Source organism: Micromys minutus (genome assembly GCF_963924665.1).
Source record: "Micromys minutus genome assembly, chromosome: 28".
Lineage (NCBI taxonomy): Eukaryota > Metazoa > Chordata > Mammalia > Rodentia > Muridae > Micromys > Micromys minutus.
The window spans coordinates 5570411-6147126 of record NC_137963.1 but is presented as its reverse complement, the minus strand read 5'-3'; the positions used below and the strand labels follow the sequence as shown (position 1 = coordinate 6147126).

General features: G+C 38.7%; 2 protein-coding genes across 2 annotated transcripts; both read right to left on the bottom strand.

Annotated features, from left to right (window-relative positions):
- Window positions 1-119229: 119229 nt before the first annotated feature.
- Window positions 119230-119694, bottom strand: LOC308438582 (large ribosomal subunit protein uL22-like; the record flags this gene model as incomplete). Its single annotated transcript, XM_080940045.1, has 1 exon — window positions 119230-119694. One exon carries the CDS (start codon window positions 119692-119694, stop codon window positions 119230-119232), a length of 465 nt encoding a protein of 154 aa, XP_080796171.1.
- Window positions 119695-279240: 159546 nt separating this feature from the next.
- On the bottom strand, window positions 279241-568908 carry PTPRD (protein tyrosine phosphatase receptor type D; the record flags this gene model as incomplete). The annotated part of the gene is made up of 33 exons (XM_080940162.1): window positions 279241-282838; window positions 285595-285730; window positions 288375-288529; window positions 291726-291851; window positions 292865-292991; window positions 294153-294331; window positions 295205-295490; window positions 320116-320270; window positions 320700-320819; window positions 330664-330839; window positions 344812-344935; window positions 372866-372963; window positions 373467-373508; window positions 385095-385207; window positions 393449-393609; window positions 398736-398945; window positions 404305-404395; window positions 416462-416721; window positions 417617-417717; window positions 418150-418737; window positions 425553-425670; window positions 429378-429404; window positions 432989-433182; window positions 434098-434403; window positions 436295-436439; window positions 438443-438576; window positions 450811-451392; window positions 454911-455180; window positions 458498-458608; window positions 462272-462460; window positions 563676-563817; window positions 567225-567370; window positions 568902-568908. 33 exons carry the CDS (start codon window positions 568906-568908, stop codon window positions 282770-282772), a joined length of 5688 nt encoding a protein of 1895 aa, XP_080796288.1. The 3' UTR covers window positions 279241-282769.
- Between the last annotated feature and the right edge of the window lie 7808 nt (window positions 568909-576716).

The following is a 576716-nucleotide window of genomic DNA, read 5'->3' as shown; positions in this document are numbered from 1 at the left end:
GAAAACTACAAAATATATGCTTCAAAGAATGAACAAATACCAGGAAATAAAAGGAAGCTAAATTCTATATTCAAGAAAATTAAACAGAATAAAGTGAGTTAAGAGCTAGTGGCAAGATTCCATCCAGCTATGTTTATGAACAAAGGTTAGTTATATCATTTTAGGTGTTCTTATGGCTTTCATTTGTACATAAGGAGATATGATTGTGTATCAAATTAGCAAGGGGATGTATTGTGATGGATATTCTGGATTACCAACTTGACTATATCTGGAACGAACTTATAAAGATCATGTCAAAAGGTAAAGAAAGATTTAAGTACAGTTTTGGTGGTACACGATTTTATTCTCAGCACTCAAAAGACAGAGGAATTCAGATCTCTGCGATGAAGGTCAGTTTAAAGAGAAAGTCCCAGGACAGCCAAGTTTACATGGTAAAGAATATAACAGAACAAGGGGCCATGTTTTAGCCCCAGCAAGCAGCAGAAATTCAGCAGATTCGGTAATGTGGCTGTGGCTTTAGAATGAAGAATGAAAAAGATTCCTGGAACAATTAATGCTGAATAGCTGATATTAATTTGTGTTGATTAAAAGGAGAACAGCATTACTGACTTGAAATATTCTGGTATTTTATGAGAGCAAAAAGAAGATTTATACCAAAGATAGCCAAGGTTGTACCATGAGCTGCTACTCAACTTGATAATATTTAAGAATCTCCCAAGTGGCACTAGTTTTGAAGGAATAAAGGGGTTGTATTAATTAGCGTTCTCTAGAATCACAGTGCATATGGACTGGATTTTTATATTGAGGAAATTTATAACTCAGTCTATAATCCAACCCCCACAATGGTCAACTTTGAACTTGAAGTCCAAGAATGTAGTAGTTGCTCAGTCCCACAAGGCTCATTGTTTCATCTGGTCTTCTGTAGAGGTAGATGCCAACAGATGTGCTGGCCAGTAAATGCAAACGCTGAAGAAGAGCAATCTTCCTTCTTCCAATGTCCTTATATAGGTCTCTAGGAGAAGTTGTGGCCCAGATTAAAGGTGTGTACCACCTCACCTAGATCTGGGACTTGTTTTGTCCAAGCCTGACCTTTACCTCAGAGATCTCCTTGCCTTAGTTTCCTGGGATGAAAGGTGTGTAGTACCTTGCCTAGGTCTAAGCTCTTCACTAAGCCTCAGGATCTCCAATCCAAGATCGAGATCAGAAATGTGTATCATCCAGCATCAAGATCTAGATCACAGCTGAGCCCTCTGATTCTGGATTGTAACTCAATCCAGATATAGTCAAATTGACAACCAGGATTAGCCATTGCATGAGTCATGGAGAGCAGGTGAAGCTTGGGACTATGGGAAGCCAGGAACTTCAAGAAACTGAAAAGCTTCTGTAAGGCAAAGAATACTGTCAATAGAAGAAAACAGTAAGCTACAAATTAAAAACAGATCTTCATTAACCCTACATCCAAGAGAAGGCTATTATACAAAATAAACAAACAAACAAACATAAAAACTTATGAAGTTAAACCCTAGAAAACCAAATAAAACAATTAAAAACGGAGAACAGAGCTAAAGAGTATTCACAACAGAAAAGTCTTGAATGGCTGAAAGACACCTTAAGAAATATTCAAAATAGTTAGTCACCGGGGAAATGCAAATCAAAATGATGCTGAGATTGTCCCTTACATGAATCAGAATGGCTAGGATCAAAAATTAGCGTGACAGCACATGCTGGCAAGAATGTGGACAAAGAACACTCCTCCATTGCTTATAGGGTTGCAAAATGGTACAATTGCGCTGAAGACCAAGCTACATCATCCCTGGGCATATACCCAAAAGATGCTCTGCCATACCACAAGGACACATGCTTCACGATGTTCCTAGCATTTGTGGTAGCCAGAAGCTGGATACAACCCAGATGTCCCTCAAACGAAAAACGGATACAGAAAAATGTGTTCATTTAGACAATGAAGTACTATTTAGCTATTAAAAATGAGGACATCACAAATTTTGCAGTCAAATGACTAGAACTGGAAAATATCCTCCTGACCAAGGTAACCCAGACCCAAAAGGACATGCATGGTATGTACTCGCTAGTAAGTGGATATTACCAAAAATGTACAAAATAGACATGATACAACTCACAGACCTTAAGAAGCTTAACAAGAAGGAAGGCCAAAGTGTGGATACTTCGGTCTACCTGAGAAGAGGGAAAAATGATCATGGGTGGCTGTGGGAGAGAGGGAGAAGCGAAAGGGGGACAGAATCAGGTATGGGCAGCAGGAGCCAGGAAAGAAACCCAGAAATCCAGGAGAATGAATGGAAATACATACCAGCTGGGGGTGGGTGGCAGGATAAACTTTTAGAAATTCCCAGAGCCCTGGGAAGTGAGAGGCTCCCAGGACTCAATGGAGGTGACCTTATCCAAAATCCCCAACAGTGGGGACATGCAATCTGAAGACACCACCTTCAATAGATAGACATTGCCTCCAGTTGAGACATGGGGCCTCTGACCCATCTTCAAACATTTTGAGCCAGAATCTGGCCCCTCCTTTTTAATGAAAAAGAAAGAGAAAATAAAATTGACAATAGTAGGTTTAATTCCTACTTCCCAAGATCCAGGAGTCCTGTTACCAGCAGGGGTCAAAGACACTTTTGAAATTTTTTTTCCATATTGTTAGGAAAACAATTTGTTCTTTATGGCACTGGGTTCCCAGTGTGTATAAAGACCCTCACCTGTCCTGTGAATGCAAAAGAAGCAATCTAGAAAGCTAAGGTTGCAGTGTGTACTTCTGTGAGTACTTGGCTCCTGACAACACCGTGGTTTCAGCAGTGTAGCCTTTACTTTTTCTGAAGAGCAATTTATGGAGTTGGGAGATGGCATTTGAAAGGAGTTAAAAGAAAAAGAAAATTGTTGCCCTGCTGTGAATTTGTTCATGTGCCTGTTTTATGTTTCTAAATAACAGCCTGTGACTTTATTCAATGTAATTGTGAACTATGTTTATAAGTGGCTGAGAGAAAGAAGTTTCTTAATTTAAAATGTGTGTGAGGACCCGGGACATAGGGAGCAAGTCTTGATGCACAGTATGCACTCAATCCCTGCAGCCATTATGTATCAACTGTTTACCAGCACATAGTATACATATTGTGTGAATGTTAGCGACAATTAAGATGAGACAGCAGCAGTCTGTCTGCTCAAGTTTTCCCTTTGCAGGAGAACTCCAAGAGTACTAATTTTATGGGTTGCTATTTGCTCGAGAATGACTGGAGTCTGTGTTTTCACCAGAAATAACTGATGGTTCATCTTTCAGTAAACAGAATGCACAGAACCAGTACCAGACAAATGTTACTCTAGGATCAAAGTGAATTGTGCAAACCTGGTGCAACTGCAGTGTTTGTCACCTTCATGGGTCACCTTCAAGGTCGTCTTTTAAGCAATGTTTGTCTGATGTTTCCAAATGTACGTTTTTCTCCGTTTCCTTTCTGTTCTTGTAAACAAATGTTGGACAGAAGCAATGAATGGGAATTGGGGGTTTCTTTTTCCTCACAGTCATCTCATTCTAGTGTGGCCAAGAACTGAAGGTGGCAGGTGCTTGAGGTAGCTGGTTGCATTGTATCTTCAGTCAGTAAGCAGAGAGAGAGAGAGAGAGAGAGAGAGAGAGAGAGAGAGAGAGAGAGAGAGAGAGAGAGAGAGACAGACAGACAGACAGACAGACAGACAGACAGACAGGGACACACAGAGAGATAAACAGAGATAGAGAGACAGAGAGACAGAGACAGAGACAGAGACAAAGAGACAGACAGAGGCAGTGACAGGGAGACAGACGAATGCAGTGACAGAGAGACAGAGACAGAGTGGCACAGAGACAAAAAGACAGAGAAAACAAGAAGTGGAGCTGGGCTATAAGCCCTGAGACCCACTTCTAGTGACCCTGTTATTGTATGTAGACTCCACCTCAAAGGCTCCAATTTTTTTCTCAACAGCACTATGAGTGGAAGATCATGTGTTTAAACAGGTAAGCCTATGCAGCGACATTTCACATCCAAGCTCATAGTGGAGAACAAGCATCGTCCTGTTTCAAGCTCATGTTCTGCCAGCATGAACTCAGTCAAGTGGATATATGCCCAGTGAGTATAGGATGAATATCTGCAAAATTCTTAGATGGAAGCTGAGCCAATTACACATTTTAATGCCAATGAATATAAGCATGCATACATCTCCTTTTACTATGCATGTTTGTTGAGATCTATGAAGGGGCACGCATGGTTTCATTCACAACAGACAGACTGCTAACCAAATAAGACAAGCCATTAATAGTCTATTCCCAGAGGCAAATAGAATGACTGACTGAAACTGAGTTTTTGTTTGTAGGCTTGTAAGAGCACTTAGAACCTTCTTTTGATAACATCTGAGTGGATACATGGGGAGGCCTCTGGGTCGCACGCAAGTAAGGAGCCTTTCCTAGACAATGAAGAACAAATTAAAAGGCATTGGATATAGTAGTCCTGGGGTCCATAACCTGCGTGTCCCTCAAATTCAGCTTGCATAACTGTTTCTTCAATGTTGTAAGGAGGCTTCTGTTGCACTGTTCCTTAGCAGCTCAACCTGCACACCAAGCACCAGTCACATCTCTCTATGACTTGTGAAAACCAAGCTTGTCTCCAGATGAAGCCTGAAGTCCACTGTGCAGCAAAATTGCCTACAACACTTCTCATAGCAAAGTACAGAACTAATGGATGAAAAGGAGTAATTTATATGAATAAAACATGTGATAGGCATCTTAGTAGTTCTGTTAGATAGAAACTCCTATGGCTTTATTGGGTAGACAAATGACCACATCATCCAACTGCATTCAGTGCCTCCTCCATCTGTCAAACAGAGAAAAACAGTCTTCTACCTTCTAATCTTACAAGTTTATAGTCTATACCCGGGATCTTTATTTCTCCCCTCCTATTATGAATCAATATTTTATAGTTTTTATTTAACTAGGTAAAATATTTAACAAGACACTTTAATGGTAACAGGATAGCGAGTATTTGGAAAGAGTATGAGGCAATATTTCATTAAAATCAGACATTCTTGATGTTGTTAATTAAGTAAATATTGGATTGAATGAGTTGAAGGTTTTTTCATATAGATTTCAGAAAGCTAGTGGAAATGTTTTACTATAGTGAAATGGATGTTTGAAGAGTTGTATGTAAGTATTATAAAATGCACTTATGAATTGCATTATACATGTCATGTTATGACTTTAGAGTTTTATATATATATATATATGTATATATATATTCATTTAAAAGTTTAATATAAAATATATGAGAGCATACCTCCTTTTCCTATCATGAAAGGTGAAAATCATCTGCTTAGCCAAGTTTTGAATAGAAGATAAAATAAACAGGCTGAAGTAACAGGGAAGGAATGGAGAAGTAATGATGTATGTCTACAGCATTTCCTCCAAGATTGTTTCCAATTTTGAGAGAAGTCCAGCAAATGGTGTCTCCTTTATGATGATGCTGCCGACTAGCTGTGGAGACACTTCATTTGGAAATATTTTTATTAAAATGTAAGAGTTCAGCACAAATGTCTGGGGCTGACATTTTAATGAGAATAATCACTAGTGAGACTTGAATGTGAATGAGAGTAAGACTGCGTAAGGTCAGCTCTAATGTGACCTCAGTGACTTGGGACTTCCTTTCATCCAGCTTAGTGTTTCATTAGATGTGGCAATACATTGATGAAAACTTTGATTTCTTCAAATTCGTTTATTTCCTGAGCACAAAATGACACAAGATGGTTTCTGGATGTACAAAAGGCTCCAGACAGTAGCCTATTAGAATACATTTAAGGAATCTGATGTGTTTTCTGGTTTATTTTATAAATTGTAGGGCTCTGGCATGTCTTTACTTATATATAAATATTGTTTTGCTCAGAATTAGTGTTTACCTGATCGGTGGCTAGTATAATCCATAGGAATCCATAGTATATCAGAGCAGTCAGATTCTAAAAGCCTCTGTGCTTGCTATTGGGAACCTTTACCATTTTTTCAGATGCTTGGCTATTTGGAAATCCTTCAAGAGAAATATTCTGTTTGGCACACATATCGTGTATTTGAATTTCTTTTTACCCTTCATCATTCAAACCATATGCCGGATAATAATGACTAAAAATGATCTTTTACTAACAATGTCTTTTAGCTTAGGGAATTGATTTCTTCAGAGGAGGAAATTTCAAGAGAGGAAAGATAATTGAACCCAAGAATAGACTGCCATGGGACTCTTTCTATTGCTGGAGAACATAAAGAAAGGAAGATGCAAGCATCTGCTGCATGAACGAGATGTAGCCCTGTCTGCTCTGGTGGTCTCCTGGGCATCTTTATGCTTTCAGTGTTTATAAATTTTATATAAGAAAAAGAAATGACAGAAGTTTGTTTTTAGTACAGTGAATAAATGTCTTTTATAAGAATGCATATTTTTATTAAATTACAAAGTTGAAACATGTCTGTTAAAAAAATACAAACTAAAATGCAGGAAAAAGGTGCACCCAATTCTATTTCACAATATAAAGAGTTGGAAGATATGAAGATAAATAGATAGATGATTAACAGGTTGATAAATAGATAGATAGAAGATAATAGAAAGATAGATAGATAGATAGATAGATAGATAGATAGATAGGATAGATAGATAGATAGATAATAGATGATAAATAAGAGGGTGACAGGTAAAATATATTTTTAAAAAGATATTTCTTTGAATCTATTTGAGTACTTTCAGGCTTTTCTTTTGCAATGAAGAAAAGACTTCCTCTTTGGTTGATGGCTTAGTTTCTATGAAGTCCAAGGGTCCAGGCTAGTTGATCTTATTGGTCTTCCCTTGGGCTTGCCATCCCATTTAGTTCCTTTAATCCTTACTTCAAATCTTTCATAGGGACACACAACCTTAGCCCAATGTTTGGCTATATCTGAATTTGTCTCAGTCCACTGCTTGTAAGACAGCCATGTTAGGCTTCTGTCTGCAGGCACAACATAGCATCAGTAATAGGATCATGTACCTTCATGAGATGGATCAAAAGTTGGGCTACTTTAGTTGTTGTCCATTCTTTCAGGTTCTGCTCCATATTTATCTCTACATTTCTTTTAGATAACTTCTTTTGATTAAAAATTTTGAAGGCGGGAGCTGTGTCAAACTAATCAGGTTTCATATCCCTACCATTGGGCATCATTCCAGCTAAGGTCACACACAGTGTGTCATGGAGCCTCCCTATCCCAGTCTCTGGGACTTTGTAGAGGTTGTCCCCACTCCCTATCCCTGCATCTGCATATTTCCATTCATTCTCCTGACCCTTTGCACTTCTCTCCTCCCATACCTGGTCCTGCCACAATTTTATGCCTTCCTCCCCCCCCCCAGCCACTCAGATCCCTCTCTTCCTCTGCCTTAATTATTTTGTGCCCCTTTCACACCAATCAACGAGCATAGACAGACTGATCTGAGTCCCCACACTCTACCCAGCCTCTGCTTTGTCTGGTGTCAGTGGGAGAGAATATGTCTACTCCTGTGGTGGCTTGATACCGCAGGAAGGGGGGAAACGAGGGAAGGCACTCAAAGGTGAAGGAGAAATGCACAAGGATATAACTTTGTGAGGGGAAACTCTGAAGAGAGGCAACATTTGGGATGTAAATAAATGAAATATTAATTATAAGTAATAATAAAAAGAAAAGACTTCCTAAATACTACAGTATCAAGCACTTCCTCTTATCTAACTTGTCTTTCTAGCATTTATTTATTTATTTATTTATTTATTTATTTATTTATTTATTCATTTATTTATTATTCATTTATTTTCTTAAACTTCATTCAACACCAAAGGAGCAAACTGAAAGACGATGGATCCTAATGGAGGGAAGAAGTAAGAGAAGATGAAGAAATTTCAGAAAAGGTATTTATTGTAGGTATTATATGCTGTAGGTTTGTAAAATGTGTGAATTTATCTAAGTAGTTGTACTCATTGAGGTTTTTGTCAACCTGACACAAGCTTAGATCATCTGGAATGTGAATAGCAGTTGAGAAAATGTTTCCATTGCCTAAGGGACTTTTGGGCAAATTTTATTAGTGATTGACATGGGAGAGCCTAGCCCATTGTAGGTGATACCATAACCTAAAGGAAAGCCTGAGAGTAACCCAATAAATATCACTCCTTTATATTTCTGTATCAGTTCCTGAGTCCAGGACTCTTTTGGAGCTCTTGATCTGACTTCCCTCAGTGATAAGTAGTGGTGTGGAAAGCATAAGGCAAATAAACCCTGCCTGCCAAATTGCTTTGATTGTGGTGTTCATTCTAGCAACAGAAATCAAAGTAGGGTAGCCGGATATATTAGAATACCTATCTATAAATACCAATTAATCTTCCCACAGTAGATCTTAAGATACTTAGATAAATGGTTTATTGTGAAGTATACCTTCAACTGTGACATAATGTCTTGCCAGACTCCACTGTGATACCCTTCATTGAACTTAAAATACATGCTTCCATTCAGGGAAGGCAGGATATGATCCAAACCAGTTCTAATCAAGCTCAGAACCAAGAAACCAGACAGTGCTAGATCAAGAATGACTCTGTGTTATCATTTCCTCCTTATTTCATTCTTCTCCATCTCTCATTTATTGCCTTTTGGTTCAAATACCTTTGTTACCTCCCAGAAAAGACATACTTAAATTCTCTTTCTTCAGCCATATGCCCAGTCTCCAGCTCATCCAACTCACTGGTTTTCATTACATCATATTGTTGTTTGATTTTGACTTTGAGAAATCTTTCACCAAGCTAAATTTCTTCTAATTTTTTTTTATTTCTGCATAATCAGTATGAAATTCACTGTGACACATAGCAGTTACTCAATATATGCATAAAAACATGAATGAAGTTTGATGATCCCTAATGGTAACAATATCAAACATTGTGTTTTTACCTAACAGTCTAAAATCTTAAGGCACTTGGGTGCTTTTCTGGGTTCTGTACTCTCTGGTGTCATAAACACTCTCAAATAATCTCCTAGATTTTTGGCCACAATGAGTCTAAATAGAAGAAAATAGAGATTAGCATTTGAAAAAAATGTAGATATTCTTAATCAAAATATTTATTATTATGTGCAGTTATAACTCTTTCTGTTGCAGAAAATCTTACTTTCTGCTCCATGAAGCATCAGAGTGGATGGATAATTTTCCTGTCCAGTAAGTCACTATTTTGTAACACAACTGAGTTTGCAAGACAATGAAATTAAATCATCATATTTGACAAATGTCAGAATGTAGAGACCAAATCACAGTGTAAACCACAACATTGTTAGTGTAGCTAACAATTTTTAACACACACACATATTTGTATATTATGTATGTATACACACACACATATATATATATATATATATATATATATATATATATATATATATATATACACACACGCGCGCGCACACACACATATAAATACAAGTACACACATAAAAGTTTCAATTTGAATTGTGTACTTCTCCATGTTAACTATCATAATATTCCCAGATATGCCACTAATTATATTGTAGTTATAATGTAAGTATTATTTTACCTTTATCTCTGTGGTATTGCCTATTGCCTAAAATTTGAAGCATTCTATAGCTAATACTAGCTCAATACCTCGGAATTTTCAATAATCCCAAAACACATCCTTCTTATATCTTCAGATAAGAGCACAGTTCTGTCTCTGTTTAAAGCCCAGTGGAGTCACATCCACTTGATTTTGAGGAAGAGTCATTATTCATTCCTAATGTTCTGTGTCTTAACCAAAAAGCTCATGCTAAAACTGGTGCAGAGGAAGAGGCTGCATGGGCTTAATCTTCTTTGTTAGCAAATCTCTACAGGTACACTGAAAATAATGGAGTATCTCCTACTTTACAGTAGTTGGAATATGAGAGCAGCTGTTCTGAAGAAAAGCAAAAAAAAAAAAAAAAAAAAATTGTATGCATCCTCCCCACCACCACCCTGGTTTCAACCTTTGGTCTTGTCTTCTGGTTGTCTTATTAAAGAATTAAATAAACTCAAGTTTCTTCTTGCTATTAACAATGAGGATGAGTCTAATATATACAAACAACTCAAGAAGTTAGACAACAGTAAATCAAAAAATTCTATTAAAAATGAGGTACAGGGCTAAACAAAGAATTTTCAACTGAGGAATACCAAATAGCCAACAAGCACCTAAGAATATGCACTCACTGATAGGCTGATATTAGCCTAAGCTCAGGATACCCAAGATACAATTCACAGAACATATGAAGCTCAAGAAGAAGGAAGACCAAAATGTGAATACATCAGTTCTTCCTAGAAGAGGGAACAAAATACTCACAGGAGGAAATACAGGGACAAAGAGTGGAGCAGAAAATGAAGGAAAGGCCATCCAGAGACTCTCCCACTTAGGGATCCATCCCATGTGCCCCCACGAAATACAGTCACTATATGCCAAGAAGTACTTGCTGACAGTAGCCTAATATGGATGCCTCCTGAGAGGCTCTTCCAGATCCTTACTGATACAGATGAGGATACTTGCAACTAAACATCAGAATTATCATGGAGACTCCACTGGAGGAGTTAGAGAAAGGACTGAAGGAGCTGAAGAGGTTTGCAACCCCATAGGAAGAACAACATTATCAACTAACCAGATACCCCAAAGCTCCCAGACACTTAACTACTAACCAAAGAGTATACCTGTGGGGACCCATGGCTCCACTTGAGTTTGTAACAGAGGATGGCATTGTCTAGAATCAATAGGAGGAGAAGCCCTTGGTCCTGTAAAAGCTAGATGCCACAGTATAGGGGAATGCCAGGGTGCTGAGGTGAGAGTGTGTGGATGGGACAGGGAGCATCCTCAGAGTAGCAGCAGGAAAAAGGATGGGAGATGGGGGAACAAGGAAAGGGGATAACATTTGAAATGTAAATACATAAAATTTCCAATAAAAGAAAAAAAATCTACTTTCTTGAATGTACTTATTATTTAATAGAGGGCCTTTCAGAGGATTAAATCTATATTACTGTGGATATGTGAAAAATCTTGATTGATGGGTCTTGCATGTGTTTTCATGCTATAAATAACATTGCCTTAGTGAAGTAAACAAGTATCTCTGACACCTGGCCTTTCTAGTGAAGCAGAGATTCAGCAGTAAAAAATAAAGTATCTGTAGGTGAGAATGGGAAGTGTTCATCTGTGATGAATAGAAAACACTTCAAGGACTACCTCACCTTTGCTCCTCTCTGTTTCTGCTGATCAGTCTCTTGCTGTACTTTGTAGGTAGTGAACCCTTTTCAGTAATTGGAGACTTTCATATAAATAACACATAATAGGAACAAGTCTCCTCAAGACACATGCAACTTCTATTTCTTTGAGGTGTGTCAGAGACAATAATGAATGTCTATGATACTCATGGATTCCTCAAGTACCATTCGTCTTTCCCTTTCCACTAGGAAACTTCATCACAGGTACAATGGATTGTTTCCTAGAGACTGCATATAATGATTACATCATGTAAGGAATCACAGAAGGCCAACTGGTATAGATGGTTCCTATGAGATTTATTTATACTACACTCGTAAGGACCACTGGTTATATAGAATCTTTGAAAGAATCTCCTTGGAGTCCCTCCACACTGTGCAGGCCAATTTCATGTTAATTGGATACAACTTAGAAACATTCTGGAAGAGAAACACTTAATTGAGAAAGTTTCTTCACTAGATTTGCCTGTAGAGAAACTTGTGATGCATTTTCGGATTGCTGATTGATGTGGGAGTGCCCATTCGACTGGGCCTGGTGTTCAGCTGCTTAAGAAAGCAGGTTGATGCCTTGATGCCCCAGCATAGGGAAATGCTAGCGTGATGAGGTGGAATTGGGTGGGTGAGCACCCTCCTAGAAGCACTGAGCAGAGGGGATGGGAAAGAATGTGCTCACAGGGAAAATGAGGCAGGGGAATAACATAAGTGGGTATTAGCCCAAAAGCTCAGAACACCCGTGACACAATCCAAGGCCACATGACTCTCAAAAAGTTGAAAGACTAAAGAGTGCATTGCTCAGTCTTTCTTTACAAGGGGGAGAAAAATATTTACAGGAGGAAATGCAGAGACAAAGTGTGGAGCCAAGACTAAAGGAAAGGTCATCCAGAGATGGCTCCACCCAGAAATCCATCCCTTATACAATCACCAAACCCAGACGATATTGTGGATGCCAAGAAGTGCTTGATGACAGGAGTCTGATATATCTATCTCCTGGGAGGCTCTGCCAGAGTCTGAGAAATCCAGAGTCAAATGCTCTCAACCAACCATTGGACTGAAAATGGGGTCCCCAATAGAGTAGTTACAAAAAGGACTGAAGGAGCTGAGAACGTTTTCAACCCCATAGGAAGAACAACAATATCAACCAACCAGACCCCCTAGAGCTCCCAGAGACTAAACCACCAACCAAACAGTACACATGGAAGGACCCATGACTCCAGTCACATATGTAGCAGAGGATGACGCTTGGCCCTGTGAATGCTCAATGCCCCAGTCTGGGGAAATGCTATTGTGGAGAGATTGGAAGGAATGTATGGGTAGATGGGGAAATACTCTCATTGAAGCAGGGGGAGGGGGAGGGGGTAGGGGCATTTGAGAGTGGAAACCGGGAAAGGGGATAACATTTGACATGTATGTAAAGAAAATATCCAGTAAGAAAAAAACAGTAGAAAGAGAGCAGGCTGAGCAAACTCCGAAGGAGTACCCCACCAGGCAGCAGCACTGCTCCATGGATTCCACATCATTTCTTCCCTCCAGGTTTCTGCCTGGAACTGCTGACCTAACCTGTCTGGACGATAGACTACGAGCTGTAAGAATCACTGGTACCTAGAGTTCACGTCTGAATCAATGTAAATAGGGGTGGAACAGATCATTCCAAACCCTTGATGTTACTAGGATTTGAACAATTTGCCATCTTCCTCCTGGGAGGCACCGTAAGCCATACGTATGCTTAGTGGTGACATTGTGTCAATGTCACTGTTCAGATACCTCTTGAATTATGCGGTTCCTCACATCTCTCCTCATACTGATGGGCAAAGCCTCGTTCCCTGCTTGGAGACCATGTTCCCAGCTGTCTCTTTCAGAGATTCACTCTCTCAAGCTCATTCTCTAGGGGACCAGCAGATTTGTGTCAGCGACATAAAAATGGTTAACATAGCTGTCAGACAGGGTACTTACCACACACCCAGATTTTTCTTTAGAACCCGTGGAAGGAAACTCACCACTAATGGCTTCAAGTGTCTTGATGACTCAATTGGCCCAATAAAAAAGGGGGCTTTAAATCCAGACAACTTGGACTTGGAGGTTCTGGGTTTGTTTGTTTGTTTGTCTGTCTGTCTGTCTGTTTGTTTTGTTTTTCAGTTTTCCATTGCCATGGAAAATCTAGGATACATATTAATATTCTTCTCTTAAATCTCTTGACCCAGCATGCCTCCCTATATGTCCCCAGTTCAAATCACCCTCAGCACCACTGTTTTCCATGCTCCTACTAATATGGCACATTAAACCCCACTTAAATCATCCAACTGATTTTTTTTTTATCCAAAGTTTCAAGTCCCACATTCCTCCAAAGAAAATCTTGCTCATGCCTATCACAGCACTACCCCAGTTCCTGGTAAAATCATGGCAGGAATCACAGCAGTATGAAGTCAGAAATGGAACTGGAGAAGTCGCTGAGATTTCTACATCTGGATAAGCAGGCAACGGAAAAAGGTTGCTACACTGGGTGTGGCTTGAGCATCTGAGATATGAAATCACACCAACAGTGACACAATTCCCTCAACAGTGGCAAACCTACTCCAACAAGGGCACATTTCATAAAAGTGTTATTCTATATGGGCCCATGAGGTCATGTTTGTTCAAAATACCACAATATTATATAAAAGTCTCAAAGAAATAATAGTGCTAATATGTATGAGAAACTCAGGAGACTGCATGCGTAGGCAAAGAACTACAGACAATTAATGAGTCCTGAGATATAGTCATTTCAGGGAAAAACACACCAGCTGGTTAACCAATACTAAATGGTCAGCTCTGGAAACATGTATACAAGTGAATTAAACAGACCAAGATTTTTGTACTTTTGTGTTTAAGAATATGATTATATATATATATATATATATATATATATATATATATATATATATATATATATACATACATATATATGTTACAACAATTAATAAAATTGAAAAGAACTAAGGAGGGGCATATGTCAAGATTTGGAGAAATGGAGAGAGAAAATTAAGTTCTTATATTCTAATCCCCAAAATAATTTTAAAGATATAAGAAATCAAAATAAGGTATATCTCTCACATCTGGGAAGTTGCTATAATACCAAACATCTGCACAGGAACATGACCTTGTTTTGTCATACCTTTCTATTTTTATGTAAGTGCAACCTAACGGCTAACACACTGAAAAATTTTAGGTAGCACAGTTCTCAGTTTCTCTAATGAAGTACAAAGGTGAGTTATTAGTAGTTAGCGATAGAGGAGCTCACATTTCTGAGGTTTTATTCAGACTGTATCTCATTGTACCACGGGGGGTGGGGAGGGAAAGAATCACATCTACAGCTAAATGAGACATCAAAATTTAACCAGACCAAAAATCCAGTGTTTCAGACCTTCCTTTAATGAGATGTATTACTTTTTGACTGCTATTTTAAAATATCATCAGCAAATAATTTATATAAAGAGGGTGTATTTGACGTTATAGTATCAGAGGGATAAGAGTGAGTCATAGTGGGGATGCATGTAGCAGCAGACACAGGGTTGGAGTAGGAGGCTGGCGGTTCAAATCTTGAACTAAAAGGAGAAAGCAAAGATAGCATCTGGAAATGGTTGAGGACTCAGAGCCCACAGTCACTCCCTCTAAGCTCCCCTCAACCCCCAAACAGCATGACCAGTATTGGAAACTAAATATTTAATAGGCTCTGACCATCATTCAAACAACCACATTTTGTGTTAGAACAGAAATATATGAATTTTACTCAAACCTCACATGGCCAGAATTAGGCAATTAATGTAGGTAATGAGCTCAATGTGGAAGGGTTTTTGTTTGTTTTTTTTTGTTTGTTTGTTTTGTTTTGTTTTTTAACCTTAGAATGTCCTAATCTCATTTTGAAATTTTATGTAGAATGTCTCATTCTTGATCTTTCTACTATTTCTGTATTACACTAAAACATTAATTAAATGATTGCAGCTATGAATCCTGACATGTTTTTCCTCTTGGAATAAAGTACTACGTTATTTATTTATGCTGAATTACCACACTCAGATTTATTGTATTTATTAATAATGAATATTCGTTCTTTTTAAATGGCATTGATCACCAAGTTCTGCTGCTGAGGGAGTTTGACATGACAAATGTCTATCACTGTAAGTTCAGTGCTATTGTTCGCCTTCATGTACTTACAGGATAATCAATATTTTATTCAATCTGCTGTGTGTATAGATCAAACAAATTGATGATATTGCAAGACTATTTTCCAGGATGTTTTATTGCACAACCTTTGATTTAGCTTTCATAAACATAAAAAATAACCTAATAATACTTCATAGAAGAGGAAGGACAGAGGGAATATGGGAGAGAGGGGAAAGGGGACAACATTTGAAATGTAAATACACAAACTATCCAATAGAAAAACCTAATAGTAATCACATTTGTTATATGACATTCCCACCCTTCTTTCCTCCAGAGGTCTTACTGTCTAATGTCATCAAAAACAATACTCTAATTTCAATTTAAGGGACATCACCCAGACCTCTATTTCTAGTCACCTTTTTAACAGTGTTAAATGTTTGGAAACAGGTGAAGTGAGCCAAGTTTTCTACTTGCTGTGAGAGAGTGATGTCAATGGTATTGATCTACTACAAAAGGCTCCTGATAGGAAATATTCAGTAAATTACTTCAAGCATACGTGTACATTTTATTTATTTTCTTGGTTTACAAGAAAAAAAATCTAGCATAAATATTACTCTCATTTGGTATTTGGTTCTTCCCATATATTGCAACAATTAAAGGAGATAGAGATCATGAAATCATTAGGATTTTATTTTCCAAGTCCTAAAAGAAGAAAGACAAAATGTAAAATACAGAAAAAATATTAATAGATACATCCTTTAATTTAAATCTAAGTCATATAAAATGAGGAAGCCTTAGCTCTTCAAAGATGAGTTCAAGGAACAAGACTAATGCAGCCTTTTCAGAGGGCAAACATATCCATCCTAAGAGAAAAGTCAGCAACTGATCACTGGTATGGAATTTCTGGAGAAACAACACATGAATCACATGGAGGAAAAAGTAAATCCTGTTCCACCTGGTGTCCAATAAGAGCGAGGGAGGAATAATGCAGGATGTGAGTGGGAATTATGCCTAGGAAAATGAAAAGGACAATCAGGTAGAAGAACCTGGGCAGTTGAATTTAGAGGAGAAGTACATTCACACTGTGAACAGATTTCACACTATGAGTTAGGTAAAAAGAAACTGTGTGCATTAGCATTTTGAAAAGAAAATCCACATAACAGATTCTTGTGAATTTAAGAAATGAAGACATTGTAATTACCTAAAGCCTGCGAAGACTAATTTCCAATTGACACAACACAAAAAGAATACAAAGTGATTACATTTTTATAGTTTATCTTATTAAAGAATAACTTTTGTTTACATAAAACATTTTACTTAAAGTTAACATAAATCACACAATCTTGTTTCTTTGTAATTTCTTTTATAGAGAATCCAGATGTCTCGGAGATTTTTCTATGAGAATGTGTGCATCATTCTTATAAATGATTGATATGTATAAAAATTAAATCATTTCTTTTTATTAGCATTCATGGTATATAACATTTTTTTCAGCAAATGTCCACTTACCATTTTAGAACATAATTTCTATGTGATAATACTTTCTCATAAAAGTCCTTAAAACATTTAAGCAATTGTTTCCCATATATTTCTTTTCATTCATATAATAATTTTTGTGAAAGGAGACTTATTTATCACACCAAAATCACCAAAGTTTTTTTTCAACTCTCTCTGTTTTTTATTGGATGTTCTCTGTATACACATTTCAAATGTTATCCATTTTCCTCCTACTACCATCTCCCCCCTCCATTTGTTTCCATGAAGGTGCTCCCTCTCTCAACAACCCTCTCTACCTCAGCACCTTCACATGCCCCTACACTAAGGAAAATGAGCCTTTGGAGGACCAAAAGCTCTTCTCCCATTGATGCCTGACAATGGTATCCTTGATACATATGGAACTGGAGACATGGGTCACTGAATGTGTGCTCATTGGTTGGTGTTTTAGCCCCTGTGCACTCTGGAGGGTTTGGTTCTTCCCACAGGGTTGCAGACCCTTTCTGTTCCTTCGGACGTTTAGTAGCTCCTTCATAGTGGTCCCTGTGTTCCATCTAATGGTTAGCTCCAAGCACCCTCAACTGTATCTGTATGATTCTGACAGCACCTCCAAGGAGGTATCCATATCTGACCCCTGCCAGTAAGCACTTTCTAGCATCAGCAATAGTGTTTGGGTTTGGTGGCTGCATATGGGATGGATTCCCAAGTAAGGCAGTCTCTGAGTGTTCTTTTCTTCAGTCTCTGTTCCTCCATTTGTCCCTGTATTTCTCACATTGGGTGTTTTGTTCTCCCTTCTAAGAAGTACTGAGGAATCCACATTCTGGCCTTCCTTGTTTTTGAGCTTCATAAGGTCTGTGAATTGTTTCTCGGTTATTCAGAGACTTTTGGGCTACTCTCTGTTTCTCAGTGAGTGCATACCATGTGTGTTCTTTTGTGCCTGGGTTACATCACTCAGGATGATTGCTTCTAATTCCATCCATTTGCCTAGGAATTTCATAAACTCATTCTTTCTAATAGCTGAGTAGTACTTCATTGTGTAAATGTACCACAGTTTTTGTATCCAATTCTCTATTGAAGGACATTTGGGTTCTTTCCAGATTCTGGTTATTATAAATAAGGCTGCTATGAATGCTCCACATGGTAGAGCATGTGTCTTTGCTATATGTTGGAGCATCCTATGGGTATATGGCCTGGAGTGGTATAGCTGGGTATTCAGGTAGTAGTACTATGTCCAATTTTCTGAGGAACCACCAGCCTGCTTTCTAGATTGGTTGTACCACCTTACAATCCCACCAACATTGGAAGAATATTCCCCTTTCTTTACATCCTTTCCAGCATCTTCTGTCACATGGGTTTTGATCTTAACCATTCTGATTGGTGTGAGATGGAATCACAGGGTTATTTTCATTTGCATTTCCCTGATGACAAGAGATGTTGAATATTTCTTTTTTTTTTTTCTTACAACTTTATTTTTTTTTAAGAGAGATACATGTACAGATTTTTAAAAGCATTTTGGCATGAAATAGTATAAATATATTTTGATGGTATGCATTGACATCTTACTAGATACCATAAGCATAAAGTACATGTAAAACAAAATGTAACATGGAAATAGTCAAAGTTTTCTTCGTGTGTGTATAAATTTCTTTAGGTACGTCCTAGCCATTCAGAATTCCTCAGTTGAAAATTCTTTGATTATATCTATCCCCCATTTTATAATAGGATTATTTGATTCTCTGGAGTCTAACTTTTGAGTTCCTTGTATATATTGAATATTTGCCCTCTATCAGATGTAGGATTGGTAAAGATCTTTTCCCACTCTGTCTGTTTTGTCCTTTTAACAGTGTCCTTTGCCTTACAGAAGGTTTACAGTTTCATGAGATTCCATTTATTGATTCTTGACCGGAGAGCATAAGACATTGCTGTTCTGTTCAGGAAAATGTTCTCTGTGTCTATGTGTTCTGAGCTCTTTCTCACTTTCTCTTCTATTAGTTTCCCCGTACCTGGTTTTATATGGAGGTCTTTGATCCATTTACACTTGAATTTTATACAAAAAAATAAGAATGGATCAATTTGCCTTCTTCTACATGCTGACTGCCAGTTGAAACATTTGTTAAAGAGACAGTCCATTTTCCATTAAATGTTTTTAGCTCCTTTGTCAAAGATCAAGTGACCATAGGAGTGTGGATTCATTTCTGGGTCTACAGTTCTGTTCGATTGATCTACCTGCCTGTCTCTGTACCAGTAACAGGCATTTTTTTATCACCACTAATCTGTAGCACAGCTTGAGGTCAGGGATGGTGATTCCCACCCCCCCCCCCCCGAAGTACTTTTATTGTTGCGAATAGATTTTGCTATGCTGAGTTTTTTTGTTTTTTTTGTTTTTTTTGTTTTTTTTTTTTTTTTTTTTTTTGGTTATTCCAATTGAATTTGCATATTGCTTTTTATAGCTCTACAAAGAATTAAGTTGAAATTTTGATGGGGATTGCATTGAATCTGTAGATTGCTTTTGGCAGGATAGCCATTTTTACTAAGTTGATCCTTCCAATCCATAAGCATGGAAGATCTTTCCATGTTCCAAAATCTTCAGAGACTTGAAGTTTTTGTCATACAGATCTTTTACTTGATTTGTTAAAGTCACACCAAGGTATTTTTATATTGTTGGCAACTATTGTGAAGGGCATCATTTCCCTAACTTGTTTCTCAGTGTGTTTATCCTTTGAATAGAAGAAGGCTACTGATTTGTTTATGTTAATTTTATGTTCAGCCACTTTGCTGAAGTTGTTTGTCAGCTGTAGGAGGTCCTGGTGGAATTTTTAAGGTCATTTAAGTATACTATTATATCATCTGCAAATAGTGATATTTTGACTTCATCCTTTCCATTTTGTATCCCTTAGACTCCCCTTTGCTGTCTAATTACTCTAGCTAGGACTACCAGTACTATATTGAATAGGTTGGGGGAGAGTTGGCAGCCTTGTTTAGTCCCTGAATTTAGTGGAATTGCTTCGAGTTTCTCACCATTTAGTTTGATGTTGGCTACTAGTTTAATAGCAAAAGTATATTGCTTTTACTATTTTTAGACATGGGCCTTGATTTCCTAATCTTTCCAAGACATTTAACATGAAGGGATATTGAATTTTGTCAAATCCTTTTTCAGCATCTAATGAGATGATTATGTTGTTTTTTTCTTGAGTTTGTTTATACAATAGATTACATTAATATATTTCCAAATATTGAACCATCCCTGCACTCCAGGGATGAAGCCTACTTGATCATGATAAAAGATCATTTTGATGTGTTCTAGGATTTTGTTTGAAATAATTTTATTGCTTACTTTTGCATTGATTTTCATGAGGAATATTGGTCTGAAGTTCTCTTTGTGGGGTCCTTGTGTCATTCAGGTGTAAGCACCATTTTGGCTTCTAGAACCAGTTGGGTAGTGTTCCTTCTGTTTCTATTTATGGAATATTTTGGAGAGTATTGGTATTAGGTCTTCTACAAATTTCTGATAGAATTAGCACTGAATCCATCTGGTCCTGGGTTTTTCTGTGGTTGGGAAGATTTTAATAATTGCTTCTATATCTATAGGAATTATGGGATTGTTTAGATGGTTTATCTGGTCCTGATTTAACTTTGGTACCTTTTATCTGTCTAGAAATCTGTACATTTCCAGTTTTGTTGTGTAAAGGCTTTTGTCATAGGATCTAAAGATTTCTTGAATTTACTTGGTTCCTGTTGTTATATCTCTCCTTTCATTTCTGATTTTGTTAATTTGGATACTCTGGGCCCTCTAGTTAGTGTGGCTAAGAATTTATAAATATATTTGATTTTCTCAGGAAAACAGATCATGGTTTTGTTGATTTTTTTGTATAGTTCATTTTGTTTCTACTTGGTTGATTTCAGCTATGAGTTTGATTATTTTCTACCATCTACTCCTCTTGGGTGTATCTGCTTCTATTTCTTCTAGAGCTTTCAGGTTTGCTATTAAGCTACTAATATATGCTTTCTCTGGTTTCTTTTTGGAGGCACTCTGAGCTTTTTTTTTTTTGTTTTTTTTTTTTTGTTTTGTTTTGTTTTTTGTTTTTTTAAGTACTGCTTTCTTTGTATCCTATAAGTTTCTGTATGTTGTGTTTTCATTTTCATTAAAATCCAAAAATTCTTAATTTCTTTCTTTAGTTCTTTCTTGACCAAGTTATCATTGAACGGAGCATTGTTCAGCTTCCATGTATATGGACATTTTGTTGTTTTTGTTGTTATTGAAGACCAGCCTTAGTCCATGGTGATCTGATAGGATGCATGGGAGTATTTTGATCTTCTTGTATCAGTTGAGGCCTCTTTTGTGATGGACTATATGGTCAATATTGGAGAAGGTACCATGAGGTGCCAAGAAGAAGGTGTATTCTTTTGATTTAGGATGATATGTTCTATAGATAATAGGTTAAATCCATTTGGTTCATAACTTTTACTAGTTTCACTGTGTCTCTGTTTAGTTTTGCTTCCATGATTTGTCTATTGATAAGAATGGAGTATTGATAAGAATGCACCTCCCACTATTATTGTGTGGGGTACAATATATGCTTTGAACTTTAGTACAGTTTCTTTTATGAATGTGGGCATCCTTGTGTCAAGAGCATGGTTGTTCAGGATTGAGAGTTTGTCTTGATATATTTTTTCCTTTAATGAGTAAAAATTGACCTTCCTTATCATTTTGATAACTTTTGGATGAAAATCAATTTTATTTGATATTAGAATGGCTACTCCAGCTTATTCCTTGGGACCATTTGCTTGAAAGGTTTTTTTTTTTTTTTTTCCCAGCCTTTTACTCTGAGGTAGTGTCTGCCTTTGTCTCTGAGATGAGTTTCCTGTATGCAGCAAAATGCTGGATCTTGGTTACGTATCCAGTCTGATAGCCTATGTCTTTTTATTGGGAAATTGAGTCCATTGATGTAAAGAGATATTAAGGAATAGCAATTGTTGATTCCTGCTATTTTTGTTGTTTGAGGTAGCATTCTTTGTGTACTTTTCTTCTTTAGGGGTTTTTGCAAGAACAGTAAGTTTTTTGCAAGTAACCTGGGCTGCCATTTGTTTTCTTTTACAGTCTGTATGATGTCTCTCCAGGATCTTCTAGCTTTCATAGTTTCTGTTAAGAAGTCTGGTGTAATTCTGATTTGTCTGCCATTTTATGTTACTTGTCCTGTTTACCTTACTGCTTTTAGTATTTTTTGTTTGTTTGTTTTGAATGTTTGGTGTTTCTACTATTATGTGTCAGGAGGAATTTCTTTTCTGGTCCAATCTATTTGGAGTTCTGTAGGCTTCTTGTTTGTTCATGGTCAACACTTTCAGTAGGTAGGGGGAATTTTTTTCTATGATTTTGTTGAAGATATTTACTGGCCTTTTTAGTTGGGAGTTTTCACTCTCACACCCGTTATCCTTAGGTGTGGTCTTATCATTGTGTCCTGGATTTCCTGCATGTTTTTGTCTAGGAGCATTTTAATTTTTACATTTTCTCTGACTGATATGTCAATGTTTTCTATGTTTTCATCTGCCCCTGAGATTCTCTCTTCCATCTATTATATTCTCTTGTTGATGCTTGCTTCTATGACTCCCTATCTCTTTCCTAGGTTTTCTATCTCTAGGATTGTCTCCTTTTGTGATTTATTTATTGTTTCTATTTCCATTTTCAATTTCTTCACCTGTTTCTTTGTGTTTTCCTATAGCTCTTTAAATGATTTTTGTGTTTCCTATTTAAGGGCTTCTAATTGTTTATCTGTGTTCTCCTGGTTCTCCTGCAATTGTTTAAGGGAGTTATTCATGTAAATCTCCAGGACCTCAGTCATGATCATGAAGTATGATTTAAAGTCCAAGTCTTCTTTTTCTGATTTGTTGCCATATCCACTATTTGCTCTGGTGGAAGAACTGGGTTCTGATGTTGCCAGGTTGTCTTGGTTTCTATTTCTACGGTTCTTACGTTTTCCTCTTACCATCTCATTGTCTATGATGCTAGGTAATCTTGATGTCTCTCTCTGGAGCTTGTCTCTTTTATGGGTCTGTGGGCCCATGCACTCAGGAGGGAGATTACTCCTGGGTATTCAGTTCTTGGTGGGTAGTCTGTGAGTTCAGATGGCAGTGGGCCAGCTCTTGCATTGAACTTGAATTCCCCATTTTTAAGCTGCACTGTGCTTTCTGTGCTCAGAGAGTTCTTGGTGACCTCTCCCATGTGGGCTCAGGAGGGAGAGCCCTCTTTCAGATCCTCTGATTGCTCAGCAATCGTCAGGCAGGTTACAAGTTCTGATGGCAGTGGGCCGTTTCTTGCTCTGGCTGGAACTGTTTATTCTTGGCCTGTACCATGCCACCTGCGCCCTAAGATTTCCTGGTGGCTTCTCCCCTGATGGTCAGTAGAGAGGAAGTGTGGACTCACCCATGGGCTCAGGAGTGAGAACTCTACTGTGGCTCCTCTGGGTGCTCAACAATCCATGGTCTCAGGAGGGAATGCACCCCTGTGGCTCCTCTGGTTGTTCATCAGTCTCCACCAAAAGTTTTTAAAAACTCTTTGCTACATAACAAAATATCATAAAGTTGAATCCTCTTATTCTGAAAACTAGGTTTTCATCAATTTTAAGTGGTTACTCACCTGATAGAAAAATCTAATTGTTATTTCAACTTTAGTTCTTTGATTGGTAGTCAGTTTAAATTCCAAATGTTTATTTCAGTCATTGATGTATCTTCGACTATAAATTTTCTGGTGAATAGTTATCATTTTTAATTTTGTTGTGTGAAATTTTTAATTAAAATATTATATTATCCAGATAACTCATAAACATAAACTTATAAGCAGAGTTTCTTCACTGATATGAAATGTCACTTTTATCAGGTACTGTGTTTTCTCATTTTTACTAGTTAGTTATTTATTTTCTAATTCTTGTCTTTAAATTGATTCTCATTGTTTTTCTCTTCATTCATTTTGATTTGGTAAGTAGAAAAAAATCATGTTAACTCATACTTCTACTGTTCTGTTACTAAGTGCATTAAGAGTAGCTTTGAGAGATGTGGTAGTTTGAGTATGCTTAGCCCAGGGAGTGGCACTATTTGAAGGTACGGTCTTGTTGGAATAGGTGCACCTCTGTAGGAATAGGGTTCTAAATCCTCATTCTAGCTGTCCGGAAGCAGTTTTCTAGTGACATGCAGATGAAGATAGAGAACCTTCAGCTCCTCCAGCACCATACCTGCCCCCAGACGCTGATGTACCTCTGCTTTGACAATAATTGACTAAATGTATGAACCTTTAAGCCAGCCTCAACTAAATGCTGTCCTTTATAAGACTTTCCTTGGTCATGTTGTCTGTTCATAGCAGTACAACCCTGAGACAATGAATCTTTTAAATAGAGATCATGTGAACAGATGGCAACAAACATGGATCTGCAAGTAACTCAGAGGTAAGACAAATATAGTCCTTTGAGTAATTGCTCTAGAGTGGTATATCTAGGTCAAGTGGCAGTTCAATATAGAGTTTTCAGAGAACTCAACAAACTTATTAACAAAGTGACTGCACTAGATGCATCCGTGTAAGAAGTATAAGCTTTCTCCTCTCACCACAGACATACCAGCACTTTCATTTGTGTTCCCGAAAGCCATTCCGTCCAGGGTGAAAAGTTAAAGTAGTTTCCCTGAGGGGTCAAGATTTCAGAACTTTCAAAGATGTTTGCTAATGATTTGTGTTTATTCACTTAAGAATCTGCTCTTCAGTTCATTGCCTATTTTAAATTGTTTATTATTTGGGGTTCTTTGTATATATTATACATTTATTTGTCAGACAAAGATCTTTCTTCTAGTTATATGGGTTTTTTTTTTTTTTACTTGTTTAATGATTTTCTCAGTTTTACAGAAAGCTTTCAGTTTCATTAAATCACATTGGTTTTTTTCTTTCCTTTGCTATTGGAGTCCTATTAAAAATATTCTGACCTATAAATTGATATGAGGACAGACACTTCCTAATTGTTCCCCTAGCAGATTGTAAGTATTGTAATTTTTGTTGAAGTCATTGATTCATGAGCTCTAAAGACTTAGCTTCATTTTGATGAATGTAGAACTCCAAGATTCCTAGCACATTTATTGAAGATACCTTTTTTCAAAATATATTTCTGGATTCTTTTCCAAAGATATGGTAAATATAGTTGTGAAATGTTATATCTGGGTCCTAAATTCTATTTGACTGGTCTATATGTCATTATGCTACATTTATTACTATTTTATGTATAGTATATAAAAATAAGGTATAGTAATATCTTTCATAGAATTCTTTTTGTTTTGGATTATTTTGAGTCATCTTAATCTTCATTATGTCCATATAAATGTTTGGACTGTGAAAAATGATCCTCGAATTTTGACTGGCACTGCACTGAATCTCTAGACTGTGTTTAATAGAATGGCCTTTGATACAGAAGTATAAAAAGTCTTTCTCTCTGCTAGTGTCTCTGCATGTCTTAAAGTTTTCTTTGTAGACATTGTTTATTTTCTTAGGTAAGTTTGTTAACTTAACTCCTAAATGTATATATATGTATGTGTCTGTCTTTGTGTGTGTGTGTTATTACCCTGATTTTTTGAACATTTCTTTTTTTAGTATTATTACATTAAAACATTATTGATGTTTGTGTTAATATTGTACCTTGTAACACTGTGATTATCATATATAAAAAATTTGGTGGAAATTTTAGGGTCTTTTATGTATATAATCACATAGTTCATGAAAAAGAATTCTTTGAATTTCTTTTTGAATTTGTATGTTTTTTATTCCCGTTTTGTACATTATTGATCTAGTTAAGACTTCAAGCTGTGTACTAAATAAAAGCAGAGGAGTGACATTCTTGTCTTATTACTGACCATACTGGGGGTGCTTCAAAAACATTTTGCACATGTACACAACTGAATATTACACAGCTATAAAGAAAAATGATATTATAAAATTTTCAGGAAAGGGATGAAACTGCAAAACAAATTGATTAAGGTAACTCAGTCCCAGAATGACAAATGTAGTCTGTCTCTCAAATGTACATTTTTGTTTAAAACTTTTTATCAAGTACATTTAAGTTCTTTAACTTGCAGTACGTGTGAGAGACAAGAAACTATAACTATGCCTTGAAGTGGGATCTTTAAGGGGATAGTATATAGATGGCAAAATAAAAGTAGAAAGATGAAATGCAGTCATTATTTTTAATAGCTGAGTAGTACTCTATTGTATAAATGTACCACATTTTCTATATCCATTCCTCTGTTGGAGGACATCTTAGTTCTTTCCAGCTTCTGGCTATTATAAATAAGGTTGCTATGATCATAGATCATGTGTCCTTGTTATATGTTGGAACATCTTTTAGGCATATGCCCAATAGCAGTATAGCTGGTCTTCGGGTATTACTATTTATTTGTTCTGTAATATTTAAGACCTAAATTTGAATGTCCATCACTCATGAAAAAGAAATATATTCTCATGCCTGAAGCTGCAAATCTGGCCCATAGACAAGCCGGTTCTGAAAGGTTACTGGCCTTTTATAGTGGAGCATGTGTCCTTGTTATATGTCATAGTATCTTTTGGGTTTATGCCTGGGAATGGTATAGCTGGGTCCTCAGGTAGTACTATATTCAATTTTCTGAGGAACTGCCAGACTGATTTCCAGAGTAGTGGTACCAGCTTACAATCCCACCAACAGTGGAGAAGTGTTCCTCTTTCTCTACATCCTCACCAGCATCTGCTGTCACCTGAGTTTCTGGTCTTAGCCATTCTTACTGGTATGAGGTGGAATCTCAGGGTAGTTTTGATTTTCATTTCCCTGACTAAGGATGTTGAACATTTCTTTAGATGCTTCTCAACCATTCAATATTCCTCAGTTGAGAATTCCTTGTTTAACTCTGTCCCTCATTTTTAGTAGGTTTATTTGATTCTCTGGAGTCTAGCTTCTTGAGTTCTTTGTATATATTGGATATTAACCCTCTATCACATGCAGGATTGGCAAAGATCTTTTTCCATTCTGTTGGTTGCCATTTTATCCTAATGTCAGTGTCCTTTTCCTTACAGAAGCTTTGCAATTTTATGAGGTCCCATTTGTGGATTCTTGATTTTAGAGCTTAAGCCGTTTGTGTTCTGTTCAGGAAATTTTCCCCAGTGCCCATGTGCTCTTTCCCACTTTCTCTTCTATTAGTTTGAATATATCTGGTTTTATGTGGAGGTCCTTGATCCACTTGGACTTAAGCTTTATACAGGGCAATAAGAAGGTATTTATTTGCATTCTTCTACATGCTGACTGCCTGTTGGACCAGCATTATTTGTTGAAAACGCTATTTTTTCCCCATGGGATGGATTGAGCTTCTTGAATTCTTTGGCAAATGGATGGATCTAAGAAATATCATCCTGAGTGAGGTAACCCAATCACAAATATAACACCCATGGTATGTGCTCACTGATAAATGAATATTAGCCTAAAATCTTGGAGTACCCATGTGAACAACACTACTCCTAGAACATATGCTAACTAAATAAAGTTTGCATATAAGGCATGTGATACCTTCTTAGTAGTTATTGATTAGGGAGGCACATGAGATGTGTAGAATGAAAGGATGCTGAGGCCCCATTGGTGAAGATGGCACACACTCTGGCTGCAGAGCACAAATAATTCTATCTCAAATGAACCATTAAACTTCCTGATAGCTAGGTTTTATAATGCAAGAAGGTGCAATTTAGGTTGCTATGGGATTAAGGCAGTAGACTACTCTTCCATAAATGGAAAATCTTTACTGGATTCCCCTTTCCCAGTGTTTCTGATGCATTACAAAAAGAGATGGAGTACACAACTCAGAGGTAGTAGATAGTTAAGCTGAAAAACAAAAACAGAAACCTCAGTTATGGTTCCCAAGGAAAAAAAAAGATTTAGCAACATAATTTGTAGCTATAAGATAAGAACATATGTATACATATATGTATGTATGTATATGTATATATGATGATTAATGTAATCCAAGAGGCAAAAAGAAGAAAGCAGAGAAGGTAGTTATGGCCTAGAATTTTTTAAAGGTTGGAAATGGGCAAGAATTAGTTATAGGAATGAAAAAAAATACTTAAAGATATATCAAAACTCTAAGTAAAACAAAATTGTATTTCCATGTCTTCTCCCAAGTTTTAAGCAATTTTGTGGCTATCTGGAGTTACAGGTAATCATGAGCTTCCAGGCATGGTTACTTGAGAGATGGTGCACATTCTTACACTTAAGCAAAACAGTCATATACATAAAACAATAAAATAAATAAATCTTTAAGAAAAGATAAGGTAGAGAGCGCTTATGAAGACACATGATATGGAGGTCTGCCTCACATGTAGCTACACACATGTGCACACATATATACATGCACACACACAAACACACACTCATAAACCTAGAAGATACAACTGCATATTAAGAAATTACAGGAAGCAAGCAAAGTTATAACTTATGTGTATAAATTCAACTCACAGGAGGTTGAGGCAGAATGATTACTATGAATTGAATTTTATACCGACACATGCTACTTAGTGAATTTTATGCTATTCTAGTGCCCTTAAAAAACTTGCCTCAAAATATCCAAACAGTAGGTGGGTTCATGGCATCTACCCTTTACTGGAAGTCCCGCCTGGCTACAGGAGGTGGCCATTTCAGTCCCTATATCCCACATTAGTGAAAATCTCAACTGGAGTCATCCACATACACTTCCTAGTCTCCCCCATCCCAACTCTTCAACTAGGACCAGAGATGTTCATCAACAATTTCTGTTTCAATCCCCAGTCCTCCAGATCCCTCTCTCCCCACACATGGAGATGTGTGCAGAGGCTGAGAGAACAACCAACCCGTGACTGGCCTAAATTGAGACCCATTCCATGTGAGAGAGCCAATCCCTGAAACTTAATGATACTATCCTATGCTTGCAGACAGGGACCTAACATAACTGTCTCCTGAAAGGCTTCATCCAACAACAGATAGAAACAGATACATAGACCCCACAGTCAAACGTCAGGTAGAGCTAAGGGAACCTTGTGTAGAGTGCGGAATACAATTGAGCGAGTTGGAGGGGTCAAGGACAGCACAAGATCTACAGTGTCAACTAACATGAGCCCACGGGGACTGAAAGAGAAAGAACCACCTATCAAAAAGCATACAGGGGCTGCACCTGGGCGTCTTACATCTTTGTAGCAGATACACAGCTTGGTCTTCCTATAGGTCCCCTAACAGTTGGAGCAGGGGCTATCTCTGACACTGCTGCCTCTCACTGGATCCCCTTCTCTAACTAGACTGCCTGGTTGGACCTCAGTGGGAGAGGATATGCTTAGTCCTGCTGTGACTTGATGTCCCAGGATGGGTTTGTATCCACAGGGCAGGGGTGCGGTTTCCTCTTCTCTTAGGCCAGGGGAGGGCTGTAATGAGGGAGAAATTGTAAGGGTAGGACTGGGAGGATGAAAGTGAAGGCGGCTATGATCAGAATGTAAAGTGAAATATCAAAACAGTAGAAACAAAAGAATTTATTATACAATGGTTGAGAGACTAAATATATAAAAAGTATAAGAATCAAAGTTAAAGATAAGACTGTTTAACTATTTTTATATTATCTTTCAACCTTTAAAAAAATGCTTCTTCACCTGGACCGGGGAGTAAGATACATCTGACTCACATGGCAAAGGTCTTGGTTACTGGGTGGTTTGCTGATCTTCCTGAATTCTGTTTCCCTATTGTGAAATAAAAATATTCTTAGCATTTCAGAAACACTATCAACAGTTTAACCAATAATAATAGGCCAAAGCTAAATTTTATATACATTTATAGATTGCAACTTAATGTAGATTCTATGCTCTCCTAAACTGGGCGTGATTAAGAGTCAAGGATGAATACTTCGGTGATATGGGAACGTAGCATGGGAAACCAGAGCCTGGTATACTATCACTGTTATTTAAGTTTATAGTCCATGTACTATCTTGTTTGGTGCCTCATTTTTACTTACTTGCTTAAAAATGGGTATTTTATTCATCTTTCAGAATTGAACATATTTTAAAGTACTCGAAGAAAATATGGTACAAATGGAAGCCCATTCACACACTGTTGAAACCTGATGTCAGAATTTTAATACAGAATGATTCTCTGCTGTGTTTGGTAACCTCATTCTTAAGCCACAGAGTACAAATTAAGAATCTTTAATAGAAAGCATCATAGATCTTCATTAGTCTAACTTTCCTCCCATCAATAATGTTGGGCCAATTGTAACTGCTTTCAGACACGAGGAACTTGCTTCTGTTTTTGCTGGAGGATTTGAGCTGTGTGTGACTCCAATGTAAACTGACAATAAAAGAGAGGAATTAACATAACTGACTGTTTCAGTTATGAAGATTAAATAGCCTTTTATTGCAGATGTTTGCCAAGGAAAATGCTCCCCAGTGGAAGACTTTAAGCAGTTAAGATAGATTTGATGAGAGTTTTAATTGCTATTATGCAACTAGTAATAGAGAGCCTTTATTAAATGTCAAACAAGAGCCAATGGCTAGTTTTAAAGAGAAGCTTCTCCCTAGAACAGACCCGAGGCTTTTCCAACAGCACATTAGCAACAGCAGCAGTTCCATCAGCCATCACAAATATTTATAAAGGACCCAGTATGCACATGACAATATCATAAATATGCTGGGTCTGCTGCAGATAGGCAATAAGCAGACCGTGCTGTGGATGAGCTACTGATCTGACGCAAACACCAGGTACCATGGAACCTGAAATAAATATAAACATGTATGTGTGCTAATTTGTATACATTTTATGCACTCTATTTAAAAATGATCCATTGGGTAACAAAAACAATCAGAGGAAGAGACTGATTAATACTGAAGGTGCTCAGAAACCGTGATTTTTCAAAAGGTTTCCCATAGAGGTTTTATTTATTATTTTTGTTTTGTTTTTCTTTGTTTTGTTTCATTCTTTTTACAGCTTGTAGAAAAAATATTTAGCTATATTATAATGGAAAATACTTGGGCTCTAATCTGCCATTAACCTAATCTGAAGCATTTTTTTTTTCACTTTTCTGGGTTTGACAGCTTACATGTAAAAAGAGGCTTTGTTTGTTTGTTTGTTTGTTTACATTCTGAGGACCTATGCTGCCTCTAAGAATTATGGGGTTTATAAAAGAATGAGTAAATACCATATAGATATATCATAATTAATTTCACAAAATTATTTCATACAGCTTAAATCTATTCACTGCATGAAACATATGCATACTAACAAAAGAATGAAATTCCCAGGAAACGAATGTAGTTAAAAATATATAACAGCAGCTAACTCAGGAAATTCAACTCAGTGTTTAACAGACTCCCGAGTGTAGAAAAATATAAGATAGTTTTTACCTGATTCAACATACTATCAAGCTTTCTGTTAATGTCATCTTCCCCTAACTGCCCTGTGGCTTGTGGTGATACGAACTTTTATTTTTTTCTGAGAGAAGATTTCACATCAAGTCCTGAAGTCCTGGCTGTCCTGGGAGTGTGTTGTTTGTTTGTTTGGTTGGTTGGTTTGTGTTGGGTGTTGGAGGGGAGGTGTTTGTTTGTGGTGGTGGTGGTGGTGGGTGTGCATGTGTGTGTGTGTTTGTGAGTGTGTGTGTGTGTGTGTGTGTGTGTGTTTCAGACTGACCACTGCTTATTCGAAATATTCCTCCTCTGTCCGATTTATAGCTGGCAAAGATTATCTCCCATTATGTGTGTCTCATCTCCACCAGGTTGATTTCTTTCCTTTGCTGTGAAGAAGCCTTTTAGGTTTATGAAGTCTCAGGTATGAATTGTTGGTCTTGATTTCTGGGGGAAAAAATGAGTTCTATTCAAGAGTTCTGTCCCATGCCTATATCATACAGAGAACTGCCTGTTTTCTTTGAACAGTTTCAGTGTTTCAGGTTTTATGTTTAAGTCTTTGACCCATTGGCACTTTGGGTTGATGCAAGGTAATAGGTACAGAACAAGGTTCATTTCTCTGTGTGTGGACACCAGGTTTTCTAGAACCACAGTTGTCTAAGAGACTCTCAATACACACAACCAATGTACTTGTTTCCCTTGTTGCCCCACAGAGGGAAACAGTAAGTCCCTACGTCTGAAGACACTATAAATGTTAGAAACAGGGCTACAGGCCCTAACCTGAAATTGACATGCATACCTTCTCTCTGAGGACTAACTTTCATAACAGCCTAAGGTACTATTCAAATTCCAAAGGAGGAAGACAATCAATAGTCCTACTAAGCTATGATTTTATTAACAATATCAATGGCTAGCATAGCATAAAATTCTAAGTGCATAGTGGCACACATACTTAGGTGGTAAGTAACAGCTCTCTAATTGGATTTAATACCTGGTGAACAGAAGGGATAGCATATTTGGCAGTGGAAACCTAACTAACTATATAATGCTAGAAAGTCAGAGTTGTGGATCCCAGTCCCAGTGGATACATCCACAGAATTCTCCCACACCTAAGGCTCAGCGAACACTTCAGAATAGGAGACTGAAAGACTGTATGAGCTATGAAATCAGAGAATTTGAGATATATTATATCACTCAGAAATTTTAGAAGCTACACCTGCATACTTCACCAATGTGACTACCCGGTTGTTAGCTGAACAATAATATGATCAAAGAGTATGCCAACATAGATAATAAGTCTTCAAAACCATACATATAGCATCCAGATAATTAAGGAAAACTGGAAATGGGAGAGGTGAGCTTCCCCAGGGACAAGCACACTCATCTGTCATCCAGGGCCAAGAGGTCTGGTCTAAAATCATATATACAACTAACATTATATGGATGGATCTGGTTATATTTAGAATGCATATATATATATATATATATATATATATATATATATATATATACATACATACATACATACATACATACATACATATATATATATATATATATATATATATATATATATTCATTTGTCATTGCAATGCCAGGGAAAGAAGAAGCGTTGAATTTGAGAAGATTGTGGATTGTGGCTGTGTTAGGAGGAAGAGATGGGAGAGAGAGAGAGAGAGAGAGAGAGAGAGAGAGAGAGAGAGAGAAGAGCATTCCTAAAATATATTTGAGTTGATAACTACTGTGCCATTCCTTAGGATTGTGTTGTATGTTGATTCCATCTTCGTTCTGAACAGCAATGGCTGAGATCAAGAGAACGTCCATGGATTTTAGAGTAGGATCCACTCAACTACTTTTCATCGCCGCAACACTAGAAAATGTCTCCCTCTCTGATACTTCCAAACTTAAAAGGTATACTTCTTACTGAAAATAAAATAATATACAAATCCCTATATGAGAAATTAACATTCATATTCAGTTCCTCTACTTTTGATTCTGGAAAGGTGACTTTTTTTTTTTTTTTTTACTTACTCCAGATTAAAGGAAATTTATTAGGTTCCTAATCTGAGGTAGCCATTCTCACAAACTGCTTTCCTATTGGGATGAGGATTCAGTGCTGATGAAGAAGGTGCACTGAGGGTCAACATCAGCACCAGTGTTCACCTCTCTCTGCTGCCTGAATGGATATGACATGACCAAGTGCTTCACACTTTTGCCACTGTCCCGCGCAACCGTCTCGCCTGCAAGAACGACGCGGCACACGAAATAGAATCCTTCTGCGGTAAACTTTATTATCCTCGAGAACCAGCACTTGTTACACGTGACGAAAAAGACGGAGAAGACCAAGAAATCCAAGAAGACGAACAGGACGAACAAGACGAACGAGATCCACGAGACGAACGAGACCAACGAGAGAGCGGAACTAATTAGCCCGTCCCCTTATAAAGGGATCAGTCCTTGCCTTGGACACGGAGCCCCCTGATTGGTTGAAACTCATCAGGCCCTATGACGCCATGGGAGAGGCAGAGCTCAAGAAGTGGAAAGTTACCCAGCACGTGCGCACATGGCTTGTTTACTGCTAACTCCAGCCGGATGTCGGCGCCATCTTGTAATGGAGAATGTGCAGGCAGCGCTCCACATGCCACCACGATTTTCTTGCCAGGACAACCTGTAACCTAAAACGGTGAGGCAAGCCTTTCCTTTCTCAGGTTCTGTTTTTTTAAAAAAGTATTTTATCACAGCAGAGAAAGAAAAAATAACTGACAGAAGCAGAAGAATTAAGAGCGAAAGTAGGCTCAGTCAAGGGGGTTTGGTCACAATGGAAAGGTGAGTGATTACTACTTTTGAGGAAGAATGTGAGAAATTGTTGTCCATGCGTAGCAGCATTGAAAATAAATGGAGGCAAGCCTTTGCCCAGGTGCTTTCTAGTTTAGCTGCAAGGAAGAAAAATGTTACTACACTTTTAATCCATTCTTTCTAGTCCCTAGGATCTAATGTGTGCCCAAGATCCATCTGCCTTTGACTGTGTTCTTGCAGGCTAAGGAGTATTATGAAGCATCTTCTTAGTGAAAAGACAGCAGAGTCAGTAAGAATGCACTAGGTAAATAAGAGCCTGCTACATGTTTGTAGAGAGCCGATCCTTTCAAAAAAAATAGTTTCCTTCACCTCCACAGTATTGGAAACACAGTAAATCTTTACTGAAAGATAAAATAAAAATATATAGAAAATTATTGACACATTTGTAGTCTGGCTAGTACTTTAGACAAGTTAAACAATTTACTCATTATATTTCAGCTTTTCTTTTCATGTATTCATGAGTAATACATACATGCATTTATGCTTGCTTGCATGTTTGATGATGTGCCTATGTGTAGATACACACACGGAAAAGATCCAAGTTGGATAATGTAATGACTATTCTTTGTTGTCAAACTACATTTGGGATTACAACACAAAATGTAGGACATCCCTCTCAGGGGATTGTTTGATCAGTTTCAAGTAGGAAGTCCCACCACTATACTGGATCTTTGAGCTAGGAAGATCCGCCTTTAACCTGGGTCACACCTTCTGCTGGAAACTTATAAAATGGCACTGAAGGAAGCTTTAGGTCTTCGACTGCTGCCCATCCTTTTATTAGTACATCCATTCCATCACTGGCACCAGCGTCTACTTCTCTGGGATTCCAGCATATACTGAGGAGCAGCAGAGACATACAGCCTTATGGACTGAGCAACTACTGGGTTCTTGGACTTTTCATTCACAGCCAACTATTGTTGGATTAATTAGACTGCAGCCTGTTCGTCATTCTAATAAATAACATCTATATGAACATCTCCAGGGATTCTCTGTGTCAGTGTTCTACATTCTGGGATTACATGTTCATGTGTCCAAACAACTCTTATGTGAGTGTTAAATATCTAAACTCTGTTCCTCACTCTCACTCTGGCAACATTTTATCCACTCACCGGATCTTCACTGCAAAGTGTCAACGTTATTATGACCTCCTCATTTTGTAAGTAAGGGAACATTTAGATACAACTATATCACCAGCACAAAGAAAATTTAAACTTAAATCTGCATTTATAATCCTAGACATTGAATTACTTGCCAACACTGAAGTGGGTAAGTCATACTAGAGGTTCAGAGACTAGAAAACAAAAACTTGCCTTTGGTTTCTTGCTGTGTAGTTACGCTGTGATGCTATCAGTTGAAAGGGGATGTCTAAAAACAATATGTAAAGATTTTTGTTGTTTAGGCAGAAAGTGCGGAAAGCAGGAGAGATAGTTTAAGTGTATTTTTTCCTCTTCTGAAATGACTTAATTTCTACAGTGCTCTAATAAGTATGCTTTGCTTGATGGGTTGATGGCTCACTGCATTCTGTTTGTCTCTCTACTGCTCTTCAAAGCCACAACACAGCATTTCAGATAATAGCTAATAAGTAATTGCCATTGCACAGATGTTGTCTGGTCAGATGCCATGCATCTCTTAGTCTGCTCAACATCAGACCTGCACAGCAAAACACATTGTCATTCATGTGGGAAGAGACAGAATTTCTAAAGCCCATCTCCTCTTTTAAAACATCTTTCTTTAATAGACCTAAAGTACACCTGGAGACTCACCTATTCCACTCCTGGGCATATACCTCAAAGATGCTCAACATATAACAAAGACACATACTCCACCATGTTCATAGCAGTATTATTTTTAATAGCCAGAAGACAGAAAGAACCCAGATGTCCTTCAACAGAGGAATGGATACAGAAATTGTGGTACATTTACAAAATGTAGTACTACTTTGCTATTAGAAACAATGACTTTATGAAATTCTTAGGAAAATGGATAGAACTAGAGAATATCATAATGAGTGAGGTAACCCAATCACAAAAGAACACACATGGTATGTAGTCACCAAACATTGGATAATAGTTCCAGAAAGCTCTGAACGCCCAAGACACAACTCACAGACCTAATGAAGCTCAAAAAGAAGGAAGGTCAAAATGTGGAAGCCTCTGTCCTTCTTAGATTAAAAAAAAAAGAAGAAAAGAAAAAAGAAAAAAATCATGTTTTCATCATATATTATTATGTGACAAAATTTGTGAACTATAATATTTTATAAAATAAATAAATAAATAAAATATTGTAATCAAAATAAATAAATAAATAATAGACCTAAAGTACTATCCACATAGGAAAGTATGTTAAGGGACTTAATGTTGTAAATCTCGAATTTTCACATATGAAGGATGGATAAGCTATTTAATGTCAGCAAAAATGAACTTCTAGTACATCATGAAACATGAGACAGAAGAGTACTTATTTATTTTAAAATATACTGCAATTCATTAATGAAAAGTTTGCATGATATATATTTACTATGACACAATATTTATCATATCACTCTCATTTGTGTACATGTGTGAAACTAATTATATATATTATATATTATTATATAATATATATACATATACATACACACACACACACACACACACACACACACACACACACATTCAGCCAAATGGCCATGAAAATGCAAGTATTTTACAGCTTAGTAATAAGATTAAGTACAAAAAATAGTCTGAATTTGTTTTTTAACATTTATTTTATGTTTTGTAATTTAAGCTCTTTATAGCACACTGTGAACTAGACCAAAGTGTTATCAATTTACAAATGAAGTAATAAAAGCTGAAATAAAGTGACCCATAAATGTCTCTATAGAAACCTGTCTGTACAGATTAGCAACATTGTTTCTGACTTCTCTGTACACCATGCTTGGCAACTCCTGTTGTATCAATGGAAGATATTTCAAAATTGTGTTTATTCTAACTAAGTCTGTCTAATAAATAAATCTTGTCCGCTTAAAGGCCATTGCATCTAATCTGGGACTAGAGACCTGAAATAGAACTAGCAGATCATCTAAGCTGACTTTCTGGCTGCACATTTCAACCCTGCATATCAGTTTATAAGAAAATATGCATAGCCAGCTGAGAGCAGGTTGGACATGAAGCAAGAACATGATCTAGAGCAATGACCTAGAAACCAGTGGAAATGTGGATATTGTGTCTATCACACTGATTAATTCAATGATGACAGTCTACTCCAGAAATTATTAGTGAGTGATCTAAACCACAACCCTTCCCCTGACAGTTATTAGGAAATAACAAGTGGTCAAATTCAACACAGTAAGACACAAGAGAAATGCTCGGAGCATCCTAACAAACATATCTTTCAACTGAAAGGAAGAAAGAACGGCCCTTTTCCCTTCTCAATGGCTCCATGAAAACTGCAATTGCTGAATCTGTCTTACCTTCTACAGTCAAACCTTCAGTAAAAACCTGAAGTCAAAGATCATGGTAGGAATTGTTGCATGAACATATGGAGAGGTGACTGAATTGTGTTCTTGATTTTGTACTACATGAAATATTTTTCCTTATATTCTGATATTTGTTGCCATTCTTTAAACTCATAATACAGACCAGAAGATGAAGTCAGAACTGAAAGGAAATGAAATCCGAAGAGGCTGGTGTTAAAAATCTCTTCCTAACTTTTCTCAGAAATGACCCTGCCTGGGAATACATTGCAGTTAATGCATAGAGATCAGACTTTTCAAACATTAATGTAGACCCTTGTGAAAAGCTTGCCACGCATTCTTACCCAGTAACTAGCTCCCAAGTGATGCTGTTTGCTGTTGCAAACCACCCTTTGAAGAATAGCTATAGTATAACCAACAAGGGTTGGAGGCTGAAATCTGTGAGAATTGATTTACGCTCCAACATTCTTACCACATGTAGGTGATACCTCATAAATTATAAAATAATACTTGAAACCCATTTTACAATAAAGCTTGTAAAATTAAAACTTAAAGCCATGGAAGAAGGTGGTGGTAATATTTGCAGTGCTGCTGACAAAAGAAGCTGTTGACTGTCAATGTGGATAATACTGTTTGTAATATGATTAAGGATATAGACCTTAGATTAACCCTATTGTTTTAAGTGTGGCTGTATACTTTTGATGATTTTACAGCCTAAGATAAATTATTTAACAACCTCTATGTTCATTAATTTCCACACAAACAATATGGATGTCCTAGTGGAACTCTGGACAAGAAAAGAGAAAATACACACTTATACATGGTTGGCCAATGGTAAATGTGCCAGTAGTGACAATGGAATGAACGGTGTGGCTATGTCTTGCATAGCTATATAAAGCTTTCCTTTGTTGTATTTCTTCTTTTATGGACAGTGTCTTTTAGAGCATTAAAACTCTTATCTCAATATTTTCTGCTACTTCTTCTAAAATGAAACTTACCTTCCCCCCCGCTTTAATTCTACATCTCTCCACTGATCCACAAATAAAACTCTGGACAATATGTAAACACCTTTTCTTCAGGTTTATTGCTGGGCTGCCATCCAAATATATACTTCATAGAGAATTATATCCTTCCAAACCTCTGCATGGCAAATTTACAGACAGCAAGGAAAACTTTGCCACTTGGACATTTTCCCTTGTCTTTATCTTTTTATCACCATGATTTTCCTCATCTTATCTGCACTGTGCTGAGGTCTCTCATTTTCTTGTGTCCATCATCCTAAAATCTATACACAATTGGATGATGAACTTATTTTTTAGGGTTTTGCTGTGTGTTTTTACTATTTGCCTTATCTTACTGTTTCTATATCTGATGTGTATGTTATAATGCACATGTGGGCAATGTGTGAGAGCATGATGTGTGTGTTGTGTACATGTGTGTGATGTGTATATTTATGACATGTGTGTAATATATGTGCGTAGTGTATATATGCATGATGTGTATTGTGCGGTGTGTGTATGTGCTATGTAGGTTTGTTAGTGGGAAAGGGTACATGACTAGCACATACATGGAACCAAGAAAGCAACTCTTAAGAGTTGATTCTATTTCCACTGTGGGAATCTGGGGGTGAAAGTCAGGCTCTCTGGCCTATGTATCAAGAACCTTTCTAGGCTAAGCTATCTCAGTACACTTCTTTCTTTGAGTAGTTCATCTTCCTTTGCTTACCAGTCAACTGAAATTGCCCTAGAGACAATTAGATATTGTATATTCTCATTTTTACAACCTATTCCTTTATAAAATAAATATATGTAGAAAATAATACAACAAAATGTCCCAGCAGTAATTGAGGCCGGAATTATTTGGCATATTCTTCAATAGATAACATGTACAACAAACATGTTCACATGGAGATGCTACATATGTACACTGTGACTACACGATATATGTTATATGACCAAATTCAACATTTTTCTAAAGATTTTAATTCTAAACTTTCTTATGCAATGTACTTTGACAATTTTATCTTCCTTCAATTACACCTTGCCTTCCTGCAAACCCAACCTAAAGTTCATTTGATCTATGTATCTTTCTGCATATCGATTTATCAACCCATCTTTCATCTCTAAAAGAACACTCAAAAATAAAAATCAAAGCATAAAGCCAAGATACTCAAGTAAAAAGTGCCCCAAAATACCATACACACACACACACACACACACACACACACACACACACACACACACAAACATAAACTCTCTCTCTCTCTCTCTCTCTCTCTCTCTCTCTCTCTCTCTCTTAGAATGAGGGAGGAAAGGAGGGAGAGATTCTGGGCATGAGGAGTGTGGTTGTTATACCCAAAGAAAACTCTTTTCCCTTTCCCATCAGGTATGAAGTTAAAATATTGAAAATATTTTTGACAGAGGTGGGGATTTGTATTTACTTTCCTTTCATTCATGATGGGATTTTTGTCTTGTTTGAACTTGTGAAATTCTTGTGTGAAAGTTGACACAGCCTCTGAGTTTATATGTGTATTGGTCCTGATACATCTTAGAGAAGGCACTAATTCCTTGGTGTTATCCATGATGTCTGGATGTTACAGTCTTTCTGCCATGTAGATCCCTGAGCCTGGAGGGAGTGGTTTGGTGCAAGCTGACCAGTGTAGACATAAGTTCTCTAAAATTTTTCATTCTCCAGACATTGTCTAGTCTTGGTACTCTGGGTTGATTTCCACTTACTAAAAGAAGAACTTTCTCTGATGAGGGTTGACTGAGACATGGACACATGGGTACAGCAATATGCCATTAGCATTCTGCTGTGTCGTTTAATCAGAATAATGGCACTCATTTTTTCCCTTAGCCCATGACCAATCTCAAGTTCTAAGCCATTTTAGCAATGGGAGCTATGGGTTGTAGCTCTTGGAGTGAGATTTCAAACCAAGTAAAACGTGGTTGGTTGCCATCATAACACCTGTGCCACTAGTTTCTCACTGTATCTTGCAGGTGGGTTTCTCTTTAGATCACTTGGTTTGTAGCTGAGTGATATCAATGCTTGATTCCTCCGGTAGTTTGCAGAGGACTTTTCTGTACTGTAGAAGTGACAGTAAGTAGAAGTGAAACCTCTAACTTGGCACCAGCCAACTTCTTTGTGTTCAATGGTGTAAATCAATGTTTTACTTGGAAGCAGGGCCTTACCAGGAGGTTGTGGAGAGCAACCAGTAGCCTTGGCAATGGGATAACTGCCACCATAATTTCTCGAGAGGAGAGAACAGTTCTTAGTTTTAGATATGGCTACAATAACTCCTTATAGTAGAAGCTCAGCTCCTGAGTGATTTGTTCTATTTTATGTAAAAGAGAAGGAAAGACTTGTAACTTCCTTGAGACACGGGGACACTTTAGATTGAGACACAAGGAAAGGGACACAGTAATAAAATCTGAATGAGAATATAACCTATAATTAGTAGAAAACAGGGTAGTAGAGGATGTTTTGAAATCCTTATTCTGTCTGTGAGAAGTTGAATAGAAATTACAGTATAAGAGCCCATGAACAGCACGTGAAGGCAAATTTCCTCAAAGAATGTATGATATCAGCAGCTTGAATATCTGCATTTCCATAGACTAGAATTGGAAGCTAAAATTCAAGAATGCTTACTCATCAAAACTAAGGGAAGCAAGTTATCATGGCATGAGACATTTAATACACATGCACATAAAATGTGCTGTGTATTAAACATTATTTTGAAAATATATATGGAATTTCAACTTGATTTATATTCTGAAACCAGGTTTTCTTTAAGAAAATATTTATTACTGTATATTTACAATATATCTTTGGTGAGGTGTGGGATATATGACAACACACATTGGAGGCCATAAGACAATTTTGTTAAGTGGTTCCCTAGATCCCCCATGGATCCTGGAGAGCATATCCTGAGGCTCATGGATCAAGGAAATTACTTTAGGATTACCTTGCTGACCCTAAAGCCAGTTTTTCAAGTTTGTTGTTTAGAACAAGTAACAGTTCTCAGTGTCAGTACTAATGTATGGATTCGGTTTTAAGGAGTGGAAAACCCTGATTCTTTATACCACCACTAAACTTCAGTCTTGGGTTTGACACCAGAGCATTAATTTTAAACAGTTCAATCCTTCCCACCAGACTCACCTCCTGCTCATCCCTTGCTCTTTCACTTTTATTAACAAAAGAGACCATAAGACAATATGCACTACAAATTCTCCCTAATATCCACTTCAGCTACTACCTACTTAAGGAAGATTTCATCAGTTCCTCATGGCAGAGTGAACGATTCTATTTCCTGCTCTTTCCTGGCTGCTGATATAAGTCTCTATTACAGAAGCTGTTAGATTAAGTTAGATTAGTTGTTGATATGCATTGTTCTTTCCCACATATAAAGGGGATATGATGCAATATTAAGAAGTATGACTGCCATAAGAACGTTTTCACAGTCCTGCAAGTCCATCACATCAAAGCTAAAGTGATCATTTGAATGTGCTGCTTCCCAAGGCACTGCCACTTGCCTGTAACTTTCACAACTGTAGAAACATCCCAGTGTAGTTTTTCTTTTTTTTTTTTCTTTTTTCCTCTTCTTTTCTTTTTATACACTCCAGATTTTATGGCCCACCCTCAGACTATTCCATTTCCCATAACTCCTTTCTGCCCCACCTCCACCCCATTCCTACAAGGATGCCCCCCCCACCCTCTAAACACCTTGGGGCCTCCAGTCTCCTGATGGTTAGACACATCTTCTCTAACTGAACCCAGACCCAGTAGTCCTTTGTTGTATATGTGTTTGGGGCCTCATATCAGCTGGTGTGTGCTGCCTGGTTGGTGATCCAGTGTCTGGAAGATCTCAGGGGTCCCAGTTAACTGAGATTGCCCATTCTTTTACAGGATTTCTCTCCTCCTCAGCTTCCTCCAGCTTTTCTCTAATTCAACACAGGGGACAACAGCTTCTGTTCATTCATTGGTTGACTCTTTCAACTGCTTGTTGGGTCTTTTGGAGGGCAGCCATGATTGGTCCATTTTTATGAGCCCTCAATAGTCTCAGTAATGGTGTCAGGACTCTTAGATATACAAATCTACATTTCTAAAAGAAAAAAAAAAAAGTCAATTGTATGGAATCTTCTTTTTTGAGATTTCCAACATCATGTATCTCAAGGTTTAATATGAGTGAAGGTAGCTGAGTACTTTTGATAAAAATTCAGGTTCTGCTCTATCAAGTATGGGGTGAGTCCTAGATTCTGGTTTTTTATTTGATGTGTGAGTACACTGTAGCTGTTTACAGACACACCAGAAGATGACATCAGATCCCATTACATATGGTTGTGATCAATATGTGTTTACTGGGAATTAAACTCAAGACCTCTGGAAGAGCAGTGCTCTTAACCACTGAGACATCTCTCCAGTGAGTCCAAGATTCTGTATTTTAACAAACTTTCAGGAGACAACAACACTAATAACCTATAGGCTGAAAAACATATTTTCACTACCATGAATTTAATGACTGCTAATATGTAAAGTTCCTACAGGAAAATTCATACTGAAGATAAACTTTGGATTCTGAAACCAACCTGCATTTCTGTACTCTTAAAGAACTATAGGAAATATAAGTATAGAAAGCATAGTTTCTATTTGTAATTTGTATAAATCTTTAGGTTCATTTTATTCATGTACATACACAAGTCATGGTATATAAAATGACACAAGTGAATTCTTTTCATTTTTTCACGATTTTTAAAATTGACTTACTTATTTGTTTGTTTGTATCCCAAACACAGCTCCCCATCCTGGTCCCTTTCTCACACCGTCCCTCCCCCTCTGATCTTCCCCTTTGCCTCTGTGAGCTTGGGACCCCACCCCTCATGCCTGGTAAGCTCTCACCCTGGCACATCAAATTTCTGCCAGATTAGGTGCATCCTCTCCCACTGAGGCCAGACTGGACATCCAAGAAGACTGAGCTTCCTGCCTGCCACACATAAGCTGGAGAGGCCTTGTTCCAACCCCTGTATGTTCTTTGGTTGGTTGTTCCGATTCTTAAGGCTCACGGGAGTCCAGGTTGTTTGTCTTTGTTGGTCTTTCTGTGTGGTTTCCATCCACTCTGGGAGTTCAAGCCTTCCCCCAACTCTCCCATAAGTGTCCGTAGCCCCCATCTGCTGCTTTGCTGTGAGCATCTGCTTCTGCTTTGGTCAGCTGATGGCTAGAACCTCTCAGAGACCAGTTATGCTAGACTCCTGTCTACAAGCCTAACAGTGTTGTTAACAATGTGAGAGATCGGTGCTTGAGCATGGGATAGGTTTCTAGTTGGGCTGATTATGGGGTGGCCTTTCCTTCTGTCTCTGCTTCATCCCCCCATTTCTTTAAGACAGAACAAACTTTGCTTTGAAAGGTTATTGGATGTGTTGGTATCCCTATACTTTTTCCGTGGGTCCTAACTGGGTACGGGAGGTGGCTGCTTCAGGTTCCATGGTGCTATGTTAGGCAACTTGGCTAAGTTCACTGCTTTAGTCAGGGTTTCTATTCCTGCACAAAACAGCATGACCAAGAAGCAAGTTGGGGAGGAAAGGGTTTATTCAGCTTACACTTCCACATTGCTGATAATCACCAAAGAAAGTCAGGACTGGGACTCAAGCAGGTCAGGAAGCAGGAGCTGATGCAGAGGCCATGGAGGAATGTTACTTACTGGCTTGCTTCTCTTGGCTTGTTCAGCCTGCTTTCTTATAGAACCCAGGTCTACCAACCCAGGGATGGCACCACCCACAGTGGGCTAGATCCTTCCACCTTGATCCCTAGTTGTGAAAATGCCTTACAGCTGGATCTCATGGAGGCATTTCGTCAACTGAAGCTCCTTTCTCTGTGATAACTCCAGCTTGTGTCAAGTTGACACAAAACCAGACTGTACAACACCCACATTAACACCCAAAAGCTTCCTCTATCCTAGGGTTCTGGGGATTCCTAGAGATTCTCTGTCCACCACTACTGGCAGTTGCAGATTTCCATTTATTTTCCAGGCTGTCTCTTCCCCAACCCTTCCTCTTTATCCCCTCCCCTACAAATTACCTCCTTCCCTCTGACACACTTGCCTGTTCTCTTTCAACTTGCAAGTATGATTCAAGCATTTTTGCTTGGGCCTTCCTTCTTGTTTAACTTATTTGGGTCCGAGGGGGCCTATCATGGGTATACTGTTACTTATGGCTGATATCAACTTATCAGTGAGTACATACCATCTCTGACTTTTGGGTCTAGTTTACCTCATTCAGATGCTGTTTTCTACTTCAATTCATTTGCCTGCAAAATTCATGATGTCCTTGTTTTAATGCCTGTGTAGTATCCTATTGTGTAAGTGAACCACATTCTCTATATCCATTCTTTGGTTAAGGGACATCAGGGGTTGTTTTCAGCTTCTGTCTATTAAACCTAAAGCTGCTGTGAACATAGTGGAGCATGTGTTCTTGGGATATAGTGCAGCATCCTTTGGGTATATATTAAGTAGAATTTTAACTAGTGCTTCACATAGCACTATTTTTAATTTTCTGAAAATCCACCAGATTAATTTCCAGAGATGTTGTACGAATTCACAGCCCCAGTAGCAATGGAGGAGTGTTCTCTTTTCTCAGTATCCTCACCAGCCTGTGTTGTCCATTGAGCTTTTGGATTTAGCCATTCTGACCAGTATGAACTGGATGATCATTGTGGTTTCAATTTGCATATCTCTGGTGACTAAGGATGTTTGACATTTCTTTTTTTTTATGAACCATTTTATTGATTTACATTTCAAATGATATTCCCCTTTCTGGATAACCCTCCACAAACCTTTAAGTGTTTCTCAAACATTAGGGATTCCTCTATTGAGAATTCTGTTAGTTCTGTGCCCCATTTTTTAATTGTATTATTTGGTTTGTTGGCATTTAACTTCCTTAGTTCTTTATATACTTATGATATTACCCCTTTGTCAGATGTAGAATTAATGAAGATCTTTTCCCAATCTATAGGCCTCTGCTTTGTCCTGTTGAGAGTGTCCTTTGCCTTATAGAATCTTTTCAGTTTCAGGATGCCCCATTTGTCAATCATTGCTATTAGGGTCTGAGTCTTTGGTGTTATGTTCAGAAAATTATCTCCTATACCAATTGATTCAATGTTCTTTCCCACTTTCTCTTCTATTAGGTTGAGTGTATCTGGTTTTATGTTGAAGTATTTGGCTCACATGGACTTTTCTTTTATGCAGACTGATAATTATGTGTTTATTCAGATTATTTATTATGCAGGTGTCTAGTTAGAACAGCACCAATTACTGAAGATACTTTCTTCTTTCCATTGTATGAGTTTGGCTTCTCTGTCAAAGATCGAGTGACTTGAGGTCTGTGATGGTGACTCCTCCAGAGGTTCTTTTATTGTTCAAGTTTGTTTTGGCTATCCTTGGTTGTTTTGTTTTCCCATATAGAATTTAGAATTGTTCTTTCAAGTAAACACTCTATTGGAATTTTAATGGAGACTACATTAAATCTATAGATTGCTTTTGGTAAGATGGCCACTTTCACTATGTTAATCCTACAGATCCATTAGCATAAAAGATCTTTCCATTTTCTGATGCCTTTTTGAATTTCTTTCTTAAGAGACTTGAAGTTCTTGTTGTACATATCTCTTACTTCCTTTGTTAGATTAAAAAAAGATATTTTATACTATTTGTGGTTACATGATAGTATTGATTCCCTAATTTTGTTTTCTGTCCATTTACCATATATGGAAGGAAGGACTACTGATTCCTTTGCGTTAATTTTATATCCAGACACTTTCCTGAAGTTGTTTGTCAGCTGTAGAAGTTTTCTGGTAGAATTTTGAGAATTGCTTGTTATATTATCATATTGCCCACACACAGTGATACCTTGAATTTTTTCCTTTCCAACTCATATCCCCTTGATCTACTTTTTCTTGTCTTATTGCAATAGCCATAATTTTAAGAACTATACTGAATTCAGAGTGGAGGGTGGGCAGGCTTCTCTTGTCCCTGATTTTAATAAAATTGCTTTAAGTTTCTTTGCCTTTAATTTGATGTTGGTTATTGGCTTGCTTCATATTGCTTTTATTATGTTTAGGTATGTGCCTTGAATTCCCTGTCTCTCCAGGACTTTTAACATGAAGAGACGTTGAATATTGACAAAGGTTTTCTCAGTATCTAATGAGATAATAATGTGAATTTTTTACTTTAACTTTGTTTATATAGTGGATTGCATTGATGTATTTTTATATACTGAACCATCCCCACATCCCTGGGATGAAGCCTCCTTGATCTTGATAAATGAAGTTTTCAATGTATTCTAGGGTTCGGCTTGCAAGAATTTTACTGAGTATTTTTGTATTGATTTTCACAGGTGAAACTGGCCTGAAGTTCGCTTTGTTTGTTAAGTCTCTGTGTGGTTTGGGTATTAGGGGAATTGTGGCCTCATAGAATGAATTAGAAAGTGTTCCTTCTCTTTTGGAATATTTTGAGGAGTATTATTATTAGCTATTCTTTGAATATCTGGTAGAATTCTGTACTAAAACCATCCATCCCTGGGCATTTTATAGCTGGAAGAAATTTTAATGTCTGTTTCTATTTCCTTAGGGCTTATGGAACTATTTAGATAGTTTATTTAATCTTCATTTAACTTTGGTCTCTATCACTCTAGAAATTCATTCATTTTGTTTTGCTTTTCCAGTATTGTGAAGTATAGGCTATTAAGTAAGACCTAATGATTTTTTTTTTTTTTTTTTTTTTTTTTTGGATTTTCTTGTTTTCTGTTGTTATCTCTCCCTTTTCATTTCTGATTTAGTTAATTTGGACACTGTATCTGTGCCTTTTCTTTAGTTTAGCTAGGGGTTTGTCTACCTCATTTATTTTCTCAAAGAAGCAGCTGTTGGTTTTGTTGATTCTTTGTATTGTTCTCTTTGTTTCTGTTTGATTATTTCAGCCTGGAATTTTACTGTTTCCTGCCATCTACTTTTCTTTTTGTTCTAGAGCTTTCATGTGTGCCATTAACTTGTTGGTATCAGATCTCTCCAATTTCTATATGAAGTCATTTAGTCCTATAAATTTTCTTCTTAGGACTGTTGTCCTTCTATCCCATACATTTGGGCATGTTGTGCCTTTTTTAAAAATTTTATTCTAGAAAGTCTAATTTCTTTCTTTATTCCTTGACTATGTTATTGTTGAGTAGAGATTTGTTCAGTTTCCATGAATATGTTGGCTTTCTGTTGGGGCTTTTGTTGAAATTGAGGCTTAATCCGTTGTGATCTGATAGGATGTGTGGTATTAATTCAGTCTTCTTATAGCTGTTGAGGATTGCTTTGTGCCTGTGTCAGTTTGGAGAAAGTTCCATGAGATGCTAAAAAAAAGTTATATTCATTTGTTTAAGGATAAAATGTTCTGTAGATATCTGTTATTTCCATTTGATTCATAACAGCTGTTAGTTTAACTGTTTCTCTGTTTATTTTCTGTTTTGATGACCTGTCTGTTGGTGAGAGTGGAGTATTAAAGTCCCCCCCAATATTATTGTGTGGGGCATAATGTGTGATTTGAGCTTTAGTAAAGATTCTTTTATAAATATGGGTACCCATGCATTCCGAGCATGGGTATTTAGAATTGAGACTTCATCTTGGATTTTTTTTTCTTTGATGAGTATGAAGTGTTCTTCCCCATCTTTTTTGACAACATTTGGTTAAAAGTATATTTTAATATATATTAGAATGGCTACTCCAGCTTGTTTCTTGGGTCTGTTCTCTTGGAAAACCTTTGTCTAGCCCTTTACTCTGAGGTAGTATCTACCTTCTTGTGCCTGCGGTGTGTTGCTGGTGTATAGTAGAATGATGAATCCTGGTTATATATCCAGTCTGATAGCTTGTTTCTTTTTATTGTTGAATTGAACCCATTGATGTTGAGAGAGATTACTGACCAATGAATGATTGTTAGTCCTTGTTATTATGATTTTTTGATGCGTTCTTAACTGTGTCTGATTCTCTTCTTTTGGGTGTGCTATGAGATGATTAATTTTTTCTCTCTTTTTAAGTGTAGTTACCGTCTTTGTGTTGCCCTTTTCTTTCTAGTATGATATGTAGTGATAGATTACTTAAAATGTATTAAGTTTGGTTTTGTCATGGAATATCTTGGTTTATCCATCTCTAATGATTAAGATTTTTGCTGGATATTGCTGACATCTTTGTTCAGCAATATGCCCAGGATCTTTCAGCTTTATTTCTGGAGAAGTCAGATGTAACTCTGATAGGTCTGCCTTTATCTGTTTTCCTTGGCCTTTTCTTCTTGCAACTTTTAATATTCTTTCTTTGTTGTGTATATTTAGTGTCTTATTTTGTGGTGGCATGATTTTCTTTTCTAGTCCAATCTATTCGGTGTACTGCATGCTTCTTGTTCTTTCATAGCCATCTTTTCCTTTGGGTTAGGAAAGTTTTTCTCTGTGGTTGTGTTGAAGAAGTTCCTGGCCCATTGAACTAGGAATCTTTACCTTTCTTGTTTTATATTATTATTCAGCTTGGTCTTTTCATAGTACCCCAAATTTCCTGGATGTTTTGAGTCAGCAACTTTTTATATTTGTCATGTTCTTGATCAATGTGTCCATTCTTTCTTTGGTACCATCTATGGCCGAGATTCTCTCTTTCATCTCCTGTATTCTGTTGGTGATGCTTGTGTCTATAGTTTATGTTCTCTTTCCTAGATTTTCCATCTTCAGGATTGTCCCCATTTGTGTTTTGTTTTGTTTTTTGTTTTGCTTTCTTTTATTACCATTTTTAGGTCTTGGACCTTTTTATTCATTTCCTTTACCTGTTTGAATGTATTTTTCCACTATTACTTTAAGGGGTGATTTGTTTCTTCTCTAAACACTGCTACCAGTTTGTATTTTAGTTTATTTCATTAAGGGAAATATTTATATCCTCTTTAAAATTCTCTATCATTTTTATGAGTGGGACTTAAGGTGTTGCTCTTCAGGGCTCAGTATAGTAGAAGAGCTGGGTTCTGGTGGTACCATATTGTATTGGCTTCGATTAATTATGTTCTTAAGCTTTTATCTCACCATCTCATTGTCTCTGTTGGTGATTGGCCTGAGTGAGTGTCCTATTGTGAGTAGGCCTCCTTGGAGACAGTTAGAGCTCAGGTTTGATCAGGACTCAGAAAGGCACATAAAGCTCTGGGGTTGGGTGAGGTATGCTGATCTATGACCACCATGTATGTTTGGGTTAAAGCTGGCCTCTTGGCAAACAGGCAGAATCGTGGGTTGTCATGCATTGAGCTGGTTTGGACTGGAAGGAAGATGAAGTTCTGACCTGACTGAGTGGAGCTCATAGCTGCAAGGCTTGCTTGAGTCTCAGCATGGGGCAGTATTGGGGTGGGAATGTATCACATGTGTGTTTTGAGTTAGAGCCTGACTTTTGGGAGCTGTTGGATGGGGTATGTTTGGAACTCCATTGATGCAAGCACAAACAGGAAGCTAATAAATGAATTCTTTTTAAAATTTTTATTGGCTATTAACTGTATTTACATTTCAGATGTTATCCCCTTTCCCCCCAATATGATCCCCTCTCCCTCTCCCATTGCCTCCATAAAGGTGCTCCCTCTCTCAACCACCCTCTCCCACCTTAGTACATTAGCATTCCCCTACACTGGGAAAAATGCACCTTCACTGGACCAAAGGCTTCTTCTCCCATTGATGCCAGAGAATGCTGTCCTCTGCTGCATATGCATCTAAGGCCGTTGATCGCTCCATGAAAACTCATTGATTAATGTTTTAGTCCCTGGGAGCTCTAATGGGTTTTGTTGGTTGATAATTTTGTTCTTCCCATGGGGTTGCAAACCCTTTCAGCTCCTTCAGTCCTTTCTCTAGCTCCTTCATTGGTGTCCTCGTATTCAGTCTGATGTTTAGCTGCAAGCATCCTCCTCTGTATCTATATGATTCTGGGAGAGCCTCCGAGGAGGCATCCATATCTGGTTCCTGCCAGTAAACTCTTATTGGCATCAGCAATATTGCCTGGGTTTAGTGGCTGCATATGGGATGGTTCTTCAAGTGAGGCAGACTCTGTAGATCTTTTCTTCAATCCCTGCTCCTCTATTGTGAGTTTCTTTATGCACCACAGAAACGTCTTTGATGAGAATCGAGAGTTGCAGTCACCTGTGACTATAATAATGCTTGCTTAAACGGCAGCTTGACATTATGTATGTATAGTAGAAAAGAAGCAGAAGCATTGCCTCTGGAACCTAATGACCTCCCAGTCCATGTGTTCTTAGTCATATTTACCACACTAGGCAGATTTGTTTTCTGAGAGGTAGGCATCAACTCCAATCATAAAATAGTCGTTTAGCCACATAGACATTCATCTCATTGTAGCATCTATGGGATTGGCTTTCCATGTTGTAAATTTGAAAGGTTTGCAACCAGAAGTGACTGTTGACCAATTTTCTCCTCCAACCCTACCTAGAAGCTTTCCAGTTGTACAAAAGGTAACCATCAAGAAGTGTAGGTCAATACAGTACAGGGTTGATTTCTCCATACCTCAAAGATTGGGGTGTCTTCAGCAATACAGTCTGAACAACAAGTTTTGGTAGGTAGCCAATACATTCAAATATTAGAATTATATCAACACTCACAAAGGTATGTGAGAATCAAATCTGCAGAGGACAAGCAGCAGCTTCACATTCTTATTTCATCCCGTTCCTGGGCTTGAAATTTCTGAATAGAGCACCAGGCCGGACTTACACTGGTCAGATTATTATCTTTCTTTCCCTCTTCATTATTGACTGAATGAGTACAGTAAAAGGTATCTAAGTTATGTAGACATATAATAATAAAATACAAGGAGGGTTTTCATAATCTTAATGCCAAATATATATTTGTTTGTTATTCTAGCTATCTGTAGATTGAGATCAAAGATTCTGTTTTCTTGCAAGGACATCCTTGTAAGTCAAGGGGGACTCCAAAGTCAAGAAATTAAACTTAGAAAGCTTATTGAATAATATTAAATAATTATAACTCTATCAAAATATATACTATTTTTCAGATTCCAACAATAAACAAATATTACATGATCTACCTGAACATTTTCATAATGCTTTATTCTTCATTAAAGACTATTTTTCTAACAAGAACACTAGATTGTTTTTCAATCTTTATTGACATTTATACTGGCTGGTTTTGTGTCAACTTGACACAAGCTGAAGTTATCACAGAGAAAGGAGCCTCAGTTGGGAAAATGCCTCCATGAGATCCAGCTGTAAGGCATTTTCTCAACTAGTGATCAAGAGGGGAGGACCCAGCCCATTGTGGGTGGTGCCATCCCTGGGCTGGAACCATTGGGTTCTATAAGAAAGCAGGCTGAGCAAAACAGAGAAAGCAAGTCACTAATCAACATGCCCCATGGCTTCTGCATCATCTCCTGCCTCCTGACCTGCTTGAGTTCCAGTTCTGACTTCCTTTGGTGATGAACAGTAATATGGACGAGTAAGCTGAGTAAACCCTTTCCTTCCCAGCTTGCTTCTTGGTCATGATGTTTTGTGCAGGAATAGAAACCCTGACTAAGACAACATTTGTCTCTTGAATCCTCATTAAGAGGATTAGTTGATCATGAATATTACACTAGTATAAAACATTCATTTTTTTTCTTACAAATAGCATTAAAATGAAAAAAAAAAAAGTCACTCAGGTAGAGCTCAGTGATATTTCAGTTCATGTGATTGTAGACTGTAATAATTTTTATGATCATATTTTATGTATATTCTTTACTTTCTGAACTGCATGCATTGCTCTATATAAATAAATACAATTTTTGCAAAAGAAGACAATTGGAAAGTAAGCTAAATATTTTACTCGCCTCTCTTACCTTCTGATCTCAGAATTAAAGTAGCTTAACAGCTTGCTTCAGGTGTCTGAGCAGGCTAATCCTGACTCCTGCCTGAGTGTGCTCTGGGCAATGATTAAATTTTAAGATATGAAAACATGCTGGAACTATAATAAACAACCCAGCAACATGCCTTCCAAGGTGGACAGATTCTTGGTAGGCAGCCCTAATTGTTGCAATTGCTTTTAGGTGTTCTAATGTACTCATCTGAATTATGCACCACACTGCTTCTGAATGACACAGCCATTTCTGACTCCATTAATATGGAAGATTTCAGCCAAATGCTCTTAAACGATAGCTTCTCTTTATTTGTAATTTCAGACTCTATTGATTTCCTTCTGTTCCCTTCATTATGATTTCAATTGATTACCTTGGCAACTGCAGTAACAATGATTGCACTTGACACTGTCTGAGACTCTTGAGATGGTATTTGAATAGGAATGGTATAATTTGGGGGAAAGTGCCTGCAAGAACCTGTCATTAACAGTACACTTACACTTTACTTTATTGACTTTCCCATCCTTTGAGTAGGCCCTTGTCACAGAGTTGGCTGTGAACAGGGCTATAGCAGTAGGTCTTATTTCTGCAATTCTTCAGGAGTGCAAAAGGTTCTTATTAAACACAATAAATAGTCTTTTATGTACACATAAATATGCATACATGAGATTCCTCTCTGTCTCTCTCTCTCTCTGTGTGTGTCTGTCTTGTGTCTGTCTCTCTTTCTCTCTCTCTGTTCCTCTCCCTTTTTCTCTCTCACCTAAGCCAGACTCTTGGAGTATCTATAATTCACTTTCTATTTCTCTACTTCAGTTTACTTGAGTCTATAACCATAATAATTTCAATAATTTTTCCAGGCTTTTGATAACTCTAAATTTTCATAAAATGTCTGAGAATGTAACTTGGTGAACCAGTTTATTATGCATAAATGCAAGTGAATTTAAACGGAGAAAATGTTTGACATAAAACTGCCCTCTAAGCAAACTCTGAAAATTTGAAAACAAACAAACAAGTACCAAGGAGGCTTCTTGAATTCAAGTTATTTCTCTTTTCCCTTCTGTGTTGTTTATTCTTGTCTCTTGCCTGCCCAGCTTCACTGATTTTGTTGCCCTGTGCGCTGATAGGTTGATCAACTCTTTCCTGCTCATTTGGAGGGCACAGCATTGCAGTTTCAGCCTGAGCATTATCCATTTTTCATGTGACAATTTGTTCACTTTCTTCCAGTGTGGTGTAAGAATATCATGAAGATTGAGGAGTAAAACCTGAGCTACTGCCAACTCCAGTCTGTAAAACAAGTGCTCTTAGAGTGTCTCAACCATAGCATCAGTGACAAGCCTGAGGTTGAAAGATATAGTGTCAGGAGATAATTTGGAATGTAGACTGGCAGTAGTGTTATATGCTAGTTGTCTAGTTTAACATCTACTATGAAATAGGAGACAAGGAATAACTGGAACAGATAAAGACCATTTTCTATATAAAACCAGAGAGAGAGAGAGAGAGAGAGAGAGAGAGAGAGAGAGAGAGAGAGAGAGAGAGAGAGAGAGAGATCATTAGAAAGATTCAGAAGCAAGAATGATTAAGTCGGTCTCAATGTTCAAATTCCCCTTCTGAGGACTCTCCCTTTCAGGGTACTGTAGCTTGTCATTAATATTTAACATGGCACATTGGTCATTGCAGCCAGTAAGAATACCAGAATCTTTGAAATGAGACATCTTCATATTCACCACAATTAGTAACACCAATCACTCGCAAGCCTCAAAGTTGGACTTGCTTGTCATGATTTAGATATCTCATGCCAGCAGCCACAGAAAGGTCTCAAACAGTAGAAAGACACTTCTGTTTCTGAGGGTGATGAGAAACCAATCTAGGTGTGTCTGTGGCCCAACAAGGAAAGTATGAAAGAAAGCCCTTCTTTCTGTGTTAAGTTTACAATACTATTTTCACTTAAAGCAATCGCGGCAGGATCTGAACTCTGTGATTTAAGAGAGAATCTGTGTCAATCATCTAGAATAAAACACTAATATGGGGCTAATAGCAAAACAGAGATTTGGGACCTGTTCTTCATGACACTCCTCTTGATGGTGACTTCCTTTCTAAACTTCAAGGCCAATTTAAACTTGAGGTTAGAAACAGAAATAGTTAGGTGATATCAGTAATTAACTGGGCAGTGTTATTAGTCTTCCAAGGCTTTAATATATCATATTGCTGTTAATTTTCATTAAAAAACAATATATAGAGCATATTCTTTTACTTTATTGGGAAAACACACTCAAAGAGACTACTAAGGTTTATCAAAATACTGAGAGACCAGAATCAAGTATCAATAAAACCTGAAGAATCGCATCAAACAGTGTTGCCAATAGAAGATAATGTCTCCATAACACTGATCTCTGTATTTAGAAAATTAGAAAACCTTATGTAAGAGAGTATGTTATGCTAGACTAGGATATTAAACAAAGAAGTTGAGGGGGCACTAGCCATGTTCAAGTACAGAATCAAAACCTTATAGCCAATCACTAGATGCACAAGCTTTTCTTAGAACCACTTCTGAGACGCTGCAATAAACCCTGAGGTCCTTCTCTCTGCCAGTCCCCACTGCTGACACTGCATTCCACCCAATGAACAGCCAATCTCAGAGACCCACACTGAGCTTGGAATGAGCACATTTTCCTTGTGTTGGTGCTTTGTAATGGTTGCTTGCTTCTTCATTCCCCTGCCAGGGAATGTGTCCTTTCATGAGGGCATTTGAAGGAGATGCTTTTTTGTTTAGTGATTTTCTGCACCAGCAGTTTCCTCATTTAGAGATTGAAATGGATATACTTCACCTTGGGAAGTGATGTTCTAGAATCGGTTCCTTTTCTGTGAGCAGCCAGGTGACAGGGACACTGCAGAAGTGGGATTTGGGATAGAAGAGGGCACAGGTCTGCAGAAAGGATAAGGTCTGAGAGAAGAGTATCAGGTACAGGAGCTTATTTTGGTCATCTCCCACCTCCCCTCCCCTCCCAAAAAAGTTAAGAGGAAGTAACAAAATGAACTTGAAAAGAAGAGATTGTAAAACCCTACAGAGTGTGTGCAAGCAGCAGTGTGGATTGTACATTTTTCCCACAGGATTTTAATGTTTATAAAGGTGTCAGTGATGGGATACTTTGGAAGAATAGCTTAACCTAACAACTCTGATGGAGACATTAGTAAATCACCTTAACTAGAAGGGGAGCATCCACATGTGGGAACATACACACACAGAGAGACACAGACAGACAGACAGATGATATATAGATAGTAGATAGATAGATAGATAGATAGATAGATAGATGGATGGATGGATGGATGGATGGATGGATGGATAGATAGATAGATAGATAGATAGATAGATGATAGATAGACAGTCAGACAGGTAGATAGATAGATGATAGATAGATAGATAGATAGATAGATAGATAGATAGACAGACAGACAGACAGGCAGATAGATGTACATAAAAAAAAAAATAAAGCCCCAAACTATTAGGCACCATGACATGCATGCAATAAGAAACTCCATTCCAATCACATGGTATATTTAGACACTGTTTGGGGTGGTCAGAAAAAGATACAACATGTCAGATTGTTCTGATTCCATTGCCTTACTTTGCACCTGAAAAAGCACATGAGTTGCTGAATTTCTGGGAGTCATGGTTCTGTGAAATTTATATGAAACACGTGGTTGTGGTAGCTATGAGGATCATTATTAATAGCCTCTAAGATGAATTCTATGATTATGTTAGCATTAATTTTTGTTGCTTGGTCACATATGGTTTACTTCTCTGGTTACTTTTATATGTACTTTATTAAAATGCTGCCTCTTTGCTTTTAGATACACTGTCATGAGTAGAAAGTGTTGAAAGTTGTTTCTCTTCACTAGGTTTGTCAATGAAGACTCTCAAAACATGGAATAACTTGCAGTTACATGGTTGGAGAGGTATGTGGGCATCTCAGTTGCTTATCGTTGGTTTACTGACAATCTGGGTTAGTAGGTCTATAAACTCTTAGGTGACATACTATTCATTATTTGCACCATAGCATTGAGCTTCTGTTCATATAACCTCTTTTGTCTACAGTTGTCTGCAAAAGAATATTTGATTTAAAATCAATATTGACATTTTTAAGCTCATGTCATAATGTATTATTTTTTTTTTTTGAGTTGAAATTTGCTCCTAGATATAAGACCAGTCAAATCCTTCACCAATTATTTGCAAAAGCAGATTTCTGGTCACTGACAACGGTGCTAATAATGTCAATTAAATCCATGATCCTTATTACTTAATTGACATTGTTCTACTTATGTTTATAATCATTAACTTATTAATTCTCACTACAATGGATACTGTATATGATCTCTAAAATACAAAAAAATTATACCATTTACAGGCCTTGGAAAGGAGCATCCTCAAATTGATATGATTCTTCTCTGGCCATGCTCTCTTTGTGGATGAAAAACCTATCTACAGCACTAAAGAAACATTTCAAGCAAGATACATGATTAAAAGATAACCCCAGGTGTCTACTTGTGAGAACCACAAAGTATACTGCTTTCATATGTCAGGGTGATATAAGCAATGGAAGCCTGTCACCACAAAGCAAGAAGTGGAGTACAGGAAAAGACTGTGTATTACTTACTCATTGCCATAGTTTTATTGAATATTAATTATTAATTCTATATAATCATCATAATGAGAGCTGTTATAGTATGCTTTGTGACCTTTAGACTGACATATATTATGTGGGTCATTTATAGTATTTCTGCAAACTGTACAAATTTTATATTAGGCTTATAGTTGGGACTGTTATGGTACCTAGACTAGAAATGGTCTATCCAATTTCTCAAGACAAGAAGGTGTTAAAGCTGTACTTTTAACACAGGCCTGCTGGCTGGAGTTCCCTACTTACATTAAGATATCACCACAGGAGCTGAATCTAAGGAATCTGTAAAGAGAATGTGGCCTCTTTTTATAGCTACTTCACAAGGTCTTTGTACTGTAAACAAATATATTTATAGGAAAAAATAAATGCAGCAATGTTCAAATCACATTTATTTATGGACACTTATATTGACATTTAATATAATATTATATATAATGTAATATATTTATTTATGATATCTTTATTGCAAATATCAGCATGAAAAAAATGTTATCTTATAGTCCCCTTTTTCTATGTTGGAATGTTATCTGGCTGAAGTAACATAGTTCTTTTGCTTACTGACACATTCTCTGTGATTTCACATCTACAAATGCCTTATTTGTATCTGGAAAACACCCTTTCATTGTAGTAGCGAACACTATCTTTTTCTCTTAAAATCTTTCTCACTCCTCTTCCGTACATATCTCTAGCTTTGCGAGGAGGTGTGTAATTAGGACATCTCATTTACAACTGAGTGCTCTAAAATCTTACACTCTCAGCACTTTGACCTGTTTGAAGTCTCTGTGGTAATCCCCCTTTACTTGTAAGAAGTTTTTCTGACAGGGGTTAAATGATACATTTGTCTATGTGTATAGAAATACCTCATCAAATGTCATATCAATGTTATTTTCATTTAGCAGAATAATGGCTGTGGATGTGATCAGAGGGCCATGGTCTATCTAGTCTCAGGTTCTTGGCCTTAATAGTGCCAGGTTCATGGTTCAATCTCATGCAGTGGGTCTTTAAAAAGTTGTTGGTTACACCCAACACACTTGTGCTATCATTGTACCAGTGGATGTATTTTGGAGACAAGTTGTTTTCACATCTCAAAGTGTCCATAGATGGGAGAATTGCTCCTTGCTTGTTTCCTGGAGAAGCATGTGTAGTAGCCTCCCACATTATGAGTGCTAATTGATAGGGATAAATATTGCCTTTTTCAATGGGTTCTTCCTGTTAAGTTGTAGAGAGTAACCAATATCTCTGAAAAGAGGCTGCGATGTTGAGGACTCTATGGGAATCAATTGGCCAATGACTCAAGAAGATATAACCCATTCCTAGTATTCAGGACTTTACATGGTAAAACATGATTTTGGAGGTGTTGTCTCCTGCATTATCTAATAAGAAAATTAAATATACAGTAGCTAATTTCCATATGGTTTTTACAAAAGACTGTTAGTACTATTTTTATCTATCTATATTTGTTGTGTAGGCTGCCTTTCCATTCCACTCCCCATTGACACTTACTAGTCACTAGCCTCTGTGAGTATCTGAATAAAACACATGTATATAAAGCATAAAAGCTAATACCACACAAAACGTTGAAGTTCTCACTTTTTATTATCACACTCACTATGATTGTTTCTAGTTCCACTCACTTACATGCACATTTCATTTTTCCTAATAGCTAAATAACATTTCACTGTATTAAATATATCAAATTTTCATTATCCCATCATCTGTTGACAAATACGTAGGCTATTTTGAATTTCTGGATATCATGAATAGAGCAGCAATGAACATGAATGATCAAGTAGCTGTGGTAGATCAGATTCTTTTTTATATGTTTCCGAGATAGTCTATCTTCATAAAATGCAGAATAGCTATTATCTTTAACAAGTGATGCTGACCAAACTAGATAGCTCTAGGTAGAAAAATTAAAAATTAAATTTATTAATCACTCTATAGCAAACTCACTTCCAGATGGATTAAAGACCTCAACATAAGCACATACCCTGAATATAACAGAAGTAAGGAGATAGGCTGGAACTCGTTGGCACAGGAAAGGACTTTCTGGGCAGGATACCAATAGTCCAGACACTGAGAAAAACAATAAATAAATGGGACCCCCAGAAACTTAATAACCTCCTCTAAAGGACACAATCACTCAAGAAGAGTGGTTTTACAGAATGGGAAAACACTTTACCAATTATACATTTGATAGAGGGTTAGTACCTAGAATATACAAAGAACTGAAACAAAGCAGAGCATCACACACACACACACACACACACACACACACACACACACACACAAACACACAAACAAACAAACAAAAAAACAAAATCAAAACAAAAAAAAAAAAAAAAAACCCTCGATTCTTAAAATGGAGAATAAGTACAGAGCTATCAAAAGCTGAAACAAAGAAAAAAATGTTCTGCTCAGAAATGAAGAAAATGCAAATCAAAACTACATTGAGATTGTGTTTTACCCCGTTTAGAAAGACCAAGATTAGGAGAGAACTTTGGTCCAGCGAAGGCTTATTCTTGCAGTGTAGGGGAACACCAAGGTGCTGAGGTGGGAGAGGTTGGTTGGGAGAGGGAGCACCTTCATGGAGGCAGTGGGAGGGGGAGGGAGATGGAATTGGCAGAAAGGGGATAACACCTGAAATGTAAATACAGAGAATATCCAATGAAAAAGAAAGGAAAAAAAAAAAAAAAAGACCATGATTAATAAGACACTTACAATCACCTCTTCTTTTCATAATTAATTTTTGAGAGTATAATTTAATTACATTTCTTCCCTCCCTTCCGTCCCTTTAAAAACACCTTACTCTCCTTCAAATTCATGACCTCTTTATTATTATGCACATTTGCATATATATCATATATACTGATTGCATATATCATATTTATCATATATATTTATATATTTATCATATATATAACTTGATCAGTTTATAAAATGTTAATTTTCATGACTGGCTCTTTGGCAATGGCTAAGCTTTATCTATAAATCCTCACTACTCTGAGAGGAGGATTCAGATTGTAAGACTGTCACTGGTGAACAGTTCGGAATGGATGGAGAGAAGCCCTTGACACCTTAAAGAGCTGTAGACAACTCAGGAAAGCATGAAGAGGGAGAGGTGACCTTGGAATAATCTCCAGTACCTTCTTTTTCAAAACTTTCTATGAGAAAAACTACTGCTGAATTCAGAGAGAGCACATAAAATTTTACATATTGTTTCACAAGCCCCGGCTTATAATTTTGTGATTACCAGGATATGTGACTTTGATAGTAGCTTTTTGTTGCTCGCCCCACCCCCCTTTTATTTTATGGGTGTTTGTGGATATTTATGCCTGCATCCGATGAATGTAGTGCCTGGGGAGGCCAAAAGAGGGCAGCGGATCCTCTGGAACTGGAATTAAAAATGTTTGAAAGCCACCAAGTGGGTGTTAGGAATCAAGCTCCAGTCCGCTGTCAGGACTGTCACTGCTAGTTTCTGAACCAGTTTTCTAGCCAAAGACGGCTCTGGTGTAGCCAGAGAAATGCAGTGATTTCTACCCGAGACAAATTCCCCTCCTAACTGCCAGTGCCTGTGCGTGCGTGTGCTAAAAAGAGCTATCGTAGTGACCTTTGCACACTCCTTCACAACTCCTGACTAAGCTCCGTCTGCACTTTGGATTCTCCTGTGGACTGGTTAGAATGGACGATTGGTTCACTTGGAGATGTAACCAGAATAACGCACTACCTTGCACTGTAACAGTGAACAGAAACCGGAACTTCATCTTTAAGTTGCAGTCTATTTCAAGAGCTGGGATACTGGGAAGGCAGATTATGTTAACATCTAAAAGATCTGCACTCCCCTGGGCCATTTCCAATCAGCCTATTTTATATGGAGTCAGGACAATGGTGACTAATCATAGCAAAGGCAGGTCAGCCTTGTCACTGGGATTCTTGGTTCCGGTGTTTTTCTCACTTTCCTTTTCCTGCGCTTTCCGTTCATTATTTTCTCTATCTCTCTTTTTAATTTTTTTTTTTTTTTAATCGCAGGCATTCACATACTTACAAAGCCTCTGAGTCTCACATTCCTCCCAAATCACTCCTTGGGTCAAAGGGTAACTACACAAACCGCTACCAGGGTTGAGCTATTTATAATATAGACGTGCAAATTCCTTTTGTACAAGGTGAAGATCTAATGTGTCCTTACACTACAGAATGAAAAAGTGTCCCCAGCCGTTTCTCCTGTCTCTTATACAAAGGGCTTTTGCAAATGTTCTTTGAATCTATGAAAAATGGGGATTTTATATCATTTTGAACACTACTCTTTCCTTTCTTTTTCCTCCATATTAGTGGCTCTTACTGAAAGGTACCATCCTGACTAGTGTCACCTCTCCAAATGGAAAGGGACAGTCTGTTTGCCTTCTGCATCTCTAATGCTTAACTTCCTAATTCTCATATTAAATTTCTACTTAATACATGTCAGATCTATGAGCACAAGAAGACAGCAGTGTCATCTCAAACGGGGGACATATTTTTAGATAGGCCAGAGGCACAAGAGTCTGCATAAGGACGTAAAGGTGGCACAGTCTTCTTTGCTCCTTCACTCTTTGCTCTAACTAATGAACTCTGCAGAACCAAGGTTGAGTCCTTGAAACAAAATATTCTCGTATGTTGCTCTGCCCATTCTAACGGTTAAATGGCGTGCCCATGGTAGGTGTTTCCAGAATGATATAGTTGACAGAAGAAATGAAGCCGGTAAGAGAAAAACCCCCTACACCTCTATGGGGACATTACCGCAGAGGGTTGTTTCTGCTTAGCTGGCTAGAATGGAGTTTGATGGAGAAAGAGCTCTATTACTCGATAATGGTTGCTCTGCATAATCTTCCATCCCTTGAAATAGGTTTCAGAAACGAACAGAATTAGTTTTTCATTATGAAGGTTGATGAGATCAGCAGATGAGGTTGACATCATAAACAATTAGGGGGAGTCAGTCGCACACTCTGCTTAACAATTCTCTGGTTCCACATTATGTCTGCTGAGTGTCTGTCTCACTTCATAGCCAAGGAAACCCTCACGATGTGCAGTACCTTGGGATTATAGATGATATGTAGTTCTAAACTGTTAGAGATGAAACTTCATCCCCCAATCTCTCTTAATCACTAGTCAGGGGCAGCATAGCATGACAGGGACTAGTGGCGGGGTTGGAGACATCTCAGAAGCCTACAGTAACTCCTTGTTAAAAAAAAAATGGTGTCTGGGACCCAGAGAAGGTGCAGACACATCCTTCCGGGGGACCCACCCTCTGAAATAAGAGAGGCTGCAGTAGGCTGGGATGGAGACATTTCAGTAACCCATGTCAGTTCCTTGTAAAAACCAATTGTTCCCATTTTTCCTAACCTTGGCCCAGGACAATGGCTGTATAAATTTCATCTGTGCCTGACTACTTTTCAGTTGGGCTTGGTGTGCAACTTTCTGACTTTCCTATTTCTTTCTCCTTCTGCTCTGGTGGATTCTGTGAAACTAGATGTTCCTTGATGTAATGATTTGTTGAGAGCCGTTTGTGCCGCACCCAAACATGGCGCCGGCTTCCCGCCCATGACTCAGCAAACAGAGCCCAAGAGACATAGCGCGCAAGTGCCACAGATGTCACAGCCCGCTCTCGGGGCATGCTAATGAGTTACTGGAGGGTGCACCAATCAGGTAGTGACACGAGTCTCCTGGGCATATATAAGCAGTGCATTTTCCTTTCACGTGGCCCCCTGCTCAGAGTATTGTACAATAATGGTTGTTTGCAGAAGAATCCTGTTGTTGCATGCCTTTTCCTGCCAACAGGAAGTGGGGCGCGTGACAATGATTCATAAACAATTGGAAACTGAGGCACAGGGGCACAGCACAGCACAGTCCTACTGGCTCAGGTGCATGCTGAATGTTCTTGTCTTGGAAACAATGTGATAATTGCACAATGGTACTCCCAGATTAATGCTCAACTTGCAAAGAAAGTTTGAAGACTTTATTAGAAGATTAATTAGGGCTAACATTGGGACCCCAAGAAAGGAAAAAGTTATGAAATATGTTTTGCATAACATTTGAGAGTGGTTCCTGGATAAGAATGCATGAAATTATATACCAGTAAAACTAAGTCAGAATACTGGGATTCTTAGGAGAGTCATTGTGTGCAATGTACAGGAACAGAAAGCTAGAGGAGTTAAGGGTTAACTTCATTCTTTCTGGCCACTGCCTGGCAGATTTGCTCATGTCCTTTATCATTAGAGCTTCACAGGAAAATGTAAGTAGCTGACCTCTGAGCTCTGAAGTATAATAATAAAATTTAAAGTTTAAATAGTGATAAGTTTAAAATTATTATCATTTTGGCCACAGGACTGGGAATAGGGGAAGCTTGAAACTCTGGGAAACAATTGTAATTCTTATTTCTTTGTGGAATGTGGTTGTTCTCTTGAATTTGATTTGACAATGATTATACAGTGTCTTTTTTTTTTCTACCTGCCTTTGGAGTATCAGTAAAAGACTGGGGCAAGAGAAAGGCAAGCTAGTGAGTGAGCAAGTGAGTGAGTGGGTGAAGGAGTGAATGTGAGAGCATGTATGAGCATGTGCCTCTGTGCGTGTGTATTAGAGAGAGAGAGAGAGAAAGAGAGAAAGTAGATAAATTCATTGACCAAACCAACGCATGATAATGCTATCTTTACATACATAACAAGGTGGAACGTTGGGAAAAAAATGGAGAGAGGTTGAAAGAGGCCTGTTTTGAATAAGGTTACCTGGGAGCTATGGATAGTGATAATGGGAGAAACAAGTTAAAAATCTCTACAAAGGAAAGAATTTTTAAGAGCTTATTATTAATTTTTTACTAAGGTCAGTAGCAGGAAGACAGTTTCTTTATGATTTCTTATCTACATAGCAGCTAAGTTGTATTGTAGGTACACTAAGCAATAGGTCATAAAAAGTCAGCATTACAGAAAAAAAAAAGAATAAAATATTTCTTCTGGGATACTGAGAAAAATTCAAGACTATAGATGAATTTTATTAAATAGATATAGATTATTTAATATCAGATCTTTGTAATTAAATGAGATAACTTTATATTGAGGATAGGGAAGATATTTCATCGGATTTGAACCTCAGTTGTAAAAATAAAATTATTTCATAGTCAGGTCACTTACAGCAAAACCGCTGGTACCACCTTCTACGTTGCTGTGAGAAGATACTATGACCAAACAGCTTATGGAAGCAAATTTTCCTGGGGCTTAAGGTTGCAGAGGGTTAGAGCCCATCATGGTGTGGCAGCATGGCTGTAAGCAACAGGCGTGAAAGACAGCGTGACTTCAGAGACAGGAAGCCTAGAAATCACCTCATTTACCAGAAACACAAAGCAAGAAAGCAAAGGGGAAGAGCCTCCAGCCTTAGACCCTCAAAGACTGCCTCCAGCGGCATACTTCCTCCAGGAACAACAGAGTTCCTAAACCTTTCAAACAGTACCACCACAGGAGGACCAACCATTTAGATTCCTGAGTTTATGGGGGACACTTCTTCCTTAAACTACCACACGATGCAAGCAATTTAATATAACCTACTAAGGATTAAATATCATATGTTTATATAATTTTATCCAAGCAAGATATTAATTAGGTATTTAATTTTTGGGTGGGAGGATGTTGACTATGTAAAAAAAAAATCAAATAATTAATTAATTTTGCATAGTGATTAGGATTGGACCTTTCAAATTATACCACCAAGATGCTTCTTCAACCCTACAGTGTTTGATTAATGTTAGCAATTTCTCTAATAGGTTACCGTTTCTGCCAATAGTTCTGACATAATATATTTTAGATTTAGTCTCCAGCAGGCAGTCTTAGAGAAAGCAGAGCTCCTAAAAAGGTGTGAAAGGCTCATGACTTCTCTCACAAAACACATTTCCAACTTCATGTGACCTACCTCACTGAACTGCTGTAGTTGATTGACTGAGAGGCAAATTATCGGGAATACTGAGGATTTTCAGTTCATAGGAATAGTGTGCTGGCAAGTTGTGTGTCACCTTGACGCAAGCCACAGTCTCTTGAACAGATGCAGCCTCACTTGAGAAAATACTTCCATTAGCTACGGCTGTAGGACATTTTCTCAATTAGTGATTGATCTGCCAGATCCACTGTGGATTTTCTTGGGTTTTATGCAAAAACAGGCTGAGCAACACAAGAAACAGTACCTCTCATGGCCTCTGCACCAGAGCCTACACACAGTACCTGTCCATGGCCTCTGCACCAGAGCCTACACACAGTACCTGTCCATGGCCTCTGCACCAGGGCCTACACACAGTACCTCTCATGGCCTCTGCACCAGAGCCTACACACAGTACCTCTCAATGGCCTCCGTACCAGGGCCTACACACAGGTTTCAGCCTTGTTTGAGTTCCTGTCCTGACCTTCTTTAATGATGAACAGTGAAGCTTAATCCAAATAAGCCCTCTCCTCCCCACATTTTGTTGATCATGGTGTCTTGCCATAACAATAGTAACCTTAACTGGGACACGTGGTAAATCAGTACATCTAAGAAATCTGTAGCAATAAGCAACTTAAGGCAACCTCCTTCAGGGAGGCACACAGGAAATCTGCCTGGTGTACTACTTAGGATTTGACCTCTGTCCCCTTCGTAAACAGTTATCTTCATGTTAGTTGAATTTAGCAATTAAGACAAAAATATAAAGTTTATTGATGCCGAATTCACAAATACTAGGGACACTGTGATAAATGCTGCTTGTTGTGAGCTGGTTATCATACTGCGGGGACATATTGGTTTAAAGAGCTATGAAATGCTTCTCAAGGGTTCAGTCTATGAGGACTGCCTTCTGACATAGGTTAGTCATATCCTCTTTTAGCAGCTCAGGCCAAGACACCATGGCCTGTCCATTTAGAAATTAGAAAAACAATCATTTTAATTTGTGTTGAAACTTCAAAATGAACAGATTATTATTATCTGTTTGTGGTAGCAAGGAGAAGGGCAGGCAACATGTTGTCATGACTGCAAGAGACACAGTTGCAGTTGTCATCTCAAAATGCTCCTAGTTTTCCCTGTGCTTTTCCCATAAATTTCAGGCTTTGGTTGTATTCATGCTGTGACTTTGGGCAATCAACTCGCACATCCCCCAAAGAACAGCTCAAGTAGCAATGCTCTGATCATTCCCCTTCTTCCCAACTTAGCCACTGTCAGAAGCAAAGTGTCAGATACACTTTTGACAGGTGCTATCATTAGCAAACACATGTTAGAACACCATTAGCATTTCTATCTCTTCCTGCACACTCCTAATATCCTGAGATAATAGCAATAGGCCAACTTACAGTCTGTTCCCAAATAAATGACTGATATGTTTAGGCTACATACATAGCACATTGACATGCATGCTAACACATAGCACATTAAAATGTCACTGTATTCTGCAATACCTCCAGTATTCTGCAATAATACCAATAGACCATCTTGTTGTACTCAGATGTGTGACTAGCATGTATATATTCTGAACTCTGAACACATATTGCATTAGTGCATACGCACATATATGTATAACCAAAGATACCTTAGAAAACTGAGAGTATGAGTTGAGGCCATAGATGCATGTATGTTGTGTATATATGTGTATGTATGTACATATACACATATGTGTATGTATATACATGCACACATATATGTACATATACGTACACATACATACACACAAGCACACACACATACACATATATATTCTGCAATAATACCATATATATATATATATATGTGTGTGTGTGTGTGTGTGTATGTGTGTGTGTGTGTGTATGTGTGTGTGTGTGTGTGTGTGTGTGTGTGTGCCTGGGAAGTTAGAAAGCAGACTAATCCCCTCCAAAAACAAAAGCTTCTAATATGACTAATATTGAGTTTGAGTCTACTATAACAATACTTAGTTAATTAGTTAGTTAGTTTGTTTGTATGTTTTGTACTGTTAAAATTTGCTTGGATGCTCTGAGAACATTGAGCTGTCATGTAGTAGTCTTCCCAATTTTGTAACTGTGTAATAATAATAATAATAATAATAATAATAATAATAATAATATTGCTTCAAACATTTATTTACTGATCCCGTGTTGTCTGATTCTTTATTGGATATAATCCTCAAGTCTTATCTATTGAATAAATTCACCCTTGACTCCTTCTAATCTAGATATTTCTGTACTCAACACTGCTGTAACAAAATACTCTCCACCGGCTGTTAATATATTCAACTTAAACACTGCTGTTTGACCTTTGTAGATGTATTTCAGATGTTAACAAGAATATCTTGGCAGTATGAGATCTAGATTCAATTTAAAACTCCATTTAACACCCAGTGAAAGCTTCAAAGCCCTTTGCCAGATTCTTGGCTTCCTCAGGGACTTCACCTCTGACTGTATACTTACACATCTTATAAAATATTTCAGGGCATAGATGGTTTTAGAGTCCTTAGAGTGCCTTTTTTGTTTTGTTTTAAGTGTAAGTAAAACTTATCTTCATCTCAATTTCAACGAAACCTCTTTCACTGAACTGAAAGTACAACAGATTTGTATTATTAGAGAAATAAGAGTAATGGCGAGGCACGCCACTTGACAGCACCACAAGCAATATCTAATTTAAGATCAGAAATTCCTGGTCTTGGACTATTTCCCTCCAGGAGAAATGTATTGGTTAGATCATGTCCCCCAGTCCATGATATTTCTCTGTTAACCTGTTATTTTTCTTCCCTCCTTTTTTCCCAAAAAAAAAAAAAAAAAAAAAAAAAAAAAAAAAAAAGCAAAGTGCTTCTTATTTTTTATGGGGTATAACAAAGCCAAAAATATTGTTTGATGCCTAAACATTCATTTTACCACTATCTCATTTACTATCCCAAAATATCAAGGAATTTTCTTCCAAAAGACAGGATTTCTTCCAAGGAGAAATACATATGAGTCATAAAGATGCCTTTGTTCTACTTGTATATTGGGACCTTTTCCAATGGCATCGTTTGTTCTTTAGGGAAGCTTCTCTTCATTTCATATTACTGATGCTCAGTACAAGCCAGGCACTAGTAAAGATAATTTAAAGAAGAAAATACCTTGTGTTTAGCATTATAGGGAGCACGGAGCTTAAAGACCGTTAATGAATTCTGTCCTTGAAACGCTTACAGACCTGGAGAGATGGCTCAGTGGGTAGACATACTTGGACCAGATGCCTGATGACCTGGAGCATTCATTGAGCTGGGAGGAGAGAACCAACTCCATAAAATTGTCCTCCGACAATTTTGCATAAGCCTTGTGGCATACACCCTCCCAAAACATTGTGTGTCGTGTACACACAATAACTGTAAATGATGATATACTTAAAAACCGTGATGCGATTTCAGTGTTGAGAGACCAGACCAAATGGTGCTGCTGGTAATAAAAGTCATGTCAGTGGACAATAACAGAAGAAATAGGAAAATTATAGAATGGAAACTGTGTCATGCCAATTTACCACGAATGAGAAAGGGCCAGAAGTAAATAACTAGCTGTGGTAATATCTACACATCTACAATCTGGAATAAACTATACTTGATAGTAAATGTATAGTATGGTTTTCAAGGTACTGAATTTCACAGATACCAAACTGTAGGCATTTCCAAACAAGTCTATAATTTTCATCATTTAAAATACACATGTGGTCTACCATGTATTTTAGTACATAGGTGGAAGGCTTTCAGATCAGTGCCAGCTCAGGGGGTCTCTGCGCCCTGTGGCTGGACTCTCTGGTGTCTTCAGCAAGGTGCCATGTGGATATACTTACATTTCCCAGTAATTAACAAGAAATGAGGCCATGGATTTGAAAGAGAATAAAGAGGAGTATGGGGAACACTTTAGATGGAGGAAAGGTTATTATGTTATAGTGTTAAAAAAATATGTCCATTTCAATTTGTATACCAGTTGTTCAGTAGTGGGGAGGAAAGGATTTAGTTCATCTTATACTTCCGTGTCAAAATCCATCACTGAGGGAAATCAAGGCAAGGACAGAGGTAGGAGTTAATAAGCAGATGTAATGGAAGACTGCTGCTGATGCCTTACTACCTCAGGTTCACTCTCAGTCTTCTTACTTATACAAGTCTCAGTGGGATGAGTCCTCCCTATGAGTCCTCCCTCATCAACATTAATCAAGAAACCAGGATATGGATTTGGCTACAGGTCAATCCAGTTGAGGCCTTTGAGCAGTTAAGGTTCCCACTTTTAACACCAAGTTGTATCGGGTGCACTCGGGAAGCTAATTAGGAGAATGTTAAAATCACTGCTGATACACACAGCTTACTCCTGTGGTGAAATTAGGAAAAACCTTGAGGATGCTGAGGAAGAGGAAGACTGCAGGAAAACCAGCAGCCTCAACTAACCTGGACCCCCGAGATCTCTCAGACACTGGGCCACCAACCAGGCAGCATACACCAGCTGATGTGAAGCCCCCAACGTACACAGCAGAGGACTGCAGGGTCTGGACTCAGTCAGAGAAGATTCACCTAACCCTCCGAGGCTGGATGCCCAGGAGAGTGGGGAGGGTTTTGGAGGGAGGTACATCCCCATGGAAACCGGGACAGGGGGAGGAGGTATGGGATTTGAAACAGTTAGAGGGTGGACCTGGAGAGGGATAAAATCTGGACTGTAAAAATAAACAAATTTCCTATACAGTAATTTTGTCAACATCTACTGAGGCCTACTTAAAAAAAAAAAAAAAAAAAAGGCATTAACATCCTTTGAGCTTTCTGGATGCCTCTCCTTCACCTCTTTTCTATTTCTTGGGAATTACTAATTTATAATACATGAAGCTTATATTCATATTTTTCGAAACTATATTGCAACCAAGAAAGGGCTTCTTTAGAGGCATCTTTGTCCTTATAGCATTTATTTCCCCCTTCATTATCCAAGATGAATTTCTACTTTCCCAGTGGACCTATTTTTACTATTCCAATTGTAATGAGTGAGATGTCAACCATTCATTGGTCTTGAATCTTTAATTAATTATTAGTACTGGCTCTCCAGCCTGGAATGGCTGAAAACATCTTTGCCCCCCCCCCAGAAAAACAATTCTATTATTATATATGCCTTACCTCACCCTCCTCATACAGAAGTAAGTTTTTTTTTTCATTTTTGGCCCAGTATTTCCTAAATTAATTTTAGTTTGGGTTAAAATACTTTTGCATTCCTGAGTTAGGTAACCCAGTCACAAAAGGACAGACATAATATGCAGTAACTGATAATTAGATACTAGCCCCAGAAAGCTCTGAATACTCCAGAAACAACTCACAAGCCATATGAAGCTCAAGAAAAACAAAGGCAAAAAAATAAAAAATAAAATGAAATGAAAGCCTCAGTCCTTCCTAGGAAAAAAAATAAATGTATAACACCGTCTCAGAGTGTGGTACACCTGGACCTGAAATCATTAATAATCCAAGAGCTAAGAATATAGCCTTGTGGCAATTTTTTGGAATTCACAGGTCATTATGCTTAATCTATACCCAACAAGAAATCTGTTTCCATGTTACATTCTGTCCTACATGTACTTTATGCTTATGGTAACTAGTGATATTTTAATACATGCTATCAAACCTCTAAAAGAATTAAGTACTGACAAAAATATTCATATAATGTTATGCCAAAGTGCCTTTAAAAATCTGAATATGTATCCCTCTTTTTTTAAAACATAAGGTTGTAAGAAAAGAAAACTTTGCGTTTGGTTTAAGAGGGAGCTTTGTTATTTGGCCATTCTGTCCAGTGTCCTATAATCAGTATAGCCCATCTCATCATGTTTTAAAATATATTTCATAGTATATTATTTTTTGCTTCTCTGTTGAATTATTAAATACCATTTTCATAATATAAGACCTATAAAGGAGAAAACTCTATCATGTAATTTATTGTGATATCATAATGCTTGCTTTAATATTGGTGTGAGATTTTGTTCAATAAATATTTTTTGTTTAATTTTATTGATTACTTCAACATCTGAAAGATCACAAAGACTTGGCCATGATGACTATTATGTATGATTCTGTGGTCAGAATATCTTTGTAATTGGAAAGTGTTAGGACAATTATTTACTACTGTGCAACCAGTAATATGGCCCATAAATAGAACAGATTCTTTCTGTTGAAAGAATCAAGGAACAAATTGAAATAATACCAATTGGTTAAAAATAACTCTGATATAAACTATTCCATGGTAGTCGATCTCCCAAACTCTAAGTCTATTAATGACATCAATTTGGAATTATACTAGATGACCAAATGTGTAGCTACAAAACAGAAAAGTTAGGAATCTTTTTAGAATATGTAGTTCCAAAGAATAATGAATAAGTAAAAATTTAGAAAAGAGGAAAAATAATGTCCTTAGAAATATGTATATATATATATGTGTGTGTGTGTGTGTGTGTGTACATACATGTATATATATATATGTATGTATATATAAAGAAATAAGTAGTTAAGTAGCAAAAGAAAGAACTGAGAATTGCTGAATGACCAGCTGCCTATTTAGCACACATATTTGAGTATCTTAATATCCATTAGCATAGAAAATACAGTTCATAAGTCCACAGGCATTTTGTCTCAGTCACAGCTCCAGCATTGGCCATACATCACATTAACTGGTGGCTTTCTGAATGTGCTCTTGCCCAACAATGAAAACCAGACCAACTGAATCAGCATTAGAATTCAGTTTCACAAGAGCATTAGTAGTTGCTAAACCTGTGTTCGTCCTTTAAGAATTTCACACTATACACAATGTATTTTGATGTCACTACCCCTCTACCCACTTCACAACCTCCCAGGGCCTACCTATAACAGCATATTCTCTTTGTAACTCTTCTTTTCCCGGAAACCACTGAGTCTGGTGTTAACTCATATGCTTATGAGCCATCAAATGGAGCATAGACAACCTTCCAGAGGCCACAGCCCTGAAGAATATGAACGCTGTGTTCCCAAGTGGCCATCAACTGTCAATAGCTTCTCAGCTAGGTGTGGGACTCATGAAGTCACCTCTTGCCTGCAATGGTCCTGTGTACTGGCCGTCGATACTGTGCATTCCTGATAGCAATAGATCTTTCATGGCCAAAGGAATCAAACTGATGTCCTCTCCATCTTTGGCTCCTACAACCCCCCTCCCACCCTGCTTCACAGTGTTTGCTGAGTCTTGGGGTAAATGGTAAAATGTAGTTGTTACATTTGTGGTTGAGCTCCAGCGATACTTATGGTACGTAAGCATTTGGATATTTGTTTCTCCAGCTACTATCTTCCATTTGCACAAAAAAGCTTCTCAGAAGAAGTTTGATAAACATTTATATTTAGATTAGGTCTGACTGTGTAGCACTAGCTGGCCTAAAACTCACAAAAATCGGCCTACCTATGGCCCCATGAATCCACAGATTCCCACATATACATACAAAGTATGCATTTAGGTGGCAGTTTGATACTGCATGCATTTAACAAAATCATAGCAGTAGGTTCTACCTTAAGGTTTAAGACCTCCCCAGCCACAGGTTTTTGTCTGTTACAAGGTCAGAGATGCTTCCTGTGAAGAGGTCTTAAAGAATCTTTAAATCTACCTGTGTAACTGCAGGTTGTTATAGACATGAAAATTCACTGTTCTACATTTTCATCAATTCGGTTTCTACACTGAACCTCATGTTCTCACATCAAGACCCAGAATTATAACTTTGGCATTCAGCACAGAATCTTATGCACTGATATGTACTTAACGGTAATTGAAAGTATAAATCTGCAGCGCATTTTCAAGCCTTGGGAATGATGAAAGCGCAGCTTCAATCATGAGGAAATCTCTTTCCTCACCTTTGGACTTTCTCTGTCCATTTCTCACTCACATTTCAAAAGGTATTGCATTCTCTGATCAGAAGTGCATCAAGACACAAGGCTGTCTCTGAACTGCTGTCTGTCCTTCTTGGAGTGAAAACTGGAAACTGTACATCTCTAAGTTGTTTGGAGCAATGCCATGCAGGGATGTCACCCGGTGCAATAGATACACCTAACTCTGGGCGTGGCCTTCATGCCACTAGTTGAACTCCAGCGCTAACAAGCTTGATGCTCTTCATCAGTATCCCATCACTGTGCTTCCCCAAACTTCAATGCTCAAATGAGAAAACAAGTGTGGTCTACTTGTTAGGTACCCTCTCAGAACCTTGGTTCCTTAAGGAAGAACTGAGCATGTCACCTTGGATACTGCATTCTCATCCTCAGACTAAACTAGGGACATCGAAGGAAAAAACAACTGGGAATCTTTAAGGTAGTCCAGGGTGGCTGTCATGTTACATCTCTCAAGTTGTATTTACTTCTTTATAGAGAGAGACTATCCCAAATTGTTTGCTTATATTTTAGAATGCCTCTGAATATCTAATCCCTTCTTATAGCACACTGCCCTGTCTATTCTTTTTTTAATTATTATTCTTGTTCTTTTCTCTTGTCATTCTTTTACTACTTCTTTGAAAACTTTATACAATGTATTTTTAACATTTTTTTTTATCTTGATCTACCCTCATGTCTTCTGGATCAGCCTCCTATTCCCAACTCACACAACTGTCTGTCTCTTTCTTTCTCTTTCTCTTTTTGTCTTTCCCTTTCTCTCCTTTTTTCAACTCCTCATATTCAATGTGTGCTGACCAAGAAGTCTTAGATTTGTTGTCTTCAACTGGAGGTTGGCCAACCTACCAGAGGTCTTACTCTGACAATCGACTGTCCCTCTTCCAGCATCTATCAATTGTTAAGAACTCCTTGGCTTATTGTTGGACTTTGTGTCCAATCATTGCTTCCATGATGGAGAGTTATCTGGCTGAGCTAGCATGTGTATACTGTTTCACTTGCTTTGAATTCCTATGTGCAACTGCCCTGATATGTTCTGGAAAAAGAATTTTTTTCATTGTAGTCTCTAATTCATAGATGGAGCTATAAAAAAAAAAAGTAGTCAGTGGATACCAAAGAATACAATAACTATTTCCTTAGAAAGAAGGGAAAAAATAAAGCATAAGCAAATGTGTGTGTGTGTGTTATAGTAAATTACTAAAGCAGGAAGAGGTGAGTTATATATTTATTATACAGTAATTATTACCTGTAAGACTATTATTCCTAGTTGTGCTTGATTAGACTGGGAAAGACCACAGACACAAAGAAATAGATGGTGTTATATAATTTATTTTATGAGTCATAAGAAAGAGTTCATAGAGAAAATATAGTGAGGTTTCTATTAAATGCTGATACAAACTTGAACTTCTCAGTCAGCATTGTAAATTCTTACACCTAAGCAGCTGGCACTTGACAAACAGAATTATCTTGCTGAAATATATAGCAATTTTTGAACATCGAATTCAACCTAAGCCCACAGAGTGACAAATCGTAGACCCAAAAAAGAAGGACTGCTGAGTCTAGCCATGAAATTCACACAAGAAAAGAATTCACATATTTCTTAAATGGCAATAAACCAGGGAGAAAGAAGCTAGATTCCTGATCCCCTGAAAATGCTCTAGCTGTTACATGAGGACTTGAGGCATTCCCTCTTGTAAGTGCAGACATCAAGCTAGTAATCCATTCAGCATGAAAACACACTAACAAGCAGATTACACTCCCGGAACTGTGTTTTCAAAACATAAAATGAAGGGGCTGAGATTGTGTGGTGGCTCACATCGAAGCATTCCAAATCTGCTTCTATAAACATCTTCCAAGTGCTGTGTGCCAGGGCATTTATAAGTCATTTCACGTCCATTACCTTCACTGCTAGTCAGTGCAACTTAAGCAAGTTCGAGAATGGCTCAAGTAAAACAGTTCCTAATGGTGTGTTAGGTCACAAGTTTCACAGTGATGTCAGTGAGGTTAAAAGATCACATGCAATAATAGACAATGGAAACCATATTGAGTAACTATGTTGAGATAACTCAGGATAACAGATGGAACTCTTCTGTTTTGAGCAAAGATTAAAATAGTGAACTAGTATTCCTTTACTCCTGCTTTCAAATTATCTCTCTTCTGATTGACTCAGTCTTGACGGTCTCCACCAAAAGGTGTTTCTCCGTGGAAAGAGTTTTGGAAGACGATCTCACACAATAAATAATACTTTGGACAGGAAATTTTGCAACAGCTGATGTGCCAAATTTCCTCCAAAGTGTATAAAATAAATACTAACTTTGAAGAATAAATGTTACATCAAGGACTCAGGAAGGCAATGGACACACCTGTAGCTGTGCTGGCGGATTATCACATTTAATATTTGTGTGACTGTTGTGTCTGGATTTCTAGTGACTTCCTCTGTCACATAGGGCGATAACAGGAAGGTAGTAAGTACTTTTAGTGAACACAATCGTCATTGCTTTGTGTGAGGGTATGACATGGATAAACATGGAAAACAACACACTGAGATAAGCCAAACACATACATGTCATGTTGCCACAAATGGCCACATATCCTTGTTTTAGAGACGAAAGAGTATGCCCCTTTACTACATAGATTCATATCCTATCTCCTTATCAATTTATTTACTTATGAAGACAAGTTGATTTCACATTTAGGTTATTATAAATAGTACCAAAATTAGAATCTTTAGGACATGCTGACTTCAGGTTCTTTGTCTCTCTACCATCTTGTATAGGTTTCCAATTATTATTTTTTAAGATTTGTGCCTGTGAATGTGTGTGTGTTTGTGTGTGTGTGTGTGTGTGTGTGTGTATGTGTGTGTGTGTGTGTGTGTGTGTGTGTGTTTATGTGTGTTCTTTGTCTCTCTACCATCTTGTATAGGTTTCCAATGATTATTTTTTAAGATTTGTGCCTGTGAATGTGTGTGTGTGTGTGTGTGTGTGTGTGTGTGTGTGATGAGTGCAGAGAGATTGTGGATACAGGGAGAGGTCTTTCCACCCCCTACAATGGGAGCTAATGGCAGTTGTAAGCTACAAAGTGTGCTGCTGGTAACTGAACTCAGGTCTTCTGTAAAAGCAGTATGTGCCTTTAACTGCTCAGCCATTTTCCCAGCCAGAGCTTTTAATTCTGTGAGGAACTTCTGTACTATTTTCCATGATGCCTTTACTTGATCATGTCTCTTTATTTAATATTTTTTAAATATAATATACTTTGAGTATAAATTATTTTTCCTCTTAGATCCTCCCTACCTTCCTACCCACACAACTTCCTGGGTTCTTGTTTGTTTGATTTGGTCTTCATTAATTTTCATACATGCAAACAATGTACAAGATTCCTTTTTCTTTACAACCTTATTGGCACTTACTACCTTTTGTTTTTAGTAGTGGCTATTCTAATAAGTGCACAGTGATATCTCATTTAGATTTTAATTTACATTTCCAAGATGATTGGTAGAGTTGAAGATTTTCTTCATAAACCTCTTGGTCATGTGTCTTTTGTGAAATATCCAATTCTAGCTCTTTGGATTTTGTTAATTAATTGTCTTACTGTTAAGTAGATGATTGAATTTCTTATAGTCTATGTATTAATACTTTCTTGTATAAATAATTTGACAAAAGAAATGGTATTCGTCAGTATTATCATCCCTGTCCTGGTAGCTTCCTTTTCTGTGTATAAATTCTTTTTAACTTCAATTATTTACACAGTCTTTTAAATTGCTACTATGATTGTCTGGTTTTGTTTCTGTTTTCTGTGACTTGGGGTCACATAATAAAATGGTTTTCACAATAATGTCAAGATATGTTGCTTATGTTTTCATCTTATACTTTCAAATCTTTTTTGAGTTGTCTTCAGGTTTCTATCGCTGTGAAGAGACACCATAACCGCAGCAACTCTTATATTGAAAAATAACATTTAATTGGAGCTGGTTTGCAGATTCCTAGGTTTAATCTATTATAGCCGTGGTGAGAAGCAGCGTCATGCACAGGCAGACAGTGCTGGAGAAGGAGCTGACAGTTCTACATTTGGATCCACAGGCTGCAGGGAGAGTAAACCATAGTCCTGTCTTGAGCTTCTAAAACCTTAAAGCCCAGCACCAGTGATATGCTTCTTCCAACAAAGCCACATCTTCTCCAACAAGGCCACACCTTCTAATGCTATCTCTAACCATTCAAATCCATGAGTCTGTGGGGCCGATTCTTACTCAGACTACCACACCAGTCTTACATTTGATCTTTTTATCAGCCTTGTGTTTATTTTTATAGCTAATGTACCATGAGTGTTGCTTTCATAACTCTGTATGCGCTGTCTAGTTTTGCTAGCCATTTCCTGAAGAAACTGCCCTTTCTCCATTGTAGGATCTTGGCATCTTGCCAAATACAAATTGATCATAAACATGTAGACTTATTTTCAGTTCTTTATTTTATTTTATGTACTGGCCTGTATATCTTATTCCTGACTTGCTGCTTTAATTACTACATATTTGTAAAATTAGTACCAAACAGTAAGTTACCTCTAGATTCACAGATTTTTCTGCAACTTCTGTGTTTAAATTATTGTTTTTAGACGATGATATAATTGGAATTATTTCTTTTCTATCCTTCCTCCCAACCCTCCTTGCTCTCCTTCAAACTCCTGGCCTCATTCTTCATTAATTATTATGACACTCTCATATGTATATGCATATGCAGATATTCCTAAATATAACCTGCTCAGACTATATAATGTTGCTTGTGTCTTTGCTTTCAGGGATTAACATTTGGTGTTACACATCCGATTGGTGTACTCTTCCCATGGGGGGACTGTTTCTCCTGATCCAGCACCCCGCAAGTGGCTGTCATTTTCCATGTAGGACTCAGGCTTCATTGTCTGTCTGCATTTCATGTCTAGTTTGTTCTTGGTCAGCTCATCTTTAGGCAGCCATTTTGTAAGATTTGTGGGTGTTGCTTCTGACATTTGTATGAGATAGAATTCCTGATCTCTTTTTCTTACCATCTTTCTTTCCTCTTCCCAAAAGTTTCCCGAACATTAAACAAAAATAGGAGTGTTTTGTAGCAGTTTCCATTGGGGCTGGGTTCCACAACCCCACATTTTCATTTTGCCCTCTTTTCAGTTTATTATTAATACATAGACATGCCCATTTTTTAATATGTTGATTCTGTATTCTGAATCTTGACTGATTTTACTATTGGTTCTAATATTTTTTAAAAGACTTGGCCAGAATTTTGATGCATAAAATTAAATGATCTAAAATAACGTCTCCTTTCTTTTATGCACTCTAATAAATAAAAGAGAGAAATCCAATTGTTAAGTTAAAGGGGTGCACTGAAGATTAGTCTTCAGAAATGAATTTGAGGTTTGTTTTTTGGTCCATTGTGTGTTTTTGAAAAGGGTGTCTTACATAGATGAAAGCCATAGCTGGGACTTGAATTGTGAAACCTTTAAAAAAATTCAGTGCAATATAGGACAGACATGAATGAGGCCTTAGAGATAAGACAGTCTATACTTTAAAACATAGAGAAATGCATCATTCAAAATGAGAGCTTAAAATGGGAGGGGGAGAGAAATATATATATATATATATATATATATATATATATATATATATATATATATATAGAGAGAGAGAGAGAGAGAGAGAGAGAGAGAGAGAGGGGGGGGGGGGGGCATTATACATAGAAGGATGAGGGGAGGTTGGGTTTAGGGTGACCCATTAGACAAGTAGCTTGTATTAACCAACAGTGCAGTGGGCAATAAATTAGTGATTCTGAAACCACAACAAGGAGGGAGAGAGAAAGAGAGAGAGAGAAAGAGAGAGAGAGCTGGAGATGATCTGATTCATTCAGGCTATGGAATCTGGCCATTGAGAGTAATCACCATTCTAAATGGCCAAGTCCATGATCAAAGACTTCTTACTCAACATGTGAACTTGGTTCTCAGCAAATTGTCTTAGATAAGAGCTTCTCATACTCTAGTAAACAGAAGTAACTATGAGCTGAATTTATTACACTGAGGTTCTCTTTAATTTTTCATTTATTCTTTTATTTTACAGTTCCGACTTTATCCCCCTCTCCGTCCACCCTCTGACTGTTTCACATCCCATACCTCCTTCCAAGTCTCCAAGAGAATGTCTCCCCCCTCTGCCTCTACCCCACCAGAACCCCTTACTTCCTGGAGTCTCAAAGGAGTTAAGTGCATTCTCTTCGGCTGAGTCCAGACCCTGCTGTCCTTTGCTATATGGGTTGGAGTCCTATACCAGCTGGTGTATGCTGCCTGGTTGGTGGCTCAGGATCTGAGAGATCTCAAGGGTCCAAGTTAGTTGGGACTGCTGGTCTTTCTATAGGGTCACCCTCCTCCTCGGATTCTTCTAGCTTTTCCCTAATTCAACCACATGGGTTACCACTTTTAATCTTGGCCATACATTCTGGTGACACCTTATGTAAAGGACATTGGAGAGGGAAGCTATTGATGTTCGCCTGTTTTACTTCGCTTTTGCTGACAATTTCAATTCTTCGTTGGCATTAAAGCCTACTTCTATGTGATTCCACATATACTGAGGACCAGCTGAAAGAGTCACCTGAATAAACAGTGGATTCTTGGACTTTCATTCACGGCATAGTCAAAGAACTAACTGAACCATACCTGCAAAGTACTCTAATAAATCCCAGATGAATACTGTCTATAAGTATTTGTACAACTGAGTTGTGAAGGCCTCTGGTCTTTGACTCTTTGTTCAAGGGAAACATTTTAATGACAAGTCAATAGTCTAATTATCTTCACGTTTTCTGTTTTTTCATGATTTGACTTTCTTAGGTTACAATATTCTAGAAATGTATTCATTTCTTGCAGAATTTCTAGTTCATTGGCTTGTGACTATGCATGCTGAGAATTATGTATTTTTCATAGTATCTGTTCTTATACTTTTTTCTTTTATTCCTGATTTTCAGTCTTCTTTCCTTTGTTCTTTGGAATAGTCAAAAATCTGTACATTTTAATTATCTTTCAAAATATGACTTGCTTTCATTGATTTTTCCCCAATATTTTTCATGCTTTGCTTCCTGTATTGTTGTCTCCTTCCACTTTCTAATTTCACAGTTGTGTTTTTTTTTTTTAATTTCTGTTTAGTTTTCTGAAACATACCACTGGACTCTCTCAGTTTGTGCGCTTTCAAGAAGTGACTGTAATAGATCCTCATAGATGTGGATGTGTTATGTACATGTTCATTGGAAGAAATGGTTTTTGTTTTCCTTGTTCCTTTGGTTGTCTAGAGCATACCTATGGCTTTCATTGTGAGTTTTGGGACCTTTCTTCTGTTGCTCTAGTTTTATAACTTTGTGGTTAGAAAAGGTGCTTGAAACTATTTCATTCCTCTTAAATTCCTTGAAACTGTGCCCTAATCAAGGAACTCTCCTCAAGGCTGTTCTATGCACTAGAAAAATCCGTGTTCCACTACTGTTTGTGGTAAGCTGTGGTGTTTGGTTTGTTTGTTTGTTTGCTTGCTTGTTTGCTTTTATAAATACCCTCTACCTTTTTCATGTCTCCTCATTTTATTAAGCAGACTCAACTTATAAAATGAATTTGTCCAATGCAGAAAAGCTGAAGATCCATAAATATCCATTTAGACGCATGATGCAACTACATGTAAATGTATATTTTCTATTTGGTCTAAAGGACCTAAAATAGAATGTAACAGAGGCTTACCATTTGATAGCATACAATGCAGAAACGTAACATAAAAAAAGTACTTCTTCATGTGACCATGCTAAAGTAGAAGTGTCTGGGGTAAAAGTACAGATTACAAAATGATGTATCACCAGAATCTTGTTTTTATAAAGATGTTTGTTCTCAAGAGTGTACTTTTGTATCTGACACAAAAGATTCACAGTGTTCTAAACACAAAGTCTTATACACATTTGATAAGAGTTATAGACATGTATTTAATTTTAATTCTCTAAAACTTTTTTCAAACATCGTAACATTTAAAAGAATAATTTTAAGAAAAATTTTACATGAGGATAAATTATGAAATGGGTAGAGAAAACTGGAGTAAGTGAGCCAGGGATTCAAAATTCTTCTGACCTGAAACTATGGCACGTTATAAGTTTTTCTAGTCTGACAAATACAATAAAAATACAAATAAAACAACAGGAAACAGGCAAAAGGACAGAAATAAAGAAATTAGTTTCATGGAAGAAGCCAAAATAATTCTCTCAGTCATTTATAGCTCTACATTTTGTTCTGATCCAAAAATAACATTCCAAATTAATTTGTGCATGATTTAGAGTAATTTGATTATTCACAGCCAGAATTCAGAAGAACATGTATGTGCACACTTTTGAAGAAAGCCACCAAGTGGGATATTAACTAAAATGCACCAAATATTTCTAAAGTACTTTTGAAATAAAATTACATTTTTCCTAGTTGTAACTACTTCCTGAACTATGTATAAAGATTAGCTATTTAATCTACTTGTTCTTGAGTCTATTTTCACTGTAGTCATCTTCTGGGGCTTTTGAGAAACACTTGTTTTGCTGACTCAGTTCATAGGTCCCAAAAATGTACACAGAGATCCTTTTCCTAGTGCCAATAATGTCCTTGTCGTTAACAGTGTCACAAACTGATTCAAACTCCAACTGGGATCTTAGAAAGATAACATGATGTCTTGACTGGACTTTGGCACAAAATGATCTGCTCTTCATGCAGTGGGTTCTGTTACAACAGATATTTCTTCAGAAAAACAAAATGGCAATAACCACCAACCAAGTCAAAGTTCAAGAAGTCAATGGAAGCTTCTTTAACTTAACCTGTAAACCTGGAGTTTTAAAACAAGTGTTTTCCAAGTTCCTTCCTGTAAGTATTTCAGAACACTTGCTCACATTGTTAATTTGCAAGAGTATTCTATCTCTATGGCATAGGTGTCTAAAATATGATGCATAAAAATGTTAGTGAAGAACATGTTGAAACACACAAATACCTCCCATTGTCATGATTCATTTCCCATTCATAATATTTCTGATATATTTATCAGATATATACGTATATTTCTTATATTTTAGTTATATATTAGACAAATAGATATATGTGATATGTAATAAATTCAAGTGCATTTAGGGAATGTGCTCAAGGCTTGCAGACAATTTATCTAAGAAATTAAATTGCATACAGTAGAGTAATAATACCTAGAGTTTAGTACCCTGGTCAAAGAGATCTTAGAAAGTAGAAAAATGAGTTGGAAACTAGAACAAATTAATCACATAAAAGAAAACAGAGACGTTCCCAACATAAGTAAAAGAAGAAAATGTCAAATTAAAATAGTAATAGAAAATTTAAATTTCTAGCAGACAAGACAGTCATTAATTTAATTTGTTGGCCTGATTTTGTATTTAGAACAGTTTAAAACTTGTTACCAGAGGCAATAAAATTGTAAGACTGCAACATTTTACAAAGAAATTTATAACATACTTCTCTTTTTTTTCCTCTGATCTAAGACTGAGAAATTCAAGCAGACAATTGCAACAATTTTATAAATTCCAGGCAGCATATTGTAGATACATGTGGCACCCTAAAATTAAGGCTGCATTTAAATCAAATGTCTTGCCTCTCTAATATATGTGCTTCCCTGCATTTTCTAAAATACCAACATCGTCTTAAAAGGGGCAGTCAGTAGAAGGAAGAGCCAGCCTTCTTTAACAAGTTTCAGACTAAACATAAACAGCGCCAGGGCATGGTAAAAGTTCAGAAAGGAGCAGCAGAGGTTGAGTGAAACTGAAGAATGTAGAGGACACAGGACAATAAGAAGGGATCCGCTTTAAATCGTGCAATTCAGAAACCAGCAAACTCATAATCACCAGACAGCTTGCTTTGGAAGTCAAAATCGCAAATGATGAACGTTGAGGCAGTCTAGGTAATAGGTGAAATCCCAGTGAGTTATATGGTTCAATCAATTCATTAGAAAATAAGGTCAGAAACCCATGCTAACAGCTTTGAGAAAACTCTCTCGTGCAGCAGAGCTGCCCCAAACCCACTGGCCTTAGTAATACCTGAAAGTCAGATGTTACATGAACATACTGGCAAGTATTTTCACTTTAAGTCAACTTTGTGAGCGTTAACAGCTGAAACCAAGTCATTTAAAAACGACAGTGAAAGCTGGAGCTATAAAGACTGTGGGAACTTACTTAACAGCATGAGCTAAAGATAACCAGGAATTTGCCACTGGGAAGCATTTAATGCTTTTGATGGAGGTGCGGCACATAGAGCCTAAGGTAACTGATGTGCAGAATGAACACGCTAATAAATACTCACTCTAGAATTTCTATGACTTAGGGGGATGGGAGTGTTAAGTTGATGGGTAAGTCCTGCGTTTCTTTTTTTTTTAATGAGGTATGCTAAATCTTGTTGGCAATACAATGATATGTCAAATCCATTTATAAGGTCACCATGGAAGAATAAAAAATAAGTGTCATATGTCTAGACAGTAACAAAGTTTAGTTTATATGTTCAGGATTTTTAAAATGTGCTAAACCATTACTTTTGGTGAATCCTTTTAGCTAGCATGATTTTTCTATGCATGAAAATTTAGATAGTCTCTAATCTGCAGCTTTAAAGATGCCTTTAGGAACTAAAAAAGTTAAACACAAAAGTATCAGATAATCGGATTCATAAATAAGCAAATAAAATGGACGAATAGGTCTTGAAATACCAAGTACACATGGACAACAGACACATAAAAAGAATGTTCAGTATCCTTGGCCAGCACAAAGATGCAATCAAATGATGCTGAGATTCCAATTAGCTCCTGTCAGTATGGGATGTTATTGAAAAGCAAAAATGCTGACAAGGATGAGAAGAGACGGGAAGGCTCACTTACATCCTTCCAATTTACTTGCAAACTTATACAGTAACTATAGAAGTAAAGAGATTCCTCAAAAATTTAAAATTACGACTACCATATGATCTAGCTATACCATGTCTTGGAATATACTGAAAGAAATTTTAAGTCATCATGTTGTATAGGCATCTGCTCACTCATTTTTGTTGCAGGGCTAGTAACCACATCTGAGCTATAGAAGCAGCCCATGTGCTCATCAGGTAATCAATGAATGATAAGAATGTGGCATGCATGCACAATGGAGTTTTACTCAACCTTAAAAAAATAAAACTATCACTTGTAGGAATTAGAAATTATCATCTTGTATTAAAGAAGAGAGATTCAGGAAAAAAATTTGCATGTTTTCTTCTATATTTGCAACCTAGAATATGTATATATTATAATATGCATGTATATAGCATAATATATATGTATATGTATATTAGTTAATTTAACCAATATTTTTGTATATGGTAAGCTCTGTTCTAAAGGCCATACATACATTGCAAAATACTGTAACACATTTATGAAATACATAAATATATATATATATATATACATATTTTATTTATAAGCACTGATATAAGAGGTTAGCAAAGGTACAGTATTCACATATGTATGGTAACATATAGTGGACATACATTCAGTATAAAGATGGAAGAGGTTCATTTGAGAAGAACAAAGGAGTAAACTAAAGGTGAGGGGATAGAAATAGTAATGGGAGGTGGAAGGACATGATAATATGAATCTAATCATTATCCAGAACACATGCACAATAATACAGAAGAAACTATACTAAGGACTAAGAGTGAATAAACGTATAGAAAGTGAGCAATGGCATAGACAAGGATTAGAAGGACTAGGAATCACCCATCTTTCTTGAGTGTCCTTGATTTACCTTTTTGTTTGTTGAATTCTATTTTTGACTAAAGTTATTTTTAACAATGTTGATTATGTGAGGCTTGGACATTCTAGGACTCAATTATCTAGGAGGATACATCTTAACAACTGCCCTGCCTTGAAAGCTGTAGTGTAGCTACCCTGTCTTACCATCCACCTTTGAATCACACTAAGGAATAAATGGCTTGTGATCATTGGAAAAAGAACAATGTGTCACTGAGCTGGGTTGACCTCAACTATACAAGGTGGAGGTAGATACTTGGAGAACCAGAGTATAGAGATTGGAAGACATGCAAACAGGCACAATATATTATTCAACATCTGTTTTTGTCTTTTCATCGTTGAACAAGCTGCACCAGGCTAGATCTCTTGGTGATAATGATGCTAAGAAGGAAAGCTGTAGTGGAAAGTTCAAGACTGTCCTTTATTAATACCAACACACTTTGGAACAAGGCCCAGACCAAGTTCTCTGTCCTGGGGGAGTGAGAAGAAGACTATGACAGGACCTGGCTGCATAAGTCTTTCACAACAGATGGAAATATTGGAAAGGTTGAAAATTTAAAGTTTGTAGCAAACAACATATCAAACAAATGACAAGTTACAAATGAAGATATGAAACTCAATCTATAGCCTCTCATTTACTCAAGGATCTTTGTCCAGAGAGAGAAAAGGTATGCAGGGGACCCTTGTTTCAAGGTTATCTAGACACAATTGGAAGCTAGCAAATAAACACAAGCACACTATGGACTGTGTATTCCATTGTGGGTCCTGCAATTCCATATGAGAGCGAACTGAGGAAAGTGTCCTATCTCCAGAATTCCAACAGTCACCTCTGTTCAATACCTTCATCAAAGTGGTACGGTTTTTAGTGAAACATACAGTGCTCTTAGTGCACGGCACAAAGTCACTGGCTAGTTTCTAATGTATTTTTACTATGAACAGTAACAAGAAATGATTAGTAAAGATGTACATTAAATACATATGGAGGTGGAATGATTTTCCAGCTGATGTAAAAATAGTGAAGTTATGCATGGAGAATGTGTGAAGTACATTGTAAAAGCGCACTGACCTCATCTGCCCAGATTCCAACTGCCCTGAAACATCTACCGGAATCTTGGTGAAGCCTTCTAAGAAGCAATAAGTGGAGTATGTAAACAATTACGTTCACTTGACTTCATGAAAAAAGATGGGATTCTTAAATCACTTTAGTGTGTGAATTGTAGCGCTACTCTACAAATAGGACCAGAAGGGACTATTGTGAGCTAAATGTTTTTATAGAATTAAAAGGTATTTCATTCTACTTCCTCGGTTCCAGTCTTCTCATCCATTACCCTGTAAAGACATAAAGGAATTGGATCAAAAGTTCTGTAATTTCAAGTTCGCATATCATAAAAACAGCATATTCTACTGGTGAACTGAAAATCTAGGGAAGCCAGGTTCCTAACTAGTGAACACAGCTAGGAAGTATGTATCGAGCACCTATCACTTGAAAGAAGGATGGAAGAGCTTCTGTGAGATGAAAATAAATGAGAAATCTGGGGAGAGAAAGATGCCAAGTCACCAGAGAAACCAATTATGCCTCCAAGCGGGCAGAGCATAAGCATATGCCTGGGTGCCCAGGGCTTAAGAGAAACCAGAGTGTTGAAAGAAAATCAGGCTTTAGATCTAAAGCAAATCATTTTCTTTGTATACTCTGCTGGCAGTTTTGATTCTGTTTTATCTCAATAGAATTTGCATGAGCCACTTTAATTCATTCTTACACAGATACAGCACATTTACCAGCTTGCTGACGTTCTAGTAAAAGAAGGATTTGATATATGCCTTTTGGTCTCTTTCAATAGGGTGGATCACACTAAAAAATTCTTGCTTTGGCGCTTCAGGGAGAAAGAACTAATGTTTATTGAGCAAGAATATTTATGGGGCAGGAATCTGACAAATGTCTTCGCATATGGTCTGTCAGTGAAATGTTTCTACAACCATATAAAGCATTATAGCACCATTTTACAGATGAAAAGGGAAGCTTAAGGGGTTTTAGAACCAGCATCAGGCTTCAGACTACAGGGTAAAAATGACACTTGAACCAAACCAGGATGTGCACTGAGTAATGCAGGAGTTGCTTCTCCCATCTTGACCATACTTTATATAGCTTGTTCTATTTTACTGCTAATGCATACTATTCCTCCCTCCCTCCCTCCCTCCCTCCCTCCCTCTCTCTCTCTCTCTCTCTCTCTCTCTCTCTCTCTCTCTCTCTCATGCTTACTCTTTCATCCCTTCTGTCCTTCTCTCTATACAAGAAGAGATAAGGAAAGATTGTGTATAGAAGGAGGAGGGAAAAGAGAGCTAAAATTTAAGAATGAAAGTCTGTGCATCACAAACAAACATTAAAGTGTATACTTTATGTGCTCATCACCCTGCCTCTTTGGAAGATTCATTTTCACTTCCTCATTTACTGCCCTTTACTAGGGGCTTCGTAGAAAAGGGAATGATGCTAGAGCTGAGCTATGCCTTCAGATCCAGAAACAGACAGTACTAATCAATTACAGAGACATACCAATATGGAAAAGGAGCTCCATGTGGACTTGGTGAAAACTGGCACGTGACTTGGAAATGTTCTTTGAAACATGAATATCTTGTACTCTGTGAGCAATAAATAGCCCTTTGAGGAAGTTCATGGGATTTGAAGTTCCTCCCCACTGTCATATCTGCACGTCTAGAAATAAACAGTAAAGAAAATGAGAATTAAACACGACTATATTACTATCTAGCTCTTAGGTAAAGAACAGACTGTGAGATAGGCAAATGTGGGCTACAGAGAGATGTAAACATAACCCTGCATTAATTACTAAAGTCTATTTTAGGCAGAATTCTCTCAAGAAATGAGGCTCGTGGAAAATAAAATCCACACATAAAGGAACATTCACTAAACTGGCTTACAGGACAGCACTGAATGGTCTACAGATTGCCACCTTCATGGTGGAAGGTCGGGAATCTGGTAGCTGCTCCGCCCACAAATCCCGGCTCAGTAGAGCCCTGGAAGGCTGCAACCAAGCAGAGGAACTCACTCTGGCAGAAGCAAAAGCGGGACTAGCCACAGTGCTTTTTCCTTGCTCCATTTTCTTATGCAGGCACTAGTCAGAAGGTATCTGTCCCCTGGATTTGTCCTCTCTGGAAATGCCTCAGAGTCTCCCGTGGAGGTCTGTGTTTTAGCTTGATTGTTTGGCTTGTGTGTTCCATGACTATTTGGTTTTTGTTTTCTTTTGTATATATTTTTGAAATACTGTGTCTTTATCTAGGCTTGATGACCTAAACCTCTCTATGTTAACCAGACCAGCCTATAACCCCCAGAGACCCTAGCAAGAGGATCTAGTGCTGCCATTAAAGTTTCACGCCACCAAACCAAGTGGACTGATTGTTAACCTTGCCAAGTAGACAAGAAAACAAATCATCACGGAGTCAAATAGGACATTCTCCAAAGTTTGACAGATTCCTGTAAGTGGGGTGTGTATTAAACCTGCTATACAGTGTAATCTCTCCCATTCTATCCCATTCTTGTCAATTGTGTTTCATGGAACCTTCAGGAAAGGAAGATTTTTGAAACATATAGGAGTGGAACATTTTTACGGGTATGCCTTCAAATACTAAATCAAGTACAAAGCGGGAAAGAGCAGAGAAGAGCCCTGAGGAATAAATAGAGAAACACTATGGCTTGTTTTTCGTGATGGCCTGTTCCACATGTGGAGAAAGACAAGAAGACCTGACTACAGGAGGGAGCCAGCATTCCAGACCTGCTGGAAGCGGTGAGTCTGACATTACCATAGACTGCACCTGGTAGGTCTTCACCAGAGATTGCACCGGGTAGGTCTTCACCAGGGACTCCACCGGGTAGGTCTTCACCAGAGACTGCACTGGGTAGGTCTTCACCAGAGACTGTACCGGGTAGGTCTTCACCAGAGACTGCACCAGGTAGGTCTTCACCAGAGACTGCACCGGGTAGGTCTTCACCAGAGACTGCACTGGGTAGTTCTTCACCAGAGACTGCACCGGGTAGGTCTCCACCTGCTTGTTTCCCTTTACCAACACTAACCAATCTAAAACTAACTGCATTTCCCGGATTGTAGAAAAAAAAAACTTGAAATGTTGCTTGGAAGAAAACCTGCTTGGAAGGAAAACATGAACTCCTTGGAAGAAAAGGCATTGACCCAAACTGCTTGATGGTAGCCATTTATTCTTTATTCTTGACCAGTGTCCTAGTCTAATACTCAGTAAATTGGACAGGTAGCATTTGTTGGGCCATAACCTGTGCTAGAAGTAAAATTAGACTCTCTGACAAGGTGTGCCAGGAAGAAATTGCTTCTGAGCTTATCTCACTGAACAAATAATGTGAATGCTCAGATATTCCTGTGGCTCCTTCAGGCCTTTCCAGTGATAGATAAGGGCCTTTAAACTAAATGTTAAGCTATTTCCAATCAGGGAACTGTTCGTGCACATCAACAAAGACCACTCCCACTCAGCGGCAAGTGTATTAATCAAGAGAAACCGAATGCTTATTTAATCGTTAGTCTCTTCAGTGTGTTTTTTGTAAGAGGTTATATAATGACTTGTGATCGATAGTATCATATTTATTTTAACCTCTCTTTAGTGGTTATGAGGAATATTGAGTCAGCCAGTTCAGAGAGCACATAGAGTAATCAGAAGGGATAAATTTGCAGAGATGAATTCATCATCAATGAACCATCAGATGCCCCTGGAGTTAAGTTCAAGAAAGAAAGCACATGCAGCTTGCTTTGCCCCAGAAGTAATAATTCTGTTTGGAAAGAAGAGAATCTTAATGTTTACAAGATGGGCCAGGAATCCTTTAGTTGTACTTCCTCATTCATCTTCTAAGAAGGTGCCATTAAGGTATTTGCCATCTCAAGTCTTTGTAATTAACTCTCATTTCTCTGGGCCTTGCCATCCTCTAAGACTTTCTTTGACCTTCTTTTTCTGTGAAGATTTGCCTGAGCATTGTAGTCCAGATCTGCTGCATAATTTCCAAACACTAACAGCTCCTCCACCTCCAATGAAGCTCTGCACAGGCCTGAGTTTCATCTGAGCTTGGTATGGTCATGAGTTTCTGGAGAGGGACCCTTGTGTCTGTGATGCTTAAGTTTCTCACCCACAAAATTTTAGTCTAGTAAAACTTCAGGCCATTAAATGCTTTAAATTAATGTAAAGGAGTTCTTAAGCACAAACCACCGGATTATATCTTTGAGAATAGCACAGCCAATACATATCCAGTCTTTCGTAAGTAGATGTGGCCATACCAGGGCATAGGCAGGAGGTCAGATGGCTTTCATCCCAGATCTCTGGCAAAAAGGAAAAGGTTTAGAATGGGGAAAGAGATCATCTCCTTTGATGACAGGTTTGAACAGGCCTTGAAGAAGCAATTTTACATGCAAATTTTCGGCTTCGTACAACGAATGTAAAACTAAACAATTACAGGTGCTTGGAGTACAAGTCTGGGGTCCTGGGATTTGAGTGAAATAAATAACAGTAGTTTTTATATGCAAACAGTGAGTATTGGAATCCAGAGGGGAACTAACCACACTATGCAGCAACTAGTAGATTACCCTGGAAGGGAAAATCCAGCAAGTGCAAGGGTAATGTCCCTTTTATCACCCGGAGCTAACACGGGAGCCCTTTGTCTTATGTGGCAAAGTGACTAGCACAATCAAACTCATGTAATTGTTTGGAGAATCAGCCTAGGATTACCATTACTTAATACCTGAGCATTGTGACTGACTAAGATTTATTTGTGATGGAACTCTCTGTCCTGTACTTTACACTCAAACCATGCCCAAATTTGTATCATTTCCAGAGCAAGTCTTTTCCTGAGAACTAGCTGTACCACATCCCTTCTTCCACAAGTAGTGCATCTGGGAGGCAAGTATTAAATGAAATAATGAACTTACTGTGAAAACTAGGAAACAAGCAAATCTTATAGGCAAGATAAGCAAGTGGAGTCAGTTACTCTCAGTCGGACAAAGTACAAGAGAGACTGTGCTTCACGGTCTACAGGTAGAGGGCACTTCACTAGATCAGCTAAGAAATGAAGATGGGAAATTGCAAAAGCTTCCTCAAACAAGGCCCACTGAGATGAGCCCTCAGATGAGCAGGCTTCTTAGTGTTTTTTTCTCCTTGCCAACTGTGATGCTTTGTATAAAAATGGCCCCCCATGGGCTCACACACTGGAATGATTAGCCATTAGGGAGTGGTGGTATTTGACAGGGATTAGGAGTCAGGGCATTGTTGGAGTAGGTGTGGCTTCGTTGGAGGACTGTGTCATTGAGCATGGGCCTTCAGGTTTTGAATGGTGAAGCTGGCCTCGGTGTCTGCCTTTCTTCATAACGCTTGCACATCCAGATATAGATCTCTCATCTTCCTCTCCAGAGCCAGCTTTGCCTGCATATTACCTTGCTTCCTGCCATACATATAACAGATGAACCCTAGAAAGCTAAAAAAAAAAAAAAAAAAAACAAACAAACATACAAACAGTTGAAGAAAACAAATAAAGCTTTTCAGGTCCTGAAAATGGAAATAGAACCAATAAAGAAAACTCAAACTGAGGGAATTCTGGGAATGGAAAAAAATCTAGGTAAACAAACAAGAATTACAGAGGCAAGTGTCACCAATAAATACAATGGATAGAAAAAGTAAGAATATTAAAAGCTGCAATATAAAAAGCAAATTTCAGGTGTTAAAGACTCAATAGAAGAAATGGATATATCAGTCAAAGAAAATGTTAACTAAAAAGAACACAAAACATCCTGGAAACCTGAGACATTTGGAAATAAACCTAAGAATAATAAGAGTAGAAGAAGGAGAAGAATCCCCGTTCAAAGGCTCAGAAAATATTTCTCACAAGATCAGATAGAAAATTTTCCTAGCCTAAAAGAGATCCATATAAAGATACAAGAAGCATACAGAAAGAACACCAAATAAAATGGACCAGAAAAGGAAGTCCCCTCACCACATAATAATCAATACGCTAAAAATACAGAACAAAGTAAGAATATTAAAAGCTGCAAGGAGAAATAAAGTCACATAAAGATAGACCTACTAAAATTAAATCCAACCTCTGGAGACTCTAAAAGCCAAATCGGCCTAGACAGAGGTCTTAGAGACGCTTAGAGGACCAAATCCCAGCGTAGACTACTATACTCAGCAAAACCTGCAGTCACCATAGACGGAAAAAATAAGATATTTACTGATAAAGTCAAATGCAAACAATATCTCTCTACAAAAATATCACACACCAGCAAAAGCAAAAGATGGAAGCACACACATGCACCACCAATATCAACACCAACACCAAGAACAACAACAACAAAAATAACAGTAATAAACAATCACTGGTCAAGGATATCTCTCTATATCAATGGTCTCAATTACCCCCTCTCTGGAAAAACAAACAAACAAACAAACAAACAAACAAAAATCCACATGCACATGAAAGTAATGGAAGCAAAAGCATAAAAGAAATGTTACTTACATTTAAATTACAAATTCACATTCACACATAGATAATGTAAGGCTATACCACCCCACTCTCACCAATGGACATGCCATGCAGACAAAAACTAGAGAAATACTCAAACTAACAGATGTTGTGAATCAAATGGACCTAACAGATATCTACAGAACATTTTTCCCAAATAAAAAGGAATATACCTTCTTCTCAGCACCTCAAGCAGTTTTCTCTTTAATTGAGCATAGATATTGACACGGTCATCAAGTCTCAATAGATAAAGAAAATTGAAATAACCCTGTGTATCCAATCAGACCACCATAGATTAAAGCTAGATTTCAACAACAGCAAAACAACAGAAAGTTTATAAACTCAGGGAAACTGAGTAGCTCTCTAGTGAATGATGATTGGTTCCGGGCAGAAATAAGAGAGAATTAAAGTGTATTACTCAGCCTAAGAAAAAATTATGGCTGCAGGCAAATTGATGGAACTAGAAAGAAAAACAATTATCCTGAGTGAGGTAACTCAGACCCAGAAAGATAAACATGGTATGCACTCACTTGTAAATGGATGTGATCTCTTAAGTAGAAGGAGAATTGTGTGACAATCCACAGACACAGAGAGGCTAGGCAACAAGGAGGGTTGAAAGACTGGACTCATTGATCTCCTTTGGGGTTGGGGAATAGAATAGAATTTGATGGTGGACTGGTGGTAGATGGGGCTTGGAACAGGAAAGACTAGGCAGTGAGCACTGAGACTGAGGTGTTGGAGGGAGAGAGTACTGGTAGAGATGACTGGAAATGAGGGGCATATGGGGGCAATGTGGAAGCCTACTCTAGTAGAAACTTCCTAGATTCCATGAAGGTAACCTAGGTGAAGACTCCTAGAACTGAGGATAAGGAGCCTAAAATGGCCTTTTGTAACCAGTTAAGTGGTGAGACTAGGACTCTACTCCAGCCACAAATCCTTCTGTCTGCAAGCTGTCCTACTTGTAAGATGTGCTTGGGCTCATAGCTTGTGAGAAGGGCCCACCAATAACTGAGCTAACTTGTGGCCCAAGCCACAAGAGGAAGCCCATGCCTAATACTGCCTCAATGGCCAGGAACTGGAAATGGGATGGTCCAGAGACATAAAGATCTAGGGTACAACTGGGTAGACTGGACAAAACAAAATTGTAAAGTGATTCTCAATGATATTCCCCTATAGTTATAGATCAATGCCTAGACCAATAGTCACCAGAAAGGCTTCAAACAGACATAGAAACTCACAGCCTAACATTTGACAGAGCTCAGGAAACGCTATAGAAGATGGGGGGGGAGGGATTGTAGTGTTCCTAGGGGTAGAACACATAAGGAAAATACAAATATGGCTCATAGACTCACCCAAGCAAGTCTTATGGGGACTCACTAAGACTGAAGTGAAGCATCATGGAGCCTGTATGTTCTGAATTAGATCCTCTGCATACATGCTATCATTATTGAGCATGGTGTTCTTGTGGGGGAAGTCCAGCAGTGGGATGGGAGTGTCTCTGACTCTTCTGCATGCTCTTGGGACCTTTTACTCCTACTAGATTATCTCATCTATCCTCCATACAAGGTTTGTTCTGAATCTTAATAGCTATACTGTGTTCAGTTGATATCAATTAAGGCCTTCTCTTTTCCAAAGGGAAATGGAGAACAGGTGAGTCTTGGGAAATGGGATAGAGGCTGGAAGGAGTGACTGCAGTCAAGATGTAATAACTGAGAGAAGAATAAATAATTTTTTAAGTTGCCATTGTCATGGTAATTCATGACTTCACTAGCTCTGGATATCTGGCTGAATTGCTAATACTTGGCATGAGTTCCTTCTTGTTTCATTTGTTCTAAGTCCAGACAGAGAGCTGTTTCTTACCACCAAGGTATCTATGCCACTGCTGGGTCCTTAGAGTGATTGTGACTTACTGATAACATTGTGGTGCATAGGTCTCACGTGTTGGTGCAGTTTTTAGGTGTCACAGCCAGGAAGTGCTTTACTCTGTTGAAAGCTTGCTTAGCACCATCTGATATAGAAGCTAGTTCTTAAAGAAAAGGCTTTCTGTTCACTTCCTGCTCAGAGACATCTAGACCCAGTATCTGAAGGGCTTTGTGACTTCAGCAACAGGAACTTCTTGTCTGCTTCTAGAGGCAACCAAGGGTAATAGTAATAGTCTATAATGTTTAGGGAGTTTCTTACAGAATCTTGACCAACAACTCCAAAGGTTTCTTGTGCCTGGTATTGGGTTTGTCTTAGAACTTTGGTTCTTAGAGGGAACACTGTCATCACAGGTAAGAATTTTTTTTAAATTATATATGTTTATGTATACATCAACTTTATGTATATTATGTATTTTAGGTAATTAATGGTATGAGTCTTTATGATGTTTCAACTATGCTTACAGTTATTCTACCCTCCTTATTCTGTATTTATATCTCTCTCCTTCCTAATTAGAGCTCCTTTGCTGTTTTTCCCACTTCCCCATAAAACCTCTTCAGTGCACCCGTTCCTCCTTTGAGGCACCACCTTCTCATCCTGACAATGGTCCCCTTTTGCTTTCCTGGGTCCTGAAGATACTACAAGATCACATTTGAAGATTTGGAGCTAGGAGCATGAATTAAACTGTGATGTTGCTTTCTTTAGACCTGGGTTGCCTCACTCTAGTCTTCTCCAGTTCTATTCATTTACCTGAAATTTTCGTTATTTCATTTTTCTTTATAGCTGTACTATATTGTTTATAAACACAACTTTTTCAATACCTTTCAACAGTTGAAGGCTATTTAGGCTAGTTCTTTTTCTTCTTTCATTAGATATTCTCTGCATTTACATTTTAGATGTTATCTCTTTCCCGCAATCCTATTCTGCCTTCCCCTCCCATTGCCTACATGAAGGTGCTCCCTCTCCCAACCACCCTCTCCCACCTCAGCACCTTGGTGTTCCCCAACACTGGGAATGAGTGTGCACAGAACATTAATATAGCTGAGCAAACATCTATGGTGTAGGATTTCAAGTCTTTTGGTCACTTTCCTAGGAGTGGTAGAGTTGATTCATATGATGGATTTATTTTTAGCTTCTTGAGACTTCACGGCAATTACCAAAGTGACTGCACTCCTTTGTGGTCCCTTTTTCTCCCTTTTTCTCATGGCTCCTCTAGCAATTGCTGTCTATGGTTTTATTAATCTTTGTCATTCTAATGTGGCAAGATGAAACCTCAAAGTTGATTTTTACCTGTATTTATCTAATTGCTAGTATGGTGGTCTGAACGAATATGGCTGCCAAAAGCTCACAGAAAGTGACACATTTAGGGGTGTCAAATAGAGTAGATATGGCATTTTTGGATGGAGTTTGTCACTGATGATTTGTTTTAGGGTTTCAGATGCTTAAGTCAGGCCCAGTGTTACTCTCCCTGCTGTTTACCCATCTGGACATAAAACTCTCAACTCCTTCTCCAACACCATGTCTGCCTGAATTGTATTAATAGACTGTAATCTCTGAACTGTAAGCCAGCTCCAATGAAATGCTCATTTTTGAATGGGATATTTGTTTTGTTTTTGTCTTTTGAACCTTTTTGAAGAATTCTTTAGAGATCTTGAACATTAATCTTCCCTCAGATGTATAAACTGGCAAAAAACTCACTCTCGTTCATTTTGCTTCTTCTTTACCTGATAGATTGATTGGATTTGTTTGGTTTTTGGTTTTTTTTTTTTTTTTTTTTTTTTTTTTTTTTCCTTCAGACGCACAGAATCTTTGTAGCTGTATGAAGTCCCATTTGTCAAATGTTAGTCTTAATTCTTGAACAAATAGAATTCTGTTCATAAAATCCTATAACCATATCAAGTAGGACATGACCTTGTTTTCTTCTAGTGGTTTCAGTATGTCCAGTTTCAAGTTTAGGTTGTTGATCCATTTGGAGTTAGTTTTGATGCATGGGATCCTACAGGTCTAATTTAATTTTTCCAACACCATTTAAAGAGACTGTTTTCCATAGTATAAGTTTTGGACCTTTCGTCAAATATTAAATTGCTGAAATTACATGAAATTCATGTTTGAGTTTGTTACATTGGGCTGCATGTTTGTTTTTGTGCCAATATTTGTTTTGGGCCAATTTGTTTTTACTACTATGGCTTTATACTTTATTTTGAGATCTGGATTTGTTACCCTTCCAACCTGTTTTTCCCCCCTTAGGATTATTTTGGCTGTTTGGGGCCTTTTGTGCTTCCATATGAGGAGTTTAGGATCTTTTTCGTATTTCTGTTAAGAATGAGATTGTGGGTTTTGATTGAGATTGCACTGAATCTGCAAATACCTTTTGCTGAAATTGCCATTTTCACATACTAATTCTTCTAATCCATTTTCCTGTGTCTTTCTCTTTCTTCTGTGGTATAATGTTTTCCTGTGGAGGCTCTTCACTTCATTGGTTAGGTTTATTCTTGGATGCTTTATTATCTTTGAGGCTATGGATGACTGGGGTGATTCAGTAATCACTTTCTCTGTATATTTGTAATTTGTGTATTAAAAACTCATGGATTTATAAAAGTTGATTCTGTACTCTGTCACACTGCTGAATTTGTTTACTCTTTCAAGTTTTTGGAGGTCTTTTGCCATCACTAATGTGCAAGGTCAGGCAATCTGCAAATAGCAATATTTTGACTTCTTCTTTTTCTATTTATATCTATCTGTTTCTCTCTTTTGACATATTCTTTTTGTTAATGCCTAAACTATAATGCTGGAAAGGATTGGGGACTGTGGACATCTTTTTCTCAGTCCTAACTTCTGCTGGATTGCTTCAAGTGTGGTGCCTTAGGCATGAACTCCCATTGGAATACACAAGAAATAAGAGCTGCAATGTATACTCATTCATGTGAACCTAGATTCATGCTGAGAGAAAAGCAACCTGAAATATCTTTCTAAAAGTTGGTAAACTATGTAAAGGGTAAAAGCAAATATGCCTAATGATAAAAGAAAATTAGAGCCTTTAGTTTTAAAAGTTGCTGTCTGCCCGTCTAACAAAAAACATAATCACCTATTACATCAAGTAACATTTAAAAATGACTGTGTTTATTTGGTGTCTAGTTTGATTTTATTTAAGGTAATGTAGAAATAATGGGGAAAGAGATGGAGATGCCAAAATTATGAATGTCTATAGTAGCCAAAATGTTCAGATAAAATCCCCTGCAGAGCAAAATAGGATAATTGCAGAATTTGAGATTTATAGAGGATTTTTTTTTTTTTTTTACTTTCATCATGGGAAGGTGGGACCAACATAACGAGAACCATTTCTTATCTTCCCATCACATTTTAATAAATAGAACACATTTGAAGTACTCATGAACAAGAAAAGACACTTGGCTTGGCCGTGCAGGTCATTTTAATAGACACATCATTTCAAGCTAAACCCTCTCCATCTGTTTCGTTCTCTAATTACCAATGAACACAATTCATAATCCACAATTACCTCTTAAAAATCAAGACTGGCATTACATCAACTAATGCCATTGCCTTTGATCTACCCTTCTTGGCACCTGCCAGAGAATTAATATTTACTTCATTCCAACAAACATATCACGTTTTTAGATAGAAAATCATTGGAATTATGTGTTCCATACATAAAGGAATTCTCTACCAGGCCATACCCTTTCCTGGTTGTACATTATCACCTCATGCTACAATCTGCACTGTACTGTCCAATTCTTTTTGCACAACACAACACAGAAAGAGTCGAAAATAGTAGAGTCACAAAGACCAAATATCTCATATACTACAATAATCAGCTAATTTTGTAGATCCGATTTAAAAGATACAATATGCTACAGAAAGGAAATACCTACACGTGGACATAAAGACTCATTCATATCTTTTTTGTGTGCTAACTGGATGGCACTAAGAATTTTTTTTCTGTGACAAACCCCAGGAGAAGACTAAAGGGAGAGGAAGGAAGAATGACAAGGGTATAATTGTAATTATGGGCTCCTACTCATTGCCCTCCATACCTGCTCTCAAAACTTTCACAAAGGAGATGGAGTTTTGTGTGGTATTTCCTGAGGTTATTTGCAATCTTGGTTGTTCTAGTTGCCAAGGCTTAGGCTAGATACAGGTCCATTATATTTATAATCACTAGTATAATTCCTGTTATTTTTTGCATATCTAAATTGTCCATAATTAGGGCACTTGAGTTCCTTTTATCTTCACAATGTGTGTGGTTGTTTTGTTTGGTTGTAGTTGTTGTTTTACACATCAGATTTTATTTACTTCCTGGCCCACCTTCTGATTGTTCCACATGCCATACCTCCTCCTCATTTCCCCTGTCTCCACTAGGATTTCCCCACCACAACGGCCCCACCAGACCTCTAAACTCCCTGGGCCCTCCAGTATCTTGAGGGCTAGATGCATCTTCTCTGACCTAATGAAGACCTAGCAGTCCTCTGCTGTATATGTTTTATGAGCCTCATATCAGCTGGTGTACACTGCTGTTTGGTGATCCAGTGCCTGAGAGATCTCAGGGTTCCAGGTTAGTTGAGACTGCTGGTCATCCTATAGGCCGTTCTCCTCAGCTTTTTTCAGCTTTTTCCTAATTTAACCACAGAAGTCAGATAGCTGTATCCGACTCTTTCAGTTGGTTGTTGGGTCTTTCAGAGGACAGTCATGATAGGTCCTTTTTTGTGAGTACTCCATAGCTTCAGTAAGGATGTTGGGCCTTGGGGCCTCACCTTGAGCTGGATCCCACTGTTTCCAGTCACTGGACCTCCTTTTTTTCAGATTCTTCTCTGTTTTTCTCCCTGCAGTTCTTTCAAACAGGAACAATTGTGGGTCAGAGTTTTGTCTATGGGTATATTCCCAAGAGTGGTATTGCTGTGTCTTGAGGTAGTTATATATCCAATATTCTTAGGAACCTTCAAATTGATTTCCAGAGTGGTTGTACCTGTTTGCAATCCTACCAGCACTGGAGTGGTATTTTTCTTTCTCTACATCCTCGAGAATATGTGTTGTCCCCTGAGGTTTTGAACTTAGCCATTCTGATTGGTTTAAGGTAGAATCTCAGGGTCATTTTGATTTGCATTTCTCTGATCACTAAGGACTTTGAACATTTTTTTAGGTACTTCTTAGCCATTTGAGATTCCTCTATTATGAATTCTCACTTTAGTTCTAAACCCCATTTTTTAATTAAGTTGTTTTGGTTTTTGGTGGTTAGTTTCTTGTGTTCTTTATATATTTTGGATATTAACCTCTATCAAATGTGAGGTTTATGAAATTTTTTTTTGCCCAATCTGTAGATTGCCAATATGTCTTATTGAGTATATTCATCACCTTACAAAAACTTTCCAGTTTCATGAGGTACCATTTATCAATTCTTGATCGTATATCATGAACCATTGGAGTTCTTTTTAGGAAATTTCCTCCTGTGCCAGTGAATTAAAAGCTTTTTCTACTTTCTTTTCTATTAGATGGAGTGTATCTGTTTTATATTTATATTTCCTTGATCCACTGGGACTTGAGTTTTGTGCGAGGTGACAAATATGGATCTATTTAGCTTGAAGAAGCTGAGTTGTCACCCAATTCCCTGGATTTGGGGGGGGGGGGTGAAATTAGTTGTAAGGTTGTCTTTATAAAGAATTTAGAAATGGTCATAATCATACAGGGAAGAATTAGCCAGGTCTGATTATACAGTCCTAATTCTATTTTGGTTACTAAGCAAAAGTCCTATCTTCATTGGTAAGAATCTTTCTAATTGATACAAAGTTAATGTTATAATCCTAATAGTACTAAAAAGTGATTTGATACAGATTTAAAGTTTATACATTATGTTTAGTTGATTAAACAATACTAACTGAGGGGTAGGTAAAAAAACTCATGGTTCTGAGTCATTAAAGGGGTGCTTAATTTTTAAATATAATTTCAATTTCAGATGGCCAAGAGTAATCAAGGTTTAACAGTTCAGAGATGCTTTATGTAGATAGATGATCTTCAAAGGCTTCAGAAGCCCACAGAAAAAGACTTTTTTAGACATTTTTTTAAAATTAAATATCATTTGACTAGAGGCCTGTCTGCTCCTGACAGCCCCCCTTCTTAGATTCTAAGAAGAAATTGAGCATCAATAGGGCTGCTCCGGTTGTTGGGAGACAGCCACTTGGCAAGAATTTCTTTATTCATCTATAGACAATACTGTTCAGAAAGGGATACTTTTGTAGCATAGTCAACTAAGATAATCTTTGCCACGCCAAAATTATCAGCCTTTCACATTTCTTCATTAAAAAGGTCTGTTAGATATGATCCTAGACCAGAAGGCTGAGGACTAATTGTCCAATGTTTTGAGACCTGCGGGACTGCCCAAGTGATCATCAGTCTCTATATATTGGCTGGTTTTGGAAGCTGTGTTTTGTGCTTCTCACACATAAGATAATATTAGTCATTCTGAGATTCCTGAGGTGGATGAAGACTGGTAGCCTTATAGCCAAACCAGATGTTTGGCATTTAAAAAGTTAATACAAATTTTAAAAGGTTATTTTCAGATGACATACAATATAAAACTGAGATATAAGCTGGATATAAAATTATGGTCTTTTCAGATAGATGAAAAGGTGCTTTATTTAATAGACAAAATTGATAGACTGGGTATTCAGGCTGTCTTATACTTTATAAATTGAAAATGGTAATAGTTATATTCATTTTATAGTTAGGGTAAAAAAGCCTTTTAACTGGACACAAAGGAGGAAATGTAGATTGTCCTGAAGCTGTTTGTATTTTCATGTTAATTCTACTTCCCCAAAAAGGGCTGCCTAGTCACATCTTCATCTTCATCTGAACCTTTCCATTTTAATTAGTAAAATAAAGGAAAGTCCGTGACTGGGTGGGGAGAGAAGGCAGAGAGAGAAGATCAGGGAGAGGTCAGAGGATGAGATGGAGGTCCCAACATGGATGTCCAGAAAGACCAGCTAGATCCAGGTGGGTTTAACTGGCATTAAATAGCTATCAACATATAAGGGTATTATAGGTCTAATATCTCATATAGAAGGTCAGTTTGTATCTTGGTCTATTTGATGTAATCTTGTTGTGTAGATGGTTGTAGATTGAGATTTACATACATAAACCTGTATAAAAAGCTATCGGGCTGTATAATTCTGGTTACGTGGAATTTTAGGGTAGAGAAACCCCAGGGACAGAGGTGGAAAACAGGCAGTGTAAAACCACCAAGGGAAGGGAATCACATGGACTGGGTAACAGAGGTGCATGCAGATCTGTCCTAAAATTGGGCCCTCAGAGTGAGGCGCAGGGCCGAAAAAGAGATAAGTCAATATTTTTTTTACTTTTTAATATTTACTGCAACATGGATCTATTTTCATTTTTGTACATACAGACAGTCAGTTAGACCAGCACCATTTATTAAAGAAGCTTCCCTTTTTTCATCGTATATTTTTGGCTTCTTTGTTAAAGATCAAGTGTGTGTAAGTGTGTGGTTTAATTTCTGGGTTGTCAGGTCTATTCCATTGATCAACCAGTTCGTCTCTGTACCAAAACCATGCAGTTTTTATCACTATTGCTCTGTAGTAGAGCTTGAGGTAAGAGATGGTGGTTTCCCCAGAGGTTCTTTTATTGTTAAATTCTGTCACTCTCTAAATTACATATCAATGCAGGGTCTCTTGCTGATCCTAGAACTCACTGATGACTGAAAGTCCAGGAGGATACATAGGCGATGAAATCCTGTCCACCAAGAAGAAATGGAAGTTTGCTTCATGAACTGTTGCACAATCTGCCTTGTCATGGTGATGGAGATTTTAAGCAATGACAGCCTGTCTAGTCTCCTTACCTATTCCTTCGCATCTTCCCAACTACTCTTTTTTCATGGGTATTTTGAGTATGGTTTGATTGAGGTGGGAAAAAAAATGAAAATATTTTTCTGGTGATTAGTGATAAATAGTTTCCATGTTAAAAACATTGTTAAGTTATACACTAGTCAGTGTTTCTGAGAGAACAAGAATAGAGTCAGCAACCAAAGACACTGTGTCCCATACTATGAGAGGAACCCTAAAATGACTTCTAGTGTGGTATGTCATAATTGTGTCAGCTCATATCGGACCTATAGTGTCTTTTCCAAATACTCAGCATGTTTTATGCTATCCTTTAGAAACGGGAATGAGATATATAGAAGTTTATAATACTTTGTGAGTATTTTATATTGCATCTATTTAAATATTCTTGCTCAAGTTCTTCTGTGAATCCTGACTTCATCCTCAAGCAACTCAAGTCCTTCTGACCTCATAATCTCCTTTTTTAATGCAATGAAAGAAGCCTCCCAAGTCTTTTTTAACTTCACTGTTGTTCTACCAATACCAGCTGGTATCACACTAAAATAAGCAATATTTTACAAAGGACTTTGTTTTATATGTAATCCAAAGTGTGAGCTAGCCTTTTCTCCCATAAAGAAAATGTTGACTCAACACTTCCATAATCATTGGAAACTTTTTGATCTGTAGATTATATCAGAAGTGCAAATCTGGCTTCCAATTATCCTAAACAAAGTAAAAGACTTAAAATGATTTGCTAAATACCACCCCTTGCATTATGCCTTCCTATTCAAGAACCTTTGCATCAAAAGCTCCTCTTATAAATAATGGGTAATACCTAGAAAATTCTAGATACTGACTCTTTAGAAATTCAGTTCAGACTATGCCAGCTGGCACTCCAGTTTCATCAACATGACCACAACATAGCCTCTTCTACCAACCACCAAATCCTAGACACATTCCTTTATTTAAAATGGACTCCTTGCTACTCTAAGCTATCTCCTTGATCAGTTCAACTCCCACTGCCTCCTTTTTATCTTTGGCCCCCTGCTGGGATATCTCCAGGTTTCTCTCTTAACACCTAAACAAAATCAATAGCATCATCAGTCTTGAAAGTCTTATTGCCCATGAAATAATCAATCTTTTGTGTGATGGTAAGTTTTGTTTGTCGATGGGCAGAGTAGAGTTACCTGGGAAGAAAGTCTCAATTTGAATGAGAGTGGCCTGGGAATAAGTCTGCAAGGGATTGCCTGGATTGGATTAACTGAGGTAGGAAGACTTCCCTTGAATATGGTTGACATATTCCCTGGGTTTAATCCCTGGACTGAATACGAGTTGAAAATATGAGCTCAGTTGTAAGCATGTACACATTTATCCTTTCTTTGCTTTTCACGATGAATGAGGCTGTAACCTGGTATTGTAAGTCAAATAAACCTATTCTTCTCTAGGGTCCTCTTGGTCTAGTATGTTACCATAACAACAAAAAGGAAACTGGGATCATGGGGTCTTAATAATGAAATGAGCCATCACCTATAACTATTAGTATGTGGTTTTATTTTCATGAGTCGTACGGTGCTCAGTATAGTCCAATGAATGGAAGTGTCGTGGTTTGAAGATTGATTGACAGGTTCGGCATCTAACACAGTGCCAGCCGAAAGTTGGTGCTTTGGAAATATTTGTGAGAGAATCAAATTATATATAAAACTGTTAGAAACATTCTATTCTACCTTTTCACAATCACAAGAAGAAAGACCAAAGGAATCTTTTCTTCAAAATGTGTGGTCCCTTTAAAAAATAATCCTTGCCATCCCAGAAGGTTAGCAGTGTCACTCAGCAGAGAACACAGAGTGATCATATCAATATTAATGAGTTCAGTGAAGTGCCACTGGCTTCAATGCAATTTTGACACTCTGCAACCTGACTAATAAAATAAAAACTAATTCTAAAAATAATTTACCTCCTGGAGACCTTAAAATGGGTTTTACTAATGAATGGGGCAAAATTCCAGCATAAATCTTTCCATTTTTGTAGGTGAACCAAATGTCACAATAGGCCATAAGTCTAAAAATGACATACTCTAAATACTTAGTGTCGGCTTTTAGAGATCATTGTATGCATTTATTTTTCCATCCAGACTTACAATCTAAATTACAATTATGTTAGCAGCAAATCATGGATGGAAGGGTGAGCCTGATCGTAATGAGGAAAACAAAGGAATTAAGATGTTTTTATTTACTTCATTTTAGCTACTTTAACTTCCAGCTGTCTTTCAATTAAATATTATCATGTGGAAGACTGTAGACCAGGACATGAATAATAAAAAAATATAGAGCTCTTAATAGACATAAAATATCATTTTTAATTCATACATCCCTTTTACTATTCAAGATATGTCAAAAGAACCTGTGGACAAGAGAAGAACTTGTAAGAGAAAGAATGGTATTTCTCTGGTCCCGTTGGCTAGCAACAAACTGAAATCATCCCAAAGGTGGTATGTTGTTTGTAAATCCTTGAATGTTTGATGTATAGCCCCCAGGGATTTTTCTCCTGGTGATGGGTGCATGTGTATGCGTCCCCACATGAAAGCACATTGTGTAAGACATGAGAGAAAGAACCATCAGAACTCTCAAAATTCCTCTTGGTCAGCCCAGCAATTCTGATGAACCACTAGGTAAACAAGCATACCTGTAAATATTTAAGAAACTGATGCTATATTAGTTCTGAATATTTTAAATAACATCTTCCTAGAGTAGTAGGCTGAGCACATACTTAGAAATATTTTCTTCTTGTTCTATTTTGAGTTGACATTTTTCTTCTTTGTCACTAAGATTCTTTCATCTTTTGCAGTTACTCAGATGCTCAAAAAATTGTACCTTTTCACTAGATTCACTGAACGTTGTCTCTAAAACATATGGTGAACCAAAGAAGACTCACCTAGTTGCCTCTTTTGCTTTATGCAGAGAATCCTAAAATTAAGATGGTGAAGCCACAAGAAGACAACAAAAATCCAGAAACATTAATATGAGCCTTTCGGTGGGGCACATAGACCATGCCACAAGACAAAATGAGTGAGCCCAAACAACTGTGAAACTCAATAATGAGTATGGTAGGCCATGGTCCAGCTCCCTGCCAAATTACCTGCTCTGGAACACAAAACCATGACACCCCATGGGCGGGACCAGGGCAATCAGTCACATAGCATAAAAACCTGGAGTACTCCACACTAAGGAGGTATCTAAGTAGTCCCCTAGTATTCAGCCAATGAGCTTCCTTTCCTGGGTATTCCTTCCAGCCAAAGGTATTTAGTTCCTGGTTCACGCTGAGTGAGGTATATGCATTTACATTTGCCATCAAATAACGCAGTTTGGACAAGCAAGGACAGTCTCTTCATTAAGGACCACTGGGGGTCGGGGGGATGCTTCATCCTAAAGAGCCATGCCTAAATCCCAAGGAGAAGCCTTCTCCCTTCTAGTCTCTTCATACTCTTGGCACTTACTCAAACCTTCTGCCCCCCACCCATAGGACTCTGGTTTTCCCTCCCTGCTTGGTCCAGACACCCTTATGGGAAGTGCAGACTGGGTAACTCTGTTCTGATCTCCCAGAGGTGCACCAGCTGAACCTGGGTACACGGGAGACTGGGAACCACAGCAATCATCCCAGATTGTTTCCTACCCAGGGGAACATGGATTGGGGACTCCCATTAGGGACTATGTTCTGACTCCCCTAAGCACTGTGCCAGTACTCACTCCTGGCACCCCAGCAGTGACCAGATACACAGACTGGCATCTGTTTCTATCCTTCCCATTATATCCTGTTTGCCTTGTGGTTATTTATCTATTTAGATCAACACTGGATATATGTCAACATTTTAACATATTAGGGTGCATTGGTTGATCAAGGAAGGCAAATGAAGTTCTGGCATGAAAACCTGAACCTCCTTGTGTTTGCAGAAGACTTCTAAAAAATTATTCATGTATGGGTTTACTTCATTTGCTCAGTTAGAAGCACCCCCTGACTAGGCAGGGAGGATAAAATAACAGACTCCATTTCCCCATGGAGACTTCTAAAAACAAAGAAAATACACACCCATATATGTAAGAACTATTTTCCAACTTTATATTAAGAGGCGAAGATGAAAGAATGCTTTGATGAGTAAAGTTTTAGAAGCTCTTCTGTATCTCTTGAATGTATGCACAGTGCACACCAGTAGCCACCTCCAACAAAGAGCAGCCTCAGGAAGGACAGTACACACTACACTCATGCTGAACTACCTTCTCATATCTCCCTTGAGTCTATTCCCCACGCTCTCTGTCAGTCTCTGCTGATTTGAAGTCCATGCAGGCAGATTGCATTCGGCTCCAGGTTGAGAAGTTCACTAATGGAAGTGCTAACATCTGTGTAGAATTTGTTATTCAGAGCCACATAGAGACTGCCCACAGCTCTATGATTAATTTCCTCTGAAGGAAGCACGCTGGACTGAGCGAGCACCCCTGCTCCTACATTAACTTCTGACCCTTTCTTTGCCCTTCCTGATGACTCTTACAAAGTTTTTGGATTTCTTCAATGAAATCAATACCTTGAGATGAAATCTCATCACCATGGGCCACCTTTGCAAACTCTAATGAATACGGTGTGCGGTGCGTCCCTTCCAGCCTCCTAAGTCTTTGCTGTTTGAAACCTCAATGCTGACTTGGCCTTGATGACATTCTGCCTCGGTTCCTTATTGAATATGCTTCTCAGTTGATCTGCTTCTAATTTACCTTGTGTTTTGTGCTGCCGCGCTTTCTGTTGGGGATCGATGGCTGTTTATTGTACCATTGGTTGTATCACTGATTACTTGACGATAGGTCTGCTGAATGTGTTCAGTTTATTTGCCCACAAAACATTTTTGCTTTCTCCCATGTATACATCAGTTTCTCAAGAGTTCCCCGAATGAATAATGAAGTTCAAAGACAGCTGGGTTCAATTAAACATGGATGACTAGGTTCCCCACTGATAGGGCCTCTGATAGAGGCATGTACTATGTTCTGGAACAATGCTCCAGTTCTGAAGGCAGTGGGATTTGCCTCACTTCTGTCTCTCCTCAAGCCATGCATAAGTTCTTCTCTCCGCGCTGTCTTCATCACCAATGGCCTTATTCGCTTTTGCCTGTCTGTGCTCCTCACTTCTGGAAGTTTCCAAAGTCAGGCATCCATGTTTACGTGGACCTGGTAATTATTTTCACAATAAAATATATCAGTTCATTCATGAAGTAATTATATAAGAATGAGAAAACATCTGGTGACTTCTTTATTTCCTTGACATGAAGATATTGCCTTTATAATCATAATTACTATATTGATATTTTTTACCAAAGAAGCTCATATTTTTAAAGTATAGATCAAATAAAATAACATGCATGAACAGATGACATATGTTTTAATTATATGTAGTTCTGTTGTCTTTTTTTTTTTACTATCTTCATCTTATTTCTGAGAATGACACAGCACCTAAAAGAGGAATCATCCACGTGTGATAATAATTAAGTGATTTCTTAATACAAGAATATTGATGATCATGGTATAATTAAAACAAAAATTAAGCCATTGTAGTTACCTAATAGTTATTTAACTTTTGACAGTAAGAACTGGTACTCATAAATGTGTACAAATTCTTAATTACATGCGTACTTATCTGACATTCTTTCTTCTAAGCTTTCTTGGAGAGAAGAATGGGAACTGAAAATGCATTCAATGTAAAAAGCTGTTTGGAAGCATAGAGTGAGGATCTGCCAGATCCATACTGATACAGTGGAGGATGCTTCCAGCTGACCATCTGACTGAACACAGGGACCCCAATGAAGAAGCTAGAGAAAGGACTGAAGGAGCTGAAAGGATTTGCAACTCCATGGGAAGAACAAAATTATTAACTAACCAAACCCACCACAGCTCCCAGGTACTAAAACACCAACCAATGAGTTCACATGGAGAGACCCATGGCCCCAGGTGCATATGCAGTCAAGGATATCATTCTCTGCAATCAATGAGAGGAGAGACCTTTGGTCCAGTGAAGGCTCATTTTCCCAGTGTAGGGGAATGCCAAGGCACTGAGGTGGGAGAGGAAGGTTGGGAGAGGGAGCTCCTTCATAGAGGCAATGGGAGGGGGAGGGGAAAGGGGATTGGCAGAAAGGGGACAACTCCTGGAATGTAAATACAGAAAAATAGCCAATTAAAAAAAGAGGGGGAAAAAGAAATGTAAATACACAAAATATCTAATAAAAATGTCTAAAAAGACTACAGCAGGTTGTCTTTACCTAATATGTTGAATAAGTTTAGCCGAGTGGTTCTTCTGATCACTGTTAAATTGTTAGGGTTATTCTCTAGTGTTCATCTATAGGAATAGTCATTAACACTTCTCGGTCTGGTTTCTAAAAATCCAGATAATGGTCTCTGATATTCAGCCTAGCCCTTATGCACTGTGGGCTGACTTTAGAAAAGGAGAAAGCCCTGTCGATCCACTGAAGGTCTGGTCTTAGTAGTTTCAGATACCACGTTCACTACATTCTCTTGCTCTGAAGTCAGTATTCCAATCCAAATTTAGGAGGAAGGGGAAATATACTCGGTTGCTTGGTGGGTTGACGGAATAATTTGGCCAGGAAGCTATTTTCCCTGTGAATTTAAAGGACGTTGACACCTTTGAAATAAAACTGAAATGTGAGGTGACCCAAGCGAAATTTAACCTATGTATATTCCTTTTGGAAATTCTCCCAATCAATCCAGACAAGTGAGTTGAACTAAACTTTATTCTGTTTATAAAAGATGCAAGTAGATTACTGTGCGTGGATGTCTACAAAGTTTGTATGTACAAGTCTGCACACGTATGATGTCACTCTGCAAAACACAATAAGAATACATGCATCAGATATGACTATGTACCTAGATGGAAACCAAAACATTATTGGCAGGTTTGTCTGATTGTTTGTTTCACAGCTGTGTGGTATAAATAATTATGAATATCTTAGATTAAAAAAAAACAAGCTATTTCAATATCTATGGGTGAAGAGTTTTGACCATACTTTGTTTAAGTTACCCCAGCATTTTTCTTCAGCATTAAAACAGCTTTTAAACAATAGATCTTGAGCGTATTCTTCAGCTTTCACCAACTCCTCTTGCTCCCCGCATATTGTCTAGTTGTGGGTCTCTGTGTTCTTTACTGCCTACTGTAAGGAAAAGGTTTTCTGTTGAGGGTTAAGCAATCACTGCTCTATGGGTATATCAATATGTTATTAGGAGTCATTTTATTGTTATCTTCAGGTATCTGAATTTCACTATTCAAGTACCTCCAACTCTTATAACCTATCTGATTATAGGTTATAATAATCTCTACTTTAGCCATGTCAGATGTATGTTCAGTTGAATGAAGTGGGTCATGAATATAACTAAAAGCAGGATATTGTGAGTTACTCTCACAACTTTTGTGACACTCTTGTATGAACATGTATTTCAGGCATGCTGTTGTTGTGGTTGTGTGGTGCTATTACCTTCCCCACTGGCAGCATACATAGTACCTTCCAGCACTGTGAATGCTATTAAGTAGGGGTAAAGCTTCTGCTTGAACAGCAGCTCAGGTTTTCCATTGTCAATGACATAATTGTGTAGTGTCTTGAAACAGGGTTTTGCCGTCAAGATTTAGAGCATAACTAATAGCCTTACAATAGCTTGTGGTGTGTTGAGGGGAATCTATGGAACATCTTTGTCCAACCAGTCATCAAACTGTAGCCCATACCTGATACTGGGAGTTTCACTGGTGCCATAAGGTGTCTATTTGAGGCTTTTTCTCTTCTTACATGATGACTGTGCTTAAATTCCCTTCATATATATTGAGGAAGTCTCTGCAGCAGTATTTTTCTATATGGATTTTTGAAAGGCCACTAGTTGAAGTTATAACTTCTGATATTTGCTCCTTTACAGTGCCTTCACATTAATTAAAATCTACATTTAAGTATTCTATTTTGGTTTCCGCTCTATCTCTTTACAGCACTATCTTTACTACATTTCCCTTCTTTGGAAGATCCCCTTCTCCATCCCTCTGTGGCTACTCTAATCTAGTTACACATATCTAAAAGTTAAAATCTGAGAACCATATATAAAAGAAAATTTCCAATATCTGTCTTTCGGAGCTGGCGTTACCTCACTTAGGCTCTTTCTAGCTCCATCCACTTCCCTATAAACTCCCCAACTTCATTTTTCTTGACAGTTGAATAATATTGTAGTATGTGAATGGGTTAAATTTCTACTATTCATTCATCAGTTGATGGACATTTAGACTATTCCCACTTTCGAGATATCATCAATACAGCATGAATATGGGTGAGCACTATGTCTGTAGTCAGGTGTGCAGTCCTTCGCTTGTAGGTCTAAGCATGTAGGTATAGCCATGTCTTGTAGTAGATCTATCTTTACATTTTTGAAGAAACTTCACAACACTTTTCATAGCTGCTGCTGTTTGTTCTCCTAGAAGTAATAATATAATAATAACAATAATAATAATAATAATAATAATAATAATGTTCTCTGTACTCTTACCAGCATGAGCAGTTGTTTGTTTTTATTGATTTTGGCTATTTTGACTGGGATAAGATAAAATCTCAAAGCAGTTTTAATTTTTATTCCCTTGATAATCAAGGATATTTAACACTAAAAAACAATTCTCAAACATTTGTGTTTTATTTTTGAGAATGCTATGCTGATTCTATACTCCATCTTAAAATCGAGTTGTTTTTTTTTTTTTTGTGTGATGTCAGATCTTTTATTTCTTTATATATTCTAAGAACCTACCCTATGCGAGACAATTAACTGATCATTTTCCCCATAATGTAGAGTATTGCTTTACTTAATGATCAGTTCTAAATATTTTTTCTGCAGATAAGATTGTACCTACAACAGAACAGACACTGCTGTCTCCGTGAACAAACTTCTATATCCAGAAGTTACTTTCAGAAAGTAAACATATAAAATTAACCCACAAAAATCAGTAGGCTTCATATAAAATATAACAAATCTGAGGAAGAAATAAGGAGTATAGTATCCTTCAGGATAGCCTCAAATATACATATATATTGAAATGACTCTAGCCAAGCAAATGAAAGACATTTGTTGTAAAATTTTAAGACATTAAATAATGAAATTAAATGGGTCCTAGGAAGATAGAAAGACCACCAAATGCTTATAGTGTTAGGATTAATATCATGGAAATGGCAATCCTACCAAAAGCAAGCTATAAAATCAATAAAATCTCCATCAAAATTCTAACATGATTCTTCACATATATTTTAAAAAAAATCTTAAACTTCATGGGGAAATACAAACACAAAGAAAGAGAAAAAGAAAGAATAACACACTAAGACACACAGAGAAAGACACACACAGACACACACTCACACACACACACACACACACACACACACAGAGAGAGAGAGAGAGAGAGAGAGAGAGAGAGAGAGAGAGAGAGAAATAGTAATTGTTATATAAATTACTGAATTATAAATACAATTGGCTACAAAGCTAAAAAAAATACTTGTGGAGAGAAAACAGACATGATCAGCATATAGAAGAATTAAAATAAATCAATTCTGCACAGAACTCCAAATGGATCAAGGACCTCAATGTAAGATCGGATACCCCAAATCTCATAGAGACTACACTAGGGAAGTCACCTGATCTCGTTGGGACAGGAAAACGTTGAACAGGGTACAAATGGCATAGGCATGAAGACCAACAAGTAACTTGAACCTCCTGGAGCTATAAAGTTTCTGTCCAGGAAAGGGCCATTGAATGTCCCTATCTACCCACAAGTGCCCACCAGCTGTGATCTTCCAAGTCATCTTTCTTCTCAAGAAGGTTAAACATCCAAAAACAAAACCAAAAAAAAAAAAAAAAAAAAAAAAAAAAAAAGGAAAAAAAAAGAAAAAAAAATGACTACTGTATTTCTCCAGAGTTATTTGTGTTTCCACAGGAGACCTGGCTTATGATATGAATGCAAAGGTTTCTGTTTGGGCAACATTAAGCAAGGTGAAGTAAATTGTGCACTCATATGAACCCAGGCTACTTCTGGGCCATTTTGCTTCTTCTCATCCTCAGTGTCCTTTGTTGAGTTTTCATAAAAATGCAAAGTAATGGCAATGACATAAGCGAAATATAATTAGAAAAGCAATCTGTTGGAAAAAGAAATGATAATGCTTTTCAAAATGAAGTAGTGTACCATGTAGAGAACTTGGGCACAGTCCATTGTTTTAGAGGATCCAAGTCATGGTTCCTCCCCATTAGCCCTGATATTGGAAGAAAGTAATTTCAACTATTTTGACCTCCAAACTCACTGAAGTCGCTACATTTTCAAATAACACTCCTTAGAGAAGTTTCGGGACTTAATAATGTTTGCTCTGAGGTAAATTACAAGAAGAAAAAAAAGAGTTGTTGCATAGATTATTGCCTACGTTCCTTATTTTTGTTTGTAAATTATGTTCTTTGATATATTTTGGGTGAGGAAAAAAATAGGAAAAGTCAGACATCATGAATAAGTCATCAGTGAGTGATGATTGAATTGTATGCTGTCTCTCTTCTGCCTGGTGTTGACAAGCACAGTGTGTGGCTGCCATGGAGATGAAGCTTGCTATGGTGTCACTTATTCTAAACACCCAAAACTCGGAAAGGTAGAAGGCTGGGACGGTGGTGGGCTCACAGCAGCCACTCTGACCCTGACCACCACATGGCCCAGTCTTGAACTGCTGCTAAAGTCCTCCTGTCATGTAAAGCAACAGCAAAGGACCCACTGGCACAGGAAAGCAGGAAAAACAAAGGAACAAACATAAAATCCAATGCTGCTCGCTGCTGTAAGTCAACTGAAATCATGTGCTTGGAGATGCACCTGGATTACTTCACTTCATCCATATGATAACTTAGTGAGTTAAATCTTACGATATTTGTATTATAAATACAGACTCTACTATAAGCCTGAAGAAACAAAGTAATTTGCTCAATGTACAGAAATAAGTAAGATCTGAAGACAGTTTTGTTTTGAAACTAACAAATCAAAACAACTTGGGCTGTAATTTTTATAGTTGAAAATTCATCTATTTCTTTAAGTGTATAGATCTAAGCACTGACACATGTATACTCCTTACCACACATAAACTATAGAAAACCTATATTGTCTCCTGAAATCACCTCATGTCTCTGTGGAGTCAGCTAGTTCCCCATCTTTGATCTTTCACAACCAGTAATATTTCCCTTTTCTGTAGAGTATATTCTTTGCAGAACTACCACACAATTAGAATCATGGGGCATGTAGTTTTTAATTCCATACTGAGTGTCACACAGAGGCAACACTCACCACTGAGATTCCTGCCTGTCTCATTTGTAGCCTTTGTCTCTGTCTTGTATTTTATTTTTTATTTAGGCAATGTATACAATGTCTAATTTGATCTGCTTTCTCAAAGAAAGGATGAACAGAAAAAAAGATAGAATTTCTTTTTGCTGTTGTATTTCTTTTTTACCTTTATTTAAAAAAAACAGAGATACATGTACAGATTTTTTAAACATTTTTGCATAAAACTATATGAATATATTTTTGTCAGTACTTGATTTTTTTAAAGGTTTGACAGTCTGCATTGAAATCTTACTAGTTACAATGAGCATAAAGTATGTTTTGTTTTACATGTAATTTATGTTCTGTCTTGTATTTTAAATCATAAGTTCTTTACCAAGACTCATTCATTCCGTAGTAAGACCCAGAAGCTGATTCCTTTTTTGTATCATGGACTACTCCATTCCATAACTGTGACATTGAAGTTTATCATTTTAACCACATAAGGACATTTGGATTACTTTTAGTATTTTAGATCACAATATCTAAGCTATAACAAGATACTGCTTTATTCAGCTAGAACTGCTACCTAATTATGATAGCAAATGTCCCCAGGACATCTTTATTTTTAGTATTCTCTTCTGACTCTTCTAAAATTCTCCCCTAGAGCTAGTTCAAGCTCAGTCCTTCAATATCATGTTTACTATGCAGACATGGTGTTAAACTTTCCTTCCAACAGTCATGTGGTATTCATCACTTAGAAAGATCTTAAAACCCCATAAAATGAATTAATAAATGAAAAACAAATAAATTATACACATAAATTTTCTACATGGGAAGAAGTTCTGCAAGCATTCAAGGGGCTGAATTTTTTCAGGTCAGTTTGCAATCAGCTTTCTTCACAGGCCACTCTGGAAGCTACACAATACAGACCATAGTGCCTGCTGACCTCTGAGGCATTGCATCTTCATTCCCAATTAAGTAGATTCTACAGAGGTGACAGCCAATCTTTTTCTCTACCCATGTCTTCTAAGTCTTTGAGTGAGTGGCCTATGTGGTTCTACATAATCAGTCTTTCATTTTCTATTCCCAAGGGTATGATTTGAAGAAACCTGAATAATGCTAATTAGGAGAAATTTTCCATGCAATCTAGCACCAAACAGGGAAAGAACCAAAGAGCAAGTGACTGGCATTTCTTGCTAGAGGTGCAATGTTCTAGCCCACTAAAAATAATTTTTAGCTGGTTGTGTTGCCACATGCCTATCATCCTGGCTTTGGAGGCCAAGACAGGAGGATTGTGGGTTCAAGGTTCACCTAGATATCTTGGTTAGACCAAAAGTTTTTTTTTAAAAAGGCAAATAACTGTGTTATATAGCTCAGTGGTATTTACTCTGATTCACTAGGCCCCAGGTTTAACTCAGAACACAATAAAATAACAAAAATAATTTATAAATACATTCCCTCAAATACTAAGAATGTTCTAGAATTTTTCATTGTAAATGAAATATATGTGATAATAAAACTAGGAGGAAAGAAGAAATAAGGTAGACTGAGGTTTGGACATCTGTCAATGGAAGCTGACAGACTATACTTTATGTTATCTAAAGATAAGACATAAAGAGTAGGAGACTGGTATCTACACCTCTAAAATGAATATAATGAAAATTTGTTTCCTACTGACTTTCTCTCCACCTGTATCTTTGCAGGGCCTTTTCATGATATTGTGTTTTAGAGATGTTTATAAAGTTGTTTTGTTTGGTTGTTGATAATCATACCCAGACATAGGATAGTTATTGACTCATTTGACTCTATTCTATTTTCACTGGGTTAGGCCTTATGGCTCAGTTGCCTTTTCGCTAGGATTAAGCAGCCACTCCATTTCTACAAACAAGTGTATGAGTGAATGTTCAATGGGAGTGCCATGCATGATGTTAACCATAACCATATATGCCTTTGACATTTTGGTCACAGTAAAACGCAAGGGTCCTGGAATCCAGTCCATTATTGTACAAGTGTTGGGATTCTGGTTGGCTCTCTACTGGGATAGAATGTTCTGAGTTTGCAACAGTTCACAAATAGAAGCAAGAAGTTGCTCCCAACCTTATAATTCAGGCAGTTGTTACCTCGACCCTCAACTGCCCAAACTTCCCCTGCTTTCCTTATCATGTCCCAAATACACACTCTTGATAAATAAGAACTTCAGTATTACTTTCAGATTTATTCCTGGAATTTCTACCTGGAAACTACATCTCAATATTTCCCATGCTTTTAAGGCAGTTAATTCAATAGATTAAATCTTTTCTGTAATTGAACCCTGATCTATATGTACAATAAAATTCATGGTGTAATTTTCTCATTTGATACTTTTCTGATTTATGATTTGAAGTTGTGGGCTTTCTCATTTCCAGCTCTATAATTTATCCCCAGGATAGAGATTTGTCTACCTGAAAGGGAAAGGGATGTACTCTTTGTCTTAAGTTCACCTGTGTGCCTCAAATGTTGTCCCTGAATACAATGTGTTCATCATAACTTCTGTCCAGAGCACATTGAAGAACACACTAAGTTTCCCTAATCTCTCTATGAAGAGAGCTCAGTCCCAGACATATGTGAACAGTTGAGATGATCTGAACACAGAATTGTAGTAAACAGTACATCTATGTCCCTATTATTATTTTTAATGAGCATTTCTCTTCAGCTTATAAAGAAAACATGGCATAGAAGCGTGTGACATTTTTTTGTTTATTAATTTGTTTATTTATTCAGTTCTTCACATCCTGCCCCTCCCTCCTCTCATCCCAGCTCTACCCCAATTACCCCATCCCCTTCCAATGGAATTCCCACCTTGCTAAAGGGCGTAGTCACTTCAGTCTTTCTTCTGCTGGTAGGGATCTCCACTAGGGTCACCCCATTGACCCTTCAGAGACTCCCTCATCCCCGGTCTCCAACTAGTCCAAGAGATGCCACCACCCCCCCCCCCCAGCCAAATTTTGTTCTCACTCTCAGCCCTCTCCTGCCTCACCTCCCCATACCTGATCCTCATCCAGTTCCCTCTTCATTCCTTTGCAAATCTTGTCCCCTCCCCCCACCCACCTTTAAAGACTAGTTTGTTTCACCTTCTGAGTGGGATTCATGCATCCTCCCTTGGGGCTCCCTTATTTTCTTTGGGTCTGTGGATTGTAGCATGCATATCCTGTACTTTATATCTAATCTGCACTTATGAGTATATACCACGCATGTCTTTCTGAGTCTGCTTTACTTCATTCTGGATGACATTTTCCAGCTCAACTAATTCATTTGTCAGTAAATTCCATGATTGTTGCATTTTCTCACATGACCATGTCTTCATTAATTTCTGAAAAGTAAAACAAAAGCATTATTTTGTATAATCTTCAGGTTTATTTCCATATCTTCTTATGTTTTTAATTGATCTCCTTTGATTTGATCAACAAAATGTAATAACTTATTTTTCTCTATAGCAACTCACTTCCAAAATGTTTCTTATATGCAAGGTGGAGGAAGGGAAGTCAGATAAAGAAGTGGATGTGGAATGAGAGTGGGAAGTAGAAGAAAGAGGTGAAGAGGGGAAGATGACAACACAGATAAAGAAGACCTGTTGTCCTCTCCCACGGAGTAAAATAGCAGCCATGCAGGATGAAATCAGGGGTTGTTAGCTCACAAATGGCAAAGGCATTGCCACACAGCCAGTGCTACTGAGAGCAAGTATAGTGCCTGATGTTTCCTCGTCTGCTGTTTCACATTGTACAGTGGAGCTTATAAAATCAACTTAGCAGGTTGCTTTGGATTCTTATTGTTTCTGCATCTGTAATTGAAAGCGGTGGGAAGAGGTTAGCGGGGATAATAATAGGAAAGGGAAAATGCGTGAAAAATGAAGTACTTTATTTTTGTGACCCCAATCTGTGTTTAACCACAAATTCCTACAAACCAAGTCCAACATGAAGTACCTCGTAGGTCAACAGCACTTCACAAGTTCATTCTAGTGCCGAGAGGCTCTACATCATCTCCTCATTGAAAAAGTGGAGAACAGTTTCTGAAACAGAATGTTTTCAGTGAAAAGGATTCTGGCTGTCTCTGGTTATTTCTGTTTATTATCCTGTTAACCAATTGTTCACACTCATACACACACATTATTAGAGTTGTACCAAAAACTGATCATTTTCTTTCTCATTCCCTCCCTAGATGCTAAGTATTAAACATCAAATATAAGTACTGTAGGAGGTAAAATAGGGTGATGTTATAAGCCAAAGAATTTATTCATTTATCACATTAAATTGAAAAAGCTCTATTTGAGGATTGAAATCAGAGACAAAACTAATATAGAAGTGACATATTTGAATGTTATTTATAATTCAAACATTTATTAGAACTTTTTGTATATAATATACAAAAATCTCCTACCATTTTTCAAGAGCAATATAAGGCCCAGAGAGAAAAAAATAAATAAAAAGATGCAAACAGTTCATCCAAAAGAGAAAACTCAAAGAGAAATGTAAGATATTCATGTGAACTCAGGCTTATTGGTCCTGCATTGGAAGTACAGTGAGAGCAGGGGGAGGGGGGAATGGGAGATGTGGGGGGAAATTGGAAAGGGAATAACATTAGAAATGTAAATACATAAACTATCCAATAAAAAAAAAATCAAACTCTGAAAATACCTACCACCTTCCTCTAGTAGAATTTTCGTGCCCCTCCCTTTCCTTTAGAAAATATATGAGTCAGATGGAGCAGGAGAATGCAAAAAAAAAAAAAAAAAAAATGGTTATTTCATTTTCTGAACTGTTTGTTTTCCCCTGAGAGTGTAGTCACGGAACAAGACCTACATATAGATTGAGAAATGGAGCACGGCCTTAGGGCTGGAAATCACTTTGAAGCCTCATGCTTTGCCACAATAAACATTTGGTATTACTCTCACATATTAGTTATAATAAAGTGTGTGTGTGTGTGTGTGTGTGTGTGTGTGTACATACCCTGGAGAAACAAAGGGGAATTTTGTCACTCTGAGTGTCATGCAGAATGCTGCTTTGAAAGCAAACCTCACAAGCTCATTTCCAAACTGTTTATTTACAGCTCTGCTGCTATCAATAACAAAGACAATTAAATTAGCTCGGTCAAATGCCCATCTGAGTTGAAGAACTCTATTAGAAAACTAAGGTTTGTGGAAAGTGCCCCTCACGAGCTGTCCACACACAAAATGGATGAAGAGGCTTTTTTGGCTTGGTTAAAATGTTAAAACAATTAATGGCTTTCATGTTAGATAATATTACCCACACACAGTGCCAAGTTTAAGACACTTCTCACCCCATGTGAATGGGGCATTTTGACTTGCTTCATTGTAGACAATGGATAATTTTATGCTGCATCTAGAGAGTATCTGGGTCAGGGATTGCATGATCTCAGTGAAACCCATTCTGAAGCCCAGGGATGGTATGGAATTTGCTGTCAAACTCCAACAGCTAACAAGTCAAACTGTGGCTTCCATTGTATCTCTGAATAAATGCTGTGTTTCTTCGTTAACTGATTAAACACAGAGTTCAAATGGCATCACTGTGTTCTTTGGTGTGGGAAAACAATCGATAGAAGAAATGTTTAGGAAGGTGTTCTTTTTTTTTTTTTAAACTCCATTTATTTTATGCTGAATTTATTCCCGTGCCATGAGCTTTTGCTTCTTCAGTTTCTTCTGGGATATCTTTTTCTTCTGTGCAACCTCCTCTTCTGGCTTTGGAACAATCTATTCCTTCTCAGTGAGGATCATCTCAATGTGGTGGGGGGAGCTCATGTATGGGTTAATTCGGCCATGAGCTCTGTAGGTTCCCCGGCGCATCTTAGGTGCCTTGTTCACCTGGATGTGTTCAATGACTAGAGAATCTACACCTAAACCCTTGAGTTCAGCATCACTCTCTGCATTCTTAAGCATGTGCAGCAAAAACAAAGCACTCTTTTTTGGCCACCATCCTTGTGTCCAGCCCCACTGTTTGGCCTGGGCACACCTACCAACACCACCATTATGACGCCGGAATGGTACACATTGCTTCTTTAAAGTGACATCCTTCAGATACTTGGTGGCTTTACGGATATGCATACCCTTGATTGCCTGGGCAGTTTCCAGGGTGTTCTTAAAATGAACACGAAGGTTTGAACCTCTGGATTTGCATGATTTTATGGGGTTTGCTGGGTCAAGGGAGTATCGAACCATCTTTACAGGTCACCTGTGAACACAGCAGCTAGTAACTAACACCGTCAGCTAATAACCAAGGAGGTTAAAGTGCAGAAGCCCACAAGGTGTTTTCTCTGCCAACTTCATGCCACGCTAACCTGCTCACAATGGAGCTTGCATTTTATGAGGCCAGAGTTTAGATTCCGACAAGAAATGTATCCCTTGAGTATGGGAGTCCTCGCTGTAGCTTGACAAGAGCAACTGAGTGTATGGCTCTGCTTCTCTTACACTAATTGTGAGGCATTTCTGTAGATTCCTTCCCTCTGTCATTTCCTCCCTCACTGCATCTTCTCCTCTCCCCTTCTTCTTTTCTCCCCCTCTGATTCAAGAACCATCCAAGTGTCCCTTCTTGGTCTTGTCCCATTAACTAAAAGGAATTAAATAGACGCAAATCAAAATCAAAGGGAGTTTTATTAGAGTTTTTTTTTTAAAAAACGACAACATGAAAACAGAAACGAAATAAACAAAATGAAAACCCGCCCAGGGCTGTCCAGGGAATGGAGGGCCAGAGGAAAACCAGAGCTGTGCTCTGGAAGCTGCCATTGAAATCCTGCATAAAGCTGAAAGCAGACACGTGCAGGAAGGAAGGTTTTAGAGAAACATCGAGGAAGCCTAGAATGTTGCAGAAGTCCCAGTGTCAGGGAAAGAACACTTAAGACATAGAATGAAGAGGGGCAGGAGTCACACACACCCACATGATTCAGAAAAGACAACAGAGTGACAAGCTACAAGGTTGTGGCCTATAATCACTGCACTAGAGATGGAGCTTCTGGGGGGAAAATTGTAGTATCCCATTAAAGAACTAAGTATACCACCTGTCTTTACCATGGGTAAGAGTGGGCATTCCTTCCTAAGATAATCCCTTGGCCAAGCCGTTGACCTAGCCTAACTGGAATATTTGTTAGGTCTTTACCCAGGCCAAAGATTCTATTCTCTTAATCAAAAGATTTTGCTTAATAGAACTTCAGGACAGCTCTAACACCACCCTCTTTCATTCATTTCTTTTCTCTTTCTCTCTCCTTCCCTCCCTCTCTTCCTTTCTCATTCCTCCCCCCTCCTTTATTGCTCAAGATTACACAGCTGTTTGTTGATAGGCATTTTTCAGAAATAGATTGAATTCCCAATGAATTCATTGGATAGTTATCTCCAATTCACTTTTTTTTAATGCTAACTTCGTATTTTCATTCATGTCTTGGAATCCCTATACAGCAATCTGCTGGGGTTTTTCTTTTCTTTAAAAGCTCCAATATTGGTTACATTACCCTCTCATAAAGCACATTTTTGGTTTTTGTTTATATTCTTTTGCCTTCATTTTCTGCCCACCACCGTTCTAATCTATAACCACGGAAGGTCACTCTCAGCATCTCTCAACTTTCTCTAAGCATTTCATCCCATGACCAATACATAAAAGAAAAGGTAGGGTTGGAAGCAAGAATATTCGTGAAAGAATTGTGAATATGTTGGGGGTTGGGATCAAGGACTTCTTGAACCATTATCAGAGCAGATTCTGGCACAAAATGGACAAAACATTTTGCAGACAGGAGAAAACAAACTAGCTCATATTCAATAACTATTAAATTCATACGCGCCTCTATCGTCCTGTGATCTCTGTCCAGTTGCATACAATCTGTAGCTTTGGTTTCCTGGTCTGCAAAATATCCAGCGCAATGATGTCTGCCTCCTTGTAGTCTAGGGATGAGAGAAGGCACTCAGTGAAAACAAATCTAGTACCTGGCTTGAAGCATTTTAAAGTATGGTGATGGTTTTTCTTCCTGGGAAGTTTTAAAAGCAGGACATACAAAACAGGAAGGTAGTACCTGTCTTCTTACCATCCTGTTCTCCTGACACAGCCATGTTTAACATCTGAAAACCCACTATGTGTGTTTTCCTAAACAACCATAAAGTCTTCATATTCACCATGATCAATATTTCTATATTTAGCATCGACTGTGATAAATGATTCTAATGTACTAATGTCATAAATTGTGTCTTGCCTTTATCACAACTGATTGACAACCTGAAAAAAATATCAGTGTTAAGGCATATTTAGAAATTCCTATATTCTTATATTATTTTCAGAAGTTTGAATAGTTAACCCTCACTTTCTTCTTAGAATCGGGGCTATTTTCAACTTTCTGCAGCATTTCTGTACACATTGAATCTTCTTGACAACTCCCGGTGGTATACAGGGCAAATATTATTATCTCTACTTTTCCGATGAAGAAATTGAGGCGCGGGGAGGTTAAATGATTTTTCAAGGTTGCAGAGCTGGTGAATAGAAAATCTAAGAAACCACAGCCTCTGATTCATAATCTACTGTTCTTTCTGGCATCTCCCTCACAGTGCTCCCATCACATGCAGAGCCCTTAGAGAGCATTGATAAAAACGGGTATGTTAGTACCATTCAGAGAACATTTAACTAACGTTTGTGCATCTTTAAACTAGGTCTCCATTTGATGATAATAAAAAAAAAAAATGACATGTTCATTTTACTAAATTTAGGAAATAAAAATCTGTCACAGGAAAAATAGTGCCATGCAGTGAAAAACAGTATTAATATTTTAGTCAACTTTCTTCCTGTACTTTTTCTGTGTTTGATTCGCTTTATTTGCAACATTGTGCTCACAGCCATGTTCAAGATTTTATTTTCCTCTTTTCATGTATTTTATTATAGCTATTCATCCTTTCAAAAACACAGAATTAGTAATATTACTAAGGTTTAAAATTACTCTGTTTATGAGTTTATTTTAGGATAATTAACTGTCATTTCAATTTTCTCATCTTTTTTTGTAAGTTTTTACTGTTTTGATTATTTCATTCCTCTTATTACTGAGTACCACATCTCCAAATAAGTATATATTAAGCATGCATTCCTCTATAACATATGTGCTAAAGTAACAAAATTCAAACTGACATTCATAGCAAATGACCCTCTACACAGCATTTCAAGCAGGAGTTAATTCAGTATAGACAATACAAGTCAGACCAATACAAAAGTCTCAGTTGTTTGACTCATTGTAAGACCAAAACCACCCAGCATTCCCCTTGCTCTACTGTGAAACTGAACTAAACACACAGCTCAGACTTCAGCTCAGACTTTAAACTCACCTTCCTTTATGACATGTAAAAAAAAAAAAAAATCCCAGAATAGTTCATCCTGGCTTGCCTAATGTTAATTTAAAGAGCTAAATGTATTCAAGTGTATTATATCATTTCCGTAAGTTATATGAGAGGAGACACACCATTTCCAAGAGCCCCACCGAAGTAATAGACAGTCAAATAATCTCAGACTATAAAGGACTTTACTGGTAAGGAGTTTAAAATACGTTGAGCCAGGGACTGGTGACTGGGGTTTGCTTGCTGTTTGGCCTTAAACAAAAGTCCTGAAGACCCTTCTTCCATTAGACCTCTGTGCTCACTGCAACACTCCTTGCTTTGCAAGTTAACTATGAGACTTGAAAGTGGTAATTTCTATAAAATCTAGACCGATGATGTACTGAAGCTAGTTATGCAATGTTTAGGTAGAATTAGCTTTATCACTTCATTTTATAAAAACAAAGACTATAAGAGCATGATTAGCAACCTAGGCTCAACTAGTTTTATATTAAACCAAACTTAAAAGAAATCTATCAACCATCCATTTTATAGTCATTCCCTGTTTGAATTTTGGTCAAAATCACTTCAGCAAAGTTTTGCTTTCTATTTTTTTTTTAAAACTTGATATCTTCAAATGACATTCTTCCCTGAAATCTCAGACCCCTGTGTATTACAGAGGAAATTGAATCAATAAATTCCTGATTCACTTACCTTAACACATCAAACCATCATTAGAGTTATTTGATGTCTGGGGAAGTCCTACGTGCTTCCGTGTGAGGTGCAAGAGCTTTCTCCTTCTAACCCAATAGATTTTTTCCAGACAGCCATAAATAGCAATGAAGCACCAAATGGTAGGAACAACTTTGAACTCTGAATGGTTGATAACCAAGTAAGTCAGTTCTGTGCAATCGGGATTTCTCAGTATGGCTTAACCCTTAAATTTCGGGAATGAACATTTCTGGCTCAGCACACCTGAGTTTGTCCACAAGCAATATCTATTGAGTGTCCGCTCTGTGCCTGCTCTTTCAAAATGGAAACACGATCTGCTGTTCATCAGTTCCTAACTGAATTTCACGGACAGCTGCTAAATCAACCCAGGGATTTTTCAGCTGATAAATAAAGACTCAGGAGGACAGCGGTGTCCATCAGGGACCCTGCACAATTTCGTGGATTTTCACTCTGGGTCTTGCAGTCAACCTCTCCAAGTGTGGTGTCTTGCCAAATTAATCACAGGTGAATTGTAACTGCGTATTTTAATCAGCCAGGACTTCAACGTGCCTTTGACTGGTTGAAATCACTGTTTCCAATACCACTTCAAGGCCGGCATGGCTGAGGGCTCTGGCTTCCCATTTCCTCAGTGAGAATGCAAACTACTGGAGGCAGAATGCTCACTTCTAAAGGCAAAACCGATCCTGCTGTGGTAGAAAAGACCTAGAAAGAAACAGCAGCAAGCATCCTAGGCCGTACAAGACAGAGGAAGAAATGACTGTAGTCATTCCCCAGAATGCTCTGTATGCTGGTGTCTCAGAGTAGGCTTTGATGGAATCTAAGAATCAAAAGTTTTAGACATATAATCAGATTAAGAGACAAAGAAGCTTTTCAAAGCTTCTCCTTCGTTCATTGACAAGCCCCAGAGGAATGTGGTCTGAGGAATATCAGTGTTTGGAGATGCATATGAACAGGAAGGCACTTGAAACCATAACTGGCTTCGCTAAGACTTCGTTTCCTCAGCTGTGAAATTGGGATATAACTCATTGGGCTTGTATGAGAATTAAATGGATTTTAGTATTGACTCATTCTGAACTTATTAAATATTCAATTAGTGTTAACTGTTGATACGATATGTTATTTGATTTAGAGTAATAGCATGTCTAAACAGATAGGAGAGCTAGAAAGGAACACTGCAAAGGGATGTCCCTAAGAGTCCTGTGTGTGTGTGTATGTGTGTGTGTGTGTGTGTGTGTGTGTGTGTAGAAAGACATTTGTTCATTTGCTCACATTTTTGTTTCGTTCTGTTTTCAGATGAAGTTTCACTATACAGCCTTGACAGATACAGAACTCATGGTATATATCAGGTTTTGCTGCAAACACATTGTGATCTACCTGTCTCTGCTTTGAGAGCCTAAATTATAGGCATGTGCAACCACATCTGGCTTGTTTCTTAAATTTTTTACTTCTCAATTTGTGGATAAGCTTGATGCCCAGCGTAAGGGGATGCTGCAGTAGTGAGGCGGCAGGGGGCGATGGGTGGAGGAGCACTCTAATAAAGGGAAAGGGGACAGGGGACTGAATGGGATGGGAGATTTGTGGAGGGGAAACTGGGAAGGGGGATATTATTTGAAATCTGAATGAATAAAATGATTAATAAAAAAAGTGTGGAGAAGTAGATATGACCGTGATTAAATCCTAAGCAAGAGATAACACAAACAAAGGTATAAGGAAACAAATGAGGAGAATTAAGTGTGAGGCCACACCAGGGAACCCAGTTAGTAGCAATGTGCTGGCTGACACTGGCCTTTTCAACCTGCATGCAGCAGAAAGACAGCTCTGCTAAGAGCGAATTAAAAAGTCAAGAAAGAGGCTGAACCAACACAGGCAGAGCCTGGTGAGAGCTGTCTTCAAAATCTGTCACAAATAGATAAGAAGATGTGTCTTTAAAGACAGAAAGGAACAGGAGAAGGCTAAAACAGAGACACTTGAAGTCTGGGGCAAATATCAGGTCGTGTGGCAATGAGGGTTCCTGTCGAATTTGGGAGTAGACACCATGGCTCTAACTGTTTTACTACAAATTTATTCTTCTGGAAGGGAAGGGGCAGGGAGGAAGAGGGGAGTTCACCATAACATTTCACTATTCTGTAGGAGTTAGCAGCCCACCTACTGATTCAATGAATAATGGATTTAAAGTGACCAAGTTGTAGAGGGATACAGCAGAAGTCTTTCCCAAAGCTGGCATCTTGGTGAAAAAAAAAAAAAAAAAAAAACGAAAGAAGCAGAAAGTAAAAGGAACATTAACCCTTTAGGGTGGGCGCTTTCCAATACTTCAGATACATCTCTGTGGTTGTTTCCCAGTGCCTATATACACATCACATGCATGTCAGGCGTCATACTTACTTATCTCATTGCAATGGTACATGCAAAAGAGTGTCCTTATAAAGTAATAAATATTTCTTAAGAAATGAGAAGTGTGAAACAAAAATTAAAACTGGGAATGAATATTTGAATGAAAATGTTTTGTTTTTTATTTTGGGGTTTTCTTTTTTTTTTTGTTTTGTTTTGTTTTGTTTTGTTTTTTGGTCAGATCTTTGTTGTCAGATTGTCAAATACTCTTGCTAGGTTAAACAGGGAATAAGATATCCAAGAAACTAGGAAGTCACAGAAACCTTGGAGTGTCTCAAGGATTGGTCTTAAGGCTGTGTTTATGTGATCAACTTCCAACATAGTGCTGTGCAACTGGGTAACAAGGGAACAAACACCTTTTCCTCCATTGTGAGTTTATAGAATTATCTACAAATGAAAATTTTTATTCGTGTGTGTGGGGAGCAATACTGAGGATCAACACTGGGAAATTAGACATGCTAGTAGACAAGAGCTCTACTTCTGAGCTATATCCAAAGACTTGGAGATGATTTTAATCCCTTACTGCCAAGAGGGAGTCATTCTAACACTGCTCTGATGTCTGCCACCAATGGGTAGAGTCCATCCTGAATGTTAATCCCCTACTAGATCCCAGAATTTCTGCATCTTCACAAAAGTCAAATAGTTTTGTGACTATATTTGTTACGGAAGCTACAGAATTAAAGACTAGAAGTCAGAAATTTGATTCATTGCTTCTAAATATTGTACATGGGGCTTCAGGGTGGCTGATACTCAACCTCTTTAGTCATAGAAACATCTGTGTGGCTTCAGTGCAAATGGACATGAGGAGACTGTGAGAGAAGCCACAAAAGTGACGTCTGGTCAGTCTATGAAAGAAGTTGTATGATTTAATAACAACCAGAATATTTCTCTAGTAGGTTCATACTTTGGTAACTAATTGAGGTTTGAAGTAGCTACCATAATAACTCTAGTATAACTGAATATTACTATTCGCATTTTCCTTCAGAGTATTCTTAGAAGACCCAATGTGTTCATTTGATAACATATTTACTATTATCAAAAATTTATTTATAAAATCAAAAATTGGATACAAAAGCTTTATTTTTCTTAATAGAAGTCATGACACAGACACAATGGTTGTTGGCTTGAATCCATTGAGCCACACTGTCCTTTCATGTAGAGCTGACTGGCCTCCAGTTCATGACAGACTTGGGAGTAATGCTGAACATCTAACTCTCTCACCTTCACTTTCCAAGTACTGGGCTTGTAGGTATGAGAAGCAATAGGATTTTTGTTTGTTCATTTTCTATTTTTATAGAAATGGGAGTTACTTTTACTCAGCCCTTTAGAAGTTTTTTTCCATGTTCACTTGGACCTTCAATTTGGGATGCATCACACACCATGATGGGCATGTGCTCCAGTGCAAGACAGATAACTCTATAGAGACCAAAATACACCAGAAAATAACCATATAAGGTGTTCATCTAGGCCCATCTTGTAAACTCTGTACCCTGTCCCAGAAGTCCCAAGCTAGGGATTAAAGCATTAACCGCTTGACCAAAGCAGGAAGTTCCACCTTTAAACTAAAGAGAGAACATTAGATACGGTATGAAATTCACATCGCCATGCTAAGGTAGAAGCATCAAGTCTGTGAACCTGAAAGCAAAGCTGAATGGCAGAGAAGGATCCGAAGTCCTCAAGATTCTACACGTTCTGTCCCACAATGAGAAAGCAATTGGTTTGGAGCCATCATGGTTTATTATAGCAACGTTAGAGGTTTCTTCAAACCAAGCTGCCTCAGGATGTTTATAAGTGTGCATGTCAAACACCACGCAGAGCACACTATAACATGAACTAATTCTTATGAACTAATTCTTATTTTTAGCTCATCACTGCAACTTGAGATAAACATTTCTGTGCATCTCAAAACTAAAGAAAAAAAACCTATAATTTATTTTATTGCCTAATCCTATGGACAACATGGTGCCATTTAATTTTCATCAACACTAAAGGACAAACTAAAATTTTAATACATTGTAGTTTTTATGAACAGAGGAGTCAGTTTAAAAGTATAAAGTCACATATTTGCAAGATATTAACTCACATGGTAATATGTTGCTAGCAGTAGCTCAAAAACTGTATCAGAGAAAACAGGTACCTTTGTTTCCAGAATGCAATTCTTTCTAGAAAACTGCATTTACTAGAAAAATTTAGTAAGGACATGACTTACATACACGCTCGATAGAAGGCCTCTATAACCAGCCAGGCCTTAGAAGTTTCCAGCTTCTTATAAATGATTGTTGACTGACAAAAATATATCTTTAGGGTCAAGAATAACTTCTCTTGCTAATTATTCGGTCTGTTTCACTTGTATCTGCATATTCTAAACAAATTAAAGAGAATGAATAATATGATGAAGATTTGCATCCAAGTCAGCTTAGGTTTGTAGGCACTACACTCTTTGCTTGCCTTGGAATCTACATTGATTTCATTAACCTTTAGCACTTGCTAAACCAAAGCCTTTGTTTTGCTTCCTGTATCTGTTCTCTTTCATATTTCTATTCTATGTGCCTCACGTGCTCAAGTAATTCCTTGTGCTTTTCTTATTCTTTGTCCAGAGTCCCTAAGCCCGTTTGGCTCAGATTTTAATAATGTGCAACCTATTAGCCAAACCACCTCATTTCGTGGTGAGTGTTACATCCTCAAGACATTTACAAAACAACCAGCAATCCTCTGTTGTAATTAGGTCAAATAATTCCAGAAATTTCCTTTTGTTGACTGAGCCTATGGACTCATCTTGGCCTCTTAGTGCTTTTTTTTTTTTTCTTGGCACAAAGATAATTACTTCTATTACCATCCCCAAATAGAAACGCTTTTCTTCCCCGGTCTTTGTTTGGAGCTGTCTATTAGCACACTGACACAAAAGGTTCTAATACGTTGCTTTTGTCCATAATTTATTTACTCCATAAATTTAAGCTGACTAGGAAGCATTTAGATTTTAGCTTAGGTCATCAATTTTCATTTGAGGTCCCTTATCTTTTTAGCTAAATGTATTAGAAGTTGAGATACATCCTCCTCCTTGCCTGTACAAGCAGAGAGTTCAAATTAAAAGCACATGGATATAAATTGTTGGGACATTCCTTTTACATGCTGATTGGGGTTGTATTGATCTGTCAGCGGTCTGCTAATCTTCGGTGTTTTCACCCTGAAGCAGTCTATCAGCAGTTCTCAACCAAATATTCACTCACTTCCTTGTAAATTAAACCTTGGTAAGCACATAATTTGGATTTCCTGAAACCAGAAGCCACTGATCCCTGTAGATTCCACTATAGAGTTAAACAAATTCCAGTTGTAACGTTTGATCCAACACGTTTTCTGGTGCACTAGGTAGTGCGGTCACTTAATTCCGATGCTTTGTAGATAGACTTCCTACAGTCAACATTTAAAAATATTCAGTGGCTATTGAATCCAAACTGAAATTCCTCCCTGGGAATTCTATTCATTCTTTGGAGGTGCAAAAATAGATAAGTTCTGTTTTGAAAATGGCCTTTGGGTCTACAAGGAATGGTAAGCGGTTGTTCTTTTTCCACCAAATACATCATTAAAAATACTTATAATAGCATACATAAATAAAGGAGTAGACTTATTACCTACCTTGTCAGAACACACGCTTTTCAGCCACTCAGCTCCAGAATGTGATCCTACTAGATCTAAAGCAAATCTCACATTCCAATGTCTGTCTTTGAAGTGTCACTGGATGGGAAACGAGCGAATCCAGTTAGGCCAGTGAAGTGCAAGGAGACATACGCAAGGCATGCGTGGGGATGCTGTTTCCAATTTCTCTGTTCATCGCAGGCATAACAAAAGTTTTATTCATACAGCACAGGTTGAGCAGGTACATCGTTAGGAGCAGATGGATCACTTTGATTTTAAACCTGTCTTTTCTGCTATGTATGTATGACCTTGGTCAGGAATTTTTATTTTGTTTTTTTTTTTTAATATCTGTTTCTTGGTTCTCATATGTAAAAATGGATATATTAGTCATCTCTACATAGAGAGTTTTGGTTGAAGTCAAATAGACTTGCACTTCTCAAGTACTGGAAATAGTGTTAGGAAGAAAGTAAGTATTTTTCAGAAAATAAATGGTACCATAGGAAGGACGAGAAAATGCACAATATTGAGAAGAGACCTAAAAACATGGACTTTAACAGCAGAACCTTTCAGAAGCCTAAGTACCTGCTTTACTGATGAAACCAGATTCAGGTGAGCACACTGTTTTTATGATGAAATAGTCTTCATTTTCATAAAGACTACACAGCAGCTTTGCCTTTGAATGTAAAGATAAAGGAGACAGGTATGCTGTCTCACATTCAACAAGTAACTATTAAATACCTATTATAAATGAAACAATCAACAATTATTAAAGGCAGAGAAAGATAGATTTATACAAATAACTCTGATGAATAATATAAACTTTCTAAGACAGCCACAGGCAAGTTACCCAGAAAAGTCACCTAGAGATTTAGTATTTGTCTAAGTTACTTAGTTACTTCAAAATGAGCAACTTAATAAAATAAGGATTTTTTTTTTTTTTTTTTTTTTTTTTTTTTTTTTTTTTTTTTGGCTCACAGTTTAGGATACATTTTAGCAGGGTTGTAACATCATAAGACTGGATGGTTAAGCAGCTGGTCAGGATGCCTCCACCAGCCAGAAGCTGAGGAATTAAAGGCAATATCCAGATCACTTTCTCCTCTTTATATCAGTCCACCCAAAATTAAGGACAGACTCCTCACATCAATTAACCTATTCAGATAATCTCCCACAAGTATGACAAAAAGGCTGAGCCCACTGAGAAGATAACCCCTCATAAATAGAAGATAACACCAGATGTGTGTCTCCTTGATGATTCTAGGTCCTATAATAAATATTTATTATAAATACTTCATCAATTAATATATTAAGCAGCATACTATTCTTGAGACTGCTGTGTCCAAGAAAATATAAGACCTTTATTCAATGGTTTTCTGCTCTTTATTTATAAAGTTTTTTAAAGAAGTTCATTGAGTTCTTAAAAGTGCCAGAAATAGTGATAAAGGAGACATTAGTCTAAGTAATAAAACTTAGACATTGGCCATTCACTATTTTAGACCTGGTACCTGTTTCAACGAAGCAGAAGTGGGTTGGAAGTTCTTAATTAAAGAATTATATGAACTACCAGGGACTAAGAGTATGGATCCACATTCTAACACAGCCTTAGCATATGCTATGCCCTGAGTTTAGTATTCAGCACACACAAACACGCGCACACACACACACATACACATATTCATACACTAAAGCATGCACATGTGTGCACACAAATGCATGCCTGTACATATTAAATACAACTAATTTGATAAGTGCTTGGAATGAAAACATCACAGTCCCAAAAATATGAGACAACAAAAAGTTGGAGTTGGCACAGATAGTCTGTATTTTATGTATAAGGAATTTTATTAAAGAGATTCATGATGGCTCAGCTGCTCATCATGAGAGCCAGAACAAAAACACAGTCCTCTGGAGCTCTGTCCCTCCCACTTTATTCTTTCCAGAGAACATCATGATCATGATGATCCTAGGTCAATCACAATTTTTTTCTCCAAATAAACACAATGTGCCTTTCTAAACAAATTAAAGTAGCTGCCATTTAAAGCTTATGCCAGGGGCCAGTGAGATGGCCCAGTAGATAAAAGAGCTTGTCATGTAGTCTTAGAAACCAAAGTTTGATTCTCAGAACCTACATAAAGGTAGAAAAAGCACCAGGCCTACAGGTTATTCTCTTATCTCTACATGAACATGTGCAGGGCATACAGAAGAATACACACAATAATAGTAATAACAACAACAGTGGTGGCAATCGTGTATCAGTAACAGTATTCTTACAGTAAGGTGGGAGCATTGTCCAGGTAAAGCAAGAGAGTTTGTGGCAAGAGAAGAAGGGTTAAACTCAAAACGGGAGAAAAACATCTGTAATACATTTTCAGTACTAAATTAATGTCATGTCCTGTTGTCTTGGACAGATTCCTTGCCCCTCCTTGACAAACTGACAAATAATGAAAACCAACTCAAATTGCACTACGGGAGTCACATGCGGGTTAACTGGACTCTGAGGTTGAAGTGCTGACATGTGACTGTTGTGTAGAAACAAATGGTCATTAGAGAGAGCACAGCAGTCCACAGGAATAGAAGGCAATTAGCATGTGTCGCCACTGGCTTCTGGGAGAACCATTTTAATAGGCAACAAATAATAAAAGTTGGTATGTTTGAAACTACCTCAATTAATAGCTTTCTGTTGTTTTTTCTCGTGGATGGGTCAAAATAAACAATTTTGGTCTTGCTTTCCCTTTTCTGCAACATCAACCCTACTCCCTATAGGCAGAGTCGGGGTCCCGTAGATTCACCTCACCTCACGTCTGTGAGGAGATCTCATTAAAAAAAAAAAAAAATCCTTACTCTTTCACCACCTTCTCTACAAAGTACATTTTGTTTTTTTATTGCATTTTTCATGCTTATGGTATCTCAAAGCAATTTACAGTAATGAGTTTCAAATCTGGATTGACAGTGGCTCCGTAGGCAATCATGTTAGCCATTCTGAGTCAAGGAAAGCTAATTCTAAGTCCTGGAATTAAAATCACTCTTGTCACAAGAAGCAGTCTTCTGAGAGATAGCATGTCTCCTGTCTCATTCTCTCCCCCTCTCCCTATTGCTCTTCCTCTGGTCTCCCTTTCTCTTCCTCCTCACCAAATGGACTTTTCTAACAGGGACAGCCATCAAGTGTCCCTTAAAGCGTAGCATATGCATTACTATCATAGAGTTTTTTTTATTTTTTTTTTCATGTAGCACTGGAGACTTGTGCATACGATGAACTCACATTTTATAATTTGAAATATAATTTAGAGAGTGGTTGGATCATGTTGGAAATGTGTTAAAATAAAGAGCAGGTTACATTCTGCTTGGGTCTGCCTCATTGGTACTTTCAGTACCAGGCAGTGCTAAGTCCATGTCAAGAAGCCTACTTACTAGATGTCTCTGTCCACACGAACTTTGTTCTTGGATTAGTAACCCCTCCTAAATGTTCCCAGAGAGGAACATAAACACCTAAGACAGTTTTTTGTTTGCTTGTTTGTTTTGCAAAGCACATTGCATTTCGTATTTGTCTATCTTTTTGAGTAACGGTATAAACATTATGGCAGCATTTCATTCATAGTGTTTACTATTATATCCGACTTACCATAGTCAGTGAGTAAGATTAAGAAGGAAGAGGAAAGCAAACATGATACTGATGAGAGAGAGAGAGAGAGAGAGAGAGAGAGAGAGAGAGACAGAGAGAGACAGAGACAGAGACAGAGACAGAGAGACAGAGACAGAGAGACAGAGAGAGAACCAAAACAGAGGAGAAACAAAGTCACGTGATCATGCTGTGCTTCTCCCATGAACCAGTTTTGCCTTGTTCTCCAGGAAAGAATACTTAACATTAGATATCATATGCATTATCAATGATAGTGACATGATCCAGTAACTTTTAACAATTTACTCAAAGTTTTTAAGAACCAATTAAATACTTTAAAAGAGTCATAAATTGTAGAGTGGAATGATATTTACAACTTACCTAGCACACAGTAATTATTTCCTTACTTTAAAAGCAAAAATTTTATAATTATTAACTTATTCTTATTAACTAGTTAATATTCATCAATATGCAATTAAAACTTTATTTAAAAATAGTCTGCTAATATCTTCAAGAATTTATGAAAACTAAGATTTCCATGTCAGCCACCCACTTGTTTCTTACATAAAAAAACAGTGTTTTCTATAAATAAAACACACATAAGAAAAGAAAAAACACCAATGATATTCTGACATCAGTCACAGATACAGAACTTGACTAAAGTTTCTCCCTCACAAAAATTCAGTTTTGTGAATTTATTCTATGTACATATACAGAGCTGTTTATAACATAATCTAGTAAAATGTACATATAAAAATATACCATTATCCAATTTATAATTCTCCATATTGTTCTAAGGGCATATGGAAATTTATTTTACCAAAGCCCTGTTAGAAGAAAGGCAACTACTCATCCTATTTTATTTATTTAAAAAGAACATGGCATGCCTTTGCAGATTAGTTAGTAATACCAATGCTCTTTTTTAGTGTAAATTAGTTTCTGTGAAAACATTCAGGAATTAGTTATTGCATAGCAAAGACATCTATAGACAGGAACCATTTCATCATGTGAAGTACCCTGGAATTTGTGAGCTATAGAACTAACATTGTGTGCTATTGTTTGCAAAAACCCCAGTAAATTCTAGCAGTCACGGCATTCTTATTATCCACTTCTCACAGTTACGGAGGCACAGAATGAAAAGCAAGTAAGTTTTAGGCACATGGGAAATGGATTTCATACTGGGACTTTCTTAAGGATGCAGTGACACTGTGTTCCTCTGGTCTTTCTCTACTTAGTGGCATTTAAATTTACTTATTGGTTATATTATTTACATTTCAAATTGCATCCCCCTCTAGTTTCCCCTTCAAATACACCCTAATCCAACCCCTACCCCCTAGTTCTATGAGGGTGCTTCCCCACCCACTCCCACCCCACCCCCCTAGCATTCCACTACACTGGTGCATCAAGCCTTCACAAGACTTAGGACCTCACTCCCATTGATACTAGATAAGGCCAGCATTTTACTGTACTTATTGTACTACCAGCAGAGGAAATCTTGACTACCTGATCAAAGCTGTAGTAGAAACTGATAAATCTTTACCTCCTGGGAAACTAATGAAGCAAAGGAATTCAGACTTGAACGGTAATGTTTTATGCTTGTGACTTAGGCACAAAACTATGGCTCCAAAAAATTCCCTCCAGATGCTCTGGGGGTTGTTCTTCAAGATGCTAGAATATAGCGGCCATTGTTTCTCATTGTTTTGGAGATATATGCTATTTGGACTCTTTAATGTTTTGGTCAGAAATACTCCTTGAAGAGATTTGGAAATTGAACACATTGATTTGTGAATTCTGGACTCTTTCACTGGGTCCCTGTCACTGTTCACCTCTGTTCATGGTAGATACCCTGAATGCACATAAACATCTTTTTTACTAAAAGGACGCTTATTTAACTCTACGTTGTTGCTGTTGTTGAACCTCTAGAACTAGAGGAAAATAGATCAATGGCTTGAATTTTACTACAAATAAAACAGTATCTAGTGGAAAAAGTAGCTTTGGTTTCTAAATTTACATACCCTCATCCGATCATGGGAAAATCACAGGACACTGATTAAAGGAGATCTCCCTTAAATGCCCCTTTGCTGCAGCTCTATAGTATAGAGCCACCAAAGTCAGTGTCTTTGGCTTTCTGACACTTAACTCTCTTGGATTGCTTCCATCAGCCTACCATGTGAAATATATGTATGGTGCCATGATAAATTGCCACCAAGCAGAAAGATGCTGGCTTTAATATACTTGGCCCATGAGAAGTGGTACTATTAGGAAGTATGGTCTTATTGGAGCAGGTATGGTCTTGTTGGAAGAAGTGTGTCAATGTAGGACTGGGCTTTGAAGTACTGTGCTCAAGCTACACCCACTAATGAAGAATCTCTTCTTCTGAATGCCTGTGAAAGAATCTCTTCCTAGCTGCCTTTGGATCAAGATGTGGAACTCTCAGATGCTCTTCCAGTTCCGTATCTGTCTGAGTACTGATTTCCTTTCTGATGATGCACTGAACCTCTAAAATTGTAAGCTAGCTAGACGATTATGAAATTGTCTTTAATGAAGTTCTCTCAGTCATGGTGTCTCATCTTAGCAATGAAACCCTAACTAAGACCAAACCTGGTATCAAGAGTGGGGTATTGCTGTGATGGGCCTAACCATGCTTTTGTTTGGAGGAATGTGAATTTTGCAACTTTAGAACGCATTGAATTGATTTAAGTGGGGCTTAATAGGTCATAGTAGTAGGAGTATGGAAGACATTAATTGGTGCTGAGGATGACTTGAACTTTGGGGGCCTTGGTTCAAGAGATTGCAGAGAATAATTTTAGTATGCGGCCTAGAGAGTGTTCTTGTGATGTTTTAGTGGTAAAAAATGTGGTTGCTTTTTGCCCTTGTCTGAAACATCTACCTGAGGTCATGATGAAGTGATTTGGATTAATTACATTAACAAGAGAAGTCTCCAATCAACTATGTTTAGACTGTTTCCTATGTTTCAGTCTTATGAGGAGTATTTTAATTAAGTGTAGAAAGCTTAGAAAAGAAAAAATACAAAATTTGTGGCTCAAGTATTAAAAGGAAGGGCAATAGGAGCTGAATCATGTGTTCAGGGATATTATGTGGAATTAAAGGGGTGGTGACCTCAGAGAAGATCCCATCTAGCTAAGCTTATCATTTATGTATCTGAAATTTAACATGTGATAAGGATTAATCATGTGATCATGTTAGGCATTATTATTATCTGGCTATTGATTTGATGCAGACTTTTAACTTGGAATGAACTACAATCCAGAAACGGAGTGCATGCTTGTGATCCAGATCTTGAGGCTGGAAGACACAGGCTTTTTGATCTGTATCTTACTCTACAGTGGCCCTGAAAAACTTAGGTTCAGGTATGGCAGTACACACCTTTAATTCCTGAAGATTTAGGTAAGCAGATGTCTGAGTTCAAGGTCAGTTTGTAGAACAAGTTTCAAGACAGCCATGCTTAGGCAGTCAGGGATGTAATTGAACAAGAAGACCATTTTCCAGCCACAGCAAGCAGTAGAACTCAGCAAGTTTAGTGATGTGAAACTGGCATCAGAGTGAACAATATACAGGGTTCCAGGAACAATTGATGCTGGTTAGCTAAGAACTAATAAATTAGTAGTAATTAAGAAGGGACCAGTATCACTGAGGTAATATCTTATGAAAGGTATTTTCTGTGTTCCAAAGGTAACCAAAATTACCTTGGTGCTACTGGAAATGATGATATGTAAGAGTTACCTAGGTAGTACTGGAAATGATGTATAAGTTATCTAGGTGGTACTGGTTTTGAAGCCATAAAAGGATCATAAAGAGCTGCTGAGCCTTGGAACTATGAGAGACAAAGAAAATGCATTGGTGAAGGTATAGCCTCAGTTGCAGTTGATGGTCCAGGATTAAAGGGCTCATGCAAAAAAGTTGAGACAAAGGAAGAAAGCTTATGAAAGGCTGTTGGTGAAGCCTAGTTGCTGTGGAAGACCAACCCCAGGATATGAGACACAAGCACCATGGAATGACCACCAAGAACAGCAGTAGCATTGGAGTGGAGTCAATCAGAGCCTAGAGTGCTACAGAGGGCAGAGCTGGGGAAGTACAGAAGCCCTTAGAAGGAGCCCAGATCATGTGTGAATCCCAGACAGAGGAATCAAAAGCTCTGAGATTAAAGTTGCCTTGGAGATCACAAGGTGTTAGGAATGACAGGGCTGTTGGATACTGCCAAGGAGCTGCTAAGAAGAAGTGGAAGCAGGCAAAGAGAAAGAATTGAGTCTCAGTCAACAAAGATGAAAGGAGTTGGAAATCTGAAGAACACTTTGACATTGACATCAGACATGAAGATGCAGACTTTGGAGTTTGCCCAGCTTGGTTTTGGTCTTGTTTTGGTTCAGTATTTCCTCACTGTGATGTTTTGGAATGGAAATGTATGTCCTGTGATATTAGAAGTATGTGACCTGCTTTTTAATTTTAATTTTATAGAAAAATTACAGTAAGTGATTACATGCATCTCAGAAGAGTCTTTGAACTTTGACCTTTTAACATTGTTGAGTCTGTCATCACTTATGTGTAAGTTTTTGTGTTTATGTAGGAAAGCAGGCACAAGATAAAATGAGGACTGTCATAGGATGAGAAGGCAGAGTAGGCAGGACCAAAGTTTTAGGAAGAGAGGGAGAAGTGAGAGCTTCGGAAGAAGAGGGCAACATGAAGGAAGACACAGATGATCCTCTACATCCCTACATAGATACAGGTTGTTATAAATATTTATAAGGGATGGATTTGTACTGAATGATTTGGCTTGTCTAGGTGGGCAAATTATATCATATCATTTCATTTGGCTCTGACTTTATGGTGTGGACGTTTTGTGGAATGTAAAATTTACTGAGAAAATCTAAGATAAAGCCATTGTTAAACTACAAGTTTCTGGAGCTTCGAATTTCTCGGGCTTGTTGGAGTGAGTGTGGGCAGAAGTCACAGGTAGCAGAGAGGCAGCTGGGAGAGATACTAACCAGAGATGAAGTAATGTTAGTTTTATATGGCCCTCTGGTACCAGAACTAAGGCCAGGGAACAGCGTGGCAAGATGCCACACTGGAATGACTCACAGACCACCTGGGTCAGAGAGTACCTGGGAACAGTGTGGAGCTGCTGAAATGAATTAATGTTAGTTCTAGATGGCCCGCCAGTGCTGGAACTAACACCAGGAACCAGCATGGAGCAGTGACGCTGGAACCAGCCACCAATTTATTAATATTTACCACAACACCTATGGGATTTGAAGTTGAGTTAAATGTACTATGCATAAAAATCATACTATGGCTTGATATGATCCCCATAGACTGGTAAGTTTGACAAGTCTTTCAGGGCAGGGGGTAAAATGCCACTATTAGGATATATAACCTTATTGGAGTAGGTCTTGCTAGAGGTAGCATGTCACTGTGGGGGCAGGCTTTGGGGTACTACGCTCAAGCTGCATTCAGTATGAAAGAGACTTTCCTCCTGGATTCCTGTGAAAGAATCTCCTCCTAGCTGCCTCTGGATAAAGATGTAGAACTCTCAGCTCTTCGAGTACCATATCTGCCTGGATACTGCCGTGCTTCCCACCATGATAATGATGGACTGAACTTCAAAAACTGTAATCCATCCCCAACCAAATGTTGTCCTTTATAAAGTTGCCTCGGTAATGGCGTCTCTTTAGAGCGATGTAACCCTAACCAAGACAATGAGTAAGTGAGTAGTCATGTGGAATATGATGTTATATTAAAATTTGCAGTACCTTTTTGACCATTTAGTACTAGAAACACGTGCAGTGAAGGATGGATAATATAGTGTGGTGGCAGCTTAAACAGAAAACAGAACAAAACACCAAGTCTGGCATCATACAAAGCTATCTACATGTCCTGCTCGACCTCAATAATTTCATGTTAATTCTCCTATCAATCGCCTATATGATGATAGGAATGTCTCCATGAAGCAGCCTCCCTTTGGACACAGGTGCTTTTATAGTCGTGAGATCTCTATGCAGTGCCACCTGTGAAGTATCACTTGGCCCAGACATTCCCTTTCTGGACCTTTTCCTCAAAGATCCAGTTGTGTAGAAAAGCCAGATATTAAGCAGCTGTACTTTACCTGGTAAGTGGACATATTGAGATGGTCATAAGATGGAAATATTTGCAGTGTAATGAGAAGAAATGAAGAAATCAGAGGATTGGATCAATCATGAAATAACTCTCCATGTTGGAAATTTCCACATTGGAAAATTCAGATTCAACCCATAATCAAAATTAGGGGCAGGAGTCAAACTGTACTGCAAACTGCAGACTTTGTCAGTATTCCCTGAGCATCGCAATATGCCACCTAATGGCACAGCATTAACATTATATAGGCACACTGAAAAACTTAAGATGACTTAAAGTCTACTATGAAGGATGCATGGGTTCTATTCAAATCGCATAGTACTTAAGAATAGACACAAACATCGGAGGTTTTTGTACTTGCAAGGCTTCTGGAGCCAATCCCTAGATACCAAAGGTCAACTGTACTTCACTTACGACTCCAGGAGGCAAGGTCTTAATATCGTATACAGCATGTTTATCTGAAAGGTTAGGTAAAGGATGGCCTCTGTGCCTAGCAGCCAGCATTTGGAATGACTGAATCTTGAACAGTATGTAGGGAAAGAGTGAGAACTGAGCTTGGACAGTAGCCATGTTATGAACCACAACTCAGGGAAAACTAAAGACAACATATAGTAAATCTAGCTGAACTCTGAAGTTCTTCCAAAAATTCCCAAGTATACTGAAATTCTTGCTAGCTCTTAAAAACGTACCTTGGCTGAAATCATGTCACTGGTGATATTTTTCTCCAATACTATTTAAGAACTTATGAAAAGAAATGTTGGGCTCTTTTAGGGTCTTCTAGTTCCCAAAATATCAAAAATACATTCTTTTAAGAGGGTATTCCAACTCTGTCTCTGTTTAACACACAGAGAGAGAAACACACACACACACACACACACACATACAGAGAGAGAGAGAGAGAGAGACTCTGAAAGCAGTGATTCATTGAAACTTTACAAAGAATATGGTAGAAATGGCAATTGCAGGAAACTGATTAAATATATTAGGGCATGTTTTAAAATGTCATGCTGTGGAAGTTAAAATGAATGAAGAGTTACTTGCACACTGATTTGAAATGATGACCAAAATATGCTATGAAATGAAATGAGTAGATTGAAAATAATATGTACAACGTATTTTATAGTCCCAAATATTACTAGATCTTCTCTAGAGAGGATGCAAGAACAAGGCAGAGGACATAACATTGTTCACCTCAGATGTTTTCTACAATGCACCTATGTTACTTTAAGCTTCATCCAAATTTCCAAGGGTCTGATGAAGTACAAGGGTAACATAGTCATCAAAGCTTGATACATAGAATACTTTTTATGACATCACATCAGTTTAGCTAATGACTTTTATTTTTACTTGATTTAATACTTGGATAGCTAAATCCAATTACCTGGTTGTTTTTAGTCCAAAGAAATAGGTCTTTATCTACTTCTTGGTCCAAAACTTTTAGTGTGCTTTTCTGAGCCATTTTTTTTTTTTTTTCATATCAAAAACTTCACTGTCAGAAGATTGTTAGGACTTTCTCATCCACATTTCAGACAATGAAGGAAATTGCAATTGAGATGAAAGAACAGATTCCGATGTCCTGAGAGTCTGTGAAGGGTTAATGGGTGGGATGGAGAAGAAAGTGTTCTTGAATACTGAGTATGCATTAAGTCACTTTATGCTATCCAACACTGTGTGTCATTTGTCTCATTGTGGTAACAATAACTGAACAGTACTTTAAGAGATAAAGTCTATTTTGGCTTCCAGTTTCAGAGGATACAGTCCGTTGTGGCTGAAGGCATCGCAGGCAGCTAAATCAGGATGCAACTGCTCACATTGGCAGGAAGCAGGCAGTGAGGAAAGCTGAGGCTCAGCTCACATTCTCTGATTCCATTGGTGATTCTTGCCTGTGGAATGATACCACCCGAATTTAAGGTGGACCTTCCTGTCCCAACCTAATTTAAATCCTCCCTCAAAGACAGGCCTAGAGGTTTGTTTCTACAGTGGTTTTAAATTATCACAAGCTGATGGTCATGATTAGCTTGTCCCATGCTCCTAGCAGAGTCTGAAACATTATTTGGATTTCTTTTTTGAAAAAATAAAGATGAATAGTTAAATTAAGATGACAGGAAATAACAAATATAGAGACTATAAAATGCATATATAGTCAAAGCCACACAGAGAGTCATATCCATAAATATTAAAAATGATCCAAGGCAGATGAAGAACATATACAGCCTATGATACTTCATTATTTAAAATAACCAGATAAAGGAAACCCTTGAAAATAAACTGGTCCTATTATACTATTTGTCTGTCTGTCTGCCTCCCTTCTCGCCTTTAGCTTCTTGAGTTCAACATAAAAGTTGCACTGAATTATATAAAAACAGGGTGCTTCTACCCAGATACTTGTATTTTATATGTGAATTTATCTGGGCAAACCTCTTTGTCACCTAAAACCCTTTCAAATACCTTGAAGCTGATTCCTGAGGGATCCCTATCAGATGTGAGACTCCCCTCCCCCACCTCCTACGTCACTTTTATTTGTCTGCTTTTAATAGTTGAAGTCAATTTGGATTTGAAATGGTTCAGTTCCCTGCAGAGATTAAAGAATCATTTTGTTGATTTTCAATTGAAGTTAACCCCAGAGCACAGTTGATGATCTTGGCCCTGGAACCTTGATCCAGAAAAGAGAGGGGACTGTATTTTCAGATATTGAGAACAGTAGAGCCACTGACCTTGAGCATCCTCACCCTGTCATTGAACTCAGTGTTGTCAGTGGCTAAAACGGAGGTGTTGGGGGCGGTGCTTTATTAGTGTGCTGTAAAGTAGAACTTCCTGATAAGACAGTAACTGCATTCAACAAGGATGCTACAAGTGGCTCAGGACTTGGAGACAACAGAGCTGTGATCATTCTGACGCTTGTTTTTACTTTCATTCTGTTGCTATAATAAAACACTCTGACAGAACCCCCCACTAAGAGGCAGAAGCGTTTTATTTGGTTCATATTCCCAGGTTATAGTCCATGCTTTAGAGCAGTTAGGGGTGAAACTCACGCAAGAATTTGAAGCAAAAATGACGAAGGACGGCTGCTGCTGGCTTCCTCTGGTGCTCGCGTTTGGCCAACTGTGTAATGGAGCCCGAGACCAGCCGTACAGAGAATGTACCCACAATGGACTGAGTTAGGGAAAGGATGAAGAGAGTGGGGGGCATATGGCCCATGGAGGTGCAGCGAGGCCTGGGGGCAAGGGAGAAGCCTCTGAGCAGCCCATGTTGAGAATCTTTTCTCCCTGAGGGACCAACCACGAGACAGTATAGGACAGAATAGAGTTTATTCAAGTCATGGGAGACTTAAGAGGGTAGTAGAGGCAGAGAGAGAGAAAGAAGAGGAAAGGCCGGCCATGAGCACGTGGGTGGAAGGGAAAGGGAAGAGGAGGGGTAACGGGGAGAGCAAGACTGCAAGAGAGCAAGAGCAAGAGAGAAAGGAGGGGGCAAGGAGCCCCTTTTATAGTGTCAGGTCACTGGGGTGGAGCATACCTGGCTACTGTCTAGTAACTGAGGGGTGGGGTTTACAGAATCCCAACAGACTGGGCCCTCCTGAATCAATTATCACTCAAGATAATCCCCTTCAGACATGTCCACATGCCAATATTATCAAAACAATTTCTCAGCTGAGACTCCTTACATGCAAGTGACTCTAAGCTCTTATCAAGTTAAAGATTAAAGGTAAACAGGACAAGGCATAATTAATTCTAAGGGCCTAGAAAGGCCAATTTTAGCAATATCTATAAATTTTCTGGATGTACATTTTATTTTGAAGCTGAACATAAATTCTCATTGAGTTCCTCCTCTGCAAGGAAGAAAATAGGAAAATATACACACATTTCTCAAGAGTTATTAAATAATAAATTTCTAAATAATAAGATTTAATAAGTAGTAGTTAAATAATAACATTCATAATGGATGATTCATTTCTGTCCTACCTCCAGGTGATGAACTATCCACTTCATTATTTGTCACTCAAAAGAAAATTAAGTGACAATGAAGAAAGGAAGAAAGAAAGAAAGAAAAAAGGAAAAAGAAAGAAAGAAAGAAGGAAGGAAGGAAGAAAGAAAGAAGAAAGGAAGAAAGAAAGAAGGAAGGAAGAAGAAAGGAAGGAAGGAGAGAAAGGAGGGAGGGAGGGAAGAAGGGGACAGAGGGAGGAAGGGAAGTAGAAAGGGAGGAACAAAGGAAGGAAGGAAAAGTCTGTCTTTCCCTCACCGGCTATGTTTACAATTACACTAGAGATATCTATGACCTCTGCTGGCCTTGCTTTGGTGTTCCACAGGACAATTAGTCTATAGACCAGATGTATTGCTTCCTTTTGTACTGTTATAGACCTATAATTGACTCAAAGCTACTTTTAAAAAAAGGCCAGCTAAAACAAACAAAACTATAACAATAAAAGACAGTTTAAGGAGCCAGTAACATGTTTATGGAAAGTGCTATAAAAGTGAATTATTTTCAACATTCTATTCTGTCCTATTTTGCATGGGAGGTGATTATTTCTGCTAGCTTTCCCGGGACACACTTCTGTTACTTAAACACATACTCATAGGGGTTGGAACTTTCATTTCAGCAAGAAGGAGATAAAGCTGATTGGCATTGGGAGTTCATTACTTTGGTCAACCATGTCTAGGAAGAAGAATTCATGAAAACCATATAAATTAGCTTTCAGATCATATGGGGAAGGAATGGAAGGTTTGTATGCCATTCTGAATATCTTACCATAAACATTCATTCAGCAGTACTATTTGTAATATCCTTCCTACTGAACAAGTAAGCACAAATATATATATCTATATATATATAGATATAGATATATAGATGTGTGTATGCATATATATGCATATATCTAGTGAATTAATTGTATCCAATGATGGGGTGTCAGGAACCCCAATTTATATGCACCAAGTTCCTGGGCTCAGTTGTGACTGATGTCTGAAAAGAGGGTGTCCTGTGGGTCTGAACTCTCATTGTCCAATCCAGACCTGTCCTCAGGAAGATATTCATCATGTTTTCTGCTATAACCTGGCATATTTGCTGAAGAAAGATGCTCACATACCTGGAACAAGAACTGTGCTGTTGTCAGTCAAGAGGGAAAAACATGGGTTTGAGTTTATTCATACCCTTCCCTTTAGAAACCGGTTTCCCTTTATCTTCATGTTATACTTTTATAAATGGATTTTTTCTGTAAAAGTTTAAATGTATGTTTTTATTATATTAAGGCTCTATTTTGAATGGATTTAACTGCATTCCCAGGGCATGATGAGACAAGATAGAAATTCTTTTTGAGAGAGAGATTATCATTTTAAACTGATGGCTTTAAGTGAGTTGAGGAAAAAAAAAAACATGCAGAAGAAAAGATACACCAAGTTTTTACATGCAATGCATCTAAAACACACAACTATGTTACCATTCAGGCTTCAACTTTCTGTAGAACAGCTCTTTATATAATTCCTATTCCTGGACTAAATACTCACAGAGAAAAGGGTATTCCAGCTCAACTCGACAAGTGGTCTTCTTATGAAGTGAATAAAATAGCCTTCACAACCACAAACACTTTTTTAAAAATGAAAGGAAGGAGGCCTGGAATACAGTTAATGTACAGGAACCTTCTGGAGCCTGAGATAATGCAGGTTGTGATGTCATTAATTGTTCTGGCCAATGCTAACGAGCATCAAATCCATGAAAGACCAAATTATGATATTACCCAAGTGCAACTTGGTGAGACCAAGTCTTCTAGGCTTCTGCAGAGGTGAGGGGTATCAACCACTAAGTCTGATAGTACTATGTGTAGTAACCTCAAAGAAGCTACACTGGGGAATCTCTCTTTGAATTGACTATTTACTTTTTGCATAATCTAGCATTTTAAAAAATCATCTATAGTTGAGAAAGGCATTAGAAGCTGGGGCTTAGAAGAGACTGTGCTGACCCTCCTTTACCTCAGTTACCATTACTATAGATCTGGCTTCCACATTCTCTAGTTTCCATGACAATATAGTAAAGTTGTAGCATCTTGTTATAACCTGAGGAAAAAGCACCACACAACTGTAATCATGAAAATGACGAAGTCACTTCTTTTCAGAAAAAAAAAAAAAATGTAGAATGCATGCAGCTCCAATATATAAAAATTGATTTAACTTTTAAGCTTCAATTTACCTTACTATATAAATAAATTCTCCTGTTGTCAAATTATATATATATATATATATATATATATATATATATAATATTGTTTCTTATATATAGCTACATATGAAAGCTTATATATATATATACATATATGAAAAACACATATGTATTATCCCTGCTTGAGTAATAAGGCCTTGGCTGAATATATTTTAATTTGTTCCCTAGTGGAAAAGATCTTTTCTGCCCAAGCTCAATACTCCCTCTAGCTTTCTAGAGATCTTCACTGTCAGCCACATCTTGAAGGTTAGCAGCTGCTGAGGTCTGTGGCTCAGCATGGGTTCCTTGGGGACGACTGAAGCTCTGAGATTTTTACCACATAGAAGCAGTGCCCAACTTTGAGGTCTACCCCTATTAGATTTATTGACTCAACATATCTACAGCTCAGAGAATAGATCTGAATATGTGATGACTATATCAAGGAACGATGGGTACATTTTGTTCCTTGTCCCTAGAGAAATCAAGTAAATGAAAAAGTATGCAGTGCTCACATGTCAACAAACAGCAAAGACCTGTGTCCCTTTGCCTCAGTACAGCCACAATGATGTACTTGTATACTATGAACACCTTTTCCTGAGACAAATGCTAATAGCACTTTAAAGAAGTATTGACTACCACCTCCCAGACATTCACACCAAAGCCTTTTCTCATCAAGAATGAACAGCACATTTCCAAATGGCCCTATGTCATATTTTGTAATTACTCTTGAGTGGATAAAAACAAATGAGAAGAAGAGACTGAAGGATCTTATGCTTTCTAGTCCTTAAGATCAATGGATTTTTTTTTTCTTTTGGTTCCTTCTTTCAAAAGATGCTTGATGTTTGGATTTATAGCATCACATTAGATGACACAACTTTATTTCTTCATTTTCCCAAAGGATTGAAAATATTCAAATAATTTTCTTCTTTTTGAATTTAGGCTCAGGTGTTTTTTTTTCAAACACTCATTTCGGCTATTAATAGTGTCTTCTTATGGTTAATCATAGTCAGTGATATATACTAGTTTTGACTTCATATATGGAGTTATTGATACCTGTGACCCTAGAATGAATGTAATCCAATTAATTCTCATCTTAGGTGCATATTAATAGCCTTAAGGATTTGATTATATTTTTAAACCAAAAGCTTAGAGATGTATTTCTTTTTGTTTTCCTGGGCCATTGTTTTTAAATCCTGAAAATACCTAGAGAAGACCACACTAAATATGCCACCAAGACCACTTTATAAATGTTCCTCGTAAAATTAAAGAAAGCAATGTGTAGGTTGATGTCAAAGCAATATATGAAGAGTCTTCATTTTATTATTCTAGTAATTACTGTTTATAGAGACCTTCTTGGGGATTGTCACGTGTGCTAGATATGAGGCCTGGAGCTAGATACAGAGACGAACAACATGTGATACCAGGCTTAGTTTTGAAACACTAACACTTCATAAATTTGGAACAAGACACATGCATTTTACTACATGTACATGGGGAGAATTATGTGACCCTATCTTTTCGTTCTATGATATTCTGCAGTATTTACACTCAATCGCCAGAGTCACAGTGTACTGCTGTCATCTTGAGGTTTCTGAACACATGGGAAATTCCAAAACAGCCTACAGTGTTAAAGGTTCACAGCCAGAGCCTCCCTGCTTTCTTCTGAGGACACTGCTCCTCCCTCCTGACTTCTCATATGAGCTACATATCTGTCTTCTTTTGAATCCAGAGTAATTCTGTGTTTTCTTCAATTTTCAAAGTAACTTCTTTGACAAAAATAGACTCAAGATCTTGAATTTGCACAAAACCCTCACAGAAGGGAATACAGGGACAAATAGAGGAGCAGGGATTGAAGAAAAGCTCATCCAGAGGCTACCTCGCCTGGGGATACACCCCATATGCAGCCACCAAACCCAAGCACTATTGCTGATACTAAGAAGTGCTTACAGACAGGAGCCTGATATAGATGATTTCTTAGACGCTCATCCAGAGTCATATTGATTGAGATGAGGATGCTTGCAGCTAACCATTGAACTTAACACGGGGACACAAATGCAGAATCTAGAGAAAGGACTGAAAGAGCTGAAAGGGGTTGCAACCTCATGGGAAGAACAACATTATCAACCAACCAAACCCTCCACAACTCCCATGGACTAAAACACCAACCGATGAGCACACATGGAGAGCCCCATGGCTCCAGTTGAATATGTAGCAGAGGATGACATTGTCTGTCATCAATGAGAGGAGAGGCCTTTGGTCCAGTGAAGGTGCATTTTCCCAGTGTAGGGAATGCCAAGGCACTGAGGTAGAGAGGGTGGTTGGGAGAGGGAGCACCTTCATGGAGGCAAGTGGAGATGGTGGGAGGATGATAGGGGATAACATTTGGAGAATATCCAATTTTTTAAAAAAAAAATCTTGAATTTTCTCTTTAGTTAGCTTATTTACATTGCCTGGAATTATCAAAGCAGTTGTAAGGAGAAATGGAGCAAGGCCAGGCAGATACATGCTAGGCAACCTAACCTGGAGTTGGGGGGGTTGCAGCTTCTTTGTTGATTTAGGTGCTACCTTTCTTCCTAAGCTATGGGTTAGTTAGTATGTGCATTCTCTGGGACCCCTGGTTTTAGGGAGATAAGAACAGAGTACTTCTCATTCTTGCCCAGAAGTTGTTAAAAAAAATAATACATATGATTGCAAAAATCATCTCATAATAGTTGGTACAATATGTTTTAAAACTAAATGTGTACTATATATCACATGTGCTCCTTTATTACTATTTGGCATAAAGGATCATAGTCATAATTTTTCAATATTGCTTTAGATTTCTGTCTTTAATTCACAATTTTAAAATATCTAATTTTAGTGCTAATTAGTGGTAAAGTAATAGGAGGCCTTTTTTTTTTTAATCAAATTTCATCTGACTTCTATCAAAGGTTCTATTCCTGCCCCAATAACAAATATCCACATAAAAAGGCAGGCAGTCTAATCACTTTACAGATTGGATTTACATTTACAATATTAATGTCACACTGAGTTAGTATCAACACATGTAAATTAGGATCATTCCTAAAAGTAACAGTTAGATTCAAAATGTCTTTAGTTACCATTTCCTTACTAATCATCATGCTAGCTAGGATCTTTGTATATATTGCTTTTCAAACAAAAGGTTCTTATAATTCAGAGAAAGTAATCCCAACTTTAAAAACTACTTTTTCTGTTGCACATAATAATAAGTTGGAGGTGCCATAGCTCTTCCTTACAGAAAATCCACTCAGTCGTTGGCACTACCAACCTTGGCTCAGGCAAAACTGATAAGATGAAGTTTGTCATCGCTGAAAAGACCCAGTCTAAGAATCCTAACTCCTACATTGTTTGTCCAACCTTGATTTTTAATTCTCTAAAAAGTTACTGATTACTTTATGCACAGTAAAATTGTTTTATGACTCAATGGGGTCCTCTGATAAAGTGTTAAAATTATAGCTATGTTCTTGATGCTTCTCGAACCCCACGACCCATCTGCACTGTTTGGGTCTATTCTATTGATTCCCCGTCTTCAAGTTTAAAAAATAATCACAAATTCTTATTTTAAGTAAGACCTGATGTACAAAAAAAATACAGTCATTATTTAAAATTAGACAACCTAAGTCAGGGACATATGGAAGAGGTTGTTAACTACAAAAATACATGGGGAGCTGGGGGTACTTATTTGACCTTGGATGCTATTGATGTACAAATTCTCCTAGCTCTAATTATTTATGAAAGCAGATGATAGACACAGCATAGTTCATTTAAGATCTGCTAAGACATCTTTCACTGTTTTCTTCAACATAGCTTTTCTATTAATTGTATTCACATTGTTAGTCAAGGATGTGCGAGCCTTTTACAAACCCCCTTGGAAGTGCATTTGGCCAAGTTTTCATCATTGCCTGAAACGTCTGAGCCTCATTAACAGTTACTACTTCCCTAAAAAACTGACCTGAATTTTCACCTAGAGCTTACCACACTGCAATAATGAATATGTGAAAGAATTTCCTGGGTATTAGCATTAAGGCCATCATTAGAGACAGATTTATATCATCAAAATCATAACAGCAAAAAAAAAAAAAATAGATTAGGACAACAGATGACCAAGAGAGATTGGTCATAAAAGATTGGGTAAAATAGGTGCTTTTAAACTTTTTAGCTTATTTATTTTAAAAAAATTGTGGGTTCAGTTAGTTTAACTTTTGGGTAAAGGCTAGGAAAATATATGTTTTAAAAACTAAACCATATAGGGCTATTAAGTGTGTCAGTATTTGTTTAGTTGCATATTAACTTTAAAGATACTTTTATTAAAATCATATGCACTGTATTTTTCTCAACCTAACAAAATATACTTGTGAAAACTTCCACTAGCACTATCGCCTTGGTGAAGGGGCAGGCTACAGAATGAGATTAAAAATCTTTATCACCAAAAATAAAATAAAATAATAAGTCTTTACCACCTATACCTCTGACAGAAGGTTGGTGTGAAGAATTAAAAATAAATAATTTTAAAAAATCTAAACACCAAAAAAAATAAACCCAGTTAATGATCAAGGCAGGAAACTTATGATGGCTCTTCTTAGTTGTCAAACTGACACACCTAAGAACAGACTCTTAACTGTGGAAATACCTCCATCTTATCAGCCTCTGAACACTGCAGCCAGGCAGACTCTTGATTGTTGAATGATGGATGGGTGTCCAGCCTATGTGAGCAGCAGCAGTGTCGAGTAGGTGGGCCTGATCTTAATGAGGAAAGTAGTTAATCAGAAGCTGGAATCCAAGCCACTAAGCAGCAATACTTCAGTTCCTGCCTTGAGTTCCTGTCTTGGCTTCTCTCTATGATGGCGTATCACCTATAGTCCAAATAAACCCTACCCTCACTTATGTTGCTTTTAGTCAGTGTTTTTTGTTTTGTTTTGTTTTGTGTTGTGTTGTTTTCTATAGCAACAGAAAGCAAACTATGACAGAATTTGATGCTGGGAGAATGGAGTGTTGCTGTAATGAAGCAGACCATTTTCTTGAAAAAAGACTGTGAAGGGATTTTGGAGCATTGAGCCAGAAAAGACCATTCATTGGGTGCTCAGTGATTAATGAGCTGTCTTGGGAGTTTGAAAGATAATGCTGTGAGAAGTGTAGATGATGAAGACCTGGCTGGTGACATTTTTGAAAGTCTGTAAATTCCTCAAAGACTGTCTGGACATTCCATGTAATATTTTTTTGTTATGACTCTGTGTTTCCTAGTGAGTTGGGACTGAAGAGTCAGTTGAGATTAAGAAGAGATCAGATTTAAAAAAATGAAGAAGGTGGAGGAGGAGGAGGAGGAGGAGGAGGAAGAGGAGGAGGAGGAGGAGAAAAAGAAGAAGCAGAAGAAGAAGAAGAAGAAGAAGAAGAAGAAGAAGAAGAAGAAGAAGAAGAAGAAGAAGAAGAAGAAGAAGAAGAAGAAGAAGAAGAAGAAGAAGAAGAAAGAAAGAAAGAAAGAAAGAAAGAAAGAAAGAAAGAAAGAAAGAAAAAGAAAGAAAGGAGAAAGAAAGAGAGAGAGGAAGAGAGAAAGAAAGAAAGAAAGTAAGAAAGAAAGAAAGAAAGAAAGAAGAAGAAGGAGATCAGATAACTTAAGTGAAATCTTGATTTATGAGGATGATGGGGTACTGGTTAACTGTTGCTGATAAAGGATCTGTAAATTCTTCTGGTGGGTATTTTCTTAAGGTTGGGATATAGAAGCTGTGGTCCAGAGGACAGCAAAACTTACATTTCAAGCATACCAAGCTGGACTTGTTAATATGTAAGAATCTCCCATATGGTATTGATTTTGAAGCCATAAACAGCTCATAGACAGCAGTTGAGAGTTAGCATAATGTGGCATTCATTGTTCAAGTTTTACAAAAAAAAACCAGGAGGCCATTAACAAACCTAGGTTGCAGTGGGAACTTAAGAACTGATGGGACATGGAAAGCAACTGAGGCCTGGTGCTACTAAAGTGGGGAGAGGCCACTGCAAAGACTCAGCCCCAGGTGAAGTGAAGACTCCAGCATATCAAAATTGCAGCACCATAGGATGACCACCAAGACAGGGACAGTGACAGTGATGCCTACAAAACAAGCTGTGTGTTGTCCATGGCAAAAATGGAGAAGTGTGATTGCATGAGACTTTGGATTTCATAAGATAATGACAAGTCCCAGACGCTAGATACTGACCTAGAATGTATACTGCTTGCGTTTAATTTTCTGATTGGAACTGTGTCCTGCTCCCTCATGTAGAAATAAGATATTATGTCCCTTATTTTTGATTTTACAGAAGCCATCAATTGAGAGACTTCGGATTTTTGAAGAATCATTAAATATTTAAAGCATTAGAATTTTCTAAAGGCTTCTAGAATTTTTTTTAAAAACCGTTTTTAATTGGGAAAACATTTTTCATACAGTTTATTTTGATCATATATATATTCCTACCAAATCATCCCTACCTCTCAATCCATCTAACTTTATGATTTTTCCTCTCTTTCTATAAAACAGGAAAAAAACAAAAAACACATACCAAAATGTGTCCATACAAATGACACTCAAAATAAACAATCAAAAAACCAATATTACAAAAAAAAATGTTCAAAGCAAAATGAGACAAAATGTCTACAAATGTCTATTGAGTTCACCTTTTGTTAACCAGTTTCTCCTGGGTGTGGGCCTTGTTCTTGGTTGTCTTTAGTGTACCCAGTGAGACTCTGTTGCAGGAACATTACTATTATTATTATTATTATTATTATTATTATTATTATTATTATTATTTCCTGCAGTTGTCAGTTGCAGATAGCTTCTTGGTTAGGCGTGTTCCCCCTCCCCATACTCTACCTCCTCTGCTTGGACCTGTGAAGTCTCGTACATGTGGCCACAGTCACACAAATATTTCTCTTTAAGCCATACTCTCTCCTTGTTTATTCCAAACACCCTATGTTAATATTATACTATTAAACACTGAGTTACATGTGGATCAGTCCTGTTGTGTCTGGGTGGCACTGTTTCCTGAGAGTTCCCCATGCACTGTATCTATTACACTCTTACACTGTACTCTTCTACTTACATCCCCAACCTTGAGGGGAGGATTTTGATGGAGATCTCATTTAGAGTTGAGTGTCCACAGCACCTTACTCTCTGAACATTGTTCAACTGTGTGTCCCTGTGTTAATTCTCATCGACTGTAAGAAAAAGGTTCTGTGATAAGGCCTGAAGGAGGCCCTGAAAGTTGCACTGTAGTTTGTATTACTATATTAACTTGAGGTCTTGGGAACAAACAAGAAATGGAAAGGAATGGCGGCATGTGACATGTTTGTGTGGTAAATTGACAAAGTATATAGACCTGTGATGGATGGATGTTCTTCTGTGTCAATTAGACATGCCTGGGAAGAGGGAATATTGATTGGTGGATTGTCTTAATCAGATTGGCCTATGGGCATATATGTGGGAGAATTTCTGGACGGCTAGTTGGGAGAGAATATCCAAGACCCTGTAAGCAGTACTACTCTTGGGAAGATGGGCATGATCTGTAAGAGTAAGGTAGTTAAGGAGAAGCAGGAAAGCATGTCAATCATCAGCATTTCTCTCTGGGCTCTGCTTCAGTTCTGGCCTGTAGGTCTCTGACCTGATTTTCCTCAGTCATGGGCGCCTGGGCAGAAAGGTTAAGAATAATAAAACAAAAGACAACAAATTCTGTTATGTGGTGTGGAGGGTATTCTTTCTTCTAGCGCCAAGTTCCAAGAATATCAACTCTGAGACTAGAAAATATTTACAAATACCTGAACAAACAGCTAGGCTCACTTCCTGGCTACCTCACAGTTTTATATCTTGTTTATTTTAATCTAAGTTCTGCCACGTGACTGGTTACCTCTGTTCAGCTTTCACACATTGATCCTCCTTCATGTCTCAGGGCAAATTCTCCTATGTTTACATATGTTTTAGAATCCTTTCTGCCTACTGAGTGTCCTACCTTCTATTCTATCCATTTATACAGGCCATGAGGGTTTATTTTTCTCTTTTTATTTTAATGGACTAGGGATGCATCCATACAATACACGGTGGGAACACATGTTCATTATTTGTAGAAGTACAGCCACTATGACAATTTGTGTGAAGGTTCTACAAGATGTTAGAAATAGATCTACCACTACCCAACAGTTTTATTCCTATGCCTATTCCCAAAGAGATCACTACATATCTTCCCACAAACATACTTTTTTCTCCATGTTCATTGATACTCTATTCACAATAGTCAGAAAATAAAACTTGCCTAGACATCCTTAAACTGACAAATGAATAATGAAATATGGTTAATGTACACAATAGGCTATTATTCAGCTAAAAAAGGAAAATTAAATTCACTAGCAAGCATGTGGAGCTGGGGATGATCACACTGGCTAAGGCACCCAAGACAGAAAAGACAAATACTTCCTCTTCAAATGCACACATAAATACTGGCTTCAAATCTTTACATCACTATGTTTCATTTGCAATAGTAATACAGGTCAGAAACAAAGAAGGGGCTATGAGTCAGATTTCAAGGAAGGAGATAGAAAGGATAGAAACAAGAAAGAAGGGATGGAAAGGAGAAACAAAAGAACAAGAAGGGTTAAATGGGGTAGTCAATGGCAGAGCAGACCAGGAAGGCTATGAGGAAGGAAGACTAATATTAAGAACCTCTCAAAATGCCATGTGGAAATGTAGGAAGACAGTACTTCGTACAAAACATTTCCTAAGCTTTTCTTCCTTTCACTTAAGCTTTTGAACACTTGATCCCAAGTGGTTGGTACTTTTGGGAGATATTTAGGGAGTGCAAAGTTTTTGTAGGAAGTCCCTGTTGTATAAAGGAGGACTTTAAAACCAAAATTACACTCAAACCTAAATCACATGAAAACCCAACAAAAAAACAGAAGTTGATACCAATTTTCCTTATGAATATTGATGCAAATAAAATACTCAGTAAAATTCTCGCAAACATAATTCAAGAAAAATGATAATTCAACATGATCAAAAAGACTTCATCCAGGGAATACAGGGATGGTTCAATGTAATCCACTATATAAACAAACTCAAAGGAAAAAAAACCACATGATTATCTCTTTAGATTCTGAGAAAGCATTTGACAAAATTCAACACCCCTACATGTTAAAAATCTTGGAAAGATCAGGAATACAAGCCTTTTACCTAAACAAGAAAAGCATTACACAGCTAGCCAGTAGCAAACATCAAACTAAACAGAAAAACTTGAAGCAATCCCACTAAAATCATAGACTGGAAAAAACTACCCAGTCTCTCCCTACATATTCAATATAGTACTCAAAGTCCAAGGGAGAGCAATTAGACAACAAACAGAGGCTGAAGGGATACAAATTAGAAAAGAAAAAGTCAAAATATTACTATTTGTAGATGATATGATAGTACACTTAAGTGAGCACAAAAATTCCAGAGAACTCCTAAACCTGATAACTTCACCCAACTGTCTGGTTATAAAATTGATTCAAACAAATCCATAGTCTTTCTCTACTCAAAAGAAGAAAATTGAAGATGTCAGAAGATGGAAAGATCTCCCATGCTCATTGATTGGCAGGATTAATATAGTAAAACTGGCCATTTGCCAGAAGCATTCTACAGATTCAATGCAATCCCCATAGAAATTACAAATCAATTCTTCATAAAATTAGAAATAACAATCTGCAAATTCATTTTGAATAACAAAACCCCAGAAAAGCTAAAATTATTCTCAACAATAAAAGAACTTCTGTGGGAATCACCATTCCTGACCTCAATCTGTTTTACACAGTAATCATGACAAAACAAACAAGCAAACAAACAAACAAACAAAAAAAAAAAAAACCTGTATGGTATTGGTACAGAGACAGACAGGTAGATCAGCAGAATAGAATTAAAGATCCAGAAATGAACCCACACACCCCTAGTCACTTGATCTTTAAAAGAAGAGTTTAAAAAGACAGCATTTTCAACAAATTGTGCTGGTTCAACTGGATGTCAGTGTGTAGAAGAATGCAAATTAATTCATTCTTGTCCAGTTTTACAAAGCTCAAGTCCAAGTGAATCAAGAACCTCCAAATAAAACCTGATACACTGAAATTAATAGAGGAGAAAGTAGGGAAGACATGTAACACGTGGACACTGGGAACAATTTTCTAAATGAAACACCAATGGCATATTATCTGAGATCAAGAATCAATAAATTGCAAAACTTTTGTAAGGCAAAGGACATTGTCAATAAGACAAAATGGCAACCAACAGATTGGGAAAAGATTTTTACCAATCCTATATCAAATAGAGGGCTAATATCTAATATATACAAAGAACTCTAGAAGCTAAACCCCAGAGAACCAAATAACTCTTTAAAAATGGGGAGCAGAGATAAACAGAGAATTCTCATCTGAGGAATATCAGAAGCACCTAAAGAAATGTTCAACATCCTTAATCTTCAGGGAAATGCAAATCAAAACAACACAAAGATTCCACTTTATACCAATTAGAATGGCTAAGATCAAAAACTCAGGTGACAGCATGTGCTGGTGAGGATGTGGAGAAAGAGGAACACTCCTCCATTTCAGGTGGGATTGCAAACTGGCACAACCACTCTGAAAATTTGTCTAGCAATTCCTCATAAAATTGGATGTAGTACTACCTGAGAACCCAGATATGCTACTCCAGGGCATATGCCCAAAAGATGCTCCAACATGTGACAAAGACCCATGGGCTACTATGTTTATAAAAGCCTTATTTATAATAGTCAGAACTGGAAAGAACCCATATATCTTTCAACAGAGGAATGAATAGAGAAATTATAGTACATTTACACAATGGAGTACTACTCAGTTATTAGAAACAATGACGTCATAAAATTTTTAGGCAAACGGCTGGAATTAGAAAATATCATCCTAAGTTAGCTAACCCAGACACAAAGTAACATTCATGTTATAAACTCACTGATAAGTGAATATTAGCCCAAAAGCTGGGATTGCCTAAGATACAATTCACAGACCATATGAAGCTCAAGAAGAAGGAAGACCAAAGTATGGATACTTCAGTCCTTCTTAGAAGGAGGAAGAAAAATAGTCACAGGAGGAAATACAGAGACAAAATTTAGAGCAGAGACTGAAGAAAAGGTTATCCAGAGACTGTCCCACCTGGGGATCCATCACATATACATCCACCAAACCCATACACTATTATGGATACCAAGAAGTGCTTGCTGACAGGATCCTAATATATCAGCCTACTGAGAGGCTCTGCCAGGGCCTGACAAATACAGAGGTAGACAGTATCAGCCAACCACTGGACTGAGAACAGGGTCCCCAATGAAAGAGTTAGAGAAATGACTGAAGGAGCTGAAGGGGTTTGTAACCCCATAGGAAAAAGAACATCAACTAACCAGAACACCTCCCCCAAAGCTCCAGATCCCATAGCTCCAGCCTCATATATAGCAGAGTCTGGACTTGTTGGACATCAATGGGAAAAGAGGCTCTTGGTCCTGGGAACAACCTATGCCCCAGTGTAGGAAAATGCCAGGGCAGAAAGGCGAGAGGAGTAGGTGGGTAGGGGAAGAACCATCATAGAAACAGGGAGGGAGGATGGGATAGGGGTTTTCCAGAGGGGAACCTGGAAAGGGGATAACATTTGAAATGTAAATAAATAAAATAGCCAATAAAAGATTAAAGAACTGAATGAATTTTAAAGCACAAACCCTAAGAGGGAAATTAATGGGAACAAAATATAATGATACTTTGATGTGTCCAAAAATGCCATAATGAAAAGAAAAAAAAAAAATAACAGTTTTTAGTCCCTAGGCAGTCATGGTTGTACACACCTTTAATTCTAGTACTTGATCTTTGTGATTTTTCAGGACTGCCTGGTCTACAGTGAAATGTTCTTTTTCAACAACAAACAACAACCAAAACAAAACAAAAGAAACTCAAGTTGTAGCCTGATACCACTTCCAGTTTGAGTCTCTGCTTCCTGGTTTTCTGATTGAATTTGAGTTTGTGGTTGCTCAGTGTCCTGTTCCTGCTACCAAGCCTGCCACTTGGTGCTGTGTCTCACAATCATCATGGACTCGTATTCCTTTGGAACCATAAGCCCTAAAATAACTCTACCATAAATTGAAAAGATATCACCCTCATCCCTCTCCATCTCCCTTCCTCTTCCTTTCTCTCTGTTCCTTTCTCTTTGGATGTGTGTGTGTGTGTGTGTGTGTGTGTGTGTCTGTCTGTCTGTCTGTCTGTCTGTCTGTCTCTGTATGTACATATGTATGTCATTTAAGTGCTAAAAAGAATAATTTTAGTACGCAATCAGTGTTTTTCACATTCTAAACTGAAGTGGTTAGAAGTTTGCTCCTGAAAGTCTAGGGGCAAATTTGATTTGGCCCCTGATTGCACAAGTTTATGAAAAACTTTTTTCTAGAGTTCACCATGAAGGAACAATGTGTCCATGGCTAAACAGACTGTCTACTCAATAGCCCTGTTTCTCTGCATCTCACAGTTCAACAGGATTCCAATGACTCAGCGGCGAGCAGACATACAAACATATTTCACCTTTTCCCTGTCACTTGGCAAATGCACAGTAGTTCAAAACAATTCCAGATACACTCAAATATTGCTTCCAGGTTGATAACGCCTGTCATACAAACTGCTCATAATGGAAGGACAAAGCTGGTCACCGAATAGCAGCCATCAGAATGATTTTAAAGGAACCAAAAACAGCTCAGAGGGAACCCCAAACAAAAACGAAGCAATACCCAAAGTGCGCAGATTAGGTAGAAATTGACCAAAGGTCAGACCAAGTATTCATCTGTTTCGCCAAATAGATTTGGAGACGAGCTGCCAGCTGAAGTGGAAAGATAAGAAAAGTCCCCAAAATAATGTAATTGTGGCAGCTGCATGAGACATTCAATCTTATTCTCCTTCCAGGGACAGCTTATTGAGAGTGGCTGACACCCCAAGTATGTCTTTTTTTTCCCTCAATGTCCTAGCTTGCCAGAGTTGTCACCAGCCTTGTGAAGATCAAAGCCTGAGCCCTTGTATCAGCTAAGGCACCTGTTGTAGGTAGAGCACCTAAAGAAACAGAGGCAGGGGTTTTATTGAAGTCCATAGTTGAGGTCTTGATTTTAGGTGAATGTTTAATTGATGCCAAGAGGCAACATAAATAAGCAGTTCCAGTTCTGGAGTGTCCCCATCCCTCGGACTCCTCACTCTCTGACTCCAGCCTCTCCCTGAAGAGAGTTTGACAACATGTCACAACAGCCTTTTCTTCTCTCAGCACAAGGTGCTGGGAGAAATTCTGATTTCTTGGAGGAATCATTGTTTCAATAGTTGGGTAACTGAAGAGAGAAATGCAGACATGTCTTTAGTAACTTTGCTCCTGCCTAGATGGTTTCACCACCACAATTATAGAATTAGCCGTAGCAAGTTATATGTCTTTTTTTTTCAGTGTTTCTCCAAGTTTGATGTAGTAGGTAAGAGGCTCTGTTTTGGCCAGCATTAGCCTGGTCCTTTTTTTTTTTTTTTTTTTTTTTTTTTTTTTTTTGCTTTCCTCTTGACAGTTTGTGTTTATTTTGTGGTGGATATCTAGTGTCATATCATATACCTATTCAGTTCTGTCTGTAATTCAGCTTTACCTTTTATTAATTATGCAATAGCATGTAAGAAATCTCATGTTCTATCTTATTGTTTTTCTGGACATTCTTTTGTTTCGTTTAGGTTTTTTTCTCTTTTTTTATTAGATACTCTGTATTTACATTTGAGATGTTATCCCTTTACCCTGCCCTACTCCCATCCCCCCTTCCCCTCCATTCTCCTTCACAAAGGTGCACTCCCTTCTGATCCCCCTCTCCACCCCATTGTCTTGTCATTCACCTACATTGGGAAAACCTGCCCTCTCTGGAACAGAAGTCTCTTTTCACATTGATGCCAGACACTTCAGCTACATATGCAACTGGATTAATAGGTCTCTCAAAGTGTGCACAAAGGTTGGTGTTTTAGTCCATGGGAGTTTTTGAGGGTTTGGTTAATTGATAATGTTGTTATCTTCCCATGAGGTTGCAACCCATTTCAGCTCTTGAAGGTCTTTCTTTAGCACCATCATTGGGATCCCCGAGTTCAGTCCAATGGTTAGCTGCAAGCATGCTCAGCTGTATCAATATGATTCTAGCATAGTCCCTGAGGAGGCATCTCTGTCTGGTTCCTGCCAATAAGTATTCTTGGTATCAGCTATAGTGCTTGGATTTGGTGACAGCATATGTGCTGGATCCCTGTCTTCTAACTTATCATAAAGGAAGTGGAATAGACATACTTGAGAAAGCTGGGGAAGTTTTGTTGTTTAGTTTGTTTAGTTGAAGAGAGTGTTTGTTTGCATTCTTGTCTCAATGACAATAAAAGACAGGACACTAAGAACTGATGTCCACCCATCAGTTTTGTTTTCACTTGCTTCAGTTGCATTGGGGTTTAACTATTTACATCCATTTGACAGAACCATAGGAGTTGAGCTCCTGGAATTACTCTGTTCCAACCATAATGACTTCATAGACAGGACTGACTATTCATGGCATCTGCATTTCAAATTAATTAGCAAATCTGCAGGGCTTTCTTTCACTGACCACCTGATTACTGCTGGCAACATGATGTTCTCAGAGGACTTACTAGGATTAAACTCCCACCTCTTTGCACCAACACTCATGACCTCAGTCTGGATTTATACCTGCTGCTTCAGAAATAGCAACAAGCTGCCTTCAGATAAATGTACAGGTAACTTAAAAAAAAAATCTTTACTATCTTTTCATCTTACAACGACATCATTTCTGTGTAGCCCCATAAAACTCAATTGTTTCAGAATACTTGAGATTTAGGAGTTGAAGATACACCGCGTCCAGTTCCCTGATGTTGCCATTGGCTGCTTATGTAGAAAAGGAAGAATAGTGTGAAATGTTCCTCCCACTGCATTCTTTTTTTGAGAAATGCTTCAGTCCTGCACATGCATAATTATTGATGGTAGAGCATTTAGAGTAAAGTCAAAGGGATGCACTCCACAGTGGATGGGAACATATTCTGCTTAAGGATATACTGGGCCTAAGGCATCATTCTTTTCATAACAATATTCTTTTAATAATACTACTGTGTAAATTAAGAAGCAGGCACAACCATGTGAGGCTGTCGTTTACAAAAGGCAAGCATTCCAAAGCCATGAGTAACTTGCGTGTAGCTTTGTCTCTGTGGTTCTAGCATCAGTCATGCTTCCTTTGCAAGACTGAACTCAAAGTTTAGGTTGCGACCAGTGTGGTAAGTATTGATGGTTTCAGTGAGCAATGTGTGAACCAGAGTAACCAACTTATTCCAGTATCTCTGTATCTGGTAAACACAGAAGATGGATATGCTACCTGCTTTGTGACTCCAGATGAGGCTGCCCATCAAAATGCCATGGGAAAGATTTGGGAGGTTGTGTTTTTAACAATTCATAGCCCCTCACAGAACCAGAACACCAGGGAAGGAACATGTGTAAAAAGTAACCTCCTGTTTTCAACTAGGTCTGAGGATCCTTAAAATTAAGCATACTTTTTAGTTATAGGTCCAAGGACAGTAAAAGTTTACTAGTCTTTATTCCTCGACTTTGATAAGTTTATTCTTATGTGGTAAGTCATAACTTGTCTGGCTCAATAAATAAATTTCACCTGCTAATGTCCCAACCTCAGCATCATTACCATGGTCTGACATCTAATACATGCCTTCTGTTTTGTTCTAACATACGCCTTCCATCTTGTTCCGGCTACTTATACTGGTTTATTAAAATATAACTGAATCCCTGAAATCTTTTCCTCAGTGCTGCTAGTCAGGGTCAGATCATATGTGTTTTGCGTAGTGTATTTTAGAGATAATAAATTTATAGTGAGAAAGAATAAATTTTTAAAATATGATTTATGGGGTCTAATTTAATAAGGATTGTGAAATAGGACATAAGGACTGACAAGTGGTGGGAAGTTTGGGTCAAGGAAACCTGGAAATGTCAAGCAGATTATGGAGCCCCAACAGTTCTCATAACTGAGAACAGTTCTGGTTCTAGAACACACGACCACACCTTCCACTAAGAAGACCATGGCAACTGGTCAAGTAGCATAGCAAGAACCCAGAGTTCTCCATGCTAATGAAGTATATAGGTGGGCTCCCAGACTTTAGCCAATAAGTTTCCCTTCCCAGAAGTTTCTTCCTGAAAAGGATTTAATCTCTAGTTCACAGTGAGTAAGATGTATGTATCCATTTTCAACCATAAATAAACAACTTGGACAAGCAGAACTGGCTCTCTCATCAAGAACTTGGGAGTGGGGTGGGGCTTTGTCATACAGAAATCTCCCACTGAGGGCTCCCCCATGCTCCTGACATTTGCCCTAAGCTAGGCTAGATTCCCCCCAGCCCTGAACAGTTCAGAGGCCTGTGGGGTCCCCATTCTCAACTGCTTGAAATTGCTAGCAGTGTCTGGGTGTTCTTGAGTTTGAGAACCATAGACTTGGCCCCAGCCTACGATGTTTGTCACCCAGGACATGGACTGGGCCCCTCTTCTTAGGTGAAGTTTCACCTCCCCATAGCGGGTGGCCACAGTTGCATGAGCCCAGCACTTGAATGGCAGTGATGAAGGAATGTAGTCTAACACCCCTGCATTTTGTTTCCCTGATCTGAGTTCACAAACACCAGCAGCAGGGCAAAAAGCAGATCCACAGGGAAGCTTCAGAGAAGGGTTTTTGAAAAGGAGTCCTTTCTAATAAGAATCATAATAATTGAGATATTCACTGGTACTTATGTGTGTGAGTGTGTGTATGAGTGTGTGTGTGTGTGTGTGTGTGTGTGTGTGTGCATGTGTGTTTGATAGTTTACACTGACTCTTCTTTGAAGGACAGGGTAACCTTGCCCCCTGAGATCTGAATGCCTCTTCCTTCCAAGTGCTGAGATTATAGGTTCAGACCACCATGCCCAGCTTCATCGGGATAGTTTTAGAACATGAGTAAATATTACTTAGATGAATGGATGTGTAAGTAAGGCCTCCTGAAAGTCTAAGCAATGAGCTTACACAGCAGTTCAATCTCAAAACATTCTATCAGCAAGGAGTTCAATGGGGCTGCAGATGCTCAGTCAGAGTAACTAGAAGTCAGAGATAGAACATCCGGGAGGTCTGAACTTGTCTCCAATGATAAAGACTTTGGATTCTATTCATTAGACATGGCTCAGTATTCTGCAGGTACTTGCACAAGTAAGGGGATTTGGGTTTATATCCATCTCCTATGTATAATTCATGGAGTGGCCATGCTCATGCCTATATAACCTCAGCACTGTTTGTGGTAGAGGCAGATCACTAATGGGGCTTCCTGTCCACTATCAAAATAACTCCAGGCTCAGTGAGATACTGTCTTAAAGGAATAAATCAGTTAGGGGATAGAGTAGGGCACTCAGATTCCTCCTCTGGTATCCATATGTGCACACAGTCATAAGTAGCCATATACCCCAGGTCATTAACAAAATCCACACTCGGATTTCTGGATGCAATGCAGATATTTGATTTCTCTCTCCTCCATTGAGGAAACATGCTTGTGTCGTTAACATTGCTGGTTCTTTGAGGGCTGCTCTGTATGTACAAAGACCTCTGTGCCTCTACCAAGCCTGTATAAGCTAAATCTGTCACTTACTGAATGAAAACCTAATCACTATAGAAGTTTATCTGTGTGCATGTGTGTGCATGTGTGTGCATATGTGTGTGTGTACTCTTACATGCAGATAAACAAATAAGTATGTGCATTTGAAATTTACTATGTGTGCTAAGGGGAAGTTGCTAGAGTTTATTAGAGTTTACTAGAGTTATTCAGAGAGGCGACACAATTTAACTGAAGCATTCTTGCTGGGGGCACAGAGGACCCTGCACTTACAGAGAAGCACTCAGGAAACCAGAAATCCTAATCAGGCAGGAGTATCTCCTCGATGCTGGAGGTACAAATCAAATACCCACATCGCGTACAGAAATCGTCGAGTGTATTTTGTTAATGACTTGTGAGCTTTCCATTACCTATGGAAGCAGACCTCTCCTACATTTTGCAATAGAGGCAGACCTTACCCAAATTATCCAGAATGGTCATTCCAGGCTCATCCCTTCCAAGACCATTACCCATCCATAGGGGAGATGTCCATGTACTTTATGGCCTGCTGACCTCCTTACTATCAGTCAGTGGCCATGTTAGATTCTATGCTTTTAAGCTATAGAACCCACCCTTGTGGTCACATGTATATGTAATCACAAATTAAGCTTTATTATGCTCCTGAAATTGGACCGGTTTGACTGATTGTTGCCAGGAAACCTTTTCCAAGATTGTACTGTGTTTAAAATATACCGACACTGAACTGTCTGACATTGGAATCCCTGAAGTCTGATCCAAGTTTAGGAAGTCAATCTGTGTGGGACTTGGGCTGTGAAAGATGCCCTGGTTCTCAGTCCGGACAAGTGAAACTCCAGGAATGGTAACTGAAATAACAAGAGCTTCGTAGTCTCCCGAAATCAGGAATCTTCGAGCCTTCATAAGCAGTACACAGCCCCTTGGGGCGCTGGCCATGCTCCTAATCCCTCCTCTGAAGGTGAAGTAGGATCAGCCACGCCCCAAGGTCCTCCTCTGCAAGTAGATGTGACCACAGGTCACATAAGCTCCAGGCAGAAACAAGATCACCCCCAAGTATGTAAACAAGGTCTTCCTAAGCCTGCAAGCCAAGCTGATAGGAAGTACTCATTGTCAGACTCAACCATTTCAAAAAACAGGTGTAAGTATCATAGCACCACCCGGGAGCCTTTGTTTTAAGAGCTGTGAACACTGCCTGATGGGAATAAATTTTCTCTCCAGAAGCTTCTTGCACCCAGTGACAAAGCCTCTAACTGGCTCAGTTCAGCCTAGTACAGTGCCCAGAGGCAGCAGCCGAAACCACTTCTCTGAAACTTCTCCACTCCCCTGAGCCAGAGGGCCCAGTGGTGGAGGCAACAGAGGTCACCCTCATCTTTAGCCAGAGAGCTGTGTGGGACTTCACCAGGTATTTATTTTTATTTCCTCATGGGGTTTGCTTCCCTGTATAATACCTACAAAAACACCCTCATGCACTAAAGGTCACTGAGTCTTTTATAAGGAAAATAAATTATGAGATCCAAAGGTAGAAGAAAAGGATGGAAGGAAAGGAAGAAGGAAGGGAGGGAGGAGGACGGAGAGGAGGAAGCAGCAAGAAATGTTAACAAGAGGTTAACAACTTCTTAAGAAAATAAAGGATGCAGGTCTAAGAAAACTTTAGACTATTGCACTGGTTGGTTTGTGACAACTTGACACAAGCTGGAGTTATCACAGAGAAAGGAGCCTCAGTTGAGGAAATGCCTCCATGAGATCCAGCTGTAAGGCATTTTCTCAACTGGTGATCAAGGGAGGAGAGTCTAGTCCATTGTGGGTGGTGCCATCCCTGGGCTGGTGGACCTGGGTTCTATAAGAAAGCAGGCTGAGCAAGCCAGGGGAAGCAAGCCAGTAAGTAACACCCCTCCATGGCCTCTGCATCAGCTCCTGGCTCTTAGGCTTTTGGAACTGGTTTTCAGGAAAAAATGAGGAAGAAAGCAGAACTTTAGATCAGAAAGGACCTATAAGAACGTAATAAAGAGTTTAGTGCAGCATTTAGAAGTGAATGAAACACCAGAATGCTGGGAGAACTATGAACAACCAAGGCCCAGCTCATGAAATTTCAGAGGTGAATAATGACTCTATCCGGAACTAAAATAGAAGTCATTCATGCTGTTCCATCAAGGGATCTGGCATCGTTCTTCCAAAGACCTGAGAACTGGGGTGAAACTGAATTCAAACGGGTGAAACACTGATCTGTGTAGTGAAGGAAATGTCAGAACGTGGTAGCCCCCAGCTGTGCTGTGGTTACTGCTCAATGCTCTCGTCCAGGTTGGCACTTCTTACAACAACAGACAAAGCGGAAAAATATGAAAAATATGCAGTGTGGTATGGAAAAGAGCAAGACCTCAAAGTTCCAACCAGAAGAGCAGGAAAGAGTTTGTTATTATTTAAGACATCAGCAGCATTAATTGAGAAATCTGGTATTCTGCACTGAGTCATTTTCTTTATATATTTTATTTGCATTTCAAATGTTATCCAGTTTTCCCAGTTTCCCCTCCATAAGCCTCCTACCCCATATGCCTCTCACTGCTTCGATGAGGGTGCCCCACCTACCCACTTACCTCCTCCCACTACCCCACCCTGACATTCCCCTACACTGGGGCTTCTCTTCCCATCGATACTCAACAAGGCCATCCTCTGCTACATACGGTGCTAGGTGTCATAAGGTAGGGCTCCATATAGCAGAGGCTCCAGCTTCTGAAACTGTGAATTAATTGGATTTTCTTACTGTTATTTTTAAAAACAGTATCTCATTTAACTCATGTTGACTTTGTTTGTACCATGTAGTCAAGAATGACTTTGAAATCCCTATTCTCCTGCACATGACTCTGTTAAGTGCCAGGATTGCTGGCACTTGTCGCTATTCCTGGCAATTTGAAAGGAGGAAGGCTGCTGCTGAATTTGTAACTGCTAAGAAAAGTGTTCCCTCAAAATTAACCATAAAGGCATACACCTCTGCTGCGACTGTGACCCAGAGGGGATCTAACATCTCTAGTTTGGGGAGAAGTTGATGCCATGGTCTATATGATACTAATTTGCAGGCACAATAGATATAAGTATGAGAGGGGTCAGAGATGCTTACGCCAAGACAACAGAAAGCAGCTGAGGTCAGGCAAAGTATGGCAACATCTGGTTCATTAAAAATAGGCCATAAAAGATGCTGGCATGAAGCTGCAAGTCTGAAGCTCAGCTTTAAATGGAGACAGCAGGACATTGGTAATACTAGTTCCATGGTCATCCACTGAAAAAAGCTGTCTTCGTAGAACATGGCTTGGATGGTAGAGTAGTTAGTATGATACCAGAGATAACGATGAAAAAATAATCATAAAGTTACTCCAAGCTGCTGGGCTCCAGAATATGCTATCACTACCTTGAGATACTACATGGCTTGCTAGTTCTGTTTGTTGGATTTATGTATTGTTTTCGTACTATCTCCTGGTCCTTCATTTTAAGAAAATGTTTACTCGGTGTCCTTGCATATTACAAGTATATAGCTGGGGTTTTTCTGTTTTGGTTTGGGTAAACATTCGTTCCATTCATCTTTAATCTCAAAGGAGACATTGAGTTTTTGAACAGTGTTGAACTAAAGACTTCAGGGACTCTTTGAGGTGAATTAAATGTACTTTACACTTTGATATGAAAATGACATTTTGAGCACATAGGGTAGCATGTTCTTTTAAAGTAACATGCTTAGGGGGCAGGTTGACAGAGAGTGGAGCTGTGTTTGTTGATCTTTGTTCTCAACTTGATTGGATTTAGAATCACCACAGAAACACATATTTGGTTATATTTAGAAATGTTGACTTTAGGATGGAACAGCAACCCAAAAGGAGATGTCAAACTGGGCGACATCATTCACTTCTCTCCGCTGCCTGATTGTGGACATAATGTGACCAGTTCCTGCCTCTCACACTGTTGCCATGACATTCGTACCAAAAAAAAAAAAAAAAAAAGTAAGAAAGAAAGGAAGGAAAGAAGGAAGAAATGTGCCCTCAAACTCTGGTTCAGAATAAGCATTTCTATCGTTATAAGTTACTTCTCTCAGGCATTTCCTTACAAAGAGGAGATTTACTGAAGAGCCAGGCACCATTCAGAAAGCTACACAAGCAAAGGACCAACAGTGATTGATATGTATTCCTGAAATTATTTAGGGACAAAGCATAACTAAGTATGGGCTACATTGAAAACAGTTATATTAAGTGCCAGCTTTCATATAGTGGAATCCAACTAAAAGATGAAAAACTATTATCTTGGTTCTAGCACTAATGTACATATTTTCTATATTTAAAACCTTTAACATCACCTTATAATACTAATAATTCTCTTGTGTTGGTTTAGATACGTCCTTTGTTTCTTTCAGAGACATCCTAAGCCCAGTAATTCTTCACTGTCAAGGTAAGCGAAGAAAAGTGCTCCCCTGTGCATTGTAGTATGTCTAATGGTGTCATTGGGTTCCTCCCAGTAGTGACTTCCCTGTCACTATTGCCACAAATGTCTCCAGATTGTGCTGATGTGTCCTGTGAAAACAAATAGAACTTAGTTGACTATTACTACAGTAGAACCACAGACTCAGAGTTAAATACTTTGCCTCAAATATCCAGACTACTTCTTTTAGGCCTTGCAGATAGAAACTTACCACTACCCCCAACACCATGCAAAAGAAAAAGAACTTAATCCTTTCTGACATATCCTTAGACAAGCCTGCCCTGTTCTGTGGGTCAGGAAGGGAGACAGATTCTCAGTTCCACACTGATATAACAGACCTGGCATCTGCTCGAAACCCACAGCTCACAGTGTGTAAAACTACATCTTTCATTACCAAATAGCTGAGACCATGTTACCCACAGAGGATGTCCTTAATAAAGTACAGGTCTAGATGAATGAGTAGTAAGACTAAGAAAGAGTCAGAAGAAGTCTGTCTTTGCTATTATCAAGAAAAAACAAAACTCTGCTTAACCACATGTGCCATGTGGAGAATAGATTGAGTAAACTTAAATATTTTGGGCCAATAGGAAGTTCTGAGGCCAGGAAATAACATAATCCTGCTTTTTGGCCATCCTGTGAAAAGACTTGTGCTCAACTCATAGTGAACTGTGTTTTTTGGCCATCTGCCAGGACACTTCTGGTGAGGCCATGATCATGAAAGGAACATATGTTCACCGCACACACTCCTGCATCCTCAATTAAGGGGCAGAAACACCATGTTAGCTCTTTGGACCTTGAAAAGGTGGCTTTGAGCTCCGAAGACTTTAATTACTTCAAACTCCCATGGTTATATAATCTTTGCTTGCTAAAAGGATGAAATAATAGAGAGGCATCCATCTCTGGATCTGAGTGTGACATCCTGTTGTTTTCTGTACATAAAAGAAGGAGTCCGTTTCCTGTGGCTATCTAAATGATGCTGCTGTGCTTCCTTCTGTTTGCTGAAGTCCTGCTTACCTCAAGCAAAAGAGAAAAACTCATCCATGCATGAAGAGTTCCAGGAAAGAGACACCATGCCCCTGTAGGACCTATGACTTTTCTGTCACTCCCAGGGTGCTTTTCTTCTGTGTTCATCATTGAGCTGATCAGCAGATGCCCTCAAGTAAGACATCACAGACACACAGACACATACATAACAAAGGGTGCTCAATTTTCTGACAGTAGGCATTGAATCAATAAGTCAGGTGCAATTAGAATTGGTCTTCTTACAATTATTATGTTAGACCATATACAAAGAAACTGGGTTGCAATTCCTCTTCCATATTTTTCAGGCCCCTCCTGCCACAATCCTGAATTGACTTATGGGGGACCTTGAAAAAGCAGCCTGCTTCCTGGTTGGGCTGCAGCAAGAAACCCTTGTGACCCTAAGGGATGGTAGGCATTTTACTTGAGTCCTGGAAAAACAGCCCACTACTACAAAAGCCCCACCCTCCCCACTCCCCCCCCATCACAAGCCACAGACCTCCTTCATACATTTGTGTCCATCAGTCACATAAGCACAATGCCCCAAACCCCTCCACAGGTAGAGGACATGATCACAGGTCATGTAGCCTGAAGACAGATCTCCATTATAATGAGGTACCTAAAGGCCTGGAGGCTTAGCCAATTATTTCTTCCCAGACACTCCTCCCTGCCAAAGGTATTTAATCTCAGGCTAACCCTGAGAAGTGGGGTAGGTTTTACTTATCCACTTTCCTCCATGAAAATAAAGGCCTTAAAGCCATAGACTGAGTCTTTTTATTAGGATCAGCCTGGGGATATGTAGAGAAGCCATTCACCTACTGAGCCACCATCTAAGGCCTCTCTGCACTTGCAGTCACAGCCACCACCAAGCCAACCCTAAGCCTGCAGACTGTCATTGTCAGGCAAAAGACTACTCTATCTGAACCAACTAGAGCTCCCAGCCATTCCCCTAAGCCCTGGGTTAGATCCAGCTTAGGGGCCTCTGTTGAGCCCGCACCCACAGAGTCACAGAGATAAAGATCGATGCAATAAGCAAGAGGTTTAATTGATTCCAGTATACTGGGGCCATCCTACAAGCAAGACAGTGATGATCATGAATTCCCAAAACACACACTTTTTATACATTTTTTTTTTTTTGAGGTAGACTTAGGTAATAACATGAGTTGGTTACTTCCCATTAGCTGTCAGTTTTGACCTTTCACACAATTGGAGGCCCCTAGAAGAGTGATACTGCTATCTGGCCACAGCTGTTATCTGGTTAACACCCATTTGGGGGATGCTGACTATTTTTTATGGCAGGAAATTCCTAGCATTGAGGAGTCCTCAGGCACATAGGCAGCTGGTTCTGCTTCCTTCTTTTTCACAGTAATTCCAAGCTTGACTCACCAGATGTTCTTTGTCCCTCAGGGCCCCACACCTCCATTCCATTCTCAGCTCTTCCACAGCATCCAGCAGCAACTTGGTGTCTAAGAGACTAAGAAACAGATGACCCTGGCCTCATTGAAGACCCAGGGACCGCCAAGCTTGCCCTGGATGTCCATTTGCCCAACTCAGACTGGGCTTCCCCACCCCATGTGGCTTCCCTACATCCTGACACCCACCTGGTGATGGTGTGGAATAAGTACAGTCAAACTTCCAATATCCTGCCTCCCTAAGCACCATCCTAAGTCAGAGCAGACAAGGAACCCGCTATCATCACCCTACAAACTTACATTCCTTTAAGATTCCCAATGTGCTTTCAAATAGAAATTATATAGTTATAAAGTAAGATGGTTTTGATCTGCACACGGGGCTGACACAGTGCAAGAGATCTCTGTACCCAGACCCCACTAGGAGACAGCCAGTCTCCCAGGAGTGATGACGCATCTGAGAGAACAAGTGAGAATATCACCTCTGTTCAAATTCCTGGCCCAAGATGAACCTACCCAGAGCCCTCACACCACAGGAACTGAGGAGCAGTCTGGGACAGGATCCTTCTGATTTCTGCCTGCACCTGGAGCTGACCCTGTCTGTGCTACAGCTATCTATACCCTGACCCTACTGGGAGAGAACTGTTCCTCCAGAAAATTTGACACTCCTGAGAGCACAGGTCAGACCACCACTACTGCTCTGAGGAACCCACCTGGAGCCTTCAGGTCAAAGGAACCAAGGAAAAATCTGAGACAGGATCCTTCTGGTTTCTGTCTGCTCCCTGTGCTGACCCTGTGCCACAGCTATCTCTACTCAGACCCTGCTGAGAGAGAGCTGGTTCCCTACTAGCGCTTGACACACAGGCTTACAAGAGGGCCAAGCCACTGTCAGAATCAGCAAGACCAGCTAATGCCAGAGGTAAATATATGATGAGAGACAAGTCTAAGAACCTATGCAACAGAAAACAAGGCCACTTAACATCATCATAACTCAGTTCCCTCACCACAACTATTCCTGGATACACCAACACATCAGAAAATCATGATTCTGATTTAAAATCACAACTCATGATGATGGTAGAAGACTTTAAGAAGGACATTAATAACTCCCTTAAAGAAATATAAAACAACAAAGGTAACCAGGTAGAAGTCTTTAAAGACAACACACACAGTCACGCATGCATACAAATCACACAAACTGAAAATAGCCTAAGGAACAAAACAATTCAGGACCTAAAAATGGAAATAGAAACAATAAACAAATCACAAAGGGAGACAATCTAGGAGATAGAAAAATGAGAAAAGATCAGGAGTCGTAAATCCAAGAAGCATTACCAACAAAATATAAGAGATAGAAGAGAGAATCTCAAGGGCAGAAGATACTATCGAAAACATTGTCACAAAGAAAATACCAAATGCAAAAAGCTTGTAACCAAAAATATTCAGGAATTCCAGGACACAGCAAGAAGATCAAACATGAAAATAATATGTTTGAAAAAAAAGAGAGCAAAGATTCCCAAATTAAAAGGCAAGTAAATATTTTCAACAAAATTATAGAAGAAAACTTTCCTAACCTAAAGAAAGAGATGCCCATAATCATAAAAGAAGCATAAAGAAATCCAAATAGACTGGACAAAAAAAAATTCTTCCAGTCACATAATAGTTGAAATACCAAATGCACAAAACAAGGAATATTAAAAGCAATAAGAGAAAAAGGTCAAGTAACATATAAAGGCAGACATATGAGAATCACAAATCATTAGCTTTCCTCTACTCAAAAGATAAATAGGCTGAGAAAGACATTAGTGAAACACCGCCCTTAAAACAGTAATCACAAACAATGTAAAATAGTTTGGTGTAACTCTAATCAAGCAACTGAAAAATTTGTATGACAAGAACTTTAAGTCTCTGAAGAAAGAAATTGAAGAAGATCTCAGAAGATGGAAAGATCTCCCATTCTTATGGATTGGAAGGATTAATATAATAAAAATGGCCATCTTGCCAAAAGCAACTTACAAATTCAATAAAATCCCCATCAAAATTCCAACTCAATTTTTCATAGGTTTAGAAAAACCCACTTTCAAATTCTTTTGGAATATCAACAAACAAACAAACAAAAAAAAAAAAAACAGGATAGCAAAAACTATTCTCAGCAATAAAACAACTTCTGGGGGAATCACCATCTCTGACTTCAAGCTGTATTGTTACAGAGACAGGATGGTAGAACAATGGAATAGAATTGAAGACCCAGAAATGAACCCACACACCAACGGTCATTTGGTCTTTGATAAAGAAAATAAACCATTCAGTGGAATAAAATAGCATTTTAAGCAAATGGTGCCAGTCCAACTGGCAGTCAGCATGTAGAAGAATGTAAATTGATCCATTCTTATGGCCCTGTACAAAGCTCAGGTCCCAGTGGATCTAGAATCTCCACATAAAACTAGATATACTCAAATAATAGAATAGAAAGTGGAAAAGAGCCTCGAAAACATGGGCACTGGGGAAATTTTCCTGAACAAAACACCAATGGCTTATCCTCTATGGTCAAGAATCAGGAAATGAGAGCTCATACAATTGCAAAGCTTTTGTAAGGCAAAGAACACTCTCATTTAGGACAAAATGGCAACCAACAGAATGTGAAAAGACCTTGTCAATCCTACATCTAATAAAGGGCTAATATCCAATATATATAAACAACTCAAAAAGTTAGACTCCAGAGAAGCAAATCACCGTATTAAAAAAAAAAAAAAAAATAGGGGACAGAGCTAAACAAAGAATTCTCAACTGAGGAATATCCAATGACTGAGAAGCACCTAAAGAAATGTTCAACATTCATAGTTATCAGGGAGATGCAAACCAAAACAACCCCAAATTTCCATATCACACCAGTTAGAATGGCTAAGATCAAAAACTCGAGTGACAGCAGATGCTGGTGAGGATGTGGAGAAAGAGCTCCTCCTTTGTTGGTGGGAATGAAAGCTGGTACAGCCCCTCTGGAAATCAGTCTGGAGGTTCCTCAGAAAATTGGACATAGTTCTACCTGAGGACCAAGCTATACCTCTCTTGGGCATATACCTAGAAGATACTCTAACATTTATCAAGGACACATGCTCCACTATGTTCATAGCAGGCTTATATATAATAGCCATTAGTTGGAAAGAACCCAGATGTCCTCAAACAAGTAATGGATACAGAAATTATGGTACATTTACACAATGGAGTACTACTCAGCTATTAAAAACCATGACTTTAGCAAATGTATGGAACTAGAAATTATCATCCTGTGTGACAAAACCCAATTACAAGTGAACACAAATGGTATGCACTCACTGAAAAGTCGATATTAGACCAAAAGCTCAGATTACCTAAGATACAATCCATAGATGTCTTAGTCAGGGCTTCTTCTATTCCACACAAACACCATGACCAGGAAGCTGTTTTGGTAAATATTAAAAGGATGGCTTAACCTTTTATCTGTCCCTCTGTTCTCACTCCTTGGACTCCTTGGACACTGATCTAGTGCGAAGCTCAGCACACACATGCATGCGGTCCCCACACCACATGGCACTCCAGGATGCCTCTAAGAACTCTGGTGTGATTTACTCTACCACTCCTGTTATTTCTGTACCGGGTAGATATGACCACTCTGGCATCCACTGCCTGGTACAAACATGACACCAAAGTCTAATAGCTTATCAAACAGGTTTATATATCAAATTCTCAATCTACAAACCCTCTATACAATACGCTTACAACCAATGGACAAAGACTCCAACTGCCTTTTAATATGAAATAAAAAGACCCATAGAAACCCTTAGAAATAATGATAACCTCATAAAGCTAGAGATGTGCTGAGAGAAGCATACACATCTGCCTCCATCCCCATTCTTCCCGAAATCCCCCTCCTCTCCTCCTCTTCCATTTTCCTAGCCTTGTCATGCCTATCTCTCCAATGTCCAATCATGTATCACCTTAACATCAACCTACAGAAGCAAGTTGGGGAGGAAAAGATTTATTCAGCTTACAATTTCCACATTCCTGTTCATCACCAAAGGAAGTCAGGACTGGAACTCAAGCAGGTCAGGAAGCAGGAGCTGATGCAGAGGCCATGGAGGGATGTTACTTACTGGCTTGCTTCCCCTGGCTTGCTCAGCCTGCTTTCTTATAGAACTCAGGTCTACCAGCTCAGGGATGGCACCACCCACAATGGGCTGGGCCAGGGATGGCTCCTCCCATAATGGGCTGGGCCAGGGATGGCTCCTCCCACAATGGGCTGGGCCCTCCCTCCTTGATCACTAGTTGAGAAAATGCCTTACAGCTGGATCTCATGGGGATATTTTCTCAACTGAGGTTCCTTTCTTTGTGATAACTCCAGCTTGTGTCAAGTTGACACAAAGCCAGCCAGTACAATAGACCACATGAAGCTCAAGGACAACTACCAAAGTCCTTTTTAGAAGGTAGAACAAAAGTACTCTTAGGTAGAAATATAGAGCCAAAGTTTAGAGCAGAGACTGAAGGAAAGGCCATCCAGAGTCTGCCCCACCTGGAGATCCACCTCATATGCAGCCACCAAACCCAGACACTGTTGCTGATGCCAAGAAGTGCATTCTGACAGGAGCCTGATACAGCTGTCTCCTGAGAAGCTCAGCAAGAGCATGATAAATACAGAGGCAGATGCACATGCCCAACCATTGAACTGAGAACAGGGTCCTCAACTGAGGACTTAGAGAATTGAAGGAGCTGAAGGGTTTTGCAATCCCATAAGAACAACAATACAAACCAACCAGAACTCCCAGGCACTAAACCACTCTCCAAAGAGCACAAATGGCTGGACACATGGCTCCAGCTGAATATGTAGCAGAGGATGGCCTTGTTGGGCGTCAGTGGAATGAGAAGCTCTTGGTCCTGCCAAGGTTTGATGCCCCTGTGTAGGGGAATTTCAGGATGAAGAGGTGGGAGAGGCTGAGAAGGTGGGTGGGGCACTATCATAGATGCAGGAGAAAATGGGATAGGGGGATTATGGAGGGGAAACCAGGAAAGGGGACAACATTTGAAATGTAAATAAAAAATATCCAATAAAAAATAAAATAAAATGCCAAAGGGGAAGGGGAACTTCAGCTAAATCACAAATTGAAGCAAATTGTAGACAGTGAAACAAATTAATTTGGTTCTTTCGGATTCATGATTTAAAAATAAGTAAATTTAGTTAAAACATTTGCTTAACTATCTTCTTCAAAGAATAAGAAATCCATTGTGATGTATGCGTGTGGGATAGAGGGACTTTGAGATTAAAGTCTAACATAAAATCATGTATTGTGTTTGTATTTTCAGAAAAGAATGCAGCTCTCGTTCTCCTAGGGAGCTGTTCGCTCCTCGGTGAAGGACTTTAGATTAGTGGAATCAAGGCGGGGTGACACAGTATAAGATTCCCAGTGCAGCATTTTAGCTGACAGCCAAATTGCTAGGTTGATCGGTGATGTGTTTCTGATAGTGTGTGTTTTGTTTAATTGTTATTGCTCAAATGTATGCATGCAAATGTGTACAATTTCAGCTACTTGGAGTTCTGTGCTTTTAGGGTGTGTTTAATCCTCTTTAAGGATAAGTAATTTTTATTATTTTAGAGTGGGTCTTCTGTGGTGCAATAGGTTCCATTTATGTGAGGCATTTGCTATGGGTGAGCAATATGGGCTCCAGACTCTTCCCTGGATAGGAGGGGTGTTTGAGAAGGATCTTATTGCTTGTGCAGTCTCCTTCCTCAGATAAAAGAAGAAAAGCATTCTCTTTCCTTAGATTTTATCTGTGTTTATTGCTATTTTACCAAGCATATGAGTCTTTAAAGATGCCTGAGGATCTAATGTGTTTTTCATAGTGTTGAATATGGATGAGATGTTTCCAAGAGACCTAGTTTGAAAGGGTCCGTGGGGTTTCTTTTTTTTCTAGTAATTGTAAATATGATCAAGTGCTAATTCTGCAGATTTTTTACATTTTGGTTGGGATTTGCTTTCTCCTTTTTTTCTACCTGTATTTCCAAACTTTCATTATTGAGTATGTCATGGGAAGGTCCTATGACATAAGCTTTAAAGATACTGCAACTTATTTTATTTAATAATAGTTTTATTGTATTAATTGGTTCCCACATATGCTTCAAGTAATGTTACCCATACATTTCTTTCAGTGTCCTAGTTTCTAGATAAATGAAAGTGTTGTGTGTAAATTGAATTCTCAGGGCAAAGAGCCACATCTCTTACAGATTTTACTGTGTTGACTCACTGATTAGGAAACTGTGATCCTGGGCAGTTGAAATATTACAGATTCCCAACCCAGTGACAGAGGACTATCTTTACATACTAAAGTCCTACTTACACAGAACTATCTTTACATACTAAAGTTCTACTTATACATTGTTTACTCCCATGTCTGACCTAACATGCTTGTATGATCAGATAACGTTCTTTGGAATGGAGTAACCCAGAGACTATAAACTTCTACCAGTTCAAAAGCTAAGAATGTTATCAGATAGTATCTGGAGCCTGTGACAGCTTTTCCCACATTGCCCTAGCCACCTCTTACGTTCCTACCAATTTGGAAATATGCCATATTATATAACTTTGTTGCTGTTCTAATGGAATACAGTCTTTACGAAATGGTTTCTACACTGGAACATGATATTGAGATCAACCTGGGTCATAGTATCTCATATGTGAGATGAGAATTATGTGTTTGCGTTCACAAACTTTAGGAAAATATCTTTATAACTCTGATTTTCTTTATTTAAATAAAATAAATCAATTCCTAGTTTTAAATTTGTTAAGTGACTTCATGAAACAAATCTTTTTTAAATCTATTTCTAGAATACATACAATCTATATACCAAAGGAGCAGGACCCAGGTTGATTAGGTTGATCCCAATATTATATTCCAATGTAAAAGCCATTTTCTAAATAGTGTGTCTTACATAATAACAACAAAGAAATCATATATAGTAGCTATCAGAGATCCAGAGTTCAGACGTTCTGACACAAACTACATGCTCAATAAATACTTGGAAACATCAGAGGAGTGAACAAGTCCCCAACCTCAGTAACAGAACTAATTTCTAAAATATTCTCTGCTGAGTCCAGAGGTATGTTAATGAATGAACTTGAGTAAGAATACCTAACTTTTAATAATAGCCTGCTAACATCACTAGCTTTGGCCCATCTCTTTCATTGATTTGATTTTACTGTAATCATTCCAGGAACTTTTCATAGCATCAAAAACAAATCAAAACTCCATTGTGCTCTCCATTAAAATTCTATAAAATGCAATCTCTCTTCTACTCAGTCAACTTATTGAGTTTGCCTGTATTAGTATAAAAACACCGACCCCTGCCGTTGTCCTCAGAGGTTAGCTGTGAATGCCATCTTCCTAGACATATTTGACTCTTAGTCTTTGAATCTCTTCAACACTAGACTGTCATTACAGTAGCAGGGGAGAGAATCAACATTATGATTGATATATGATTTTGTGCAGCATTATCTTTTTAGTGATATGATGACTTTCAAAATGTAAATGAAAACTTTTCATGAAAAAATGTCAAAAGATTATGATTCCTACTAACTGAAAAAAAAATCACAACATGAATATCAAACCAAAAAGTTGAGTAGTTCTGATGCATTAACCAAATTGGGTTTTTTGTTTGTTTGTTTGTTTGTTTTTTGGTTTTTTTTTTTTTCATTCTTTTATCAGGCAACACACTAGTCAACTATGTGGCATAATATGCACTTTGGGGAAAAAAAATCTTTGCTTCAATATTGACTGCAATAACGATTTTCCTAATGAGTCAAAATTGACTTCACAATGCAACTATTGTTATGCATGTTTTTCCAAGAGCAGGACTTGGAACAAAGGTTCATAATGTCATGTTTTGTATTGAACTTTCTTAGTGTGAATAACTAAATTGAAATTGGCTCCATTGGAACCCACCAAAAGGGATATTTTTGCTTTGAGAGAGACAGAGAGAATTCATTTTAAAATAACACAACCTCTTACTGTTAAGTAGACAACTTGACAGAGAAAATATTTGTTGAGAGTCTACTTTGTGCCTCTGACTTCTCTGTGCACCATAAAGATAGTAAAGTGCCTATTGTCCTGAAGCAGACAACATGGACTTGCAAATCACTATAAGGGCTTCGACTGTGAATGAAATGAACATTTGGAGTGTTTGAAGGAAAAATAAGACGAAATGTTTGTGTCCTTAAATTGTACAAGAAGGAAAGTCCAAAGGCAACAGCTGACGAGAATTGAAGGTTTGACACTGGACATGTGATAATATAGTTGGATAAACAAAAATTTTAAGGCAGACTCTACTGGCTTTGTCATGACAGAAATGTATAATGTGAAAGAAACATCAGGGCTGACACACAGGGTTTAAACTAAGCAATGAAAAGCACTAAGTTCTGTTGATAACAATGGAGAGAACACCAGAGAGGATTTGGAAGAAGAAAAAAATATCAAGCTAGTGTTGGAAACTTCTAGGCTTAAGATACTGGCTAGACACAAATTTTATTCTGAATAAGTCTTTTATAGTTTACTTACTGAACAAATACTGATTCAACATCTACTATGGGCTGGATCCTGTTTATAGAGAAAAAAATACATATTTTGAGTTTAGAGCTAGTTTAAGGTGTACATAAGCACTCTTGTAAATACATAAAGGAAAGACCATAACATAAAAGTTACCACCATGACAAGTGAGAACAGACAAACACTGTGGTTGTGACCCACATTGCTCAGTTTGGAAGGGTTTGTGGTGACTGGCTTTTAAGAACCAACTTGCTGCAATCCAGACTCACCTGGGAAGAGAGCATCAGTTGATGACTTGCTTAGATTAGGTTGGCCTCTGGCCTTGTCTATGAGGATTGTAATGATTGGTAATTGATGAGGGAAGATCGAGCCCATTGTGTGTGGTACCACTGCAGAATTTGGACCTCGGCAGAATAAGAGCAGAGGGAATGAGCTGAGTATTTAGCAAGCAGGCAGCATGGCTGCATGCCTTTCTCCCGACTTTTGACTGTGTGTGTGGCAGAAGTCACTGCTTGAATTCTTCTTATCGTGACATCCCCTTTGATGGATGTGGACCTGTTGTAAGCTAAATTAACCCTGTTCTCTCTCGCGTGAGTTTGGTCATGGAATATGTCGCAGCAACAGAAAGGACTGGGCTCTTCTGAAGAAGTGAACCAATTGAGGTAAGATAGTAAAAATGCCATCTACAATGTGTGACATTCTAAGTAAAAGCAAATATGTAGCATGAGGAAAGGAGGTCCTAGGATACGGGGGAAATACAGAAATATGGGGAAATACAAGTTCTAACAAAGAAAAATGAAACCATATTGAGAAAGCAATAGAGCAGAGAACAGCTGTCTCGTTGGGAAGAAATGTGAGGAAGGCACTTGATGTAAATGTCAGATTTCTCTACTTTCCTGAAGGGAAATGAAGGCCCTTAAAATAGTGCTTGTCTTAGTTAGGGTTTTCATTGCTGTGCACAGACACCATGGCCAAGAACTCTTTTTATAAAGACAACATTTAACTGGTATTGCCTTACAGGTTCAGAGGTTCAGTCCATTATCACCAAGGTGGAAACATGGCAGCATCCAGGCAGGCATGATACAGAGTTGCTGAGAGTTCTACGTCTTCATATGAAGGCTGCTAGCAGAATACTGACTCTCAAGCAGCGAAAATGGGGGCTTTGAAGCCCACACCCACAATGACACACCTACTTTAACAAGTCCACACCTACTCCAACAGGGCCATACAATCTAATGGTACCATGCCCTGAGCCGAGCATTACAAACCATCACAATACATAAACAAAATGTAATGAGACCACCTCCAGTAAGAGCATGCAGTCCTCATGCCGGTGAGATCGCACCAGCACTGAGGTGTGAGTTCTGCATAGCATATTTCTTGGAACTTTGTCTTAAATTTACTTTCCTGACGCCTTTTATTCCACAAGATTGCACTTCCATTGATACCCAGGAAATATAGGATGTCTCTCATCCAGAAATTATTTTTTAAAAATGCCAAATTCAGCTTGTTTGATGATCAGCTTGTTTTATTTTATAGGGGACAACATTTGACTGTCACTTATTATCTTAGCAAAACTGAATTCTAATAAAAATGTGAGGGAGTGGGGGATGGAATGACCAATTCTTATGTGGAATTAACTAGCAAAGAAAGAGATCTTGAACTGCAGGCTGTATCAAAAATTCTCTATGTCTTTCTGAGCAAATGGAGTTCTATTAAGACTTAAAAAGAGACTGAAACATGTTTGATTGGGTTGAATGGAATTGTTTACTTTTGTTCTCAAGATTTCTTGGGACAAACCTGCTTTCCAGTCCCTTTAGTGTTAACAGAAGACATGAGTCGGCAGTAACAAAGTATCACCATGATTTCAACCAGGAAGATTCCTTTGATTTCCTGAAGCCTTCCCTTTTACATCAAAGAAGCAATAGATAACTGTTGGCTGAAAGGGGCATGAACACCAGGATGGAAATTTCTGTTGTCCTGAGCCGATTTGCTCACACGTTTACCTTTCGCCCTTCCTGTTCTTGCTGTATAACTGAATAACTGAACACAGCCAGATATCAAGGTGCATTGTCATGGCACCCATATAATGTGATCACACTGTATCACTACCTACCTAAAATATTGAAAAACAATATGGAATGTAAGCTGTGGACAGGGTCTTATCTTTTTAGTACTCACTTTTGTTAGCACAGAAAATATTTACCTATCTCAGGTCAGTTGTTGGCCTTAACCTCAAGACGACAAAAACTAAGAGGGAGGTGGTGCAAGAAAATGCATGGCATCTGCCAATTTACTAAAGCCCTTGAAGTAAATGCCACAGTGATTAATTCAGATCATGCCTACACACTCATTTCTAGGTTTTCTCTCACTCGATCTTGGAAATATCAATACTTATTGCTATATTAATTACTCTTCCACCTTTAATTGGCTATTTTTCATACTCACTTAGTATTTCTACAGATTCGAAATGTTCTTTGTACATTATTACCAGTCGTATAACCAAACCTCTAATAACAATAAATGTCTTAATTTTGTATTATAATTCGGCTAATATGAGATTTTGTTCTTGATTTCCTTAGAAAACCACTAGGATAATTTTAAAAGCCACACCTTTGTGCACAGCAAACTTTTCTACTCAAACTTCTTCATTACGGTTCTAGACAAGGCTGCTGATAAATAGCTTCCGGGCAGAAGACACTGTGGAAGGTGTGTATTTGGTTGAATAGTAGATACAGAAAGCATTCTGTAAAACATCTTAGGAACTATACTTTCAGAAAGGAGTTCACGATTTCCTCCAAAGAACTGATCACTGGCATAAAATTCAGGGAGCCACTGGGACTCCTGTGCTTCATAATTGTAGAAACACTTAGAATGCTTTTATCATGTTTTTCTGGTGCAAGGAATTCATGTGTTGATTACTCAATGGTCAGAAGACAGAGAAAAGGTTGAATAATAATGTGTTTTGACATTAAGAACTGACTTTACAGTCAGAAACCAGCTTTAGGGTCACGAATTATCTCCAAATCCAGCAATTGCAGTGACATTATTCATAGTTGACACGGACCCATGTATCTGTTGCCTTCAAAATCACCATGCATTCCCACAGTTCACCTGGCTTGCCTCCCACCTCTACCTACAAGTGGTTATTTCACTGCCCACATAAAAGACAGGCCCTTCCTGGCTTTCTTCACTCCTTTTTCTTTTTCCCTCCATCTCCATGAACCATTTTATTCCACAATAAACCTCTCACATGGGGCTGTACTGGACTGATGTGGTCTGTCCAGATGCAAGCCATGTTTCTAACACAGCAAGGTGGAGAATCAACCATATACAAAGAATCCAAAAGAGGAAAGCAAGTGACTAGGGTGGATGGCAGGAGAAGGAGATGAGGGCTGGTTTGCTACCATGGAATAAACTAACCTACTTGACAGGAGTAGAAAACATACACTGCAAGATTCCCTTCATGTAGACAACATGTCTACAGGTCAAAAACCCACCACTGTGTGTGGAAGAAATGAAAGCATGTTCACTCAAAGAAAACAAGGTTCTAAAAGCAAGATGCTGTTTCTGATTCTCAAATTTTTGTTGGTTTTTTTTTCTTGAGTATTATTGTTTCCAAGCTAAATTATTGAATTATAATCTATTCCTTTAATTCTTCCTTATAACCCTCGCTAAAATAAGATCAGAATTTAATTATCAGAAAAAAATCTAGGCATCTTGAACCATAGTATTTATCCTGATAACTAAATTGGAACATTTACTCTGTCCTGGGGCATAAACTATGGAGAAAGATCATATGATATCTTGTGCAAAGAGAGATTATTTGGACACTCTAATCTCTTCATAGTGAAAATTATGAACAACGATATTTAATTCCCGTCTACCCTGAAAGGGAACAAATACCCAATAAATGAGAGGTTTTCTTCTTACCTCACAGTGCTTTCCTTTTGCCCTTGCAATGTAGAAATGTGAACAATCTAGCCCTGTGCTCCTTTAATGAACCTTCTAAACGTTTAAGCTATAAAATGTGTCTCCTCAGTCGTAGAATTATAGCTTACCCAACTTTGATGGTGGGTTTCAATAAGCTCTTCTCTCTTTGTCTGTTTGTGACCCAAGTCAGACTTCAGAGTCGGCTATCAACTTACAAAGATGGTACAACAGCAGGAAGCCCCTTAACAATCCATTGCTAATAGTAGCAGTGCACTTTGGTAGGTAGCTCATTCTTTGAAGAGCTCCAAGGAGATATACTGCTCAGAGTAGGTTTTTATGAGATGCAAAGAAAGCCTTAGACAGTGGATTACTTAACACTGCTACCTCTGTCCTTCAGATGGACCAATATTTCAGCCCTAACTATGATGAAACTTTGTTTTGGCAGCAAAACCTGCTCCTGCTGTGACAGCTGGAATGGCAAAAAACCTCAAGTTCCAGGATACTAGCTACTGGCTTGTAGGGGTTGATTTGGCCAACATGATGCCAGAGTTCAGGGCAACTAAAAAGGAAGAAAAAATATTCTCAAAAATCCATAGGGCCTGGTTAGTTTTCTGCTTGGATGTTTCTTCTGTTTCCTACAGGCTAAAATTTACTGTTCAAAGTGTTTCCCAGTTGTCCCACTTTCTTATGAATAACTGGTCCAGCCTCCCTATTTACCTTCCCAAAACTGGAAAGAAGTCAAACTACATCTGTTTTCAGGGTATCTGTTAATACTATTACTAGTGTATAATACACTAAGGTAGTTCTAAGCAGGATCATGAATTTAAGGCTTATTTAAAAGATATACTTTTAACAAGTTATCTTTTCTAGCAAGATAATATGAGGTTGTACAATGGTTACTCATTACAAAACTCTGGGATTCTTTTTTTTAACCCTTGTCAGTAATTGCTTTAGGAAAATTTATGCTGCATTTCCTAACCATGGCATGAGACAGCTAGTCTGCAGAAAGTCTGTGGTTTTGGGTTTTTTTGTTTGTTTGTTTGTTTTTGTTTTTTTGTTTTTTGTTTTTTGTTTTTGTTTTTTTCTCTCCTCATTCAGGATTCATCTCTCCACAGCCCTTCCCACTGCCTGCCTAAGGAGGTCAGAGTGGATATCATTGGCAAATAGTTTCGAAGCCCCAAAGAGCCAGCTTCATGCTCAGGGATTTTTTAGAGTTCTGCAATAGAGGGAAACTCTTAGGTAATGATCTACAAAAAGATCCCTGGCAGGATAACATATTTCGTTCTGTTGTAAAAGCAATGGAAAGTCAGAAATCTCCCCTTCCGGGGCTGTCTTCAATGTTCTGCCCTCGGAAAGGGGTCCAGAAATACCACTAAAGTAAATGTTCAGGGTCCTTGCCCACCTCACAGAAGAAAGGCAAAAGGACATTGTCCTTGAACTGCTAAATTAACCTTCATCAGACACTTTCTGGTGATACTTAGTCCCATGCTAACCTTCCCATGCTCTCTGCCTTTGTGGAAGCAGGTAGGAGAAACTACACAGTCAGACTGTCAGGTTCTGGACAGTTCAGATTGTGTTTATTCATATTTTCTTATACATCCCTCGCATAGCGGCTTGCTCAGAGTGGGTGTCACTTAGTTATGGACAATGAATCTCAATCTCCAGCATGTTGTATACTTTCCTTTTCCAATAATTTAAAGGGCTAAATGTTCCTGTCCATCCATGTTTTCCAGACTTACCAGCAGTGAAGGACTTGCTTGAGTCTGTGCAAGGTAAAAGCCAGTGAAATATTTTATCTGTAAGCAAGTTTGACATAAGCAAAGTCAACATCAACTTTTGAGGCAAAGTCTAAAAGTCCATGAACAAAATTCTGGTTTGCAAAACCAGGGTTACATAACAGTACCCTTCCTTTAAGCCGTCTTTAATGGGTGCTCATTAAGCATTTCCTGTGCTTTCCAAGAGTTCCAAAAGAATGATGTAACACCACTCCCATGTTGTGGCTAATTTCCTGTTGGGCAATTTCTCCAGCCCCATCCTCACCCGAGTTGCCAAATCCAACCAGGCTGCTTGCTGTGGTGGAAGCTTTCTTACCAAGCAGGTGTGGGTGATGCTTTCTGAACAGCTCCTAAGACAGCCGACGGAAAAGAGTTAATGCTTCAGAAACTCAGCCATCTGGCCTTGAACTAAGAATGCCAGGAAGGTTCAGAAGGGAAATCAAGAAAGGAGAGGAGAAGGGCATATCCAAGGCTCTGGGGAGCCAGAGCTGCTACTGGAGAAGGAGCCTGATGTGATTGGAGATGAACAGGAGGCAGGCTCTGCTGAGCAGGAGAGCTGGAGGTTGGGGGAATTTCTCTGAGCCAGCTTTAGGGCTAAGCTGCTTACGAGGATCTAAGGGAACTTTCAGTCTCTGGGAGAGAGCCTGAGTAGAGGCTTGAGCTTAAAACTGGTTCTTTCCATCTGAGACCTAGAGGGACTCAAATGAAAGTCTAAGGAGAATGTCTACACTTCTCTATTTTTTCCATCTTAATTGAAATGCTTTCAGAAATGTGGGAACCGCAGACAATTAGAAGAAAACAATTGTCTTATGGCTAAACTCTCTGTCACTGTATCTCTCAAAAATGGCTTCCACCTACATTAAGCTTTATGTTGCTTCATTGCTTTCTGAGCCATGATTCCCACTGTACAGGGAAAAGGAGACTCCTGCATAACTTTGGGGTTCTGATTGTTTTAACTGAATGCCAAATACGTATTTTCCCCAATATTTTGCATTGCAATTTGCATCATTATAATTAGACACATGAAATGCACAGTTCCTAAAACATTCATTTAACTTTTGTTTTTTGGTTTTTTTTTCTAGTGGTTAGCTTTTATGCACAATGCAACCATGAACAGCTAATTGTAAAGTTTATCATATGGTTTGATTATATCCTTGAACAGGTTCATGCAAGCAAACTGTTGAATGAATATAGATTGAAAAAGCTGTGGACAGAATGAATAATAAACTCTTGAAAAACTATGTACCAGTACAGACTAAATATTTCATTCATGATCTTTCATGAATTTATTCCCTCTCCCTTTTAGGATTGAAATAATATATAATGTCATCTAAAACAAAAAATTCTAAATTGTCTTTGTCCCCAGAAAAAAAAAAAAATGGGGGAAAGAGACTCTCAGCTGTGTTAGTTGACTACTTGCCAAAACTGGTAGATTTTAATAGAAGTGTCATCACTGCCCAAGTGCCAACAGACTACTCAATGGACCATTGTTGTGGGAGTGGCAGTTGATATTATACATCAAAGATGAAAGAGCTTAAAAAATCTTTGGTAAGACCAGGTAGAAGCAGAACTTTGTGAATGCCAGCAAGTGGGCATGAGATAATGTTTCCTCTAGATTGAAACATTCCATCCCTTCGGGGATGCTCCTTAAACCAGAAGGTAAGCAATTCAAAATATCGTCAGTTCCCAACAGTAAACAGTAAAGACTGCTGACAGTCCCTCTTAGTCAAGTCATACTGCAAAGAAGATCCTGAAACTAGACCTGAAAAACCAAAGGAGTCATTTGGAAAAGACAATTTCCAACCTGTCAAGCTCCTTGTAGCCTATACAATGTGCTCCATGTTTTGAGCTTGTGTGAGTTGTCTCTCACATTGCTTTTGGTGATGGTGCTATCTTGGAGTGGACGTTGGTATTATCCATTATTTCATGGGATACCTATGAATGTGGGGGGGGGGTGTACAGTGTGCATTATATCTCCCAAGAAATGGTCTTGTCACATAACAGGCAAGCAGCAGAGAAGAAGAACTGACACATCGTAGACACCCAACCTTAACACCCAAAGAACACAATGGTTTTGTTGCCTTCCGGTATCACCCTAATTCAACAGGTTATATCCTAATAAGCAACATTTTGAAACAAATGCAAACAGACCTTTCCCTTTTACTAAAGCTTATTTATTTTCTTCATTTCCCAGTAGGGAATGGTTGAAGTATATCCCTCAAAAATCAATAGACGTTAAGAATTCAGAACACACATGGTCAGCAAGTACTGACCAAAACAAAGCAAAATTCCCTCCTCTCTCCTTATTTCTATACTTTTCCCATCCTACAGCCACGCTCCTCTGGAAGTGGCCGGACACAGGGCTTTCACAGCACTACCCCCACCCTTCCTTTGTATTTATGGACACTGCGGCCTGACCAGAGGATGGACTCAATTAATTCAGGATTATAAACAAAAGAGCCATTTGTGGTTTTAGAGTCCATTTTATCAAAGCCACTTAAATATGTTTTTCTGATATACTATGTTTCTTGGATTTGTGATAAGCAAATCCCTTTAAAACTCCATTTTACTTATGTATGTTGTGGTTTCCTTTTTAAGTAAAAAAGCTTTTAGTCTGTCAAAATCAACTCTAGATGACTCCTATTCCTTACAGTGTTACAGTTGGAAGGAGACAGTCATGAGTCATCACGACTGACACCTTACACAGGCAGGAAAGTCCATCCATCTTACCCTGAATGTCATTATAAACAGTTGGTGATGGTCGCGTGACACCAAAATTTGCTTCATAGAAATGAACTACTTTAAACAACAAAAAGAGTAATTATGAGACATTTCGAGCATGGCAACAAAAAAAAAATATGTAACAGGAGAGTCAACAATAAAATAAGTTTAATTATTCCATTATATTGCCATGAGCAATTTCATGAGAATAAAAAGTCCTTGTGAAGTCTGTTAACCCAGTTTCTACAAGAAGTTTTAACAGAATGGAAGGTAATCATCCTTTGTGCATAATGTCATAATGATAGTAATCGAAACCATGCCATCACATAGAAATTCTGCTCTCTGTAACTAGCTCTGAATAACCAGTGATTTTCAATGGTAGAAAAGTGGCCATTTCAAATTGCAACACAGAAAAGCATTGTGATATTTACATTTAACCCAGTTACGTTCTCTTAGTGGTATTTATAAGGAGTAAGATTCCTACGGAAAAGATTGAGACCATGGGTTGTGTTTAATATTTCACATTTGTGAAGTGCTTACAAAATCCATTATTCATGGTTTGGCTAAATTTTTTGAAATGCTACCACAAAAACACAAGGACCATGAGACATTGTCTCAGCTGTTCCATGTACCTCATTATTACTGGGAACACAGTGATTGCCAGAGCCAGATTGGATGGAGCACAAGAGTCTCAATCCCTGTCATTATAGGTTGGCTTTGTCTGGCCTCTACCACTCTTTGAGAATGGCATATGCTCATGGTACTCATGGTCATCTTTAACAAGTTTACAACAGTGTTCACAGTATCCCAACCTTCCCATAGCCTGTATTCACAGGTCAGGCAGAGGATGACGCCAGTGGTCTAAAGGAATAATATGTACTGTTAATGAAGATAAAAGTAACCTTAGGAAAAAGGAGTTGATAACATTTCCTTGCGTCTCAATGCCATCGGAATAATTAAAGTATCCTGAATAACGATTCAAGATTTTACCTAGGTTCTTCACGTTGTTTGTTGTGTTGTACTGGATGTATCAAAATCAGACTTCTTTTCTTTTCTTACAACTTTATTTAAAAAAGAGAAATACACGTACAGATTTTTAAAAGCATTTTGGCATAAAACTATATGAATGTATTTTTGTCAGTACTCAATTCTTTTAGAAGTTTCATAGTATGCATTGAAATCTTACCAGTTACTATAAGCATAAAGTACATGTAGAACAGAATGTAACATGGAAACAGTCAGAGTTTTCTTGGTGTGTATAGATTAAATAATGATTTTTGAATACCAAAATTGCCACAAGGGTATATTCTTAGCTCTTGAATTATTAATGGTTTAAAAGGTCCAGGTGTACCACACTCTGAGAGGGTGCTATACACTTATTTTTTTTTTTTTTTTCTAAGAAGGACTGAGGCTTTTACTTTCTGGCCTTTGTGGTTTTTTTTTTTTTTTTTTTTTTTTGGTTTTGATCTTCATATGGCCTGTGAGTTGTTTCTGGGGTATTCAGGGCTTTCTGGGGTTAGTATCCAATTATCAGTGACTACATATTATGTCTGTTATTTTGTGACTGGGTTACCTCACTCAAGATGATATTCTCTAGATGCATCCATTTCCTAGTAAAAATCAGACTTCTTTCATGCTAGTCAAATACTCAGCCATTAAGCTCAATATCTAGTTTTCCAGTTCTTAGTCAGATTCCTTATAGTTCTCTGAGTCCTATGGTAAAAACATGTACAGCTATGTCTTTCCCCTTGACTCTATCATGGTCCCTAATATATATTAGTCCTTCTAAACACTTGAATTTCTTCAGGATTAAAGAAAACTTTACTCTTCTTAAGGGAAAATTACTGTAAGACTCCAAGTTACATAAGTTCAATTTCTAAGACGTCCTCTACCACCATCAAAATTTCGAAATATTTGTGACTCATAAACTTAGGAAAAGCACACTTGCTTAAGATGAATGAGCATGCTTCAGACTAGGGCTTGAAATGGAATGCAGAGAAGGAAGCAATAAAGACATGGAAACTCTGAATGATCTCAATTAAACCATGGAAATAACAGCAAAGGGAGAAGCATGTGAGGAAAATAAAATTGGAGAAGCCATCAGGAAGCATTCTGACTTCATTAGAGAGCTCTCGGTTTACCATGGGTGGGGCTGTGTCATAAAGAAAAGGACCTCTGAGTATTGGGAGTAGTTAGTCATCCATCCAAAGGAGAAAATGTTCAAGGAGCCAGTCAAATGACTATGAGCATTTGGAACCTTCAGTTTTCATCAATAGCAAAGTGATACAAGAAATGGTTGTTCACTGTAGGACCAGAAAAGGATATTCAGGATTTTCTTTTTTCAATGAGGCCAGCAAAATGAGAGTAAGAGAATTTCAAACAGGTTTTGCAACCATCAGGAAAACCCTGAGAACTTCTAGAAGCTCTGAGACTATTAAAAAAATTGTTTTGTTTAGCAGTGTTCCATGAACATTTAAATATAATGAAAAATATTTTTAAGTCATGTCAGTATATTCGAGGGATTAATATTGACTTATAATCCTCCTGATATAACTGGAAAAGAAGAAAATTCTAGATACAGAATCCTTAGATGTGGCCTGCTCTCAAATTTAAATCTGATAAGACTGAGATTCTTGTTAGAGCATTCTGTCATGTCTAACTGGTTTCTTAATAGAAAAATAAGGGTCTAAATCTCAAGATGTTATTATATGTTTAACTGGGATAAAAATGTGAGAAACTTATATTATTGTCAAGGACATTGTAACCTCTTAATATCAACTTGTACCACCATCATCATCTTCTTCATTTTCCTCAGCTTCATCCTTATTGTCTTCACTAATAAATTAGTTACATTGAAGAATGGGGACCAGTATAAACCAAAATTTTTCTGTGACTACAACTTCACAATCTCAGTTTGCCTATGACAGATGAGTCATCAAATGTGTGTTACCTCATGCACTAGCAGACTTGGAGTTGTCACTTGGGCATGCCCCATGCCTTCTCCCCACCAGATGGTTTCGGTGAACGTGTCTACTTTATTGCATGCGAGCAATTACTTATATATGGGAAGCTTATTCACTATGATTGGCTAGCACATTACTTCAGATTAATCGGTGAGTACTCATGCCACTGGAGTCTCTGTGTGGAAACAGCACATAAAAGGAGACATGGGGGATGCAGACATGTCAGCAAGTAGCTATTCATGCTGCTGATTTCCGAGAGTACTCAGGAGCTTTGTGTGCCATGCTTTTTACATACAAGTGAAGTGTGTCAGGCAAGCTGACCACCAGGTCATATCTGCCTTTTCTCCTCCCAGGGCCAAAAAACAGATATGCTTTCATGTCTTTCTACAGTGACAGTTTTATTTTAACCAACATTAACAAGATAGCATTATTACAAAGGTAGCAATTTGAAAAATAATTCAACTTTCCTTGGTTTTCTGGCCAAATAAGCACAGATTTTTGTCTTGTTTTGTTTGGTTTGTTTTGTTTTCTGAGACAAGATTTCTCTGTACAGTCGTTGTTGTCCTAAGACTCAATCTATAAAGCAGGCTGTCCTCAATATGGAGAGATCCATCTGCCCCTGCCTCTGCCCCTGTTGCAGTAAATATTAAGTGGATGGTTTAACCTTTTATCAGCCCTTACAGTCTCACTCTGTAGATAGCACTCCAGTGTGGAGCCGAACACACGCACTCAGTCCCCATACCACTTAGGCATCTCTAAGAACTCAGGCATGGTTCACTCTCCCACCCCTGTTGCTTCTGTCTCGGGTGGATGTGACCACTCCAGCTTGTTCCATTTCTCCGTTGTCTGGCACAAACATGACTCCAAAGCCCCGGAAGCTTTTCAAGCAGGTTTATATATTAAATTCTCAGTTTACAATCCCTCTATGCAATATGGTTACATCCAATGAACAAAGATAGAAACTGCCCTTCTAAGTGAGGTAAAAAGATGTATAGAATCCCTTAAAATATTCATATCTACCTATCACCAAGTAAGTCCATCTGGATCTAGATCCTCTTTCTCTAGCTCCATCTTGATTCCTTTTCGGAGTCACCTTACCAGCTCATGCTTCTACTTCTGCGCCTCATCCTTTCCCACTTATCTCTCTCATGTTCAATCATGTATCACCTTAACATAAATCTACATCCCCTGCTCCTGTCTGAACATAGGTTCTTTTATTTCAACCTTAAGAGATAGTGCTGACACTCATATTACACAGTCTCTCTCTCTCTCTCTCTCTCTCTCTCTCTCTCTCTCTCTCTCTCTCTGTATACACCAAAGCATGCACACACACACACACACACACACACACACACACACACACACACACACACACACACACACATTAGAAATGAATGCAAAGTTTCAACAGATGGCAACAGAGTAGATCTCAGTACTAGACTGATAGAAATGTAAATAAAGACTGTATAGATAAGATTAGGAGCACCAATTAGCTGCAGGTAAAAATTCATAGCTGGAGAGTCAGATTGCAGTGAAGTCAAGGTTGAGAGAAAAGCTGTAATGAATCTAACTATAAGGTGAAAGCACAGAATAGGTCCAGATCCAGAGCAGGCAGCTGGTAGATGGCAGGTCCATACAGGCGACAGCTGGCTAGAGTCCAGGCACAAGTTCTTTGCTATCAGACCTTGTCACATATGCTAGGTGTGAGATGACTGGCAGTAGACACTGCTCCCATCACTGTGCTGAGTGTCGCTGGGGTACAAATAACAGCTTTGCATTCTTAAGTCTGGAGTGCCTGATAACTTTTAGGTCTAAGTTTGTCTGATACAATGCACAATGCTAACAACACACACATGCCTCTATTAAATTCACCCTAAGCTGATTATTGGGTGGCATCCTTTCTACCTCGAGGAGTAAGTCTTTTGAGTCTTCACAGCATGAGTGACAGCAATTAGGAATATTGTTTGAAGCTCCACCTAGGACCGCAGTCATCCTCCGTCCTCAGAAGGAAGTTAGAAGGTGCTTATAAAATGGAAACTGTCAAAACAAGGAACAGTCTGGAAAATTACTGTTGAGCACAATAGGAAATAACTTAAAACAGATAGAAACAATATGGATTAATGAAGGCCCCATTTTGTCTGTTACTCTGATAGTTTCTATGCCCCTACCCCTTGCAAAAATTTGTAGAATTATACAAAGTAAGAAACCCTTCTAACCCCCTCCCAAATAAAAGTAACTCTGTGACATTTGGCTTCAACTTTTATGTTTGTCCTTGTCCTCTTAGAGTCTACAGACAAGGTAGCATCCATACTAAGTTGCCAGTAGGTACTTTCAGTCTGAAATGATTCAAATATTCCTGCCTTTGGTTTTCTGACCATATTCTGTCTTTTTATGAGTATGAAAGATGATTATAATAAAGCCTTGTACCTTGCCTACATAAAGCTACTCAAACGCTTCTTTCAAAACAAAATCACTGGTCCCTCCACTCCCCAAGTCTTTAGTGACACCTTAGAAAGTCTTAATAACTACCCTTCTGTGGTTCAACACATTCTGAAGTATATCCTGGACCTTGTCATATTGGATCAATTCAGCTTCCACAGATTTTGGCCTCATGTACATTAAGGCAAACTATGTCTACAGGGAAAACCTTCTACCTACAGAAAGATCCAGAAGAAAGATTGACAAGGTAATACCATACATAATTCAGGTTTATATTGGGGAGAAAATAACCTCCGTTTTAACAATAAGCACCTCGCAGGCTGGAGTGTTTACAGGGAGGAAAAAAGATGGGAGGGGAATGAATTTCTCTTGTGAAATGATAAACTTTGGGGGTGAGGGATGGCCATTGTAACATGGACATGACAAGGTATGGATAAAGTGGCTAACATAATAGTACTGGAGGTTGTCCAAGAGGAGGGTAAGAAAGTGGGATGAGAAGGTAGGAAGGCAAGCATCTCAAGAAACAAGTTACTTCAGTTCTAAGGACTAAAGGGATTACCAGGGAGCTCAAGGGAATTAACTATGGTTACAAGAGTGGCCACAGCACCAGTGAAATGGAAGAGTTTACAATAATCTGTGCCCCCAGACAAGGTTTACCCCAGCGCTACTTACATTTCCATTGTTCTAATAAAACCACCATAACCAAGGCAACTTAAGGAAGAATTTACTTTGGTTTACAGTTCCAGGGCAGTAGATGTTCTTCATAGCTGGGAATCAAGGCAACAAACAATAGGCCTAGTAGGTGGCTAAGCGCTCACGTCTTCACAGAAGAAAGCATAAGGCAGAGAGAACAAACCTGAAGTGGGGAGGGGGCTTTAAACTCAAAGCCTATTTCCTGTCATGTATTCCTTCCAGGAAGACCCGACTTCCTAAACCTCCTCTAAACAGTACCACTCATTTGGGGGTGTTGTACAAGTATCCAAGTGCCTGAGCTATGGGAAATTTTCTCATCCAAACCCACTATACAATCTTGTTCTCATGTATAACGGCGTGCATATGGTTAAGATCACACACGTCAAAGGAAAGAACATGCACAGAAAACTTATAAATACATAACCTCCACCTATGAATCAAAATAGGAAAACAAATCTCACCATGGCAAGCAACTAACTCCTCCTCCCTGTGGAATCACAAAAGAAATTACTGAAGAGGAGCCAAGAGGCTCCCGAGCAAACCACACTCAGAGCCTGCTGCCCTTTGCAATATTCTCACTCTGAATGTTTGCTTTTACTTTTTTTTTTTTTGTTTCTTTCTTTCTTTCTTTCTTTTTTTTTTTTTTTTTTTTTTTTTTTTGAACAAAATCCTTTGCTACCTTGCTACTTTGTTTCCTCTAAGGTTTTTTTAAATGTTTTAAACAAGATGCCAAGAATCTGGAAACACAAATTGCAGACAGAGACTCCAATAACAAATGAAAGGCAACTCCGACTCATTATTGGCACTAGCAAAAAAAAAAAAAAAAAAAAAAAAAAAAAAAAAGAATATTGAAAAATACATAAGTAGAAAGTGAAGAAAGAAATGGAAAAACCAACCCGGCTGTCGTATTAGCTCAAACAGTCCAGAATAACATACTCACAAAGCAAAAATACAATAAAAATCCTGGCAATCCCTTTTCTCACCAAATAGATAAAAATATGAATTTTATCACAGGTTTTGTGTTCCCGCAGTATTTAAACAGGAGTGTTTGCCAAAAAGACAAATTCCTAGATCTGCTAAATTGTTTTTTGTTTGTTTGTTTGTTTGTTTGTTGTTTGTTTGGTTTTTTTTTTGGTATTTGTTAACAAATTGTAGCATGTAGCTTTTGCTACTCCACTCTAAGTTCCTGGAGGACCATGCTACCAGCCCTGCCCAGAATAAAAGACAAACACTCACATTAGCTTATTTTTCAACCTGTCTAATTGGCTCAAATACTGGGCTTTTCTAAGCACTCCTAATCCACCAGCTCAGCACCCTAAATCTGCCCTCAACTTAGTTGTATTTCTAATCTCCCACCTGGGGAAGTAAGCAGCCTGAAATACTATGGCCACTCAGCCTGAAGTCTTACATGGCTAGTCACCTTTTCTCCCTCCAAACCATGCTAAACTCTCCCTTTCTCTTCCTATTTCCCTTAGCCTCCTTCGGGGACTCTGAAGTCCCACACGTTTCCTTTCACTCATCAATTATCTCCTAACATCTTTATTGATCGATCAAGAACCAACTGAGGAACAGGACCTTAGCATCAGAACCACCCACTACAGTAAAATATAGATAAGTTATGTGCACAGTAAATTATCACTTTTTTATTACTGGCAGGTTAAACTTCTAACCAAATTATATATGATTGTAGGTTACTTGTTTTTGGTTTTTTTCCCTTTAATTTCAGAATATAACATGGCAATCCCTTCACTATTGTAACGGTGCCTTGGCAACGTGGATATGTCAACCACCTAACAGAATACTATAGACATAGGCAGGTCTATGGTAATGGTAACAAGTTATTGACACTCCCTGGTAGAAGAAGGGAGTAGAAGTGTAAGTGAAATGAAACAGAGACTAGGGAAGAAAAGCATCTTTCTGGTTTCCTGAATTCAGCAGGACTATAGGTTAAATCAACATACAAATCTAAAAGTTTTATGTCTGACTCCCACACTAGAGATAGTACACGCAGCATTTGTCTTTTTGACAGAACCTCACTCAATACAGTATCTTCTAGTTCAATCCATCTATCTATCCATTCACAATTCCATTTTTCTTTGAGGGGAATAATATGTCATTTTGTATGTTTTACATTTTCATTATTCATTCATCAGTGGATGATATGTTTCCATTTCTTGGTTATTGTAACTTGAGAAGCAATGATCATGAAAAAGCAAATGTCTCTGAAGTAGTTTATGAAGTCTTCCTGATGACATAACTAGATCATGTAACAGATCTAACTTTAGGTTTAAGGATATACTACACTGATTTTCATGCTAGGTATATAAGTTTGCACATTTGCCAATAGTGAATAAAGATTCCACTTTTTCCACATTTTTGGTAGCATCTGTTATCATTTGGTTTCTTGATAGCCATCTTCACTTGGGTGCAAAGGAATCTCAAAGTAGTTTTCGTTTTCATTTTATTGATGTCTAATGATGTTAACACTTTTTTAAAATGTTTATTTGCCATCTGTGCCTCTTGTTTTGCTAACTCTCTGTTCAGATATATAGCCCACATTTTGTTTGCATTGTTCTTTTTATCTTCATGTTTTGGTTTTTGTTTTCTGTTTGTTAGGAGGTTATCTTTTTGTATATTCTAAGTATTCATCTTCCAATACATGAGATTTTTTCCCCCATGATGTAGGCTGTCTATTCATTTCATTCACGTTTGGTTTTTTTGTTTTTTTCAAAGTCCTTGTCTTTGCCCATATCATATAAATTACTCCCTACTTTTTCTTTCAGAACTTTCAGAGTTGTTTTACTGAAAAGCTATTGGTCCATATTCAGTCAAATTTGTGCTGAGCGAAAGATAAGAATGTAGTTTTTGTCCCCTATACAAAAACATCTAGTTTTTCCATTTGTTGAATTTACTGCCTTTTCTCTAGTGTATGTTTTGACCATCCTTGTAAAAATTCAAGTGTCTGCAGTTACAAGCACCTGGATCGGTGTCTTCTATGTTCTTCCCTTTCATTATTTATCTATCGTTTTAATACAAACACTGTGACTCTGTGGTATATGGCTTCAGACTAGGTATGGTCATGTCTTCAGCATTATCTTTTTTTCTGGTTATCTGGGATCTATTGTATGATGCAGTATTTTGCAATCAGCCACGTTCCTGTTTGCAGTCTCTCCCTCATGCTGTATAGAGAAGCACAATAAACTCAGCAGTTCATCTGCATGGCCTTTGCTGAAGCTGTTATTTTGGTTGTTAATAGTGCCCAGTGCAGTATGAACCGAGGTTTGTTCTCATCTCCCTAGTAGACATTCACAAAATACCATTTTTTGGAAGATAAAGTATAAAAAGGAAACCTATGGGAGGACAATTTCTACTTTCCAAAAGCCAACATTAAAGTGGCTATAGGAGAAACTTAGACTATAAAGGAGGAGATAGTAATCTGAGTAAAAGAAGGAAAGGAGGAGGAGGTAGAGATAACACCAGAGGTCTTTGGAGTTTGGATGAGTAACAAACAGTGGGTGATAAAATTTTTACCAAATCAATTAAAACAACAACAACAACAAAGAGTTAGGAGAGTTGGCTGCTCAGAGCATCTGAGCAACCCTTAGGAAGAGGACATATGGAGTTAACACCACAGAGGACAGTATGAGTAATGACTTATGGGACAGGAAGACAGAAAGCACTAAAGGTAAACAGGGGACTAAGATGCACAGCTCTGTACAATTCACAGGGCAAACGAGTGAACGAGTCAAAGTCCAATTTTCTCACGGTAGAAGATACCAACAATGCAGTTCAAGTTCCTGTCCCTCTTGACTGTTCTGAGATAAAAACATGTTTAAATTCTGGCTTGTTGCGAAGTCCAAGGTGTAATGCTACACATTCTTGCGTACTTGATGTCAGTGCACCGCAGCTAGTTCAGTGTGCTTCTCCATGCTCTATGGCCCTTTATTACCCTCTGCCTCTTCCATTTACTATCCACCTCCACTTTGTGAGTCATTTGGGTTTTGCAACAAATCCACCCCGACAAGCCTACAAATCCTGCTAGACGTAGTGCAAAATCAGGGAGCTGAACTGACCTCCCAAATTCTAGCTTTGAGTTGGGGGCTGCTCTCTCGGGTGTGTAGGGAGAAGACATCCTTAGCTCAAGAATTATAAACGAGAAGGGACAATGCCTGGAAAGGCAAATGTCCAGCAGAGCCCAGACAGCTGTTCACACTCATGTGGATGACAAGTGCAGGTCTCAGTGTTCCTGGGAGGGTGGCTCACAGCGGAGAGCTCACAGCTTCATCTGCAGATGCCAATTTGAGCTTGCAGCCTGCCATGTGTTTTGATTTGAGAACTCGGCAGACTCGCCGAGAAAGTCATAAATGGGCAATGAATATGGAACAAGAAACATCCTATTTGTGTAAAGCAATCACCCCACCTTTAGAGAGGCCAGTTTGCGGAGGTGACAGCCATGACACGGCTGAGGTTTGAAGTCTTCCATTTAAAGCATATTCAGGTATTAACTAGTGATAAGAAGGAAAGGGCTCTCTCTGGATCTATCTTATTCTGACTCTGAGTTCTTGGGCGAGAACTGTTATGGAAATAGAATTCGGAGACTCTAAGCAGGATTTGGGGTCACGTCAACGTCAAGCAGCCAGGTGTATCATGGAGGGAAGAGGAGCTGACAGCTGGAGCCTCCTGCTTCAGAGACTGCCAGCAGTGCTAATGAGCAGGTCAGTGGCACACCTGCTGCAAGGCGGCTGCTGCTTCTCCTCAGGTACTTGGTCCACCAGGGCCAAAGAAATGTCTTTGATATAATCCGAAGAGCCGTAAGAAGTATAATTAATAAAAAGAACACCAATTCCTTTTTTTCCCCCCGCTCTCTGTAAATCTAAAACCCACAGTGGGAGTTTGTTAATAAAAAAATAAATACTCTAAGCCCCTTTTACTTCTGGTCAGCAGGATTGGGATCCCAGGAGTACACATTCTCAATAAGCTCTTAGGTGGCTCCAAGAATTAGAGACATAGAAGTAGGGAAGGATTGGGGGTGCTGAGAATGAACCTGCCCTTCTTCTTCTAGATATTAACGTAACCCCTTATATGCCGACTTCTCATGTATCAGGGATACCATAGCGCAGTGATTTCTCATTGCTATAACTGGCGGCTACTAATGTCACTTAAACCAAAACTAGCGTTTCCTTACAGCTCCATTGATCAGAGATCCATAATCTAGGCTCTTTCTGGAGCACCTGTAAAAGACTTGTTTTTATCACAGATCCTTGTGGTTTCGAGGGGTCCATAGCGCCCGTTGGCTTGTTGACATTTTCCTACAGACAGGGCTTCATTCTTCACATCTCCTTCTGCTTTGTGTATCCTGTTTATCTCTGCTTAACAAATACATTGCCTATAGATTCAGGACTCATTCCTCTCTGACGAGATACAGCTTCAATCCTTCCTCTAAATAGTCTTTCCAAGCAGGAACACAGTCTGAGGTTCTTGGTGAAACTATACCTCGAGAAGAGGACGCCATTTTGTCCACTCTAAAGGGTGGGTAGGAAAAAAAAAATATGCCGTGTGTTGTCTGTTTGGAGAAAAACAAATTAGTGAAGTCATGACAGAAGGAAATATAAAGTCTTGGTCTGAGTAAATGGATCAACTAGCAAAACACCTACTACACATCATGGGTACCGAAGTTCAATCCCTATCAATGGGTATCAATGCCTACACATATGAAATGGGCCTCACTTGGAATCCTAGCACTGGAAGAGCAAACAGCAACCTGAGTCATACCTACACTTTCTGGCCAGTCGTCCTATGTGAATTAGTAAGCTCCAAGACAGACAGAACCTCGTCTCACAAACAAAACAAAACAAAAACAAAGGAACACCACAACAACCGAACCAAGGTGGATAGCATCTGAGGAAACACATCTGAGTTGACCCTTGTCTTCCGAAAGCACACGAAAAAGTGAAAACATACTGTTAAACAAGTGTGCATAAACATACACAGGTACATGGTTACAAGTATACACATGTGCAATCACATCAATATGAACGAATGTGTACTCACACACATGAAAGATCTAAGCACCAAGTAATATGTAAGACCTCACTGTTGTTAGTTAAAAGATGAAGAGAGCGTAGGTGTGTCAAGGCCTGGGGGCAAGAGGGTGCCATGTCAGGAACGCCCTCTGCCTGAGAAACCAGCCACATGATGGTATAGTACAGAATAGAGTTTACTCAGGGCATGGGGAGGAGAGTTAAGACTGTAGTAGAGGCAGAGAGAGAGAAGAGAGGAGTAGAGAAGCAGATGCCAGGCATGAGCATGTGGGGGGGGGTGCGGGGAGAGGAGGGGCAAGGAGAGAGAGCAAGAGCAGGAGAGCAAAGAGTAAGAACACAAAAGGAGGGGGCAAGCAGCCCCTTTTATAGTGCCAAGTAACTGGGGCGGAGCATACCTGGCTGTTGCCAGGTAACTGTGGGGTGGGGTTTACAGAATCCCAACAACTGTGTCCTGAGAAAGCTATGCAATCCATCAGTCAAGATCTAATCTACTTACTATCTCTAGCGTTTTTCTAAGCACTTCTAAATAGTTTCTAAATTCTTGGACTTACTAAAGGTACTGTAATATAAAATACACTGCTCCACTTTTACTCATTGCTTGAGCTTACAGTGGGCCTGCCTATGGAAATGGAAAAGACACATACACACACCCTCATTCAAGCCCAAGCCCACTCATGACAAAGACCATCCAAGGCCTTGGTCAGGGATGAGAGGAGAGAAAGAACAGCAGTACAGCACAGAGTAAATACATCGTGTAGTTGAGAACGGAAGGAGGGTAAACAGCTTGAGTAAAAACATTGTTGCCTGAGAACAACTAGAGAGAAATCCTTTCCCACACAGCTCATTATTGTAGGGCATTAAAAACCCTGCGGTGAGAACAAGGATGCGCAAACTTGTGCAAGGGAAGAACCCTGGCTCTGCTTAGAATTCCACGCATTGGGGACCTTTCCTCCAGGCGTCCCCAAATCATTTCTTCTTTTGTTGTTTGTTTATTAGGCACTCTCTGTATTTACATTTGAAATGTTATCCCCTTCCCCGCCCCCCACACCCCCTTGTGATGCATTGGCTCCTTCCCCAGTCATTTATGCTGAATGAAGCAAGCCTGCGATTTGAAGATGTGTTGCTGAGTGCTGCCTCTATTCTGCCTGCTGCTTGCTGTTTGTTATTTTACTTTTGCTCGCCAGAGACATCAGAATCACATTCTTTTAAAACCTCAAACAGTGGCTACTGCTGAGCATCTTCATATGGAGCAATGTGGTAATGGGAGTATAATCCAAGACTACCCTCGCGAATTCTAGCAACCACATGGAAACGGGGATTAGAGCAGTCAACCTCACAGACTGTGTGACTGAATTCTATTCACACCAAGTGCACGGTGCTCACTTACATGCCTGTAATTATGTTTCAGGTACACTGGAGTCAATAAGAGACTTACCTATTTGGCATTTTCTTTTTCTTTTATTTGCGTTCCTGCTGTTGTCCCCCATCCCAGTCCCCCATCACATAGTTTGTCATCCCTTTTCTCCTCCCCCCTGCCTCCAAGAGGGTCTACCCAACCCCAGACCTCCTCCTTCCCTGGGGCCCCCAAGTCTCTCTGTGATTAAGTGCATCTTCTTCCACTGAGGTCAGATCATGGAATCCTCTGCTACATATGTGCCAGGGACAGCAGGCCAGCCAGTGTATACTAGTTGGTGGCTCAGTGGGGTCTGGGTTAGATGAGACTGCTAGTCTTCCTGTGGGGTGCTCTTCCCCTCAGCTTCTGTTGTTAATTAGATTTCTTGGCCCATGCCTGGACAAACCACACCAAACAAACAGGGTTCCACATGGAGAGGTTGAATAGAACTGGGACAAGGCAGGGGTCAGGGTCAAGGGAAGAGAAGAGAAAAAGAGGAAGAGGAGGAGGGGTTTCGGTCTTTTGTAGGGGTAGTGACATCACTTGCTCCTCGGTGGAGGTAAGATTTTGAACCAATGTCTTCTGGGAAAGCTTTGGCTGTTTCCATGGCGATGATGTGCCAAGTTCCTGTGGATGGAGCCATCGCTGGGGGAAGGGGCTATCTTAATGCCAACAGCTTCATGAATCCTTCCCCTAATTCAACCACAGGAGTCCCCGATTTCAGTCCAATGGTTGGGTGTTAAGTGTCTGCATCTGTCTCAGTCAGCTGCTGGTGGGTCTCTCAGAGGGCAGCCATCTCAGGCTCCTGTCTGTAAGCACATCATGGCACAGGAATAGAGTCAGGCCTTAGTGCCCGACCACGAGATGCATCCCAAGTTGGGCTGATCATTGGTTCACCTTTCCTTACCTTTCTTAGATGGTGAGAAGTACAGGAACAAGGCCTTGAATCAAATAATAAATGCTTCCTGAATTACTTAAGGTAAGCAGGTCTTACAAAAGCAATCTCTCTTCAGCCATAAAAGGAGAGAAATATTGTTGACATTAAATAACGGGAAAAGGCCTATTTCCAGTCATTCACATCACCTTTAGCGTACATTCATAGGTGCTTTATTTGTGTCTATCAATTTAAACCCATTCACCACTTAATGTGCTCCAGAAACTTCTCTAGTAATTAAATGAGAACTTACTATGCACTAGAACTTTGCTGATGATTGACTTTCCTTCTCCTACAAGTATCCTGTGGAAATGTGTTCTTGCCCTCAGTTTATAAAAAGAATATAAAAAGTTGATAAAAAGAATATCCAAGCATGATGCCCAAAGGATAGAAGGCCCAGCCCTCTCCCTACCGTCACGAAGAAACAGGGGACCAGAAAGTGGTCAACCCTTTGTTTAAGAAAAGGTTTAAGAACTCCAGCACTGAACAGAACACCCAGCCCAAAAGAGATCTCCTGTGCTTTGTCAAAAGGCCCCCGCTGCATCAGACTATAGTGGCAATGGGCTACCCTCCTGCCTTTAAACAGTTCACCCAGGCCCTGGACTGGCAAAGATCTACCCAGCTGTTTAAGTTTACCCACAAGAACAGGCCATGGACAAAGCAGGAGAAGAAGCCATTGCTGAGAAGAAAGTGGCTGGCAAGGGACCGTCCCAACTAAGAAAGTGCCTGTACTTCAAGCAGGGATCAGTACAATCACCACCTTGGTGGAGAACAAGAAGGCTCAGCCGGTGGTGACTGCCCCATCATAGACCCAATGAGCTGGTGGTTTTCCTGCCTGCTCTGTGTCGAAAGGTGGGCGCCCCCTACTGCATCATCATAAAAAGGCCAGGCTGGGGCACCTGGTTTAATGTAAGACATGCACCACTGTTGCTTCACAGAGGTTTTTTCAAGAAAGCTCTGGCTCAGCTGCTGGAGGATATTAGGACCAATCACAATGACACAGAGGATGAGATCCACTCCCACTGGGGAGACAATGTCCTTTGTCCTTCGTCCTAAGTCTGTGGCTGGAACTGCCACTCTGGAAAAGGACTTGCCCCAAAACTAGGTTACATTTTCTGCATTGATAAGTTTTCTGTACATAAATATAATTACGAAATTTAAAAATAATAATAATAATATTCTGGAATCTTAAGGCAAAATTCTTAAGATCTCTAAGTCCATGCTAAGATCATGGGCCTTGGAATTTGGGGATAGAGGATATTTTCTATATGCTGCAGGAAAGTAGGCCTCTCTAATATGGGTTGGCAGTTACGCCTAAAGGCATCTAATAAAACCACCTGGTATCTCACCTCTGCCTTGGAAAGTATTGTTTCTTCTTCCCTCCATCCATCCTGAAATTAGAAATGTTTTATGCTCCTTAGCTCTGACTTCTGCTCTATATCCCCTTTGGGTCTTTTTTTCTTCTATAGCTTTCAACTACACACTTGCCTCATTGAGTAGTCTCTCCCCGGCCATGTTTGTCAGTCCTAGGACAAGCCTGGCTCATTCCTCTTCTCATTTTAAGTGGGAATTTGTAATCCCCAAGCCCCAGATGCCTTGGTGATGAATTGCAGGAGTGGTGAATGCTTCACACTGGGAACCTGTGAGGAACTGTTTCTTAAAGAGATTTAGGATCTGAAGAGCCTACCACATACATAGAGAGAGCACTAAATAACCCGGAGGCAGCAAAAGGCCCGGCTTGATTGCTGCTTTTTGAAATAACAGTCTCTGCTACCCATGAATTGCTTTTCAGTGAACCAGACTGACCACTGTTTGGCCTGACAGTTGCACAGTACGCCTGCCTGTTAAAACTTTCTATAGAGAAATCTGACTCTGAAACCAAGCTGGCCATTTCTCTCCTGGGTGGTTTAACATGGTCTGTTTTGTTATGCTAATGTAGCCTCTGGCGTGACTGAAGAGACTTACCTTGGCTAAGATGTGTGGGAGTTGCATTCTGTAAACCAATAATATTTGCTAGAGTGGAGAGGCCATCAATCTTTTTGGCAACGACCCACCCTTAAACCCATCGTGGACTAAGGAAGGAATAGTGAGAGATCAATTCTTGGAGAAGGAGAATTCAAGCATCTGTAAGTATAGGGTGCTAATGTAAACAAATGAACTATTCTGGAAGAAGAAGAGGTGGTCACCATGTCTCCTTAGCTGTCCATAGGAAAGAGATCCTTCCAGATCCCAAAATTCTTTTCTACCGCACAGGACCATTTTCAGACTTGTCCCTCTCATACATGTATCAGATCAGAAATGTTCAAAAGCATGCACGTTTTCACTAAACTTATATACTTGGAGAAAGCATTTTGGAAAATTTTATTCATATTTTGTCTTTCGGAAACACGTGATTCCAAGTCATCTAGTTAATTGATAGGTGGGCATGATTATATACAGTTTATTTCCCTCTGGCTATATAAAATGTCCCGACGCTTTGGAAGTACAGTTGACTAAGGAAAGAGAGGAAAGTATAGATGGAGATCAAGGAAGAAAATTTTTAAAGAAAAATGAGGAATGATAACAATTTCTCACTGGTACACTCTGAGAGAACCCGTGGTGCTGCCTCAAGCCCTACTCCATACACCTTAGGCAATCCTGATAGACCCTCTGAACTTGGGTTTCATCATTCATGAATACAACTAAAAATAGCATCCATTCCAGACAATTCATTAAATAATTAAAGAATTCACTATATTAAGATCGGAGCTTGACAAATGATGAATTCTCAGTTAGTTTTTATTGAACCTTCTTGGAAAATTAACATGATTTTTAGATCCCTCATGAGCCCCAGTACTTACTAACATATGTAGGGCCAGGAGAGGGTCAAATAAATAACCAAGTTTGCCTGGGCTCTTCAAATGTCTTAATCTAGACACAGAAAACTTTAACAAATTTAGGACTTAGGCAGAGACTTGAATTTCACATTTCTCAAATTTTGTATTTTATTTCTGTTCCTTCGAAATGAACACATTAACCCCAAAGATAAGAAGCATTAAGCAGAGGACAGAAAGCACCTCCCACGATTTTAGAAACCTTTGGCATCACAAAATCTTCAAAGTTCGTAAGTTGCAGTCAAATGTTCTATTCCTCAATATGGAACAGGATTTTAGCACACAATTACAGCATTCCTTTCATGTCCTTCATTAAAGAATTTTTGCATGATAACAACTCCAGAGTCATTTCTCTGCTCTCTTTGGGCCAGAATCTTATCTGGCAGCATTATCAGTTAAATATTCATTGGTCAAATTAGAATTCAGTCAAATTCCTTCCCATTTAAAGTGGCAGGGTGAATACAGTGATCATTTGTCAATGTCCCTCTCCGAATTGTTAGTGAGATAGGCTTGCATGCAGCATTTGAGACAGACAGAAAATGAGATTTCGGTTGCTATGGTTACAGCTAGGTTAGGGGTAGTTGTTTGCAAGTTATCTTTGCTTTCAGACTCTCCTACAAGAAAACACATGAACCTCTCCGCACATGCTTGCACACACTTACCTGTGAACTGAAGTCCTTGATCTTCTAGTAAAGTTCCCATTTCAAATATTTTGCCCTAAAGTCACCATTACTGGCTCTATTATTGTTAAACATTTTTTATCATGGTTTTTCTCACTGATAACTGCAATTTTATATAGATCACAAAAGAGATGTCTCACACTATCAGGGAAATCTGAGTTGACTTCTATCCTCATGGCTAGATCTCAGAATTAACAATTTTACCTATGCTGAACGCTATTTCTCAAAATTACCGAAATTGTTAGTTTCTTAAAAATATCTGTTTAGAGACACACATGGCTGAACAGCAAAATAATAATAATTATAGAAAACCCATTAAGATGACTTATTACTTTTCTTGATTACTTAAACACTTTACTAAGTTCTTAATTGTAAGTAACAGAGAGAAGAAAGCCAAACAGAATAAAAGCCAAATTTCATATTAAAAAAAGCAAACCTTCTTAGATTCACTACAGGGGTTAAAAAATGGAATCTTAGTCCTTTTTTCCAGAAACCATGCCCTAAGTGGCCCTATAGAATGAATCTTTTGGATTGTTGCATTGTGAAATGCTGTTGCCGAACAGCTAAGGCTGCCTCCTATTCATAGTCCTTCTCCACTAGTCTCTTGTCATGAGTTAGGATATGAGGGCTGTAGGGAATAAATAGAAATGTAATGCAATGATATTTTAATTAAAAATGTACGTTTAAAAGTGAGCACAGAGAAAAGAGCCTTATATAACTTGCATATATATTATTGGGTTTTTTGGCTATCCTGTCCTCTTTCATGTAAATAAAACTTCATTTGTAACATTTAAGGGATACAGATAGTGTGGTATCTGACAGGCAAAGTCAGAGTTAATGAGTAGCTCCTCTTTTCTCTCTTACCTTTAAAACTCTACTTGCCTCACATCACAGCCGGTAATCAATGAATCAAGTGAGTTTTTAAACGGTTATGTGAATTAATATCTATCCAAAGTATATTAAGAACAATGCCAGCCAGCACTGGGATTCTAAATGTCTTAAGATTGTAAAGGGAACAGATTCTATCGTCTCTACTGGCTTGCTTACTTAGAATGTTAGGTATAAAATGAACAAAGAAATACAGGATGCAATGTATTTTTTTTTGAGCTTTAGTAGGGTTTCTTTTATGAATATGGGTGCTCTTGTGTTTGGAGCATATATGTTAAGGATTGGGAGTTCCGCCTAACAAATTTTCCATGTAATGACTAAAAAGTGTCCTTCCTTATCTTTTTTGATAACATTTGGCTGAAAATCTACTTTAGGAAGTATCAACATTTTAAAAATGGCCATCTTACCAAAAGCAATCTACAGATTCAATGCAATGCCCATCAAAATACCAACCCAATACTTCATTGAGTTGGAAAGAGCAATGCGCAATTTCATCTGAAATAACAAAAGACATAGAATAGCAAAATCCATCCTCCACAACAAGAAAACATCTGCGGGAATCACTATCCCTGACCTCAAGCTATATTACAAGGCTATTGTGCTAACTGCATGGTACTGGTACAGAGATAGGCAAGTGGATCAATGGAATAGAATAGAAGATCCAGAAATGAGCCCTCACATATATGGTCACCTGATTTTTAACATAGGAGCTATAGACATTCAATGGAAAAAGGACAGCCTATTCAACAAATGGTGTTGGTCCAACCAGCACTCAACATGCAGAAGAATGAAAATAGACCCTTTCTTATCTCCTTGTACAAAGCTCAAGTGCAAGTGGATCAAAGATCTCCACATTAAACCAGGTACACTGAAACTATTAGATGAGAAAGCAGGGAAAACCTTAGAACACATAGGCACAGGAGAAAATTTCCTGAACAGAACACCAATGGCTTGTGCTCTAAGGTCAAAGATTGACAAATGGGACTTCATGAGATTGTAAAGTCTCTGTAAGGCTAAGGACACTGTCAAGAAAACAAAATGGCAGCCAACAGCTTGGGAAAAGATCTTTAGCAACCCCACATCAGATAAAGGCCTAATATCCAAGGTATACAAAGAACTCAAAAAGTTAGACACCAGAGACTCAAACAACCCTATTAAAAATGGGGTACAGAACTAAACAAAAAATTCTTAATTGAGGAATATTGAATGGCTGAGAAGCATCTAATGAAGTGTTAGATATCCTTATCCATCAGGGAAATGCAAATCAAAACAACCCTGAGATTCCACCTCACACCAGTCAGATTGGCCAAGATCCAAAACTCAGATGACAACAGATGCTGGTGAGGTTGCGGAGAAAGAAGAACCCTTCTCCACTGTTGGTGGGGTTGCAAACTAATACAACCACTCTGAAAATCAGTTTGGTGATACCTCAGAAAAGTGGACATAGTACTACCTGAAGACCCACTTATTACACTTTTAGGCATATACCCCAGAGAAGCTCCAACATACAACAAAGACACATGCACCACAATGTTCATAGCTGCCTGATTTATAAGAGCCAGAAGCTGAAAAGAATCCAGATGTCCTTCAGTAGATTAATGGATACAAAATTTGTGATATATTTACACAATGGAGTACTACTCAGCTATCAGAAACAATGACTTTATGAAATTCTTAAGAATATGGATGCATCTAGAGAATATCATCCTGAGTGAGATAACCCAGTTACAAAAGAACAAACAGAATATGCAGTCACTGATAATTGAATACTAACCCCAGAAAGCTTGAACACCCCAGAAACAACTTACAGACTGTATGAAGTTTAAGACAAACAAAGGCCAAAAAAAAAAAACCAAAAATGAAAAACCATTATGCTTAATCTTTATACACCAAGAAAACTTCGACTATTTCCAGGTTACATCTTGTTTTACATGTACTTTATGCTCATTGTAACTAGTAAGATTTTACGGCATACTATCAAACCTTTATAAAAATCAAGTAAAGGCAAAAATGTATTCATATACTGTTATTCAAAAATGCTTTTAAAATCTGTACATTTATCTTTGTTTTTTAAAATAAAGTTGTTCAATTAAATTAATTAATTAATTAATTAATCAATTAAAAAAAAAGAAATACAGGGTGCAGAGAGAGGACTGTCCTAGCAAAAATGGAAGTTTGACCGTCACTTGCCTTGTACACTGCAGGCATTTCACACCAGCATCACACCAATGTCTTTCCAGATTCTATGACCTCATATTCTCCTTCTTGAACCACCATTGCAATGAGAACTTGTGTGGATGTTACCACCACCACCACACACACACACACACACACACACACACACACACACACACAGTCGTATTTAAAAGCTCAGTAGACATTTTTTACCTGCCTATAATTTAATTAAAATTTTTACCAACACAAAGCTTAGAAAAATATTCTAATACACATACAGAAAAAGGTAAATAAGACACTAGGCTGAATATATCACTAATTATACATGACCAGTTCAGGCTATGATCGAGCTGGAGATACTCTAGCTACAGAAAGAGCTGAGCACAGAGGCCAACAGAGGAAATGGGATCTTGATGCCCTTCTCACATCTCAATCCTCTGCTTATTTCAGGCCTGCAATAAGTAAAGGAAATCAGCCTAGAATCATCAGGAGTCAGGAGCATCCTCTTATGTGTAGGGTGCTGAGTAACAGAACATCCAGCAATGTGGGGAGCCGAATGCAGATGCCATTACAAGATGGCGCTGGCTCCCTCAGGGTTTGAGGTAAACAACTCCATATATAGTAATGCTCTTGTCAGCTAAGGCGCTGCACCCTGCGCATGCGCAGTACATAACCTATCTCTGGCCAATCCCGAGGCCTCTGGTGTCAGCAGACTGGTGACAACCAATCATGGCAAGCCCATATGTGCTTCTCCCTATATAAGCGGACAGCTAGGGTAGTTCGGGGCCCCTCGATTCCTGCTCTCCCCTTCAATCAAGAGGCTCCCACAATAAAGCGTGATCTGAGAAGAATCCTCTGGTGGTGGTCGTCTTTCCTCACTGGTCGAGGAGCACGCCGCACAGCAGAATACCTGGGTCTACACTACATGAAAAGGAAAGTTAAGTAGAAAGTCTCCTTTCAGGTCTGTCACGTCCCCTGAATTCTTTATTCTTTTTCTAGTGTGTGTGTGTGTGTCCTTTATCCTTGAAAGTTAGCAGATGCTGTCATGGCCTGGAGCATTAGGACAGTTGTGAGCCACCTGATGTGGTTATTGGGAGTTGAGGACCAACAGTAGCAAACACTCTTAACAACTGAATCTTCTCTCCAGCCCACCCATTCCTTGATGCTTTTGTGGCAGGCTGGGTGAATCCAGGCAGGAGGCTGAGCAAAGGCCTGGTCTGTGAAAAACGCTCTCTGCTTTTTATTTAAGGATCTATGGAAAATCTTACAAGAGGTCAAAGAGAGTGCCTCCTATATCTTAAGGAGAGACCTTGGCCAGCGATGACTCTTTCTGCATATTCCTTTCATGGCAGAAGAATGCTAGAGACCAGAATCCTTGTTGGTTTATTTTTGTAAACAGCCTGACACAATGGTCCCTACCCACTGTTCCACATCAAAGAAATCTGCCTTCCTGTTTGCCGGTTCAGAAATGCAAAATTGACCTGATATTAACTATCAGTTCTCCTGGGTTTTAAAGAAGCTTTCCCACCTGAGGATCATGTTAGCAAGAGAAAGTTTTATCCCTGTTTAACACAGATGCACTTTTTAAACTGTAAGAGGATAATTAGAATGAGGCCCTTCAAATCAAATTCTGGCTCTTTAACCTTTGCTATCTTGATGATATATTTACAAGTTTGCTTCTGGACTTAGTGATTATAGTTAATATCAGATGAGTGTGCCAATGGTGAGCATAGTAAAAGCTGTGCTCCGGTCCCAAAGTGGTAAGTCTGAGTGAAATGATCTTTTTCTTCCCTGGGAGGAGGGGATATTCTGAATTTGCCCCTGTGATGCTCAGTACTTAACAAGACCTTTTTTTTTTTTTTTTTTTAAATCAAGGACAGCCCTGGGGAATCAGTCTCAAAGCTTTATAATGGAGAATAAAATTAACCTTTTAGTTGAGAAGCTTCCAGGTCTGTTTGAGAATTCATTATGTAAGTACCGGCTAGTGACAGAGTTCCTATAATCTCCTTGGCAAACAAAATGGCTTGATTCAATATTTGAGGAGTTAACATACTTCTTCACAGTGTGAACCTTCCTATTTTCCAAATGATACCTCAACACAGTCATACCGTCAAGTCTACAAACTGGTCTGCATTGACCAATCTCAAAATTAGAAACGAGTGAAGGACCCTGGGGGCTTTCACCAGATGTAATCCCGCTGCCTCAGATCAAGGCTGGGCCAAATCCCATCCTCCACCTACAGTTCTTGGCAGGAGCGGGAACATTCTTGAAAGACCACAGAATGTGCTGATAGTCACCTGACCCTCTGATCCCATGTCTCTTCCACATGCTTGCTAGCCAACAGATTCAAAGGCTAAATTCAACATTAGTAAATGAATTTAGTTTAAATTTAAATTATAACCTTGGTGATGTAACCTGTACCCCTAAAGAGTATCAAAACTGACTGTAACAGCCTTTTGGGGTCACCTCTTCTCTGGATGTAGGCTACCCCAGTGCACTGGATGAATAAACCTCTTGCTTTTGCATCGATCCCTGATCTCATTCATGGGAGCTTCAGATGTATAAGACTCATTTTGGGTCTTACACAAGTTCACGGGAGCTAGTTGAAAACTTAGGCAAAAGCAGTTGTGACAACTGAGACACAGAAGTGACAATGTCTGGCATGCATACTCTTCCTCTACAGTAGATTTAATGGCAAAGACTCATGCCACATGACAATTATCCATTATTAAACACTAGACTATATAAATGTGTTAAGTAATGTAGATGAGAGGAAAATTCTCAAAATCTTCCTAGAATTGTAGAAACTGAAATTCTGTCTTTGGTGTGGCAAATGGATGCTTCTGATTAGCTTATTCGTCATTGCTGAGCAGAAGTGGGCTACTGCTCTGTTTTAGTTTTATCATCATCATCATCATCATCATCATCATTATTGCTTTTTGTATTATTTTAGAACAGTATTCCCTGAACAAGATGGGACTAATGAAAAAGGAGGCTATGAATTTGAAAATTCAACATGAAGAAGTACATGAAAGGGTTTGGAGGGAGAAAAAAAAAAAAGGAAATGAGGTAATTTCAACAATTTCTTTTAAAGTTTAAAAATAATGGTGGAAAAGGGAAAGATAAAACAAAATTGACCATCACAATAACTATGGGAAGAATAAAAGAGGACAATATAAATCAAATTAAAACAAAATTTAAAATCTTACATGGCAAGATCTTTACAAAGCATGGATACTGTTTAGACTCAAGGAGAATGAGTTTTATTTCTTGGTATCAAAGTCCAAATATAGCCAATCGTTTTAGGGCAATTAGTAAAATTCTGTAATTTAATACATATAGACAAAGCCATGATTTGTTTCAAAGACTGAGTTCAAATCAGGTTGATCTTTTATTTGAATTAGAAATCCCCTTGTCATCCTTTTTGTCGATATTAAATCGATAACATTGTAAAAAAACAAATGAAGCAAACAAATGTCATCTATTAAAAATCTTTCCCCTGGAAATAGTTTTCCTCTTCACTTAGAAGATGCCTCGGGGCTGTAATGTTACAAGGGTTGCCTTGGAGTAACTGTTATTATCACATGCAAATACTGAAGACTGACACTTGCTCCTGAGTTTATGACACATCTCGGCCATCACCAAGGACTGTGTCTCTGATTGCTTTCTCTTTCTCTTTGTTGAATATTTATTAGCACAGAGTCCCCCCAGTTGAGCCTTTTACATTCCTTCTGTCTTTCCCAGTTTTTCCATTTGTTTTCCTTTGGGGAAATTTCATTCGATTTATATTTTCACACCTACACTGAACTTCAACATCCTTTTAAATAAAAATCTTTAATTTTACAACAATGTTGAAATATTTTTTGCACTAAACTCTCTTGTTTCGAATTTTAGAAATTATTCATATTAATTTTTAATTTTCAATATCATTTTTATGGTTCTCTGGCTAGTTCTTCGTGAGGCATCCTTATATTATTTCAGGAATGTGAAGTTTTTCTTCTTATTTCTCTGCAGAAACTTATCTCCTGTTTTCTGTTCTTTACTTTCTTGTGGATTTTCTTTCCTGTCAGTCCCCGTCTGGGTGTCTAGTGGTCCTCAGCTGTGTTTGCATATCAGCAGTGGAGGGAATCCACACAGCTAGTGTTTTCTTCTTCCTATCAGGAAAAAAAAATCTGAAAGGAAAAACAATAAGGGGAATACTGAATTCTCTGTTGGAAGGTACTTTGGGAAACAGAGTTTTAAAAAGTGCTTTAACTTCATTTATTCAAGCAAAGTCTTGCCAATAAATGAGAACACCACACACCATGATTGGCTGGACTCAAACTCTACCCAACTCAACCAACTTCTGCCTTAGTTAGAATGGGCCTTTAAAACAGAAGCTGTGGCACTCCCAGCCACTTCTGTTCAGCATTTCTTCTTCTCTTCATGTTATACTGCATTCACATGGGCAGTTGTTCATGTAATATCAGCTAGATTCCGAGAGAGAGAGAGAGAGAGAGAGAGAGAGAGAGAGAGAGAGAGAGAGATCGTGGCTTTTCTTTCTGGCAGTCTATGAGTCTATGATCTCTTCTAATATTGTATATTCCAAAGTCATGCAAATCCCTGCAAATTTTATGTTCTCTTTAGAGCCAAATAGTTTTCAAATGCTCATACATACATACATATGTGCACACACATACACAAACCCATACATACACACATGCACACACACAAAAACCCATACACACACACAACCCCCCACACACACATGCACACACACACAAACCCATACACACACACAACCCCCCATACACACAAACACAAATTTCATAATCTAGTCTTAAACTGATGGACAACTGGGTTGATTTTAGAGATGAACGGAAGGTACATACATTTCTATGACAGGTGATAGAATTCTGTTCTTATGTGCCCAGGAGTCAAATAGGCAAATCAAAATCTTTCCAGTGGTATCTCTGAATACCTTTACATGGAGGTTAAAGGGTGTATTACCTAAAGGCCACAGTTGGACAGGGAAGTTGATGTTGGGATTCTATAAACCCCACCCCACAGTTACCTGGCAATAGCCAGGTATACCCTAACCCATAGTTACATGGCAACATCCAGGTATGCTCTGCCACAGTAACCTGACACTATAAACAGGGTTGCTTGCCCCCTCCTCTCTCTCTTGCTCTCTTGGTCTCTCGCCCTTGCTCTCCCCCCTTGACCCTCCTCCCCCATTCCCTTCCCTTCTCTCCCTCCATGTGCTCATGGATGGCCGGCACTTCTCTACTTTTCTTTTCCCTTCTCACTTTCTGCCCCTACTACCCTCTTGACTCCCCTCCCCATTCTCTGAAAAAAAAACTCTATTCTGTACTATACCAGTCGGTCATATAGCTGGTCCCTCAGGGGAAAGGGATTCCCAACATGGGTACCCCAGAGGCACTCCCTTTCCCCCCATACCTTGCTGCACCTCCATGGAGCATATATCTCCCCCACCACACACACACTCTTCATCTTTTTCCTAACAGTTGCTGTGCTTGATAACACCTGTGGAAGCTTCTGAGAAGGAGCTCCATGTACAAAATTTGATGTATACCATTTTCTGATTGAAGAACTGACCTGCTCTTAGTTTCTTACATTTCCAAAGTTGCCCCTTTTCCATGTTGTAGCCCCCAAGAGCAACCACACCCCAGGTTCACAGTCTCATGTCTGTAGAAAGAATTGCCATGTAGTTGTTCTGATTAAAAGAACAATTCTGACTCTGGAAGAGGCAGGTCTGTCTGCCTCCATCAACCCTGACCTAGGAGATGACAAAGGGTGGAGAGGTGCAAACTGAGGGAAAACAACAAAGGAAGCCTCATAAACTCACTGAAAAAGAACATCTTACTTCCTAATGTCTAACCGAAGCTGGTGAGGAGACAAAACTCTGGAGGTTGTGAGCTTTGAATGAGCCCGGTATAACCAGAATCCACCTCCTAAATATAATTGTAAGAAGAAGCAAAGGAAGCTGGGCCTTTGAATGTATTTGAAGTTCCTATTTAAATGGAATCTGAGGGACTATGAGGCTATTGCAAATGTATACTGGCCACAAAGGTAAGTTGTCCTTGACTCTTGTAGGTACTAGTCAGGCAAAGCCAACTCATTCAAAGGACCTCTCTCTCTCTCTCTCTCTCTCTCTCTCTCTCTCTCTCTCTCCATATACAAAGGCATTATATCAAAAAATAGAAAACATAGGAAAAGCTAAAGAAAAATCTATTAAGAAAAATGAGGAAATAAACTCTTCCCTCAAAATTGGTCATTATGGTGAAGAAGTTGCAGTAGAAAACTCTCTACCCTTGGCACCCCTGTTTTACACATCCCTTAAATTCACCTTCTCCCCTACCATTAGGAAACAATGGACCAGTGGTGGCCTAAGGGACTTCCTTGAGTAAATAATTCTCAGGAAAATCTTAGAATGTGCTGACTGATAGCCATCTGTCCTTCTAGTCCCAGATAGTGTCCTGACACATATGCTCACTAACCAACAGGTTTAAAGGACAATATGCTTAGCCAATGAATTTAACTTATAACCTTGCTGACATAACTTGCACCCCTAAAAAGTATAAAAACTGCCTGTAACAGCCTTTCAGGGTCACCTCTCCTCTGGATGTAGGCCACCCCAGTGCGCTGGACTCATAAACCTCTTGCTTTTGCATCGATCCCCAACCTCTCATCTCATTCATGGGAGCCTTAGATAAGACTCAACTTAGGTCTTACAAATTCCCAGAAACCTCATGGTGGCTCACAACCATCTATAATGGGATCCAGTGCCTTCTTCTGGTGTGTCTTAGAAGAGCTACAGTGTACTAATATAAATAAAATATTTTTTTAATTGTCATTATAAAGATGCTGAGAAAATGAAACATTCGAGATGAACCTGAGACAACAGTTCTGGCTGCATTGTAGAATCAAACTTTTCCTGGGTGTACTGGCTGGTTTTGTGTCAACTTGACACAGCTGGAGTTATCACAGAGAAAGGAGCCTCAGTTGAGAAAATGCCTCTATGAGATCCAGCTGTAAGTTGTTTTCTCAACTAGTGATCAATCAGGAAGGCCCAGCCCATTGTGGGTGGTGCCATCCCTGGGCTGGTAGACCCGGGTTACATAAGAAAACAGGCTGAGTAAGCCAGGGGAAGCAAGCCAGTAAGTAACATCCCTCCATGGCCTCTGCATTGGCTCCTGCTTCCTGACCTGCTTGAGTTCCAGTTCTGACTTCCTTTGATGATAAACAGCAATACGGAAGCGTAAGCTGAATAAACCTTTTTCTCTTCAACTTGCTTCGTGGTCAAGATGTTTTGTGCAGGAATAAAAACCCTGATTAAGACACCGGGGTAAAGCTTACTCATCCTTCAGACTGGTGGGAGGCCACAGGATAGGGCTTCAGATAGATGCCAACCATTGGTGTTATGCCAGGAAGGCCATGTTCTCCAATTAGTAAACCAATACTTCTGTCTCATTTTGGTCTGGTCCTTTTTTTTTGTTTTGTTTTTTTTTTTTTTTTTTTTTTTTTTTTTTTTTTTTTTTTTGTTTTGTTTTGTTTTCCTCAATTAATTTTGGCTGACAATGAGCAAAAAAAGATTGTTTATTCCTAAGTAAAGAAAAAAAAACATAGTATGCAGTGTGATGTTATTAGGGTGCCTCAGGGAGGAAGTGACTGTTCCTCCTGTAAGCGAGGTTGAGCTCTGATGAAATGGTTTTACTATTCTGGTGTGCATCCTGCTCAACAGAATTAAATGACAAGACCCTATTTAGGCCTTCTGGCACCCCTGGGATAATCAGTTTTATGAGGGTAGAGCATAATAAGACTGGAGAAAATATCAGCCACCTCAAGGGATCTGCTAGAAGGCACAGGCAGGTGGAAGAGATGTGGGTACCGCACTATTGACTTTTCTCTGTTCTTTGCGCATGTGTGTACTTTTCGTTTGTTAAAAGCCCCGTGCTCACACTGGCCAACTCTGTGGCTCAAGAACCAAAAAGAAAATCATTCAATATTTTATTCCTCAACAGTCAATCTAGACAACAGTACCACAAGAATACTAACTAGAGACTTTTGGAAATAATTCACTGTTTAAGGTGAAAAGTGTCAATATCACCTGTGTGGGTGAAGACACTTGTTCCATTTTGAATGGCTTATAATTAGAGAATCAGGTACTCTTTTTAGTGAGTAGAACCTGGAAAGATCTTAACTCAACCAGGCACCATACCCCCCTTCCCCCACTCTTTCCCCTAACTACACCAAGAGGGAGCTGCTTTAATAGCTTTGTACCTTTTCTTTTCTCATTATAAATGAGAAATTAAAGCACTGTACTAGCCTCATTTAAACAAATGCGTGTGAGTCAGCTTCCCAGATTAAGAGTTAGATTCTGAGGAAAAAAAAAAAAAACAAACAAACAAATCATGGGTCTTTGGTGACCCCAGCAAAAGTAGAGGTTCCCACAGACGCAGCAGTGGTAACATAGTGAGCAGAGAGCCCTTGTTAGTTGATGTGCGAACTCCCCAGGCTTTATGCTTTACAGCCCTGTGTAGGGACCGACGGTCCAATGGAGCATAAGTTGGTCTTAGCTGTAGAGTTTGTTTGCATTGCAGAACAGCATAAAGGAAGCGGCTTGTCCCCAAAGAGCCTCCTCAGTCCTCATGATAGCATAGGCTTCATGAGAATATTGTGCACACCCAAAGCAAGCCACCGGCTCTTTCTGAGACAATCTGTAAATTAAGGCATGGTTCTAATTCTGCTACAATGTACTCAACCAAAAATGTCCATTACCTTCTCCTAAACTGGAGGGGTAGACACAGAGGCTTTCATTGATTTGTGCAAGGTTTCCCTAGGAAGTAGAATTACCACCCAAGGATGTCTGACTCCACTCTTTTGTAATGGGAAACAGAGCCATATACAAGTTAAATTTAACGAATGGCATTTTAGACTATAAGCTGGGTAATCAGCGTGGTTCTCTGAGTTATGTCCAATGTCTTATGAGAACCCATCCACATCCCTGAAATCTCCCTCCTGGGCCATTCTCCTCTCTTCATGGATGGCTCTGGAAGGCCTACCATGTGATTAAGCTTTGAAGAGCAAGGTCTAAAGGGACTTAGGGACCGTTTGTTTTCCTAATGCCCAGCTATCAGCAAGGAAGTTTATAGTTGCAGATGAATTTTTCCCTTTATTGCAAATGGCTTTGATTTAATAATAACATTTTCTAAGCCATTGGCCCATAATGAGGATTATAGCCTCTGGGTATTTAACACAGGACAAAAGAAATGGACCCACTTTACCATGTGAATGTCTGCCACAAACTCTGCAGGGGGGGGGGGGGATGCTCAAGGGACATTTCTACTAAAACATTGGTTAGATAACAATGGACAATGAGCCATCCTCCTTGGATGAACCATGGGTCAACCAATCCACAATAGATATACTTTACTAAGAAGTATATGTTTTCAAATCGCAACTCTACTTCACCTTGGTGCTATAATTCGAAGATGTTGACTTTGCAAACTTATCTAAGAGTCTTTTCACCAAGACAGAGGGGAGTTGGGCTGGTGGAAGCAGAGGCAAATTCTGGAGCTGGGTGAAAGAACGGAGCTAAATGTGCTTTCATTTGTCCTAATATCAGCACTGTGAGTTAGATGCCACTACGGTGTATATTTAGGAAAGAAACTGATGTCTTTGAGAGACAAGCAAGTTTTCCCAAATCCCAGGTCAGCAGGCATAAATTCCAGTGGAGGATTGTTTGGCATAACACTCCAGCATCTTCCTGAAGTGTGCCCCACGTTTCCCCTTTATTAATGCATCGCAAAGCTGATGTTCTACGTGTTCTTTCTTGGGGTTGCTGTTTTCTCACCCCCCGAAGCCGGTTCCCCAAACTTCTCACAAAATGCTGCTGAATGTGGTGGGCTTTCTGTGAGTCCTTCTGTCTGTGGGGCCACTAGAAGCCTCATCTTTCCCTAATCTTGCATGGAGAGGCGTCTCCTCCGCAGGCAAAGCTGAGTGCTATTATTAAGGAAGCAGACATATTTCTGATCGTTTCAGAAAGGTTCAAGCAACCTCAGCTTGTATCCCCTGGCCTTCTCCGGAGTGGTGCCGGTACTGTGACTACTGATTGTAATGGCTGGGGTTGAGGAGGTTAAGGGAGGGAGCTTGAGGGGCACATACTGTTTGGCTAAGCATCCAGCATGTTGTTCTCTCCACCCCGCCTGGTTGTCACCCCTTGTCTCTTTAGTGTGCTCTGCCTAAGATCGCCTTTGCTCCAAATAGCTCAGTAACTATCCTCAGTGCATCACACCATCTGATGCCCTCTCAGCCCTCTCTTGCTGTTACCTCAGTTTGCTTCTGAGAGAAGCTGGAGAGAGGCTAAGCCAGTTGTCCCTGGGCACCGCAGTTGCTCAAAGGCAGAGCCAGATCTGGCCCAAGCAGCCTGACTAACCTAGGGAAGCTCTCTCGGGCTCCGATCAGTGCCGCTCATGATTACCGGGTCCTTTGAGGCCAAGGTATTCTGCCATTTTAAAATATTTTTGAAATCTCAATATTCCCCTGATGTTTGTTCCAACCGCGAGGCGGTTTTCCTCTTTGTCATCTTTGTACACAGATCCTTTCTCTCCGATTGCTTCTGTCGGTGGATGTCAGCAGCTGCGTGTCTAACTTGTTCGGTGGTTCCTGAAATGCTCCCGACGTGGTATTTAAAATGTGAAAGAAAAAAATTCAACAGCCTCTAAGTGTTGCCTTCAAAGGAAAAAAAATGACTCCAACATTCTGAGCTTGATCACAAGACTTGTGGAAAAGGCTGCAGTCTGCAGTTAACAACAAGGTGGCTCATCATTCTGTTTCCTTTTTAATTTTCATCATCTGCTCACGGTTAACCTGTGGATAGCTGTGGATCCCTTTTTCTTCCTATTGGCAAAGCCACCCTTCCGGGCACAGGTCACAATCTACCCCATCACTTGATATTACCTGCCAGGTTCCTAACTACCAGGCTTTGAGCGATATCAGGAGTACTAGTCAAATAATCCATGCTGGGGGTGGGGGTGGAAAGAGGCTAAATCTGGATAGAAACAAAACCAAATAGGTCCTAGAAGCATTAAAGAAGCATAGTCTGGTAAACAACAAAGGGAAGTAAAGTACAGTGGTATACTGGCTGGTTCTGTGTCAACTTGACACAAGCTGGAGTTATCACAGAGAAAGCCTCAGTTGAGGAAATGCCTCTATGAGACCCAGCTGTAAGGTATTTTCTTAACTAGTGATCAAGGGGGAAGGGCCCAGCCCATTGTGGGTGGTGCCATCCCTGGGCTGGTAGACCTGGGTTCTATAAGAAAGCAGGCTGAGCAAACCAGGGGAAGCAAGCCAGTAAGTGACATCCCTCCATGGCCTCTGCATCAGCTCCTGCTTCCTGACCTGCTTGAGTTCCAGTCCTGACTTCCTCTGGTGATGAACAGCAGAGTGGAAGTGTAAGCTGAATAAACCCTTTCCTCCCCGACTTGCTTCTTGGTCATGATGTTTTGTGCAGGAATAGAAACCCTGACTAAGACAGTGGTGAAGGGTGTCCAGAACTGACAGGCTCCTGTCCCTGGAGTGTTTCAGTGGCTAGAGGTAGGTGGGTGTACTCACATCGATGTGCATATCAGTATGGATGTACTGTCCAATGTACACTGACTTTTTAAAGTGCAGCTTCAACCTGAAAGCTCACATGACCAATCTGCTCAGAATAATATGGACCCACAGATATGGATGTGTACCTGCTGCGGAAGGCACAGGCAGGAAGAGGGACAGGTTGAATCAGAATGACCACTTCCCTAGCTGTATGGAAACAGTACCCACCAGCCCAGGATTCTTTGGCAGAAAGCCCAAGAGCTAATGAAACTCTAAGGAGTTCGGTCACTGCAAAGCCCATCCTCTGTAGTCTTGACCAGAACAGAAAGCCTTTTCTCTCCACATGGATCCAACCTGGAAGAAGGCTAAATATAGCCATCCCGGAGGCTTCAGTAGCTAAGAATCACAATAAAAAAGTTCATGTGACTCTGTGGTATCAGCAGTCAGATTGGAAAGACCACTGTACTCCTTTTCTAAAATAAAAAGCCCTAGGTCAGGGAGGTCTGGAGAAACAAGACCTACATCACAGTCTGACTGTTGACCTTGACCTGTGCCTCCCTTGGTTCTTAAGTTCCCCTAATCTCTTCTTAGCCATCACACCCTATTGTGCTAGTGCTTGAATTGCTGGCTCCTAATTCTCTCCCCCACATCCTCTTTTTTTTATCACCCTTAATTCCACCACCACCACCCCCTTTTGAAATTAAGCCTGAATGCCATTAGGTTCTTTCACCAAAGCTTCTAGACTTGCTTGATTCAGCCTCATACTCTCCCACGGTGTAAGAGCATCCAAGCTCTCTCTATGAAGTCTAGTGAGCCCAGAGAGGATGAAGGCCTCTATGTCCTCTTAAAGAGGAACCTTGGAGGAAAATCAAACAAAAGCCCTTGCCAAACCCTAAATTTATCAGTACTTCTTTTTTTTTTTTTTAGCTGAACAACTTTATTTAAAAAAAAACAAAGATAAATGTACAGATTATAAGCATTTTTGCATAAAAGTATACAAATACATTTTTGTCAGTACTTGTTTTTTTTTTTTTTTTTTTAAGGTTTGATAGTGTGCCTTAAAATCTTACTAGTTACAATGAGCATAAAGTACAAGTAAAACAAGATTTAACCTGGAAATAGTCAAAGTTTTCTTGGTGTGTAAAGATTAAGCATAATGACTTTTCTTTTTTTTTTTTTTTTGGCTTTTGTTTTTCTTGAACTTCATATAGTCTGTGAGTTATTTCTGGGGTGTTCAGAGCTTTCCAGGGTTAGTATCCAATAATCAGTGACTGCATATTATGTCTGTTCTTTTGTGACTGGGTTATCTCACTCATAATGATATTCTCTAGATGCATCCATTTTCTTGAGAATTTTATAACATCATTGTTTCTGATAGCTGAGTAGTACTCCATTGTGTAAATATACCACAATTTTTGTATCCATCTGGATTTTTTCCAGCTTCTGGCTATTATAAATAGAGCTGTTATGAACATTGTGGTACATGTGTCTTTGTTGTAAGTTGGTGCGTCTCTGGGGTATATTCCCAGAAGTGGAATAGCTGGGTCTTCAGGTAGTACTATGTCCAATTTTCTGAGGAACCACCAGACTGATTTCCAGAGTGGTTGTACCAGTTTATAACCCTACCAACAGTGGAGAAGTGTTCCTCTTTCTCCGTATCCTTTCCAGCATCTGCTGTCATCTGATATTTTTGATCTTAGCCATTCTGACTGGTGTGAGGTAGAATCTCAGGGTTGTTTTGATTTGCATTTCCCTGATGGCTAAGGATGTCAAGTACTTCTTTAGATGCTTCTCAGCCATTTGATATTCCTCAATTAAGAATTTTTTGTTTAGTTCTGTACCCCATTTTTTAATAGGGTTGTTTAATTCTCTGGTATCTAACTTCTTGAGTTCTTTGTATACCTCGGATATTTGGCCTCTATCAGATGTGGGATTGCTAAAGATCTTTTCCCAAGCTGTTGGCTGCCTTTGTTTTCTTGACGATGTCCTTAGCCTTACAGAAACTTTGCAATCTTATTAAGTCCCATTTGTCAATATTTGACCTTAGAGCACGAGCCATTAGTGTTCTGTTCAGAAAATTTTCTCCTGTACCTATGTGTTCTAAGGTTTTCCCTACTTTCTCATCTAATAGTTTCAGTGTACCTGGTTTAATGTGGAGATCTTTGATCCACTTGCACTTGAGCTTTGTACAAGGAGATAAGAAAGGGTCTATTTTCATTCTTCTGCATGCTGAGTGCCAGTAGGACCAACACCATTTGTTGAAGAGGCTGTCCTTTTTCCATTGAATGTTCACAGCTCCTTTATCAAAAATCAGGTGACCATATATGTGAGGGCTCATTTCTGGATCTTCTATTTTATTCCATTGATCAACTTGCCTATTTCTGTACCAGTACCATGCAGTTTTCAGCACAATTGCCTTGTAATATAGCTTGAGGTCAGGGATAGTGATTCCCTCAGATGTTTTCCTGTTGTTGAGGATGGATTTCGCTATTCTAGGTCTTTTGTTATTCCAGTATTTCTTAATGCTGTGAAGAAATAGCTGTACAATTATCTATAAATGGGCTTTTTAGAATGGCTTATTTTTGGTTCAAGAAAATATCAAATAATATTAAATTTCTAATGCTGAGTCTTTAGTACCCTATCAGGAGGTTTCTGGAAAATTCAGGAGAAGGTTATTTACCCCCTTTGTGTTCAGAACCTGTCAATAGCAAGTACACAAGGAACCTGCCATGGGTGGTACTTTGGCTAAAACATGATTTTTTATTTCATTTCATTCATGAAACATAACATCGCTATTGTAAGGGAAGTATAACAGAACTGTATGTATAGCAAAAGAAGTTTTCCAACTGAACTTGTGGGGTGCCTCTCATTTCTTTGTACCTTATTTGAGACTTACATGTAGTTCCCTGTTCCATGTTCATGGAACCAATGACTTATTAACTCTGAAAAACAAAACAAAACAAAACAAAACAAAAAGCCAAAACACCAACAACAAAACCAGGTTAAAGGGAGGTGTTATTAGGCTTATATTTAAGGTGCTTCACTTTTGGCGTAAGATTTGTCTAGACTTCTGATTTTTCTCTTTGGCTGCAGTGTTTGTACTCTAATTTGTAATTCTCATGTTGTCACAAAATAAGAAATGATTTCTATAAACAGAGCCTATACAGGATAGAAATTATGGTCTCCCACCACTGATCAATTCTCTCTCCTTCATTCATCTCTTTTTCTCTCTTCTGGTTTGCTGTGTGGGTACCCTTTTCCTCCTATGAAAAGCATTTCTCTTAGGTGCTGCCCAGTCACTGGTTCCCAATCCCTCCAGGTCCCCTGCTTGGCCCCCATGACGGAGAGTGGTTTACTAAACACCATCCCTTTTCTCCTGCCCCAAGCTTACAGACTACAACATTAGTTGGCACAGAAATATTAACTTCTCAATCCTTCAACTTCTTTGTCTTCGATTTTGAAGTGAATCCTCCTCTCGTGACTCTTTAAGATCTAGAACTTTCTATGGGTTGCCAGGTGATTCCGACTGCTACAGCTGAAATTTTGCTTTCTTGGACTTAGGGCCTTGTTCTAACGCAGTAGCTCCCCACCACTAAGACACAGCAACTCTAGCACCATCGCTGTGATATTTAGACATCCTGGGTAGACCCAGAGGCCTTCTTGGTTGTTCTTGGAGCTACAAGTTTTCTCAGCTGAGAAAAATAAAAGTTTCTCAGGGCTTATCTGACACAGCTGGATGCAAGAAGGTATTAATGGACCGGCAACTGCTTCAAATACATTTTAATAAAATTACTTCCAAGAAGCCATGTGCAACTGAGATAAGAATATGAAAGCAATTCCGAAGCTGGAAGGAGGTGGAGAGACAACAGCAAAAGGTTTGTGTGGGTCTTATGGGGAGTAATGAAGTTAGGCCCGAGGGGCACGTGGCTTCCAAAAATTTCCACTGCCTTCCACCCAGGGCTTGCTTTTTTCTTTCTACTCTAAGGGATTTCTGCAAAAAAAAAAAAAAAAAAAAAAAAATGGAAATTACCACTCAATTATGCAGGCAGCAGAGAGACAGTACCTGCTTTGAGTCTGAAACATTCATTTATTACAAATCAAACTATATTAAGCAGCTCTGTGTGTGTTGGACTCTGTTACTTGCATATGGATGAACAAACCCATCCCTCAGCTAAAGACCCAGCATCTATCAGGTAGATGGATAACTATTTTAGTTACTGTTATCATTACCGATACCTTACAGAAGCAGCTTAGGAGAGGAAAGGTATATTTGAGTTTAGAAGGTGTATTAAATCATGTCAGGAAAGGGACAATGAGACAACTTAGGCTGGGGTGACAGGAGCATTTGGTGGCTGGCCAGTTCACAGGTTGCCAAAATGTAGACAGAAATAGAGAGAGGGGGTGATAACCTTCAAAAGACCACCTCTTCTAACTTCTATTTACAGGCAGACCCTAATCATGAGAGGCTATATAGTTACACAAAAATAGTATCACCAACTGCAGAACAAATGTTTTAACATATGAGCCTGTGGGAAACATTTCTCATTGGAATCATAACACCAAATATAATTTTTAAAATAGTGTATTAGATAAATATGTAGATATTGTAGAAGTTCAGAAAGGGTCTGGTAAATTCTCGACAAGGAAATAAAAAACAAAAACAGAAAAAATTATTAAGGTTAGCTTAGTGTATCCCAAGGGGCTTAAAGGGAAGTCACTCAAGAGAGGACAGTGAAAGCAGGAGAAGACCTTTGGGGCTCTTCCCCACTTTCCTTCTGTTGGTTTCAGTGTAGTTGGTTTTATGTGGAAGTCCTTGATCCACTTGGACTTGACCTTTTTACAAGGAGATAAAAATGGATCGATTTGTATCCTTCTATATGCTGAATGCCAGTTTAACCAGCACCATTTGCTGAAAATGCTATCTTTTCCCCCCTACTGGATGGTTTTAGTTCCTTTGTCAAAGATCAAGTGACCATAGGTGTGTGGGTTCATTTCTGGGTCTTCAATTCTATTCCATAGATCTACCTTCCTCTCTCTGTACCAATAACATGCAGTTTTTTAACCAGAATTGATCTGTACTATAGCTGGAGGTGAGGGATGGTGATTCCCCCAGAAGTTTTTTTTTATTGTTGAGAATAAAAAAATTGTTTGCTATCCTAGGCTTTTTGTTATTCCAAATGAATTTGCAAATTGCTCATTCTAACTCTATGAAGAATTGGGGTGGAAGTTTGATGGGAATTGCATTGAATCTGTACATTGTTTTTGGCAAGATGGCCTGTTTTTTTTTTTTTTTTTTTTACTATATTAATCCTGCCAATCCATGAGCATGGGAGATCTTTTCATCTCCTGAGATCTAAGAAGAGAAAGGGGGAAAAAGCTTTGAACACATAGGCACAACGGAGATTTCTTGAACAAAACACCAAAGGCTTATGCTGTAAGATCAAGAGTAGACAAATGGGACCTCATAAAATTGAAAGGCTTCTGTAAGGCAAAGAACACTGTTAATATTTCAAAATGGCAACCAACAGATTGGGAAAAGATCTTTACCAATCCTACATCCAATAGAGGGCTAATATCCAATATATACAAAGAACTCAAGAAGTTAGATTCCAGTGAACCATACATTCCTATTAAAAAATGGGATACAGAGCTAAACAAAGAATTCTCAACAGAAGAAACTCTAATGGCTGAGAAGCACCTAGGGAAATGTTCAACATCCTTAGTCATCAGGGAGATGCAAATCAAAACAACCCCGAGTTTCCACCTTACACCAGTTAGAATGCTAAGATAAAAAACTCAGGTGATGCTGGTAAGGATATGGAAAAAGAGAAACACTCCTCCACTGTTGGTAGGATTGTAAACCGGTACAACCACACTGAAAATAAGTCTGGCAATTCTTCACAAATTTGGACATAGTACTACCTGCAGACCCAGCTATACCTCTCCTGGGCATATACCCAAAAGATACTCCAACATGTAACAAAGACACATGCTCCACTATGTTCATAGCAGCCTTATTTATAATAGCCAGAAGGTGGAAAGAACCTTTAACAGATAAATGGATACAATGCAGTACTCATCAGCCATAAACAAGAATGACTCATAAAATGCTTAGGCAAATAAGTGGAACTAGAAAATACCATCCTGAATGAGTCACAATCAAAACACACGGTATGCACCTACTGATAGGTAGATGTTAGAACAAAAGCTCTGAATACCCAAGAAACAATTCACAGACTATATGAAGCTCAAAAAGAAGAAAGGCCAAAGCTCCAGTCCTTCTTAGAAGTGGGAACAAAATACTCATGGGAGAAAATACAGGGACAGAGTGAAGCAGAGACTGAAGAAAAGGTCACCCAGAGACTGCTCCACCTGAGGAATCCATCCCATATGCAGCAACCAAACCCAGTCACTATTGCTGATGCCAAGAAGTGCTAACAGGAGCCTGATAAGGATGTTTCCTGAGAGGCTTAGCCAGAGTCTTACTGATACAGATGAGGATGCTTGAAGCTAACCATCAGACTGAACATGGGATCCCAATGGAGAAGTTAAGAGAAAGGACTGCAGGACCCCAATGGAGGAGTTAGAGAAAGGACTGAAGGTTCTGAAGGGGTTTTCAACCCCATAGGAAGAACAACAATATCAAGCAACCTGACTCCCCAGAGATCCCAGGGACTAAACCACCAACCAAAGAGAACACATGGAGGGACCCATGGCTCCAGCTGCATATGTAGCAGAGGATGGCATTGCCTGGGCATCAATGGGAGAAGAAGCCCTTGGTCCTGTTTCCCCAGTGTAGAGCAAAGCCAGGGTGTTGAGGTGGGAATGCATGGTTGGGTTGGGAAGCATCTTCGTTAAAGCCGGGAGAGAGGGAATGTGACAGGTGGAAACCAGGAAAGGGGATAATATTTGAAATATAAATACATAAAATATCCAATAAAAAAACACATTTGGGGAAGGTTGAGGTTGAAAATGCTAGAAACATCTTCAGAACCACAAGGTATGCAGAAGGATTTTAGAATTAAGTCTGAAAGGGTATTTTTGAAGTTTTTACATTGTAAAGAGTTTAGATATTTTTTTTTCCTTTGAGCAGCAGGAAAGCCACTAAAGGTACTTAGGCCGAACATGATAAGAATGGTATTACAAGCAAACAGACCGAAAATGGAGTAGAGAGAAACCACGTGGAATGAATTTCATCTAGAAAGTAAAAAATGTACTTAAAGATTTAAAGGAGATTTAAAGAAGAAATATAAGGTTTAAAGAAGACCTAAATGAAACATTGGTTACAGAAATAGAGAGGGCACAACTGGAAATGCATTGTTAGAATAAACTCTCTGGATTCAGAAATTTGGAATATTATAGGTTGTATGGGAGAAATAGTACACTTTCTAGAAAACCCTGAACACAAGGTACCAGAGAGTGAAGTCTCTCTTTTCCCATCTGAGCGGACAGCCATGAATAAGAACACTGGTTTTTAACTACAAACCTTGATGAATTTTTGGGAAACTTACTGTTTCATATCTTGTCTTTCCTTATGTTTTATCTCCAGTGAGAACCAGAGCTTGGGAAGAGGAAACACTCTAACTCTTCCTCTGACGTACTGTTAAAGCATTACATATATGCGTTTCTCTGCACAGCAGAGAATTAATGTCTCCTAACTCTCATTGAAATGTGAATGCACAAAATGCAGATTAGGAAGAGAGTGTGGGAAGACTGGAAAGGACATAGCATCCTCTCCAAATGAACAGCTCTGGTAGGCAGAGGAAGTAGCTAATGTGGACCATTAGCCAACCCTGAAATATCCTTCTGCCCAGCACCTGGTCTCTTTGGCTCTTTTCAACTGTTGTTTGGAATTCTGGATTCATACTTTGGTTAATAGGTTCTTTGGAGTGTTTGTTCTTCCTGGGTTAGTAAGGTCCTAGCCATCATCACTGGCCAAAATAGAATGTGGACAGAGAGTACCCATGAGGGAAAAAAGTATCATTTGAGATTTTCACATGACAGTTTTTATGAAATACAAATAAATAAAACTGAATAGCCATCCTTTTGTTAACTTGGCCAGTCTGGTGATCAGTAGGTTATATAAATGCCGTACTTGAGAAGGCTTGGTTAGCTGTTTTTCAGATTGTGGTCTTAATTTTCCAAAACCTTGAGGGAAAGGCAATCTGTTAGAATGTTCTTATACCAAATTGGTTCTTCACAAAAATCACCTTGTGATCATGATTATCAGGGATCTGTTATAGAAAATTATGTCAAAAAGCATTATTTTTATCTAAAATCTCTCTTCATTGAGATTATTTTATTTTGTGTGAGTGTGTGTGTGTGTGTGTGTGTGTGTGTGTGTGTGTTTGATTCAAGTGGTCCATGCAGGGATTTGGACAAAAGATCCAGAGGGAAAAAATGAAATATATACTAAAGGTATTGAAGATGTTTCACTTGTTGGCCAAGGAAGAAAAATAAAGTCTGTGGGAAAGTGTGTCTAGAACAAAAAGATGGAAGGGAAATCAAAGGCCATCATGGTAGAAGAAGAGCATGTGGGGGAGGCTGCACTTGTTAGCTGACAGTTTAGACAAGTAACTATAATAGAATGTGAAGAAGGCAAGATTCAGAGGCAGAGAACAAGACTCAGGAAGGGATTGGAGGTCAAGATTAAGACTGTGACATGTGCTCTGTTTCTTTTTACACACACACACACACACACACACACACACACCATGCACACCATGACAGGCACACAGCAATGAGAAGGCAACTTTCAAGAGTTTGCTCTCCGTCCACCATGTGGAAATTAAGCTATGACTGTCGGTCATGGAGGCCAGTGCCTTTACCCACTGAGCCATCTTTCTGTCCCATAACAGCTCTTCTTATTCTCTATTTTCTGCGGACTCTTAAGATGTCACACTTCCAGGGAAGTGCAGTTCTTAAATCGTGTGCTTAAAAACCAATTGGATAGAACAGACATGGCGGTATATACTTCTGGTCCCTACACCTCAGTGATAAAAGCAGACTGATTGGAAGTTCAAGGTTATCCTCAGTTGGAATAGTAAGTTTAAGACCAACCTATGCTGTACAAGACCCTATCTCAGGAGGAAAGGGAAAGACAAACAACAACAACCAGACACTCTTCTGGAGGAGTCTGAAACTTAGATCTCAAAGCCAGAGCATGTGCCTGCAGAAATCTCCATTGTTAATGCACTCAGCAGGTGAAACCGTGCCCTCTTCCCAAAGGCCTCCCATTGAAAGTTGCTGCTGGGTCCGCCATGAGTTACTCTTTTCTTTCTTCTCTCTCAGAGGTACAAGATGGGAGGACTGAGAGGGAAATAATTGTTGGCAAGAAAGAATGTTCACAAATGTGAGTAAATTCCATCCTCATCTGCAGCCAGGAAGGAAAGAGAGGAAGCATCCAAGGACTGTACAATTCAAATAAGGCAATCATCCTTTCCTGGGGGTAATAGGCTCCCCGAGGAGAAGGAGATTAGAGATGACTAAGAGTTCATATGGCAGAAAATTGCAACTATGAACAAAATAAATATGTTTTTTTTTTCATTTCTAGAGTTTACAGTTGACTATAAGGTAGGTGGATACAGAATTAGTAGGCAGCTATCGAGTACGATCGTGATGTTAAATTGCATAATCAATTTAATATTCTTGGGTCAGTTATTACAGCGAACTGCTGATTCTGTGCCACTTAGTATTAAGGCATTTCCAAGGCTTTGAATTTTTTAGTTTTTTTTTTTTTTTTTTCACTTTGGGGGAAGATATGACATATCTCATTATTCTATTAGTAACTATATAAAGGATCCCAGACTAGGCGACTTTTCTCCTGTAGCCATCTGAGGATGGAAATGAGAACATATTCACCCCTGTTGAGCTGCCTGAGCTCAGTTTGACATCAGGTGAAGCTGATGACTTTTTGTGGAATTGATACTTGATTCGCAGTAGGCTTTGAGAAGGAAGTGAACAGAACATTGGCCACACAACTTATGAGGGTGGGTGTGTAGAGGTCTAAGCATGAATTTGCACATGCGCCTGTGCAAAGTGAGGGACCTGGAGAGATATCTGAAGGAGTCGTTATTTTGCTTTAGAGGGAAAGATTTCCGTTGCAATGACCTTCTTCTGTAGGCAGTAATGAGATGGCATGCTTTTTCTCATATAGTCATAGACCATAAGCTTCCTCTCATTAGCCGACTGATGGTAAGCAGTTCTCTGCAACTCTATATTAAGAATCATTCAGAGAAGAAATAAGGCTTAGCCAAAAAAGATTCCTTCTTGATAAATCCGCTCACTCCAGAGAGGGCTGTGAAAGTCCAGAGGAGAAGCTCTCAGCCCCTCCCAGTTTCTCTCCTATCTCCTCAAATTAATAACCTCGTTTCCTATATTATTGTTACATATATACATATGTGTATGTATATGTACCCACAAATACTTAATTACAACCTTATAAAATGTATTTGTATACATTTATGCAAAAATGCTTAAAAATCTGTACATTTATCTTTGTTTTTTTAAAATAAAGTTAAAAAAAAGAAATTGTAGCTATATTCATCAAACAAATACAGTGATTGAAGTCCTGGGAAGACAGGGGCAGAAGCCTTTGGGATAGAACATGCACTCTGGGGTCCTTGTTTAGAACATCTAGGAAGCCCTGGGAAAAGTCTTTCATTAACTGCTGCCTACCAGAGTTCAGGAACTGTGCTATGCCCTCGGGCTGTAATGGCAAAGGGGAGGACTGGAGCAGAAAACTGAGTAAACTGACAGCCAAGGAGCTGACATCCTCATTCTGATTGGTTCAGCGTTGTGGAATCAAGCCCCTGAGCATGCCTGTAAAGGCCAAATCACAGATGATTGTTAATTGTGTTTTTATGTTCACAAATGACTGAATGAAAGTAAGTTGCAAGTGAACAGAAGCTGGCAGGAGTGTGTCCTTAGACATCCTGATCCTTTTGGGCTCCAGCTCAGGCGTGAAATAAATTTCTAAGGCCTTAACTATTGTAATTCATCATTTTGGCTGGCTTAGGGACAAAAAATAATCTATTTGGTTCTTTGACCACATTTTCAATTCTGTAAGTTTCCCAGATGATGCAGGGCATGGTGATGAACAGAGAAGGCTTCCATGATGTGACATGCTTCTCAGCTGTGGGGAGAAGTCAACAGACAATGATACAGTGATACAGTGATGTCTGTTACATAGCATTTCTCAGGGACGGGTACAGGGACTGGTGTGGATGTGGAGGGAACCCCTTTCTGAAACACAAAGGGTTCAGGGAAAAACTATTCACGCCTACAAAATACTACTCAGCGCTTAGTATTCCTACTGACAGCAGCCCAAAGGAACAGTCTGAGGTCTTCCCAGACTTGCAGGAATGCCGGGCAGTAGAATCAGTGCCTAGTCACATAGGTTTATTCCTGAGGGTTGGGGGACAATGTAAAAGCCTAAGTCTCTCCCACTTGTTTTTCCTTATAATTTGGTAGTTTTCTAAGAATGGTTGCTAAATTATTTTTGACCAAGTCTGACAGACAATAATTTAATTCTGTTGCACAATTATTTAGCTTTTGCTTAGTAAACTACCCTGATATTTCGTCAACTAGTTTCTCCTTGTTTTTATCACGTGTGCTTCAGGTCTTCTCTGTTAGTGTGTGTTTAAGGCTGTCACATGAGATTAAGCTCATAGCAGAAGTCCTCCATGAACGTGATTAAATTTCATAATGGAAGTGCTACTGCATACGATATATCTTAAGTTAAAACATTTTTGTGATTTCAATTGCAAACAATTGTTTTTAATATTCTTTCAAAGGCTGGGTCTAGTATGTGGAGATATAAAAAGTAAAAGTTTAGATATAGATTTATATTCCTCACAAGAAGTTAACATAAAGGGATGACAGAGAATTTAAAAGGCAAAACTATAAAACTCCCGAAAAGATGGAGTAAAAGTTTTCAATAGCCTTGGATTTTATGAGTGATTTTTATGTGCATTATGTTAAAAATGGATGGAATAGATGGTGTTGCTAGGTGAGTACTATGTAACATAGGAAGGAAAGCAACATATTCAAAGAAAATCGTGCAAAGGATGTATGTTGGAGAGGAGTATTACCCAGGATATACAAGGAACTCCTTTAAAACATGGTGACAAAACCCACTGATTTGAAAAATACCAAAGACATTGACAAACAGATGCTCAATTAAAATATTCGGATGCCAAGGAAACAAGTAAAAAGATACACCATGTTGCCAGAGAAACAGGAATTGAGACATGCGGTCTTATTTTGGGTTTCTGTTGCTGTGAAGAGACACCATGACAAGGCCACTCTTATAAAGAACAACATTATTTGGGGCTGGCTTTCAGGTTCTGAGTTTTAGTCCATTCTTATCAAGGTGGGAAGCATGGCAGCATCCAGGCAGGCATGGCCGCGAAGGGGCTTAGAGTTCTACACTGTGATCTGAAGGCAAAATGGAGGTGACTGGCTAGGAGGAGGGTCTAAAAGCCTAACCCTACAATGACGCACTTCCTCTAACAAGGCCACACCTACTCGATAAAAGCCACACCCCCTCATAGTGCCACTCCCTGGGTCAAGCATATTCAAACTACCAGAACGTGAACAACATCATATGCTGGTGAACCTGTGGAGGAACAGGAAGTCTTATTCTTCGTTCGTGCTTGTGTAGAGCATCATAGACACATTATGGGACAATCTGCTGGTTTTCTATCAAGCTAAGCATGTCGTACACTGAAATGGTTCCTAGGATTTAGCTTAAAAGTATGAAAAAAAAAAAACTGTTTCTACACCAAGTCCTATGATTAGATATTTATAGCAACTTCAGTTATAACTGTCAAAACATGGAAGCAATTAAAACGTCCCTTGAGTAGTGAATGGATAAATAAACCGTTAAATATCAAGACAATGGCTTCTATTTAGAGCTTTATGGAAATGAATGGGAAGACATAGAGGAGCCCAAGTGCACTTGAGTCAAAGAAGCAATCCGAAAAGTTTGTGCACTGTATGATTTGAACACGTGCCATTCTCATTAAAGCAAACCAACACAGCATCACTCTGAGTGGTTGGCATGTGTAGGCTAGGAAGAGGGCTAAATCAGCAGAACACTAGGAAATCTAAGGACAGTGAAACTAGTCTCTGTGGTGCCGCTTGTCATTACCAGCCTGCCTAATTCTACAAAAGGGACAACACTAGAGTAAACATTCATGTGCCAGGAACATTTTTTTTTTTAATTTGGGCGAACATTTGTGAGTGAAGCTTCAACGGAAGCAAATGTGTACCAGTGAGGAATGGGATTGAAATGAGACTGTTGATGAAGAGGAAGGAGAAAGCTAAGAAACTTCCTACCTTCCTATACATTTCTGCTTTGAACGCAAAACCACAATCAAAATAATAGAGACTCTCAAAAGTCACTATCCTGTTTATGGTTGTTCATCTGAGAGCCAACTCTAGGACCAACAACTCATCCCAGAAGTACATCAGAAAATTACTTATGCACTGAATCATTTCCATCTCAGGAAAGTTGTCTTCTATTCTCAGTTTACTAAAGACTATTTCTTAAATCATGAAATTGTGAATTTTATTACATGTTTTTCCTGAATTTATTTATGTGATCATGTCATTTTTCTTATTTTCCACGGGAATGAAATAATATGCAGTGCTGTTAAATGCTGACTTGGCCTTACATAGTATAATTAATTCCATTTTTTTAGTGTATTGTTCTCTTTATATTTTTTTAGATAACATTTCTTGAGGATTTTTACACCTGTGTTCATGAGGAATAGAGGACAGGTCTGTAGTTTTTACTTATTTTTACTGAGTTTTTTTTTTAATTTTATATATGTATATAATGTATTTAAGTATCATTACCCACTTCTTCCTCAAAACCCTCCTATTCACATCTACATCCTCAACATATCTTCATATTTTCAATATCCCACAGGGTCTTGTTGTGGTAAATATTAAAAAGAGGCTATTTTTATTAGCCCCTGTGGTCTCTCTCAGCGGACGCTATTCCAGTGCTGAGTTGAGCACACACACAGATCTCAGAAGGGGCAGAAGCATTCTTACAAACCTACAGAATATGCTGACTGATAGTCACCTGACCCTCTGGTCCCAGATAGTGTTCAAATGCTCGTCATATATTTGCTAGCCAATAGATTCAAAGGTCAATATGCTTAGCCAATAAGTTTAAACTGTAACCTTGCTGATGTAACTTGTACCCCTAAACAGTATAAAAACTGCTTGTTATAGCCATTCAGGGTCATCTTCCACTCATTCACCATGAGGGACTGTTTGAGGGTTGGCCCCGATGTGCCAGAAAATAAACCTCCAGTCTCATGTCTCACTTGGGGTGGGGGTGGGGTGGTCTTTGGGTAGTTAAGACTCACTTCAAGTCTTACTAGTACATACCATGCATGTCCTTTTGGGTCTGAGCTACCTCACTCAGAATGATACTTTCTAGTTCCATGATTTGCCTGCATAACTCAGGATGTCTTCATTTGTAATAGCTGAGTAGTATTCTATTGTGTAAATAAATCACATTTTCTGTATCCATTCTTCCATTGTAGGACATCTGGATTGTTTCCAGCTTCTGGCTATTACAAATAAGGTCTCTATAAACACTGTGGAGTATGTGCTTCTGTGGCATGTTGGGGCATGTTCTGTGTATAATATATGATTTTGTTGATCTCTAGTGACCTCTTATTGATTACTCTTCTAATTTTTATTAACTTTTTATTTACTTAATATTTCTAGTTTCTTAACAAGAATGCTTGGATTATTAACTTTAGATCTTTATTTTCTATAATGTATGGGTTCAATGCTACAGATTTCCTTTAAGCCCTACTTCTGTTGTTAACTGGTGTGTTTCCAGTTTCATTTGTTTCAAAATATTTTTAGTTTATCTTGAAGTTTCCTCTTCAACGTATGTCCCATTTGGAAGAATCCCCTTCAATCTTTGGATTTCTTTTTCTGTTATTAATTACAGATTCAGTTATGTTGCATTCTGAGAACAGCTGTTATGGACGTTCTAACATTACATTTCTTGAGATATATTTTATGACTGATGATATGGTTAGTGAGAATTCCATTTGTGCTCAGTAATAATCTGTAATTCTCGTGCTGTGGATGATGTCATGTGTAAGATACCAAGTGTACCAGTTTCATCTACACCAGACTGTATAGACCTCGACAACATTCTTACTGATTTCTGCTTCCTAATGAAACTTTGTGTCAGAGGAGTATGGAAGTCTCTGATTATAACATCTCTTCCACTTTTCAGTATAAACAATTGTGTCTCCTATATTTTGGCATGCTGCTGTTCAGCAAGACTGGTGACTTTTGTCCAATATTTTTGTCTACGTATATCTAAACAGTGATTAAATAATTCTTCTTTTTTCATACAGTGTGTTTCTAATGCAAAAGAATACCAAGCGTATCCTAAAACCAATCTTTTTCCTTTGTGTAAAAGGAAAGGTAAAAATACACTCGTAATTAATTTTCTGAATACTTTAGCTCTGCACACTTGAAACACATTCTCTCTGAACTTCCCAATCATCTTGCTAATCATCATGTCTCATTTCACTGATGAATAAAAGTAAGGTGTGGAAAGGCTGTCAAGGAAAATAGAGCTGATAAACTTGACTGTATTTTAAAATATCCAAACTCTACTCTTTTTTTTTTAAATGTAACCCTTTCTTTCTTTCTTTTTTTTTTAATTGACAGGTTTGGGGTAGGATGTTTTGTGCTTTTCAAGTATGCAAAGCCTGCAGTGTTTGTGTTTTCTTAATTGACTGATGAGGATGGGAGGGCAGGCCCACTGAGGATGGGGCTAGTCTTAGACTGGTGTTCGTTGGGAGTATAAATTCATCATGCTGAGCAAGCATTGGGGATCAAGCTTCAAAATATCACCCCTTCATGACCACTGCTTCAGTTCTTCCTTTTAGGTTCTTGGCTCTCCCTCCCCTCAAGGGTGAACTGACTAGAAGCTACACTATGAAATAAACTGTTACTTCCCCAAATTTCTTTCAGTCATGGTGTTTTATAGCAGACATAGAAACTCTTACTAGGACATATGTGTTAAGGGTTCTCTACACCATTTATGCAGTATAAACATTGTGATTATGCTCTGGGATGGCATACAGATGCTCAACCTGAATCAACTAGAGTTTGAGGATTTTTCTCTTTTGAAATGTAAAATGCTTACATCTACATTCTCTTACGTCAGGTAATAGAGCCAGACCATGTCCTTGACCTGCCCCATGAAAGATAATAACATAAACTATATTATACGCAGATATCATTTCCTGCTTCTTGTGGGGGAGGAAATTGAATTTCAGGGAATTGGATTAATGTGCTCATGCACACACAAAAAGATGCTAATAGACAAGATTTGCAATCTTGTGCAATGTGTGAATGAAAAAGAAAAGGAATTCTAGTGCTCCACTTCCAGTTGCTCACTTAATAAACCTGTGTGCTACCCTCCCAAGTTGTCACAGTGCTGCTGTGTCTTCAACTGGTAAAAACTAATTTGAAGACTGTGTTTATGATTGTCCAAAGAGGAATAAGGCTATCTTACAAACTACTCCTTTCAAATTTGATGTACTTACTTTTTAAAATAAAACTTTTTCCTTTGCTAGGAAAAGAAGTACTTCTAAATTTTATACAAATAAAAAGATTAGGTACTCATAATCAGCTGGCAAGCTCTAAATATTGCTACATTTGTCTATTAAATTACCAAGCATGGTAAGCCTGTTTCATTTGGTCTATGTGGGTTCCTACAAGAGGTGGATTCTTGGTGTCAAAGAGCATGAGCTCAGGCCCTGAAGCATTGTTCTCCTTCTCCAGGCATAGAATTCTTCATAGACCACAGAAACTCAGTTTCAGTTTAGATTAAATGCATTTGTGAAACACATGATTGAATCATAATCCTTTTGATTTTTTTCAATTTTATTGAATATTTTCTGCATTTACAATTCAAATGTTCCTTCCACCCCACTCCCCTCCCTCCTCTCCCTCAGCTTGATTCCATGAAGGTGCTCCCTCTCTAAATAACCCTCTCCACCTCAGTGTCTTGGCTGATGATGTTTTTCTTCCCATGAGGTTGCAAACCTTTCAGCTTCTTCAGTCCTTTCTCTAGCTCTTTCATTGGGGTCCCCATGTTCAGTCTGGTGTTTACCTGCAAGCATCCTCATCTGTATCTGTATGACTCTGGGAGAGCCTCTGAGGAGACATCCATGTCTGGTTCCTGCCAGTAAACACTTCTTGGCATCAGCAATAATGCTGGGGTTTGGTGGCTGCATATGGGGTAGTTCTCCAGGTGAGGCAGTCTCTGACTAATCTTTTCTTCAATCGCTGCTCCTCTATTTGACCTTGTATTTCCTCCCCTGTTTTGTTCTCCCTTCTAAGAAAAACGGAGGCATCCACCTTCTGGTCTTCCTTCTTTTTGAGCTTCATACATTCTGTGAATGGCTTCTTGGGTATTCTAAGCTCTTTTTTTGGGGGGGGGCGGTGATTTTTTTTTTAACCATTGTAGTAGATATTACCACAACCATTTGAGAGTTAAGAGAATTAAGTCTTAAGGGCAGAGTTCTGCTTCTTAGAAAAGAGATGAAGAGAGAGAGTGGGGGGGGGGGATGGCCCATGGAGGGATAGGGACTAGGAGGACGCTTCTGGGGGACCCATGTTGGAAATCCCTTCCTCCTGAGGGACCAGCCACACGACGGTATAGTATAGAATAGAGTTTAATCAGGTCATATGGGGAGTTAAGAGGGTAGTTGAGTCAGAGACGGAGAAGAGAGTTGAGAAGTAGAGAAGTAGAGGCTGGCCATGAGTATGTGGAAAGATGGGAGGGGGCAAGCACCCCCTTTTATAGTGTCAGGTAACTGAGGTGGAGCAAACTGGCTTTTGCCAGGTCACTGTTGGGTGGGGTAGACCTGACTGTTGCCAGGTAACTGTGGGATGGGGTTTACAGAATCCCAACACTGCTCACAGTTATAACCCAAAGTACAAGAAGAAAAATAGCTAGAAGCACATCCTACTTAAAACTTCACGGATGCTGTTTCATTTTTTTTTGATTCAGCATCTCACTGTTGTAAGACCCTGGTGACCTGCCAGCCAAAATTATGACACTGAGGTCTTCAGGCCTTAGCTGGACATTCTCTCAACTCTCTCATCTAAGTGAGCCCAGCCACCTAGCTTGGTTCCTTCCTATTCCTTCAGACTAGCTATTCAGTCTGGTAATTGTATCTCTCTTCTCCAGTGTTTCTTGTCCAAAGACCCCCCTCTTTCTCCTTCTTCCCAGACTTTCTTTCTCCCATCTCCAGGAAGTCCCACCAACTTCCTGCCCTATTTATTGCTGACAGCTTTTTATAACAAGCAATCAACAGTGAGATACATCAGCCACAGCTCGAAAACCAGTTTAGGGGTAGAGGACAATGAGACTTTTTCTTTAGGATTTTCAAAATAGGAAGCCAGGGATGGGTCATAGTAATGACAATACCAGAATCTGTTAGCATTTATCTCACTTTGGGGTCATCAACTAACATTCTAATATACTGAGACCCACCTTAATATAATGTGAATGAAGGTCACCTCTGTATCTCACAAAGGAGAGAACTGGCAAACCTTGGACTGTCTTCTCAAGCCTTTGGAGGTTGTCACAGTCCCCCACTATTGCTGATGCCAAGCTTCTGTAGGAGTCAGGAAGACCTGTCCTCGAAGAGTTTCTACCAGCACCTGACTGAGACAGATGCAAATATGTTCAGGCAACCATTGGACTGAGACTGGGGGTGCAGGATGGGGGTGAGGGGGCTATGGAAGAGTTAGGGGAAGGATTAAAACAACAGGAGGGGATCGCAACCCCAAAAGAAAAACAACAGTATCAACAAACTGGACCCCTCAGAGCAAAGCCACCAACCAAAGAGTATACACAGACTGGTCCATGTCCCCACAACAGAAGTAGCAGAGGACTGCCTTGTCTGGCCTCAGTGAAAGGAGATGTACTTGGTCATGCGGAGGCTTGATTTCCCAGAGACAGCTGGGGGATGCTAGAGAGGTGAGGTGGGAGTGGGTGGGCAGGTGGGAAAGCATCATTTTAGAGGCAACAGGGAGGGGAAATGGGTTTGGGAGCTTTTGCCTGGGGAATGTGCCTTTGGAATGTAAGTAAATGAAATAATTAATACGGGATATTTAGGAAACACTAATTCATTCTTTCAACTTATTTATTTCACAGATGTCCTTCAGAACCCAAAATTCAACATCAAGATTTTTTTAAACTTTTTTCTTTATATTTATGTAGTAGTAATCTTATCCTGAGCTAAATCAAAGCTTCCCAGCAGCAAAAGAAAAACTCCTTTCTGCTGAAGCACGTTAGAAAACAAAGGAAACAGAGACATTGTTCTTGTTCATTAGGGTCTCAACATGCATGTTTCACCAGTAAGTAAAGAGGAACCCATTTTGCCACGCAAACATTGTGTCTGAATAGTTTTAATTTGAAGGTTGAGCATAATTATATAAATTATCACAGCATATGAAATTCTCATTGAGACTAGCTGCCTACCATAAAAGCTTTACATAAACTTACAAGTTGGGCAGTTTCTGCCTTAGCTAGGTTCAAATGACATTCCTGGATCCAGATCCTGTGTGATTACTTGGTAAATGGGCACTATTTATTTTATCACGCAGAGACAACATGGAGATCACTCAGAAAGAAAAAGTGATGTAGCCAACCATTGCTTATGTTGTGTTGGCAAAACTTTATATATTACAGTTTACTGAGAACATTCTTCCAGATTACACACACAGACAGACACTACTGGACATAAAGTCAGGTTCTGGAAGACCATGAGTTTTCATTTGTATTCTCTGGTAACTTCTTCACTGTCCTCTTAGGAGGCTATTGGGAGGCTCTGGCTGGCTTTAAATAAACCCTCTTATTCTAGTACAGTGTTTCCTAACCTATGAGTCACAACCCCTTCAGGGAGCAAATAAACCTTTCACAGGGGTCACTTAAGACCACCAGAAAAAATACTTATTTATATTTAGATCATAACACTAATAAATAAACAGTTATGAGGTGTCAGTGAAAATAATTTTATAGTTGGGGATCACCACAACATGAAGGTTGTAATATTAGGAAGGTTGTGAACCTGTGTTCTAGTACATTAAGTCTACAGAGACGGGAGCTGAGAGAGACGCAGTAGAAGGCAGTCCAAAGGGATAATGTCTCCGTGGCTACTGTTTTGTATAACCAGAACTGCATAGGTCACGGGCCACTTAAACCTAGTGCTGCCTTCTCTAACACATAATATAATGACTTATTTATGGACTCTGCAAATTCATATCGTAAGATCCTGACCTTTACTACTTCAAAAATATTTTAAAACAAGGTCTTCAAAGGCATAATTGGCCTAAAATTAACACATTTGAGCTGTCTTAATCTAATCGACTGGTATCTTTATAAGGGAATGAAACTCCAGGAGCCTACATACAGCTCCATGTGTGTATGAAAGTCTATGAGAGTCCGCTTAGTAATAAAAAGCCACCTTCTAACCAAAGACAGTGACTTGGAATAGACCTCAATTTATGGTCCTCAGAGAAAACCAACTCTATCACCATGCTGTTTCTATCTTCTATATCTGTGAGAGAGCACCTTTTTATTGTTTAATAATACACTTTATTTTACACGTTTAGTTTTGCTCTAGATATATTACCTAGTTGTTGTTTAGCCTTTTAGAACAGTTTTTTGTTCTGTACTCGGTATGTAGTTACCTTAATCATTTTTTTTCTTGCTGCCATAAATGAAAAATGAAAAGACTGAGTTGCTTATGAACATCAGGAACTTGTTACCGCCAGTCTGCAAGGTTGGTATATAAGTTAGGAATGTCAGTGTACTCAGCTCTGCAGAAAGTTCTCTTCTGTATCCATCCTCCTTACTCAGTGCAGGATAGAAAGAGAAATAGCTAGTTCTGTGACTTCTGAGAGTTCTAATATCATTAAGAGGGCAAAACACTTGTGGTCTAATAAATTACATCTTGAAGGCTCTGTACCATCATATTGGAATTTAGGCATGGGGTTCAAATATATTTTAGACTGTACCTGAGATATTATAAATATTAAACAAATGTTCAGGGGAGATGGTATTCATCTTTATTATTACTATTGAAAGTGTATTCTCTTCAGAAATCCCTGATTTGCTCAGAATAGTGGCACATAATTAAATCTCAGTACTCAAAAATATAAGTCAGGAGGATCATAAGTTCCAGACAAGCTGAGCCAACATTGCAAATTCAAAGCCTGCCAGAGATAAAGGATAATGTCTGGCTCAGGAGGAGAGGAGAGGAGAGGAGAGGGGAGGGGAGGGGAGGAGAGGAGAGGAGAGGGGAGGGGAGGAGAGGAGAGGGGGGAGGGGAATGGGAGAGAGGGAAGGGAGGGGAGTCTACGGGAGAGAAGAGAAGAGAAGAGAGGGGAGGAGAGGGGAGGGGAAGAAAGGGGAGGAAAGAGGAGGAAAGGGAGGAAAGGGGAGGGAGGGGAAGAAAAGGGAGGGAGGGGAAGAAAAGGGAGGGAGGAGAGGAAAGGAGAGGAGAGGGGAGAAGAAGGGAGGGAAGGGGAGGAGAGGAGAGGAGAGGGGAGGAGAAGGGAGGGAAGAGGAGGAGAGGAGAGGAGAAGCGAAGAGGAGAGGAGGGAAAGCACATAACATGCACCCTGCTTTTAGTTCTATTCTTGTGTGCTTACAACAACAAAGCCTAAACCAAACCTGATTGATTTGCTTTTGGTGACACCTTTAGCAATACCCATGTAAATGATGTAAGGTACTATACATATATTTTTTAAAATCTGTAGTATTTTGTTACCAGACTCCATTATTTGTTTTCATATAGGTAAAATTTCTGTTTATATTATTCCAGGTCTATAAGGCTGTGCTGGTTACGCTTATTTCTCAACTTGACACAAGTTAGAGTCATCTCAGAAAAGTGACCTCAACCGAGAAAACTAATTCATCAGATTGGCCTGTAAGCATGTCTGAAGGGCATCTTCTGGTTAATGACTGAAGTGGGCAGACCTGGCCAGGTAGTCCTCAGCTGTATGAAAAAGCAGAAACTGTGCTTGACACATGTAAGTCAAATAACCCTTTCCCCCAAGATGCATTTGGTCACAGTGTCTATCATAATAGATAGCAAACCAGAACAATGGCCCAAGCCTTGTGGACTGCTTCCCAGCTACTTTAAAAGACACAGAGTTGAGCAGGAAAAAAAAAATTTCCTTGGCAATTGCCTCAAGGACACAAGTTTTATTTAGATAAAGTATGGGGAAATAATTTATTCATTTTATTTAAAATTATTATGTACAATTTATTCTGATAATATTCCTCTGCCTCCCCCCAAGTCCCCTCACCCTGCCTGACTTCATTTATGGTCACCCTCTTTCTCTCAAAACAAAAGCAAAAGAAGGAAAAGCAAAAACAAAAAAAAAAATTAAAGCAAATTAAAATCATCAAAATCAAAACAACAACAACAAAAACACCCAAGTAAAACAAAAAACAAAAATGTGGAAACAGAAAACCAAACTAATGGAGTTGTGTCCCACATTGATCAGCCCCCTCGCAGGCTGTGGGACTACCGTGACCTAGGGTTGACATACCCAGTGACACCCCAGTGCACGTACATGACATTTTCTTTCCCAGCAGGTATGAACTGAAAACAGCATCTTGGACAATAACCTTAGGTCATTTACATCACATGTGATCAAAAAAAGGTCGTGCATACTAGAAAAATCTGCATACAGTAAATGATGATCAGATTTCCCACAGTAGGAAAGTATACTCCACAAAAATTCTTCAAAAGGGCAATTAAAACACTTTAGAGGTATGGACAAGTAGTGATGACTATGTGTCTCTTTATTTCCCACACCAGGATTTTTAATTAATTATTTTGTTAACACTTTACAGATGAAAAAATAAAGACCCCCCCCCAAGATGCTTAGTAATTTAGTCAAAGTCACCTGATCATTTATTCACTCTGGAGTTTTTCTGAATGCCATAAAATTATTCTAAAATAATTAAACAGTGATTAGGTAGAAAGGAGTGAACTTTCTTGTACAAAGCAAAATTCCTCATGTTTAAGAAGAAATTGTAAAATATATGTTAACAAATTTGAGAGAATTATATCTAATTCGACCACCTAGAGATTATGGCTTCCAGCATTTTCATGATTAAACACTAATTCTTATTTTTATAGGAAACTCTTAATCATTCATACTAATTTAAGGGAGGAAACTGGCAGGGATTTAAAATCATTTATATCTGTATTGTGTGCTTTGGGGAGTAGAAAATTAAACTTTTTGATCATGTTCTGCATGGGCTAATTACTGAAATTACTTTTTTCTTCTCGAACTGATCCTAATTCAGGGCAAAGTCCTGGAAGCATTTTAGTGACAGGGGATTAAACATGTGCTGGGGCTGATTTAAGAACTGGAAACTCTACACATGGCTAATTAAGATCTCACTGCAGAACAAAAACTTGTGCATTGTAACTTGGGGGTCCTCCAGCCCTTCAGATGCTTTATCCTCAAAGCAATCCTGAAAGGTAGATTCCATTCAATTTGCTAAGCATCCATTGTGTGATTAACTGTCTCTATGGCGTGCTATAAAACGTCCAGGAAACAATCTGTGATTGCAGGGGATATGCAACCCAGTGAAGGAGACAGCTCAGCTGTGCATCCCACTGACTTCAATAATACGAACAATAACCATTATAGGTAACATGTATTGAGCACTTGCTTACCTGAGGCCCAGATCGGGCTTAAGCTTCTTAAATGTATTAGCTCCTTTTAGCTTGCTGTAGAGCAGAGCAAGGTGAAGGAAATGCTGCCCTAAGAGGAGAAGGAGGGAGACATTCTGAAGTGGAAATTAGGAATGCGTCCAGATAACTGTGTCCACTGGAAAGAGATGCTACAATCAGCATCCCTACAAACCTGGTCACTGGGATCTCTCAGTAGTGCAGAAACGTGATGGCGTGGGCAGGAATCCTGGGATGCGTCTGTTTGTGTTTCTCCTTCTGGTTGACACTCAGTGCCTGGCTCAAAAGTTCCCCACTCACAGACATAGTCTACTGAACAGGTACATGTCTCAGAGGCAGGCCTCCTGTGAAGACTGATACTTTCTTCTTCATTTTGGTAGAAATAATCTAGCACGAGAAGGTCAATGATCATGAATAAAAAATACTGTTATGGTATAAGAGTTAAATATCTCCTGCAAACTGTTTGTTGAACACTTGGCCTCTGGCCTAAAATTCTATTGGGATGGCAGAAACTTCTGGAGCTAAGGTCAAAGCAGAAAAATGATGTGTCTTGGAGCATGCTCTGGAAGGATAAGTTGGGACTAAACTTCCTTCTTCTCTCTTCTTCCTCTCTTCCATTTACCCCTTCCTTCTTCCTTCTCAATTACCCTCGTTCACCACTGAGCTCCATCAGATATATTTCAGGCTTGCCTTCCTTCCAGTTACCTTGGAGCCTCAGGCTATGTTTCTTTCCATCAGTCAGCCTGGATTCACAGGAGCATAGCATCACGGTCCTCTGAGAAGCTCCACCCAGCTGCTGACCTATACAAATGCAGAGACCCACAGAAACATTAGACTGAGTTTAGGAAGTCTTATGGAAGAGTTGGGGGAAGGTCTGAAGAACTCAGAAGGGATAGGGGCTCCACAAGACCACCAGAGTTTACAATGATCTTAGCATAACTTTTATTTTCATTTTTTAATTTTTGTAGTTTCTTGCCTGTGTCTATCTCTCAATTTTTTTTCCAGAATCCTCTATAGGTCTGGCTTAGTGCTTCTAAATCCCTGTAGTCTGTGTTTATAATGGAAAGGTTTTTTTCCTCAATAACAACAGAATGTTTTGTTGTTCCTCGGCAGCTACAGTCTTTTATAACTTGAAAAATGTCTGCTCAACAACTTTTGACTTCCAAACCTTACCCTGAAATATCAACCATTCTTCTGATGATTTGCCGTTATGTAAGACTTGATCTTTCTTCTCATGCAGCTCTCTGTACTGGCTGGTTTTGTGTCAACTTGACAAAAGCTGGAGTTATCACAGAGAAAGGAGCCTCAGTTGAGGAAATGCCTCCATGAGATCCAGCTGTAAGGCATTTTCTCAACTAGTGATCAAGGAGGCAGGGCCCCGCCCATTGTGGGTGGAGCCATCCCTGGGCTGGTAGACCTGGGTTCTATAAGAAAGCAGGCTGAGCAAGCCAGGGGAAGCAAGCCAGTAAGTGACATCCCTCCATGACCTCTGCATCAGCTCCTGCTTCCTGCCCTGCTTGAGTTCCAGTCCTGACTTCCTTTGGTGATGAGCAGCAATGTGGAAGTGTAAGCTGAATAAACCCTTTGCTCTTCAACTTGCTTCTCGGTCATGATGTTTGTGCAGGAATAGAAACCCTGACTAACACACTTTCAATATGCTTTTTGTTGTTGTTTTATATACTTAACATTAGCTATCAACATGCAATGGAGTGGGTCTTTCTAGTCATGGCAGTTTCATGTTTCTTAGGACTCTTGTACTGTAACGGGTATAGCCTTTACCTAGATTTGGAATTTTTTTTTTTTAATTTTGACTGATTCTTCAATCATTTCATATTACACACCCTAATTACCCTCATCTCCCCATCACTTCATATCTATGCTCTGCCTATGCAACCTCCTCCCCAAAGAAAACAAAAAACGACAAATAGAAATTTTAAAAAACCAAAAAAAAAAAAAAAAAAAAAGTCTCAGTAAAAGCAAGGTGCGTCAGGGTGTTAAACCTTTTGTTCAAAGAGCTTTACTTGCAAAAGTTCACAGCAATGAGTCATTGGTCTAACTTGAGATCTATGGTTTCTGCTACACTGTCAATACTGAGTCCTCATCCAGACTCCTTTATCTTGTTTATATCTTGTTGTTGCCCTTGGTCACGGAGGTCCTGCAACTTGGGATCTTCAGGAACAGCCCCGTCACATGCTCTAGCCATTCACAGATGGGTTGGATGTTGGAGCTGGCCAATTCGGAGCCCTGGATCTGGGTCTGGGTAGAAGCTGAGTTGGGCAGCCCATAAGCTCAATTGTGCCTGTGACACCTGGGACAGCTCTTCTTGCTTTGCTCTGTGAGGGGTGGCATCACTTCTACTCTCCAGGGTAGCCTCTTCTATGCCCATGCCACCAGGGAGAACTCTCCTGTGCTGCAGTGAGGTAGCCAGTGGGCGGTGGGGCAAGCTGTCCCTCTCACATGCCTCCAGGGCCAGCTTACTCAGCAGCCTGAGGCAGGAGTAAAATGGGACAAGCTCAGCACTTCTCTCCCGTCCAAGACGCTTCAAGGTTAATGAGGGATTTGGGAAATTTTATTATATGACTTTATTGAAACGTTTTTTTCCTCTATAAGGATTTTTTTTTATGTTCTTTGCCCATAATTCATAAATTTGTCTTTTTATAATGCTCCAAATATCTAAAGCAATCCAGTCATGTTACCTTTTATATATTTTTCATTGACATTGGCTGAATGACCCAGTTTTTCTACCTTCTCCAAACCCTGATAGTCTGTCTTCCATATAACCCAATCAATCGGCGAGGTTTTCACCTTTTTTTTTTTTTTTTTACTTTTTATATTTTTAATTCCTGGCATCATTTTTGTTTAGTTTTTTTCACTGGCTTTTTACCCCTTATTTTCAATACATTTTTCATACACTATGTTGTGATCATAGTTCCCTGTTTTCCACCGCTTTTTAGATCACCACTACCTTCTTCTTTTCTATCTTTATAAAACAAATATGCAAACTAAAAATATGTACAAACCAAACACAAGACAACATTAACAAAGAAAAATCACAAGAAACACAGAGAAACTCACGCACAAACAAACGCTGTAAAAACACAAAATTAGAAACGATAAATATATAAACAAAGACCAGTAGGAAAATGTACCCAAATAAATAGCATGAGACAAAAGCTTATAAGGATACCATTGTGTTCATTTTTGTTGTTGTTTGCAATTTACTACTCTGAAGCATGGTTAATATAACCCAAGAAACTCCTCGTAAATTTGTAGATTTATGTTAAGTCAATACATGATTGGACAGTGGAAAGGTAGGCAGAGAAAAGGCTATAAAAACGGAAGAGGAGGAGATTCAGGACAAAGGAAAATGGTGCTCGAGAACAGAGATCTGGACCTAGGTGGGCTTAAATGGCACTAGGTAGATATGAATAGTTTAAGGGATTCTATAGGTCTTTTATCTCATATAGAAAGGAAGTTTGTATCATTGTCTATTGTATTTAGTCTTATTGTGTAGAGGTTTGTGGATTGAGCATTTAATAGATAAACCTACAATGAAAAGAAAATGGGCTTTGAACTAATGTTTGTGCTGGGCAGTAGTGGAAAGGAACACGCAGGAGCAGTAGCAGAAGGGCAGGTGAGTGAACCGCCTGGGAAGGGAATCGTGAGCAGAGGGCGGCTTGGACAGAGAGACAGAGTCTGTGCGGTCGGCTCCATATTAAAGCCACACCCATGGAGTGAGACTGCAGGGACCAATAAAGAGATAAGCCGAGGGAGAGAAAGAGAAAGAGAGAGAGAGAGAGAGAGAGAGAGAGAGAGAGAGAGAGAGAGAGAGAATCCATCCATTTTTATTATTTACTGCAACATAAATTGAATATAGCTTCTTGGTTAGGGATGGGAGATCATGTCCATTTCTCCATGGAAGCCTGTCTGACTCGAACCTATGCAGGTTTTGTATGTACCACCGGTTTCTGTGAGTTTGTATGTTTGTCAGTCCTATTGTCCATGATGACACTGTTTACATGACATCATTCATCCTCTCTGGCTCTTACAATCACTCTACTCTTGGAGCCCTCCGAAAATAGATGTGATGAAGACAGCCCATTTAGAACTGAGTGTTCTAAGCTCTCAAACTCTCTGTCCATTGTCTGATTTGTGTTTCTGTGTTTGTTTCCAACTCCCTCAAGAGGAAGTCTCTGAAATCAGACCTTAGTGAGGCGCTTAAATATGTATACAGTGGAATGTTGTTAGGAATCACTTTATTGCTATGTTCCTTTACCAAAACAGCAGTATTTGATTTCTTCTACGGTCCTAATTAGTCTCAGGTTCTTAGCCACCTGAACAGTGTCAAACATAGGTTTCTTCTCAACGCCATTCAGAGAATGGATGGTTACTGCCAGAATAATTGTGCCACTATTGCATTAGCAGATCATGCAGAAAGGTCACTTTTGGAGACCTCAGCATTTATAGCTTGTTTGGTGGTTACCTTTGTCCTCTGGGAGCATGCAGAGTACTTTTCAGTACAATGAACAGTAGCCAGTAGGAGTAAAGCTTCCAGTTAGGCAACATCTTGACTCTATGTATTCCATGAGATTTGTAAGTGATAGGGCTTGTGTTGTTTGCGGTTTCTACAGGGCATCTTTGGCCAAAACCTCAACTAGATATAAGCCATTACTGGAATCAGAAGTTTTATTTGTTAGCAAAGTCTTCTAGGTGGAACTTGTCTCCCCATTGATTCTATTTAGATTTCTTTCACTTATGTGTGTGTAGTATACACATACACACAGACACACACACACACACACACACACACACACACACACACTTCTATTGTAGTTGGTTTCTATATGACCCCTCAGATGGGCCTTAATTTTTGTTGTCCCTGCTCATATGCCCTCCCTTATCCACCACTTCTCTCAGAATACTTGAAGAAATATTCAACATCTAGAAATGCAAGCCAAAACCACCACTTTAATGTTTTATCTAATATCCGCCGCAATGACCAAGGTCAATAAAACAAATGAGAACAATTTCCAGTGAGGATGCAGGATACAGGAAAGATTCCTCCGTTGCTAGGGCAGGGCAGGTTGTGTGTCACCTTGTATGGCTACTGTGGAGATCAGTATGTCAGTTCCTCAGAAAGATGGACTTGGTCTGCCTCATGATCCAGCTACACCACTCTTGGACCATATCAAAGGACTCTACATTTTGCTACAGAGATACTCACTCATCTACTTTCATTGCTGCTCTATTTATAATATCCAAAAATTAGAAACAGCCTAGATGTCCGTCAATAAGAGTTGATAAGGAAACTGTGGCACATTTGCACAATGAAATACTACTCAGCTACTAAAATAAAAAAACAGAATAATGAAATTCTTAAGTAAATACATGTAGTCAGAAAAAGAGAAAAATCATTCTAAGTGAAGTACCCAGATGCCAAAAGACAAAAATGCTAGGCATTTACTAGTTTGTAGATGTTAGCTTTCAATCTTTTAATAAGCATAACACAGTCTGTATAACCACAGTTATAGAGTAAGATATGATTAGGTATATGGTAAGGGATCAGGGGATGACCTATCAAATAATGGGAGACAGGAGATATAGTTGTGGAGGGATGGGGTAGGAAGACTGGAACCAGAGGATTAAACAGATTGAATTCTGATGTAATGCAGGACTACTTGCACAGGGAAGGCATCATGCTCAGTGGGCTGGGCCCTTCCACATTGGTTGCTAATTAAGAAAATGCCCCCACAGACTTGCTCGCCCACAAGCCATTTTGGTAGAGGTATTTTTCTCAGTTCTGGGTTCCTCTTTCCCAGATGACTCTACTTTTGAATCGACAAAACACAAACAAAACAAAACAAAACAAAAAAAGAAAACCAAGTAACACACTTGGTCACTGGTAATTATATTATCCTTCATTGACCCCTCATTGTCTGACTCTGGGCTCTCCAGAGGGTGATCTGACAAAGGTGTTCGAACTATACAAACTCTCCTTCTGGGTGACAAGTTCCTCCTTAAGCTGGCACCTGGGTTTTTGTTTCCATTTCCATTCTAGCATGAGACTTTGTAGAAAATTGCCATTCCCCCAGGACCATTGTTGTTTCATTCCCAGCATGTTAGTTACACAAGGATAAATTTATAAAGCTCTAACAAAGGCCTTGACTAGGGAGTAACCTTAAGGCATATATGTGTACACAGACATTAGTGCAATCGTTTATGACAAGAAAATCACCACAAAACTAATATTTACATTGCAACTTAAGGGACTAAATTCAATCTGCTACAACGAACATATACTGCATTCCAAGGAATAAAATTTTCTCTAACAACATACACACAGTAAACATGTTATTCAATAAATACAGAAAGCATTTTTCAGTTATTGTAGCCTCAAGTATAAAATTTATATTGTATACAAATATCAGTAAAGCATTGTACTTAAGGAACGGATTGTTGCAAAGGAGATTCTGGTCAGTCTTGGCAAACACATTACTTAAAAAAACAATCTTACATGGTCAATATATATATAGCATATGTTTGGCTATGACCTGGTCAGGATACAAACTCTCCAGTAGTTTGCATTCTTAAAGATATAAGGGGAGGGGGAGGAGTGGAAGGGGAAGGGAATAACATTTAAAATGTAAATACAGAGTGTTGGGATTCTGTAAACCCCACCCCTCAGTTACCTAGCAACAGCCAGGTAAGCTCCGCCCCAGTGACCTGACACTATAAAAGGGGCGGCTTGCCCCTCCTCTCTCTCTTGTTCTTTTGCTCTTTCTAGCGCTCTGGTTCTTGCTCTTCTGCACTTACCCCTCCTCTTCCCCTTTCCTTCTTTCTTCTCATTTGCTCATGGCCAAGCCTCTACTCCTCTACTTCTCTCTCTCTCTCTCTCTCTCTCTCTCTCTCTCTCTCTCTCTCTCTCTCTCTCTCTCTCTCTCTCTCTCTCTCTACCTCTACTGCCCTCTTAACTCTCCCATGACATGAATAAACTCTATTCAGTACTATACCGTCATGTGTGGCTGGTCCCTCAGGGGGAAGGGATTGGAAACATGGACTCCCCAGAGGCATCCCTCTCACCTTCAGGCAGAGGTCGCACTTCCATGGGCCATTACCCCCCCTCCCCCATTCTTTTTTTAACATTGGTACCAAAATCTGGGACATCATCTTTTACCAACACAGAGAATAGCCAATAAAAAATGGGGGGAGGAAGGTATCTGCATCTTTCATCTGCTCAGGTACTTTTGAGAACAATAGTTTCTATAATAAGTGGAACTAAAACTGTAGGCTTAAAGTTCTTCCGTTTTGTGGTTCCTTCCTTCTTTCCTTCCTTCTTTCCTTCCCTTCTTCCTTTGCAAAGAAAATCAGAGCTTGCTTTATTGTGATTATCAACAGAGCCGCCATGATTTGGAAGGGGTGCTGAAGCCGATACAATGCCCTCCGTCAAAGCAAATTGGAGTCTCAGGTGGTTCCAGCGGAATGGTGCTGACTAAGCTAAGATGGTGCTCGAGCCTCAGACCTCTCACTCACTGTGCGTCCTTGGGGATGACCTCAGCAATCATTGTCAGCTTAAAAGGAACAGTTGCCATCCATTGCAACCTTGGAAGCAAGCTTGTGTGAAGGGCCACCTACCGCAGCTGAGATCATGGTATGGATCCAAACAGCAGCAAACACACTGTTCACTGGTGAGTTCCCCAGATTTCTATCAGGTGATAGGTCTTGTAAGTATGCACACAGTACACGTTATAAATTCAAATGACTTCCTAGAAGTCACCATTTGTGGAGGGGAGCTGAGGCACTTACCCAGTACACAAACTGCTTCTCTCCACACACACCATTTTTAATCTCCACCCTGAATTTCCTCTCCTTGTTGTGTAGCTCCCTTAGGACCTACTTCAAGCTCTCCTTCAGGACTCCACTTCTATTTCCCCTTCCCTCTGCCCCCTAATAACTCTCTCCAGCTATCTTCCTCACCAGGAGGAAGACCATGGCCAACTGAAGAGAGGGACCACGCTACAATGAACCCCTGAAGAGGACGGGACTCTATATTCTAAGAGTACTAAGACTAGTACTCTGTCCTAAGAACACATCCTCTAGTCCGCAGCACTTCAGTGTGGGCAGACTGTCAAGGGGATACCCACTCCATCCTCCTGTGCAGAGTAACAGGTCCCCATTCCTCCACCCCACTGGTCCCCCTTCTCTTTGCTCAAATTCTGCTTTTCTGTTAAAAATGTATTTATACATATAATCTACTTACTTTTAGATCCTCAGAGTGAAAACATCATGTTTTCTTTCCCTTCCTAGATAATTACAGCCTCTTGCCACATTCCACTTTATATCACCTCTAGCTGCTCTCACCGTACTTTCAGGATCTAGATTCCACACACGAGAAATCACAGATGATATTTGACTTCCCGTGACTGGGTTATTTGGGTTAACATGATGTTCCTACAATGTTTATACAATGACACAATTTTAATATGCTATTCAAATGAAAAAACTCCATGATAATGTTCATATACATATATGTTCCTTTAATAATACATTTACTCATAAACATCAAAATATGGAAAGTTCCACATTTTCTTCATTGTGAGTAGTAAAGCAATACTTATTCATGTGCCAGAATTTCTGCAGTCTACTGACGTATATTCCTTTAGATAGTCAGACAATAGCTAGATTATGTGGTCATCTTTGGGCTTGTTTGCTTGTTTGTTTGAAAAATCTCCATATTGACTCCATATTTATATTCCCATCAGTAGTATGTAAGGATTTTTTTCCTGACATCCTTACCACTATTTATCCTTTATTTTCTAGATTATAACCATTCTGAAGGGGGCGTAATAGAACCTCAATACTCTTTTTGCCACCCTGTATACCTTTACACACGTGTGTCAGCATGCACAGACATGTGCGTGTATAACCATAGTACAGACGCTGATGTCAGGTGACACGCAACTTTGATTTTTAAATTTTAATTAAAGTCTAATAACAACACCCGCTCACCAATTTTTCCCTCTCTTTAAAGCTTCCATGTCTCCTCGCTCCAGCTTCTCTCACGTTTTTGTCCTCCCTCCTCTCCAGTTGATGGCATCCTTTTTCTTTACCCATGTTAAACACACACAGAGAGACTCAGAAAATTGGACATGGCGTTACCTGAGGACCCAGCTTTACCACTCCTGTACATATACCCAAAAGATGCCCTGACTTATAACAAGGACACATGCTTTGCTGTGTTCATAGCAGCCTTATTTATAAGAGCCAGAAACTGGAAAGAACCCAGATGTCCTTCAACAGAGGAATGGATACAGAAAATGTGGTACGTTTACACAATGGAGTACTACTCAGCTACTAGAAACAATGACTTTATGAAACTCTTAGGGAAATGGTTAGATCTAGAAAATACCATCCTGACTACTATATCCAATTTCTTTTTCTTTTTTTGCCTCTTTTTCATCATTTTTATTGGATATTTTCTGCATTTACATTTCAAATGTCATCCCGTCCCCCACTTCCATCCCCCTCCCTCTCCCATTGCCTCCATGAGAGTGCTCCCTCTCCCAACCACCATCTCCCACCTCAGTGCCTTGACATTTCCCCTACACTGGGAAAATGAGCCTTCGATGGACCAAAGGCCTCTCCTCACATTGATACCAGAAAACGCTATCCTCTGCTGCATATGCAACTGGGGCCATGGTTCTCTCCGTGAAAACTCATTGGTTGGTGTTTTGGTCCCTTGAAGGTGTGATGGGTTTGGTTAGTTGATAGTTTTGTTTTTCTCATGGGGTTTCAAACCCTTTCAACTCCTTCAGTTCTTTCTCTAGCTCCTTCATTGTGGCCCTCATGTTCAGTTTGATGGTTAGCTGCAAGTATCCTCCTCTGTATCAGTATGGCTCTGGCAGAGCCTCTGAGGAGGCATCCATATCATGTTCCTGCCAGAAAGCACTGCTTGGCATCAGCAGTGGTGCTTGGGTTCAGTGGCTGCCTATGGTGTAGATCCCCAGGTGAGGCAGTTTCTGAATGATCTTTTCTCCAATCCCTGCTCCTCTATTTGACCCTTCATTTATTTCCTCCCATGGGTGTTTTGTTCTCCCTTCTAACAAGAACTGAGTCATCAACCTTCTGGCTTTCCTTCTCTTTGAGTTTCATAAATTGTATGAGGTGTTCCTTGAGTATTCAAGCTTTTTTGGGTTACTATCTGCTTATAAGTGAGTGTATATCATGTGTGTTCTTTTGTGACTGGGTTACCTCACTCAGGATGATAGCTTCAAGTTCCATCCATTTGCCTAGAAATTTCATGAACTCATAGTTTTTAATAGCTGAGTAGTACTCCATTGTGTATATGTACCACAATTTCTGTATCCATTCCTCTGTTGAAGGTCATCTGGGATCTTTCCAGCTTCTGGCTATTATAAATAAGGATTCTATGAACATGGTAGAGTATGTGTACTTGTTATATGTTGGAGCATCTTTTGGGTATATTCCCAGGAGTGGTAAAGCTGGGTCCTTAGGTAGTACTATATTTAATTTTCTGAGGAACAACCAGACTGATTTCCAGAGTGGTTTTACTAGTTTACAATAACACCAACAGTGGAGGAGTGTTCCTCTTTCTCCACAAACTCACCAGCGTTTGCAGTCACCTGAGTTTTTGATCTTAGCCATTCTGACTGGTGTGAGGTAGAATTTTAGGGTAGTTTTAATTTGCATTTCCCTGATGACTAGAAATGTTAAGCATTTCTTTAGGTGCTTCTCAGCCATTTGATATTACTCAATTGAGAATTCTTTTTTTTAGTTTTGTGCCCCAATTCTTAGTAGGGTTATTTGATTCTCTGGATTCTAACTTCTTGAGTTCTTTGTATATGTTTGATATTAGCCCTCTATCAGATGTAGGATTGGTAAAGATCTTTTCCCAATCTGTCGGTTGCTGTTTTTGTCCCATTGACAGTATCCCTTGCCTTACAGAAGCTTTTCAATTTTATGAGGTTCCATTTTTTTATTCTTGATCTTAGAGCACAAGCCACTGGTATTCTATTCAGTTAATTTTAACTGTGCCCATGTGTTCAATGCTCTTCCCTACTTTCTCTTTTATTAGATTCAGTGTATCTTATTTTATGTGGAGGTTCTTGATATACTTGGACTTGAGATTTGTACAAGAAGATAAGAATGGATGAGTTTACATTCTTCTACAGGCTGACTGACAGTTGAGCCGGCACCATTTGTTGAAAATGATGTCTTTTTTCACTGGATGATTTTAGCCGCTTGTCAAAATCAAGTAGGTAGGTGGATTCATTTCTGCATCTTCAATTGTATTCCGTTGATCTACCTGCCTGTCTCTGTACCAACCCCATGCAGGTTTTATCACCATTGCTCTGTAGTATAGCTTGAAGTCAGTGATGGTGATTTGCCCCAGAAGTTCTTTTATCGTTGAGAATAGTTCTTTTAAGTAATTAAAATAATAAAACACAGTGCTACTTCACTCTGCAACAATTTATACATGCGTCTGCTGTTGTATTTTCTTGTTAATGACTTCAAGTTTTATTCCACCAAAATTTAACAAGATACAATAGATCATTATAGGTGGCTACAAGGTTTGAGGTAGGAATGCATGAGTGATATTTGTAGAATCTTGACCTTCATATGGCTTTGGCTTTTCATGGTACTACTGAGCCCATTCTAAAAAGTGTAAACTGGGCTCATGAGGGATTTTCACTTTTGTATCTCCCTTCTTAACATGCTTGGGAATTCTGAACATCACATATAGCTTTTTTGAACATGGGTTGGGTAATTTTTTCAATATCCTAAAACTACTCATTTTATGTATTTGGGAATGGCTAATAGTCTTTTTGGGGGCCTTTCTCAAATAAAGTTGGTGTGGAAAAAGCAATTGCAGCAGTGATATTTATACAGAAGATGCTGTGTCCACTGGTATCTGTGTAGGCAGTCCTGTGTCCACTAATATCTATACAGGAAGTCCTGTGTCCACTTATATCTATACTGGTAGTCCTGAGTTCGTTTGTACTCATGGTTCTGAGTCCACTGGTATTTGTACAGGTCCTGCATCCATTGATATCTATATATATGAACCTGTGTCCATTGATATCTGTAAGACAGGCCTGTCTCTGTTGGTACCTGTTTAGGTGGTTATGTGTTCAACAATATCTTTGTAGGTCTTCCTATTCCCATTCATATCTTTGGAGGCGGACATGTGTCCATTGATGTCTGCACGGGATGTCCGGTACCCACCGTCTACTGTTTAAATTGTGCCATCCTTTTGCAGCTTAAAACACCTTGCAAGGGGGATGAGGCAGTGACTGTCAGGGATTTCGCTGGAATTATGATGCCCTCAGTCTCGACAGCAGTGAGTCAGGTAGCAGCTAGGTGCTACAGAGGGTAAGGCTAGGCTCCGAGCTCTCCACCTCTAAAATCATTTGGAGCTAACAAGGTCATTGTTTCACTGTATCACATGAAGCGTAAGTCTTTTTGCAAACTTCAGTGTTTGAGTTTCCTTCTACACTAACATCCTATTCTCACAGTCTTAGCCATTGCCTCCCATCAGCCATTGCTAGCAACCGGCTATGGCAAAGGGCTCCCAGTTCCTGGAATTCTGACTGAAGCCGTTTTAAGTTACAGACTTCCAAAATCCAAAGATAGCAACAGAACGAAACCTCTTTCTACTGCTGCCCTGCCCTACCAGAGACATCACTGTCTCAATAAAAGCCACAATAGAGGATGTAATAACTTTGGACTTTTCACATAGGCAGAGTTAACAGCTAATTGGTTTATTTTTTTAAAAAATAGTTTTATTAATTCTTTGAGAACTGTATACCATGTGTGTGTTTTTTTTTTATGATCACCCAAACTCTTTCCAGATCCATAGCTATTTTATTCTCCAACCAACTTCATGTTCTATTTCTTTTGAAGTGCATTGCTTCCAGTTTGTGCTCCCCAAATGCTTCTAGGTATGGGGTCATGACATGAAGCTTGATATACCTGAGTGGTCACACTCTTAAATACGGTGACTCTGTCTCTTGTCAGCTATCAATGGCTAATATCTCACCAGCTAGGGGTGCCCTCATGCCAACTTCTCTGATTCATATTGGACGTTTGTCTGGCTTGAGCCGGTGCACGCCTTGCACAATGTGTTTTATCTTCAGTAAGTTATTTTCTGCAACTACTTTATTTTGTCTGCAGAATATGTAGATGCTCTTGTAGTCATCTACAACCTCTGGTTATTACAATCTTTCTTCCCATCCCTCTGCTATGATCTTTGAGCCTTAGGGCAAGAAGTGTGATATAAAGATTTTAGTTAGGGCTTAGCACTCTACAGCCTCTTGTTCTCTCCACATTGACCAATTCTGGATCTCTGTGCTCATGGTATTAATTGTTGTCTACTTCAAGAAGAAGCTTCTCAGACGAGAGCTGAGGAATTCATTAATCTGCAAGTATGGTGGTAAGCCATTAATAATTGGTTTAATACTATCTCCATTTACCAGAATGATAGTAGGAGGTTCTCTTCTAGAACCGATAACACTGTGCAGCCATAGGGTTTTGGCCACCAAAACTATGTCCGGTGTGAGATCTATCTTGTGGAACAAGACTTAAATCCCATTAGAAAGTGTTTGATCCCATTTTTAATGTTCCTTCCATACTGCACCCGTGAGCATATCTTGCCAAATTAATCACTACTGTAGTTCAAAAGTTTCAGAGAGAGATAATGTGGTGGTTTGAATAGGATTGGCACAGGGAGTGACACTATTAGGAAGTGTGGCCTTGTTGGAAGAAGTGTGTCACTGTAGGGATGGGCTTTGAGACGCTTCTCCTAGCTGGTTGGAAGACAGTCTTGTCCCGATTCCATGCAGAACAAGATGTAGAACTCTCATGCCCTTCTCCAGTGCCATGCAGGCCTGGACATTGCCATGCTTCCAACCTTGATGAAAGTAGCCTTTGATCATGTCAGCCAGCCCAACTAAATGTCTTTTATAGGAGCTGCCTTGGTTGTATCTCTTCACAGTAATAGAAACCCTATTGAAGACAGATAAGATTGATAATTATGTTCCTTCCCTAATCATAGTACCTCCAGCACTTTGAAAGGTAACAAGTTCAGATGAAGCTTCTGGGTGAGAATTTGATTTCTCCATGTTTTACAATTCAAGTATGTTTTATCTTCAGCAATAGGAGCCAGCAATAAAGTTCTGTACAGTAACCAAAAGCAATTTCACTAGCTTATACCTTTTGTGAAGACTATGGGACACCCCTGGCTAACAAGTCTAAGTGATTTTATCCATTCTTTTATGAGGCTCTGTATTTGCTAGCCTGCAGTGTGTTGTGGGGCATTATTTTCTGCTTTATTGGTTTAGCTCATATTAAACTTTTAATATCTATAGGTATATATTAAATGTATTTATTCATAGATTTACATATGTTTTTCAGAGTTATTTTGTTTACTATTATTCCTCATGTACACTTCTGTGCCTTGCTGCCTCATGCCTCATTATTTCATTTTAAACATCTATACTAATGAATTCTATCTCTCTTCCCATGAAAGACCCAGTTCTATGGCTCCTGACTTGATTGGGACATAGCTGAAGATTCAAAGCTAACTCTCACATATGAGAGGAAAAAAAAAAGTCATGTTTTCCTTCTTGGTCTGGGTTGTTTCACTCAAGATGATTAGTTTAATTCTATTTTTCTATGAATTTTATAGTCTCACTTTTTAATAAGTGAGTAATATTCCATCAACTATATTGCATTTAATTATCCACTCATTAGTTGATTTATTAATATAATTGTTAACATCATTTTTTTTCTAGATTATGCCCCATAGTTTCCTGGCAACAGCCAGGTATGCCTGACTCACTATACAAGGGGTTGCTTTCTCTTTTTCTCCCCTCCCCCTCTTTCTCCAGGTGTTTTGCCCCCCCCTGCTTTTTTCTGTCTCTCTCTCTCTCCTCAACTCCCCTTCCCATGCCATAAATAAACTCTACTCCATACTATATCTGTCACATGGCTGTGCCTCAGGGGAAAGTGATCCTCAGCATGGGCTCACTGAGCCACCATCTTCCCTCTCACCATTTCTTACTCCATCAAACATACCCTGGTTCTTTCTTTTTTATAAAACACATCAATAATGCTGCAGTATAAAATAAAATAAGGGATGGTAATTAAAGAACACATCAAAAAGATTATTCATTACGGTCAAGTCAGCGTTATCTCTGGACCACAAGGATGTTTCACTATAAGTAAATCAATAAATGTAATCTACTATACAGACTCAAGGATAGAAGCCATATGGTCACATCATTAGTTGTAGAAAGAGACTTTAACATAAGCTAACATCCCTTTGTGATAATAGTCCTGAAAATCTAGATATTCACTGGGCATAACTCAACATAATAAAAGCAATATCCCATAAGCCCACACTCAGTATAATTGGAAAGTGAGAGAAACTCAAAGCATTTCTACTAAAAGCAGAAACAGTACAAGCATGCCCATTTTATCCATCTTTGTTCAATACACGGTCAGAAAACTTAGCTAGAACAATAACATAATAGACAGCACTATTAATTTCTACCACTCATGAGGCAGAGGCAGAGACAGAGGCAGGTAGGTCTCTGTGAGTTATAGGTCAACCTGGTCTACAAAGCAAGTTCCAAGACAGCCAGCACTGTTACAGAGAGAAACCATATCTAGAAGAGAGGGAGGGAGTGAGGGAGAGAGAGAGAGAGAAAGAGAGAAAGAGAGAGAGAGAGAGAGAGAGAGAGAGAGAGAGAGAGAGAGAGAGAGAGAAGTAGGCACCAAAGGAATAACTAATAAATACATTTAAAAGGTATCAGGATATAATTAATACAAAAAATTAGTATCCTTATATACAAATAGCAAACATACCAAGAAAGAAGTATAGTAAACATATACTTTCATAATAGTATCAATCAACATCCTGGAATAAATCTAAGCAAGACAGTGAAAGGCTTGTAAAATAAAAACTTTGAACATTGATGACAGAAACTGAAGAAGATACCATGGTTGTGGGTATTCAGTAAGTCCAATATTGTGGAAAAAGACATCCTACTAAAAGCAATCTATAGGTTCAACACAAACTTCATTGAAGTTCCAATACAATTATTCATATAAATTGAAAGGGAACCTTAAAGTAAATGTAAACACACACACACACACACACACACACACACACACACACACACACACACCCCACAAGACAATCCTGCAATGAAAGAAACTTCTGTCTCACCTTAGTGCTAAGGGTTCTGCCCTCTGTGCAGCAGAACAGCTGCCATGACTTTGTTTCCCCGAGTTGTCCTTTTGTTTTCTCATACTCTGCAGCGGTTTTTGCACTTTTTGTGATCTTCCATGTTCCCTTTTCTGTTTCTTTGTTTGTGATAGTCTAATTTATGCAGGTTGCTGTCTGTAAGCCAGTGAAAGTAGGTGGAGGACAAGGCTACTGCCCGTGATTGGACAGTAGAAAAGGAGGGCGGGCTGAGAGTTTTTGAGAGGCAGGAGAGATGGAAGACTGAAGAAGGATGGAGGAAGAGAAGGATGTCCCAGATCCATGTGGCTTTAAATAGCCACAGGTAACTATGAATATCATCTAAGGGATGGATAATTATAGGACAGTTTGTCTTATCTAGGTGGGCAGTTTATATCAATATCAACTGGCTCTGAGTTTACTGTGTGGACATTTTGTGGGGTGAGAATTTACTGATATAGATCTCATTGATAAATTACAAGCCTCTAGAGTTTTGATTTTTACCGGGTTAGTGGGATTGGGACAATAGCCACAGGGGGAAGATGACTGGGAATGTGAGCAGAGTCTGCAGCAAGAGCCTGAGATAGACCGTCTGTGCATAGGGCTAGCCATGGAGGCAGCAAAACCACAGAAAGTAGCCTGAGCTAGCATGGTATGGTAACATTTCCTGTTTTAATTTCTTTTTTAATTATTTAACACAACAAGTTTACTGCTACCACATCACCAACAAGCGCACAGAGACTTACAATCCACCACACTAGAAAGTCCCAGTGGCAATTTTTATTAAGTTATAATATCTGGTCCGATATTTTATTTTGTCTTCATTTTATAAATATATAAATAAACTATTCATAAATGTATACTATGACCTCCAATAATAACTAATAACTTGCAATTCTGGAAGAGTTCAAATGTGAGAGCTACTGAAATGATTTTCTGATAAATTGGTAAGGGAGATTTGAAACTGTTTGGAACCATCCAAGAAAATGAGGTATATTTCCCTAAATAAGTAGCAATGAGTTATCCCACATTACTAAGTTCACTTCTACAGCAGATAAAGATGAAGGGTCCTTAGGTGAATTCTAACCCATACTTTTCCTAGTTCTTTTTCTTGCATTCTTCACCAACATAGTATCCTTTCCTAGTAGTTAACCAACTTCTTAGGGATTATTCCAACAAAGGTAATTTTTTTCTTAGGCAGATTTCATTTACAGAAAAGCTATGTCTCCACCCTGGGCTCCAGTCTTTCTCAGTACGGTGATCTAACACAATCTGATACATTCCTTATATTCATCCATATGTCCTGGGCTTTCTCTACTATTCTGTCTCCACTTTAGCATTGCCCACTCACAGAAGACTGTAAGTCCACGTTCATATCTAACCTTCACACTGAATGACAGCATCAAAATGCATATAAAAGACCATGTGATTAGCTTATTTCCTCCAAAGATGAGCTTCCCCTATGCTCTTTGGTTTTTAACATTCCCATAAGGGAACGTTCTTCTGTAACATCTAAAAGTGAGTATGAAATTGATGTTCAAGCCCCAGTGAGCACACTAACTATATTGTTCACTCTTTTATTAGCATTAACACCTGTTCTCATGCTACTGGTATAATAATAAAACCTTCTTTCTTGCTTCTGTTGACAGAAATTCTCTGAATATGCTCGGGGTTGTAAAAATCCATATTTATAGCTCCACTTCCTTTCCAAGAATCCTCTGATAATTTAAATGCTGAGATTTCAGTGGAGTCTGTGCCTGAAGACAAGAACAGACATGCGCAAGGCACTTCCTGGATAAGTCCAGAAACAACAAAAGTTTAAGGGTTATGCCTATCTTCTGTGATAGGATGGAATATACTGTAGGATTTCCGAGTTTTAAAGGGGTCCTTTTTACTACAGGTAGAATCAGAAGGATGGTGTGAAGCTGAGGGGCTTTCACAACTTAGCTTATCCAACTTTTATTATCCCGTCAATACTGGAACTTGGTACTTACCACAGGTGTGCATCTAAGTCGTGTTTTTAAGACTATGCCATGGTCTGTCATTTTCTTCTATGTGTTTTATTTTTCTATAAAGACATTTGTTGCTTGAGACCCCAACCAAGATCCCTGGAGCCACAGTTAAGAAAGCACAGAATCAACTATCCAAACTTCTGGCATCTGGTAAATAGCAAAAGCAGACATGTTTATTGCAGGAACTGGACAAATGTTTACAGCCCCCTCCCAGCATCTTACTGGCTCTCAAGTAGCCAGATGTGACACTATATTTTTCTCAGTGGCTTGTTCTATCACCTGAATCAGTGTCAGCAATTTCTAGCCATGCTGGCAGATTTTAAGTTGGCTCAGGAAGGAAGTACCAGTTGAGCATATGTTTCTCTTATATTTCCGCCCTTTTGTTTTTATTTTGATAGCCCAGTAGGAGCCAGAGTTCTTCGCTTCAGCCTTGTTGACCCCACCTCAAGGGACCTCCAGTAGAGTGGACCATGCCTGCCTTAGGTTGACCTGCCAAGCAGGTTCTTATCTGCCATTGACTACCAGCCCTCAAAGGACAGCCACCCTGGAGGGCATATCAAGGTGTAAGAAGGGAACCTAAATGGAGGCCTCTTGAATCCCTGTGAGCCAAACTCTAATCACCTCTCTGGGTGGGCTGTGGTCTGGATGCTCTAGAGCTGTGAGTACTTGAAACATAGATTTGTTGATAGATCTTAGGCAAGGGATGTGCTGTGCAAAACACTTGAGCAATACAATTATATTCTTATAATGCCTCCCACTATAGCATAAGACTCTAGGAGGAGTCAAAAAAAAAAAAAAAAAAAAAAAAAAAAAAAAAAAAAAAAAACAACCCTTTTTTTTTTAATGTCATTGCAAACCTTTTCCCATGAATCCCATATCCAAAGCAAGAATGGGGACCCTGGTCCCGTTGAACTTGGATATACTTTCTCTGAATAGGAAATGGTATGCATTTGATAGATCAGGTTCCCTTAATGTAGTGGGCCAGTTGTTCACAGCTCCGGGAAATACTTTGTTCTTAATAGGATGTAAGGCAAATGGCGTGAAAGCAGGGATCACAGGCAAGCAGAGACATATCTCTAACAAGTACCACCTCCTCATCTAGAAGACCTGAAGGGGATGAGACTTCATCCATGGTCCTCCTTTTCCAAGGCTGGTCAGATGTTCCAAACCAGCACCCATCATGGTATTATGGAGTCGGTGGGAAAACATGCATATCCTCACCCCAGTGTCAATCAGGGAGTGGGTAACTGTCACTGTGATGTATGGGCTTCTCTCCAGGGTACCAATGGAAGAGGGTATTCCTGAGTAGAAAAGCCCAATGTTTTTAGGCAGGGCTTAATTCCTGATCATCAAAGATGAGGAAGTTTAGGTGAAGCAAGGCCTTAGAATTGGGGTAAAACCCTTTTAGATGTCCTGTTAGGCCCAGTTGCTCATGTTCCAAGATGCCATCAAAGAAGGCTAAATCATTCATTGTAAGGACTAGACCCATGTCCTCTAATATGTCCCTGCCCCAAAGTGTGAAAGGGATGTCGGAGACATCAGGCATGGAAGATCCCATCGAAATTCTTCCAATATACTAGGTACACTGGCATCGTGGTGGTTCGCTGACCTTCAGTTCCTTCAGTTCCCCTAAGAGCAGGGATGGGTTTCAACTTCCAGAGAGGGAACCTGAAGGCCTCATTTCCAAAATGGTAGCACCCGCATCCGTGTCTTCCAGCCCTTTTACAGGAATCCCATCTAGGTATATAATCATCATGGGTTAATGAGAAAACATGTAGGAAGTCTGACATACGGGAGGCTTGGGCCAGTCTTCTCTTATTAACAGGGCGGAAGGTGCCCTTCTTGGAGTTTAAATCGTCCTTGAGACCTGTGGTCTTATGCCCAGTGAAATCCTTTATTATAGTGAGAGCACTTTGTTCTTTGCTTAGGTTAGCGTAGTCCTTACAAAGATATCAGGTGGCTTTCTGCATCCCCAGCAGGGATCAGGCAGGCCTCCCTCCCTGTAAGAGTTTCTTGTTGGATCTTTGCCTGTCAGTCAACAAGGTAGTCAGGGCCGTTATAGGGCCTGCCCAGCGGTCAAGGTCTCTGGTGGCTACTACCCATTTACAAAGGTCATCGTTACAGACTGCTGCACTGTGGATAGGGGTATTTAGACACTCCCAAGCAATTGTTTAACAAGCATGTCTCAAGTGGATCCTGAATCAACCCTTCTCTCTTCTGTAACCCATGTGAGAAAGTCCATAAAGGATTGGCCTGGTTGTTATACACAGTTAACACAAGTAAATAGAGGGATCTCTGGGGGTGCAGGCATTAAGGGCCTTGAAAGACACCCTGGCCACTTGTTTGAAGTAGGCATGTTGGCCAATAGTAGCTTGGTACCTGGGTTAATGTATCTCATGTGGCCAGTCAGTATGTTTAGGCTACCCTTAAGCTTCTATTCAAGCTTTAAGTTTGCCTGACTCTCAGCTAGGTCCTGATATGCTGACTGCCAGGTTAAAAACAAGCCTCATATAGGCGTCTCTTTTAAGAGGCTCTGTCAGAGCCTGAAAATACAGAGGAAGAAGCTCTCAGCCAACTATTGGACTGAGAGCAGGATCCTCAATGGAGAAAGTAGAGAAAGGACTGAAGGAGCTGAAGAGGTCTTTAACTCCATAGGAAGAACAACAATATCAACCAATCAGACCTCCCCCCTTCTGCCTCCCCCCACCTCTCTACCCACCCCCAGAGCTCCCGGGGATTAAACCACAAAGAGTACACCTGGAGGGACCCAAGGCTCCAGCTGCATATGTAGCAGAGGATGGCATCCTGGGGCATTAATGAGAGGAGAGGCCCTTGGTCCTGGGAAGGCTTGATGCTGCAGTGTAGAGGAATGTTGGGAGGTAGAAATGAGTTGGAGGGAGAAGACCCTCACAGAAGGGGGGAGGAATGGGATAGGGGGGTTTCCTGAGGGGAGTTTGAGAAAGAGAATAACATTTGCAATGTAAATATATAAAATATATAAATAAATTTTTTTGTTATTTTCTTTTTTCTTGTGGAAATAAAGATCAAAGGAGTTTTGTGGCTTGTCTGAATTCTGAAGACTAGAGCTAGGAATTGATCTTAGACATCCACATGTTTTCATCTTTCTATTCTTCATAGCTCTAGGAACCTTTATTACCTTCATTACAGAATGCCCTTCAACAAGTTCTCTTAGTACTTCAAGGAAGCCACAATAGTCTCCTCCCTGGAGAGACTGCAAGGAAGATGGTTCATAGCTGTACTATGTAATACCTAACACCAACATGGCACAGCTAAGTTTGTTTCATAGTAGTTAACTTAGTATTCAGTGAAGCGACAATCAGTGTCTATGTGGCATTCTAGAAATACTCTTCTTTACTTCTACAAATGCCTTCTGGCCAATTAAAGAATGTATTAAATTAATAATTATTATTTAGTTATTAAATAACTAACAAAGAGAATTTATTCAATGATATTTGTTGATGAAAGATGCTTTTCTTCTTTAATATTGCTATCTAACTCTTGAGTAATCTTTCAATGAGAAAGTACAAATACAGAATTTTATTAACGTCAATTATAAATCCCGCACAAATGGCAACTGTTATCACTTTATACCTATTCTGATTTTTTTTAGTGTAAGTTTTCATGGTAGGCAATTTCATCTCATCTTTATGAATGAAAAAGAACCGAAGGTTCAGAAATTGTTAAGTCAATTTCATTTAATGAATGTTAAATGCAAATATTGAACCTATACTAACTGAATTCTTATTGTAAGGTCCATGATTCGGGAAGATGGAGTCCCAAGCTCAAATGACATGCAACAGCACAGAGCATCTACAGGAAACCTGCATGCAGGGGTCCACCATGCATCAGGATGGAAGACACACGGTCATTTTAAAGGCAGTTTAGATAAGTGAGTGACTTCAACATTTCTTTCCCGTGATTGGTTTGCGCTATCCTCAGGGATGTGGGTGCTTTCGTGACTGGTTAAGGCTCTGGGTGGTGTGGGGGAAGTTGTGCTGATTAAATGAATTGATTTTGGAGTTTTCCAGTTCTGGGAAACAGACACTTAGACCTAGCCTCCAGAACTGCCAGTTTGCAGTCAGTCCATGGAGATAGCCTGGCTGTGGCTGACTCAGACCTCTCATTACTGGGCTTTTCTTACTAGTCTCTCTCTCTCTCTCTCTCTCTCTCTCTCTCTCTCTCTCTCTCTCTCTCTCTCTCTCTCTCTTTCCCTCCCTCCCTCCCTCCCTCCCTTCCTCTCCCTCTCCCTCTCATAATTATTTGCATTATAGAACCAGTGTCTAACCCACTTTTAAATGTTCAGTTGGACAATATTAAATATATTTATGACATTGATGACCCCATTTTTCTTTGTTTACATTTTATGGGAAAAACAACCTTCTACTCTCTGCTGAATCTAAGAACTTAATGTTTTTCAAATAACATTTTTGAAACTAGGTTATTTCAATTAGCATAATGTCTCCAAGACTCATCCATGCTGGCAGGAATTGATAGGGATTCCCCCTCAGAGGCTCTGCCAGAGCCATACTGATACAGAGGAGGATGCTTGCAGCTAACCATTGTACTGAACACCAGGACCTCAATGAAGGAGCTAGAGAAAGGACTGAAGGAGCTGAAATGGTCTGTAACCCAATGGGAAGAACAAAATTATCAACTAACCAAACCCACCACAGCTCCCAGGGACTAAAACACCACCCAAAGAGTTGTTATGGAGAGACCCACAGCTTCAGGTACATATGCAGCAGAGGATAGCATTCTCTTGCATCAATGAGAAGAGAGGACTTTAGTCCAGCAACGGGTGATATTCCCAGTGTAGGGGAATGCTGAGGTGGGAAAGGGACGTTTGGGAGAGGGAGCACCTTCATGGAGGCAATGGGTGGGGGTGGGGAGATGGGATTGGTGGAAAGGGGATAACACCTGAATTTTAAGTGCAGAGAATATCTAATAAAAATAAAAAAGAAATACAATATGCTGTCATGATTACAGTAAAACCAGAAATAGGCTTGGGACAAATTAGTGTTCAAAGAAAAGTATTCAAGTTCAAGGATGAAGCCACTGATATGCACTTTGACAAGACAAGGTCATATAAAACTGTTAATGAGTTTGCAGAATGAAACACTGATTTGAACTTAATATCAACAACCCTTTGTAACTCCCCTTTTGTGTAACATTTTATCTATGAGGTAATTTTCCAAGAACTTCTGTCTACAAAGAGGCCAGAGAAAAGCAATAAAGAGAATGGGTTGGCTTGGGGAGCTATGCTCCATCCATTCATCCAAATGTATATGTTTGTGTGTAGGTATATAAATGTAAATATACAGGAACACTCATGGAGTTTATTGACACAGGTAACCGGACTCAGTCAGAATATGTGCATATGAATGTTTGTGTCTCTGTATATAACTGCCTGTGTATAGGATTTTAATTCTTTTCCTTTCCTTCCTCTCTGGTTCACAAAGAGTTAACCAGCCTGGCCAGTGAAGGGCCACTGGCTGTCTGGCTAGAGAAAGAAGCACTTGCAATACATCCTTTACCTAATCCTGACCTCTCTCTCCCTTCAGCAACAGGTATTAATTTTCCTGGCGCCATCAGCTACTTGACCCAGAATAACTAAGGATTGAGGAGTGTAATTATTATCAATACTGAGCAACTTCTAGTTTTGCACAGCCAAAGTTTGCCTCTACATATACTCCACCGTCACTCCACCCCACCCCCACCCTGAGTTCTGGAGAGAAGCAGCACTTGGGAGAGCTCTTGGTAGTTTCTTATAGAAACATATGCATCAATGCCTGCTATAGGGTCTGATAGGAAGTGGCTGTGGAATGGGATAAATCCTCTGATCTCATTTAGAATCTATAGGCTTTCCATTTCTCTGGAAACGGAACACGTCTGATTGACCCCAGAGATGACAAATCATATAGACAATAAAAATATTGTCTATATGCAATATACGTAACTAGAGGATCTCATTTCGTTATCTCATCTGACTGTGCTCCAAGACTGTTGTTTGTTTAAACTTACATGGCTTTATCATAATCTAGACTTCAAATTCTTCCAAAAGGTCTATGCATCCTCTTGTCTTGGCTATTTTGGCTAATATTCTTCAGTTTTCTCTTCATTGGGTAGATGATCAGCAGAATCTCAGAGCAAGGAATACATCTTTTGAAAGTGTACAAACATACAATTAGAACCTTAGATATCATTAGCTTTAGTGCTGTATAGTAAATGTCCTCATACATCATCTATTGTTTGACTTACAGTTTATAGTGATGATTAAAAGAAGTTCTAATAAAAAAAAAAAACTAGAAATATCACAAAATCTTTTCTTGTGCCAAACCTTAATAATACAAATTTAGTCAGCAAAGCTGAGTCATACTGAATAGCTCACCTGACTGTAAGTGAATAGTTCCTAACACAAAGACGGATCTGTGTTTAGTTTTCTCTGTGTGGCAGTGAGTTTCACAACATGATGCAGCTATGACCAAATGCATATTGAAGTTCTCGGAAAACGTTTAAATTATGTTGATATATTTTGAGTATGTGCAGACTCTGTCTCCTTCTCACTACTCAGTACATTGGAATTATATTGTGTGTACATTATATTAGGCATTGTCAGTAATCCAGAAGTAATTTAAATACATAGATGATGTGCTGCATTTTATATGCAATTACGATGACATTTGATTTGGGGCTTTGAGTGTCTATGGGGTTTGACATATATGAGCGGTCATGGAGATTTTTTTTTTCATGAAATGCCAATACTTACAAGTCATTCTTAGTATCTTCAGAACCTAACAGTAGATTGGGTCTTATGCATGAATAAACACTACAGATAATTTTTCAAACTTATTTCCATGAAGGACTTTCTACATAAACGTTGCTTATCTGCTTACCAGATGCCTCAAAATGGTCTGCAGTACTCAAGCAACTGTTGCAGTGATGGTGCCCGTCAGATGCACATGTACTCAAATTCTGATTTTAAGACCTTTAGACTGAATCTAAGCACAGCAGTGCTTTTCTTTTCTTAGTAATGATGCAAAGCAGATGTCCACCGAATTTAAACGCGGTGATGCTTTTCTTACTCTCAGTAATGACGCAAAACAGATGTCCATGACCCGATGTGAGGGAGCTTCGTATTTTGAGAACCAATTTGCACATCCAAATGTGTGTGCGCAAGAAAATAGTCTTTGATAAAATATTATGGACATGAACTAAACGGAGACAAGCTCACTGTTGGTCAGAGAGCAAACGCTGTGAAACAATGTGAGGCTCAGGATGTTACCAGGACCTCAGAGAGTGCACATCCTGCTCTTTTGGTCATCCATCACATATCCTTTCTTCCCATTGAACAACTAGAAATTATAAAGAATGTGTGTGTTTTCTGTTGGTTGCTCAACATTAAATTGTCAAGCTGAAATGCATTTATTTGCTGATAGTGTGCTGGATGGGTCAGTAATTACAATATTGCATAAATAACCTTTTCTAGTTTCTATGAACTTTTATCATATTTAGAGTTTTGGACTCAAAATTAGTTTTGAAGTAAATGAAATCTTACTGCTGTCACACTCGTGTTTCCTATGTAACTACAACCACAACAGAAGTCGATATAAAATGTCCTTTACTCTATAAAGATGAACTGTTTTCCAAAGTCCTCCTATGGTAACACTACACTGCCCATAATGTGACAAAACCTGATACTGTGTGTCACCACCAATTCCTGATACTAGATAATGAAATATTAGCTGTCTTTGATGAATGTTATCACACTGTGATTTAATTTGCATCTTCTTATTATGAAATTGGGTGACTTTTGTATGTTCTAGAAAGGTGGTGAGCTCATTTTCTATGAAATACTTATTTAAAGAGAATGAACGTTTTATATCGGCTTATCTGTTTCTTTCTTGTTCATTTATATCAATATAGAAACTTGGTTCATGATATCAGTACTGATAAAATTCTAAGCATATTAAAAGAAAGAGAAGCAAACTGAAACCAGTTAAGCTTAATACAGTTTATTGGAGCAAAGTCAATAGTTGTAGAAGTTCACACATATGTGGTTAATATTTACAGCAAGAGGAAAGGAAGTGATGTAAAAATAAATGTGTCTTTGCTGCGCTTTTCACTTGCCTTGCACGATCATATCAGCTGCTAACTGGCTAGACATTTTCTTGCTATATATGGTAGGCTGGGACTCAGTTTCCTAATAATAAGGATGAGGTCAGTTTAAGTAAGAAATCTTTCCATAGCAAATCAAAGTCAGCTGTGTTATATGTGGAGGCCACATGTACAAACCAAAGCACTATAGTCTAAAAGACACTACACTCTTTCTCAAACACAGATATTAAGCATTTACTTGTCATATTTGTTCAATATATATTTTGAAGACCTGCCCATTGTATAACCTCTCAAAGAAATATTAACTTTAACTGTTGCTAGTGTATATTTGATTTTGGTTCCATGTATATTCTTTTATATTTAATATTTCCTTTGGAAGGTTGAAATGATTTTAAAAATCGAATGCCCTTTTCCATGCCCTCTTACTGTGCATTTAAGAACAGCGATTCAACTCAAAAACAAATTTAGTATGCAGTATTTTATAATTTCTACATATCAAGTATTTCAATTTTCAGTTTTCTTCTTTGATTCTTTTACTATTTAGAAAGGTGCCATTTTATTGCTATAATGAGACTCTATTTCCTTCTGTTAACTATTTCAGCTGAATTCTATTATTGCCCCAGATTATTAAAACAATTGCTTTAGGATTCAATCATTTATGCAAATGTCTTATGTGGTCCTGAAAGTTATATGTGTTCTTTAGTTGTTGAGTTTATTGGTAGCAAAGATTTTAATCAAAACATTTAATCAACACACTCAAGGCTACATTCTTATTGATAGTTTGATAGTTTGTTTGCTTTATCAATTACTGTAAGGAGCATTTCAAAAATCTCCCATGGTGATGGTTCCCTTCAGCCGCCCCCTCCCCTGGTCTTTCTCTGTCCCTGTCTCTCTGTGTTTGCGTCTCCCTCATTGTGTGTGTTCTGATGCATATGACAAAGGGCAAACACATCCAGAATTGGTTGTGCACAGAGCCATCCTTCATTAGGAACTGACCCATCATTTGGCTGATATTAATTTCATTATATACTTCATTTCTATTTTATTTTGGAGCCAGGCTAACATAAACTTTAGAAAAATTGCCAGGAATCATTTTTGCCATTTTTCCCCAAAATATAAGGAGCATTGGATTTAGTTCTTTAGAGGCATACTCAAAATAATTTATATATGAATCCATCTAGTCCTGGGCTTTTTTGTTTAAGTTGTGGCATTTTGTACCCTCCTTGTGTTGAAGTTTTTCTCCTAGAATCCTCTGTAGGAATGAATTGGTATATAGATATAGGTTAAATTTGGTTTTGTCATAGAATATTTTGGTTTCTCCATGTATGCTGACTGAGAGTTTTGCTGGGTATAGCATCCAAGGGTGGCATTTCTCTTCTCCTAGGTTCTGTGTGACCTCTGTCCAGACTCTTCTGGCTTTTAGCATCTCTGTTAAGAAGTCGGGTGCAATTCTGATAGGTCTGCCTTCATATGTTACTTGGCCTTTTTTCCTTACAGTTTTTAATATTCCTTCTTCGTTCTGTGCACATAGTGGTTTGAGTATGTGACAACAGGATTTTCTTTTCTGGTCCAATCTAGTTGGTGTTCTGTAGGCTTCTTGTACATTTAGGTCTATCTTTTTATTTTGGTTGGGAAAGTTGTCTTTTATGGATTTTGTTGAAGATGCTTTCTTGTCTTTTGAGCTGGCAATCTTTACCCTCTTCTATTCCTCTTATTTTTAGATTTGGTCTTTCCATTGTGTCCTGGATTTCCTGGGTGTTTTGTGTTAGGTGTTTTTAATGTTTTGTGTTTTCTTTGACAGTTGTGTCAATATCTTCTAAGGTAACATCTATGCCTGAGATTCTCTCTTCCATCTCTTATATGCTGGTGTTGATGCTTGCATTTGTAGCTCCTGACCTCTTTCTTAGGTTCTGCATTTCCAGGGTTGCCTTCACCTGTGTTTTCTTTATGGTTTCTGCTTCCACTTTGTTCTACTCATTTACCTGCTTGTTTTCCTGTATTTCTTTACAGGATTTGTTTCCTCTTTCAGTGCTTCTGTGTTTCCTCCAGTCAGTTACTTATGTCTTCCTTAAAGGACTCTATTATCTTCATAAGATAGAATTTTAGGCAGCGTCAGTTTTCAGGTGTGTTGAGTTATCCAAGGCCTGTTGTGGTGGGAGAACTGGATTCTGATGGTGCCTAAGTATATTGGCTTCTGTTCCTTATGACCTTGTGCTGGCCCCTTGCTATCTAGTTATATCTGGTGTTAATTGGCCTAGGTGTCTCTGCCTGGAGCCTGCCTCCTGTGTCCCTTTGTTTCTACTTGATCTGTCTAAGAGGTTTTGAAGTCATGTACTCCCACGGTGTTTGAGGTTGATTAGTGATTTGAAATCTATTAGTGTTTGGTTTACAAAACTGTATGTGTGGATCTTTAATTTATATATATATTTAGGGTTTTAATTTCTTCTTCAGGGCCTGTTCTCTTTGGATTCATATGAATGTCTTTTTCTGTCTCCTCCAAGTAGAGTTTGTTTTTAGTTTATTTTGTCATGTATTTAAAGAGCTGCTTGTTTCATATATATATATATATATATATATAATTTTACATAGCTATACCTGATGTCTGGCAAAGAAACTCTTTGGAAGAGGTCAGGGAACTGTGTGGAAGAAGAGGTTGAAGAGTCAGATGGAACGGAAGACACCAGGAAGAACAAGGCTGTCTACACAAGAGGATCAATGCTCATATAAATTCACAGAGCCTGGGACAGCATACCCAGGACCTGAACAGATCTGCACCACATGGTGTTCTTAGAGCTGAAGGAAGAATTGGACACATGCTCCCATCCCTAACTCAGAAGCTATACGATTGATAACCACTTAGAAACGAAAATTTAGTTTTTTCCAAGATAATGTCACTGTGGACACAGAGTATTCTTAAGAGTAAACTGCACACACCTGAAGAGCTTAATATAAACATAATGGCCTTTTCTGAGGTTCTTTGTCTCATAATGTCATGTCAGGGATTTTTATTCCTTCCTCTTTTTTCATTTTCTATTTTTAATTTTTTACTCTCCAGGACTTTTGCACACATACCATGGCTTCGAGTTTTGTTTTTGTGGGATTCTTCAGTGTGCACATAAATGGGTCCCTAGATTTATATCTGTTTATTGTGCTTTCTCATGCAATCTTTAATTTTTGTTTATTTTCTCCTTTTCTGATTTGTTTCTTTTATCTTATATTTTATTTTACTACTTTCTCTTAGATACCAGATCATTTCCTAATACAGCGAGAATGAGTGTGTATCTAAATGAGAGGGAATTGGAGAATAATGGAAGAAAATAGAGGGAGGGAAAAATATAACTACTGTGTTTTATATGAAACAGAATTTAGTTTCAATTCAACAAAACAATAAAATAAAATTTAAGAAAGGAATTTATGAGAAGTAACCCAGTTGTACACGGCACATTTTGACTGAAGAGAAGAAGGAACACGCATAAAGAGCCTGAGGGGGAAAAGAAAGATGATGACGCAAAGAAACCATGAGCCACCACAAAATCAATAGAACAAGAACAATTAGCACACATCTGTCAATAATAATTTTAAGGCTAATGGCCTCAGTTTTCCAATTAAAAAAAAAAAACAAGGTTCATTTTCTTCTACCTCCAGAGGCACTTTTCAATGTCAAAGATAGATATTATCATAGGTGTAAAGGGAATACACACACACACACAATGATTGAATATGCACTGACATCTGAATATGGTCACACATTATTAGAGTTTTTTTGTTACTCTCTTTAATAAAACAGTAGTAGTATCTGATTTTCACCAAGGTCCTTGTGTGTTTCTTTGTCATGCAAACATTAACAGGCATAGGTTCTATTTTGTGGAGTGGCTGTTAAGTCAAATCAGATATTCATTGGTTTCTCCCACAGACTTTATGCCAGCAATGTCCTAGCATCTCTTATAGACAGGACACCATTGTAGATTGAAGGGTTTGTAGTTGGCCTAGATTTTTTTTTTTAATTTATATGAGTACACTGTATGTCTTCAGACACACCAGAAGAGGGCATCAGATCCAATTACAGATGGTTGTGAGCCATGATGTGATTGCTGCACTCAGGATTTCTGGAAGAGCAGTCAGTGTTCTTAATGGCAGAGCCATTTCTCCAGTTCTGGCCTTGATGTTTATGTTTCTCTTTTGCTAGAATGCCTTCTAGTTGATAATGTTGCTCTTCTCAAGAGGTTGCAAGCCCTTTCTGTTTCTTCAGTTCTTTCTCTAGCACCTTCATTGGAGTCCCGGTGTTCAGTCCAATGGGAAGAAAAACATTATCAACCCACCAAACCTTCCACAACTCCCATAATCTAAAACACCAACCACTGAGCACACATGGAGAGACCCATGACTTCAATTGTACATGTAGCAGAGGATGGCATTGTCTGGCATCAACATGAGAAGAGATCAGTGAGGTCCAGTGAGGGCATGCTTTCCCAGGGTAGGGAAATGCCAAGGCACTGAGTTGAAGAGGGTGACTGGGAGAGGGTGTACCTTCGTGGAGACAAATTGAGGGGGGTGGGGGATGGGAACAGGTGGGGAGGGAAGGGGATAACACTTGAAATGTAAATACAGAGAGTATCCAATAATAATAATAATAATAATAATAATAATAATAACAATAATAATAATAATAATAATGATAATGAATGCCTTCTAGTACCATGAATACTAGCCTATGAATGTGAACATTCTAGGTAGGCACTAGCTTGAATTCTCCATGTTTAGTGAGTTATGTAGGCATCATCTTCAGCAACCGGACCTTGGTGTCAATTTGTGGTGAGCAATTTATAGCCTTGGCCATAGCTTGAGTTCTTTAGAGGTTTCTATGGGAACTTTTTGGCCAGCAATTCAATTAAGTGTAAGTCAATCCTAGTACTGGAAACTTTATTTGGTGACAAAAAGTGGCCAGTTAGGGCTCTGCTTCCTATTATTTGGTGATCTCATTTGGACTGCCTTCATGTGTGCATATGTTTAGAAAATTTATAATGTATTTGGAGGCCATACTACCTTTCATATGTCCCTTAATCTTAGCTGTCTCTTGAGGTATTGCCTGCCTCCTTCACTTCTTCATTCGCTCAGTCTGGAACTCCATTCTACACACCCTTTCTGCATCCATCCATGGCTACTTATTCGACTTCTTAGGGAGTTTGATTCATTCTCCTTAGCCCCCCGACACTACACTGAACCTGGTTTGTTCTCCAGATTTTAACTCGTTTACCATTGATTTCATAACTAATATCGACATGTGAATGAATGCACACCATATTTGTCTTTCTGGATCTGGATTAGCTCACTTCGGACGATTTTTTTTTCTCTAGATCCATCCATTTACCTGCAAATTTCATGATTTCCTTTTGTAAAATGGCCTAGTTAAAAAAATTTACACATTCCATTTTGTAAGTGTACCATATTTTGTCTGTTAAACTATTGTTTCTAGTTTATGGCCATTATAAATAAACTATCGTTGAACATGGTTGAGCTAATGTGTCTGTGAATATATCCAAGAGTAGCAAAGCTGGATTTTGAGGTAGATTGATTCCTATCACTACCACTAGTTTTCATAGTGACTGTAAAAGTTTCCAGTCCTACCCTCAGTGGGTGAGGGTTCCTTTTATTTCACACCGTCACCATAATGACATGTCACTGTTTTATTGATTTTAGCCATTCAGACAGGTGTAAGATTAAACCCCAAAGACATTTTGTTTAGAATTTCTGAGATGAATAAGGATGTTGAATATATCTTAAATTGTTTCTCAGCTATTTGAATTTTTCTATTAAAAATTCTGTGTAAATCTGTGCACCACTTTTATTGGGTGATTTCCTTCCTTGACAGTTTGTGAGTTCTTTATGAAATTTGAATATTGGACCTCTATTGGATGTGTAACTGGAACAAAATCTTTTCCCATCTGTAGGCTGCCAGTTTTTCAGAATGGTAGCATACGTCCATTGCCATGGGAAATCTTTTCTAATTCCTGAAGGACAATTTGTAAGTTGTTGATCTTGGTGCATGTGGATTAGTTTTCTGTTCAGCATTTTTTTTTTTTTTTTTTTTTTTGTTTTGTTTTGCCTGCTTGTGTGCCTGAGGGAAAAGCTATCTCTCACTTTCTCTTCTATCAGATTCATTAGATCTGGCTTTACATTGAAGTCTTTGGTCCATTTTAAGTTGAGTTTTGTACAGTGTGCTAAGTGATGATCAATTTGGATTCTTCCACATGCAGCTTTACAATTTGACCAGCACCAATGCACTAATTCTTTTTTTTTTCCAATAGATTTTTTTTTTGGGTTTGGTTCTGTACCCCCTTTTTGTTCCTTAGCGCTTTATTTAAAAAATGGGGGGGGGGGTAAATTTACAGATTTTTAAAGGCATTTTGGCATAACATTATATGAATAATTTTGTCAGTACTTAATTCTTTTAGAGGTTTGACAGCATGCATAGAAATCCTACTAGTTACCATAAGCATGAAGTACATGTAGGATAGAACGTAACATGGAAACAGATTTCTTGTTGGCTATAGATGAAGCATAATGACCTGTGAATACCAAAAATCGCCACAAGGCTATTATCTTAGCTCTTGGATTATTAATGATTTGAGGTCCACATGTACCACACTCTGAGAGGGTGCTATACGTTTATTTTTTCCCCTAAGAAGGACTGAGGCTTTCTTTCTTTCTTTCTTTCTTTCTTTCTTTCTTTCTTTCTTTTTTTCTTTCTTTCTTTTCATATAGTCTGTGAGTTGTTTCTGGGGTGTTGAGAGCTTTCTGGGGTTAGTATCCAATTATCAGGACCAGCACCGATTCTTGACAAGGCTGTGTTTTTCCAGTGTAGCTTTATGGCTCCATTATGAAAACTCAGGTGTCCATAGATTATGTATGGGTCTTTAATTTGATATCATTGAACATGTCTGTTTTTCTTGTAACTCTATCTTTATTACTATAGTTTAAAAGTACAGTTTGCTGCAGGGGAATAGTAATACCACCAGCCATTTATTCGTTTATTATTATTCAGGTAGTTTTTTAGCTATCCCGTGTGTGTGTGTGTGTGTGTGTGTGTGTGTGTGTGTGTATGTGTGAGTGTGTGTGTGTGTGTGTGTGTGTGTGTGTGTGTGTGTGTGTACTTCTACATGAAGCTTAAAATTGTCCTTTCAAAATCTCTGAAGAATTTATAGGAATTAGATGGTATTGAATTGATTTGTAGATTGCTTTTGGCAGGATGGCCATTTTTTTTTATTATTATTAAAGTCAAGGCTTAGACAAGGACTTGTGGAGCAGCAGGTATCTCTTACCATGCAGGTCTACTTGGGGTTGGGGAAGGGAGCCACAGACATCCTTAACCTGCTGCTTCTTGTTTTTAAAAACTAAAAGCAGGAACTATATCAAACGATATTCTTAGCTCTTATGAAGTTAGTTTAGTGGGGGCTCTCAAGAGGGAGAGGCCCTTGAAAGCACTTAGTCAGCCACCATCTTGCTCTGCCTTTACGAAATAAACTCCAATTGGTTCAAGTTTATATAATCAAAGTTCCTATAAAGTTTAATCATGAACAATACTAAGTATAGGAGCCATAAATTAATCACTACTCATTAAATTTTGACCAATAATTTTGGTAGGTATGGAGATGTATAAAGCAAGATCATCTCTGCCATGTGAAACGTTCTTTTCAGGTACCTGTTTAAAGGAAAAACTAGAGTGCCCCAATATGTAGGTAAGCTGCACTGTGAAGTTTCTGTCCATATTTTTCTAGAAAAGGACAATAATGCTTAAGTAACCGATAAGGTGATCCAACTTGCAAACATAAAGGTGAATTGAGCAGAAAGGAGGAAAGAAAAAGAAAAACAAATCTGATTATCTACTCAGTGGTAGGATTTCCAAAACCATGCAGAGCAATGAAATTGCTGCATCAAGTAATTATTTCTGGGGCTGGAGAGAAGACTCAGTGGTTAAGAGCACCTTAGTGGTTAAGAGCACTGCTCTTCCAGAGGTCCTGAGTTCAAATCCCAGCAACCACATGATGGTTCACAACCATCTACAATATGATCTGATGCCCTCTTCTGGTGTGTCTACATAAAATAAATAAATAAATAAAGAAAGAAAGTCATGGCACCAAGTTCCCTTGATGCTGTAGATTGATGTCTTATTTTCGCTCAGATTTAGAACTGGTTGCAGGTGTCTCTGTTATTGTCAGTGATTTTTGTAAGGAAATGGTCACCTAAGATCCCTCTTTAGCCAATAACTCAATGTGAACTTTTCTTCTCCTATCTTCACTTGCATTTCTGGGACAATCAATTATTCCAAATATGGTCAGCAGGGCCAAGAGGAGTCCACCCCATGTAGAACTGCTGTGTGTGCTGTCAGGGTACGTGTCTACATCCCATTACTTAGGCCTGGACTGAAGAAGTAGAAACCACACAGGAAATTTTAGCTTCCCAATGTTTTTGTATGGGATCATTCTGATTTGGGTTTGAGGTATACGAGACAACAAGCACCTTTCTCTTCCTGCAGGCCGATTTGACCAATACATTCTCTCACAGCACATGCTTGCTTCAGGACACTATGTTTTCCTAGATAGCACGTCTGAATGTGATGTCGTCATTCATTCAGTACCAGCCTGTCTTAGAATAGTTATTGTTTGCCACAGCACCTCAACTGTTCAGAGTTGTTTTCCCAATACATAGAACAGACCTCATCTAGAATCAGTTAATACTGAGTAAACAGTCCAAAGTCAAGTGTTTTCTCAACCATGTTTCTAAATGGTTGACAAGCCAACACTATGGAGCTATGCTTATGTGCAGCAAAGCTATGGTTTCTGTCAGCATTGCAGTGACATACACAAGTTACACTGAACAGTAGACCTTCCATAGGACCCTACGTTGTCTGTGTTTCCCACCTTCAATGAAAACAACGCTTCTTGGCTGAATATGTGAATATGGGACATTATTTTACTGAGCTTGTTTGCTTAACAGTAGAAGGTGCTTACCTCAAGGGTAGGCACTTGTGAGTTGCAGGTTCTTGGTAAATATAATTCCTGCCAGTACACAGGACCCAAGCAGAGAGCCAGAAAAGAGGGAATATGTAGTTAATGTGCAAGTAACATGCTTGGAGTGGACAAAAACCAAGGCCAGGGCTGCATAACAGTGACATTTTTATTAGAATTCATTTGTAACAAATGGAACCTGTGTCAGCAAAGAACTGATTTTCATACAGACTTCTTTCGCCACCAATGTAACGAAGTAAGAAAATAAAAAGCACGCCTCTCATTCTGTAAAACACTTACGCGTACTACTAATTAGAGGTAATTGTATTTTTTTTTAACAAGCCATTTTACAAGTTATTTTTTTTTTTTTGAATTTTCAGTCTATGCATCCAAAACGAGAGCAAAGAACACAACTGTTATCTTTGTAAAGACACTCCAAGCTTGTATGGCAAAGCCATGTAACGGATGGATAGGATGATCTGTAGCCTTCTGACCTCTGCTGGAGCATCAGGGCACCCAAACCAAAACCCAGAGAGAAAACAATGGGAAGGGGGTTTTGAAATGACAAGAAAGACCGAAACAATGCTAACCCAAAACTCAGCAGGAAAGAAAAAACGGTGTGTGCTACTAGGCATTTTTTTTTTTTCCTTTCCTGTTGTGATGTGTTATCCACAGACACATAAATGAACTTCGGAAGCAGTTCCTTACAGATGGGTTCAAGTAATAACATTATTGGGTGTAGAATCAATGGGGCAGTGCATAGTACAAAGGTATAGAAAGTGCAAAGTTCCCTAGAGGCCCTTCCCTCCCCTGGCTGTCCTTGCCTTGTCTAACCATGCAAACCATTTTTAAAAAAGAGCTAAAATAAAGTTCTGTACAAATCACTTTTATATATTTGATATTTTTTTTTACCATTGTAACTAATTACAAAATTATACATAACTACACATACATAGGTAAATAATAGCACCGTACTGGGTATGATGATGAAAATAACTGGGAACTTGGATGCCTATGGTCATGGTAGATAATGATGCTCACCTGGGAAATGAAACTTGGATGGGCACAGAGCAAAGTACCGAGTGGAATGCACATCAGTGACAGTGGGGAGTTAGTTCTAGGGACAGCTCCCGATTCTGGAGTAATGCCCACCCCACCCTCCTGCGGCACACTTCCCGATTCCTTTCCTTTGGTGATGACTCATCATCTCTCCTCCTGTCCAGATAGCGTCCGGTGCAGAGAGACCAACTGCTCACTGGCCAGTCATTCCGGTGTGTGATATTCCATTAGATCCCACATGTCCAAAATGTTATGTGTAAATGTCTCAATGACCTATCTGATACCCCTCCCCCTCTTGTTTCACGAAAACAAACTTCTAGCACTGAGCAACCTGGCACTTGGATAAACCTTCAGTGGTACAAGTGGAAAGGAAACAGTGCACACAGCACACATTCTATCTGCTTCTGATGTACGTTAGAGAATCTCATTCTGAGGTAGCCTTCTAGTTTCTTTTTTTCTTTTTTTTTTAGTTTTATATCTATATTTCTATTTTTTCTATTTTTTTGTTTTTGTTCATTTTTTAAATTTTTTTTGGGCTTTTTTTTTTTTTTTTTTTTTTTACAAAAAAAAATTGCTCAGATATGATATTTGCAAGTGTTTGGTCTCTAGGACTTCGTTCTGCGAGTGATGGGGAAATGTGAAAACAAACACCCTTCCATGCAGAACACAAAGCTAGAATTAAACCAAAATATGATACCTGGATCCAAACCCTATCAGAGTTCTTGGTATTTATGGAGGGTACTTTAGAAAAAAGTCATAAAGCATGTGGCAAAGCCATGCCATTATCCATGGCTTCCTATGGAAATGTTTGGGGAGATACATACATATACGTAATTTATTGCCCCTCTCAGAAAAGTCCTAATGGAATATCAAATATATCCCGAGGTTGTGTCTATAGAGGGGACTGGTGGTTACTGCATGCTCGAGAGCAGATTTGGAAGGAATCTGAAGGGAACAAGTTGCTCTTCCTGATGTGGCAATGAGGAAAGGGGAGGTCCTGATTATCCAAGTGCTTTGGGCTGGTACAGTGGCTAACATCCCCACTTGGCTGGAAACTAGGAATGCATATTATTCAAAGAGGTTGTATACATGTGGTGAACAGATAATGTTTTAATTGAAAGAGAAACCGATGTGGACGTCTAATGGAAATCAAACCGAAGGTAAAAAGAAACGCTATTAAAATAGGCATCAATTATAAGGCACTCTAAATGCAAAACTTAAACCAAATGAAACAGCACAGCGCCTCCCAGGAACGCCGAGGCCACAACATGTTTTGGACCAAAAAGAGTAACATGAGTTTGGCTTTGCCCCTGTTACATATCATAAATGCAAATTTCATAGCACATACTATAGACATTATATGATTGAATATACTTTTTTTTTTTAAAAAAAAGAAAAACAACTTGATAGCTGATATATTACAACATTCTTCCCCCTAAAGGGATATGCACTGACCTTTCCCACATGCATGCCTTTTCCGTATTTAACAACTGTTATTGCACTAGAGTGTTAGAAATATTGAATTTTGTCGGAAGCCTGACTAACAAAACAGTATTTGGGAAGATGGTTGGGTAGGTGGGGGAACGCAAGGCAGGAACGGTAGAGATGAGGCTCAGTAATCAATGATGTGATGTGTAACTTCTCAACTCCTTTTACAAATTAAGGTTTTGCAATATTAAAAGTAACTTGGAAGCAATGTTTATAATCGCTTTGTATATTTAAAACAAAAACAACAAAACAAAACAAAAAAAACCTAAACTATGGAAGAACCGAATGGCCATTAAATCTTTGTGTGGACATGCTGTCTATATATACATAGACACCCTTAAAATATAGATATCTATGTGTATATATATATATGTTAGCAGCAACTTTATACTTTGCGCCTCCCTGTTGATTCCGAAAAGAAAACACAGCAAAACAAAATTCCCCTTGAAGCTTGCTGAGAATGGGCTCCTTCTCATCAGCTCTACAAAACACACACGTGAGAGATAGCTGTTGAGACACGTGCTGTCAATTGAGTGTTGCACAAAAAAAAATGTGCAAAGTCTCAAATTAGTCGATATTTCTACAGTAAGATATTACACATAACCATTCTACAGCTTACAAAGACAAAGAAACAAAAACAAAACAAACCTAGAGTTTAGAAATAAAATAGTGAAGGATTACATAACTTTTAAAATTTACTTTATCGAATGATACATTTAAAAAAAAAAGTTTCCACAGTTAGAAATGAAGCACAGGTCAGCAGAATCTTTACAACACTGAAATGAAATCAAGGACTTTCTTTTGAAAACACCCCCACCCTTATCCCTAAAACGTAAGCATGAGTGGCATGGGGAAGTCGATGTCGAAGCAGAGTCCACCTTATGTGAGAAGCTTCGCCAGCAAATGTGCTGAACTGCAGCCCACAGGCAAGCTCTCTCTGTCCGTATCAAGCAATCCTGAACAAAATGGCGGTTCTTTGCTGTCCTTTCTTCTTCCCTTTCTTTTGAATCCTTGAGGTATCTGTCAATAAAATCCCTCAGATGCCTCCTAAGTCAGGATTCTTGTTATTATTTTTCAGGTTAGATGATTAAACTGTGAATTCTTGGTCCACTTGGAAGAGTTTGTTTCGTTTGTTTTGTAATAGTCCCGCTAAGTGGCTGTTAGCTAGATGTTAGGAAGGACTTCTCAAGTGCCCTGTATGGCTCAGAAGAGACTCCGTGAATAGCGAAGGGCCGGTAGTAAAAATCCAGAAAGGGTCGGGGGTTTCTACGTTGCATAGTGATCAAAGCTGCCCAGGTATTCTAGTGCGGCTCGGTAGCAGAACTGGTATTGATCCTGTAGGACGTGGGGGATGGGAGAAGACATGGAGGAAAAAGATGTTTTTATTAAGAAATAAAACCAGTATTGCCGAGAAAAATTATAATTCAGCCTGATTAGCAACTGACAGAAGAGAAAGAACAATTAAGCATGTAGAGGTTTTAACTTTACCAGACAACCTGATACAGGCTCCTAATTCTACCCCAAAAGAACTCCAGTGAATATTACTGTCCTTTTTATGGGCCACCGCCATCTTCCAAAATGGTCTAAGTATTTGTGATCATTTTCATTTGAAATGGGTGCGAAGCTCCTTAACAACATGGATTTGGATTGTCTAGGGCTGCTTTCCACCCTCTGAGAGACCCAACCAGCAGCTGGCTGAGACAGAAAAGGATACTTACATCCAGCCAATGGACAGAAGCTGGGGACCTCTGTGGTTGAATTAGGGAAAGGCTGGAAGAAGCTGAGGAGGATGACCCCAAAAGAACACCAGCAGTCTCAACTAGCCCAGACCCCTGAGATCTCTCAGATACTGAGCCATACACCAGCTGATATGAGGCCCCTGATACATACACAGAAGAGGACTGTCTGGTCTGTCCTCAGTGTGAGAAGATGCACCTAACCCTTGAGAGACTTGAGGCCCCAGGGAATGGGGAGGACTGGTGGGGTGTGAGGGTTTGGGGGTGTGGGTATGTTTGTAGACATCCTCTTGGAGACAGGGAAGGAGGAATGGAATGAGGAACTGTCAGATGGCAGCACAGGGTGGGATAATGACTGGACTATAAAAGAGATTAAGAATTTTTAAAAAGTCGGCTAAAAAAAATGAAGTTGGCAAGATGCCTCAGTAACTAAGAGCACTTGAGTCTGAGTCTAATGACCTGACGTTGATTCCTTGGGATCCACATGACAGAATGAGAGAAATGACTTACACAAGTTATCCTCTGACCAACTTACATGTGGTCTGAGACGTGTACTCTGCCCTGACACTAATGATAATGGTAATGATAATAATAATAATGATAATAATAATAACAATAATAATAATAATAATAATAATAATAATAATAATAATAATAATAATAATAATAAAGGAACAGACATCAGACTCAATCAGAATTACCAGCAAGTCAGATAGTCCCATGTAAGGAACAGAGACAGAAAAGATCCTATGTGTCTGTGAGAAAGGGAGTTGTGCTGGATACTTTTATGTCAACTTGACACCAGTTAAAGTCATGTAGCTGAGAACATGGAACCTCAGTTTAGAAAATTCTTCCATAAGACTGAGTTGTAGAAAAGCGAGTAGGACATTTCCTTAACTAGTGATTGATGTCAATAGGCCCAGTCCATTGGCAGTGGGGTCTTCCCTAGACTGGGGGTCCTGGGTTCTATAAGAAAGCAGGGTGAGTGAACCATGAGGAATGAGCCATCAAGCAGAATCCCCCCATGGTCTCTGCATCAGCTCCTGCCTTGAGGTTCCTGCCCTGTTTGAGTTCCTGTCCTGACTTCCATCAGTGATGAACAGTGATGTGGAGATATGAGCCAAATAAACCATTTCTTCCCCAACCTGCTTTTAGTTACAGTGTTTTGTTGAATAGAAACCTTAACTAAGAGAGCAGTGAAAGGTAGTTGTGCAAGAACATTAGGGATATAAAATGCTTATGGAGTCCTGGGCTTTCTGCCTTCTCACTCCTTAGAACGGATGTCTACATTCAAAGTACCTGTAACATTTGTTTTAAAATTCAGTCTGATTGCAAGTTGTCTGTTCTTCTAGAAGACTAACACCAAAATAGAGAGGTATGAAATATGCCTTCGCTCACACAAGGAAGGGTCCTGTCATACTGAAATAAATTGGAACGCTGTTGGGGAGATTACAATTTACAGATAACCACGGGGATGAGGAAACGTAGGATTTTCCCCATAAAAGAAACTTATTTTCAGTAGCCAATGGGGCTGAAAGTAGATAGCTTCTATTTTGCTTAAATGTGCATTTTTCTACAATAAAAATGGTAATGCAAAATAAATGGAGTTTGCTTTTCTGTCTTGTCACAGTAAGTTGCTTGGCTAAGTGTTAAGGCTTTTTAAATGTCCAATTTCCCTTTGTCACCCCAACACCCATTATGTTTGTCAGGCTGACATAATGTGTTAAGTATTGCAAGCCAAATGCTTGCAGTATTTTGAAATCAAAGTGTAGAGGATATTGTAAATTGAAGAATACATATAAACTGTATAATTTGGTGGATGCTTGAGGAATATAAATACTACTTCTCTGATTCTCTGAATCATGAAATTATACCGAGAAATGTACATATCAATTAGTGAATAGAATACAGGTAATTTCTAAGTTCTCAATATTTAATATGGCCAGTCGTATAAAACAAAACATAGGCACCTGGTGTCTCTGAGAGCAAAGAAGAGTAAAAGTAACTGACATTTGGTTTATTATGTATCGACCAAAAATTAGGTACAAGGTTTACATTCACACATAGACACACACTGAAATATGTGAAAAAGACACTTTACAAATTAAAGATGCTAAGAGTTTAATGTATTTCAACCCAATATAGAACCTCATATAATCTCCACAACAGTTTGAAGATTTTGACCTTGTCTCCAGATTTAAGAGTTGGAAGATAAGGTTTTAAAATACTAGGTATGCAATTGGTTGCTTTTCCCATAGAGTACTTCTGTACTTTGCAAATAAATAAGAAAAAATAGACTTTCTCTTATGGGAAAGTTTTTCTTGAATTTTGGACCCACAGAGGACTTTTTCTTACCTCTGTTTGTACCATGGCTGGTCGTTGTGTTCTTAACATTTTGACTGTCTGGAAGATATCTACAACTCCTTCATATCTCATTCTCTCCAACACGATACTCAATGTTATGAAGACGCCGGTTCTCCCAACGCCGGCACTGCCGTGAGAAGAAAGGCAGTGTGAGAATCACATTCATAGTCTTGGTCTCATCTGCTCAACAGATTTTTTTTTCTACCAGCTTTCAATATTTCCAGTTTCTCCACAAGCATGTGAAGGAAAAAGTGGGAATGCTTTCACTGTATATTTACCATGTAATGTGTATATATATATATATATATATATATATATATATATATATATATATATATATATACACATATATAATGTATATATGTATATAGCATGCACGAATACATAGTTAGAATTGGGTCTTTTAAAATAGATTGCATTTCTAAGACGCCGTGGAACTTTAGTTGAGAAGATCAAGAAGTAATTCTACCAAATCAATAGGTAAACGTATAATCTGATCAAATACAGAATTGTATTTTTCATATAAGCCCCAAACTGAAGATCTTGCCTCCATGTGAAGTATGAAGTAAATCAGAATATGGTGGAACATATTGTGGAGAGTGAGTCCTCCTTTCTAGTGTATTAATAACACAATCCTTGAGAGTTATGCTCTTATCTAAGCAGGCAACACTTTATAAAAAAAAGACATTTAGACCATTTCACTGTTGATATTGGGCTGGATAAGAAAAAATAGATTCTATGGTAGACTTTCTGTTATTGGAAAGTTTTTCTCTTAGCCTTTGGGAAACGATGAATATCCAACATGTATTGATTGTAGACATATCAAATCATACCCTAATTTCAGGGAAGATGAAACTTTCAGCGGATTCTCAAAAGGCCCTTTGACAACACAGCTACAAACCAGTGAGCTCTACGTGGAATTGCTTATTTTGGGGTGAGCAGCTGCTAAAATATCCTTCTTAGCTTCTTTCTACCATTTCAGCAAGGTTTTGAATGTCTTTCTGTTCCTTTTGTGTTTTAAGATAATTCCAGAATCTTCACAAGGGCAGGGAAGAAAACTAATTGATAGCTTTTGTTTTTCTTAAGAAGTGACATCTGGGGGTTTAGGTAACAAGATCACTGACTACTCTGAAAAAAAAAAGTCCTTACATTTATGGACCTTAATTAAATGTTGTGTATAACACTTGGGCACGAGCTGTGGAAAATAGATGGTTTCATTTACTCTGGGATGGAGCTGACAGGCATATATAAATAGCATGTGCTTTTACAAACTGCAATTTCTCATGAATCTAGAGAAAAATGCGAAGTAAGGCGTTAAACCAATTAGCAGTTGTTAAAAAGGAGTTGGACATATTCACTCTCAGCAACTGTCAAGGGATATTGAATGTCACTCCAACCCTGAACGCCTCACACTCATGAGAAATGCTGACTTATGGTACTTTTGTTGAATCATCCAGATATTCTAGGGTGTATCTTACTTTTAACTTGATTAAGCAATAGAACCAAAACCAGTACTTTTGGATATCTATCAAGAATTTTTAAGAAAAGAACAGGCATCTGCCTTATTAACTTCTAAATTTATTGAATCCTTTTACGTTAAGTTTGATATGCTATAAATAAGTGTTATTTCAAAGCATTCGAAACAAACAAAAGATATATGAGAATTAGGGGAAGAAATAATGAGCTATATTTTTTAAAAACCTATTATGTTTCTACTCTAGTTTATAACATCAGCTTTAAATATTGGAGACCGCGCATCACTTCTGATACGTGGCAAGGGATTTGGGCGGCATAATGCAAGTACTTCTAAGTCTTAAAAAAAAAAAGCAGCGCTACAAAAGATCACAGAAGCCTGCAGAGAAGCTGGGAGCTCAGTGTTACATGCCTTTGTAACACTATCGATCTGGGACAAGAGCATGACCGAAAGACTATGTCTAATTTTCCTATTTTGAGATCTTGCTTCCTGGGGTGTTAATAACAATAGGTTTTTGAAGCACCAGACATTCTAAACATAAATGCTTTTAAAACTTTGACCGTAAACATACTGAAAACGGACACTTCAAACTTTTAGAATCCTGATATACAGCATTTTTTTTAAAAACCTAGGTGAATTCCCTTTACTATGTTTTGCGCATACAGCAACTTCCACGTGCACTAAAATTTATGGTGGATGTCAAAGGCATTCACTTAGTATTTCTATTAACTTCAGTGACTTAAATTATAAAATGCTCTCGAAACTGTTGGAAATAATTAAATTGAAGGTGCTTCATTTTCTGATATAGCAACAATTTTCAAGCAAATTGCATTTTGAACGGAGGCACCATACTAATCACTTATTGACTTGCAAGAATTAGTATTGCTATTAAGGCTTGGCAGCTAGTCACAGTTCTTTCAAGAGACAAAAGGAGAAGATACAGAAAAGCAGTTGTGAGTGCAGCCACATAAAGGGAAAGCAGACACTGAAAAGGATTAGTATTACACATCATTGCTAGGGGACAAACCAACAATTCCTAGCAACTTGAAATTGTTTTTCCTTTATTTATTCCAAACAAGGGTTCAATTTGGGGGATAAAAAACATACTTCTATTTTTTTTTCATTTTATGGCAAAATAAATATTTACATTATGTCTCATAGAACGCTTTGGAAACAAATTTCAGTTATACAGATTTTACCCTTAGCAAGCTGGTCTACAAAGTGCATAAAGAACACCCATGTTCACAGCCGACAAGCATCATAAATGTCCAGTTAGCATTAATGACTCTCCACTCACCTGCAATGCACGGAGATGGGCCCATCTTGGCCAAACTGTTCCTTTGTTTTATGGACTTGGCCGATGAAGTCAATAAATCCTTCTCCGGATTTTGGCACTCCTTGTTCTGGCCAGTCAGTGAACTGGAACTGTCTCACTGTTCGGGACTGGCCGTCCTTCAGAGGGGAAGCCAAGCAACCAGCCATGAACCAGCACGCCAGGAGGATTCAGTAAGTACAGAGACCACAAGAACATTCATGATTTTCCCCCAAAAAAAGTAAAAGAAGAAGAAAAAAGTTAGGAACGTGTCCTGTAGAAACTTAGTTATATATGTGTCTTATCTGCTGCCTACACTGAATGTAAACACACACACACACACACACATACACACACACACACACACACACATCTTATATTCAATCTAATGACTTCTTCACAGAAGAAGTGTGAAAGGAGTATGCAGGCATGTCACCTAGATCAGAGACTTACTGTTGCCACATCAGCCATGCATGTTTCTAGTACCATAAATGACAAACAACATTTAACGCGCATAACATAAACCACAGTTTGACTTGGCTGCCCCGCCGCGTCTCTGAGGCACACATCTTCGAGCCAAGTGTGGGACACAGCATGAACCATGTAGTGATGCTTAACTTTCAGCTTAAGGGCCCCGTGCCGATTTGCTTTTTGTAAACCTGACAGAAACCAGGCTCTCTGAGAGAAGAAACCATCAGTTAGAGAACTGTGTCCATCAGACTGTCCTGTGCATATCAGTGAGCATTTTTTTTTGATTAGTGATTGATATGGGAAGGGGCAGGCAACAGTGGCAGTGCCTCAATGGGTGCTCCTGGCTGGCATAAGAAGTCAAGAGGATAGAGAGACAGGAGAGCGCAACATAGTGGGCAGTGTTCCTCTATGATCTCTGCTTTAATTCCTGCCTTCATGTTCCTGATTGGAGCCCTTTCCCTGGCTTCCCTTGATGATGAATCTAACCAAATACATCTATACTGTCGGCTTGCTTTGGCTCAGTGTTTTGTCACAGAAACAAACAAACAAACAAACAAACAAAAGGAACTAATACAGAATCCAAGGGGATTATTTGCAAGGATTGTACCACTGTGACCCCCTTTTAATCAGAGGTTTCTTTCTGCCTGTCTTAAGGAATTAAGTGATACACAAAGAGACCTTCAAAACCTCTAAGAAAACAGCCATATCTCAGAGATGATAATGGAAACAAAAAAAACCAATAAAAACTAAGTGTATTTCTATTACTATAATGTTTTTTATCCATGGCAGCTTCCATAAGCACTAAATTAATGGTGGATATCTGAAGCATTTACTTGATATTTCTATTAACTTCTTTATAATATAGAGAATATAAAACTTTTCCAGAAGTTCCACACTAACAAGAGAAGGTCACGCACTGATTGCTTCTGATTCGTTGCGGAACTGTTGGAAGTACCACAGTAGCAGAAGGGATGCTTCACTCAGAGATACAGGAATTCCTGCTCTCCATCCTAAGGGTAACACATAACTATACCCATGCTTATTGGGATTCATCCCAGTGGCTTCCTGCTTCACATTTTTGGGAACTTGTCTTTTCTTCTAAGATTCTTATGGCACCAGGTATGCATGTTTGTAAGATTTGTAGAGATATGTAATTCCAGGCAAATTGAAAAATAAAAAGAGTATGACTTAACTCAGGATGGGCACACATTATGTGCCCTAGTGGTACAGAGTAGATGCCTGAGACTTGGAGAGTAGAAGAGCACTAAAATTCCATGAGGATGCCGAGGAACATGAGAAGTATTTGGCCTAGTCACTAACTCCCAGATGTTTAGTATAGAAGGCAGATTTACTTCCCTCTTTTTTGGGGGGGGGCAAGTTTTGGAGGGTAGAGGGAGGAAAGTCAGAAACTGTACAAGGCAGAGTTGTCCTCTGAGTGTCTGGGGAATTTAATTTTTGACTTCAGTCACCTGTAATGTCAAAAAACAGGTTGGATGCAAAAATATTTACTATTTGGAGAGAGACCATCTGATTGTTTAAAGGTTAGTTGCTTAACAATCCTGTATTCTCAAGGGCCAACCAGCTTTCTGAACTCAGAACCTGATATCAGAGGCATGCTGGGAGTATACACAACCAGGCCTCAGGCAGCAAACCACAGAGAGTCTTCTCACAACAATATGAACAAGTTCCTGCTCCCTTCTTTCTCAAGGTCATTCCATTTAACTTGGAGCTAGGTTACACGTGTTGTGTTCCCCATGGGTTAAGCCTGTATTTTGCTTTCTATTACCAGAAATAGCTAGGAAATGTACTTTTAAGGAATATAAAGGTTTGATTCATACTGAAGGGATATTAGCAAGCATCAAAGAGTGCTTACTTGGACAATTAAAAAAAATAAGATCTTGGCTCATGAAAGGTGCCTTGATGTAGTCACATTCAGAGTACTTTCTAGGAATAACAAGTCTGTTATCTGGGTCAACCCTCTCATGGATCATATTCTGTCTCTGTCTCCTCTATGTGTCATAGTCAGGGCTAGGCTTCGAAAATGAGTAGACAATCTACAAATATGAACTGAGAAAAAGCTATTTTCCAGAAAAGACAATGGGTCTAGTAACTACATTTTGACCCCTGGAGTTTTAGTCAATGCACCCACTATGATAGTTCTAAAATTGAAGCAGAGCTTCGGAGTGACCCTGTCTCCCTAAGATGTGTTTGCAATCATGGTTTGAGAGTGCCTAATGGCAAAGATATTAAAGTTTATGTGTAGAACCTCTTACATTAGGGCTGAACCTTGGACTCAGCAATCTCTGTGAGAAATGCAAATGAAAATTAGCCAGCAAGGGTTGTGAGTTCACAGCTCTCATGGACAGACACATTAGCACAAGGAGGAAGAGATGATTCCAGGAATCAAATTAGAATGTGCAAGGCTTGTCTGGACCTTCCAAGGAATGCCAATTGCTTTGCAGTTTTAAAGTCCTACCAAATGAACCTACAAGCCCATATGACCTGAAGGCCTGTAGAAACAACAACATTTTTTTACAGCCTTAAGTAATGAAGGAATCACAAGCTCTCCAATGATAATGTGCAGAGAAGGTGAAGTTAAGTGCAGCCAACCAATCAGTAAATGCTTCCCAACACAAGCTCTCACCATGTTCCCAAAGCTGGGCTTCCAGGTGTTACATTTAATGGGAAACCAAGCCTGGGCTTACAAAAACACTTCTCAGATAGAGGGAAGGTTACAGATTCCTTCCCTTTAAAGTCATCTATAATGCATGATTTCTTTTCCTTTGGAGAATAGTTGTTGGCAAATGTTTCCCCCCAAGGAATAGGATGAACCCTAATTTCTACCTAATGATGAGCTGAACTTACCCTGGCATCCGTGACCTTGAATTCCCGCAGGATATACTGAGGCATGTTGTATTCAGCCATGGGGTCTACAACAAAATACTGGTATCTTGCTGATCGTTCAGCTGGCCAGTACTGGTGACATTTCTCCTAAAATAAGAGATTAATGTTAAACTCTACAAGGTGTAAAAAAAGAAAGTTTTGTTTATCTACATTTGTTCTCTTGTTAATGAAATTCTAATACTGAAGGCAATTTCAATTGCTTGTACCTAATCTTTTGAGTCTCTCTCCTGAAGACAGGCAAACTATCTGGTGTAATTTTTTTTATTATTATTTTCAAAAAAATTCAGCAGAGAGTCTGGCAAATTGTAACTGTTTATTAAATGCCAGTTGAGCGATTAAACAGGGAGGTTATCTTTTATAGATACATTATTTAAATAATTATATAATTCCTTGGCCAATGCTGTTGGTGCTGTATTACATCAGCACACTTGTTTTTAATACAACTGTGGTTTATAATTAGGAAATGACAGAGGACAAAGCCAAAAGAAGCCCCTGAGATGATCCAGTTTGATATCAGCTATTAACTTGGGAAACTGGGGTCCGAGCAGTTCTGATGACTTGCATTAGGCTTACAGAATCAGAAGGCAGATCAAGGCAAGCTAGATAACTTCTTGGCCTTATATCTTTTTGCTTTCTAAATGAGCTCCAAGAGTTGGGTTTTAGCCATAAGAATAAGACTATCTCCAACAGCAGAGCAAACCTGCTCTCAGGCGCTGTCCAAGTGGTGGCACTTCAGGCATCTCTCTGATCCTACTTGATATGTACTTCAGAACAATTATTCTTAAAATCAGGTTTGCTATTATAACTGCCGAAATGTTAGGTAGCTTTCTAGAACCATGTTCAATGGACTAGAAAAATACAGTTTGGCTTAAGAAGGAAAGACAAAAATTCAAGTTTCTTTATGTGAGGATAGGTGGCCCATTTGATCATAAAACTCTGACCCTTGTAGACAAAAAGTAATGAGCAGATGTCAAATGTAAGTCATTGGGTACCAACGACTCCACTAGTGCATCTCTGCAGCCAAACTACTGAATCTTTCATAAACCTATAAATTATTAAGTTTGGTGTTACACGCTTTCCAAACTGGATGACACACTTACTCTGCCCATTTCTCTCAGCTTGGTGAGCATCACAACAATGGTGGAGTTGTGTTCCCAAAGCATTCGCCAGAAGTCTTCAGTTGTCTCTGCTAAGGGCCCCTGGGTAGCAATGTAGGCTTTCTGTTGTCTGTAGGGAGAATGAAAAGAAAATGCTAAAGAATTTTGAAGACATGCACACATTGATTTGTGAGTTGTTAATACTAGTCACATATCTCATTGATTTAATTGCAGGGGATTCCCATCAGGACGCATTATCAATAAGATTGTGTAGTATATGTTAGGGACTTTATGAACTCAATTATGTTGTTAATATTACTATGTTTGTCTTTGCCATTGTTATTTAAATTTAGCGCAATTCTGGAAGCTCAATTTAACATACACAAATTAATTAAATGCTTAGTTGTGTGACTCCACTTTCTAGAAACAAAGCTCCCATAATCTATTACATTTATGAAAAATAGCACTAAATAGCTTAATTATCAACTTCCAGATCTAAATGGTTTCTGAAATAATAGGTTACAAGGTCAGATTAAAGGAAGCAATAATCTGAAGCTAAGGATATAGTTCTGTTGGTAAAGTATCTGCTATTCAGTTCCTCAGTAATCATATTAAAGTCCTGGGAGGGAGACGGTAAGTATCTAGGTCTTATTAGCCAGACAATTCAGGTGAAGGGATGAGCTCCAGGTTTAGTGACAGACCCTTCTCAAAAGATGGCTGGAAAGCAACCAAGGGAGCCATGTAGTGTAGATCTCTAGTAGTCACATGCACATGTACTCCCAACACACCCACCCAGGCATAAACAGACACACATACATTGTATCCATGTGCATGCACATACCCATATAAGCATATCTATCTATCTATCTATCTATCTATGTATCTATCTATCTATCTATGTATCTATCTATCTATCTATCTATCTACCCATCCATTCGTCCGTCCATCCATCCATCCATCCATCCATCCATCCATCCATCTATCTATCTGTCTGTCTTTCAGTCTGTCTGTCTGTCTATCTATCTTTCTACCTATTTATCTATGTATCTATATATATAGATCATTCAAACATACTACCCCACTCCCACATACAGTAGAAATGAAATTACTATTGCTTAATTCTATCTGAAATCAAATACATTAATAAGCCACCACCACCAAGGATCACATGGTGATTATTCAGAAGTAAAGTTGCACTGAATTGAGATAAAATTCTTATATTTCTGGCTATAAATCCAGAGCACATGCAAATATTAAGAGTTTGGATTGCCAAGGAACAGACGGTAGATACCTATATCCATCAAGGAAGCTGGCGTTGATGTAATCAGAGCCTTCTACTCCCCGAATAGGCTGCAGGCACACCCTTGTGGATTCATATGGCATAATATTAACAAGGCGGTTTTTGAATTTATTACATGGAAGATTGGCACTGATGAACCTTGAGGTGTGAGCTTTTGAGCTGGCTAGACGCTGTTGAATTTAGAAAGAAAAAAAAAAACACAAAGGCAATGTTAGCCAATGATTTGAATGCAATGTACCTGAGATGTTCGTTTTAGATCAATCTTCTGTTTACTTGGTAAGAAATATTCAAAATGTACTTCCTGTTAGATGTTAGATAATCATTTGATATAGCCTACAGAATATTGTAAACATTGTATTTTGAGAACATGATTTCTGAATGTAAATGGATCCTGTTATTGTCAGGAAACAAAAAATTGAGGAGGAAAAAAAATGAAGACGAGGAGAGGGAGGAAAAAAAAGAAAGAAAGAAATTAAGGAAAGGAGGAGGAGGAGGAACAGCAGATGAGATGGAGAATGAAGGAGAACGAGGAGTTGGAGGAAGAGGAGGAGGAGATGGAGAAGGGAAAGGAGAAGGAGGAGGAGAAGAAGAAGGAGAAGGAGGAGGAGAAGGAGGAGGAGAAGGAGAAGGAAAAGATAGAGAAGGAGGAGAATGAGGAAAAGGAGAAGGAGGAGGAGGAGGAGAAGGAAAAGGAAAAGATGAAGAAGGAGGAGGAGGAGAAGGAAAAGATGGAGAAGGAGGAGGAGGAGGAGGAGGAGAAGAAGGAAAAGATGGAGAAGGAGGAGGAGGAGGAGGAGGAGAAGGAAAAGATGGAGAAGGAGGAGGAGGAGAAGGAAAAGATGGAGAAGGAGGAGGAGGAGAAGGAAAAGATGGAGAAGGAAAAGGAGGAAAAGGAACAAAAGGAGAGAGTGTTTTATGTAGATCTGATATTAGAGGAGAAGGTCAAGTGAACTCTGAACTTCAAAATTTGAAAGATAACATGGAGGCTATTTCAAAGATAAAAAGACATGATGGTGAGTAATCCACCGTAGGCATTGTCTTACCTTAAATTCGAGCTCCATTCCAGTGACATTCTCCCCTGTTTCTATTTGTGTCAGCTTCTGAATGTAGGCATACAAGTTTCTAGCCGGCACTTCGGTATTTCCACATGTCACTGCTTCTAACAGCGCATCATGGATAAAGATGTACTGGTCTTCTGTTTGCACCATGTAATTCCTCTGGGCTCTCATTAAAGTTACATGGCCATAAATATCTACAGTTTTTTCATGCTTTATTCTTTCTAACATAGCATCTATTACAATGAAACAGCCAGTTCTGCCGACACCCGCACTATAAGAGAAACAGAGGGGAGGGATGAAGCCCACATAAACTTAGTAAGAAACAAACATGCAAGAAAACCTGCATTAATCTCATTAATCAGATCTCAAACTTCTGAATTTGACTTGAATAACAATCACAAGGATTTCTCAGTCACTCTGGAGTGAAAAAAATCCTCAAGCACCAGTTACTTGGATGTATGTAACAATATACTCAGTAAGGTTTATTTCATTTCAAAATAGAAAAAAATAATGTGAAATCTGTAACTACTCCCATCCTTGGTCGTATCATACAATGTAGGTATTATTTTTAAACTGTGAAAAGATATAAACATTAATTAGGCTGTTTACATTCAGATTTTAAAAATGATTGGTGAACATCTAATTAGAGAGCACATGTTTCAGTTCTTGCCTGTAATTCTCGAACTTGAAAAAGGGAGACAGGGAGATCAATTGTTCAAAGCAAGCATAGTAAGTGTGAGGGTAGAAGAAACAAGAGACCTTGTTTCAACAGCATGAACAAACATATCTAGTTAGGCTTTTTAAGCAAAGCATTCTTAGGTCTATTTTCAGTTGAATTTATAATAAAAAAAAAGACAAGAAAAACAGTATCTATTAATAACTCGGGTGTTTCTTATTGTAAAATTCTGTAAGAAAGTTTTCAAACTTGTCTAGTGTGATATATAAAATTAATATATCATATACTAATTAAAATGTTGTTACATCATAAAAATAATGTAGGGAAATTTTTAACAAATTAAGAGAAATTCTTAACAAGTAACAATCAATTGGAAATTTCTCCCTTCTTATTTTTTTTTCAGCATTAAATATACTTGAAAATTCTTAGTGAAATCCAAGCATTCTCTATGGGAAAATAAAAGCCCCCATTGTTGTTACACAAAGAAATTGAAGGCAATTTCTAAATTCCATTACATGTGGACTTCTGGGTCAGTCTTCCAGTTTCAAGAACCAGACTGAAAGAAAAGTACATGAAAGAGAGAAGCTGTAATGGATGGCAAGGTCTGCTCCTCTGAGGAGACATGTTTACAAAAAAATGGATTACAAAGTCAGGGGCTTAAAACAATGAGCATCTTCTAGTATGGAAGAAGATGTTAAGAAAACAGCATACCCGTGTTCCTATACTGTCAAGGTAAGCCTTATGTTCCTTTTGATCTAATCTTAGAAGCTGAGAACATTATATGTTCAGAATGCATCAAACCGAAATGCCTTCCTTTGGCTCTGCACATTTACCTCACAGTAGATATGCATTCAGCAATAAGAAGTACAACAGGCTCTGTCCTGGTTTGCTTTCTGTTGCTTTGATAAACACCCCGACCAGTTATCTTGAGAAGGAATGCTTTATTTTCACTTATAGTTTACAGTCATTCATTGAGGGAACCAGAACAAGACCTCAAAGCTTAACGTAGAAGCCAATGGAGGAATGCAACTTACTTGCTTGGTCCCAGGATTTCTTCTACAGCTTATGCCCTTAGGATAGTACTGCCCAAACTATGTTGGGTCCTTTCTCTTACATCAATTATTGAACAGAAAATAATGCCGCACAAACATGCCCACAGGCTATCAGATACATGCAGTATTTTATGTGAGGCTCCCTGTTCTAACCTGTCCAATTGACAAACAAGATTAGTCATTACAGACTTCTAGCAGCAGCTACCTGTTGGCACCTGTCCACCTGTTTTGATATTTTCATTTTTTGTCTAACTGCAAATCTATCTCATTAGTCAATAAACAATGAGGTATTTTGCTAGGTCATGTAAAACGTATGACGATACAACGCTGTCTTTATTATTAAAGATTCTAAAGCCTATGGGAAATTTAGTAGTACCATTACCAGAAAAGAAAGGGTTGTGTTGCTGTGGATTGGAAATGGGACTTGAGGGATGAGCACTGAGGTGGTGGACCTGCAAGAAAGGGGACTTCGGATCATACTGCTCCTTCTACAAGCTACATGTAGAAGGTTTTTTGTGGATCAGTATACACCTTAAAGGTCTGTATAAAGCATCTGCCAAAACCATACAACTCATGAGTCTGATAAGCACCAGGTCTATTGTCATATAAGTCAGCAGTCTCTCTAGTGTCTTGGGCCTGCAAGGTAGTAAGAAATTTTAAGAATAATTTAGTTACTAGCCACACAGGAACCTGTTGTTTCTAGACCATAAGGTTTCTGTACAATTGCTAACTTAAAGTGGCATACAGTTTTCTGTGCTTTATAGGCCACTAGATTCTTAAGCTTTAAGTCCGCAGAGTAGCCTGACATTAATAGATCCTGCAAAAAGCCTTTCGGAAATGTAGAATGCTATAATTTTTTAAAATTCTAATTTGGCACCATTTCTAAGGAACAATGGTGAATACATCTCTTCTTAGAGGAAAATATACTACAAATCGATCTAAGCCTATACATCAAGTTGACTATAGTTATAGCAAGAAGGTTTTTGTAACCCTCAATCTGGCACTATTCAAATGTCTGGATGACATGGTGTTCTGCAGTATTACAGGAAGGTACTGTACAGTCTCAGGAGACTGAGAAGAACAATTCCAAACCCAAAGAGTTGACAGTTTTTTATAGTAATGATATTACTCCCTCAACAAACAGAAGGATGAAAAACAAATCAAATATCCACTTGAGTCTAAAATGAAAAAAATGTGAGAAGAGATGAAAGGAAGACTGAGTTGAACAATATGTGTTTTTACCTCACAACGCACAGCAAACTGTTCACTGTTTGTTGGTGTTGTTTATGGGGAAGAAAGGGAAGATGCAGATTGGAAATTGGAAATGGCTGCCTTAGAATTTATGTGGTCTCATTTTCCTGGAGTAAAGGATTTCAGTGAGGAATTAGATAGATGTCCATCTTAAAGCAAGTCTATGAAATATAAAGCACTTTTCCATTCCCGGTCACAACTTGAACTTGAGGATATCATATAAACCTTTTTCAAACTTTTGTATATTTTTTCATTTTTTATTATATTTGATAATGATAATAGCTCTAGCCATTAACGAATCTAATTAGCCACTAAGTCTTAAGGCTAAATCATCAAGGTTTCTCCAAACAAAGAAAGAAGGAGTTCTTTTGCAGGCTCATTTCTTTCAACTCTGTCTCTGAAGATGACAAGGACAGATGTGATGAAATTCTGGGAAAGTGCTGAAAACTATTGTGTCATTTGTGATTTAGCATTTAAAACTGGGTTAACCCCTGGACTGTTCTCACTTCATTCTGTTCTTTCTGACAAAAACAACTGCGGATCATCTCTACTCACCTCCCTTCTCTGTGCAATAGGGCACCGGCTGTCCTGAAACTCACTTTGTAGACGGGGCTGGCCTATAGTATGAAGTTTCTAAAACTCTGCTTTAAGCTCCAGGGGCACTGTGCTACTAGCCACTGCCCTGGTTCCCTTGGATCCATGGTTGAAAGATATACATATTAGTTCACTCTTAACCTGCCTTATGGCTCATTGGCTGGGTCTTCTGAGCCTCCCGCGGGTAGCGTGCCTTCCATTTACTCCTTGCTCAATGCTCTAAGTTTGCCCTCAACTTAGTTTCTTGGTTACCTTCTTGTTAGCACCCTAAATCTGTCCTCAGCATAGTCATGTTTCTAGTCTCCTTCACCCCAGGTCCAGTCATGGAAGTGGTCAATGGTCATTCTACCCAGAAATCTCACACGACTGATGGCTCTCTCTCCCTCTAGAGCATGGCAAGTTTCTTCTCCTCCTCTGTCTTCTAGCCTGCCTTTGGGAATCTCATAGTTCTGTTCAACTCTGCCCAGCCACTGGCTGCTAGCATCTTTACTGATCAATCAAGAGCAAATTGGGGAATAGGACCTTCAACATGCACACATAGATTCCTGATCAAAGCACCGGTACCACCCCCTATACTGGCCTTGAACCCAGAGAGATCTGGCTGGCTCTGCCTCTGCCTCTGCCTCTGCCTCTTGAGTTCTGGGGTTAAAAGTGTGTACCATCACACCCAGTCTTTCTTTTAAACAATACATTTATGACCATATTCATGGCTGTCTCCCATCAAAAAGCCAAACAAGTCTGTAGTCTGCCCACCTCTGGCTCTTAGGTTATGTTGCTCTTTCCGTGTTCTTATCACTGTCACCTGCTCATATCTACCTTCCTTGATAATCACCTCAAATGCTGTAAAAGTTTGGTTAGATGATCAGATCAGTATGGAGGCAGGGACAATGGTGTCCTTGTCTGTTTGGATTCAACAACTTCACTTGGAAGTTTCCAGGCCAGAGAAGTTGAAGAAGATCAAATTAAGTTGCAAACCAAAAGATGCAGGAGTAAAGATTATCAGACCTTTTCCTAGATCACAACAAGTAATCCCCCCACACCCCAACATGTGAGACTTCATTTATACAGATTTCAGAGACGAAGCAAGCTGTTAAAGAATTCCACGTGAAGGAAACATCTCAGAACTGTGTTTTACTCCAGCTGCTTAGAAATAATAATCCTCAGACACCACTCTATGTCTGTAAGAAGCAGAAAAGCTGAAAATTCTGAGCTTCTTACAAGTGGTCCAGATGACTTCTGTATAGATTTCTGTTCCCATGGCAGCATGTTACTGCCTTCCCTGATTTGCTTTTTTTTCTTTTTAAAGATGTCAGTACCTTAGTGCAGTGTACTTCTCAAAGTGAAGAACTGAGTTTTGAAAGCAAATGCATCTTTCCTTGATGCTGAACTGATGTTGAACCTGAGATCCCTGCAGCAGCAATGATGACGTAGCCCTATTTAGTGTTGTTTGTTTCTCATCATTTCAACAGCCTTCAGCCTGAAACATGATCAGGACAGCAGGGCTGATAAACTACCCTTATTTTTTTTATCTGTTTCATGTCAGAGGAGTTGCCAAGCACTGAGACAGATTTTTCTAAATATTTTCCAAAAGAGGAGCGTATCACCCTGCGCTTCAGGCTGAGGCCAGCACAATTCAGCACGCTTATTATAGTATAGAACATTTCAGCAAAGAAGAGAAAGGCAGGACTTTCAAATCCAGCCTGATGTTATGCTACCCCCGCTACTGCTGAAGTAAACTCAGTTTTCCTAAGTTGTCTTCTTTCTGGACAATGATGCCATTAAAGAGACTCGGAACATGAACTGTAGATTTCTTGTGACTTCTCTAGCAAATCCAATAATTGTTAAACTTTAGTTCTTAAATCTAAACGGTTTCCGTTAGTGAAAGCCATGGCACTGTTTACACATGGAAGGATGGTGCAATCCATTAAACAAGCACGCCTACCAGGAAATTGTTATTACTTTAATATCCTCGCTCGTGCAGTTATAAGATTTGTTTTCAATTTCTGAAAACATGATTGAGTTAGCCCCATGAGTTGAAATAGGCTTAATGTCCCGTGATGTGATACAGTAGTAATGTGCAAAGAGAGAAACGTTAGGAGGTATAAGGGGACCATTCTGCACTGAAACCATTCTGGAGATGCACCGAAGAGTTGGCTTTGCTAATTTAGTGGTGTTTTGCTGCTGACCCTCAGCTGACACATCACTGGTCTGGCAAAGGACAGCAGAGTCTGGAAAGCTCAGAGCTCAGTGAGTTGGATGAGAACACAGTAGAATGTAGCTGAAAAATTACTGCAAGTGCTTTATCCATCTATCAGCTTGTAATTTGATTGGATGCGAGATTTCAGGTATTAAGAATGGCATTTATGAACTGCGGGTTTATTTCAATATATATATATTTATTTCAATATATATATATGATCTGGCACAGACATGCTCTGGATTACAGTATGATTTGGCTGCAATACAAACATAGCCTTAGTATATGCCTTTAATCCCTAACAATAAAGGTAAGGTTAGTTTGTAAAAGGAAGCAGACATGTTTGGAAGGGACATCTAATTGAGGAGCAAACAAAGAGATGCATCAGAGAAAGATCTGACTGAATGAGAGATAGGATACACCCTACTCACAAGAAAATAGCAGAGGAAGAGGGGCTGCTTATGAGCATCAAGGGAGACAAAATAAAAATAAACAGGGTAGTGTGAACTGTAATGGGTACTGTATTTATGGCAGTTTGACCAGGACAATTTTACAGAGACAGGTTGCAAGAACAAGCTAGACACAGGTGACGACACAATTGGTCAGAGAATGAGAAGGAGTCAGAAGATAAGAATATTTTGCCAAAGTTCTTATGAGAGTGTGCAGAGAAATTCAGTGAGAAGCCTGGAGAAGCCAGATTGAGTCAGTCAGCTTGGAGGATTAGAATGGATGGAGGCTTGAAGCTTCCAGGCTTAAGCCTAGAGATAGAACAGAGAAAGAAATGCTCTGGGTTTGGCCCAAGCCATGTATTCGCATGGCTTGGGTATGGCTGTCATCTCAAGAAATGAAACGGACAATTACACGAGAGCAAGAGAGTAGATCAAGATGACATAAATATTCCTTGACACCATAGATGGAGAGACCAAGATATTCCAGGACAAAACTAAATTTACACAATATCTGACCAAAAACCCAGAACTACAACGAATTATAGGTGGAAAACCCAATACAAGGATGGAAACTACATCCTAGTAAAAACAAGAAAATACCTAAGCTAGAAAACCAAAACAAGAAAGACACACAGGCATAATTCTACCTCCAAAAGCAAAAATATCAGGAAACAGCAACCACTATTCCTTAATATCTGTTAACATAAATGGACTCAATTCCCCAATAAAGAGACATTGGGTATCAGACTGGATACATAAACAGAATCCAGCATTTTGCTGCACACAGGAAACTCATTTCAGAGACAAAGACAGACACTATCTCAGAGTAAAAGGTTGGGATAAAACCTTCCAAGCAAATAGTACCAAGAAGCAAGTGGGAGTGGCCATTATAATATCGAATAAAGTAGATTTTCAACCAAAAGTTATCAAAAAAGATAAGGAAGGACATGCTTTACTCATTACAGGGGAAATTTGTCAGGAGAACTCTCAATCCTTAACATATATGCTCCAAATACAAAAGCACCCATATTCATAAAAGAAACCCTACGAAAGCTCAAAAAATGCATTGCGCCCTACACAATAATTGTGGGAGACCACAACACCCCACTCTCACCAATGGACAGGTCATGGAAACAAAAACTAAACAAGATACTGTAAAACTAGCAGAGGTTATGAACCAACTGGAATTAATAGAAATCTACAGAACATATCATCCTAAAACAAAAGAATACACCTTTTTCTCAGCACCTCATGGCACCTTCTCGAAAGTTGACCACAATTGGTCACAAAATGAGCCTCAATAGATATAAGAAGCCTGAAATACTCCCATGCATCCTTTCAGATCACCATGGTCTAAGGCTGGTCTTTAATAACAACAAAGACAACAAAAAGCCCATATACATATGGAAACTAAACAATGCTCTACTAAATGATAGCAGGGTCAAAGAAGAAATAAAGAAAGAAATTAATGATTTTCTAGAATTCAATAAAAATGAAAACACAACATACACAAACCTATAGGATGCGATGAAAGCAGTACTGAAAGGAAAACTCATAGCTCTGAGTGCTTCTAAAAAGAAATTGGAGGGAGCATACACTAGCAACTTGATAGCACACTTGACAGCTCTAGAACAAAAGGGAGCAGATACACCCAAGAGGAGTAGATGGCAAGAAATAATCAAACTTAGAGGAGATATAGACCAAATAGAAACAAAAAGAACCATTTAAAGAATTAACAAAACCAAGAGCTGGTTCTTTGAGAAAATTAACAAGATTGATAAACCCTTAGCCAGACTAACTAGAGGGTAAAGAGAGAATATCCACATTAACAAAATCAGAAAGGAAAGTGGAGACATGATAGCTGAAACTGAGGAAATTCAAGAAATCATCAGATCCTACTACAAAAGCCTATACTCAACAAAGCTGGAAAATCTGGAAAAAAATGGATGAATTCCTAGACAGATACCAGATACTAAAGTTAAACCAGGACCAGGTAAAGCATCTAAATAATCCCATAACACCTAAAGAAACAGAAGCAGTCATCAAAAGCCTTCCAACCAAAAAAGGCCCAGGTCCAGATGGGTTCAATGCAGAATCCTATCAGACATTTATTGATGACCTAATACCAATACTCTCCAACCTATTCCATAAAATCAAGTGAGACACCAGAGAATCAAACAACCCTATTAAAAATGGGGTACAGAGCTATACAAAAAGTTCTCAAGTGAGGAATATCAAATGGCAGAGAAGCATCTAAGGAAGTGCTATATATCCTTAGCCATCAGGAAAATGCAAATCAAAACAACCCTGAGATTCCAGTCAGAATCCAGTCAGAATGGCTAAGATCTAAAATTCAGATGACAGCAGATGCTGGCAAGGATGTGGAGAAAGAGGAACACTTCTCCACTGCTGGTGGGGTTGTAAACTGGTACAACCACTCTGGAAATCAGTCTGGCGGTTCCTCAAAAAATTGGATATAGTACTATCTGAAGACCCACTTATTCCATTTCTGGGCATATATCCCAGAGAGGCTCCAATATACAACTAAGACACTTGCACCACAATGTTCATAGCAGCCCTATTTATAACGGCCAGAAGCTGGAAAGAACACAGATGTCATTCAATAGATGAATGGATACAAAAATTGTGGTACATTTACACAATGGAGTACTACTCAGCTATCAGAAACAATGACTTTATGAAATTCTTAAGAAAATGGATGCATCTAGAGAATATTATCCTGAGTAAAGTAACCCAGTCACAAAAGAACAGACATAATATGCAGTCACTGATAATCGGATACTAACCCCAGAAAGCTCTGAACACCTCAGAAACAACTCACAGACTATATGTAGTTCAAGAAAAACAAAGGCCAAAAAAATAAAAAGAAAGAAAAATCATTTTGCTTAATCTTTACACACCAAGAAAACTTTGATTATTTCTAGGTTACATCTCGTTTTACATGTACTTTATGCTCATTGTAACTAATAAGATTAAGGCATACTATCATACCTTTAAAAAAATCAAGAACTGATATAAATGTATCCATATACTTTTATGCAAAAATGCTTTTAAAATCTGTACATTTATCTTTGTTTTATAAAATAATGTTCAATTAAGAAAAAGGAATAAATGCAAAGCATGGCTTATTGATATATATGTTCATTAATATCTGATCCCCAATCTCCCCATTTGCAAAATGAGAATACAAATGATAATTTGAAGCTATCATGAGGGCCAAATTTGATCAATAAAATGGAGGAGCCTGCAATAAATAAATAAATAGATAGATAGATAGATAGATAGATAGATAGATAAAATGGAACCAAAGAACTTGATATTTCATTCATATAGATTTTTCCTTAGGATATCAGTGGATAAGAGACTGTAAAAACTGGCTTTATAAAAACAAATTGCTTTTGTCTAAACATCAGCTACGTTACTATCTGCAGCTGCCTGCAAGTACACAGAATTATCTTGTAACCAAACGCCAATGCCGGAAGCCCACCTTGCAAGTTTCCTTTGGCAGAAGCAACCTCAGAGGCAAGCGAATCAGAAACCGTGTAATGAGATCCAAACATATTTTTTTCCAAACACAGAAAGAAAAATAGCCAAGCAATAGAACTCAGATTGGAAAAACACAAAACAAAGATAACAGAACTATTTTTAAGTCTCATATTATGGCTGGGAGCAATAGCAAAATAGTTCGAAATAGAAAGTCTTCATGCTGATTACGTGAAATCAAAACACACACTGTTCAAAGGAAGCCAACATTTTTTTGTAATGCTATTGAGTTTATGCAATGAGTTTCAGTGTTCAGTCTGAGAGTATTTTGAAATAAAATAGCAGGTACAGCTGGTGAAACTCAGTAATAGCCCTGTCCAGAACTCGGCTAATAGGATATAAAAATATTTCTACATATCTTGCAGATGTCTGGATTTTTTTTCTTTGCTGGTAATTTTATTCTGAAGTCATTATTGACAGCTGTTTGTTCTGATAGAACCTAATTGCTCTTCACTAGTGTCAGCTGCATGTAGGCTGATTTCCTTCTCTTATAGAGTATATTTCTCATAAACACAGGCAGGAAAAAAAATACCAATTAACTAAATATGTGTGCACAAAATGCTCCATTGAGAGCTCTGATCAAGTAATGCATCTAGCTGTAGCAGGTCACAGGAAATTATAGCACTTATAGTTTAGAGCATTAAACATAATTACATGGAAATATTCGCAAGCACTGAAATATATCAATGATGAGTGACAGCATCAGAAAAATTGTCCTTTTATTAGAAGAACTTATAAATTACTATATTTGAGTAATCGGCAGGGCATTTATTCTATTGATAGATTAACTCAATGACATCTCTGACATAAATGATACACTATGTAGCATCTGAAATGTCATCCATAATTGACACAACGGTGGCATTTCCCCACATGTGACAAGATCATTTTCTCCAAGAGTCCTTCCCTGGAGTGTAGAGTTTCTGAGCATTCACCAGTTCGTTCCCTTGCCCTTTATCACTGCGGGAGATGGGCTGTTTTCCATAGCTTTATTGGAAAGAATACAATATTTTCAAAAGTGAGCATTTTCCTTGTAGGAGACTCTTCAAAGTGAATCTCATTTAAGGAGCTCAAATGATGTGTGAGCAGCTTGACAATGTTCATTTTACTCGATCCAGTGCCTTCTCTAGCCTTGCCAGTGGACTCTATGCAGATCTGGGGGACTTGGCGCTGCCTTTATTAGTGGACTGGAGCCCTTCTTAATCTGGTAAACTATGGGGCTGGAATAATCTTAACCTATAAACAGCAAACACACGGCACTGGAGAACAATGGCTCACTGTATTCTCCTCTCCTTCTTTCTCTACATTTCTCCCTCCACAAACCAATGGGTACGGAGGAGACATACTGACTAAACAGGAGTGAGTCCTCCTTAATAGGGAATCCATTAAGAAGAATGTACCTTTCCTCAATACCAAAGACAATATATGCTACTTATCTCTGAGGACATAAATAGCTTCTCTTTGCAGATCTATTTCAGATACTGGGAATCACAGAATACTTATTGCTTATTACCCATATAAAAGGGGGGGGGGAGTGTGTGTGTATGTGTGTGTGTGTATTTGTGTGTGTGTAAAGGGATTCCATATGCCAACATGTACTGGCATTGATACCAGACACGATGCTAATTTGAATACAAACCCTAGACTCCTTATTTGCAAAGCTTAACATAATGAATATAAACCCACAAGTGAATTGGTACCCAGAATATTTGGGTAATAGCCTATAGCTCCTTCTCTGTTCTAAATAGAAACTGAAATGATTTTATTTGGCTATTATTTACATTTAAAAGAAAACACTGATGCATTAAAATTCTAGCATAGCTTGGCTCCTACAATTGTGTTGGATTATGACCCTGCTATACTAATATTTATCATATGCACACTCAAATGATATAAAATTCCAAATAAAATTGGAAGAAAAGAAAAAGAAACATCAATTTTTGTAAAACTAGAATTTCTTATAGCTGTGAAAACAATGGAAAAAAAAAAAAAAAAAAAAAAAGAAAAACCAAAAAGGTGAACTGATCAAGACTGGAATAAAAGCAAAGATCGGCTTGGGTTGGGTTCAGATTGTGCTCACGTAGTGTTTACTGCTTGGTTAGCCCTTCATTCATTTCCATGTGCCCAAGACTCTATCTCCGTACTTCAGTGAATCTCATGGATAGAGTTTAGTAGCTAACCCAATCATTCCCCTTCCTCCAGGCCCCCTGGTATACTGTCCTACAACTCAAGGCATGAAGCCTAGAGTATCCTCTCTTCTTCTATCAAAGTCCTTATCCCATAGGATTCAGATACTTTAATTGCACAGTTGAACTATTTACTGACTAGATAAGTAGCATATATGAAGCAAAGTGATTTTTTCCCTTTAAAAGTACTTTTAGAGTCAAGTGCTTTGCTATAGATTAATATGTGCCCTATCATCCCTCCAAAAAAGTATGGTTGAATTAGGTGAAGGGGACAAAACTGGGAAAAGTACAAAAATGTTGATCAAGTTGTAGAGGAATTCTAAACTTAAGTTGCTTCCAATGTATTAAGCTTATGTTTGATTGTAACTTATCCTCCCAATAAGCTTAGAGTTGTAAATTTGAAAGATGATAAATCTAATATATGTATTATGTAATTATATATTTGAAGTTGCTGTTAATTGTATACATTTTAAAGGGTGATTTGCTTTAATCTGGGTTAGCTCTACCTGACAGACTCCTGGTTCAGGAAGCAAGAATTCTTAGGATTACCTCTACTTTTCTAGTCTCTTTCCTTTGGAGGGCATGCCACATAATTTCATGCCCAACCATAAAGCTTGAAACTTCATACACAGTTTTAATAAACACCAATCATACTGACATACAGACTTAATTAGCAATTGCCAACTGATTTTTTTTTCCCAATTGCACTGTCTAATTCCTATGGTCTTATTTACTATAAGAATTATATTAATGAAATTAATGAAATATTGCTTCATGATTCACTACCAATCAGAATGGCATTTTTGGGTGTTTATAACATAAGCCATCATTTTATAGTATCCAGAAATCTTACTGCAATGAAATTACTTATTTTACATATATCTATTCAACTATAGAAATTCCATGCATCCAATCACATTTATTAAGAACTCAGAATATGTACATATATTGATGAAGCATTATAAATGCCAGAGTAAGTTGTTTTCTTATACTCTTGGTTTTTTGATGTTTTGTGGTGTTTTTTTTTTCCTTTGTATTTCTTGATGGGTTTCACTTTCCACTTCTTACAAAAGCCAAAAAAAGGTATAAACATTACTGATCAAATTATATATGCTAATGAGTGCTTGGGAAATGGTCAAAGTTTGGATTTGAAAATGTAACACCTTTTGTCTTTCCTTCTTCCAAATCAAGTAGCAAGCCATTCCTGATACAGCTCCTTTTTCAAAGACGAAACGCAGACATTCTAGCAGGGTAGTGCAAAATCTAGGATGTTAGGTAATTCTAACAGGGAATGGAGGGAGCTGCCATAAATGACCACACAAATGTAACAGTTAACTTAAAAATAAAAGTGCTGAATTAAAAAAAAAAAAAAGAAAAGCACTTGCAAGCTAAGTGTTGCCAAGGACAGTTTTAGGTATAAGCTCTCCAAAGATGGAGGTGGTTTCAATACAGTGGTATTATTTTAAAACTTGTATCTTTTGGCTTCAACTTACAACAGTACTTTAAGTATCGGATTACAGAGGTATAGAAGATCTAACTTAGAAGCATCCTACCCAGAGTCGGCAAGTTGGCAATGCATGGTCTAATTTACCCGAAACATGGAAAGAGGACAGTCGCCCAAGATAAGGCTGCTCAGGACATTAAAATCCCAAATGGCGAATGGCGATTATGCAGTGAGCTTCTTTAAGAAATAGAAAATGAGTTGTCATTTAGCAAGCTCTGCAGGAAATGTTGGTAATTGAAGCTGGGGAAATATATGCTTAGGGACTCGTAGTCTCTCAATTTTGAAATTGAAATACATTTGAAAATGTCCATCCTAGGGTAGTTTAGGAAAACATCTCTCCCTGAATGGAGAGTCTCCACCAGCAAAGAGACAGGAATGAAGATAGAGTTGGATGTTCTAGTGGTTCAGACAGGACGGGAAATTCTTGTATCACCGTCAAACTGAAAAGTGGTGAGGTTTTACCCGGAACTATTGAGTAGGTAATATTAATTCCATAGTGCTACCGGATGCATCTGTCTGTGCAGAGGCAGGCAGAAACCTTAGAGAATGCATCACGATATCCTGGGAACTGGCAGACATCCCTACACTTATATGCCATGGGGATTTATTCTGAAAATGATTTCCATGTACAATTATCACCTCAGCTTTTTTTTATATGTGTTTATTCTAAGCCTTCAGGAAAGAGAAATGTACAAATGCATGTAGCCACATTCATGGCTTATTGCTGGAGTGCATCTTTGGAGCTTCTTACTGAATTCTGGAAAGGTTGTGCTAAGCTGGGAGCTTTACTATTGTACTTTACAAACCAATAAGTTTGAGTTTAATTGAACCAAGATAACAAGTGTATTTCGGGCTGTAGCACATAAGTGAAAATAGTCTGAAACCAGGTCAATCATTTTCAGGCACACAAAAGAGGGATGAAATGTTAAACACAGGTTATAAAAATGTTTGGGCTTTATAACATTATTAGGTATGAGTTTTCAGACAAAACGGGTGATTGTGGCTCTAGGCTGAGCAAGACTCCCTGCTCGATTGATTAGAACCAGAGTTAGGTGAGTTTTTAAGATGAATGGAAGAACTGACAACCCAGGAATTCATGAGCAGGTTGTCAGCAAAACAAACATTTCTTTTTCAAGGCTTCCATGAAATGAAAGTTCACAACCATCCTGATCATCAACATAGAAAATAAATTAAACTAATATATTTTGTCCACTGCCCTTGCGGTGAATATGCCACTGGCAAATGACTAGACTGATGTTTATTCATTCTCTGTTCTCCAAGGCAACAGAGAAGCTCCGGTGAGAAACCTAACAAGTCTGTGCCAGGTAGGTGTAGAATCTAGTAATACCTTATTTGTCTATGTATGCAATTACATCCCAAAAACCAAATCGGGGAAATTGTGGGACAATGCTACTTTTAGTAGGGCACTGAAAATTACAGCTTTCTGATCCAGGGGCTTTTTAATCACTTTGCATTTAAAAACACCTGAATGTACATGAGCTTCTCTTGGAGGATTTTGCTTTTCATTAGGGTTCCTGATCATGTGAGCCATCCTATATGTGGGTTGGTGTTAAGGTGATGTATGATTAGACGGTGGAGAGGGAGGCAGGTAAAAGGGCTAGGAAACTGGAAGAGGAGGAGAGAAAGGGATTCCAGAAGGAATCAAGATGGAGCTGGAGAAAGCCGATCTAGGTCCAGGTGGACTTAATTGGTGACAGGTAAATATGACTATTTTTAAGGGATTCTTTTGGTATTTTTGTCTATATAGAAGGACAGTTTGTGTCTTTATCAATTGGATGTAATCTTATTGTGTAGAGGGTTTGTGGATTGAGAATTTAATATATAAACCTGCTTGATAAGCTACCGGGTTTTGAAATTATGTTTGTGCCAGGCAGTAGAGGAAAGAAACATGACAGAGTGGTTGTATCCACCCAGGACAGAAACAACAGGGGTGGTGAACAGCGCCTGAGTTCTTAGAGGCTGCCTGGAGCGCCAAGTGGTGCTCAGTTCCACACTAGAGCAGCGTCCATCAAGTGAAACCGTGGGGGATGATAAAAGGTTAAGCCATCCATTTAATATTTACTGCAACATCTAAATGTGAAGATATATAGGTCTATTCTAGACATACCAAAATGAAGCACTCCTGGCTCTTGGTGAAATTTAGATGCAACAACTGTGACCAATCAAGGCTACATGTGGCATGTATCCATCCCCTATACTCATGACTATTCAGCCTGAGCTTCATTATAAGAAGATTATGTAATTTGGAAACACAGCAACTGGTATTTAGATAAGAGATGGGCTAAATCTTAAAAGACGTTTTTCCCTTGGAAACATAACGGAGTTCGGCTCCTCACACCTGTTCTTTGTGATTAGAGAACCACAGAATTACAGTGAGTGATGGGAATTTCACTGAGTCGTCCGGACAGGGGAGCGTGCTCGCCTTGCATGGAAGCCACCTTGGCTGGGATGCACGTCGTGGCAAACACAAGTAACAAACAAAATGAGATGCTCTAGAGCTCAAGGCTCCATTCTCACATCTCCTCCAAACAGAGCTCAGGGGAGTGCGGAAAAGATAAACCAGGTGCCCTGTCAGTCAAGATCTCTACAGGATATGAAAAGATCTATCCTTCTGCAGTTTCACATATTTCCTAAGGTGACAAAGGAACTTGCTTTGGTGTTCTAGGAGAGTGGGAGTCTGGAGAGCCTCTGCTCCGGCCCTGGAAGGCTAGTTCCAGGCTGAGGAGGAAAGGGTTGGGGTGGCGTGAGGAAACCATTCATGTCATCACAGCTGTCTCGGTAGCTGAGAGGTACACCCATCACCCAGGTGTCTCCTGTGTCCCCAAGGAAGCATTTTATTTGCTTCATTCATCTTCAGTTGGTTATCCTTCAGCACAGAGCCGACTCACACACTCAGGGTTCTCGACTTCTAAAGGCATCTCTACTGACTGAAGTCATTTCGTTAATTTCAGCAACCAGAATTCCATGCTGAGACTGAACCTGGTCAGCATACCGCTACCTTGTTAATGCTACTTATTAAGGCAAAACGCCTTTAAAAAATACTTGTTAAACATTTGTTTATTTCAGTGAATGCCTTTGGGTTTTCACACAGCTAGATTCTGTAGCGCAAGTATGTAAAGGAAATAAAAGGGACTCAGAAAGGTGACAATTCAGAGTCAAAGAATTTGCAAGAACAAGAAATACACAGAAATCCAGACCACAATGCCTAAGTGCCTATAACTGTAACATATCTACTATAAAGTGTGGGGGCCTCATTTGCATAATGTTAAAAATACAGGGGCGAGCTATTACCTATTTTGTGTAACACGATATGAGAATTTGGCACGTGGCATCCTATTGGATAATATACCACACACACATGGTGCTTATTTGGGTTCCAATGGAAAACACTATTGACAAATTTCCTTCTCCCTTCCCTCCCAACTCCATTCAATAGAGGAGGAGCATCTGTTGCACTTGGCTGGATCCTAGGATGAGGTAATTGTGGCTAATGAGCCTCCCAGGCATATGGACACTGGAATCTCATGCCCAGGACATGGTACATGTACCTTAGCACTCCAGTGGGAGTGGCAGATACACAGGGCAGTCACTACACATCAAAGCAGGGCTGCCAAGATAATATCCACAGTCATTTTGAATGGCCTGGAGCAGTTTCCGCAATCCTGGCCCTAGGGATGATTCAAAGCAGGATGCGTTTGTCTGTCACATCCTTTCCATCTCCTCCTGGCTCCCTTCTACCTTCCTTAGCCAGCAGGACAATCAGGTTCCCTGACCACCCAGGTGCCTGATGCATCCAGGCTGTGGCCACCCACCAGTCCTTCTTTCCATTAGTCATGGACTTGAAGACCTGTGATGCTTAATGGGCTTAAATGCATCCAAATTATACACTTCAACCATCTTATTGGAACACAGCACAACAGTTCTCATTACCTGTATGCTTTCTGGCTATTTTCTTAATGGACCTAGGAAGAAGTCAAGGGACTCTTTAATCAAATTAATCTAGGGGAAAAAAATGTAAAAGACCTTAATGCACTGGGAGACACAGTGGCCTAGGAGTTTTAAAGACTTGTCTGTCAGTCTACGGGTAAGCTGTTAGGTCGGCTGAGCTTCATTTTGTTTTTCATTTCTGTAAGTTACAGCAACCAAACAAATAGTCCCCTGCCCCCAAACCATAAAGCATTAAGAGCGTGTAGGGGATTGATATGTTAGATTCACAATGAATAATCACACTCCTAAGCTTTTGCTGTTGTTGTTTTCAGTAGAGGCCCATTAGCCCAGTGAATTCTGAATTACAAGAGGATACCCAGGAAACCTTTTCCAAGTGGGCTGAGAGAAGACGAAATTGTGCATTGGTTTCCCTGCCCGCAAGGTGACATATCCAGAAAGATGGTCAGATTGTTGTTAGGAGACTAAGTAAATGGAAGTTTTGGTGTCACATGCCAGCAAACGAAACTTGTACTTTAGAGTAGCCTGAGAACACTATTCCTCTCATCAGACCATGAAGGAAAGCCATGTTACCTTAGATTGATCAGAGTGATCAATTGATAAGGGCCCTGGGAGCTCAGCAGATAAAGGTCAACAGTTTAGTACTTAAGGGGAAAATCGATTTGATTGCAAACAGCCTCGCCTACAGAGCTGTCTTCTGTTTCTTTGCAGCTTGAATCTGGCCAGAGTCTAACTTGTCTGAACAAAGGATCTTAATGGGAGTCCCTATGCCATAGACCCTCAGCCACTAGTCCCTGCCTTCCCGTCTTCATTCCAAAAATGAAAGGCAGGGCCACCCAGACTTCAGACGTCCCAGACGACTATGAGGAACAGTGTCCTCTGAAGGGAGGAGCAGAAAGCCAGTGCCTCACACTGAAGCAGCCTGCAGAGCCGGGAGGCCCATGCTGAGGTTGTCAGCCTCCAGCTTTTGGTTGGTGAATCTGCAGGCACCACTGTTGAGCAGATAAGAATGCCTTTTCTTTCAGAAAGACTGCCAAGTCCTAAGGCACATAGCTGTACCAGAAACAAAAATATGGTTCTAATTTTGCAAATATAATTCAATACTCAAAATCAGCCTAAACCAAAAAAAAAAAAAAAAAAAAAAAAAAAAAAAAGCAAATTAAATAAAAAGAAATTAAAAGGACTCTGAACAAGTTGTTTAGCCTTCATCTTCAGGATGCAGAGGCTCAATTGTTAGTCTAGCTCATCAACCCCATCTGGCTCCTCTCTATGCTTTGATGCTGAACATCATGGACTCCACGAATACTGCTGTGCCCTGCACAGAGAACAGACTCCTTCCTGGTGGACAAAATTAGAAGATGGGGGAAAGGTGCCAAGGAAGCAGGACAGGAAGAGAGACAAAAAAGAGATGACCCCAACCTCTTGCAGGGACATTTTGGAGTATATGAAGGGACAGTGTTCAAATGTTTCAGGAAAAACAGTCAAATTCTGTCACTTGGAAACAGTGGCCTGTGCAGAAATATATTCTTCCCTCATCAGAGGTGAGAGATCTAAGCAGCCTCGGAGGTTAGGATGCGGTTTGACAATATGATTGCCCTTCTTTCCATTCTTCATGTCTGTTATCATTGGCTTCTTCTTAATAGCACAAAGGGGAAAGGTTCCAAGCCATGCCCCACACAGCACACTCCTGGGACTTATTGCTTTGAACTACCAAGATGCTGACTGTCATAGGCTGTCATAAAAAGCATGGCCACGAAGCAGTGGGAATGGTGTCCTGGCAAAACAGACTAGCGTTTTATCACCTACAAAGAACATGGCCCTGAACAGAAGCCACCTTGGGGGGTGGGGTGGCGAAGATTTATTGCAGCAATTCTGCCATGGTGCAGAGATATTTCTGGAACTCATTCTTGGCAGTAAAGATTCGGTGGCCTGTTTCTTTGAATTCACTCATGGTGGGACATCTTTGTCCTTAAGGGTTGATTTTTTTTTTCCTGTGCCAAAAACCTTTTTATGTGTGTGGTAGAGAGTGCTGTTGGTGAGTCGAGTCCCTTTCTGACTCTGCTCTGAAAGGCAATTATTAAAGCAGACCTCAGAATGACGTCTCCAAATATTTAGAAGGAGGACGCCTGTCGAAGAAATTTTGTAGAAAATGAAAGGTTTTGCAATTTATTCATTACCCTAAATATCATAGTGGTCTCTCAGCTACAGCTGATTTTTACCTGGCAGAGGACATTTGGCAATGCTGGAGGAGACTTTTGACAGTCAACATGAGAGAGGTGGACTTTTCTCACTTAGAGGACAAAGGGTTTGTTGAATGCCTGACCTGTATAGAAAAGTTTTAACAATGGCCATGTGATCTTAATGTGTCAATAGTGTTGGTGTTGGGATTTGCTCATCTTATAGTCATGACCCACCACACAGGGTGAAGTTTAAAGCAGAACACAGTCATTGTTATATCTGTAAAGGGTTATGTGTTTGCCAACTAAGGTGAATGTCTATTTTCAAACACAGCTTCTAATCACACATGGCTCAGAACTCTAGCTTACTTTTCTGAAGTTCCACACTATTGACAGTAGATACCATTCTATTGTAGTAAGATCAAATGATTATAAAACATCAGTAACTGTAAACATTTAGTCATATTTTTCTTGCTGTTGTTTGATTGTTTTGGCTGATCTGGAACTTACAAAATCTAGGCTGGCCTCACAGTCCAAAGGTCTACCTGCCTCTGCTGTGTGAGTACACTACCATGTCAGCCTTATTTTTTTTTTTTTTTAATGTGGCAATTGTCTGACTAATTTATACATTTACATGTATTATCTTATTGAATTTATAAATAATACTTGGAAGGAAATACTATTGACGAACATCCTTACAGATGCCCAACGAGAGCAGAAAACTTAAAATGAGAAGGCATAGATTCTCTTTCAGACTTTGCTTCCATCTTTTAATTTTCCAATTCTCAACCGCCCATCCTCCCAGAGCACTGACAGTGATTATGTTAACCTGTCAGATCAAATAAATGGCGGAGTGATAATCTTCAGATAACTGTATTCTTACATAAAATTGAGTCCACAGGGAGTGGAAATGACAAGTCTAGTCACCGTGGCAGGGACAGTAATGGTATAGACCTGATACATGAATGGGAAGTCAGCATCTTACACCACGGGCCTCATGGCTTTATGCCTATAGTGGTGTTCCACCAGAGCTGGAGAACTACTCCACTCCAAATGCTTTCTTCACTTTGACTTTCATACTTTTTGTGTGCAGGGAGGGGCAGGTGTTGGCAGAGGAGGAAGAGGGGAAACAATTCCCTTTAATGCTGTTGTTTGGTACAGTGATAACCTCTTATAAAATTACACAATCCATGTTGAGGACTCCACATCTTTCTTTGCCTCACTTTGCTCCTTATGTCATTTAAATGTGCAAGTTTTTTATGAGTTTTATCTGGAATAGTTTGCACATTAACAACAAGGTCTATGATCCCAAATTCTACATGGTTTAATTACTTACCCTCATCTTAAAAATGTTTGAGGGAAAAAAAAAACCCACGGAATTTGTATTCCATCCACCTTTTTATCTAGAGATGATGGTATTTTTTTTTTTTTTTTTTTTTTAGAAAATGGAAAAATCCTAGACTCTTCTTTCAGCTTGTAATCATCACAAAAACTATTACATTTGGCACGAATATGGTTTCTACCCAGAGAAAAGATTTGAATGGTTCATTAGGAAGAAGAAGGGAGTCTAGAATTGGTGGTTTTAAATGTATGAGACAAACTTTTCCAGCACTACTAGTATTTTTGGGTCACAGGATATTTTATATGCAATTTTTTGTAAGACTTTTGACCTTGAAAAGGCTGTTTTCCTCAGTATTCTGTTGGTTTTTAAGGACACACAGTCAATGCAGTAATAAGACCTAAGTAGTTTGGCTTTTTTTGTTGTTGTTGTTGTTGTTGTTATATGCCAAGTTGAAGACTAACATGAAGATTGGCTTTTAGAAATACTTTCAACACCAAATGTGATTTTTCTATGCATGTGTACATGCACACATACATTTTCATAAGCATGTGTAGAATACATGTAGGTGTGTAGAGTCCCAAGGACAATTCCAAAGTCATCTTCAGAAGTCCTATCGGCCTCCTTTGAGACATGGCCTCTCATCGGCTGGCCAGCAAGCTTGAGAGATCCTCCTGTTTCTGCACCCTCCCCTCTGGAAGTGCACCTTTGCACTACTAGGCACAGAATGGCCTGCCTCACATTCCAACCATTCACGTTGGCTATGGGAACTCAGCACATGTTCTCACACTCATAAGTCAAGCACTTGATCAAATGTGCTACCCATCAGGTGACTGGCTTGGTGGCCTATCTGTATATCTAAGATATTATTATTGTGTTTCTGGCCTTTTATTTATCGGTTTGGATCTAGATTCTGGATTGGATTAAGAATCTTAAGGATTTGCATGACCTTCCGGAGGTTTGCTTTATTAACCTTAAGACAGTTTCATTTAAGAGACATGTTCAGGGGTGTGGAACCATCTCCCTATATATTTGTTCAGTTTATATATATATATTATACATGCACATATATTATATACATATATGCACATACTTATATTGTCATTGCATATATGTGCATATATGAATGTATATAACAATGATATATAATACATAATATAGTGTGTATATACACACACATATATCCTGTGAAGAAAATATACTTTCCTGTTATCAAAATATCTAACCAAAGAGTATCATGGTGCAAAGTTTTACAATTGATTCAATGAAATTATAGTTTCATCTCAACTTAATACATTTGTAACAAGAACCAACTATACAAAGTTCTTATAATCTTTTTATACCAGAAGATAGAATTTATAGAAAATGCTCAGAATTTTAAAAATGACTTTTATGTCAGATAATCTTCTGAAACCAACTTTCTTTATACAGGGACATGAAAGTAAGGATACAAAGTTCAGACTTTGTCTTAAGGCACTTAAAACTCCAGTATGAAGTTCCATGTGTCCTTAATGGATTCCTTTTGAAACTTAAAAGCTTTCCAAGTTTCTATAAGCAGAGACAGCATGGTATAAACCAATATTCTCTATTTCAGGCCATTAAAAGGTTCACTATTACTAGGAAATATCTAGTAAAATCACAATAGTAAAAAAATATTAAAAATATTTGAAACGTAGTCTATTAAGTATCTGGATATGTTGGATATATGTTAACAACTGATTGTAAGATGTCATTGCAGCAATAGATCATCTCTTCTTGAAATACCTACAGTTTTATATATGCACTTGCACACACACACACACACACACACACACACACACACACACACTAATATGTTGATAATTTAACAATCTTACACTTTTGAATCATTTCATGCCATGACATTCCACCACTATGAGGATCTTACTGCTGGGAGTAGTGTTGCCATATTTATAAATAATGGAACAGAGATAAAGGGGAAGTCAATAAATCTGGCCAAAGCATAAAGCTGTTGAATAATGAGCATCCTTTCTCCAAGGACAGAGGCACTCCTTCTGAACGACAGCTATCTCTAGTACCCCGCCCTCTTCCTGCAGGTAGGGCGGTCAGACATTCATACACTCCCTGTTCCCTTCCTCTCCTCAGTCCTTCTTGACTCGCTAATGCCATCTTTCTAAACTTGTTTCAATAGCCAAGCATGGTGATTCTTTTCTAAGAATTATAAGCACTCTTTACTCGGTGGCTTTTCCCCCTTCACTTCCAGCCCACCCGTTACTAATAGAGTGGTATGTGAATATTGTGGCATCTCCACCATTCCCCCTGGTTCTGGTTGGTAAGTGTGCTGGAGGTAGTCGGAGTTATCCCTGGTTTTTCTCTATACAGAAGAACAGATCTGAGCATTAGAGAAACTCGGGCATTCAACTTTGTGATGGCTCCATGGTCATGGTGAACAGGCCCACTTGGTGACTTCATAACTGTGTCTTTCTGTATAGTGTTTAGTGCTTTCAGACAGGTTCAAAATGACTTTCCTGTGTTAGACTCTTACTAAAAAAAGGGAGTTTTATTTAAATGAGTTGACATGATGTTCACGGCTCCTTCATACAAACGTGCCGTCTCTGTTTGGTCTCAGTCATGACTCGGCCACAAACACTTTGCCCCCATTTTCTTACATCATTAAGTCAGAAAAACGGTGGCACAAATTTAGGGGGGGAAATGTAGTATTTCCCTAAACCAACAAAGTATTTATTAGTATTTTGAAGAGGGGCCACATTAGGCAGGTGGACCTAGGAAGACAAACTTGAGCTCTAGTTCTTTCCTTCTGCATTTACGTGGATTCTTGGGATTAAACTCAACTTGGATGGCAAGTGTGTCTACCCACAGAACCGGCTTGCCAGCCCCAAGATGGCATTATAATATAATACAAATCATAATATGATTGTTCAGTAGAAGCTTCCACTGCTTTCCCCCGATTTGTCATTGCTTTACATCTATAATTCTTCCCGTCCCCCTTTCCTTCAGTGAGTGCTGTGAGTTTGTGGTATGCTTCTCATTGGCACTAGGTCTGTGAGCGCAGCAGCATGTCTCTTTGGGGCCAGTCTCCTGCTTCCCCATCTAACAATATTTTGTGTACGCCCCACGTGATCTTTATAAAATCAAGTTTAGCTTGTGCCAACTAGGGTGCCACGTAACCAGCTTCAGTATTTGTTCAAGGCCTATAAAATGGTTTATACTGTGAGGCGCAGAGTATTCTCGGAAAGTAGCGAGCAGGAGATTAAGACCCGGCTTTCACTACAGAGATTTGTTCAAACAAATCAAAATGGTTTCATGTTTTCATAATCATGTAGAGAATGGCAACTGATATCCAGTCCTTAGAGGCCCTTCTGTGTGTGAAGGAGCTGGAACCAGGTAACAGGATATGGGCTGAGTGGTCATAACACCTACCCGTTTGTGCTCCTCTCAAATACAGTCGCTTCTCCATGACATGAAGAGTATGAAGGAGTTTCAAACTTATAAGGTGTCAGACACTAACACAAGTTCGTTCTATGACTGGCTTCTATCAGGTGCCATGGCATCCCATTGGAGAACTCTCCAGGCTATTGTTTAGCGGTCACAGTTGTCAGGTGAACAGGCAGGTCAGTTTTATAGGTTTTATTCTGTGGTTTTTGCCAGTAGCCCCATTTTGAGGGTTGATTATATTACACTATAATATGTAGCCTAAATTATACTATTAATTGATTGTTTATGTAGGTTGTCTTTCTATTATAAACCTCCACACTTTAATTTGATTCCCTTGTTCAGGTAGACATATTGACCTTTTTCTTTCTGTGTTTTTTTTTTTGTTTGTTTTGTTTTGTTTTGTTTTGTGTGTGTGTGTGTGTGTGTGTGTGTGTGTGTCTGTGTGTGTGTTTCTTCCCTCAGTCCTTTTGGCTGAACAGAAACCGAGTGTTCTCAACGGTCCTTACCTGCAGTGTACAACCATTGGTCCTGCATCAGGAGGATTGCAGGTTTTGACTCTTCGTAAGAAAGCTAGGAAAGGTGTGGGGTGCTCTGGAACGCCATGATCCGGCCAGGCGGTGAACTGGAACTGTCTCACTTCTCTCTTCTCACTCGAGCCGTTCTGTGTGACACAGGGACACTGGTTCAGACGCTGCCAACCTTAGCAGCTGGTGATGAGTACAACTCAAATATGTCTCCACTCTTTGCTCTTAGGAGACAGCCTAAGACACACGACCTGGAGACCCAAGCCCCGAGCTCTCCCTGAATGATCATTTTCTGCCCAGGCTGCAACCAACTGGAGTGCCTGTTTCTATTTACAGAGAGAATCAGCTCTTCCGTTTTGGGGGAACCTTTCTTCAGAGCACAAACTTGTCTCATAGTGACTGATAAAACACTGGTCCACGAGAAAGGGGACTTCATGATACGTTCTAGAATGATCTCACTCTTCCCTGTAGCCAGGGACCAAGATTTAAAGGAAAAGGCTTGAGGGATTTGAGTTTCTTTAGGTAATGGGAACAACAGGGCAAGGGGACAAAGACAAAAAGCAAACCTTATAAAGTGCAAACGTCCGGACACAGTATGTGGCAAGCTCCACTGTATCCAGCAGGGTCACCTGGACCAGCCCGTGAGTTTCTGTGCCTCTACTGGGCCAATACTGGTCACACTTCACCTAAAGAAAGAAGTGACACATTTAATGCAGATGCTCACCAACCCCTAGCTTCCTTTTGAGTTAATGTTGAAGGAAAACAGCTTTTCTACATTTCAGTTTATTTTGATTCTTTTTTTTTCTGGCGTGCCTTCTTGTTATATCCCCAAATATGTAAATTACTGCTCTGATGCCAATATAAACCACATTTACAAACAAACAAACAAAAAAACCAAACAAACAAAAAAACTGGTAGAAATATTAAGCGCTATCAGATTCAATTTTCTGGGAGAAAAAATAAGTTGCAGCTTGCTGCTGAATAAAATAGGGTTAGAGATATTTGAAATTTTAGAGTACACGGGAAAAACACAATGATTCACATCAGGAAGATTGTATTTAGACATTTAAGATACATGGCTAGATAGCATCCATCCGTCAAGGTTTAACAGGCACACACAATTCCACAATGCTCTTGCGCAATTTACAAATATACTTGGTTAAAGAAAAGTAGAAATAATTTGAAAAATCTATCAAAGTGTAAGACGAAACATGAGTGTAACTTAAAATACAAGATAAATGGTGTTTGTATGCAAAACAAATGAAATCTCTGGCATCTATTGCAACAATCTGTCTGCTCCTTAAGTATGGTTTTGGAGAGTTATTATAGCAGTGTGGTTTACGCAGCATGATTCATTCGTTTAAGATAAATGACCCACTGTTTCCATGTAAGAACTACTCAACCCAATTAGTTTAGATGTGACAAGGAATAATTCCAACGCTGCACCTCTGGTATACGGCCTGTACCCACAGTGCAGCCAAAAGCATAATCAAAACGACAGAGGCATGATATTTTCTGGCTAGGTCATAGGTCAGGTCATAGGTCAGGTCACAGGTCATAAAGGTTTTCCCCATTCTCCCATGGAGGGAAGAAGTGTGGAAGGTACAAGTTCACTGTAACCAGAGGGAATAGGTCTCTGTGAGCAAAGGAGGGACACTGGTGCACATTAGGAAGCACGTCCTTCGTTTGAGAAGGGAAGAAGAGAAAGTATGCCAGAGATCTGCGGTCTAGTAAACCTAACTACTGTATAACTTATTCACTTTGCAGCTTAATGAAATACTGGCAAATGTGTCTGTCCTTTGGTTTGCATTTGGTCTCTGTCTTCTGGTACTGAGGCTGTTTTGACATAGATAACAGATCTTCTATAAAAGGGGAAGTTTTCACCCACTAGAGAATGTCACTGAGAAGAAACAGTAGGAAGACGCCAGACTTCATATCTATTAGCATGTAGAAACCGAATTTACAAGGTTTGAGTCCATTGCCTTTTTCTCAACTATGAGACCACACAAAATCGCATCTTTTCCTGAACAAGCAAAACAATAGGGGTTCAAATCAGATTTTTAAAAAATGAGTTGCAATACTATTGAAATACTTTATATGTTCTCTACATTCATTAACTGGTGCTTTGAATTTCTATCTTAGGTTGCAACTCCAAGGCAAATATCAAAGCACATAAGAAAGTTAGTTTTTCAAGGACAATACTGATAAGCATAGGTTATCTATGTGGTTATCTTCAGTGAAATGCAAAGTGAGTAGTATCAAGTCATCAGACACTAATACTCTTACAGTTTCTCATACTGACAATCATAAAGCTAAAACATATTCCATAGAAAATGGAAATTATGTGTCATAAAACAGGTTGCCAGTTCATGAAGCACTCTACAACTTTCTGGATCATGTGTCAAGACTTAAAAGTTGCTCTTTTAGTGTTTATGTATTCGCTAGGTACTGATGCAGAGGGCTTGCTATGAGCTTTCCCAGTAACTTTTATCCTTAAACAAGATAGTCACTATAGCTTAGGTTCAGGTCCTTTGTTATAGTTAAACAATCATTCTGTGATATCAAGTACTACTCAGGTATTAACTTTTCCCACATGAGCTGTTGGCATCTTTGCATATTGATCTCATGACTAATAACTCCCATGAAGCAGGTGGGTGTCCAAGTAGCTGAATAGTTAACTCTGCCTCTGATCTGCTCGTAGTATTTGAACCAGCTACGTCCAAGTACCAGAGTTACCAAGAAGTTCTATTAGCTAGCTGAGTAATTCTATTTAGAAATAGTTTCTGTAGGCCAGCCAACAGACATGTGACTACAAAGCTGAGCATAAACTGCTTCACCCATGCTGGACTCATACTGACAGAAAATACAAAAACCACAAAGGTTGTACTGGCTGGTTTTGTGTCAACTTGACACAAGCTGGAGATATTACAGAGAAAGGAGCCTCAGTTGAGGAAATGTCTCCATGAGATCCAGCTGTAAGGCGTTTTTTTCAACTAGTGATGAAGGAGGAAGGGCCCTCTGTGGATGGTTCCATACCTTGGCTGTTAGAACTGTGTTCTTTAAGAAAGCAGGCTGAGCAGGCCAGGGGAAGCAAGCCAGTAAGCAACATCCCTCTGACCTCTGTATAAACTTCTACTTCCTGACCTGCTTGAGCTCCAGTCCTGACTTCCTCTGGTGATGACCAGCAATGATTTCCTTTGGTGATGAACAGCAATGTGGAAGTGTAAGCTGAATAAACCCTTTTCTCCCCAACTTTCTTCTTGGTCATGATGTTTTGTGCAGGAACAGAAACCCTGGCAAAGACAAATGTACTACTGTGCTGGGAATACTGGACAGCAAGGAGATTCCTTTACAATGCATAAAAACTAAGTAACCTAACCCTTCTTGAGAAGATTAGACATGAACGTGGGGACAGGGAGGTTTACTCTGTCGGTAGACACCGTTACATCTGCTTCTCCAGGGCAGATTCTTGTATGCATTTTTCTTGTTTCTAAATGGCTTTAAGCTGACGCCGGGCACTGCAAACAAAAAATGGCTAGGGAAAGGAAGGAGGAAATTTGGTAAGCTAACCAGTATCCAAGAGTTGCTCAGATTCTCTCTCTCTTTTATCTGACACCGCCACTAGAACACCAAGAGTGTGGAACTTGCTAGATAATGCCCCAGACATCTGTCAGGTTGCCAACACAGGCTTCACACCTTTTGTTGCCAGTGTCCCATTTACATCAACTATCCAGTTCGTTCAGAGCAATCCCATACATCAAGCAGACTCCAGAGGCAATGTCTGTGCTGCTGTTCCTAAAGTTGCTTAAGGGGGGGAAAAGCACTTTCTGTTCACTTAGATAGGCAGGGTTTGGGCTACGGTTTGAGAAATTAAATGTTCAAGGCCTTTGGCGCTTCCAGTTCTATCTGGAAGAAGACACAGACCTGGCATTTGGAAAGCATTTGCTCTCCATTAAACTCACTGAACCTTGACAACCAGAGGAGCCAAGAATTAGTCTGCCACTGGCCACGGCTAGGCCTTCCAGAACCGATAACAACGACAAAAACAATAACAGCGCCATTTATAATCTTCGGTGTGATCCTGTCAGATTTTAACTCCAGAGAGAACTTCAAGTTCGGAAAACAAGCTCAAGGTTTGTTTTTCAAAAGAGAAGAAAAATTTTGACCAGGATGTGCTTGTTTGCTTGTTTTAACTGTTTCTTGCTCTCAACTGCTCTTAAAGCCACAAAACTAAATGTGAATGTCTCCATCTCACTAAATATCAAGCTTTGGTGTTTAATTCCCTGAAATATTGGCTAATGGAGGAATGAATAACAGTGCAGTCTCTTATGCCTTCACAGTGTCTGATTTCCACTCATTACCACACACGAAAATATAGTGTTAAGAGGATTTTTGTTTTCTCTGACCTAATCAACAACCCAAATCAGTTGCAGAAAACATTTTATCTGGACTAATAATGGGCATCACCAAATGACTCTATGTGTGACAATGGAAAATAGAATTTTGATATTTTGAAATTATAGGCCTCCTTACTTCTAGGACTACATTTTAAAAACTAATTGATAATCCAACTCATGTGTTGATTGTCACAATTTCTCTCCCTATTTCTAACATCTGTGGCATTAACTAACATCGTGATAACTCTACCTAAGTCATTTCCCACTTTGAGGCTTGAATGACAGTATCAACACCAAGAGTCTCGACTCTCTGCAAAGAGTCAAGGCTGCGTGCTGAGACCAAGGGTAAGACGGAGATCCTCTGAGCCTCTTCACAGATACATTCACGGTATGGTAGACACATAGATACAGTGTCTAACGTTCAGGAAGTCTGCCCAGGCATTTTCTAAGCAGACTTCTTCAGTCCCTGTCTTATCTACTTCGAGATGGTAGATAAAATAGAAGACAACCAGCCCAAGACTGAGGAGGGAAGAAGTTAAAATGTAGACAATCCTCCAGGGAATAAGGGTGTTTCCTGAGCCAGGAATCACCTTGGCCCATCATACCTTGGAGAATGATTCTTTGGGAGAGGCTACAAGTTGTACATGCAGTCACCCACAAATAACACCCTGGAGTGAAAAGGCCAGCTGCATATGTTTTCCTATAACACTGTTTCACTTTTTCCACAGATTTTCTTCCCTCCATGTGGTTGCCCAGACCGATGCTTGTTCTTATTGGCATAATATGAAACGTGGAAACAATTAGAAACCACATTCTCGGGCAGGGAAATGATGTGCTACAGAATCAACGAGCTATGCAGAACTCGAGAGGACTTGGCAGTTCCAGTGGAAACCGAAGGAAAACTCACCCACAGTATCTTTTATCACAGCACATTCTACCGTGGTTTTAAGCTGAGCTGTGTATTTAAAGCAGCTATCCTATTTTATCTTTTAAAAAAAGAAAACCCAGAATTTAGTCTTCCTGTTTGTTTCTTGACTTACCAGAGTAAAACGCCAAAAAAAAAAAAAAAAAAAAAAAAAAAAAAAAAAAAGTCAATTTACAACTTCGGTTTGGTATGAAGGTTAGTTTTAATCGTCAGCCACAACCTAGGATCAGTTGTGAATAAAATGTCAGTGAGGGCTTTTCTGGATCAGGTTCCTTTGGGTATGTCTGTGGGGGATCATTAGACGAATTGAGGTAGGAAGGCCCACAAGTTTCCCTAGAGAGGCAGGAGATCCTGAGTTGTGGAAGAGTAGGAACGTGAGGATGTGGATGTACCCAGCTTTTGACTCTCAGTATAATGCACGTGGTGCTTCAAATCAACATTCAGGTAACGACAGACAGCGACCTGGAGCTTTAAGCTGAACTGAACAGTCTTCACTAAGTTTCTTTAGGAACTGAAGTAAAGACAAAGCGCTCAAACACATAAAGACCCTGATGGATGTGTAGGATTCTGCCAATACCACAACTGTCTGAGAGTGAGCAGAGTCCAAAAATCAAAGAACTTGCATTTTTAACTCAGATACCAGACGGTTCCAATCTTTTGTAAGCACTGCTTTGGCTTGTTCAGTGCTAAGGGCTATCAGCTTCTTAGCAAAAGGCCAATGAGATTTTCAGCACAAACAATTGAGCATAGCTTTTGTCTCAGGAACAGGCCCTGACATTGAAGGTCACAGTACTATTGGTAAACCTCAAGCTCCAGTGAAAATGAACCCAGACAGAGACAAAACAGAAAGCTGGAAAACAGATCAGTTCCAGTAAGAAATGTGATACAGTGGGAACACAAACAGAAATGTGGCCCATATTATCTTTAGTGGCAACCACTAGTACATGCTTGGATTACTGATGGTTTTCATTCTGTATCAGCCTACCATGATGATGCATGAAAGCAACAAACAGAGAAATGTCCCCTGATGCTCTATTTGCAGAATTAATACATTTATTCTGTTAAGGTCTGGGAAGCCTGCTCTGAGGAAAAGCTAGGACAAAAGTCTAGCTCTGTCTCTGAGAAGACTTCAGAGACGAGCCACCAGGTATAGTGACTGGAAATCCGCAAGGGCAGCAGCTCTATGAGGTCCTTCACGCTTCACGGCTAACAACAGAGGAACAAATTCATTTCATTTGGCAACAAAATGTGGTGTTTAGAAGCCAGCCTTGAAGCAACATTGTTAAGAAAACAACCCTCTACTAAACTATAATGGAGGCTTTCGACGCACTTCACCCCGAAAGTGTTTTCTATAACAAGATCTGGAGCTACATTGTTGCACATAATCCAACCCAAGGAGACTAGAGGGCCCAGGTGATGTGCTAGCTTCGGAGTGCCTATTAGGAAAAAGACTAAAGTTGAGATCTAGGCCGAGATATTTGACTGCAAAGTCTGTCTGCTTTCAGCTGCCATTCAGACAACTTCTCTTGTGATGGTGATATTCCATATGTAGTGGTATAATGTCTCCCCCATCCTTTTAATTCCTGGATTCCTGGCACAAAGGCTTCAGTCAATAAGTATTCTCATTTACAAAGTATTAACGAGCGGGACAGAAACATGGGGTGTAGTGACAGGGACATGAAAAGGGAGAAGAGCACCATTGCTCAGGAGGCAGGTTGAGATCGGTCATTTGCTAAGAGTCAAGGATCACAGACTATTTTGAAGCTTGCCAACATCAAGACAATAGTCTTTTATATACGGCTATTTCGCCTTAGAATGTTAAAGAGCTGTGTAAGGACTAACTAAGCCCATGTGTCTCTTCGTTCCCAGCCGGAAAGGCAGAGTTTTCTAGGAATCTTACCAGAAACTCCATTACAGCAAAGGATGCATACTAATCTCTTTGCACATCCTTTATGACGTATGGTTTTATCATACCAGATTACAGTCCGATCTCAAAGACCTCCAGAGCTACCCTAATAATCTCACTTAATAGAAAGAAGAAGAAAGACTCCTATCAACCATTTGAAATGCAACTTTAAAGGCCACCAAAACGGCATAGGTGGGTAGTCAAGAACTAGTTATTCTAGGCCCTTCAGAAGCTTACACCCATGCTGGAGTATGTGGCCTATTAGCCCTTGTTCAACTGTAGTGTGATGAATATAAACGGGACTCCAAGACTTTGTATAATAATGGGTCATTCTAGAACCAAGCTAGCTCAATATTTGCTTTTAGGTTGGATGTTTGAAAAAAAGAAGCCCCTTGAGTTCTCAGGGCAAACACAAAGCCTAACCTAAAATAGGCTTTGTATGTATGTATAAATATTCCTAAAGTATGGAGCTATACATCTCTGTAGAAACTGAGCACTATTCGTGATATTGTTTTATAATAAATGAGTCCTACGCACATTCTCGTTTGAGAGACTGGGAATGCATTCATTCCTTGTCCTTCCTGTTTCTGTAGATGAAAGAGCAACTGGGCTGAGGAAGGTGAAAGAGGAAGGTAAGAGGAGGAGGATGGACAGACAGATGCGATCTTCTGAGCTACCAGCATTCTGGTAGATCTCTGTCATGGCGCCAGGTCCTTCCTCTGCAATGTGGAGAATGGAAGAACAAAGAGCTGTGGATGTTGGGGTCAGGACTCATCTGTCTTGTCAGATGGATGATGACTGAGTCTGCCCAGCTGCCTACTGGCTAATGCAGGTCATCATAAGCCTGGGAACATGCTGAACAACCGCAGAATGGAAAAAAATTCACAGGACAGCAATTTAATTGACCTCCTTAGGCCATTTAACAAAGCAGGCCGCCAAACTCGCAAGAGCAAAGAGTAATTAATGAAGGGGGCAAACAAAGGTTCATTTAGTAACTTCCAAATAAGTTCCTCTGTCTGAAGGGGAAAGAAAGGTAGTCTGCAACAAAAAGATAAACTGCAGGTATTTAAGTCACAATGCCTTCTGCCAGGAACTGCTCATTACCATCAGATGTCGCAGCCGGCAGTGGGGCCAGTAAGAACTAACTTTATTATTAGAAGCAATTAGGAAGAAAGGGGGGCAGAATTTCATTTGGTTATTTCAAAACAAGTTTCTGTGCATAGTTTAATGAAGGCCTGCAGTGTCAAGATAAAATGTATGTTTTACTGAAAACAGCTTTCAAAAGTGACTGGGTGTTACCAGCTGGTTTCGCCAGGCAGAGCAGAGCTGGCGGGTGAGATTTACATGCATGCTGTAACAGAAAAGTTCAGCTGTCTTGGTTTCTTAGGCATGTCATATATAGTATGACCCGATGATAAAGGATGCGTGTTGTGAGACCAGAAAGTTGGTCTTCAATTTCTCTCTCTGGTAGTTTCCTGGGCCCCCATTTTATTCACGGGAAAAGCAAAGTTTACAGGAGCAATCAGTTTTTATAAAATCATTTACATAAAATGGGTTTTAATTAAATGTCGGTCCACCGAATAAGTTGGATATTATAATTACAAACTCATATATTTAAGAATCATTTCGGTTGGGATGACATGGGGGTTTGGATATATTTATATGCTTACTGGCTTTTGCATGTAAAATGTAAGGCAAACTGCTTTCCAAGCCATGGACATTTCTACATCCATTTCTATGGAAATCAGGTATTTGCAATGATCACACAAATTTTTAAGTTTGGATAATGCAGCCCCACAATTCTCACTTTCAAGGTGGCAGTATAGCTTTCTAGGAGTTTCCTAAATTCGAATTCTTACCTTATGCATTATCTGGACAACCTTAGGCTCTCACGCCCTTGATACAGTTAGGCTGAGGACACTGCTGTGCATTGGCCTTGGAAGAACACATAAGAATTCCATTTGTCTCTTACGTGGGGAACTGGTTTTCAGCCTCTAAGCACACTTGAAGGCAGAGAAAGTGACCCTTTACCTGAGGTGTCACAGTAAGCATGAATGTCCTCATGTTTCAATGACAATATCTAAATACCTATTTGTTAAATTTCTAAGGTTAAAACTTGAATTTCACCAGCAACGTATGGAATTGGCTGATTCATTAGAGAATATGGCATGCTGCTATGTGCCATGGTTTAGATTTCCAAACCAACCATATTGAACTAATGTGCATTGGACTGTAATATTGGACCCATATGGTAACTAAAAGTCTGTTCTTAGACTGTAACAAGAAATGACTTGTTATTAAAATCTATTCATTTTGGAAAAGCTTAAATTAGCAAAATTCCCTCCACACATTTCTCTCTCTCTCTCTCTCAGAGAGAGAGAGAGAGAGAGAGAGAGAGAGAGAGAGAGAGCCATGTTTTACACTGAATCATTTTCTGGCTATCCTGAGTTGATTTGGATGATTTAACTATGCGTCCTTTTTAGGAGTTTTAGAGTTTATATGCAGATTATTAGAAAGATAAAGGTGAAAAGGTGAGCATTCTATATAAGTAGAAATTTCCATGAGTTCCTGTTCATAGCTAATATTCATTTTCTCTAAACAAATTGGTCATCTCCTCAGATATCACTTTCACTTTCTCTGCAGAAACCATGACTATTGTAACTCATGAGAATTCCCTTGTGCAAAAAGGTTGACAAGCTTTCTTTTTGTTTGTTTATCAGGAGAGGATCGATTTACGAAGCTCTGGCTCCTTTGCTATCAAACGCTGTGTTCTCTGTCAGCCTCCTAGATGCTGTGTTAATGGGCCCGAGAAAGCATGATCAACTTTTCCCAAAGGAGTTTTGAATTCCTTAAATTCTTGGTGTGTGTCTTTAAGTTCCCTGTCGTGAGTTTTACCTAGGTAAAGCTCATTGGTGAACATCTTGAAGAAGTGGTAGATTGGGGGGTGCTGGTGAAAACAGCCCCTTGATCTTTCCTACTTATGTATCTAAGCATTTGTTTCTTTTCTTAGTTCAGTGTCAGACAGGGTACAGGGAAGCTTGGGCAGAGCGGGGCATTTTCAAACTTGGTTCTTCTTGGCGAGATCCTTGATGTAGGATGTGCAGAATTTGTTTGATAGAAAGGATGGGTGGAAGAGTTTTGAAAAATAGTTCAATCAGAGTTTTTGACAACCATTTCAAATGACTGAGTGTTAAAAAGTGCTTCCCGGGGGGGGGGGGTGGCTTCCCAAGAGAATGAAGTACACAACGTAAAGTTGATGGAAGTGTGGGAGGGGGGTTGAGGAAGTTGACAGCCATCCTTACCCTCGACCTTTCTTCTAGCTTTGTCATCATGACAACTGTGGCACTTCGCTGCTCCCATATCATTCTCCAAAAGTCTCCGAACGTTTCAGGAAGAGATCCCTGTGTTGCAATATAGGCATTTTGTTTCCTATAGCCATCGATGTAGTTGGCATTCACATAGTCACTTCCAGGGATTCCTGTAAAACAAGAAGTATTATTCAGCCAGAAGGCAAAACTCACAAGAGAAAACAGTCTGGCTCAGGTTTATCAGGGATGCTTTGCTTTATTTTATATCCTGCTTGAGAAATTCCATTATATTTTAGTTTGGATTTTTAGGAGGAATAAGAATATCTTCTACCATGACGTCATATTAAATACGCAGCACCCATGGTATTGTGTCCTCATGATACGATCAAACCGCCAAATCAATTAAAGTAAAAGAGATGCCCATAGGATTTATATTTTGTCCCAGGGTCTCTGCCCACTTAGATGAGTAATAAGTCATTTGCAAATGTCAAAAATGAATCTGGTCACAGTTTTTCCTTCTTATTCCCCAACCCTCAATTTTCAGACAGAAACTAAATATAAAAATGCATGAGTTTTGAATATACCATATAAGGTGGACTATTTTGACAGCAAGTTTATTGAAAGCTTAGCCCTGATATAACATATAAATTCATTCAGAATGCTGTCTGCTAATTCCTGCCTTTCAAAAACTGGAGAAAAGAAAGGCTAAGCCAGCCAAGTTGGTGAAGGAAGTCAAGTGCAAACATAAGCTTTCTCTCTATTATCCCCGGGTCTGGACCTCTAGAAAGAAGTATCTCTCATTTAACACTCTCAGGACTATAGCACAGGGGCCACCTCTGGCTGAAGGCTGACTGGATTGTCTTCACTTTTGTCCCTTCTATTATGTCGCACGACAGCAGTAATGGCGAGGAGGAAAACTAATCGCAAGTACGGTGACTTCTGCAGCCCAATGGTGACTTCCCATTTCATGTTAAGCAAAATCTCAAGGCTTATCTATTTATCTGCTCTGTACTTTTCTAATCTCATTTCATTCTGTTCAGCTCTTCCTCCCTCGGCACTGGCCTGCTTCCATTGGTCGAAAATGTTCTCTTTTGCATATATCCCAGCATATACTCTACCTTCTCCGAAGTGCGCTCCACCCATACCTGTCTCAGTTACCAGAACTCAGGGCACATTTGGTGCTTCTTGATACTACTATCCATTACAGGTTGTAATACTAAACTGGCTCATTGCCGATGTGGCCACAATTTCATATCTCTCCTATTGTCCTTTGGCAATATCCCTGATCAAAAGAATGCATAATTTGGCCGCTTCCAATATTTATTAAAGAGGAAAGATGTTCTTTAATGTGACTTTCTGACTTAAAGTCTAATTCTCTGTTATTGTAATACCTTAAGAGAGATAAAAGCCAATTTGTGTTTCCTCCAAGGGCAGTGACCAAAGTGACCAAGAAAATCAATGCGATTCTATAGAAAAGAAATTCATGTTGTAGACGCACAGGTGGGGGGTGGGAATTGAGGAGAAGAAGCTACCCAAGAGCATCTGAAGGGCTGAATTTACTGTGTTGAGACACACCTTTAATTCTCAAGGATGTTAACTCCAGATGGAGGAATTGTGTCTCTGCTACAATGACTCGTTTCCAAATAATCAGAATCAAAAGAGTAGTATGTAGGCTTCCCAGAGAGATGGTAAGTTGCCCGTCCTTCGAGAGAAAGGCTTCACAGGGATATCGGTATCTGATGCAAGGAAACACTAGAACACATGCATCGTCCCTTCTGGCACTGGGAGATATGTGCCCTGGAGTTAAATATTTTTGTTTCTTTACATTGGAACATGTGCTGCCCAGCTAAAAATGGTATAGTTCCCCGATTGCCAGTTTCAATTCCTTTGACTGCTTTCGGATTCCGGTTCTGTAACTGATCCTCCCAAGAGGAATAATGAAACTCAGATGGGAGTCACAGCACCCTGAGATGAAAACGCGGACACAGGACACCACCACCGTCAGGTGGAAAGTCTTTTGAGCAGAAACTGAAACACGGTTGGTTGGAGAATTATTCATCTATTTCAGCCACTCAAGAAACAGTTTGAGCTCTGGCAGCTCATGACTGATAAAGACCCCGACCTTCCCCAATAGCACATTCCTGTGGATACAAAGGAAAGCCTAAACACAGCCCTCTGACGGCAGCCACATGGACTTGCCCAGTTTTACTAAGGCATTATAAAATAAATTGTTATTTTTTTAATGAGTAGTAAAATGTTGGGGAGGTGAACGGTTAACGAATAATGACCGCACTTCTAAGAGATAAAATGAATAAACCATTTCTGTCAGGAGATTACCAAGTGATAGAGTTCAACTCCAAGTGCACTATACATTTAGCTCCTGATGTTTTGGAAGAGGGAAAACCAAAAAATAAAATAATGCAGTATCCAGGAATGCCAATCATCAAGCTGCTGCCCTGAAAATAATGCCAAGGTGCTGCTTCTGTGTTGGCATTGTCAGTGGAGGGGGTGGTTTTCAGAACAAATGCCTATTTTCCCATGATCCTCTTACACACACTGGCACAATGCCAGGTCAGGCATGATCTCTCAGCGCTGCAGTGTGAAGATGCTAGGGATGTAGTCCCTGCAGATCTGGTATCTACCCTGTCCTGTATCGATCACTGGTTCAGGAAGTGCACAAAATTAGAAAAGACTGCAGAAAGGGGGATTCCTTGTCCTTCTAAAACTATTAAACCCAGAATGGACGCTACATTTAATGCCAGTCCGTTCCAAGACTGAGATCTTGGTGTTCGGTATGAGGCATTTAGGAATGTTTTCCAACCATTTCTGGGAAAATGTATGCTCTAATGGTTTTCAGAACTTTGGGTGCCATGAAACATCTTAGAGACTGATAGTATGCGTGTGCTGGGACGCAAGATCTGTGAAATTCACTCATATTGGCGTTGATCTTCTTCAAGGAATACTTATCAGTTCATCTAGTCTGTGATGCCTTATTTTGAAAAAAAGCCAGCAGGTGCTATAGAAGTGGTCATCGAAGTGCAAGTACGTATGTAAGTGTGTGAGAACAAACTTGCTCTGGGGGCTCTGGGGATACAGATCTGATTTAAAATGCAGGAATGAAAGAAGAGGGAATTATGACAAAGTAGCAGACTGCTTCCTTGTTTATTTGTGTGGAGTCAGGCAGACCTTTCAGAAATGTAAAATTAGTGCTTGTCATTGGGCGTTTGTCTGTTTGCTTTCTGTTGGTTTATGGCATAGACAGGAGTTGTTAATATAGCATGACCCTGAGTTCTTAATCATGTGTTAGTCTCCAGTAAAATTCCAGAGACAGGACAGAATTTTGGAAGTAGAACAGATTGTCCTTGCAATGAATTTTTATTTATTATTTGATTTCCTTAAAAAAACAAAAACAAAAACAAAAAAACAGCCGGGCTGGCCTTGAACTCACAAAGATGCACCTTCTACCCCCAGGACTGAAGTTGTATACCACCACATCATCTGGCTCAGAATTGGCTATTTCTAGTGTAGTTCATTCATGACCAGCTTAGCTCAATGACACTTTTTTTTTCTATTGTTCTAGTGAGTTTTATAAGATAAGTAGAATTTTAGGTTTTCTTACATATGTTCTCTAATTAGCAAAATAGTCAATTATGTAAGCAGTTACAGTACCAAATGACTATTTCATTTTGGTCAAATGCATAGGAAAACTAAGCCTAGATCTCAGCTCTACGTATGTCCACATGTATGTACAAACCTGTGTAAAACTAAACCTCATCAAAGACCAGATTCCTTCTAGTGGTACACTGGTCGCTTGCGTATTCATGCCCAGGATTAATCCCATACACTCTGAGCTCACTATAACTAGAGAAGTGAAGTTAAGACTTAACCAAAGGAGATAGTGCTGAAGAGAGCTCAGTGGTTAAGAGCTGGCTATTCCTCCAGAGGACATGGTCCAGTTCTCAGTCCCATGTGGCAGCTCATAACTACTTGTAACTCCTGGTCTAGGGAATCTCACACCTTCCCTGTTGGACCTTCTGAGAGCATCGGGCACACATGTAGATGATAATACCCAAATACATAAAATTTAATAGTAAAATAAATAAAACAGGGAGGGAATCGTTGGACAGAGCTATACTATTTTGTTCTTTAGGTCCCTCAGCTGACAAGAACCTGTTCAATCAGAATGGGGCCATTGTTAGCTTCTCATTTTATTCATTCGTATTTTCTGGTTACAGTTCAAGGTAGAAATACCAAAGTTCAGCATGGACTCTGGATCTCATGTTTTTTTTTTTTTTTTTTTTTTTTTTTTTTTGAGACAAGATCTCACTGTATAGCGCTCATGGAGGTCTGCCTGCCTATGCCTCCCTATTCCTAGCATTAGAGGTATGTGCCTAACTACACCCAGCTTCTGTTTTATTGAAATTCTTCCAAGCTTTGGAGAGTCAGCTGTGAGGTCAAATCTAATGACAGTAGCCCCTAAGAACAAAAGGATAGCACTTCATAGCATTGTTTTTGCATGTGCTTGAACATGAACACAACAGGAAAGGAGCAATGTGATTTGAAAGAATATTGGGCCAGGCAATTAATGACTTAGAAACGATTTATAACCTTGAAAGTATATTCCAATGTCAAGGAATATTTCACCTGAGCTGTTTTGTCATGGCAGGGTTAACATAAACTCTTTCTTCCCTACTAATTTGAGCAGGAGTAATTAGGCTGTAGGCCCAGACAACAACAAAACCCATTTAGTTTACTGTGGATTTTTTTTTTTTTTTTTTTTTGATCAGAAGATAATTTAACTTGAACAGATTCGCCCATGTTTAAAGAGTATTTGTAATTACAAATGGTCAATAATTAGCCTTTCGTGCACTGAAGGTGTATGAAAAAGCAGTTCATGAACTGTTTTTGTCAACACAGAGTCAAGTATACACAAGAGGAATGTGCACCCTTAGGTAGCACATCCTGAAGGGAAAACCCTATGTGTAGTTTAGAATCTTGGGACAATACTAAGTACTTACTTAGTATTTAAGGAACTTCATCAGGGACCAACTACTCAGCCAATCTCTGTCTAGACTTTTGGCAGCTTATCTGCTAAACCAAGGTGCACTGGACGAATTGATTTCCACAGGTTCTTCTGAGCTCTAAAATGGGATGGCTCTATGGTATTCTTAACTTTCTCAGATTCACCCATTTCTCCAAAGTCATTTTAAGAGAAACAGAATGGCTCATTCCCTTAGCTTTAGCAGCGATGCGCTCTAATGCACCTGCAAGCTGACTCCCACTGCTTCTAGCATGCTGAGACAAGACACACTGAGTGGGGCCATACTGAAGAGTTCCTCGAGAAGCTGCTCAGTCTCACAAACAAAACACAGCAAAGAAAACCAATGGTAGTGGGGTATGTGCTCACTGGAACGGGGCAGGGCTCCCCAGTGAACTGCGTAAGAGTGCACAGCAACAGACATGGAGGGGAGGTGGTGTCCCTCCTGACTCAGGCCCACAAATTATTCCTGGCCGAGATGGAGAGAGAGCAAGACAGCTAGAAGAGCTTTCAATATTCCACCTCCTAGAGTAGCCCCGAGCCTGGAACACTCCACCCTTTACACTCTACAAGTCTTTAATAAGTAAAGCTTGCATGAAAACAATTTATACTTTAGCAAACTAGTTCATTCCATTTTTATACCCTTTATCCAGAAAGAGAGAGAGAAAGAAGGAAGGAAGGAAGGAAGGAAGGAAGGAAGGAAGAAAGGAAGGAAAGAAGGAAGGAAGGAAGCTTTACTCTCTCTCTAATACATACAAAACCAAAATCCCTAAACACTGAATGGGTGGTTAAGTCCTCAACTGAAATTTCTACGAGACAGAATATATGAAAAGTTTACTGTGCTGACACCATTTCAATCTGAAATATAAAAGCAAACCATAAGTTACAGTAAGTTGATTTAGTCTCTACACATGCAGTATTCTTTCCTTTCTCTTGTGTCAAGGCAACCGGTACTTGCTACATCAGAACTGCTGAAGTGAAGGGTTTTCCTGGTAACACACCAGAAATCAAGAATTCCGTCCCCAAGAGTCACTGCATCTTTGATGTAGCTGCAATCTGAATTGTCCTTTTTCTTTTTATTTTCTTTTCAAAATTCACAATTTATTCTCAAAAGCATTCTTTGCTGTGTGAGGGGAGGACAGATAATGTGCCCAAGGCTGCAAGCCAGGCTCTCTTCCTCACTGTGCTCCGGGCTCTGGTGCCTGACCTTCTGCCCCTTGAACTGCTCGGGTAGAGAGCTTTGAAAATGGCCCCAGAAAAGGAGCTAGCAAGTCTGTCTGTCTTTACGTACCCAACAACAAGAGTAAACCACATGGCTTGGGGAAACTCAGTTTCTGGGCTAGAAACACTTATAATTTTAGAAAGCACTTTGCCCAGAAGGGGGGAAAAACAGCTCTTAAGTTTTGCAGCTATGACTTATATTCATAAGGAAGCAATTATTCAAATGTTTCATCGAGTAATGGAATCGTCAGAACCTAGCATGGTGTAACCTGTAGGAGCCACATGTTAAAAAAAAAAAAAAAACACTTAGGTCATCAGTTTTTATTGATAATATATGAACATTACTGTTAGGACACCATCAAGCCAACACTGTTTACGAGTCCAGTGAAAATAATGAACGCACAATTTCTAAAATACCACATGGGTATGAAAATCGATGCAATAAATGAATGAAAGAAAACTGTATCATTTTATCTGATGATAAAATGGAATTCCAACTCCGGACTCCCCTTTCAAACGCTGTGCTGAAAACGTAACTAATAGAAAAATGAAATTCTTTTTGGGACCTCAGAAATGTACGGACCATGCCTACATTCTAGTACTCGGAACGCCACAGGACACAAACAGAACACACTCATGTCCAGGGGCTTCTTTTTACTCATTATTGGACTGGCTTACTCAGTAAAGAGCTAAACAAGGCAAGTGAACACCACAAGCAATCCTCGCTTGGAAGATACATCTTTTCTTCTCTGCGTTACCAGTTAGGACGGGAGGTAGCTAACAGCACGTCTCTACACAAGTGGCTCAGCCCATGCAGGGGAAAATGCTGGCCAAACAGCTGTAATTAGATGGATTTTAATAAGCCAGAAATTTGGACATTGGTCCAGGTTTGTAAGGCTGAAAATCCCATCTTGCTTCCTACTTGGTACAAATTAAGCTATGTTTCTTTACTGCTCCTCAAAAGAATAAATAGCTTTATGTATCTTAAAAAATAGGTTAAAAAAATGGGGGTGGGGGAATTAGACCTTGTCACTTTTGTACATAATTAACATGAAAACCGAAAGCCTGGAAATGCGACAGGAAACTGCGCGTCTGCTTCCATCAGTGATTGATGCTGTGGGCATTGTAAGACGAATGAGCTCAACTCAACAAATAATTGGATGGAACTCACGAAAAATTGGGTTTCTAGAAAAATGAGGCACATGGTCTAGTAAAATGTGTTCTGTTTTAATTTAATTCACTTATTATCTGTCAGGAGTACCCTGTGAAGTCAGGGGTTTCGGATTCCCTGGATCTGCAGGCAGACAGCTCTGTGCCCGTCCACATGGGTGCTGGGAAGCAAACTCAAGTCCTCTGCAAGTACACACTCTTAACGATGGAACCACCTCCCCATCAGCTTCTCCTGTCTTTTAAACAGAATTTAAGCACTAAGTAATCCTTCCACAAGGGGCTCACAGATTGTTCCCTAGGGTAAAAATATATAATAAAATAAAGGCAAGGAGAGGTGATATGAGAAAGAACATATGCAAGCCTTCTGTCTGTCCTTCCTCCTAGATAATCCTCACTCACTTGAGCCCTCAGAATGCTACCACACATGTCTAGAAATGAGGTTGGGTACCACATTCTCCTTTCTCTCTTCCTCGGGCTGCTTACTTTAGCTACTTCTCCTTGTCAATTTCCATTCCTCTATGGCCAGACATCCCAACCCTTTTTCTTTTTGTTTTGCTCTGCTCTTGTTTTGTTTATGAACTATATGAAAAACTAAAAATATATGGAATAAAAATATTATCATGTTTTTACTTATTGGATAGCCGTCAATTTTCTATATAAGGCCTGGAAAAACAGAAGCTGTTCCACAACAGGGGCATGATGAAGCCGGCAAACCTTCACATGTGTGTGGACAGTAGTGTTTAGTGAGTTGGTACCCGAATAACAACAAAGTGAGGCCTCACCAGGATAGAAGCAATGTACCTATCGCATCGGGGCACGAGGAAAAATCACTGTTACCAAAAACCACCTTGGGTTGCTGGATTTCATCAACTGCTCTTAGATTTATCTCAGGAGTGCTGACTCTGTGAGTGGCTCGTTCATTTTAAAGCTCTTAAATTCCCATCTCACACATAATCACATTGCTTTCACATCATCTGTCACCCGCTTTATTTACTCCAGGATTTTCTAACTGTTCCTATTATGCAAATCTAACACCAGACGATATATTCTGTAGTATTTCCATTCAAAGGAAACATTTTTCCCCTCACTGAAATTTGTAATTTTATTACAGGTCTGGTTTTCATTTATCAAGAGCTAATATTTTCTTTTTTTAAACCACTCTAAATACATGCAGCTTTCTCATTTGGATATTGTTAACTTTTCCATAGATCATATAAAAATTCTCATGTGCAATAGTGTAAAACTCAGAGCAGTAATGATAGTAGTGCCCAGGGTTTAATGGACTCGTTACTGGTGGTGGGCACCGTAAGGGTCTTAGCTGCTTTAATTCAGTTATTCTTCCTATGGATTCTAGGAAGTAGGTATGAGTAATGGAATAACCTTGGTCAATGAACCCAAGGTACCACCTAGTGACCTTTCAAGAACCCAGAAGGGTCAAGGATGTTTTAAGATGCATTTCTGGCTTAATTAGCACTCATGAACAGGAGTCAATGTAATTATTAAAACTGTAAATGTATTCTCCTCCCATAAGAAAATTTAAATAAATCACTAATGATGCGAATGGGCATCCCCCAGAAAGTTACATACTGAAGTATACAAGTCAACCTGACACTGAGGAGTGAAGCCGTCAGGAAGTGCTGAGATCCTGGGGCAGTCCTCAAACAAGGGATCGGGGGTCTTTACAAAAGAGTTTATGGATCAGGCTTACTCTGTGTCCAACCCTCTCACCACTGAGGAAGCATCCCTCCAGCCCCGAAGAAGAGGTGACAGACATTGGAAGGTGAAGACCCAGATTCTCAGCAGGTACTGAACCCGAGGACGAGTTCATTTTGGACTTTTCAGATTTCAGAAACGCACAGATCACCCAGGTGCGGTGAACTATTGTAGCCACACAGACATTAACATAAAGGTTTATGTTGTACTGAGCATTAAAAAATAAGTTTCACAATCACCAGTGTTGAAGGATGTTTGTGACATTGACGAATCTTTGATCTGCTTTGGTGAGATGGTCATATGCATGACCGACTGTTTTACACAAACGTGAGAGTATCTATGTTTTAGAAGGAGCCAAACAGTAATGTCTAAGATTTAATATTTATTTGCCTATGCAGTATCTTTGGATCTCAGAATTTAGAACGGTATTCAGAATCAAACTCATTTTAAAACTCATTTTAAGTAAGACCCTATGTGAACAGTTATAGCCACCACAACCACAAAAGTAGTGGAGACACCACATGGGACGTTGGGGTCAGGGCAGCTTCACATTGGGCTAACATGACATTAGCATTCTGGCTTTGTTACATCTTTAACAGTAAAAAGAGCCCTCTCCTCATAAAAGGTATAGATTTTGTATATGCTATGCTGCTATGTTATGCCTCTGAGTGTGATGTGCTTGCATAGGTGTGAAAGGGCAGGCATGCATGTGTGCCTGTATACATGTGTGAGGCAGAGGACAACCATAGGTCTTAGTCTTCCTCTTCTTGCTTGTTTGGAGAGGAGCTCTTGCTTGTGGTGGCCTACCATGAATTCCTGGAGAATCTCCTGTCTCGGCCTCCTGTGTTGCCAAGGAGACTCAGATTACAGCCATGAGGTGGTAAGGCTGATTTCAGATCAGTTTTAGGGATTAACACTCAAATCCTCATGTCTGTGTGACAAGCATATTACTTACTGGGCCGGCTCCCAGCCCAACACTTACATCATTAATATTTCCTTGTTACCTCCTGTAAATTCAGATGAACAGTATGGATAATAAAGCTAAAAAAAAAATCAATGGCATAGTTCCTAACATATAAAGAAAAGGGAGCAGATCAGCCCACTCCAATTTCTTGTTTTTGTTATCGCACTGAAAAAAGCAGTATTTTAATACTGTCATATATTTAGGCTTGGATAAAGCTTTTTAAAGAAACGTCTTTGCCAATATGGCTCTTAGATGAACATTGTAATGATTCTATGAAACATTACGCCAATGAACATGAATTATGGTTTCAGAATTGAAACTTGTTTTACACAAGACAGTAGAGATTAATTCTTGCAAATTATAAGACGCTGTGATAAAAACTTGCCATATACTGATTTTATGTATAAAAGAAAAAACTCCTGGAAGCTACCTATGCATCCAAGGAGAGATTGCCCCACAGAATTGGACACGGGTGTACTTCCGTAAGGTTGTGACAGATACATTTGGTTCAGTAAGGATTTCTGTTGTTGAGCCATAGTTTTTCAGGTTACTCAGAGCATAACCTGGAAAATGAACTTACAACAAACAATGGTTAAGTGAGCTCTAAGCCTAGTGTCAAATAATGAAGAGAATTTGGGGGGGCAAAAAAAAAAAAGCTGAGAAAGGTGTTTGGAGTCTACATAGAAAAGTGCTGTTGGTGATGTGAGCTGGCTTCACAGGGCACAGGGCTACTCTCTACACTGATGTTCTCCCTAACTACCTCGGACTACTAAATATCAAGTAACGTTGGTGATAGCCTTTCATAGACTGTAAGGTAGAGTAAGTAAGCATCATAAGTGCTTGAGGAACTCTCTAGATCTCAGAAGCCAGGAAAGACAGAGGCTGTAACTGAAGAAACTGATCTTAGAGGAGTCACTGTCACCTCGGTTTAAGGACAGCTAATACCTCAGAGTCTCCACTGTGTACCCTCTCTGCGGTTAAGAAAGTATAGCTTTGGAACTTTTGACAACACCGTACAAGAGTTAGCAGATTATTTTATATCGTGTGCATGCATACATAAGAGTTAGCTCCAACTTGGATTTATTTGAGAATATCTAACTTAAGTCATTAAACTAGCTGCTGTTACATCTTTTGTTCAGAACCTCAATTTTCTCATTAGAACTTAAGTGGGGGTTATCAAAGTGGCACTTGACTTGTCACTTGACTTGTCAAAAATTCACCTGTGTTTCTCCGCCTAATTTTGCCCAGATGTGCAACAACTGACAACCATTGGCAATTTGACTCTCTGGATTTGTTCTGGGTTTTTTCAAACGGTCTCAAAATAGTAAAAATGTCACTGCTTCCAAGCAGCTTAGGAAGCAGGCAGGAGCTACACAGAATTTCAGCTTTAGTTCTTTCCATAGATCAATTGGAGGGTAAATGATTCCACTATTAAACAAGATAAAGACAGTGTAAGTCACTGTGTTGATTTCCGTTTCTCCTCTGATGTCTGTCAGATATTCTGCAAGTTAATATGAAAAGAGTAGCTACTGCTACAAGGAAAGTGACTGCAAAGCCATCCTGAACAAACCCCTCATCCGCCATCACTACAGTTAGGAAACTGAGGTAGGACACACAAGCTTTTATAAACAGGGCTAAAGTCACTTCTCATTTCCATTTGACCCAGGGCTGTTCAAGCTGCTTGCCACTCAGTTAGTGGCTGATGAGGCAGTTCCTGTGCACAGAATTCTCTAGTTTAAAACTGATACAGATTGAATGACTGTCACCTGGAGTTATTCTAGGTCAGGAGGGCTTGGTCTATGATAAATTGCTACTCATGGTCATAATCCAGATTTAAGCTCTCTCTGGCCCACAGATTTCAATTAAATTCGTCTAACCTTTTGCATAACAGAATATGGAGAGATTTTGGTTTCTAGGTCAGATCTAGATTTAGGGTGTAACTGTGGGCATAGAGTTATAAAAAGGCAGGCTTTAGTCTGAGTCAAATACCTTTCCTTCTAAGCTGTAAAAATGGCCTAAGAATAAAGTGGGCAGAAGTTTCTGTCATAATAAATGCACAAGAGTTCCACCCTGCCCCATCTCAACACCCTTTCTTGTTAAAATGTGAAAAAAGTAAGTTAAGGAAAATTATAGCAAAAATACATGTAAATGCTACTAAAGACAGAAAAGGCTTAGAGAAGGCTCTGTAGAATGTCCTGTTATCCCTATCTATCTATCTATCTATCTATCTATCTATCTATCTATCTATCTATCTATCATCCAACTATCTATCTATATCTATCTATCTATCTATCTATCTATCTATCTATCTATCTATCTATCTATCTATCTATCTATCTATCTCCACATTACTTGTATAATTAAAGAAAGTCTTATTTCTGATTTACTCTTGCTCCTAATCTACTATGATGATTTTATAGATAAGAAACTACTATTGCTCCTTTTCCATTTAAAATGAAATGAAATGGAAATATAGAGCTAAAGTGTGGAGCCTACATTCAGCTGTGCACAATCATCAGCTTGGATTTCTCAACAAGTCTCAGCAAGAAGTTTTCAGCAATGTGGCCTAATCCTGCCTCAGCTGGCAGAGGTGATACTTAATAGTTAATCAATGTTTTCACGATGGAAGAAGGTTGACATTTGAATGTATTTGGCTACTAGTAAGAGACATTATCACAGTTTCCAACATCAAAAGTTATGTGATAAAATTTTATGGTTCAGCAATGCCACATAAGGCCAATTTGAGCCAAACCAGGTTGCAGTTATCAGCTTAGTCCAAGGACGGAAAGATGTATTTGACTTCCAAGTCTAGAAATGAATATATTGTTGCATTTTATGTTCACCAAGAGCCCTTTTACAATTTCACTTCGTATTTTGTGTGTGTGTGTGTGTATGTGTGTGTGTATGTGTATGTGTGTGTTCTAGTGCCTGTGCAGGCATGTTCCAGAGTGTTGATGTGGAGGTCAGAAGTCAACTTGCAACCTCCTGGGATTGGACTCAGGTCCTAGATATGGCTTTGCCTGCTAAACTAAGTGTCTTGCCCCAAGGCAGCTAAGTGCTATGAGATAATGTGGTAACTACATTTAAATATATATATTTAAAGCCCAAAAAGAAAAAAATGGATTTGAACCACTGTAGATAAATGTGACTGTTTGCACTGCAGACTCCTGAAAGGATTCATCAGAAGCCAGTACTAGTCAATGATTTCAAAAGCCACTGCAAGAGAAAACACGCAGAACCTTGGCATGCCTCTACTAACAAATGCTTTGAGTGACAGGCAGGCAGTAGGTGGGGCTGCTTGCTATGGCACGTGAAAGCATTAGGTAGCATGGAAAAAACATTTCTAAGGCCTTTCCATCTAGAGTTCTTCTACAGACTACAGGATTACTGAAATTCTGATGGTCAGGAATGAACTCCCCACTGGTTTTTGTATGGTACGTGCAGGGATTGATTACTCGAAGGAGGGAAGCAGACACCACCCTCCTGGGGATGCTAAGGAGCAACCTTCTTCAGCCTTCTTCATCCATCATCCCCTCTGGAACTCACTCCTGACTGTGGGAGAGGAAGATTAAGAAGCAGTTCACGGACGCAACCACTCGCACATTGCCAAGGTGCTGAGTTTCTCTTAATTGCCACATATTGACTCCTAAGCTTACCCTGTCCCAGTAATCGTGTCGGGATTTATTTATAGATACCCCCTTCCTTCCTTTTTCAAGATGTAACTAGTGTGCAGGTCCCTCTGGACAATCACTGGCTCTCTCATAACTATCAACAATTATAGGTAAGCTGGGTATTGCTCCCCTCATGAAAACATCAGTAAACGATCAAATCTTCATGAAGGGATGCTTCTGGGATTGTAGCGGGGCCAGCCTGCTCCTGTGAGTGATTCATTTATGTAAGAAAAGAAAGGTGCCAGGCCCCTGGGCCTGGGTCAAAGGGAAATATTTTCATAGATGGCTGGAGGCCCAATCAATACTGCATTCTCATGCAAATATGTGAACTGAGAGAACAACAATTTGAATAAAATATCTCTTACCTTCTATTGCTGATAAGAGAACCCGGGAGTGGTCGTAGGCAATGACATTTGCATATCTGTTCTTTGGTTTGTTTACTTCCAAGTTTGAGTGTTCCCATGTGAACTGCTGGCCAGGGTCAATTGACTACAATAAAAAAAAAAAAAAAAAAAAAAAAAAAAATCAAGCCAGTACACACAAAGTCAATACTAGAAAAACATAGTATTAAGGCATTTATCACAGGAATATACATGATTTAAAAAGACATTCCAAAGCCACACTTCATAAAGATGATTTTAGCTGTGAAGCCTCACACTGCCATAAACTGCATTGCACACACTGACCAGTATCATGAGAGTCATTAACAATCGTGAACATTGACCGAACAGCATGGTACTATGTTACTTTTCCTTTTTTTTTTTTCTCTCTGCTACTGGAGTTTACAAGTTATTTTAGGTCAATCTTTCTTTCGCTGCTGTGAACAAACCTTCCGGTGCTGTGAGCAGAATTTGCCCTGAGTCCTTACTCCTTCCTCGTCTTTCCTGACTGGACCTGTGCACACATTCTCAGCTGACTGGCCTTTTCCCGGCTTGCTGTGCGCATGTGCGATTTTTTGATTCTCGACCTATGCACTCCCATCTCTGCCTATTTGCTCCCATAAGAACACCTACGATTTTATCTGTTTCCTCATTATGTACCATAGCCAGTGTCAGGGAAAATGTGAACAATCTAAGCAATGCCTGTGAGGACAGGAAGCCAGTGATTATCATCGTAGTGACAAAAACAACTTGTGGCATTACAGAAGGATTGAATTGTTTTTCTCTTTACCAAATTGTTTTCACGTATCATCGTGTTTGTCCCGTTTGCCTCCTTTTATCCCTTAGGATTTTTTTTTCTTATATTTTCTAACTTTTACCATACTTTTGTAATGTCACCTTAGTTCAAGCAAATGCAATGTACAGTACATTCTGTGTGGATACAAGATGAATTTTGTAGATAGTTCAATGATGATTTCAAAATTGCATTCGGGCTTAATTGCTTAACTTAAAGAGTTTGAAAAGAAAATGATAATGGAAGTACAAACAGCATGGCACCTAGGAAACTATTCTATAAGAAGAAAACAAGGAGCTAACAGGAGAATTATGGATACCAGGTCATTAAGCTTTGGAGCCAATCTAACTTAATTTTCTTAACTATTGGGAGACATCTTGCAACAACTCTCTCTCTGTCTCTCTCTCTGTCTTTCTCTCTGTCTCTCTCTCTGTCTCTCTCTCTGTCTCTCTCTCTCTCTCTCTCTCTCTCTCTCTCTCTCTCTCTCTCTCTCTCTCTCTCTGTGTGTGTGTGTGTGTGTGTGTGTGTGTCTTCCCAGATGACAAAATAGAAGGGAAGTCTGACTTAGTAAAACTGAAGTTTGAAGGCCCTCCCTGACAAGCAGTGTGCTAACTGCTACTCAGTAACGCAGTAAAACCTGTGTGAGCAACTGAGACATTTATGTTCAAGCCTAGGCCTTTGTAGGCACGAGGCTGCCTAACTGTTCAGAATGCCACGGCAAAATGAAGGAGCTCAAGGTGGGAGACATTCACCTAAGCACAGCCATCGTCCTGTGTCATTCTGGGACAATTACGTAAGAAACCAAGTTTTCAAAATGAGGTTGGCTTCCCATGGATGATAGGACAGATGGGACGCAGCTTACATTCAGACTTGTTTTACACGGATCAAACAAACATTGATTAAATAATGCTGACTTGCCTTGGTGCAGCAGAGCGCTCATTCATCTGGATCTATCTGTCTGACTGAACATTTAACCAACCACACACGGCACAGGTCATTATTTCTGGGGCTTGTCAGAACACTGAGAGCAGTAAACTCAGGAAAGGATAAGTACCTAGGGCCAGGGAGGTATACTAAGATCCTTTAGACTTGAAAGAAACAAAGGAAGGGAAAAAGCTGAACCGAGCTTTGAAAATCACTTTCACTTCATCTGAGTTAGAAAGGCAGAGATGGTAACTGAGTGAAGCTCTAATTCCCAAACCCATTGGTTTTTTTGTTTGTTTTGTTTTTTGCTTCCCCTTTCTTGGTATTGGTGATTGCCTGAGAGCTTTGCTTCTCTACCTAGGGGCTCTCTTGTTGCAGTCTCTTAAAGGTCAAAGTCATGGTCAAGGTGGACAAAAGGCAGCATAAAAGCTGTGATAGGGAAGGTCACTGCCATTTCCACCTCACATATTTAGCTGGTCCACCCTGACCATGGGGCTCCTATTAGAAATTAAGATGAGGTCACTGGAATAATGTGACATTAGCACCCTTATGTCTGTGAGTGGGCTCAGTGATTTTTTTTTTCCCCTTAGAGCTGACTGCTTGTGTGTTCTTTTCTGTTCCAAATCTCCCTTCATTGTCCACCTCCCTCTTCCTTCTTTGTAATGCTGATGCCTTTTTATGGCTCACTCCCATCAGCATCTTCCTCAGCTAGAGGCCTGGCTAGGTCTCTGTGAAGTTTTGAAAGGCAGAAATACAGTTCAAACTAGAAGCTGATTGATGGCTTTTCATATTTCACAAACTCTACAAAATCAATATGCTACATTTTCACAGATTGATAAATCAGAGTGCCTTATTGTAATTATAATTAATTCCCTCAGCTAATCAATAGATCCTTCAACAACAACACTCAGATGCTCACAACTTGACCAACTTGATTGCTGTGCCTCACAATCACTTCAGGGAAAATCATTTTAATGCTAACAGACTTTCAACTTAGTTGCTACTAGGATGGGTGGAGCTAGATGCAAGGAAATCTTTATGGGTAATTCAAATACAGGCAGAATCTCATTTAGATACTTGCTAATATCAAAGAGTTGAGCTTAAAGTTCCAGAATTGTTTTTTTTATCAGTTTGAACTTTGTCTTAAAATAAGTTAAGTGTAAAACCACACAGCATATAACATATGAAGTTCTAATTATGTACTGTATTTTCATTAGAAAGCCACAATGAAAATGTAAGTGTCTATATAAAACAGAGGTAAAATTTTCTGCATTCACTCATTTAATTTTTATAAAACTCCTAGGCATGAGTACCATGTTTACTGAGGTCCTCTCACTCTGATGATTAAGGTGCACAGAAGTCAGATGATTCCTTTATGGTCAAATAACTACTAAGTAGAAAGTCAAGTTAGCCATGCTTCCTCTCTAAGTACAGGACAGAGTCCTCAGAAATGTGTACAAAGTATTATATTCCTTGAGTGGCACTCGCCACACATGACCCTTTTTCATAGTGCCAAGATCATCACATGACCCTTTTTCATAGTGCTGGTCATCACTTTAAAGCAACATTCTTCAATGGTTTCCTAAAACCCAACCTTTGGGCCAAAAGAAAAATATAATTCCCAGCTTCAAAACACCGCACAGTCCCTAATCATAAGTACGCAGCGTTCCACTCCATCTTCCACATTATCCAAGGAGGGGAACAAACCTCAAAACCTCAAAATATTCCTTTAGAAACTCATCAAAGGACTACCACAAAACCAGACTCGCCCTGGTTTGTTTTTTTTGTTTTTTTTTTTTTTTTTTTTTTGTATGTCTGCAAAACAAATAGCAAAATTTTAATTATAGAGAAGGACTAGACCAACTATATTCCTAGCCAAACTATGGGTTAGAGCATTTTTAAAAATCTATCCTGAACTTTCATTGACCTTAACATTAGGAGAAATCCTAGCTTTCCACATAGTTGGTCTGGTTCTTCCATGGTAGTGTAAGAAGTCACTCTCCAGCATTCAAGTCCCTTCCGAGGTTAACAGTCTGGAGCTGACGGCTAATTTCTGCAGAAAGTGGTTTTTTTTTTTTTTTTTTAAAAAGTATTTGTATTCCTATTTTCTCCCTGTTTGAAAATGGTAAATTAATGTATATATGCCTGTGAACAAAATACATGCTCATATAGTTGGTAGAGCCTATGTTTGCCATAGTCAGCATGTGGTTGCAGTTGTCAAGAGACCATCTTTCTGAGAACGGAAAGTGAATTTAGTTGAAGCTAACAATCCTTCACAAAGCCAGATGTGAGATGAGCTGGAAGGTGACAGCACTGTCTGAGAGACAAAGGGAAGGCTGCCATTCTCCAGCTCTGGTTAGCTGCAGCAGGACATGTGGCTTTGTCCTCTTTGTTTCTTTTAGTATTTCCTTCACCCGAGTGTCAGGTCTGTGCCCTCATTTTCTCTCAGCTCCCCTTAACCAATCAGTTATCAGCTCTTCTTGAGTCTTTCCTTGTAAAAGTATCTCTGAATCTAGGCTGCCATTGGAGGGGGAAAAACCAAAACAGGACTTGACCAGATTACCAACATTAAGCCGCGTACACAGAAGCACTCTCCCTTGAACAGTAGAAGAATACAATTCAGAAATACACTTAGAAATGCACCACACTTGTCAAATGTGAAAGTGTGCTTCATTCGGGCAGATAGTTCTTCCAACAGAAATTTGCCTCCAGGTCACAGAACTGAATCAAGGATTTATATTGGGCAATGGTTAGATTTGAAATTTAGGCCACAGTTTATAGCCAATGCAAAACTTCATATATGAAGTATGGTTTATCCTTATATACTTTTGGCATTCTGATTATGCAGAGGGAGTAGAAAGGATAACTAGGGATTATGGGAGGTAATTGAGGTGACTATCTGGTCAACCCGTTTTCACAGTCACCAGGTCCTTGAGTCCCCTCCAAGAACTACACTCAAATGATCTTCACTGGGCTGACACCAGTCAAATGAAGACAGTAGCAAGAGCCCTGCACAGCCTTTCCCTTTACCTCGTAACGCAAAGTGAGCACCCGAGTGGGCACCAGTTGTTTACTTCATGCCTATGAAACAGATTATTCTTGAGATTAACTCAAATACGAGTTTGAGAAGAAATGCAACATTAAGATCTGGAAACTATTCCAGAGTTGTTGACCAACATGGTCGTGAATATGGCCAAAGGCAGAAGAAAAACAAACACTCTTGTCCCAAAAGGTTATGTTTTAGAGGGATGAGATCAGAAATGTGTTTTAACCAGGCTACTTAGATTATTAGCTATTTATCTAAAATTATTTAAATGACCAATAACATTGGGGTGGACAGCTGGGTGTGGTGGCCCAACTGTAACCCTAGTGCTTTGGAAGCCATCCTGGTCTAACACACAAGTTGCAGGGGGTTGAGAAATGTACAGTGTGTTCATAAGGGCTAAAGGAGGAGAATTTCACAAACACGGTTTACACACCAGTATCTTTCAGGCCATATGGCAATGAGAAAAACCTAAATGACTTGCACACAGCTTTCAGGCATAAAATCCTGTTAGAGATTACTTAATCTTTTCTGAGTGAAGAGATATAGGAGACTGAATTGATAAGAGGTGACAAATAGAGGCTTATAAAAAGAAGCTACCTGATCGGCAAACACCTTAAATAATAAAATAGTTATTAATTAAAATGGGGCATGCATTCTCCGGAACACGGTGGCTTGACAGTTGTTTTCTGATTAGAGAAAAACACTTATCTATGAAATATAACTCATGAGCATCATTAAACAAATCCATACAGGCATCTTCCCTTTCCTGAAGATACCAGGGTTTGGGTACTAAACAAACCAGCCATGCACTGTTTGCTGATATCGATGATTCTGCATCAACCCCCAAGGATGAAGGGTAGAGCATGTGTTTCAAGTCTTAACAGAAAGGAAGCACATTTTCTCTCTCCTACACGCATCTACCGAGTGGCATCAGAGCAGTCCTTGTCTACCCAGTCTTAGCCAGCTAGCAGTATTTGCTTTCCCTTTGGGGCAATTGTTTCTACTTTCACTTGGAATTATAAAAGGTAGGCAGTTGCTTTGTTATTGCTGCAAGGAAGCCCACTTCTGCCCCTTATTTATTATGTAACAACATGTCTAAATCCATCACTTGGAACTCATCTACTCCTCAGCAGAGATAAACAAACAGAGCACAAGTCCTGACATGCTTTGCTTACTTCTCTGTCTCTACTGGATAAGGGAGACCTGGCCATTCATAAAAACAGAACATTAGTAGATTGTAAAAGGGAAGAGCGCTGAAGAAGAGATGTTGTGATTTCAAAATTACTGCGACTCATATCATTAAAGCAAGGGACACCGGGCACTCTAAAAGAAACTAGCAGAGACAAAGTACAACAAGGTTTGTGAAAGACATTAGAGGACCCTAGTCAACAGTATTAATTCCTCACAGAATGTTGAAAGCTTTAATGGGATCTTTAACATCATTTTATTTTTACTTTGCATCCTGTAGTCAAGATGTACGTTAGCCTTTCTGTACTGTTCTTGTCTGCCATTTATTAGGAAGTTTTTTTTCTTTTTTTTATTCCATTATGTTTTGCTTTGTGTTGAATCATTTATCCTTTCTCATAATAAACAGATACACTTCCAAACTGAAAAATAAGACTTTGGTTAATGTTTAATCAATACCTTGTTTTCTGGATCAGAAAATAAAAATGCAATGCTCTCTCTCTCTCTCTCTCTCTCTCTCTCTCTCTCTCTCTCTCTCTCTCTCTCTCTCGGGCAGAATACAGAGAATTACAAGCTATCACTTAAAGAATCCCTGACCTCATGGTTATCCTCCAAAATTACTATCAGGTGGAGATAGGAGCTCCCAGTGAGTAGGTGCCTTTGGGAAGACCTCACACACCTACTCCTGGCTGCTAACCTGATCACCATTTGCAGGCAAAGTAACAAGACACAGCACCCTGAGATTCAAATTAAAGAACCCTGCAGGGTGGTCATTGCTCCTCCTTTTCATGGTATGTGGGTATTTTAACCCAGTCACAAAAGAACAGACATAATATGCAGTCACTGATAGTGGGATGCTAACCCCAGAGGCTTGCACTCCCCCAGAAACAACTCACAGACTGTATGAAGTCCAAGAAATAAAGAAAACAAAAAATATACATATATTCATAAAACAAGAAGACTTTGACTATTTCCATGTTGCGTTTTGTTTTGCATGTACTTTACGCTTATTGCAACTAGTACGTTTTCAATGCATACTGTCAAGCCCTTGAAAAAAATCAAGTACTGACTAAAAAACATATTCACATGGTTTTATGTAAAATTTATTTTAATGTCTGAAAAAACAGTACTGACAAAATGTATAATTTTAAGCAAAAAATGTTTAAAATCTTTACATTTATCTTTGTTTTGCAAAATAAAGTCGTTTAAAAAAAAAAAAAAGAAAAGATTCACATTCCAAAGTGTCATGTGCTTTCTTTCCTCTTACATGTATGTGATAAGCAAACTAAAAGAACTCATACAACCTAACAACCTAGTTTTAGCCCAATTTCTTTCTGAACTAGCAAGCTGTTTACAAAAAAAAAAAAGTTTTAGTGAAATTGCATTGGTTATGTTTCATTTTAACACTTGAAAAACTGAAATGGAATTAATAGAGTATATTAGGTTTTTGTTTTATCCAATGTTGTAATTCAGTGTTTTTCACATAGTAAATTTGAAAACATATATCTTACAATGAATAAGGACAGAGTACCAGGTTCGAATGTTGGGAGCTACAGAGAGAATGGGCAGTTTCTGATCAGAGAGAATGAACATGATCTACTAGACTTATCATAAAAGCTGAATTTAACTTGGGTTATATACCCTGTTTACATTTCTAACCTTGGTACATTGATATTGATGGGATCATCTATCATTCTCAAATACTTCAACTCAGGTCCTAAATTACATAGTCACTGCAGGTTGGTGTCATCCTAGGCTTTCTTATACCCAAATTTCATTAGTGTCATAGTGTTACGTTCAAACCTGTATTTGTGTGCTTCTGTATAATGAGACAAATGTCCTGCTAAGTTAAATAGTGAGTCAACTTACAAAGCCACTGGTATAGGTAAGTGGGCAGCAGAAAAGTCACTTGCATTTTTGTTCCTGCAGAACCCATATGTCTACTTGCCTAACTCTGGAGTATAACAATGGTATATTTAAGCCATAAGGAGAGAAGGTAGCTGGCTTGTGCCAGTGATTCACCATAACTCAATATACCTATGAAACCTCAACATGGAAAGGAATGTTGAGAAAGTATTTCTTAACACATGCTTCTCCAAAGTCAGAAGTTTAGCTTACTATTCTTAATTTTTACACTTATTTACTTTGTGTATCTGTTCATGTGTGTGTATATATCTGGTACATATATGCGATACAGCATGTGTAGAGGCCAAGGACAACTTCTCTACTGTGTGGGACTTCAAGATTAAACTCAAGTCTGTCAGACTTGGAAGCCGGAACCTTTATCCACGAAGTCATCCTGCCTGCAGTGTATTTCATTCTTTTGGGGGAAGGGTAGAGGGTGGAAGAAAATCTGAGAGGAAATGGAGCTGGATATAGGTCTACCTGTGGAAAAAGGACCAGGGTTAAACTCCTGATTTTGTAACTTGTTTAGTCAACATCTTTTCTTTTGTGCCTAATGTGATCTTTTCTAGTATTTATAATCTTCATGTGAAGAATGGGTATCATTTTGGCTTAATATCATTTTCTTCGTGCAATAAAAATGGCAGCATGGGCTCCTTCTATTAATTCCCCGTTTAAACAGTTTAATCACGTTTTCAAATAGGATGTACTTGTGAGAATATTTATTGACCTGCCTCTTAAAAACTGCACGCATCACCATGTCTAAACAAATACCAAGGAGTTGATTAAAAAAGATGGAAATCATAAACACATAGAAGATGAGGTTGGGAGGAAGATGACTCTGTGTATGCGAGTAGATATCGGGATCATGCAACTGTGGAATGTGACATGCCCAGAATCCAGTTCCCATGTTTGAAAGATGAAGAATCAAGTTAGAGAGGAACCTGGTCTCACCAATATTGTTTCCGAGTCTGAAGGCCTGGCTGATTCCTCTATCTGACTAATGCTTTTCCTACCATGTATTTTCTTCAAACACCGAGCCAGGCACACACATCCATTTCCAAAAGCTGTGCTTTAGATAAACCAGCATATACGCTATTATACCTTCAGTTTTCAAGGTGAAAAGAACAAGTTGTCTTTGTCACAGACAGCTGTATAGCTGTATAGACCACGGAACAGTGTCTACTTGTGAATAGAAATCCTGAATAACCTTAATATAATAGGAGGCTGCTAAACCAGTATGACAAATGTAAAGCCAATAAAACAGCTCCTTATCTACTGATTTGCACAGATACTACAAATCCAAACCATAGCAAAACAGTATTCTCATTAAACTCACACAACACACACATAGCACTGAAACATGTACCACACACGTACATAGTTCCCCCTGTTTACTGCTTACCAGTGACAATAATACATCACTGGGGTCAGGGCCTTCACACTGTTTTAAGCACTTTCCATGTGTTACACCTGTGTCCTTTAGTTTCTAATTTGGAAGGATCCCACTGCTTTCCAAACTGAGAAGAAAACCAGGTTTTAGGATGCTTTCCAAAAACCACACATTTGATTTCCTTAGTTGCATTAGAGACAGAAGAAAGAGATTTCAGAGGTAAATACTTGGGATGGGATTTTGCACAATCAATTACAGGTCTGGCCCCTGGACTTCATGGTCTGTGGAGGGAACACACTGTATGGATTTACCATCAAGTGTACTGGAAAGCCCGCACAGGTCTAGATCAACCCTTCCAAGCTCACAAAAGAAGTTGAAATGGTTAGTTCAGCATGAGGGTTGGTGAGTCTATCTCCTCTCATCATTTTATACTTGAGTCTTTCTAAATTCAGAACACAATGAAACAGATATTGCTTCCTATTCCGATTATGAAATGCAGACTTGGACCAGCTGCAGTTTGGCTCTGAAGTCTAGTTCTTAACCATGGTCCTCTAGCAGATATATAAGTCACAAATTTTCTCCCAGGTATCTTAATTTCATACTTGAAGACTGTAGACAGTAAGGAAAATAGATTAACTCCACACATCCATTCTAGTTTTGGTCTAATGAAGCCTATCACATCATCTCATTCCCCATCTTTCACAAACAAAAGTGCAGCTTTCCACATGCTGAGATAGATGTTTTTTGTTAACTTTTTTTTTTTTTTTTTCAGGTAAATCAAATGAAAAACAGCCAGAGATTTTAAAACACAGTCTTTGTGTAATTAGGAACAAAAAGACACATGGTGTCATTCTCTCATTTCTACCCACACATCAGAGCATCCCTCCTGTTCTTTGCCTCTCATACACACCAGAAATTCTGAGCAAAACAAACGAAGCAAGGTAGCTGGGAGAACAGACATAATAGAGTACAGGATGGAGCGGTATTGGCAGAAACCACTGAGAATGCTGAGGCCCATAACTCACAAGTAACAGTCGCCACTAGCAGCTTTAACGACCAGTTTAATGGTTTAATGGATAGCACTTTAATAAGATTTCTGGTACAAGCCTTCTGAAAGCTCGCCTTCGATAAATCTGTCATTAACAAAGAACCAGGTTGCTCCGTATAACCTGTTTAATGAATGTGAATGCAGAGAAAATGATGGTAGTTGTCAGACTGCACTGTGGTCTGTATATGAGTGTTCTGTACAGGACTGCGGGAGAGATCTCTCCATGCTCAATTACATGACTGCGGGGGAGATCTCTCCATGCTCAATGTGCATGTTTCCAGTGAAAAAGCCTTCCACCAAAGGAACGCAGTCTACACTGCACAAAGAGATAAGTGTATAAAGCCCCTACAACTGCTACATTTACGTGTGCAAAGATGATACAGGAACAGCACCCGGAACTTAAACCTAGAAAAGAGTAAGTGACCGTTGAGCCGGGTGTTTCTTAAATGGCTTGCCAAGTTCTACGGGGGGATGCATTTTCAATCATCCTTGTTTGATTGGATCACACGGCTTGTACTCAGTTAAAATCCTTTAAAGTTAGGAACTGTCATGCTGTGCCCCTTCATGGTGCACCCCACTCACTATGAAGTGTGAGAGTTATAATCAGGGGTGATGGATAAGCCTGAATGTCAACCCTTGGTTGTTGTTCACGCTCACTGTTGGGGGTTGGCAGTTCTGACTTCACCCTGGAACACTCCCTGCCTAGACAGAATTTTCTAATCGTTTCTGTTTTTGTTAATTGGTCCTGTCTTGAAGGGTTTGCACTGACCCCACATTCTCGGTCTACTTTTCTGTTGAGAAGATTCTCAAGCGTTTACTTATGTATCCACCATTTCAGTACCATTTATCTAAACTTAACCCTGTTTTTCTTTCCTTAAAGTGGTTTAGATTTATTATTGCTTCTGTCTGTCTGTCTGTCTGTCCCTCTCTTCCTTCTTCCCTCCCTCCTTCCTTCCCTCCCTCTCTCTCTCTCTGTCACTCTCTCTGTCTCCTTCTGTCTCTCTCTCTCTCTCTCTCTCTCTCTCTCTCTCTGTCACTCTCTCTGTCTCCTTCTGTCTGTCTGTCTGTCTGTCTCTCTCTCTCTCTCTCTCTCTCTCTCTCTCTGTGTGTGTGTGTGTGTGTGTGTGTTTGTGTGACACTGTAGTCCTTGTTGACTTAAAATGATGAGCATTCTCCACCCTTACTCCTGAGTACTGGCATGCATCACTACAAAGTCTATCTCTTCCCTTGGTGCATCTTTATTCCTTCAGTTCCAGGGTAAAGTCCTATATGGAAGCACAGCCCACCATACATCTCTGTCATCTATTAAAAAAAAAAAAAAAAAACCCAGGGAGGCTGAACATAAAATACCCATAAATGTATGCGTATTTAAATCATAAAGTATAGTTGAATATCGTAAGCCTGACAGCAAAGGACTGGAAGAGGCTTCAGAATATCTTCCCATCTTCAGATATCAGTTTTCCGCCATTAATTATGAACCACTGAAAGTCATTCTCTGGCTAAACTTGTCTCTTAAATTTGTACAAACTGAACAAGGCCAAGAAAAGCTAAATGATTACAAATTTCTTTTCTCATACAATGGTCGACATATCTGAAAAGTCATAAGCTTCCTAGAAAATTTATATATGTCTGTTCAATCATTTTTAATGTCACTGCAAAATGAATTCCTTCACAGAATAAAAATTCCAATTATTATCTGAATAATTAAAAGCAAATGAAAATTTTACTCTGAAAAATCTCACTTTGTTTCAAACATATGTTTTTTAATCATAGTTAGAGAGGTACAGTTTGCTTATACTGTACTGATTATGACTAAATCTAAGTTGAAGATGCGTTTTGAAAATACAGCAGGGTAGCAAACAGAATTCAAGGAAGCTAACCCTTTCTTATAAATAGCAATGTGCAAAGAAATGAATAGACTTGGTATGCTCTGAAAGACTCCCCTTTCCCAAGATAGATAACAAGAGAGCACGTTACTCAGTGATTTCGAGAGTGGGGAGAATATAAAAGAATCTGTATGATACTGTAAGTTTCTGTATTTTTCTCTGCAGCCCTTTATGTTATCCAGCTGGGGAAATTTGGTTGAAATGGTAGCACACAATTCTGTGGTTCTTAACTGCTCCCACAGCCTCCAGGAACACAAGCAGTTCTGCTAGGGAAACGCAATAAAGAACAAATGCTCCTCCCTAATCTCATTTTCCATACGCTCAAGTCACGGAACATGAGGGGAGAAAATGAATTTCTCTGAGAAGGTTGCAAAAGCACAGAAGTCTTCAGAACCGGTTTTCCTGTCTGCGCAATTAGCAAATACAGGCATTGAATCACAGCTGTGAGACTTGCGTTCACTCTGACGGCACTGAGCCTTGTGAGCTTCCTCAGTGTCAGGGGGAAAACAAAAACCAAAACGCACTACCCCACGCTAGTGAACATAAGAAATATAATAAACAAAGCCCAATTCTAATTACATCAAAGCAAAAGAAACAGCTACACTGTGTTTGAAACCCAGCAAAATGGAGTTACTGTTGTGGTGCTGAAATTTGATTGAAAGAATGAAATGCAGGAAGGTGCCATTAGACACTGAATTCAGGGGTGGGATTGTGTGATGTACTTATCTTCTGCTCCAGAGTCTAGCAAAGTTCTTGAGACAGATGAAGAAGCGGGTCAATGCTGGCTACAGGAGATTGGCTGAATGTTAAGCTTTCAAAGTACAAAGGCCCCTAACAAAAGGGCAGTAATGCTCTTATGAATATTTAGAAAAAACCTAATCATTTTCAAATTGGTCTTTCTTGTGTGTGATATGTGGGGGGGGGGGGAGGAGGGGATGAGAAGCTTTATTTCAGAGTTGGTCTCTTTCTAACCAAAATTTGAATCCTTGCTCTGTGGCACCGAAGGTAGCTGCTGTGGTAAATTATTGGGAACAAACACAAATGTAACTCTTTCAAGAGCAAATGGCACCAAGGACAGGTGAAGTCTTGGGGAAATACAGTGTGTTCTTTTCATCCAACCATCTTAATGATTACACAGGAAGGAGCCTGATACTGACACTGCTGGTCTGGGGAGGTTAACAGTGAGGTTTTTAGGTTGAGCAAGAGATAACTTTCCTATCCAATAGCTGAGGGATACATTGATCCAAGGACAGCTTGGGGTACGCAGTGATACCCTGTCTCAAAAAGGAAAAAAAAGAACAGGATAAAGGGAAGAAAGAAAAGAAAAAGCAGGAATATATAAAAACATATTACGCAAATCCAATATTTGATTCCAACTCCCTTGATTTGTGTTCTTTCTACTAATAAAAATTAACTGCTCTGGGGCTAGAGGGCTGCATCAGTAGGATCTTCTTGAGGATCTAGTTTTAGTTTTAGCGACCACAATGTGACTCATAATCACCTACCATGTGTTACCTAGTACCTTCTTCTGACCTCTGTGGATACCCGCGCTCACTCACGTGGTACACATACTCATACGTATAAAATATTTGCAATAAGTATTTTAGAAATTTAAAAAATCACGTTATAACAGAATTTTTTGATGGAACACCAAATTCCCCTTGCAGTTTCCAATCTGAACTATAATTTTAAAACAAGGCAAGACAAGTTAACAGGGCTTTAAGATCTACTACAATACACTGGATTTTTTTCCAGATATATTTTCCTTTATCTAGAGTATCTATGTAGAAAATATCATCTGTCACATAACATAAAGTATGAAAGTGCCTGAGTTACCCTAGCATCATCACTAAAAGTAGCTGTAAAGTTATCCTTCCAGCAAAATGACACAGACAGGCTAGATTAAACGATCCCAGGAATCCTCAACCACAACTCCACATGCGAATTTATGTGCCCCTACAATAAAGCCCCTTGGTGTGCAGGGTGTATGTATGTATGTATGTATGTATGTATGTATGTATGCATGCATGTATGTATTTATAAGGGAATCGAAGAATTTCTGAGCTGCGACAAGGATCAATACTGCAAGGAAAGAAAAGAAAAGAGACAAAGAAATCAATGCCCCACTGGTACAATAACATCCACCATTACCAACAATTAGGCTGAAAATTTTATTCTCCTGATGATGACAAGGACATCAATTAATTACGCGGAGAGGGGGGTAGCTTCCCACCTTCTCGGAGACAGCACCCCAGCTTCTCTGAATTCAAAAGGAGGCAGCATGTTACTGCTCATTAACTGTACTAATTACACTTCCTCACTCCCAGTAACAGTTCTGTTCTCTGGGTAGAGACAGCCCTGAGCAGACAGAGCCGATGAGGGAGGGGGAGGGGCACTCCACAATGGGAAACCAAAAGGGCAAGCTGATCTCTGCAACATCCACTTTAAATCTTCTGAACCAATCATGTAAGTTTAATACAGGGTGCAGGAAGGTAGACCGAAAGGCTTCCCATCCAAACCAGCTCCTACTGAATGAAGGTTTTGTCTTTTTTTTTTTTTTTTTTTTTTTTTTTTTTCAGATGCTTTAGGTACCACTTGACACATTTACGCAGAAATAAAGGCTGGAGTTACGGCAAGCACATTTATTACCTTAAGAAATAAATGTGCAAAGGCAAAGGCAGTTTACCATCAAAATATGCCAGAATTTGTACCAGTGGGGTTAATCTCTAATCTTTTCAAATCACTGGGAGGTTCCTGGATGAACAAAAACATGAAGGGGGATTTTGCAAACACACGTGTTTTGAAAACCAGAAGGGGAAGTGTCACATAATCTTACTGAAGTGGTGTTATATGATGTCATGTTTTATAGCAAACCTGGTATTCTTTCATTTTAGGTCTTACACAATTGATGCTGAGTTATGAGTGCTCAATCGTGGAGAGAAGATATGTTGACAGGTAAAGGTTTTTACCTTCAGGATTCATGGGCCAGTTGATTTAGTCAAACACTCAAACCTCAAGACGAGAATCAAGTGCTAACCATCCCATCTGAGAATCAAAACCCTTTCTACACTTTCTAGCCTCTTAAGCAATCTTCCTTCTTCCTTTGCTTTCCTAGTGGGATGGATCCATCGACATTCACAAGTATGACCGATGGCTACTGAAAAGGTTTTGAGTTGGGATGAATGTGATGGGTTTTGCTGGTTTCGTTTATTCTTTCATTTATTTTTTTGGTGGCGAGGTTCTTAGGTGGGATCTACACAGCTTAGGCTGGCCCTGAACATGTAGGAGTAGCAATAAAAGCCTATAAGAAAGAAAGAAAGTGAGAGAGAGAGAGAGAGAGAGAGAGAGAGAGAGAGAGAGAGAGAGAGAGAGAGAGAGAGAGAGAGAGAGAAAGAAAGAAGAAAGAAGGGAGGAAGGGAGTACGGGAAGGAAGGAAGGAAGGGGAAGGAAGGAAAGAAAGAAAAATCTTATTTTTTTTAAAGAATTTAATCACTGGATATGAGACAGCCCCAGGAGAGTAGGTCAACATAGAACAATCATAAAGAAATAGGCAGAATGAAGTTTTCTTTAATGAGCCAGAAGATAAAATGCTTTGTTACAGCTACAGCATAATCCAGAAAGCAGACAACAGACCAGGTGGCTTGTGATTTATATTCTAACTTGACTTAGTATCAGTGAAGTGACTAAGATGGCCAAGCACGTGACTACTATCTACCTTGAAAAGCATTTCAGAAAGGCCAGCTATTATTATTATTATTATTATTATTATTATTATTTATTATTATCATCATCATCATCATCACTATGATCATCATCATCATCAATCTTACATAATTTAAAATAAAAAGATAATTTGAAAATTACTCTTAAACAGGTAAGATCAGAAAGATAGAGGGTTAGGAAGGACACTGGGGATGAATTAAGTACTTATGACCTACATACACCACTGGCTTGAGGCCAGTCAGATGAATGCCTGCTTTACCCATGAACAGGCAAGGATGCTGAACATACAAACATTTTACTTAAAGTCAAATACTTCACCTGCTGCCTTTGTGATGATTATAAAATAAGACAAAACCAAATCCGTAAATCCCTGCAATGTGCCAAGGTTCAGTCATTGTCTATAATGTAATTTAGACTCAACTAAACAAAGCAAAAACAATGACAAAGAACCCATCTGCCCACACTTCTCAATTTGAGAATAGATAAGCAATGGCGTTCTTGTAATCTGGATAACTAACTCTGAGCATCTCCACTGCAACTTTTCTCGTTGCAGCACTTCTAAAATTCTCCCACAAAGCTGGGAGATAGAAACTTCTGGGGAGATAGATGCCTTGTTTGGATCGTCAGGCATATTCGAAGCTTGTCTTAGGATCAGACATGGGAAGTAGCTTCCATGACATGAAAATACTTTGGGGGATACTCAGTGCTTACTGAGTACCTTTCTATAGTGGCCTCTCTGGATGTTACCAGCTCTTGTTCCTCTGAGCAACATGACTGGGACATGGCAGTTACAGCCACGCCATAGCCTAAAGTCCCGAGTAAATCCTGCTTTGTCCTATTTCTGTGCCTCTATGTGCATACCTCTATCTGGAATCTTACGACGGGAGTCAGCATCTTTGATTCTCCCGGGCATAGGCTCTCAGGGAAGCATCTCCTCACTTGCTTAGGTCCCAGAATTTCTTTACAGTTATCAATTTTCGTGTTTCCTAGGAGACTATGGACTAATCCAGAACAAAACTCCTATCTTGACCTTTGTTGTTCTGTAGTAAATAATTTGTTATATATTTACTATATTATATTATATTATATCACATCATATCATATCGTATCATATTATATTATATTATATTATATTATATTATATTATATTATATTATATTATATTATATTATATTATGTTATACTATATTGCACCAGCTGGTCTATTGCTTCTCCCAATGTTCACTTCCACTCTGGATATAAGATACCAACATCATTTCAAAACTACAATAAAACTTCAGAGTCTTATCTTTTCCTGGTCTTGCTGTACCTCTCTTGAAGTTAAAGCATCATTGGGAAGTATATTATTATTAGTTCATCCCTAAGAACCTTGGGCTCCATATGAGAGCAAATAGAAACCAGTCAAGACCATGTCTAGCAGTGGTCAAAGTCCATCAGTAGAGCGCAACCTAAATAGGAGCAAGTTATGCAAACCAGGTAACTATGCCTATCTGATGAAAGGTTTTCCTGAGGTTAGCAGGGTCCACAGAGATAGATAACAAACTACAGGTGCTTAGAAGATGCAGGGTTTGATGTTGCCAAGGAAACAACGACATGTACATTTTTTAAAAGAGGGTTTAGGAATAACAACTTGCAAAGTCTAAAGAGAAGAAAGTTCTGAAGCTTGGTAAACTGGCTGCATTGGGGTTCTTAGGATCTGCATGGGTTCAGCAGGAATGAAAGACAGCATAGATTAATACTCAGACTTCAGATAGTGCTTTTAAGATGACCCGCTGTGTCTTTGTGTCCTGCTACATTTGTTTACAAGATGCAGAATGACAACCAGCTGGGAGGAGATTCTCTGCTCCTTTTACATCTTGGTTGGTGAGGTTGTTTCTGACTATGGACAAAGAGAGCATCTTCTCCAATTGCCAACTGTCAGGTCCATCCTCCCTGTGAAGTCCACACTGGGAGTTTAATCAGCAGGCAGTTCTGAGTTAAATCTAAAGGGTCTGCATTAAAATGCATTCACTCCAGTGTGGTCTAAAGATAATAACAGTCTATTTTCTAAGAGAAAAGGGGTCTGAAAATAAGGCTGTGCTGCCAATAGATCAGGTGGAGATGTCGACTGGGAAAGCAGCTCTTTTTACGCTAGACACTCTTTGTTCTCTCTGACCCTGTTGTTGGCAATAGCAATTTTGACCACGAGAAAGAGGCTTTCTTTTGAGAACTGTAAGTTGAGCTCAAAATTGATCCAGACACACACTTTGGCTAATCATCTGCTATATGCCCAATAAGGAGCCGGTTACCATGTGGCCAACAACATGCTGAGATGCCTTGACACCTGACCAGGAAAGTCTGAACCCAGCAGGACACTGGAGTGTAAGAAAGCAAACGGTAATGGCTAAAGGTGCTGGAGTTTTCTTTTTTCTACCATACTTTACTCGATTCAGCAAAATTCTAGGGCTTTGGCCAGTGAGAGAAAGACATGAGAGTCTCACTGCTTTTAAGACACATATCATACCACTTCTGATCTGAAAACTGGTGACAGGATTATAATTATTTAATTAATGCCTTTTTTTTTCTCAGTATAGATTATATAACTGTGTGGGGTCTAAACGTTGGTGTTACTTATATGTAATGAAACAAGCGATGTCTTCTAACGTGGTTAAGCATTTCTATCAGCAACCGTGAGGCATGTTTATGTACAAGTTTATTTTCATGTCGCCTAAACTACAATCTAAATTCTGGTAGTGTGACCCCAAGGCTTTGCAGTTGACCATCTGCTGCACCGTCTTTCTGCTGGCTTAATAAATAGATGCTGTGTCACAGAAAGAGATCAAGACCTAATTTGAGAAGTAGACAAATTATATTTTATGTAAATAGGAAGGAAATGATCTTGCCTTATGATCCTGTTTTAGGGGAATCTCACACTGATGGACTAGTAAATTCAGTCGTTTTTCTTCCTCAGCCTGAAGTATCTGTACCAGTGATAAGACATTTATACTCCTTTTCAGTTTATGGAATTATTCATTTTTCATTCCAGTACATAAATGAACACAATATGGTCAAAACTATAAAACAAGAGCAACAATGAACTCTTATGGCCTATCCTTCAATTCTCTACCTTGCAAAAAAAAAAAAAAAAAAAAAAAAAAAAGAACTAAAAACAAATATTTCTCATCTACTGTTAAATTTCTTCAGGAAGATAGAGGTTTTATATTCAGGAATCTAACAGATTCAAAAGTAGAACACACACATTCACACACACACATTCACACACACACACACACACACACACACAAAGTGAGAGAGTGAGACTGAGAGAAGGAGGAAAAGAGGGATAGTAAAAGGGAGGGAGGGAAGAGAGAGAGGACGTATAGATCCCAACACACATACATACACACACACACATATACACACACACACACACACACATACACATACACAGAGACATGGACATATGGACAAATAACAAATGTCTGTTGAAGATAGGTTTGTGTCTGAATGTACTGTGACATCTCAAATATACTAAGAACTTTGTTCTAGGAAAACAAATTCACTGTTTTGATACCACACGATGCTTGTCTCTTTGTTTTCTTTAGAGAGAAAAAAGAAATGTACTATCCACATGTCCTATGAAAAGCACGAATTGCTCTGATGGATTCCTATAAAAGGTGAAGTGGTAACTATAGAAGTTGCACAGAATTTCAGCAGAAATATTTTTATTTACTAGGACATAAGAAGAAACAATCAAAAAAGAAAGATTTAGTTTATCGTTAGAGATAATTCATGTTGGAACGCAGATGAACATACAACTAGCTCCTTGTCTCACCACATAGTAGGCGTGTGACACTGGCCACGTTTTCTTAATCAAGCTCATGATCTCATGATCTGTAAGGTCTCTATACATTTAAAGTTTTGTTCTAAGCAATGGTTAATGTCTCTACACGTTTCAGAAATGTGTTAATGTATTTAATTTCTCATCAAGGAAACAGTAATGTTTTCTTTACCTCTTTCAGTTCATTATGGAGAGTTTATTTAATAATTGATTATATATATGATGTGATAAAAATAATAAGATTGATATCTGTAATGTTTTCTAGAAGAGTCTCATCATTATTGTCACAATGGAGGTGGGGGAGGGATGGGTTGGGGGTGGGCAATCACTGCTGTAAGAACCAGAAGAAAACCTTAGCACATAGAGATAACAAATCACAGGAGAATCATAAGTAATGTGATCACAGGTATCCGTCTCTTTAGATAGTAACAAAAATTGGGGCTGGATTTTATGACAGTAAGAAAGGGGGGGCAAGTTGCAGCACAGTAAGAACTCCTGAAAACCCTTTGCCACTTTCTAATTACAATGATTGTGGAGGGTAGTTTCAATATAATATTTTAAGGTAATACTACATATAGAAAGAGTTAGCACTAACAAATCTGAAAGTAGTTTTTTTTTTTTTTTTTTTTTTTTGGCAACTGTCTGTGTGGATACGAGAGCAGGATGAAGAACATCTTATAGAGGATTTAAATTTAATCAGAAATTGGTTGGTTAGCCCCATAAACATCATGCTATCTTTAGACCAATGGGAATATCTATTGTGGAAGACCATTGTGATATGATGTTTTGTGAACATGTCCGGACTGTCACAGCTACAAACAATCAGCATGTATAAGACCTACACAAAATGAACTAGTTAAACTTTTAGCAAGGAGCAAAGCAAATGAATCTCTAACCACAGCTGAAATGCTGATGGCTGCTTGGGAAGGCGAGTCAGTTTCCTTCTGCATATGAGTTCTGATATGTTGCTCATGCTTCCGTGGACGACTACAGCCACACCCATACCGAAATCCCTAATGAAACTCGGCGAATTAATAAGACATATTCATGAAAACTGAAGAGAGACATAGTGCTTGAGCTGTGAAGGAGGATTTAAGAAGCAGATTTCAGTAAAACACATTAGATACATGTACGAAACTTTGAAATAATGGGCGGGAGAGATGGATCAGTGGTTAAGAGCAGATTGCCCTTTCAGGGGTCCTGAGTTCCATTCTCCGCAACCTTATGGTGGTTCACAAAGGTCTGTAGTGGGATTTTTCCTTCATTTGGTGTGCATGAAGACAGTGTACTCACACACACACACACACACACACACACATTAAAAAACAAAATTCTCAAATAATATATAAATACATTTTAAAAGTATTTATAAATAAATTGTCAGGAATTTTGATGGATTTTGTTGTTAACTGTGTTTAAGGCAGGTTAGCACTTCACTTCAGACCACAAAGTTTATAACAACTACACTATGTTTGAGTTGAAATTCATGAGTTGGAGTGTTGGGGTGAGCTTTTTTTTTTTTTTTTTAACTTTGTATGAAGTAATGTCTCTGTATTTTTCGATTGTTGATTCTGTATCAGCAGGGAGCTGAGTGCTGGAAGGATTTTTGGACTTGTTATTTCTATAGCCCATCATTGGGTTTTCTAATCTGTAAATATTGGTCTTTCCTCATCTGCCTTAAGGCAATCTAGAGATATATCAGAGGCTGTCTTGCTGCTTGCTGATTGGTTACAGTAAAGATTTGATAGAATGGACAGGGCAGAAAGTAGGGGGCAGGACTTCCTGGCAGAGGGGAAGGAGAAATCAGAAGCAGGAGAACTGAGAACTGTCAAGAGGGGAATAGACATGAACTAGAGCAGAACAAGGTATCTGGCTAGCCAAGTGGCAATCACGGGCTAGAATAATCGTGTTAAGTTTGGACGGTAGCTGAGAAACTGCCCCAGCAGAATAATTAAGCTTTAAACCTTATTAACAGCCTTATTTATACCATTGGCAGGTCCAGAGAAAGCCTCACAGTATTGGAGGAACTGAATATTGAGATCCAAATTGAAGTCACATTTTACTTTTATCTTCCCAGAGCACCTTGATCAGAATTCCTGGAATATTTACATGTTGGATGCCTTGCCTCATGGGATAGAGGAAATCTGTCTATGTGAGTAACCTACTGAATATATCTTGCAGGATAAAATGGGACTCAGAGAGGAATTTACTCCTCCCAGTTAAGAAGGCACTTCTGACAATGCATAGGAGGCAAAAAACAATTTTGAGCTTAAACATATCTACTCTAAAGTCTCCCAATTGTTTATCTTCACAACAGGTTCCCTTTATTTTTGTGCACTATATACACAATAGATTAACTTTATTAAGAAATTACTTTGTGTGTTTGTTTATGTGTGTGTGTGTGTGTGTGTGTGCACGCGCATGTGCATGCTCTATGAATTTTCATCAAAACCTGGGAAGATTTTAAAAGAACAGATTATACTATAAAACAAAATGCATGCCATATCTGTTTAATAAGAATGGGGAAAGGCAACTTGCAGCAGGACAGGTACTATGGTGTAACTGACAGCACTACACTTAGATTCAGCACATACTGAAAGGCTGAATAGGCATAACTGCTTTCAAGAAAAATGCTGCCCAACACCCTACACCTTGCCTGCCTCTCAGGAAGTCCTTAGTAACCAGGGCTGCGGGTAAGACTTCCTCCCACCCAAATCCCCAAGTCAGAGGGGACACCCACAGACTGACTCGGACCTACCCACCCTGCTGAAATCCACCTTCCTTCCCATCTGCTTCCCCACCAAGGCCAGATAGGCAGCCTGATAAACTCCCACACCCTACAGCCTCCCTGCCCCCCAGGAGGTGTGCAGTAACCAGGGACACAGCCTGTCTGTCTCCCAGGAGATCTGCAATAGCCAGCAACACAGGAGGTCTACCTTAACTAAGGGCACAGTCTTTCCAGTTGGCAACTCCTACAATTGGGGTAGATCTTGTTCCTGGTGTCCACAGCCTGCATGTCTCCCAGGACTTCACACTACTTAGGAACACAGGAAGTCTGCCCTAATCAGGGACACAGGCACCCTGTTGTAACCAGAGATACAGGACACACCTGCTAACCAGAGATAGCGCTGACTGCCTCCCAGGATGTCTGCTCTGCCCAGGTCACAGAATTCTACCTGTCTCTAAGGAGGCCAATTCCAGTTAGAGGCACAAAGGCCACTAAACACCAGAGAAAATCAGATGGTACGAGGCAAGCACAAGAATTCAAAACAATTTGGCAGCATCAGAACCCAGTTCTCCCACCACAGCAAACACTGGATGACCTAACATACCTGAAAAGCCTACAGAATATCAACTAGATTCGACCAGAAAAGAAAGTCATTTCATCACAGAATCAAACCCCTAAATGCACAGAACAAAGAAAGTATATTAAGGGCTATAAGGCCAAGTGCCATATAAAGGCAGACTTATCAGAATTATACAAGACTTTTCAACATAAGACTAAAAGCCAGAAGAGCCTAGACAAATGTCATCCAGATCCCAAGAGAGTACAAATACCACCCCAGAATACTATACCCAGAAAAATTCTCAATCACCATAGATGGAGAAACCGATATATTCCATGACAAAACCAAATTTAAACAATATCTTTCTACTAACTCAGCCCTACAGAGAATACTGGAAGGGAAGCTCCAAAACATGAAAGGTAACTACATCCAAGAAAACACACAAGAAATTACACCTGTCACAACAAACTGAAAAAAAGTGAATCATAGAAACAGACACTTCCAGCAACCAAAATAGCAGGGACAATCATGTCTTTAATATATCTCAACATCAATAGTCTCAGTTCCACAACCCAATGCCAAAAAAAAAAAAAGAGACACAGGCTAAGAGACTGGATATTTAGACAGGATCCAGCATTTTGCTGCACACAATAAATACACATCAGTGACAAAGGCACTACCTCTGAGTAAAAGGCTGGAATAAAATTTTACAAGCAAATGCTTCCAGGAAGCAAGGATGTAGAGAAAGACGAACACTCCTCCAGTTGCAAACTGGTATAACCAATCTGAAAATCAATCTTTCATATCCTCAGACAATTGGAAAAAGTTCTACCTAGAGACCAGGCTACATCACTCTTGGGCATATACCAAAAGATGCCCAACTATACCACACGGATATGAGCTCCACTATGTTCACTGCAGCCCGATTTGTAATAGCCAGAAGCTGGAGACAACCCACATGTCCCTCATTGGAAGAGTGGATACAAAAAATGTTGTTCATTTATACAATGGAATACTATACAGCTATTAAAAACAAGAATACCATGAAATTTGCAGGCAAATGGATGGAACTAGAAAATATCATCCTGAGTGAGATAACCCAGACCCAAAAAATATGTATAGTATGTACTTACTGATAAGTGGATATTAGCCCAAAGTCCAGAATACCTAAGATTCAACCCACAGACAGTAAGAAGTATAACAAGCAGAAAGGCCCAAGAAGAATACTTCTATCCCACTTACAAGGGTGAAATAATAATGAGAGGCAGAGGGAGGGAGGGACCTGGGTGTCAGAGGGCAGGGGGGCTGGTCTGAGGTCCCCAGCAAATATATAGCATCAGACTGCCTGGTCTGGCCTCAGTGGGAGAAGATGTGCCTAATGTGGCTATGCCTCAGTATGCTAAGCTCACAGCAGATAAAAGCTTTTATCTACTTTTCCAGTCCCGTGCTTGTTTGCTGGTGTAATATTCCCCACCATGATGGTCATGTAATTATCCTCCAGCACTGTAAGCTCCAATAAACTTTTAATAAGCATGCTTGCTTGCAGTGTTTCTTCACAGCAATAGAAAAGTGACTAAGACACTAACAATGCATCTATTCTAAACAATACTTGTGCATATGAATATGAACATGTATCTGTATTGATAATAGTGACTCTGATGATGTCTGCCAATTGAACCTCGAATATATTGAGATTCAATTTTTCATCACAGGAAGTGGTGAGGAGTGAGGGAGGGACTGATGCTCTATCTTACATCATCCCAAACGAGGGTATTGTCTTTCCAAATGAAGTTTTTCAGAGAACCTTCATCAAAATTTGTTTAAATGCTATTTTAAAAATAGGGATCCATGGACATAATAGTTTATTATCTGAAATACTGTATAGAGACCAAGAAAAGAAAATTATTTCATTTTTTAAAGACAGAGGCTTACTATATATAGCCCAGGCTAGACTTAAATGTATGATATACATACACCTTCCACATGTTATGATTACTGACATGGTCTACAATACCAGCTACTGGAGATCTAAATTAAAAGTAGACTAGGTTTCCAAACAATGCCATTCCATTTTGCAAAGCTGCACTTATGTTGAGCTCTATGTTTGTAGGACTCATCCACTGCCTTTGAGAGTAGACTTTATTCTGCCCATGGTAGATGAGATATTCAAATTGAGACTGTTCTCCTCTTTTAGTGACGTTTCACATCCTAGAAGAACAGGAAACCTTAAAGCATTTGGAATGACCTCCAGAGATGGGGTTAAAATCATTTCCTAGGTTATGATCTCAGCTGTCACTGACTCCAATGATGAGACTGATGTTAAATTTGACCTGTGTCCTCTTCTTCTGACCTCAGGACCACTGTTAAGAACTCTCACATCTTTAACCTTCGTTTGTTACAAATTTAGCGTTATTCAGCTTAAGCAGTTTCAGTAAGTATTAGTCCCTTGTGATGATGGACTAATAAAATAATGAGGTATTTGAAGTAATGAGTTTACTTTTTTCCCCATTGAAAACCAGTTAAAATATATATTCAAATTTATATGTTAGTTGATAATAATAATAACAACAACAACAACAACAACAACAACAACAACAACAATAATAATAATAATAATAATAATAATAATAATAATAAAACTTCCCAAAGTGTTTCTCTGATTTTGCTATGCAAAGGTCTTAATCTTATTACCACAGATGAGTACAACACTTAAATACCTCCTTCATGGCTGTTAAAATAGTTCAGTCCCTTCATGCTCAGAGAGCTTTAATCGCACATCATCTTCCTGATGAATGGTAAAGACTCTGTGTGGGCTATCATGCCAATGGCTGAGGTGACTCTGAGAGTTGCTAATGACAGTAACGCCAGCATGCAGGTCACACCTACTTTTAAGGAGTGCTTCTCATCTAAATGATCATTAGCCTAGCTCTGCATGGAAAGCTTCTTGAGAATTCCTTTATTTAAATGAGGCCAGCTACTTCATTCAATGGATATAAGTAAATTTGCTGGAGCCATTTGAATTTTTGGCTGATGGAGAATGGGGTGATGGTTTATTGATCAGCTGAAAGATTACATTTTTAACTTCCGTGACCTATCATAGTATTGTAAATGAAGAATTAAAGCAAGGTCATGAAGAAAATATAGAGGAAAATAATTAAGATTCAATACGTTAACAATCAAGAGCCATGAAGATTTTGGTTGGTGAAAATTGACCCTTAAGTCATTTTCATTTTCCTTCTTCTGGCCACAACTCTATTTCCATCCTCCAGCTCCAGATAAGAAGGTACTGGAGCTGTTTTAAAGGCTGTTGAACCGTTTAACAGGAGGGGCTACATTAGTAGAACAGTGACAGGATGGGAAGCAGGGGTTTAAGAAAATAAGACAAGAGTCACTCCAGTCTTAATTTCCCAGAATGCTTGAGGAAGAAATAGAACACAATACTTAGTCCATTCCCAAGGGAAAGAAGTTCAGCTCTTTGTCTTTTTAACCAAGTAGCACAAAGATGTTAGAATACGTCAACTAAAGAAGGATGGAGAGTAAGAGTGGACCCTGATTCTGATGCCTTGTTTATCCAGCACAGAACTAGGAAGCCATCCAGAAAATAGGCTGGATGACACTATGGTTGAGGACAGCCTAAGGAATGAAATTTAGTGAGATGCTGTCTCAAAATGAAAAATAAATATCTACTATGCTCAGTCTAAATGCTCAGTGTTAGAGCATGCTGTAGTATGCTTGAGGCTCTGGATTCAATCACCAATTCTGGAGGGAGGGGCACATAAAAGAAAGAAGGAAATAGAAATGAGAGGTGGGGGCAGACAGAGAGACAGGGAGACAGACAGACAGAGAGTTAGTTACTTGGTTAGTTAAGAATTTAGGAAGGCTGTGTAGATTGATTTCCGTGGACCTCCTGTCCCACATTCTTGGATACTGCATGTGTGGAGTTTGTGAGCTCTCTGGACACTCACCAGTAGATCTCATAGAAATTTCTGACTGCATGGGACAGGATAGAGTGTTTAGCCTTATAGAGAAAGGAAACCTTGAATGACTACATTTGGACCGGAGGAAGCAAAGACCCAAAAACATGTACGGAAGCAAGCAGTGTCTTAAGACTTCCAGTGAGAAAATCAGTAGAAACTCCTGAATCTGGGGAGTTCAGAGAGCCCTCAACCCTCAGTTGCTTAGAACAATTACAAGATTGTAGCGGCATTACTTAAATTACACGGAGACACATAAAACACAACAGCAAAGATGCTTATTCAGAAGTGATATGAGAATAGGTTTCACCACGAGGCCCATTCGTTATAGAATTCTAAAAATGGGCAGTTTTGCATCACATTGCTTAACAAATGTCATGGAATCCAAACATACTTTCCCCCACACACACCCCAAAAATTTACATAGAGTCTTTGAGGACTCTGAGATTTTACACTACTAATGAGTTTGGAAAGAGGCCCATTTCTGGTAATCTTAGCACTATGCAGAGTGAATGGTGATTCAATGAGTAGTTTTCAGGCCATAGGAAGCATCAAACTCAGAAATCTACTGCATATTGGGCGAGCAAGAAGTTTCGGCAGGCAAGGAGCCTGCTTTCTCAGACGCCAATGTAGAAGGAGAGAACTGACTCCTGCAACTTTTCTTCAGACTTTCACTTATGCACACACGTACACATACATGCACATAGAATAAATAAAACACAATGAACTTTGACTTTACTCTTGACAATATCATTTGCAGCGAAGATTCCTCCCATGAATAAATTAATTTGTACCTATCTGGAACACTTAGAGGCTTACTGAGTCAGAACATTTCATGAAAAAAGAAAAGAGAAAAACAAAAAGAACTCAATTTACCCCTAACAAATGTAAAATGATACATCTAACATGTAATGACTATATTGATTTAATTGCTTATTAATACAATTTGTATCAGATTTGGAGTTGTGTTTCAATAAAAGGTACTGATGTTAATTTTTCTAGTCAAAACAAAGGCATGCATACCTTGGAAGTTCTCTCACATAAAGAAAGCACATTACCTCATATTCCTGGGAAAACTTCAGGTTGTCATTCGCTTTCAACCTCTCAATATGATCTGCAAGTTCCAAGATAGGTATTGGAGGATGGCTAGCCATACCTATTAAAAATGAAGAGGAAATCCATTTGAATTAAAAAAAAAAGAGATTGACCGTTCCAAAACACAGTGAATGCTGTAGTTAGAGATGGCCTGAAAACATGTGAGTAGTAAAAAATGTTTATGTGAGAAAGCAGGCAGATAGTCTGGTTACTCAAAGCAGGACTTGCTCTACAGGGTGGAATTAGGAACCAAGGAGATAATTCACCAAGCACATTCCCCCAAACTAGCTTTCCTAGCGCAGAAGAACGTGTTACTGTGCTCTGAACCAATAGGTTAGCTAGCAGAGAAAACGGAAAGTCGGGCCTGATGTCAACTTCTGCTTTGAGTAATAACTGTTATGCCATCTCAGCCTCCTTCTCCTGCACTGTGTGAAATGGAAATTGTGTGGAATTCAATGGTGTAAAGTCAACCAAAGAACAGACAGTGAAGAAGGCCTGGGAGCGGAGGAGGAGCAGCCTCATAGGAAACATAAAGTGACTTATGTATAAACAAAGGAAACTAACTTGAAAGATGAAGGTTACCAGGGTAACCGGAATCATCTGAACCTGCAAAGGAAATGATGGTGTAAATAAAATAAAATAAAATAATAAATACGTAAACTGAATGGATTCGTTTAAGAAACAAACAAACAACATGAATAACCTGATACAGCTTTATAAAAGACTAATAAAATGCAAGCTTATGCAGGGCTTACCATACACCGTGACATAGGAAGATCACTTTGGTATTTCACAAACATGTCAGGTGGCCACATTCACATGCAAATATGAACACGGAAAAAAATGACATGCACAACAGCTCATTGGCAATGCTAACCAACAACACACAGACACCAAACCAAACAGAACTTCAAAAATGTTTCCACTAGTAGCAGATTGTAGAGGCTGGGGTTGCAGCCTTCTCCTGGACATTAGTAAATGGCCACACCAATAACACAGTAGTATTTTGCTCGCATGTCTTGCACGCCAACGCCCAGCAAACTTACAAGCTACTCCAGGTGTAAACATCTTTGTCCATGATGGAAAAATGAATTTGAGAAAATGGGCATATGACGAATGAAGAGACAAGGAAAGAAAAGGAAGCAGAGAGGGAGCTGATACATCTTAGTTCAGTGGGCCAGCTGAAGACACACTAATTTCACAGTGTTTGTTAAAAATAATCTGCTGTTAATTTTGATGACTCTTGTCTTTCTGTGATGTTTTCTTTCTGTTCACATGATTTGATCTTGTCTCATTGAGATTAATTTTGCAAGCGTGCCATGAGGCAGAACTGCTGACTGGGCTATTAAGAGACGCACATTCCAGCTGGCTTGAGACAGTGAACTAACATGCCCCCAGGGAAGTATCTGAAGTAGAAAATTAGAAGTGGGGAGCTCCAACTGGAAGCTCTGGTGATGCTGCGCTCTCCCTGTTCTGGAGGGTAACAGGCTGGAAGGATGACCATTAGAACAACGTGACAGGACTACTTATGGGTACTTTAGAAATGGTGCCTATGAAAATTCACCCACTAAGTTCCTTTATCTGAAATGCCAAATTATTAGTGTTACAGTAAATTAGGCAAGAGAAAAACAAAATGAAAGCTACTTTGCTTCTTCAAGACATTCCTCCTGTGGTGTGATCTCTGTGTTCATGGACGTGAAGGTCTACTACTAGGAGCCAATATCGTGGCAGGGATCCAATAGAAACGAGCTGGTTAGATGTAGATTCTCTTTGACAACGATCTAATTATATATTTGGACCAATAGTTTGAAGGCCTTCCTGAAATGGTGAAAGAATTAAACTAATTTACATTCTGTGGAGGGGAGAAAAAAATGTGGGACAGCAATCTACTAATTAATAGTGAGCTTCTCCAGATGAGGTACTCCCCAGAGGAAAGAATGGGTATGCGAAAGCACAGGACATGTTAGGCTGGGCATGGATTGGGACATGGAAATGGGCTGATGGGGACATCATTGCAGTACTTTAACAGAGAAGGTAACAGAGACAAAGATGTTTAGACCTTTTCGAGCGAATCGTGGGAGAGAGTTATTATCATATATGGACTGAGTGGTTTGGCTAGAGAGGGAGGACACAGAGCCAATCAGGGAGGCGTAGGGGACTGAATGACTGCTCAAAGCTGCAAAAGGAAAGCCGGTTGGAGATGGGAAAAGTATTAGTATAACAGCAGAAGTTCAAGAGAAACAACACAAGACGTGATCACACATTTACTTCCAACATGCGGTCTCAGAGTACCAGGTTGGAAGCCAGTTACAGAGAGATCCAAGCAAGTATGTGCTAACTCGTTATCAACAGCATTGAAAATCTGTTACTTAAGGCTTGGCAGTATATGCACCATATACACATAATTTCTAGGACAAGAATAGCCATCTCATATACAAGGGTTGAACCTATAAGAACTGCGTGGAATACAAAGTTACCATAGCCTCAGGATACAGAATAGGAAGCTATTTTTGTTCTGACATCTACTTCATAGGGACTTGTAATTGAGCATCACATGTCTTTTTGTGAAAAATCAAAGGATGAAAGTAAATTAATTCTGAAGCATCTTCTTTCCTACGGTACTATTTCACCACCCTTATCAAGATTCTGCACAGATGAGGGTCTTTGGGGAGTGGTTCCTATAAAACAGTTTTTAAATTGTGGCAGATGTGATTTGAGTTCTGGAGAACATCATTTTAAAATAGAAAACTATTATATACTTGGTCTGCTACCTATGTTTACGGAAATTTACTTTAGTGAGCCAAAATAGTACATACTCTATATAATGATGTTGCCTTGTTTATCTGTAAAGCGGAACACCAACATCAATGTGACTTCACATAAAACACGAAACATAATTACTCTAATCTGAAGCTTTTTACATCATGCAAGCAAGCAATCATCAAGAGTATGATAGTCTGAATAACACTCACCCCCTATAGACTCATATTTGGATGCTTAGTGAGTGGCATTATGTGGCCTTGCTAGGGTAGGTATGGCCTTGTATGAAAAAGTGTGTCACTGAACATAGGTTTTAGGATTTCAAATGCCCAAGCCAAGCCCAGTGTCTGTCTGTCTGTCTGTCTGTCTGTCTGTCAGTATGTATGTCTGTCTCTTTCTCTCTCTCTTCCTACTGCCTGTTGATACTGATGTAAAATGACTTCTCCAGCATCATGTTTGCCTGCATACTACCATGCTTCTCCCCATAATGATAATGAACTGAGCCTCTGAACTGTAAGCTAGCCCAATTAAATGTTTTTTTTTTTTTTCTTTTAAGGCTTACCAAGGCCATGGTGTCACTTCATAGCAATACAAACTCTATCTAAGACATAGGGTTTACTTCAAAACAATCTCCTAGAAAGTTGTTCATTGACAAGTGCTCAAAAATATGTATGATCCAAACCGAAATGCTATATTATGGATGAAAATCTAGATGCTGACAATACTGATTAGACGAAGTTTAAACCACTGTCCTATTTGCTCAGCTTTTGCCTAGAAGACAAGCCATTGGTTGAAGTCCAGAAGTCAAGTGTGTGTGTGTGTGTGTGTGTGTGTGTGTGTGTGTGTATGCGCGCGCGCATGCATATGCATACCCAGATGCATGCATATTGGCATGTTTCTGTGTGTTCTTTCAGAACAACATTTTCACATTAATTCTGAGGTATTTTCAAGTTCTGTTTAAAGGCAGCACATTAGTCTAATTAATTCAGAGCCTCTGATATTTCAGATACTGGTGTTTAATGTTCCCTAGCAATAACTCTACCTTAAGGGAATTCATGGTGAAGACAGTGGGATCCTATCAGGATTTATGAGAACAAAATCAACTTTTTTACTAGTAATATCCTTGTATCCTAGTGATGCTTGGCTAATAGGCATTATTCCTTTTTGGATATTATCAGCAGCAAAGAACCTGAAGTGTAGCTAACAAATGCTGAGGACATTCCAGGATCAGTACCTTATTGATCTAAAGCTACAAACATACAACACACACAGTGTAAAGGTTTGTATTGACCCTGAGCAGTTTTCATACTGGGGCCTCATCATCTACCAGATACGATGTTAGAATGAAACCTAATGGTATCCACAACAATCAAATCTACTACATAGGCTGGAGGAAAAAAAAATGATGACTACTTTCAACATGGTATCTATTTGTGATGATAGTTACAGTAGCTTTCTCGAAGGAAGTAAAACTTCAAAACCGTGGTATTTTTAGCTGAGATGCATTTTGGAGATAATGGAGTCCAGTGCTTTCATTTTACACAATAGGACTCAAAAGTTCAGGAATTGCATCTCTTTATCTAAATGGTGACTACTAAACACATTCCTACGTTCTTTGATGTCCTTACCCTGATTCCTCTCTAGAGTAGGAGCTGATTTTTCTAGACCAGAGGCAGACTCCAAGGGCCATGTGAATCAGATTGGTATGGCCAGTAACCAAGAGCATTAGCTAGTACACAGTAGCCACTTTACAAAGAAACTACCACCTTTGCTCCTTTGTGAGGAACAGATGTCAAGGGCCAACTTTGTTCACCTGTTTATGCTTTTCAGGGCGGACAGGCATACATTTCTTATCTGAATTGCCACAATAAACATGGGACTCTTCTTATCAGCCATCATCCCAGATGTGGGGAAGTGTGAATAGAAGATAGTCTGCTCTGTCATTTTTTTTTTTTTTTTTTTTTTTGCACCAAGTGGAAATATGAGGCTGATTAGGGAAGTTGCCCACAAAGCTACGCATCCCGATAAGCCACCAAGTGGCAACTTCACAATTCTCAATGTTGCCCACTGTTTCCTTGAATTCACTAGGTGACAAAGGGAAGATGTGGAGGGCAGGACATCCTTGTGCTCACAGATAAGGACTGGGAAAACCAGGAAGGTTAAGCACACAGACTTATCTCTTCCACAGTAAGGATGCATAGACCTGATTTCCACCTAGAATGCTGGGAGTGGCTACTGTGAATAACCTGGTGACCTTTGCTATCTATCTCTATGGCCAGACCTCACTCAAGTCTCCCAGAATGTGTTTTCCTGACTCACCCTTCCTAGGTCTTCCACCTTAACGTCCTTTGTCAGCCCATATGGGAGATGTCACATGTCCTTTACATCCCTTTGACCTTTGCACCAACGCAATCAAAGACTACACGGAGTCCTTGTCCCTAAAGCAATAGACCCCATCTTCATGACAAAGAAAGTTTGCAAAAAAGTTTCCATGCAGTCACACCTTAAGCTTTCTCGTGCATTGGGATTGAGGTACTTGTTACCAGAAAACTGTTTTTGAAAACTTGTACTGTGCTCAGATGTGTCCAAGATACACTGGCCCGAGCTGAACAGTTGCCTCTCATATTCATCTCTTGGCTGGCCGTAGAGCATGCAGGGACAGCCACAGTAAGTAGCTGCAGTTTCTCTTGGCGCTCTAAACTGTGACCTCTTCCTTTTTTATTTGTGTCAATTAAAAGAAAGTGCTGACAGGGTCAGACTGCTTCAGTCCAGGTGGTGACATGCACCCCAAGCTCTGCAATGACACGTTGGGCATTCAACCACCGCCATGTAAACACTCCGTGTTAATTACTGCAGCTTAGAATCCTTAGGCTTCAGCCTGGCTCTGAGATGGGGGCAGGCAAAAAGTACTCAGGCCCAGCCCTCCAATGCACACACTGCAGATTCCTTTCTGACAACGCATTCAGAGTTCCTGAAACTACAAACTTAATGGTATAAGCTCAGAATGTTAGAAGCTGCAGTGCCGTTTGGCAAGACATTTTTGAGAGTATAGAAGTGCTTTTGCTTTCAAAATATTCTTGCACTGTGCTGTCATTTAGCGTAGGCTTCAAATAACTATACTGTCCACAAAGAAGTGTTTATCCAAAAGAGACAGCATCCCAAAACATCAAGTCAGAACCTCTGATATTTGAATTATCTTGACCTTGATTTGATGCGTAAGTGGAAAAGTCCACATCTAGCCTTGTGTGAGAGGTAGCAATAGAAATACAGGCATAGAAAAAATATCATGCAAGCCTACTTTCTAGCTTATACTTGGGCTCTATCTCAAAGATACCTCAGTTCATATATGCAAACGTTAAGCAATCAGTCGAAGAATGTGGCTCAGTGGCAGAATACTTAGCTTGCAGGAAGATTACGGTTCAATACCCACTTTACAAAAAAAAAAAAAAAAAAAAAGCAAAGAAAGCATACATGCACAAAAAGTTCTTATTTGTTAAAGAAACATACTACATGCCAGATGTAAGAAAAAAAATTTAATTAAAAAAATTTGGTCCCTAGCATTTTTATATATAAATAGATTATTCAAGTCACATTCGCTTTGTTTACTTTCATAAAAACTTAGTCTTTACTTAAATGCTTGTAGAAACCCGTTGGGTTTGCTAAGGAGAGCTTTTGTGGCCAGTATTAATGGCAGTGCAGGATTTTTGCTGTCAATGAATATGTGTGCTTACAATATCTCAACAGTTTGCTATGATTTGTCTGACAACAATTTGTGATAAAATCAGGGGAGACATTTGGTAGGTGTGAACTATGGGGAAATTAATCTGTTTATCAAATCAATGACATTGTCTTGAGTATATATGACTTAGCAGCCATTGAGAGAAATTCGTTTCTTTAAAGATTTGTCACATTTTAACATAATTTGTACATTACTGCAAATGAGATACATATGAATACACTGTTTTTAAATGTTTCATAAATTAATAATAAATAAGCCATAAAGAGAACATTGATTTATAATATATAATTAGTTTTAGGGAAAAACAACAACAATTTGACTCAATTTTGGTCAGTGATATCCTTAATAAAATATTCCCCAAGAGTGTTTCTCAGGTAAGCATTATTTTTGTAGGATTTCTGAGGATGAGGGATTTGAATAACCTATGTTCCTTTTTATCCAAAAATTTACTATTATGACTCAATGAATCAGAGTTTCCGAATTTAAAATATAAGGAGCCAACGTCTTACTGTTAGGTTGTGTGCACATACTGACTTAGACTAAACCGTGAAGATAATAAAAATGTACAAATAGATGTGGGTTTTTATCAGCATTGGTGGGGGAGGGAAGCCACAGCATCACCTCTCCAGATCAACAGCTGCTATGCAGGCAGTCTGCCGCTGACACCACAGTCTCCGTCCCTCTTCAGAATCTCCTTTTGTTGTGTTTGGGTATCTTTGGAAGGGGAATGCAAGGGGAGCCGAAGCTGTCATGTTGGCTGTGGCTGGACCTGTGTCCCACACCATTAGTTGCCCATCCTTTATTTGTCCTCTCTACTGAACCAGACATGGACTTCTCTCTCTCGGTCAACTCAATTTGCATTACTGGGAAGATGCACAGCCATGAACACATCTGTCTATCCCCTCCTCCCTCACTTATCACTAGCTTTTCACAATGTCCTTTATCTTACTTGCTTTCCCCGATTCTAAGGCCATGGAACAAAGATGGGAAATTATCAGCAAATACATTTTACAGTATTAAAAACATCTGCCAGCGGTAATCTTTATTAGAATGAGAAATGCCTCTGGCTTCCCACTCCCTGGCATCTGACAGGCAGAGACTGAGACGATGGTGTAAAATGATCTACAAGACACAAAAGGCACATTTCTCAAACAGGATGGGACTTAACGCCTGTTGAAGTCTGCAGAACAGCATGAAATCTGTACTGTGAACTGAGAGAAATAAGAAAAAAAAATTTCATACGCTAACATGGAAAGGCTCCTACTGTCCTTGAAAGGCTAAGCCAAAAGACAGCAAGTATGGTCCATTATCTGCACATGTGCTGTATGTTTGGACACAAACTGAAGTTCAGAAAGGCACATGTAAAGCCTTGGAAGGCACATAGACAGGTGGTATCAGAGCTATGATTAAAAATCTTTTCTCCTTATGTTATGTATGATTCAAAGAAGAACTGAAATTCATGAGATGGATTCTTATTTGAAAATGCCTCTTTGCTCGACTCTCGAATTATCAAAATGTTCGGACACATAAAAAAACTTATTAACAGTGAATAGTAGTTTAGGCATGTCTTTAAATTTTCTGACATTCCTTCCCTTATAAATACATATTGCTTCTGTAACTGTAAGCCAGATATACTGAAAATAGAGGCTACAGAATTTACAATAAAGTTCAAGACCAATATTTCCTTGCAGAGTACGCTAACAGACACAGTTCATTTTTGCCTAACTCACAACCTACCTGCCAACCATCCCTAACTCACAGAGCCTTTCTTCTAGGTAAAGGCATTCAAGGGTTACCAAAAGTTTCCAGTTTTATAAACTATATATATACACATACATACATATATATTGTGTGTGTACGTGTGCAGGTTCCTTCCTACATGTATGGGTCCTGAGGGTGGAACTTGGGTTGTCTGGCTTGGATGAATAAGCCTATACCTGTGGAGCCATCTAAGTAGTCCTAAGGTTTCTGTTAAAAGCTTCTTTGATAATTGAATCTATTCCCCTTTTCAACAGAACTGAAAGATTTGTAAAAGTTACCAAGGGGTTAATAATTGAAATACACACATCTACTCTCGGTTCCTTTCTCTTTAGCTCATCCTGCCCAGGATATTCTGCTGAGGCGGCAAAACTAACATACCTCAGGTTCCATTGTAAAGGTATAAAGTTACTACTGGTATGAGAAAGATGTCATCAGACGGCCCGTCCCCCATAATGCTGTCTAGCCCAGCACACCGATAACTGAGGACTCACTGATGTAACCTCTAATGACCTTAAAAGATCAAGTGATCTAGGTTATCCCAATACATTGTTTCTATATTCTGTACTTTGAACTTTAAGACACACATACACAGTCATGGATGATCCTAACAAACATGGGAGCCTGTTTTCAGTTTTCTTTGTTAGTACCATCCTGCCTTTCTTAGATGCTTGACTACAACTGTCACACTGGGACTAGATTCCTGTCCAAAATTTTACAATTATGGTAACACAAAATTCTGTGTAGCTCAACATCAGTGAATAGAATTCTGATTTCCTTATAATCAAAATTTTCCTGTGGTACTGCTAAACTATCAGAATGATGTCATGTGAAACTAAACCAACACACACACACACACACACACACACACACACACACACACACACACACACGACTCCTTAATAGTAGACTTTCTAATGAGAATAAAGAACTTAAAATGTAACTTTTCATCCACAAAAAAAAAAATCTTTTTAAAGTAAATTAAAATAAAATCACAGGGCTTAACAATGAACTTTCCTCTATTCTGCGCAGCTGATGGAGTGTCACCTGGTAGTGTGTGCTTGCTACTTTATCATTCCTAATAGCCTGTCACATGTGACATCACCTGCTCTCTTGGGGATGTTCTGCAGTTGGTCCTTGGTATATAAATCATAGTTTTCTTATTTCACTAAATGTCAATTTTTTAGGAGGAAGACATGGGTTATTAAGTTTCCACTTATGCATGTCATTAATAAATATTTTCAACTGTTCATGTTATTTGGGAATAAGCAATTACAGATTAATAGGTATAAAACATGAAAAACATATTTCACATAATGAATTATAGAAAATTTGAAGCAAAAAATAAGCAGAATTATAGCATCAATGAAATCTACCCAGGGGTCACTCTAAATTATCACCTGAGAACATTTTTGCTTCTTCAATAAAAGGAGAGGAAAAAAGTATAGGTAGTTAATAGCCACACCTTCTGCTTTTACACAATGGCATGTTACTAAGGCATTCACTGGTAGAAATTCACACTGACTGAATCAAATGTCCACATCACTAAATATTAAACAGTAACAGTACAGTTAATTTAATTTGTAGATGGCCACTTGGTTAGGATATAAGCCTATATATTCAACTTAGGAGGAAATGTATGTATTTCAGAAACAAGTCAAGTTTAACTAAATTTGTCCTTCATACTAAAGCACAAGGCAAGGCTTCCTACATGGGATTTGTGTTGGGTGGGACAGGACCATCTCTTCTCTTCTGTTCTTTTCCTTTACTGCATTTTCTTTCTTCCTCTCCACCACATTTTTCCACTTTCCACCACTCCCTGTTCAGTAATGAGGGTAACTCTAGTTAAACTTTACTTAAATAGACACTCAAGTCTCCATTTTTAAAAATTCAGTAAATTCTTAAGTAACACAGCAATGATACTTCAACTGGAACCCATGACAGTTTGAATTTAGTAAACTTTCTCTATAGGGGATCTGATGTGACAGTCCCACATGCCTTACGAAATGACATTCTTAAGAGAACTTTTGGATTTGCCACATTGGTACAAATCATCCTTCACAGGAGTGAAAGACACTTGAAGATTGGGTCTTTGGGGAGAGGTCTAGACAGCTGTTTTCTTGCTCATCACCACCTATACCTGGTGAGCATCCTTACCCAATGGCTACCTCTAGGGCTATGTTTTCCTGAGGGACTGCTGTCAGGCTATAGGAGGAGAGAGGTGACGTCACACAGGCTTCTCTTCTTGGTCTCTATTTGCCCACTCACTAGGGTTCTGTGTCTGTGACACAGCCATGTTTGATTTCAGAACAGATCCAATTTCACACAGAAGCAGTGTACAGCAGCATTAGAGAGGAATCTCTCTTCTCAATGTATTCCTGGGGATCAGCAAAGTGATCTAAGGAAAAATTTGTCCTACAATGCTGTGGGTTTTTTTGTTGGGGGGGGGGCTCTATGAATTCAGTTAACTGCTGGGTCTATTATAATGATGTTAAATTTATCCTGAAGTAGTCTGTATATTTCCATTTTAAAATGAAGGAAGAATCAAGAGTTGCTATATCTGTTTTATCAAACTGCCTGAAAAGAGCATCACAAGAGAGAGGCAACATGGCGCACACAGGAGGTCACAGTTAGGAGGAGGGTAACTCAGACCTGCTCACTCATCCTGAACAAGTTCACAGTTTACTTTCATGAAAAAAGTGTATGCAGAAGGGTTTCAACTTTATGAACATTTGCTCTCCCGTTTATGCTTATAAAAGCATATGCTTGCCTTCAACAACAACAACAACAACAAAAAAAAAAAAACCACAAAGGCAAATTTAAAGAACCCTAACCTCATTTAACTCGAAAATTTTAAACTACTCAACATGTGTGATGATTATATAGCCACCTTGAAGTGTGGAGAAGCTCTTTCATTTGAAGACTTAGTAGTTACTCGGTTCATCTATATGCAAAAAAATATGTTAAACACAATAAGCCACACATTCTCACAGTTCGGAGCAAGTTGCTGAGAATGTACAGTTTTAATACCCACAGTGCATCACACTGGGAGTTAGAACAACCAGACATTAATTAGAAGCAAAATAACTCTGCCAGCAGTGTGGGCTGTATTACTACAATCAAATGTTAATCCCAAAGACGTTTTAGATCAATGTTTTGCTCACTATGGGAAGGGACTTCGATAGGATTGCTCGGTGTGATATTTTTAGTTCTTCTACCATTTGATATTTGACATTTGATTGACATAAACACTTTGGTCAGAGGAAAGCAGAGTAGAACTAATCTTAAAGTAATATTATTATAAACTACACCTCATCAGAATAGCCATTCCCCCCCCTCTGTTGAAGCACTTAATGTTCTTTATTCTATGAAAAAGAAGGTTTTGTATCTCAATTTATTCAAATGTCTCTACAGCATGAAACCTACATTGGTCAGTAAAATTTAGTACAGTTAAACATTTAAAAGACATGAAAATTTTCATTCCTCTCTTCCATCCTTTACTTTCTTCTCTCTACCTCTCCTGTCTTTCTTTTCTTTCCCTCTTCACTGCCTCCATTCTTCTTTATGGTACCATGAACATAGGTAGCAGAGCATGAAATAAATATCCCAATGAGCGCAAATTCCACATTCTTCTCTTTACTCACAAACTTGCTTTGTAAGATGAGAAGCCAGCCCGAGCATAAATAAGTCGTGTCACTCCCATTAAGATGATAAATACTTTTCTAAGCACGAGGGCAAATTATGTATCTCTTTCCTGTCCCAGTCAGACTTCACAAAGGACTTATATTCCTCTCTATTGTACTTATACCTCAATGTCAACATTGTTACTGCAAACAACCAGGATGGGCAAATCAGCTCAAAATTAAGGGGTATACCATTTTTCAGGACAATGCCAACTGGTCTAGGACATTGTGACAGATGAAGTGACCACTTACCTGGTGTTTGAAAATTAAGGCGCCTCAGCTCTACAGGGTCTGTTGGGTGGTGTGAAGGGACCTCCTTACTGTTTGGTAAGCTGCTTTTTCTGGACTCCGACTCCGCCCTCTTCCTATGGGGGGGAAGTCAAGATTTAAGACCTAAGTCAAGTTAAAACAAACAGAGAACTAACCAATCAATCATTCCTTACAGAATTCGTTACTGAACAGTGGTTTCAATGTTCCTGGACAGTTCTATGGTGGAAGAGCTGTGTGACCTTGTTCAGGTGCTTTCCTGTTAGCTTATGGGGGACCCTCAGTTTCACATGTTCTATCAATGTGTCAGGTTTGGGGACTAAATAATTAATTATTATTTAATTAATCTGTCTTTGGGTTCGCAAGGGACACTGTTAAGGTGTTTTTAGACATGCTCAGAGATCCTGTCTACTAGTGGTATTTGAGGGGAATAGAATTCTATGCCGCTAGAAGAGAAAAGGAACATATTACCACGGAAAAACTGCCTGACCTTAAAGTAAACAATTCAACCAACCTAACCTATCTCTCTGTTTTAAAATATGTCACCGGCAACTACAAAATGCAGATCTATTGGGGTAGCTGAAGTAAATGCATGCCTATAATTTTGTTATCCTAAATGCATAGGAGGAAAGTCAGGACCACAAAGATTCCTTCCGTTCTCACATTGGAAAGAAAAAAATGACAAGAATGCGTATGTACAGTGATATTATGTAACAATCTTTATCATTTTGTTAATGGCAATCAATCACAGAAAAACAAGAAAAAATTAATTTGATTTCATAGAATTGCCAACTCTCATGATGATTATTCAAGATACCACAATAAGTTTTTCTACAAAATGTGATTGTTTACATAATTCACCATTTCCCTCTTTGGATGCTGACTTTCTAAGAAAGACTTTCTTAAGCTGCCATAATGGAATTTAAACACAGTTTCAAGTAAGAAATGTTGGAAATTTTCCAGAAAAAGAAAAATCATTTATCCATTTTCTTCCAAACCCAAATAATTTCTTTTTGAGAGTTAGATGAGAAATCCATGTAGCAAATGGAAGCATTTTTCAGATCGGCCTTTTTCTAAATATTGATACCAGCAGTCTCCATGTTATAGTATAAGTTATAATATCTCAGCCTCACCTGAAGTAGAACATGCTTATTTTGGAAAAGGTGTGGTTCAATGTGTTTATGTATTCCTGTATTTTTTTTTTCATATGACTGTGCTATACATAAATAGCAAGACTTGGTCTTGCCATCTAGGCTAGCCGGAAAAATCTTTCCTTCATTTTTTAAACTCATCTTTACAAAATAGAAATCACCGGGGGATGAAGGGCAGACAGACACAAAGAGAATGTGCAGCCGATTAACTGAACTTCAATGTATCAGTGAAATATCCTTCGCGCAATGCATTTTCTTGGGTGGGTCCTATTAGGTACCTTCCTCTCTAAGTACCTTGAATTAACCTATCTCAGGACTTCATTTTACTAATTAAAGGTGTCATGAACACCCTTAGTGTAAATGGTATTGCCTAGCCAAGCTATACTGACAATCTGAGGAATATGGTGATTCTGAATTGTGCCCAAGGTACTGGCACCTCCAGTTACTCAGAATAGAAAAGGAAAGGAAAAGTGGAAGTGGAAGATTGGTGACAGCAATGAAAGAAAAAAAAAGTCAGGGGCTTAGCAACCATACAAAATAAAAAGACTAGATGATCAATTTCAGAGTAGCAAGTACCACTGCAATCATACAATGGGTATCAGTCTCATAATGTTGAGATGCTCATTTCGTTGTTAAAGATGCTACATTTCCACGGCTTAATAAACGTCAAGGAGCTCAGCTAACCAGCTGATCTCAGAGGAAGCCTACAGCTTGTCTTTTCACATCAGATACTGGGGCATTCCCAGGCTTGGGTCTTCGTGGGAAGTAGGCACATGCACACTTCTTCATTGATGTGCCAGGCCTAATGAGTAAAACCTGTACTTTTCTCCTGTTTCAAAGTAACTCTGCTTCTGTTTACTCAAGGGCAAGGGCGTGGAAAACAGAATTAGAAATATCTAGGCAAGGAAACTCGAAAGAATTATCGAACAGCCTCCTTATCTTTCTCCCAGAGGCCAGGCTGAGTGACATTGGCTATGCCGAGGGAACATTCTTAAAGGAAGTACAGCATATATATAATAGGAAAGTTGGAAATTACACCCACTGTTAGAATAGAAGCCTTAGAAATATCATAGTAAAGGATTAAAATTTACTTATAAGTCATACATTTCATGTAATTGTGGTTCATGATGGAGAGAAATTGGCTTCAGGACACCTAATAGCTAATTTCTTTTTACCATGACTGCTCAAATGAGATGACCTCCAAGATCAAAGACTGTTTAGCTTTGTTTGATGAAATTCAAAGGCAGGATTATGGCTGCTTATAACCATACTGCTGGTAGATACTTATTTACTAAAATTGGAGATTTTCAAACACACAAAATATGTCTAAGAAAGAGTGAGAAGAAATGGTATTTATTATGATCAGTAACCATTCTAAGTCGTTCATCCCTTCTTTTCAATTTACTCTCCTAAATTATCAAGAGGATAGAATACGGCCTAGCATGAATGTGAGCCATAGAATTTTGTGGACAACTTTACATTTTAAAAACTTTTTGAATGAGTATCGGCTATAGCCCGCTTTCCTAATTCTTTCGCTGATGAAAAAGAAGATGATGTCTTCAGTTTTGATCAGCCTCTCTAACACGCCTCCAAGAAGAAGACAGTATAACATGTAAAGTGCCTGCTTAGTTATAAACAGACCCAGATGATTAGACGTATCTTCAAAGTGCTGTGTGTTTTTCTGCTGGCTTAATGACTACTCATGGTGTCCACAAAAGAAGACGTTCTCTGAGAGATTTTAACATTCTTGCCATTATTATCATTATCATTCTGGCCTTCTGGGCAACATAGGGTGATCTTAGAGAAAGCAACACAGTTATTCTCAAAGTTAAGTGTGGACGTATGCCAGCTGTGAGGGCCCTTTAAAACAGAGGATGCTGTGACAAGGCTAAGACCTTTAGATTTAGTCATGTCAGGTGATAATTATGAGTTTATATTTCTGGAAGATCCTTGGGGAATAATGATTTCAGTGTTGTTGCCACAGGCACCCCACACCAAAAGCCATTGAGGGGACTGTGGGCAGGACAGTAGATAACCTCTGAGATGCTTCTTTTAGTTGAATTTTAATCAAGTATTTACATCTATAGATAAGTGTGTGCTTGCGTATGAGTATGTATATGAGTTAAAAATTAGAAGGCAGTCTGGATTCATTATCAAGTATACTTTAGCTATTATTGCTAATTACTATTTTTTTAATCAGGCCCTCAAGACATAGGGGATGATATTGGATTGGGCAAGAGTGTTTACTAAGGGGTACAAACAAACAACAAAACAAAAGGTCTACAGGACAACTCACATTTCCAACCTGTAGACACACTAATACACACAAATACTCATTTGTCCCTGAACACACAACTCAGAGACCTGCTTTACTGGTTTCTAAATTTGGCTTTAAGGCAATACATGGTTTTCTTCTCATAAAGGCAAAAAATATGTCCCTCACCATCATTTTAACAACCAAATTATCACCTGTGTAGGCTCTGTCCAGCTTCCACTTGCTAGGTGGGATCATCAACTCAAGTCTGCCTGTCTTAGGTTCCCCTACTGAGCATGGAAAGGATTCACTCTCTATTCCTCACCTGTCAGGTTTACTGCTCCATTTAATGCAGCACGAAATAAATAAAGGAAATAAAAGGAAAAAAAAAAAAAAAAAAAGAAAGGCTTAATGTTAGTTGGCCAATGGTAACAAGAGTAACCATGACAACCAAGTTTTCAAAAGTAGTGCTCACAAGCAGAGACACATAAACCAGACGTATTATTAAGCAATACTGCATCAAAATGTTTATAGGTCTCTCATCACGAGTAAATGGAGACCATCAGTGAATAAAAAATGTGTGGCTTTCAATGGCACATTCACTTTTATTTATTGATCAAAAATTGCTGCAAGGATTAATTAATACAGCAAGTCTATGATGACTAAGATATTCGATTCTTAAGAACGCAGGAGAACAACTAATGTTCTTAATGAAAAATACAACAGAATTTCAAAACCATAAAGTCTTCAGCTCAGAAGTATGTTGTCACTTTAATGATATGAAATTCTGTAAATTGCATTGGTCTACATAAAATTTCGAACACTGGAAAATTATTCCACAGTGGAATTCAGTAGCAGAAATAATTTCTCCAACACCTTTTGAAAGGTAAGGCAATCATAAATCTTTTTTTATGAATTGCATTTCAAGTCTTAGAAAATATAATACTTGTGATTATAAATCCAATGTGCATGACCCTTCTATATAGCTAATTTGCAGGATTATTACTGGCCATTGAAAAGACAGACATTTCTGCATGAGGGTGCTACTTGCTGCAAATACATCCACTGGTCACTCACAGGTGCTTTCACCTGTAAGGACACCTTGACGGTTTAAATATTCAACTGTTTTCCAGAAATAATTAACCTGAACGATATTCATTTGGAGGCATCAGGTAAAATGTTTCGTGTCGTAAGACAACAGAAATTACAGACAAGGCAGTCTACTGTTCAAAGAAAGAAAACCAAAACTTCACATTTAGCGGTAGAAACACACACACAGTGAATGATGACAATGACGTCACACTTGCTTTGGTGACTTCTTTCTATTCTTAGATGTAAAGAGATTTACCTAGTGTCCTGAATTTAAGAGTAACGGACGAGCAAGCAAACAAATAAAAACCCAACCTTTCTTGCTTACTTTTTAACTAATGAGTTTTTCAGAGCCTGGGTTGTAGGTCATTTACTCTGGGTGGGATAGAAAGACTGCTTGAGCATGTACACTAAAGGATGGAGAGTTAACTCACAGAACACTTCTGTGGGCCAGCCTGATTCGGCTGAAGGTGTTTCACACCTGTTTAAACATCTGCTTTTGAAGGCCTGAAATTCAGGCCAATTTATATCATAGGCCAGGATGAAACTGACTGTAAGTCACAGAACAAACAACTGGAGGAAAATACATTAAATATTATTGAATATGTATAAGGTCATGTATTCCATGTAGCTCTGTGTTGGGTACTTGGGAGACAGTGAGAAATGAGAGTCAGTATAATAGGCAATTATAGAAATGCAACAGTTCTATCTTCAATAACTAAGAACATCAAGGCCGTAGAAGAGGGCCATACATCCTTAGATTCCTTCATGAGGTATAATGGCTATAATGATATACTGATGATCATTTAGAGATACACTTATGTTGGTGCTCACCCAGGAGGTTCTAGGAATAGCTGGACATGCTCAAACTAGGTGTTTTGTCTGATCTACCTCATGATTTACACACATAAGCAACATAGAACAAAGACAGGATTTTCTTGCTCCCTGGGCTAAGGTAGAGCATCCAAAGATATTATCACTGGTGACAGTAAGCCATAGAGTTGGCTCGCCTCACATTCTGCAGGCTCTTTCCTACACTGTGGCACACAGAAAAAAATCCACTCTCATCTTGAGGTATTTTCACATAAAGTTAACATTTTATTTTAAAATAGTTACTTTCTATATAAATAATGTTCTGGCTATATTAGAACCAATCACTAAGTTTATCTATGCAGCATTGCAAGGTAGATGGATATGGAAGGAAGATGTGGCCTGGTGAATTTTAATTGTCAGTGGTGGATGGATTATGGAAAGCCGGGTCTACACATCACAGACACACACATATACATATAAAGTGGACATAATATGAAACCATTCATACTCCCTCTTGCTGATCTCAAGTTATGAAACGGTATTATTTAAAAGCTCATTCTCTGGTTCACTTATTTTTCTTTGTAAATAATGAAGTTTGAGGTGTTGGCCAGACATTCTAGCCCTTGAGACACAGAAGCTGACTTGAGCACGGGACTCCTGATTTATATCCCATTGTTGGCCTAGTCCCTGATAGCATCTCATTCCTGAATTTATATGTTGAGCCACTGGATGAATGAATTGTGAAAATCTTTGCAAAGAAACCCTAGTAGGAAATCTACCAATGGTAGCTTAATATTCTTCAGAGTCAGTGCATGGTTTAGAGCCCTTAAAAAGGTTCTGTAATAGTTATCACTGGTTATCAGTATATTCTAGATATAAAAACGAATAGAATAAAAAATTTCAAATTAACAGAGTAGCATAAAATGGCATCCTTTCCCCATATCCATATAATTATAAACAGAAAGTCTCAAAGCCTCAAGTTGCTGTATAAAATACACTTATTAATATGGCAAAGCCATTGTTGGTGACAGACGCTTTCACAAGTGAAAGAGTTGTGAGCAGGTATATCTGGTAAAGGTAATTTTCAAGTCAGTGTCTCATGATATTGAAATTTCCTCTTGAAATGTCTCAAGAAGAACATTGTTGGGTTTACTTAAATTTCAAGTCAGGAACTTTTTTTTAAAATGCTGAAGCAAGCATTTCTATTTCAGAAATGCTCCATGGCCTTCAGATGGCTAGCTAAATATACTTAGCATTCAAGGATGTATGCATTTTCCCACAATCCTATTAGATGATACTCATGTGTGCACATGAGAAAATGCAACTCTTTTAACAGAGTCATGAAACCTAAATAAGATATTTCCTCTTATTATAAATCAGTTGGCTCTTTTCAAGCATATGTAGATAAATCAAGGAAAATGTAATTATAGTTTAAAATATTGATCAAGGTTATAGTTCTTAATTTTATACATTTATATAATTAACTAATACAAACAGTAGGATTACTTATTAATTGCCTCCCATATCATAATAAAACATGACCTGCTCATTTTGAATATCAGAAATGTTACATGACCTGGGCTTGAAATGGACCTGCGGTCAGGGTTTTTATTTTTATTTTTTTTAATGTTTTGTTGTTGAGTTGGTTTTTTTGTTGTTATTGTTTTTAATGGCCAGATTCCAGTGTAGGATGTGACCATATGAATGTGTATCCTGATAGCAATGAGAAGAATAATTTAGACTATTTTTTCCAAGACAGGGTTTCTCTGGCTGTTCTAGACCTTGCTCTGTCATAAGGCTTGTCATAAGTCTACAGAGATCTGCTTGCCTCTGCTTCTGCATAAATCAAAGGTGTTCAATCTACCACCAGGCTTTAACTTGAAGTTTTATAAAATCCATTCTGTCTCTTAGGTTACTGTCTGTAACACATACAGGGAAGGGCGCCAACTCCAACTCCAGCCTTGGCTCACACAGGATCCATGAATGACTTAGAACACAGGGGCATCACCTTTCTCCTACTTTTGTGTCTTATACAGAAGAGGGGTGAGAACATATAACAGGGTCCATAGACGCACATCATTAAGATAAGGACTGGTATGACAAGGCTCAAACCATCAGCTAAGAGCAGATTCGGTCACTGACCACTGATTCTCTACTATTCTAACACATGAGCAATTTCATCATGGGAGTGATCTGAATGGATAGCTATGCATATTTATCTCTTTCTTCCTAACCCCAAGATAAAATGGACAACGTAATGAATCGTGATTATGAGCTTTGCCTTGACTTTAATCATTTCAGATTTCTCTCTATGTTGGAACAAATAGAATAGATCCTTGGACAGTCCTTTGGAGAAGGGCAGAGATGATGGGAAAAAAAGAAAACAAACCTATTCTATGAACTAAGTATAGAGGAATAAGGGTAGGAATGACAAGATGCTGCGTCAGGTTGATACTGTGACATATGAGTCCTGTGGGGGACAATTTGTTTTAAGTAGAAGTCAGCACTTTATGATCACCCCTTCTTGAACAATGATCTAAATTTAATAGTGAATATTTGGATTTAGAAAAAAAAAATGGAAGGGAATTCATTCTCTAGCTCTTCTTTTTTTTTTTTCAAAAAAAATCTTAACCTTTCAGTTGCATTTGCTAAACCACAAGAGATAAATATGGGGAAACATTTTAGCACAAGTGCACATTAGATTTATGAAATGTAAACATCTAAAAACCAAATTAAACCTTACACAGAATGGGCTGTTTAGCTTGTACTAATATCTCGATGTCATGAAAACTGATCATCACCATGTATTAGACAAGATGGAAGCTAAGGAAGGGGATGCTTGCACTAAAAGACCACACTACTAGCTCAGTTGTCTCACTTGGTTTTAGGCATGACAAAAACATGTTTTCCAATATTAGTTGCTGGGCTATCTTCAAATGTATAACGTTCACCATGCAGCCACAGGAAAAGGATTTAGTCTACCAAGTCAAGGGAGTCCTCAAAGTGGCAACTAAAAGACAGAGCAGGCCTACCTTTTATAAAGAAGAATAGCAATCACAATACAGATGATAAACACCACCGCAAGGACAGGACCTACGACCCATATCAAGCCTTCCTCTTCATCTGTGATTGGCTGAGGATCCAGATCCATTGACACGACAGGGTCGGAGTACGGGCTGGTTGCATACATCTTCTGAGGAGAAGCAGAGTCCATCTTAGTTAGATAATTCCTTTCAAAAGGGTATCTTAAGTACTAAGATGAGAAAATTGATGTATCTGATGATAGGATGATGAAGCCATATCACTGGGGAAATACTGGGAAAAGAAAAATGGGTTAAAAGGAACCCCCCCCCAAAAAAAAATCATGTGTGAGATGAAGAAGGACATTTTACAATGATGGAAATGAGAGAAGTATAACAAAATCATTTTGAGTGGTGTAAATTCTCTTCCTGAGTCAGTCTAAGAAAAGCCCAACAATGGCCACAAGAAGTCTTCTGTTTGTTATATCACTTTTATTGGATATTCTCTGTATTTACATTTTAAATGTTATCCCCCTTTTTTCCTTCTTCCATCCTCCCTTCCCTCTTCCCTTAATTCCATGAAGGTGTTCCCTCTCCCAACCACCCACTCCCACCTTAGCATCTTGGCATTCCCCTACACTGTGAAAATCAATCTTCACTGGACCAAAGGCCTCTCCTCTCATTGATGCCAGACAATGCTATCCTCTGCTGAATATGCACCTGGAGCCATGGGTCTCTCCATGTGTGCTCATTGGTTGGTGTTTTAGTCCCTGGGAGCTCTGGAGGGTTTGGTTTGTTGGTAATGTTGTTCTTCCCATGGGCTTGCAAACCCTTTCAGCTCCTTCAGTTACAAGAATCTGTCTTTTGAGTTCATGCAACATTACGACACACCATTCTTAGTACCCTACATTTTCAGAGCATTTAATCTACAGTTACAAAAGAGAATGCTAACATATAAGTTAGTAATCAAGATACACAGAATTGTGTTAGAAATAGAAATTATTCAAACTTAGAGGGATTTAGTAGCTTCTATTTAAATTTTTGACAGCCAACCAATTAGAAGCTCATATGCTTTCCCCAAGAGGAACTCTACCAAATATCTTCAAATATTTTCAAGTACTCAATAAAGAATAGGCTTTGTTTCTGTAATGTCCTATTTCAGTCTATTTTGTCCCATTTAAAATGACACATTTTCTTGACTCTGGTCTTTTACGTTCTTTATTTTACACCCACCGGCTGCAGGTGTCTCCTTCCACTTCCCCATCTGTTTTCACTTAACTGTGACCTGTTATTTTATCATTTACTAAATCTAATCGTCTTTCTTCAGTTCTTGGGTTTTAAGTATCTTTGAGACTTGCCTCAGTAGAGCAAGACTTAATAACTCTTTCCCTTCCTGACTTTCCTGGTTCCAGAATTTCACCAGCTCCTTCCTAATCTTCCAAGTTGCATAAGCCCAGCAATCTCATCTTCTGACTTTCTGGCACAGCATTCTTCAGTTCTGTTCTTTAAAAGGCCAGGAGGTTACAGGTTTTAACTATTTTTGTAACAGAGACTTTCACTTTCAATTGCCTGGAGTTTCTGGCTCAAATGAAGAGTTTCCCTTCTCTTTGTCTTGAATCCCAGTACCTTGCTTTTCTATGGAAAGCCAACTACAGGTTTGACTTATTAGTAACCTAAGGTCAAACTGCTGATCTCACAGGTACCATTTTTTTTTTCTTTAGAACTTCATTAGCTCTCCCTTGTCCATATCCAAAGTCTGCATCTTACTAATCACAACTGATATTGAAATTATCATCAACCTAACTTGGAACCGCAGAGCTTTTGAGAGGCTTTCTGGTAATTACCATGGTGATCAGAAGCCTTAGCACGTTTGTTTTTAACATCCTTGCCATAGATAACAGTTCTATCACGACGAGTTTTGTTGCTGCTTCCTAGATGGTCTAGCCTTGCTAATTAACATATTTGCAAGGTCTGTAACATGTAGCTCCTAAAATACAACTACTTTCCAAGGTCCTGCTTATACACTGCCTTGTTCACGGGAGGAACTCAGTTCTAACAAACATTGGATAGGAACAAACCAATTTTATTTAGTCATTCATTTCATGTTTAATGTCTTTCGTGAGATTCTGTTTGTAAAGATTGTGTACATATATTTTGTTTTCTGAGATGAAAGTAAATTCCTGGAAGATTTGGGATACATATGCTATTTGCGTTTATTTGTTCAAAGTGGCCAGCATACGACATTGTATTTGGAAAGTTCTCAGCAGATATTTGCTGAATCAAGTAAAGGAGACAACCAAGATTCTCATCTTTTCAAGATGCCGAGAATGCCAAGATATGAATAGATAGAATTTGTTGAAGATAAGCAAATTTAGTTAAGTTTTGAACATCTATTTTTCACAAATGTACTTTAAGGCACATATTCTGAACTTTAGTACAAGATCAGCGGAGAACATGCCCCACTGTGTACCTGAACTTTACTATTGCTTTCTATTTTATTTACGTCCAAGAACAAACATTGAGAAGACTTTCAAGGTATCAAACAGATGAAAAGTCGGTATTTTTTTGAGCTTTCTGAGATGTAGCCGAAAGCAACAGAGAGGAAGGAGGACATCTTCGAGCATGGATGTGTGTGTGTGTGTGTGTGTGTGTGTGTGTGTGTGTGTGTGTGTAATTTGCAAATATAACATATATAACATAATAATTTACATTAAAAATTGGGGATTTGATCTTATATATCAGAGAAACCTGATTCTTTATATGTTTATTTTGGTATGATTGCTTCCACTTTTCTGGCTAATCTTAAAATGATATAAGTGTGCAAAGCAGCTGATTTGAAATTCCTTCCTATATCGTGTTGAGATAATTAAAATGCCCAATCACGGTGGAAGGGTAAGGCAGTTCTTTCTGAAGGGAATTTCTAACGTAAGTCAGGAAAGAGATCTCTGTTAAAATGAAAAGAAAGCAAAGAAATAAAAGGATACTGGCCTCATGGAAAGAAGAATTCGCTAAGCAGAAAGAAATAGTAGAAGAGATTTAAAAACATTATATCATTTAAAACCAGTCTCTGATGTTCTTAATAGGAGGTGACAGATTAAGCAAATTCTCACTGCTACGGGAGGTAATAGCAGTAGAGAAGTGTTTTTTTTTTTTTTTTTTTTTTTTTTTTTTTTTTTTTTTTTTCTTTCTTTTGGTTCTGCAAAATGCCAACCAAGAATTGGAATGATTATAGCTACTATTACTAATCAGGCATAGAGAAGTGACGCTCCCGAGTGGACCACGCCACTGCAAACTGGACACAGCCATCTTCTAGGAAGTGAGCTGGCTCAGGCACACATGACATATAGGGACAATATGGTTAATATAATGGATCACAGATAGAATCAAGAACTTGTTGGGAGAGGCAGCTTGAGGGGAGAACCTACTTCTCTTATTCCACTAAAGAAACACAGTATTAAGCTGACTCCGAATGACTCATCCGTGTATCCGTACATCTCCCAACCCTCATTGGAGGAGGAGATTAACACAAAGGCCCATGGTCAGCATGCAACATACTAGCCCTAAATGGGACATCTGTATCAATTACATGCTCTCTCCTCAAGGCTCAGAGGTTACCATGAAGAACTGAAAGACTGAGAGGCAGAGGAAAGGGTGTTTTCCAGACACATGAATTCAGCAGAAGGACCTACGCAGTCTCAGACAAGACAAAAATCACAGCAGGGTAGTAATGAGTGGGGAACAAAGTCCTATTCCTAGATGAGAAGTTACTGGCAATTGATACTTATTGAAGAAAGCAGAGTCAGGTTTCTTCAAGAAAGCAGAACAGGGAGACATGGCCCAGGAGACAGCAATTTGAGATAGTGATAAAACAAGATGGATGCAGAATTCATCACTGAGGAGACATCTGAACATGAGTGGCAATGCTTGGGAGACTGTAGGCTCCATAGTGCCTAAGGAAGGCACCATCAAGGTTCTGTAGGATGGGCTGAGATATCTTTGCTAAATTTCATGCTTTACCTAAGCATTTTAAGTGCACCATCAGAAACATTCCTAGAATTATATTGAAAAATTTTCTTTCAAGTATCTGTTTTATTTTTAAAGAAAAAGATAATTTCTAACATCCCATTCCCCTGATACTTTACTTTTAAAAGATTCAAGAGAGAGAGAGAGAGAGAGAGAGAGAGAGAGAGAGAGAGAGAGAGAGAGAGAGAGAGAGAGAGAGCATCTTGATATGTTGAAATTTCAGGAAGGCCATCGAATGACATTTGCACCCAAAGGTAAAGGAGGCTGCTTTTGTGTTTTTTTTTTTTGTTTTTTTTTTTGTTTTTTTTTTTTTTCCCACGAGATAATTCCTCTAGTCATCTGAAGAGAAGGCTTGCTTGCCCCTGATACAAAGACCTTTAATAAATTGTGGGCTTCTCATATAAAGAGAGCCATTCAACTTACTTGTCAAACCTGCCAGATTAGGACACAGGCATATATCTATTAAATGTTAATGTGAGCTGCCACTTTAAACGTCCACCTTCCTTCTAGTCGACTATTTCTCCCCCTTTTTCTTTTATTTAAAGCATTCAAAGCCACTGAAGCATAACATGCCACAGGAGGTAGATGAATTACATAAAACAAGACAACTCATTCTTTAGAGGACCTGAGGAATTCTCACTCGGGTTGAATTATTCTGTAACATCCTTGGATATTTTTACTGATAAAGTCACTCAGACTTTCTATAATTGAAGAAGCTGGTCATACTCATTTCTCCCTAGACTCCTTGTCTGTTGAAATCGGGTAGAAGCACCATGTTCTCACAGTTACAGGAGGATAAGTTAAACAACTACCCTCGCCCAGGTTTTCAAACATGCTCTTTGAGTGACAGAGCTTCTAGCTTCCTACAAAGCCACATGAACTAATGTCCCCAGGATCATGTAACTTTCAAGCAGTGTTTTAAAAAGCAAATCAGTTTAAACAAAAAACAAGAGAGAAGTCTTAGAGGTTTTGGAGGGAATGCTACACTGTGTGTTACACAAAAACGTCTTAAGAAAGATGCTCTATCAATCTGGTACTTCACATGGGAATGCCTTCATCTGAAATGCCATCTTACTCATGATCTAGTAAGTGGAACACTCAGTAATGTTGGAAAGTCAAGCAACTCAATGTCATACTTCCATTAGTGACAGCTTGTGAGAAATACTTAGGATATATGCAGACACATCCCCAAATAAACATGCACAGCGGTAAAAAATAAATAAATAATAAGCAAAAGGACAGGAGTAGAAAACAGAGGCCATCATAATTAACTTACAGACTCTGCATGGTCCATCACTGCTAACACAAAGAAGACATATTCCTGTCCACTTTGGAGCTGCTTGTTCGTAAATCCACCATAATGTTTGTCGTCCCCCAGGGTGAACTCAGTGGGAAGGACATCAAAGTGAGCAGCAATATATGGCTTTAATTCAACTTCTCTCCCATGACGGATGCTTCTGCGTTTTCTAGATATCTCCTTAAGCAGCTTAAGGGAAAAGTGACAAACAGAAGGGGAAAAAAAAAGAGAAAGAAAGAAACATAAACAACCAACTTCTTGATGTCTTAGGGGAGAAATTAATCCAGGACTGGGAAGAACCTGATACAGTTTATTCACCTTTCCTGCAGCAGATCACCTCCGCAGACTCTGCTGTGACTTTCAAACACTCGCTCCTTAGGTAACATGCTAAACTGATTTGCAAGGGCCAGAGTGTAAACACAGGGCATTAGACCTTCACTGGAAGCCCACATAGTTTCCTACAGTAATACAATTCTTTAAGAGGCCAGTACTACATTGTATACTGTTTAAGGAAGAAGCACAGCTTAATGCACCAAAGCCTGGTCTCATGGGTGATACATGCCACAATTAGTACAAAGTCAAAGGCATCTAAATGCTAAAATATGGTATTTTCATAGAAGACACCACCATTTCACTATGGAATCGTTTATATGATGAACGTTCATTAAAGTCAGCAGATATGGAAATTACTGATTAACTGATTTACCTATTCTAAGTAGCTGTCACTCATTTTCATGTCTGGCCCAGTTTACCTCTTTCATTAACCACTTTCAAATAGGATTTATTTTAACTGTTGAGTTTTTTTTTTTTAACCACTGAGTTAATTTTGCCTAAAATCCAGCTCTGAGGAATAAATATTTAGACAGGTGACATGGTCAGTAGAGTGGATAAAATAAATTTCAATATCATGAGGGGTAGAAAACACACACATACACACAAACACACACACCAAACCTCTTATATTTCTAAGGAAAAAGCAAATCTGAAATTGATGTCTAAAGAATTTCTTGCTTTTCATTGTCTTTCCTGGGAAGAAAATCTCATGAATGGTTTGAGAATTGATTTTAAAACAAGGCAAAGTTATTTCGTGGAGTTTGATTGGGAAGTAGCCTCTATTTGTCCTGGGTGGGTTTTGAAAAAGATGCTCAATTTTTAGTGGTTCTTCAAAAAGAACTTTTGTTTAACGGTCTGTGAAGATTTGGACATGTGTCTGAGGAGAAACTGGACAAAGTCTGTGTCCCCTAGGGCAACCCCAACCTTTATCCTGGTAAACAAAGTTAAAGGGCTTAGGCAGATGGGACAGCAAAATGACTATGCTTGGTTTCTGTGCTGGAAATGAGGCAGTAAAGCCAAATAGGTGAAATTTACTTTGTGGAAAGAGAAGCTGGCAAGAGATGGAGAAATAGATGGTTGTGCAGTTCAGAGTTCCAGCTGCTCTTACAGTAGACTTAGGTTTGACTCCCAGAATCCAGAGTGGCTTACCTACATTCATCCATCCAGTTCCTCAGGATCTAACACCCTGTTTGCCTCCGTGGACACCAGCATGAATTTGGTGAAGAGTGGCACATGCAAGCACTCAGACTCATAAATTAAAATAAAAAAAAATCAAAGCAAAAGCTGCTGGCACAATCAAGGCAAGACTCCTAAGGAAATGGTCATTGGCCTTCTGTAAACTCAAATGGTTCTGTCAACAACCACAGTATGTTTCACACCAAGAGTCACAAATGTGCACAGCCAACTCAAAACCCAATAATGTGGACAACAGGCTCCTGGCTATGTAGTAATTTGTTCCTAGGACATGTATCAATAATATTTAATTTATCAGGATCTAAAAATGTCTATGAAATTTGAGCTTATTGGTATAACTAAACTATACGAGATTTAAAGCATTTATAGAAGTTCAGGGGTCTACACATGCTGTCTGGCAAATGTGGATCAAAATTCTATGCATTTATGTATCTATGTAGACATCCAGGTGGGCCGCTCAATTATGCTCCAACTTCTCAGATGAAAGAACAGAAATGTATCATTTGCTGTCACATGAAAGGTGACATATAATGATGATGTTGGCCACACCTCTAGTAAGTACTCATTGGGTACCAAGCACTCCTCCAGGAAGCATAAACTGGTTCTACATAATAGCCTTGTAAAAGAGATCACAGTTATACCTAATTCTATTTGAGAAAACTGGGCGTTATTACTGGTTCTCTGTATAAATAGACTTAATGGGTAACAAAAAATTTAAACCATCCATGGAAGAGATGCATATGAGAGATTTTCCACCTAACTTCTACATCTAATTTTTACCCCAAATCAAGAAATCTAATGCTACGTTTACGTGCGGATCATTTGAATCATTCTTAATCAGTTAACATGTAGGTGAGTTTTGTGTACCTGCTCTCATTAACATAGATGAATATCATCTTTCCTTTGCCTGGATTTTTTTATACATGCAAATTTTAAAACTCTGATGCCAAATACAGAATATAATATCATACTTAAGAGGGTTATTGTCGATGCTCAGTGTATGATACAACCCAGAGGAAAATACACTACGGAGAGTAAGAATAGTCTTTTGTAGTTGGTCAATCAGAACCATGTACCATCAGTTGTTTATGGGACTATATCCCTGGTTCTGCTTTACTGATCAAACCCTACCTTGGTTCAATTCACATCTCAGATACAGGCAGCTGTCGTTTTTCATCAAAACCATCCCCAGAATTACAATTTGCCAGGGTTTATTTAGGAAGCACAAAGTAAGTGCATCAGGATTAAATATTAGAACATTCTGGTGTTCTTTCGGGTCGGGTGCAGTCATTGGCTGAAGTTAAATCTGGAATAGGACCCTGCCTCCAAAGAGTACCCCTTACAATGAATGCTTCCAGTGCTGAATTTTAAATGGTTCAAATAAGTTTAAATGATACCAAAGTTAGCCACAATGCTGAAATTACAGCCACATATGACCTCATTACTTTATGACAATGCTTTGAAGGATCGTTTAATGAAAAGCTTTGGCACATTACCTCACTTGCCCTGAAATAAACACAATGAACATTGGGGAGTCGTTCTGCCCAAAGTTCATTGACTGTCGAGGCCTGTTCTGCTCAGTTTGACCTTGAGAACAGGAATTCTGGTCCATGAATTTATTATTCAGATAATAGCCCAGGCCAAAATGAAAATGATCTCAGAATATCATTTAGAGAGTAACTCACTTAAAAACCCTTTTAGGAATCTTGTATAGGCATACGTGTAGAACTCCCCTAGGCCATGGTTTGCTTGATGTATTGTCAACAATATGAATTAATGAATTAGAGGCCTTACTGAAAAAAGTACTTGGTCAAATACATTTAGGCAAAGACACATGGCTCTGTCAAACCTAGTATTACCCAATTCAAAATGAAATAACTAAAATGTTTGGTCATGTGTGCCAGGAAAGAAACAAATCCTATCTGCAGGGGTCAGAAACAGGCTGAGTAAGCAGAAAGGGCCATGGCCAACTCTCCTTTGCTCCCCACAGAAAATATATTAGATATTATTTCAGGAGTTATATCAAGGACTTCAGTTCTTTATCAGAAATAATTTTCATTTTCCAGTCAATGCATATCTTATTTCTTCCACCATTAATCCTGCAACGTGGTCTCAATTATATCAGTAAGAAAAGTGGGAAACAACCCATCCTGACCCAAAAGTTGTGAATTAATAGAATATTCCTTATCAAGCTATTATACAGATTAATGCACCACAACTCAAAGGATGATTAAAATGACCCTTCGTTATGGGAAATCAGTAGCATAGACCTGCGGGATTTAATTGCAAGAAAGTTCAATGTCACATAGCTCTATATCCATTAGCATTGCTGTGCGTTGTGGAGGTTAAAACCTGGCTGTAAAGGAGAATTCACTTTCTATTCCTTCCTATCAAATGGCTTTACATCTAAGAAGAGCATATTATTGAAAGCATTTGCTGTCCCCTTTGCCTTAGATCTCAGTGCTTTGAAAACTTGTTTTAAATAGGTAGAACTATTTGTAGATTCTCCAAGTTACCTTTGCATCTAAAAAAAAAAAAATCCAATTTCAAAATGTGGACATGACAATTCTGTAACTCAGCTATGAACCATAGACTGACATGGGGTTAACTGCTGAGAGAAAGGATCCTGTTTCTCTAACATCATAACAGACAGCAAGCGAAGTGACAACTAAGCTATGTGACCACACTACTGAAATGTGTCATTTTTGTACCGTAGCCACGTCACCTAATCTAGTGACACAAACAGAGACCTGACCTTGAACTTGTCTAGCGTTCAGAGCCTGAACAAATTTGACTCATAAAATAGAGAGGTGAGGATGAGGCAAACTTTTAGGGGTGACCTGCATCTGCCAAGGGATGCGAGCCCAACCCCAAACTCCCCTTTATTTGTCAGAACACAATCACCTTTGTGCAGACACATTACAAAAACATCAACAATTCCTTGTAATGTAATTAGGAAATTAATTATTGCCCTTGACCCATTTTGTACTAATCTGAACTAGAAAGAGTACACATAAATAATGTGGTTATTATGAGCTATGGCCCATGTTGTAAAGGAACCACATAAATTAAAACTCCATCTATCTTAATGTTGGAGGGACTTACAAACTTAAAACTGTGACTCCTAGCTTTTGTAAGTGACTATGGTCATGTTTGAAATCTTGGTAAATACACTGTATCCGGTTTTGCACAATACAAGCACACAATATTTATTTTAAAAAGTACAAATGAGGGAGGGGAGGTGACTCAGCAGCTAAGAGCACTTATAGAGCTCTTATAGAAGACATAGGCTTCCTTCCCAGCATCATATGAGGACTAGCAACCATCTGTAAGATCAGTTCCAGGAGACCCAATACCCTCTTTTGATCTCAACAGGTATCATGAACTCACACACAATGCATGAACATAATACACACAAAGGAAAAACACTCATGCACACAAAACCAGACCGTTTTACAAAGAAACAGCACTGAAATCATGTAGTCATAAGACTTTGGAGTTCATGCCAATTCGTTAGTGTTTGCTGCATTTTATACTAATTCCCTTCTTTCCTCAGAATTTTGCTCCCACCCACTCCCGCACTAAAATGGACTTTGGTTTCTGAAAAGCTACAGAGGAGAGATTAAATGTTTGGGAGTCGGTAGACTTCTATGAAAATATGATAAAGAACTTACAGCAGGCAAAACGCAATGTGCTATAAAGTACACTCAGCATTTGAAAGACCCTTGGCAGCTGCCAAGCTGAGCCGCTCTAGAATTTTATTAAGAGTAATGACATCCACCTTCCTCCACACTACCGCATCTTGTTTCCAATGGGTAGGAAGGAAAAGAATAAGGACTACACAGATGAGACAGATCGTAATCTTTTAATTAAAACAAAAGGATCTTTGATAGAATTCCTGGAGTACAGAGACTCCCCCTTTACTGATTCGCTCGGTTTCCCAGACACACCATAGCTGAGACCTGAACAAAGTGCGGAGAGGCCTCCACAGCCCAACAACATAGACAACCGAGACCCTTACCTCATCCAACTCCATTTCATCCGGGCTCTCCCAGGGCTTGATGAACTTCCCACGAGACTTCTTCAAAGGCACAATTATAATGTAGTAACCCCTGTCGAGAAATGAAGAAACAATGCCGTTAGTTCAGAGAAGAAGGAAAATGGTTACGACCTTTAGTAGTCTGCAGACCAAACAATAAGACAGAGGAGAAATTATGAATGTGGGGGTGACTCATCTATTTTTTTATAGTAAGAAAAAAATAACCATTCGTTTGTTTAATTTAAAAAATAGAGTAGTGGTCAGTGTGTGAGCTTGATGATTTCATGTGGTAATTTCAATGGTTGTCTGTTTATTATTAAATAGCCCAATATAGCAGATATTTTTGTTAGGATCCTGCCACTAGACACACCCAAGCTGTATTGAAATCTAACACTTCAGACTGATGCACTAAACATGTTTAATATTAACTAATAAAAAGGCTTTATAAAGGAAGATGTATAATAGAAATGGCTATTTGTACCAACACAAAATTATCTTTATAATATTAAAATAAACATAAAAAAAGTTAAAATCACTCATAATCTTACACTTATACAAAGATGAAAGTGCACTAAAAAGATAATGAAGTTGTAAATCTGCAAATACAGGTATTTGGGGATGATTTCTACCTAAAGTCCTTCAAAATAGGGTTCATGTAATAACATCTCCAGAAAGAAGTTCAAATGCTCTATACGCTGAGGACGATCAACTAAGACATGAGTATTACATGAAGCTTCACGTTCAAGACAAGGTAAACATTAGTAATAAAGGTGTTCTGTGCATGTGTAGAACTCTGCTCACATCAATGTTCAGCATGAAAATTGCAAATGATTACTGTTGACATAGCAAAGACACTGTAATTCTAGTGTCTTTAGACACTAGAATGTTAGCACTGCATTAGATGCATCATCTACTTTTGCCTTCTCATATCACAATCCATAAAAGACTGGGAAGAGAGACTGGTCACAGATAAAAGAAATGAGTAAGTGCCTAAGTGCCCAATTTAAACAGACAATGTGGGAATTCATTGAGACCTTCATGACAGTTCTTCATTTCTTTTTCTCATTTATTCCATTTCTGAGAATTTCATAAATTTGGTGGAGATTCATAGAAAAGTTGAAAACACAGGAATGGTTTTATATCATTTTGTAAGAGATAGCTCATGGGACAAAGAAAAGCAAGGGGGGGAGGAGATTCCAGCCCTGGTTTGATGGGCTATTTTTGAGTCAAAGGGCACGTAGAAAGCCCTCTTTGCAATCTCCCTGCTATAGAAATGTTCTTCACACACACACACACACACACACACACACACACACACACACACACACACACACACGTGTATATATATATATCTTATGGAGCTAAGCTGTCCAAAATGTTAGCAGTGAGACCTCTGTGGCCGGCCATCAAGCACTGAAATGTGGCTGGAGGGATCTGAGATACGCTGTTATGTGTAAAGTATCTCAGTAATAATTGACTTATGATGACATACTAAGAAATTACAATAATATAGATATGCTGTGTTAAATCAAATGCTGCTAAAATTGATTCCCCATCGCTTTGCCTTTAAAAACTATCCTTCCTAGAAAATAGACCTTTCACTCTCGATTTTACTGTATTAGTTGGTCAATATTCCCACAAATATTCTAATGACAAACCTGTCACCTGGGGCTATACCTTACCTAGAGTTGTTGGACTACTACCAATGGCTGCGCTCTTTATAGACACCTATAAGAGCTCCTTTTTAAAGACTGCTTACTTATCACCCTTGAATTTCAGTTGTATATTCTGAAAGAAGACTGTGAGTCTGTTCTGGGGAGAAATGAATCTAATAGCACCGAAGGAGCTTGGCAGCCTGGGCAGCACACAGCATGGAAGAGAGAGGCCAGTGAATACCACCAAGGTTTCCACATTCTTCACTCGAATGTTACAGGTTGTACAGCACACAGGTAAAGGGACTTGTTAACGCCTTCCCTTGATCAAGAATCCAATTCAAACCAGAATCTTTCCCCATGGCGCTCTGAGCTACTGATGTGCAAGGTTCCAGCATCTGGTCATTCATTTTCTTCACTTCAAAAAAGCAGCATGACCAGGGAGGGTGAGGAGAAATAAGAGTTGGGGTGTGTGAAAGAAGCCAGTATTTTTCTGTTTTGTGATCCAGACTAAGCCTCCTCCTATGCACATCCCTCCGACCACCTGAAGGATTTGCCAAACAAGTCCATCATGTGACATGAGCACGGGGAGAAATGACAGAGCTGTAACTGAGCGTCCAAACTAACACTGCAGATGCATTTGATAAACACACTTGTCAAGGAGCCTCTTGATTTTTCATCCCTGCTCAGTCAGGAGAGCTTCTCTTCCTACACTGGGGTTAGGAGAGAGCGCCCACCGTCTCACTGCAGGTTCTGATAGGTCAGCCATGATGACTTCTGTTAATCTTCCTTCCTCGTTCACATTGAGTTGCCATTCTTTTACATAAAAAAATCCATATTCTTATTTCTGCACTATTCCCCCAATTATTCAGTGAACTCTGGTGAGATCAAAAAGGAGCGGCTCTCCTCACAGCAATTAATCACCAGGATGGTCAGATATCTATCACCTTCTTTGTCTACTGATCTACGCACTCAACTAGGGCAGGCAAGGCACAACAGCCTTAAACAGCCTTGCACATTTCATGATAATCTGGCAATCTAGAATTCATATTATCCAAAGCTTGCTCTCTATCGTTAAGTATTTGTAGTATGTTCCAGCATCAGAAACCTACCAAGTCCAGCTTCTCATTTTCTTCTGAAAGGTGTATGTGTGTTTGTGTGTGTGTGTGTGTATCTGTGTATGTGTGAGTGTGTATGTATGTGCATGTGTATGTATGTGTGAGTGTTCATGTGTATGTGTGTGCATGCGTGTATGTTTGTATATGTGTGTGTATGTGTATGAGAGTGCATGTGTATGTGTGTGTTTGTGTATGTGTGTGTATGTGTGTATGCATGGGTGCCTATGTATGTATGTGTGTCTTTGTGTGTGTGTGTGTGTGTGTGTGTGTGTGTGTGTAAGGGTCAGAACTCTGCCAGTGTCACTGGTGCTTCCTTTCTATCCTTAGAGAGATGTTCACACAACAACTAAGGCTCTCAAAGCACTACACTTATCATGACCCTGGTCGTTTAATGGGTTTCCATTTTCTTCCTCTTAATTTCTTCAGGGTACTGAACAGAGTACTGCTGATGCAAGTACTTCTTTTCAGCTTTGTTCTTCCCATTGGAGCCTTCAGGTTGCCTATCAACCACACTTGAATCCACTACTGAAAACTCAAAGCAAGCAGAATTCCTGGTCAAGTACCTACTTGTTATGCATATGGGGTAAGCTGTCCCATCTGTGGTTTGAATGAGAATATCTCCCATAGGCTCAGATATTTAAATACATGCTCCTAGGTTCATGGGGATGTCTGAGAAGGCTCAGAAGGCGTGTCATCACTGGAAAAAGTATGCCAGCAGAAGCTGTCTATTAAAGTTTACAGTCTACCACCATTTCTGCTGTGCTTTCCTCTTTATGACTTAAGACGTGAGCTCTCTGGTGATGTGCTAGCTGCTATCTATGCCTTTACTCTGTCATCATGGACATCATGAAAACTGTCTCGGACACTGTAAACCCCAATAAATCCTCTCTTCTAAAAGTTGAATAAACAAACAAACAAACAAACAAAAACCAAACAAATAAAACCTAAAATACAAAAATATAAATTCAAAACCATAGTCCAGTCACAGCAGCCTCTCAGATCTCTTATGTCCAAATTCTATAGTAAGGTTTGTGCTTTCTCTGTTCCATCTGTCTCTGCACGGCACTGCCTTAGCCCTTCCTTACCTTACCACTGTTCTGCCTCTGGCCTGGACTGTCTCAGTGTTGCACATCAACACTGCACTGCATACATCAGCACTCTAGGAACTTTAGGCACCACATGCCTGCATAGTCTTCTACTGGACAAAAAAAATTAGGCCACTTAAAACTTTTCTTAGCATGCAGGTAAGCACTTCCATGAAGAATTGTATGACATTTTTCATAACTGCCAACGTTCTTGACTTTCCTCATTTTATGATTTACTATATAAACTTTATCATTGTAGCCGAATTTATTATTGATGCAAAACTCTAAGTTACAGAATTTTAGAACACTCTGTGCCAAAATTTCTTTTCATGCTCTTTTTTTTTTTAAAGCAAGGAGATTCCCTTCTAACTCAGAATTTAGAATATCAGCTTTATGTAAACAATGTATAGATAACTATCTTCACCCCAGACTCTCTCTTGAATATCAAAGGTTCATCAAGCTTCAGTTCTATGTGTCAAAGTCCTTAGCTGTCGCTGAGATGACAAGGAAATAAATACCAAGTCTTCCTGCTCTCTCTCGGGGCGCACCATAGCCATTGCAGCCCCAGGAGGAGATCTTGTCCTTATGTTAGAAATCTGTTATCACTTTCTTCTTTCCCCTTTCCTGGTTTATTTCCAAGTGCTCTTAACTTCCGAAGCCCATCTCCAGACGACTCACGTCTCGGCCATTCTACTACCACCGCTCTGGCCTTATTACATTTTTTTTTTGTCATGCCTGGACAATGGTCCCATAACTTCCCCTCTCCACCAACTATCGTTTCCTAGTCTACTTTCTCAAATTTTCATTTCACAATACAAAATTGATTGTGCCATTTCAACCCCTGATGATATTTCAATGGAGCCTCATTTCTCTTAGGATAAAGACCAAGATACTGCAAGGGCTGCCAGTCTCTTGCCTGAATCCCTTTCCCATACTGAGTTCTACCTAGATTGGCTTTCAGTGTTTTGAATTGATCGTGGGGCACAACATCCTTGATCAATCTTTCCCAACTGCTTGGAAGCTTATCAAGTTAATTCTCTTTCCTTAAATATTAATTAACTTATTACTTTACAAGTGAACCATTTTTTTACTTCTGGTAGCATTGTTAAATAAAATGACCATTTTGCATCTATAATTTATTTATATTCTTTAGGAAATGTTTTGATATTTTCAAGAATATTTTAAGGTAGAGGTACATGTAATCTCTTCAAAATTCATTCAACACTGCCAGTTTCTTACTGAATTACTTTTCTACTGAACAGTGAAAATGGTTAGGTGGCTCTTGGGAATTTGTGTCTCTTTTAAATTAAGTAGTTAAATATTTGGTTTCCCTATGAGAGTTTACAATTTTTGTTCTTAGCAAGCTCTTGCTCATACCATTAAAAAAATAATGACATGGTCACACAGAGTTTATATAGGAAACATAACCCTCACTCTATTTTTCTTTATCAGCTTACTGGAGATCTTTGCTCTAATCTTACATGACATCTTATTAAGGACTAGAGGACCCAGATAAGGCAGGGGGTGGGGGAGACGAACAAATATGGAGCTGATATATATCCTATAAATTCATATTGACAAAATCATAACAACTGAGCATAATTATTTGAAATGGCAAAAAAAAATATTTAAATCTAAATTCTATATTGCATTTGCCCTTTGCTTGTTTTCCAGAAGCCTAGACTTAGGGCTCAAAAATGCCTTTGTCAACAAACACTTCAAATATTATGTTAATAGAATAGTTTAAAAAATCTTCTTAATAAATGTATCTAAAAAGCCTACACATACAAATAAATTGTGGGTTTTTTTTCCCCAGTATATTAGATTTAAGCAGATAAGTTAAATACAACCTTCAGAATTTAAATTATATTTAAAAAAATTTTAGTGATTCCATTCAATACACTATTATCAAGGGTCCAAGTTCCATATAATTATATGAGAAGACGAGTATTGGTCTTTGTTACAAAGTCCTACTCAAATGCAACCAGCCTTTTAGCATTTGTAATCAGTCTTGACATTTTGAAACTTGTTATTTAACTGGAGGTCAAAATCTTTCTCAAAGTTTAAGGATAAATGTCAATCTTCACATAATTTTTCCTGTTATGTTTTGTGTGTGTTGCTTAAATCAAATTACATTATCATAGAAAACCAACAGTAGGCTGAATGATCTTGCCAATTCCTATCTTCAAATTAAGATGTTGAGTCTTTTTAGTTGTGTGTGGTGTGAGAGGTTATTTATCCTTAGCTTCACTCACTTCTCTGATGAAAGGGTGAGGTGATAAATGGAAGGCTTCCCTTATCTTTCCTGTAACTCTGGCAACCTAAACAAATCCTGATTATGGCATTTTCAGCATCCCAATCTTGGGGCCACATGTAAGTGCTGGAATTCTCTTTGTTCTACCATCTGTATAAGGAGCATTTTAAGCATCCTATTTCTTATTTATTTATTTCACATATATAAGTGCATATTGATATATTTGTGTGTATATGTATATATATGAGTATTTTTGCCCATATTTTTGTGTACCAAATTTGGGCTGTGACCATAGAGAATGTACTTTTCCATTTCTTTTCTGAAATGTTAAGCCATTATAAAATATATTTTAAATGTGGTACTTGGCAGTAGCTTTAACTATAAGCACAATCCGGGATCTGCTTTCAGTTTTAATCAATCAGAGCAAAATGCTGCTATATAAAAACCACAGGAGTGCCCTTTGTCAAGAATGTGCCTCAGGTTGGAATAATGGTAGCATTATAGGACTTTCGAATTGGTATTCTGTCTTTACAACTATTACAAACTAAGACTGAAGCATCACAGAATCCAGCAACAGAGCCTGATGCATCCTTTAGGTTGTTTACAAAATAATTCAGCCATTTGCTGTCACCACAAGACAATATAAGGACCAAGTACAGGAAAAAGACAGAAATAAGAAGCTGTTTCTTAAATAAATGGATAAGAATTTGTTGTAGGATAGATGGCTCTAGTTAAGAATACTTCAGGCTCTTCTAGAGGACCTGAGTTCAGTTCCCAGTACCCACATCATGTGGCTCACCTGTAACTAAAATTTTAGGGTAACCTAAATGCTCTTCTGGCTTTCTCCCAGCATGCTCTATCATATACAGATAAACAAAAGGAATATTTTTAGTGACTAGGAAACTTTTCATTAGCACATGATAAAGACAAGCTAGGAGTTAAAACCTCACAATTAACATGAATGGATCTGAGAAAAGCATTGTTTCTATTAGTAAGCAAATATCCTTCAACTGTCAAACTGTTTTGCTAGACAGGAGACAGTGTCATTCAGCACAGTTCCTTAAGACCTTAGCACCCACAGGTCAGGCAGAGCTCTATTTCCTCTCTGCATTTTGCTCCGAGAACACTGAACAAAGCACTACAATATTTTTAATCTCAAAACTGGCCAACTCTAGTAAATAGCACAGGATGATATGGGGCCTTCTTGAAGTTACAGCTCATGCCATGTACAGAGATAGAGATGCTTACAGAATGGCTATGTTTCCAATATTGTTCATCCAAGAAGCCCTAGAAAATAACCTATCAACATAAACATTAGTGTACATTTATTATAAATTTTAAATCAGATTTTCTTTTCATTTCCTACAGGTCTGATAGTCTTCCTTCTTCAGCACATTTGTAGTTTGATTTTTGTTCTTGGTTTTGTTGTTGTTGTTTTAACTTGTTTTCAGAAGGAAGAAATATATTTCCGAGAAACTTTACTTTGTTTCTAGAAAATACTTTTTTTTCCACAGCTGTTTGTTTTCCTTCTACACCTCTGTACCAGCTGGTTGTGTGTCAACTTGACACGAGCTGGAGTTATCACAGAGAAAGGAGACTCCGTTGAGGAAATGCCTCCATGAGATTCAGCTGTAAGGCATTTTCTCAGCTAGTGATCAAGGAAGAGGGCCCAACCCATTGTAGGTGGTGCCATCACTGGTCTGGTACACCTGGGTTCTATAAGAAAGGAAACTGAATAAGCCAGGGGACGAAAGCCAGTAAGTAACATCCCTCCATGGCCCCTGCATCGGCTCCTGCTTCCTGACCTGCTTGAGTTCCAGTCCTGACTTCCTTTGGTGATGAACAGCATGTGGAAGTGTAAGCTGAATAAACCCTTTCCTCCCCAGCTTGCTTCTTGGTTTTGTGTAGGGATGGAAACCCTGACTGAGATACCCTCAGTAGTTGTAGTCTCTCCCTGTTACCCAACTTTTGTCACCTTTTCCTGACTCTAAATGCAAGTAGATATGTCCAAAGCACATAAGAATAAGCAAAAACAAACAAACAAACAAACAAACATAACAAACCCCTAAAGCACAGAAAACATTCTCGAACATCTGAACTCATTCGGAGTTGAAACATGAAACTGAAATTTGCCACTAAGAAATGAAAATGTCAATTTTCACTAAGGGCTCCACTAAAGAAACAGGATCGTTTTTGTTTTTCTTTTTCTTTTTTAATTTTTATATTTTATAAAATATTATTATAACTCAAAATTTGTACATAATAATGTAGGATGAATACAGAATTTTCTTTTTCTTTTTCTTTTGCTTTTTCTAAGAAGGACTAAGGCTTCCACATTTTGGCCTGCCTTCTTTTTTTTCTGCATCAGCCAAGGAAAGTCATAAAAAGAAAGCCGGTTCCAACATCACTCACACTGCTTTGCTGTGTCTAACCTTCCGTTTTCTTCAGGGAAACACACAAGTTTTGTTTAATGGATTAAATTTATCATCCCCATTTTCTGTTGGTTTGTAATTGTCTACGGCTTTTAAGCTTTCTTGAACATGGGATCTAACTACCACCTTCAGCACGCTTTTCTAGACATACGTATTGAGTTGGCATGATTTCTACTTCTAGAGCCCCTACTCCATCGGATCCATATTAGCTATGTTCTGTATTTTATGAGAGAGGACTGCAACTTGATACAGGACTAGAAATACACCGTGTACACAACATCAACTTGCTAGATGCTAACAGGAAAGGCAGGGTGTGGTACATGAGAGACCACGTACAAGCTCTTTCCTCCGTTCTCCTATGACCCCTCTGCTCCCCACCCAGATAGTACCCGATTTTTTTTTTCTGTTCTTGTTTGTCTATACATAGGCTTTTTGAGATAAGGTTTCTCTGTAATTTCATGTCCTGGAACTATCTCGGGAGCCTTGGCTGGCCTCAACTCAAAGGCGTGGCTGTCTCTCCCTCCTCCATGCTGGGGCTAGAAGCATGTGCCCCCACCACTCAGCAAAATGTGTGATTTGTAAAGACTGAGGAAGGATGCCACCTTTACTACACTGCCTCTATGAGTTACTAACCCTGGTTAGGAGCACAGCCGATCTCAGACCATTGTGAGAGACATGCTTATTCAACTCTCTCAAGTCAGTCAAGTAAGGGGTGCTTAAGAGGAATAATATATTCTGAAGCTTTTCACTGAACAAATTTCCGTCAGTCAGGTTGGCTGCCACAACATAGCTATTCAGTGTGCCTGCTAGTTCTAGGGCCTCCACAGTTTGATGAATGGTAATTATAATAAAAACTGATCAGACTCTGATTAATAAATATGTACCACATGTTTTGTGAGACAGGGTCTTATCATGTAGTCCTGGTTGTCCTGCAACTCACTATGTAGATCAGGTTAGCCTCAAACTCACGGAGATTATCCTGCCTCTGCCTGCCAAGTGCTAGATTAAAGGTATAGTTTAGTTTCTACCACTTTATATATATTTCAATAAAGTGGTTTCAAAAACATGTATATCCATTAGTGATAATAGAAACTCAGAATTGGTTAAAAAGTCAACACCTACATATAATCTGGCACCCATATTAAATTTTATTGCGATAAAAACGGTGCTGGCTTTGTATTTCACTTTTAATTTTCAGAAACTGAAAAAAAAAAGATTAGACAAAATGAAGACTTTATCAAAGTGCATTTTGGAAATTCTATTACTTGTGGTTAAACCTGCCATCTTTTTATCAAATAAACGTCAAGTGAAGGTTTGTGCTGGGAAGATTGATTTGGCCGAGTATAAAGTGGGTCAGAGCGACTCCTCAACCCTGAGTGAATTTCCCAAATTATACTTCACTAAAACTTCCTCTTTCATATTTTTACTTTGGAGACTGGCTTTTCTCATTATTTTCATTCAGATCAGGGGTAAGATTGCTATCTTGTCCAAAGTTGGGGATTCTCTTGTTTTGGGTGAGACAGGGTCTTGCTACTAACCCAGGCTGTCTGCAAATTTCCAGTCTTCCTGCCTCAGCTTCTCCCGTGCTAGGATTACAGGGGTGTCACCACACCTGGCTAGAACTTGGCGTTCTTCACTTACTGATTAAATGTCCCATCTTATATAGTGCCTTGGCCACTGTGTCCTTACCCAGGTAGACTCTCTGTGTTGAACCGTTCTCAGTCATCAGTGGACTCTCCTCTTTTTTTTTTTTTTTTACATAACATTTATTTATTAAGTATATATAAACACAGTGCAGCTATCTTCAGACACACCAGAAGATCTCATTGCAGATGGATGTGAGCCACCATGTGGTTCCTGGGAAATGGACTCAGGACCTCTGGAAGAGCAACCAGTGCTCTAACCACTGAGCCATCTCTCCAGCCCATGGACTCTCCTCTTATTGCAACCTTTGTTTTAAAGTTTGTTTCATATTTTCTTCTCATTGCTCCATGTGCTATCATTCCCTATGAAGACCAATGCTGCTCCAGTGAATCCCAGATCTGTGCCTTGAGTCTCATTGCCTTTTCTGGAACCCACATTTCCACAAAGACCTCATTCAGGACACATATTCACTGCCGAGTTAAACAGTGGTTTCCTTTTGATATTGCTTATCGTTGGGGAATAGTTACCTTGACCATTTTGCCTCAGATTTCTTCTTGATGTCTCACCCTTTTGATGAACAGCAACACTGTCATCTGAGCCATGTGCAATATTGCTCCCTTAAGTGTCTCTCCCGCGTCCCTCTGCGTCCTGTGTGGACCCCTATTTGTCCTACCTTGTAGTTGTGTGACTTGTGCAGTGTCCACTGGCTGTATGATGACTTCTCAGAACTTTTCTCTTGTTCTGGTATTGCAGCAGCACGTGAACTAGGTGGGCATTCCTTTCAGTACAACTCCAAACATTTCCCAACAATTCCATCCTGACTTTATCATGGAACGCAATCAAAATGAAAGCGTATTTTTCATCCCCCAAAGGTAACTATCTAATCTAACATGTTGCAAGCTATTCAGTGATTGACTCCTAAGATGGACAGGTATCACAGATGAGGAACCACAGGCTGGGCATCACGTTGGATTTTGCACCCAGAGCTTTAGTGAGTTTCTGCTGAGCACCATGTGCCTCTTGCGGACCCCAACCCTCCATCCTTTCCTGTCTTGCTCAATTGGTCTGGGTCCAGCCTTACAGGACCACCTGCTGCCTTACCTAGAGGGTGCATTATATAACTTTCTGGCTCTTATAGTTTATCAGCTTCCTATCTGACCCTCAAAACAATGTTTAGAAGGCATGGAATCATCTCATCCTAGCATGGTCAGTCTTGAGGTGAACGGTAACATTAGTCTGTTCATATTTTCTACTATTTGAGAGGTTCACTAAGGCAGAGGCCACCTTCTTTTCATGGCCAAGCTCCACTCCAACATTTGCACTTCATACACTTCCGTGGTCCCGTCTGTTTTTCTATTAGTTATGAAGTCAGCTCAGTCTACATCTTCGGGCAAACATCTCAACTGACTGGGTTAACTTTGTATTTCTGCTCCTTTAGCTCTCACACTATAGTCTTTGTTGTATTTTCTAATGTTTTCTTTTTCCCTTCAGTGTCACTTCGTGCTTGAATCCTTCCTATATTTTAGCACACAAACCAAATCTCACAATCCGGCATCATTTTCAAATGCTCACGTTCTTGTAGCTTCTTTCAGTCTTTTTGCACATTTTGATACTTCCCTATACTTCCTTCTGTTATAATAAGTATTATTATTTTGTTAACTGTCAATTATCAACAGAATTCCACATACTGGAATAAATTGTATTTTAGCACTATGTTCTCTCTCTTTCAAAATAATATGACTGGAAGAGAAAAAAAAAAAATAACCCACACGGTGACAATGATAAGGCTGTGCTATCATGAATATCAACAGAGTGTGATAACACATGGATTGTACAAGTATGAGCCCAAACAGGAGAACCTTCCATGTTATAGCAATCCGTTCTTTTATAATCACAGTAACACCAAAATGCAGGCTCTAGATTGACCTGCCTTTCTTTCCTTAAAGGAACTTACTTTATGTTTTCGTTTGCAGGAACATCAGGCAGTTGCACAGTAATCATGCCGTCCAAGTTTGTCTTCCCAATGAAGGCGGGCTTGGTGCGGAGCACATCTGGGGCAGTCTTGGCGGTCACCCTATGCTGCAAACCGCCAGCACTGTTCCCGCGATTGGTCAGCACGAAGGAATATGACTTCTCGGGCTTCAGGTTAACAATGAGCTTCTGGGTAGCTCGGCCATCCACTTCTTCCACCATTTTCCCATCATCGTAAAGAATCTACAGAGATAGAAGCAGCCACAGGTTGGTTATCAGTCTCTCAACCAGTTTTTATTTACTTGCTTTGCTGGCTCGACTGTATTTCTGGACAGTTCCTAATCCCGTAAGGATTTGTGATTTTGGCATCTGCCTCAATTCTCTTGAAAGTCCTTACTCTGTAAAGGTAAAATGTTCCCGAACCTCTCAAAAATGCACAACAAAGAAATAGCACAATAACTTTTTAAGATTAGTTGCATTATGACCCATAAGTTACATGTAGTCATAAAAGAAAGTACTCTAGACTTTCAATTTATTATATCGATAATTTACCAGGAAGTTTTAAATCCTGTTCTAAATATATTTTCATTTACCAAAAATGTCTTTCTATTCATTTCACAAAGAATAACTATTTGTTGCTACTTTGTGAGATCTCAGCGGCAATACGGTTTTAGTTTTAAAGTGTGAGGAATTCAGACCTATAAATAGGACCTTAAAACCATACAGAACATTTTAAATTAGTTTAAATCATACAGACACCCTCCCCAATGGAAACAGTATTAGTTTGCTGTAAAAAGTTCAAGTTCACTTTCCTAGGTACCATGTCAGGCATGTGAGTGTGTCTGGGGGGAGGGGTCTACTTACTCTCTAGAATGAAAAAAGTCTCAGTGTTAAAGCTCACACGCAACTCGCTCATGAGAGTCACAGACAACACTAGAACCTATGAGGCCAGATCCACTTGCTTTTGTAGTACTGGCGTGCTAACGCAGGGCCTCAAACATGCTTCGTGAATGCTCTGCCATGAAACTCTATCTATGTCCCGTCTGTCCCAATCAAATATTCCTGTATATGTTACAAACATTGTGCCATCGTGAACTGTCCATTACACGTCTGCCCATGACACCTAAGGAATACTTACTTTGAAAGGCATAGCAGAATTATAATTCTCCGGAATCTCCCAAGACAGCAGCACTGAAGTCTTCATAACTGCTTTGACATGAAAATTTTTTGCAAACACTGCTGGAAAAGGAAAAACTATGTATTTAAACTATTCTTAAAACATAGAACTTGTTCTTTTCCACCATGGATCAACAGGGCTTAGGATAGACGCTGTCTACATAGAACAAAGACAGAAGTGTGATTTGCCTACCTGTTAGAGCATTTATTTTTAATACCCACTCTCATAAAGAACTCTCCTTTCTCTCCAACTCAGTCAACTATCCTGTTTCTCTTACCTGAGGACACAGAGTTCTGCCAGCCAGCCTTGCCGTGGCATTCTATAACTGAAACCTATGGTTTTCGAGATGGATTAAGCCATACATACGTTACCTGCTTGTAGTGCTGAACCTATTAATATGAATGGGCCGATCGGTTATTTACAGCTTCAACATATTGATTTCCAAAGACCGGTATTCCTTTAAAGGAGGAAGGCCATAAGCAGACAAATCCTACCTTGATCCACAGGCAGTGTCCTGAACTGGACACTGGGACTATATGGCCCGGGCCCTTTGCTCGTGTGAGCACGTACTTTTACATCGTAGGTAGTATCTGATTTTAAGCCAGTGAGTGTCACAGAAGTGTCAGCTGGAACAATAAGATGTTCCATCGGAAGAAGGGGTACGTTGATATCCCTATACAGGAGGGTGTACTTGGTGATAATGCCATTTCTCTCCGCTAGGACAGGTGGTTGCCATGACAGCTGAACGGAGGTTGAGGTGGTGCCTTCTGATTGGAGGCTTTGAGGGAATCCAGTTGGTATTTCTTCCGGAACAGAAATCTCTTTCACCATTTCCTCCCCGAAGCCCACTTTGTTTCTGGCTGAGAGTCTGAAGACGTATGAAGCACCCTTGTGGATGTCTGTGGCTGTGAAGTGATCTTCCTTCTCCGAGAACTCTAGAGTAGTAAGGGGCTCCATGTCCTTCCGGCCAAACTTCAGTCGGTAGCCCTGAAGGGGTCCAAATGTGTCCACGGGGGGGTGCCACTGAACGAGAGCAGTATTCATTTGAGTGTGGTTAATCACGAGCCGGGGCCTCCCTGGAACTAGAGCACACAGAATGGAGTGGTAAGGGAGGCTGCCATTTTTGATCATGTCAGCTATTGCCAAGTCGGAGAGCTACCGACTAGTATTCTCCTTGTTTACAAAGGAAGAGATTGGTCTTGCAAAGAGCTAGTATTCTCCTTGTTTATAAAGGAAGCGATGCTTATCCTATATACCATTGTCAAATAATCGACTCTTCCTTTCTTTAGTAAAGTAGGCTGATGTAGAATCTGGTGATGAATACAACCTTTACACATCCTTGCCATATAAAAATGAATCCAATTGATGATTATCAAACCAGATAGAGTTGATGAGAGCAGTAATGACAATCATTAGTTATGCATCAGGTACTAATAATATGAGAACATTGTACATCGTTGGATTTAAACACTCCTTTCTGCATGTGCTACGTATTATCTCCGTTTTCTGCAATGAAAAAGGGGCCCACAGAACTAGAAACCTCTCCAAGGTTAGATGCACAATAAGCAAGGAAAACGTAGATCATATCCAAAGAACCACAGTCTACACCCACAACCGTGCATCCGTTTGTACGTTTCTGTAACTTCCCTTTTCTATACATGAGTTAATGTTCTCCATCTTATTGTCAATTATTAAAGGAAGAGGTACAGGTAAAATATTCTCACTAATATTAATCAAAAGTATCAATCACCAGAGTGATGAAATGTTTGTGATTAGGAGCTACTCTCTTCTGAGGACACACTTGAAGTTAGATTAGATAGATAAAGATGTACACTGTATTCATTCAGAACCCATTAGCCTCTGGTGTTGTTAATGAAGAAAGCAACTATTTCTGGTTTCGATAAACAACAACTCTAAAGAAGAGTGTAAAAGATGGGGGAACCATAAACAACAGTACAGAAACAGGGAACGAACAGAGGGAAGGGAAGGCTTACACTCCTGGAATACAGGAGATTAAAAGGAGTGTCATATAGATTTTTACAATTATAGGAAAAGTATAGACAGATGATGAGGCAACCCAAGAATTTGTAAGAAACATGGTTTTTTATAGATTATGTCTTTTTATCTTTTTTTATTGGATAGTTTATGTATTTCCATTTCAAATGTTATTCCCTTTCCCAGTTCCCACCCCTCCCATTCCCCCTGCCCTGCTTCTATGAGGATGCTCCTCCTCCGACCCACCCATTACCACCTCAACACCCTGGGGAAACGAGCCTTCACAGGACCAAGGGCTTTTCCTCCTATGCCATCCTCTGCTACATATGCAGCTGGAGCCACAGGTCTCTCATGTTGTACTCTTTGGTTGGAGGCTTAGTCCAAGATGCCTGGTTAGCACATCCATTTTATATGCCAGCAAGTTGAGGCCTAAGTAGGTATGAGCACCTCCTCAAAGGTATGTATGCTCCTTAATCCCTGGAATAATAGCTTTCATTCACATCCTTAGCAGACGCAGAGTACGTGTATGTAACTAACACCCAATATATGGAAATGATATAAGTATCCATGTGTTGGGCCAGGGCTCTAACTACTGTGAACTCAGCAGTTCTCATGGAAATGTATGCTAATATGTTCACACAGAACACACTTTCAGAAAAGTGTACTGCAAACAGTATCACTTTCAGAACGCAGAATACTTAAATTAAAAAAAAAATAAAGACTTTATGCTAGACATTGGTAGGACCATACGCATCACTTCATGTATATACAGAGTTTACCCATTTTTTTTTTCATTAAAAATACAAGTCTCTGCTAAGAAAAACTTCATGTTATAATTGGTGCCTCAGAGAACACATCCCTTAATAAACAATGCCTACTTGAAACTATGAAGTGGGAATATAGCTCTTAATCTTACATGTTCCAGGAAGAATCAATCAGCTCTCTTAAATATATTTATTTACCTTTTCTAGAATTCTGGTTTAAAGAAACTACACAATCAAGTATATTCTATCCTTGTTTCAATAAGAAATGTGAAAAGACAGCAAAAGTGAAAACACTTTTACATTTTTTTTCTTTATAGCCGCATATGATTTCATTATCATCCAACTAATGTTTCACTTTAAAATACTGTTAGGACTCAAATTAGCAAATAAGTAGTGCACCAGAAAATTAGAAACACTAATGCTGGGTGTGTGAAAACATACAATTGCTCTTCCGTAGGAGTCAAAGCTTGGGTAGAAATAAGTAGACACTTTCCCACTGTTATAATTCTACATTATTCTAGCCTATAAAGCTCTTGGGCTAGAGACCATGGCATAGAATAACGTACAACAAGCTCTAGAATCACTTCTGACCTATTCTTTCCCACTATTACTCTCCAAGCATTTCAAATAGTTATTGGTTTTAAAGGCAGAAAGGCACCTGAGCGTAAGAACTCGGAGACAGTTATGGCGAACAGTACAGTACATGAAGCACTGGCTGAGATGTTGAATATTGACATCTGAAGGGGAACTCACACTGTCACCTCTGACAGAGTGGCATCTGCCACCACATGCAGGGAAGCCGAAATGCTTCATAATGAATAAGAAAAAGAAAGCATGCAGAGGTTAGAAAAGTTGGGAACAAAGGCTGGCTTCTAAGGGTTCTTACTGAGAGAATGATAGGACTAAAAGGGGAAGGAAAAATGTAGCATCACTCTATATACGGTGAAAAATAATTTCCCGAAAGTTGATACAATGACCATAGACCTGCTTCTTTTGGGAAACCAAGAAACACTATCAATAGGAAATATTTCCAATTTGTTTACACTGCACAAAACCTTGTACCAAGACATACAGGTATCAGAGTAAGAAAACGGATGCTCATAGGGTAATTGTGGTTATAAACTCATGCCTACCTACTGAAAAAGATAAAGGGGTGTAGCAGATGGTTCTCTGCAGAGATTCTGGATGAAGGCTCACAGGTGACAGTGGGGAAAAGGTCAGGCCAGCATCAGAGTGGGAGTTCCACTTCGTATAGCGCTGACGATTGAGAGATGTTAGCAGAGTCTCACATTCTCAGAGCAGGGTTGAAATGAGGGCTAAGAGCACCTTAATCAACAGCAGAAGCGGGGGCCACACTGCACAGTCAACAGGCTATCACTGTCTACCTCTGCACCTTCGTCACATGTCAATCCACGCCTCCTCTTGTACTCGTGGCACACGCCAGTGCTCCTTTTGGACCTTTGTGACATATTAGTGGCTTGTCTGGCACATTCAGTTTTCCCCCCTTATTAGACTTTTCACTCTTTAAAATCTTTGAGGGTGGCTCGATGACCAACACGTGGGGTTAGCACAAAATTCTTTGCAAGATCAATCTCTGGAGGTCAACTGAAGCCCACAGTTTCAAATGTTCCAAGCTCAGCCCCCACTGAAATACACACAAGCGGCAGTGAGCACAGCTGACTGACCTAAACTATTATTCCCCAACCCGCCTCTTACTGTCATTAGATCACCTTTACGCACAGCTGGTCAGCAGAGTACCAAAATCCATAAAACCATAGACAAAAGCCGTCAATGCCACGGATCTTTGGATGTCTATTTCATTTTAAATTACGTTTATATGCAGTGATCTGTGGAAGAGGATGTGCACGTGAGGGTAGCTGCTCACAGCGGCCAGACAAGGAGGGAGATGGTGTGGAGCTGGAGCTATAGGTGGTTGTAGACTATGAAAGAGCAAGAGTTCTCCAGCCCATAAAGTAATGGGTTTTTTTGGTTGTCTTAAATCTCAAAGCCTTAGGCAGTATATTAGTTATGATATTGAAAAGTGAGAGCATTAACAAAGAAGCTATACACAATCATGATCACCCAAACACAGAGAAACTAGCTCCTTCATACAAGAGTCTTCTTGTGTTGCATGTAAGTCTTATATAGATTGTTTAAGTTAGGGGCACTACTTGGTTTTGAGGGATTGATTGCTTATTGATTCTAGACATGATGTACAATAAAGAAACATGCAGACAAGGCTTTTTTGCTGTTAATATAAAATTTCAAGGGCCTCCACAAATTATCCACAGGAGCTATAACTATACCTTTTCAACTGTTAGTAGGTGTTGATTAATGAACCAGGGTGAAGGGATGCTTTTTTTATTACAAGGTAGGTAAGCAACATAGGAGTGTTGGATGTTCTCTATAAGGACAACTGGCATGACTCAAGCAAGCATCTGCATTGGATTTCCATTTCGTTATCCAAGACTCCCTCAGTTAAGAAAGACTAGAAATCGTGAAAGAAAATATCAACATAATTGGACAACATGAACAAGACCCACCATTCCATAAATCTTGTGAGGTGACAAAAAGTGTTACTGGGAAAAAGAGTCATCCCTTCTGTGAGGATTTGGGTGATCCTCTATTTACACTCTGCTTTTATGTCCCTGCTTCCCCTATGTCGCATCGCATGGGTGGTAAGAATCTGATAGTTCACATTAGATATTAGCGATACCAAAATGTGTCAGTGTAAGGGGAACAAACCTTATTCTGTTCAACTTGGGATTCCATGCCAGGGATTTTATCACCCATCTATGTTTTAAGAAACCATTGCTCCTATAATCTCAGTCACATGTCAAGCTACCACACCCTCGATGTCTCCCATCTAGTGTGGCATACTGGGGTGATACAGTGGTATTTTCAAAATCAGAGGGGGAGGGAGAAAACGGAAGAATAAAAACTCCAACATCTTCACCCTGACGAGGTTTTGTCATCTGTATTCCTGCCACATGAGGCAGACCCGGGTGGCAGCCCGCAAGCGAGGAAAATCCTGTGGCATGTAGACAAACGTGGCAGTGAGGTGACACCCGGGGGGAAGGGGGCGCTCGGCTTCACAGTTGTTGTCTGTGTTCTGTTTGTCCCGAGAGAGGGGTGCCTGAGAAGCTGTGCAAGGCGAAACTCAGGAGGAGTAAGGCCAGACCACAGCCAGAACAGTCCATGGGAAACTGCTCTGGGACTGGACTGGGAAGGCGCCTTTTATAAGGATAAATTATCCCTTCATTTATCCATTTATGATGCCAGTTCTTCCTGCTGGCTTTCGCTAACGTGGCCAAGCAAAGCCAGGCGGACAAGTACCAAAGAAGCTGCCCATCTTCCCAAGAGTAATCTGAAATTATTTAGCCTTTGAGTTATTCATCATATTAATTTTTTTGTTTTGTTTTTAACATATTGCCTTGTTATCTTTGTTTAAAGCCTCACAGAAAAGGATAGAGGGAAAATGAGAAAATATAAAGCTGTAAGAAACCCAGTCACGTGGCAACTCGGTTCTGGAGAGGTTTGTGCTGAGTAATGCTATCTGCTAACTTGATGGAAGCTAGTATGGCATGGCAAGTAGACCCTGAGTGATGGTCTTGATTAGGAGGAAAAAAAATGTGGGCAGCAATATTGCTGAATAAAAAGGGCAAAGCATGCTGAACACAAGCATTCGTTGCTCTGGATTTGCAGTAAGAACAGCTGTTTCAAACGTCCCTGCCTTGACCTCTCCCATATCATAGAGTGGATTTTGAAGATTGGGCCAGAACTGGCCCTTTCCCTCTATAGTTACATTTGTCAGTCTTTCATTACAGCAACAGGAAAAGAAACAAAGTCGGAATCCACGTGGCGTGGTGCAGAACTGCTGTGTGCCTTCTTTGCTTAGATACCTTTGGACTGGACTTTCTGGAATCTAGCTCCTCTGCTGTCCCCTTTAGTAACCTGTTCTGCCAGGAACAATGGCATAGGCCAAGGCAAGAAGGACTAATGATTCAGAAGAGCCCATTTCAAATAAAACAAAGAAAAACTACAAAACAAACAGATAAAACCCCTAATACCAACAAAAAGATCCTCTAAGTCATCTTCCTATCTTTGAAAGGCTCCCTGGAGTCCATATGCCTAGATCCTTTCTTTGTATCTCAGAACATTCCAGATTAAAAAAAAAATCAGCTTAATGAGTAGAACTTCTTTTTGGTGTTATTATGTAGCTAGTACTGTAAATAGTCCTGGATATGTAGGAGAAGGAAGGCCAAAATGGGGAGGCCTCAGTCCTTCTTGGAAAAGAGAACAAAACACTCACAGGAGGAAATGCAAGGTCAAATAGAGGAGCAGGCATTGAAGAAAGATCACTCAGAAGCCACCTCACCTGGGGATCCAACACATATGCAGTCACCAAATCCAAGCACTATAACTGATCCCAAAAAGTACTTCCTGTCAGGAACCAGATAGAATTGCCTCCTCAGGGACTATGTTAGAGTCATATAGATACAGCTGAGCATGCGTGCAGCTAACTATTGGTCTGAACTTGGGGATCCCAATGAGGCTGCTAAAGAAAGGACCTAAAAAGCTGAAAGGGGTTGCAACCTCATGGGAAGAACAACATTATCAACCAACCAAATCCTCCACAACTCCCATAGAGTAAGACACCAAGCTTTGTGCACACTTTGAGAGACCTACTAATCCAGTTATGTATGTAGCTGAAGATAGCAGTGTCTGGCATCAATGTGAGAAGAGACTTTTGTTCCGGAGAGGGCATGTTTTTCCAAAGTAGGGGAATGACAAGGCACTGAGGTGGAGAGGGGGATCAGAAGGGAGTACACATTTGTAAAGGCAAATGAAGGGGGAGAGGGGATGGAAGCAGGGTGGGGTAAAGGGATAACATCTCAAATGTAAATACGGAGTATGTAATAAAAAATAACTTGTTGAATGAATACTTGGGTTATTTAGAAATAGTATAAATTTTGATCTTTTTCCCTCTAAGCTTAAAAAAAAACTGCTTCACAGTTAAGCACGGTCCCTTTTCCCTAAGTGGATCATAATGGGAAAAAAGAAATCATAGATCACATCCATACTATCTGAACATCTGAAATAGGACTGAAGGTATCAATGTGCACAGAAGGCCTTACCTGCCCCAGTGGTGGACACCAGCCTGGGCTTGCTTCTCGCACCATCTCCTTTGGTGGTGTAGGCCGTGACGGTAAGGGAATATGAAGTTTCAGGCTGTAGCCCAGAGATGATCATGTCCTGAAATGACACATGCCAAGAACAATGATTTAAAGCATGCCACGGAGAACCTGGAGAAAAATCAGTGCAGTGATCCACTCTGCGCATGCCTCGACATGCCCTGAAGCCATGCTAAGCGCTCAAGTACCATGCCTTCAGCTCATGCTATAAAGATGGGTCTTGATGTTAATAGTGAGGTTGGGTATTCGAGCATCCTCCGAAGTGGCTTGCAGAAGGAATAGTTAAGAATGAAATCAGGAACCAGACCTCCTTAACATACTTGAATTTAAACTTCCTTAAATGTTTAATATAAAAAAAAAATTAGGAACTTGGTTATCTAGGGGTGCTTACCCATTTACAATTATGTTTCCCAACATAGAGTTAGAATTTTAGAATCCCAGATTGGTGAACGGTAAGTCGGTTTTAACAGGAAAATTCTTGCATGTGCGTCTGGTACATTGCAGCCATGTGATACATCAGCTGTTGACTGCTGACAGGGCAGATGTCCGCATGGTATTTCTGCCCCCAGGAAGTTGCAAGGTAAATAAATACCTTTTGAATCTAGGTATACCCTGGGGCCAGAGAATGTTTTGAAGACTTCGGGAATGAGGACTGGTTAATTATATAGCCTGATAACAAAAGTTGTCACATAACGAAGGGAGTATCCTGGATGTTTAGTGAGCAGCTCATAGAATTAAGAATGGAATGTGAGTTTATGAGATCAGTAATGTGTGCCTAATTAATTATTTCTGAAAATTTCAAAAACTATCTGGAAATTCTTAGTTTTCTTTTAATAAGGGTCCGGAACTATTATAGCATTAAAACTGCCATTTAACTGTTTCTGTAACTTGGATGTTACAGAATTCTTCAGCTGGAGCTCTGGCTAGCAACTGGTTTTGGTGTTTGTGTTTGCTTTGTTTTTATAGATCTGTATAATTCCATACAGACAAAACATACACAGAGCAGTTAACAAACTACTTCATTCTCCCATAGCTACATTTTCAGGTTGGTTATGAATACATTTAAGACGTATTCAATACCACTATCTTCACAAACTAAAGGCAGCTTCAGTGGATGAGCAGTGAGTGGATGAGGCCGTAAGAAATACAGAAGGAATTTTCTTAGCAAAGCAATTTACAGGAACCAGGGAATGTAACTGCTGCAGCTGATGACAACTATGACAGCTTTGACAGGGTACTTTCTCGAAAGAATAAGAATATCATCATTGTGGAAATTGAAACATTTCAAATATCATCCTGTTGAGTGCTTGAAGACTTTACTCAGACACATGGATGGACATTTTCAGGAAAATATATTTTATCTTTAGGACCTTGAAATGCTTTCACAGAGGACACCCAGATCTGGTGAGCAGTAGAAAAACTGGCCATTCAGAAATGATGATGGCGTAGATGCTAACCTCTTGACGAGGTCTCCCAAGGTTACTGCTAGATAGCAGTCAACCTTGGCACATAGAAAGTTCTAGTATCAAGTATGTGACAATTTGGATTCTATTATAAGTTTCTCATTCATAATAGTAGAGATAGCATTTCATCCTTGTGTTTTTCCCTTTTTTCCAGATGTTATAGAACACATTGAAATTGGTCAAGGCCTATATACTTACTAAAGTCTTTGTTGACCATAACCCAATTATCACAACTGTGTAAAATTTTCTGTCTTTAACTGGTCTGCATTTGCGTGGTGGTATTGGGTTCCTCTGTGAGGCGGGGTGATCACTTCAGAGTCTGAACTCCTTCTGCCTCTCATCCACTCCTGTCCCACCTTGTATTCTGGCCTCCTAAAAGTCTGTGTTCCTATGGTCTTGCCCCAGTGGCATCAGCCCCATTTCCTTTGAGACTTAGAAAAATGACTGCACTTATTTTGGAATGGAAAATAATTATCTCTCATTATATCTCAAACTAATGTGCAGCCCCAACTTGGCCTTCTGCTTCAAGCGACAATGCAATGTAGAATCTTCTCGGTGACTTCCTGTGACATATCATCTTAAGTTCAACTGGAAAACCCTGGAAAGCCATCCCCAGAGTGGACTCTTGCTGATTGCTTTCTCTACCATGTTCCCTCCCTAAGGTCTTCATCAGCAAGCCTCTGTCAAGTTTGGCTTAAATGTTGATCAGCCTGATCCATTTCATGAAATCAATTTAATCAACCATGAGAAGTTTCAAATAAAGTAAGAAATGCAATGGGCTTGAGCATAAGATGTTGAGTTCATTACATATTTTAATATAAGTGTAGTTTTATAAAACTTATATTTCTTTCAATCACATACATACACTGGATCATATCATAAATGTGTTTCCAACTATGGGTGTTAGTCACATAAAATACTGTTCTGTGTTAAATTTTATGATACCTGGTACGCTATTCATATTTTCCATGAACTCGAAAATGCACCTTATGCTTTGGCAATAAATATTTATACATTAGGTCTCATGGAATGCTGTGGCATTTAAAAGTCTTTGATTGGCATTATGGCCATTTGTCCTGAGAGACCACAAGTTTGTCAGGGTCAATATTTACAGCACATTTATCTCTATATGCCTTGCATATAGTGTAATAATGAATACCAAAAGATTAATTAATGCTAATTCTATTCAGTCTAAGAAATGAAAAATGCTCTTTGTAACCTTTATATGATTTTTCTTTTTAATATGTTTCAATATCTCTCCAAGACAAAATAATAAAGAACTCATTAGCTTCTCCTGACACCTCAGCTGTCATAGTTTATGTCTTTGCTCCATTCCACAGTAATTTTACTACATGAAGCTTTTATTTATGTCCAATTAGTAGGTTCACTGTCACATGACCAGAGGTCAATCCCACTAGTCTCCATGGCTGAACCAATTGTGCACCACTACAAACAGGTAACACATCTTTCTTAGCCCATGTATACAAACATACTGTCACCTATGGAACTACAGGACATTGCTTCAGTACTTAAGTATGCTGCTATCCTGAACAGTTATTCCTGAAATTATAAACATATGATCATTGCCCATGATTTCTACGGCATTATACCTTTATTTAGGACTATTTTTGGGTTCCAATCTATAAGTGTTTCAGACTTTTATGTATACATTTCTAGTCTTTATACTGTTTTCTATAAGTACTTAGATGGTAGATGTCCTATCACATGACTATCTTACATATAATAGGCCCTTTACAAGTACCTATACCTACACATGTATATTAAAGAACACCCTCTATCTGTGAAACTCTTTTTACTTCTTGACCTCTCTCACATATTGCCACTCATATTTTTCTATATGTGACAAGCTTTAGCCAGGTATAGATACAGTCAATCAGTGTCATCTCTGGATGATGTGATGTAAAGACTATACAACTGTGGTGTAGAAAATATTAGTAACCGACATCAAACTCCTGACATGACCCGTATAGGACAACTCCAGTTAGAGCATGCTTCCTCCGGCTGTGCCACAAGACAGAGTTAGTAGCGGAAACCAAAATAAATGCCATCAGCTCATGACCATGTCTATGCAGCCAGTAGCACCACACGCTCATGTCACAAAACCAGAGACGAAAGGAAGAGTGCGCATGTTGTTCAGATCAATTCCAAACAGACCATTAGTTCATGCAATGATGCCCAGGCAAACGTGACTGATATCAAATCATGAGTAAGTGAAAGACTGATGTTGCAGAAACACAAGCACACAAGGCCTGACTGTGTGGCCAAACAGTAAGAATTTACTCACATGTTCAGTAGTATCATCAAATTCCCACTGATTGAGGTTAAGAAAGTTGGGGAAGGGGACAAAATAAAAAGAAATGAAGAGAAACTTGTACCCTTATAAAAATGATGTTAGACCCCCTTTAATTTGAAACAGGAAAATACAGTCATTAAAGCAACATATACAATAACATTCCAAAGAATAGATGCATTATGATGCAGACATTCCCACCTCTAAGGGGTTTAAGGTAAATATGAACTCACAAACTAGCACGTCTATCAGATAACTATATGGCTTATTGAAAAGGCAAGTGAGGCACAGAAAAAACAATCCAATGTTGCTTTTCCTCAAAGTACTTACATCAGCGATTTTTACTTCTTTCACAGGTTAGCTAAGCAAGTAACTTAACTATTTAAATTACTATCCTTTTAAAAAGACTGAAATCATAGGTGTCAATGAAGACGTGTGAGAGGTTCGTAAACCCCAACCAAGAGTCAGGAAACGAATGAAATGGAGACAAGTACGGAAGAACAAGTAATGGCCGGATGTCAGAAAAGAAGACAGAAAACGGTATAAATTTATTAACTACATAGCAAAAAGACAGAGTTTCAGTTTTCTAATACAAAGTAACTGAAATCTAAAGAAGCCTACCAAAGTAAGATGTTGCTTTTGTTCCCCAAATTAGAGATTTTAAAAATAACAACAATTACTTTATTATCAGTACATTATCGAAATATTCTACTCTAAGAGCATATTAATATACATAAAAAGTATTTTTAAAAAAGCAAATGAACTAATGATGGTGCTCCAGTATTTGAAATCTATTTAGTTTTTAAAAATCTCCTGTTTGGAGTCTATCGTTATCGTTTGAACCAACTGTCAATGGCCTCTTTTCATTCTGCTTCTGTAAAATTTCCTTACTATGTCTCCATTTTGTCCCACTGACAATGGACTTTTCTGGAAGTTTGAATGAAGGGTTGTAGGGACTGTAAGACACCCAACATACCAGTAGGTATGAGTTTGAGGCAAAGTTGGCTACACTGACAACTTTAACTTATAAGGAGACTCAAAGACTCACTGAGAATTGATTCAGGAGTTCTATTAACTAAAATAATTAGGTTTAAAAATGTGTGTATACATATACATATACATACACATACACATACACATACACATATACATATATATTATTTGATATTTATTAAAATCTGTACTTGCAAATGTATGTACAGAAGAGGTTAAAACAAAGCCCTAAATCTGCCTTTTTTCTTCATCCTGCCTATTTGTTTGTTTTTATTTTCAAAAGTACATTTTATTTTAGATAAAATATATCACATGTTCACTGCAATATAAGAAGTATCATTAAATGTTAACAATATTGATAAAATTATTTTTCATTTTCTTATTTTTCAAAAATAAATTTTATTTTAGATAAAGTATATCACATGTTAGTTGCAATATAATCAGGATTATTAAATGTGAACATTTAATATTCACACAATTGATAAATGTAACCCATATTCCAAAGCTTATTAGAGTCCTGGTAATAAAATGTACAGTTTCTAAGAATAGAAATTGTGAAAACTACCCAAATAGTAGAAGTCACTAAGCAGTAAAAGAACTAAGTATGCATAAAAATCTGAAATATAATTAATATCTACATATAATTTTAGGTGATGTTTGAGGCTGGATTTTCACAGATATGTCAAATATCTGCAACCTATTAAACAATTCCTAAAATTCTCCTTTTAGACAGCACCATTGCTTTTATTCTGAGGAGAATCCATGGTCACTACATTCATTAATGTTAAGACTTGTGTCTCCCTTTGTTTTGTTTAGATTTAGTAAATATATTAATGACTAGCTGAGTAAGAATTAATTTATTTTCTTGATTTATCTTAAGATGAAATCAACCTTTCTTTCAAAATATGAACGGAAAGAATGCATATATATTTTAACAAGACCAGAATAAAATCCATATCTATAAGGAAAAGAGTTGCTGAAAGCCCTTCCTCATGTCAAAGGCATATGGTGCATTACACCAGCTACATTTGCAGAAACCGCTGCAAACCAGCCAGAGGTTTGAGCCATAGGAATATGCCACACATTTACATCCCCCAGGCTTTTAGTGAGGATGATTCAAAATAGAAGCAAACATAAACACTTCTGGGAGCTGACAACATAAAGACATTTCAGGGTAAACTCTGTCATTAGCCCTGCAGGGGTACATATTGCTTCATATCTTCAGAGATGAAAGAAGATAAAGCTGGGCAAACTTCTCTAGAAGTTTGAACTGGGCTTCTGATCTTTTTATGCTCACATAAAAGACATTTTTAGTTCAAATTTCAATTTTTATGAACTTTATCTTTTTTCCTCATCAGCCACAGGTACTGAGGCAAAGTATCAGGGATCTACATATCCTACAACCACAGTAACCCATCACTAAAGAGCCATGGAAAGGCAGGCCGTAGGTCATGGGACATCTCCAACAGTGCAGTTAGCCTCTGGAGTTTTTCTCTTCCTCCCAGGCAAACACTAGTAGACTCATTATATATTCTTTTAGGGGGATGACTTTTAGAAAACTATAACCTACAGGGAAAAGGAAAATGTTCTATGTGTTGCTTTAAAGAACTGACTACAAAAGCAGGCGGGGACGCTGTGGTTGTAAGCCACTTCCCCAAGGTCAAAAGAACATCTTAAAACACACAACTACTCATCATGAGTAACGCCTTTGCTTGTATGGGCTGTGTATACAACAGTGTGTGTAGGATTGTATGAGTGCAGGTATAAGGCCATACACACACCTGGGTGATTATGAAGGCCAGAGGACCACCTTGGTATTGTTAGTAAGCACTGTCCATCCTATTTTGAGGTAGGTTTCTGACTAGCCTTGAACTTGTCGAGTAGGCTAGATTGGCTGGCCAGGGCATCAAACCCTTTCCCACTCTAGGATTCCAACGGTGTGCACCACACTTGGCTTTCTTGTGTGCAGACTTTGAAGATTAAACTCAGGCTCTCTTTGGAAGCACTTTACTGACCAGGCATTTCCCCAGCACGCTAGTAATTCTCTTAACTTGGTTCAGGGCAGGAGATCGTATTTATTCTCATGGAAACCTTAATTTAATTTTTATCATCGAAGTCATTATCTTCACCTTCTGGGACAGAAAACAATTATTCCCATAAAATATATAACCCGATGAAAGGCAAAATAAAATCAAATACTGAGTTCCTTCTACTGAATAAAAATGTCTGTTCCCTAGTAAAAATGTCAGACATTAAGAAATTATATCAACTTTGGTCTAAGTAATTTAAACACAGTGGAAGGTAGATTCAATCGACCCAAGTGTAGCTTGGAATACTTTTGATTTCACCACCATTATTCCTTGAAGTGAGGAATGACAGTTTAGACCCAGACATAAAGAACATAATACCTATTTTTTAAGTGACTTTTAATTAAATTTAAAAGCATTTTATTTCGGTTGAATTTCAGTTGGCGTTACTTTTAATTTAAAAGGTAAATCCAGAGCAATGGGTTTTAAAGCCTAGACTTTTGTGTCGGATTGTTTTCTCAAGTGCAAAAGGAGTAAATTCTGGGCACAGACTAGGAGCAATGTTAGCCAACAGAACAGGCTCACCTGCGTATCAGCCAGCATGACGTCCTTCAGCATGGGCTGGCCCTTGGGCTCGCCATTTTCCATTTTCACGTAGTGCACCTGATATCCTCTTATCTGGCCGTGCTGTTTATTGGGCACAGGTGAGCGCCACGAGACTTTAACAGCGGTGGCGTTGACAGCCTCCACCTCGACTTTTCGAGGAGGACCGCTTGGAACTGCAACAACATCACGGTAAAAGACAAATTATAGGCACTCGCCACTGGTGCAGCGAGAGTGCTTTCTTTACTTAAAAATGGGTCGACCCACTATGCTCCATTGAAGAACACACATATCTTCAACTAAGGAAAATGCTCAACCAATCTGCTCTACGTTTTAAGAAAAGATCAAAACCCATGACCGATGCAAAAACCAAAATGGAAGAAGAAGAAGAAGAAGAAGAAGAAAAAAAAAAAGAGTATCAGAGAAATAGAAAAACATGTAAAAAAAAAAATGCACAAAAGCCAAGGAGGATGCTTTGAGTCCCAAAGCATTAAAGCACAAATACATATTGTACTGAAATTATAACAAAAAGAGATTGTTGACAGTTGCGTGTTTTTAAAGGTTTTTGTTCTGTTTTAATAGCAGAATAAAAAGATTCTTGACTATATGGATTCTTCTCTCTCTCTCTTTTTCTCATATCAAGAGGCCGTTCCATACAACAGGTGTCAAAAAAAAAAAAAAAAAATCACAAGACAAAAGACAGTAAGAAGGTATCAGTTTTGAAAAGTTAATTCCACAATGAAAGAGAATTCAGTAAAAAAAATGCCAAGAAAGACACAGGAGACATTAGTTGGAAGTGCAGAGAAAAATCTGGATCGTAGGACCGTAAGAGCAAAGTGTCCCTTTAAAAGGTAGAAAATTGTTGTATTGAAATCGAAAAGGGGGAAAAAAAAGAAAAAAAGAAAAGAAAAACGAAAAAGCTCAGGATGTAGGAAAGGCAGGTCTTTGGCAAAAAACAGTTACATCATAGAAATGTTGGGCCAAAAAATGATGAGCAGAAAAAGAAAATGGAAAAAGAACAACTGTTATCCTATCCAAAGCAGCCCCAGAGTGTGTCAGAGGGTGCGGACTGACGGATCGAGGCAACATACCATCTTCATCGGTTCGAATCAACACGGACAAGCTCTCAGGGCCCGGGCCGACATCTGTGTGGGCAGCCACAGTGATCCGGTATTCAGTCCATTTTTCCAGCTGTTCCAAAAGGTATTTGGTAGTATCCGGAGGAATTCCCAAAATCTCACGAGGCCTGTCGTCTTCCCCATCCACCGAAGCGTACTTGAGGGAGTATTCAGTGATAACGCCATTCTGTTTTTCCACGGGTGGTGGTTGCCAACTTACCAAAATACTAGTGGAACTTGGGCTGGTGCAAGTAATATCTTGAGGAGGAGCGGATGGCTCTTATTTTGGTAGTGAGTTAGAGAAGGATTTGAGTGAAAGGACAGGAGTGGTTGGAAAAAAAAAAGGATGATAAAACAAAAGAAAAGGCAAAAATAAATAAATGAACAGCAAGGGCAGAAAAAACAAAAACAGAACAAAAACAAACCAAAACTAATACTTTGAAACTTAAAATCTTTAACATAAATTTATGAACCTTGGCTTAGTAACATGAGTAAACAAAAAAAAATTATGAATCAATGGTGAAAATAACTGTTAAATAATGAATGGGGGAGATGTATGAGTATGAAACCATGTGATCATAGAGCCTCAAAGAAAGCCACCTACCTGCAATTTAAATTCTTCTTCTAAACCAATTTCTTCCTCCGTATCTCCCATTCCTCACTAAGCTGACTATTTAGCAACCCAAATCTCAAATAATTCTATTTTTGTAAGCCTGAGCTTCCAGAAACACCATTTCCATATTAATTCTATGTGCTCCTTTCCACATTCTAGACAAAGGAAAATTCATACACAGCGCTCATTTGTGGAAGGGTGTGTAAGTGAACAAAGAAAAAAGAACTGACAGATGCCCTCCTATCAAAGAAGAAAAGCAAAAGCAAAAACAAAACAAACAAACAAACAAACAAAAAATAACCCCAACGACAACAACCAAAAAGAGAAAACAAAAGAAAAGAGAAAAACCCAACAAATGCAGAAGGGCTCACCCTATCTAAAAAAAGACTAAGTCAGCCTGACCGGGTTTAAGGAAGAGTGTGAACCTGACATTGATTGTAGCCCAGACAATTAGCATGCAGATCTGTCAGAGGATGAGAATGCACAGGCTGAGATTTACCTACCGAGGGCAAGGTCAGGTTTGTTGGTTCTGACTGTACTTACCCTAGGTCAGCTTTCAGCTTTTTTATTATAACTCCTCTGGTGGCACCATTGCTAGTAAGGATTAGATCCCACCAGCAAATTTGGTAAAGCTGGCATTAATCGGCTATCTCTTACAAAAGTTCAATAACACAGCAATTAAAATACCTAGTTAACACCCCCAAAGAAGCAGGATTTATATTATTTATAGATTTGTAAGACGTACATTTTTTATGCAGTAAGTAACTCATCTAAAGTAGATTTGCATAAGGACTAAAACACACACATTTACTGTCCATTCTAGTGCAAGACAATTATTTCTCATCAAATTACCCCAATACACCATCTCCATGTCAGGAAATACAGCTATAATTCGACACATAAAACTCCCTGACAATTGCTGTAAAACTCTTCCCAATAAATTGAGTGGACAGATGGTTAACTGTCCATATGTATTAAAGAATAAACTGTGGTATTATAAAGCATCACACTTTCCATCAAAAACAGTCTTTTAGATAATATTTCTACCAAACATTATATCCGGGGCATGGTGAAGCCCCATTCTCACAAACATGGCTATGCTGAGACATGCAAGCCCAAAGGAGAAAGAAGTTAATTAGGGAAGCAGATTATCATTCCAGGCAGATGCGCCTATGATTATTCCGTTATCCTCAGGTTTATCGACATTGAGTTTTTTTTTTTTATTCTGTGAATACTCCCAATGTCTACATGGTCACTCACAGGGTAAGAAACCAGTCACATGCACTGAGCGTTCCTCCAGAGGAGGGACCAATAGAGGACAATTGCTTGTTTTGAAAAGGAGATCATTTTGCTTTTGGCAAAATTATATTATATATATATATATATATATATATATATATATATATATATATATATATAAGTTTTATTTTATTTTTTGCCACTCAGCGCACTGATAGGTTTGTCTGTTAGTTCAAAACCAAACAAACCTTGTAAACAATGGTCAGAAACATTTCCTAGAGAGAAAGGGGCGACAAGGAAGCGAAGAAAGACACCTACTTGATTGCATGGTTCTAGCTGATATTTCAGCCGTAGAAGCACCCAGGCCTTGAGGAGAACGTGCGGACAGACGGAAGTAGTAAAGACTGTTCGGTTTCAGCCCTTGAAGCCTGTACGACGCGCCTGGCTCAATGGTGATTCGCTGCTGCAACAAAACAAAGGATTTAGTCCTTTTCCTGGAAGCTGGTGCACACATGGCCTAAGAAATGCTTGCAGCGTTAGACTTCTCCCTTCACCGCAATGCCATCAAAAAGAAACATGATCCAGGACTTTGTTGGAAACTATACCATGACGATACCTCAGGTGCAAAGGATTTTTCTACAAAAGGTGGCTGAAACAGAGATACCAATGTGGGTCTTTCCAAGGCTGACTATTATCTTGCTGTGCAAAATCAGAGGCAAGGAGAGGCCTAAGAACTAGAGACATAGGTCAGCGTACATCATATGCAGAAGGCCTTGGTTTGGATTTCCTACCATGAAGCAGAACCAAATAAACCAAAGCATACACTATAAAAGGAAAACCAACAAACAGAAAACAAAAACAAAAAGAATCTGATGTGGTGATCCATTCTTGCAATCCCAGCACTGGAGCAGGGGAGGTAAAAGGATCCGGAGTGTAAGGTCATTTTCAGTAGTGAGTTGGAAATTGTAAAACCAATTTTCCAAACGAACAAACATGCAAAGAGAACAAACAAGCAAAAAATATGAAAAAGATCTGAAATTATTGATGGTCTTATAAAGCTAAATAAGGTCTAAGAACTAATCTCATTACTGTGAGTTTCTTTAGAATCGTTGAGAACATTTTTTGGGGGTTAAAGAGCTTATAGCTTAAAAAGAAATCATAAACTTTTCTCTATACCTGTTATATATATGCTTGTTCACATTCTAGGGGACTTTCAAAATCTGATATTTGTTTATCAAAGCTGGGTTCCAAATCTGCCTTTGCATTTTAGCAAAGGCACGTCTGTCTGTGAGTTATCAATGTCAAGTAGATCGTCACTCCAGAGTAAAACATTCAAATACAAACAAATATGGAACTGAACAGAAGAATAAATAATCTTAAGCCTTTTTTTTTATTCTCTAGCCAACCACTGCTTAATATTCACACAAATTAATTCAGACAAAGTTAATTCAAATATAAATGTGTGGGAACCATTTTAGAGTGCTCTGGCTTTTAAACATAAGGACGTTCAGAGACATCAGATTCCCAAAGAAGGAAACAGGATCCTGTCACCTTAACGACTGTGAAGCACAGTAGTACCTGGAGAACCACTGGCCCCTACTAATCCCAAACGACTGTCATCTACACCTCAACTCCCAGTGTTTCTTATATGATTGCTAACCTTTTCTGCTCTCACAATGCTCAGTGTATCCTTCTCTTCCCTGAGGAAACTGACCACCTTCTGAATACAATCCAAATGAAAGTCAAGCTTATGGATGACCACAGACACCGGGTCCTGCCTGTCTCCACTCAAACATCATTCCTGCCAATCATTAATGGGAAACTCTGGAAGTTGTATGTATTTTTTTTCTTGTCCATCTCTTCTTCCACATGAAATGGGTGGGAAAAAAAATAGTGCGTAAACCATGAGGATGTCATAAGAATTAAATGACTTATTAGTAAAACTCTTAGAGCTGTGCTTGTTAATAGTAAATGTGCAGAAGTCTGAGTTTTATTTCTATACATTTAGTAATCTATTATTTTACTGCCACAGCATATCCAAATAATGGTTAACATGACAGGAAATAAATACTATGAACAATTACAGAAGAGAATTGAAGGTATCCCTCTACCTTGTGGAATTTTTGTTTCCCTGTGACCTGATGCTTGTATAGAATGTAACTTGGAAAACTAAGCCAAAAGCATTTTACATGGAACAGGAGTGGAGGAGTGGGTGGCGAAGCACCCTCATAGAAGCAGGGGGATGGGGGATGAGATAGGGGGTTTGCAGAGGGGAAACTGGGACGTGGAATAACATTTAAAATGTAAATAAATAAAATAACCAATTTAAAAAAAGCATTTTACCTAGAACAATAGCTTTCATGACTCCCACTCCCAAAGACTCCAAATACCCATTTGGGAATTTTGGGAAAGACCCTCTTTCCATGTGTAAACCTTTTCCACAAAGAAGAGATTTTTAAGTCTTACCTCTTCTCCTTGATCCCCATCTCTGTAGACCAGTTCGTAGCTTGCAATGGTATCTGATCGTGGCGGTGTCCAGGACAGCAAAATACTTGTTTCAGACTCAGGTTCTGCTTTGAAGTTTAGTGGTTGTCCTGGTACTAAAAACGAAGAGGCAAAGGACTGAGATCACCATCGGGGCCAGTATTCAGAAACTCTTCGGGGTTAGTACATGTTACACGTAATGAAGAACATGGCGTAAGTAGTGTCTTAGGGTTTTAAGAGAAAAGACATTTGAGATATAAAGGCCTCCTTGAATACAGCTCGTTTATTCTTCTAAAAAGAATCAGAGTCATGGGATGAATACTGTCCTTGAGTAGTTTAATATGCACACAATATGGAGTTACACGCACTATAAAGTAGAATTAACGAACATTATGTCTCTACTTCAGGATTCAGTAAAGACAGTAAAATTATGATTTTCAAATACTATTGTAATATGTAATTCATATAAAATACACATATAATCCCTAACTCCATTTTACATATATATTTTTCCACGTACACATAAGTATAGTTTTCTCCTCTCATCAAAGAAACTTCACTTTGCAACCGATAAAAATAATTACAGAAACACAGAATTGATTAAAATGCAGAGTTGTGGAGCACAGTGCCAACTAACACATCTACAACACACCTCCTTGGGTCATAGATCCTTGTGGGAGAAGGAGCAGCAAGATTTTACAAAACAGAGCAACAGGGAGTTTGCTACGGGAATTTTGTCTCCTAGAAATGTCAGCAGCTCACCATGAAGTCTCACCAACATAGCTGCCTAAATATGACCTGAACAAGGATGCTACCAATAAACATGTTAATGTGAAAGGGACAAAGCTCAGGAGGCCTCAGTCCTATACAATGAAGCCCAAGCAACTAAGTAAGGAATACCGAAAGTAGGAAAAATGGTCTTCCCCAGGGAAGATCATAAAAATTGATTATCTAATACCAATGGTCAACCCTGAAATAATATACATACATTAATACATTATACAATCTGTAGCATTATACAGATTAATCAGGTTTCACTTATATATTTAGGAACACACACATACACACACACACACCCCAACACACAACAACAAAGAAAGAAACACTTTGAATGTGAAAAAGAAAAGTAGGAAGTATGTGGAGGATTTGCAGGGAGGAAAAAGAAGAAGTAAACGGTGCAATTGTATTATAATCTCAAAAACTAGAAAAAGAAATATTTTTAAATATGCTTAAAAGAGCCTGAAACTAAGAAGTGCTAATTATACAGAAGTTTTCAATATTACAATTGAGTAAAAACAAAAAGTCTCTATGTAACATTCAGAATTATTTCCAATTGTGCTGGGTTGAATGGAAATGCCCCTATACGCTCATAGAGAAGGGCATATTTAAAAGAATTAGGACATGTGGCCTTGTGAGAGTAGGTATGGTTTTCTTGAAGGAACTTCATCACTGGGCTTGGGCTCTGAGGTTTTGGAAACTTATGCCAGGCCCAGTGGTTCTCTCTCTTCCTGATGCCTGCCAATCTGGACGTAAAACTCTCAAGCTCCTCCAGTACTATATCTGACTGTATGCTGCCATGCATCCCTCTAGGATGACAATGGACCAAACCCCTGAACTGCAAGACCTAATGAAAAGAAAGAAAGAACATTTTCTTTTATAGGAGTTGCTGTGGTCATGGTATCTCTTCTCATGAAACCCTAATTAAGATACTAGTTACGTTTATAAAATTCTACCTTGACTGTTAATTGATTGTACAGGGAGTAATAAACCTTCAAATTTTATCTTAAATATAGGACAAAAGTAAAACAAAGCTCTATTAAATATAGTTAGGTGCATGTAACTATATAAAATATCAGATTAAGTTTAATTGATTAGATTAATACCAATTGATTATCTAATACTAAATAGTCAATCCTGAAATCCTATCCACAGATGTAACATTATACAAATTGATCAAGTTTCATTTACATATGTTGGAAAACACACACAGACATGCAAACACATACATATACTCACACACAGAGAAATCAACACATAACAAAGAAAGGGTGATTAAGTTTTATAGCCTTGGAGTCTAATTACTAGGCTGAATTCAAGCCTAGTTATCATCCCTAGTAGCTTAGCCCTAAACTACAGCCAATTAGTAAGATTATAAGATGTGGTCATCATAAAATGATGGTAACATTTTATGTCTACTTAACTGGTTATTTGAAAGAGTCCCACATGAGATATTATGAATAATAACCTTATTCAGTTTAAAATACATTACTTAATAATGTTTCATAATCCAAACTTCTGAACTAAAACCTCACCATGTTAGCTATTCTTGAGGAATAATAGAAAAGAAGGAGGAGCACCAGACCTCAATGGCACATCTAGCCAGCAGGCTGCTTTTGCTAATGTCTTCTCTGAGTTTAGTTGTCCACGCTTGGCTTTTTAATTTCTCAATAATTTAGCCATCACCCCTAATATTATGGAATGTTTCCATATATTGCAACTGAATCTTTCTATATTTTCCCAGACTGACATGAGAAATAAAGTATAATTTATGTTTACAAATTGAACGACAAAGTCTTTTTTTTTTTCTGGTTACTGGAGAACGCACATTCTCAGGCACAAATCGAATAACGTGATTTGTAGATGTTATTTGATAGAAATGTAGAAATAATGCTTTCGATATAATTTTCACAGGAAAAGGAATCATTATAGGTACAGAATGTATTGTTTATTTTCATAAGCATCCTTTAGCAACTTGATTACATAATAAGAAAACCTCACTCTTTTTCTTAAAGGGATTTAAAGTCTATTTCTAGGAGAAATATCATAGTCATCGGCCTCTGTGATTGTGCATGATATGAAAAAGTGGCTCACTCCTGTTCACACTAACGCCCTTCTCCTCTCATCCCCTACCCCCAGAGCCTGGTCCATGAGCTTCTCATTAATTTGAGGCCCCTGGGAACTGCTTTTTGAGCAGTTATGATACTTTCTGAACCCCTGCCCAATGAGTGACATCGCATAACCATTCAGACAAAGACAAAGGGACATAAAAGATCAAGGGGCAAAGCAAGGGACTCAGATGGAAATAAAAGCATATGGTGACTGGCCAATGGCAAATGCATCATCTGACAGATACAAATCAAAAGTCTGGCTCATGCAGCAGGAACAGCAAAGAGCCATAAGGCAGGTGGGATACTTGTCACTGGGTTCTACTATCTAGACAATGAAAGGCTTTCTTTCAGTGGCATGCGTACATGTGGTAGTCACTAATTCTGCAATACTTGCTTTGCGTATTTCCTTCCCTATTTTCCACCAGTCTGTGGAATAGAGCAGCCCATGTTATCATGTGACTCAAGCCAAAACTGGAACCCAGTTCACATTCCAAGAAGTAGAAACAGAGCCAAGCCCAAAGGGGCTGGGCACTAGTCACTAGGGTAAGTATTTGTTCCATGCCTAAGGCTAGTAAGCTGACACTGACCGAAACCGAGTTAGAAACCTAATTAACTTTTGCTTACTTATACTGTTTGGCTTTTGCTTTTAATTTCTCTTTCCTGTATTCCCATTTGGTCTCAAGGTTCCCTTCTTGTTTAGTGACACATCTTCCACAGATCTAATTCCATTCAGTTCTGTAAAGAGCGCTTTCTTCTAAATAACAAATTGAACAGGAACATCGACATCCCAGAGAAGAGGACTTTCCTTCTGCCGCCTTTGAACGGTGCATGGTTTGATGGTAACTTAATGGAACGTCTTGCCATGTACCAGGCAAGAAGGTTTTCTTCCTTTTCATGTACAGACTCCTTGTGGAGTGGCTTTGGGGGCAGGGGAAAGCACATTTCTAAACTGGCAGTAGAGATGTAAGTGGCTCAGATAAGAGGTGAACACATAGATGAGTAAGAATAACCTATGGGGGCTTTGGAATAACGAGGAAGCATATACCTTCCTAAAAAGACATCAAATCCAACGAAGCTCCAGTAGATTGATACCTCGTGGATGGAGTGCCCAGCCACGCCTGATATACATGAATTTCTTTCTTTCTTTTTTGTTCAAAATTTGTTCAAAAGATATTGTTAATGTATTTTCTACATAAAAGAACCTTTCATTTGTCAATGATTGAGAAATGTTGAATTCACAAACGTAATATGGAAGGCAAAACTGATTCAATAAGTTTAACTCGGTATATACATCAGAACCATATGTTACCCTTTCACTCTGTGCCAGCCCTGTTAATAGCTTATGTGCGCCAAGAATCAAACTTCCTTGGAAACTGAGGGAAGAATGAAGGGTACCCTTTCTGTGGACTCAGTTTTTAAATGAGAAACAACCCACATGGTTTAAAGATTAACAGGAAAAACAAAAACTTCTGAAAATTAATTAAATGTGTCTTTAAGTTCCCAAATATATTTAGAATTAATGCTCAGTATAAAAATATACAGGCTGGGGTCTGGAGAGATGGCTCAGCTGTTAAGAGCCTTTCTGCTCTTCCAGAGGTTCTGAGTTTAATTCCCAGCAACCATATGGTGGCTATCAACAATCTGTAATGGGATATGAAGATACTATACACACAAGAGATAGATAGATAGATAGATAGATAGATAGATAGATAGATAGATAGATAGATAGATAGATCTTTAAAAATATATACATGAAAATATTTTAAGGAGACTCGATATTAACATATTTGCTTTCTTCAAACTACCCAGAAATAAAGAATACTTCATCACCTATTAACTGATATTGCATACTAAAATTTGTACCAGAAGACCTGTTTTACACCTCTGGGAACAGGTACCAAGGCAACTTTTATAAGGACAACATTTAATTGGGGCTGGCTTACAGGTTCAGAGGTTCAGTTCATTATCATCAAGGTGGGAGCAGGGCAGCATCCAGGCATGTGTGGTGCAGGAGGTGCTGAAAGTTCTAGATTTTCATCTGAAGGCTGCTCACAGAATACTGGCTTCCAGGATGAGGGTCTTAAAGCTCTTAAAGTCTAAACCCACAGGGACACACCTATTTCAGCAATGCCACACTTTCTAATAGTGCCACTCCCTTGGTCAGGCATACACAAACCGTGGCATTCCACTCCCTGGCCCCTATAGATATGTTCAAACATATGAGGCTATGGGGGCCATGCCTAAACACAGCATAATGCAAAATATATTTAGTCCACATTCAATGATCCCCATAGTATATAGCAGTCTCAAAAATGCTAAAAGTCCAAAGTTCAAAGTCTCTTCTGAGATTCATCCAATCACTTAACTGTAATCCCCAAAACAAGACAGGAAAGCAGCTGGGCGAACTCCAAACTCTGCATCTCCATTTCTGACTACAAGGTGGTCTTCAGATCTACAACTCCTTTTTTATCTTTGTTGACTACAACAGACTTCTTTCTCTTGGACTGTTTCCACTCCCTGTTAGCAGCTTTCTGCTCCTAGCCAATGTCTCTGAAGTCTAGAACATCTTGGAGGTCTCTAAGGCAATTTCAATGTTGCCACTTCAGGTTTCAGTGTATGGGATCCATACATGATCTTCTTGGCTCGTCCAAAGGGCTGGCTGGCATCACTTCTCCAGCTCTGCCCTCTGTAGCACTCTAAGCTCAGGTTGATCCAGTCCACTGCCGATGCTGTTCTTGGTGATCCTCCCATGGTTCTGGCATCTCCAAAATGCTGGGGTCTTCCACTGCAACTAGGCTTCACCACTAGCCTCCATAGGATATCTTCATGGTAACAAGCCTCAACTCCATTTCATGATGCCTTCAGTCCTGGGCCATCAATTGCAACTAAGGATGCACTTTCACCAATGGCCTTCCATGGCTTCTCACAGTACCAAGCTTCAGCTATTTTTCATGACCGATTCACGCCTTCAAAACCAGTACTGCCTGGGTAACTCTTGTACATTACCAAGTATGGCTGCGTCAGGAAACACAACCTAGGCTAACTCTGGAACACTGCTTCTTTTGTTCTTTAGAAAACCCTTCCCAGAATACTTCACCTCAGTGATGCTGGTCTCTTCTTAGCCACCACTAATTTCTTAGCTCTAGTTAACCAGCTTCAGTTGTCTAAGTAGACCCTTCTTTTGGCCACTTGGCCAAAGCTGCTGAGTTCTGCTTTTTATTGGGGCTGGAACATGGCCCCATTATTTACCTTATCACCAGCTTTCTGTTTTCTAACCCCTTCACTGCCCAATCTTAGATGTCATGAAAGTTGCTCTGTAGACTGAACTCAAGAGATCTGCATGCCTGTGTTCTACACACTGGGATTAAAGGTATGATACACTCAGCTCAGATTTAAGTTTTTCTGCACCTAAAATTTGCTCTGTTCTAGGCTGGCCTTGAACTCAGAAATCTGCTTGTCTTTGTCTCCTGGGATTAAAGGCATCTACCATGCCTAGATATAAATTTAGCTGGGGGTAGAATCTTGCCTCAAGGTCATTACTCCCTTAATTCAATTAATATTCTCTGCACACAGGACTCAGTTCCATTTCACTTCCTAGTGCCCCTTTAAGTGAACCCTTGAACCATATATTTTTCCTTTCCCAACTTGCTCCTTTTTGTCAAAATGTTCTTTTTAAGAGTGAACTTTAGAAACCACACAACAGAATTTACACCACACTGTTTTGAGAGTTCCTTTTTCAAAGCAATTAATCTAAATCTCTTCACCTTAGCCTCAGGCAGACTCTTTGGACAATGACAAAAAGCAGCCACATCCTTCACCAAAATACCACAAAAACAGTCTCTAAAACGCGTACTAAAATTCTTCTCCACTGAAACCTCTTGGGTCAGGTCAGCATATCTCAAGTCACTTACAGGAACAAAATTTTGCTTATTTCTTGTAGGACAGCCCATTCAGCCCCACTTAAAGCACTCCAATGCTTTCAAAATCCCAAGTCCCAAAATCCATAAAACTCCCCAAAACATGGTCAGACCTATTAGCAATACCATAGTCCTTGATACCAGCCTCTGTCTTAGGTAGAGTTTTACTGCTGTGAACAGACACCATGACCAAGACAACTCTTATAAGGACAACATTCAGTTGGAGCAGGCTTACAGGTTCAGAGGTTCAGTTCATTATCATCATGGTAGGCAAATGTAAACATCCAGGCAGGCATAGTGCAGGAGTAGCTGAGAGTTCAACATCTTTATCTGAAGGCTGCTCACAGAATACTGAATTCCAGGCAGCTAGTACAAGGGTCTTAAAGCCCACACCTACAGTGGCACACCAATTCTAACAAGGCCATTCCTTCTAATAATGACACTTCCTGGGCCAAGCATATACAAACTGTCACAATACCTATATTTGTTTCCTTAATATACACACAGTTATATATATTTACATATATAAATTTATAGGCATACTTTTTCATACATATATGTGCATGGGTATCTTCTCAGACTTTACATGGTAGACTTCATTATTGACATTCTTTTCATCTTCATGTACTAGATTTTATTTATAAACATTATATCGTCATTTCACGTAGGAGCTTTTCTCTGTTGTAACATTCTCTGTACCAATTAACTGAACATCAAAGACAGGAAACAGTTTTTACATTATTAAAACTGATGAGAAAATAAAACGCACATCGAGAGCATTAAATGTAATCATTATATATCAAAAAAATGGAATACGCCAGCACTATCACAATCCAAATTGAGAATTTGCTGAGAACAGAAGCAGCCATGCAGTAGATACTTCTTTAAAATTCTACTTTGGCCATGGGGAATGGCAATTTAGGTAGGAGCATTATCTGATAAATGTGAGGACCAGAGTTCACAATCCTAGTATGTGGGGAATATGATGGTTATGTCCACGCACACTTCTAGTCTCAGCACTTTGAGGGACAGACACAGGATAGTCACTGGGCTTGCTGGCCACCAGCTTAGCTCCTGGTGAACCAAGAGACCTTTTGTCAGGGCAATAAAGAGTAAAAGAGCTTGAAGCCTTAAGTCATCCACTGAACTCTGCATGAATGCATTGACATTTGCGACTGCACACACATATGTGAACACAGCACAGTAATTTACTGCATGCACTTATACATAAACATATATGCATAGTGTGCACAGATGAATAAGAGACAAAATAGAAAGAAACAAAACTATATTTAAACAATTCTTATATTTAGTTAGTTGTATTCTTCTTGATGATTTAATGTCCACAAAGAAGTAAAAATGAGAATTATTAATCCTAAGATAGAATAAAAACACACTGATGAATATCAAGTACTTGCTTATTCCTGAAAATATTATATTGTAATGAAGAAGTAAGGGATGAGAAAAATTCTTTATGTCACCTGAATTGCTAATGTGCTAGAAGAGATTATTGTTTGTGGAAAATTTAGCGACTGTCTCTGAAGAGCCCATACCAGACTGCTAATTTACAATTTCATCCCACTGCATTGTAAGTATGAACATAGCCAAAGACAACAAAAGCCTCATTTGTGCTAAGGTAGCCCGTATTTTAATGAGGCACATATTGAAAAACTATCTAGCACATTGGCAAATGCTAATGAAAGCAGGAGCCAGAATCTGAGAGTAAAGCCTAAGACAATTCAAAGCAAAGTAGCTGATCTGTGAATGACAAAACATATTGCCAACTGTCAGTAAACCTAAGTACGGAAAGTGAAATTTTATTAGGTTGTATTTATATCCATTGCTCCTTTATTCATTGTTAAAAATCATTCCCAGAAAGCTGTACATCAGACTTAGCTTTTTTTAGCATAGGAATATAGACTTTTTCTAGTTTGCTTATATTGGCCCGGAGATATAAAGTAATGGTTTAGAAAGTTCTAGAAACCCATGTAAGAATATTTCTCAATGTTGTCATTTATAACGGTTTTCTAATTTTAAAAGTTTGTGGTAGACTGCTCATAATTCTCAAATATGGCAAGGGGGCGTCTATCTCTAATCCCAGTATTTAGGAGATGAGGCAGTGCAAGTTCACGGAGGTTCTCAGAGGCACTAGGAATTTAAGGCCAATCAACATCAAATACCCTTAAAGTAGTTCTGCAAACTTCTCCAAAGATTATTGCAAATAAGATCAGAAATTCTTCCTAAAGAAAGCTCAGAAATGACTCAACTCAAAATACAAGGTTTGCCATGCCTGTTAGCAGGATTGTAAAGCAACATTTATTTTAATGCCTTGAAAATGTAGTTCCTAAGAACCAGTTCTGCGTTCTTTCTAGCAAATATCGTCATCCTATATGGTCACAATAATCAATTGCAGAAAACTTTGGAGTGTATTCTTTTCTTCCTAGGGCTGTGTCTAACTATATAAATGGTTGCCTTGCTAACATCCATCCATTCTTCATATCTTTGACTTAAATTAATTGTAAGTGACAATTACACCAGAAAAATCAAAGCTATAAAAAATGAGGGGGCATGACGAATATTTTTTAGAAGACAATATTCTTAATAAAAGTACACTTTATATCCAAATATTATCATCAGCTGTACTAATAGTCATACACAAGAGGAAGCATTCTTTTGATTGATCATAGGATAGGCATCATGGTTCGATTTTCTCCACCACTAGGAATATGCTACATAAATATCCAATTTCTACCCTTCAGTTTCTCAGTTGTCTTAGATAAAATGCAGAATGATGACCTATCTAATACGAATCACTTTGTTCTAGACTTTGTTTTCCTTGCTCATCTATTCATTTTTGCCTCTTGCTTCAACAACATGAGGGATGCTGGTGTTGGGGGGGGGGTGCATGGCAATAAAAAGGAGCGTTTGTCACACACAGATGCCAAAGTGTACGTTTGGTTTCCATGTAATTATAACATAATTAAATTATTTTGAATGGCATGGTGTCGTAGCTTTACTGAAACAAAAACCAAAGGGAAAATTATGCTTTCCTTAGGTTTTATATAACCATCCAAAAACGATCGTTGGATGCTGGCAACACACTCTTTTATATCCATGACTCTAGGGATCATCAGGACGGAAATGAGAAGCACTAACTTAACTTGACCACAACTGATAACCGGGCATTCGACGGTGGCCACTCCTTACAGGACACAGCCAGTGACTGTGCTACTTGGAGAGCTGGATTAGACTACTGACCTTGACAGGCATAGCTACTTGGCCTCTTTACGTCTCTACCAGTGTTCCAGCTACAACCATAGAAGGTTGCTAGAAATGTCTTTAATGTAAAAATCTATTTGTCAGAGAGAGATGGAGGGAGACTGAGAGCTATATAATACACACTCATATATTTGAGCACATCTTCTAAATTTTGCTACTGAATTAAACAAAACCTCCCAAAAGCAAATTTATTGGATTAAAATAACTCAAATGTTCTCTCACACTGGAACATCCATGGAGCTATGCTCATGTCCTCTAGTAATAAATGATAAAAAAAAAAAAAAAAAAAAAAAAAACACTCCAAAATATACTGTTTAAATACCTCTTTTACATTTTTCACTAAGTTTGCATAGGATAAGTTTCTATAATTCAATATTCTGAATATAAAGATATTCATGAGTCTCAAAATCTGCATATTTTGATGGAATTTGGTTTTAGAAAAAATCTTATTTCTTGGGTGGTTAAATCCTTTGTCTCCTAAAAATAAATTAAAGCCTCACAGCTTGTTAGCCTTAAATTTGTGGTTATAAAATGTAGCTAAATCCAGTAACTAAGTGTAACATTGTTTTTAAGAACAATGCTTAACTTTTCAGAACAAAAATTTATTTTAATTATTTAAAATTTTGTAATTTAAAATAATGATATGAATAATTTACATACCCTTTAGGCTTATTTACCTACTAAAAACCTAGTAGATTAAAAATAACCTAAAATTATCACATTAGAAAATTTCTCATGGTAAAGATGATGGTAACCAGAAGTCTCCAGGGTCCTTTGATGCTTACAAAAGTTATGACCCAGGCCCTAAATACGCTTCATTTTTTTTGACTGTCACTTCACTTGCTGCCAAAGTCATATCCTCTAGTTAGGTCATAAGAATCAATCCATGATATATTAATATGTGTATGTGTGTACACACACACACACTGAAATTCAGAGAAACAAATCATGGAAGTTAATTTTTTGGTTGTTTTATTTATTTATTTATTTATTTAGTAATTTTTGTTGTTTTTTCAACACAGGGTTCTCTGTACATCCTTGCTCTCCTTGGACACCATAAGTAGACCAGGCTGCCATTGACCTCAGAGTTCTACTTGCTCCTGGCCCCCAAGTGCTGGGGTTAAAGGTTTGCAGCACTTAAACCTATTCCCACAGGAGCAAAGATAAAAGCCTGCCCCCTAGTCTGAGGCATTTAGCTGACTGATTAGGATGGGATGATCTTGGAAAGGAGGGAAATTGGAAACCTCTCCCTCTTGTGTCTGCCAGTCTGACTTTATCCCTTTGTGTTTGTTGGCCAGGCTAAAGACCAAACACCAGCTGATATCAGGCTAGAATCTAGGAAGCTGTGAGCACAAATGAACTATTTCGTCCTTTAAGTTAACTCTAGTGTTTTGATCACAGTGACAAAAACCTGACAGAAAAAGAAATGCCACCAAATTCACCAAGTTTAGCCGTACCTTAAGAATCAGGTTGTGATTTTGTCAATCCCACGTTACGGCCAAAACGGGGGAAGAGCTCACAGTGCAATAGGATCCCCATATATTATCTTGATATTTTTATAGTTATGGAGCTGCGGGATACAGTTTTAAAGACCTTTCACAGTTGACACTTTTAAAAAGAAAGTGTCAGGATTGAGCAGAACAATATTCATAGACCTCTATTATTCTCCAGTGAGAAACTTAAGTTACTCTACAGCATTTCCTTGCACAGTAATTCACTGAACAAATAAATACAGAAGAGCAAACACCAAATAACGAGGGAGGACATATTTGCTATAATTGTGGTGAGAGACGCACTTGCAGTTATCTTCCAGATACTATAGCAAGGGAAGGAATCCGCATTCCAGCTCAGCAGAACCAAGTAACAGCAACAAGGAAAGATAAAGGAAACTTCGCTGTAAATATGCCTGAGATTTAGGGTCACCAAGATAGGAACTAAACACATCAGGTCACAGGAATTACAAAGGCCACACCAGACAGGAAACTAAGACATGACTGCATGACAGCAGTGAAATCAGAAAAAAAAAATGTATTAATGCATAATCAGGATTAACAACATTATACTATACATATAGATATTGGGTGCAATAATGTGGCACTTATATAGATTCTTAGAAGAAAAGTGGTATGCTGCCTAAATTTTCATAGATTAAGGTAGGCATAAAAGCAAAATGTATAGGCGTAAATCTCAATGACTTAGACTTATATTATCTTTGAGGTTTCCTTCTAAGCCACCGACCCTATTTCCCACCTTGAGTCAGACTTACCTCCTGTCTGAGTGATGACTTGTATGTCACCAGAAAGAGGACCATCTCCAATTGAGGTAAAAGCCAGGACTTTGACAGAGTATGTTTTCTGGGGTACTAAATTGCCAATCGTGGTGATCTGGCTATCAGCTACATTGTGTTTCATCCAGTTGTTGACATGCTGAGTGGGGTCCATTGTATAATAAACTCGATATCCTTGGATCTGTCCATTTGGTTCTTCGGGTTCCTTCCACTGTACCAGAATGGTGGTAGAGCTCAACATGCGTGCCTGAACATCCCGCGGGGCACTGGATGGTGCTTGTTCTGAGGTCTGAGTTAACACAGGCTCACTCGCTGGGCCTCGCCCAATGTTATTGACAGCAACAACTCTGAATTCATACTCTGAGTAGGGACTTAACCCAGCAACACTGTAGCGTGTGGTTGCTATCCCATCGATTTCTTTATATGGTTCTTCAGAATTTTTAGGCTTATGCTGGATGATGTAGTAGGAGACAGGCTCGGGATTCCCAGAGTCCCATGTCAATGTGATGCTCGTTGCTGTGCTCTCCGTCACGACAGGAGTTCCTGGAGGCTTGGGTAAGGCTGTGGGATGGGAAGAAGACAATGACCATCTTTTCTGAGGATCACATCCATCACAAGATCACTGTTCGCTATTGAAGACTAAAGCAGAAGAAGCAATGTAACATATCCTAAGATGGCAGTTCTCAACCTTCTTATTAATGCAGCCCTTTAATACAGTTCTTCATGTTAGGTATCGCATTATTCTGGTGATATTTAATACCTGTAATTTTTCTATTGTTGTGAATCACCATGTAAATATTTACTATGTGAACCCCAAAGGGGTCATGAGCCACAGGTTGAAATCTGCTGTCCCAATAAGCCAAGAGAAAAGGAAAACACATAGAGGTGGTCCAGGTTCCATCTTACTAGCAGATCTTGATGACATTTGGGGGGGGGGTATTGTATTGAAATCTATCAATTATTTACTATGTGATCCGAGATACATCACTTAATTTCTCTTGGCTTTCATTGCCTCATGTGAACACTGGACAAGCTGTAGTACTGGAGTTATACTATACAGTTGCTTAGCTGCATTTCATGTGATGACTAATGAGATGGTCCAATAACACGCATACAGTATGTCTAAGACTCTCCAAAATAGTAACTGCAATTGTTGTAAGTCTTATTTCAAATACTTAGCCACTTATTCCCTGATTCGATAAATTAATTCTGTAAATAAATACCAATAAACATTAAATATGAAATATATGTAAATGAAAATAAGTTGTTATGGACGGACTAGTAGTAGTAGTACCCAAATACTTTTTTATCTGGAAGGCATTATGAATTTGTTAGTGGATCTTAGTTCTGGATCAATCTGCCAACTTGACACAAGTTTGAGAGTTATCTGAGAAGAGGTAACCACAGCGTAAAAACTTTCCATGACACTGGCCTCTGGGTAAGGATACGGGGGTATTTTTTTAAATAAATAATTGCTATGGAAGGACACAGCCATTGTGAGTAGTGCCACCCATGGTGAAGTGGTCCTGGGACATGTAAGAAAGCAAGATGAGCAAGCCATCAACAGTGATCCTCCACGGCCCCTATTTCAATTCTTCCTCCAGGCTTTCTTGGCCTGACTTCCTTCTGTGATCAACTGTGATGTGCAAGTATCCATTTTGTGTGTGAAATAAACCATTTTTTTTTACCAAGTTCCTTGTACTGTTTTATAAGGCAATAGAAAACTTGACTAAGATACTTATAAATAACCTACTTAAAATAATTAGTCTAAAAAGTATTAAGGAAGAATTATGACAGTGTATTTTGCCTAATAATTGTGTTGTTTCTCACCAGCACACACACACACACACACACACACACACACACACACACATACACACTTTAAGGAAAGTAGAATAATCAAGTCCTGATTCTTCATAGTTATTTCATTTGCTTAGAAAATTAGTGACACTCACATATCACTTTTTAAAGTATTTTCTCAGTAATAATATTCTTTTATTCTACATTGGATATATCTGAAAAAAGCAGCTAGTCAACAAACACCTGTATTTATTTTTATTAATTTATTCTCTTATATATTACAGACTGACCACAGTTTTCCTTCCCTTCTCTCCTTCCAGTCTCTCCCCTAACCTCTCTAGCCCCCACCTGGTACCCACTCTTCTTTTAAATATGTCTTTTTAGAGATCTACATTTTTTTTCTCTTTTAACAGAACACAATTCAAAAAGAGAAGCTTATGAGTTCAAGCCATCTAACTGGTCACCTGATCTGAAAGTTTTACTCTAAATAAGTCCTCCCCACCCCAATAAAAAAGAGAAAGAAAATAAACAACAACAACACCGAAGATAGTGCTCATAATCAGACTAGTTCCCTGTAACTGCCCCTTGAGATGGCAGCTTAGGATTATCAAACATTGGCTTCATTTCCATTTTGTTTTGTTTCTTTTTCTTCAAGGATTTCCCTTTTTATTTCATTCTTTGAGATAAGAAGATTCCTTTAAGGTAGGAAGATTCAGGAAAGCAAAGCTACAAAAGTGAGTATGTTAATTAGCTTGCAGTCACTTTCACTTTCAAATTCTTTAATGTCCTTGGCAAGCCTCAATTATCTGAAGCTCAGTTATAATAAAAATAGTGGGTTTGATATGTGCATACTACTAATATCTTTAGAACTACAACACTTAGCAAACAGAATTACTAAAGTTCGTAACAGAAACATTTATTCAATTATTCTGGACTTCCATTTGGTAAAGTGGACAAGCCCCAACTTTTCAAGTCAATAAAATATTCTTAAATAAGTTTGTGCTTTTTGAGGTGGCGCCAATGGTTGCATTATCATACATTATCCGTGACACTGTATATCTATAATGTATGAACAAAGAGAAATTCGCTTAATACTTTAAAGACACATAAGATATTATATTACATGACTGCTTTTGTTATGTCATATGATATACTGAATATATATACTCACAACATGATATCAATTATAACAACTGTGCTGCATATTTTAAATTCATGCTTCCAAAATAGCAAGATGAATTGAGTCCATTTTGCACTAATTCTAGACACTGGCAGGAAACTCAAATCATACTCACTGTGACCCAATTTGTAAGTTTCTTTATAATTATGTAAGTGTTGTGTAAAAGAAAGTGGTATTCACACACTTTTTTTTTTGTTTGTTTTTTGTATTCAACTCCCCTTTTGCTGAATTTTTTTTTTCACAGAATGTACTACTTTGGTTATATTTAGTACATTTATTGGAGAAGAGAATATTTCATGAGTATTCATATATGCAAGGTGAAGGACAGAACTGAGGACAGACCCATTTACATTTTGCTTCTTAATGGTAGGACCATCAAACAGAGCATCTATTATTAGGCCATACTGATTTCAGCACTTTCTCTTATTTCTGATTTTTTTTCAGAGATTTTATGCATTTAATGACAGTTATTAATATTCTTCTTAAGACCCCTATCAAAAATTTGGACCAGTACAAAGTCTGCAAGTCATCCATCTTACAAGTAGAGCAGACCTGGTGGAGCACTCAGGATTCTGTCTGCTAAGTGACTAAATCAGACATCCTGCTAAATGTTGTAATGGAAATCCCAATTTAGACTGCTAATATCTTAGGAAATAATCTGCACATGGCTTCTGCTAATAAATATGTAATCCTACTTCCTCAGGAGACTAAAGCAAGAGATCATTGATTGATGGCTTCAATGGGATACAGTGTAAAGCCAACCAGAGCCTGCGTTTTAATGAGACACCATCTCAAAATGAAAATTAAGGAAGGGCTAAGGATGTAGTTTACTGACAGAATAGTCAGTATGCCAAAGGCCCTAGATTCAATATCTAATATCTCACAAAGGAAAGAAGAAAGAAAGGGAGGGAGAGAGGGATATGGGAGAGGGAAAGGTGAGAGAAATCTGTCAACCTAAGACATGAACATTTTATGTAAATACCAATGTTGAGATTAGGGTATGGACAACTGAAACACTGAGAGACACGTTGGCTCATCTTAAAATTACAGATTCTAAGATGAGCGTTAGTACGACTTTCAGAACTCAAGCTGAGCTTACCTTTGACAGTGATCTGTGCTATTGCTTCAATGACCCCCAGTGTCGACATAGCAACACAGGTGTAATTCGCTGACTGTCTTACATCATTCAGTTCTAGGACATTTCTTCCTATTGGCATATCATCTTCTGGCGTCAGATCTTCCGCCCCCAACATCCACTTCACATAAGGCATTGGTGACCCTACTGCCACACAGGTGATGTTTACACTTCCACCTGGCATGATTTCATGATTAGTGGGAGGGATAGAGAATCTTGGTGGGACACGGCGAACTGGAACAAAACACAAGGCCACATGATAACATATACGAGGCAAGAATGAAGCACCTTTTAAATATACTACATGCATCAGACAGGCACGATTAAACAATTAAATTAAAACATATTTTAAATTATCCAAAAATCAGAACAAAAAGAGAAACTGTGGATAATACAGACCATACAAGTATGGTGTGTCTATACACAGAATCATTCATTTAGTTTATTCATTGATATCTTAGACACAGTAATACAACAGTGGATTCAGACCTACTGAGGCCCCACACAAAAATGAAAATCTATTTACGAATGAACAGTACACAAACACCATGCATAAGAGAAACACCAGACCCTATACATACATGCATATAACAACGATTCTATGCAGGCATGTATATTCAAATATGTGGCAGGAGGTCATCAGCATGTGTGAGTAGCAAGACTGACTTCAGTTCTGTGTACTCGCAGCTGATATGAATGTGTGTATGGGGCAGTCACATCTCACCCTGGAAAACATAACCTAGAGGCACTGACACAGCAATTTATTTTCTTACAGACTTAGAAGGATACAGCATCAAAACTTCAACTGACGATGAAACAAACATAGAAATACATATATGTCTGTGTGTATCTTCTGTGTGTGTCCTGTGTGTGTGTGTGTGTGTATGATTGTGGTATGTGTCTTTGTCTTTGTCTCTATGCCAGTGTCTCTGTCTTTGTGTGTGTGTGTGTGTGTGTGTGTGTGTGTGGAAAAGCTGACAATAACAGAAGAATCAACAGAGAATATACTGGATTGGGTCATGCGAGTCATGCACAAAATGGACTCTTAAGGCTCACAATAGAGCAATGAAAGAATGGCTGGGATCCTAGATAAGGATGATGAAGAAATAGTGGAAAAACAGGAACAAACACAAAGACGGAAGGTAGAGGGGAGTTACTGAATGGGGACTTGAAAGTTAGAAGATTACAGGTTATAGGGGGGTTGATCCAGGTAAAGACTAGAGACTCAGGGGAGGGAGTTCACATTCAGGATCCCATTCATTTTCCATAAAAGGTTAAACAGCATCAATGACCACAGAATCCAGTAAAAGACATTTTATGTCTCTATTCCAAGTGATGGACATTCGATCTCAAATACACAGCAGGATGTGACATTAAGAGGAGTGACCATATTAAAACAACATGACACAGAGAAAAGAAAAAGTAAACGCCACCACCAAGCAAACACGGTTCAGTGTTCCTGCTTCAGATAAGCTGCATGTTCAGGTTTGTTTAAATACACTTACTTTGACATGGTACGGAGCGAGTGTAAGAAAAAAATAGGTTCTATCTTGGACTTATGGGGCAAAACCTGACACTACGAGAATCAAAAATCAAACTTCAGAAATACTCTGCAAATCCAGATAGTAAACAATGCTTTTCTTGAAAGTATAGGACAAGACTGGGAATAAACCTCTCAACCCCAAGAACAAGGTAAGGAATTCGGTCTGGGAACTCTGGCTAAACCAGAGATCCTCTGGCTGGGGAGGGCTTACTGCAATGGTGCTGGGGGCCTGAGACATTCATAGGAAGGAAAGTGCTAAACATGCCTCCTGCAGGCAACTCAGAGGTGTTACTGAAGCAAGCAGGGGCCAGCACAGACTGTGGGGCACCAAAGGACATATCAAGAAATGGAAGGGTCATGGGACAACTACAAAACATCATCTGGGGGCAGCAGGCAGCCTGAGGAGACAGAAATAAAAGATGGGTGAAATATGGGAAGAATTGGGGAGGAGACAAAAGCAGGAACACTGACCAATGCACTGGACCATAGAGAGTTAAGAGTTACTGTTCCCATGCACCCAGGTACATTCTCTCCCATCATGCACTGCGTTTGGACACCATCAGCAAGCAACAGAAGCCAAGGCCAAAACATTCCCTGCGATATTATACCATTGACCAAAAGAAGATCACAGTGCAGCTACATTCATTTCATTTGTATTCTTTGTTATCGCTTTAAGTAGTAGTTTTGTAAGGTGGGTAAAAAAGTAACAAAAAAACACACCAACCTTCTCGAAGCTCTGAGGGATGTAGGGGGGTTTGATGCAGAACACAATGAAATGAGGAAAAGGAGAAAAACAAGGGAAACACAGAGAGAGTAAAAAGGCCATATCACGGCTTTTCAACCACGACTTGAACATCATTAACTGTTCTAGTTCATCTCCTTACCCCAGCTGGAAAAGTTCGCAATACCTCATGGACTCGGGCAGTATTAGGAAACAGGAGCTAGCATCATTTTGAAATTTTTCCATAGAAGAAGGAATTCATGCCTCATGCAGCAAAGGAAGTCACCATTGTGAGAGAAAGGATTGGGGCCCTCAAAGAATTTGGGGAAGAAAAGGGTCTCAATGCACCTGCATTCCTACCCCCACCCCCAGGTACTCACTCCGCAGAGAGAAAGGAGAAAACGTCCCCAGGGGCACAAAATTATCTCTGACAAAAATTTCAAAATCAAGCTAGGTCGTTTCTTAAGGAACCCCACTCTACAGTACCTTAAAGCCTTCTCAGGCCGCAACCATCCCCTTCCCCACCCTTGTCTTTCCTCATTTGTAGACCCAGAATAGAAATGTTTCCACCAGAAAACAAAGTAAAACCATACCCAGCAGGGACTAGCTCTGACAGCTCTGGGGAAGACAGGGGTACCTTCCAGGTGGAATAAAAGATACAGCTATTCCTAAGCTCAAGGGGTAATCATTTGAATACTCACGGGAAAAAAAAAAATTAGAAATGGGTCTTTAAAATTCATTCTTACTTCAATACAGCTAATAGTAGTCCCTAAAATACAGTCATTACCTTATGGCATATAAATGCATATACATATATAAAACTGTGCTTTAATTAGGAAGCTAAGCATTAGAGAAAGGAATGTGATGTTGCTATTTTTTATGTTGCAACTGTTTTTTCTTAAGTTGGAGTTTTTCGGGCCTTAGCTCTCCAGCAGAAGTCATGTATGATGTAAAACACCTTCATGCTTAGGGCTGGTTAGTAGCACGCCGAGCACTTATTTCAGGGTTTGTAAGGAGACAGGTAAGAAACAACAGAAAGAGTAAAAGAGACAAATAGGAGGCCAAGCCAGTCAGTCAAAAGAGACTCAAGTCAAAATGCAAATAAAAACCTACACACCTCAAGCCTCATGAAGATTTTAATTCTCTGCATGGTAACCTGATTCAGCAGACAGCTACCATTACCAAATCCTCTTGTCAAATAGGTTTCTAATCCCACGAACCCTGTGGGCATCTCAACTCCCCCCAGCCTGAACGGAGAAGCCATGCCCGGGGCCGTGGCATTCCTACCTCTGACATATAAATTGGCAGGGGCGGAGTAGCGCGTGCCCGCGCTGTTAGTGGCCACACACTCATATTTTCCTTGGTCGGATTCTTCACTTTGTTCAATCTGCAGGGCTCCTGTATGGATATAAAATACACCACCAAAGAATCGGTCAGAGAAGGCTTTTGGGGCTCAGCAAACTAAACCTCTTAACAATCTGAAAAGCCCTGCAAAGCGGAGGTCCACTCAGCGTCGATTCAATCTCTTGCTAAGTTGCACAGACAGAAAATGATGCGATGAGAAAAACATATAGATATTATTATTTATTTTATATCATCAATGCTAGCGTAAGGAAACGATATCTCTTTTTTATCCCAAGCAAGACTTCTAGTCATAATTAGCACTCTTAGCTCCTAGACTAATAAAATGAAAAATGGGAGAGACTGCTTCAAGGAAGTATGGCTTTTAAATAAAACAAAGGATTAATACTTGGTTTTGTTTTGTTTCATTTTGGCAACAAAAGTGGCGCAAAAGATAGGTACGCTCAAAAAAAAAAAAAAAAAAAAAAAAAAAAAAACAAAAACAAAAAACCAGGCTGAGTTTTCAAGAAAGTGTTCTGTGGAAGAAAGCCAAAAATAGGCAGCGAGCACAAAAAGGCTGCACAAAGCAGAAAAATAAAAAAAAAAAAAATTAAAATTAGTCATTATCAGTTATGAAAATATCACTTAAAGAAATAAAACTCCCTTAGGACATGCAGACGTTTTAAGAAAAGAAAGACAGTTTGCCACAACTTACAATCATTTCTGACATTTGCTGAAAAGCAAAGAGCGGTCACATTAGAGGAGTTTTAAAAAGTTCAAAAGCAAGGCCCAGGCCAGCCAGGAAGAGCCAACCAATCACTGCTTGAGGACCTCTGGATAGATCCCCCAAGACACCCATCAAAATCCACTGTGGGATTAGCAGTGTGGTGTCACAAAACCCCAAGAAAAATACAAAAGAAGAATTACAAAAGAAACGCACACGGAGTCAGAGTATGCAAAACCGGCAATACCACATACCACCAAGAGAACTGAGAACCTGTTTCCGCGCCTGAAGGACTGAAGATCCAAAAATCCAGAGACGAGCATCCAAGAAAAAAAGAAGTGGAGAAAAAAGCACTGCTGTCAGACTGAAGGAGGGTCAGGTAGAAGGGGGGGTGAGGGAGTCACTCTTTGACTTTTAAGACAGTAAGAGAAAAAAGAATTGAAGAACAAAAGCAAAATCCTTTTGAAAGATAAGACAAAAAGCAGACGGTCCAGGCTGTCTTCTGCATGTCTGCCACTGTTCTCCTGACCGTCCTGGTTTTGGTCCAGAACAAGAACAGCTAAGGAAGAAAAAAAATGATCTTTTTTTTTCTCCAGTTGGACAAAAAAAAGGTAAAAGAAGAAGAAAAAAAAGGAAAAAAAAAAGAGAAAAAAGAAAAAGGAAGAAGAAAAGGAAAAATAAAAATAAGAAGAGGGACAGATGGTAAGCTGTGACTGGGCTGTGGTCTGGCGACCTGGATATGCTTTCTTTGAAGCATATCACAACTTAAATAATCGTTTTCACAAATAAAGAAATGAACAAAACAAAGAGAGAAAAGGAAAAGGAAAAGTCCACAATGTGAGAGTCACGAATCATAACCAAAGCAAACGGAGGGAAAAGAAATCAGGTTGATGGGAGTCATGGGAATGGGTCTGAAAACGGGACAGAGATGAGAGAGATGAAGGGACAGGGAGAATGAGCAAGATCATTCTGTGAACGTTAGGTCAGCGTTCTTACCTCTGATTGGTGTACCACCTGGGTGGATAATGTGAATGCAAATAAGATTAGAAAGAAGAAGCATTAGTAAGAGAAGAAGGGGGCTAGGGCTGGGGAGAAGAATTCGATTAGCTTCACAGATTAAATAAGGTCTTAAAAGAAACTTGAATCACTACACTGGTAAACAGGAATCTATGAGCTCATAGCATTAGGTCATAAAAGCGAGGTGCATTAAACCACAGAGGGCAAAGGTCATGGTAGGCAGAACTGCCTTTTTCAGAGAAGCAACTGAGTTATTAGGTCTCGGGTCACATAGGGTTAAAAGTATAACTTATAATTTTTGTATCCTTTTTTTTGTAAAAAAAAGACGATACAGCATTTTGTAACGACATAGTTTAGGAAAATACTAGCTAAGCTATTTAAGTGTATATATATATATATATATATATACACACATACATTATATATATATATATGTATATATATATACTATTTGAGGAAATACTACACGCTAGCTGGAAGCAAACACTCAGAATCAGAGCCCTAAGCTACTCATTACGATACAGTTGTGTGATTAACTTGTGTGCTATTTTCTTGATTTGCACAGTGTTCTCAAGATCAACAGTTCTGTGGAGGTATGCATGTGTGTGCCACTACAGACATCTGGTGCCTACACTGACAGTTAGTAAAATGCATGCCATGCATTTTATTATTAATAATAATAATCATATTCTGAATATGGAAATTAGTGGGAGGGGGTGAAGTGCGCTTCAGAACTAAGCACTTACCAATGGATTCTGGAGATTTAAATACGGAGAGAAGAAAGACAGCATAAAAATATTATTATATTCCTCATAATTTGGTACAAAGTTTTCAGAGTTAAAGCTTTATTACACTAAATCATCTATGTTACATGTGAATACTTATTTATTTACAACAACAGAATGCTAATCTACACAATTCTGCTGACAACAAGCAAAAGAGTCAGTTAACGAGACGCTTTAACATCACAGGACAGGTCAAAAGCTGAGGATTCTGGGAAGACAGGCAGTTAACAACTTAGCATTTTATCAATAGCATTAACAAAGTCGTAGCACGGAGATTATTAGTACACAATTGCCTAGGGACAGGCTCTAAGAAACTTAGAACTTTTTCTATTTTAATCTATAGAGAGCAAAGGGACAACCTGGGACAAGAACGGGACACAGAGTTGGAATAAAGAGAAAGAAAACAGCCAAAGCTGGAGTCTACACCAAAGCAGACTTCTGTAGATCCAGTCACTGGAGGGGTCAAAGCCCCCGAGCATGGGCACACATGGCCACAGTTACTGTGTGGGCCTAGCTCACTTGCAATGACACAGAAATGGGTTAACCAAATCCCCCGCTTTCATTGCTATTTAGAAAAAGACTCAAAAAAAAAAAAAAAAAAATACACCTGGTCATTCAGGAATCCACGTTTCTGTGTATTGTACATTAGTGAAAAGAAAGCAGATGTGCCCAAACTCAGTAATGTTTACTACCCGAATGAGATTAAATGTAGACAAGAAAGCAGAAGGTGCACTAGAACACAACTGAATTATTATTTTCACGTTTAATCTGAACATCTTTATATGGAAATAGCCACTGGAGCGCTTGGCAAGTTTGGAATGAAATTCAATGTTGAAATAAATTTGTTTCAAAAGAAAACGAAGGCAGAAGAAAGAAGAGAAAATGGATCCATCAAATACCGCAGAAAAAGGCAGTAAATTAAAAAGTGTTAAGAATACAGTCACAGCAGAGAACAATGTGGATTAAACAGAAGCCGCAAAACACACCAAAGGAAGACAGATTCTGGATGAGGCCGTGACCTCACAAACATGGACAACATATTAAATATCAGGGAAGGAGAAGAGGGAGATAAATCAATCCCTAAAAATAAATAAGTAAATAAATAAAATTTAAAAATTAAATTGAAATTAAAGAATAAAGAAAAAGAAGGATATTTATAAAAACCGTCCAGTGGAAACAGTGACAAGACCCTACCTGATCGTAACTGCTTAATACGACCATTGTTGTTGCTTGTGTCGACGGGTAAGAAATCTTTGAACCACGTGATCTCTGGGTCCGGATTCCCGCTGGCAGCACAGAGCATAGTGGCAGTGCGGGTGCGCTCCACCACCTTCAACTGTGGGCCCATATCAATGGTCGGGAAACCCCTAGGAATCTGGTCCTCTGCAAGACAGAAGATACCGCGATTATTTCAGCAGGAACAATGTTGCAACGCTGCCAGTTCATGATCTTTCGTCAATCTGTCCCTTGGCTTACTCAGCATTTGTGGAGGACTAAGCACCAACCGCACACTGCCGAGCTGTTGGATGAGGGCGCAGAGCGCGGTGACTCCCAAGCAGGGTTGTACACCGTCTACGCACTAACAGTAGCTCGTTGTGTGGGAAAGACTATGGTGCGGGGATAGAGAAGCACTCCAGGAGCACAGGGGGCAGGCAGTGGGCACCCCAGTGCCCACCATGATAAGCAGTTACCAAGGGGAAGTGCCCTCTAAGGATCTCTAGGAAGAAGAGTCTGACAGCTAGCCAAAACGAAGAGGGATTTTGTTTTTCTTTAGACGGATGGAAATATACGTCTACGTTAAGCTACAGGATCCAGAAAAATGTAAGCGACTTTTGAAGCAATGGAGTAATAAAGCTGATTCTCACACATATCAAGCGGTTTCTCCTCCAGGGGGATATTCTTCTTATAGCTCTTAAGTAAAGCTACACATATATGACTCATGTGCCCACTGGTTCTGTATTCACACATTAAAATACTAATTAGTTTGAAGACTAAACATACGAAAAAAATGCTGAATTCATTTTTTTCTGTCAATATCGAAGCAATAGATAATACCAACTAATTATCAATACCACTTACACTGAAATCTTTGACAAATCATCTGAGATTAATTACAACATAGATAATTACAAAGTTAGATGCATGCTAAACCGTTTTATATAAGGAACCTGAGCTTCCACAGATTGTGTGTGTGTGTGTGTGTGTGTGTGTGTGTGTGTGCATGTGCACATGTGTCTGCATATATGTGTTCATATTTGGGCACTAAGTCCTCTCAGATACTTAAGCAATAACTATAATCACACAGATTTTGTTTTTAAGGAGCACATAGTTCAACTGAGATGAATTCTTCATAACAGACATCAATACATTAGAAAATTGAATGCAGTTTTTAACCAAAAAAACAAAGAAAGGTAACTCCTGATTACTAACACAAAACATGTAGTTGTTACAACTAAAGATATTTCCCAAACCTAAAAAAAAATGTATGATGCCTACATTTTTATCTCTAATTAATTTTAAATTATCCATACCATATTAAAACTGCTCTAGGCACTGATGTTGAGAAACTGTAGACCAGTTGCCCCCACCCCATTATCGAGCTCCTAGCAATAAACTGAGCAGCATGTCCAGCCAGAAGTAAAACGTGTTCTCCGCATTAGCCCTACTGGAAGTTTAGCGTGGTGACTAATGTTCCACTAATACAATTGTCCCACATTTGACTTCCAATCAACCTTTGCATTAATTTAATAAATATTTCCACTGAAAGAGCCAATTCTAAACTGACCTATATGCAACACTAGTGTAAAAAACACAGTGAGAAATCCTGTGTGAGACATGATACTTCTTCTTAGCTCTTACCAACTCCAGTGACCTGTGGGTCCACTTGATCTGAAACTTCTGAGCAGGTAACAATCCAGCTCCTACTGCAGAATCTGCATGCACTCTGGTGGCCTTTCTGCAGTCGGTTGTCCCTACGTGTCTTTTCTGCATTTCCCCTACAGCTTTGGTCTAATCCAATATCCTACATTTCAGTGTCCAAGCTCTTTGTGAAATCAGAACCCCTGACAGTGTAGAGGAAGCCCGTCAGTTGAAGTCAACTTGTTCCCAAAAGCTTTCCCAAACTCCCTGAAGCACACTTCAGCTTTTCTTCACCAGAGCATCAAACAAGTACGTTTAGCATCAATCCCTGTGCAATGTGGGTTCCTACATGTCTTATTTATATCCTGATCACTTGCCATAACAATAATCAGGCTTTTAAATGACAGTGAGTCACACACTTAAGAGTTTCTGTAAAGAGGTAACTGGAACAGTTCAAAACTGTTCAGATTCCTGAAGGAATGTCAACTGCTAAACAAATGGGCGTATTTTTGTGAATAATCCTAGTCCATCACAAAAAAACCTGATGAACTAAAATTTGAAACTCATGCTTCGGGTATTCAACCTCTGTCCACTTGAGGTTGACACGTATGTTTAGGATAAACTATTTCCTGTCAGACTGGGTATGTGAGATTAGAATCGATATATAAGTAAAACCAACCAACCAACAAATGATAAGTTAATTTTCATAAAATATAATTACGTGGAAATAAAGTAGTACCATACTGTGTTTCTTCAAATATTCTCATTCCTATTCATCCTTAGCCAGGTAGAGCTCTACATTAGACGAGTGTCAGATACAGTGGTTAGAACTTTCAAATCTCAAGATGAAAATTAAAAATTAAAACTGAGATAGGGAGGACCTTGAGAAATAGGGCTGTGATGATTTAAAATCTATTTAAATTGAATTTTATCGAGGTATGCTTTATATCTTCATAGGGTTTGCCAATACATTTATATGTATGGCATAGTTCTAATGTGATTTGAAGAAAAAAATAAAGCAGGAAGAGCAATAATTCTGAACTGCATAGATTAAACATCTCAGCTACTGACCAAAAACTGCTTCAAATTTTAAAAGTTCAATTAACCTTTTCTGTTCAAAAGTGCACTCGATTGCCTTCAACATTTAGAAATGAGATCTCTGAAAACAAACCTGGAACTCAGTGTTTCATTTTTCTGGCAACCAAATTAGGTTAATAATTGTAAACATCTACCTTGGGATTTCTGAGTGGTTTACTTTCCACAGGGCGGTAGATCTTCCCACTGGGTATATCTACCAGTTGACTACAGGTGTGTCAATATTGCTTTGCTGATCAATTCCTTCTCACATATGTGTATCTCTCGTGAGCCAGGCTCATTCATGCTCATCCATGCACCATGATACAAGTACTAAAGGTGCTTCCCGACAGATTCTTACAGGAATCTGATTCAATAACCGTCTATGGGAAGTGAAGCCCTCATCTTCGAGGTAACATGAAGCCTCTGAAGCACACAGGTGCATTTGGACCTAGTTTCTTTTCCTTTTGGTCTCAAAGAGGACTCTCCAGAGGCTCCTTTCCACTCCCACAAGTACATGCCAACGAATACCTTTCTTGCATATTAATCTCCAAAGGTATGTAAAGGAAATTTCCTTCTTAGTCTTAATAAGGGTAATTAAATTCTATCCACCTCCCTTCCTTGCACAGAACCCCTTTGAATCTACTATCTTCATTAAATTTTCATGAAAACATCACAATGTAACTGATTCAAGCAGCCAGAGCTGCCACAAGTTGACAGATGGGACTTGCTTCCAACTTGACTGTCAGGTATTTGGCATGAAAATTCAGGATTCAACATAAAATAGATGGTAGGAAAAAAATGAAATTTCTAATTGAATGCTTATCTCAGTGGGTATAGTTTAGAAGATGTTAGTTGCTTTTTATCCTCTATGTTTATTAATAATTTATATAAAACTTCCTTGGCCATTTGATAACAAATTTTGACAGTTTATCAAATCAGTAGAAACTTGAGCATCGAATCAGGACCATGAACGTCTTAAGCAAGTAAACAATTTCATGGAAAGGCTGCTCTCAACAATTAACAAACCATCCATGTTAGCACTTTTAAACTCTTGCATGAGGTGAAAAGAAAAACATTTTGTCCTATTCATCAATGTGCTCATTAAGGTTTAAACTGCCTTACTTATTGCCATTCTGTATTAATATTCAATCACGCAGAATTATCTTCTAATTCATCAACAATTCAAATCAGACTTGACCTTCAGGAAACCATTTGGTCTGCCGATTTGAGAGGCCATTAAAGGGCAGATGACTACACACTTGTGCTCAATGAACTGTGTTCAAACACACACATACACACACACACAAACACACACACACGGTTTGGGATACCAGTTGCAGCAGGGATGGAAGTACAGTGCACACTCTGACTCAAGTCTTAATGAAATATGCTGATAGGAAAGTTTCAGTTGCACAAAAGAAATAGAAATGTGAATGTCAGCATTTTGCAGAATTAATTTATCATTGCTCTTGAACTTGCCCTAAGTAGGACTTGAAAGGTATCGGTGACTAAAAGAATATCACACTTTTATAGGCCGTGGGCTTTGGATATCTATGAGTGATAAAGTAAAAGCTATTGTATAATTGTCTGGGTTAATCTGCTTTCATTTTTCTTCTGTAAACAACTTACAGGTTTTTACTTTCACTTCAATTCCAAAAGCAATGAACCTTTCTTATCTGAGAGGAGACCACAGAACTCTAAGTCATCTGCTATGGCCAGAGGTGGCCTTGAGGACTTCTTGCCTAATATTGTTAGAGGTTTTGCAGAGTGGATTCTGCGCCTTTTACTGAAGTTGTTACTGAAGGTGGTATTGCCTTGTTTTAGAAGGTGTATCACAGGGGGAGTGCTTTTGAGGTTTCAGCCTTGTACTTGGGTTTCTAAATGTACACTCGCCTCTGCTCCTGCTGCCATACCTTCTGGAACCATGGGTCCAATGAATGTTTTCTTTTTCAATTTGCCTTGGTCATGGTGCTTTATCACAGCAATAGAGGAGTAACGTAGATAAATGATGTTACAATGAAGCAAAAACATCATCTCTGCAGAGAGGTGAACAGCTTCTTAGAAAACCTGTCTCAGAATTTAGTTTTCTCAGGGGAGAACGAAAAACACCTTACTGTAATTATTAAATACATGGACTCATAAAGCCGTGGAAGTGGCGGTGGGAAATTTGTGTTCTTTCACTTATCAATCTCCTGTAAACACATACAATCTGACAGGCTTAGAGTATTATATCAACCGTTTTAGCATTTATTCAGAAAGCATTTCTAATTTTCTGAAAGGCTTGCTACCTGTCCCTCCTTTAAATTGTGATCCATTCTGGAATACATTCGTGACTGTTTTTGTTATCTATCTGTGAAGGATGCTCTTCTTCTATATGTTCTATTCATATACTGAGCAGGGATGGGCTTGCAAGCTCATAGAATGGTTCTTCATGCCCATTTCCTAACTGATTTATTTAAGACTGCAGACAATTCTGAGGAGTAGAGGTGTCCACTGTGCATGTGATTCTTTAACTTCTTACAGTGGCTGCAGGAGAAGCAGCAATTAAATTCCAACAGACTTCCCTGCATGAATTGGTTGTGGGCATTAAAAAAAATCAAAACTACAGTCACATGACAAAATATATGAAAACCGTGCTACCTAAGAGCAGGTAGTAGAGTGTGCATTCATAATCACTGCTATAACTTCTAGAAAATAGTACCGTTTCTGGTGTTCAAATTCACAAAAAATTAAGAACAAGTGGATACATTGCACGTATGAGAGGCTCACATTGAATCCATGTTAATTGGCAGGAGCAGAGATGTGTGTGTTCCTGAGTGTTATGAGGCTTTAAGAAGAAATGAGCAGAGCCTGGAGCTGACCAGAGCACTCTGCACTCAGACCTCGCTGGGACAGAGCTGGTTCCACAGAAGTTATGGCCATTTCTGCTCAAATTCCTGGTCTAAAAGGAACTACCTGGAGCTCCCAGGACACAGGACAGCAGATGCTGGCAAGGATGTGGAGAAGAAGGAACACTCCTCCATTGTTGGTGGGATTGCAAGCTGGCACAACAGCTCTCAAAATTAGTCTGATGCTTCTTCAGAAAATTGGACATTGTCTTACCTGAGGACCCAGCTATATCACTCCTGGGCATATATCCAAAAGATGCTCTAACGTGCAAGGACACATGCTCCACTATGTTTATAGCAGCTTTATGTATAATAGCCAGAAGCTGGAAAGAACTTCTTCAACAGTGGAATGGACACAGAAATTGTGGTACATTTACACAATGATAAACTACTCAGCTAATAAAAACAATGACTTTATGAAATCCTTAGGAAAATGGATGGATTTAGAAAATATCCTGAGTGAAGTAATCCAATCCCCCCCCCCCCCAAAAAAAAACACCCATGGTATGGACTCAGTGTAAAGTAGGTAATAGCCCCACAGAATACCCAAGATACAATTCACAGGCCACATGAAGCTCAAGAAGAAGGATGACCAAAGTATAGATGTTTCAGTCCTTTTTAGAAGGAAGAACAACAGTATTTTTAGGAGAAAATATGGAGACGAAGTTTGGGGCACAGACTGAAGGAAAGGCCGTCCAATGACTGTACCATCTGAGGATCCAGTCCAGACACAGCCACTAAACACAGACAATATTGCTGATGCCAAAATGTGTATGCTGGCAGAAGCCTGATGTAGCTGTCTCCTGAGAGGCTCTGCAAGAGCCTGACAAATACAGACATGGATATTCACAGCCTATCCTAGAACTGAGAATGGGGTCCTTAATGGAGGAGTTTGAGGAAGAATTGAAGGAGTTGAAGGAGTTTGCAACCCTATAAGACCATTAATACCAACCAACCGGAGCTCCAAGGGATTAAACCACTACCCAAAGAGTACACATGGATGGACCCATGGCTCTAGCTGCACATGTAGCAGAGGATGGCCTTGTGGGCATCAGTAGGAGGAGAAGCCCTTGGTCCTGCCAAGGGTTGATGCTACAGTGTAGGGGAGTGTCAGGGTGGGGAAGCAGGAGGGGGTGGGTGAGAGGGTGAACACTCTCATAGAAGCAGCAGGAGAGGGGATGGAATAGAAGATATGGAGGGAAATTCAGGAAAGAGATAACATTTGAAACGTAAATAAAATATATCCAATAAAATCATTAAAAGGAAAGAAAGAACAAATGAATGAACAAAAGAAAGGAAGGAAGGAAGAAAGGAAGGAAGAAGAAAGAAAAACAAAAAACAAAAAGAAATTCATGTGAAGAGGGAAAAAAAGATATGGGAACCTTATGAAGATCTAAAGTGAATTTTATGACTTATAATGATGGCTGATCCTGCTAGGGAAATTTTTGTTATAAACAATAAAAGGAGCCAGGTCTTGTGACCACACCTGTGATTTCATTGGTTAAGAAGGAAATGAGGAGAGAGGGACTGAAGGGAGTGAGGGAGGAAGGAGAGAAAACGGAAGAAGAAAAAGAAGAAAAGTTACATTGGTAATGTTGATTATATACTGTTCTCTTAAACAAAAGTACTAAAAGCTGGAGAGGACCTGTGGATGCTTCGCCAATATTGATGGGAAGGCCCAAACTTATGGAGAAACATTTAATAATGTATCCAGAATACAGTTATTAAATTTTTATACATGAGAACTACGGATTCTCTTGGAGATGTTAAGTAAACAATGGTGTTAAGAAGGTCAAATAAAGTGATAAAACAATAAGTCTATCAAAGTAACATGAACATACTGAAGAAAAGGAGAATTTAATTTATAGCTCCCAGATGCTCAGGAAAGAGTACTATTCATTTTAGAGATACTTATTCATAACCTTGCTTGTGCTAATCCGAGCCAGGCAATGGGCACAGGGAGGACAGAATAAAATAATGGAAGAGAAGAGCTCACATTGCCTGACGGTGTCTCCCATCAACATTAACAGGAGCCGAGATCCAGTAACAGGGCAGTGTAGAAAAACCTGTGACCTAAGGATTTCCTGTGATACGAGTGGACTCCATAAACTGAAAGGCAGGAAACAGTGCACGCAAATCAGGGACTCTGAATAACGAGGGTCGGGTGTGTTTTGAGAGCAGTACTCTCTTTAACCCTCTGCAGAGCCTAAGGTCTTCTTCCAGTTCTGACCAGGTAGATTGTAAACGTAGACATAAATATCTTGGATATCACATTACACATGACCACATGACTAAAAATACCAAAGCCAAATTACTTTTTTCCTCCCTTCTTCCCTTCTTCTTGTTTGTTTGTGAAATCCACCTGCCTCTGCTTCCCAAGTGATGGGATTAAAGGTGTGTGCTACCATTGATGGGTCCAAATTTCTTTCTTTGTTATTCCATGAGGTTTCTGTTTTTATTATTCAAAGAAATGGAATTAAATGTTCCTTAGGAATAGGTCATATAAAGAGCACTATATAGCTGTTTTTGTTTGTTTATTTGTCTGTTCATTTCTAATTCTTATTTACTTATTGTGGTGCTAGGAGATTACCCTAGGGCCTGACACATAATATGCAGTAGTGTAACCACTGAGGTACACACACATACCCAACAATGGCTTATATCTACTATTTGTAAAGACTGTGTGCCGTGTTGTGTATGCACAATGGTGAGAGGATGTGTACGGCTTGTTTCTTCCATCAACCATGTGGAATTCACTTAGCCAGCTACATCCCTGGGAGCCAATGAAGGGATTTCTTAGAATCACAGACATTATTAGTTTTGTTCTCAATTAATTCTCCAATTCAGAAAACACCTGATTGTACAAAAAAATCAAACAAATTAAAATATATAATCACCACAGACATATCCTTGCATTCTGATCACTCTAGAAACTCAACTCATACCGCACAGGAATTAGCAAGAATGGTATACTGAACTGTTGAGACATTCTTGTCCCCTACTAAGTACTGTGATGCTCTGAAAATCTGATACAAGTGCCTGAGCCTCTGTAGGCAACAAAGCTGTGACAGCAGCAGTCCATTTTCTATGGACATATCAGCCTTCAAAATGAACTTACTCCTTCCATGTCAAACAAACAGCAAATGTTCGAGTCTTTAGGTTCTAGAGTGGCTGTATCTTTATTCCATTGTAACTGTACTGTGCTTCCTGTATGTTAAGTGTTTGTCCTAATGTAAGTGTGCTGGAATGCGCAGAGAAGGGGGAGATAGATCCCTTACAGAAATCCTCCAGCAGAAAGGCATGGTGCTTGGTCGAGAGATGAGAACACACACCCATCTGACAGTCTTTTGCCTAGAAATTTTCCTGTCCACAAAAAGAACAGTGCCTGCTCAGTATAACTGCAGTGGAAAACACAATACTTGGGCATCTTTTATGTCTTAAGAAAAAAAATATTAGACATTACCCACACATAACATGTGACAGTGATGTTTCAAAAGTCTATACTTCAAGCATCCTTATTTCGACACGTACCAATTGGCTCCTTATTAAGTTCACATCTTTTTTGGGTACAGGAGATGTAACAGATACACAAGACATGCAAGATGAGGAAACACATGAGAAACATTAAGTCCATTCCCTAAGGAGCCCAGATTCACTTTGTGGGTTTTTTTTCCCCCTTTGAGTTTTGTGGAGGATAGTAAATAGTTTGACATCTGCTGTAATCAGAGAGAAAAATTGCAGTTTTCTTGTCAACAGTTTACATCTCCAGTGTCACGTGAGAAGCCAAAACCCATTCATGCTGCTACTTTAAGATTTACATTGATCTCTCCTCCTGACTGTTTGTATCTGTCTGAAGAAACTGCCACAGTATCATGAAATAGAAAGGAGAGAGATGCTGGCAACTTTCGAAAATATCAATGTACTTCAAGCAATTGTTTTCCAAGATGAAGCAAAGGACCAGGGTACAGACAGGAGCTGCTTTATTTCTACAGTGCATCCTGGAGGAGGGGAGATGGATCATTTATTACGGTTTTCTTAAGCAGACCCAAGTGATCAAGGCTGCACTTCGCAGTCTTTGACAAGATAGCGGGCAATCCATGTACCGATGCTGAGGTGACACCATCGCCATACTGTTCAAGAATCAGCAATTCTTCAAGTGATAGTGCAACGGAGTAAAAGCAAAAGTGGTTTTCTAATAAAGCTGAAGTGCTAACCCATTACCAAAATGACGTTTAACAAATGAAATTAACAAAATCTTACAAATAAAGTAATTCCTATATGGAAGGCTAGTCTCCCTCAGGAGGGGCTAGGGGAGTGGGATAAGCAGAGAAAAACTTTTCACTCATTAATATTTCAAATTGATCTTTTTAACAAACATTAAATATCTGGCTTTAAGACTAATTATGACTGAGATGCAATGGATAATTATTAAAATGTCCTCTCTGCTTTTGAAGGACCCATACTGGGTTGAGAGGGTAGTAACGCTTCTTTTGTTTCCAATGACTATGCCACATGGAAATAAAGAATCTGGGCTCAGCAGGTCAAGTTGCTCATCATCAAGACATGACCTAAGTTCAAATGCTGAGAACTACACGGAATGAGGGAAGATGTCTAGTCCTTGTTCTTGCTCTTCACATGGACCAGGTTGTGTATACACACCACGGCACACAGGCACACAACCACACACCCGATAAATGCAAACAAGAAAAATAATAGAAAAGTAGATATTGAGTTGTTAGAAGCCGCAGTGGTAGCTGCTACTAATATTTTGTATAGCAATACCTGTACTCACTGCGTTCCAGAGGAAAGCTCAATTTTATGAAATAGTTTTCATATATTTAAGATTTTCACAGAGCAATTTTGGCACAGAATAAAGCAAACTTGTTGAGAAGCAATACGTGCAATTATCCCACAATTGTGAAGTAATGACCGAATAGCAGAACACCAATGCTATAAACAGTTAGACCGGGTTATTGTCTGAAAGCGGTGAATGCAATTTTACATTGCAATAAGTCAGTAACTTGTACCAATACTGGGCTTTAGCCAGAAATCATTCTTTTGTGATTTGAAATGAGACAAATTTAGAAGATGTATGAAAATTAGAAGAATAAACCTTTCTTAACCTTCCTACCTAAAAATATCATTAATACTTTATTAGTCATTGAAATAAACAGAAATTACAATGACGCTATGGTTCTTTCCAGGATATAAGAATCTCACGAAAATAACAAAATTGATTATCCAGCAACCTTTTAAAATGTGCTTTATTTAATCAATTTGTATTTATTAAGAAGCATGCCCCATAGCCACCAATGTACCCTACCATGTTCAAGTTTCACTCTGAACGCAGAGATGAAGTTCATCCTAGAGACAGTTATTGTAAATCATTATTTTGTTTATCTGTAGAAAAGTGGAACTCTCATTCAGTTTTTTTAAAATTGCCTTTTGTTTGTTTTTACTTTGTTGTAAAGAGAGCTGAAAGGACAGACACAGCCACCAAAAGGCATTGTGCCTTACACAGCATTTATCATTATGTTTATTCTAAACAAGCTGAGGGGGCCCTTTGTCCCGACTGTTAACACCATTCCACTACAGACAAACACAAACTGTTTCTCTAAGCCCTCTGATGTTGTATTAAATCGGTCAGGGTAAAGCATGTAGTTTTATGTAGGAACTGGAGTACTGGGGTACCATTTTGAATGTATACTGATAGATGAAGAAATTAATCCAGCTGTAAATGAGCGTGCCTACACCCATTAAGGAATCAAGCTTACGCTAACAAATCAGACTCGTTTTCCAGTTTTGTGAAGCCAGAGGCCAGGAAGAGCAATAGCGAATAGCAATGGTTATTTATATCTGCGATCCTCTAGTGAAGGAAAACTGAGCGTCTATGCCATGGCAGATCCAATCATCACTGCAACAAGGAAGAGCCATCCACTTAAACAAGAAAATGTACAATAAATGATCAAGATATGACAAAACTACACAGCTGAGAGCAGGAAAGTCTAAATGTGGGTCAGTCTGATTGCCAAGAAAGTATTTGACCTGATAAATCTTAACATGCTGAATGAAATGATTGTACACCTCTATACATAAACGTATAAATCAAAATTTTCCAGGTAGAAAATTCCAAGCTGTAGATATATAGCCTCAAAACATATAGCCAAACAAAATGCATTAAATGTAAAGGAAATGTTAATAGTTTTACAATGGAGAAAGCTCATTAAAAAAAAAAAAAACTTGGTCAGGAAAGCGAATTTAGCTTCATAAGGAATTGAATAAATCAAACCTATGTGATAAGAAAATATAATGCCATTGCAATATAACTCTGCAGAAAGATTCCCAACTATGATCTGGCATAAATATAAAAAAAAAAAAAAAAACATTAAATGAAAAGACTTCTCCTATACAAAATGATTTAGATCAGAGTTCTCAGTGAAAGATTGAACTGACAATTCTGAACGAGACCTACAAACAGTTACAGCTGCTGAGTAGGGACAGCTAGGACTGTTTCGGTTTTCTGAACCACACAGGGCAAACTAAGTGAAGCAGTACTATAGCTTTTTTACTTTATACTTTTTATAGATTTTTCAAATATTTTAAAATGAAATAGAACTACATCTCTTACTCTTGACCTTTACTCTCTCCAGCCTCTTACAGCTATCCTCCTGTGAATTCCTCTTGCACCTGCTCACTCTCAAATAGACAGTCTCTTTTACTTTAACTATTCTTGCTCCATATGTATGTATGTATGATATATATGCATATATACATGTGTATGTATGTATATATATACACATTTGTAAATATATGTACATGTATGTATATATACATTTGTGCACATATGTACATGGGTGTATGTAGATATATATCATATATGTATATACATAGGTTTATATATACATGTGTGTATGTAGGTGTGTATCATATATGTATGTACATATGTTTATGCACAAATACATAAAAGCATGACCTAGTCCATTTTTGTGTTCATATATGTGTGTATGTGTGTGTGTGTGTGTGTGTGTGTGTGGTGTGTGTGTGTGTGTGTGTGTGTGTGTGTGTGTGTGTGTGCTTGAAAGACTGACCACCCTGGGTTAGAGAACCAGAAAGAGATCTCACTCCCATGAAAGCTAATTCCCTTTCTCTCAGCAATAACTAGTTGTCTGTAGTTTCTTTTCTAGGGGTGAAATAACTTGACATTTCCCCAATAATATAATAAGTTCAGTTTGAAAAAAAATTGCTAGAGATCACTACAATTTCCTCTAAATCTTTCTCCGCAAATCTTAAGGCAGCAAGATGCAGCCATTCAACATTGTTCCAAAGGGAAAATGTTCCTGAGCAGACATTACATCTATGGTCTGAGTTGATAGTTTGACAGTTTTGTAATGATGATAATGACCGACAAAACTCAATGAGTCTGGAAATAAATACATTCCTGTAAAAAGTAAGACTTACAAATACTTTAACTTTCAAACTAAAGTTGAGAAGAGCGAGAATTGAGAAGACAGTCTCGGCATATACTAGAAAAATACTTCTTATAAACAATCCCATTAACAGTTAATTATATATTAGAGAAATGACATTATTAACCCCCTACATTGATTTTCTAAATGTGCTAAATTATAACACAAATAAGAAGTCTTGGTGATCTTTCTTCTAACTGAAACTAGTATTAACCCATCTTCACCCTCAGAAATTGGAAGATGGGGCTGGTGTATTAAGCCATGTGTGTCCTTACATACTCTGTCTTGGTGAAGGCAAAGACGGTTTTCTCCTCACACATGTGAGTTCAGAAAACACACTAGGGAAATCCTGGGTATCTGTCCAAATTGCCTTAGCGATAACCATGCCTTTGCATACGGCTTTATCAATCTAGTAGCTCAATCTCTGGAATCTGAAGACAGTCGAATGTGCCAGGAATGTTTCTTTGCAGCCAAGAAAAAGAAAATTCACCAAGTATTAGAGCCTAACAGTCAATGGCCTCTTGTATAAAACGGAGAATGGCTCAAGTTGTACTCCTATAAAGACACAGCATTAAAAATTTCCCTATGAATAATTCATGACTGTCGCATTTTAATATATGACATGCCAATTAAAGAGATACAAGTTTCCAATGATAAGACAATAAAGCAGCTCAAGGAACCTCTTTTTTTTTTTTTTTTTTTTTTTTTTTTTTTACATACTAAAAACAATCCGGAGTTGTTCATATTCGTTTAGCCGTAAAAGACTGGCATATTGTTATAAATTTGGGAAACGTGCAATCTCTAATTCTTAACAAAGTGACAGGAGCTTGACAAGAGAAGAAAGTTATTCCTGTCCTGAATTTACTAACAAAGAGAGCTACCTTGTCCCGCTGTTCACTCCTCAGCATGAGAGTATTGTACTTGTGTTTATGGCAAGATTGATGCTCCTTCCGGCTTAATGATCATCACTGTGAGGCTGCTGAGTAAATGAAGTCTGAGCGTTCACTAAAGGAAGGGCATGGATTTCAGCCAGAGTCATAAAGTCACAGGGATACTGAAGTGTCTGTCGCTAAAATATGAACATAAAGTCGTATGCTCTATAGCGTTGTAGATAATCCGTGATGGGCTGCCTGGGGAAATTATAACCAAATGGGCAAATTGTATAGGTTTTCAAGAATTAACTCAGAAGTATAGCAAAGCATGTTTTCGCAGCAAGAGGAGGCCGTATCCCATTTGTTTCTCCTGATGGCAAGTGTATGCTATCCAAGATAGAAAATGAGGCTTCAAATTTTCAAGACGTCCATGCAAAGCGCACAGGACACAGTCAAGGGCTGCCTGTTTGTTTCCTGATAGAACTACTCCTTTGGCTATGTAGCCTGGGTCTTTTTTTTTTTTTTTTCACTTAAATGAGAGTGGTGGCGGTGGGGGGGGGGGAGAAAGAGAGAGGGAAGGGGAAGGGGGAGTTAAATGAATGTATATGTATACATGCACATATTAATATGTGTGCAGTAATATGTGCACAATGATTACACTTGTACTGATGTACAAGCTCTTCTTCAAACCAAATCAGCTTTCCCAGGACATGGCAGGTGGTAGTCTAGAGAAAGTTCCCTAAGACAACATACATAATATATCACAAAAGAGCATATTACAGCACACGGAATCATAACTTTTAAACATTTATGCCTGTTCTCAGGGAAAAATTCGGTGACTCATGGATTAAAGCAATCGAAAGGACAGTGTTTAATCTAACTATCTTTATGCCCCAGAAGTAATTCCTTCCTCTAAAAATCTATTTCCTGGAAGGATAGATGGGATTTATCTTAATAGGTATGGTCATTTCTCTTAACGGGTTATATAGTAAGTCGCCTGGATCATTTGATTCTCAATTGCGTTAAAGGTGTCCAGGGGCACCCAGACGACCATGTCCCTCTTGAATGCATGAGAGGACTTTCTGTGATATGGACCATTCAGTAAAAGGTAAATATTAACTGGGAAGTTTCTTCTTAGAAACATGTATGAACTATTGAAGATAAGGGAGCTCCAAATAGAACAATGGGCATTCTGATATAAAAAAACGGTGGTATTTAGTAGGAAGACAATCATCATAAAATTTATCAGACTGGTTTCCACAGGGAAAGCAATGTGCCAATCAGCCGTGTGAAATCCAAGGTCATCTGTCAGGGAACTATTTAGAAATGATTAAGTCTTCTCTTTATTGCCCCACACAAGCTTTATCTCACACTGTTCCTCAGAGAGCACCTCTGTGATTGACCAATTGCAGATATGTACTTACATGCTAACTCTCATGGGCTTTTCAACTGAGTGAAATGGTGACCTTCTTATATACCATTAATTCTTTTACATGCTTAAATTATTTTAACTGTATTTTATGGTACAGATTGGTAGTTTCTTAATTTCCTGTACTCTCTCCTTTTAAAAGTGTGTGTATGTGTGTGACACAGACACATCACACACACATGATATACACACATGTATGCAGTGGTGCCCATGTGGAGGTCAGAGGACAACTTGCAGGAGACTGTTCTCTCCTTCAGGAGAGGACCAAGAACCAAACCTACAAGCTAATTTTTGACAAAGGTGTGATCAACACAAGGTAGGCAAAAGCCTACTCAATACAAGGTTAGTCAAAACTTCATCAACTTCAAGATGAAAAAAATTAGACCTCTATCACTCATCTTACATGAAAAATATTTAAAGGGAATGAAACCCTTAATTTCAAATAGCAAATGTTGAACCTGATAGAATAAAATACATAGAGACAACTTCAGGATATTGGTTTAGGCAAAGATATTTTGAAAATAACCCCATGGCACAGGATGTCACAAAAGGGAGTAGATGAAAATTAAAGGTTTTGCACAGAAGAGAAACTATAATCAGAGAGAACAGACAGCCTACAGAACAAAAGAAACTCTTTGATATACTTCAGACAAGAAGTTAATACCAAAACTATGTAAAGAACTGAAAAATTATCTCCCCCCAACCAAAAAAAAATTATTGGTTAACCAGAAGTTCTCAAAAGAAATACTAATGAGAAATTCTTACTTAGAAAGATTTTTTAAATCAATTCTCATCATGTGAAAAATGCACCTCATTTAGAATGATTATTATTGAAAAGAGAATCAAGTTATTGTGTACTGCTAAGGATATCGAGAGGTCAGAAAGCTTCTTCAGTTTTGCTACAAGTGGAAGCTAGTGCAGCCACTGTGGAAATGATTCTTCAGTGCTTCAGTAAGCTAGGAAAACAGAAGCACCATATGACACTGCTGTCTCCCTCCTGCCACAAAGATACTTACGTGCACAGGCATGTCTACTGTTGTTCTATTAATGATAATAAAAAAGAGAGAGAAGTACCCACAATGCCCATTGATCGCTGAAATAAAGAAAACACACACCATGGAATGGTATTTAGCCCTGAAGAAAAAACTGAACTTATAAAACTGGCAGAAAACTGGATGGAACTGTTAAATATTATATTAAGTGAAGAAAGCCATGGTTGGAAGGAAAGTACTGTACATCCTTTACGTGTGGACTTAGTTTCTAGTTCTTATCTGTGCACATTTTTTGTGGGAGTGGGTGTGGGTAGAGATCAGGGAACTAGAAAGGGGACTATTGTGGCAGCAGGAGAACCTTTAAACAAGAGCTGATGAAGGGTAATACAACACACGTGATATGAAAGTAGAGATGAAAACACCAGGAAGAAGGGGTACAGGTGGACAGGACGTCGTAGAGATAGGAAAGAAGCATACGGTGAGGTGAGAGCCAACCAACTGAAGCTGAGTGTTTGTGAACATTCCCTAAGGAAATCTGGTTTTCAACATGCTCTTCTAAAGAAGGTCAGGACTAAGGGCTGTTCGAGCTGCCATAAACAAAGACAGGGATGACTGCCCAGCACAAAAGCATACTTAACCCTCAGACTCCTCCTGAAGCATCTTCTCTATGACAAGGATTTGAGAGCCAGAGATACGGAGAAGAGCGGGAAAGTCTTCTGGGTAGGACACATCCGTTGAACACTGAACGCACAGCAGAGGTTTTTGCTTACACTGAGCTTACACAGTAGGACCTCCAAAAGACATGGATGGGGTAGCATCCCAGGGTTCTGTGCTATGCTGAACCAATAAGCTATCAATATGGACTAAGAGACACAGGGTCATGGTCTTCAGTTGTCTACCTTCTGGTGAGCACAAATAGCTCTGTTTTAAAAGGACAAGCACTTAGGAAAAGGGCTTATGGGAGGAGAGGGGGCTGATAGGTAGGAAGAAGATAAGAGAAAGAAAGAGTAATCAGACTGTATACATATACATTTTTTAACAATAAGCATAATTGACGAGATCCTAAAAGCTGAAGAAGAAAGGCTACAGGCAACAAAAATAGAAAGAGCTAAGACCAGCATTCTAATGCACACTCTTTCTTTTTAATTCACAAGGCATGGCCAGAGAGACTATCCTGAACATATCATATTGCAAAAAAAAAAAAGAAGAAAAATGAGAGAAGAGAAATAAATTAAAATTTAAAATATGTTTATGATCTATTTTGACTATGATAATTTCATTTTACTGGGACAATATAATTATGTCTATTTGACATAAGCAGAAGGCTTGAAAAAAGGAATGGGAAAATAAAAAGGAAAGAAATCAAGGTAAGTATGAGCTCTGGACCCCGACTATCCCTGTTAAATAATGAAAACCGTGATAAGATACATTTTGTTCTTTAGGTTATACATTTTTTTAAAGCAGACCAAAGCCTGTGTGGATATTTATTTCCCATAAGCAATGCATATGAGAAAAACAGTGCATGCTCCAAGGGGAGACAGAGTTGGACAACAAATGAGAAAAACAAGTCCCATGTGAAACACATTCAATAGATAGCATTAAAAATAAGGCTGCTAAGACAGCTAGGCAAAACCTTCTAATATCAGGATATTAAGCCATTTTCTCATCTGTCAAGAAGAAAGATGCTATTGTTAACTCTTGCTTCAAGCTGTGCACCAACACAGAGAAGCAACCTTTCCCCAAACTTTCATCTGGGGGATTTACACTCAGGTCTTCCTTCTTACTAACCTGAAGTGAGCCATCAAAGAGGAGATTAAAGTCAGGAGGAGAGCATAATACTAACCCAGAGAGCACAGGCAGCTTGAGATGAACCATGCTAAAAGCAAAGCCCAACAGGAGCTCATCAGAAGATAAAAGGAACAAACAAAAGGCCTGACCAATTTTCATTCTATCACCAAGAATTTGATAGTGAAGGCTCAATCCTCAGTGTCTGCTAAAATTGTGTCTGTCTGTCTATCTATCTATCTATCTATCTATCTATCTATCTATCTATCTATCTATCTATCTATATCTATCATCTATGTATCTATGTATCTATCATCTATCTATCTATCTATCTATCTATCTATCTATCTATCTATCTATCTATCTATCTATCTATCTATCCATCACCTATCTGGTGTTTACAACCAAATGTTTATATAAAACATATCATTATTGTTCCATAGGCTTGTATGTGATTTCTGCACTTAACATTATATGCCTATCTTGCAATATGAAGTGTCAAGAAATTATATAGGTATCTTCCATGGATATTAGATTTCTAACATTGTACATGCCATGAGCTATGCAAAAATGAATTAGTGAAAAGTGACACAAATACTTCATATTTAGATTATTGTTATTACTAGTATTGTAACTGGACTGAATTATATGAGGAATACCATTATAAATACATTCTGATCCAGGCATTGTTGTGCATTTCTTTAAACCCCTGCTGTCTGGAGACTGAGGCAGGAGAATTAAGAGTTTGAGGTCAGCCTGCATTACACAGTAACCGATTATATGTAAATATATCATATCTATGAGGCTTCCACATATATTTCCAACCACATACCCACATCTTGATTTTCAAATACTGTAAGTATGAAAATATATGAGTTGACTTAACAACATTGAGAAACAAGGTATCCTCTACACACTGAGACACATGATTAGAAATACACAGTCTTCAACACAAGTTCTGTCAAGAATATCACCACATTTTGAATATAAACTAGTTTATCTCTTACAGAAATTAGCAGGCAGTTCCTAAACAAGGAAAAGTGTGGGGCTGGAAAGGTGGATGTCTCTGTGGTTTTGATCCCTGGCTCCTCTTCCAATGGAACTAGGTTCTGTTCTAAATACCGGGCCACTAAATACCCATCTGTAACTCCAGTGCTGAGATATAAAACCTTATTCTGGCCTCTTGGAACATTGGATCCACATTGGTGCTTGTACCAACCTATGTGCAGGCAGTGCAGTCATGCATATAAAATAATAAGATTATAAAAATCAAACTCAAAAATAAAAGTAGCACACGAAACAGCTACACAAGAGCTGGTCTATACCAAGTGCTCTGAGTCAGCATGCCTCAGATATATTTATATATTTAAGGGTTTGGCCAGCAATGCACATAATAATATAAAAATTATATAATTTGTTCATGAATTTTAATGGATGAAAGTGTGGTACATGTTTGTATAGTATGTGGATACACACACACACACATACACACACATATATATACATATATATACACATATATGTATGTATAAAATGGAGTTTTATTCATGAATAAAGAATATGTGTATATATATATGTACATTTATATACATATATGTATAAAATGGAGTTTTATTCATGAATAAAGAACAAATCTTTGTTGCTTTCAGGAAAATTAGTATGACTAGACATTACTACATTAAGCAGAGGATGTCAGAATCAGAAAGACAAATATCATGTCAAGTTGCTATCATTTGTAGAGCATAGATCATTCATACACACATAAACCCGTTCTTATACATGAATATATATGCATATCAAAGTCAAAGTAGGAGTACCCAACGAGAGGTAATGCAAGCATCCAGAGTGCACAGGGAAAGCATGTTCAAATTCAATGATTTGCTTCTATGAATTGTCTTTAAGAAACTGGTGGGGTTTGTTTGGTTTTAGTCACAGACTCAAACTAGGAGTGATCTGAGAAGAATCAGCCACAACTGAGAAAGCGACCCCATAAGATCAGGTTGTCCACAAGTTAGGTGGGATGGCATTTTCTTAATTAGTGATTGATATGGAAGGTGCTATTTCATTGTGGGCAATGCCACCCCTGGGCAGAAGATTCTGGAAGTATAAGAGAGCAAGCTAAACCAGCCACTAGGAGTAAGTCAGTAAGTAATCCTCCTGTCTGACCTCGGCTTCAGTTCTTGATTCCAGGCTCCTTCCCTGAGTTCCTACACTGAATTACCCTCAGTGATGAAGTATGGAGTGAATATGTATTATGAACTTCTGTCTATAAAAACAGCACAATACCTAAAATATAGCATCTTTTAAAATCACTTAACAGTAGCTAAATTTACATGAAAGAGAAATAAGTCACACTTTGGTCCTGTTTCTTCAAATGTCTTCTCTGGTTCTCAGGGTCCAGGGAGCCTATTCAGGGAACTTTTCAAAAGACTCATGAAAGGTCTAGAGCATAACTGTTGTCTGGTTTAGACCGGTGTGAAGCTATTTAGACTAAGAAAATAATGAAACACTAAAGGAACTATGAGAAAAGAATAGTCTTCCCATGGGTGTGTCTTCCAGCGAGCTCATTCTGTAGCTGACATAGCAATTATTCAAAACCGGATAAGAGCAATCACCAAGCCTGTCTTCCAACTACGGCTGGATGGTTTTCCCGGAATCTGATGCTACTGAGATGAAAGGTGACTGTGAAAACATACAAGACAGATGTCTCCTCCCTTTTAGTATTTTTCTCGTTCACAGTAAAGCAAATTATAGCAAATGGCTCCTTTCCAATACATCTTCCTAATCCCTGCATTAAGTGATCTTACTTTCTGTGAATCTGGGGTTTAAAACAAATGTGTTTTGTGATTAATATTTTGCTTTTAATTCCAGGAGCCATGGAAGAATTTTTCTGTTTTATGGGAGTGCTCAATTCCAAGTGGTGTTCAAAGAAAAGTGCTCATAGCCTAAACCCACTGACTACTTCATCTTTATTTTTTATAACTCATTTGTCTGTTTTCACTAAAACACCTCAACTATTATATATAACAGTATAAAATAAGCCTAATTTTATTTCCCCTTTTATTTTCTTCTTTTTTTACAAACAAGGGCCAGCATCTATAACTTTGAAACATCTACTAATCAGGATCAAAACCTATCACTATAACTAGATTCAAGTCTCACACGTCCTAAGGAAATACAATGAGACCGATCACTCACCACAAAAGAAAATCTTACAGCAACTTGATAGTAATGATTTCTTAAGATGTGTAAGTGCAATATTTCAATGTTTTGAACATAATGAAGATCTACAAAGAACTGACTGTGTGAGTGTCTCCTCAGTGAATTTTCTACTTGATATAAATATGAGGGCATTTGCTGATATATACTCTGCTGAATCAAGTACTGGAACAGTTCAAACTAACGATGGGAGGGGATGATATGGTAGGATCAATCAAGATCATTTGTAATACCAATCAAATAAATATAAATTATTTCACTCAAATGGTAAATCTGGTCCAAATGAGAGTAGGGTTCTTCCTCACATACTATATGCTAACTAATGCAAAGGCACCTTGTATTGTATCTGGCCTGTGATAATCAATAGTCACAGCAACAGCAACTCCCCAAATAAATCAATTTCTATATCTATAAAGTGGGAAAGAAGAATGCCTGGAGAGAGAGTTTTCAAGAGCATGCCTTGTGTTTCTGAGTTTGCGACTCTACCTTTCTCTCCAAGAGCTGTAAAACAAAGTCTCAATAAAATGTGAGGAATGTAGATCAAAGTGTTGTCACTCCCATGTAGGACAATTGGGAGGCACAAGGGAAAGTAACAGGATACCAGGGCTACTCTTCTGACCTAAAACAGGCTTCAAAGACATGTTCTGGCCAAACTGCTTCTACTGCCAGAGCAAATATGTTCTTGAACTGCAGGCATGTAAGTGAAAGTACTTCCCATCACCTAACTACCATCTGCCTTAATGCATGAGCGTAGATGATCAGGGAGCCATGATAGACCATCAAATTTGTCCCAGAGTATGACAACTTCTCAGCTGAAAAATTGTACCTTTAAAAGATTATCAGAATGGCTGTCATATCGAGCAAATGGGAAAGATTTCAGTATTATGGCGTACCCTATCACTGACAGAATTTATTTAACGCAGATGTAGAATTAACTGGAAAAGACCAGGTCATCACTTTGTTAACTGTTGCTTTACAGAAATATTAGTGTAAGAAGCAAACACAGAACAAAACAAAACAAAACAAAACAAAACAAAGAAGCCTTCTAAACCGTTGGAAAGCAAGCTATGTAGAATTACTGTGACCTTGCAGAACAGCTCAAGGACGAGCCTTTATTTACATGATAAGGCAAAAAGATAAGCAACAATTAGCTTTACTTTATCTTGAACTAGGTGGAAAAATGATCCTTATGAAGTTTCTTACGAATTAACCAGTCCAACTTACTTGCTAAACACCTATTTATGCAATCAATTCTCTAGAAAGAGATAATGGCAAACTAGACATTAGATAGTGATCTACTGGAATAGAAAAGAGAGAGGCAATGAGTTTACCTTTATGACAGGTAGCAAAACCAACCCCACATATATTCACAAGAAAAGGGTGAACATCCCAATGTTTCAAACACACAGGCTGCTGAAAGGCCCTTTGTTTTCCTCCACTGTGAATAAATTCACACACCTTTAATCTCTCCCTTTAAATAAAACAACTTAACTCTTATAACAATAAGGTCTCCAGCAACAATAAGGCCTAGAAAGTGTTGTCCCCACAGAGAGGAACCTTGTAAGGGTTCCCTGGGTGTGGGGCCAGAGGGGAATGAAAGTGAAGGAGGAAGTTGGTCTGAAGGGATTAACCCAGGCAAACTTGTGATATGAGGGAGAGGCATTCCAATAGCTTTGTTATGGTGAAGCTTCCTTATTGTCTTGCTAAGGAAGGACCAGAACTCAAAGGACAGAAGTTCAGTCAACACTGTGCCCAAGACTAGCACCACTGCCACTCACTGGACATCCCAGATTATGACACACAAAACAGGACCAAGTACAGTTTATTTGCTTTTTAGCCTTATTTTGGAAGCCAAATTAATTTGTGTCTATAAAATGTGATCGTTTGGGAAGGAATAATTATATTTACAAATTTACTTGCATTTATACATCTAAATAAGATACACTTACTGTAATGTTTTGTTTATATTATGCTGCCCTCATAAGCTTACAAGACATTTTATAGCTTATTAAATGTAGACTAAGTTCTAATAACTAATTATTCTTTTAGTACATTTGCTGCAGTAACTGAGCACTTCTCTCTTTCCTCTTTAAAAACAGATGAGGATGCTTGCAGCCGACCACTGGACTGAGCATAGGGAATCCAATGGAGGAGCTAGAGGAAGGACTGAAGGAGCTGAAGGGTTTGCAACCCCATAGGAAGAATATCAACCAACTAAATCCCCCAGATCTCCCAGGGACTAAACCACCAAGCAGAGAGCACACATGGTGGGACCCATGGCTCCAGCTGCATATGTAGCAGAGGAGAGTATTGTCTGGCATCAATAGGAGAAGCCCATGGTCCTGTGAAGGCTCATTTCCCCAGTGTAGGGGAATGTCAGGGTAATGAGATGGGAGTGGGTGGGTGAGAGAGGGAGCATCTTCACAGAAGGAAGAGTAGGGGAAAGGGGGAATAGAAGCGAGAGGGAGGAGGGGATAACATTTCAAATGTAAATACATAAAATATCCAATAAAGAAAAGAGGCGATTCGAAAATTAGACACAGAGAAGGAGCAGGCTTGCTCCTTTCCAGTCAAGTTCTGTTGTTTCCAACTTTGTTATGTGCTCAGCCTCCAGGAGAATCCACAATAGGCTATTTTCTTACACAAAGGTGACTTCTCTTCTTTCCCATGTCTCTATTTGGGTTTTCCCTTACTCCCATAGGGAGAATAAACATGAGAAGCTCTATGAGTTCCTGCACTAATCCTGATTCAATTCTGAGCAGCAGCAGAAGCAGTAATGCCTTCTGCTCTCCCCCTATAGGATGTGTGGTTATTCAGCTTCTCAGAGCCAGACCACAAGGTAACCACAGCTTCTCACCTAGCATCTCCCAGAGGGCTTGGCTGGCACAGACATCTTTTCAGGTCTACTCTAACAGACTGCCCAGAAGTAGCATATTATTGAACTGTGTCAGACTGGCACTGCGGAGGGGTGAACTGAGAGCTCATTCATGGCCTTGAACCTAGTAAATCATCCCTGTCATGCGTTTGTCTGACCAGAAAGTGGTGTCATCAGAGTCTTGCTGTCTTTGCTGTCTGCTTTCATTAGACCATGTAAAAGCTGAAAATAATTTTATTACAAATTCAGCGAGCTTCACTTGGATCAATCTCTTGTCTCTTTTGCAAGTTATTAAAAAGAGGTAGAGAATTAAAACGAAACACCAACTTTATACAAGAGAGATGACTAAGCTTTCAAAAAGACTAATTTTTTGAGAATATATATTTATACAAAATTATTAGCATGAGTTGATTAAATATAAAAATAGCCCAGGCATGTTATTCTAAGATCTAATAACAGAAATCATAAGGATGTCAAAGCTTTCAAAGTCAGAAAAGCAGGCCCAGCACAGTTGTATGCAGTTATATATTATATAATAAATTTGACTTTGTCCTTGTTTTATTAGCTTTTAAGCCTATTGTTTTCATTTTCCCTTATGTGATACAATATTTAGCCGATTTCTCTAAAGAAAATAAAAACAACATGGGGAAAACATACAGTAATTCAGATGTTCAGACAGCATGATGTAGAATCAAATCCTATTGTATATAATGGGTCAGTTTTTAAAAGCTTTGCTTAGAGGGGTAGGTTGATGATTTTGAATGTAAATAGAGAAAACAGTGCCATCTTTTCCAGATGTCCTCATGGCAAGAATAAAGTAATAGAATTTAATTTTCAAGAACAAGATATCTAATAAATTCATTCCTCCATTCATATACACAGACCACGTTGGGAATCGTTCCAATAGTCAAATATCAGTCACAGAAAATCCTCTGTAATCTTTCAACTTGCAACTGTGCTAGCAGGCTAAGTGCTGAACAACTGAACTCACAAGCCCATGAGAAGTCAGTCTCCAACCCGGAAATAGGCTCTAATGTAAGTGGTTACCTTCATAAAGTGTTTCTGTCTGCCTAGAGCGATTAACATTAATTTGCTATTGAAAAAGTCCATTTGCTATTGAAATCACTTCTATATTTGCGACAAAGTAACAGGGCATTGATTTCATTCCCCTTCTTGAGCTGTCTCACCAACAGGGATTTCCAAGGGAAAGTCCACAGGCCATAGAAAAAAGCCAGGCAGAAAAGAGGCAAGAAAGAGGAAACCACAAACCCATGCCCTTCAGCGAGGGAAGAGTTGGTGTTCACAAACGCTTCAGTTTGTATAACCTAGAAACCACAAGCTCTTCTCTTTGTGTGGATTTGCTCTAACAAGAAAAGCGTCAGTATCTCTCAACCGGAACATGCTGATATGCCAGATTATAAAATGTGGTCGATTTTAAAATTCCCTTGAGGGATAAAATGAAATGTTTGTTCATGGCAAATGATATATATATATATATATATATATATATATATATCACTAATAACACAGTCAGGCTTCAAAAGTTCAAAATGAATAATGGAAGGAAGTAATTTAGATAAATAAATAAGCATTTCAAATGGGGGATGGTTAATTCAGATACATAGGTAACTGATAAAAATAAAGATAGGTTGATAATATAGATGGATAGATGATCAATAGATGATAGATGACAACATACAGGGTCGACAACAGATAACAGATAACATAAGGGGTACACATGAAAGTTGATAATCATTGACAGATACATGATATATAGATGGAAAATCAATCAGATCAGATGACACAATGTAGCTGGGTACGTATGTTTGAAAAAGACAGACCACATATAATAAATTTTAAAATTCAGGATGGAAGACATAGACTATAGATGATAGATGAATAAACTAATATTCTCTTTCGTAATGTCTGAAGTTCTTTAATATTAAGAGTAATCAACATGCGATTACATGACATAAAATATATGTGTATCAGTGAGTGACCATATATCCCTATAACAGACCTGAACAAAGTCGCTCATCAGCTATAGCTACAGACACAGGTTCCAAAGGAAGAACACACCACTTTAAAATCTGCCACAGGCTTCACACAGTCCCTCAGAGGCAGTTAAAAAAGCATGAGCTCTCAGAGCAATGCCTTAGGCTGTTCTTAAAATTTGTTCTGATCATATCTTGACCTATAAATGGATCTTTTCTTTCATTTTACTGCTAATAGGGAGGATTCAGAAGGTGGATAAATTCTTCATGGTACTTTATCTCAAGTGCAAATATAAAAATGGAAAGGTATTCCTTCTCTTTACCTCCTGCAATCTCTGTGATACATGGATCCAAATGTCAAAAACACATTTCTCTTTTCAAATGTTCATGAAGGAATGCATGATCTCTTCTCCAACCATTGGTCTACATAGTGTGTAAATCGCAGGGAGAATGGATGGGATGTCTAAACTTGTGGTTTTAATAATCAACCAGGCAGGGCCAAGCTTTCAACATTGTCTTTGTAATCTGTAGTATGCATACTCAGATATCAGGCAATCAAATTACCAAAATAGAATCTCATATATCTATCTATCTATCTATCTATCTATATATATATCTATCTATCTAAATCAATCAATCTAAATCTATATAACTACCTATTTATCTATCTATCATCTATATATCATCTATCTATCTATCTATCTATCTATCTATCTAAATCAATCAATCTAAATCTATATAACTACCTATTTATCTATCTATCATCTATATATCATCTATCTATCTATCTATCTATCTATCTATCTATCTATCTATCTATCTATCTATCTATTGTCTGTCTGTCCGTCTGTCTGTCCGTCTGTCGTATAGTGATGTAAGTTATTCGGAGTGCTGTACTCAACCACATTCAAAGCTGTCAGGTCGCAAGTTGGACATGTGAAGATTCTCCTAGTCTCTCAACTAGAAGCTTAACTAAATTACAACTGTAGTATAATATTTTTTCAATATTTGTGTTTTTAAAATGCAGTGTTTGTAATATGCAAACAAGTTGGAAAACTAGAATCAAAGCACCAGAGTATGACTGTTATACCGTGTTGACTTAAACGGTTTCCTATACTACTTGTCAGTGTCAAAACCAAGCGTGTGCTAATATATTATGCACTGAACAAATCAAATTCCATAAAGGGAGGTTCAATATAAAAACACATTCTCCAACAAGAGATTGGAGCATGAAGATCCTGCTTTTCTAAGTGTAATAAGGTAGTAATAGAATTTCCCTTAAGCATCAATGACTAGGTTAATAAGCAAGTTCTGTTTATAAAAGATGCTGTGAATTAAATATCTAGGCTACCAATTCCCATCCCTTACTCTTACAAAGCCTTAATGTGAATCTGTATCCTAAAAACATACACAATTATACTGTTCTATTTTTTTCTGAAGAATATTTTTGGGGTTTTAAAATGAAACATTTTTGAAAGGCTTTCCTTAATCCAAAGCTTGATTTTTTTCCATTATGTGAGTGAGGTATTTTGAAGAAAACTCTTTAAATTTATTGATATCCAAGTTTTCAGTATCTTCATTAAGGAATCTAGATTTTGTTGGTTGTACCCAAGAATTTTTTTTTCTGAAAAATGTGGCTGGAGAGATGACTCAGTGGTTAAGAGCACTGACTACTCTCACAGATGACATGGTTTCAGTTTCCTGGACCTAAATGGTGGTTCACGGTGTCATAGGTCCTCAAATGCAGGGGTTCTACCACCTTCTTCTGCCTTCTGGGGCCACTGAGCATGAACGTGGTTTGCATATATGTGTGTGTGTGTGTGTGTGTGTGTGTGTAGGCAAATAGCCATATACATAAAATTAATAATACAAATGAAATTGAGCCAAGTTCAAAATAAACCCTTCTTTAAAAATGTTTTGTAGTAAATGTAAGTAACTGTGTGGTGCTACAGTTTGCATTTAGGTCAGTGAAGTTCTTTCCTGTCTGGTATGAGCTACAAATCATTTCTTGTTCATTGTGTACTCATTTTCTCTTAGCACTAATCTTTGAAAAATCTAGTAGATGCATTTTAAAAACTTGTGGCATATGTAACAAAAAAACATTCAGCAACAAAAAGGAATAAAGTATTGATAATACTTTAACAACACATATATGCACAGGAATAGGTGTTATACATAAGCCAGGTATATGCCATATGAGCTCATTTAGATAAAATTCTAAGTGAAAAATCAATCTGTATTAATTGAAAGCAGACCAATGGCTGCCTAAAATGTATATTGGATTCCAAGCTATGGCAGACACAGCAGAGAAAGATCACAAGAGTGATGAGGACTTACCAAGCACATGTGTATGCCAAATGTATTAAACCTTAGGTCTCAAATATACCTAGGTCATTACGTCTCAGTTAAAACTCAAAAAGGAACACACACACACACACACACACACACACACACATACACATATATGCATCTCAGTTAGTGTACCATTGCTGTAAAGAGATACGTGACCAGAGCAATTCACTGAAAGTGTTTAATTGTGGTTTGCTTACACTTTTAGAGGTTTAGTTCATTATCATGATGGAAGGGAGCATGGCAGCACACAGGCAGACACAGTGCTCGAGAAGTAGCTTAGAGTTCCAGATCTTCAGGCTCAGGAAGAGAGGGCTACTGGGCCGGCTTGGGTTTTGATGCCTCCAGGGACACACTTCCTCCAGTAAGGACACACATATTCCAATGGGCTACACTTCCTAATTCTTCTCAAGCAGCACCACTCCCTGATAATTAGGCATTTAAATTATATGAGCCTGAGTGGGAATTCTTACTCAAATGGCTTTCATATGCATTGTATAACATATATATGAAATACATATAATTATTTCGATAGATCTGCTTTATTTAATAATGAAATCTCAGCCACTCTCTGGAGGCTGTTACAAGAGAACACCAAGTACCAAGTCTGCCTGGGCTACATGGTGCATTCAGCATCAATCTGGGTAACCCTGTTAGAGTCCTTATCAAATTAAGAAATAAGACTTGTCCTGGGGGCTTAGCTAATTGGTGGAAAGCTGGACCAGCATTCATCATATTCCATCCACTGATCTTCAAAAAGCAAATAAAATGTGAACACACAAATTATGTCACCTTGCTCTGGAAGGAATCTCTAGAAAATTACGTTTATTCAAGTGAATATGTAGATGTGCTGGTTCGTATATATTTACTTATTAGAGGAAGAGGCTGAAATGTTTTATTTGAAAAATACCAATAGAAATACCCATTAATCAATTAAACACATTTATTTTCCTACTTTAGCAATGTTAAATAATAAGGTTGAAGGATGTCATGAGGCTAGCAAAATCCATATACGTGTCTTCAATACACAAATATATTTCAATGAAAATTAGGTATAAAGTTACTTAAAGCACTGAAATAAAACAAAACAACATAGAATGATCAGGACTATGACAATGAAGCCTGTTTCCATGTCGAAGAATCATGAGGTAGCCACATTGGGCCTGAGCACAAAAAAAAAAAAAAAAAAACCGTAGTGAGGTGAATGAGGAGGAAGGCAGACGTGTTACACAGAGAAACTCAAGGTAAGCTCTCTCTGCACAGTGATTATTCACCTCAAGCACTTCCATGTTCATCATCGGCTGCATAAAATTGACTTTTGACTGAAATGGGGATTCCTATCATTTTCCCGTGAGAATCACATGTGGTCCCTTGTCAGACTATGAATTTGGTAACTGATAAAAGCAACTTTCAGCACTGCATGTTCTATTCGACATGGATGTGAAAGTTCTCAGAATGAATGGTCCTCCCAGAAAAACTTGCCCCTAAAATGACTCTCCCAGCATTGTATATATTAAATATAAACAAATAAAATTTTGCTTGTTAATGTTTTAAAAACTGTAACAATCTAGCTTGACATTAAAATTCTATAAAGAATTTAGCCACAAAGAGGATGATAAGCAAAGGAAAACATTTATCATAACGTTTTCTTTTCAGCAATCACAAATTTAAACTAGTAAATGCATTTGAAAATACTTCAGATTAACGAGGGGAGTTTGGTTGTTGCTGCTGTCGGTTTGTTTATTTAATTTGCATAGTATGAGATGAATGACATAAATTATAGGGGAGATCTATACTCTTCAATGTATTATTACAAATAATACTATGGAAAACACATACACACAGATATAGATATAGATTATATAGATGATATAGATATAGGTATAGGTATAGGTATAGGTATAGGTATAGATGATATAGATATATAGATATAGATCTAGATCTAGATCTAGATATAGATAGAGATAGAGATAGAGATAGAGATAGATATAGATATAGATATAGATATAGATATAGATATAGATATAGATATAGATTATATAGATGATATAGATATAGGTATAGGTATAGGTATAGATATAGATGATATAGATATAGATATAGATATAGATATAGATATAGATATAGATATAGATAGATATAGATATAGATATAGATATATCAGAAATAGAAAGCTACAAGTCAGCTGCTGTTCATACTGAAAGAGGAAAGAAAGTAAAAAAAATAAGTTTTAGTAGTAGCTAAAAACAAAACAAGGCAAACTTTATAAAACTTCATGTGCCTTAGGACTAATTGTGAACAATAATAGATCAAACATGTGACAGTTATTAGCTGGGGCTCAGGTAAGCTGGCATAGAACAATATCAACAATGCAAGACAAATTCTTCCCCTAAAAATGCAAGAAAATGCTTTGCTTCCCCTGGAAAGAAATACATGGGTTGTAAAATGTGTACAATTGGTTTCATTCACAGGCTTGTACAGACTCTCTGTATTGTTATTGTTGTCTGTTTGTTTGTTTGTTTTGTTTTTAGCTACTACTGGAGACATCGGGAGTGAGTACTTGGTTGGGAAGACTCCTTCCTCCGGTTTCGGTAGATTTCTACTTCGAGAAAGAAGAGAGCCAAAGACCACTTTTAAACAACCAGTGGCAATAATATGTCCAGGTCTGCCACCCCTTCCTGTGTCTACAGAGCAGAGCATTTCCTCTGGAGACACAGTTCTGAGATTAACAGTAAGACGAGGCTGCTAATCAAGTGATGCTGTTTTGACAATGGCTCCACTGCAAATGCATTTGATAAACAGCATAACCCGGAGAGTTGGCTTGCAAATAGCCGTGTCTCCATTTGTAAGCGACATAACATTGGATAGCAGAGAACTGAGTAAACCAGGAACAATTTCAAGTCAGGCTTTCGGAAGGTAGGATTATACCATTCTTGCTGGATCTTCAGTGCCTTGCACAGAACCCCAGACATGCTGAATACACAGAATTACAGGACACTGAACAAATGGGAAACATACTATTCACACCCACTGCAGGCTGCCAAGGAATGATGAAATATGAGAGAATAGAATTGTCAAACCATTTTATCCTTTTTCTGGGGATCATTTCGTGACTTAACAATGCTAAATGTTAATTTAGTTACAGACTTACTGATGCTTCTTACCATTTTAGTTTGGATGACTGAAGCAAATAAAAATATTTTACCCATCTTTGGACCTTCTCATATCAGAGTAATCTATTTGTAAAGCCCATAGGACTCTAAATAAATGCTGTCTTATTCAATTAGTCTTTCCAAGTTTCCTGTGTTTCTAGTCCTAAGTCATATCTCCCTAACTTAAATGACTCTAACAGGTTAGTAAAATAGAAAGAATGCTTCAGTTTAGAGCAAGAGACATTGCCAGGAAAAATGTTTCAAAACAATGCAGAAGGGTTCAAGAAGTGATTGAGGTGACTGTCTTTGTGTAGACTTTGAAGCTCTTTGTACTTTCCCCTGTTCTATTCTTTCTGTAATGAAGATGATGCTACTGGTCTGCTGTAGACTTCCCCATGTGAGAGTTGCTTAGCACACAGCCAGAATATCAACTACCTCAGTCATTCTGGTCTTCATCATTCTCATCCCCATCTTTACCATTCTCTTCCTAGGCATCCTGCCCATTCCCAGTTTCAGATGTGTGAGGTGTCAGACCACGTGATTTCATAACACTATAGGGCATGTCATTCTTCATTAAAGAAAGTGCAGTTTTCTGCTCCAAGAAAACACTGCTGTGAGCACATAGACGAAAAGGAAGGCAGCAGAGACCAGCGTTCCTCCAGGGCAATGGCATCACCGTACTTTCTAGGCATCTTTTGAGTGAATGTATCTGTATTCATGTGTAATCGCCAGTGGGAATATGAGTTCTTTAAAGTCAAGAAACTTCTAATATGTTTAGTACGCAGGGAGTACTTGCAATGCCTTAGCAGTGAACGGATGACTCATCCAACATTTAGGCTAGCAGTAATCAGATCTTTTCCATGAAGCTTCCCTCTTTCACAAATGAGGTCTGACGACCAACCTAATTAAGTTCGCTTATTCATGAGTGTGCAGATTTCAGAGTTCATTCTAGGACACTTTTTTTTATGTGCAATTCTGTGAATTAATCCTTCCTGAAGACTAAGATATTAAGCATTTGTCATTTTATTCTGAATAGATATTTAGCCATACTCCTCCTACATGAAAATCTGACAAAACATTATAGTGGGTTCTCCCAGAATGCATGAAGGGCTGAAGGGCAGATAGTTTTAGGCAAGATATTAAAATTGAATCAGAAGCATGTTGTGCTTAAGACATTATCAATTAACCAATGATTTTTTTTTAATACAATGGGTTATTTATTCAGCAATATCTATCAAGTTCAAGTGCACTGTGCATTATGGACATGCTATATTGTGGTGACTGGCATTGTCAGCACCTCAGGAGCATTTGCGTATTGCAATTGGAAAGATACTAAGGTAGGAGTCCCTCAGGAATATCATAAGTACTGTAAAGCAAGCCTGCCTGCCTTCCTGTAAGGTCTCAGGGTTATAACAAGCTCAGCCCCTCATAACAGAAAAGAGCTCCCATCTCAGAACAACCCTGCATCCCTACCACTTCTAAATCACCTTAAAAGAAAATAGTGGTTTTACTACCAAAGGCACTTTTCACTAAGCAGGTTTTGAACTACTTGGTTTGAAAAGGCAGATTCTTTACCCTTGGTAAACACAGAGGAGATAATGCATCAGATAATTTCTCCAGCTGGGTAGAGAAAGAATAAGGTCAGAGCAGTATGTCTCCATGAGACATGGCTTCTTTGTACCTCTATTAACCTAGATTAACTTCCGCTTGTTCACAGTCACATCACTAATTCTAATGACTTTTGCACAAAAGGCAAACTTGTAGTATAAAGCTGACTTCACCCACATGGTTCCTTTTAAAAGCAAAGGGGCTCAATTTTCTGTAGAATTAAAAGCCTGCTAGTTCTTTAGCAAACAAACCTCTGTAAGTGTAGAGTCTAGGAGCTGTTCAAATATGTTAAGATGCAGTTATTGTCCATCGAATGCCACTGAATGTCCTTGTCATCACAATAGCAGCATCAGTCCATCACTACACTAATGTGTGTTTGCCAGCTTGGTTTCCAACATTTCAACGTGTCTCATCCTGAACAGCATTATTATGTGTGTTAGTATTGTTTTGTCTTCCATATCAGAAAGTATTGTTCCTCACCCAGAAACACCTCCTACCCAGAAGCACCCAACTTCATGGAGTTCACTTTAATTCACACAGATAAATCTTTTCTTCTTCTTCTTCTTTCTTCTTCTTCTTCTTCTTCCTTCTTCTTCTTCTTCTTCTTCTTCTTCTTCTTCTTCTTCTTCTTCTTCTTCTTCTTCTTCTTCTTCTTCTTCTTCTTCTTCTTCTTCTTCTTCTGCTTCTTCTTCTTCTTCTTCTTCTTCTTCTTCTTCTTCTTCTTCTTCTTCTTCTTCTTCTTCTTCTTCTTCTTCTTCTTCTTCTCCTTCCTCTTCCTCTTCCTCTTCCTCCTCCTCCTTCTTCTTCCTCTTCCTCCTCCTCCTCCTTCTTCTTTTTCTTCCTCCTCTTCTTTGAAATTGTTATTAGATATTCTCTGTATTTGTATTTGAAATGTCATCCCCTTCCCCAACCCTGCTCTTATCTCCCCTGCCCCTCCACTTTTCTCCACAAAGGTGCACTAACCACCCTCTCCACCTCAGTGCCTTGGCATTCCCCTACATTGGGAAAACGTGCCCTTACTGGACAAAAGGCCTCTTCTCATATTGATGCCAGACACTGCTATCTTCTGCTACATATGCAACTGGAGCCATAGGTCTCTCGATGTGTGCTCAATGGTTGGTGTTTTAGTCCCTGGGAGTTGTGGAGGGTTTGGTTGGTTGATAATGTTGTTCTTCCTATGAGGTTCAGCTTGTTCAGTCTTTTCTGTAGCAAATTTATTGGGGTCCCTGTGTTCAGTCCAATTCTTAGCTGCAAGCATGCTCACCTGTATCTGTATGACTCTGGCAGAGCCCCCCTGAAGAGGCATCCCTATCAGGTTCCTGCCAATAAATACTTCTGCTTCTTGCTCAGTCAAGCCTTTGCTCTTCCAGAAGAACAGGCTACGAGTATATAGTAATAGAAATATTTGCAGTAGGGGGCCCACAGTGCACCCCAAGTTATATTAGGCAGGTAGACCTCCTGCTTACTTAAAGTTATGACATCTAGGAATAAAACCACAAATGCCTGCAGTTTTGTACAACAGAAAGACAGAGGGCCAGGGTTATTAGTCTGCTTTAGAGCAGTTCTTTTTCTCCATGGAGAAACACCTAGAAAACTAATCCATCCAATTATCACAAGTCTCCCTTCCTGTCAGCAATCAGTCTGCCTTCTTAGTGTGGTAATGATTTATTTTAAAAAGATGAAAATTAAAAAGCATCACACCTTGCAATTTGGCTAGTCACATTTTTTTTCTTCAATTATTTAAAGTGAAGAGCCATAAAATACCCTGGGGGAAAAATCGACTTTTAAACTCTCTATCCTTAAAACGATCATTGAATAGAGATCTCACACATGCCCTCTGTGAATGGAGATTGTTTAAGAAGGATCTTAATTCATAAAAATAGCTTACTAATAAAAAGTTCCAAAGTCTTACTACTTGGCTTATATAATTCAACTTATGATACCCAATTTATAAAAACTAGCAAAACAGAATGTTCAGGTTATTTTCTAATATGTTAATAAAAAGGTTAAAGATTTTGGAACACCAAGGGGCAGAACTTTGTACTGATTTTAACTTGAGGAAAACTGCCTACACTACTTTTTCTTGATAGGAAGCACCAAGCAATTAATGTCTTAGTTGTAATTGTTGTTATCGTCTTCTTCTTTTTCTTCTTCTTCTTCTTCTTCTTCTTCTTCTTCTTCTTCTTCTTCTTCTTCTTCTTCTTCTTCTTCTTCTTCTTTTTCTTCTTCTTCTTCTTCTTCTCCTCCTCCTCATCCTCCTCCTCCTCCTCCTCCCTCTCCCTCCTCCTCCTCCTTCTTCTTCCTCTTCCTCTTCATCCTCCTCCTCCTCTTCCTCCTCCTCCTTCTTCTTCCTCTTCCTCCTCCTCCTCCTCCTCCTTCTCCCTCCTCCTCCTCCTTCTTCTTCCTCTTCCTCCTCCTCCTTCTTCTTCCTCTTCTTCCTCCTCCTTCCTCTTCCTCTTCTTCCTCCTCCTCCTCCTCCTCCTCCTCCTCTGCCTTCTTCTTCTCCTCCTCTTTCTCCTCCTCCTAATCTTCTTCCTCCTCATTACTCTTTCTCTTCTGTTTCTTCTCCTCTCCCCCCTCCTTTTCCCCCTCCTCCTCTTGCTCCTCTTCCTTCTTATCATTACTCTTCCTCTTCTGCTTCTTGTCTTTCGTTATTTGAGGCAAGGTTTCCTCTGTATACCCTTGCTGGCCACAAAAATCAAACACACACCGGCCTCTACCTACGAACTGCTGGGATTAAAGCTGTGTACCACCATGCCCAGTTTTTTTCTTATTATAGAAACCTTCCATTTGCAAATTCCCTGCCATCTGGGATGGATCTATTTAAGGAGAGAATGGGCGGGCTACCCTAGGCATATGGCTCCTGTTCAGGGGACACTGTCCCTCTGAGCATAAAAATTCAGGGACAAAAAAAAAAAAAAAAAAAAAAAGGAGAGAGCTTAGCTTTTATCCTGTATCAACATAATATCCGAGTTTATTTTTATTAGTACAAAACCACAGTGCATAGAAAAGCCTTTCAAACAGCACTTTTCCTAAGGTGTAATGTGTCCTCTGATGATGTGCTCCTTTGATGAGGACCCCTGTCCTCTTCTGTCCCTTTGGCTTCCAATGCTTTCCTTCCCATTGTCCAGTGGCTCACCTTCATGTCATACATAATTGTTTTTACTATTTTAAACATCCTATGCCTTTTATCCACCAGCCATTTTAGCAGACCAACACACTTATGAGATTCTAGACAAAAATTCTTTTTCATTCAAAACCACTCGTTAAGAAATGTACAGCTGAAAGCAATATATAATTCTAAAGACTCTGCCTTAAAGAAGCAAGATGTATATAAAACAAAACAACAATTGAGACTGTACTTGCCTGATATTCAGGACGTCTTAGGTACAATCTCTAGTAGTTCACATAAACACAACCAGAACAAAAATACCACACAACTCTAAAAATCAAAGGTCAAAGGTTAAATTGACAGCATGCCAGACTGCACAGCCCCAGTAGAATAAGTGAGAAGGATGGCAGAGTGGATGTACCGAGGGCTGTCACCCAGCACAGACCTGATACTACATTATGGACTCCTAAGCAACGGTGTTCAGCAAATGGCTCTGCTGAAACATGGGAGAATCTTGCAGGCTCTGCGAGATCTGCCACAGTGGGGCCTTCTGCTCAGTGGAAGGCCTCCAGCTTCATTCATTCAGCCTCTATACATAGCGCTGGCTTTTGCCTACTATCAACTGTCCTCTAGGGAGTTTTCTGGCTTAAAAAAAATCAAGCGACACAGAACACACACCTTTCCTTCACCATTCATAAGATCCAATTAAGTTCCACATGATGCTCTCAGATCCAGCATGGCCGGGAGAGCAATGCTTCCATACAACACTTCATACGCAACGGCTTACTTCCTTTTCATGACTTTAACAGGAAGCCCGATAGTGAAATTCAAATTCAGATATTTATGACAATGACACATGGGCCAATACTATTCACAGATGAAGAAGAAGCTCAGAGAAATGGCTCAGTGGGTAAAGGTGCTTGCCAAAAAGCGTAATGATCTGATTTTGTTTCCAGAGCCTACGCAGTAGAGGAAGAAAATTGATCTCTGCCAGTTGTCAGAAATCTCTACGTTCACACACTCATGCACTCATAGACACACACAGACACATACTTTCAGAATGCAGTTACATTCACTCAATGGATGAATGAGTAGATATAATTTTTTTAAAAAAAATTTAAGATAAAGATGATTTGTTACTAAGCACTAACGATGAAAAAGACATATAGCAGCCAAAATGCTGTCTAAAAGATAAGGTTAGCGATTCGACAATGATTTTGTGAAACCCCATAGAATCAAACTGAGTATCTGCTGAAACCATATATTTATATTAAGGATGGAAATGCTGGAAGTCTCAGCATATGACAACAGACCACCCCCCTTTCTTGTATTTTTCTCAATGTTTTATGGTTTTTGTTTTGCTCACAACACATACATATAAACAGACAGACAGACAGACATATAGTGTGCCCAGGGACTTAATCCTGATATAGCTTCTTAAGTCTATGTAAAACCCCTCTGAAGAGGGTTCTCCACCCAGAGAAGCAATACTGAGAGGCTGACACCCCAAGTGCAGTGACACTACCACAGGTTACATAGTCCCACAGGAGAAGATATGAAAGAATAGAGGCCCAGGTATGTCCGCTATGCATCATTGAACCGGAGTAAACCAAGTTCCTGCCCATCATGGAATTAGAAAGAAACCATGGACTGAGAATTAAACACGCTTCAACAAAGGTAACTCATTTCCCAACTCCTTATTAGGAAAAGGATTTAAGTGCCTGGGGAACACTTCAGGAAACAATATTCTTATATCAACTGACATCTCCCATCCCTTCTCCCAGCATCAAACATACACACTTAGTTTTATCATCCTGAGTATAGGATGTACAGAGCCAGTCTTCGTTCATTTTAGGCTTAAAGGCTGCCTTACAGTAAAGACAATGTAGCCTTTTATGTTTATGATTAAATCTGTTTCTCAAGGCCTGGGGTATGCCCCACCTGTAATCCTAACTACAAATGGTTTTGTCCTGCCCATTCCAGGAATGAAGAGCAATCATGGCTTTCTTTCAAACATGATTTATAGCCAACCTCACCTTTTGTTTATAAAGATTATATGAGCACCCTCCCTCCATTACCTTATTATGACTACCTCTTGTGATTACCTTGATTTGACCACCTGCTATGTTCAGTCCCTGTAACGTAGGCAATTCCCCCCACCCCATTTTGGAAAACTTCTACCCTTCAGCTCTAGAAAAGCCTTGTCTTCCTTACAGCCAAGGTTGAACTCTCAAACCCCACCTTTGGGTGTGGCAGCCTGTGTAAACAAATCAAAACGTTCCCTTTAATTAATTGCTTTAATTTGGCTGTGATGATTTTGGCTAGTGCTCTCTCCCCTTCCATCTTTGGGGTTAACAAAGGTGTTATCAAACACATTTTTTCCTTCCTAAAAATTCGAGGCAAAACATTTCATGATATATACTAAGTCACTATTTTTAAATTAAGAGACATATGAGAATGTATTTGGGGATGGAGAAATTGCTCAGAGGTTAAAAACTTACTACCTCTTACAGAGGACCAGGGTTCAGTTCTCAGTACCCACATGGAGGTTCAAAACTGCCTGAGTTCTAATTGCAGGGGAATACGCAGCATCTGGTCTCCTTGAGGCTCATAAGCTCAGTCAGGCACACACACACACATAAATAAAGATAATCTGGTCTATCCTATCAAAATGTAATTATGTGCAGAAAATTATTTTTAAAAGTGCTATGATTTTTTTAAAAGTATGTTTTCATGGCTGGAGGTGGTACCCATGCCATGAACCCCAGCACAGCTCTTGTTAACTACTACAACAAAATTCCAGAGTTGACCTGTATATAACACACAGAAGTCTGTGTTTGTGATTTTTTTTCCCTAAAGGGTCACAATTGCTTTTCTTGCCAGAAAATACACACACACACACATACACACACACACACACACACACACACACATACACACTTTAGATTTTGAAATATCTGCATGTACAAAATACAAAATATTTTCAGGATAGGACTCAGGAGTTCAGGTGTAAACACTACACACGTTTTGACTTCACGTATACCACGTGCAACCTAAATGTCTTTTAAAAATATTCTAATAACTGTGTGCAGGAAACAAAACTTAATGTATCTGAGCAGAGGAGTTAGTAGCGTCTTCTCCCCCTGGGACCCTGAATAAACCGAATAGGGCACACCTGTATATGTACTGAACTTTGTATGGCAAGAACTGTCCCATGAGAAGTCAGTGTGAAAATTTTTGGTAGTTTTGCATTATGGAGACATTTCGAATATTGAGTTTTTCAGATGAAGACGTGTGACCTCTATTCGAATATGAGCAACTCAGAGGTAGGGCTGTAAAAGCCAGTAAAGGCGGGCTTCAATTTACACACTCACCTGGGTGTATGTGTGTGTGTGTGCACAGCTGGAGTTTATGACACTGTCTGACCCTCAGAACTCGCTCCGTTTCAAATACTGGACGAGGTCCCTCCCCATAAAAAGTACCAGAACAAACTCTAGTGTCAGCGATTTTACTTGTAAAAGGGGATGGTAAAACAGATGGGGGTGTGGGGAGGGAAAAGGAGGAGGAAGTCATTTAAAATAACACAAGGTTGTGCTGAGGAGGAAATGAAGAGGAGAGAGAATGGCAGGTACAGCTGAGGAAGAGTCGGCCTCACAGGCAGGTGCTGCTTTGCCAGGGAAGACCCTGTGCATATGTTCAGACAGTCCTGGGGAGGAAAGGCCAGGTCGATAACTAGAAACGTGGTGGACAATCCTCAGTGAACACACAAGGGTGACACTGTGAAGGCAGAGTCACCCAGCCCAGATGGCGATCATCAGTAATGAGATACTTTTCCATAGTGCATTGAGAAGCCATGGGTGGGGGAGGGTACATTCTGCATACAAAGGAAGCAACGTCTGATGTGTACACTCTTGCTACCACAATTCTGATAAGAGGAGGCTAGATCAAGGGAAAATTTAAACAACATTATTAATTTATACTGTCTTTTTTTTTTTTTTTGCTTTTGGAGCAAGGTCTTATTCCATGTCCCAGGATGACTTTGTCTCATGGTAATCCCCCTGTCTCAGCCTCACAAGTGCTGAAATTATAGGTGAGAGCCAATAGACACCGTTACTTTTAAAGTAATGACAGTTTATTTGGCTTTACTTATAAAATATCCTCCAGGAGAGGAAAGAACCTTTATCTCTTCTCCTTTCACAAACAGAGCTAACATGAAGCCTGACCCCATTTTCTTCCAGTGTTGGCATTCAGAGGATCTGCTCCTATCATCCAGAACATTCCCCTCGCTACAGTGAATTGTCACCAAGAAAAACACAAACCATCTCTGTGCTCGGTGAAGTTTTGGTGGGAATGCTATTCCAGCTGCTTGGGTGAACATCTCTTCGATTGTGTGTGGCACTCTGAGCACTGGACCCCTTCCCAGAGGTCTGTTTGCCTCAGAGCTGTAACAAATGACCGGCATCTCAGAAAGCCGAACTGGACAGGAGCGGGGCTCTCGTCCATTAACCAAATGGGACACTATATGTGGACAGGGATTGTTAACAGTAATAGTGATAACCAACTAATTATTCTTATGTTTCAATAACAATGTCGCCACAAAACAATTAATTTCAAAATCAGTTAGGCTCAAAACTAGATTATACAGCAAACAAGCTGCCATTTTTTATAAAGTAGTTTAAACATCTACAAGTAGTAACTTAATAAATATTAACAAGTATAATAAGTACTCACATTCCTATTAACAAATGAACGAACCAAAAAAAAAAAAATCCCTTTCAATAGGTAAAGAAAGAGAGGAACATGGTCTTGCTAAAATGTCCTACGAGAAGTATGGTAATAAATATACTTAAGGAAGGTGGCTTTTTATAATAATAAAAAATGGTGCTTTCTTACCAATGACTGCCTCCAAGGCATATTCTTAGGTCGACTGGCATCGTGTGACTATTTATCAAAACTTGCTTCATCATTTATAGTCTCAGAGTCCTTTTCCTTTTAGCTCAGTGTTTTGATGGAATCAATACAAATCTGCTCTTAAAAATATCTGTCTCTGACCTGTGTTTGTTTTAAGCTGTGTCATTCATTATGGTGATGGATTGGTAATGCTATTCTTCTGTCTCACGGAGCACCACAGTATAAAAAGCGCATATAGTTTATGCCCAAGGTCAGGAGAAAATTAATGGATAAAGAGGCTGATAAAATGGAGTAGAAGCTGAACGAGCTGAGTACCCTCTACAGGGTACAGCCCAGGCGGGCAGTATCAAGTCCATTGCACTTAAACACTCTGGAAGCGTTCCAACGGTGAAATCGTTTCCACAGGCTAACACATAAAAGCACCGAGCTGCACGCCGCTGCTGCAGACAAAGTGCTCTTGCACACGTTTCCGTGGCATGTCCCATCTATCAACCTCTACCTCGAGCAGGAACCGATTTGGTGTTTATCACTAGAGTTGTACAAGTTATGCCCTCCAGTCATTAGTAAACTTCACTTCCCGCTTTCCTACTAATCCACTGTTTGCTCCATCCCCATCTGGGGAGCTTGGGAAAATTTACTGACTCATCAAGAGGCATGGAGCTTGACAGCGAGCCGTCTACTTTCTACTTCATTCTTCCAACCTCCCGGAATCTCGCCGGCAACAGAGCAGAAGTTAGGCAGTTTGTTCGTTTCTTAAAGGAAGAAAATCAAAACCCACCAGCTACCAGTGAGCGTTCTCAGAACCGGCAGTCATGGTTTAGGCCACCGGACCCCCGTAGACACAGGACGCAACATCCAGCAAGTGCAGGCGAAGCTGAGATTTCTCAGAGGCATAAGTCCACATCAATGAATTCCTTCCAACGCTTTGCTGGCAATCATAGCTTGGCAAATAGTCATAGCTTATTCTGAAAACATTAGGTTTATGTTTTTTAAAGCAGTGTTGGACATAGTCCATAATTTTTTTTTTTGCATTCTTTGTTTTAAACGTAGTGTTTGTCCATATAATACAGGTTTCTGAACTCTGTGAAATGACATAAAGTCTTTCTGGAAGCTGTGGAAATTGTCTTTCTATCTCTGAGGGCATGCTCCAACGGCAGTCTATCAACAGGGGAGCCAGATTTATCCAGAGGCTCAAGAGGAAGACATTTCTGGGAACAGTTCTGGTCATGGTGTTTTTCAGGCTGATTACACGGTGAAAGAAAAAAAAATGGAACTATAAAATAACTGAGTAGATGAGACTAAAACTGAGGCATACGGTGCTGACAGGAAAATGAGAAACAGAAGGAGTCAACCCTGAGCTGAATGCCACAGTATCCAGCCCCCTACCCACCCCCTTGGTCTTTAAAGGCTGTGGGTGGGATTCAACTCGCTTCCTCATCCACTGCCACAGGCAATTTTGATTGTCTGTAAAAATGTGTGGAGGGAATTTGTTGTGGTTCTAACAAAAACCTTAATCTCTGGGCTTTAGGCTCTTTATTTGTAAAATTACGGGGCAGGAGAAAAATGTCAAAGGGATCTTCAAGCTAACAAAAAATTTAAAACAAAACCTGCCCAAAATGTTCTAGGACACCACTAATATGAAATGTCCACACTGTATAATGTAAGGACGGAGGTCTTGGCATTTTTATAGCGCTTGAGAGACAAAACTTCATACTCTGAAATCACGGGGCACCTGCATATATTAAACGATCTCAGGGAAACTATTCTCTTAAGAAGAGGAATAATTCGTGGAAAATTTTATAAGGAACACAAAACTATTTTCAGATGGTAACAAAAGGCAGAAATAACAAAAGTAATAATCTCAGGACAAAGAAAAGACGTTCCATCAGACCGTCCAGAATGGCCTACACATAGAACGAAACCACACAAGTATTCAGAGAGTCTCGAGTCATCTCATTATCATTAACAGGAATGAATTAAAACTCAGCAAGATGACTACTGAGGACCTTTTTTTGAGTTACATGAGTCAATTGCTGGCTTGAAAATCTATGAATGTGTGTGTGTCTGTGTGTGTGTGTGTGTGTGTGTGTGTGTGTTCATTCTTTGAGTAGCAATTTTCCATATTTATAAATATATTTAGAATTCCATAGTCATGAGACACCCATTAGCTAATATTGGCCTTCTGGTTTCTATTTTCACACATAAGAATTCCCCCAAACATTCCCAAGGTCTCCACGTTCAACTTGTAAGTACGTGCACTCACATTAGTATATATTTATTTCACTCATTCAGGAACTGAAGTGATAAGGAAGCAGTCGGGAAATAATTTCACAGCACTGCTTCGAAGAGACGCAAGGGAGCTACGATCCACTAGCATGGGGACATGGACACAGCTTGACCCACAGTCAGTGCACCGCAGCGCTCAGATCAGCTTGCACACCATGGAAGCAGCTACATCAGTCTTGGTCGTATTAAAACCAACCTTAAAAACAGATACATAATTCATTTTTTAGAATTAAAAATGGAACCATCCTTCTCAACCATGACCCATATCTTTCATCTTCTTGGATGTGTCTTCTTCCCTCCCTCTGTCCACAGTATGGAAATCCTAACAATGCCCCTTTCCCCTAAAACAGCTTCTTCCCAGCACCTTAGGAAGACATCAGCCGAGTATCTGTGCAAAGCCTCAGTCAATGCTGCCTGGTGTACTATAGCAGACCGTCTTGTTACTTTCTCTTCAAGTTAATAACTACACTGTGAATACAGGTAACACTTATGTTTTGGTATATTCCAATTCTAGCAGGACAATTTAAGAACTCATGTGAGTGTAAACAAGGAAGAAAACGTATTTCTTTAACATTTTAACTCTTGCTTAGGGCAAGTTCTATATTCTTCTCATGTACTTGTTAGAAATAGCGGTTCTAAAACCACCATCTTTCCTCAGAGTCAACTAATCAATTCACATTCTTCATTCTTCATACATGTGTGTGTATGTACTTATACATATATTTACATATACATGCATACTGTGTTTATATAATGGAAAATAATCTTTTGATGAAATATATTCTGATCATGTTTTCCCCTCCCCCAACAATTCCCATATCCACCCCACCCATCCACACCCTTTCATTCTTTCTTTAGAAAATAAACATTCAAACACCTGGAATTTTTTTTAAAGTACATAACACATACATACACACACACACACACACACACACACACACACACAAACACACCACAAAAATTAGAAACCACAGTATACAAATAAAAGACTAGTAAGAGGAAAAATGCTCAAACGAAAAAATATTATACAAAATGTGTTCAAAAACACCTTTGACTACATTTAGTATTACCCATCCACGGCTACACATGGGGGCTACCCTTAAATGTGGTTTATATATGCAATGAGATTCCATTAGACAAAACTCATTTTTCCATTACTGAAATCTGACTTAAACCAAAGCAGACCCTGTATATACTTCTGCCGTCTCTGTGAATTTATATGAAGTCACATTCTTTTAATGGTCCTGATTCTACTTCAATTTCTATGAAAATTATATGGATGGATGTTGCAGAAGATTTATCTCTCAGTTTTCTTAATTGAAGTTGCACCTAACGTTCAGTAGAACCAGAGTACTCCCACAATGAAACACGAACAATAAAATACCATTGAATATTCCATGAAAATTTTTCAACAGAGAAACTATCACATCCTGATAAGTATCGCGTTATTTAATTAAAGAATCATCAGCTATCATGACTGCTGCAAGACTGGCTGCCAACAGAACTGTGTGGACATTTTATGGCATGAAAACAATACCCAGAAAATCCTAAACCATAGTCTCGATATTATTAACTAAGAATGACGAGGAGCTGGGGAGAGAGCTCAGTGGGTAAAGACGCTGGGTGTACAAGCAAGACCTGAGTTGTGACCCCTAGACCTGAGCATATAAGTATGTTCTTTGAAGGCCAGAACTCTAGGGAATGGGGATAAACTAAAGCTAGCAGGTGATTGGTGGTTACATGCCTAGCCAAAAAGAAAGTTCCACAAACCCAGAGAGAAGTCCATATGCTAAGGGTATGTAGTGAAAAACAGTGTAAGAGGGTACCCTATGCCCACTACACAAATGCCAGTGTGCTGGGACACACAAACATTCATGTACACACACAAACATAACACACACACATACACATAAAACACACACACACACACACACACAAACACACACAGAGAAAAAAAATAAATCTAAAGGCATCAAAACTGAGTATGCATTATACATTTTCTTCTCAGTTTGAAAACATCTAATTTCAAGCTGAGAGGATATAAAGTTTTGAAAACAGGCTTGTATGTCTCATTTACCAAGAGTATGTTGAATTGTTCCCTGAAGGTAAATAAGACTTCAAGTATTCTGGAGAGGCCATGACAAATTATATAAAGTCATTCTGCAATGCTTATGGAAAATTCATTCCTAAAATTTCTGCTTTTTTTTTTTTAAAAAAAAAAAAAAAACAAAACAGTGGCTCAGAGCACTTGTATGTTGCTGTGCTTTCACACCCTTCACTCACTAGGCAACCCCTCCTGATCTCCCATAAGACTTGACACACTACTCATGCTAAGCAAGCAGTTGTTACATTGTATAGCTTTGGAGCACCATAAGTCAGCTCCTGTTCAGTTCAGAATGAAAAATTTCCCCTAGATCTTTTTAAAGTGTGCTTCCCTAGATACACAAACCTGGAGGCCACAGGGTTGGAGGAGGGCTGCATCTGTGTTCTGAGGTCAGGTGCCCCTTCTAGGTGTTATGGATGACCAGAGATACAATGTGTACTTCAATTAGGACTGGTCTGACTTGGGTCTCAGCATCAAGACACAGGATTTAAAACACCCTTGTATTGTCTCTTCACTGCTACAGCAGTCTCCCGAAATTCCCATTAAAATAAAACCAGCGATGTAGACTCACAGACATAGATGGTTTCCTGAGTATCTATGCAGAACCCATAGCATGTACATTCACAGATACTGCCCAATTCCATGTCTACGGAATATACACATAAATGCAGATGACACAAAGCAAGTGCAAAATTGTTGCACCAAAAATTAAAAAAAAACATTAAGAGATAAATGTATTCACTAAATTTTATTAACTATCTTACAGGCCGTAAACAATGTGCTGTGGACCAAGGAACCAAAGACCAATGGAGGAAAGACTTTTTCACAGAGCTAAGCTCCTTAGCCTAGTTCTGTTAAATGAGAAAAGGGCTGCCTCAATTTCTGCAAGGAAATTACTTGCATGAGTTTACATTTCCAAATGAGGTGTCTCTGACAGTCTGTAAATCCCAGAATGTTGTGATGGACGGTATTTAGTATGCATGTAGCTCAGAAGAGGATCCAGTTTGTAGAAACTGTTTATCTGTCCTTATAGCAAACCAGAAGTGCTGGGAGATTACTGAAGGCTTGCTTTCATTCCTCTTTAATATTAATGTACATACTTCTGAGCCAATTGTCAGCACACAATACCCGCAGCAATTCCTGGTTGCATCATGTTTATAAAAAAGTCAATATCTATAATAACTGTAGACACACAGTATTGAGTTTTGCTATAGTACAATTTCCAACTCACTGATAACTCTGCATTAAGGGCTGACTTCCAAGTCAGAATCAAAAACTCACTGCTATTTGAGGAAAGATATGATAGTGGCTCTTTGGTGATGATTTGCATTTTTAAAGATTTTAGTTTGTGTCGTTTCCAATTAACTATTTTTTATTTTAAATGCAATGTAAACACAATTCATCTGTGATGTGTGTAAAATAATTAGACTGTTGTTTTTTGTTTTTGCATTCTGAAACATACATATCTACACACATGCAATGCCATGTGGGACAGTTATGCAGAGGCTTACACTGCACTAAGACTTGTGTTCCCATTTGTATTCCCATTTGCTTCTGCGTGAATGTGTTGTTTAATACTTCGTATAGCAAGACTCAACAAAGCCCGGACAAACGTTTCTTCCCACCAAACTACAACTGTATTCTATTTTTAGCAGGCCCAGTGGTCACCCCAGGAGGCAGGAACCCTGTTTCTCAATAGGAACATTCCCTTGCCCTGATGGGACCCCTTGGTGTCAACCTCAGTCCCCTCCTGATCTGCTCAGCCAGGAGAATAGTCTGGGGTTTATCATTTAGTGTCTAGTTAAGAGCTGAACTAAATTCCTCCAACTCGGTTTCTATCCACACATTTTCTAAACCGCTCTTCACTCTCACCACCAAACTTCTACTGGATCAAGCTGTTTTTGATTCATAGGCTATCCAAATTCTCTAGCTTCTTTCTCAACATAAAACCTACTGCTCTGGGTTACTAAGGCAGTCTGTTCCCATCTTCCATCCCCTGAGTATGTACATACCATTCTTTATGCCTAAGGAACCCTTTACTGAAGGCTTGAAAAAGTGTATATCTCTCAAGCATCTCCCTTGCCTTTAATTTGGCCCCATCCTAATGAAAGTTTTAATACAACTCTTCATTTTAACAGTAGTTATACCTAACTGCAACAATTTTTAAATGTTTTAGTAGAAAGACAGAATCAGCATCACTTAGGAATTTAATTAAAAAAAAAAAACACAATATTTCTGTTTCCAACCCAGACTTGTGATCAAGTATCAGAGCATCAAAACGAGTCACAAAGAACTCAGAAATCTAAGGTTCATAAAACATCCAAGAAATTCTGACAAATATTCAAGTCTGTAAATCTCAGACTTACACGAATTAAATGTTTTCATGTGACTCTTTATACAGAACCAAAATCATCTTGATGGCTTCATCTTCCTTCTGTCTGAGCATCCAAAGTACATTTATTGAATACATGAGAAAGCAAACTGTCTTACTCAGGGTGTCTATTCCTGCTCAAACATTATGACCAAGAAGCAAGTTGTGGAGGAAAGGGTTTATTGAGCTTACACTTCCACATTGCTGTTCATCACCAAAGGAAGTCAGGACTGGAACTCAAGCAGGTCAGGAAGCAGGAGCTGATGCAGAGGCCATGGAGGGATGTTACTTACTAACTTGCTTCCCCTGGCTTGCTCAGCCTGCTTTCTTATAGAACCCAGGTCTACCAGCCCAGGGATGGCACCACCCACTGATTCTGTCAGGCCACTGGCAGAATCATCAAGACCAACTAACACCAGAGGTAAGCAGATGACAAGAGATAAGTACAAGAACCTAAGCAACAGAGACCAAAGCCACATGGCATCATAGGAACCCAGACCCCACACCACAGCAAGTCCTGGAGACCCCAACACACCAGAAAAAAAAAAAGATTCTGATTTAAAATCAAAACTCATCGTGATGTTAGAAGAACTGTAAGAAGGTCATAAATCATGCCCTTAATGACATACAGGACACTATCCAAAACTTCTAAACAGTCTCATAACTCCTTAAGAATTAGAAGCAGTAATTAAAAGTCACCCAAACAAAGAAAGCCCAGGACCAGATGGGTTTAGTGCGGAATTATATCAGAACTTCATAGAAGACCTAATACCTCCTGCTAAGGCTTGATGCTACAGTGTAGGGGAATGTCAGGGTGGGGAGGCAGGAGAGGGTGGGTGGCTGAACACCCTCACAGAACCAGGGGAGGAGTGATGGTATAGCAGATATGGAGGGAAATCCAGGGAAGGGGATAACATTAAAATGTAAATTAAATTTATGCAATAAATAGAAGACCTAGCACCAATACTCTCCAAAGTATCCCACAAAATAGAAACAGCAGGAACATTACCCAATTCCTTCTATGAAGCCACAATTATGCTCATACCTAAACTATACAAAAAAACTTTAAACCATTTTTTAAACCATTTTTCCTTATGAATATCAATGCAAAAATGTAATAAAATTCTTGCAAACTGAATCCAAGAACACATCAAGATCATCCATCACGATCAAGTAGGCCTTCTCCCAGGGATGCACGGATGGTTCAATATATGGAAATCCATCGAGGTACTTCATTATATAAACAAACTTAAAAAAAAAAAAAAACCAAAACACATGATCATTTCACTAGATGCTGAGAAAGCATTTGACAAAACTCAACACCCCTTCATGTTAAAAACTCTTGAAAAGATCAGGAATTCAAGGCCCATACCTAAACATAGTAAAAGCAATATACAGCAAACCAGTAGCCAACATCAAACAAAATGGAGAGAAACTTGAAGCAATCCCACTAAAATCAGAGACGAGACAAGGCTGCCCAACCTCTTCCTACCTATTAATATAGTGCTGGAAGTCCTGGCCAGAGCAATTAGACAACAAAAAGAGGTCAAAGGGATACAAAGTGGAAAGGGAGAATTCAAAATATCACTATTTGCAGATGATACGGTAGTATAGTTAAGTGACCCCAAAAATCTCACTAGAGAACTCCTACCACTGATAAACAACTTCAGCAAAGTGGTGGGATATAAAATTAATTCAAACAAATCAGTAACCTTCCTCTACTCAAAGAATAAACCTGCTGAGAAAGAAATTATGGACATAATACCCAAAGGATTCTCCAGCACATCACAAGGACTCATGCTCTACTATGTTCACAGCAGCCTTATTTATAATGGCCAGATTTCCATTAATAGAGGAATGGATACAGAAAATGTGGTATATTTACACAGTGGAGTACTACTCAGCTATAAAAAACAATGACTTCCTAAAATTCTTAGGCTAATGGATGGATCTAGAAAATATCATCCTGAGTGAGGTAACCCAATCACAAAAACTAAAAAATAAAATAAATAAAAATAAATAAAAATAAAAATCCCAATAGTATGCACTCACTGATAAGGGGATATTCACCTGAAAGCTTAAAATACACAAGATACAACTCACGGACTACATGAAGCTCAAGAAGAAGGAAGTCCAAAGTGTAGATGCTTCAGTCCTTATTAGAAGGGAGAACAAAAATATTTACAGGAGGAAATATGGAGACAAATTTTGAAGCAGAGACTGAAGCAAAGGCCATCCAGAGAGATGCCGCACCTGGAGATCCAGCCCAAATATAGCCACCAAACCCAGACAATACTGCTGATGCCAACAAGTACATGCTTACATGAGCCTGATACAGCTGTCTCCTGAGAGGCTCGTCCAGAGCCTGACAAATACAGAGGCGGATGCTCACAGCCAACCACTGAACTGAGAACAGGGTCACTAATGGAGGAGTTAGAGAAAGAACTGAAGGAGTGTGCAACCCCGTAAGAACAACAATACCCACATATCAGAGCTCCTGGGGACTAAAGCACTATGCAAAAAGTATGCATGGATGGACCCATGGCTCCAGCTGCACGTGTAGCAGAGGATGGCCTTGTTGGGCATCAATGGGAGGAAAAGCCCTTGGTTCTGCCAACGCTTGATGCCCCAGTGCAGGGGAATGTTAGGGCGGGGAGGCAGAAAGGGGTAGGTGGGTGGATGAGCACCCTCATTGAAGTAGGGAGGGGGATGTATAGGGGATGTACGAAGGGGAAACTGGGAAAGGGGATAGCTTTCAAAATGTAAATAAAATATCCAGTAAAAATGGCTTTCAAGGGTTAATTTAGTCTGTAAATGACCAGTTTCCGTCTTCTTAAAGAGCTTTAACCATGGAACTACTATTTTCCGCTTAAAATATAACAATGAAGTTCTAGTCTAACGACACTTCAGTGAATGAGAAGAAGAAATCTTGGAATTATGTTATTGACAAGAGGAAAACAGACTAAATGTAGAGTCAAATAGTAGCCAAAGCTAATGAGTTTCAACATTTTTATCTTTTGATTCTCAAAGCTGTAGTGAGTCTAAGGCGAGATGCTGATGCAGTGTGATTTTTACAAGTTCAACAGAGAACTACGAACCAGCATCTACCCTGTGATAATGTATTTTCTATTGGCACATTATACAATGTTCGAAGAAACTGTCTCAAGATCTAATTTGAAATGTGTTAATTTGCACATGTACATCCTAGGGTTTCTTACGTCAAATCAAAAAGAGAATGTATTTGAAAATGTAGTATCACTTTGACCAACAAACCATGTTAAAGAAACAAGAAAACCAAGCATATAGCAACTACACAATATAATATTTTGTTTCCGAGATCATATATTTCTTTTCTAAATGTGACAGATTTGCTTAAATGTTTGTATCAAATTGTCTACCTCAGCTTTTCTGCCTCATATTTCTTCTGATACTAAAAAATACTTTAACTATTGGGTCAACTTTTCCTATCCTATGCTTGGCATAAAATAAAATGGGAAAATTAAACAAAGAACACAGAAAACTGCTGTATATAAAGCTTTATACTTGGAATTGATATATTTTCATATTAAATATCTATAAACACACTTGTAAGGTAAGACTTGGTGTTGTTCATTTCTTCCACATTTATTCATTCATACTGACATTTATTGATTGCATGTTCGCACCAACCATTTTAAGAAGCCCGAGGCAATGAAAGGACAAGAGACTCAGCCTTTTATAAAAGAATTCACACTCTAGAGGAACAAAAGATAGGGCAGTCACAGAATACTTTAATGGAATATAAGGGATTTTCATACAGCGTTACAGATCAAAGTAGGTTTTTCTCCAGATCTGCTTAAGGAATCAGGAATGGCTTCAAAGATCCAAATTGGAGAATATGAGAAGGAGTTACCAGACACAAAAAAAGAACACTGGGAAATTATGCAGAACATACCCACTGCGGGGAAACACAAGCTGCTTTGGTGAATCTGGACCATCTATAATCATAATGGAAAGAAAGACTCATAGTGGTTTTTCCCTGTGTCATAGACACACCATCAACAGTGAGGACCAGGAGAGAGACACACAACTGATGGAAATCAGGCCTCACTCCTGTGAAAAAATCCGTGAGCATCCAACACTGTCGGCGGGATTACAATGTTGCTTTTTATTTTGTTTTTCAGTCCCTTCATAGATGTATGTCCAAAATTTATTGTAAAGAGGAAGCATGTTGCTGTGCCTAACATATGTCCCATTCAAACATGAAAATGAAATATTAAACTTGAATAGATCTATATGGTAAATCTGAGATTAGTCCCATGGAACAGATGACAAAAGACACTAGCATGCATTCATAAATGTAAAGAAACAGGAACCATGTGAGGAAAGGAATAAGCATTATATTTGAGATGAATAACAAACCAAGATGATTCGAAATGATCCATGGCTGTAAAAACATGGAAGCACTCATGAGAAATTGGCCGTCAATTTGACAACACAATCACTTAAAGCAACAGACTCAAACAGTGAAGTGATGGTGGTAATTACATTGATCTCGTGCAATACTGACCCAATACATTCTCCTACTTCAATTTTAAACACATATCGGTTCTGATGTTCATCCCGCACAAGGTACTTCTTAGTTGTTCAAGGGAAAATAGCACACCACTGCAACAGTAACACAGAGGGTGACAGGCAGACTCGTACACCCAGGATTCTTTTGACAAGTTAATAATAAATTGCCTTGCATTCAGATGCCCATTAGGACTTTTTCACCTTTATTCTAAGCAGCACACTATGATTTAGAAAATTATGTAATTATACAATATTGCTAGCTGGTTATGGACTTACTAGAAAATTTAATACAATGGCTATATTCTAGCTAACTATACATGGCTCTTACCCTCTCTCTGTCTTCTCCTGCATACATATTGATATGTAGATATGTGTATATGTAGATATGCAACAAATGCATATTTCTATTACCACTACTAAGATTCATAGTGCTACTAATTGGTTTGATTTAGCAATGACAAAATTCATTTAACAGTAGTGTCAAAACAAGATAAATTCTGTAATTCTCTTCTTCACATCTAGGATTTGAGATTGTCTCCCTGTTACTTTCTAAGAGACAGGAAAAAGACAGTTCATGCAGCAAATTACTTCCCATAGTCCCCCAGAGGAAAGGAATTTCAAGCCATGCCTCCTGCAGTAACTCTGGTGAAGCAGAGTCATGGTTGGGTATTTGTAAATCCTCAAAGTTCAGGAAAGGGAAAACAAGAATGCATGTATCTACACAAAGCAGAAAGCAGCTAGTGATAAAGTACGAATTAATGGAGTCCAAAACAAAGCAGAAACAGGAAGGATTGACAAGACAGCATTCATTTGAATACAGTAATTAAAAGTTTCAACTGCTGCTGAGTCTGATTAAGACAAAAGGAATAGGCAGAAATATACATCGTGAGCGATCTCAAAATCGACAGAATTATAGACAAATAGCAGGATGCTTTTAGATATTGGGAAAGAATAAAAAATGTGTCTATAGAACTTCAAAACGTAAAGTAAGAGTGAGTTTTTTAAAAACATATTACTGAGCATGAAACAGAATTTTTTAAATGGTTAGGATAATTAAATGAAGAAGAAGCTCCCACTTAAAGATGGGAATAACTATGTACAGGAACCAACTCAGCAAAGGGACAACTAAAGTAGACTGCTAAGGAGGAAGGGCTACTTTAAAGGGTCACTAGACCAATCATTATGGGAAAATAGCACTACTGAATACATTTAGAAGTTTAGGTCATTCATAAGGTTCTCAAATGACATAAAAAGAAATAATTAGAAAGAGCGTGACATATCCAACTCTAGGTGCTCTATGTTACTCCTAATAAAAGGTGAAGACATGGCTGTTTCAGTTGCATTCAATCGACACAGAATCTACACAGCAAGACTTAGGCAAGATCTAACAAAATAGGAAGCAGAGGCCATAGACCACTGCTGTATTGGAAATGAAACACACTTAACCCAGAAGCATGAGATGGACCTCACTAGGAGCCAGGGAAACAACAGCCTGTAAGATGAGCTGTTTTCCATGGCCCAGCACAGCAAATTCAAGGCTCCAATATACGAAATCCAGCAAGTCTAGGGAGAAAATACAAATCTTGGTTTTGCTGGTAGAAATACAAAGTAAAACAACTATTGGAAGAAAGTGGGAAAGCTGATAAATGTTCTGTCCAGCATTTGACTTTTACCTTGATAATAGAAATTTGGGCAGATCCCTAGAAGATCTCTGTGATCCACATAAAGAAACAGGATGAACATCTGTGAATTACACTTAATAGCAATTAAAGTGGACCCAAAGGTCAGAAATTTGAAAGGAGATAAATTAAACTTTATTCATGAAGAAGATTAAAGGAGATAAAAACTATTAAAGTATGGATTCCATGTTTAAACACTAATAAGATTAAATATATACATATGTATGTATGTATGTATGTGTGTGTGTGTGTGTGTGTGTGTATTTGGCTTTATTTACGAGTATGTTTCCATTTGTCGGTAAAGACATCACATGCATAAAAGGTTATACTGGGTCCAGACTGGAATATTGGATATTCTGAACTAGACTTATAAAGCTAGTGGCTGCTATATGGAGTTAGGAAACAAAGCAAAGAACTTTACAAGAGTAGGCCATGTTCTTAATCTCAGAGCCATCTCTTTAGCTCATAGATAATATCAATTTTTTAAAAAAATATTTATTGATCAAAGAAATCACATTGAAGAATGATATAAATGGTTGCCAAATTACACTGAGCTTGAAAATATACAAATTCAAGTATTTATATGCTTAATACACTTATTAACACACACACACACACACACACACACACACACACACACACACATATATATATATATACACACACATATGATTTGGGTATTAAGCAATTAGGGACACTGTTACCGCATGCTATGAATATGTTATAGTCAAAAGAGACATCTTGATTAAACTTATTAGTGGACAGAAGTAGATAGATCAAAGGCTGAAGGTTAAACTTGAATTTCAGAATATTTGATTCTATACATATAAAGAAAACTGCAAAGGTACTAAATAGAAATCACGTCATCCTTGTTATTGTTAAGAGCTTCGTTTGGTTGGGTAAGTCTCTGGCAATGTAGTTTATGTCTAAATGCTATAGAATCCCTGCGAGCTTTATAATAATATCAACTAGACTCAGCGACTTCAGTTCTTCAAAAGAAAATACATGCATGGTGCTTTTTGCCAACATTGTTGTTAAAATAATTGTACAATTTGAAAGGAAGTAGACACATGTACCCATTTTGTGCTCCTTAAAACTTCTTGTATTATTAGATGAAAAGTTTTCTCCCATGGCACTGGAGGAAGGTAGGCTTAGATTTGCAGTACCTTGATCTCAGCCAGCCTTGCACACCGTCCAGGGTGTTTACAGACAAGTGAGCAAGAAATGTGAGACATGAAAAGAACAAGGCACTTGGTGAGAAGGACTAAACTTAAATCATGATCCGTAAATATAAATTACCACTATTCCAAACAATATTGTGAGTCAATATGTTTCCATTGGATAGAAGGAAGTCGTAAATACCCAATGATGTCAGCAGATACTTGGGGAAAAAAATCAAGTCGCTGAAATGAAGCAGGAAATACTTGGTCTTTGCATCCCAGACCGGGTCAAAAATTGGCCCCAGAAGAACACATACTGTTCCCCACTGACACTCTTAGGGAAACCTGAACTTTGACTATGTGTAGTAATTGGCTTTAATTGAGGGATTTTCTTTTACTCCATGACTTCTGCCCAGGAGAGTAGAAGCAGGCAAAGCTGGGCTAATTTGCATTCTGAAATTCGATTCTGTGTTTTTATTTTCCTTTGGAGGGTTCTCGCTACAGAAGAGCTTCATTAACTCAATTAGGCATGATCTAGTGGGCCCGTTCAAATAAGGCTAGCCACAGTGTCTTTAGAATGAACAAAAATAAGAATCCAGCTGTAGTCTTAGCCCTGATATTTCTCTGTGTCACCGTCACATTAAGTTGATGACAGCTGCAATAATGGAAATGTATTTTTGAGGCCCAGTCTCCCAAGCAACAAGACAGAAAAGACATAACGGTACCAGAATGCTTGGTTTTATTTTTTTTTTTTACCACAGGCTGTGTGCTGTAGAATTTATTTCTCTGCTTTAATCAGAGAAATGATCTTTTAGCACAAGTACATGTATATGTCAATCTAAAGGGAATGCAATGGCAAAGTAGTAGTTATTATTACATCTGAAAGAATAAAGTTCACGTATGTCTAGGAGGAAGAATATCATTAGTGCATGTGTGCGTGCACACACATGTGAGCACATGCACACGCATCTGTGTGTGCACACACACAAGTAATAGAACGAGCAGCTAATGGAAAGAATGCCATAGTCTGCTTTTTCTGTCACCTTAGGCAAGTATTGATATTGATTGATTGATTGATTGATTGCTCAATTCATAAAATAGTAGAAAAATTATGGGGTCATAATTCAGACCTTCTATGTGAATATTTTAATTATGGAAACTTAAAATGTATGTTTTTGTACAAAAAGAGTAATTGGGTTGCTATGAACTATAATATATAGATTAAATCCACTGACATTTGATATGTCACTATTATTTAACATGGTGTAAAAATCTGAGAAATCAACATCATACTGATGTAGGAAATATTTACTGTTATTTAAGTAAACTTGCTGAGGTGAATGAAATTCACCTGCCTCTTTTGAGAAGCCCACCCTCTACTGTGCTGACCTAAGGATAGTAAGAATCTGTACCCAGTAACACTGAAAGCCAAAGCTCATGCTACACCGTTCAAAGAGTAAAAGACACTGGACAGTCTTGAAACACAGTAAGACAGTGAACATAATTGACATTACTTTCTGATTTGTCTCCCAACACACACACACACACACACACACACACACACAGGCATATGAAGGGGATATAAACCCAACCCCCAATCCCAACCTATTTCTAGGTTTTGGAGAAAAATCTAGAGCAGTTGTTAAATGGCTAGAGTAGTTTACACCCCCACGCCCCCCACAGTATGGAGAATACGTTGATGCAGCCACACTACCATGTGCTGTCATTTGTATTTTTTATGATGCCGTTTGGACTGGGGTGAGATGGAACCTTAAGGCCCTTTAAGCACTATTTCGATGACTGCTAGGATGCTGAGTGCTTTTCTCTCCGTACTATTTATATGTGTTCCTTTCAGAATTTCCTGTTTAGATCTGTAGCCCAGTTTTCTATCGGGTTGTTTCGGGTTTTGTTCAGTTCTTTGTATAATCTAGACAGCAATCAGCAGGCGGAAGAGGAACTGGCAAGGGTGTTAGTCCTTTCTGTGAGCTGACTTTTTTTTTTACACAGCTGATTATATTCTTTTCTGACCAGAAGCTTTGCAGTCTCCTGAGGTCCCATGTGCCAACGGTGAGTTGTGTTGACTGGTCTACTACAGGGGGCTTACTCAGAATGTCCTTACCTGTGCCTGCAAGTTGAAGGATGCTCCCTACTTTGCCTATCACTTTCAGGGTAGCAGAAACTATGGTGGGGTCCCTGATCCATTTAGAGTCCAGACAGTTCTCCTGGTCAAAAAGCCATTGCTGAGAAACTCACGGGCATTAGGGTAGAACCTGCTCTAGTCCTTTTGCTAAACTGCCTTCCTGTTATTCATGGTGATACAGATAACCCTTGGCTGATCTCAGCCTTGGTTTCAGAAGGTTCTGCCTGACAGGGCAACAGGGAAAGCTCAGACCAATGAACATGTTAAAAGGCTGAGAACAGGAGATTGGGTGCTCTGCCCTGAATAGGACATCTTTCTCCCCTCATCCCCACCAACAAAGCCCAGGGAACATCTCCGAGGAGGAGGAAGAAAAAAATATAAAACCTAGTAGATATGGAGAAGTGTTATGAAAGTCTGTGTTTTGAATATGGCATGCACATTCATGAACTCAGAGTAGCTGTAATCAACTGCACAAAATTAATCCAGCCAAAATTTCACCATAGATGAGAGAGATACATACAGCTCCCATACAAACTGGATTTCTCTTGGACTATCAAAACAATGGACATGAAAGAGAAAAGGGTAAGTGTTTGGGCTTTCTGGAGACTGAAATGGGGTTACTAAGAGGATCATGTTTGACTGTAAAATGATGGAAGATTACAATAATAAATTAAAATATAAAAAAATAAAACCATTGAACCTACTTCTCCCAATTCTACTCATTTGAATTAATAATGAAGAAAGCCCTTCTAATTTCATTGGTGTCTGGATTTACTGTCAGCATAATCTATTTGTGACTTCAGAACTAGAACATGGAGTTCAGAATGCAATCCAATTTCTTTAGATGACAGTGAGTTCCCAGCAGGGACTGTTCCTCTCCAGAAACATGTCTTGGATAGCATCCTGGTACTGGGATGCCTTGGCATGTCTACCACTGCAGAAACCAACAGTCATACTTCCGTTTGAATGAAAAACTGACACATTCCTTTGATTTCTGAGCTAAGCCCACACAACCTGTTATAACATTTTGTAAAATGGAATGAACATTTCTGGAGTCCCGTGGTAGCTAGCTGCACTGTCCCATTGCACATTTGCAAATTTAGAAAATGTCAACTGAGGAGTTTCCTGGAGAGGAATCATATTGACATTAAAAGAAATCACTTCCTTTCAAAGGCTCACAGGTTGCTCTTCGTGAAATTTCACTGAAATCACAACCATTGCCTTTTCCAACTTGAATACAGCCATACCATGGACGATGTGTACCCCTACATAAGCGCAGTACTGTTGGTTTTATAAAGACTGATTTAACCAGCTGTCTATTGTCAACTCGTAGCCTTCATTAAGCCAGGATAAAAAAATACTTAAAAAACAAGGATATTTTTGATTTTACATTTACATATGTTATTCTGTAGTAGGCATACATAATGAATTTCTTCATGAAGTTTATTGCTTTTTATGCCTTGAGTTTGTGTATGTACGCATGCATGTGCCATACTGTGCACAGGAAGGTTAGAGGATAGTTCATACATGTAGTTCTCTAATTCTACTATATGGTTTATCATACTAAGTATGCCCAGCATACTAAGCAATCTCACTAGCATAGTTAGGACATTTTCATACACATATAAAATAAAAAAAAAATACTTGTGACAGATATGATGGCACACATTTTAATCCCAGTACTTGGGAGGCGGAGACAGGCATATTTCTATGAGATTTAGGGCAGCCAGATATGTATTATGGATTCTAAGACGGATAATGCTGCATAGTGAGGATTTGTCTCAAACAAACAAACAAACAAAAAACAAAAAACAATAAAAATAAAAAAGTAATATGACAATGACTTTTTCTGAATGACGCTGTTGAATCCCCCAAAGTATTTTATCTGAGTTCCTCTCTTTATTTCTTTGATAAGACTTCAAAATGCAAGTGTTTCCCAGATGTATCTGAGGATGAAAATGCTGAGGACAAGTACTCCAGGTTTGAGGATGACATCACTACCCAGGCTCCTGCCCTTCGATTGCAGAAGCTTTTCCATTTATAAATCATAATATGCCAAGTACAGTGAGGCGTCCCTCCTTACCTTGAGTCAGGCATAATAAAGATATTGGGTTCAATGGCACTAGATAGGTACCCAACAGAATCAGGAAAGTAATGATAGCAAGAAATGAAAAGGTACGTGGACCACAAATAAGGAAATACTCTTACAAATCTGCATGCAAGGCTGTTCGAGGTCTGTTTATAGGTAGTCAATTCACTGCTTATCGTTCTAACTAGAAGTCCCAAACTCAGTAGTTTAAATATACACATGAGGATTTCTTCTCACAAAGCTAGAGGCCAAAGTTCTATACAGCATGTGTCCGGTATGTGAACAGGAACAGGGTTGAAGTTACTTCAGAAAGTATCTGGTGCTCTCTTGTTGGCTTATTCCCCCTTTCGCCTTCTAAGTCAGCATAGAGCAGTTCACCTTTTGTCCTCTATGTCACTGATACCAACTCCCTTTCTCCCTTTAGAAGGAGCCTTGTACTTAGACTGGACCCACCGAGAACTCAGAAAACCCTGTAACTTTACAGTCAGTTGATTAGCAATCTGATTCCACTTACAACTGGGATTTTGTAAATTACGGTTCAAAACCATTAGGACAATGTGTAGTTAAAGGTCTTATTTTGTTCTCATCCAAGGCTCAAACCTTCTTTAAGCCCCCCCCCCCAAAAAAAAAAAAACTCCTATTCACTCACTTCAGTGTTCCTTGAGCTTCCTTTCGACTTTGGTCCTTTCTACAGACTGGTCTAAGGTAGCTCTCTATTGGCAGGTTTGATTTAATGCTCAAAAGATGACTGCTTGATTGCAATCAAAACGAAACGGAATAATTTATGGAAAAATGGAAGCAAAAGGAGAAAGACTGTAGGAGAGGGTAATTTTTTTTTTTTTTTTTTTACCGAGTGCTTTAATTAAAGATTATTTTAAGAATTTCCAAAGATCAAACGCATAAGGTTGTCTAGCCGACTAACATTTCAAGTCTGAAGGCAACAAGTTGTTATTCTGTGAGCACGGAGAGGGAAGCAGATTAGTAATCATGGCCTGATCTATCAATCAGAGAGCTTCCATTCACGCACACGGTACAAGTTGAAATCAAGCCTTAAGTCTCAACTGTCTTTACTGATTAAGCTTTGTGGGCCTAAAGTGTAATTTAAAGTGCCAGCTGTCCATTAATAAAACAAGTCTAATTCTCTCCTTCCAAGAGGCAAATTCTTAAACACAAATAGCTGGGCAGCTCAGAGACACAATTCGGGGAGCAGGTTGATTTTTATAGAATTCTTTTGGGTCCAGCCTTGTAAATGCACACTGTAATCAAAATAACCTTAAAAATCAAACACATAGGGTCAAAAAGTATTAAAGTACGTTAACATGGAAATTCTATTCTTAAGAGAGCTCTGGAACAGTTAAAAGCAAGTCAACTATGTGGATTTTCAGCCAGACAGAAGCTATTGATATTCCAGGCACTTAGCAAAATGTGATGTCCTCCTTCTAGGCTCTTGATGTTTAACTCCTTAGATGCTGACACAAAATTAGCATGTTCTACTGTAAACAGGGCAGTTACCCTCAGGGTGGATTGACAGTCCAGAGAATGTGCACAGCTGTTTTGTCCCCTGTAGAACAGATGTCCCAAACATTGCCTACACTTTGTTGCCATCAGAGTCAAAAATAATGGCTGACACTTGAGGTCTTACAGAGATTTTTAAAGAGTTCACTGAAAAAAAAAAAGTCAACAAGTGTCTGAAATTCTTCCTACCTCTACCAGACTCTGTCAATGGGAAACATGACACCCAGTCATTTCTTCAAGTCTGACTGAAACACTAAAAATCATGTCAGATGCAAGGAACAAAAAGCTTACAAGGAAACTTACAAAGAAATGTCAGTAAGTCCTCTAATGCCAAGCAAGGCTTACTTAACCAAGCATACGGTGGCTCATCATTCCCAAGATATTAAAAATGTTTGACACGATATGTCAGAGAAACAGTTCCTGGGCAACCTGACAGTTGATTGAAATTTTGAAGTAAGCATTTACAACACTCGGCTTTTTGTATTCCAAATTATATAGAACAGACGTCAATTAAAACACATAGAAAGAATGCTAACAAGAGAGTTTCGGCACCTAAGAGATGGTGGAATGGTGCTGACTCTTCTAAACTGAACACAACAGGTAATAGAAGAATCCAGAAAATGCTGAGCTAAGAACCACACAACTGGTAAGAGACCACACCCCAGAAAGACGGTTGAGAGCCACACAGGGTATTCACAAATTAGAGAGAGCAGTAGAGCCATTGTGGTCTTTAAGAATGGTACGAAAGGCTGGAGAGGGGTTAAGTGCATAGAATTAGTTTTTTACAAAATAAAGTAAATTACTGCTCTTGCAGAGGACCGAAGTTTCACCTCCGGGACCCACCTCCAGTGCTTTATAACTCAAGGTCTGGAGAGTTCAGTGTCTCTATCCCTTAGTCATGAGCATTCACATGCATACACATTCACAGACACACACAACACATGTAGCTAAATGGTCAATTATTTGAAACTACTTAAACAATAACTTCCATGTCGGTGTAAACAATGACATAAAAAATCCTGGATGGAAAGTGGTCTTTCATATGTATGTATATAGACAAACACCTCATGGGTGAATATTCTCACATTGCTCCATGTATATGAAGTGTTACGGGCCAGTATCTAGGAAAGTTTGTGGCAACAATTTACGGAACAGCAATACTTCATGAAGAGAATTTAAAAATTTTATTTAACATCTATCATATAAAATTTTATTTCCACATGCACTTTTTGAAAAAAAAAAATGTTTCCTATGTTCAATGAACTGGAAATCACGAAGATCAATCCGGTTCTCAACAACCACGCCAGATTCATGCCTGAAACATGAAGGAAACGAACACATGGATGCTGACTTGAAGATGTGCTAGCACCACAAGTCCTTCCTGGAGGTCAAGAGCTACTGTTCTTCGCACCATAACCACCGTAAGAAAGACGCTCCACCCAGTAGGCAGGGGTAAGCCCCAGCACAGCAGCTTGTGTTTGAGTGTGCTCTGGATACACGTGGACAACTGAGTGCTCTGCAGAATAGCACTGTAACAACTACCCCCAGCAGGTGAAGCTCTAGCCTGTGCCTGTAGCAGCTTATCACTAGCAAGGACTGGAAGGTTCTAGAAAGGTGTCAGAAGAGGATAATACAGAATTTTCTTAAAAACATAAATATGCAGAAAACCGAGCATCTTCAACTTTCCCCATAAACGTGATGCATCTCATTTAAGAATGCAAGGGGAGCTACTGTAGTGATTTAGGATAATGAGAGATATTAATCACTTTGAAGGAAATCAAAATTATTTTCTAGCTCTTAAGTTAACTTTATCCTAATGCATAACAGTTATACAGTAGTTATTCATAACAATGGCTCAACAAAAAAGGTGAAAAATAAAATGTAACTCTTAATTCTCACTGGGAAAGATTGGCGAAAGATTCATAATATATTACATTGGATTACTCACATAAAGAATAAAAATATACAACAAGACCCTATATAGGAGCAGAAATCATGTGTGAAGTGAGAGACTGAAAGATTTCTATTTCTCTGAAGAATGAGATTTTCTTAGATATATCAGTTGCTCATCTTAAAGAGAAAAAAAACCTTGCAATTTAGACAAAATGTGATATTCAAGTAAATGACATCGTTAACAGATATAATGGTGACAGTGTGTTTCTATACAGGAGTGACATTTGATGAAATTTAGAATAAAGCATTTACATTTTTAAAGTTTCATTCCATTTACACTATCCAATTTAAATAAAGTGTAACCATTACAGAAAACTACCTTCCTTACATGAGGGATTTCAAGGATCAGGTATGTGTGCTGGTTACATACCTGAGAAGAAACACCGCAAGGCATTGTGTCCATTAGACGACTGGAAAGCCTGTGGAACACTCCTTTTTTCTTTTCTTTTCTTTTCTCTCCTCCCTGCCTTCCTTCCTTCCTTTTTGGGGGTTGGGGGAAGGGTCTGCATTGAACCACTATACAGACAACCATGGGCTGAACCTTACAGAGATCCATCTGCCTCTGCATCTTTGAGGGTTAGGATTCAAATGTATGGGATCCCCCACCCCATAACAATCTTTGGTGCAATGTCTTAACTGTTACTTGATGCAGAAAAGCCCAGTCCTCTGGGAGCCAAATAATTTCTAGGTAGGTATCTAAGGAGGCAGCTGAAGGAGCCAGGGGAAGCAAGCCAATAAGCAACATTCCTCTGTGATTTCTGCTTCAAGCCCCTGCTAGAGTTTTAGCTTTGGCTTTTCTCCATGATAGACTCTGATCATGATTTTGTAAGCAAAAGAAACCCATCCTTCCCCAAGTTGCTTTTGACCATGGTGTTTATCACGGCAACAGAAAGAAAATCAGAACAACAAGCAAATTTGTGACAGCTTCAGTTTTTAAAGTGCTGTGGCTAGATTCCATTTGACACATTTATTAAATGGTGCAAACACATTTCAGCTAAATATCTAACAGGATGTCACCCTAAAACCTCATGTTCCTATATTACAGTGCTGTAACAGAAACAGCTTGCAAAGATTTATGGCTTCTATTAATTACACTAAAAATATGGTAGATTCGCTCAAAGAAATCAATTGTAATACAGAGAAGCAACTGTATGGTTTAATTACAATCATACATTACAAATGACTGTTCATTTCCTTCTTTTTACTTATTCCCAAAGGAGAGCCTTCTTGTTTTCCCAGAGTTAACACCAGTAAAAGAGTCGTTGAGTTAACTAACACTTTATATGCTTATTAGAGAACTTAATTTAGCCTCAAAAATTAAAATGAAAGGAGTTGGGAAAATGGCTGAGAGGGCAATGAACTCTGCATTCTTAGCACTCACTGACATGCTATACATGCATCAAGGGCCTCCCAAAATTCGGTGCTAGACGTGTAATGACAACGGATACCTAGTGCAAGCTGCCTAGCTCTTTATTTTTTATTTAACGAATTAGAGACCATATATCGAAGGAAGGCAATTAGCCACAATATAGAATGTAGAATACAGGAAGAGTGAACCCAATGTCGTAACAGAGATGTACTCACCGCTACATGACAACACATATGGAAAGACAACCAGCACAGGCATTCACTTGCCAAAACAAACAAACAAAAAGCTCAGAAGCTTAAAAGAATGAAAAGAAGGGCATCCCGAGCAAGGCAAGACTCCAATATATAATCTTTAGAGTGATCGGTGTTCTATGTTTTCTCCTTTTACCTTTTAGTTCAATTAAACTCCCTTTTCCCTTTCTGCGTGACATTCAATCTCTTTGCTCTTCTTCCTTCCTTCCTTCTTTCCTTCCTTCCTTCTTTCTTTCTTCCTTTCCTTCTTTCTTTCTTCCATTCTTTCTTCCTTTCCTTCTTTCTTTCTTTCCTGTATTTGTCTTTTTCCAGAAATAATTTCGCATTTTGTATTCATATTAAGAGTACAAGCAAAAAAACCAACTAATTAAAACAAATATTAGGGAGGAATAATAGAACAAAGAGATAATAAAGGAGAAAAGGCTAGACAAACAAACTACATTTAAGTTTGCATTTAGAACTACACTAGATCCCTGAAAAGGACACTTCCATTAGACATTAAATCAACACAGATTTCAAGCCCACTGACATTCCCAAGCAACTGTGTTTCTTTATCCACTAAGGACTTGGACTGTGTGAACTTGATTCCCTGAACGCTTCATGGCATGGCATAACCACAGAATCTGAGTTGACATCAACACTCAGGCAGTTCTTTTGCCTCTTCATTACCCGATACAATCCGACATTGCAGGTATGTCTTTTTTAAAAGAAATGAGTTTTCTTCAAAGATATCTTTGTGTCGTATGTTGGAGTGGTTTGCATGCATGTATGAGAGCTGCCAGTTTGCCTGGTGTCCCTCGAAGCCAAAAAGGCATTGCCTCCTCTGAAACTGGAGTAGCGAATGGTTGTAAGCCACTATGTAAGTTTTGGGTGGCAAATGTAAGAAGAGTGGGTGTCCTAAACCAAGGAAACATCTCTCTATCCTCATTCTCCCGAATGACTCTTACTTCTTAAAAAAAAAAAAAAATGCACCCATTCTTCTCAAGCTGCCTTGTTTACATACACAAAGAACTTGTGTTTGTAAACAAAGTTAAAAACTCGTTAAATGATCTCCTTTCTACATCTCTCAGCTTCTGTTTTAGAACTAACAAGAGCAACAGCTTAATATTCCCCCGGTAGAGACGAGATAAAGCATATACACGCACTGAAAAGCCTAGAAGCATTTATGGTGTTAATTTCACACTCAGAAGAGCACGTTTAATTTTCTTTTGTGGACCTTCCAACAGTCTTCAGGTTGGCTTGCTCAGCTGACTTACATATCCAAAGCCCACCTAGGCAAGGATGGTAGTACCCACAGTGCACTGGGAATGCCTGTATCGATTAGCATTCAGAAATGACCCCATAGGCTTATCAGAAGGAGGTAACTTCATGACTGACACTTCCTCCTCTTAGGTATCTATGGAGTGTTCAAATAAAAGGTTCTCACTAACTTGATAAAAAGATCAGAACATATTACCCACCTCAAAGAATCTCTTTGAACGGGATATATTCATTTTGATTGCTGGGTGTGATACTAGTCTTTTTGATTAGGTTATTGATCAGAGTAAAATCTTTATGCATTAGCACACAGTTTTCAAAATGAAATATGCTTATAATTAGGGATAAAACCATCACTTAGAAAATCATGCATTCAGTACTTCATTTCTGAGGCAAGCATCCAGTACCGGTGCTAAACAGTGTACTATATCTGAGAATCTTGGGAGAAGATTCTGCACAATGAGACTTCAACTAGGTTTAAGTCTACAAAGGAAAGCATTTTTTAGGTATGCAAATCCATGACACAATGCAGTGCATCCAGGGGCAGAGAATAATTTGGCAGTTCTGGGACATCTTATGCAAGTACCAGCTCTGAGCAGTAAGAGAAAAAGCCAAGGAGTGAACAAGAAAAATACATCTATAAATATGTGCAGAGGCACAATATTAAAATACAAAACAAAACAAAAATATAGAGAACCAGCACCAGGAATTTTGGCCATCTCTGCTTTCTACAAAGTCAACACTTCTGCGAGTGAGCTAGTGATGGGCTTTGTCAAGTAAGCTGTTTCAAGCTACATTTATTTGTAAAGACACCACTTCCCCAAGACACTGCTTCCTTGCAACCCGGATGTCGGAGCTCTCACAGCACCTGGACTGAGTAAAGCCTGAAAAACCTGCTTCGCTCCAGAGACCTCTAAGATTGAAACAGCAGAGGAGATGGAGGTGGCAGGGAACGTGCACATAGTGAATCCTGAAAAGTTTCAGGAGAGCATTGGAAGCAGTTCAATGGTAAAGTGAATACATATGGTAACCTAAAATATAAGCTTGCAGTTGAACCTACTGAAAAGAATCCCAGGGACCTCCAGGAACATGAACAATGGTTTAAGATAGAAACATTGGAATGTATATTATTAAGACAAAGTGTGGGTCACTACATTGTATCTGACAGGAAACCTAAAGAAGCCTCCCTTTATGCAATAGCAGCATATGTTCAGAAACCACAGAAAACTGTAGAGAGAAGAGACAGCGTGTCCCCACAACCTCACTTCTGTAAATATCATTTCAATGTGAGCACAGTATCCAAACTAAGAAAAATTGGTAATTACATAAATAAATGATCATAAATACATGGTCATGTAAACTTTTTTTTAAACTTTTTAATTGGATATTCTCTGCATTTGCATTTCAGATGTTTTCCCCTCCACCCACTCCCCACCCCTTCCCATTGCCTCCATGAAGGTGCTTCCTTTTCCAACCACTCTCTCCAACCCCAGCACCTTGGCATTCCCTCTACATTGGGAAAAAGAGCCTTCACTGGACCAAAGGGCTCTCCTCGCATTGATGCCAGAGAATGCTATTCTCTGCTGCATATGCAACTGGAGCCATGGGTCTTTCCATGTGTGCTCATTGGTTGGTGTTTTAGTCCCTGAGAGCTGTGGTGGGTTTGGTTAGTTGATCATTTTGTTCTTCCCATGGGGTTGATGCAAAATGATTCTATGTTTCTGTATAAGTTCTCAGTGTACATTTCATGTCCTCTTGTCTATACACAGCACATATAATCCATCAACACCAACTGCCCTAAGTTAAATCCACCAATGAAGTCCTTATCTCATCTCAGTCTGGTGCTATTGGAAGAGGAAGAAATACTGCAACTAACGTCAGTAACTATACTGCCTTGATCAGGGAGAGCTCTCCCAATGGGATTTTCAGTCCCCAATAGTATTCTGCAATGTGAAAGTTGATCTGTATTCACAGAAAGTATATCCTAATCCGTAGCAGAAACTAATAATGATTTTAATGAAATTGCACTGACTTCATAGGCTTCACCCTTTACAAGTTACTTAATTCAATCTTAGAAAAATCATTCATTACTCCTTACTAACATCAGCAGGGGATCGACATACACCATTATTGGATTATACTTGATTTAAAGGTTGCTTTTACTGTAATTGAAATAGAAAAGACTTTTTAATATACCATTTCTTAAGTATAGTAACATATTCAGACCAGAGCTTAAAACTGGTATAGGAAGAAACACTGATCTAAATCTTCACAGACAGCCTTCTCATCATGAATGAATAACTCTCAAGCTGTTTGGCCTTTGTTTACTCACTTACTGAGAACATTTCTCCATGCTGTGAGCAAAAGAAAGACCCCTAACATCCAAGCCCCATTTCCTAAATTAAATACTTCAATTATTTAAGAAGTAGAAGCTCTCAATTACAGTCACCAAAGTTCAGCATACAATTAGATGATTAATCCACTTAGAATATAAATTCTGGCGTAGCTATTGCTTATAAGAAACAGTGACATGAAGTATGCGCTTTACCCCTGCTAGCCAAAGCAGAATAAATCTAGCAACAACCCTCTATTGAAACAGAAGGTGTCAAAGTCTGGTTTAGGAACTTGCCAAAGTGCACACAAAGCAGCCAAAGCTACCAGAGCTTGGAAAGAGCCAGAAGTGTCATATATGAACCATACGATGCATTTCTAAGAAACAATTTAGCAAAGCAAGCATGAAAGAGTAGTAAAGGAACTACAGGTATCAAGGCAGAAATATGAAGACAAGAATGATGTCTGTAAAGAATGGATTTAACTTTATTATAACAAGAGTGCTAAATATGTTATTACATGAAAGATGGGGATAGGGAGAGCCCAAAGAGCCCTGTCACATGTGAGGATCTTGCTATTTCCCTCAGCACTGCATAGTAATATGTGTATCACACATATAGTATTTGTACACATTTCAGCCAACGTTACCCTATGAAGACCCTATAATACAAGAAATACCACCAAGCAAATTATCCCTTCAGTCTCCTCAGTAAGACATGTTCCAGTTTCCTAAGCTTTGTCAGCATTCCTTTAAACAGCAACATTGAAAAAAAATATATAGAAAGGGCAGATTCTGAATTTCATTAAAGTTGCCAATTTACTGAAAGTGCTGATCAGAATTTTACTTACCTATTAGCAGATATTTGATAGGATAGAAATTTAACCATGATATATAAATCTATATTGACACAGATACAGATATTAATTTTAAGCTCATCTGGCCAAGGTATGAAGGAAAATATAAAAGCCAACTCATATGTATGTATGTACATATACATATGTATATAGATACATATATGCTTGTGTTTATATGTACAAGATTAACCTGAAGACATAATTTAAAGGAACATGAGACTATGACTTGTACAAAGTCAGAATACCCAAACTGAAATCACAGATTGCAAGAGTTTGTTGCATGAGTTTTCTGGCTGCAGAAACAGTGGCATGAATGTTCTGTGAGTAATCACGCTCTGTAGCTGATGACAATCCTTCTTAGCTTGGGACACACAAACTGGACTCAGTGTGGAAAGAAAGAAAAGAAGAAAAGGCAAAGAAGAGAGGAGAAAAGAACAAAAAACACTCAAATTTTAATGGGTAGGAAAATGAGCAGAGAGAGAGAGAGAGAGAGAGAGAGAGAGAGAGAGAGAGAGAGAGAGAGAAAGAGAGAGTAGCTATGAGAGGATCTGGGAGAAGAACATGAATATGAGCAAAAATGCACATGAAATCATCAAAGAATTAATAAAAATATCACTATTTTCTTTAAAAAGAAAGTTTTAAGCAGACCTGATTATAATATATATATATATACATATATTTAACATAATATAAATATATATACATATATTTAACAGTGTCAGTCTGATGGGACATGGATTTAAGAGAACTTTATCAAAGAGCCTGAAACAGAGAGAACAAGAACACTGTATATTTTATATTTTTCAATATTATTGAATATTACATTTCAAATGTTATACCCTTCCTCAACCATTCTCTTCCCTTCTCCCCCTTAACTTGCTTCCATGAAGGTGTTCCCTCTCCCATTCACCCTCTCCACCTCAGTGCCTTGGCTGGTTGATGATGCAGTTCTTCCCATGAGGTTGCAAACTTTTCAGCTCCTTCGGTCCTTTCTCTAGCTCTTTCACTGGGGTCCCTGTGTTCAGTCTAGTGGTTAGCTGCAAGCATTCTCATATATATCTATATGACTCTAACAGAGTCTCCAAGGAAACATCCATGTCTGGTTCTTGGCATCAGCAATATTGTCTGGCTTTGGTGGCTGCATATGGGGTGGTTCTCCATGTGAAGCATTCTCTGTAGATCTTTTCTTCAATCCTGCTCCTCTATTTGACCTTGTATTTATAAATAAGGCTGCTATGAACATGGTTGAGCATGTGTCTTTGTTAGACGTTGGAAGCTACTTTTGAGTATATGCCCAGGAGTGGTATAGCTGGGTCCTCAGGTAGTGATGGGTCTAATTTTCTGAGGAACTGCCAAACTGATTTCCAGAGGGATTGTACCAGTTTACAACTCCAGCAACAGTGGAGGAGTGTTCCTCTTTCTCCACATTCTCACCGGCAACTGCTATCACCTGAGTTTTTGAACTTAGCCATTCTGACTGATGTGAGGTGGAATCTTAGGGTTGATTTGATTTGCATTTACCTGATGACTAGGGATGTTGAGTATTTCTTTAAGTGCTTCTCAGCCATTCAGTATTCTTCAGTTGAGAAGTCTCTGTATAGTTCTGTACCCCATTTTTATTAGAATTATTTGATTCTCTAGAGTCTAACTTCCTGAGTTCTTTGTATAAATTGGATACTAGCCCTCTATCAGATGTAGGATTGGTAAAGATCTTTTCCCAATCTGTTGGTTGCCATTTTGTCCTTTTGACAGTGCCCTTGGCCTTACAGCAGCTTTGCAATTTCATGAGGATCCATTTGTTGATTCTTTATCTTAGAGCATAAGCCATGGGTGTTCTGTTCAGGAAATTTTCCCCTGTGCCTATGTGTTATAAGCTCTTTATAGCATATTTCATATGTGATGTGTATTTCATATACATATAGTATATTACATATACATATAGTATATTATGTATACATATGCCTCAGTTTCTACCCAAAGGTGCTATCAACTTTATAAAATTATTAGGGTAAAATGAGAATGTACCAAAATAACTCATCAGAAATTGTGACATAAAATATAGTCAGTTGCACCCAGTTCCTCTGGTGCATTCACCCAAATGCTCATGCCTTTGTTTCTATAGTACTACATCACTTCAAGAACTTTTGCTCTTTACAAATGAGAAAAACAACACTTTGTGTATTCACTAGGGCTTTATCATCTTAACTGTTATTTCAGACACTTCTTTGTCAATACTTAATTACGAAGTGTAAGAGTCATAGGGTAGAGAAATGTTTTCTCAGGGATGAGATGTACAAGGCCTGAATCCTTTCTCCTTTATCATCTGGTGTTCTAAGTAGAAGAAGAAAGAACTGATGTATCCACACACACAAATTCTCTACGATAAACTATCTGCAGGAATTTCCATATGACATATTGTATTAAGAGGAGAAAAATAAATTAGGACAGAACTATTTGGATAAGACTTTGTCTACATGTTCGAACTGCACATACCTAGTGGAAGGGTTATTAGTTAGTTAACATAATTCAGTAATGAGGGGATGCTAATGGTAGGAAGGAGATAAGTGACTATAGCACTAATTATCTGTCTCTCATTTTGAGGGAAGAAAACAGAGGCTAAGGGAGGAGAAAACATTCACCGACAAAATATTTCATAAGCCTCTCTACTTATTAAGTACAGAGATATGAAGCACATATAAGGACGGTCATTGCTTATGTGCAGGCACACAAGTTTAAAAGACGTGTAGGAGAAATGAGCTGAGTATTTAGCTACAGATGATGTTAGAACCTCCAGGATGAGGGACCCCAATGCTGGGTTACCCAATGGAATGAGGATCACTCAGCTACAAGGTGTTTCCCATTTTGAAATCTATTTCTCCTTCCTCCTACCCAGCCCACCCAAATCGCTCTAGTACCAAAAGTCCAAAATTAATATATTTTATACACAATATAAGATATAAACATTTGTGAATATAAAATAAGTATCATTCACCTCTTCTGACGAGAATCAGGAATATTATTCAGCATCATTGTTTAGATTATGACAGATCCAAGTTCATTAAAACTTCTGTTTTATACCTAATCACATTCATTGGTCAATCATGATTTCCCTTTGATGTGATGTGAGCATCCCTTACTAGAGAGGGAGGGCAAGATCCTCAGGGAAAAGAAAGAATCCATATTCCAGCCCATCAGCCTTTCATTGAAGTGATTTACAAAACCAACCATAACATAATGGGAAGAAAAGTTTCCAATGATTATAGTAGAGGATAATTAAGCCTGATTACAGTGTATGTGTGTTGTTATGATCCACAGATGTGAAGAGAATGGCTACACAAACAATATAAGCACATGTTCACCTATCTCAACACAGAAATATACAAATGGAGTATCTATAATTTTAGGGCTATACCAACAACTTTCAGGAATGTGTTCATGTTTTGGTGAACATCATGAAGAACAAATATTTTGATGGTACATGTTCATGTGACACGTATGATAATCATTAACAATTAAGTTAATATGAGAGCCCCTATTACTCTGAGAGTGTAAATATGTATCAGTCACACACACACATACACACACACACACACACACAGAGAGAGAGAGAGAGAGAGAGAGACAGAGAGAGACAGAGAGAGAGAGAGAGAGAGAGAGAGAGAGAGAGAAACCTACCCACCCCCCCACACACATTAAAGATTTATTTATTCATCACATATATGAGTACACTGTAGCTATCTTCAGACACAACAGAAGAGGACATAGAATCCCATTACCGATGGTTTTGAGCCATCATGCAGTTGATGAAAATTGAACTCAGAACCTCTGGAAGAGAAGTCAGTGGGCTTAATCACTGATCTCCAGCCCCCGGATTGTAATCTTTACCATGTACTCTACTGAGCCTCTATGTATAAGAACAGTGCGATTTTCCATAGGGCTTAGATGAGGGCAGAAGAGTTCTGAGGAAGGATATCCAGATACATCTTGTACACTTCAGAGCAACGAGCAGACTCAACACTCCCGCTGCTAAACTAGACAATCAAAACAGTTGAACTAAGTTATATCCAAAACTGAAAATAAGTAGCTTAAATGAGCCACTGAGCTGCATCAATCTAGAATAAAATGTAAAACATTAGCAAAGGAGTTTGCTTGTAGTCAAGTGGAAAAGGCATAAAGCACCCCAATGAGGAAACAGGTAAGAAGGTGAATGATCTATTTCCAAGAACCAGAATTCCAATTAGTAAGGCATAGTCTTGTGCTTGGCTTGAAGGTCACTAGGCACACAGTATATATCCAGAATAGGTGAGATGTCCCTGGAGAGTCACTGAGAAATATTTAGACCCCAGAATTTTTTCCATGTCCTCTGACTTGACTCTTTTCCTGCTCCACGGTTTCTGGGAATGTGCATGGCTCACATTAAGGTAGAACATGTATCATGCTTAGTAATGATTAATAATCTCATTAGACTAGTGATGAGAAATTAATGATATATGTAGAATTCGGAATGGTGCTTATCTGATGAGTAACAAAGAGGAAAGAAAGAAATACTGCTTTGAATTTCAAACTTCTGGAAGCTTCTATGGGTATGTTTCTGTGGTCTTTATAAGTTGGACCACAAATATTCTTAACAATTGAGGAACAATTCAACCGAGGGGAAAAAAAGGAAAAATGAGGGGAGAAAGGGAGGAAGAAAGAGACTGAGTTCCCCACTCTGTTGAGAGTCTGCTGTAACTCATGAGTGATCCGAATGAGAAACAGATTTCTCTATTTCCACATCACCCACAAACTCTGTGGAACAGGTCACTGGTGTGCAAATAAAAAGTTAAAGGTGACACTTCATAACATCCACACTTGTCAGACATTACCCTGCACCATGAAAATCCATGGGATGAGACTGGAAAGACAGCTCAGCATTAAGAGCACATATTGATATTCCAGAAGACTTGAGCTCAATTTCTAGCACCCTCACAGGAAAGCACAAAACTTATAAGTTCAGTTATGGAGACCCAACACCCTCTTATGGACGCTACAATACCTGAACTCATGTGTGTATACCTCCACACACACATACACACACACACACACACACACACACACACACAGACACATATATATATATAATATTTTTTATAAAATAAAACATTTTTAAGCTGAAACAAAGTTTACAATCGCTTTATGAATATTATTTAAATATTAAATATTAATCATAATTCTCCCCTTCTAAATAAAGTTGATGCTCTGGAAAATGAGCAGTAGTTTTTGTTCCACCGTGTGGCTTGGTTGGGTGCACTATGCCAAGCATAGTATTATCATGATGGGTCTGGATTCCAACGCTTGGTAACAACCTCAGAAAGGCTCTGGGCCTCAAGGACAGGGTTTCTCCCGGGTAGATCTGTTCCACACTTTGTAGTTTTGATAATTTATCTCAGCTTAATTTCTGGATCTACAGTTTCTGGGAAGCACTAGCCATGTGGTAGGATTACCATCCAGATAATCCACATTCAAAGATGAGGAGCTTATGGTGGGTGCTTGAGATCAACTGGATGCTACGACCTAGAAACATCATCAGCAGGTGAAACTGTCCCATTGTCTACATACAGATACATAATGCTCATCGTCCCTGCTCAGAGAAGGCACTTAATGCCAAACTAAGAATGAACACTAAATCTAATTTTGATTTCACTGTTTAACTTTTATTTGCCAGTAGGTGTTTAGGATTGTAGATACTAAGAATAACTGGTTTGATAATAACTCTTAGATATGGAAAGGAATCTTGAATGTTTGAAATTGTTCGAATCATTTGCTCTTGTTGGTCTTTAAAATCGAAGGCTATCTATCACCAGAGAGCAGAAGTTTGGGACATTTCTCAAACCAAAAGTGACCACAAAAATGTTCAATAAGACCACTTTTTACTTATGGGCATCCAGTTTGGTTTATTATCTGAGTTATTAAGACTCGGTGAATCTCAGGTTCCCCATTAGGAAAAATGAGAAATATAATTCACAGGACAAGTATGGAGACTGAATGTGTTCATAGGCAGAATGGGGTGGCATAAAAGGGCAATAAATGATCATATCTCCATGTGATATTAAGTGCAGGTATGTGACCTAATAACACCTTAGTGTACCCATCTATAATTATATGCAATGTATCATAGACTAATGTAAGAACTTAACAATTTCAGTGCATAGCAAGCACTCCAGATGGGTAGCTACTATCATTTTGGGTCCTCAGAGGAAAAGGCCAAAGGCATCAGAAGGTCAAGGGTTTTGGTCAATGTTGCGTGTCCTTAAGTGTTGATTTACCACAACACCTTCAACTTCCCCTAATCTGTTTCTTATCTATATGCTTCTACCTATATCCGAGTCTAACCCAGGCAGTTAATTATTTCTCATCTTCTCCCTTGTTGTGAAAAATTAAAACTACAACCATTCTATGTTTATACCAAAAATGATGCTGTGTGTCTCCAGCTGTTAGAGATGCAAGAATGCTAAACACCACTTAAACCTCTGACTCAGATATTCCATTTACAGGCCACTTGCCAAGTTACTTACTGACTTCATTCTGTGGCTCCATTCGTAATTTTAAATGGTATGGAAATTATTTCATTCAATATACTTATCCTATGCTTTTCTAATTAGTTTGGGGAAGACCTTTTATTTTCTGATTTATTTTTATAAATCTTCAATATAACTTCTATTAAATTCTATGCAACATGAAATGGTGCATTTTATGAGAAGGAAAACTATAAAAGCCTCAGAGAAATCATTTTTATTAGTAAGCTGCTAAGTTACTGAAAATATTTTTCCAAAGATAAGGTAATGTCATTAATTTTTCCAACAAGCACAATGGTTTAATATTTTAAAAGTGAACTACTATGAACCCTTTAATCTAAGCTTATGACTTATTCTTTTTAAAATATTAGGTCAGCCAAAGGTGTTATTATTTAATAATAAACTGTAAATGTGAAATTTCTTCATATTAAACAAGATGTAATTTTTTAATCCTTCATGAGTGGAACCTTTCCTCTCCAATCGCACAACCCCATAGATAACAACAACCTGAATACTTAATTGAAAAAGAAAAGACTCACAGTAAGTAATTGTGATTCTGTTCATGTAATTAAGAATGTTGCTTATCATTATAAAAAATAGCAGTGGGTCTGGAAACTCATGCCTGACATCCTTACGATAACATCATCACGAAAGGATGAAGGGGACAGAGACTCCAAAACAAAAGGAGGCAAAGAAAGAGATGAAGAGAGGAGGGAAAGTACTTCATAAGGCTTTCAAAGGATGATATCTTAATACTCCTGAGCATTGGTTCATTGCTCTGCACATTCTAGAAAACAAAATTTCTTAACAATTCACCCAGGAAGTGAACTCACAGTTTACAATATCATATTCTCACATTTCATTGCAGAACACCTCAAAGAACACTGAGAATATGTGTTTATCTCTAGATGCCAATAGTAAAGGTATAAAATTGTCTCCAAATGCTAAAGATGTGCCAGGCAACAGTATCTGAGTTAACTATAAGACAGTAAATGAGACAGTGGGTAGGTAACTTAGGAGGCTATTCAGTGAAGAAAGGAAATCATTAAGTGAAAGGGTTGGTGCTAAAATGGAAAGAGAAACAAAGACACTGTCATGCATGGCGCAGGGGCACACCAGTTAGGAAAGACAAGGACAGGAAAATGAGTTAATGGAAACCCAGGGGATTCCTGGGAGACAAGCTGTAGCAGCATGGTGGCACTGGCAGCGAAGATAAGAATGCAGAGCCTAATGGGGCCCCTGGAGACGGAAAGAGAATAGAGATGCCTTGGTGCACATTAGGTCTAAAGGGACCATCTGAGTACAGATGATGCTTCCGTACATCCTGGAGATCTGTGTACAGATGATGCTTCCATACATCCTGGAGATCATAAGAGAAGACAGTAGAACTCCATAATTTTAGCCCAGCAGACTAGGTAGGTGTTCCACTTCTGAGTGAAGAGAAAAGGGCACATTCTACATCTCTGATAAACACTGGCCACACAACAGGTAACCAATGGACCCTCCCCTGGCAAGAAATTAGGAAATATAAAGCAACAGAGCTATTAATGCTGCAGTTTACACACACACGCACACATATAATGTGTGTTTGTTATAGTTTTTATAACTGAAACTGACTAAAGATAATACAAGAAATGCTAAGCCGTCGTTTACCTAATACACATTGTTCCCATAGACAGTGGCTTCTTCTTCCATTAGTATACAAAAGAAAAACGTTCCTGTTTAAAAAAAAAAAAAGTCTGGTGTATTTATGTGCGATCTAATGTGGTAGCCTTTTCTGAATGTCATTTTCTGTGGGTAACTGCTGAGGTCTAAGTGGCAATGAGAGCAACCTGAAGCAGTCAGGGAGTACCTGCTTCATGAGCAGAAACCCTGACATTACTAATCCATGGGGCCCGATTCTTACATCATACTTTCTTAAGCCCCTATCTAACTCATTCCAATCCTGTTCGCAGGAATGGTTAGTAGAAAGGAGAAGAAGCAGCTCTCAGGAGTGCTTTAAGAAATTATTTAATGAGCCTCTAAATGTTTTCTTATCTCAGCATGTCTCTGTTGCGCTGGGATTCATCACAGAAGTCAATTTTATGGGTTTCTTTTCCTCATGCTGGAGTTGTCCTTCAAGGGCCCAGATTAGTGTTGACATAAAAACAAGTCTTCCAACAATTCATTTTAAAAGCTTAAACACCAAGATATTGGACCTTCTGCCTAAATATTACGTAGGATGGAGTCTTCAATAAGTAAAAATTTGTTCATTTAAAGTTTCATGAGTATGCAGTATTGCTGATAGAGTTTTCAAACTCTTCAGATTACTGTAAACTTAACCTTTAGTGGTGATAAACCTACATGTATAAGTACGTTACTGTAGTCTCACACTGGTATAAGACAAAATTAAATTTACCTCTAGGTGACTATCCTACATCAGTATTAATATCTGTATTAAAAGAGCATTAGCAAAGTCTACTATTGTAAATGTTACCATTATTCACTGGATGTAACATGTCTCGGGGGCTTGCTGCTGAGTAAGTTTATCCTTTCTGGTTCTTTCTGAACTATGGCTGTCTGGTTCAACTCAGCTCTCCTGGCTCAAAACTCCTCTCCAAACTGATTGATTCAATTTGTTTCTCTCAACTTCTGCTTAGCTTCAAAGTAAATCTGGCAATCTGTTCTAATCTTCTGGCTTCTTCTCAGTCTCTGGTTCATTCTGTCTTCATCTGCCACCTGTCTCTGTAAAAGTGTCCTAACTGTGCTCTCGCCCTCCCCCTCCCCCTCTCTGTCTCTGCTGCACCACTCTCTTAAGTCACCTCTCTTTCCCATGCTGTTCTCATGGGAGTTGGGCAAATCCTATCTCTTGACATGTTTCTACCACCCTTCACTCTGTCTGCTCCTTAATGACACACGACTTTCAAATATGGCTGCTTTCTACTATAAATTAATTTTACCTTACAAGTGTGTTGAGGGCATGTCTATCTTCCAGCCAGAGGGATTCAAGGTGTGTGGAATGTCTTCATTCCAGATGGACCACACAGGTCTTTGGATGTGATTCCTTGCTAGAGCAATCACGTTGCTGGAATTAAATTCCTCCACACGTTATCTAAGCATCTTATGGACACTCCCCCAGACTCTCTGTAGCCTTGCTAGTAAGTCTGATAACAAACCTGTACCTCTGGGTTGGTCGATCTTTATTCTAGGGTGAAAACACATAATATAGTTCCATGTGCTTCCTCTATTAAAGTAAGCCCATGTTTAAAACTCACATCTACACAGCCTCATCTACAGAGATTGATCCTATTAAAAGCAATCTTCAGACAAATAGCAGACTACCACATGGGCCTCCTGTGGGGAAGGAGGAAACCATCTATGCATTTTCATAGCGTTGAGTCTAGAGTATTTTCGGAGAGATTGTACTTTTGTGCATTTGTGTGTATTTAAAGTTAAGAACTATATTTTTAAGCACCAAAATAAAAAAAAAAATCCAAGTTATTTTTATGAAAGACTATTAGCAATGCTTAGCAGTTTTTCAAGTGTGGTTACATAAAATTATGAAAAGTGATTTTTTTTACATATTTTGGTGTGTCGTGTGATGCGAACGTTGCATTTCTGTGAACAGCCATGGACACACATTTGTTATACAATCAAAGTGACAAAAGGGAAGGAAGGGATACCATCACGGCAACCAATTAATTTGTCTGGATCAATTAGTGAAGGAGTTCAACGTTGCTGTGTTAACTTATATTTTACGGAAAAATGTTAATATTGTAGGGTATCCAGCTTAATGCAAAAATACAGATTTGAGGAAATAGGTTAAATGAAATACAAAGCTTATATATCTCTGATGAGAAAGTCACAGCAGTCATTTTATAAAATAAGTTACATTCATTCGGGCTTGTGGACTCTTCCGTTTCTGGAGAAAGAATGGAAGACAGGCCTAGAGAGACAGGAAGAATGCCCTCAATATACGGAGGTTACATGTGTGTAATGTGTTTTGCTCTCCAGGGAAAGCACTGCAAACACATCAGGACCACAGGGAGAGTTTTCAAACTTTCGTTTTTAGTGAGATGTGCAAGTTAAAATCAAAGGGTAGATTAAATGTTCACATCAAGCTTCATAGTTCACCCACTGCTGCCTGGTGGTTTTGTTGTTGTATTTTTTGGTTTTTCTTTTGTTGTTGCTGTTGTTGTTTTCTACATAGATTAAATTCTTTGACTCTTCAGCACCCCCTGGGAAAAAAAAAAAGTATTTACTTCTATTTCCAAAACTTAGTGTAAGAATTTGTAGAAAGTTTAGACCAGCAGGCTTCTTAAGGGACCCATGCAGAGATCTGCCACGCTCTAAGTCACATTCTAACTCTCCCAAATGAAGAGCTAAGTCTAACCCTTTTCTCTCTGACAGTCCCCCGAAGCCACGAGGGAGTTCATAACTACTTTAGTTGTTTTTTTCCACCCTAGGGGAACTGGAAGAATTGCATTCCACAGTCTCAGCAATTTGAGCAAGCGTGTTGTGAAATGAGTTGGGGTCTGTCTCCTTAGAGTAGCCCCCAGTCATTTATTTCTTCACGTTCCCCTCACATTTATTGAAACGCTGTACAGTTTGCTGGAACTAGACAGAAAGTATATGATCTCTTGCATTTCTTTGCTATGTGACACTGTATTACCTCCGACATTCTATCTTGCACATAGAAATGCTGTATAATTATTGTATTATTAAAAATGATTTAAGTTGTATTCCCAGAAGCAACAATCGGGGTCTCATTTGTTTCACATGAATGCTGGCTCTCATTCCTTAGAGAACCTGCTCTTAGTCCTGTGTTATCTCATCAGACAAAGCTTGAATGAGGGGATCTTAATCAGCACAAGATTGTGCCCGGCCATGAGAAGATAAAACCTTGAGGTTATTGGTATTACCTGAAAAGATGCACCAAAAGGCTTGTGATGCTTGGCCTCAGCTAGAAACACGTGCCCCAAGCAAGTATAATTTTAACACTCAGCGAAATGACTGAAACTCTCACGCACACTAACTTCAGGGTTAGAAAATAACAGTAGCAAGAGGGTAGTTTTACAACCCTGTAATCCATGAAGAATGCTAGTGGACTTTAAAGGAGGAGACAGTTACATTTCAGGAGCAAGTCAACACAATTTCTCCTATATACAACCTACAAAGAACATTTCTACAAGACCCTTAGTTCCTTACAAAGACTATTTCTATGAAGAGATTTGCTGAAGAAAAAGGAAGAGACAGGTGGCATTGGAACATCTGTGGTGTTTTGTCATTTCTGATGTTGTCATCAGCCTTACCAAGATAATGGTCTTTAGCAACTGGTACCCTAAGTCAAAGTAGCAGTGCATGCATCACCAGAAAGTCACCCAAGGATAGAATAACCCCCATAAAAGTGCTTCCATTTTCCCAACTTCTGAGGTAGACCATCTCAAGGCACTCTGGAGGAAGGGATTGGTTCTTCCACCTTCCTTGCCTTTTCTTTTTGTCTGAGTTTCTGGAACACTGGCAGCCTCCTTTGATAATGTTCTGGGACTTTACCAAGAATGACACTTCAGGCCACTCTAACCCAGCTTAGCCACTGAAGCTGAGCACAGCTGAAGAAAGCCCTCAATTAGGAACTCCAACTTCAAAGCCTGCATTATGCTCCCCTCAGTACACATGTGTAGCTCCTAATAGCATTGATGGGAGCTGTGGGAGTCCACTGCTCAGAGAATACCTCTAAGTCTGCTTGCTTGATGAGCATGCAATTAAACCTTATGGCCCAACTATAGCAAGTAAAGCACAGAAGAAACCCACAATACTGTGAGTAAAGTCAAGGATGCTCAGGGCATGAAAAAGTAACTTATCTCTTCTGCTTAAACATGAAATAAGAAATGTCTAAATTACGCCCAGTATAATTTCATGTGTCACCTTAAATACACAGTGCCCATTCAGTGTGTAGGAAAAGTCATCCCTGTCTTTAGAAAGCTGAGTTACATGTTTATGTAAGTATTAGTCTTCGCTGTTTTAAAGAGTACCCTCAGAGGCGAAAACATATATAAAGAACACGGACTATTCTACCTAAATTTTCTGTATAAAAATATCCACCAAAACCTCTTCACACCATTGGGGGCTTTTTAGTTCCTTTTTTTTTTTTGCCTTTTAGTTTCTAACATAATTAGAAAATAAAATAAAAACAATTTCCTGACTGGGCATTAAAAAATAGATTTAAGAGGCAAAAATGTTTGCTTTAATGAACATTTGTTCTTGGTGGGAATTAGTAATCCCATACATTTATTTCTAAAGATACCCTCCAGCTTGTTCTGTCCATTAAATGATAAAGCATTAATACTTGCTAATCTGGGCCTAACTCCAGTACTTATCAAGCCTCTCAGGTGTTACTATCACTGAACTAATTCATATCCATTTATTTAAACATTTCTCCCAAACTTTTACAAAGTTAGCAAACATATATATTTAATCAGAATGAGTCAATCAAGGAGTTTTTGGGGTTGGCAAATAACTTCCATTTGGTAGAGACATTAAAACTTCTATCCAACATCAAGTCCTGACTTTCTAATTATATCAGATTCAAAGCTTATCTTTATCCAGACCGTAGAAGCCACCAGGACTACATCAGTAGGAATGCCAAGAAACCAGATTCTTTTTTCAAGTTTTGTAATTAAAATGTAAATCCATCATTTTCCTCCATTCCTCTTTCTGTCCTCCTACGGGGCCCAAGCCCCATACTCAACCCTTCTCACATCCATGGTCTCATAGTCTTTGTTTTACACACACACACACACACACACACACACACACACACACACACACAGAGAGAGAGAGAGAGAGACAGAGACACACATACATACACATAAATCACACATATAGATACACACAGACACACACTCATAGATACACAGAGACATATACAAAGACACACACACACACACACACACACACACACACACGAACACAGAGATAATGGGAACAGAGTCTCAACACTGAGCATAGTGATTCTGCCCTTCTCAATCTTTAATGCATTGAAGCAGTAAATGCAGAACAATCAGAGACTATTTGTGTATGATGTGCTGTGTGTGTTGGAGGAAATATATGGTGTGTTATGTGGTGTGTGTGCCACCTGCTAAGTTAGTTCAGTGTTGCTTAAAATATGTATGAGGATGAGCACTTGGTTTTGAATAATCAATTAGAGGGTACTCCCTGAGAGAAAACTCCAAATCCTTTCAGCCCCATCAGATTTCTCTGTTCAAGTTATCTTATGGAGATATCACACTGTAGCACAGGAGGTAAACTAAGAGGAAGTTCTACTTTGAAAAGGCCATCTGCCAAGCAACCTTCCTGCCATTATTTTGCACGAATATCACTTCTATCGCCTTATGGGAGTGATGTGTGGTCCCTCACGGAGCTTGACAGCTGCTGTCTGAAAGAACAGTCTCAGAACTGAGCACAGCTCATCACCCACCTCTCAATATCTCACACAGTGAATGCAGAACGAGAGATTAGGTGGTATACGGTAGGATAGGGTTAACAAATCTGTAAAAATGAGAAAGACTTAAAACATATTTAGAAATATGAAGGTGTTTTTCCTATAAAATGAAAAACCCTCTTAACAAAGTTAGAAGGGTAGGAATCCCATTGTTCCACCAAATGCCGGATACAAAGCCACCTTCACACGAGAACTAGACCACCGATGTCATTTTTGGGATCTAGCAAATGCTCTTTGAGTTACTCTGGCTAAAAATCCTAACAGTTCACCCCTGTGGTTAGTCTTCTGGGAACAATGCGCTTTCTGTTGCTAAGACAAGCTTCTCAAAGGCATGGGAAGATCACTGAAGATGTTAGCAGAACGTAACCCATTCTGTTTGAATTGCTATAGTTGGGCATAAACACTGGAATTAATTACCACTTCTTTAAATATTCTTGGGACTCACCCTTTCTCAATTTTATGTAACTTTTCCCTAAATCAATTGTCTACCTGGTGTTTATTCTCACCTGGTCCCTCTCTATATATAAAAAGGCAGATACATGCCTGCTTCCACCTGGTATAAAACTGAAGAAGCTAACAGTTCACAAATCATAAACGTGTCATGGAATATACAAGAAATCAATGGCTAAGAAGGGCAATTACTGAAGACATTTGGTGAAGAAATTCTAAGAAAAGAAAGAGGATGGAGGGAAAGAGGGTACCTACCAGATGCCTCTACTAAGAGCACTTCTAGGGAGCGCCCATCTTATGACCACTTGATGATGTAGAATCAGCAGAGGGGTTTTATGCTGTTTGGGAGAATGATGTTCTGTATAGTCTTAAAGAAATATCTGGTGGCTACTTATCAACTGTGTACACAGAACTGGACCTACGTTTCTAGTACCTAAAAACCAGGCTATGAAAAATATATCACCTAGATCATTCCAAACTAAAGCTTTTATAAAAACGGGTGGTTTTAACCAACTTTTAAGTGCCAGCCCTGGAGCCATGCATGGATAGATAGTGAGGACTTTGGCTTTCGTTATCCAGATAAAACCTTTTGCCACCTCAATAAGCAAATACTGACTTGACCTGTAAGAACAAACCAAAATACCTTCTTTTATAAAAACAGCCTTACTCCTTTAATTCTACTTTCACAAATGCTAGAATTACAAAAAGAATAGGACTGTCGTGGTGGTAAAGACTTGAAGTCCAGGCCTGATCTAATGACTGAGTTCCTGGAGAGTCATGGCTACACAGAGAAACCCTGTCTTAAACAAACAAACGAGCAAACAAACAACAACAACCAACAAAAGGGCATTTATGCATATATATACATATATGCAGAATATATATATACATATATATATATAATTGTAAATTCTATTTCTTCCCTTTATTTTCAGGCTCTTGCAAAATTGCCACTGAAAGTCAGACATCTCTCAGAACAAATTAAATAGAAAATAACCAAATGGAGAACCAAAGATATACCTTGTGCATTTTTTTTCTTTTCTGAACTAACTTTCAAATGAAGAAGTTGTCTCCCTTAAAGGCCTTGAATTCTAAATTGCCATTTCTTTTCACACCCAATTAAATTGTCAGTATAATGAAGAATTGTCCAACTGAGCCTAACTGTGAGAATCCTCTCATTGCTGCTTTCCACAGTCTTAATTTCCAGATGCTTCTGCCTAAAATAAGAATTTAACGCTGCTTTCCCAACAGTAAGATGTACAAGGCTTTGCACTGCTGCTGTTCACGCTAGACTTAGAGGGAAAAAAAAAAAACTGAATTCCCAATCTGTCAAATACCAACTAAAAAAATAAATCAACCCACTCACCAGAACTGTACGATCCTTGGCAATTGAGGAATGGGATATCATGAGACCCCCCTACCCCGTCTCTAATAACAACTTTCAAAGAGCACAGCAAGTCTAACAATTCACAACATTAAAAAGGAATACACAATACACACAACTCATTCTGTAGCTCTCATTTATATGAGAGTCTTCTCTAATAAAGGCACAAAGATGGTCAGGTCTTTTTTTTTTTTGCACGAGACTACCAGCTTCCTAGCTTTCTCTCTCATTCTGTGAGGGATATGAGGGGTCCCCACCACCCAGACGTTTCAGCATGGATGTAAGAGGGTCACAAAATACTACCACAGCAAAATCGCCAACTTTGAAATGCACAAAGTGGTCCTTTCCCATCCTGTGGCCCTCTGTTAAGAGTTGACTTAAACCTTAACACTTAAGTGTATGTATGTAGGCAGTGGAGGATGATGTCTTGTGGTCTATATAAACGGGGCATAGCATGGAAGCTGACTAATGCATATATCATCATGAAGAGCTGGTACTTTTGTATAAAGGATGGTATATTCTTATATATTTTTCAAGAAAAAGTACAAAATAAAAATAAATGAAATTCTATTATAATAGGTCTCTGTACATGATTTTTCTTACTGAAAACTGTGTATGCTTTGGCCAACAGCTTCCTAAGTCTCTCCCATCCTAACCATTAGTACCTACTGTTTTATTTGATAGTCCTATGAGGAAGACATTTTTAGATTTTATATGGGTGGCATATTGAACTGTCTTTCTATTCCTATTTAGCCAATTTGCTGTAATAATTTTTAAAATGTCACTAAAAACAGAATGGCAACCAAATGTGTTTTGTAAAGTTACAGTTTGTGTGTGTGGCTATGTGTGTGTGTCCTTGTGTGAGCTTATGTCCATCACCTGAGTATGAGAGCTCATGAAAGCCAGGCCAGAAGGGACCATCAGATCCTCTGAAACTGGAATCACAGACAGTGGTGCGATGACATTTTTATTCAAGGAATAAAACTACTAAGTGTTCTTAACTACTGCCTATATATAACAATCACATGAATCTTTCCAACATGCTTTTAATCGACATTTAGGTCCACATTTGTGATTTTTTAAATGGTAACTTAGGCATGCCTTTCCTACTTCATTGCCATCTTTCTCTTTCATCCCACAATATCGTAATCCTCATTTCAGGCCTTTCTTCTCTCAGAGAAGAAAAATAAATAAAAGATCCCTTAAGCAGTTCAAGGATCTCTTGAAAACACTTTTCATATACCACCACCCTTCAAATGGAACTGAAAAAAAAATAAAGAAATGAACAGTAATTTCTCTCCCTGTACCTTTTGTCAGAATCGTTAACATTAGCACACCTACAACACAGAACCAGAGATCAGCAAGAAGCTCAAGGAAAGGGGGAGGGGGAGAAGTGAGGGGAGGAGGAGGGGAACTGATGTGGAGTCAAGAAACAGGGATGCCCTAAAGAGTGAGTCTAGTCTAGAGCCTTTATTGCTAGTGTTTTTCTGTAGCTCCTCCACAAACACACATAGATTATCCTCTGTTGAAAAGAGAAACCCTTTGTTTCCAGGATGCCAACATCACCGAATTTCACAAAAAGAAGAGTCACAAGCTAAAATCCATCGCTCCAAAGCCTATTTCATTCCTGCTGGGTGATTGCTAACCACTGGGATTATTTCATTTTGTTGTTTGTTGTTATTGCTGGTGCTTTGCTTACAACTGCATGAAAACCCTGAACAAGGAAGTAAGTACAAAAGTGTTTTCATCAGTATCTGAAGAAATTTTAAATGCTCACTTTATTATTAATCATATAAGGAAATAGTTCCAACTACCCTTGCCCCCTCACTTCTCTAGTCCACTTTGATAATAAGAAAATATTAATTCATATTAAATAGCTCGACAATTAATTAATAATTTGGTGAGTTATAAAAGTGCCATCAAATTTTATAAGTAAAATACATGAGGATATTACATTACACCAGAGCATTTGGTTAAAATAAAAACTTTTTTTTGGCATCAGGGTTAGTAGTACGGTGACAATAAAAAGGGATAAATCAGTTTTGTTTTGTTTTTTTATGCTGGAGAAATTTAAAATTGCCAGATGAAGGCTAGTTAACAGAGAGACAGGTATTGTGCTGTTAGAGAGACATCAGTGTTTACTGGCTGTGTAGGATTAGATAAACAGAGGGGGACACAAGGCATAGGGATCTGTTGGAAATGTAGGGATCCAGAATCATCAGCATCCACAAAGTCCTGAGTCTGCGCTGCCTGGTGAAGGCGGTAAAGGAAAGGAATGGGACTCTTATCTAGACACTCCACCGCAGCCACAGAAAACACAGTTTGAAGCTTCTGTTGTTTATTCCAATTATAGCAGCAGAGGCAGGTTTTGTAAAGTCGGAACCTGGGAAAATATTAGGAGACCCCTTTCTATAAAATACAATGCCAAATTTCACAAACAACCCAAATCAAGGATCAGGAGTTCGGGGTCTTTGGAAGGTACCTAGATCCAAAACATGCATGGTGCTTGCTCTGATTGCTTCTCCTCTATGGCTTTCATGCAGTTTGGTGGATCTATGACAGTGGCTGAGAGAATGAAAAGCTGCTGCTGGATTTAATTAATTTGTATGTCAATAGCCAGGCATGATCAAAACATACCACACCCATATCCATCATAAAGCTGTTTCTGTGTACTTAAGAAAATCCTCCATTTCTAGGCTATCATAACCAGATTTTAATCATGTTGATAGGGGACTAAGAAACATGACCCAAAACCCTAGTCCTAATGAGGCACACTGTTAGTCCAATGAGACAATATTCAATGTCCTCCACAGCTCTTTTCGGAAACTTAAAGCAAATCACTGAGAATAATCATTTGGGTAACGGTGAATTTTTCTAACCTAGATGATGTTGGAAGAACTCTCTTTGCAAGCTGAGAAAATTTCAATTACCATGGAAGCAGTGAAAGTCAACTTTATTAGTGCACGTGTGCAACAAGGAAATATGTGGCCCATAGTAAGTTGGCTAAAGCACTAGAGCCATTTACCATGGGCTTGATGGTGGCTGCCTATGCAGATCTATCATGCTCAGCCATGAAGACATGCGCAGAGCTAGGGTTTTAACTCAAGTCAGTAGGCTTTAAACATAATATACTCAAGTGCTTGTAGCTTTAGACTATCTGTTAGTGGATTCGTCTGAAGGGCAAAAACATCTATGTCACTTTTAATAAACATTTTATTACAAAGATCAGTTTTGCTTAATGAAGTCTCCTAGAAGAGAGGACACTAAGATGTTCTACTAGTCCATATTAAGACCATTTCCTCCTTTATCATCTCTAAGTAGAGCAAGGGGAGGAACTAGAAAACACTAAGTGTAGCATTAAAAGCTTTCACTGTAATTTAGAAGAGAAACAATGAATATATTTCTCTTTGAGACAAGGTCTTCCTATGTAGCTCTGCCAGCACTGAAACTCAGCAAGTAGACCAGATTTGTTTCAAACTCTAGAGATCTCTCTGCCTCTGCCTCCCAAGTGTGCTTGGTCTACCATGCTGAACCAAAAGATTTCATTAAAAGTAATTACTTAATTTATACTCCATCACGTTTTCTTACAATTCTAACAAAGTAGATTCCAAACAGTCGTACTGTTTTTTTTTTTTTCTCCTAGAACATTTTTGCTCAGTGGGAACTGGTTGGGTTTAACTTCTCTGACACTTGACACTTCGTATGTCAAACATGTCTTCTAATCTTCCTGTGACACGGATAGAATGCTTGGGGGCCATTTAGGAGGTCGGAAGGCAAGTACCCCATAGAAAGGCATGAGCTGGACTGTGGACAGAGAGCACTACTCTTCAAGAAGCACCACAGCTTGCATCAGCCACATTAACCAAAACACAAGCTACATGTAAGGAAAGAGATTAGCTTTGAAACCAGACAGACCTATGTCTTTCTTGAATATTTCAAGAATTTAGAACCATCCTGGGCCCAAAGAGGCAGCACTGCTGAGTGAGCAGATGTCTCCTCATACTGCCTGGGTATCGTTGCAGCATCTGCAGGTCCTCTCACTTGCTCCATTTGATACACAAAACAGATGGAGCCCGAGAGGTTGGGGACAGTGCACCTAGCCAAGGAGCAAAGAATAAAGGCAACTTTGTGATACAGGCTTATGGATTTACAGTACCTATGAATGTAGATTGACATTCAATAGCTTCCTGCACCGCAATTGCTAAGAGAAATAAATTTAAAAACTAAATATCCTTTTATGTGCACCAGTTCAAACTCCGTGGAGAAGGTTATTTGGGCAGCAGAAAATGGTTAATGCAAAAAAACAATCTAAAACCTAGTAAAAATATTAAAACTATCTTTGGAGAGCTCATCTAATAAATGGACATACATCATGATCCCATTCTCTTCTGGCCAAGTTTAAGGACGATTGTAAATGAGAAGTTGTTTAAAACAGAGGTCAGGATAAAACAGATTAAAATAGTGTTCTGACAGGTCAAGACAACTGCACACATGAACACATAACTGCACAGGATCGGTACAAGATCATACCAGGCAACATTTCCAACATGGAAGGAAAGCTTCCACACTGGAGGAGCTGTGTGCAGTTGATCGTATAGGGAGAGAGAGGGTACCTTTGCTTTAAGGATGTGGCTCAAGTTAAATCAGCTATGCAGCAATGGTTAGAGTATATATATATATGTGTGTGTGTGTGTGTGTGTGTGTGTGTGTGTGTGTAGCACATCAACTAGGAAGCTTACAGAGACAGGAAAATATTGTAAAGTGATAGACTTGGGAGAAGTTAGGAGGAGGGGTGCAGGATTAAATGTAAAAGGGATAATATTTTTATAAGGCAAAATAAGCAAATTTAAATGATATTTTTATTATATGTGTCCAACATAGAAAATGATACAAATATATTTTAAGGGTGACCCAAATTTGATGTAGGTAACCCAGGCAGCTAACTGCAAAATACTAATGTATAAGCATTCTGCATAAAACAGAGGTGTTCTATAAAAGGTCTTCACCACAAATCTGTATGTGGGGTAGCTAAAATTTTTGGCATTATATATTAGTGTTCAGTAACTGATCATCAGACTTCCAAAGTCACAGAAAAAAAAAACATAAATGTTTTAGCATTCATTCATCTTATTTCCTGTGACAAGCTGTTACTTTTTAAAGAAACAGGCACATACACACACACGCACACACACACACACACACACACACACACACACACACACACACACACAAATTGTTGAGATAGAAAAACTTCTTTCCAGAATTCTTGACCTATATATACCACTTCATGATAGGCTGGACATTTATTGGATTATACGCCCCATATAGTTCTGCATACATAGTCAGTTGATAGATCAGACCATGTGAAGGTAGGCCTGAGGGAGAAGTATAGTGCTTTGAAAATGGTTGGTCCAGTGAGTGACAGTATTAAGAGGTGTGGCCTTGTTGAAGTAGATGTGGCCTTATAGAAAATGTGTTACTTTGGGCATGAGCTTCAAGACCTTTCTAATTAACTGCCTAGAAGCTGCTTTTTTCCTGTCGACCTTTGTATCAAGATGTAGAACACTCAACTCCTCCTCCAGAGCCATGCTTCCTGCCATGATGAAATTGGTCTGAACCTCTCAAGCTGTAAGGCAGCAGCAATTTTTTTATTCCCTCATAAGAGTTGCCTTGGTCATGGTGCCTCCTCTCAGCAGTGGGAACTCTGTCCTGTGGTTTACTGTAATGCAAAGTGTTTTGATCAAGCCCAGTACGCTGGAAAAGAAATAATACAGATGTATAGTTCAATTACTAAAGGGGCACCAGGAAGTGGAATGGAGCTGCATCCTGTGTTGGAGGAGATAAATTAGATAAATTAAGGAAGTGGTGACCTCAGGGCAAGATCCCACCCATCATACCTTATGTGTTTGTAAATTGAATAAGGGATAACCATATCATGTTCGGTGTTATTACCTAGTTAGTGTTTTATTTATACTTTTAATTTGAAATAAACTACAATGTAGAAATGGAGGGCACATCTTTGATCCAGATCTTGAAACTGGGATCCAAAGGCTTTTGATCTGAATCTTGAGGCACAGTGGCCATGAAAATCTTAGGCCTAGTCATGGTTGAACACACTTGTAATTCCATCATTCAGGATACAGAGTCATGAAGATTTCTGAGTTCAAGCTCAATCTGCATAGCAAGTCCCAGGACTGCCAAGCATAGGCAGTGAAGACGTTGGAAAACAAAAATGGTAAGATCTTCTAAGAAGTTGTTTCTGAGAGCACAAAGAAGCTGTTCCAGAAATAGCCAACATGGTACCCCCTGCTTCACCTGGACTAGGTAATGTGTAAGAGTCACCCAGGTGGTACTGGTTTTGACCACATGAAAGGATCATGGAAAACAGCTGAGGCTCGGCACTGAGAAAGCCCAGGAAAGTGTTGCAGTCCAAAGCTGTAGGGAACTGAGCATCAGACATGGAAATTCAGAGTTTGGAGTTTGCCCAGCTGGTTTTTGGTCTTGCTTTGGTCCAGAATTTCATTACTATGTCTCCTTGGAATGGAAATATATATCCTGTGATGTTGAATGTAAGATGACGTCTTTATGCAGAAAGGCAGGTGCAAAATAGAACGAGGCCTGTCATTGGATGAGAAGCAAGGATGGGCGGGAACAACGTTGTAGAAGAAGAGGGAGTCAGCGCAAGGAGCAAGATCGAGAAGTAACATGGAGGCAGATGTAGATATTTCCCTATGTGCATAGATACAGGTTGTTATGAATATTTTGTAAGGGATAGGTGTGTACAGGATAATTTGTGAAGTCTAGATAGGCAAACTACATCTTATCAATTAGATGAGAGTTTATTGTGTGGTGTTTTCCTTCATGTGGCAACTTAATTGAGTTTAAGAGAAGGTGCAGCGGTGGGATGCACCAAGCCGGCCATGGCATTGGGACTCATGGGCCTGTGGTGGTAACAACCCACCAAGGGAATTGTGAGTTGGAACAGCATGGCAAGGTGCCTCACTGGGACAGCTCGCAGATCACCCGAATCGGGGGGGGGGGGGTGGTGAACAGTGGAGCCGATAAGATAAGTTAATATAGTTCCATATGGCCTGATGGAACCAGAATTAGCGTGGGAGTGACCACATAGGTCAGAGAAAGCCTGGGCATCTCAGAGCGGTAACTAGTGGGAACTTGTAGCACCTGTTTTGAATACTTACTGAAACATTTGGAGGTACGTGATCTGTTTTTTTGAATAGAGGATTTCTTAAAATAGAGGATTGTAGTTACGTGCTTGGGTAAATCTCAGAAGAGACTTTAGCCTTTTACCATTGTTGAGACTGCCATGGGCAATAGGGACTTTTGAAATTGGACTAAATGAATTTTTCATTATGCTATGGACAGGTATGGCCCCTTTAGATAGATGTGTTTGAACAAGCCTATGGAAGGGACAGGAAGTAGAATGTGGTGGTCTGAATGTGCTTTGCCCAGGGAGTGGCAATATCAGAATGCTTGCTGGAGTAGGTGTGGCCTTGTTGGAGGAAGTGTGTCACTTTGGGAGTGGGGCTTTGCGACTCTCCTCCTAGCTTCCTGGAAGCCAGTCTTCTTCTGTCTGCCTATGGATCAAGATGTAGCATTCTCAGCTCCTTCTCCAGCGACATGTCTACCTGTGTGTCTACAGCCATGCTTCCTGTTACGATGATCATGGACTGAACCTCTGTAGCTGTAAGCCAGCCCAATTAAAAGTTATCCCTTATAAGACTAGCCTTGGTAATGGTATCTCTTTATGGTAATGGAAACTCTAAGACATATAGGAGTTAACGTTTCTCAGGTATTTTTATGTTTAAGTCAGAATGCCAAATGATTCACGGACAAGCAATTAGTTTCTCCCAATAACCCTAAAAGATGAAACAATTTCACATTGAGGTGTGTTGGGTGAAGCCCTGTCTGTACCCATGGACATGGTATAGCTACAAAGAACAAAAGTGCTCTTGGGCCTCCCTGTTTCAGTCTCTTACTTTCCCTCGACCTTGATTTTGTGATTCCTTTTCTTATTCTCCAACCCATAGTGGCCAAGAAAACAACCGTTTTGTCAGATCAAGTAAAGTAAACTAACTCATGCCCAGGCTCCCTCTGATGTATGTTCCATGGTCTATGTCTGCCCATGGCCATATGACTCTTTGTGCTCATGCTGAGTGACCAGTGAATTCTGGAAATATGTGTAGCCCAGGACAAATGTAACAGTGCTTAACACGGAAAGACTGTATGAAAAGAAAGTAAAATAATAGAGAATTTCAAAAGTGGAAAGCATTTTGAAGTTAGTCATGTTAACTAAATGTATGTGCATACATACATATATGATATATATACACACACATACAAAAACATATGCTTCATAAACTAAGCATTTATACATGTATGTACAAATATTTCATCCACAGAATGTGTTAGTTATTGTTTAATACATTAGCATGAAAAATGACAAATAGATTTATTAAAACCCATAACTTTTTAAAAGCTCTTATGTTCCTCTGATGCAATTTCAGTGTCCAGTTTGCCAATGCATACCACAACTCTGGCTAGACATGAGAGTGTACGGATAAACAAGCAGTCAAAGCCAAGCAGTGCGCAATGGCTGAACATGCATCTTCAAAGCAACAATATTAAATTTTTACTCCTATTTGCAGCATACTTCATTGTCTTATTTTATTTCCCTAATATAGTCCTCCCTCAGTCTCCTCACAGCAGTCCTCCTCCCTCAGCCTTCCCAGGAGCCCTCCACCCTCAGTCTCTCTCACTGCTCTTCCCTCAGTCTTCCCAGGAGTCCTCCTCTCAGTCTCCCAAGGAGTCCTCCTCCCTCAGTCTTTCTTAGTATGCTTCCCTCAGTTTCCCCAAGAGTCCTCCTCTCAGTCTCCCCATTAACCATCAAGACTTACTTAATGATATTAAAAGGAAGGGCATGAAAATTTTAATATATAAATGAAAATGTAAGCTAATTTTTAAACATCATAGTCAAGAGCATTTTATCTTACCCTTTCTTTTTTTTAAAACCTTAAAAAAAATTTAACTTACTTTTTCCATCTCCAATAAGATATCTCAAACACAGAGGCCCATACCTGCTGTTCTGTTGTCAATGTTTGCTTATGGGTATTTTCGTTATTTGTATCTGTCTTTTGAGTTTTTGTGTGTTTCTTGGATTTCTGTGGTTTTTGTCCGTCTATCTGTCTGTCTTTTGTTTGTTTTTAAAGGAGAAAGTTTGCTGAGTAGGGAGGTGGGGAGCAGCTAGACGGAATTGGGGAAGAGGAAAAAGATTAAAAAATATACTCTATCCAAAAATTTCTCAAATAAAAAATAAACTACGTCAAGAATACTGGGCTGTATTATAGCACTCAGTTTAGTGTGTCAGTGTGGGTGTTAATTCATAAGTTGTGTGTGTGTGTGTATGAGAGAGAGAGAGAGAGAGAAAGAGAGAGAGAGAGAGAGAGAGAGAGAGAGAGAGAGAGAGAGAGAGAGAGATGGAAGGAGAGAGCTATGGGAGTGACATAGAAGCATGTGTAGGAAAAGATACATGGCTATGCTCACACACACAGAGTCCTGTTGTATCTACCATTTCCCCTCAATACTGGGTATCTCACTGAACCAGGATGCTGGCCAGGAAGCTCCAGTAAACCTCCTGCCTCCACTCCCCACTGCACCTGGCTTTTTCCCTAAGAGCTGGTATCTGCACTCAAGTGCCCCTGTTTATATGGGAAGTGCTCTTACCCGCTGAGCCATGTCTCCAGCCCCTCATTGTTTTTTAATAGGATAAAATAAGTTGCTTACTCTTCTAAGGAAATATGTAATTAGGACTCTGGTAATTAAGCAAGAGATAAGGTATTTGGTATATCTGTGCCCCAAATCCCAATAAATTATGCATGCATAACTTTTAAAGCTGCATCTTAATTAGTATCTTAAAATAAAACTAATTGTGAAAGCCATGATATTGAAGTTTAAAAAAAATCATCCCAATTTTATTAGTGAAAAGTAGCTAAATATCCCAGTTTAAAGTATAAACATTATGTAAAACTGACATGAATTGTTGAGTTCTGTAGTAAATACCTTTGCAAATTCTAACTCACAGCCATGGCCTCTGTTAACTTCATCATATTCTTCCTCATTGACATAGGTAAATTACGAGACATTCTGTTCCAGTTTGAACTATTGTGCCTCTCTGTGATGGCTTACTTCAAGTAGTAACTTGTATAGGTCACAGTTATATATAGTTATTTCTTCAAATATTCCTGGTGAGTTTGCTTTGAACAGGGTTAACTTATAATTCAGGACACCAAGTAAAATAGATTGCTCTCCCTTATGTTAGGGTAGCACTAAACAAAAACGGGTAAGCATTCGACAAATGAAGAAGAAATCATTCTTCCTATGGCTTGCAAACCAGAGCACTAGCATTTCCTACTCACACATAACCTGAAGCATCTGCTTTTCTGGGGCTATAGGCCTGCTGGCTATGGGACAGGAAACATACCACCCTGCCTCTTGGGTGTCCAGCTTGCCAACCCACCTAACAGATTGTTGGACTTGTCAGTCTCCTTAATCATGTGAGCCAATACCTTACAACTGGGATTTCTCTTGGCAATGCTGCTGGGTCATCTTTCTCCGGAATATCCTGACTGATACTGGACAAGTAGGGAGTCATTTCTCAGACACAGAAGCTCTCTGTGGTTTACAATCCATCACACTTGCTCTGTCTGGTAGGAGACTGTCCTCTAAGCTTTCACTCTCACGCCCCCTCCCTCCCATGATGCATCATGTAAATAGTATCTCACCTTACTCTGTATTTTCCTCACAATCATGACCAACTGTAGGTTTGACTGTCAGAAAAAAAAATGCTGTCCTTCCATAATAAAAACATCAAACAAAATGCCAAAGATCTTAGCTGTATGACCCAGGAAAAACAATCTCAGGTTCTCTAGAAGACATTTTCTCAAACCATGGACAAACTGACAGATGTTTTGACACCAAGTCCCCTTTCACTCAAACCGGCACAATCTTTTAAGCCAATCATTAATAAACACTCCTATGGTTTTTACATGCATCTCAAGATCTTTAAATATTTTACTATGAAGTAAAGAAAAGCAAACTGCTCTTTCTTGAACATATAGTTTAGAATGGCACATCTTCTCTTTTAGAACATGGTATTGGTGAGGAGAACATGCTGATAGTTGTGAGGAAGAGTCTATCTCATTCACACAACAGTACTGATGAGAAGAAATGACAAGCAGAGACAGCTCTCAAGGGGCACACTCATCACCAGAGAACAATCGTTTAGCCCCTCCTCTTAGCAGAATCTCCCCACACTGTTTAAAGGGGCTCCACTCTGCCTGTGTGACAAGGAATAAAACCTTGTTTTTAAGTCCTAAAGATCTAACTGCTGAAAGTCAACAGTTCCTTCCTCCATAACCTGGCCCTGCCCTCTGCCACCTTGTTCTAGCAGGGAGGCAGCATTATAAAGGGACATGTTATCATTTTGTTATCAATTTATTCCAAAGCCCTTCACCATTTCATAAGCCTTTTCAAATAGTCTTCCCTGGGTTCCATAATTGTCAGCAAGTTTGTTCGGGGCTGGCCATCCTTTCCTTTTGTTTCAGTCTTTCATAAAAACCCTTTTGTGTGACAGACAAGCAGCTGTGCTGTGTTCTTTAATGTTCCTAGCCTGGATCCCCAGCTGAGATCACTTTATAACATAAACGGCAAAGTACCATTTTCACAGCAGGGACAACTGTGTTCATCTTCAAAAAGAGGCATTAATAAGATGAGCCCGTAATGAACATGCTAATTCTGAGTACAGCACAGTGCACAAAGGCATCACTGCCACCTCCCTGGAAGATGGGAAAAGTTGTTCACGTTCCTTTCTTCTTAACAACAGCTATAATGGGTTATTTTGGGGGGGGGGCAGACATAGTATGCAAACATCTCTCCGTGTTTTACAATGCAATGCTGCCTCGTCTCATGCAAACGGCTCACTGTGTTTTACTATCTCAGTAACAGTCACCTTCGGGGAGCATGCTTCTTCCATCCTGCAAGAACTGACTTCCTGAATTAGGCATGTCACTGAATCACAGAACAGTAGCTGAGAAGGAATTTGACTGATTGGATTCCCAAGCTAAGGGTTCTCTGTACAAATGAGGTAAAGAAGAAGGGGGAAGAAAAAAAAGCCATAACTCAAAGATCAGGGACATGGGCGGATTGAAGAAGATGATCATATATTTCTGTCATAGTCAGTGTGGGAGCTCAGATGACCGCAAGATGGACATACTCTGCACTGTCTAACACCTAAAGGTGCACATATCCATGATATATAAAATTCCCACTTACTAAACTGCATTTGTTAAAATGTGTGAATGGAATGCCTTCCGGTTTGGCATGCTACCCTATTAAGGCAGCAGCTGTACTCGGCTTGCCTTCTATGACAAACTAGTTCTCAATGAGCAGATGAGGAAGGCGTGGTGATGTTTATTACGTTTAGTTGTTGTGATGCTGGTCTTGTGCTGGCTGTGGCGCTATTTGTATATGGGCAAATATCTGGACATAATCCACAAAATTTAGATAATGTCTGTTTTGCGTTACGAGTCTGAATGAGAAGCATGTATTTTCAGACTGCTCCCCCTGCCAAAAAAAATAATAAGCTCAAGAAACATGTATGATATTTAGTTATATTTTAAGGCAAAGAATAATTCAATGAGAAAGAAAGAAAGAAAGAGGGAAAGAAAGAAAGGAAGGAAGGAAGGAAGGAAGGAAGAGAAAAAGAAAGAGGAAAAGAAAGAAAGAATGAATGATTCTTGACCACTTTCCTCCAGCCTTAAAGCATCAGACATCCCTGGATTTTTCAACAGTGAGAAGAAACCGCACAGGGCAGTCTCAGCTGCCCAGCGGCTGATAACACACATCAGTAGAATGTTCTTACTCCCAGTTTCATTATATATATTTCTATGTTTCTCTGCAGATATCAGGAAAACCTCACAGGCAATCAAGTCAGGAGCCAGAGAACCAATTTCATCTGGATGGCAATTCCTACACCTAAGATGTACTTTCTGGTCCCTGGCATGAACCAACCTACAAGTCTAATATTTAATCCGTTGTCCTCCGCTGTATTCCCCAGTGGATAAGCCTCAGACTTCACTAAGCTCTTAGTGGTCCCTACAGCCTGCCCTGGAGGCACTATATGCATACAGCAGCCATGCAAAGCCTCCTAAAGAGCCAGGTAACTAGTTCCAGTATGAGCTTGTGCTTCTATAACATCCGACATGGAAGACTAATTATAATAAAAAATAGTAATAGTAATAATGATAATGATAGAACATGAACGACCACTTCATCCTACATCTTACACTCCCTCTGAGACCCTCCAATGACAGGATATATGCTTTAACTGTCATCTATCTCATCCCAGGACATGGTCAGACTTGAGTATTAAGAAGTCTGCCCTGAGGAAATAGTTTTTGAAACTCAGGGGCAATTAGGAAAAAAAATAAGCAAAAACACAAAAGGCTTTTGAGGAAAAGTGTCCCTGAAATGCTCCTTCAGTGCACATGGGTGGTCAGGGTGTTATTGTAATGTCTTCTGTATTTAGCCGTACAGGTCAGACATTTGAATATCCAATTACTTAGGTTCTCCCGCAGCCTGTTTGAAATAAATGAATGTTCTCCATCCCTCCTACTTAGACAAAAGCCATCATGACAGTTGGCACATCTTTGGCATTTGTCAGCAAAGTGGGAAGAAAATAAATGACCCATGGAGCTGAAACGGGCCGGTGATGAGGCCCACTGGACAGCAAGGGTGAAGTGGTCTCCACATCCTACAGCATGAGAGCCCTTGAATATCTGCCAATGTGATACGCAAGAGAAAGTAGACCCGAGCAGATAAGAAGGCTCATTAGCTCGAACACAAGCACCGTCCCTCCCTAACTCTTCACGTTCTAAGCCCATAAACACCAGTTTATTGCTGGCCTATCACTAGGAAGACTGTTAGTAACAGAAAGAATTACCAGCATGTAGAAAAGATAAAGAGGGTGACTCAGGGCAACAGAGATGATTCCATTCTTAATTATTTCGTGAACTGGCAATGGAAAGAACTCTAAGGGTGTGGACACTCCACTTGTCTACTTTTCAATGTCAGCTTTGAGTTTTCTCAGAAACGTTTTCAGGACAGTTAACTGCAGGTATCTAAGAGTGGAAGGCTAGATGTCTTACTAGAAGCACGTGCTTTCATGCAAATGAACAGCATAGGTCTAGTTGTCATGCAGAACGTCAAGATCAGACTGAAGTTTTTCCATGCATTTGTTTACACAGTGATGAACTATTTAAAGAAGAGGAGACAAGGGTCCAGCCAGCAAAAAGGGAACATAAATCCCTGTGAATCTTTAAGGCAAATTATATGTTCTGTGAACATTTTGTTAATGTCTTCATGAAATAAAGATTAAGAAAAGCAAATGACATGTGGCTTAAATGATTTTTTTAATCTCCTAATTAATCGTATTTTACCTTTGTAATACACTTTCTCCCTGCTCGAAGAATCAATTAGTTGTTGGAAGTTTAAAAAAATCTCACAGATGAGTCTGAGATTTGGTCAGATATGGACGTGTAAAGACTGAATCTAGCTTCCTTCCAGTCTGGTTACATTACAAACACACACACACACACACACACACACATCTAGACTCACATATCTCTAGATGTCCCATAGCACGAGTACACTATCTATAAACATGAATGAACACTATTAAAATTTAACAAGTGATTTCTAACAAGTGTCTACATTTTATTTTACAACATCTTATAGCTGCCTTGTACATTTTATTTCTCTTTTTATCTTTGCAAATGTTTTAAGTACTTTTTCTTTAATGTTTAAAATACATTTATGTCATACATTTTGAGCCCAAAGACTTAGGACTTCTATCCTTCCTGTTTGAGCTTTATCAAGGATTGAAACTGGCTGCATTCCTCTGGAAGTTGAGGTTTTGATTTCAGATGGTTACAAAAGGATGCATTTATGGGTTAATCTGTAATGGGCATGTTTTCTGACATACCTTCATCATCTCTTAGTTCCTTAGTTTGGGATGCCTCATGTTCAGTTCAGCTTTTGGGCTATTCTTCTCGGCTCTGAGAACAGCAACAAAGGAATGTGGCCAGAAGCCTCACTTTTACAGGGAGCTGATTTGCCTGCTTACTAGACCTGATTTTCGAATGCACACATCCTGCTGGAGCCTTGAAATTCTAGTGCTGATCTCTACTATCCTTGCAGTTTTCCTCCTGGCATCTCTATAAGGGTCTGTTCTCTGAGTATCTCTGTCTCTACAACACTTGGCAACTGCTCTTGCTTAGTTCATTTCTTCTCTAATTTTGTCAAAATTGTATTAAAAAATTATCCATTGCAAGTTTTGTAAACAATTCTGAAGCATAAAACTAGAAAACAATATAATAGAGAAAGAAATAAAGGTCCACAAAACGTTACCAAAATAATGTTATCTACTCGCTTCCCCGTTAGACTATGCTTATATTTCTACTGAAGAATCAGGGCTAGAAATATAGCAAGGGGGCAGATTTCCTACAACAGCACCATCATGCTAAAGAAACTGTAAAAAACAGGCGACTATGCCATGTTTTATCAGGCTACATAGGTACCATGGAGAAAGACAAAAGTATCTGCCATCTCATTTTATTCATCAATAGTAGCAGTTTAAAGAAAAAAAAAAACGAAATAGTTATTTTCAGCATAAAATATACATATTTTTTTAATATCCATCATTTTAGGAGAGGAAGCTCACCTTCATCTTCTTTAATCTCTCATTTTTTTCCCCCTTCAATCATTCAATGCAGGGAAGGAAGATTCTTTAATTTAGTAACCATCCATGTCAACTTGGTTAGTGTGTACAAGAAAACAGCAGCAGTAGGAATCCAAAACAAGACTAGACACAGGTCTGCTAACAGTGGTGCGAGCCATACATTTTCCTGTCTAGATATCCTTGCCAAAATCAAAATGGCGCCTGGCATTTAAAAAGCAAATCTTCATTCCACTGTTATTTTCTTTTCTTGATTAACATTGCTTCAAGAACCAAGAAGATACCCTGCTGTCTGATTAACATTTGGCACAGTCCATCCTTTTCCTGAAACTGTTCTCTGGACAGTCCCATAAAAGAGTACCTAACAGACAGAACCGCTGGAACGATTCAAACAGCAACATGAACTTGAGCACTTACCACGTAAAACTGTGAGTCTGGTGGACACACTTATTTCTCCCACATTATTCGAGGCCACGCATTCATAAATGGCCTCGTCCCTTGGAGTCCTTAAGGGCTGTATTCTGAGGACTGATCCAGATCCATCGTCAAATTCTATTACCTATTAGAGGAAAAAATAGCTGTCACAGGTGTTGTTACAATCATCCACCTCTCAGCTAGACTTCGAAGCACAGTAGTGAGGCGGCCATTAAGCTCTGACTAGTCAAAGGCATCATTCTGATAGAAGACTGCGTTCTAATAGAGTGGGAGAGCAGATCCTTGGATGGACTGTAGACGCCTCGCACCAAACAAAAGAAAGACATAAAACTACCAGTAAGCACATAGGGATTCCTAGTCACTACCTGCACCCACCAGGATTCCCTCATTAACATATCTCAAGCTTAGTAAATGCAGTAAGTACAGTATAGCTGTGATGAATAAACTTCAGTTACTCACCTTGGCAACACACGTGCTTAAGTGGACCCGTTTAAAGCACAATGCTTGTCCCTACAAGTATTTCTGTCAGTTTAAAGGGCCTTGTTCTTAACAATATATATGGTTGAACCACAAAGAGAAATGGCATAAATCTAGTCGGCAGCCAAGAAGGGAGCTAACCCAAAGCCAGGCAGCCTGCATTAATCCTGTCATAAAGCCTCCCAGTATTTGTTCCAGCTTAATTAACATAGTCTGACTTTTTATGGCCTTCTTCAATGAAATGGAGGCTTGCCTCACCAGGCCAAACTTGAATGTGCGAAGCACCAACCCTGAATTCACTGCCATTGTGAGCTCCATTATGAAAGAGAAGGGCAACACTGGAAGTTAGCTCAGCTAAAAGAACAGGCATAAAATCTGCACTCCACGAAGGGGTGGTATGTATGGATGGACAGCAGTCAGGATCAACACCATTCCTTTCTACCATGTCTTCTTGCAGCTCCTTACTGGGACACTGTGCATTTGGAGTGGTTCCATCTCCCTTGACTTCAAATAAACCGACTGCCTATCAAATCCAATTATGAGGGGCTTAATCCAAGGTTCAGTGTATATGTAGTACCATATAGAGAACAGATAGTAAATATGTTAATTGTATTCACTTTAGCTCCGTTATGTTTTCCACATTAATTGTAAATTCAGAAATTCTAAAAATGTCCGGTTCCTCAAAACACAACTGTAGTGGCCATTCCTGGTTGTCAACTTGACGATATCTGGAATGAACCACAATCCAGAATTAGAAGGTTCTCCTGTGATACTGAACTTGAGGCATAGTGGCTATGAATCTTAGGACATTAAAGCAAGGAGATCTCTGAGCTCAAGGTCATCTGGTACAAGGCAAGTCCAGAAGTGGTGGTACATACCTTTAAACTGGGACACACCTTCTGTTGGGGACCTACATTTGGACATTGGAAGAAGAAAGGCTCTCTCTCTTTGCCTACTTGCCTTGTGGGACTGAGCAACTGCTAGATCCTTGGACGTCCATTCACAGAAGCTGCTGACCATTCTTAGGGAGTTGGACTACAGACTGTAAGCCACCAACAAATTCCCTTGCTATATAGAGAATACCATAAGTTCTGTGACTCTAGAGAACACTGACCAATACAACAACCATATATTTTCAACTCAATTAAGTACACATTTGACAGGAATCTAGTATATATCTAAGAGATACAAGTTCCAATTATTAGACTCTTTCTTAAATACTCCACAATTTTATAAAAAAAAAAAATACTTGAGTATAGCACAGATTAATACAAAAAAATGTATGCCGAACATTAATATAAATTTCAGTTTGAATTAATTTTAAATTAAATATCATTATATATTCATGAACATTAATCATTTTGTAGATTGAAATATTTGTATGTTGTCAGACCTTAAAAGCCAGTGTTCTAATTCCCAAGTTGAAAGCAGTCAATGGATGCTTTCTGTATGACAGACACCATATATGGCTTTAACAGAAGCAACAGCAAAACCAGTTTCATCTATTACTCACATAGGAATACAGGGTGTAGTAGTGCTGTGTGTGTGTGTGTGTGTGTGTGTGTGTGTGTGTGTGTGTGTGTGTGCTGCTCACGTGCACTCAAGCAAGCACTGTAAATTTAGTTAAGAATTTTTAGCCCAAGACTTGGTATTATATCACATATCTGTTTTACATGAAATAATTTTCCATGTACTTGTTTATATGATTCTCATTAGCAAGAATGTACAAAGAAGACCTCATGCTTTGAATTATGTGGTCCTATCGTTTATAAGACTTTTATTTAGAAGGTCACCATCAAAAGCAAGTATATCAAAGAGCATTCCTCTGGGAAGGGGGGAAGGGGAAGAAAACTTTTAACTTAAAAGGGAAAAAAGTTTATATACCCCAAATTCTCACAAACAACATGTCAGTTTGTGTATTCTGTAGAAAGTTCCTTGAAGATATTTAAAGAAAAGTTTAGGCCATTGTATCTTAAATTCAAACATATAAAAAATAAAATTCATCTCTAAATTTGTAAAATAATAGTTTATGAGTTGATGTTCAAATTTTAAATTTCACTGCTATTTCTGATCAGAGCTTTTATAAACATGAACCGGCTCTGAACGCTCTGAACAGCGATGATACAGTATTCTGAGTTTTTAGATGTGATATTATTGTTTGACCAGAGATTGTAATTCATTTTCCAAACTGTGAAGTAGGCCATGGCATCTATTAGAAAATCAAGCAAAATAGAAGAGAATTTTTATAATCATAGTACACTTTGGGCATCTTCATTTATGAGCCTGGTGTGCTTTAGAATGAACTGATTTCTAAACTGCACACTTCCTCCCCAGACAGAAATGACTTAGCACCATTATGAAGGCAAAACTTTGCCAACAGATTCCCTGAGTAATTACTCTGCTTGGCTTGGTTCTTTTACATGGTATTTTACAGCTAAAATACAGAAAGGGCTTTCTTATTGTGGACCACAGGATTAATGAAGTTGACACTTGAGATTTTTAATCCACTCTCTTGACTTTGTAACAGAGACTGAAAACCTCTTCCAAGAAAACAATCCTGAGTTTAAGCTATAGGATTGGATAAGACTGATCCCATTTTAGAATCTGTTTGGTGTAAACAAGCTGATACCTTTTACCTGTCCACATACTGTGTTCAGATGTGACCATGCCACTCAGTAGCACTGAGAAGGACAGAAACTTTTAGAAAGATATACATTTGCATGTGTCTAGTGGACTTGGGAAAATGAGGTTATGGGATTTTCCCTTGCAATTTTAAGAGGAAGCAGGCTGAAGATGACTCTAGCAGGTAGATCTGAGACCCCCCATTATGCCTCTTCCTTGTAATAGAAATCAGAATCTCAGACCCTAGTTAAGACCTTCAACGAGTGGATACAAAACTCAGCCAAAATTCTCTAGTCTCAAAATACACTGAGTTCCAGTGTTCACTGCAGGTGACATGACTGTCACAACTCAGGACCTATGACACCTCACAGCAGTGCAGAGAGAGAATAAATTCATTTCGTCCCCAGAGAAACAGAACAATGGACCTAATACCTCAAATCTCTGGTTGCTGACTTTCTTTCCTTTTTTGTTCCAGACAATTTTAGGTCTAGGATCTCCTGTCGCTTGACAAATGAACGATGCAACTCCTCCAGAGACCCCTGTCTGATCCACCGGAGTTCTTGTAAACCTCGGGGGTGCTGAAATAAGAAGAAATAAACACTACCATTAGCAGCAGTATTGAAACAGATAATGACCCGATTCACTGTACACAGCCTCATCTACAGCATCAAGGTGGGAAGGTGGAAAAAAAAAAAAAAAAAAAGAACCAGGGCAACCTCATTCTGCTTTGAGGGTAACTTTGTGGTCAAGGTCTGCTATCTTAGAGTTTTCATTGCCAAAACCGGAATTAAGGCAGGGATCCAATAACATCCAAAAAGCAACATCACACATTAATTTTTATTACCCGTATTTAAAAATCCAATTTGTCCCCCGTCACGAAAAGCTCATCAATCAAAGTGAGTAAAATTCCGGCACTTTGCTTTGATGTCACTATCAGGATGCTGCCAGAAAGCAGCACTGCCATTGCCAGGCTATTAAAATTAGTGACATTTAAGGGGTGTTCTAGGAAATTTTAAAGAGACAAGCAATATAGCCTGGAATTAGACATCCCAGCAGGGAACAGGAAGGGGTAAAAATGCCACGTGGGCATCCACACATTGGCTTGGAATATGGATACTCGTTTTGTGAAAAGGAGCCCAGAGGACCTTCCTAAGTCACAGGGGAAGGGCATTTATTAGGAGGCACCATCTTATGGTTACTGAATGAGAAAGAAGGGAAAATGGAGTTTCCTAGAGTCCCCATCTCAGCTGACTCTTTGGGTAGCCATACTTTTCTCTGAAAACACTTCTTTCCAATCTGATATTTTCAGATGTAAAAATCAATCACATGGTGATGTCGTAAGATGTAGCTGAATATGATAAGTATTAATATACAAAATATTTATTGTATAATCTGATTAGCAGGAGTCTATAGGGAACATAAATATAAGGAACACAAATATTAACAGTATGGGCATTTATGTTAAAATAAATTACACTATGAATAGGAAATACGAAATATAAGGAAGTGTTTTATCCCATGGTGAGAGAAGCACTTATATGTCAATGGAAAGGTACAAAGACATAATGCAGAATTATGAGGGACATCTGATAAGAAAACACTTAATGTATGCACAGTATATGAAAACATTAATGATGGTGGCTTGTAGAGTGTTTTAATAGCTTTATAAATGGTTCTGTTTTCATCTGTGGATTCATAAAGTCTGTATTTATTCACATGTGCAGTGATCTGAAGAGGCCTGAACAGGGCATCAGATCCTCAGGAGCTGGAGTTTCATTCAGGTTATGGGCTACTGGGCATGAGAACTCGTCCTGCAGCAAGAGCTTTTGACTGGTGAGGCAACTTGTCTTTCTCTATATTTGAGATTTGTGATTGTTATATTTGAAAACTATTTTAATGTCAATCACATTTTACTTTGCCATTTTCCTTTCTTTTCTTTTAACAACTGTACAGATTTTATTGCCTACTGTTCTTTAGTCATATCACTGGTAAGAGCTATAACTAGCTCTGGTTACTATTTAATTTAAATGTAATCTTCAAACTCTAGGACCAAAAAACATAGCAACATTGTACCTTCCTTGCTCATTGCTATCATGAAACTTTGCCTACCAGTCATGTTTCCACCTGATGTCTTCCAACATCATCTATGATCTGACTCAGTTTTATTTCTTTGTAGACAGGAAAACCAGATAATTTGAAACCTACTGCTGATGACAATGATGATGACAGATAAGAGGGTAGATGATAGATATATGATAGATACATATATATAGATAGATAGATAGATAGATAGATAGATAGATAGATAGATGATAGATGATAGACAGACAGACTGACAGATGATAGATGAAAGATAGATGATAGATAGATAGATGATAGACAGATAGACAAATAGATAAATGATAGATAGATAGATGCTAGATAGATAGGCAGATGCTAGATAGATAGACAGATACTAAATTGATATATAGATGATAGATAGATAGATAGATAGATAGATAGATAGATAGATGATAGATAGATAAATAAATGATAAAATGATAGATGATACATAGATAGATAGGTAGGTAGATATATAGATGATAGATACATAGATGCAAGATAGAGAGATAGATGATAGATAGAAAGATGATAGATAGATAGATAGATGATAGATAGATAGATGATAGATAGATAGATAGATAGATGATAGATAGATAGATAGATGATAGATGATAGATAGATATAGATAGAGAGATAATAGATAGATATAGAGAGATGATAGATTATAGATAGATGATTGATAGACAGACAGACAGATAGATAGATAGATAGATAGATAGATAGATAGATAGATAGATAAATAGATGATAGATTATAGATGATATATAGATGATAGATGGAGGATGGATGGATAGATAGATAGATAGATAGATAGATAGATAGATAGATAGATAGATGATGGATACATTGGAGGGAAAACCATATAGCTTTACTGTTACTTCACATATCAAGTTATGGGATAGGAATAAATTATTTTGCAAGTATTATTCTAGTTTTTAGGTTCCTATCTAATTATATGATTACACAAACATGCCAGTTCAGGAGAAATGAAAGAGAAGCATACTTAGAATCTCCTCATAGGAAAAAACCTGACTTCCCATTAGGAAATTTAGCTTTTTGATGGAAACACAAGAGCCTGGAGCATGTTTTTGTCAAGAAACATTAGGAAAACAAGTGGGCTCTACCAGCCCAGTTCAATAACACATGCTGTAGCATCCATAGACGGAAATATAAATGAGACAGTTATAATGAGCAGTGAGAAATACTTTAAAAACATTTGAAATTGACTAATAGTGAGAAGAGTGTAGAAAAATCTAACAATAACACTTTTCTGAAATCAAACCTGGCATTACATATTTTCTTACTTATCTTCCTACCATTTTGAGTGCAGTAAGTTGATGAAAAACATGCTCTTGTCAGTACCTAACAAAACTAACTAAATAAAAATTAACCTCATCTATAAAACATACTTTCTAAAACTGATCAGCCTGAATTGAAATCTGTTTCAATTGCCCTTTAAATTGTTTTAAAATTTCTTGCAAGTGTTTAGAAAAGAAACAAAGAGGCAGTAGATGGGAAGACTATGCACTTACTCATTACACATTTAATAAACCTAAAACAGCTGCTGTCTCCCCTGTACTATGGGAGCCTTAGTGAGGGATACCATTCTGTTTCTCTTCCCAAAGAATCAGAGAAAGTTACAGATTCTTAAAATCTGCAAAAAAAAAAAAAAAAAAAAAAAAAAAAAAAAAAAAATATTGGCCACGTGGATAAAGGCTACATTTTCCCAGACTTTCTAAACCATAAATGGAATGAATGTCATTGTTCTATGAAGGAAATCAATAAATATTTTGATGGGTTTTTTTTTCAGTAGACATGTATGTTGTGTAAATAATTTTTCTGGCTGAATCAATTCTAAGACTGGGACTGCCAGTTCTTGGCAGATAGCCACTGGAAGATAATAGAGGGTGGAATACCATGGTTCCTGCAATGCTGGGGGAAGGTAACTATTTTTATCTTCAGAAGGCATAAGGACATGAAACAGGGATTTTCCATCTACAGAGGCAAAAGATGAAAAGGAGTAGATGAACACTCTATCACATTTTGGTGTCCATCCCTCCCAAACGTTAGTAAAGCTCTAAAGAAGGAAAGAGAAGTGTGCAACTAAAAGTGTGATACAAAGCTTGACTAAAACCCTACAAACAAGGATATCACAAAGGAATCCACCACGGATGAGGGCAAAACACACAGAGCATCAGCAGGGCTGCATGATGAACATTTATCTGATTAGTTGCAACCACTGGTGTATGCCTCCACTGAAGATAAGAAGCAAAAGAAATGCAAGAGTCTAAAAAGGAAAAGTAATGAAGAAATGTTCTGTTGCTACTATATTGAATTGTCTTCCATTCCTAATTCAGCTAGCTGGCTGTCTTGGTTACTAACATATAGCTGCCAAGGCTGTACTTTGAGTGATATATTTCTATTCAAGCTGATTGTGACAAGTGAGAATGTATACACATACACACACACACACACAGAGATAGGCACTAGAGCAGTCAAATTACTGTTCAACACAGAAAGTCTGTTTTCCAAATACAAGACAGGGAAGCTACACACTCTGGAATAAGAAGATGGACATAGTAGATAATATGAAATATGTCTGCCATAGTATCTAGCTATATTCATTCAGTGTACAATCTCATAATACACTCACAGCGCACATTGAAGCTCTAAGAATGCAGGAGACTTTCACTTACTGTGGTAGCCAAGGAGGAGACAAAGGTTGCCAGTTGATTTTTACATTATACAACTGAAGGTAACCATTTCATAGTTTCATACTATGTTGTGTTTTCATTTGGTAGCTTTTTAAAGCCTTGATAGTGTGTCCAAAGTGCTCTTATGGTGATAAGTGTATAAGAGTGAATTAATTAAAACTAGCAAACTGTCTTGGACATCCTTAATCACATGCGGTACTGAGGACAAAGTTGTCTCTTTACGACAATTTGTTAGGTGGAGCCAGACATGAGCAAGACAAAACCATTGATGAATGATCAGTATCTATAAAGAAGTGGAATTGGAAAAATTCTTACAGCTTAAGATGACACAGGTTTGATATAATTTGGTTGGCCAATGAAGACTCCTTTAAATGAGGATCACAGAGAGAACACAGTGTAAAGGGAAGGGAGAAACGAGGTGTCATTTGTCTAATTTAACTCTAATTAATATGACGTTTCTGTGGACATCAAGGAAACATGTCTCACAGGGGGAAACACTAAGCAGCATGTAACTAATTGGCTTCATTTCTTTTCACTGATTATCGTTTCCTTAAATAGCGAGTTTTGATTTTAAAGGGATATTAGTCATAACATTGTTCTCAAGATCTTGAAATGAAAAGGTTAATAATGTTGGAGGCTATAATAGGAGAGGGGGAATGTTCAGGAGGAAGATGAAGGCAGCCTATGTTTAGGAACCCGTTTTCTCCCTTAGGTCCCACCTTCAAGTTGAGCTATCTCAGACCTGTCCCTGCAAATGTCACATCAAGGACTCTGAAAAAATGGATCAGAGACAGGATGCCTGCGACAACTTGGTCAGGAATAAAAGAGCACAAGAGGGAGATAAAGAATGTTCAATGGCCAATACAGCATTCCCTTCCTTGTAGCCAAAGGACATCCTATAACCTCAGAAGGGAACAGGAAGTGTGGCTAGATCTTGTGTGCATTGTATTATGATGAGCTTGATTTCCGAGGTGTACGTGTGCATCAAGAAGACAGTGACAAAACCTTCTGGGCACATGATGATGGACAGAGATCCCACATGTATCTGTGGAGGATGGAACCCTCGGCACAGCTGGCATCTGCATGGTTTTCACAACATGTGTCTATGAACTGTGGCTAATGTAGGGGCACCTCCCCTGTCATGTGGTTACACTGGGTGTGAACAGGGTCTTCCCGCCCAATCTTGTCTCTTCAAAGACAACAGTCTGTTTGCGAATAGTTTATCCCATTTCCATTTTCCAACAACTACCTAAACAACGTCTCAGCTTTAAATTATAATTTACAGGACAGAGCATTTCCGAATCCATTGAAGAATAATTGTTCTTCATAACTGGCATGCACTAGACAGAAAGTTTTCACAGTCTTATAGTGTACATTGCCTACAAAATGTAATTCTGACTTATATCACATAAACAGATAGAAAGCTTTAGAGAAGTGGTTCTCAACCTGTGGCTCTTGACCCTTTGGTGGGGAGGGGGAGCAAAATACCTATTCACAAGTGTCATATATCACATATTTGCCATATCAAATATTCATATTATGATTCATAAGAGTACCAAAATTACCGTTATGAAGTAGCAATGAAATAATTTTATGGTTGAGTCACTATGACATGAGGAACTGTCTTAAACAGTCACAGCATTAGGAATGTTGAGAGCCCCCACTTTAGACTAAGACAGATGTTTGGAGCAAAGATAGGAAGAGGAAGAAGGCTCAAAAGAAAGCCAGAGTTACTGACCTGAAGAGACCTCTGACTATCCAGTCTAATTGTGAGGCTTTGTTTCACCATGCCAAACCAGAAAGTAGAAAGCCACAAATATTGCACAGGCAGTGCGTGCACAATACTCAACTTATTGTAATTTGAAAACTGCATTTACTATTTTTACTGTAAGGGGTATGGTGATGGTATTCCACAGCATCCAGTGATTTCTGTTCATTAGAGCAGTGATAGCTCATTAGGAAAATCCACCAGGAAGATGCTCTCTAGGAAAGTTCTTCCATAGTGCAGCACAGTCCCAGGATGCAAATAGATGAGGAGTGAAGTCACCAATCAAGAGCCATGACCAACAGAGAAAAATCAGTGCTGCTATCCCAAGGTTCACTCAAAAGTTACATGAATTCCAAGTTCAGCAGAGCTGATTTCACTAGCATTGGTGTGTGTGTGTGTGTGTGTGTGTGTGTGTGTGTGTGTTCAATATTTGCTCATGCAAACAAACAAACAACATGTTAAGGTTCTTGCTACTGATTCATATTTACTGCCATGCCTGCATAAACCATTGATTTTTATTAAGGCTTCAACTACATGTTCTTTGTGAACGGAGTGTGCTCACGTTTTAAAGACAGAAGCCTCTCTCCAGCTACCACTGTATAAGCTGATAAGGGTTAGTACATGCACTGTTGGACAGGAAGCACGCTGGGAAGAGAAAGATAATGGTAAAGAAAGAAGTTGGGAAAGTAAATCTGACTTTATAAAACATCGTACGAAGTCTGCTCTCAATGTCTGGTTTTCATTTCTAACATTTGTTATTCTGTTATTCTAACATGTCACAGGAAACTGCACTATGTATTATAAGCCCCCACTCCAGTGTTTATCATACCACATGGCCACTTCTGTCCCTGATGCTCAACCTTTGGGACCCACCTTACCTTCTTACATATTTGTCCCAGGACCAATTCAGGCCCCATAAGATACCTCTAACAGCCTCTAGGTCTCTGCTTTCAGATCCAACAAGAATGGTTTTGCTTTCTTTCTAAAATGACCATTTTAGAAGATAAGAAAGAAAAAACAAGAAGCCTAAGAGCTTACCTTTGCCAAATAAATTGGGAAATTATTTGATATATGGTTTTTCCTCTTTTAGATCTTTCTGTATGGCTGCTAGGTGCATTCTCTAGATATGTGTCCACTACTGACCGTCAAGTACTTAGTTCACATACTTCTGAGTATATCATTGTGTAAAATAAAAATGATTTTCATATGTAATAGGTCAGAGTATTTAGGCATGTGGTAGATTTTCAAATTTGTTTCAGAAACTCCTGGGAGAAAACTTTTCATAGAAATTAGTCTGTAACAGTTAATACCTTTCTGATTTTTTTAGGATTATTTGTCAATTTTAATGACTTCCATGACCCTCTGAATTTTATTTTGATCTATTAACAAACTATTAAATCACTTACATCTACATATAAAATAATCTAGTACTTTCAAGTAATATATATGATTATGAGGTGTAGAAGTTTCAAATATGTTAAATGTTATGATTTGTAAGCTTAGTTTAATTTTTAAGTAATGTCATGACTCTCTTTGCTTTTAAATAAGCAGCATTAAAGAAATATTCAGCAAAAATTTAACTCAGTTCATCCAATATTTTCCAGTAGTACTAGGAGTTCAATTGACACACACTCATATATTTTCCTCATGATAAGTTACTTATAAAATAAGTGATGGGATTTCCTTAGAAAAAGATTTAAGAACTAAGTCATCCCTGTAATCAATAAATAAGAATTGATTCAAATAGTGCTATAACATTTAAAATTGTATAAAAGACAATATAGAACAATCTATAGTGTGTTCAACATGCAGATTCTTTGTCTTGTTGACAGATATAAAAGAGTATGCAATAAATATTTCTCTAACCATCATTTCCTGTGTGTTAAAAGCTCAAAGAGAAGGAAGGCCAGAATGTGGCTTTCTCAGTCCTTCTTAGAAGGAAGAACAAAATCCCATTGAAGGAAATAATGGTACAAATAGAGGAGCAGGGATTGGAGAAAAGATCATCCAGAGACTGTCTTACCTGGGGAATCCATCCCATATGCAGCTACCAAACCCATGCACTATTGCTGATGCCAAGTAGTGCTTACTGGCAGGAATCTGATATGGATGCCTCCTCAGAGGGTCTGCCACAGCCATACTGATACAGAGGAGGGTGCTTGCAGCTAACCATCTGACTGAACATGGGGACCCCAATGAAGGAGCTAGAGAAAGGACTGAAGGAGCTGAAAGGATCTGCAACCCCATGGGAAGAACAAAACTATTAACAAACCCAGCACAGCTCTCAGGGACTAAAACACCAACCAAAGAGTTTGCATAGAGGGACCATGGCTCCAGGTGCATATGCAGCAGAGGATGGCATTCTCTGGCATCAATGGGAGGAGAGGACTTTGATCCAGTGAAGGCTCATTTTCCCAGTGTAAGGGAATGCCAAGGCTCTGAGGTGGGAGAGGGAGGTTAAGAGAGGGAGCACCTTCATGGAAGCACTGGGGAGGGAGGGATGGGATTGGTGGAAAGGGGCTAACACCTGAAATGTAAATACAGAGAATAGCCAATAGAAAAGATAAAGAAAAAAGTCAAGCAAAGCACAGTACCAACTTATAAGCTTGCTATGAACACTAAGTGGGATCATAGGTATCAAACATTCTCCACAATGCCTGAAATATTCTCAATAACCAGTGAGTACAGAGAGCTCATTATCACACATCACAAGGCAGCACGTCATTCCTAGTTAGTTTGAGGAGTCACTGAAAATGTCCACACGTACACACACCTTTTCCATGCTACATCCTGTGGGAAATTTCCTACCTACTTACATCCCAGGACGACCCTACCCAGCTTAACCAGACTCAAATTGTTGCCAGTAAAAATACGGTTGACTGGTTCCTGGAGTAAATTGTTTCCATCATTGTCCCTAAACTTCCATCCTGGCAGCTACCCTAGCATTCCTCTCCCACTTTCTTCAGGCCTGGATTATCATCTCCAGTAACTTCACATTCCAGGACAACAAAATAATTGCCAGCTCTACCATTTAGAACACTCTGTGTCTAATGTAACAGGCATGTTCCCAAGTGTGAATACAAGAGGGTAGGCCTATGGTCCAGAGCAGCAAGTAGCACTAGTGTTTTCCTATATATGACAGCTTAGATGTTTCTGTCACTTCTGGTTAAAGCCTCACCATGGCTGATGAGGAATAACAATGGCACACAGCTTCGAAGCCTTTCACCTTGTAAAGTCACACTCTTGCTTCTTCCCTCCTGTAGTTCATTTGCTGACGGTGTTCAAAATGCAACCAGAACCGTGTCTCTCTCTAGATGCTCAGAAAAACAATCAACCTAG